General features: G+C 40.5%; 4 protein-coding genes, 1 long non-coding RNA gene, 1 other non-coding gene and 5 pseudogenes across 8 annotated transcripts; 4 read left to right on the top strand and 7 right to left on the bottom strand.

Moving 5' to 3' along the window:
* The first annotated feature begins 82,828 nt into the window (after positions 1–82,828).
* HERC1 (HECT and RLD domain containing E3 ubiquitin protein ligase family member 1) lies at positions 82,829–313,920 on the top strand. Its single transcript, XM_053596078.1, has 78 exons — positions 82,829–82,961; positions 141,882–142,837; positions 149,753–149,848; positions 160,292–160,486; positions 161,324–161,635; positions 167,158–167,254; positions 167,829–167,972; positions 169,018–169,145; positions 170,632–170,776; positions 170,873–171,044; positions 172,767–172,901; positions 173,502–173,667; positions 175,954–176,079; positions 177,377–177,598; positions 187,362–187,514; positions 187,939–188,071; positions 189,421–189,612; positions 191,461–191,682; positions 193,852–194,025; positions 198,625–198,739; positions 198,828–198,948; positions 201,294–201,465; positions 204,088–204,400; positions 204,866–204,986; positions 210,589–210,640; positions 218,598–218,866; positions 221,844–222,059; positions 223,145–223,265; positions 223,512–223,749; positions 223,900–224,090; positions 225,866–226,021; positions 227,441–227,547; positions 228,071–228,181; positions 231,354–231,530; positions 233,917–234,156; positions 234,534–234,617; positions 237,294–237,814; positions 240,590–241,365; positions 243,669–243,867; positions 246,301–246,461; positions 253,606–253,722; positions 254,257–254,488; positions 255,856–255,980; positions 256,935–257,155; positions 258,240–258,508; positions 259,229–259,281; positions 259,985–260,185; positions 261,251–261,425; positions 265,594–265,864; positions 265,991–266,204; positions 266,925–267,130; positions 268,411–268,538; positions 269,312–269,439; positions 270,259–270,459; positions 271,939–272,069; positions 273,050–273,249; positions 273,906–274,011; positions 275,618–275,764; positions 276,108–276,209; positions 284,509–284,682; positions 285,871–286,164; positions 287,696–287,761; positions 287,919–288,044; positions 288,825–288,963; positions 293,462–293,643; positions 294,308–294,463; positions 295,221–295,343; positions 296,401–296,503; positions 297,879–298,048; positions 299,636–299,774; positions 302,094–302,263; positions 303,574–303,743; positions 304,034–304,199; positions 305,312–305,388; positions 306,363–306,615; positions 307,129–307,281; positions 309,804–310,109; positions 313,272–313,920. The coding sequence occupies exons 2-78, from the start codon at positions 141,908–141,910 to the stop codon at positions 313,455–313,457; spliced, it is 14,583 nt and encodes a 4,860-aa protein (XP_053452053.1). The 5' UTR covers positions 82,829–82,961; positions 141,882–141,907; the 3' UTR covers positions 313,458–313,920.
* LOC128589163 (translationally-controlled tumor protein-like) lies at positions 125,675–126,193 on the bottom strand (annotated as a pseudogene).
* On the bottom strand, positions 150,966–151,430 carry LOC128587682 (phosphatidylinositol N-acetylglucosaminyltransferase subunit Y-like; annotated as a pseudogene).
* LOC128589164 (protein preY, mitochondrial-like) lies at positions 151,528–151,887 on the bottom strand. The gene is given in 2 exon segments (XM_053596077.1): positions 151,528–151,571; positions 151,574–151,887. Coding segments are annotated over 2 exon segments (342 nt in total). The 5' UTR covers positions 151,872–151,887.
* LOC128587681 (E3 SUMO-protein ligase PIAS3-like) lies at positions 162,685–164,278 on the top strand (annotated as a pseudogene).
* A 1,845-nt stretch (positions 313,921–315,765) lies between the features above and the next one.
* FBXL22 (F-box and leucine rich repeat protein 22) lies at positions 315,766–324,523 on the bottom strand. The gene is made up of 2 exons (XM_053596076.1): positions 323,290–324,523; positions 315,766–320,339 (listed from the first exon to the last, which is right to left on the bottom strand). The coding sequence occupies exons 1-2, from the start codon at positions 323,622–323,624 to the stop codon at positions 319,997–319,999; spliced, it is 678 nt and encodes a 225-aa protein (XP_053452051.1). The 5' UTR covers positions 323,625–324,523; the 3' UTR covers positions 315,766–319,996.
* A 4,556-nt stretch (positions 324,524–329,079) lies between these two features.
* Positions 329,080–434,276, bottom strand: USP3 (ubiquitin specific peptidase 3). Of its 3 annotated transcripts, none has more exons than XM_053596073.1 (15): positions 432,347–434,274; positions 394,765–394,825; positions 390,150–390,281; positions 370,925–371,008; positions 369,792–369,873; positions 368,919–369,001; positions 367,421–367,534; positions 364,271–364,384; positions 350,857–351,003; positions 347,478–347,584; positions 347,230–347,310; positions 332,207–332,325; positions 331,713–331,826; positions 331,493–331,560; positions 329,080–329,858 (listed from the first exon to the last, which is right to left on the bottom strand). In XM_053596073.1, exons 1-15 carry the CDS (start codon positions 432,435–432,437, stop codon positions 329,693–329,695), a joined length of 1,563 nt encoding a protein of 520 aa, XP_053452048.1. In that variant the 5' UTR covers positions 432,438–434,274; the 3' UTR covers positions 329,080–329,692. The 3 variants fall into 3 exon arrangements, with proteins under 3 accessions (XP_053452048.1, XP_053452050.1, XP_053452049.1); XM_053596075.1 differs by lacking the exon at positions 432,347–434,274 and adding an exon at positions 393,255–393,370 and having other exon boundaries at positions 394,765–394,807; XM_053596074.1 differs by lacking the exon at positions 350,857–351,003 and having other exon boundaries at positions 432,347–434,276.
* LOC128589167 (uncharacterized) lies at positions 331,568–368,907 on the top strand. The gene is made up of 4 exons (XR_008380859.1): positions 331,568–331,717; positions 348,255–348,372; positions 350,221–350,314; positions 367,649–368,907. It is a non-coding gene; the product is annotated as an uncharacterized LOC128589167 (long non-coding RNA).
* Positions 386,604–389,906, bottom strand: LOC128589162 (tRNA-dihydrouridine(20a/20b) synthase [NAD(P)+]-like; annotated as a pseudogene).
* Positions 434,277–468,853: 34,577 nt separating the features above from the next.
* LOC128589384 (U6 spliceosomal RNA) lies at positions 468,854–468,960 on the top strand. The gene has a single exon (XR_008380976.1). It is a non-coding gene; the product is annotated as a U6 spliceosomal RNA (small nuclear RNA).
* A 34,275-nt stretch (positions 468,961–503,235) lies between these two features.
* LOC128588702 (60S ribosomal protein L14-like) lies at positions 503,236–503,816 on the bottom strand (annotated as a pseudogene).
* Positions 503,817–537,071: the final 33,255 nt, after the last annotated feature.

The following is a 537,071-nucleotide window of genomic DNA, read 5'->3' as shown; positions in this document are numbered from 1 at the left end:
ACAGGAAGCTCCTAGGAAGTCAAGTGTGCTGAGGTAGGGGCCTGCCCTCCTCAGGGGCTTTGACAAAGCCAGTCTCGAGTTTCTTTTCTTTTTTTTTTTTTGTAGAGACAGAGTCTCACTCTGGCTCAGGCTGGTCTTGAACCTCTGAGCTCAGGGCAATCCACCCGCCTCAGCCTCCCATGCTAGGATTACGGGGCTTGAGCCACCAGGCCCGGCCCAGTCTTGAGTTTCTGATCATGATCATAGGGTTGGCCTTTGTAACTTGTCTAGCCCAACCACGACATTTCACTGAAGAGGAAACAGAAGCCCAGAGAGGAAGTGACTAGTTCTGCTTCACACAGCAAATTTGTGAAAATATCTGATGAAAGCCCAGACTTCCTGACTCCTAGCACAGTGCTCATTTCTTCAGCTTGATAAATGGTGGCGGGGCTCTCAGGAAATGTGGACTGTCGGCTTTGCTTCATTTTTAACAAGCTCTCATCTCTCCTTTACAGTTGCCTGCCATGTTGTTCATTCTTGGAAATGGGAGAAATTGTCACACTTGCTCTGCCCATCTTTTTACAGTAAAGGACACTGCCCCTAGGTGGGGACATTGCAGCAGGGAACTACAAGGCAAGAAGAGAATCAGTATTTCTTGGGCTCCCCATATGTACTTGAAGCTGTTCTAGATGCTGGAATTAGAATAGACAACAGGACAGACACAGTGGGCCCCTGTATTAAAGGATTCCCTGAACCCTGGGAATCCAGGACCCTGTTGTGCCCACAGACTGCTTCCCCTGGCCTTCTTCTCATCCAGGTTATACGGGTATAGAGCCCGGCTGACTGAGTCCCCATAATGAGCTTTCTGGTATTTGATGGCACCTGCTGGGTTTCCTAGAATCCCTTCAGAAGCACAGAGCCAGGCAGTGGGCAAAGGGGGCCTTTCAGGATACACATCCTTTGACGATGCCTTTGAGGCTCAGCAGCCAGAGCCACATGCCCATGCTGCTCCCAGAGTTCCAGTCCCGTGGCCTCTCTGCTAGTAGGTGGCTGCTGCCCCCAAGGTGTGAAGATGAGTCAAGCAGCAGTGACCCAGGGCAATCAAGTGTGTTCTGTTGGCTCTGAACAAGGATGTGTCCACCAGCTGACACTTCAAGGCTCTGGGGCAAATGGAGCACTTGCAGTGATGAAAGCCATGCTCAGTCAAAATGCAGTTCTTTAAAGAGCTCTGAGGGTGCCCTGCCCCACTGTGCTTGCCTGTGTGTTTGCAAGATGCTGCATTAATATTTCACAAATATCCATATAAATATTTTAGTGCACTGCATTTTAATGTCAATCTCACCAGCTTTCCTGACTCCAGATCTTAGATTGCATTTGCCTTTCCCACTTGCATATTTATTTGCTGAAAACCTTATTTTGAAAGCAAATGAAGGCCTTACCATAAGAAGTGAACCATGAAATCTCTACAGAAGAAGTCTGGCCCTTCTTCTTTGGTGGTCTGCTAAGAGGATCCAGTTCAGCTGAAGATCTGTGAACAAAGATTAGTTGACATTTAAAAAAGCAGTGGTGGGAAGGAGGCAGGAGGAGGGAGGGGGATTGGGGTGCTCCCTCCTAATGGTCACAATGTAGGTGCATATGGCACACCTCCTGGGTGCTGGACACACCTTCAACAGGGACTTTACCTAAGGAATGCAAACATTGTAACCTAATTGTTTATACCCTCATACTAATCTGAAATTTTAAAAATTTAAAAAAATTCAAAAGCAGGCTGGGAGCAGTGGCTCATGCTTGTAATCCTAGCACTCTGGAAGGCCCAGGTGGGTAGATAGCTTGAGTTCATGGATTCAAGACCAGCCTGAGCAAAAAGCGAGACCCACCTCTACTAAAAATAGAAAACTGAGGCTAGAGTATCACTTGAGCCAGAGTTGGAGATTGCTATGAGCTGTGATGCCACAGCACTCCACCCAGTGCAACAGCTTAAGACTTTATCTCAAAAATTAAAATTAAAATTAAAAGAGTGGAGCTGGGGCGGCGCCTGTGGCTCAGTGGGTAGGGCGCCGGCCCCATATACTGAGGGTGGCAAGTTTAAACTCGGCTCTGGCCAAATTGCAACAAAAAAATAGCTGGGCATTGTGGTAGGCGCCTGTAGTCCCAAGAGAATCGCCTAAGCCTAAGAGCTAGAGGTTGCTGTGAGCTGTGACGCCACAGCACTCTACCAAGGACGATAAAGTGAGACTCTGTCTCTACAAAAAGAAAAAATAATAAATAAATAAAAAAGTAGAGCTGGTTGGGTGGGGTGGCTCACGCCTGTTGGTAATCCTCACACTCTAGGAGGCTGAGGCAGGTGGATTGCTTGAGCTCAGGGTTGGAAAGCAGCCTGAGCAAGAGTGAGACCCCATCTCTACTAAAAATAGAAAAATTAGCCAGGCTTTGTGTCAGACACCTGTAGTCTCAGCTACTCGGGTGTCTGAAGCAAGAGGATTGCTCAAGTCCAAGAGTTTGAGGTTGCTGTGAGCTATGGTGATGCTATAGCATTCTATCCAGGGTAACAGAGTGAGATTCTGTCTCAAAAAAAAAAAAAAAAAAAAGAGAAAAGATAAATAAGTAAGTAAATAATAATAAATAAATACAAAATGAAAAAGCAAAGCTCCTGTTAATAGTTTCCCCGTTTTTCCCTTTTTTCACTAGTTCTTTTTTCTCTCTGCCTCTACCAATTCATAATTTATATTTGAAGTGTTTAGTTTAGTAATTATTTAGTGAATAAAATTCTTGCTCCCAGTTCTTAATCTAAAAAAGTTAAAACATTTTAAAATAAAAATAAATGAAACAAAACAGCAACAACAAAAAAGTTGATTATTTTTACCCTGTGGATCAGTGATCTTCCACTCCAGAGCTAGAGGAAAAGTGAAACAAACAAAAAAAGCAGCTCACAGTAATTTTTAAAAATCTGTCTGTAACAGAAACATTTTGCATACATTTAGTCCTCTTCCTAACCTTGCAAGCCCCATTTATACTGTTGGTGAAGTGGAGCAGTGGATTTAAGAACTTTGCATGCAATCAACAGCTGGAGTACTTGGAATCTGGATTCCAGCCCAGTTTTGCCTACCCACCCCCAATCCATATTCTTTACTTTTCTTGGAGAAGCACAGTGTTGAAGAAAAAAATAATTCCAGAGCATGATCGTATGATACTGTTTTTAAAACTCAAAAACTATACCACAAGCTGTTTAGGGATACATGTGAGTGTGATAAAATTGGATTTTAAAGGCAAAAGATTGGCTACACTCAAAAATTCAGGATGAAGCTTGCGTCTGTGCCACTGAGATGATGAAGAGGATGAGGGTAGCAGTTATCACTATGGCCTCTATTGGGGACAGGACATGGCAGCTGCACAGTGACCATCCCTGAGTGTGCTTTTCCTCTTGTGCTTTGTTGGTAGGGTTTTCTTTGTGTTCTTTTACTGGCACCTTGATCAGAGGTCATGACACCTCTCTGTGAGAATACCTAGGCTAGAATTATTATTCCTGTTTTAAAGAGAAAGGATGGAGACCACTCCTGCCCTTCCCAGTCTTGCCTCCTCAGACATCATTTCCCCTTGGAGGTTAGCTAAGGACATGGGTCTAATGGCAGCTTCCAAGGCCAACCAGGCTGAGGTGGCCAACTCATGCTCCAGGTGCCAATATTCTGCCTCTAAATGTGATTGTACTTGGGTTTCTTTGTCTCATTTTGGAACTGAGCCAAGGTGATCCTATGTCTTCCCTCAATTCGCTTTTATAGTTCTTAATAGTCCTTATTAGATTTCACCATCCAGAGCCAAAAAGTCTGGGCTAAGTCCTGCCACTTTTTAGCTGTTCGACCTTCACCTTGCCATTCAATCTTTCTGGGCCTCAATTTTCTCATCAGTGAAATGGAAATAATATCAATGTTAATTGCCATGAGTGCCTCATTGAAACAAATTTTGTAAAGGAGTTTTGTCCATTTCGACAGACTTGGCAAATATAAGGGATTTGTTATTACACAATTTAATTATGCTCTGAGACCATAGGCATAAAGAAAGTAGAGAAGTTCAGGCTTGGCACTTGTAGCTCAGTGGCTAGGCCACCAGCCACATACACCGGAGCTGGTGGGATGGAATCCAGCTCGGGCCTGCCAGACAACAATGACAACTACAACCAAAAAATAGCTGGGCGTTACGGCAGGTGCCTGTAGTCCCAGCTACTTTGGAAGCTGAGGCAAGAGAATTACTTAAGCCCAAGAATTAGAGGTTGCTGTGAGCTGTGATGCCACGCCACTCTACCGAGGGCAACATAGTGAGACTCTGTCTCAAAGGAAAAAAAAAGTAGAGAAGTTCAAACTTTCCCTCAAAGTTTCATAACTGAGTCTGCTCAAATACGTTAATAATAGATTAACAAGAAAAAACCCACCTGTTTTTGAGACAGTTGTGGTAATCAGGTTTGTAGTGTAGTTTAGGCCAGACCTTTCTGGAGGGCTTGTTGACCAAAGTCCAAGTTCCTCTAATCCCTCAAGGCCAGCAATAGCCTGGAGGACTACACAGGATGTCTGGCACCTGGCAGGCTCAGGGCTAGGATTCTGGGGGTCCTTTTGACCACAGTCCAAGATCCCATGCCCCTCTTTTTCCTGGGCTGCAGACGGCCCTGTTGTTACCTGGTGGCTGAGAACAGAATGCCTAGCAACCAAAGATTACCATCTCTTGAACCCTGCCCAGGCATAGATAGAAATCACTGAAGCAAGTTAGGAAAGTTTATCCCCCATTTGTAAAGTTTAAGTTGTAATCGCATGGTGTGCCTTCCTTTGTTTCCCTTGCGATTGTTAATGGTTACCTAAGGCACCTTGCTTTGAATAACTCAAATTAAGTTTATGCATTATACTGTCAACTTGATTTATGATTTTTGATTGAATAAAGAAATCTGTGGGAGAACAGCCCAGTGCTGCACTTGGCTGCCCTTGCAATGCTGCTGGCTTAGTGTAAGCCTCTCACAGCCTCCCATCAGTTATTTCACCTGAGATAACTGAGTCTGAGTTCTTTCTCACATCAACTGCCCTCAGTGCAGATCCCGCCACAGATTGGCGGGACATAGGGTGCAGTGGCATTATCCTTGCTCATTGTAACTCAAACTCCGGGGCTCAAGTGACCCCCTTGCCTCAGCCTCCTGAGTAGCTGGGCCTACAGGCATGCACCACCTTACTTGGCTCATTTTTCTATTTTTTTGCAGAGACAGACTTGGTCTTGTTCAGGCTGGTCTACAACTCTTGACCTCACGCAATCCTCCTGCATCTGCCTCCCAAAGTGCTAGGATTACAGGTACGACCCACCTTATCCAGCTAGAAAAACTATTTTAATTATGTGCACATGCAGGAGAGCCCCACAGAAAATTATGAGACTCCAAAGAGGGGCCAGATGGTTGAAGTTTTTATAGCATAAAAGAATAAGGGCTTGAGGCTTTTGTGGGAGGTGGTGATAAGTTTGGGAAGAAACCGGGAGGAACTGCATGGTGAACAAAGGTTGTCTTATGCAAATAGAAGTCTCTCAAGTAATAAAAAGTTGTTTTAGAAAAGCCTCCGGAAGAATGGGTGATAGCCTGTCTGCAGGTGGTGATGACTTAATCTCCTCTCTGGTGATTAATCTCTGATTGTTTGATGAGATTCCTAAAAAGGGGTTTCAAGACAATTGCATTCCTTTTGGAAAAACAGTCTGGCAGTCAGATAAAGAAACTTCAGAGAGTCCCTCCCAGCTTTAAGGAATGGAAAGAGGGGCAGAGAGGAGAAGGTCTGAGAGAGACCTCAGCTCTGTGGTTATTTCTGAGGCCTTTCATTTTCCTTTGCTCAAAACACTCAACATGCCAAAGTGCCATGTTTGAGGTATCATTTTCTGAGCCTTGACAAAAGCAACTCTGAGAAAGGTAGAAGTTAACCAACCATGGCCAATAGTACATTCAACACTGGTCATTAGACTCTATGGCTGAACGTGGTGGCTCACTCCTGTAATCCTGGCACTCTGGGAGACCGAAGTGGGTGGATTGCCTGAGCTCCGGAGTTGGAGACCAGCCTGAGCAAGAGCGAGACTCCATCTCAAAAATAGCGGAGCGTTGTGGTGTATCCTAGCTACTCAGGAGGCTAAGGCAAGAGGATCACTTGAGCCCAAGAGTTTAAGGCTGCTGTGAGTTATGATGCCACGGCACTCTACCCTGTGCGACAGAGTGAGATTCTGTCTCCAAATAAAAATTTTTTTTTAATAAAATAAAATAAATAAAAATAGACTCTGGGTGGAGGGGTCCTAGAGACTAGGTCCACCCACCTCTTCCTGCTTTCTCCAGACACTCCTTTCAATCTCCTTTGTTCAAAACACTCAGGGTGCCAAAGTGCTGTATTTGGGGTATCATTTTCTGATGCCTGATTCAGGGCAGACGCTCAGCAACAGTGTGTTAAACCCAGGAGAAAGCACGAGAGCCTTTCCTTCTTCACACTGACACCGAGGCTCTCCGATAGGGATATCTCAGCTGGCCATCTTCTTCCCACCCCTCCAGGGGGGCCTGCTGGGGAGGGCAGAGGCAAAAGAAAGCCCCAATGGGAGTTGTGGTGTAACAACCCTTTAAAGAAGTAAATGCAGGATGTGGACTGTTTGTCCCACCGTGTTTTCTTGTTTTGGGTTTTGTATGAGTTTGTAGCATAAACAGCAGAAGTTAGTCTTTCCACAGTTCTGGAGACTGGAAATCCGTGATCAAGGTGTCAGCAAGGTTGTTTTCTCCTGACGCCTCTTTCCTTGACTTGCAGACGGCCACCTTCTTGCCGCCTCTTCTCGTGGTCCTCCCTCTGGTGCCTCTGGGGGTCCAAATTTCTTCTTTTTATAAGGACCCCTGTCAGACTTGATTAGAGCCCACGCTTAAGGCCTCATTTTAACTTAATCACCTCTTTGAAAGCCCTGCCTCCAAATAGTCACGTTCTAAGGTACTGGGATTAGGGACTCCACATATGAGTTTTAGGGTAACATTCAGCCCCATGATTATTTAAAGAAAAGAGCTATGGGCCCAGCATGGCACCGACTATCCCAGGACTATGAGGTGAGACATCCTGAAAACCTGCTAGAGCAGAAACTAGGCTTATATTCCAGACACCTTTGGGCATTGGAAGTTCTGGCTCTTTTCTCACTCAGGAGTGAGTGACAGTGCCCAGCAGATAACATTTGGGATGCTGTAACTCAGCAGTTCTCAACCTGTGAGTCAGAACCCACAGGAACTGTATTAAAGGGTTGCTGCATTAGGAAGGTTGACAACCACTGCTGTAACTGCTGTGGTTGGTGTATACCTGCCTTTTCCACTTCAGTTTCATAGATGAAGTACCAGTTTTATGATGTATCCCAACAAGTGTTCATTGACAAGAGGAGAGTAGTGGGTTGAAGTGAGGTGGGTAGGCGGTTAAGGTGAAAAGGGAGCAGGGAAGAAGAATTAAGGTGCCGTTGAAACTTAACAAATATACTTCAAATCACCAAAGAGTTTGTTTGATTTGGCTGCTTCGTAAGTGTCAACACACTTTGCCCTGTGAGCAGGCAGTAGTGTTTGTCTCTGGGGCAGCCAGCAAGGGGGGAGGGGTGGCAGAGAGTCTCCCAGGGTCTGTCCAGAGAAGTCAGGCAGCCTGAAGGAAGGGACATGCGAGTCTCTCATCTATGGATGAGAGGGGGAATTCTGTAGGGGAGCTCTTTGAAAGCAAGGATGGTTGGTTCATTTATGTAGTCCCATAACGTACCTGTGCCTGGCAGATGGTATGCAGATCTGAGAGGGCAAGGCAGGTGGGAAGGAATGAGGACCAGAGGAAAGGAGATAAGATGTGTGGCAGCCACAGAGGTGAGCCTCCGAGATCCCTCTTCAAGAGAGAACCCACAGGGTGGAGCCACTGAAGCATTTTCACTGGGCCATGCTCTCCATAGGCTGCTTGTAGCCAATGAATGAGGAGGGGAGGTGGGAGGTACTAGAACCAGGCCATTCCTGTCCAGTGTGGGAGCCCTTTACTCCTTATCCTGGAGCTCCTCGCCCACCTGGCTGAGACTCTCTGAGTTGCACTGCACCCTGAAAGGAGGCCTCCTTCCTTCCCTCTCTCCTGTCTCAGGCATCACACCTACATCGTGGTCTGAAATCTCTCCCTCGCCTACTTCTGCTTCTTTCCCTTTATCCTTCACAGGTGGACCCCATCCCCCTGGCCCTCAAATCTCTCATGAGATGGAATAATTCCATTTTGGTGTCTGCTTCTCAAAGGACCTGAATTGACACAAGGAGAGAGGGAGAAAGGAAGAAACTTTGAATTTGCTGCTGCTTTTTTGACTCTGCCAATCTCCTTTAGTAGGCGTGAGTTACAGGGCATCCCACTTACCTTAAAGATGTAAAGAGCTTGGTGTGCTGCCGTGCACCTGTAGTCCCAGCTCCTGGAATGGCTGAGGTGAGAGGACCACTCGAGCCCAGGAGGTCAAGGCTATAGTGCGCTGTGATCATTCCTGTGAACAGCCACTGCACTCCAGCCCGGACAACATAGCAAGACCCCATCTATATTTCTTTTTAAAAGCTGTAAGCAGAGCAGTCAGTGCTCAATTAATATTCTTTTTAAAAATTCATGCTGGAGACCAGGCACAGTGCCTCACGCCTGTAATCCTAGCACTCTGGAAGGCTGAGACGGGTGGATTGCCTGAGCTCACAGAGCCAGAGCAAGACCTTGTCTCTTAAAAAAATAGCTGGGCATTGTGGCAGGCGGCTGTAGTTCCAGCTACTTGGTGGGCTGAGCCAAGAGTATGGCTTTGAGCTCAAGAGTTTGAGGTAGCTGTGAGCTAGGATGCCATAGTACTCTACAGTGGGCGACAAAGTGAGAGTCTGTCTCTAAATAATAAATAAATAAATTAGTAGTGGTTTGTGTCTTTAGCTAAAAAGCATTTCTTTTTTTTTTTTTTTTTTTGGTAGAGACAGAGTCTCACTGTACCACCCTCAGGTAGAGTGCCATAACGTCACACCGCTCACAGCAACCTCCAACTCTTGGGCTTACGCGATTCTCTTGCCTCAGCCTCCCAAGCAGCTGGGACTACAGGCACCCGCCACAACGCCCTGCTATTTTTTGGTTACAGTTTGGCCGGGGCTGGGTTTGAACCCACCACCCTCAGCATATGGGGCTGGCACCCCACTCACTGAGCCACAGGTGCCGCCTAAAAAGCATTTCTTTATAGATGGTTAGGTTACATGGTTTGCGTTTGTTAGGTAGAGTCTAAGTTTTAGTTGTGCCCCTCCCCCAGGAGGTGTGCCATACACCCTTACATTGTGCCTATTAGATGAGAGCTCACCCATCCTCCTCCCTCATCCCCCAGAAGCATTTCTTTCTTTGTTTCTTCTTTTTTATTTTTTGCAGTTTTTTTGCCCGGGGCCAGGCTTGAACCCGCCATCTCCAGTATATGGGGACAGCGCCCTACTCCTTGAGCGACAGGCGGCGCCTTTTTTTTCTTTTTTTAGCATTTCTTAATGTACAAGCTGGTCTGGTTTCTCCCCTTTCATTAATAATCTTTTACCTTAAAGGACAAAATCCTGGTGGCGCCTGTGGCTCAGTGAGCAGGGCGCTGGCCCCATATACCGAGGGTGGTGGGTTCAAACCCAGCCCCAGCCAAACTGCAACAAAAATATAGCTGGGCATTGTGGCAGGTGCCTGTAGTCCCAGCTACTCGGGAGGCTGAGGCAGGAGAATCGCCTAAAGCCCAGGAGTTGGAGGTTGCTGTGAGCTGTGTGACGCCACGACACTCTACCGAGGGCCATAAAGTGAGACTCTTGTCTCTAAAAAAAAAAAAAAAAAAGCACAAAATCCTTACCATGGCCCAAGGCTTCTTCAGGACCTGACCTTTCTGCCACTCCAGGCTGTGGGCCCTTTGCTCCATGCAGTCCACCCAGGCCCGGAGCACCTTGCGCAGACTCCTTCCTGCCTGCCCAGGACCTGGGCACATGTCCGCTCACTACAGTATCCTCTCTTCCAGCCCAAGCCTACTTTTTCAGGGTTAACTCTCTCTAATTCTTTAGGTCTCAGTTTAAATGTCCCCATACCAGAACAGATTAGGTCTCCCTCCTGTGTCCTCTCATGGCCTCATTATCACACACTCCTTCCTCCTCATTAATACTGTGTTCGTCCACTAGGACCTCCCTCGCAAAGTTCCACAGACTGGGAGGCTTGAACAACAATTTATTTGCTCATCATTCTGGAACTAGAAGTTTAAGCCCAAGGTGTCAGCCGAGTTGGTTTCCTCTGCAGCATCTCTCCTTGGCTTGCAGGTGGCTGTCTCTTCACGTGGTCTCCCTCTATGTCTGTCTGTGTCCTAATCTCCTCTTCTGGTAAGACATCAGTCACACTGGATTAGGGCTCACCATATAACCTCATTTTGCCTTAATTACCTAATAAAGCTCCTATCACCAAACACAGTTATATTCTGAGGTACTGATAGTTAGTACCTCAGTGTATGAATTTAGGGGGTGGGAGACACAATTCAGCTCATAACGAATACTTGCTTGAAAACTTTACTGAGGTTTTTTATTATTTATTTATTTAGACAGAGTCTCACTTTGTCGTCCTTAGTAGAGTACTGTAGCATCGTACCTCACAGCAACCTCAAACTCTTGGGCTCAAGAGATCCTCTTGACTCAGCCTCCCAAGTAGCTGGGACTACAGGTGCAAGCCACAATGCCTGGCTATTTTTTTAGAGATGGGTTCTCGCTCTTGCTCAGGCTAGTGTCGAACTCCTGAGCTCAAGCAATCCACCCACCTTGGCCCCCCAATATTGAGGGTTTTTTGGTCTCCTCTGATAGATGATAAACTCCACAAGGTCAGTACTGTGCCTCTGTTTGCTGTTTTCCGTACAGTGCCTACAGAGGCCTGGTATGTATTTGTGGAATGAATGAATGAATGGTCTTTCCTTGGTTGATCCAAAGTGGCAAGGATAGCTGCATGGCCTCATGCTGGCAGGAAGCCAAAATAGAGTCCCCAGAACCAAGCTCTGTTTCGAGAAGCCCCCCTGTCCCAGCATGCCCATCCCTCGTGGACAAACTCAATTCAATACACATTGGGGTTGAAGGCCCACTGTGTGTCAAACTTTTTACTGGGGAAATGGAGGAGGGGGGCTTATTATCTAATGGGTGGACACATAAGGAAAATTAACTAGAAAGAAAGAAGAGCTAAAGAGAGACCAAGCAGTGTGTGAGGATGTATGGAGAAGCTGCTCTTTCCGACTGGGGGATGGAGAGGACTGCATGGACAGGTGGGCTTTAATCTGGCCTACAAGAATGAACAACTTCTGCTAAGAGAGGGGAGAAGTTATGGGTTAGTCTTCTAAGCTTGTCCTTATGCCTATGGGAAGGTTGGACTTTGGAAAACTACCAAATAAAAGAACTGAGACTTCTTTTCTGGGCATTAACTATACGTGGTGAATTAGTAGTTCTCCATTTTCCCCTTCTCTGGTCGTTGTGAACCTAGTTCTAGGTCAGAGATGCAGAGGGCCATTGAGAGAGCCAGTGGCCATCTGTTGGGGTCGGGAGAGGCATTCAAAGCCAGGTGAATGGCACAGCTCTGACTCTGAGTACTTTGGAGGAGATTTTGTGTACGTGTTTGTGTTAGTGTGTGTTGGGACACCTCTGTGTCTGTCTGTGTATGTCTGGCTATTGGGCTGTCTGTGTGTATTGTGTGCATCTGTTTCTTTGGGTATATTTGGATTTTTGTGTGTATGTCTATATGGTTGTACGTATACATCTGACTGTCTGTGTTTCTGGCATAACTGGGTATTGGAGTTTGTGTATCAGTCTCTGCATAGGTATATGTGGGTATCTGTGTGTGTGCATCTGGATGTGTGTCTGGGTATTGTTCAAAGGACTTGTGGAGAAAGTGCCTTCTAGGCCCAGGCTTTGCAGACTCTGTCCCACTGTTGTCAGACCTCTGAGGCTAGTCAATTTGACATTCTAGGGGATTGGGTTGGGGACAGCTGCATCTGCTGAGTCATAAGGATGTCTGTGTGTTCACAGTCGGATGTATCGCCTTTCACACCCACAGAGGGGAAATTTCAGATGGCTGGCTGACCCTGCATTCTTTCAAAAGGTCTTAACCTCAGCCAGCCTGGGAAAGGAGCAGAAACAGGAATGCTCAAGAGAACTGGAGGTTGGCAGAGGGCAAACTGAGACCTGGGTGTTCCCCAGCTGGGTCCCCCAGGGTCATGGCTTTCTCAGGCCTTTCCAATAACTAAGCTGCAGGCTTTGAAACTGATGGGACACTTCCTGGTGAGGGAGGAAGCCAGGGTGGATTTTCTTGAATGATATAAACTGCAGATCTCACCAAACTCTTACCATCAGTGCTGACCCTGGAAGACCCCATTAAGCTGCAAGAGTCCAGATTCTGGAAAATCTTTCTTTCCCCTCTCAAGACCAACCAACCAACAGATAAACGATAAACGTATCACATGGTATGCTTCACCACGATGCAGTTAAGCAAGTCTTTCAAGCTTTTCTGATTTAAACTGTAGCATTTTATCCCAGGGATAGTTGGGGCAAAAAGTCTCAGTCACCAGCTCCTTGGTGGAATGGGTTTAACAGGTTTCCTCTGAAGAACAGATGGGGAAGGGTGAGAGGGCCTTTGTCCACTGGCGTGCACCTGGTAGAGCACCATGGGTGAGGGAAGGGTTGGAGTAGGTTGTGGCAAGTGAACACACACCTTTTGAGCCTTTACGTGTGCCTCGCTTGAGGCAAGGTGCTGGGGGAAACAGGAGCCCAGGCTGGGGGTAGCCCTGTATATATCAGCTTCCCCATAGATAAGTTGCCACCTCCAGCCTCAAGAGGTGTGGATGAAGTGAGTGCATCAAGGTGGGGTTGGCTCTTCTGGGGAGGTGTGGTCGGAGAAAGGCAGGAGGGTGGCCCACAGCAGGAGTGTGTCACCACTGGTCACTCCTTATACTCAAGGAAGCCACTGACAAAAACATGCTTGCTGTGATCATTTGCCTCCAGGAAGGTCCGGTACAGCTGGTGGGGGTGTGTGGGTCTGGAATGCAGGGCAGTGGGTTTGGGGGGGGTGTCAAGTTCTCATGGGGAGAGAGGAGCCTGAGAGGGCCGTTGGCATGGTCAATCCCTGGACTACTGAGGATTCAGAGACTTTGCAGATACTCATGTAGCCCCACTGAAGATGCCCGGAGGTGACAGGGGGCTCACAATCTCTTGGCAAGATTCACAGGGTTGGTGTCAAATTATGTATGTCATTATAAGTTCTTTCTCAGGTTGAGCTCAAATCTGCCTCCTCATCCATCCATCCATCATCCTAGTTCTATCTTCTGGGGTTACATCCATTTAACAAATATATAGACAAAGAAGGGTAAAGATAGTTCGTGTCCTCAAGGAATCTGTAATCCAGTGACAAGGATGAAATAAGAGACAAGCTGGGAGCTGAGGAAAGGGTCCTTTATTCTGGCTGATGGGAGCCAGGACAGACATCCAGAGGAGGTGGCATTTGAGATGGGCTTCAAGGATAAGAGGATTTGTGTGTGTGGATGGGGCTATGGAGTCTAGGACAGAATAGCTTAAGTGAAGGCGCAGAGAGCAAGGTACCCTGGGGTAGCCTGGTCAGCTGGGACCTGGCATGGAGGGGTGCTGTGGAGGTAAGGGGGGCTGGGCCAAGAGGGGCTTCAACCCAGGGTGGAGCCTTTATTCAGTGAGCTAGGAGAGGTCCTTATCAGAACTGTCCTGTAGATCAGCAGTTCTCAAAGTGTGGTCCCTGGCCAGCAGCTTGGGATCATGGGGAACCTGCTAGAAATGCAAATTCTCAAGCAGAATCCCAGACCTCTTGAATCGGAAACTCTTGGGGGTGCTTCCTTGAGCCCTCCAGGCAGTTCTTAGACCAACACTGTCTAGAGATAGCACAGGGGAGGTCTGGAAGAGGCCTCAGATATTAGGCATTGGTGCATATGCTGGAAGGAATCACAGCTGGAGGCTGGTCCTTAGGAGGGTGGAAGGTATCCCCAACAATGTTTCCAACTAGAGTGACCAACCCTCCCTGCTTGTCTGGGACTGAGAGGATTTGTGGGACTTTCAGTACTAAAACCAGAAGAATCCAGGGCAAACCCTAACGGTTGGTCACCCTGCCCCTAACACGGTGCTCAGGATATTTGTAGAGGGAGTGTGGGAAGAGCAGAGTCACTGAGGGGCCTGAAACTATGCTTAAGCTCTTTGGTAGCAGCTAAGGTTTCCCATCCCTCTTGTCACCCTTTTCTGGTGCCCACTGGCCCGGCTGATGCCCATCCCACATGCCTCCACTGTGGCCAGGCTGGGAGGACCAGCAGAAAGGAGGTAAGGGCCAGGCCAGTGACAAGGGTACAAAGTCACTTGGAATAGTATACTGTGGTCCTGCTGATGCTGCTAGAGGCTGAAATTACCCAGAGTCCTGGCTTGGGTGCCAGATGGCTCCTCTGGGCCAGGAAATCAGGAGCAGCCGTGGTGTCTCAGCTGGGCTCTGGCCACGTTAGCCTCTGTGGGGTGATTGCAGGGCACGGCGGCCTCCCACATTTCCTATGGGAATTTTTTAAAACAGAGACTTGACTCTTCTTCATCACTCCACTGCCTCCATACCCAGGGAGGGGGCAGAGGGACTGGGATATAATCACCAGACACAATGCTTACCCAAGGGAGCTTTCTCAGGTCAGTGGGTGGCTTGTTTCCGAAGACCCCAGCGAACCCGTCCTTGGGTCTTGTTGGACCACCTGCTCATCCATGAACCAATAATGGAGGCCAAGGGATGGGTGAGGGTGATCTGTTTGGGCCTGAGACCCAGGGCCTTAGAGCCTGGGGCAGAGTTAGTTTTCTCCAAAATCGGTAGGGCGAAAATTAGTCCTTGCCAAAAGAAGGGGAATGGCTGCTGGGAGGTGGACCTACTGTCTCCCTCAATTCTCCCCGGTCCTGCTGGGCAGTGCTCTTATTCCTTCGGGACTGCTACCTGAGCAGACTCGGGGGGGTGCACATCAGACTTCTCACTCCCGACACACTCACACCTGCCCAGGAGTCGGTCCACTACAGCCATCAAAACCCTTAGGTCCTGCCCCGTATACCCTCCTTCACACCTGAGTAAGAGGTGCTCGCCTGGAAACCTTGGCTTTGGAGTCAGGCTGGGCCTTCGGGCTTGAATCTCACTTCTGGAACCTCTTCAGCTGGGTGAATTTTAGCAAGGAACTGAATCTCAGTTTTCCCTTTTGTAAATGGGGATGATAATCCTCTCCCTGCGGATCTTCTGTGGGGGATAAACTAATGAGCTACTATATGTTAAAGTTCCCAGTTCACTGCACGCTTTCTGGTCGCTGCTGTCATGACAATGCTTCTCATCCACAGAATACAGTAAAAGGAGAAAAATAAATACTCGAGTGAGGAGACTGAAGCAAAAGGAAGAGGAGGACAGTGACCCCCTGCCGTCTCTGCCTCAGCAGCCACTCTGATGGCTGCAGGGCACCTGTCAACAGGTACCTTACGTAAGGAAAGAGCCACGTCTCTTGTTCTTCCTCCTTTCTCCACATTGTGGACTGGAAGTGTGGCCCCCACAGCCTGTGCTCTGTGTGCTCTGTGACCTGGGATTAGCTAGGGAGCCTCACTGCCCCTCCACAAGGCACATTCTGCTTTCTGCACATCTGCCTGCTCCAACCAGAACCCCCATGGTGGTTTTTGCACCATGACCACTGCCAAAGGCAAAGCAGTTGTGTTTGAGAGCTGTGGCTGCCAGCCTTCTTCCTGCCTGTCTGTGGCTGGTGTGGTTTGGGTAGGGAAAGGAGCAAAAGTAGTAATTCCTACTCATTATGTGCCTGCCATATGCCAGGTGGTGAGAAAAAGCTATTGTGTCCATGTTACGTATGAGGAAAATTGAGACTCAGGTAAATGACTTTTGTAAACCTGCACAACTAGCAAACTAGTATGATAGTTTGGGTTCAAATCCAGTTCTATTTAGCTCCAAAGCCTAAGTGCTTTCCGCTATGCAGTGAGGCTCAGGAGACCTTGGTCAGGGTCTTCTATTAACTCACATGGGACTAGGGAAAGCATCTCCCCCTCCCCTTTATGGTCTTTAGTTCCCTCCCTGGTGAATCAGGTGATGCCTCAGATCATTACCCTGTTTACCTTGCACCTGACTTCTTGAAGTCTTCTGTGGCCGTGAGCTCAAAGGGCAGAATTGTGAATCAAGTGATCTCAGTATTTCCCAGTTTCCTCTTGTGAGGCTGTCTTCCCTGGCCGTGCTGGTATCTTCCCACTGCCAGGGAGCCTGGAGCTTAGTAGTCACCCCTCCCAAAAGTGCTTTGCCCGATCCTCTGAATATGCCTTCCCACAGCCTCAAATAAAAATGTTTCCTTTCAGTGTCTTATCTCCCTTGAGTTCTACCATATTTGAGAACACTTAGGAGGGAAGCCCGGATGCTAATCTGAACGAAGGGGTGAAGGACTATTGGGCTTCTGGTCACATTTTATCAGGAGCTTCTAGTAACTGTCATAACTTAAAGAGCAGATGGCTAACTTGTAACTTCATCAAGGCCTCTCTAAGTCCCCTCAAGGCCCTGCACATTTATTGTGATTTTTTATATACTCAGCTCTCCCTCAGTATAATGAATGAGCTCCCTGAGGGCAGAGGCTGGGCCTTGCTCCCAGGCCAGAAGACTTGCTAGGTGGAACATCCAGGTCTGTATAGCACCTGGTGGAGAATCCACATAGTGGGACAGGCCTATAAATAGCGTGTGGTAGAGCAGCCAGGATAAAGTGCAAGACTGGAACCAGATCTGACCCTGCTTGTGGGGACTGCAGTCACTTCCTGAGCTCTCCCCACCCCTCCTCAGCCAGGCCTGGAATTTATTCCCTGCTCACTAAAGAGGAAGCAAGAAAGGTAGGCATGGTGGCTCATGCCTGTAATCCTAGCACTCTGGGAGGTAGAGATGGGCGGATCCCTTGAGCTCAGGAGTTCGAGACCAGCCTGAGCAAGAGCAAGACATTATCTCTACTAAAAATAGAACAATTAGCTGGGTGTTGTGGCAGGCACCTATAGTCCCAACTACTTGGGAGACTGAGGCAGGAGGCTTGCTTGACCACAGGAATGTGAGGTAGTGTGAGCTATGATGCCAAGGCACTCTACTGAGGGTGACAGAGTGAGACTCTGTCTCAGAAAAAAAAAAAAAAGAAAGTGTGAGACCCATCTGTACTAAAAATAGAAAACCTGGCTTGACACCTGTAGCTCCGTGGTTAGGGCGCCAGCCACATGCACTGGGGCTGGTGTGTTCAAACCCGGCCCGGGCCTGGTAAATAACAATGACAACAACAAAAAAATAGCCAGGTGTGGTGGCAGGCGCCTATAGTCCCAGCTACTTGGGAGGCTGAGGCAAGAGACTCGCTTAAGCCCAAGAGTTTGAGGTTGCTGTGAACTATGACACTACAGCACTCTACCAAGGGCAACATAGTGAGACTCTGTCTCAAAAAAATAAATAAATAATAATAAATAAATTAATTAATTAAAATAAAAATAGGAAAACTAGCCAGGTGTGGAGGGCACCTGTAGTCCCAGCTACTCAGGAGGCTGAGGCAAGAGGATCACTTGAGCCCAAGAGTTTGAGCTTGTTGTGAGTTATGACACCACGACACTCTATCCAGGGCGATAAAGTAAGACTTTGATCCCAAAAAAGTAGAAATAAAAAAAAAAGAAGGTGGAAGCGGGAAGAAAGAGGGTTTAGAAATACCAGAAGCGTACAGATTTCTTCTTTCTTATTCTTTCTAATGCTTGAGCCCTCCCAGACCACAGGACTCTCCCAGGAGTCAGGATACTCTCTTTGGGGTCAAGGGAGTAAAATTATCTAGAAATAATAAAAGGGAAGAAGGTTAATATTCAAGTTCCTGTTATGCACAGGCGTTGTTCTAGATATGTGTGCAGACTTTATCTGTCTTACATCTCTCTGTTTTGCAGAGGAGAAAACAGAGGACCGGGGAAGGTAAGCTACGTGAGATAACGAGCTAGTATATGGTGGAGCCAGGGTTTGAACCTAGGTGTAAATTTAAAGTTCATGTGCTGTGTGCCCCTGCAGATGACCTCTGGGTGGCTCCTTGGGAAAGAGGCTGTAGAACTCTAGAAGCTGTACCTTATTTCCATCAGAACCTACACTGGCAGCCCTGGAGGGCCACCAAGTGCCTGCTGGGATCAATCCCACCCGGCTTCTGGGCACAGGGCCCAGTTCCTTTGTCCTTGTCTGCTAGGCATTCCTATAGATTTTTCTGAGGGCTGCTTAGTGACTAAGGCCACCAGGTGGCGCTGCAAGAGCTGGGACTGGGACACCTGGATCTAAAATTCTGTAGCTTCTCAGGGATTTTCTGTGACAGGCCAGGATTCCCCAAGAGGTTCCTGGAGAATTTTTTAAAAATACAGGCCCAGGGCGGCGCCGGCCCCATATGCCGAGGGTGGCGGGTTCAAACCCAGCCCTGGCCAAACTGCAACAAAAAAATAGCCGGGCATTGTGGCGGGCACCTGTAGTCCCAGCTACTCGGGAGGCTGAAGCAAGAGAATCGCCTAAGCCCAAGGATTTGGAGGTTGCTGTGAGCTGTGTGACGCCAGGGCACTCTACTGAGGGCGATAAGGTGAGACTCTGTCTCTACAAAAAAAAAAAAAAAAAAAATACAGGCCCAGCCCCAGACAGTCTGCTTTTATAGTCTAGATTGGGTTCCAGAAATTTGTTATTTTTTAAACCGTATTAATTTTCTGAATCAGTGAAATATTCACATGCTTCAAAAATTCAAAATTATAGTGAGGCATATAGAAAAGTCTTCCCCCACCCTTCAGTAGGTATTCTATTAGCTGCTTGTGAATGCTTGTTGAGATTATGCATATGTATCCAATATTATATATATAATCATCTATATGGAAACATATTATTCATATAAACATATGTAACCTATATTATTCATAGTATATAATGTACTCACATGGAATATATTAGTATTTTCCCCCTTTTAACTAAAAGGCTGAAGTTTTTACTAGGTAATTTCTATTTAGTTATATTCAATTTCAGAATTACTTGTCTACTCATAACTTTTCTAAGAAGGGAAAATATACATTGACGTGTTCCATAAAATGAGACTAGTTGCCATTGAAAGAAATAAAGTGAATAATGTGAATGTTATTTTATTTGATTGTATATAAATAAGATATAAAATGTATACAGTTGACCTCTGAACAACAGGGGGATTGGGACACTGACTAGTCAAAAATTTGTATATAACTTTTGACTCCCCCAAATCTTTACTACTACGACATGGTATAGCCTACTGTTGACTAGAAACCTAACTGAAAACAGTCGATTGGCACATATTTTGTATGTTATGTGTATTATATACTGCATTCTTACAATACAGTAAGCTAGAGAAAAGAAACTGTTGAGAAAATCATAAAGAAAACATATTTGGGGGTGGTGCCTATGGCTCAAAGGGGTGGGGCGCCAGCCCCATGTGCTGGAGGTGGCGGGTTCAAACCCAACCCCGGTCAAAAACTGCAAAAAAAAAAAGTTTAGAAAACATATTTGCTATGCATTAAGTGGAAGCGGGTCATCATCAAGGTCTTCATCTTTGTGATCTTCATATTGAGGACGCTGAGGAGGAAGAGGCAGGAAGGACCTGCACACTCACTTGGTGTAAACTTTACTAAAAAAGAAAACCCTGATATTAATGGACCAGCACAGTTCACACTTGTTGTTTCAAGGGACAACTGTATATTCAACAAAAGAAGCAAAATGAATAATTTTAATTAAAGTAACAAAATATGAACAATATATTCTTTAGCTTTCCATCAAAACATAGATAAAACAAGAAAAAATATTAACAGACAATAGCTATTGTTTTGGTATATGTTTTGGAATAGGAATATCTCCGCCATGATCCTTACATTATTATTACTTTTATTATAAACATAACATTTTTTTATTTCCGATTAATATGAGGGTACAAATGATTAAGTTACAGTGTTTGCATTTGGTAGATAAAGCCCTGTTGTAGTTGTGTCCGCACCCAGGAGGTGTGCTATATACCCTTACATTGTGCCCACCCATCCCCTACTCTTCTCTCCCCTCCCTCCCCTTCTTCTCTCCTCTCCTCTCCCCTCCACTTGAACTGAACTGAGTTTTTCTCTTGTGTGGGCATGTATTAGTTCATCTGCTGGTTTCATATTAGTATTGAACATATTAGATACTTGCTTTTCCATTCTTGTGATACTTTACTAAGAAGAAAGTGTTTCAACTCCACATGATCCTTACTTTAAAATTTCACTTGAATTTTGATTGGGCAATTTCAAATAGTGGTTTTAGGGCTATTTCATAGTCTGAGTCACCAGGCTTGTCAGCCTGATTTATTTTGTCCTTCAGCGTTAATGATAAACCCTTGCATGGCATCTTTGATTCTTGTTTGCACAAGGCTGTCCAAAAACCTTTAGTCATGCTGATCCTGTCACCTTGCAAGCGACCCCATTTATTTGACTTAATGGAAGCCAAGAGAGCACACTGCTTCTGATGGCTGTGGCAGATTCTTTCTAGATGTTGCTCAGCCCCTTGGCCTTTGGAAGGCTTGGCTCTCAAGATCACCACTTTGGGAGTGGGGCCCTTAACCTCCCTTCTGTATAATGAGGCCAAACTTTTGGCTGCTCAGGTCTCCTTGGGATAGGGGCAGTAGCTGCAGGACCTGCTTCCGCAGCTCAGAGGTGGTTTTACCTCTGTATAATGTTACCTATTATATGTACTGTTCTTCACTTTAGTTTTTTCACTTAATGTAGAGAGTTTCTTCCATATTGGTTTGTAAAAATCTTCTTCATTCTTTGATACAAATGTATAGTTAGTCCATTGTATGGATGAAAACTATTTTACCAGTTCCCTAATGATGAATATTTAAGTTGTTCCTTTTGCTGTTATAGGTTGAGGCTATAATGAATAAACTTGTACCTATGTTATTTCATACATGTGTTATATCTAAAGAACTGCTAAGACACGATATGTATGTTTTTAATTTCTCCAAATATAACCAAACTGCTCTTGATAAGGGCTATACAGATCTATCCTTCTATCCGGAGCATGAGAGAATGCTTGTCTCTCATCAGTTTCACGAACACAGCATGTTTGTAAACTAGGATTTTGTTAATCTTATAAGGTGGAAAATGGTATCTCAGCATTTCTCTTACATGAGATAATTTGTGGGGTTTTCCCTATTTTAAAGATCTATTTATATGTCCTTTGATTTGATCTGTCTGGTGAATCTGTCATTTTAAAAATGTTCCTTGCTTATAACCTTAGGTAAGATACAAAAACAAAAAAACCACCAGGCACGGTGGCTCATGCCTGTAATCCTGGCACTCTGGGAGGCTGAGGTGGGTGGACTGCCTGAACTTACAGGTTCAAGACCAGCCTGAGCAACAGTGAGACCTCATCTCGAAAAATAACTGGGTATTGTGGTGGGCACCCATAGACCCAGCTACTCGAGAGGCTGAAGTAAGAGAATTGCTTGAGCCCAGGAGTTTGAAGGTTGATATGAGCTATGACACCACTGGCACTCTACAAAGGGCAACAAAATGAGACTCTGTCTCAAAAACAAACCAACCAACCCCACAAAACCTTAAAGGAAAAGGTGGATGGATATATTTAACTACCTTCAAATCACAAACTTCTATATAATAAACAATACCATAAAAAAGTTAAAACCATAATAAGAAAAAAATTTTGCCATAACTTGTAGGTAAACTTTTAAAAGAAGGGAAATCGCCCTTCTGACCAGCTACGATTTTTCATCATCATTACAGTTTGCAAGGAGAATGTTTGTACTGTATGATTCCTTAGAAGTTGCTCACAGAAACTCTCTGAAATGGATGTTATTTCACAAATGCAGACTCTAGGCTCAGAGAGGTTAAGTGACTTACCCAAGTTCCCATAGCCGAGGAGAGGCGACGAGGTGCTATGTCTGCACCACATCACAGCTGCCTCTACCACGTGGAGACCTGAGCTCCCCGTCTGACCCAGCTACTACCCCTGGGCGACCTTGGGCAGATCTCGTTTCCCTCCACCTCAGTCTTTTTGTCTGTATTTTTACATACTGACCAGTTCTAGATTTCTGTGTATTGCAGGAATGATGGAGGAGTATAGGATTAAAGTGTGGGGTTGGATTTATAGGGGTGCTCTGTGAAGGTATGTCCAGATAAGCACATGTGATATATATACGGTAAGGAAATTTCTGCAGCCTGGGAGCCTCTTCCAAGGAGCACATGGGCTCTCCCAACAAGGCATTCCCCCCGAAGAGCTGTCTCTGACCCACTTCAAGGCAGGCCCAAGAACAGTGGGGAGGTTTGAGCCATCATGAGCCATCACCCTTTTTTGCCTCTAGGGCCCTCTTGCTGTGCCTTCTTCCTCATTTTCCAGGGTTTAGCCTGTTCAAGTTCTTTCTCAGTGCCTTTCTTCTGCTTTGAAGGAAGGAAAATGGAGTAAGTGCATCCCTTTGAGAAAGGTGCATTCTAAAGATGCCCCGTAGGGAAGGGACAGGGTTTAATCCTAAAGGAAGATGGTCATTTGCAGTATCTCTGAATTGCTGGCACAAGAGGGGACTCTTGTGTCCCATAGAGACTGATAGAGGAGGCCTGCCCTGTCAGGAGTGACCTCAGACTGGATGGAGGGCAATGAACAGTAGTGAGACCTATGAGACCAGCCGCACAGGCTACTGTGCAGCTGTCCCCAGGACTGAGCTGAGGCAGGGGCAGGACTAGGGAAAATGCCAGCTCCATGCCCGCTCTCCCCACACAGCGCTACAAAGGGGCCCAGTTTGCTCAGCATGGGCACATTACTTGACTAAAGGCCAAACAACACTGGCTAGCTTTCAGAAAGAAAGAAAAGGTACTGGATACACAGACTTTGGAAGTTAAAATCTAGAACAAAACGTGACAACAAAATAAAGATGACACTCTACAAATATAACATTCCAGAGTTTTAAGCAGGCTTAGAAAGGTCCCCATTGTTGGCATTTATCCTGGGTTCTCTGTGTGTGTATGCCAGATGGGGCTCCCTGGGGGTCTTCATTCCCTGGGCATCATGTGGCCAGGGGCAAGGTCAAAAGGAAGCCTGTCAGAGACTTTATGGCTTTCTGGATGACAAGAGCTGAGCCCAGAGCAGGACTGCCTATGCTCAAACCAACCTCAAAGTAGAATGCCCCAGGCCTCACCCCAGCTGCTGGAAGAGGAGCTTGGGAAAGCTTTCCCAGGCCTCCTGCCCAGGATCTGGCCCTCAGAGGAGGTGCTGACAGAGGGTCAACCAAAGTCTGGCCAGAAGGGCAGGAAGTCCTCCGAAGGAAGGAAGTGCAGAGCAGAGATCAAAATGAGAGCAGAAAGGAGACACACCCTTTGGGAAAGCACAGTGGCTTGCGCAGCCTTGTTTCAAAGGCCCAGGGAGAGAAAGAAGACATGTTCACAAGCATGAAGAGAGTCCCTCCGCGTGGCCGGGCCTTGACGAGATGATGCTCAGTAAGAAAGGCCAGATACGACAGACCACATATCATATAACTTCGTTTATAAGAGGTAGCCAGAATAGACAGATCTGCAGAGATAGGAAGTAGATTTGTGGTGACTTAGGGCTTAGCGGTATTGGGAGATGGGGGAGTGAGAGCCAAAGGTGTAGTGTTTCTCTTTATGGCTACAAAAATGACTTTGATGATGGTTACACACATATCACTGACTATACTAAAGCCTATTGAATTGTTACTTTAAATGGGTGAATTGTATGGTGTGTAAATTATATCTCAATATTGCTGTTAAAAAGAGAGGGGGAGGTTCCCATGGGAGTGAGGACCAGCAGGAGCAGCTGGACAGGGCCTCCTAGGGAGTGGGTAGGGGACGGAGAAAGGCTAGTGGGCTCAGGGAAGGCTGAAGAAAAGAACTCAAATTGGGCCTAGAAGGTGGGCAGTATTTCCAACACTTTTCCAAGAGGAAATGGAGGGGTCCTTCTCCCAGCCCCACTTCTCAACCCGTGGGCGTTATGCTAGAAGAGTTATAAATCCAGGTCTTCGAGAAAAGGCCAGGAGGGGCAAGGCAGCGCCTCCTGCGGCCACAGGGAGGGGATCTAGATATGGTCTGCAGCTGGCCAGTTGGTGGCCTCATAATCAGGTCCTTGAGGGACCTAATGGTTCACAACAGATTCTTATCAAAGGTTCCCTAAATATCCACCCTTCACTGCCTGTCAAACACAAGACACAGGAAGACACAGAGTATGGCCACAAGGAATTCCAGAATTGGTGTGTCCTGAAATTTATCATAAAACTGTAGTCCCCGACCCCCAGGAAGTGAGCCAGTACCAGTCTGTGGCTTGTTAGGAAGTGAGTGAGTGAAACTTCACCTATAATTGCAGCTGCTCCCATCACGCGCATCGCTGCTGAGCTCCGCCTCCGTCAGATCAGTGGTGGCATTGATTGTCACAGGAGCACAAACCCTACTATAAACTACACATGAGAGGGATCTAGGTAGTGCACTTCATATGAGAATATAATGCCTGATGATCCAAGGTGGAGATCTAATGCGCTTGAATCATCCCAAAACCATCCCCCAACCCCACAATCCGTGGAAAAATTGTCTTCCATGAAACTGGTCCCTAGTCCCCAAAAGGTTGGAGATAGCTGCCATAAAACACTTCCTTTTGTGGAAGGGAGGGCCCCTTGTTGAATTTGAGTATCTTAGTTCTTGAGAACAACATTTCTTTTATATAAGAATTAAGTTCAAATTCTACCAGGTGTGTGGCTTTGGGCCAGTCATGTGACCCCCCCGACCCTCAAAAAATAAAGAAATCTACTTTGCTTTCATCAATTCATCTAATGTAAATAAATATGCTTCGTTAACTGGAAAGTGCTGTGCATGTAATGGGTTATAAAATTAATGAACTATGCAGAATTATTTTACAATAGCCACAAACAATCCAACTTTATGATATACACATGCAATAGAATACCACTCAACCATAAAAAGGAATGAAATCCTGATATATGCAACAACGTGGATGAACCTTAAAAACATATGCAGTATTAAGTTAAAGGATCCAGTCACAAAATGAAAAATGCTGTATAATTCCACTTATATGAGGTATCTAAAATAGTTGGATTCACGGGGACTGAAAACAGAATAATAGTTATCACAGGCTGAGGGGCGGGGAAATGGGAATTATTATTTAATAGCCACAGAGTTTTAGTCTGGGATGATGAAAAGTTTTGAAAATGGACAGTGGTGATGTTTGCATAACAATGTGAAAGTTTTTTTTTTTTTTTTGTAGAGACAGAGTCTCACTGTACAGCCCTTGGGTAGAGTGCCGTGGCGTCACACGGCTCACAGCAACCTCTAACTCTTGGGCTTACGCGATTCTCTTGCCTCAGCCTACCGAGCAGCTGGGACTACAGGCGCCCGCCACAACGCCCGGCTATTTTTTTGTTGCAGTTTGGCCGGGGGTGGGCTTGAACCCATCACCCTTGGTATATGGGGCCGGCGCCCTACTCACTGAGCCACAGGCGCCACCCACAATGTGAAAGTTTTTAATGCTTCTGAATTGTACACTTAAAACTGAATAAAATGGTAAATTTTATGTTATGCATATTTTACCACAATAACAAGAAATGGGGCCAGGCAGAATGGCTCATTTGGAGTGAGTGACACTCACTTGGAGCCACTCATTGGGATACAGAGTGGCCTGTAATCCTAGAACTTTGGGAAGCTAAGATGGGAGACCAGCCTGAGCCATACAATGAGACCTAAGGCTCAGGCTGGGCTCAAACTCCTGGCCTCAAGCGGTCCTGCTGCCTCAGCCTCCTGAGTAGCTAGGACTAGAGGTACTTGCCACAACGCCTAGCTAATGTTTCTATTTTTGGTAGAGATGGGAGCTCACTTTTGCTCAGGCTAGTCTTAAACTCCTGACCTCAAAGGATCCTCTCACCTTGGCCTCCCAGAGTGCTAGGATTATGGGCGCGAGCCGCTGCTCTGGGACTGATAAAACCAATCTCAAAATGCTGTTGTCAGAATAAAATGAGAGAATGTATGGAAGCTACCCTAGCCCAATGTCTACACACAGTAGGCCTGCACCGAAGGCCAATTTCCTTTCTTTCTTCCTCTCTCATGTTCTCCAATCTGTTTGGGTGGAGAATCAGATGGTTCTTTAGTTGAAAGCAGCTGAAACCGACTGGAGCTAACTTAAGAAAGAAAAATAGTTCATTGGGAATTTACTGGGTAATTCACCAAAGCAAAAGAAAATGAGCAAACCAGACTTGAGAAGGTTAAGAGATTTATGAGATGCTGGTGATTTGGAGACCAGCCCCTCATGTGCCGGCAAGTTCCAGCCTTTGGTCTGGTTCTTACTGAGATTGCACAAGGGGGAGATGCCTGCTGTTCTGGAAGGCTTGTCTTTTGTAGCTGTCCAAGATCTTGTCATACCTTCAAGAGCCTTGGCTCTGGAGAACTGCAGGCATAAGGAGGGCCTTAACCAGTCTTGGGCTGGCCACAAATAAGACCTGAACCCTTGCTTTCTAGCCCAGGACTCTGACCACTCAACTCATGTTCATTTAGCCTGAAGGGGAATAGGTATGAGAGGCAGAGGAGAGTTTTTTCTTAAAAATTATTCTTTTAATTACTTTTTTATTTGGAAGTTTTTTTCTCATAAAAGCCAAAATACGTAATAAAATTTGGAAAACAGGAAAACATACAAAGTCCTCCAAGTTCCTATATTACTACTACTCAGATATAACCATTACTAATATTTTAGAATATGTTCTTTTCTTTTAATGCAGACACACACACAATCACACTTTCTACCAAAATGAGCTTACACTGTCATTGTATTTTAGTATCTTTTTTATTCAATAATATGTAAGTTTTCCCATGTCAACACTCTTCCCTGACATAATTTTTTGTTTGTTTGTTTGTAGAGACAGAGTCTCACTGTACCATCCTCAGGTAGAGTGCCGTGGCATCACAGCTTACAGCAACCTCCAACTCCTGGGTTTACGCGATTCTCTTGCCTCAGCCTCCCGAGCAGCTGGGACTACAGGCGCCCGCCACAACGCCTGGCTATTTTTTGTTGTTGTTGCAGTTTGGCTGGGGCTGGGTTTGAACCCACCACCCTTGGTATATGGGGCAGGTACCCTACTCACTGAGCCACAGGCGCCACCCCTTGACATAATTTTTTAGTCTCATTTTGTCCCCCTTGGTAGAGTGCTGTGGCGTCACAGCTCACAACAACCTCAAGCTCTTGGGCTCAAGTGATTCTCTTGCCTCAGCCTCCCAAGTAGCTGGGACTATAGGCATTGACCATAACACCTGGCTATTTTTAGTGATGAGGTCTCATTCTAGCTCAGGTTGATCTCAAACCTGTGAGCTCAGGCAATCCACCCTCAGCCTCTCAAGTGCGAGGATTACAGGTGTGAGCCACCGTGCCTGGCCCCTGACATAACTTTTAATGCTTGCAAAATGCTTCATTGTTTGGAAGTATCATGATGAATATTCTATTCAGCATTTAGTTTGCTTCCAATTTTCACACTCTTATAAGTGGCACCACTACGAATATCTATACATCTTGGATTTCTTTGACAATTGCTTTAGGATAAATTCCTCAGTAGAATTTCTGAGTCAAAACGAAGAAAGAATTTTACATAAACTGCTCAATTACTCTCATCAAGTTTATTCCAGTGTATATCCTCATCCAGGGTTCTTAGTGTGTCATTTCTGTTCATCCATGTCCACTCCAGACACGTTAAAACTTTTTCATCTTAGCCAATATGAGAATTTTAAAAAATGATATCCCACTTTGATGTCAATTGCTTTGTTTACTACTAGAGGGTGAGTGTTTATTTATGTTTATTGGTAATTTGTGTCTTATTTTATGAATTACCTATTCAGACTCTGTACATTATTTATTTAGATATTTGTCTGCTAATTGGTTTGGGAAAGCCTTCACAGTAAAAAGAATATTATCTCCTTACCTACTATATGTATTGCAAATACCTTTCCCTAATTTTTCATTTGCTTTTTGGTTTTGTTTATGGTGAATTTCCACCACCATCCCACCCCTGGTATAAGCAGTCTGAGATTTTGTGTAGTCAGATTTATTATCTGAAAGGCGGAGGGGAAGCCCTGTCCACTTTGCCTTGATGCCTGACAAGCTTGCCTGTGTATGATCTGAAACTCTCATATTCCACCCCCAACCTACATGATAAGTCTCCCCTGGGTAGGGGATGTTCCTGGAGCTATTTCCAGGGCCCATTAGCATTAGCCAGGATACTCCTAGGAACTCTGCCTGCTCGGCCTGAGACCCTAAGGAAGGGAGGAAGAGAACAAACAAGTGTTGGGGCTCAGAACATGATTTTCCCCCCAAATATGGTAGTTTGGCATTCTAAGTACTTTGAACTAAAGGAGATTGGAAGGGCCTCAGAAGCGGGAAGTTCTCTCCCACTCTTTTTTCTCCTTCCCCCATTTCTCCCCTAAAGAGGTCATAGAAACTAGAATTCCTCTTCTCCAAGGTGATCATAGAAACTAGAACCCTCCCACCAAACAAGCCATCAAATCTAGAAAGTTTACTCCCTGACTTTCTGCCTTCTCCCTTGAAGACCCTCATCTGATAGGTGTCCTGTCCCATACCCAGGAGGAAAAGACTCCTCCACAGCAGGCTGAGAAGGATCTGAACTAAGAGGCCTTGCCGAGTTCCCCCTCATTAGATCACACCCTTTTGTCCAATTAATTATTATTATTATTATTATTATTATCTGAGACAGAGACTTAAGCTGTTGCCCTGGGTAGAGTGCCGTGGCATCACAGCTCACAGCAACCTCCAACTCCTGGGCTTAAGCAATTCTCTTGCCTCAGCCTCCCAAGTAGCTGGGACCACAAGCCCCCGCCACAACGCCCGGCTGTTTTTTGGTTGTAGTTGTCATTGTTGTTTGGCAGGCCTGGGCGGGATTTGAACACGCCAGCCCTGGTGTATGTGGCTGGCGCCTTAGCCACTTGAGCTACAGGCTCTGAGTCAATTATTATTTTGAGACAAGTCTCACTCTAGCCAAGGCTAGAGTGCAGGTGCATCATCATAGCTCACTACAGCCCCAAACTCGTGAGTTCAAGTGATCCTCCCTTCTTCGCCTCCCAGATAGCTGGGACTACAGGTAGGCACCACTGTGCCTGGCTAAATTTTTGGGTTTTGCAGAGATGAGGTCTCACTCTTGCTCAGTCTGGTCTCAAACTCCTGAGCTCAAGCAATCCTCCTGCCTTGGCCTCTGAAAGCTCTTAGATTACAGGCATGAGCTACCATCCCTGGCCTCTAATCACATTTCTGCACAGCTATCCATTCTTTACCAAACCTGAGCACAAAAATATACAGTTTTTCCTGGGTCTTTGAGTATTCATTTCTGAAGGCTCTTGTGTCATGTAAAATTTTGATTATGTACATTTGCTATAATTTTCTCTTGTTCATCTGTCTTTTGTTATAGGGATGTCAGCTGTGGACCTTGAAAAGGGTGAGAAAAAGGGACTATACATTTTCACGTTTCAAACGCAAGCAGGCAAGTACAATGAGTGAGCATCTATTGCATGCCAGACGTCTTCCCTCGGGGGTCTCCATCTATGGTCCCAACAACCCTGCCCTTTTTACAGGATGAAGGATGAGGAAACTGAGACTTAGAGAGGTTTATAGAGCCCAAGCCACTCAGCTAGCAAGTGGAAGAAACTGGGCTTGAACCATAGACTGTTGCAGCCTCCAAGATCAGTACCAGCTCAACACTCACCATAAGGTTTTAGGGCTTAAGCTCTCTCCTTAGCTTCTGGGGTAAATGCGTAGGGGAACTCATTTACACTAGGTTTCAAGTATAGATTAACAAGGCCTCTTTCCCCGGGAGCTACAAGATGTGGGCCCAAATCTGACTTTTCCCTGTTTTCACACACAGCCAGTCATGACCTAGGATGCACTGGGCCATATAAAGTGTTTAATTAAACTATCTCTTTGGGGAATTTCCCTTAAAGCTGGGGCATTTTCCTGTAATTGTCACTGGAAAGTTCCCAAGAGCCTCCTTTCCTACACCCTCTTCTGGTTGGCTCCAGGCCAGACCAGAGGTCAAGACAAGGATATGGCGCCAGCCAGCACTGGGACTTAGTAGTGTGCCCCTCCCATCCCCAACTTGTCCGTGGCCTCCGCACAGCTTCTGTGAGACTCCAGGACGTGAGAAGGGTTGGTGTGCAGGTGAGGGATGAGAGATTCTGCCAGTCTCAGTCTAACGCACAGGACTAGAGGTGCCTGATGCTGGGGTGTTAGCTGCACAGTTGGCATGAGCATGGAAGCAAGAGGGTCTTCCAAAAGCTCTGGGACCTCCCAGAGGCAATGCCGCAACAGACTCATCCCTAAAGCACTGTGGAGCTCCCAGAGGCAATGCTGCAACGGACTCATCCCTCTCAAGGTCTCCAGGCTCAGGAACAAGGGGGAATTCAGACAGCCTGGGTTTGAATCTAGTGAGCGCTTTGGGGGAGGTGACTTAATCTCCCTGAGCCTCAGGTTCTTCATCATAAAACGGGAACATTACCTTAATAATGGGCTGCTATGAGGAACGTGAGGCACAAAAGGGGCCATAAATGGAAAGACCCTAGCAACTCAGGTGGCAACTCAATACCTGGTAATGTCCACCCAGTGCAGTGTGTTGAGAAAGTCGATTGCGAAGAGTGCTGGCATTACCAGCCACCTGTATTGGGTGAGAAGGGGTAGTGGACGCTCAGCTCTGACCAGTTAGCCCTTTCTAGCCTGGCACATAGTAGGTATGAAATAAGTAGGAACTCTCTTTCCAGCACTTTTGGGAGGTCCCCTTCCCTACTTGTCACTCTCTTTCCTGTAAGTGCCTGGCCTGGATGCCCCTTGTCCTTCCTTGCCCCCAGCCACAAACCCATTTAGCCTCTCAGAGTCTGAGGTTTGCATCCCAAAGGGGCCTGGATTCCTAACTGCAGAAATCTGTGTTTTACTCTCAGGAGACATACTGTTAAGAGCCTGGGGATGGCTATGACAGAACTCACTTAGAACACAGAACTCATTTAGACACATTGTGTCTAAATGTACATTGAAAAAGCTACTCTTAGCAAATGAGAGCAAGTCTGTATGCTGAAATAGTAACAGTGGTATTGTATGTATGTTAGGCTCAATAAAAATATATGCTCTAGGCTCAGTGGAGAGCAACTATTGAAGGAATTGAAATATATCGGCTTGGCACCTGTAGCTCAGTGGTTAGGGCACCAGCCACATACACTGGGGCTGGCAGGATCAAACATGGCCTGGGCCTGCTAAATAACAATGACAACTGCAACAAAGAAATAGCCGGGCGTTGTGACGGGCGCCTGTAGTCCCAGCTACTTGGGAGGCTGAGGCAAGAGAATCACTTAAGCCCAAGAGTTTGAGGTTGCTGTGAGCTGTGACACCATAGCACTCTACTGAGGGAGACATAGTGAGACTCTGTCTCAAAAAATATATATATTGCCGGCCCCATATGTGGGAGGTGGTGGGTTCAAAAAAATATATAGGGCAGCGCCTGTGGCTCAAAGGAGTAGGGCACTGGCCCCATATGCCAGAGGTGGCCGGTTCAAACCCAGCCCTGGTTATAACTGCAAAAAAAAAAAAAAAAAAAAATATATATATATATATATATACACATATATTTATATACGTGCTCTACATATATACACAGAACTTTATTGCCTTTTTATGCATTAGTATATTTTTTGGTGAACATTCATTATAAGAAATAAAATAAATATTGAATAATACATTTTCCCCCTGTTTAGAAATTGTATCAATGTTGCTTTTTTCTTTAAAGTAATAAAATCTATATTGGCAGATGGATCAAGGTATAGATTGAACAGCTCAAATGTCTTGTAACTTCTTTTTGCTCATTTTGTTCTGTGTACTCCTAAATACCTTTGAGAGCCCCCAAAGAATCCAACTCATTTACTTTCAAGTCAATACCCTCTTGCTAGACACCATGCAGCTGGGCTCTGTGGCCAGGCGTGGGGATTGTGCTAAAGAAATCATGATCACCTCCTCAAAGGGTTAGGCGAATGGGGTTAGGAAATAAATGCTTTTCAGTGGGTGGTATTCAGAAAAGAAGGAATAATATGCGGGGGCAGGGGGTGGGATGTAGAATGAGGCTTCCCAGCTGGGTTATGGGCCCTCACAGGCTGTAACTTGGGCCCTCCAGTGTCCTCTCAAGTTTTACCAAGGGTCCCCAGTTCTACTGTGGGGGGTCTCAGTTCTCACAAAGGCAGGTCTCAAAGAAGATGTCCCTTCCCTGCTGACTCTGAGGACAAAGCTGTTGAGATCGGGGTCCTTGGGATGGGTGTTTTGGGGAGCAGCCTCTAGGTTTGGCGTCTGTTGGCATATTCCCCACAGCTTTTCTGGGGCTTGGCAGGACCGCTGGCTCTAGGGAGCCCATCCCTGCCAATAAGAGCCACCCCTGGCTCAGGGGAAGAACCCACTGTGTGCAGGCCTCAGTGAGAGACGCCTTGGCAACCAGAATCCTGAGGGAGGGAAGTGTGCCTGGCAATTCCCCTGTGGACTCAACCAGTTGCTGTCCTCAGCACCAAGGGTTAGTTAGGGCAGCAGCTGCCTGCTGCCAACACAAAGACTTAGAAGCAGGGCTGAGGGGCGGCGCCTGTGGCTCAGTGAGTAGGGCGCTAGCCCCAAATAGCTAGGGTGGCAGGTTCAGATCTGGCCCTGGGTCAAACTACAACAAAAAAATAGCCAGGTATTCGGGCAGGCGCCAGTAGTCCCAGCTACTTGGGAGGCTGAGGCAAGAGAATTGCCTAGGCCCAAGAGCTAGAGACTGCTGTGAGCTGTGACGCCATGGCACTCTACCGAGGGTGATAAAGTGAGACCTTGTCTCTAAAAAAAAAAAAAGAAAAAGAAGAAGCAGGGCTGGGTGTGGAGTTCAGAGACTGGGGCTCTGGTCCTGGCTCTGCCACTAATTTTAATTGTTGCTTCATATGTGATAGACACTGCGTGAGGTACTTTACACACACTTTTTTTTTTTGAGACAGAGTCTCTCTTTATCACCCCCGGTGGAGTGCCGTGGCATCATAGCTCAGACTCTTGGGCTCAAGCGATTCTCTTGCCCCAACCTCCCAAGTAGCTGGGACGACAGGTGCCCACCACAATGCCTGGCTATTTTGAGAGGCAGGGTCTCACTCTTGCTCAGGCTGGTCTAGAATTTGTGAGCTCAGGGATCCGCCCACCTAGGCCTCCCAGAGTATACACTTTTTTAAGAAGCATTTTTTCTTTTACAGGTAAGGAAACCAAAGGGTAGAGAGACTCTATAAGTTGCCCAATGTCACACAAATGGAGTTTCAATCCAGTTCTCTTTGGGTCTAGAACTGGTACTCTCTCTCCCCTACATGGCCCCTGTCTCTGGACCACTCATCTTTTCTTTGTCCAGTACCAAGGCTGGATTTAATGAAAGGAAGAGGCAGGAAAAAAGCTCGCCTGTCCCCCAAGCCCAGGGGCTTACTGCCCCTGCCATCAGAGCCACTGGGCCTGGCATTTCTTCACTCTGGGCTCTTCGGGCTCAGGTTTGCATCTCTGAGTCCTAGCACGTTGCTTAAGTGAGTAACTGTGGCCACTGATCTGGTCATTCTAGGCCCCTCTCTCCAGCTTTCATGGAGTTCTGTTGCCGAAGTGATCTGAGTTGGAAATGCAGCCTGGCTCCATGGGTTTCCTGGGTTCCTGTCAGAAGCCTCCAGGCTGGCATTTCTATAGGAATTGAAGCCTCCCTCTCTTCCATTTCTGCTGACAAGAATGCCTCAGATGAAACTAGAAGCTTGTGGGTGTCAGAAAATACTTCCCTACCACTTGCTCTTGCCTATCTTTACCCCAAGGCAGAAGTGACAATGCCCGAGGAGCTTGCAGTGGGAGGTTGGCAGCAGGACTGGCAGCCCTTGGATCAGGTGAATCAGGGTAATCAAATGCTCATGTCCTCCTTCCAGATAAGATAAAGGTTCCATTTTTCTCCTTATTGGGGAAAGAGCTGACCTTGCCAGGTGCCAAAAAATGCTAATGAGGCCCCAAGGGGGCACCCCAGAGGTGTGACATTGGGCAAATTCTGTTGCTTCTCTGAGCCTGCCTTGTAGGGTTGTCGGCAGGGGCAGTGAAGAAGTGCTACCAGGCCTATGGCCTTAGAAACATGCTTATGCTATATTGGTATAAAAAAAGCAGCTTACAAAAAAAAGGTATACATAGGTCCCCATTACTATGAAGTAAAAATAGCCAAGAGCCATATGTCACAATACTAACCGTGCTTATTCTGGGTGATGGGATCAGAAGCCAAACCCAGATCTGTCTTATTTTTCCCTTGTTACTTATCTATATTTTCTAATTTTTTCTACAGTGAGCATACATTATGTAGTTATTAGTTATTGCCGCAACATACCGTATAACAGACCAACCCCAAAACTCAGTAGATTACAACCCAAGGATTTATTCTCAAATTCACAGGTCTGCAGGTCAACTGCAGTTCAGCTGATGTAGATTGGATGTGGTGGGACTGGTCTGTCATGCTGTGTGTCGGCTGGGCCTGGCTCCTCACTGCAGGTCTGGCTAAAATCACATGGCTGATCCCAATACCAATGGGGCAGGGAAGTATACGCCACCCACAGTGGGAGTGGGAGGGCAGTTAATATATGCTGAATAATACCCCAGCTTATTACTTGTATAATGAAACAATTATGATGTACTTTGTATGATAGATTCATGTTTACCAGGGCTACCCCTGTCCTATTACCTTCCAGGAGCCAGTTCAGCTCTAGACATCTTTCCGATAAGACAGTGTTTAATCTTATGGTTAGAGGATAGAACTAATGTTAAACAGGTAGGCCAACCTTCTCTTCTTTCATCTTCTCTGTCCTTTTAAGATACCCAGACAGCACCGTTTATGGCACCTCCTGTCTCATAAAGGAAGATGGAAAATGCCACCACAGATTCATGAGCAATTATTGCCAGAAGCCAAACCTAGATCTCTTTGAATTCACTTCCTGTTGACTTCCTTTCTCTTGGCTGCTCTTAGTTCACGCAGTCATGCATTCAAGATCTATTTATTGAGCACCTTCTATGCGCTGGCATTCTTCTAGCCATGGGGCTGTGTTGATGAACACGGAAGTCTTTTCTCTCAGAGCTTACATGCTAGTGAGGAGGTGGGGTGGGTGCCGGGCGTGGGGGAAAATGCCAGGTAATGTCAAGTGGTGTGGATGCCAAGAAGTAAATAAGATAGGGTAGTGCACCAGAGAGTGACAGGGCAAGGGATGGCTGCTTTGGATGGTGAGGTCAGGGAAGGATCCCCTGAGGAGATGCTATTAGAAGTTGTTGGTAGGTAGTTTTCTTGGGGACTGATGTTTATATTTGGGCTCTCCGGATCTTGAGTCTAAGTCCCACTCAAGAAGCATGAATCCTATGTACTCAATTTTAATACGAGGACAATTAATGACAATTAAGGTCATGGGGGGGAAGGAAAAGCAGAGAGAGGGAAGGAGGGACAGGGGTGGGGCCTTGGTGCATGCCATACCTTCTGGGGGCAAGACATGATTGCAAGAGGGACTTTACCTAACAAATGCAATCAATGTAAACTGGCTTATTAGACCCTCAATGAATCCCCAACAATTAAAAAAAAAAAAAGAATTTGGCTTGGATTTTTCCCAGCTGCTTGCTCTACACTTTGGCCTGCCTCGGGGCTGCCCCTGTCCTGTTACCTTCCAGGAGCCAGTTCAGCTTCCCACTGGATGCCTGGTGCCCAATCAGCTTAAATAACCCTCAACAAGGGGGAGATCCAGAAAACCCTATTAGATCAAGCCAATTACTTATTTATCTTTTACTGTGTACCAAACTAGCAGGCATTTACTGAGCACTTTCTGTAAACCAAACCAACAGGTACTTATTACCTCTTGTGTACCAAACCAATAAGCAGCTATTAGATGCCAAATCAAGTCATTTATTGAGTGCTTACTACATACAACAAATATTTATTTACCGTGTTCCTGGAACTGAGAATAACACAAAGGTACTAGCTATTGCAGTTGAGTTGTAGAGGCAAATGTCACGTGAATGTAGATCATTAGCTACAGAAGACGAGACTTGATACCACAGTGCTACCATGCACAGAACAGCACTGTGAGAAGCTAGAGGTAGCCTAGAGATCATTTTGGAATGGGGTAGTCACAGAAGGTTTCACAGATGAGGCATAAATTGGATTGGGCTTTAAGGGATAGACAGGATTCAGATGAAAAAGAAAACTAAAAGGACTGGGGTAGCATGGCCTAGGCCTTGGGTGTTTGTGTTTTGGCATCCTAGGATATCATTCTGGGTTATTTGGGCCTGGGGTCTTCTCTTCTCTAAGTTGTTAGCATTCCTGTAAATGCTAACAGCTACTCCATGACTTCTGTTTCTTCCAGGTCATAGCTGGATACCTTGGTAATTCATTAAGTTGCCCGAGAGGTCAAGGGCTGACATCATTCAGCAGCCCTCAGAATGGACAGCCCTGAAGAAAGGTGTTTGTGATACTCTAGGACAGGGTCCTCAAACTACGGCCCACAGGCCACATGAGGCAGTGTGATTGTATTTGTTCCCATTTTGTTTTTTTAGTTCAAAATAAGATATGTGCAGTGTGCACAGGAATTTGTTCATAGTTTTTTTTTTTTTAAAACTATAGTCCGGCCCTCCAATGGTCTGAGGGACAGTGAACTTGGCCCCCTGTTTAAAAAGTTTGAGGACCTCTGCATTTTCTAGGACATGGATAAGCACAGGTGAAGGCTGGTCTCAGACTAGGCAAGTACAGTGCATTTTCAGCCCAGGTGTCCTCTCATCTCATCTCAAGAGTCTTTAAAAATGATCCTGTTCATTTCCTCTGCCTGGAGCCTTGAGACAGCAGGTAGGACTCTTTAGAATTCATTAGGCTCTTCATATATTTCTCATCACAGGTAGGTAGAATTCCTTATCACTCTTTTATTACTTTGATGGCCAATGATATGTTCTGCTTTCCAGGAACTAGTCATGAGAAAACCTGAACTTATAAAATGACTCCATTAAAGATAATCTATATATATATTTTTTTTTTGCTCTAAAAATATTTATACAGTACCCACTCTCACAGTCTGGGTTTGGGGAAAAAAGGAGGAATAAGCCCCAGGTTCAAGATTCCTTTGGATAAGCAGGTGTTCCTCCCCTTGAATATAAAGCTTGATTCCATTTGCAGAAAGAGTCTGCTCATGCAACTATTCAGGAAACTCACTCTTTCTCCTATTTGGGGACTTCTCTGCCATCTGTAGGATTACTTCCTATTTTGTTACAAGGATTGTGCAGAGCTCAGGAGACTTTGTATATTGTGGTTTTAGAGACAGTTATTCAGACCTAAGGCAAAGTAAAAACTGAAACTGAGAGGCAAGTGTAAAACAGGCTTGAAAACTCATTTCAAGGGAAAAATAAACCCAGACACATGTTTTTCCTCCCTGGAGTCCCAGAGAAGAGTGAGAAGCAGCAGGCAGGCACACAGGCTTCTTGCCATTCCAGGGCCAGCCAGTTACTCCTTACGGAAGCAAGTGAGCTGCAGAAGGAAGGAAGGTTAAGAAGCCCTGTCACTGTGTGTTTGTAGAAACCCAGGCGGCCAGCTCGCGTTAGAACCGGATGCGTCTAACTGAGTCTTGACCTGTAGCGCGTGATGCAGACAAGGGCGTGTGGGCTGGTCTAACCCCAGCTGGCCACCACCCCTGTGCAGCTGTGTGGGTCTTGCAAGAAGCAGACACCAAGACAGGGTTAGATATGCAGATTATTAGGCAAGTACCTATCTGCAAAAATGGAGAGAGAGCTGGGGAGACCTGGAGAGGCTTCAGACCTCAGCGCAGGTCTGACCCAAGTGAGGCAGAGAGGGAAGAAAGGAAGGTTAGCGCAAGGAATTTTATACTGTGCTGAGTTCTAGCAGAGGTCAGCAAGGAGGAGAGGTGTCCAGGGAAAGCCACCCTTCAGGGGGTCCCTGACCCTCGACTTCTGTGGCTGCTTTAGTGTCCCCTGGGTGAGTGGGTAGGGTATGTATGGCCTCAGGTGAGGCATTTGGGTAAGTTACTTACCTCTCTGAGCTTCTGTTTCCTCAACTGTAAAACGAAAGTTGTTGGGAGAATTAAATAAAATGGCATATTTAAAATGTTCGGAGTGGAGTCCAGTGCCCAGTAAATGTTCAGTGACAATAAATTCCCTTCATTCCCCCTTTTCATACCCCATCCTGAGGCAAGTTCAGCACAGTGCTATGACCTCCCCAGCCCAGCCCTTCCTGCAGCCAGACACACAAGGAGGCAAGAATGTGGCCCCAAAGACCAGGGCCTAAGGGCTTGTACTTTGGCAGTCAGGCCCTGGAGCCTTTTCACAACCAGCATGGGGCTCCAGCCCATAGCTAGGCTCTGGGGTGGGGAGGAGGGCGACCCTGTAAGGACAGATACCATTCTTACTTGGGGGAGCTTATAGGATAGTTGGAGGATCAGCCACATCCCCTCAGGAATACTCTCAGGGAGAACTCTCTGGTAAGCTCTGCTCTTAGATACTTCCAGTTAAGGTCTAGACCATCTTCTGACCCAGAACTTCTGCATAGCTTCCCTCAGAGGAATCCTTTGGGGATGGCTGTGGGAGGCAGCCCCCAGTCCACACCGTGTGCGCTATTTCCACCTCACCCTCCTCTGTCCCCCATGGGCCTCATCCCCCTGCCCTCTCTCTCCCACATCTCATCCATCCAGGCTTTGTTCCTGCTGTTCCCTCCCCGTAATGTCCTTCCCCTTCCCTCACCGTCCTCGTGAATGCCTTCTTCTCAATCCAGCAGCCTTCCCTCACCCACTGCTCTCTCCACTGGCTCCAGTCCCCTAGGCATGTCGCTCTGCCTCTCTGCCTCGATTTCTGGATCTGGAAATTGAGGATAATGATGATAGCATTCACATGGCTAATCACAGTGTAGTGTTAAAAATTAATGGGATAATGATAAACGCACCAGGTAAAAGACTGTATACTCAAATGCCATTGTCAACAGTAGGTGTGCATCAGCAGACACCCAGTGATGGGCATATAACGCTGTACAGGGAGGTAGGAGCCTGCAGTGTGGTGACATGGGAGAGGCACCGTATTCAGAGACAGAAGGGCTATTTCTGTCTGCTGATGGGCTATGTTTCCCTAAGCCAACCCTCATCCTCTCTAGACCTTGGTTTTCTCCTTTATACAGTTGAGTATGGCCTCCAAGGGCCTCCTGGCTACCCTAGCTTGGCTCAGAGTCTCTGAGTCCTGGGCACTGCAGGTGTTGCCTGAGCTCCAAGGCCCTGCCCAGCTCCTTTCTTCGGTGCTGGCTCCCTAGGCTGGACAGCTCCCATACTGGGAGGCAGCGGGCTCCCAGCTCTCAGTATCTGGACAGCACCTCTGACCAGGAGAGGGAAGGCCCTGGCAGACTTCCGGCTCTGGAATTCCAGGGTGGGGTGTGGGAGAATGGGGGGCTCCCTCAAGGAAGAGGAGTAGATACCAGCATCGAAGAGTAAAATGCTTCAGAGGGGTGGTAGGGAGGTCAGAGTAGATTCTAGCCCCTTGGAGAAGCTCAGAGACCAGCTTTTGGGGTTTGTCTAGTCTTTAGGGCTAGGGTCACTGAAATCCTTTAGTTCCTGATGTCTTAGTTTGCCCTAATCCAGATATAAGATATAGGATTCTCACTTGATCCTATGGAAAAGAAAAATTTTCCACTGTGAACGTTCAGAATCTTTTTGTTGTTGTTGTTGTTGTTGTAGAGACAGAGTCTCACTTTATCACCCTCGGTAGAGTGCCATGGCCTCACACAGCTCACAGCAACCTCCAACTCCTGGGCTTCAGCGATTCTCTTGCCTCAGCCTCCCTAGTAGCTGGGACCACAGGTGCCCACCACAACGCCCAGCTATTTTTGGTTGCAGTTCAGCCGGGACTGGGTTTGAACCTGCCACCCTCGGTATATGGGGCTGGCGCCCTACCGACTGAGCCACGGGCGCCGCCCACGTTCAGAATCTTTTTAGCATTGAAGGGTTGTATCCCCCGCACAGCAATTTTGTCACATCCTGGACTATGGGAAATTTTTTTTAAAGTGCTTCACTGTGTCTTTGATGCTGGATCCAGTAATTGGGTTCTTAGATTTTAAAGGCTTGGCATTTCCTCTGTGAGTCATAATTGTTCGTCGACATACCTTATTTTATTGCCTAATGTCATTTATAGCCCCAAAAGATAACATGCATTGCATGATATTTTAAAAACTGCACTTCTTTAAACAGATTTTATATTGCGCTTTTTGCTGGGTTATTCATCCCCTCATTCACCCGTCCAGTGTTCATCTTCTGTCCCCTGCAGGCTGGAACTATGCTCTTATTTTCACATCATTTAATCTTCACAATCACCCCAATTAGACAAGGATTATTTTTTGTTACATACCACCATACTAATGAGAATAGGTGGTGATTATTGTCTCTTTCCCTCCTTTTTTTTTTTTGGTTAGAGGTGGGATCTTGCTCTGTTGCCCAGGCAGCAGTGCACAGTGGCAGGAACATAGCTCACTGTAATCTTGAACACCTAGCCTCCTGTGGTCCTCCCACCTTGGCCTCTCAAAGTGCTAGGATTATAGGCATGAGCCACCATGACCAGATTATTATCCCCTTTTCACAAATGAGGAAAATTTGACCTAGAGAGGTTAAGTGACTTGACCAAGGCCACACAAGTGACTGAAATCAGTATTTCAACTTAGGACCTTGAAGTTATCAGATTAGTCTTGTCTCAGCTCCCACCTCCCCATAGTCTTTCTGCCCTCCCCACTATTTTTTTTTTTTTTTTGAGACAAAGTCTCAAGCTGTCACCCTGGGTAGAGTTCCGTGGCATCACAGCTCACAGCAACCTTTAACTCTTAGGCTTAGGCAATCCTCTTGCCTCAGCCTCCCAAGTAGCTGGGACTATAGGTGCCCGCCACAATGCCAGGCTATTTTTAAGTTGTAGTTGTCATTGTTGTTTGGTGGGCCTGGGCTGGATTCTAACCCGCCAACTCCAGTGTATGTGGCTGGTGCCCTAGTCACTTGAGCTACAGGCGCCAAGCTGTTCCTCCCCACTATTTTGAAGCAGAGAACATTATGGAGAGTTACGGAGCTGATAAAGACCACAGAAGAATATTATTGAGGTTCTTTCTTTTTTTTTTTTTTTTTTTTACATATTTACTTAATCTTCACACACATCAGTGAGAACTCGGTGAAGAGGGCCACACTTGGTATTAGCCCAAAGGCCTAAAGATCATGATCACCTGTTATATTTCAGTACCCTTGGGAACTCAATACCACCTCACCCTCTCTCTGGAGAAGAAAGGATAATAAAAAAAAAGGGCACAGGGCGGCGCCTGTGGCTCAGTCGGTAGGGCGCCGGCCCCATATGCCGAGGGTGGCGGGTTCGGACCCGGCCCCGGCCAAACTGCAACCAGAGAATAGCCGGGCGTTGTGGTGGGCGCCTGTAGTCCCAGCTGCTCGGGAGGCTGAGGCAAGAGAATCGCTTGAGCCCAGGAGTTGGAGGTTGCTGTGAGCTGTGTGATGCCATGGCACTCTGCCGAGGGCCATAAAGTGAGACTCTGTCTCTACAAAAAAAAAAAAAAAAAAAAAAAAAAAGGGCACAGATAACTAGGACCCAAGCATGGGTGACTGGTCTTATAGGAGAGGGTCCAAAAAAGTAAGGAGAAAATTCTGCTAATTAGAAGCCAAGTCTGAACTCAAGGCAGGAAAAGAGAAAAAAATCAACTTGGGGGCAGCACCTATGGCTCAAAGGAGTAGGGCGCTGGCCCCATATGCTAGAGATGGCGGGTTCAAACCCAGCCCTGGCCAAAAACTGCAAAAAAAAAAAAAAAATCCCTTGCTCTTATGAATATCATAAATTTTGATTAAGATGTCTTACATAGTGGTAAGATAACCTTGGGAAGGATGTAGTGTGAGGTGAGGAAATAGAGGTAGTGATGATAGCACCAGGCAAATCTTCTGGATATTTCTTTATCCAGAAAATAAGGAGGTTTCCTGTCTTTCAGGATATTATAAGTAAATCAAGTGAGATACATGTGCAAAGCTTTCACTTCCCGCTATGTGGCAGCTGCTTAAATATTGTTATTTCAATTTAATTGTTGAGTTATGTTCAGAGCAGTTGGCCTGGAATGGAGGAGGCCCAAAATTTGGATCAAAGAAAGACCTCCACTACAAGGATTTAAGGGTTCATAAAAGATAAACATGAATCTTTGCAAAGGCATATACCCTTTTCCCCCAATGTGCTGGTGAGATTCCCACATCCCATCACGGAGTTGGTCTAAACGGAAGTGAGGTAAGCTCTAATTTGAGAACCAGAATAGACCAATCATGCCCATGACAGTGCTAATGATGAGTGCAAACGAAGCATGATGCCTACATAAATGAAGAATTTTCTACATGCTCATCTCTTTGAGACACCTGGTTGGTTGCTGTAGGCTAAAGAAGACCAACATAATAAGGGAGACAGCATGGTAGAAAGAAAGAAGCTGGACTCAGAGCTAGAAGAGCCAGGTTCAAATCCAAGATCTACCCTCCAACAAGCTTTGAGACCATGGGCAAGCCACCAAGTATCCTGCCTGGTTTATGGGAACAGTTGTCATATTCTTTGTTTTATTTCTGTCATAGCATTGTTGTCAGAAAGAGGTCAGAGGTCCCCGAAAAAATTCAACATAAAATTACCACATGATTCAGAAATTCCACTTCTAGATATATAAAAGATTTGAAAGCAAGGATTGGAAACAGATATTTGTACACTGATGTTCATAGCAGCATTATTCACAATAGCCAAAAGGTGAAAACAACCTAAATGTCTATCAATGGATGAATGGATAAGCAAAATGTGGTGTATACATGTCTGTACAATGGAATACTATTCAGCCTAAAAAAGGAATGAAACTTTGATGCATGTTACAATATGGATGAACCCTGAAAACATTATGTTAAGTGAGAGAAGCCAGACACAAAAGGACAGATGTTGTATGTTTCCATGTGTATGCGGTACCTAGAGTAGTCAGATTCATAAAGAAAGAAGGTAAAATAGTGATTACCAGTGTCTGGGGGAAGAATAAATGAAGAGTTATTGTTTAATGGGTACAGAGTTTCCATTTGGAATGATGAAAAATTTCAAAGATGAAATGGTGATGGTGGTTGTACAACATGGATGTACTTGATGCCAATGAATTGCACACTTGAAAATTGTTAAATGGTAAAATTTTATCACAATAAAAAATGGTATTTTTTTTTTAAAGAAAGAAGGGATATAATGTAGAGGATTATATCCTCTTAAAGAAAGAAGGGATTTAATGTTGGCAGTCTGCAGCATAGCCTAGAACAATTAGCTGTGAAAGAGGAGTTAGGATGTGATAGTCACATTTCTGTTAGAATGACCGTCAAAATTGGGACTTTCAACCAGGACTTCTATATACTTTTCTCTAATTTGAAAAATATCAGGAAAAGGTGTATATATATATGTGTGTGTGTGTGTGTGTGTATGTATATATATATATATATTTTTTTTTTTTTAAAGGCATACACTAAAAGAGTTGAAAGTGTTTCCTCTGGGATGTGAGAAACAGAAGTGGTAAGAACTGATGTTTCTCCTAACAGGCCTTGTAGAACTATTGGACTCTGAAAAAATATCCAGTGTTCCTGATTCATTATTCTTTTTTTTTTTTATTAAATCATAGCTGTGTACATTAATGTGATCATGGGTGATTCGTTATTCTTTAATGCTCCTCATTTACTATCTGTTCTGAGTCACTGAATTTTATTCCATAAGAAAATTGGACTAAGCCAGTGAAAAACATGGTGGTTGTTAATTGCCAGAAGGAGGTAGCTGAGAAATGCTGAGCACTGTGTTCTTTCTCTCTCTGCCAGGTGCCCCGTGATGGGCAGTGTCGGCCCTGCCCCAGGACTGCTAAGTGCGTCCCCATTGGTAAATGAATGAATTGGCCTTCCTATCTATCAGACTCCCAGGAGGCTGCACAAGGGCCCTGGATTCCCCAGAGTTTGGTTATCCCAAGTGAGCCTTGCAGATGGAGTTTGGCAACCTCTGAGGCAAGAGTCAGACTTAGGACCTAAGGGATCCCAACAAGGTCCTCTGCCTGAAGCAGCCTGGAGGTCTTGGTCCCTTTTTTTCTTTACTGTACCACACTTACAGTGAAAATTAACTTATAAACTGTGTGTGTAAAGGTTAATAGATACCAACAAGCAAAAATTAACCAGGGCAGTAAGTTAGCATAATTTCTCAATAACATTCCACAGGCAATAACTATTTTTGAGCAACTCAATGTGTTCATTTTTTTAACAGATTTATTGCTATTCAATTCATATACCATAGAATACAATATTTAAAGTGTACATTCTGTCTGGCATGGTGGCTCACGCCTGTAATCCTAGCACTCTGGTAGGCCGAGACAGGTGGATTGCCTGAGCTCACAGGTTTGAGACCAGCCTGAGCCAGAGCGAGATTTCACCTCTAAAAATAGCTGAGTGTTGTGGTGGGTGCCTATAGTTCCAGTTACTCGGGAGGCTGAGGCAAGAGAATTACTTAAGCCCAAGAGTTTGAGGTTGCTGTGTGCTATGACACCATGGCAATCTACAGAGGGTGACAAAGCGAGACTCTGTCTCAAAAAAACAAAAAAAATACATATAATAAAGTGTACATTCAATGGCTTTGACATATTACTTTTTTAATCTTTTAAAATTGTGATTATATATATAATAAACATTAAATTTTCCATTTTAACTATAGTAGAACCTCTATAGTTGACCACCTCCGTACACTGACACCTCCTTAAGTTGACCTAATTTTCATAGACCAGACATGTACCACATATATTTATCAGTACAGGAGGCCTAGTTCCTTATGTTGACCACCTCCATATATTGACCAATTTGTTGCAGTCCCTTGGGTGGTCAACTTACAGAGGTTCTACTGTATTTTTAAGTACATAATCAATGGCATTAATTGTATTCATAATGTTGTTTTATTTAAGTGCTGTGAAGTTACAATTTTACAGATAAAAAAACTGAGACTAAATGAAGTGAATGAGTAACCTACAGTTACTTAACTAGGAAGCAGCAAAATAGAGTTTCAAATCTGTGAATTGTAAAAGCTGAGCACTTCCCAGCAAGCCATGTTGCCTTCTGTGAAGCTGAGTAGAAAGACACACGGATATGGCTGTAGTCACCAGAGGGTCATTTACAATCTCTTTCTCTCTCTTTCTCTCTCACACACACACACACACAAACGCATACACCCATATGCCTTGTTCTTTTAGCCCCCCTCCGTATTTCTCTGACTTCTGAACACAAGAATGCTCAGAGCTCAGTCCTCAGACCTTTCCTCCTCTTGTTTACATTTGGTCCCCAGGTGATCTCATCTAGTCTCAAGACTTCCAAAATCAACTGTTCTCTGACAATTCTCAACTTCCCCAACCCAGACCTCTCCCCTCATTTCCAGACTCACTGATATCCAATTATCTGCTTGACACATCCACATGGTTGGCTGACATGTATCTCAAACTCAACCTGCCCCAAACCAGACTTTTGATCTTCTCTCACAAATATCTTCTCACAGTCTTCCTCATCTTAATAAATGGAACTTCACCCTCCTGGTTTCCCTCATCTAAAACTAGAGTCATCTGTGATCTTTTCTTTCTTGTGCCATATCAGTAAATTCTGTTGACTCTAGATGTGAAATATATTCAGAATCCGACTTCATGTGGCCATCTTCACCTCTTCCACCCTAGTCCAAGCACCCTCATCCCTTCCTGGGTTATTGCTTTAGCCTCCTAGTTTATTATTAATATAGGTCTCCATGCTTCAATTCTTGCCCTGTCTTTATTCTTGGTGCAGCAGCTACAGTGATCTTTTAAAACTGTAATCCAAACCAGGTTTGTTTAAGACCTGCCAGTGGGCCCCATCTCTGAGTAAAAGCTTCAGCTTGAACTACATGCCCCGTGTGATTCTTCCCTGCACTCTCTGCTCTTTCCTTATTTCCTATCAGTCTCTCTCAATATTCACTCCACGCCAACCATCCTCGTCTCCTCGCTTTTTCTTGAATAGGTCAAGGCCACTTCACCTCAGGATCTGCTTTTGTACTCGCTTTTGCTTGCATCTGGGATAATCTCAGCTATGCACACAGCTCACTCCCTTCCTGCCCTTAGGTCACTGCTCAAATATCACCTGACCAAAGGTAACTTTCTAGTCTTATGTAAAAGAGCCATGTCTTCCTGGGCCCTCCTCAACCTTTTACCGAACTTTGCATTATCTCTATAGTTCTTATCACAATATGATATACTGAATATTTATTTGCTTATTTGTTCACCGTATGTCTCTCCCCAGTTAAATATAAACTCCATCAAGGCAAAGACTTTGTCTTGTTCATGACTATATCCCTTGGTCCTACACCCGTGCCTAGACAATAGTGATGCTCAATAAATAATTGTTGAATGAATTAATGAATGGTAGGAACCAAGTAAATATGGACTGGACTCCACCCTTGGACTTTGTGGATCTCGCAGACCTATGTCTTCCTTTTCAGATAGTCTAAGGGAAAAAAAGGAATTTTCTAAATCAGTTACCAAGGCTGTTAGATGAAAAAATCAATACCTAATCCAGGAGAGGAAATTTAGTACATGTAGCATAGTATGGGGAGCTTGAAGCATGACAGATACAGGCAACATAAAATAAGTAATGGAGCCTACATATGTAATGTCTAGTCTGGAAACAAATGCCATTCTGAGAATTTAAAACAGAGAGATGTTAATAAACATCACACAAATGATGAAACCACAGGGGAGTGTGATGGCCTCAGAGATCAGCAGCAGCAGGAACCCACTTCTACCCCCAGGCCAGAGGGTCAGCGGAAGAAGGTTGCAGGGCACAGGGACCAGGGACACCAATAGATTTTTTTTTTTTTTTCATAATTCTGGCAGTTGCTATAATGAAAGGAGCCTGGGCATCTGGCCTGGTTTCCAAATCTGCTCTGCCAAAAGTATGAGCATTTCTGCTCTTTGACACCTGTCCAGCGTACTGCCCTTAAGAACTTATTAGTGTGTTCCTATAATCCCACCATTCTGGGAGGCCAAGGCAGGCAGATCCACTAAGCTTATGAGTTTGAGACCAGCCTTGGCCAGAGCAAGATCTTGTCTCTAAAAATAGCCAGGCATTGTGGTGGGTGCCTGTAGTCCCAGCTACTTGAGAGGCTGAGGCAAGAGAATCGCTTGAGCCCAAGAGTCTGAGGTTGCTGTGAACTATGACACCATAGCTCTCTATAGGGGGTGTCAAAGTGAGACTCTGTCTCAAAACAAAAGCAGGCACCATGCTGGTATTGTTTATGGGCACCAGGGACCTGATTTCACCCGAGTACCCACTGTTACCATGGTAATGGTAGGTGACACAACATGCCTCAGGTGCAGCTTGTATCTTTGATTTACTCTTGAAAGCCTCACCTCCATGAAAGGGAGGGAGCCTGTTCAGGACTAATGGGTATGTTTCTGAGGAGGTAGGCTTGAGTTAGGAAGAGGATTTTTTTTTTTTTTTTTGAGACAGAGTCTCACTTTCTCACGCTCGGTAGAGTGCCATGGTGTCATAGCTCACCACAACCTCAAACTCTTGGGCTCAAGTGATTCTCTTGCCTCAGCCTCCTGAGTAGCTGGGACTACAGGTGCCCACCACTAATTAGGCAGAAGTTGTAACAACCAGAACAGTGGAACTGACTGTCATTTAAAATAGTGAGATTTCTGCTCTAGGAGGTATTCTGTCAAAGGTCTGTCAAAAATGTGTTGGGAAAGCCTGCAATGATAAAATGGACTGAATGCCTTCTCCATGGCTTCTAACCCTGCCCAACTCTGAATTCTGTGGGTGACCAGCCAGCTCCTTTCATTCTGGCCCTCTAGACCAGAAACACCCTTTTGCAGACCAACCCTATTCCCCTAAATTACATGACCCTAGGGAGGGAGCATCTGATGTCAGAATAGGCATGTCGCATTCAATGAGAGTTCCCTCCTGCCTCACTCCACACCACCATGATCAACTCATAGGTGGGCTTTTGGGTTGAGGAAACTGGCCTTTGCACATGTGGTAGACAGAATAATGCTCCCCTGAAGACGTCCACATTTTAATCCTTGAACGTGTGAGTATATTACTTTACATTATAAAAGGGAGCTTGTAGAATCAAGCCTGGTCTGAAAGCTCTCCAGGGTGAGGAGTAACGTCTCCATACACCCACTCAATATCTCTGTCTGTGTCTGTGTCTAGGGGTGCAGCACCCTCGCTAAGGGCCCTGACTCAGAATCTCTGCTTCTGCCAGGCCTGCAGTTATATGGATGCTCAGGAAATGCAGAGACAGGACAGACCCCAGAATTCAAGGTGCTGGCCTTCTGCTCTGGGAGACAAATCAAGCCCGAACCCAGTTACCTATCCATTTCCTCATGGCATTTTCTGTCAGAGTCCTGCCCCAAGGGGCAGGGTCTGCTAAGACCTGTGGAGCTGGTGTGACGGACGGAAGAAATATAAAGTTAGGAATGACAATAAAGAAAGAGACACGAGGCACACAATAGAATCTTCAATCAAAGGTGGGAGCTCAGGGGACCACAGCCTGTTTATGGGCCCCTGCAAGTGGCTCCAAATCTTTGTTCTACACAGCTTTTATTGAAATCTATCTGCCCAGGTGGTAAGCTGAGGGAGGGAACAAAGACACCAGCAATTTCCCTGAGTGAGCATATCAGCTTCCCTCATTATTATTATTAACTTTAAGGATTTGAGCAATTTTGGAGCATCTGAAACTTGAGCCTTACATGGGGAAAGCCTCCTGTTTGAAGTCACACACACAGTTTCCTTAGGGAGGTGTTAGACTCCGCTAGTTCACTGTGGAGTAAAACATCACTGGTGTTAATCTCCTCTGAGGACTCCATGGGAGAGAGGCATTTTCCTCTCATCACCACCACAGAGGATTTTCCTCTGCCATAAGGGATGTTAAGCTTTCCTGCTCATATCTCAGGGCTTGAGCAGCCCCAGCCAAATGCAAATCTCTACCATGGGTATCTGCTTTGTCTGTTTAAGTGGCAGGAAACTACCTAGAAGGTGTATCTATTCTAGGTCTTGTCATAATCTCTTTTATGATCATTACCTTCCTTAGAGTGTTCACAGACTCAGCGGCATATTGGTGTAAGCTGTATCCCCAATAGACCGGAGTTTCAGGAAAGGCTGGAAACTTGTTCAAATAAGAAATTTAGCAATGGCTAGCTTAAAGGTAAACTAGCTGACTTTTCTTTGTCCCGACTCCTTCTGCTTACTTTTTAATTTTTCCTTTCTTCAGGGGTGCCCTCCCTTGCCAAGAATCGGGTCTTTGGTCCCCATTGTGCCTGCATTTTCTGGTTGAGAAAACAAGTCAGCAAAAATATGTGTGGGCAAGGTACAAAAGGCACCCTCTCATTTTTGATTTTTTTCCAAGACCTCACTGTAGTTTAGAGGCCCTCGCTGTTTCTTCCCTTTGAATGTACGGAAAGATGCATGGTTGCTTTTCCTAAGACTCTGGTTTTCGGTGAGTAACATATTAAAACAATATTTGGCAGATATTTTTATCATGCAATACCAACTAATGTTGTGGTTAAGAATCAGACAAAATCTGACTTTTTGTCCTGCTTTGTCACTTATTACCTATGTGGCCTTAGATAAATTCCTTAACTTATCTGAGCCTTGATTTCCTTATTTTAAGAAATAATTTTGGCTTGGCGCCTGTAGCTCAGCTACTAGGGTGCCAGCCACATACATGGGAGCTGGTGGGTTTGAACCCAGCCTGGGCCTGCCAAACAACAATGACAACTACAACCAAAAAATAATGTTGTGGAGGGCACCTGTAGTCCCAGCTACTTGGGAGGCTAAAGCAAGAGAATCACTTAAGCCCAAGAGTTTGAGGTTGCTGTGATGCCATAGCACTCTACCCAGGGTGACAAAGTGAGGCTCTGTCTCAAAAAAAAAAAAAAAAGAAAAAGAAAAAGAAAAAAATAATTTTAATAGCAGGTACTTTCTAGAGTTCTTGAAAAGACAAATGAGATGAGTACTTAGCATACTTTATGAACTTTAACAATTTCTTAGTAGATGTTGGCAACTGTTGTTGTTACTATTAATATCATTATGATGTTTCTTTCAGAATGCAGTTTTAACTTAAGACAAGAAGCAGGCCAGGCTCAGTAGCACTGTGGGAGGCTGAGACAGGTGAATTGCTTGAGCTCAAAAGTTCAAGCCCAGCCTGAGTAAGAGTGAGACCCTGTCTCTATTAAAAATAGAAAAACTAGCTGGGTGTGGTGGCACATGCCTATAGTCTTAGCTACTCAAAAGGCTGAGGCAAGAGGATTGCTCATGCCCAAGAGTTTGAGGTTGCTGTGAGCTATGATGTCACAGCACTCTAACCAGGGCATTAGAGTGAGACTCTGTCTCAAAAAACAAACAAGAAAAGACCAGATACAGTGACAAATCTATATGCAACTGGCTTTACCTCTCTATGTAGTCACAGCAGCCTGAGACTGCATGTTTAGCAAGGATTGGGAGGTCAGTCCCCTCTTCCCTTCAGAGCTCAGGAGAGTGGGCAGCCTGAGAGGTCTCGCAGGTAAGTTCAGCTGGCGTGGCTATAAGAAACAAGGAAGACATATTGAAATGTTCCAGATGTGCTCCACAGGTCTTGTAGTGGGGATTGGTGCTGTTTATCCTACTACACCGTAAAAGAAACAAAATAAAAATAACTCTTGGTTTCCAACTTCGTGTGTCTTTGGACAAAATGGTTGAATTAGTTACCTGGCTAGTTGATTTAGGACTGATGAAAACATACCTGAGAAATTATGACACTTCAGGTTTATCGCAAACATGATAACTAGGGCAAGTTTCCTGGGTACAAACAGGACATAGAGAATGACTCAAATCACATTTGGCAGGAGCTTTGAAATTCACTTCCCCGAAGAGACAGCAATTGATGGGGAGCAGTGAAATAATTATGCTCTTTCATCACAGGTGGCAGTGAAATCACTGGAACCTTTAGAGATGTAATTTGGCTGTTCGTGTCAAAGTGTTTACTTCTTGAGGGTTGGTAATTTCACCTCTGAGAATCTATCCTGAAGAAATAATCTACAAATTTAGAAGGAGCTGTATGCATGTTTGTTCATTGCCTCATTGTGTATAAAAGTGAAAAGGTGGGACCCTCCTAAATGTCAACCTAAAGGTCTAACAATAGGGAGTTGGTGAAATAAATGTCAATTTATCCTCTCAGTGGAACATTATACAGACATTGTTAATGAGTATCATAAAGACCTATAGCAGCATAGGAAAAGGCTTATGGTATATATCACACAAAGAAATCAGATACACAATAAAATAAATAATATAAACATTATAATTATATTTAATGTGAACAATAGTAAATAGGAAAAAGATTGGAAAGATTAAGAAGGTTATTATTAATGGTCATGTTAACGTGATGGAGAAATTGTCAGTACTTCTTTTGTACATTTCATATTTTTGATTATGTAGTTATATAACTTGCATGGGAGCAGAAGAATGATCCCTCAAAGATCTCCATATCCTAGTACCTACAACCTGTGAATATGTTCCCTTACATGGCAAAGCGAACCTTGCGGATATGATTAAGTTAAAGATTTCGAGGTGGGGAGATTATCCTGGGTTATCCAGGTGAGCCCAATGTAATCACAAAGGTACTTCTTAAAAAGGCAAGCAAGCAGAGGGGTTAGGGTCAGAGAGAGACTAGAGAATGCTGCACTGCTGTTTTTGAAGGTGGAGGAAGTAGGGCGGCGCCTGTGGCTCAGTGGGTAAGGCGCCAGCCCCATATACCAAGGGTGGCGGGTTCAAACCCGGCCCCGGCCAAAACTGCAACCAAAAAATAGCCGGGCGTTGTGGCGGGCACCTGTAGTCCCAGCTACTCGGGAGGCTGAGGCAAGAGAATTGCTTAAGCCCAAGAGTTGGAGGTTGCTGTGAGCTGTGTGACGCCATGGCACTCTCCTGAGGGCCATAAAGTGAGACTCTGTCTCTACAAAAAAAAAAAAAAAAAAAAAAGAAGATGGAGGAAGTAGCCTTGAGCCAAGAAGTGCAGGCAATTTCTAGAAACTGAAAAGGAAACAGATTCTGCCTTGGAGGTCCAGAAGGAACACAGCTTAGCTGACAATTTGATTTTAGTCCAGTGAGACCCATTTTTGACTTCTGACCTCCAGAAATGTAAGATAATAAATTTCCATTGAATTTGTGGTAATTTGTTACAGTGGCAATAGAAAATGAATATAATTTGTAACACAATTGAAGTGAATAATACATAATAAAAATTAATTTTCTAAAGTGTCAGCTATTACAACAGTGTGTTATCAAATGCAATGGGTTGATTATACATTTCTTTATTCTTATGTCCATGACATTTTCCCTTTGGATGAAGAAGAGGATTGATTTGCATCATTGGCTTTGCAGGAGGCCGGTCGAAATATGCATCTTGGGCCCTGAGTTGTTGGTTGTGTGTAAAACTTTTTCTGAGTTCCAAATCTACATACTATGGACCCTGAAATATGATCCTTTTCAGCTACAGTGGGCCCCAGGGAGGGCCTCTTTTCTCTCTCAAATGAATTCTTTGAAGTTATAAAACTGATACAGCATTACAAAAAAGAATAAAAAGTATAGAGGAAAAATGCCCATAATCTCTTTAATAGTGATTCTTTTGTGCTTTTCCTTCTCCTTTTTTTCATGTACATGCTATGTTGGTTATAACTCTTGTTTACAAGTAACCAAAACTAAATTCATAGTAGCTTAAATGAAAAAGAAATATGTTGATTTGATAACAATTAATAATAGTTATCTGGCTTTTGGAATAGCTAGATTCATGTGCTCAAACAATGCTAGGTCCTTGTGTCTCTCCAGGTCTTGGCTCTGCTTTCCTCTGTGGCTTGATTATCCAAGGGCTCTCTTTATGGGGTGGGAAGAATGGCTAATAATATGATGAGGATTCTGTGGTCCTTATATCTCCTGATCTCAGAAGAAGACAGAGCATCAGAGATTAAAGATGGCGGCCAAGTAACAGCTTCCCTGCAACTGGGAACAGCGTCTGGGGAGACAAGACTCCAGGCATCTCTGGCCAGTGGGATCTGCCTATAATCATCCCTTTGAGGATACAGGGAGCCAGCAAGGGACTTCTGGAGCCCAAGAGGAGGACAAAAACAGTGGAAAACTGACAAGTGGTTGCATGTGTTCGATCGACCTAATCACGCCGGCAACTGTAAGTACAAGCAGCAGTGAGACTGCAAACCGGAAAGGCCTTACCTGTGAACTGTTTGGGTGTTCTTGAACTTGGCACTCAGTTGAACTGCCTTGGGGAGAGCTTGAGCAGGAGTGTTGAGAACTTTGGGCATTGTCTGGGGCCCCAGACTGAGCCACTAAGCTGGGCGCTGGAAGCCATTGTGAAAGAACTGCCCCGGCAAGCTCCGCCCTCAGGGTCTCAGAGCAAGGACTGGGCGGGTCAAAGTAACCTACTGACTGAGCAGCCTAAAGGCGGGGACTGAGCTGCCTTACAGCCTTAATCCTTAGGGGCAGAGTGAGACGGTTTTGGCACACTGGAGCCTTGGGCTGTAGCCCTGGGTAGAGTGCCTTGACGTCACAGCTCATAGCAACCTCAAACTCCTGGGCTTGGCACCGCCCAGACCTCCATAAGAGCTGTGCAGCGACCCCCGACCGGTGACCGGCACCCACCAGACCTCCACATTCCCTGACTAGGAGCCACGCAACCCTGCATCCTCCCTCCTGTGTCCTCCCAGCTTCCACACTCACCCGTTCATCTGGTCAGGGACTCTGCTAGCTGTGTGCCCTTTGGAGCCCTCCCTGCCTCTGCGCAGAGCTCTTCTTCTGGCCAGAGACTGCTGGAGCCTTGGGCTCTCTGTGCCAAAGTCACGGGGCACCTGGCACTCCCAGAACCGTGCGCACCATCCCCAGCCTTGTTGCTGGATCCGGGTGTGTCACAAACTGGAGCTGCTTCCACAACCAGAACTCCCTAGCTAGAGCAGCCCCAGAGGAACTACACAGGGTCACTCCCTACAAAGATCCAGCAACAATAGAGTGATCCCGCTGGGGTCTAATCTTGGAGAGACACCTACCCAACTCTGAGGACAGCCAGAGGCAAGGTGAAAAACAATCATGAGGCAAAATCAACAGAAAAACTCTGGCAATATGAATAATCAGAGTAGATCAACTCCCCCAAGGATCAATGGGGCAGAAACAGCACAAGACCCCATGCACAAACAAATAGCTGAGATGTCAGAAATTGAATTCAGGATCTGGGTAGCAAATAAGATCGAATTAGAATTCCAAAAGTTATCTCAAGAATTCAACGGATTCAAAGACCAAATGACCAAAGATTTTGACACATTGAGACAAGAAGTTGCATCCCTCAAAGATCTGAGAAACACAGTAGAATCCCTCAGTAACAGAATGGAGCAAGCAGAAGAAAGGATTTCTGACATTGAAGGCAAAGCTTTCGAACCCTCCCAAACCCTCAAAGAAGAAGAGAAATGGACAGCAAAAACAGACCACTCTCTCAGAGAGCTCTAGGATAATTTGAAGAAAACCAATATTCGTCTTATAGGGATCCCCGAAAGTGACGAAGTGGCTTCACAAGGCACAGAGTCTCTTCTCCATGAGATTATGAAGGAGAACTTTCCAGACATGCCAAGAGATTCTGAAATTCAGATAGCAGACAGTTTCAGAACTCCAGCACGACTCAACCCAAATAAGACATCCCCCAGACACATCATAATCAATTTCACTAAAGTTAATATGAAGGAGAAAATTCTGAAAGCTGCCAGACGAAAGAAAACCATTACCTACAAGGGGACGAATATCAGAATAACTGCAGATCTCTCTGCTGAAACCTTTCAAACTAGAAGAGGATGGTCATCGACTTTTAATCTCCTAAAACAAAATAACTTTCAACCCAGGATCCTGTACCCAGCTAAACTGAGCTTAATTTATGATGGAGAAATTAAATACTTCAACGACATTCACATGTTGAAGAAATTTACCACAACTAAACGAGCTTTCCAGGACATTCTTAGACCTACCCTCCATAAAGACCAGCATAATTCTCCACCACAAAAGTAAACCCACCCAAAAAATCCTTGATCAAATTCCAACTTCCACAGTCGCAAAAGGATTAAAAATGTCCACTGGTCTCTCGAAAGGCTTATCAATACTCTCAATTAATGTGAATGGTTTAAATTGTCCTCTAAAGAGGCATAGGTTGGTGGACTGGATACAAAAACTCAAGCCAGATATCTGCTGCATCCAAGAATCGCATCTTACATTAAAAGACAGATATAGACTCAAGGTGAAGGGATGGTCATCTATATTCCAGGCAAATGGAAAGCAGAAAAAAGCAGGCATTGCAATCCTGTTCGCAGATGCAATAGGCTTTAAACCAACCAAAATAATTAAGGATAAGGATGCATACTTCATATTTGTTAAAGGTAATACTCAATATGATGAGATCTTAATTATTAATATTTATGCACCCAACCACAACACACCTCAATTTATAAGAGAAACTCTAACAGGCATGGGCAACTCGATTTCCTCCACTTCCATAGTAGTTGGAGATTTTAACAACCCTTTAGCAGTCCTGGATAGATCCTCCAAAAAGAAGCTAAGCAAAGAAATTATAGATTTAAACTCAACCATTCAACATCTGGACTTAACAGACATCTACAGAACATTTCCTCCCCAAAACACTGAATACTCATTCTTCTCATCAGCCCACGGAACATACTCCAAAACCGACCACATTCTAGGCCACATATCTAACCTCAACAAATTTTAAAAAATAGAAATTATTCCTTGCATCTTCTCAGATCATCATGGAATAAAAGTTGAACACAATAACAACAGGAACCTGCATACCCATACAAAAACATGGAAGCTAAACAACCTTATGCTGAAGGATACATGGGTTATAGACGAGATTAGGAAGGAAATCACCATATTTTTGGAACAAAACAACAATCAAGACACGAATTACCAGAACCTCTGGGATACTGCAAAGGCAGTCCTAAGAAGGAAATTTATAGCACTGCAAGCCTTCCTCAAGAAAACGGAAAGAGAGGAAGTCAATAACTTAATGGAACATCTCAAGCAACTGGAGAAAGAAGAACACTTCAACCCCAAACGCAGCAGAAGAAAAAGAAATAACCAAAATCAGAGCAGAATTAAATGAAATTGAAAACAAAAGAATTATACAACAGATCAATAAATCCAAAAGCTGGTTTTTTGAAAAGAGCAATAAAATAGATAAACCTTTGGCCAACCTAACCAGGAAAAAAAGAGTAAAATCTCTAATTTCATCAATCAGAAATGGTAATGATGAAATAACAACAGACCCCTCAGAAATTAAAAAAATCCTTAACGAATACTACAAGAAACTCTACTCTCAGAAATATGAAAATCTGAAAGAAATCGACCAATACCTGGAAGCACGCCACCTACCAAGACTTAGCCAGAACGAAGTGGAAATGTTGAACAGGCCTATATCAAGTTCTGAAATAGCATCTACTATACAAAATCTCCCTAAAAAGAAAAGCCCAGGACCAGATGGCTTTACGTCAGAATTCTACCAAACATTTAAAGACGAATAGTACCTATACTAGTAAACCTCTTCCAAAATATAGAAAAAGAAGGAATATTACCCAGCACATTCTACGAAGCAAACATCACCTTGATCCCCAAACCAGGGAAAGACCCAACAAGAAAAGAAAATTATAGACCAATATCACTAATGAATATAGATGCTAAAATACTCAATAAGATCCTGACAAACAGAATCCAACAACACATCAACAAAATTATACACCATGACCAAGTCGGATTTATCCCAGGGTCTCAAGGCTGGTTCAATATACGTAAATCTATAAATGTAATTCAACACATAAACAAACTTAAAAATAAAGACCATATGATTCTTTCAATTGATGCAGAAAAAGCTTTTGATAATATCCAGCATCCCTTCATGATCAGAGCACTTAAGAAAATTGGTATAGAAGGGACATTTCTTAAACTAATAGAGGCCATCTACAGCAAACCCACAGTCAGTATCGTATTGAATGGAGATAAATTGAAATCATTTCCACTTAGATCAGGAACCAGGCAAGGTTGCCCATTGTCTCCATTGCTCTTTAACATTGTAATGGAAGTTTTAGCCATTGCAATTAGGGAAGAACAGGCAATCAAGGGTATCCACATAGGGTCAGAAGAGATCAAACTTTCACTCTTCGCAGATGATATGATCATATATCTGGAAAACACTAGGGATTCTACTACAAAACTTTTAGAAGTGATCAAGGAATATAGCAATGTCTCAGGCTACAAAATCAACACCCATAAATTTGTAGCCTTTATATATACCAACAATAACCAAGCCAGACAGTCAAGGACTCTATTCCTTTCACAGTAGTGCCAAAGAAGATGAAATATTTGGGAGTATACCTAACAAAGGACATGAAAGATCTCTACAAAGAGAACTATGAAACTCTAAGAAAAGAAATAGCCAAAGATGTTAACAGATGGAAAAACATACCATGCTCATGGCTGGGAAGAATCAACATTGTTAAAATGTCCATACTGCCCAAAGCAATATATAATTTTAATGCAATTCCTATTAAAGCTCCATTGTTATACTTTAAAGACCTTGAAAAAAATAATACTTCATTTTATACGGAATCAGAAAAAACCTCGAATAGCCAAAACATTACTGAGCAACAAAAACAAAGCAGGAGGAATCACGCTACCAGACCTGAGACTGTACTATAAATCCATAGTGATCAAAACAGCATGGTACTGGCACAAAAGCAGAGAAGTAGATGTCTGGAACAGAATAGAGAACCAAGAGATGGATCCAGCTACTTACCGTTATTTGATCTTTGACAAGCCAATTAAAAACATTCAGTGGGGAAAAGATTCCCATTTAACAAATGGTGCTGGGTAAACTGGCTGGCAACCTGTAGAAGATTGAAACTGGACCCACACCTTTCACCATGAACTAAGATAGACTCACTGGATTAAAGATTTAAACTTAAGACATGAAACTGTAAAAATACTTGAAGGAAGTGCAGGGAAAACTCTTGAAGGAATCGGCATGGGTGAATATTTTATGAGGAGGACTCCCCAGGCAATTGAAGCAGTATCAAAAATACACTACTGGGACCTGATCAAACTAAAAAGCTTCTGCACAGCCAAAAACCTAGTGAGTAAAGCAAGCAGACATCCCTCAGAATGGGAGAAAATATTTGCAGGTTATACCTCCGATAAAGGTCTAATAACCAGAATCCACAGAGAACTCAAATTTATTAGCACGAAAAGAACATGTGACCCCATTTCAGGATGGGCTAGGGACTTAAAGAGAAAATTCTCTAAAGAAGACCGACGCAAAATCTACAAACACATGAAAAAAAGCTCATCATCCTTAATCATCAGAGAAATGCACATCAAAACTACTCTGAGATATCACCTAACCCCAGTAAGAGTAGCTCACATAACAAAATCCCCAAACCAGAAATGTTGGTGTGGATGTGGAGGAAAGGGCACACTTCTACACTGCTGGTGGGAATGCCCACTAATATGTTCCTTCTGGAAGGATGTTTGGAAAATACTTAGAGACCTAAAAATAGACCTGCCATTTGATCCTATAATTCCTTTACTAGGTTTATACCCAGAAGACCAAAAGTCACAATATAACAAAGACATCTGTACCAGAATGTTTATTGCAGCCCAATTCATAATTGCTAAGTCATGGAAGAAGCTCAAGTGCCCATGACCCACGAATGGACTAGTAAATTGTGGTACATGTATACCATGGAATACTATGCAGCCTTAAAGAAAGATGGAGACTTTACCTCTTTCATGTTTACATGGATGGAGCTGGAACATATTCTTCTTAGCAAAGTATCTCAGGAATGGAAGAAAAAGTATCCAATGTACTCAGCCCTACTATGAAGCTAAATTATAGCTTTCACATGAAGACTATAACTCAACTATAGCACAAGACTATGGGGAAAGGGCCAAGGAAGGGGAAGGGAGGGGGGAGGTTTTGGTGGAGGGACGGTAATGGGTGGGGCCACATCTATGGTGCATCTTAGAATGGGTACAGGCGATTGCACTAATGTACACAGCTATGATTGAACAATAAAAAAAAAAAAAAAAAAGAATAGCTGGGCGTTGTCACGGGCGCCTGTAGTCCCAGCTACTCGGGAGGCTGAGGCAAGAGAATCGCCTAAACCCAGGAGTTGGAGGTTGCTGTGAGCTGTGTGAGGCCACGGCACTCTACCGAGGGCCATAAAGTGAGACTCTGTCTTTACAAAAAAAAAAAAAAAAAAAAAAAGACAGAGCATCACGTATCAAATATCATGCTTTGACTCATCGACCTTCCATAGGTCACCTTACTAGCCCTTGGACAAAAAAGTGTGGGCAGGAAAAAAGGGTATCGCGATTGTCCAGGCTTGTGTCACATGCCCAGCCCTGCAGGGAGGAACTGGGAGGAACAGTGTGATTGTTAGACAACCAGGGACAAGGTGCAGTTCCTTTAAAGAGTGTTTTCTGACTGTCATTTTTGTCTGAAAAAAACTATAAGAAGTAAAAAAAAAAAAAAAAAATAGAATAATTTTAAAAAAGAAAAAACTTTTTTTTTTTTTTTTTTGTGGTTTTTGGCCGGGGCTGGGTTTGAACCCGCCACCTCCGGCATATGGGACCAGCGCCACCTCCAGCATATGGGACCAGCGCCCTACTCCTTGAGCCACAGGTGCCGCCCAACTTTTTTTTTTTTGAGACAGAGTGTCACTCTGTCACCCTGGGTAGAGTGTCATGGTGTCATAGCTCACAGCAACCTCAAACTCTTAGGGCTTAAGCGATTCTCTTGCCTCAGCCTCCCAAGTAGATGGGACTACAGGCTTTTTGAGACAGAGTCGCACTATGTCGCCCTCAGTAGAGTGCTGTGGTGTCACATCTCGCAGCAACCTCAAACTCTTGGGCTTTAAGCAATTCTCTTGCTTCAGCCTCCCAGGTAACTGGGACTATAGGCACCCGCCACAGTGCCTGGTTATTTTTTGTTGTAGTTGCCATTGTTGTTTTAACTGGCCTGGGCTGGGCTTGAACCCGGGTCCCTTGTATGTGCCCGTGGCACAGTGGTTACAGTGCCAACACATTTTTTTTAAATTAAAACGTTTGTTGGGCATGTAAAAACAAGAGCCATCCTGAATCCATGTTTTACTTCATTTTAAAATTATTTATTTATTTATTTATCAGAGTCCATTCTGTAGCCCTGGGTAGAGTGCTGTGGCATCATAGTTTACAGCAATCTCAAACTCTTGTCTTGAGCAATCCTCATGCCTCAGCCTCCTGAGTAACTGGGACTACAGGCACTAATTTTTTCTATTTTTAGTGGAGTTGGGGTCTTATTCTTGCTCAGGCTGATCTCAAACTCCTGGCCTCAAGCAATCCTCTCACATTGGCCTCTAAGCGCTGGGATTACAGGCATGAGCCACAGAATCTGGTCTTATATTTCACATCATGAGTAATTTGAATATCACTCCATAGCCTTCATAATTATCATTTTAATGGGTTTAGGATTGCATCATACCATAATTTGACTAATTGTTGTAAAATATTGTTGGCTACTTAGATTGCTTATAAAATGCTTCTATTATAAATAATGCTGTAATAAACATCTTTGTGCATACAGTTTTCTCTATAGGTTATTTCTATAAAACAGATTCCCAACAGAGAGAATCTATTTTTGCTGGGTTGAAGGTAAAGACAATGATTCATTGTAACCAATTATTTTCCAGAAGTCCTCTACCAGCGTACAGGAAGTGATGCAACTGCTGACACAGAGAGCTGTAGAATTGTGCTGTCAGACCTTGTAAACTGAGGTGGATTGAAAGAATAGATTGATGCATCTGGAGGCCCTGACCAAAGCCAACAATATGTGGTCACCACGAAAGTTTTGAGACCGACTGTGTTATGGTCCATTATTTCACTTCCAAGAAACACAGTCAATAGTGTTCTTTTTGATTCACCCGTTCAAGTTTCTTGGTCAGTTTATTGGTGTTGCTCAGAGGGCTTCATTTGTTCCCATCTACGTGGATTTTATGTTTCTTGATTTTTGTGTATCTCAAAACTTTCTTAATGACCCATGTAGGAAACGTCCTGCTTAAAACTGTGATAAAATGCAAATCGACTTGTAGTTAAAGAAATGAGTACTTGAACAGTGAGATTTCTTTCTTTCCTTCTCTCTCTCCCCCCTCCTTTGCTCCCTATCTCTCTCTCTCTTTTTTCCTTTTCTCTCTCACTGCTCTGTCACCCTAGCTAGAGTATGATGGTGTCATCAGAGCCCACTGCAACCTCAAACTCTTCGACTCAAGCACTCCTCCTGCCTCAGCCTCTGAAGTACATTTTTTTTATCCTTCAGTTTGCCATAACTTGAAAGACTAATAACATACAGTGCTTGTAAGACCAGGGGAACAGGTGCTCTTATGCTCAGCTGACAGAAGTGGGAATTACAATCAGTGGGACAAGATTCTGGCCATATGAATTAAAATTTAACATATACATAGCCTTTGATCTGCGAATCCCATTTTTGTGACTCTGTACTATAAAAAGAAGGTATCAGGTCTGTTTCCTGTTGGTGTCAGTTTCTCTTTCTTTATAGGTTACAGCTCACTGCATGAGGTAGGTCTATCATGTGTCTTTGGCCTTATCTCCAAGAGATGCCATACTCATCGTTGTCTTAAATAATTAGGCACTTGATATGTACTGCAGAGGCAGATGTCTCTAGTAGCCATTTAACCCTTCTTTTTGGCAATACATGCCACAGAGCCAGTGACCACCCAGTTAGAGATCACACAACCCAGCCCTCTTACTGCCAGGCTAGCCATATGAAAGAGTCCTAGCCAATAGGATGTGAGTAGGATGCAGCCTCAGGGATGAAACAATCAGATTTATTCATATGGAAATTTTGGCATTGAGAGATTCCAGTGAATATCTGCTATCTCTTGAACTGAGAAGATTTAGAATTGGGAGGCACAGGATGGTTGCTTTTTGCCAGGGGAACAGAGAAACAAGGAGAGGTATTTTGCAGAGAAAGGAGAAGGGAGCGCAGGTGAAACAAAAGAGGCAAGGCAGGGATCTCATGAAGTCCTAGGGTGCTCAGAGCAGCTGTCCCAGTCCTGGCTCTCATGCCTTACAGCGAGAACAGATGTTCCTGTCTTTGGGTAATTTTAGTAGATTCTCCATTCTGCTTCAACAAATTTGAATGATTTTTCTATTGTTTGCAAGAAAAGTGGGCATAACAAAGATAGATAGAGCCTTCCAAAACAACTCCCTCCCTCAGGCCTGGTAAACTGAGGTGTGTTGAAAGAAAAGATTGATTTCATCCTGAGGCCCTGACCAAAGCCAAGGCCTTTTTTTTATTCAATACCCAATAAGATGTGGCAGAAAAATTGACACATTGGATTTTTTTGGCTTAATATATTCATTATTATTTTTTATTAAATCATAATTTTGTACATTGATGCATTTATGGGGTTCAGGGTACTGCTTTGATATACAATGTGAAATGCTTACATTGAACTAAGTAACACATCCATCAGAATTATACTCATTTCTTAATAGTTTTGAAATGTACTATTGCATCATGCACATTAGGTGAGGTCCCCCCAAATACCCTCCCTCCTTCCATATTCCTCCTCCTTTTCCCTCTCTCTCCTCCTCCCTTCTACTTTCTGGACTATAGTTGTGTTTTGCCATTCGTATGAGTGTGTAGGTGGTTATATATTGATTTCACAGTAGTGTTGAGTACATTGGGTACATTTTTTTCCATTCTTGAGATACTTTACTAAGAAGAATATGTTCCAGCTCCATCCAGGTGAACATAAAAGATGTGAAGTCTCCACCTTTTTATGGCTGCATAGTATTCCATGGTGTACATATACCACAGTTTGTTAATCCATTCATGGGTCGGTGGGCACTTGGGCTGTTTCCATGTCTTGGCAATTATGAATTAGGCTGCAATAAACATTCTGATGCAAATGTCTTTTTCGTAAAATAATTTTTGATCATACTAGGTATATATTGGGTATATACCTAGTAGAGGAATTGCAGGATTGAACGGTAGGTCTACTTTTAGTTCCTTGAGTGTTCTTGAAACTTCTCTCCAAAATGGTCGTATTAGCTTGCATCCCACCAGCAGTGTAGAAATGTTCCCTTCTCTCCACATCCACATCTATAGTTTTGGGAATTTGTGATGTGGGCTAATCTTATTGGAGTTAGATGATATCTCAAAGTGGTTTTGATTTGCATTTCTCTGATGATTAAGGATGATGAGCATTTTTTCATGTGTTTGTAGGCCATGCACCTGCCTTCATCAGAGAAGTCTTTTTTTTTAATTAATTAATTTATTTTTATTTATTTATTTTTAAATTTATTTATTTTTATTGTTAAGTCATAGCTGTGTACATTAGTGCAATCAAGGGGTACAATGTGTGGGTTTCATATGCAATCTGAAATATTCTCATCAAACTGTTCAACATAGCCTTCATGGCATTTTCTTAGTTACTGTATGTAGGCATTTGTATTCTGCATTTAGTAAGTTTCGCCTGTACCCATTGTAAGATGCACCGTAGATGTGGCCCCACCCTTTACCCTCCCTTCACCAAAACCTCCCCCCTCCCTTCCCCTTCCTTGGCCCTTTCCCCATAGTCTTGTGCTATAGTTGGGTTATAGCCTTTATGTGAAAGCTATAATTTAGCTTCATAGTAGAGCTGAGTACATTGGATACTTTTTCTTCTACTCCTGAGATACTTTTCTAAGAAGAATATGTTCCAGCTCCATCCATGTAAACATGAAAGAGGTAAAGTCTCCATCTTTCTTTAAGGCTGCATAATATTCCATGGTATACATGTACCAGTCTCTTGCCCACATGGAAATGGGGTTATTTGTTCTTATTGATTAGTTTGAGTTCTCTATAGATTCTAGTTATCAGATTCTTGCCAGAAGCATAACCTAAAAAGAACTTCTCCCATTCTTTTTTTTTTTTTTGCAGTTTTTGGCTGGGGCTGGGTTTGAACCTGCCACCTGCAGCATATGGGGCCAGTACTCTACCCCTTTGAGTCAAAGGCACCACCCCATCTTCTCCCATTCTAAAGGTTGTCTGTTTGCTTTACTTACTGTGCTCTTGGCTGTGCAAAAGCTTTATAGTTTGATCAGATCCCAGTAATGTATTTTTGGTGTTGCTTCAATTGCCTGGGTGGGGGGGTCCTCCTCATAAAATATTCTCCCATGGCAATTTCTTCAAGTGTTTTCCCTGCATTGTCTTCTAGTATTTTTATAGTTTCATGTCTTAAGTTTAAATCTTTTATCCAGTGAGAATCAATTTTTGTTAATGGTGAAAGGTGGGGGTCCAGTTTCAGTCTTCTACATATCACCAGCCAGTTCACCCAGCACCATTTGTTAAATAGGGAGTCTTTCTCCCACTGAATGTTTTTGATAGGCTTGTCAAAGATCAAATGACAATAAGTAGCTGGGTTCATCTCTTGGTTCTCTATTCTGTTCCATACATCTACCTCTCTGTTTTTGTGACACATTGCATTTTGCTGTTGTCTAAGAATTAGAAAGCATGGCAGCTATGCATTCATTCATGGGCTCTTTTTTCCCTTTTCTAAGAAGGCAGATAAGCTTTTGGATTTACTGCCTCAGAGGAATTTTGAACTGCTGGGCTGAGAGAAGAGATTACCTAAGTGGCCTACTGTCTTGGGTTTGATTTCCAAAGTTTGAGCTTCGTAGGGGGTTATTTTGCAGGATCAGGGAAAAGTTAAGCATGAGGTGAGAGTGAAGGGAGAGTCCTTGAGGCAGGAGGGGATTAGAAATCTGTAGATTTTGTGAGTTTTGGGGACCTGCACTCTAATCTGGCTAGTCCCAAGGAGACTGCAGGACCTCTGAGTAGACCAGCAGCCTGGTGCTTCCAGAGAGATTGGACTGTATATCTTGGCTTTACATGTCTGACTATTGCTTCCTGACAATAAAATTTTATTTATAGAAGCACGGGAAGTTTGACGGATTTAGTCTGCAGGCCACAGTTTGCCAACATTTGAATTGGAATATCCTCATTTTAACAACTCTTTTTTTTTTTTAATTAAATCATAGCTGTGTACATTAATGTGATCATGGAGTACCATACCCTGATTTCATAGACCATTTGACACATTTTCATCACACTGGTTAACATAGCTTTCCTGGCATTTTCCTAGTTATTGTGCTAAGACATTTACATTCCACATTTACTAAGTTTCACATATACCCTTGTAAGATGCACCACAGGTGTAGTCCCACCAATCTCCCTCCCTCTGCCCACCTCCCCGCTCCCTCCCCTTCCTTTCCCCCTTCCCCCTATTCTTAGGTTGTAACTGGGTTATAGCTTTCATGGGAAAGCCATAAATTAGTTTCATAGTAGGGCTGAGTACATTGGATACAACAGCGTTTCAGGTTACAAAATCAACATTCATAAATCAGCAGCCTTTATATATACCAACAATAGCCAAGTTGAAAAAACAGTTAAGGACTCTATCCCATTCACAGTAGTGCCAAAGAAGATGACATATTTGGGAGTTTATCTAACAAAGGACGTGAAAGATCTCTATAAAGAGAACTATGAAACTCTAAGAAAAGAAATAGCTGAAAATGTTAACAAATGGAAAAACATACCATGCTCATGGCTGGGAAGAATCAACATTATTAAAATGTCCATACTACCCAAAGCAATATATAATTTTAATGCAATCCCTATTAAAGTTCCACTGTCATACTTTAAAGATCTTGAAAAAACAATACTTTGTTTTATATGAAATCAGAAAAAACCTCGAATAGCCAAGACATTACTCAGAAATAAAAACAAAGCAGGAGGAATCATGCTACCAGACCTCAGACTATACTACAAATCGATAGTGATCAAAACAGCATGGTATTGGCACAAAAACAGAGAGGTAGATATCTGGAACAGAATAGAGAACCAAGAGATGAATCCAGATACTTACCATTATTTAATCGTTGACAAGCCAATTAAAAACATTCAGTGGGGAAAAGATTCCCTATTTAACAAATGGTGCTGGGTGAACTGGCTGGCAACCTGCAGAAGACTGAAACTGAACCCACACCTTTCACCATTAACTAAGATAGACTCTCACTGGATTAAAGATTTAAACTTAAGACACAAAACTATAAAAATACTAGAAGAGAGTGCAGGGAAAACCTTTGAAGAAATCGGTCTGGGCAAGTATTTTAACAACTCTTGATGAATTAATAGATATGGGCCTTAGGCATCAGTGGCTGTTAAGATCGAAAAAGGGAGATAATCGGGCATTGTATGTCTACTATGGTCTTACCTAACACCTCTTATTCTCTTGCAAAGGACCAAACCTGAGACTAACCCAGTCTCTGGATGCAGCTGCAGATTGCAGGAAATACAGGGACAAAGAAACATGTTGAATTGCACCAGCAGGATGCCATTAACAAAATCTAGACCATGGGAATCTGTGCAAAGGATTCAACAGGGACAAAGGCATAAAGGGGGAGATATGGGTCCAAAAAAATGTAAGGGTATTTCAGGTTAGAGAAGACTGGCAAAGACTAAACCCCAGTTTAGGGATGCATAATTGGGTGCTTATTACCAAATATGATATTATGGGAGTGGCAAGATTCTATTATTGGACCTGGTATTAGTGACAAGTGTGTTCTCCTTAGATTGAACTGTGCCTTTGTTTAAGGTGAGGTTGTTTATTTTTTTAAACATTTGTGTTTTATTTTGTAGTAAAAAATTAAAAAGAGTTCTAAGAACAACAAAAGCCTGGAGCTGGTAGGTGCTGTAACTCCTTCTACATGCAGAGAGCTGCTTGGGAATGGGAATGCAGTGCTTAGAGATTTCACGTGAGACACGAAATCCACGATGATCTTGTTCGATTACCTGTGTCTAGCCATTTCTGAAGTTTGTTATAGCCATGGAATTTTCATCAATATAAGCCAATGATGTCCCCCCCACTTTTTTTTTTTTTTGCAGTTTTTGGCTGGGGCTGGGCTTGAACCACCACCTCCGGCACATGGGGCCAGCACCCTACTCCTTTGAGCCATAGGTGCCGCCCATGTCCCTTTTTACTTGCATTATTTTGGTTTGCAACCAACTAAAAGAGTCCATCCATGTTATCCATAGTTTGTCAAAAGGCTTCTGAGTGTTTCTCAAGGAACTGCTGATTTCGCTGGATTTTTGGTGATTGCTTTGACTACTTGCAGTAACTCACATTTACCACCACACACAGGCAAACCTGTTCGTCTTCATTCTCTCAGTGCGCGTGAAAGCTTTATTCCACATTTCATAATGATGGGGTGCACTGTTACTGAGGCTCAGTTCTTTCTGATCTTGTGGGAGGTCAACAGGGCTGACTATGGGAGAGGATAAGAAGGAGTATTTTGCTAAAGACATAAAAATCCTGTCACCTGCAACAGTCAGCACATTTTCTGAGTTAGTCTGAGGCCCAGGGGAAGTAAGGGACACCCATGCATGTCAGATATCATTCTTTCATTCATCATATATTTATTGATTTCCAGGCACTGAATGAGGCAGCCCTAGTCTCAGCTCTCAGAGATCTCACAGGAATGCATGCATGCGTGTATGTGTGTGTTGATCTATTTGGTACATAACCTGGGCAAATCTCAGAGGCCTACTTTTTTATAAACAACTTTGGTTTGATCCATCCCCTTCTTCTCAGTTCTAAAATTTCCATTGTTTGAATTATTTCTTAATATTGTTCAATATTCCAAGGAAGTCCACTTTATAATGTAAAAATGTTTTAACTAGAGGGATGGCCACATTAATTCTTTAGATAATATCACTATGGTGAAGAGGAGAACAGGACAGATAAATGTTGATGAGAAGACAGTCCTTGGAGAAAGCCCGCCCCTCTGGGCAGTCAGAAGGTGGTGTCTAAGGGAAATGAGGGGGATCAACATGAGAGAAAGGGTAGGGGAAAGAGAATTGGAGAAGTGCCTATTACTTCACCACGTTTTTCAGATTTGGTAATACTTGTGCCTTGAATGGGTACTCTCCCTGGAACTTACTTTGTATTCTAAGCTTTGAAGTGAGACAGACCTGTGTTTGAATCCCAGTTTTGCCACTCACTAGCTGTTGACCTGCACAAAGTCACTTCCAAACTCTTAGCCTCAATTTTCTAATATATACAAGATTTACCTTATTGGTGGTTGGGAGAGTAAAAAAATATCAATGTACAGTTGGTCCTTTAATAACATGGGTTTGAACTGCCTGGGTCCAATGGGGATGGAGACCTTTATGATGACCCATTTCGACTTAAAGAATAGTACATGTATTTTCTTTTTTCTTTTCTTTTCTGTTCTTTTTTTTTGAGACAGAGTCTCACTTTGTCACCCTTAGTAGAGTGCTGTGTCATCATAGATCACAGCAACCTCAAACTCTTGGCTTAAGCGACTCTCTTGCCTCAGCCTCCTGAGTAGCTGGGACTACCCGTGCCGGCCACAATGCCTGGCTATTTTTAGAGACAGGGTCTTGCTCTTGCTCAGGCTGGTCTTGAAACCATAAGCTCAGGCAATTCACCTGCCTCGGCCTCCCAGAGTGCTAGGATTGTAGGCTCGAGCCACTGCGCCTGGCCTCATATATTTGCTTTATGATTTTCTTAATAACATTTTCTTTTTTTCAGCTTACTTTATTGCAAGATTATAGTATGAGATATATACATATATATGGCATACAAAATATGTGTTAATTTACTCTTTATGTTATTAGTAAGGCTTTTAGTCAACAGTAGACTATTAGTAAAATTTTGGAGGAGTCAAAAGTTAAACATGGGTTCAGTGCCTGTGGCTCAAGCTGCTAAGGTGCAAGCCACGTACACCTGAGCTGGTGGGTTCGAATCCAGCCTGGGCCCACCAAACAACAATGATGGCTGCAACCAAAAAAAATAGCCGGGTGTTGTGGAAAATGCCTGTAGTCCCAGCTACTTGGGAGGCTGAGGCAGGAGACTCGCTTGAGCCCAGGAGTTGGAGGTTGCTGTGAGCTGTGCTGCCACAGCACTCTAGCCAGGGTGACAGCTTGAGGTTCTGTCTGAAAAAAAAAAAAAAGTTAAACATGGATTTTTTTTTTTTTATTAAATCATAGCTGTATACATTAATGCGATCATGGGGCACCATACACTGGTTTTATAGACCGTTTGACACATTTTCATCACGCCGGTTAACATAGCCTTCCTGGCATTTTCTTAGTTATTGTGTTAAGACATTTACATTCTACATTTACTAAGTTTCACATGTACCCTTGTAAGATGCACCGCAGGTGTAATCCCACCAATCACCCTCCCTCCATCCCCCTCCCTTTCCCCTTTTCCCCTTTCTTAGGTTATAACTGGGTTATAGCTTTCATGCAAAAGCCATAAATTAGTTTCATAGTAGGGCTGAGTACATTGGATACTTTTTCTTCCATTCTTGAGATATTTTACTAAGAAGAATATGTTCCAGCTCCATCCATGTAAACATGAAAGAGGTAAAGTCTCCATCTTTCTTTAAGGCTGCATAACATTCCATGGTGTACATACACCACAATTTATTAATCCATTTGTGGATCAATGGGCACTTGGGCTTTTTCCATGAATTAGCAATTATGAATTGGGCTGCAATAAACATTCTGGTATAAATATCTTTGTTACGATGTGATTTTTGGTCTTCTGGGTATATGCCTAGTAGAGGAAAAGTTTTCAACTTTTATTCCATGGTGGTCTGAGAAGATGCAAGGATTAATTTCTATTCCTTTAAATTTACTGAGGTTAGACTTGTGACCTAAGATGTGATTGATTTTGAAGTATGTTCCATGGGCTGATGAGAAGTATGTGTATTCAGTTTTGTTGGGATGAAATGTTCTGTAGATGTCTGCTAAATCCAAATATTGGATGGTTAGGTTTAAATCTAAAATTTCTTTGCTCAGCTTCTTATTGGAGGATCGATATAACACTGCCAAAGGAGTGTTGAAATCTCAAACTATTATGGAGCTGGAGGAAATCAAGTTGCTCATGTCTGTTAGAGTTTCTCTTATAAATCGAGGTGCATTCTGGTTGGGTGCATAGATATTAATAATTGAAATCTCATCATATTGAGTATTACCCTTAACAAATATGAAATGACCATTCTTATCCTTCCTTATTTTTCTTGGTTTAAAGCCTATTGTATCTGCAAATAAAATTGCAACACCTGCTTTTTGCTGATTACCATTTGTCTGAAATATGGATGACCATCCTTTCACCCTGAGTCTATATTTGTCTTTTAAGGTAAGATGTGACTCTTGTATTCAGCAAATATCTGGCCTGAGTTTTTGTATCCAGTCAGCTAACCTGTGCCTCTTTAGAGGACAGTTTAAGCTGTTCACATTAATGGAGAATATTGATAAGTCTGGTATAATTTTGGGTATTGAGTGTTTTGAAAGTGCAGTGGACATTTTTAATCCTTTCGCCACTGTGGAAGTTGGAGTTTGATCAAAAGTTTCTGAGTGAGTTTACTTTTGTGGTAGAGGATTGGGCTGGTCATTATGGAGGATAGGTCTGAGGATATCCTGAAGAGCTGGTTTAGTTATAGCAAATTTCTTCAACATATGAATGTCATTAAAGTATTTAATTTCTCCATCATAAATGAAACTCAGTTTAGCTGGATACAAGATCCTGGGTTGAAAGTTATTTTGCTTTAGGAGATTAAAAGTCGATGACCACCCTCTTGTGGCTTGAAAAGTTTCAGCAGAGAGATTTGCAGCCATTCTAATATTCTTCCCTTTGTAGGTAATGGATTTCTTACGTCTGGCTGCTTTCAGAATTTTCTCCTTCATATTAACTTTAGTGAAGTTAATTATGATATGCCTGGGGGATGTCTTATTGGGATTGAGTCATGCTTGGGTTCTGAAACTGTCTGATATCTGAATTTCAGAATCTCTTGGCATGTCTGGAAAATTCTTTTTCATAATTTCATGGAGAAGGGCCTCTGTGCCTTGCGAGGCCACTTCATCACTTTCAGGGATTCCAATGAGGCAGATATTAGCCTTCTTCAAATTATCCCAGAGCTCTCTGAGAGAATGATCTGTTTTTGCTCTCCATTTCTCTTCCTCTTTGAGAGTTTGGGAGTGTTCAAAGGCTTTGTCTTCAATGTCAGAAATCCTCTTTTCTTTTTGCTCCATTCTGTTACTGAGGGATTCTACTGTATTTTTCAGATCTTTGAGGGCTGCAAATTCTTGCTTCTGTGTGTCAAAATCTTTGGTGGTTTTGTCTTTAAATTCGTTAAATTCTTGAGACAACTTTTGAATTTGTCCTCGAATTTCTAATTCCGACTTTTGAATTGCTGCTTAAATTTCTAATTCAAAATTTTCCTCCATTTTATTAATCTTGTTTGCAATCTAAATTCTGAATTTGATTTTTGACATCTCAGCCAGCTGTTTATGAATAGGATCTTCAGTTACAGCTGCCATATCTTTCCTTCAGGGGGTTGATCTATTCTGGTTATTCGTGTTACCAGAGTTTTTCCACTGATTCCATCCCATGATTGTTTTATACCATTTGACTTTCCCCTGGAGCTTTGTTGAGGACCTGTACAGTGCTATGGCCTGAGAAACTGGGGACCTGTTTGGTGTGGTGGGGCTAAGTGGTTCTGTCTTGTTTTCAGCTGGTCTCTGTTCGACCCTAGTGAAACAATTACTCTGGGTTGAAGTCTCATGGGGCCTGCGTTTCCATCCCAGATCTGTTCCGTGGTGGTTGCCACCTGAGTAGATGCCTGGCCTCCTCTCTAAACATGGATTTTTGACTGAACAGGGAGGCAGCACCCCAAACACTGCATTGTTCAAGGGTCAACTATATATAAAGGGCTCAGTATACTGGTTTTTATCAGTGTTAGTTCCTGCTCTTGGTTGAATAATCCCAGTTTTTTAATAACATTTAAGGCAAAAACATGACTTTAAATGACTCAGCTCTACAGATAGGCCTTTTTGGGAAACTTCTAGCCTGTAAGAAAAAGGACCAAAAACCTAACCCACTGACATTCATTTGCCATCCACTATTAAATTTCTCAATTTCCTACTTTCTTTTTAGTTTGTAGTAGTTCTCTTCCCAGCCTATTTTTAGTACCTACTAAATCATACCTTAACTATACCCTTCTCTGTCAGATATAAGGAGTCATAGAGTCCTTTCCATCATTTGTTGTTATTTTTGTTTTTTGAAAGCCTAGTTCCTAAGGCACAGGGAGTTTCCTTTCTTGGGCTATGGATAAGTAAAAATAATGATGTATTGAGTGTTGGGTTTGTGCCAACACTCAATACAGTTGGGTTATACATCTTACATGGGACTCTGTGAGTAGAGATTATTATCTCAGATATGTAAAGCCTTGTAAGTTTGTTCTGAGAATTAAATTCTTTAAAAAAATTTTGTCTTTATTTTCTTTTTCGAGACAGAGTCTCACTCTGTCACCTGGGTAGAGTGCCATGGTGTCATCACAGCTCACAGCAACTTCAAACTCTTGATCCTCTTGCCCCAGCCTCCCAGATAGCTGGGACTGTAGGCATGTAGTCCAGCTATTTTTTTCTATTTTTAGTGGAGATAGGGTCTTGCTCTTGCTCAGGTTGGCCTCAAACTTTTGAGCGCAAGAGTTCACCTGCCTTGGTTTGCCAGAGTGCTAGGATTACAAGTGTGAGCCTGAGCCTGTTTTTTTCTTTCTTTCTTTTTTTTTTTTTTGAGACAGGATCTCCCTTTCTTGTCTGGACTGGAGTGCAGTGGCACAGTCATAGCTCATTGCAGCCTTGAACTCCTGGGCTAAGGTGATCCTCCTGCCTCAACTTCCCCAGTAGCTAGGGATACAGGCGCATACCACCATGCCTGACTAATTTCTGGCTTTTTTTTTGTATAGACTGGGTTTTGCTATCAGAGTGATCTGGAGTTCTTGGCCTCAAGCAATCCTCTGGCCTTGTTCTCCCAAAGCTACCACTCCTGGCCTGAATGCAATATTTGAAAAGTGCTTAGAACATCACTTTAATAAATGTTAGCTATAATTATTACTATTATTTTTCAGTGAGAAAATTGAGGTTTAGGTTGGTTAAGATATTCACCTAGGGTAGGTGTGATAATCCTAGCACTTTGGGAGCCTAAAGCAGGAAGATCACTTAAGGCCAGGAGTTTGAGACTAGCCTGAGTAAGAGTGAGACCAGGTCTAAAAAATAGAGACATCAGCTGGAGCTGGTGGCCCATATCCGTAGTCTCAGCTACTCAGGAGGCTGAGGCAGGAGGATCACTTGAGGCCAGGAATTTGAGATTTCAGTGAGCTATGACCCATGCTGCTGCACTCTAGCCTGGGAGACAGAGCGAGACTCTGTCTCCAGAAAAAAAAAAAAAAGATATTTACCTAAATGCATCCATCTCGAAGGCTGAAGAAGAAGGAAGGTCAGGAAGGTCTACTGCCTAGGAAGGTCTTACTGCCACTTAAGCCAATGTGAGAGATCCACAGTGTTTCAAAATATCTTGATTGAAATGGCAAAACATTAATCAATTTGAACAGTGTTATCACATTTTCAACACTATTTTACCCTGATAGTCCAGTGTATGTTACTATAATCTGGGGTCAACACTTCCCCCGCTTGGTGATATGCTACTTTTAAAGCTGGCAACTTAAAAAAAAGAAGATGGGTGGTGCCTATGGCCCAGTGAGTAGGGCGCCGGTCCCATATACCGAGGGTGGTGGGTTCAAACCCAGCCCCGGCTGAACTGCAACCAAAAAATAGCCGGGCGTTGTGGCGGGCACCTGAAGTCCCAGCTTCTCAGGAGGCTGAGGCAGGAGAATCGTGGAAGCCCAAGAGCTGGAGGTTGCTGTGAGTCCTGTGACATCATGGCACTCTACCGAGGTCAGTAAAGTGAGACTCTGTCTCTACACACAAAAAAAAAGTAAAAAAAAAGAATATGGCAACTTCAGCATTCTGAGAGACTAAGGTGGGTAGATGGCGTGAGCTCAGGAGTTTGATACCAACCTGAGCAGGAATGAAACTCTTGTCTCTAAAAAAAAAAAGGACAGAAAAATTAGCTGGGAGTAGTGACACATACCTATAGTTCCAGCTACTTGGGGGGTGCTGAAGGCAGGAGGATTGCTTGAGCCCAGGAGTTTGAGGTTGCTGTGAGCTATGACATTGCCACTGAGTGAGATTTTTGTCTCAAAAACAAACAAACAAAAAAAAAACCCTGCCAATTTGCCAATTTTGGTCCTACCAATTCAAGGAACACAGACTCAAGACTTGACTGTTTTCGATCTTCCACTCTTTCCTGTATATTATACTGTACATGTATATCAATGGGGTGCCCTGCCACTCCAGTGGGCCCCCTGGGATTCTTCTAAGGACAGGCGCTGATTCAAGCTTGGCCAGTCAATATTCGACCCACCCCCTAGGATTTTTCAAACTTGAATTAAGAGCATTAGTCTCGTTCTAGTGGTAGAAGTAGTAAGATGTAAAACTAGTGGGTGCCATATTCCCCACTTTGTGAAGGAAGTCCGTCTGCTTTGAGAAAAATAGAAGCCAATTCAGCAAGGCAAAGAAACGAGAGTGTTCTGGTGGTCTTGAAGTTCCTGGTTCCAGAAGTTCTTGAAGCCTTGGTTCATTGTCCTAACTTAGGTTAACTGTTCAACCCTCTTTTGGATTCCTTGAGCTAATTCTTCAATTTTGCCTAAGCAAGTTCAGGTTACTTTTCTGTCACCTGCAAACAAGGGTCCTAGATAATATCAGCACCTTAGAGCTACAGCTAAACTGGACTGTGTGCTTGATCCTGGGCACACTTTTGCTTATGCTGTTCCTTGTACCTATTTCCCATGTCCAAGACTAAAAACACAATCTTTAAGAAGTCATTTATTATTAACTGTTCCTGACTGAACCTGCTGAAATTCAACTCTACCTCTTCTAAGCTCCCCAGTTCTTTTTCTTTTCTTTTCTTTCTTTTTTTTTGAGACAGAGTTTCACTCTGTCACCTTGGGTAAAGTGGTGTGGCATCATAGCTCACAGCAACCTCAAACTCTTGGGCTTGAGTGATCCTCTTGCCTTCGCCTCCTAAGTAGCTGGGACTACAGGCACCCACCACAAAGCCCTGCTATTTTTAGAGATAAGGGTCTCAGTCTTGCTCAGGCTGGTCTTGAACTCCTGAGCTCAAGCAATCCACCCACTTTGTTCTCCCAGAGTGCTAGGTTTATAGATGTGAGCCACCATGCCCAGTCTAATCCCCCATTTCTTTAAAATGAGAAGGGATGCCCTTTTATTGTACTCAGAACTTACTAACTTTGGTTGGAATCCTTTTTTTTTTTTGCAGTTTTTGGCCGGGGCTGGGTTTGAACCTGCCACATCCAGTGTATGGGGCCGGTGCCCTATTCCTTTGAGCCACAGGCACCACCCGTATATACATCCTATTATTTTCTTTCCAGAACAAAGATTAGCCTAGTTCATCTTCTCACTGTGCTACCATGGTGTCTGGCATGGATAATACTCTATAAATGTTAGTTCCCTTCTTTTTCCCGTCCTCCCATGTAGGCACACTTGTTTCCCCATAGCTTCATTTTCTTTCTCCAGCATCAACATTCCATTCCCTGCTGCTGAATGAGGAAATATTCATCTGTAACTGCCCTGGGCAATTGTGTTTTAATGAAACAACACTGCCAAACTGTTGTGAACATCATGTATCTAAAAATGGATATGGCACTGTAGGCTTAAGATACAGCTAGTAAGGGAAATTTTGAATACTGTTTAGGTGGTGGGTTGTCATGGTGTATGTAGCATTTCATTTTAAGATATAGATTTCAAATAGGAACCCTATAAGGTTTGCATTTAGTAAGAAGGAAATCTACTTCCAAAAGAACTACCTGCCAATCTTGTGGTCTTATTTTAGTATCTGCGCTTCCCTTCAAACCTCTTTGGCAGATCAATTATCCCTCAGTATGAAAGAAGGTAATGAATGTGTTCTCATATGTAGATACATTTAACAAAAATTCTAGGCAACTTCTGTGGCTTGGAGGTTGTGTTTTGAGAATACATTATAATTAGAATATGTAACTTTTATATTTAGCTGTCAGCTCCCTCCCAAATTCTATTACCTACATGAAGTTTTCTCTGACCAGCATTATCTTTTCTTTTCTAAGTCCTGGGAATATTTCTTTTTCCTGCACCTTCTTTTACTTTGTATCATGTTGCTTTTTATTGATGCCGTTTTGTTTTTGGTGCAAGTCTTTGTCTTCCAAAATTAATTTTAATTGGTCCTTGGGTTTGGCTAATATCAAATTTTACCTGTACCAAGAGAAAATTGTAATGCTTGCTCTCTGTTCAAAGGATGATTGATCTCTTCAGGAAGAGCTACTAAAATAACTATCATAGATCTCTAAATATCAAGTTAAATGAACATATTAACCATCCTGCATCTCTGGAGGAGCAGTAGTTGGAGTAAATAGGTTTCAGAAGTTGAGTAGCTAACTTTGCAATTTTTCTCATACAACCAATAACAAATATTAAGGGATAGAATCAACTATAGGGATAAAGGGATAGAATTGTTGATTGCTTAGCTATCTTTTCATGGATTTTTATCACCATCTTCAGTTTTCAGATCTTTCAAAGGTGTGGACATACTTTGTATACTCTATAGCTCTAGCACAATGTCTTACACATGGGAGACATTCAATAAATGTGAGAAATGATTGACTGATAGAGTTTCTTAAGAGTTTCTTTTTGAAACATGATTACAAATAAAGCATTAATAGCCATTTCAAAGTCTTTTTGTAAAGAAGCAGAGTTCAAGATACTCTTCCATTAAAGATAGGGTTACACATTAATAAACTCATCACGTGTCAAAAATGCATTTAATATATCTAATCTACTAAACATCATAGCTTATCCTGGCCTACCATAAATGTGTTTAGGACACTCACATTAGTCTACAGCTGGGCAAAATCATCTGGATACACAGTACACTGGAGAATATTTGTTGTATACCCTTATGATCTCATGGTTGACAAGGAGGTGTGGCTTGTAGCCATTGCCCGGCATTGGAAGAGAATGTTATATTGCATACTGCTAGCTCAAGAAAAGATCAAAATTTAAAATCTGATGTAGGGCTGGGCGCAATGGCTCATGACTGTAATCCCAGCACTCTGGGAGGTTGAAGTGGATGGATCACCTAAGCTCATGAGTTCAAGACCAGCGTAAGCTAGAGTAATAAAATAGCTTGGTGTTGTGGTGGGCGCTTATAGTCCCAGCTACTTTGGAGGCTGAGGCAAGAGAATCACTTGAGCTGAGTCTGAGGTTGCTGTGAACTATGATGCATGGCACTCTACCACCATGGGCGACAAAGTCAGACTTTGTCTCAAAAAAAAGAAAATCTGATGTAAAATTTTTAGAAATGTGTATTGTTTTTGCACCATAGTAAAGTTGAAAAATAGTTAAGTCTAACCATTAGAAGTTAGAGACTGGATGGGTGAAGTGGTGCACACCTGTAAACTTAGCACTGGGAGGCCAAGGCTGGTGGGTTGCCTGAGTTAAGGAGTTCAAGACCAGCATTAGCAAGAGCAAGACTCCATCTCTACTAAAAATAGGAAAACTAGCCAGGTGTTATGGTGAGTGCCTGTAGTCCCAGCTACTCAGGATGCTGAAGCAAGAGGATCTTTTGAGCCCAAGAGTTTGAGGTTGCTGTGAGTTATGACGACGCCATAGCACTCTACCCAGGGTAATAGTGAGACTGTTTAAAAAAAAGCAAGAGACTGTGTGTATGCATAAACTATACATAAATATATTGTTATCACATTTAGATTTTTTTTTGGCTGGGGCTGGGTTTGAACCCGCCACCTCCGGCATATAGGGCCGGTGCCCTATTCTGTTATCACATTTTGGAAAGGCCTCTTGGACTCTGATCTGCAATATTACCTGGATCAGAAAGACTGGCTGAAGGAAACTATTGGGGATCAAGTATTTGAGATGGAATACATTATTTTTTCTGGTGTTTAAACACAAGTTGTAGGAACAAAATGTTTCTAATTAAGGTACACTAATTTTTTTCCCTCCATCAATTCTATCTTTCTTCAAAACTAATGGGTGTATATAATGACTGTATATCAAACACTCTTTTCTAATGGCTTAGGAGACGTGAGTCTTATTAGAATAAACAGAATGATAATAAATAATAAATTAGAATAAACAGTTTACAAACCACAACAGCACAATTTGTTGAAGTGTTTTTTTTTTAGAGTCTCATTATGTCACCCTCGGTAGAGTGCCATGGTGTTACAGCTCGCAGCAACCTCAAACTCTTGAGCTTAAGTGATTCTCTTGCCCCAGCTTCCCAAGTAGCTGGGACTACAGGCACTCACCACAATGCCTGGCTATTTTTTATTGCAGTTGCCATTGTTATTTAATTGGACTGGGCTGGGTTTGAACCCACCACACTTGGTGCAGGTGGCTGGCGCCGTAACCATTGTGCTACAGGTACCGAACCAGTTATTTATTTTTTTTATTTTTATTTTTTTGAGACAGAGTCTTACTATGTTGCAATTGGTAGAATGCCGTGGCGTCATAGCTTACAGCAACCTCAAACTCTTGAGCTTAAGTGATTCTCTTACCTCAGCCTCCCAAGTAGCTGGGACTACAGGCACCTGCCACAATGCCCAGCTATTTTTTGGTTGTAGTTGTCATTGTTGTTTGGCAGGCTCGGGCTGGATTCAAACCTGCCAGCTCTGGTGTATGTGGCTGGCACCCTAGTTGCTGAGCTACAGGCATGGAGCTGATGTTGAAGTTATTTTGAAGTTGATTTAAGAATCTTCATGAATGGGCCTGGATCCTCATTATATGTGTTATCTCCAGCTCTCTTTGCTTTTCCTTTCACTCACTCTCTCCTCCTATACTCTTATCAGTTGTGCTGTCCTCTCATTTTATTTATAATTATCTATTTTCTTCTCTATCTCCTCCCATTAGACCATAAGCTCCTTGAGGGAAAGTACTAAAGTTTGCTCCATAACATATTTAGTGCCTTTCACAGTGCTTGGCTTATGTCCTACAATCAACAAAGATCTGTTAATTAAGTGAATGAATCAATAATCATGCCTCACATTTAAATAGTGTATTAAGTTTACAAAGTATTTTCTTAGGTTGAGTCTCATGTTATTCAGTGGTAGGCAGGAAACCTATTATCACCCCCATTTACAGATATGAGACTAGGTTCACAAAGACTGTGTAATATGAGGGCAAACAGGATGTAATTTGGGGAGATACAAGAACTCATGTATGTGTATTACTGCTTTGGAGCTTTTTTCTGTTTTCAGAGATATTTGTTTCCTAAGACAAGTGCCAAGGGCAACACAAATTTATTCCCAGAGTCCTTTCTACCCCTTGCTGCTCTGTTTCCATACTTTACTCTTTGCTGGACTTCATTACTTCTGATTTAGCCATAATTTAGGAGCCATGCATTTCCTATATGAAGATGAAAAATATATAGTCTTCTCTTGAGAATATATTGCCCTATGTTTAAAGCAGCAGTTCTCAACCTATGGGTCACGACCCCTTTGTTTTTTTTTTTTGGCGGGGACTGGGTTTGAACCTACCACCTCTGGTATGTGGGGCCAGCACCCTACTCCTTTAAGCCACCCCTTTGTAACAATGAAAATACATCAGCAGTGGTTCTTAACCTGTGGGTCGTGACCCCTTTGTAACAATGAAAATACATTGCAATGAAAATATGTTGCGCAACTGTTGCCCTCTGTTTAAAGCAGTGGTTCTCAACCTGTGTGTCATGACCCCTTTGTAACAATGAAAAAACATTGTGCAACTACAGCCTTCTGTTTAAAGCAGCAGTTCTGTGGCTCAGTGGGTAGGGCACCAGTGAGTAGGGCACCGGCCCCATATGCTGAGTGTGGAGGGTTCAAACCCAGCCCCGGCCAAACTGCAACAAAAAAATAGCCGGGCGTTGTGGCGGGCTGAGGCAAGAAAATCGTTAGAGGTTGCTGTGAGCCGTGTGACGTCATGGCACTCTACCCAAGGGCGGTACAGTGAGACTCTGTCTATACAAAAAAAAAATGCTAAAGCAGCGGTTCTCAACCTGTGGGTTGAGACCCCTTTGTAACAGTGAAAATACATGACGGCATTAGGAAAGTTGAGAACCACTGGTTTAAGGATGACTGATGTATTCAGGAAGAGCTATTATTGTATAGCCAAGTGGCTCACACCTGTAATCCTAGTGCTCTGGGAGGCCAAAGTGGGTGGATTGCCTGAGTTCAGGAGTTTGAGACCAGCCTGAGCAAGAGCAAGACCCCATCTTTACTAAAAATAGAAAAACTAGCCAGGGTGAGTACTTGTAGCCCCAGCTACTCATAATATATATATTAACATATTTTTCTGAACCTGGCACAGTTCCTCTGCCAAGAACCCCCTGGCTGCAGTGTGGGCCTGTGAAATACGTGGCAGGTGGACATGATGTGTCTGAGGGGAAGAAGATGTGGCTGACTGGTGTGACCAGCGCATACTGTGCAGAGGAATGGCCTGTAATGCTGAGGACTTGAGATCCCTGTATCTATTCCTCCCATCTCTAATACTTTTCTTTAAGGGAAATCTGGATAAAATTAACAGGTGGAGTTCGGAGGATGATGCAGAAAACAAGCCTCCAGCAGATGCTGATGTTTTGGAAGAGAGGGATGTGGTGGAGATGAGGACGAAAAGTAGTGAAAAGTAGTGCCTAGTTGGGTTTACTCATGGACAGTGAAGTGTATTTGCCAATTGTATGCAACAGAACTCAATTCTCTTTTCCACACAGCTCTGAGGGTGGAAGCTAAGAAGGGACAAAGAGTGAATCTCTTAATTGGCCTTTAAAGTAATTCTCTTTTCTTGAAAGAGAATGGGCACAAGCAGTAGTTTCACAAATTCAAGAAAAATGTCATGTTTGTGAGTGGTATAGAAGACTACATCCTCAATAAGTTACAAGGAAGACAAGAGAGCTTGTTGGTCTCTTAACTCAGCTTCATAGCCAGTATCCAGATCATAAAGCACTAGCAACAATGACATCATTGCTCATGTATTTACTCCCTCACATCACATCTAGCTTACCAGAAATAGACACATTTTATACACAGAAACTTAAAAGTTGCACACTTAAGATTTACCATTTAATGAGTACTTACTATGTGTTGGGAGCTTTATATATAATTTACTCCTCAGAAAAGAACTCTCATTGTAAGTGGACAGATAAGGAATTGAAGTTCAGAGAGGTCAAGCAATTTGCCCAAAGTCACAAGTCTGTTATGGGGGATTCTAGAATCCCCACCAGTGTCCACAGAGAAGCATGACACCTAATTAGTGGGCTGAAGTGCCTCATGACACACACAGACATCCACTTTAACTGTGGGCAGATGCTCCCTTGTCAGCGCATACCATCATTTTTTACATTAGTGACACACACACGGCTTCTATGTTCTTTGTGTGTTCCTCTTATGCCTCCAATTAGGTTTGGAGCTTCTAGAAGGCAGACCCCTCCATTTTTTGGCCTCATATCCTCATAGTTAGTTACACACAATTGGTACTCAGTAGAATATTTTGAAAAGTGGAAGTCTGAGAGTATAAAACCATGTACAGGAGTTGGGCCTACAGGTGTACACCATCACATCCCAGTAATTTTTCTTATTTTTTTGTATTGATCGGGGTCTCCCTATGTTGTCTAGGCTGGTCCTGATCTCCGAATTTCAAGAGATCCTCTGGCCTTGGCCTCCCAAGGTAAGACACTGTCTCAAATAAATAAATGAATAAATAAAAAAAAAGGTGCAAGAGGCGAATTATATGTGTGTGTGTGTGTGTGGTATTCATTCAATCATTAAATGACCGCCTGAACCTATATTAATCAGGCCAGTCGGTGTCCTTCCCCTTACAGGGCTTCACTGTAGACTTCAGGGGTCACGATCAAGAAGGTAAGTCACCCAAAAGACAATTTACTTCAGCATTCCCCATCAGAAAACAGAGTCGCAGGGCTCCGTGTTCTGGCAGTCCTGCAGCGCATAAGAACACAGATAACAAGGTGGAAGTTAGGTCAACTGAGACGCTTCCCTGGGATTGAACTTGACCGGCCAAAGGGCTACGGCCGGCTGTGATGGCAGATAAAGAGCGCAGCGTACTAGGCGCGCGTCGGAGATAAAGGGGTGTGGCCCCCAATCCGGCCGCAGCCAGCTTTTCCACTTGTCCCTTAGTCCGGCAGCACTGGGACAAGGGGCGGTGGGGTCTTCCCCGCCGACCACGAGGAAAACGGGGCACACCAGCTGACCCTCGCCCCCACTCCTCACCGCCCTTTGCGAAACGCTCCCAACTGTGCCTCATCGAGGGAGTCTGGACTCCGCCAGGCTAAAAGGTGAGGGACGCGTGGCAGCAAGGTGTCCCCGGAACCTAGACTGGTTACCCCAAATACCAAGTCTCCTTCCCCTATTCCTTCAGTGGACAACCTCACTCCGCCCCACCCACGTCTCTCAGCCCTCCCGCCGAGCCTCCAGCGCCGACCCTGGGGGGGCGGGGCGAACGCTCCAGACTGCGCGAGAGTTTCACCCAAATCCCGCGAGACTCGCCTGCCGCTGCGGCCGCCGCCTCTTACGTCTTTCCCTTTGACAAGTCGCTGCCGCTGCAGCAAAAATAAAGGACGCTGCCGCCACTGCCGAGCCCGGCTCAGATCGCTGAAACCGCACCCCATCCCCGCCAACTCCAAAGCCGCGCACGGTAACGCCTCCTCTTCTGTTCTCCTGGCTATGGGTGCGTGTGCTCGGCCAGCGGCGCAAGGCCGGCCGGGGCCGTTCCGGGGCTGCCGCCGAGCAGGGCTGGTGGGGTCCCGGGTGGGCAGCAGGCGGAGGCCTGAGGTAGCCCTCCCGGCGCGGCGCGGGTCCCCGGGCTCCAGAGGCCTCCCACCACCCGGGCGTCTGCAACCGCTTTAGAGGCCGAGCGGCCAGCCAGAGTGGGCTAAGGGACCCGCCCCTCTAGCAGCTTGCTGTACCTGTCCCTCAGCCTCCGGTGGTCGTGCCTCTGACCTTCTCCCTCGCCCCTCTGTCCGCTGACGAGCGCCCCTCCCCCGATCGGCGCTTGGGCTGAGAGGCCGCGGCTGGACTCTCTCTCAGAATCCGGAGAGAGCCGCGACCCCAGTGCCCCTAGGTAGAGGGCTGGAGGTTGGGACTACGTGTCTTTCTCCTGTCCTCTATCTTTGGGTGGGGACAGCTCATCTTCTGGTAAACCTTTCTCTGAATCCACCGCCTGAAAAAATAACAAATTATAAAGGCTTTGCTACCAGGAGGGTAGACGAGGCGCATTGTGTAGTCTCCAGAGTGAGATGAGGGTGATGATGATGACAGGAGCTGTCCCAGGGAGTATGGTGAAATCTTTCTGTAATGGGTGGCAGGTTCCTGGGAGACACGAGGAGGACTGGAACTGGTACCTCCTTTCCCAGGAGGTTATGTAAAAGACATGCTATCTGTTGTAGAGGGTTGAAACAGGAAACATAGCCTTAGTTTTAAAAAAATGTCTCTAGTATGTAGGAAATACGGATAATCAAATAATAGGAACAACAGATGAATAAACTTATGTTTGTAATTCCAATTCCAGAGATAGCATTTGATGGTTAACATTTTGGTATATTTCCAAACACACACACATATATATATATTTTTTCAAGTGGTGCTTGGGTCATACTCACATGGGACTTCTCCATTCTATATATGTTCCAAAAATGATTTGTTTTCCTTGAATCATTTCTTTGCCCTGCTTGATTGAAACTAGTTACTTGTTCATTATCACTGGCTGTACTCTGTCATCCCTGTCTCTTTCATGAGCCCTCTTCGAAAATGACTGTTACCTAAATGGATTTAAAAGTCAAACGTTCTCTCATATTAACTAGAAAAAAAAGTCAAACGTTACAAAATTAACTATTTGGATCTAATACATATATATTATACAGTTTTGCTTGTGGTGGTTGGTCAAAAAAGGGGCAGTGTTTGTGGAAAGCAAAGAAGCTGTGGTTATTTAGACTGATAAACCCATTTACCTCAAGATTTTATAAAATTGATTTCTATTAGTTATTTTTAGACCAAATTTTTTGTGACATTTCATAGTCCTTCTTGTGATTAGTGTGGGATGGGTATGTGCCTTTGATATGTATGTTTCCATATATATTGAGTGTCTTAGGTGCCTGTGTTATGCATATAGTTACTTAAATGCATATATGTATTCTGCACCTGTACACATCTATATATTTTGGATATGATTTAAGAATGTATTCCTATATTATTTGACAAAAAGATAGCATCAAGTAGGGCAAGAAACAGTCATAGTATTTCCCTCAAATCACGTGACATGATTTGTATGGCAGTGTGAAATATCTAGATTTGGAAATCTAGTGGCTTTTAAAAATAGGATAGATTGTCATCTTTCTGGTGTTGTTGTCATTTGAGTGGATTAAATGGCCTATTAAGGCTTCGTGTAATTCTAAACTTTTATGAATTTTGCTTTCCCTAATGTTCTTATCGCTTTGCCTCTTAAATTTCCAATCATGCCTTTTGCATGTGACACTTCCTTCATTTGCTGGTCTTGTATTCCATTCCCAATGCAGGCATGCTGATGGTACATGAAGGAGAAGGCAAATATAAATGCGTTACTTAGTTTGATTATTATTATTTTTTTTTTGTTTTTTGGCCGGGGCTAGGTTTAAACCTGCCACCTGCGGCATATGGGACTGGCGCCCTACTCCTTGAGCCACAGGCACCACCCACTTAGTTTGATTATTAATATAAACATCTCCTGAAATTGCCATTTGATTTAAAGGAATTTCTGAGAATGTGTTGTTGATTGAACTGGATTTGTTAAAAGATGCAAAGAATAAATGGTAATACAATTCTAATGTCCTAAACATTTTTCTCAAATAAGTAGGACTAATACTCCTTAATATTCGAAATAGGGAAGAAAATAGACTGATACACTGAATAGCTAATCTTTTAAAATTCATATTTGGATCTTAACATGATGATAATGATGACATTATGGTTTAGGGTATGGGGAGAAGTTTGTGTTAGGGTAAAAGCAAACTTGTGAACAAAACTGTAATTATATGGTTGGACAACTACAGAAGAACAAATAACGTACTTACTATATAGTCTATTGAAGATGCTGTTTTTTGTAAATAAAACTTGGGCTTAAGGACACATGAAATGTGTTGTTATAGGTACATACTGTAGATTATCATGATATTGAAAACAAAAAAATTGGCCAAGTCATTTAAAAAGAAGTTTTCAAAGTCAGTAAAGTCATGTCTGTCATCATTTTTTTTAACTCAAGGAAGTATAGTAAAGGAACATAAAATAGGTAATTTACTTACTAGATGTTAGATATGGTTTTTATGATTTTAGTTTCTTCCGCTGTCACTGATTGGGAATGTTAAATTCCAGATGAAATTTCTGACCAAGGAAATATGACAGTGGCATCGATAGATGAACCATTGCTGGATTTTATTTATTTATTTTTTTTGAGACAGGGTCTCACAGTCCAGGCTAGAATGCAGTGCATCTTCCCAGCTCACTATAACCTCAAATTACTGGGCTCAAGCAATCTTCCTGCCTTAGCCTCCTGAGTAGCTGAGACCATAGACACAGGCCACTATGCCTGGCTGTTTTTTATATTTTTCTGTAGAGATGGGGGTTTTCCTTGCTGTGGTGCCCAGGATGATCTTGAACTGCTGGCCTCAAGCAATCCTCCTACATTTGGCCTCCCAAAGTGCTAAGATTCCAGATGTGAGCCATGGGGCATAGCCCTTATTTATTTGATTATGTTTAATGGTTATTTTTAGAGAATGTTAGACTTACAGAAAAGTTGTAGAGGTAGAACAAAGTTCTTGTATTGTCACTAACAATCCACTAATATCAGCCATTTACATAACAGTAGTATAAGTAACAAACCAGCAAATTAAGTACTACTAAGTAAACTATAGATTTTATTTGAATTTCATTGTTTCCCTTTAATGCCTTCTTCTTTGTTGCAGGATCTAATTGAGGATCCCACATTACATTAGTTGTTACGTTTTCCTAGTCTCCGCCAATCTCTGACAGTTCCTCATTTTTTTATTGTTTTTTTCAACTTTGACACTTTTGATGAGTACTGGTTAGTTATTCTCTCAGAATTTCTCTCATTTTTTGTTTGTTTGATGTTTTTCTTATGATCAGATTGAGGTTATATATATTTTGCAAGAAAACTGCCCAAGTGATGTATCCTTCTCAATATATGGAATTAGGGAGTACATGGTTTTGTTGGTGGTGGTATTTTAGCCTTGATGACTTTGTTAAAGTTGTTTCTGTTGTTTCTTCACTGTAAAGGTACCATTCTTCCTTTTGTAATTGATACATATCCTACGGAGATACTTTGAGACTGTGCAGCTATACTGTTTCTCCTTAAACTTTCTCCCATTTATTTTAACATCCATTGGTGGATCTTACCTGTAAAAGGTATTACTGTAGTGTTTGGCTAATGGTGTTTTTCTGTTTTCCTCACTCTGTCCATCTACATTTATTAGTTGGAATTCTTCTTTAAGGGAGATAAGTCTCTTCCATTTACTTATTCAATTATTTATATTAGTGTGTTCTTGTGACTATTTTATTCACAAGTTATAATCCAGTACTACATGTATCATTAATTATTTGTTGCTTTAATTGTTGCAGCTGTGGCCATTGGGAGTTCTTTCTGGTTGGCCTTCACTCTTTTTCAAGCACTTGTCTGTATATATACTGGGGTCATAGTTGTTCCATGCTTATATATTTTTCTGCCCCAGTCCTGGAATCAACTACTTCTCCAAGGAGCTCTGATTTCTTTTATTGGAGAATAGTATTTAATATCAAGATCTATTTACCTGGTATGTGTATTGGGTATTATTGCTCTTAGGCCTTCAGATGACAACCAGAAAATATATGTATGTATACTAATCCATGTATACATGTGTGTACACACACTTATATTTCTATATATATAAAAACCCTTGAGTTCCTATTGGTAATTTCTATTCCAATCCGACATCACAAGGTTCATTCTAACCTTTCCTCTTTCCTTATTTGTGACTTTGTTCTACCTGGTTCTCATTATCTAGTATACTTATTCATTTCTAGAGTACAAATGGTTATAGCTAATTCATATCCTTATAAAAAACATATTTACTAATTAGAGTTTTTGTACGTAATTCTTTTTGTCTTTTTGGTATCTAGTTATTGTTTTCTAAAGTTTTTTAGGTTAGTTATTTTCTTCCTCCCCTCTCTTTAGTGTGGTTATGTTATTCATCTGTAAGGCAGTTAGATTCATTTAGTGCTGTTTGTATTCCATTTTGGATCCTTCTTCCATCCCGGTTGATTTTAATGATTATTATTATTTTTTTTTTGCAGTTTTGGCTGGGGCTGGGTTTGAACCTGCCACCTCAGGCATATGGGGCTGGTGCCCTACTCTGTTGACCCACAGGTGCCGCCAGATTTTAATGATTTTTTTTTTGTATATGAAACATTGTAGTAATTAAACACTACTACTTTAAAAAAGTGTAGTCAGAGAATTTGTCACTCTTTCCTTATTCCTACTACCTCATTTCTATTCCCCCACTTTTGTTTCTACCTCTTCCCCATGACTTTTAGGTAACCAGTCTTTCTAATTTCTAGTTTATTTCCCTTTATTTCTTTTACAGAATGAATGTGTGTGTGTGTTTTCTTAAATTTCTTTCTTTCTTTCTTTTTTTTTTGCATACACATTTTTTTTTTTCTTTTGAGACAGAGTCTCAAGCTGTCGCCCTGGGTAGAGTGCCATGGCGTCACAGCTCACACCAACCTCAGACTCTTGGGCTTAAGCGATTCTCTTCCCTCAGCTTCCCAAGTAGCTGGGACTACAGGCACCTGCCACAACGCCTGGCTATTTTTTCTTTTTGGTTGTAGTTGTCATTGTTGTTTGGTAGGCCGGGGTTGGGTTTGATTCAGACAGCTCTGGTGTCTGTGGCTGGCGCCCTAGCTGCTGAGCCACAGGCGCCGAGCCTGCGTACAACTTTTTATTGACATACAATTCACATATCATAAAATTTATCCTTTTAAATGTACAATTCAGTGGTTTTAGTATATGTGTATTTAAAAGGTTGTGCAGCTGTCACCAATGTCTAATTATAGAACATTTTTATCATCCTAAAAAGAAACCTGTGTCCATTAGCCTTCCCATGTTTTCTTCCCAGTCTGTGTTCTGTCTGTATGCATTTGCCTATTCTGGACATTTTGTATATATGGAATCATAATACCTGGCATTTTGTGCCTGTTTTTTTTCACTTAATATAATTTTGTCAAGGTTTATCAATGTTGTAGCTTGTATCAATTCCTTTTTATGGCTGAATGATACTCCATTGTATGAATGTAATACATTTTGTTCATCTATCAGTTGATGGACATTTGCTTTTCTACTTTTTGGCTATTCTGAATAATGATGCTGTGAACATGGACATGCAGTTTTTGTGTGGACATGTTTTCTTTTCTTTTCTTTCTTTCTTTTTTTTTTTTTTGAGACAGAGTTGCCCTTAGTAGAGTGCAGTGGCGTCACAGCTCACAGCAACCTCCCAACTCTTGGGGTTAAGCAATTCTCTTGCCTCGGCCTTCCATGTAGCTGGGACTACAGGTGCCCGCCACAATGCCCAACTGTTTTTTTTTTTGTTGTTGTTGTTGTTGCAGTGTTATAGACACATCTACGTAACTACTAACATCTGTTAAAAAAGAATGAAGACTATTTGAAAAGAATATCTCTTCAAAAGAATAATGTTGTAGATGTGCATTATTGAGTTAAAAGTGTATGTGTGGTTTTGTTAGGTTTTCCAAAATTTTCCTTCACAAGTGTTGTACCGATTTACATTTCTACCAGTAATGTATGAGGGCATCTATTTTTCCTTCAGCTTCACAACAGAATGTGTTGTCATGGTTTTTGGTTTTGATTTTGCCAGAGATAAGTCATTTAAAAATTGTTCAGTAGTCTTTCCAGTGACCTCTTGTGGAAGGACACTTAATATTGGTGGTTCGTGGATTCTTACAACTTGAAAATGAAATACACTGTTCACCAATATTGATTGCACTGATAATGTAGATATTTACGTGCGGGTAAAATCTCTTAGAATGCAATTTCTGGCCTGGTGATTGTTTATTTGAAATGTTTTCTGTCTAATGGAGGTGGTGCATTTCAGAGTAAACCTGTGTTCTAAAATACTTGTGGAATTTAACAAAGGATAACGGGCTGGGCATAGTGCTCACACCTGTAATCCTAGCACTCTGGGAGGCCAAGGTGGGTGGATTGCTTGAGTTCAGCAATTTCCGAGGTCAGCCTGAGCAAGAGTTCTTACTAAAAATAGAAAAATTAAGCCTGCTGTTACAGTGGGTGCATTTGTAAGGAGAATATTTCTTCTCCTAGAATATGTATACTATAGTAGTTACTGCTTCACATTGAACGCTAGTTATAATATATTGATCAGTATACACCGTGCATGATCAAAATGGTGTCAATTTTGACCAGTGTTGGTTGTATGTGGAACCTGTCATAGTTCCATAAAGAAGAAGGGTGATTTTTTTTTTTTTTTTTGTAGAGACAGAGTTTCACTTTATGGCCCTTGGTAGAGTGCCATGGCATCATACAGCTCACAGCAACCTCCAACTCCTGGGCTTAAGCGATTCTCCTGCCTCAGCCTCCCGAGTAGCTGGGACTACAGGTGCCCGCCACAACGCCCAGCTATTTTTTTTTTTTTTTTTGGTTGCAGTTCAGCCAGGGCGGGTTTGAACCCGCCACCCTCGGTATATGGGGCCGGCGTCACAGGTGCCACCCGAAGGGTGATCTTCATGAGGATGAAACTGAGAATTCAAAATTTCTGGATTAGGATAATCTATCAGATTTTAGTAGTGCCAAGAAACAACATGAAAAAAAATCCCCATCTTATAGGGTAACAAGTTCTATAGTTATGAGTAAGGCTGGTAATTTAGGTTCTTTCCCAGAAAGAGCATTGCTTCAGGTGTTTGGAGCAAATTAATAAAAAAAAACAAAACCCAAAGATTCTTACACTTGAGGAGCTTATGTTGGTGTTCCCAGGAAAATAGATTCTGAGTTTTGATTGTGAATGGAACCAGTAGAGATCTTGTGTAGTCTTAAAACTAAATCACTTTTGGTGCTGTAAAAACCTCAAATTAATACTTGATTTTACTGGTTACCAAGAGAAGCCCATGGAAAGTCATGATGGTAGCTTATGGTGTTCACCAGTCTTCTCTATCTCATTTTATTTATTTTTTAATTTCAGGTTTACTTATTTATTGTATAAATTTAAGGTGTACAACATGATGTTTAGATATATGTACACATAGTGAAATGATTCCTATAGGTAAGCAATACCCATCTTCTCACATAGTTACCTTTTCTTTGTGGTAAGAACACCTAAAATCTGCTTCTTTAGAATATTTCCCTTATATTTTATCATTAATTATAGTCCTCATTCTCTACTTTAGATCTCTAGGTTTATTAATCCTATATAACTGTGGTTTTTGTTTTTGAGACAGAATCCTACTCTTTTGCCCAGGCTAGAGTGCCATGGCATCAGCCCAGTTCATAGCAACTTCAAACTCCTGGGTTCAAGTGGTCCTCCTGCCTCACCCTCCCCATTAGCTGGGACTACAGGCGCCCACCACAATGCCTGGCTGTTTTTCTATTTTTTTTAGTAGATATATGGTCTCACTCTTGCTCAGGTTGGTCTTAAACTCCTGAGCTCAAAGAGATCCTTCTGTCTTGACCTCTTAGAGGGGTAGAATTAACAGGAATGAGCCACTGGGCAGGGCCTATAACTGCAGTTTTGTCCCGTGGGCCTTCATCTTCTCTCACCCTCTAACTACTGTTCTGTTCTCTATATCTATGTATTTGACTTTTTTTTTTTTTTTTTAACATTCCTCATGTAAGAGAGAGCATAATGCAGTATTTTTTTTTTTTTCTGTGTCTGGCTTATTTCTCTTAATATCCTCTAGGTTTATCCATGTTGTAAATGGCAGAATCTCCTTTTTAAAAGCTATATAATATTCCACTGTGCGTGTATCACAATATTTTAATCTAGTCATCTATTGATAGACCTTTAGGTTGTTTCCATATCTTGGCTAGAGTGAATGGTGCTGCATTGAAGATAGGTGTGCAGATATATATCTGATGTATTGATTTCATTTCCTTTGGGTATATACCTGGAAGAGAGATTGCTGGATCATATAGTTAGTTTCTAATTTTTATGTTTTTTCCATAATGGCTGTTCCAGTTTACATTGCCGCCAACAGTGTATAAGCATTTCCTTTTCTCCACACCCTCACCAATGATTTTTCTCTCATCTTTTTATTTATTTATATATTTTTGCACAGTACTATCAGGATTGTAAATTATCTCTTGTCTTTTTTTTGTAGAGACAGAGTCTCACTTTATGGCCCTCGGTAGAGTGCCGTGGCCTTACACAGCTCACAGCAACCTCCAACTCCTGGGCTTAAGCGATTCTCTTGCCTCAGCCTCCCGAGTAGCTGGGACTGCAGGCGCCCGCCACAACGCCTGGCTATTTTTTGGTTGCAGTTTGGCTGGGGCGGGTTTGAACCCGTCACCCTCGGTATATGGGGCCGGCGCCTTACCGACTGAGCCCAGGCGCTGCCCTATCTCTTGTCTTTTTGATAACAACCATCCTAACAGGTGTGAGGTGATAGCTCACTGAGGTTTGGTTTTGATTGTATTTCCCTAGTGACTAGTGATATTGAGCATCTTTTCATGTTCCTGCTGGTCATTTTTATGTCTTCCGTAGGGAAATGACTATTCAGTCCTTTGCTCATTTTAAAATCAGGTTATTTAATTTTATGTTTTGTTTGTTTATTTATTTTTGAGACAGAGTCTTACTCTTTTGCCTTGGGTAGAGTGCTTGGTGTCAGCATAGCTCACTGCAACCTCAAACTCCTGGGCTCAAGTGATCCTCTTGCTTCAGCTTCCACAGTAGCTGGGACTACAGGCATGTGCCACCATGCCTGGCTGATTTTTCTTGTTTTCTTTTTCTTTATTTTTTTGAAGAGATGCGGGAGGTGTCTCACTGTTTTGCTCAGGCTGGTCTCAAATGTCTGGCCTCAAGAGGTCTTCCTGCCTAGCCTATCAACAGACTTGAGCCACCACACCTGGCCCCATTTGCATTTATCTAGTTCTGTGGCTTTAAATACTGTCCATATGCTGATTGACTCTCACCTTTATGTCTTTAGCCCAGACCCCTTCCCCAAGATCCAATGTCATTGTTTCTATATTTATTCCAGATCTCATTTGGCTGGCTAATAGGCATCTCAAAGGAAATTTGTACAACATAGGAAGGTGTGATTGCTCTTCTCCTTTTAGTGAATCTGCTTTTAGTGAACAGCAGTACCATTCAGCTAGTCACTCAAGTCAAAATCCTATGTGTCATGTGTGGTTCTTTTTTTTTTTTTAAATGCCCTATAACTTAGACCATTAGCAAACCCTCTTGGCTTATCTTCTGAATACATTTCTAATTTGATCACATTTCATCATCTCTACCTAATTACCCTGGTTTAAACCACCATCATCTCTTGCTTGGATTAATACAATAATCTCACATCTGGTTGCCCTGTTTTGTCATTTGACCTCATACAAGCTATTTTCTACTTCATAGCTGCGACGATCTTTTTAAATGCCAGTCACTGTATGGGTTAACACTTTAAATGACTTCCTTTACAATTAAAATAACAGCCAAATTCTTAGCCATGGCCTACAAAGGTCCTACGTGATATAGTCCTTTGCCTACCTCTCTCTCTGTTCATTCCACTTCTGCCACACTAAGCTTCTATTATATATTTTTTTACTGTGCCGGGTATATTTCCAGACCTTAATACTTATCCTTGTTTGGAGTGCTTGTCCCTCAGGTTTGTTTGCGCTGCTGGCTCCCTGACATTATTCAGGCTTCTGTTTAAGGGAGGTCCTCAGTGATCACGGTACAGAAAATAATAACACCTGCCCCCCACTCCATGTCAGGCGGCATTCTTTATTTTTGTGGTACTTATGCTTCCTGGAATTTAACTGCTTATTTGTCTGCCTGTTTATTATTTGTCTTCCTTACTGGAGTGTAAACTCCATGAAAGGAGGAACCTTGTATGTCTTGTTCCTTCCAGTGCCTAGAAAAGTTCCTGGCACTTAGTAATCAGGGGTGCAGCTCCAGGAAGTTGTTTATGTAGTAAACTTGTCTCTAAATTAGATTAAGTGATTCTGCCTTTTTCTAAGAGTTTAAGCTAAAGGAGAACTATTAAATCAGTTAAATAATACTGAATATTTTACATTGGCTACTTGTTAGGACTTAGAATTTATTTATTAGGCCAGATATGGTTGCTTATGCCTGTAATCCTAGCATTCTAGGAGGCTGAGGCTTAGGAGTTTGAGACCAGCTTGAGCAAGAGCCAGAGCAAGATCCCATCTCTATTGAAAATAGAAAAACAACTGGGTGTCATAGTGGGTGCCTGTAGTCTCAGCTGCTTGGGAGGTTGACCCAGGAATTTGAGGTTGCTGTGAGCAAGGCTGATATCATGGCACTCTAAACTGGGCAACAGAGTGAGACTCTGTCTCAAAATTAATAAATAAACAAAATGTCATTTAGTTTAAAACTATAATTCTAATTAGCAGCACTGTTGTAATATCTTTTAAACCAATATTTTAATTATAACCTATCTATTAGTTAGGCTACAGTAATATTGAGGTGGTTTTTATTATATAGTAGATAGAATAGAGATAGAGGTAGGGTGCTTTACTTTGAAAGAAAGTTAAAGTAGTTTCTGAAAAGGAAGATGTAATAATGTGTAGCAGTAGTGAAATGCTGAGAAAAGTTTAGTATGTCTTGGTTTTCCCATGTTCATTTTGAAAATAATTGAATGGCATTGTTTAAATTGGTCTGAGATATTAAAGACTTTTCAAAACTCTTAAAGGTATGCTATAAAAAGGAATAAAGTCAGATGCAAATTCACAGAATCACTTAGCCTTAAAGTAATTGATAAAATGAAACTTTGTTTTATACAAATTAAGGAATATCTGAATATTTTTTGTTCTTAAATTTGTATTTAAGATGTCTTTTAGTTCTCTCAATGTTATTTTCTTCTTTTATGGTGCTTTCTTGTGCTGTCTCCTTAACACCACTCCCTCCCTCTTCATCTGCCATCTGTTGGTTTGGCTTCTTATTTCAGAGTAGGCAGGCAGGAAAGGGTTTTTGTACACAAGATAATACTAGTCCTGTTTGGGAGCTTAGTGAGCTGTAGTGTTTTTGCAGTAAATCTGCTGACAAATTCCAGAAGTATCAAAGGCCCATGAGACAAGAAAGATAGATGACTTCGCAATATTGTCTGCAAGTTTTTTCTGTGACTGTTGCTTTATTTAATAAATAAAAATTTAAAAATAAATCATACTTAAACTATATTTTTTTTGCAGAAAGCTATAAATTAGTTAGATGCTGTTAACAGACATGTAAGAGTAATTACATAGGAGAGTTTAGCATGTTGATGGCTTGTGAAATTCATGTCAAACAAATCCTTATAGTACTCTATAAATCTAATTTGATCTTAGTAAATTAACATTTACTTAGTCTGAAAGTGGGTTAATCTATTATGGGAATATGTAGAGATTATTTGTAGTCCTAAACAGGTGATTCAATTCCCAGTAGTTTTTCAAATCTTTTTTTTTTCAGACAGAGCCTCACTTTGTCTCCCTGAGTAGAGTGGTGTGGCATTATAGCTCACAGTAACCTCAAACTCCTGGGCTCAAGTGATCCTCTTGCCTCAGCCTCCCTGAGTAGCTGGGATTACAGGTGCCCTCCACAATGCCCAGCTATTTTTTTTTTTTTTTTGGAGATGGGGGTCTCACTCTTGAACAGACTGGTCTCGAACTTGTGAGGTCAGGCTGTCCACCTGCCTCAGCCTCCCAAATTGCTAGGATTATAGGCGTGAACCACGGTGCCAGACCTTTTAACTTTTTTTTTTTTGTGCAGTTTTTGGCCGGGGCTGGGTTTGAACCCGCCACCTCTGGCATATGGGGCCAGTGCCCTACCCTTTGAGCCACAGGCACTGCCCCCCTTTTAACTTTTTTAAAATAAAATATTAAAAAATATATTAATTAAAAAATAGTGAGAATAGTACATGTTCCTCGCATTGAGCTTCAAGAATTATCATTTCCTAGGCGGTCTTGTTTCATCTTTATTTCTATCTACCATCCCTCATCCCTAATCCCTGAATTGTTTTAAATCAGATCCTAGACATGTAATTTGTACATTTCAGAAATCAGTATTGATTTCTAAAAGATGGTCTCTCTCTCTCTTTCTCTGTTTATAATGTAACCATTATATCATTATCATACTAAAAACACTTTATGGCAAGTTCTTAATATTATCAAATATGTAATCAGGTTTCATATTTCTCTAATTTATATATCGATACAGATTTATAGTTTATTTGATTGAAGAGGCATTCAAATAAAGTCCATACTTCACAATTGTTTGGCCTATTTTTAAATCACTTTTAATCTTTAGACTCTCTCTTTTATTTTCTTCCTTACAATTTTTTTGTTAAAAGATACCAAGTTGTTTCCCCTGAGAAGCTTCCATAATCTCATTTTGCTGATTGCATCTCTGTAATGTCATTTAACATGTTCTTCTATCTCCTATATTTCCTGTAAATGATAGATTTTTTTTTTTTCCTTTGGTAAGAGTATTTAGAAGGAGTGGTTTATGTTTCCATCAGGAGGCACAGAGGTCTTATTATCTTTCCTTGTGATATTAGCAGCTAATGATGATAATTGCTTCGATTTTTAAATTTATCAGGGATTGCAAATAGTGAAATTCTATTATTTCTTCTTCATGTGTTAGACGACATTTAAAAAATATTTCTTCAACATTTTAAGTTTTATGTTTAGTGCACTATATTTATGCCAGCAGTGGTACTGAGATGATTTGGCAATGTTCTGTGGGGGAATTCCTTTAAGGCTATGGTCTCCAACCTCCTGTAGACTGTACAGGTCCTAGGCTGCACAGCAGGAGGTGTGAGTGGGTGGTGAAACTTCATCTGTATTTGCAGCTGTTTCCCATTGCTCCCAGCCCTGCCTGAGCGCTGCCTCCTGTCAGATCATTGGGGGCATTAGCTTCTCATAGGAGTGTAACCCTATGTAACCCAGAGAGATCTGGCTCAGGGCTCCCACTCATTATGCATTATGGTGAGTTGTATACTTATTTCATAATATACTACAATGTAATAATAATAGAAATAAAGTGCACAATAAGTGTAATGCACTTGAATTATACTGAAACCATACCCCCATTCGTGATATAATTGTCTTTCATGAAAGCAGTATCTGGTGCCAAGAAGTTTCGAGACTGCTGCTTTAAGGGAAGAATGCATGTCTTTATTATTGAAAATTGAGAGATAATTTGGGAATATTGAATAAGTAGACTTATCAAAGGACATTTGGCCAATAAATAGGCCGAAATCCCATCAATGGCTGTGATGGTATGACAGTATGGAGCTGCTCATTGGTAGTTTTCCTTTTTAAGAAGTCAATGAATATTAATTCAGAAACTTCAAAAGTAATTTGTGGAGGGCAGCAGTTATTAGTTTTTTGAGCCAGATTTCTCAGCATGAACTTGGGAACAGACTCTGTGTGTGAATCAGATGAATAATAATATTACGTTTGCATACACTGCATATTTTGTATTAAAGATTGTGAAAGGACTAAAGCAGCAACAATTTAGTGTGGCTCCTTGTAGCCTCTAGTGCGTGTTAACATGTGAAAGATTTAAAGAAATCTGTTTAACATTAATGCAACATTTTCCAAATATCTGTGATCACGAATCTTTTTTTAGCCCCGTATGATATTTTCAGGAACTAGTAGTGATCTGAGGAATAAATTTTGGGAAATTTTGGATTAGTGGATTTGAACATAGATTAAAAAAAATCTATCATAATGACAATGAGTGCTATGACTTCACTACGGTGATGTGGAAAAAAATTTTTTTTGAGACAGAGTCTCAGTCGCCCTGGGGTTGAGTGCTGTGGTGTTACATATAGCTCACAGCAACCTTAACCTCTTGGGCTCAAGCACCTACCCCAAAGCCCAGCTATTTCTAGAGACAGGGTCTCGCTTTTGGTCAGGCTGGTCTTGAACTTCTGAGCTCAAGCAATCTGTCTGCCTTAGCCTCCCAGAGTGCTAGAATTACAGACAGGAGCCACTGTGCCCAGCTGAAAAACTTTTGATAGGTAAAAATAAGACCCGAAGAAAGCAAATGTTGCTTTGTTGTTTTATCTTAGCCGATAGTGTTATATTTTCAAAGAAGCAGCCTTAGAAAAGGACTTTAATCACTATATGTATTACATTTACTGTGTCCAGCTGCTGTACACAGTACACTATATCCACAGCAGTAGATATACTGTTGTTATCCCTGTTTTACAGATGAGGAAACTGAGGCACAGAGAGATTTTTTTTTTTTTTTTTTTAAGTAAATTGCTCAAGGTTACATCGTACAGGTGGCGACAAAGTAAAACCAGCATCTGAGCCTACACAGCCTGGCTCAGGAATCCATGCACATAGTTACTACTCTACACTGCAAGATATGGAAGGTAGAGAACATGAAATATAAATTATATTAAGAAGGGATTTAGGGTGGCGCCTGTGGCTCAGTGAGTAGGGCGCCGGCCCCATATGCCGAGGGTGATGGGTTCAAACCCGGCCCTGGCCAAACTGCAACAAAAAAATAGCCGGGCGTTGTGGCGGGTACCTGTAGTCCCAGCTGCTCGGGACTGAGCTGAGGCAACAGAATCACGTAAGCCCAAGAGTTAGAGGTTGCTGTGAGCCGTGTGACGCCACGGCACTCTACCCGAGGGCTCTGTCTCTACAAAAAAAAAAAAAAGAAGGGATTTAAAGTCTGTTTGGAGGGAACAGACACATTTTCTTTAACTTTCAGGCAATCAGAGCCATAAGAGAAGATGTGGAGAGTTGGCTGTGTCCTAGTGAAGATAGAAAACATGAAGACCCAGAAACCATTGTCTGTAAAAAAGGTATACCTCCAGAGGAGGTAGATTAGATGCAGGTTGAAGGCTGAGTTAAGGGGACACTGTTAATACCAGAATTTCAGATGTATAAATGAATTGGAGCTCATTTATTAGGACACCTTCATGAACACGGTTATTCATTGAGTAATAGTAATAATAGTCCTAGCTCACATTAATATAATACATTGCATTAAAGTATTTTCATGTGGATTCTCATTTGATCCTCTTAACAACTTTGGAAGATAGATGGGGAGCTTTTATATTTTCCACACAAAGCTGGTTCTTGAATTTAATTTTCTATATCTTAAATGCTAATGTTCTTTTTTCTTTTTTCTTTTTTTGAGACAAAGTCTCACTCTGTTGCCCTATATAGAGTGCAATGGTGTAATCATAGCTCTCTGCAGCCTCAAACTCCTGGGCTCAAGTGATCCTTCTGCCTCAGATTCCCGAGTAGCTGGGACTACGGGTACTTGCCACCATGCCCAGCCGACTTATTTCTACTTTTGGTAGACTTGAGATCTCACTCTTACTCAGACTGGTCTCAAGCTCCTTACTTCAAACAATCCTGTCTCCTCCTCCCAGAGTTCTAGGATTATAGGTGTGAACCACCATGACTAGCCTTAAAAGCTAATATTCTTTATACAACATTGCATTGCCGCAGTTCTTGATGAATAACATGTATTAAAGAAGAGTAGTTGATGCTTTTGAGATGAATGAGTATTTGGATCAGAAAGAAAAGTTACATTTTAACAAATAGAAATAATTCCTCCTAAGTATAGAAAGTAATACAGTAGAACCACCTCCTTAAGTTAACTAGACATGTGCCACGTGTATATATCAGTACTGTAGTACTAGTTCCTTATTTTGACCACCTCTGTATGTTGACCAGTTTTTTATAGTTCCTTGGATGATCAACTTCCAGAGGTTCTACTGTATAACCTCCTGGTTAAAAAAATGATTTTTTGATAGTATAGGGCAGTGGTTCTCAACCTTCTTAATGGTCGCAACCCACAGGTTGAGAACCACTGGTATAGGGAGATATCAGGAAAAAAAGTGAAATCTATTTGTAATCCCACCACAGGAGTAACTGTTATTAAAATTTTTTTTCTAGATCTCTTTATATATGGAGAGTTTTTTTTTCTAAAATTTTTTTTTTTTTAATCTACGTGTGTTTATTTGGTTTCCACTTTTTGCCTTCACAAAATTAAAAAGGCTTAAAATTTAATAACAATAACAATGTTTAAGGGCTAAAAACAAAAACCTTGTAAAGAATGAACGAAGATAAATACATTCAGAAAAGAAATCAGACGATTGCTGCAATGAAATATTGAGCAATAATAATAATAATAATGCAAAAAAGGTAACATTCACATTGTCAAATAAGAGTATGTCTATTATAGAATGTTTTGACTCTGAGGTTCAGTATGGAGTCATCAATTAACTTCTTCTTTTTTCCCCAAAATCTCAAAAAATAGACAACTAATATTTATAAATAAAAATAAAAGATAATTTCAAAAAACAGATCATGCCCAATCTTATAGACAATAGATAAAGAAGAAATACTTCAAATTCATTCTACCTCATCTGGATATACCTGATATTAAAAACGGAAAAAAATATTATTATAAACAAACATATTTCACTTATAAATGAGGATGCAATATTCTAAACAACATATTAACAAGTTGAATTAAAAATTAATGTGTAAGTAATGTACTTTGGTCAAAATTAAATCCATAATTGTGAGAATTAGTCACTCTTTTTTTTTCTTTTCCTTTCCCTCACCCCCTCTCTCCTTCTCTGTCTGCTCTCCTGCCCCACCATGTCATTAATTGTCCTCATATCAAAGTCGAATACACAGGATTCATACTTGTCCATTCCTGTGATGCTTCACTAAGAATAATGTGTTCCACCTTCATCCAGGTTAATACAATTGCTGCAAAATCTCCATTTTTTTTTAATGGCTGAATGGTATTCCATGGTATACATATACCACAGCTTGCCAATCCATTACTGGGTTGGAGGGCATTTAGGCTGTTTCCACATTTTAGCGATTGTAAATTGAGCTATGATAAACAGTCTAGTACAAGTGTCTTTATAATAAAAGGTTTTTTTTCCTTCTGAATAGATGCCCAGTAATGGGATTGCAGGATCAAACAGGAGGTCTAGGTTGAGTTCTTTGAGGTTTCTCCATACTTCCTTCCAAAAAGGTTGTATTAGTTTGCAGTCCTACCAGCAGTGTAAAAGTGTTCCCTTCTCTCCACATCCATGGCAGCATCTGCAGTTTTGAGATTTTGTGATATCGGCCATTCTTGCTGGGGTTAGATGATATCTCATGGGTGGTTTTAATTTGCATTTCTCTGATAATTAGGGATGATGAGCATTTTTCATGTGTTTGCTAGCCATTTGTCTTGTCTTCTTTAGAGAAGGTTCTGTTCATCTCTCCCCATTGATGTATGGGATTGTTGGTTTTTTTCTTGTGGATTAATTTAAGTTCTGTATAGATCCTAATTATTAAGCTTTTATCTGATTCAAAATATGCAAATATCCTTTCCCATTGGGTAGGTTGTCTATTTGCTTTGCTTGTTGTCTCCTTGGCTGTACAGAAGCTTTTCAGTTTAATTAAATCCCATTTGTTTATTATTGCTGTTGTTGCTATTGCCATGGCAGTCTTCTTCATAAAGTCTTTCCCCAGGCCAATATCCTCCAGTGTTTTTCCTATTCTTTCTTTGAGGATTTTTTTTTTTTTTGTAGAGATAGAGTCTCACTTTACCACCTTTGGTAGAGTGCCATGATGTTACAGGACTCACAGCAACCTCTAGCTCTTGGGCTTCCATGATTCTCCTGCCTCAGGTGCCCACCACAGTGCCCAGCTATTTTTTGTTTGCAGTTCAGCCGGGGCTGGGTTTGAACCCACCACCCTCGGTATATGGGGCCGGCGCCCTACTCACTGAGCCACAGGCGCCACCCTCTTTGAGGATTTTTATCATTTCATGCCTTAAATTTAAGTCCTTTATCCATCTTGAATCAATTTTTGTGAGTGGAGAAAGGTGCTGGTCCAGTTCCAGTTTTTCACGTGTGGATATCCAGTTCTTCCAGCACCATTTATTGATTAGGGAGTCTTTCCCCCAGTGGATGGTCTTGTTTGGTTTATCGAAGATTAGGTGGTTGTAAGTTGTTGGCTTCATTTCCTGGTTTTCTATTCAATTCCAAAAATCTATGTCTCTATTTTTGTGCCAGTACCATGCTGTCTTGACCACTATGGCCTTGTAGTACAGCCTAAGATCTGATATGGTGATACCCCTGGCTTTGTTTTTATTACTGAGAACTACCTTAGCTATACGGATTTTTTTCTGGTTCCATACAAAATGCAGAATCATTTTTTGCAAGTCTTGAAAATAGGATGTTGGTATTTTAATAGGGATGACATTGAATCGGTAGATTGCTCTGGGAAGTATAGACGTTTTAACAATGTTGATTATTCTCAGCCATGAGCATGGTATGTTCTTCCATTTGTTAAAGTCCTCTGCTATTTCCTTTATAATTTTCTTTATAGAGGTTCTTCACCTCTTTTGTTAGGTATATTCTTAAGTATTTCATTTTCTTTGGGGCTATGGTGAAGGGAGTTGTGTCCTTAATTAACCTCTGATCTTGGCTGTTGTTGGCTTATACAAAGGCAACTGACTTGTGGACATTGATTTTATATCCTGAGACATTACTGTATTTTTTGATGACTTCCAAGAGTCTTGTGGTTGAGTCTTTAGGGTTCTCTAAGTATAAGATCATGTCGTCAGCAAAGAGGGAGAGTTTGACCTCCTCTGTTCCCATTTGGATGCCCTTTATTTTCTTGTCTTGTCTAATTATATTGGCTAGAACTTCCAGTACTGTGTTGAATAGTAATGGTGACAGAGGACAACCTTGTCTAGTTCCAGTTCTAAGAGTCTAAATCTCCCAACAAAAAAATGCCCTGGTGTGGATGACTTCACACCAGAATTCTATCAAACCTTCAAAGAAGAGCTTATTCCTATACTGCAGAAATTATTCCACAAAATTGAGGAGGAAGGAATTTTCCCCAACACGTTCTATGAAGCAAACATCATCCTGATACCAAAACCAGGAAAAGACCCAACTAAAAAGGAGAATTTTTCTAAAATTCTTAAACCTGAAATACTATATTCTTTTTTTTTTTACAGTTTTTTGCTGGGGCCAGGTTTGACCCTGCCACCTCTGATATATGGGGCCGGCACCCTACTCCTTGAGCCACAGGTGCCGCCCAATACTGTATTCTTAAAAGAAGACATGGGTAGACATTTGATCTTTTGCCTGTACCCCAGTAAAAACTGCAGGGACAATAAGCATTAAGTGGTAACATCCTGGGTAAAATGGGATGTATAGTTCCCTCCTTTTTCCCTCCTGTGCTAATAGATGACTTGTTAGTAAATAAAAAACATGTGTGGGGATATGTTAATTTAAGGAGACAGTGAGTAGTACCACATGTAAAGCTTCATTTTATTGTTTTTCTGTAGACTTTGGGATTTATTGATTAAATCCCACTCTTGCTCAGGTTGGTCTCAAACTCCTGAGCTCAGCGATCCTGAAGCCTCAGCCTCCCAGATTGCTAAAATTACAGACGTGAGCCACCACACCTGGCCTGTTTCCCCTTTTCCTCCCCTCTCCCACGCTAAAAAAGGCTGCAGTGAACAGAATTTATCTTAGTTTAATATTGTTTCTTGATTAAAACTGCAAAGTGAAAATGTTGATTGAACCTACCTTCTATTGAGCATACCTTCTATTTTTTTCTGAGAGAGTCTCACTTTGGTAGCGTGCTAGGGCATCACAGCTTACAGCAACTGTAGGCTTAAGCGACTCTCTTGCCTCAGCCTCTCAAATAGCTGGGACTACAGGTGCCCATCATAGTGTCTGGCTATTTTTTTTTTGTTGTTGTTGTTGTTGTTGGTGCAGTTGTCGTCGTTTGGCAGACCTGGGCCGGGTTTGAACCTGCCATCCTCAGTGTATGTGGCTGGCACCCTAACCACTGAGCTATGGGCACTGAGCCTGAGCATAACTTCTAAATATCATTAAAATTTATCTCCTCACAAGCCCAATTTGCTCTTGTTATTTTATTTTAGGCCCTCATTTCTCAATTCAGACTTTGCAGTGGCCCAGGATTGGTCTTTTGTGTCCTGGCCATTTTGTTACTGTCTTCATTCCTTCCCTTAGTATCATCCATAGCTCCTGCTCAGTAACTTTGTAATGGAGCATTATGATATTGTGTTGTATTAGCTTATATATCTTCATCCACTTGTGAGGTCTGACTCCTTTAGGAATACTGTTTTGTTGTAGACTTCTCTAGGGTGGATAACTTTTGTATATTCTTATTAAGTTCCTAGTAGTAATAAGTCAGAATACCTTTGTTAAAGTTAACATATAATTACAGATTTTTTAAAAAAATGCACAAATAGGGACTGACTTTAATGTGCTAGGGGCTCATCCCTTATTTATTTATTTTTTAATGAAAAGGTTAAAAGGTAACTTTGAATCTGGTTAGTACTCAATACCATTTTGTTCCCCCTGTTATTTCTTTTGTTAGTATTTCCTCTTTCAGATAATGTTTTGAATTTTATTTTTCCCCATATCACTTTCACTTATTGATACCTCAGGGTACCTACTTCCTACATTTTTGCTGTTTCTCTACTTTTTATTTCTGAGAGCCTCATAAAAATGAGTTCTTGAAGTGTAAATTGGATCTGTCATTGGGAGTTCAGTGAGGATAAATTTACTAAAAATATTATGAATGTCATGATGTAGTTTATCCTCCAGAGATGCTAGCAGATTGATGGTTCTAAAGAAGTGGGAGAATATTTTATTTTCTTCTTTACAAACAATATGATAAGGACCCTTGGCTTCTTCAACTCCTCTAAAAAATCTGCTTTTGCAAAAATCTGGTGTCTTATTCATGGCCACGAGTCAGCTGCAAATTAAGGTATCCTGCATGTGCTGACATTTCTTTTTGCATTTCTGGATTAATTGCATCTATTAGAATAACAGGTTGCTAAACTTGACAAATGGATAACTTGCTTTACTCCTTTTCCCAAAGATTCTTTCATTAAAAAGTTGCTTGAACCTAGGAGCTTGAGGTTGCTGTGAACTAGGCTGACTCCATGGCACTCTAGCCTGGGCAGGAAAGTGAGGCTTTGTCTCAAAAAAAAAAAAAAAAGAAGAAAAAGAAAAAGTGCATTGATATTCTTAAAAAGCCCAAGTCTAATAGCAGCTGTTATTTGCAATCGTTACATTGAAAACAGAATCATTAAATACATAGTGAATTTGGTTATATCTGCTTATCATAAACTTTTTTTTTTTTTTTGTAGAGACAGAGTCTCACTTTATCGCCCTTGGTAGAGTATCATGGCATCACAGCTCACAGCAACCTCTAGCTCCTGGGCTTAGGTGATTCTCTTGCCTCAGCTTCCCCAGTAGCTGGGACTACAGGTGCCTGCCACAACGCCCGGCTATTTTTTGTTGCAGTTTGGCTGCGGCCGGGTTTGAACCTGCCACCCTTGGTATATGGGGCCAGCGCCCTACTCACTGAGCCACAGGTGCTGCCCATCATAAACTTTTTGTACTAGAACATTAGAGTTCCAGACATTTCAAAATAAGAAAGATATTTGAGGGTTAGGGTTATTAGAACAGATTAAATTGGGTGGAAATAGGTAGAATATTAACTGAATATTCTTCTTAATAACTGAAGAAAGTTTAGGATTTGTTAGGTGGAGAAGAATGGGTTGGGCATTCCAGAGGGCAGTGGCATGAGTAAGGGTATAGAGGTAGGAGTTAACACATTCAGCGGAGTGGTGGTAGGGATTGGGTAGGGCATGTCTGCCTGCTTAGGGCAGAGAGAGCTGAGGAACTCCATGTGGTAGTATTTGACAGGTGGAGGGGACAGTTGATTGTGAACCTTAATAAGTATAAGGAATTTTAAGACTGGGGAGCTATATCAATCAGAGTCCTGGCAGGAAATAAACAGACTAGTTGTAGAGGTTTGGGTAGGGTTGAGAAAAGCAACAGAGGATTGTGAAGTTCTCAAGGCCTAATACTATTGGGAAGCCATTAGAATACTTTCAAGCCTGAGGAGGCAAAAGGAAGGAACACTGAAGACTGATGAGAACTGGAGCAATGGAAACTCAGCTAGTAAGTAGTAGGACATGTGGCTCGAGGGCTCAGTGAGGTGGGGAGGGTGCCATAGAAATAAAGATCCCAATTTCCTTTTTTTTGGAGATAGAGTCTTACTCTATAGCTTAGGATAAAGTACAATGTGTCATGAGAGCTCACTGCAATCTCAAACTTCTGGATTCATAAGTTCTTCCTGACTCAGCTTCCCAAGTAGGTGGAACAGCAGGTGTGTGCTACCTCAACCAGCTAATTTTATTCTATTATTTTATTTTATTTATTATTATTTTTTTGAGACAGTGTCTCACTTAATAACCCTTGGTAGAGTGCTGTGGTGTCACAGCTCACAGCAACCTCCAAATCTTTGGGCTTAGGCGATTCTCTTGCCTCAGCCCCCTGAGTAGCTGGGATTACAGGCGCCCACCATGACCCCCGGCTATTTTTTTGTTGCAGTTTGGCCAGGGCTGGGTTTGAACCCACCACCTTCGGTATATGGGGCTGGCACCCTACCCACTGAACCACAGGTGCTGCCCCTTCAACCAGCTAAGTTTTTATATTTTATATAGAGACAGGTCTTGCCATGTTGCTTAGACTGGTCTTGAAACTTTTTTTTTTTTTTTTTGAGACAGTCTCACTATATCACCCTGGGTAGAATGCTGTGGTGTCACAGCTCATAGCAACCTCAAACTCCTGGGCTCAAGCAATTCTCCTGCCTCAGCCTCCTAAGCAGCTGGGACTACAGGTACCTGCCACAGTGCTGGGCTATTTTTGTTGTTGTTGTAACTGTTGTCATTGTTGTTTAGCTGGCCCAGGCTGGGTTCGAACCTGCCAGCCTGGGTGTTATGTGGCCGGTGCCCTACCCACTGAGCCATGGGCACCGCCTGGTCTCAAAACTCTTGACCTCAAGCAGTCCTCCTGATTTGGCCTCCCACTATGCTAGGATTACAAGTGTGAGCTACCACGTCTGGCCTTTTTTTTTTTGAGACTGGGGCTTGAGTGCAGTGGCATCATCTTAGCTCACTGCAACTTCAGACTCCTGTCTTAGCCACCCAAGTAGCTAGGTGCATGCTCCCACACTGGGTAATTTAACAATATGTAGTTTTTGTAGAGATGAAGTCTTGCTGTGTTGCGTAGGCTGGTCTGGAACTCCTGGCCTCAAGAGACCCCTCCCCCCACCTTGGCTTTCCAGGGTGCTAGGATTATAGGCAGCTAGCTCCCAAGTTCCTTTTCTTATTCTCCCATCTCCTCTTACTGATGCTTCTTAATGGCCTATTGCAACTGGAAGTAAGAAGAGATCTTGGGCAGTGTAATCTTAGAGCTAAGCCTCAAAGGGCGCAAAGCAGGGCATGAAAGGGTAGAAAATAGATTTGATGTGGGGAGGTTGGGGGCAAATGGACAAAGCCTAGCCCAGGACCTATTTTAAATTATTGTAAAATTTGTAACACAGGAAAATGTTATAATGGAAATGTTCTTTTTTCAATTTTATTTATTTTTATTATTAAATCATAGCTGTGAACATTAATGCGATCATGGGGCACCATACACTGGTTTTATAGACCGTTTGACACATTTTCATCACACTGGTTAACATAGCCTTCCTGACATTTTCTTAGTTATTGTGTTAAGACATTTATATTCTACATTTACTAAGTTTCACATGTACCCTTGTAAGATGCAATGCAGGTATAATCCCACCAATCACCCTCCCTCTGCCCATCCTTCCCCCTCCCATGAAAATGTTCTTGTAGAAAGATTTGATTTAGTAGATTTTGAGTTTTCCTTTTTTTTTTTTTGAGACAGTCTCACTATGCTGTCCTTGGTAGAGTGCCGTAGCATCACAGGTCACAGCAACCTCAAACTCTTGGGCTTAAGTGATTCTCTTGCCTCAGCCTCCCCAGTAGCTGGGACTACAGGCGCCCATCACAAGGCCTGGCTATTTTTTTGTTGCAGTTGTCATTGTTGTTTTAGCAGGCCTGGGCTGGGCTCTAACTTGCCAACCTTAGTGGCAAGTGCCCAGCGCCCTATTCACTGAGCTATGGGAGCTGAGCTGAGATTTTGAGTTTTCTTAAGAAAAAAAATTTCTCTTCAGGCAAAGTTCTAACTTACAACAAATAAGGCAGAATGTAATCTGTTATCTGATTTATCCTAATAGTTTCCACTGTGTCTACTTTATTATTTCTCTGTAGACTAGTTAGATGAGAATTAATTCTTCTTCCACAGGGTTCTGAGCCCTTGCAGTACAAAAGGTAGGGTGCCAGTGGCTGAAAGGGACAAAAGTAGTATAGAGTACTGTTATGCCCTGGAATTCCCCCAAAGACCACACAGCCAGACAAGTTGAATTAAAGAGGAGTCCTTTTATTGAAGAGCTGGTCGGCGACTGCCTCAGTGTCCCAGCATGGGGTTTCTGAGAGCAGCCGTCGGTTGGCTCTTTAATAAAAGGACTCCACTTTAATTCGACTTGTTTGGCTATGTGGTCTTTGGGGAAACTCCTGGGCATAACGTCTGGAGGCCCCAGCAAGATTCTCCAGACCCTGGCACTGCTGATCCCCGGACGGCCTCCAAGGCGGGCTGTGGTCCAGGTGCCCCCTGGAAATATTCCAGGGCCCCCAGAGGACTTGGCACTGTCAGGAGACCAGCTGATGATCACCCCTAAATTTACCTGTGAGTCTACCTCCAGAGGTAAGCCATTTAAACATCTATTTTTGGCTAGTGTCTACAAACATTTAGTGTAATTATTTATTGTGTTCATTTCTTCTTGTGCTTATTTGTTGTAGATTGTTGTAACTGTTGTGATTTGTGTAGGGCCCTTAGGGACCTCTGAGGAAAGGCCAAAGGGGCAGGAGCTTTGGTCAGAGACTCTCAGAGGTGTGTTGATAGAGCGACCTGCCTCTAGAAACACTGAAAGAAAAACCAGTGGGGAGCCTAGAGACTCTTAGAGGCGTGTGTCCATAGAGCAGCCCACCCCTAGAAACACGGGAAGAAAAACCAGTGGGGAGCCTCAGCCCTGCCAGAGACAGCAAGACATTGCTGTTGCCGAGACATCGGTGCTATGGCCTCAGGGAAGTTGGGGCACAGAGGGCAGGTGATAAGGGACTTTGGTTTCTAACCTCAAGGGTGACTCCTGAGGTTGGTCATGTAAACCTGTAAGACAGGAACCTCAGATTTCCAGGCTGTCAGCCTGTCAGAAACAGGAACCCTGGGGTGCTGAGCTATTGGCCTGTTGGGGGCTCCTAGAGAACACTGGGATGCTGGTGGAGAACTCCTAACTTCAGATGTGAAATTAAGATATTTTGTTCATTTATGTTCCATTTATGTTTTATGTTTAGTTAATATATTATAGTTTGTATTTTTGTTTTTTCAACGTAGGTTTTTTATCCCCTGAGCTGTCTCCTCAGACACTTTAGGATTGTTTTTCCACAGACAAAAGTGTTGAAAATGGAGTGAAGTTCTCTAAGGGGCACCTCAGGACCCTTTGTGAACTTGAGTAACCAGCTTTTGGTGTGTGCCCCCCCACCCCCACACAGGTGCTTTTGAGCCCTTTCTCTAAGAGGTTTAGAAAACAGTCACAGGGAAACTAGTGGAGATGACTGGATTTCCCTGACTGGGACCACCTGGGGAGGGAGAGTTCAGATGCACCTGGTAGTTGCTGACAATCCTCTGGACACCCACGTGGGGCCCCTGATCAGCTTGGGCAACATAAACCACTGAGCATGCCAGGGAGACAACTTGGCCTCCCTGTGTGAATGCCTTGACTGGGTGGAGAGGGGACCCCCTTGGCGGGTCTTCAAGGAGTCAAATACCCGGAGGAACTGGCATGCAGGAACAGGTACCTACACAGGGAGGCGTCTAAGACAAGGTATGATCGATCTGGGGTTCCCATCATTTGGGTGGAAGCCAGTGGAGGGGGGAGGGTGTCTGATTAACCCCTGGGGCGTTAGATTGCCAGCAGGTTCGTTGAGAGGTGTATACGAGTGTGTTCTGGTTCTGAGGGTACAGGAGTGTGAGAGTATTAGATGTTGTTTATATCGGGCTGAGTCTGTCTTGTCATTTTATGTCATTTTTTTCAGTGTTTATTGGAGGATTGGTGTTGGCCTGAAACAAACAGTTTTGGAGATATTTGGGAGTGGATTGTAGATCTTTTCCTTCAAGGGATCCTTCAAGATTTTGCTCCTTCTGAGACCGCCTTATTTACCTACTTGATCTTATGTGTCCTACACCCCTCACTGCCTGGTGCATCTTTGGCCTGGTAATCATTGGTCTCTTCATCCTCATTATTAGTATTGGGCTTGGTAGTGCTGCCCTTCCGGACTGGTCCACCGGAGAGCATGTGGCCCTGACTTGTTTCTGTCTCTTTGTGATGACCTTGTTCATACTTCTGTCCCCACCTGGAGTATTTTTCCTAGCTAGTTCTATTTCTTTGGCATCTCCCTAGCTCTTTGATGCCCCATTGTCACAGGACTTTGGGTCCCTCCTTTTTCCGTCGTCTGGGGAGGACTCTTCCATCAGAGCTACTAGCCCTCGACATGGGACCCTCTCTTTTTCCTAGTCTAGGGAGGTCTCTATCCCAGCAAGTGAAGACACTCTTGAACCGCATAAAAACCCCGGCGACTTGTCTCTTCTGTTCTCCCACTGTCAAGTGTTGTTACTCAGACTGTCTCTCCTTTTAGGACTGTCACAATTGGCATTTACCCGATTGTGGTACTCTTGGTTGTCACCAGTCAAGAGAAAGTAATTGGGCAGATTCTTATAATAATATTATCCCCTAGTGGGTCCAAAATTCCCACCCTGTTGACTTGTTAGTACATTTATTTTGTCATCCAATCACATTTCCTGTAAGCCTTCGTTCTCACTTATGCAGGCAACAGGGTTGCTGCTGGCAATGGCAGTGAAGACTGGCTAAAAATTCAGACGTAGGAAGAGGAGTTTTGATTCTTTTTACTGCCTAGGAAGACTTGCCCACTCCTTTTGATGAACACCTGGCTTTCCCACCTCACTTCCTCTGTCTCCCCCCTTGGGACCATCGTTGGCCATTCTATCCACCTCGACCTCACCACTTGCCTCGCACTCGGGACACAGCTCCTGGGTGGCAAGTGGGTACTTTGCAGGATTTAGCTATTGCTTCCTTGTTGTGGCCCTTAGCTGAAACAGCCCTGATTCTCTTCCTTGAACAATACCCGGACCAGGAGCCACTCCCTGTTCCTACATTTGGGCATAACAGTACCGGCTTTGAAAAGCTTGCATTTCATTGTGGGGTGAGTGGGCCAGTGGTGATTTAGATAAGTACATTAGTAACAGCAAACCAGGCAGAGTCTGATAAATGTCATAAGTAAAAGTGTTATGAGAGAGGAAGCAGTAGTCAGATCTGTATTGGTGAGTGTAGGTTGATTACAACATGAAAGGCTTTGTGAAGGAAGTCACCTTTGAGATAGGCTTTGAAAAGGAAATGTGGATTTTGATAGGTAAAGATTAGGTAGATGAGGCCTGTCAGTGATAGGGAATAGCATGAATGAAGGCATAGAGGTAAAATGTTTGTCATGTTAAAGATAAGGACATATTCAGAGAATCTGTCAGAGGTGAAGTTGAGAGGCAAACCTGGCTCCCTTTGGATAGACTTAAATCCACAATAATGGCTTATATTCATTTTTATAGGAAATAGAGAACCATTGACTTTTTAAATAGTGGGGCAATGATACAATTGGTTAGAATTAAACTTTAAGAAGATTAAACAGGAGAAGTAAGTAGAATGCATTGGAATGGGGAGACTCTTTAGGAGCCCATTGTAGTTTCTTTTTTTTTTTTTTTTAGTTTTTGGCTGGGGCTGGGTTTGAACCCACCACCTCCGGCATATGGGACCGGCGCCCTACCCCTTGAGCCACAGGCGCCACCCTGCCCATTGTAGTTTCTTTTTTTTTTTTTTAGCACAATTTCTTTTTTTTTTTATTGTTGGGGATTCATTGAGGGTATAATAAGCCAGGTTACACTGATTGCAATTGTTAGGTAAAGTCCCTCTTGCAATCATGTCTTGCCCCCATAAAGTGTGACACACACCAAGGCCCCACCCACCTCCCTCCTTCCCTCTTTCTGTTTCCCCCCCCATAACCATAATTGTCATTAATTGTCCTCATATCAAAATTGAGTACATAGGATTCATGCTTCTCCATTTTTGTGATGCTTTACTAAGAATAATGTCTTCCGCGTCCATCCAGGTTAATACGAAGGATGTAAAGTCTCCATTTTTTTTAATGGCTGAATAGTATTCCATGGTATACATATACCACAGCTTGTTAATCCATTCCTGGGTTGGTGGGCATTTAGGCTGTTTCCACATTTTGGCAATTGTAAATTGAGCTGCAATAAACAGTCTAGTACAAGTGTCCTTATGATAAAAGGATTTCTTTTCTTCTGGGTAGATGCCCCCAGTAATGGGATTGCAGGATCAAATGGGACGTCTAGCTTAAGTGCTTTGAGGTTTCTCCATACTTCCTTCCAGAAAGGTTGTACTAGTTTGCAGTCCCACCAGCAGTGTAAAAGTGTTCCCTTCTCTCCACATCCACGCCAGCATCTGCAGTTTTGAGATTTTGTGATGTGGGCCATTCTCACTGGGGTTAGATGATATCTCAGGGTTGTTTTGATTTGCATTTCTCTAATATATAGAGATGATGAACATTTTTTCATGTGTTTGTTAGCCATTCGTCTGTCGTCTTTAGAGAAAGTTCTATTCATGTCTCTTGCCCATTGATATAAGGGATTGTTGGCTTTTTTCATGTGGATTAATTTGAGTTCTCTATAGATCCTGGTTATCAAGCTTTTGTCTGATTGAAAATATGCAAATATCCTTTCCCATTGTGTAGGTTGTCTCTTTGCTTTGGTTATTGTCTCCTTAGCTGTACAGAAGCTTTTCAGTTTAATGAAGTCCCATTTGTATATTTTTGTTGTTGTTGCAATTGCCATGGCAGTCTTCTTCATGCAGTCTTTCCCCAGGCCAATATCTTCCAGTGTTTTTCCTATGCTTTCTTGGAGGATTTTTATTGTTTCCTGCCTTAAGTTTAAGTCCTTTATCCATCTTGAATCAATTTTTGTGAGTAGGGAAAGGTGTGGGTCCAGTTTCAGTCTTTTACATGTAGACATCCAGTTCTCCCAACACCATTTATTGAATAGGGAGTCTTTCCCCCAAGGTATGTTCTTGTTTGGTTTATCAAAGATTAGGTGGTTGTAAAATGTTAGTTTCATTTCTTGGTGTTCAATTCGATTCCAAGTGTCTATGTCTCTGTTTTTGTGCCAGTACCATGCTGTCTTGAGCACTATGGCTTTGTAGTACAGACTAAAATCTGGTATGCTGATGCCCCCAGCTTTATTTTTGTTACTAAGAACTGCCTTAGCTATACAGGGTTTTTTCCGGTTCCATACAAAATGCAGAATCATTTTTTCCAAATCTTGAAAGTACGATGTTGGTATTTTGATAGGAATGGCATTGAATAGGTAGATTGCTTTGGGAAGTATAGACATTTTAACAATGTTGATTCTTCCCATCCATGAGCATGGTATGTTTTTCCATTTGTTAATATCCTCTGCTATTTCCTTTCTGAGGATTTCATAGTTTTCTTTATAGAGGTCCTTCACCTCCTTCGTTAGGTATATTCCCAGGTATTTCATTTTCTTTGACTCTATGGTGAAGGGAGTTGTGTCCTTAATTAACTTCTCATCTTGACTGTTATTGGTGTATACAAAGGCTACTGACTTGTGGACATTGATTTTATATCCTGAAACATTACTGTATTTTTTGATGACTTCTAGGAGTCTTGTGGTTGAGTCTTTGGGGTTCTCTAAGTATAAGATCATGTCATCAGCAAAGAGGGAGAGTTTGACCTCCTCTGCTCCCATTTGGATTCCCTTTATTTCCTTGTCTTGCCTAATTGTATTGGCTAGAACTTCCAGCACTACGTTGAATAGTAAAGGTGACAGAGGACAACCTTGTCTGGTTCCAGTTCTAAGAGGAAAAGCTTTCAGTTTTACTCCATTCAGTAAAATATTGGCTGTGGGTTTGTCATAGATAGCTTCAATCAGTTTTAGAAATGTGCCACCTATGCCTATACTCTTCAGTGTTCTAATTAGAAAAGGATGCTGGATTTTATCAAATGCTTTTTCTGCATCTATTGAGAGGATCATGTGATCTTTATTTTTGCCTCTGTTAATATGGTGGATAACGTTTATAGACTTGCGTATGTTAAACCAGCCTTGCATCCCTGGGATGAAGCCTACTTGATCATGATGAATGACTTTTTTGATGATAAGCTGTAATCTATTGGCTAGGATTTTGTTGAGAATTTTTGTGTCTATGTTCATGAGTGAGATTGGTCTGAAATTCTCCTTTTTGTTTGGGTCTTTTCCTGGTTTTGGTATCAGGGTGATGTTTGCTTCATAGAATGTGTTGGGGAAGATTCCTTCTTCCTCGATTTTTTGGAATAATTTCTGCAGTACAGGAATAAGCTCTTCCTTGAAGGTTTGATAGAATTCTGGAGTGAAGCCATCTGGACCAGGGCATTTTTTGGTTGGAAGCTTTTTTATTGTTTCTTTGATCTCAGTGCTTGAAATTGGTCTGTTCAGGAGCTCTATTTCTTCCTGGCTGAGTCTAGGGAGAGGGTGTGATTCCAAATATTGATCCATTTCTTTCACATTGTCAAATTTCTGGGCATAGAGTTTCTGGTAGTATTCAGAGATGATCTCTTGTATCTCTGTGGGATCAGTTGTTATTTCCCCTTTATCATTTCTGATTGAGGTTACTAGAGATTTTACTTTTCTATTCCTCATTAGTCTGGCCAATGGTTTATCTATTTAATTTATTTTTTCAAAAAACCAACTCCTTGTTTCATTAATTTTCTGAATGATTCTTTTGTTTTCAATTTCATTGATCTCTGATTTGATTTTGGATATTTCTTTTCTTCTACTGAGTTTAGGCTTAGATTGTTCTTCTTTTTCCAATTCCATAAGATCTCTTGTGAGATTGTTGATGTGCTCTCTTTCTGTTTGTCGAATGTAGGCATCTAAAGCGATGAATTTTCCTCTCAAAACCGCTTTTGCAGTATCCCACAGGTTTTGGTAGCTTGTGTCTTCATTGTTGTTATGCTCAAGGAAGTTAATGATTTCCTGTTTTATTTCTTCCTTCACCCATCTGTTATTCAACAGAAGATTGTTTAGTTTCCATGCCTTTGGATGGGGTCGAGCATTTTTGTTAGAGTTGAGTTCCACCTTTAGTGCCTTATGGTCTGAGAAGATACAAGGTAAAATTTCAATTCTTTTGATTCTGTTGATATTTGTTTTGTGTCCCAGGATATGATCAATTTTGGAGAATGTTCCATGGGGTGATGAGAAGAATGTATATTCTTTATCTTTGGGATGGAGTGTTCTATATGCGTCTATCAAGCACAGTTGTTCTAGGGTCTCATTTAAGTCTCTTATATCCTTGTTTAATTTCTGTTTAGAGGATCTGTCCAGCTCTGTAAGAGGAGTGTTAAGGTCCACTGTTATTATGGTATTATCAGATATCATATTGCTCAGACTGAGTAAGGTCTGTTTCAAGAATCTGGGAGCATTTAAATTGGGTGCATAGATATTTAGAATTGAAATGTCTTCTTGTTGTATTTTTCCCTTGACCAATATAAAGTGACCATCTTTGTCTTTTTTGACTTTAGTTGCTTTAAATCCACATGTATCTGAAAATAAGATTGCAACTCCTCTTTTCTTCTGAATTCCATTTGCCTGAAAAATTGTCTTCCAACCCTTGACTCAGAGCTTTAATTTGTCTTTTGAAGCCAGGTGTGTTTCTTGCAGACAGCAAATGGATGGCTTGTGTTTTTTAATCCAGTCAACCAATCTATGTCTCTTCAGTGGGGAATTCAAGCCATTAACATTTATTGAGATAATTGATAAGTGTGGTAGTATTCTATTCGTCTTATTTGGTGAGAGTCCATTGCTTAGTTTTATCTTTTGCATCAGTGTGTAGGTTTGGTTCTGTCCTTTAATTTCTGAGTTCTTACTTTGCTGCTGATCCATTGTGTTGGTCAGTGTGCAGAACAGGTTGAAGTATTTCCTGTAGAGCTGGTCTTGTTGTGGCGAATTTCCTCAATGTTTGTATATCCGTAAATGATTTGATTTCTCCATCAATTTTGAAGCTTAGCTTAGCAGGGTACAGTATTCTGGGCTGGAAATTGTTCTGTTTAAGTAGATTAAAGGCAGATGACCATTGTCTTCTTGCTTGGAAAGTTTCATTAGAGAAGTCTGCGGTCACTCTGATGGATTTGCCCCTGTAGGTCAACTGGCGCTTACTCCTGGCAGCTTGCAGAATCTTTTCTTTTGTCTTGGCTTTGGACAGGTTCATCACAATGTGTCTTGGAGAAGCTCGGTTAGAGTTGAGGCGACCTGGGGTCCGATAGCCCTCTGAAAGCAGTGTGTCAGAATCTTTGGTGATATTTGGGAAATTTTCTTTTATAATATTCTCTAGTATGGCTTCCATTCCTCTGGGGCATTCTTCTTCCCCTCCTGGAATTCCTATAACTCGTATGTTGGAATGCTTCATAAAGTCCCATAATTCTGACAGTGAACGTTCTGCTTTCTCTCTCTTCTTTTCTGCCTCTTTTACTATCTGAGTTATCTCAAGAACTTTGTCTTCTACCTCTGAAATTCTTTCTTCTGCATGGTCTAACCTGTTGCTGATACTTTCCATTGCATCTTTAAGTTTCCTGATTGACTGTTTCATTTCCTTCAGCTCTGCTATATCTTTTTTATATTCTTTATATCGTTCATCTCTGATTTGATTCTGTTTTTGGATTTCCTTTTGGTTATTTTCCACTTTATTAGCAGTTTTCTTCATTGTTTCCATCATTTCTTTCATTGTTTTCAAGATGTGTATTCTAAATTCCCTTTCTGTCATTCCTAACATTTCTGTATAGGTGGAATCCTCTGCAGTAGCTACCTCTTGGTCCCTTGGCGGGGTTGTTCTGGACTGGTTCTTCATGTTGCCTGGAGTTTTCTGCTGATTCTTCCTCATGGGTGATTTCTTTTATCTGTTTCCTTGCCCTAATTTTCCTTTCACTTCCTCTTGCTCTTTAAGTTCTTGTGCCTGTGGAAGTTGTGGGCGGGCTTAGACGGATTGAACACACGCGACCACTTGCCGGTTTTCCACTGTTTTAGTCCTCCTCTTGGAGTCCAGAAGTCTCTCGCTGACTCCCTGTATCCTCTCAGGGGTGATGATAGGCAGATCCCACCAGCCAGAGATGCCTGGAGTCCTATATCCCCAGACTCACGGTGCCCAGATGCAAGGAAGCTGTTACTCGGCTGCCATCTTGCTCCGCCTCCCTCCCATTGTAGTTTCTTAAGGAAGGTTATGAGGTGAAAGTAGAATGGGTCCAGTGGGAATGTGTAAAAGAGGCTGGGGTATAAAGAAAAGGCCTGAGTCAAAGAAGACTACAGTTTTGACCCTGGGTACCTAAGAAGGAACTAGTTGTAAGGATGTAGCGGGGAGAGTAGGGAAGCATTAGGAGGTAGGGAAACTGGAAGAGATGGTTAAGAGAGAAGTTAATTTTGGATGTAGTTAATTGGGGTTGCAAAGCATAGCCATGGTGATGTCACCAGGCATTTGGAAATTTGAGACTATGTTCAGCAAAAGTGCTGATCAGATGTGTATATATGGGTGATCTCTTTGTAATAATGATAAGTTAGTGTTAGCAGTGAACAGGATATGTTTGATGTAAAAAATCAAAAAGGAGAACAAGAGAAAATACTGAGAAGAAAAAAGAGGAGGTCCTAAGATATATTCCTTTAAAAAATTTCTTTTTAATTTCAGATTAATGTGAGGGTACAAGCAATTGGGTTACAATTTTAATTGGTTATGATTCTAACCAATTATACCTCTGCCCTGCTATTTAAAAAATCTACAAATGATTAGCATTTGTTAGGGAAGGTCCCTGTTGTAGGTGTGTCCTGCACCTAAGAGGTGTGCTATATACCCTTACATTGTGCCTAGTAATTAGGTGGGAGCAAACCACCCCCCTTTTTCCTCCCCATGTATCCCTCCCTCCTTCTCCCAACTTGAATTAAATCGAGTTTTTCTCTTGTGTGGGCATGTTTACTCGCTTCATATTAGTATTGAGTACATTCAACTCCAATCAGGTTGATGTAAAGTCTCCATCTTTTTATGGCTGAATAGTATTCCATGGTATACATATACCACAGTTTATGGATCCAGTTATGGGTTGACAGGCACTTGGGTCGTTTCCACATCTTGGTGATTGTAAATTGAGCTATGATTGTAAATTGAGCTGCGATAAACAATCTAGTGCAAATGTCCATATGCTAAATTGATTTTTTTTCTTCTGGGTAGATGCCTAATAATGTAGTTGTGGGATCAAACTGAAAGGTCTATTTTGAATATTTTTTTTTTTGTTGTTGTTGAGACAGGGTCCCACCCTATGCCCCTGAGCAGAGTGCAGTGGGCGTGGTAGCTCACCACAACCTCAGACTCGGGCTGCGGGCACCCCGCTGCCTCAGCCTCCGGAAGCCGCTGGGATTACAGGCGCTCGCACGCGGAGCCCGGCTGGGTTTTTCCATTTTTTTCACGAGTCAGGGTCTCACTGTCGCCCAGGCGAGTCACGAACTCCTGAGCTCAAGCGATTCTCCCTCCTCAGCCTCCCACAGTGTTGGGATTACAGGCGTGAGCCACCGCGCCCGGCTATTTTGAATATTTTGAGGGTTCTCCATACTTCTTTCCATAGAGGCTGTATTAGTTTGCAGTCCTACCAACAGTATAAAGGTGTTTCCTTCTGTCTATATCGCGCCAGCATCTGCAGCTTTGGAACTTTGTGATGTGAGCTATTCTCAATGGGGTTAGGTGCTATCTCAGGGTGGTTTTGATTTGCATATCTCTGATGATTAGAGATGATGAGCATTTTTCATCCATCTTCAGAGAAGTTTTGTTCATGTCTCTTGGCCAGTAATAGAGGAGTTCCTTTTCTCTTTTGTTGTTGATTAATTTGAGTCTCTGTAGATTCTAGTTATCAGCCCTTTGTCAGATTCGTAACATGCAAGTATCTTTCCCATTCTGAAGGTTGTCTGTTTTAATTGTTCTTTCTGTCCTCAGCTGTGCAGAAGCTTTTCAGCTTAATTAAGGATATAGGGGGGGAGAGTAGGGAGAGTTATTTATTTTTGTTGTGATTGTCAATGAAGTCTTCTTTATAAAATCTTTCCCCAGGCCAACATCATGAAGAATTTTCCTCTTACTTTCTTGTAGGATTTTTATCATTTCATTTCTTAGATTTAAATCTTTTATTCATCTTGAGTCAGTTTTTTTTTTTTTTTTTTTTTTTTGCAGTTTTTGGCTGAGGCTGGGTTTGAACTCACCACCTCTGGTATATGAGACTGGTGCTCTACTTCTTTGAGCCATAGGCACCGCCCTCATCTTGAGTCAGTTTTTATAAGTGGTGAAAGGTGTTGCTCCAATTTGTCTTCAGTGTGGTACACATTCAGAGAAATTTCTCTAGTAGTGAAGTATTGAAATGATCGTTGAAAGTATAGTCTTCCAAGATATATTCTTTCTTTTTTTTTTTTTTTAAGAGATAGAGTCTCACTTTATTGCCCTCAGTAGAGTGCTGTGGTGTTACAGCTCACAGCAACCTCTAACTCCTGGGCTTAGGTGATTCTTTTGCCTCAGCCTCTCGATTAGCTAGGACTACAGGCGCCCACCAGAATGCCCAGCTATTTTTTTGTTGCAGTTTTGGCTGGGGCCAGGTTTGAACCTGTCACTCTCAGTTTATGGGGCCAGCGCCCTACTCACTGAGCCATAGGCACTGCCCCCAAGATGCAAGTCCTTTATTGGGTATATGTTTTACAAATAGTTTCTTTAAATTTGGGGCTTGCCCTCCCTTCCTTCCCTTCTTAATCTTCCCTCCACTCTGTCCCTCCTTCCTTCCTTCTCTCTTTCCTGGGGTCAAATGATCCTCTTGCCTCAACTTTCTGAGTAGTTGGGACTATAGGTGTCTGCCACAACACTTGGCTAATTTTTCTATTTTTAGTACAGAGAGGGTCTCCCTGTGGTCAGGCTGGTCTGGAGCTCCTTAGCTCAAGGGATCCTCCTTTCTTGGCCTACCAGAGTGCTAGGATTACAGGTGTCAGCCACCACTCTGGCCTTCGAGATTCATTTTTTCCATATGCATATTCAGTTCTGACACTTTTTTTTGTTGTTGTTGCATTTGGCTGGGGCTGGGTTTCAACCCACCACCTTCGGTAAATGGGGCCAGCGTCCTACTCACTGAGCCACAGGTATTGCCCATAGTTCTGACACTTTTTGTTGAAAAGATTATCCTTTCCCCATTAATCTGCCTTAGCACCTTAGATAAAAATCAATTGGACATGTATGTAGGGGTCTGTTTCTGGACTCTCAATTCTATTTCTGTTGACTTTTTTCTTTCCTTTTCTTTTTTTTTTTTTTTTTGAGATAAAGTCTCACTTTGTTGCCCTCGGTAGAGTATCATGGCAACCTCAAACTGTTGGGCTCAATTGATTCTCTTGCCTCAGCCTCCCAAGAAGTGGCTGTGACTACAGGTGTCTGCCACAATGCGTGGCTATTTTTTCAAGAAGAGGTCTCACTCTGGCTCAGGCTGGTCTCAAACTTGTGAGCTCAGGCATTTCACCCTCGGCCTCAGCCTCCCTAGTGCTAGGATTACAGGTGTGAGCCACTGGGCCCAGCTATTTTTTTTTTTTTTTTTTAGCAGGCCCAGGCCCGGTTCAAACTTGCCAGCCCTGGTGCACGGGGCCAGCGCTCTAACCATTGAGCTACAGGCACCCTCTGTTGATCTAGCTTGATGTACATACCAATGGTCTGGATGCCAGTATCCCATGTCTTGATTACTGTAGCTTTATAATAAGGCTTAAAGTCAGATAATATAAATTCTTCAGCTTTCTTCTTGCTTGATCTTAGCAAAAGGCTGAGAATCAATTCCAACCTTGCTTTCAGAATTGCTTTACTATTTTCAGTCCTTTGTCTTTCTGTCCTGAAAGTGTTTGATGACTATGAAAAATGTTTTATTTTGTTTTGTTGTTTGTTACCTGATTGAGGTCATTTAATCTTGAAAGAGTGACTAGGAGGACCAGATTTTATCATAGGAACAGGATTCTAAGAAAACTAAATTGGCAATAGATTCACTCAAACCTTTTGAGTTTTTCTTTTTTTTTTTCAGACAGAGTCTCTCTGTGTTGCCCTTGGTAGAGTGCTGTGGTATCACAGTTCACAGCAACCTCAAACTCTTGGTCGTAAGCAATTCTCTTGCCTCAGCCTCCCAAGTAGCTAGGACTACTACCTGGGACTATAGGCACCCGCCACAACACCTGGCTATTTTTTTTTTGTTGTAGTTGTCATTGTTATTTGGCAGGCCCAGGCTGGGTTTGTACCCACCACCTGCAGTATATGTGGCTGGTGCCCTAGCCGCTGAGCTACAGGTGCCGAGCCACCTTTTGAAGTTTTAATTTTTAAAATGTTAGCATGATACACAATGTGTGAAACCACCATGATAGTTTAATAAACCAGCATGATTTAGTGGTTAAGAGGTTAGATGTTAGACTTCTCTGGTTTAATCCTGACTTAGCAATTACTGACAGTGTGATGTAGAGCAAATTATTTAGCCTTTCTGTCCCTCCATTTCCTTTACTAGCAAATGGGGATGATAAGAATACTTAACTATTTTATAAAATTTCTCTGAAGATTAAATACAATAATAGATATTTCCTGCCTCACAGAAATTGCACAGTGAATGTTGGCTGCTATTATTGGTTTGTTTATCTAGGCAATGCTAGAAAGCTTCAGAATTTGATAAGCTCACTTGCAGGAAGTATTGTTAAGAATTCACTTTGTAGGAACCCCTCTGCTCAAATTGTCAAAACTGCAAGGGGTTTCAGTCTAGGTCTGGTTGTTCATTTTACAAAAATTTGATTATCAAGACAATGAGGATTCCCAAGGAAGAAAGGAATTTTTTAATATGACAGATATCTTGTGAAGAGAAGCTGCCTCAAATCGTTCTGTAATAGAGACTGTGGACTTTCAAAGCAGAGGCCACCTTTTTTGGAGCAATTACTGATATAGCTAACAAAGGGCTATGTGCATTAAGGGCAGGTTGTGGGGGTGGTGAATCTTGGCTTCATGAAGTCTGCCCTGGGGCCTTCAGAATCTCAGCTCCTTTGTCTAGAACAAAATCCACCATTTCTGAGAAACAACTCAAAATGTCAAATAGTTAGTAAAAAGACAGGATTATAAAAAAACCTTATAGGTAGTTAGTAAAAGGACAGGATTATAAAAAACCTTAACAAGGGTCATTAAATTTGTTCATAGAGCTGCTCTGAAAATCTTTCAGCCTCATTTGTTTCAGTTTTAGAAAGATAGTGGTAGTGATAATTTTGTTTCTACTTTCTAGGTGGTTTCCCAATATTTCTTTACATTGTTGAATTTGAGTAATTTATGTTTGTAATTCAATTTGGATTTGTGCATTGGACCACAAGGGGAAAAAAGAACTACTGGATTTTAATGGTACTGTCCAAAGGCTGAATCAGAAGGAAGAATGAGTGCAAGTAGTTTTGTTGCAGGAAGACGAGGCCCGATGGCGAGAAAGAGCACTCAAACACCATGTTCATAAGAGGAACGGCTTTATTTGCCAGCTGGGAGCTTACGGCATAGAATTTCAAATGGTCGCACTCCCTGACTGGCTTGGTCTTTCCCTTTTTATCATCAGTCAAAAAGTTACAACCCATAGGTACCCTTCTCATTGGCCAGTTTGAATCAAGCGGGAGCTGCTATTCCAGAACTATAGGATTTCACAGAACTTGGAGTTCCAGGAAGTTAGGCTTACAAATTCCCAAGAACTGAGTCACCCTGGAGAGGACCCCACAAGTGTATCCTTGTGGGTCTCCTTGAGAAGACCTGTTCTCCTAGACCTTACCCTTCTCAGGTATACTCTTTCAGTTTGAGGAAAAGGAATGAGAAGTTCATTAATTTGCTGGCAAATGAGAAGGACAGCAGATTAATATATTGAAAGACTGCATTTAAACAGTAATACAGGGCTTTTTAAATGCGAGTTTTCAGAGGTTGGGGTAGGGTCTGTGACCAATGTCTCATATGGTGGCCTTGGGCTATTGTTGTTTAACTGTAGCTGGTGGTTTTGGTAACATTATCTAGGGTGAGGTAAAGAGGATCTATGAACTCTGGACAATTCTGTTGAGCTGCCTCCTGTGATTTAAGATAATTATTAATAGAAAGCAGAACATTTTTTTGCCACTTTCATGACTGGCCTCAGGCAGGAATGCAGCTTTTAATTTGCAAAAAGGGTGAGGGATTGTAAAGAGAAAACTCGTAATACATTTTGCCCTTTTTCAGACCTTTTTACCTCTTTTACAGTATAAATCATTACTGTTAATTAAAAAATAAAATAACAGCATTTTTTCCTTTGCCAGTATTTAGCTGGTTCATCAAGATTTTGAATTGGTGCTTCTAGAATACAAATGAAAACCCATTAGTTTGGTTCGATTTTTGTCTGTCGTTCTTGCTGAATAAACACATCTACTTCCAGGTTTATTTGACTAGTTCTCATTATTGATGTAGCAAAATGATTTGCCAGCAAACTCAGCAAATCTTTCCCTTTTCTAAATGTACTTCCTTTCTAAATAGCAACAATAACAACAAAAAAAGGTTTTTCCTTCTTATCAGGTATTTAATTTTGTGCACTAAACATTGATAATTTGTATGATTCTCTAAGCATTGTGTGTATGGGGAGCATGGGGTAGTAGATGATGAGTTCAGTTTTCTTTTTTTTTTAAATTTTATTAAATCATAGCGGTGTACATTAATGTGATCATGGGGCACCATACACTAGTTTCATAGACTGTTTGACACATTTTCATCACACTGGTTAACATAGCCTTCCTGGCATGAGTTCAGTTTTAAACAAGTTGATTTTGAGATTGTTTTGGAACATCCAGTGAGTATATCCTGTTAGCAGTGGGCATTCAAGACTGGAGCTTAGGGGAAATTTGGACTGGAATAATTAGATATGAGAGGTAGGTAAAAGCCTTAGAAGTAGCAAGGAGGAGACAGAAATGGACAGAAGTTAGAGTCCATGGGGTTTGTCCACTCTGGTACCACCGCACTTAGACTTAATCCCATTATGTCACAGTTTAGAGTAAGATAATGTTGGCTTTAAATAATACTCAATATGAATAATGTATTATAGAGATAGCTTAATTCAGCAAATATTAAAATCTTTGTTTTCTACCTATGCTAATAATCAGTGGGGATATAAGCAAAATCCATACTGTTTTGCCTTTATTGGACTTTATAGACTAGTGTGAGATGGTCTGTGCTTTTTTTTACTTGCAACACTTCTGACATTGAATATATATTTGTTTTTTTTCCACTTTAGGCGGGGGCTGGGCTTGAACCCCCCACCCCTGGTATATGGGGCAGGTGCCCTACTCCTTGAGCCACCCCATATATGGGTTTTTTCTTCCTGTCAACCAATTCTTTAACTCTTCAGATGCCAACTGGGTGTCCTATAGTTCAATTCTATTCTAATACTAAATACCAGAGTTAGCATCAGACTCCACAGGTTTAAGGGCTCAGTCTCACAGGACTGCTTGTACTTCAGATGCCAATCACATGTATTGAGTATCCATGTTACCCACACTTCTAAAAGAAGTGCTTTGGTGGGTTGGGTTGGGGTCGTGGACTGAGCATATGTGTTTTGACAAACTTTAACACTTGATTCTTATTCGTATCCACTCCACATTACAATTAAGTTTTCCAGGGAATGATATTATGGGGCAATGAAAATAGCACTGGACTTCAGAATCTGGGACTTATGTTCAAACTCTACTATTAATTTTTTAATGTAATCTTGTCTAATTAATTTAATTTTTGAAATTTATCTCATATTAATAACTATCTTGTGGATTCATGATAATTAAGTTGAAGGATCTGACATATAGTAGGTGTGCAATAAAAAATTTAAGCTTTCTATTTTAATATTAAAAATTCAAAAACTACTGAATTTAGTCACATTTCTGTACTCTTGCCTTTAAATGAAACAGAAATTCATTGAAAATTACAGAAAAAGTGACTTGTAAAATTTATTGGTTGGCAAGTGGGCGTAAGTAGTAGACTAAATTTAGTTTAAAAAATATAATTAATGAAACTCAGAAAATACAATTAAGTATAGAGTTTATTTGAGAGCAAAGCTTGAGGATAGTCAGCTGGGAAACACAGACTCCAAAAGAATGAGTAAGCATTCCAAATTGGGGAAGTTAAAGTTTCACTTTATATAGATGGAGACAGAGAGAAGCTTAACAGAGTTTTAACATTTTTCCATGCAAGGAATTATACATTATAGTGATTTGATTAGTTACAGCTTGCTATACTCCAAGGAAGGTTGCTCTGACTTTGTGTGTGTGTATGTGTGTTTGAGACAGAGGCTCACTGTGTCACCCAGGGTAGAGTGCTGTGATGTCACAGGTCATAGCAACCTCACAGTCTCGGGTTCAAGTGATTCTCTTGCCTTAGCCTCCCAAGTATCTGGGACTACAGGCACCTGCCACAGTGGCCAGCTATTTTTTTTTTTTTTTTTCCAGCTGAATTAGTCTCTTTTTATGCTCTTGGTCATTTCTTCCAGTTACTACTTCCATTGTAGGTGATGAAATATGTTAAGGCTCCACTTCAAGTGTTGGCACTGCTATGAGCATGGTCTCTCCCTTTACTGTAACTCAGAATTAAAACTTTTGATTTCTTTATATTCCAGTCTCAGGAGTGGTTTCCACTGTAGAATTTATCTGATGACAGTCTTATGCTTTCTAGTAGTGGCCTACAACCAGTCTCTAGCTTCTCCAGGAACACTATAGGATGGATTTAGTTTAAATGTGTATTAAACTAAAAGGCATTCTCTCAAATGAGTTTAAATGCATTTTATTTTTAAACAACCTGCATGACATGTTTTTCCTTAAAAACAATGCCTCCATTCCAAATAAATCACAGTCAAAATAAATGAAGAGCTCAAGATGACATCAGTCCCGTTTGTCTTAAGTCCTGGTGTTGTGTGGATGACAAGCAGCAGCAGCAGCAGCAGCAGCCAAGTTACTATGCCAAATTTGTTAGCATTTTTCCATTTCTAAACCATCCTTAAAGAAAATCATATATGGGGTCACACCATCCTCACAGTAGTTGAGGGGAGCAACCATGCCATCTGGATTCATGTTTTCACCAATAAAGAACTGGTAGTTTTTGAAATTAGCCAGGATATGCTTGATTTGTTCTGCAGCCCCTGTCATAAAAGGTTTTACTCTTTCTGGTCTCTGTTCTTCAAGTTTGCCTTTGATCAACTTCATGTAATCTTTGATGTACTTCTTATAGGCTTCTTTTGTGAGGCTGGTTTCCTGCAAGTGATGGTTCATGACAGTATCAACACCAGTGATAACTGTGCTTTCGGTACCTTCGCTCTTAGGTCCTTCAGCAGAAGCATTTCCACCAATGAGCGAGTCAACAATGTTACCCTCTGTCCTACTGACCATCTTCCTGTCCACCTCCAGGCACAGGCTGTCCACGATCTCTCAGATCTTGTAAATGTCAGAGAACATCTCATCGTGGCTGATGAGGTCCCGGTAGATAATCATGATGGCGGCTGAAGGGAGACGGTGGCGGCACTAGCTTTGCAGGAGCCTGGAGCTGGGAGCCAGCACCGTGGAGCTGGAACCCTTGGGGGGAGCGGGGAGCAGGCAGAAAAGGCCCTATTTTTTTTGTTGTCGTTTTTAGCATCCTGGGCAGCTTTGAACCCGCCAGCCTCTGTGCATGTGGCCAGCAACCTAACCACTGAGCTACGGGTGCTGAGCCTGCTCAGACTTTTTGTAAGGAAAGGTAGTAGCCTCCAGGGGTCTTATCTCTGGTGCCATTTGGCCTTTCCTTATTAGTTACAGGCCAAGAATGAGGAAGAGATTTAATCTACAATCAGAAAAGCAGAAGCTGCATACTATATGACTCAGGCAATATAGCCACATTCCTCTCAAGGCTCAAAATAATTTATAGTTTTAACAGTTTTAAGTTTGAATTATTTAATTTTACATAATCAATTCTTCCTGCTGGTGGTTCAAGTGGGCAAACATGAAATATCTTCAGATTAATTCAAAATAGAGATCTTTGTGTATCAAAGCCTAGTACTTAGTAGGAAAAAAAATGGTTTGGTTTCAGTTCTTTTGAAAATACAATTCAGTTCTTTTGAAAATACAATTAAATAACCCACTTCTATTTGATTGAAAATAAATAATACACTTCTAAATTCTAATTAAATGTGAATTTTCTTATGTTAATGTACTATTTTTTCTGTCAATTTTTATTTCCATTTATTATACTTCTCTAGATCTTCAGTGCTACCACTATCTCTGTATATCTCTGTTATCTGCTGTTTTTATTGGATATTTTATTTAAAAATTATAATTATTTTTTTATCTGCTTTGAATTCTATTTCCAAAATGACAGAGATAAGCACAAGGATTTTTTTTTTGTTGTTGAAATAGTTTTTATTATTTTTTTTATTAAATCATAGCTGTGTACATTGATATGATCATGGGGCCAAGCACAAGGTTTTAACAAAACTATTTTTGTTGATTTGTGTGTATTAATTAATTTATAGCATATATAGTATAAAGTTTATACTTTGGCATTACATGAATATATCACATTTTAGTTATTTATTCCCTATTGGAGAACATTTAGATTGTTTTCCTATTATAAAGAGTGTGCAGTGAATATTGTTAAACATGTCTCCTTATACACGTTGGGATGTAGAATATATGCATTCATTTGGCATAGTGCCTTTAGAATATACTACATTTATCATATACTAACTTTCTTTTATGTACTTGGCTCTCCTTCTGAACTCTGTTCTTTTCTATTTATATTGTCTAACGTAATCTATCTATTCTTTTGTCAGAGCCACATTGTTTTTTTTTTTGCAGTTCCTGTGTATTTGATTTTACAGATATTCTTTTATGTTTTTGAGACAGAGTCTCATTTTGTTGATCTTCGTAGAGTTCTGTGGTGTCATAGCTCACAGCAATCTCAAACTCTTGAGCTTAAATGATCTTCTTGCCTCAGCCTCCTGAGTAGCTGGGACTATTGGCACCTACCACAATTCCTGGCTATTTTTAGAGACAGGGTCTTATTGCTCAGGCTGGTGTCAAACTTCTGAGCTCAAGCAATTCACCCACCTTGGCTAGGTGTAAATCCCAGAGTTCTAGGATTATAGGCATGAGGCACCTTGCCCAGCCTTGATTTTACAGATAATCTTTTTTTCCAAATTAATATGAGGGTACAAAGTTTTAGGTTACATTGTTCCCACCTCCAGTAAAGTTCTAGTTGTAAAAGAGTCCCTCACCCAGGAGGCGTGCTGTACACCCTAACAATGTGCACATTAGGTGAGCTCTTGCCTCCTGCTCTCCCTCCTTTGGCCATTTGTCCTCCCCCTCTCCCTCCGGCCTCACTTTACCTGCCTACTAGACTATATTTGTGTTTTATTGTTCATATGAGCATGTAATTTTTTATATTAGTATGAAGTATATTGGATGTTTATTTTTCCATTCTTGCAATACTTTACTAAGAAGAATGTATTTCAGCTCCATCTAGGTAAATGTAAAAGATGTAAAGTCTCCGGCTTGTTGCCCCGTCACTCAGTGGTTAGGGCACCAGCCACATACACTGGGGCTGGTGGGTTCGAACCTGGCTTGGGCCTGCTAAACAACAATGAAATAGCCAGGTGTTGTAACTGGTACCTGTAGTCCCAGCTGCTTGGGAGGCTAAGGCAAGAGAATCGCTTAAGCCTAAGAGTTTGAGGTTTATGTGAGCTGTGACTCCACGGCACTCTACCAAGGGTGACATGGTGAGACTGTCTCAACAACAAAAAAAAGATATAAAGTCTCCATCCTTTTTAATGGCCAAATAGTATTCTATGGTAGACATATGCCACAATTTCTTGATCCATTTATGGTTGATGGACACTTATGGTTGCTTAAGAATCATTTTATTAAGTCCAGAATGATTTTTGCTGATATTTAATTAGTTTTATATATGGTATTAACTGGAGAATTGACTCCTTTGTTCTTCTAAACAAGAACATTGCCTAACTCTCCATCTATTAAAATATTCTCTTTGTTCCCTAGTAGGTTTTACAGTAATTTTAAAATAAAATTTACATACACTGCTTGTTCACTTTATTCCTAGGAATTTTATGTTCTTTGTTGCAACTTTAAGTGGGATTGGGATTTTTTTTCTTTTATATTATTCCTCGTTATTGTAGTTGTTTAAAAACACTTTTGAGTTTTTGTTTTTTTGTTTATTTTGCTCAGGCTGGTGTCAAACTCCTGAGCTCAAGCAATTTTGATTTTTGTTTATTCTGCAGCTACAATACTGTGCTTATTTTTAATATTTAGCTAAATTCTTCTGTTGAGTTTTCTAGGTATTCAGTATCACCTGTATATAGTAAAAATTTCTAGAATGTGTAATTTTTTTATTGTTCAATTTTATTATTGATAATAATGCGAAGGAGGCACTCTTCTAGTTGACCCTAGAGCCAATACTTCTAATGGTTTTTGTTTTATGTACATAATTATAAATAATTTTTTAAAAAGAAAACCTTTATTTCTGCTTTATTCAGATTTTTTTATTAGGAATGGATGTTGTATTTTATCAAGTAAATTTTTAACATTTCTCAAAATAGCATGGATTTTGTTATTGTTAATAAGTTTGCTTATGTTGAGCTTCATTATATTCCTAGTATGAACCCTGTTCACATCTGGTGTGTTAACCAATTAATGTACTTATTATTTTGCTTGCTGATGGTTTTTTTTTTTTTATTGTTGGGGATTCATTGAGGGTACAATTGCTTGCTGATGTTTTTAATTATGGAGTTTTGTAACCCTTATGTGGTAGTATTATAATTGTACTTTTTGTGTTTTGTTGAGTTTTGGTATTGTTATTTTACTGATTATTTTAAAAGAGCTGAGACTCTTTCCTCTATGCCCTGAGACTTTTAAAGTAGTTTAGGAATTGTCTGTTTCTTCCCCCAGTCAGAGCTTGATTATGTTCCTGCTTTTAGGTTTGTTGAATCTCATTTTAGTAGTATCCTAACCATATTATCTTAGCTCTGCAATTTACAGTAAATAAACATCAAATTGGTTTTCTTGAAATGCATTGTTCATTGAGGGCATGTGAGGCCCCCAGATAGTTGGTAGGTACAGATACCACTTTTGCTCCCCAGATCATCAGTTTGACTTCTTACAGATTATAAACTAAAACCTAATATAATTGAATCAATAAATTTTGTTTCAACATTCTGAACAGAGTCTTCATTTTCCTACAATTTTATGTGAACATCTTTATGTTTTCTAACTATTCTGATTCACTTTGTATTCTTTAAATGCACTTGAACTCTCTTTCTTTTAAATTTAGAATTTGATGAACCTGGCATGGTATCCTATAATTTTTTTTTAAAGATAATGTGGTCTTGCCTTGTTGCCCAGGCTATTCATAGGCATTGATCATGGTGCATTTCAACCTCATAGTGCCTGGGCTCTAAAATATTTTTGACTCATTAAAGTTACTCTTGATGTAGAGAGCATTTGTTGTATATTTGTCTACCATTGATTCTCTTTTCTTTTGGTAACATACCAGAAGTTCATTTTTGGGCAACATTATCTGTCATATTCTTTTTAAAAAAAATTTAATTGATTTGAAATTCATGTAACATACAATTAACCATTTTAAAGTGAGCAATTTAATGGCATTTAGTACTTTTATAGTTCTAAAACATTGCCATCATTCCCAAGTAAAACTCCTTTCTCATTATATAATTTCTCCCTACTCTCCAGCCCAGGGCAAGCACTAATCTACTTTCTGTCTCTATGTGTTTGGCAATTTTGAACATTTCATGTAAATAGAACCATGTATTATGTGGCCTTTTATGTCTGGCTTCCTCAATTAGCATAATCTGTTTTGTTTACTCATTTATTTGTTGATGGACACATTTGTTGATTGTGTACACATTTTCTGTTTTTTTCTTTCTCTTTTTGGTAGAGATGGGGTCTTGCTCTTGCTCAGTCTCAAACTCTTGAGCTCAAGGAATCTACATACTTCGAACTCCCAGAGTGTTAGGATTACAGGCCTGAGCCAACATGCCCGGCCTCTGTACAGGTTTTCATATGAACATATGTTTTGCTGTTCTCTTGGATATAGATCTAGTAGTGGAATTGTTGAGCCATGTGGTAACTTTATTTTTAACTTTTAAAGAATTTCCCCAACTGTTTTCCACAGCTGTCTTTCCATACTTATTCATAATATTGAGCATCTTATGTTTTGTCTTTTTTCTTAATTAGGTTAGCTGATTGTTTTCCTTTTTTTCCACTAAAGGATCATCTTTCTGAGATTTAGATATCAGTTCTGTTGTTTTTGGATTTTTCCAATTCACTGATTTCTATTATTTTTCTTATTCCTTTCTTGAAGTTTGTTTTTTAATTTTGATCTGAATTATTAATTTGTCCTTAGCTAAAAATAAAGTATTTAATTAAGGGCGTCGCCTATGGCTCAAGGAGTAGGGCGCCGGTCCCATATGCCGGAGGTGGCGGGTTCAAACCCAGCCCCGGCCAAAAAAAGAAAACAAAAAAAAAACCAAAAAAAAAGTATTGGCTACGTTTTGTTGATTTTGCTATATAATGCTTTTATATAATTTTTTAGATAATGTGCAATTCCTTTTTCCTCCTTTCTTTGCCAAAGAAACTATTTAGAAAAGAATTAGTTTCCAAAAATTTTGCTTTTTGCCTGGATTTTTTAAATTTAAAAATAGTTCTAAAAATTTGCATAGATAATGGATGCACATATATGAGATTCAAAAGCTTATGCAGTGAAAAGCAAATACCTTTCTAATTCCTGGCTTGGTGCCCATAGCACAGTGGTTATAGGGCCAGCCACATACACCAAGGGTGGCGGGTTCGAGCCTGGCCCAGGCCTGATAAACACAATGACAACTGCAACAAAAAATAGGTGTTGTGGCTGGTGCCTGTTATTCCAGTTACTTGGGAGGCTGAGGCAAGGGAATTGCTTAAGCCCAAGATTCTGCGGTTGCTATGAGCTGTGATGCCATGGCATTCTACTGAGAGCAATATAGTGAGGCTCTGTCTCAAAAAAAAAAAAAGGAAAGCAAATACCTTTCTAATTCCAATTCCCAATAACCCAGGTCCCTTTCTCCCAGAGGCAAATAGCGCTCCTAGTTGTTCTCTTTTTATTATTTTCATCTTTCTAAAGTTGATTCTATGCATTTACAAATATATTACATGAAAATAAGTCATTTTTGATGTAATTGTATACTACATGTGAATTATAGTATATATGAATGTTGTCTATATTTTTCTTTTTTTACTTAACAGTGTATCTCAGAGACAGTTCCATATTCATTGTTTTTGTAAATATTTTCTGGTATCACAACATTATGGTTAGAAAGATGGTCTAAATTATGTATATATTTTGGAATTAGTTGTTCAGTCAGTTTGAGATTTTTCACTTGTACTTATAAAGAAGCTATTATAGGATATGCATAATATTTTAGATGAGGCTTACCAACTTGAAGTTCATGGATGACTTAAGGGTATCTGTGAAACTTTTGAAAATTAGCTCATACTTTTACAGATATGTGCATAAGAGTTTTATTCTTTGGGGAGTAGGATCCACAGGTTTCATCAGAGTCTTATAGGGATTCATGGTCTACTGATAGATTAAGGACTGGTAGTTTATAATACTGTTGTAATTTTTTTGCTTAATTCAAGTATAGGCAGGTCTTGGAGATATTGGGGGTTTGGTTCCAGACCACTGCAATAAAGCAAGTCAGACAATTTTTTTTTTGTTTCCCAGTGCATTTTGAAAGTTATGTTTATACTACATTGCAGTCTTTTAAGTGTGCAATAGTGTTATGTCTAAGACAAAAAAATGCATGCCTTAATTAAATATTTTATTACTAAAAAATCCTGATGATCCTTCTGAGCCTTCAACAAGTTGTAATCTTTTTCTGGTGGAAGGTTTTTGCTGATGGTTGCTAACTCATCAGGATGATGGTTGCTAAAGGTTGAGGTAGCTCTGGCAATTTCTTTCTTTTTTTTCTTTTGAGACAGAGTCTCACTATGTTGCCCTGAGTAGAGTGCCAAGGTGTCACAGCTCACAGCAACCTCAAACTCTTGGGCTTAAGTGATTCTCTTGCCTCAGCCTCCCAAGTAGCTGGGACTACAGGCGCCCACCACAATGCCCAGCTGTTTTTTTGTTGCAGTTGTCATTATTGTTTAGCTGGCCCTGGCTGTGTTCAAACCCGCCAGTGTATGTAGCTGGCCCTGTAAACACTGTGCTATGGGCGCTGAGCCTACTATGGCAATTTCTTAAAATAAGACAACAGTGAACTTTGCCACATTGATAGACTCTTCCTTTCATGATAGATTTCTCTATAGCATGTGATGTTGTTTGATAGCATGTTACCCACAATAGAACTTCTTTCCAGAGTCAATCCATTCAAACCCAGCTGCTGCTTATCAACTAAGTTTATTTAATAATCTAAATCCTTTGTTGTTATTTCAACAGTGCTTGCAGCATCTTTACCAGGAGTAGATTCCATCTCTTTTGTTCATTTTTATGGTATTGGGTGTTTTATAGTATTCCTAATTTAATGTCTCCCTCTTCTGTCAATATAGTAAAGTTCAAATTCAAATAGCAGGTGGGTTTTGTTTTGTTAATGTCTCCAACATTAGGGTCTTGTTTTGCCTTGCAGGACCACTCAGTTGTCAAAGGGTGCTTCCCTCTTTCTTTTTGCCTTTTTCCTTCCTTCTGAATTTCAATAAGTGCTCATTAGGATAAAACTTGTCTTTTTTTTGTTGAGAGAGAGTTTCACTTTATCACCCTCAGTAAAGTACTGTGGCATCACATAGCTCACAGCAACCTCCAACTCCTGGGCTTAGGCGATTCTCTTGCCTCAGCCTCCCAAGCAGCTGGGACTATAGGTGCCCACCACAACGCCTGGCAATTTTCTTGTTGCAGTTTGGCCAGGGCTGGGTTTGAACCCGCCATCTTCGGTTGCACTTGCTCTTTTACATTATGCTTACTTTTAAATTAAAAGTACTTTGGAATTTCTTCTCTATAGTCTATGCTCTGATCTGCCTAGATCAGTATTTTACCAGTATTATTCAAATTTGGTGTGGATTTCACTTTTCTGGCAGCCATTTCAAATCATTATTAGGTCCCTTCACTAGCCACCTTCTCTGTCTTTTCTGTAGGTTTTCTTAGTTTGCCTTTTGCCCAATGGATGTGAGAGTGTGTGTCCTAGATTTGGTGATTTTTTTCTTTTTCATTCACAGTTATCTGCAATTTGGCAGTATGTATCTTTAAGTTATGCAACAGGTGTAGTTTGGTATAGAATTTAATTTTTCCCTCTTTTTTTTCTTACTATTTGAGGAAGAAATTTTGGGCAGATAGCTATGTAGCTGCCATGAGTACTTTGGAGTCCTGATTTACTTAATAAATGGTGATAGCATAACTAGCCATCCACCTGGAAACAATAAAATTGGATTCCAATTTTATGCTATGTAGAATTTATTAAACTTCCAGATAAATATAAAATTTATTTTAAGTCCAAATAGACTAAAGACTCGTGTAAAAACAAAAATCCCTCAAGAATACCTGTGTTAAGGTCAAAGCTAGTGCACATAGGTTTTTCCAAACAATAATTAGGATAGGAAGAAGTTTATTTACTTTTTTCTGGGCAGGAAAAGGACCAACACAGAAATGAAGGAGATAGAGTATGTTGACAGAGAGAACCCAGGTATCTAGGCTTTTTTATTTAGGGGATATAAAGGTTTATGGCTGTAGACAAATAACAGGGTCTGGCCAACTGCTGTTTTCAGATCTTCTTTCTTTCTTTTTTTTTTTTTTTGAGTTATTTATTTATTTTATTTTATTATTATTTTTTTATTGTTAAATCATAGCTGTGTACATTAGTGCAATCAAGGGGTACAATATGCTGGTTTCATATACAATCTGAAATATTCTCATCAAACTGTTCAACCTAGCCTTCATGGCATTTTCTTAGTTGTTATATGTGGCATCTTCTTTCTTTTTAGTGGCAGCTGATATCAGAAACAGCTAGGATGTCAAAGTCCAAGAGTTGGCTCTTCCACCTTTCTTTGGAGACAGGATTATCATCAGAGATGTGACTCTACCCTTGGAAGCCTGAAGCTCATACCCTTGCTGTTCCCTTAGGATCTCTGTTAAAGCAGATTCTCAAAAGCAGCTTTGAAAGAGAAAGATTAATATCTCTTTTCTGTCTGCCCAGCTATTTTCAGAAGTTGTACAAATCAGAACTCCTGTGGGGTACCTGTTAGGAAAACAACTCATAGGATTGATATTTAACTATTACTAGGAAATTGTGGGATGAGATATTTTCCTGTTATTTTCAGCCTTCCTTTCAACCTGTATAATCTAGAATTCATGTGTAATCTGGACATGGAGTGGGGTAGCAATGCTTTTTTTTTGTTTTGCAGTTTTTGGTTGGGGCTTGGTTTGAACCCGCCACCTCCGGTATATGGGGCTGGCACCCTAGTCCTTTGAGCCACAGGCGCCGCCCAGCAATGCTCTTTTTGACCAAGAATGGAAAACAGAAGCTATAAAAGAAGTGTATATATGCAAAGATAGATTTAGAAGGGATATTTGCAATGTTGATGACAGACTATGGTAAAATAACAAAAAGCTTTTACAAACTGCATGAAAAAGCATTCTCAGAAGAGTGTATCCAAATGATCACTATAGTAAGATTTATCAGAATAACAACATATCCATTTATAGCTATCAAACTGCTATAATTTAAAAGAACAAAATTACCTATTGTTTCAAATAAGAGATCTCTTTTTGAGAACATTTTAATTATAATGATTTTAAAGTTGTTACTACTTCCATTATCTGGATCACCTTTGGCTCTGCCTGTTACAGTTTGTTTTGGATATTCTATTAACTTTTAGGCATACCTAGTAATTTTTGATTAAATGCTCAGTACTGTGTTTTGAAAATAGAAGCTATTTTCAATTTGGTAGTCAGAGGGTGAGTGAAGATTGGATTGTAGTTTTGTTAAGGCTCAGATTACCTCTTGTTTACCTGGCTTCTAGATGCTAATCCAGTGGTTCTCAACCTGTGGGTCGCGACCCACAGGAAATGTATTAAAGGGCCGTGGCTTTAGGAAGGTTGAGAACCACTGTGCTAGTCTTTCAGAGCTTCCAACTGAGAACCTGGCATGTTCACTGTGGCCCTTACCCTGGTGTATCCTGTACTTGAATATGTATCTCCTTAACATGGAAGACTGCTAAAAACTCTGCTTTGCTTTTCAGAGGATTTCTGCTTAGTTTCTTAGCATTCTTTATTTTTTTATTTATTTTATTTTTATTAAACCATAGCTGTGTCCATTAGTATGATCGTGGGGCACCATACACTTGGTTCATAGATTGTTTGACACATTTTCATCACATTAGTTAACATAGCTTTTGTAGCATTTTCTTAGTTATTTTGCTAAGACCTTTACATTCCACATTTACTAGGATTTACATATACCCTTGTAAGATGCACCGCAGGTGTAATCCCATTAGCATTCTTTCATATGTAGCTTTAGAATTCAGCAGATGAAGGGTATTTTCCCTGTCTTTCCCTTTAAATTCAGATCTTTGGGTCTGACGTCCCTAGGTATGTCATTTTTGTTTTTTGGAGACAGAGTGTCACTCAGTTGCCCTGGGTGGTGCCCTGGGGTCACAGCTCACAGCAACCTTAAAATCTTGGGCTCAAAAAATCCTCTTATCTCAGCCTCCTGAGTAGCTGGGACTATAGGTGCCCACCACAATGCCTAGCCAGTTTTTCTGTTTTTAGTAGAGACAGGGTCTTTCTTTGCTCAGGCTGGTCTTGAACTCCTGAGCTCAAGTGGTCCACTTGTCTAGGCATCCCAGAGTGCTAGGATTATAGGCCTGAGGCACCACACCTGGCCCCTAGTTCTATCTTGTTAGCTCCTCAGTACAACTAAATGCTGTGTTAGTTACTCCTGTCTTCAACCAGTGACCTTGTACAGAGGCAAACTCTAATTCTTAGCACCCTGCTCCCAGAACTGGCAAATATCCCCAGGGGAAAACATATTTGGAATGTCAGCTTTACCTCTGCACTTTTCTCTTCCCTGGAATCCTGATTCATGTTCCCTTGGTTGCTTCAGTGATTGTCCAGTGCCTTTTAAGCACATTTATCCTACTAAGAAGAGATGTCTGACTTAAATTTTAAAAGCTCTATCTGTCTGCTTTGTTGGAATAGACTTTTGTGGGATAAAAGTTGAAGGTAGAGAGACCAGTAAAGAGGCTCTTTAATGATCCATGAAATGATGGCTTGGACCAAGGTAGTAGCAATGGAGGGGGAAAAATGGTTGGGTTCTGGATACATTTTGAAAATAGAGCTCGCTAATTGCATTTGGAGTATAAGACAGGGAGGAATCAGTTATTATTCCCAAGATTTTTGGCCCAAGGAACTAGAAGGATAGTGTTGCCATTTACTGAGATGAGAAGTCTACAGGAGAAACAGGTATGGGGGTGATGATGGTAGTGGTGGATTAGGAGTTCAGTTTCATTTTTATACGTAAAAAAAAAAATTTAGAATATTAATGGGGGTACAAATGTTTTAATTACATGGATTGCTTTTGTATTGCTTGAGTCAAAGTTGTAAGTGTGCCTGTTACCCAGATAGTGTACAGTGTACCCATCAGGCATGATTTCACCCACCCCATCCCAACCCCTCCCAAGGAGTTTGGTTTCAGATATGTTAAGTTTGAGATGCCTGTTAGATATCTATGTGGAGAAGCCAAGTGGGGGATTATATATGAGGTCTGACAATTAAGTTCATGAACTTATCCTAGAAAAAGTGCTATATACTTCATTGCTGAATGTGTGAGTCATTACAAAAGTTATGATACGTGAAAATCAAGAAACGTAAAATGTGCTCAAAAGGAAACAAATGAAGCCCTCTCAGCAACACTGATAATATGAGCAAGTTGAAACTTGCACAGGTGAATCAGGAAGGATGTTGTTGACTGTGTTGTGAAATAATGGACCATAACATGGTCTGTCTCAAAACTTTTGTAGTGATCCACGTAGCACTATGGTCACCCTTGAAGTACTGCCCTTGGGAAGCCATGCACCTAGTCTACTCTTCAAAATATCCTTTGGAACTCTTTCTGGAGTGGCTATCAGAAATGTCATCATATTACCTTTGATGTCCCGAATGTCATCAAAATGTCTTCCTTTCAATATTTCCTTTGTCTTCTGGTAAAGAAAAAAGTCATTGGGGACCAGATCAAGTGAGTAGGGTGGGTGTTCCAATATAAGTTGTTTACTGGCTAAAAAAACCCACAACTTCATAGACAGTGCTGTGTGAGCTGGTGCATTGACATAATGCAAGAGCCAGGAGTGGTCAGCAAAAAGTTCAGGTCATTTTCTTCTGTTTTACACAGGCTTTTACTTTCAAATAGTAAACTTGGTTTACTGTCTAGTTGGTTCATATTTATAATAAACGATCCCTCTGATTTCAAAAAGGGTTGGAAACATCATTTTGACTCTTGGTTTGGACTTAGAACTTTTTTGGTTGTGGACAATTGGCCGACTTCCATTGTGCACTTTGTTTCAGGGTTATATTGGTACCCATGTTTCATCACCAGTGTTAAAGTGGCCCAAACATTGTCTTGTCTGTCCAAAAGGTCTTGGCAAACTTCGACTCTCCTTTGCTTTTGTTCCTCAGTGAGCTCCTTCAGGACCATTTTTGCACACACCTTTCTCATGCCAAGATTTTCAGTTAAGATTTTCCTAACTGTTTTTCTGTTGATGGTTATTTGAACGCCTATGCTTCTCACAGTCAGCTGACAATTTTGTGCACAATTTGATGAATTTTTGCGATGTTTTCATCAGTTCATCTTGTTATTGGCTGTCCCTACCTCTCTTCATCAGTGATGCTTTCCTTCCCCCAGAAAAATGTTTAATCCTTTTGTATGTTGCCATTTTCTTCATGGTATTATCCCCATAAACTTGGACTGACATGTCCCTGATTTCACTTCCACTCTTGCCAAGTTTTTAAAGAAATTTATGAATGTTTATTCCTTGCTGTAATTCAAACTCCGATATTCACATGCCAGCACACAAAAACACACAGTAACAATAATGAATGCCACTCAGCCAGATACCACTGTACATCAACATGAACACAGCTGTGAGGCACTGATATACCAAGGTTATGAAACCTACCAAGCTGTTTGTATAGGGCTGCCAGTGTAACTGGACAGTGGCAAGTTTGTGAAATTAATCGTCAGACCTTGTATCTAAATATGTAAGGAGTTTAGGGAAAAGGTCTGGGTTAGACATACAAGTTTGGGAGGCACTGGCATGTTGGTCCCACTGTTATATTGACAGTGGGATCAGAACCTTAAGGAAAAAGGGACATCTGAAAAAATCACTACTTTTGAAAATAAACCTTTTTTTTTTTTTTTGAGACAGAGCCTTAAGCTGTCACCCTGGGTAGAGTGCTGTGGTATCACAGCTCACAGCAAACTCCAACTCCTGTGCTCAAGCAATTCTCCCACCTCAGCCTCCCAAGTGCTGGGACTACAGGCGCCCACCACAACGCCCGGCTATTTTTTGGTTGCAGCTGTCGTTGTTTGGCGGGCCTGGGCTGGATTTGAACCCACCAGCTCAGGTGTATGTGGCTATCAACTTAGCCGCTTGAGCCACAGGTGCTGAGCCGAAAATAAACCCTTTATTTTGGAATTTTAGATTTACAGAAAAATTGCAAAGATGCTACAGAGTTTCTTTCTTTTTTTTTTTTTTTTTTGTAGAGACAGAGTCTCACTTTATGGCCCTCGGTAGAGTGCCGTGGCCTCACATAGCTCACAGCAACCTCCAACTCCTGGGCCCAAGCGATTCTCCTGCCTCAGCCTCCCAAGTAGCTGGGACCACAGGTACCCGCCACAACGCCCAGCTATTTTTTGGTTGCAGTTTGGCCGGGGCTGGGCTTGAACCCGTCACCCTTGGTATATGGGGCCGGCGCCCTACCAACTGAGCCACAGGCGCCACCCCAGAGTTTCTATATATTGCTATTTGACTGTGTATAATGTGCTTCTATGTTATAATGTGTACCCATGTTTTTGGCCCAAACTTTTAGGAAAAAAAAGCTTTTAATTTTATAATTCAAATTTTTAATTTTTTATACTTAGGTAATCATTTTTTACATTATAAAATAATTTTAATACTTCTCAAATATATTATGGTACAAGAAAAAATTTTTTTAAATTACTGGATAATACATAATTACAAAACACAAGAACAAATACAAGGTATAAGAAATCTTATGTACTGGTAACAATGTATCACTATCACATTTATAAATCATAGAAGGCCAAGAACTCTTGATCACTATTAGTATCAGTAGTGTCATTGTCAGTTTCTACATTATCAGCATCTTCTGAAGAATCATGTTTCTTATTTCAGTAAATTTCATCATCCTTAGTTCCATCTGTAGCATTGTTGATGCTGTATTTTTTTTTTATACAAAGTTTTACTCAGCTACGATGCTGCATTTTTTAAGTGATTTCACAACTATTTTCTTCTTGACCGCAATCTTTGATCTTAGGATCCTATTACCAAACCTGGGTGATAGATGTTTTCTTGATTCTGCCTATAAGTGTTAAATCATTACCAGATGACTGCATCTACAATGTCTACTCTTTCTTCATTAGGGCCTTAAAGGGCTTATTTATCAACACATCAAGAGGTTGCTGTTGGCTGGTTATCTATCAGGTATCACATCAAGTTGGGTTTTCAAGTCCACTGTGATTGGTTTTGCACTTGTATAACATGGGCTTTGAAGAGATCAAAAAATAAGCAAAGCTGTTTTTTTAAGTAATTGTCCAGATCTTTATGACCAGGCTTTGTTAAACTAGATTTTCATGCCTTCTTCATTCATCCATCCTTTTTCAGGCACATGGAATCTTTTCTTTTGGAAATGTTTTTCTTTTGAAGGTGACCTAGTAGCTTTGCCCCATCTGCACAAACAGCTAGAACAACAGTGGAATGTGTTTTCTTATGTCCACTAATTTTACCAGCCATGGTGTTTGCTCCTTTGACATCTATGTTTCTGTTGGGTGGCACATCAGATGTGTGTGGGACCTCATCCATATTGGGAATTTTGGATAGCTGTAGGTTGTAAATTTTTCAAAGATTGATAGCATGAGAATGAAATTCCAAAACTTGATTCTCATAGACTGCTGGAAGTTTTTTGGCAAGTTTTGTTCATGTCCTCAAACCTTCTCTCTTCATAAAGTTAAATCACTATTTAGGTGTTCCTAAGAAATCATCAAAAGAAATTTTTTTTAAATTACTGGGTGCAATCCTTTTGTCCTGTTTTTGTATTATCTTGGTCAAAACAGAGATCCCAGTTTGACGCTGCTCCAGAATGCAGGTCTCCACCTTTTGTTCCACCTGCAGCCACTTTGGAGGTTTTCTTTGCCTTCTATCTTGGCTTCTGAAGAAGCTTTTCTTCCTGTTACCTGCACAATCTGATGATGCTTTCTGTGGGAAGAGGGCCTAAATGTCTCTCGGCAGCTCCGTTGCCGTGCTCTTTGTATATTTAATAACTGTTAGCTTAACGGTTGCAGTTTATGAAAACTATTTCAACATTTCCCAAGAGAGTTTCCAATAATTTTTGTAAAAATATCAGCTAGATTGCTAGCTTGTTCCTAAAGTGTACTGAGAGAAATACATCATTCTTTTTTGGCCAAAAATGCTTTTGTTGCAAGCTTGTCATAAGTTCAACAGAACCAATTACTATATTCTAAGGTGTTATTTTGCATATGGATATCATTATTGCTCTTTAGAGTTACCTTTTAATGTATAAGCACAAATAAAAGAATTGAAAACATTTATATAGGTATGGAATTAGTATTTTCCATAAATAATGTGCATCCTATTTTTCCCTCAAAAATTTGGGAGAAAGTGTTTATTTCACACAGCATTATATGGTACTTTCACTCTTTTCTCCTTAATGTTAATGTCTTAGATAGCTATGCTACCTCTATCAAAGCTAAAATACTGACATTGGTACTGTACAATGAACTAAGCTCCAGACTTTGCTTTCACCAGTTGGAAATTACTGATTGTAAGATGGAAGTTTAGAAATATTTTATGAATCATTCATATATGTTTTTTAACGTTTCTCTTGCCTTTACAGAACTAATGGCTGAAGGATAAATCAACATGGCAACTATGGTTCCACCAGTGAAACTGAAATGGCTTGAGCACCTGAACAGCTCCTGGATTACAGAGGACAGTGAATCTATTGCTACAAGAGAGGGAGTTGCTGTTTTATATTCCAAATTGGTTAGCAATAAGGAAGTAGTACCTTTGCCCCAACAAGTTTTATGCCTCAAAGGACCACAATTGCCAGACTTTGAACGTGAGTCTCTTTCAAGTGATGAGCAGGACCACTATTTGGATGCCCTTCTTAGCAGCCAGCTAGCACTAGCAAAGATGGTATGTTCAGATTCCCCATTTGCTGGGGCACTTCGAAAACGATTGCTTGTACTCCAGCGTGTCTTTTATGCACTTTCTAATAAATACCATGACAAAGGCAAAGTGAAACAGCAGCAGCATTCTCCGGAGAGCAGCTCTGGTTCAGCAGATGTCCATTCTGTTAGTGAACGTCCCCGATCAAGCACTGATGCACTTATAGAAATGGGTGTTAGAACTGGCCTAAGTTTATTATTTGCACTTCTAAGACAAAGTTGGATGATGCCTGTTTCAGGACCTGGTCTTAGTCTTTGCAATGATGTTATTCATACTGCAATTGAAGTTGTGAGCTCTTTGCCACCATTATCTTTAGCAAATGAAAGCAAGATTCCTCCTATGGGTTTGGACTGCTTATCACAAGTAACAACATTTCTTAAAGGAGTAACTATTCCTAATTCTGGAGCAGACACGTTAGGTCGTAGATTAGCTTCTGAGTTGCTGCTTGGTTTAGCAGCTCAGCGAGGCTCTTTGCGATATCTTCTTGAATGGATAGAAATGGCTTTGGGGGCTTCGGCGGTTGTAAATACCATGGAGAAAAGCAAACTACTGTCAAGCCAGGAAGGAATGATCAGCTTTGACTGCTTCATGACTATACTAACGCAGATGAGGCGTTCTTTGGTACGTACTATAGATCTTAACTTTAAAATTCGTAACTAATGACTTTTTGGAAATGTCAACTCAGCTTTTATTGAATTGGTGGTAAGAGTGAATGACTTGAGACTTCTGGTGATTATATTCATGTTAGGTTAATTAAATATTTTACATACTTTTTTTGAGAAAGAGTCTCACTTTGTTGCTCTTGGTAGAGTGCTGTGGCATCATCATAGCTCATAGCAACCTCATACTATTGAACTCAAGCGATCCTTTTGCCTCAGTTTTTCTATTTTTAGTAGTGACAGGGTCTTGCTCTTGCTCAGGCTGGTCTTGATCTACTGAGCTCAGGTGATCCACCCCTGTTGGCCTCCCAGAGTGTTAGGATTATAGGCCTGAGCCACTGTGTCCGGCCTATTTTACATACTTTTGAGTGAAGAAACTTTTGTGCATTTTGATATACAGGGACAGACTAGTTAGCATGGTGTTAAGACCAGGAGTTAGATTTGTAGTTTTAGATGTATGACTTCTTGTGTGAACTTAGGAAATTCATCTAACTTCTTTGTGTTTTTAGTAAACTTGTGAGGAATTTTGGCTGTTAAGTGTAGAGGTTTTTTGAAAAAATCTCTATTTCCAACCTTCTCAATTTTTATTAAGCATTTACTATATGCCAAGTATTATTCTAGGCTCTCGTGATACAGTTTTTGCCTCCATAGAGCTAACAGCCTCATAGAGAAGTCAGACATATTTATTATGTAATTTAGGTAGTGAGACCTTTTAACAAGAAAAATAAGGGAGGGAAAGGGAATAGAGAAAGATGGGAAAATAGAGAGTGATGGACTCAGGCAGCAAAAGATGGGAGGTGAAAGGTGTGCTATTTTAGTTAATGTGGTCAGAGAAGGACACTCGTAAGTTGACATTAGAGCAGAGACCTGGATGAAGGGAAGTAATGAGCAAAGCAAAGATCTCTGAAGCTTGTGGGTCAGGAGATTAATCATTTGACTGTCAAATACCATGTGAAAGAATAAGTAATAAAACATAGTATAGTGTGATCAGTTTCAAGAATTTGTAGGACATGAAATACCTTCATGAAAATCAAGAATAAAAATCCAAGTGTTAAATACAAATTTTAAATCTTATGAAGGCTTAAACACTTAAGCTGGTTTAAGTTCAGTTAGGTTACATTGATCAGTCTTTTTGGTGTCCTTTGTTACCAAATATCAACTAGCAAATTTATTTAAAGTAACTAAAATGCTACATGTAGATTGTGTGTGTATGTCAACTCTTTTTTTCTCCAAACAATTGGAAAGGTTTTAGAAGTGTTTCCTAAAAAAAAAAAAAAAATTATTATTTTGCATTTATTTTCAAACCGGGTCACTTAAGTTTTCACCTAGTTTATTTTTGCATTTGTGAACTAGAACTGAATGGTGATTACTGGGTCATTTTTTACAATATTATTATAGCTAAGTATGTGGAGATTTTTACATAATAAAATGTATGAAAACTTGAATTTGTTAATGTTAAATAAAAGTGCAGTGCTTTGTTTGGGATATGGAATATTGACACATTGGATCCTATGATCCTCACTTGAGGTGAAACCTAAGTAGGAAAGGCCTTGGAACAGCTATGGGAGGCACTTAGGCCTTTATGTTTGCTTATTTAGTATTTAAAAAAAAATCCTCTTGCACAAGTTTTTCTAATTTTGTTTTTTGATTTTTAACACTTTTGGTGACATTTTCTTATTCTACATTGTTTTTAAGTTTATAAGGTCATTTAATGACCTAAAATAATGTATGTATTTATGTCCACATGCTAATATTTCTGTGAGAAGTCAATTCCTCATTTTCTGGGCTACTTATTTTGCATCACTTTTGTTACAAAAAGATATTAGTTTCTTTCTTTCTTTTTTTTTGAGGCGTAGTCTCACTTTGTTGCCCTGAGTAGAGTGCTATGGTATCATTATATCATTATAACTCACAGCAACCTTAAAAGTCTTGGGCTCAAGAGATCCTCTTGCCTCAGCCTCCAGAGCAGCTGGGACTACAGGAATATAACACCATGCCCATCTTAATTATTGCACAGCATAGTTACGTAATTATTTACTTATCAGGAAGTGTATTTACTTCCTGAACAAAATGCTAGATACTTTGAGACAAAGGCCTCTTCTCTACCTTAACCATTGAGGCCTTAATCCCCAGGAAATTAGAGTTTTCTCAGTATCTATTTAGCCTCATTGTTTAGGGTTGCTTGTATGAGTATTTATTATTTGGCTGATAGTTTAAAATTTTTGGTTCTTTTTAAGACAGAGTCTTGCTTTGTTATACAGGCTGGATAGAGTACAGTGGAGTACAGTGGAGTACAGCCTCACCCTCCTGGGCTCGAATGATCTTCCTGCCTCAACCTCTTGAGTAGTTGGGACTATAGGTGCTCACCTGGCTAATTTTTCTATTTTTTTAAGCCATGGCTGGGTTTGAACCCGCCACCTCTGGTATATGGGGCCAGCGCCCGACTCCTTTGAGCCACAGGCACCACCCTAATTTTTCTATTTTTTATAGAATCCAGGTTTTATTATGTTGCTCAGGCAGGTCTCGAACTCCTGACCTCAAGTGATCCTTCTGTCTCAGTCACTCAAAGTGCTGGGATTACAGGTGTGAGCAACCATGCCTGGCCCATATTGTGTTTTATTCTTCATTTAGTTTATAATATCTCATCCCATTGCTTTTTCCACTTCTTTCATTTCCTACTCCCTAATACCTGGAGTAAGTGAGAAAGAGAACTAACCTTGGTGAGGACCTATTACCCACCAGGTGCTTTATATGTACTGTCTCATTCAATAATCATTTAATCTGTGAAATAGATAATATTTACCCTTAACCTAAAGCAGTTGTCATGATTAGCTTGAATTTACACATCTGTTGAACAAAGGAGTTAGCAATATAACATGTACTTAAGCACTTTATAGGCCAGACACTATGTTATTTTTACAGTCCTGAGTTTGTCTGCAAAAACCCATATTTTTTCTAACTACTATATGTAGTTTTTACCCTGTTTATGTTAAATTGATCTTTTTTTTTTTACCATGAAGGCCTACCTTAAAGTAGATCTAAAATATAATACATTTGTCTTATTGCTGGATTTCCAGTTTTCTCTACACTTGGCTCCTTATTTCCTGACAAAATACCAAAAACATTTAGTCAGGAGGTGCCACCCTGCTTCCCCTCCAGTGTCATCCCCTGTAATTTAGGTATTGGGATAAGGGTGCTGAGAAAACTAAATTGCTGGCTCAGAATTCAGAATCTATTCTGGGGAAGAATCTTATGTGATTGCTTGAGGCCAAGAGTTTGAGGTTGCTATGAGCTGTGACGCCACAGCACTCTACCTAGGGCAACAAAGTGAGACACTGTCTCCAAAAAAGCAAAAAACAAAACAAAAAGCAGCCAGAAGAAAAGGAAATATAATCTGTCTAGTCTTATGGCCTTGTGTGAATATCTTAAACAGACAAATGTGGGGGGAAAAGGTATGTTGTTAATATTTTGGATGGTGGATGGTAGATATTTAAGAGGAAGGTAACTGAAGACCCCGTGAAACTACACATTCATGTTACTTTAATTTCCACTTTATTTTTGGACTGTTGAACTTCCTATCATATTTAACAGTATATGCAGTTATACATTTAATTGGGCTATATTTCCCCAAATTTAATTTCTTTAAAAATACACAGCTTTAGCTCAGTTTTTTTATTATGCAGTATAAATATTATTTATTTAGTGAATGTATTTAGTATGTATACAAAACACGTTAAGTATTCTGTGTAGGACGGATTTTAAAGGTGTCTTTAATCATAAAAGCTGGAGTAGTCTTATTCTTAAATATTGACTTTTTGTGGAAGAAATCAACAACAATCATTATAGACATTGTTTGCAGGTTGTTGTATTGGTGTGGTATTCTTACATTTAGCAAGAACTTATTTAAGACTCCCAGCATTCTCTTCCCAATGCAAAATAACAACTACTGTTACTCTTTTGGTATGGGATCATATTAAAGCTGAGTTGAGTGTTCATTAATAACTGCTACCAGTTTTGAGATCTTATTATGTTTAGGAACGGTGCTAAGCATACTTTACACAGACTTTCAGTTTATCTTCCCAATAGCCCTAAGTGGTATGAGCATTATTCCTATCTCAAGATTAGGAAACTTACCCTTCTGTCACAGAGCCAATAAAAGTGATGGAGCCTAGATTTAAACCCAAGTCTGTCATTGAAAATTTTATTCTCTTTTCAACATTTCCCTCCATATTGTATAAAGGCATAACAAGAAGGATTATGATGGCCCTGGTACTACCTCCTAGCAGGATACAGTAGCCTTCATCTCCTTTTGGTTTGGTGATCACTAGAAGTGGTCTTTAAATAACAGAGCCACAGGTCACAATTGTGTTTTTCCCAGGTATACTTCACAGCTAATTATGGAATTTGGAGAGGTTGGAATAGCAACACATTGAAAGTCTAGGGACTAGTTATTTATGAAAACTCAACTTTAATATGATCCTATAATTACAAGTTGGGACCCTAAAGCCATATTCAAGGTGTGTGCCTCGAATGATGCGCATTGGCATCACCTGGGTGTTGTTAGAAATGCAGAATCTCAGGCTCTATCTACACTTACTGAATCAAAACCTGTATTTTAACAAGATTTACCAGGTTATTTATGTCCACATTAAAATTTAAGTAGTACCACCCTAAACAAAGAAAAACTGACATGGAAGCAACAGGTTATCATCTGATGGTTCAGCAACAAAAGAAATAGGAGTTGGCATCCTGCCTGAGAAATGTAGTGAGATTCAAGGTTAAAAAGACACCAAAGGTTAATAACAAAATCTAAAGGTGATGAGCAATCTGCTGTCTTTGGAAGATTGATTAACTATGATGTTTTTATTTATTGAAGACTATCTGAGAAGCGGGGGTTTAGTGACTGCAGAAGGCAATAATTAAGGATAGCAGTTAGTGATGGGGTAGAGGATAACAGAGACCTCACAACAGGAAACTTTACATTGTAAATTTATAAAGGCCTTATAGAAAAGGAAAAGGGAGCCATCTGTGAAGAGACTGAGTGAACTTCTCTGCAGCTTTGCTGGGGTGAGGAGAGTGGTGTGAAAGGCCATTCACTTGGAGTTTGTTTATTTATTTTTTTGAGACAGAGTCTCACTATGTTGCCCTTGGTAGAGTGCTGTGGTGTCACAGCTCACAGTAATCTCCAGCTCTTGGGCTTAAGTTTCTCTTGCCTCAGCCTCCCAAGTAGCTGGGACTACAAGCGCCCACCACAACACCCAGCGATTTTTTTGTTGCAGTTGTTTAGCTGGCCTGGGCCGGGTTTGAACTCGCTACCCTTGGTGCGTGTAGCTCGTGCTGTAACCACTGTGCTATGGGCACTGAGCCTCACTTTGAGTTTATTAGGTATTATTTACCCTTATCTGAAAGCAGTTGCCATGATTAGCTTGAATTTACCCATCTGTTCAACAAAGCAGTTGGCAATATAACATGTACTTATGCACTTTATAGGCCAGGCACTATGGCACTATGGCTCCTTTTGAAGGCAGGGGTAACTTGTTAGATGACAGAAGTTCCGCCATATCACACAGCTATTTGGAGAACTCTCCACAGTGATTTCGTATTTGAGTGATTTGGGAGCAACTGAATTTTTACTGTTTTTATTTAAAAATAGTTTTTATTGTGCATCTTATTAGTGGTATAGGTTAATGAAAATTTCATAATAGTTTTATTTACTTAGTGGAATAGAAAGAGGGCAGATGAATATATAGAACAACTTTTTAAAAACCTGCAAAACATTCAGTGTATTATGAACTTAAAAAATTCTAACTAAGCTTTATTATTATAAAAGCTTGATTTAAATAACTGTGGGCTTTTTGTTTGAAGACATTTGGATTTTATATTTGATCTAAAATATTCACCCCTTTAATACTTAACGAATCAAGTTCATTAAAATGGTTTGATTTAATAAAATTATAGCATCTTAGAATTGTATGGCATCTTGTGGGGCATCTAGGTCAACATTTCCTCCATAGGAATGGAGTATATGGTAGGTATATGGTATATCTGCCAAATCATTATCTAGAATATAAATATTTTTACACTATAGTATCCTTTGAAATAAAGCCATCAATGAAAATTTCATAGTCATGGGATTGATAAATTATAAAAAGAATGTGATATATGTTGTCTAAAGATTTAAGGATAAGGAAATTTGAGGGGAAATGGCTACTGAGTTTGTTCACTTTCTGATTTATTTTTTAATGAGGTAATGATTTCTTCCTTCAGGTCTAACTGTGGAAGTAGGCATTGAGTCCCAGAGAGGTGCTGTGATTCCTCGGCTATGCTAGGAAAAAGATGCTTTCTTGCTACTGTAGAAAGGTAGCTACATGAACTGATTTCCTTGAACCTTAGTTATGCCGAAACTAAGGAAGAACAGACTTTCTGCCACTTTATTCAGGGTCATAACTCAAGTTAGCAACTCTGCTTGCCTGTATGCTTGAGGGGGCAGGTGAGCAATGCAGCACCTAAGGAGTAGAATATATCCTGGGATTATATTTTATTGGATATTGGTCACCCAAAGAGTGTATAACTGACAAAATTCCACCTTCTTGACTGTTTCTGGAGCCCTAGAACCCTTGGAATAAATCACTTTTTAATAAGGTGATTAGTGAGGGAGTAGTACTTAATGTATTGTTTGATTCAGTAGCCAGGTCTTTTCTAACATTTCTGTGAAAAAGTTGGTTTCATGGCCTAATGTTAAGATTTTGTCTCAATGTACATAATCATGTAAACAGTTTTTCAAATAGACGTTGTTTTTATAGACCATTTAAGTGATTTTAACAGACATGTCTCTGTTTACTTCCAACACTGCACGCCACAATGTTTTAATTTATAGGGTTCGTCTGCTGATCGGAGTCAGTGGAGAGAACCAACTAGAACATCTGATGGCTTGTGCTCACTCTATGAAGCAGCATTATGTCTCTTCGAAGAGGTATGTAATAATCATGGCCTTTGTATTAAAAATAACTTTGTCTTAAAATGCTATGTTATGTATTTATCCCTTGAAAGTAATTCATTTTATTTCTGAAAGGACAAAAGAAAGTGACACCAGTGGAGTCTCTAAAGAGTGGAACTAGGGTGTTTAGCACTGGGTGGGATGTTGGAGACATATTTTTCATTGTATACCCTTTTATTCATTTTGCATTTTGTGTCCATGTCCTGGTAACTTTAACTGAAGAGATTTTTAAATTAAGTAAAATAGATATAGAAAGACATGCAAACAAATGCATGACTTAATTATTATAAAATAAATATATTTTAATTTGTACCTAGGTAAAGAAATATATAGAATTTTTCCAGCTGCTGTAGAAGCTCTTTCATGTTCTGATCACAGTCCTTTTCTTCTTCCCAAAATAACGACTATTCTGACTTTTAGAGTAACCACTTTCTTGCATGTCTTTCTAGTTTTGTCACCCAGAAGTGCATCCTTGGATACTATAGTTCAGTCTTGCTTATTAAAAAAAGAGGTAAAATCTTCTAAATCTCTTTATCTATTGATTATTTCTCTATTTTTCCCCCCTTCAATATATTTGTTAGGAACTTAGGCTTTTTAGGCTATAAAATTACCCATAGTCTGAATTTTGCTGTTTGATTATTCAGAGTATTGTTCAAAAGTTTCTTTGTTGTTTATATTTCCTGTACATTGGCAGCTGGATCTAGAGGCTTGACTGGTTTCAGGTTTGTCCTTTGTCAAGACTATATACATGGTGTTGTATTCTTCTATCTGGTTCTGTCTGGTTGTCTCTCTTTGTGAAGCTTGATGGCTACATCTGTTAGTTCTTTTGTGTTTGGTTGCAAAATGATCCTATTCTATCATTTCTTTTTTATTTATCACTTGGAATTTTTTTTTCTAAGTACATGAAATTTCCATTTTATTTTATGGTTTTATAACACAATAGTGCAAACGCATTTCTCTACAACCATTCCAACATAGGTCCTTTGGAATTATTTCAGTGTTCTTTACTGGTGACTTTACCTAATACCTTGAAGCTATTCAAACAAAATTTCAAATGACTAAATAGATGAATAAGAATAAGTCATCAGATGTGTTAATGTCCAACAAGACACTGCCAAAATGTTTCTCCTGCTACAGCAATTATTAAGTCAGAACCTTCAGAAAACAAAGGCAGAACAAGGGTATAATAAAAGAAGCTTGGGCAGCTTAAGCCTCCCGTCATCCTAAGCCTGACATAAGCAAGGCAAAAGCATCTGTCCCGAAAACTAAATGGGTCTCCAGTATTTCCACTCAGTTGAACTTTCAAAGATAGACACCCAAGACATATCAATATATAGATACCATCTGGGCTCTGGTTCTGGAAGAGTTTAATACCCATCCAAGTCCAAAGATGGAAGAACACACACTGGTATGGTGATGGGCAGAAGCAGACTGTAAAAGCAAAGACTGGCTGTGCTTTTACGGGGGGGAAGTTTTCTTCCACAGAGGCTGTGTAGAACAGTCCTGCTAAAGAGACCAGTGGAATAAGAACAGTCAATGTAGGAAGAGACAGAAACATTCTTCTCCTCCACTTATTACCCTCCACTCTGCTTTAAAACGTATATGGTACTAAGAAAATTTAGTTGTTGTGGTGGCTTTAAAAAAAAAATTATAACCTAGTGTTGTTCCATTTTTTCTTGCTACTTAGTTTGATGTGTTTCCTAGCTGCCTGTGGTATCATATTAGGAATTCCATCAATGACTGGATAGGCTATTCCTAGCTCTTCATTTATCAATTCATTTGTTGATGCTTCATATCTGAGCATCTTCTTGGAGAGCGGGCACACCAGGAACTCCAGCAGCGCCTGGTCAAAGCCGCAGGGCGGCTCCCCTGGCTTTTCCCTCCAGTCTGCTGAGGGCTGCGACCCTGACGCGTGCAAGCACCTATGGGCGACCGCAAACGTCTGTGTGCGTGTCCCCAGCAGGGCCAAGGTGAGCCTGCGGCATGCTCCGCTCAGCATTGTCTGGCAGGACCGGTGACCGTTCCTCACCTTTCCCTCAGCCCGACGGGGCCCAGCTTTCCGCTCCCGGATCCTAGCTGGCCAGGCCCTGCCCAACTTGGAATGTTTTTATTCCAAGAGATGCTTCCCCTGTTGATTACTCTTCTACAGTTCAGATAGGAAAGGCAGAATAAATGCTTTATTCTCCTCACTTTTTATTTACTAGTTTTCACTTTAATTCTCCTATCTTCCTCAAAATCTGACTAATTAACTTTATTTAAAATATCGTTATGAATCCATAGATTTAAACCTATATGAGTTTTAGTCCATTGAATTATTTATTATCTGTATTGAAGGTCATATTATTTCATCTTTGGCTAATTAATAGTCTCTTCAGGGTGGTTCCCAACTTCTCTTGACATAAGCCTAATAAACTTTGATAGCTTCCTTGCTTTCTGATAATATCACATTGTTCCTGGCTGATCTTGTTCTTTTCTTCCCCCAATGTGGATCAGCTAGATGTTTCTTTAAAAAAGCCCTCATTTCTTTTGTTGGGAAATGGTATTTCAGTATCGCCATCAGAGTGCTAGAGATGCTTACGGCTACTGAGAAGATTTGTTTCTCAGCTTTTATAGTGGACAGAACTAGGAAGAGAGAGAGAGAGAGGAAGATTGTTTATGTATATTTAAAGCTTAAGTACCTCATGAGTTCATACTGATACTTTCAAATTCAGAATTACAGAGTTTTTCTTAACTTTTTCTGTATTACGTTTGTATCCTTTTTCTTCTTCACAGCTGAGAGTACTGATTACAAAGATACAGGGATGATAGTATTAGAATATCCCATTATTACTCATTTATTTTAATCACATGTTACACATACACACACAAACAGCAGTCCTGAAATAATAAGACATACATAGCTGCTGCTGTGTAATTACTGAAAACATAATTTTTTTTTTAATTATTGAGGATTCATTGGGGGTACAATAAGCCAGGTTATACTGATTGCATTTGTTAGGTAAAGTCCCTCTTGTAATCGCGTCTTGCCTCCAAAAGGTGTGGTACACACCAAGGCCCCACCCCCCTCCCTCCTTCCCTCTCTCTGCTCTTCTTTTCCCCTACCCCCACCATGACCTTAATTGTCATTAATTGTCCTCATGTCCTCCAAAATTGAGTACATAGGATTCATGCTTCTCCATTCTTGTGATGCTTTACTAAGAATAATGTCTTCCACTTCCATCCAGGTTAATATGAAGGATATAAAGTTTCCATTTTTTTTAATGGCTGAGTAGTATTCCATGGTGTACATATACCACAGCTTGTTAATCCATTCCTGGGTTTGGTGGGCATTTAGGCTGTTTCCATGTTTTGGTGATTGTAAATTGAGCTGCAGTAAACAGTCTAGTACAAGTGAAAAACCAAATAATAGGGGTAGAAAGACTAGCAAAAAATGAAGTTTTAATTATTGAAAAAGGCAGCAGTGGGAAATTGTATTTAAACTAGAAAAATGGATAAAGAGAGGAAAGAAAAAAAAAGAAAAGAAAAAATCTGTATGGAAAAGGTTGAAATTAAAAACAAAACAATGACAAAATAAACAAAAAACAAATTAACAACAACAAAAAAACAACCAAAAACAAAGCAGTACATATATCTTGTTGAATATTGTCTGGGCAACAGGTGGTCTTCTGGGGTATGAGATGTTAATCTCAATGCCGATATGACTGGAGGCCTCCACTGATTTCTCAAACCCCACAGGGTGGAGACCCTAAATCTCTCTTCAGCCCTCTTAAAAGCACTTTAAACTTCTAAACTTGGCTAAGCAGAAGCATTCCCAGGAATGTGCTTGTCGCTGGGATCACTGCTGAAGTGGCTATCCACTTACCCAGTGTGCCAAAACTGGTCTCACTCTGCCCCTGAGGATTAAGGCTGTAAGGCGGCTCAGTCCCTGCTTTTAGGCTGCTCAGTCACTAGGTTACTAGCTCCTGCCGGATCCTTGCTCCGTGACCCTGAGGACGGAGCTTGCTGGGGCAGTTCTCTCACAATGGCTCCTTGGGGCCCAGAGCTGAACACTATTAGCTCTGTCCGGCTCAGCGGCTCAGTCTGGGGCCCTAGACAACACCCAAAGTTCTCTGCACTCCTGCTCAAGCTCTCCCCAAGGCAGTTCAACTGAGTGCCAAGTCCAAAAACACCAAAACAGTTCAGAGGTAAGGCCTTTCCGGTTTGCAGTCTCACTGCTGCTGTACTTACAGCTGCCGGCGGGATTAGATCAATTGAACACACGCAACCACTTGCCAGTTTTCTACTGTTTTTGTCCTCCTCTTGGGGTCCAGAAGTCTCTTACTGACTCCTTGTATCCTCAAAGGGATGATTATAGGCAGATCCCACCAGCCAGAGATGCCTGGAGTCTTATCTCCCCCTACTAATGGTGCCCAGTTGCAGGGAAGCTGTTACTTGGCCACTATCTTGCTCTCACTCCAATTTTTTTTTTTAAGACAGAGTCTCACTGTGTCACCGTGGGTAGAATGTCATGGCGTCACAGCTCACAGAACCTCAAACTCTTGGGCTTAAGTGATTCTCTTGCTGGGGATTCATTGAGGGTATAAGAAACCAGGTTGTACTGATTGCATTTGTTAGGTAAAGTCCCTCTTGTCACTTTTTCTTGAATTTTTTTGTATCTTTTTTATTTCTAAAAATATCTCTTTTTCATCTTTTGTTACTCTTAGGATATTATCTACAATATTTATTTACTCTTGGATTTCTTCTAGTTTAGTCTTCATTTCAGAAATTATTATTATTATTATTACTCACTATGTCTCACTATGTGACCCTGGGTAGAATGCCATGGCATCACAGCTCTTAGAATCTCTTGGGCTTACCTCTTGCTTCAGCCTCCCAAATAGCTGGGACTACAGGCGCCCGCCACAATGCCGGCTATTTTTTGGTTGCGGTTGTCATTTTTGTTTAGCCGGCCCAGGCCAGGCTTGAACCTGCCATCTTTGGTGTATGTGGCCGGTGCCCTACTCACTGAGCTATGGGCACTGAGCTGAGAAATGATTTTTTCTCTTTTATTTCTAATTCTTTTTTGAGTGATGTTACCTCATTTTGAGGGTTTCTAATTCAGATTTGTTTTTCTTTCAGGTCTTATTCAATTTTTAAAGTTCCTTTTAGCTTACTTTGAAATAGGTTATAGTTTGATCTGTTTTATGGGCATTTTCCTTCTGGCATGCTTTTATTGTAGGGATATTATTTCTCTTCCTTCCTTCCTTCCTCCCTCGCTCTCTCCCTCCTTCCTTCCCTTCTTATGTTGCCTTTGGCATCACAGCTCACAGCAACCCCAAACTCTTGGGCTCAAGAGATTCTCTTGCCTCAGCCTCCCAAGTAGCTGGGACTACAGGTGCCCTCTCTCCGTCCTTTCTTTATAATAACTTCATACGGGATTTGGCCTTAGTACTTTTCTGTTGTTTATTTTTATGTGAAATTAGTTTCCCTGAACTTTTAGAATTGTGTGGCATTTAAAATATCTTTTCTAACTCCTTAGACTCCCTCCCTTTGTTTTGTTTTGTTTTGTGTGTGTAATATTAAAAAACACATTGTGGTTTCCCACATTGTTCCCTTCCCAATTTTTATCTTGGTATTTTTCATCTTTCCCCCTTTGTTTTCCCTCTCTTATTCAGTGTTTTTTTTTTTTTTTTTTTGAGACAGAGTCTTACTATGTCTCCCTCGGTAGAGTGCTGTGGCATCACAGCTCACAGTGACCTCACACTCTTGGGCTCAAGCAATTCTTTTGCCTCAGCCTCCCAAGTAGCTGGGAGTACAGATGCCTGCCACAACGCCTAGCTGTTTTTTGGTTGTAGTTGTCATTGTTGTTTGGCAGGCCCAGGCTGGATTCGAACTTGCCAGCTCAGGTGTATGTGGCTGGTACCCTAGCTGCTGAGCTATAGGCGCTGAGCTTCTTTTGTTTTCTTTTTTTTGGTTTTTGGCCGGGGCTAGATTTGAACCCGCCACCTCTGGCATATGGGACCGGTGCCCTATTCCTTGAGCCACAGGCGCCATCCCCTGCGCGCTGAGCTTCTTACTCAGTTTTAATTCCACTTTGGGTAGTTTTTCCTCAGTGTGGGGGCTTTGTCCTGGCAGGGAGCCCTGGCTAGTCAATTTCAGGAGTTTGTCAGAGCTGGATTACTCTAGCCTTTTTTTAAGAACTTCTTCTTGACCCTATTTGCTATCAGAAGGCACAAAACTCTTCCCAGTTGCACTTGCTGTTCTTAGATTGGCCAACTCATTGTTTTTTCCAGTGAGTACTTGATTGGCTGTTTTGGGGGTCTCCTGTCTGAGGTCTGTGAGATATACTCTATTGCTTCCTCCTGCCAAACCCAGGTTTTGGGTTTGGTGGTGGTTTGTCCTGTCCCCACCTACTTATATTTTGGGGTTTTGGGGACTACCTTGTCACCTACTTTGTTATGAGTGTTAAGCGTGGGTTTGGAATTTGACATTTTAGTGATTTGGAATGTTTAGAAGACTATGTTGCTGCTGTTACTATCATTTTCCTATCTTCACAGAGTCCTATCCACCCCCCAGTTTTTAAAATAATGGCATTTCTAAGCCTTGTGAGATTTTGGTTTTTCTTCCATCCTCCTGTTTTCTGGGGGAGAAGAGTGAGGGTGAGCTATGATTTCTCTTTATTGTTGTTGTTGTTGTCCTCGTTGAGACAGAGTCCCACCCTATGCCCTGCACAGAGTGCAGTGGCGTCGTAGCTCACTGCAACCTCAGACTCAGGCTGTGGCCATCTGGTTGCCTCTACCTCAAAAAGCTGCTGGGATTATAGGCACTTGCTGTGGTGCCCAGCTGGGTTTTTCATTTTTTTTATGAGTCAGGGTCTCCCTCTGCTCAGGCAGGTCTTAAACTCCTGAGCTCAAGCAATTCTCCCTCCTCAGCCTCCCACAGTGCTGGGATTACAGGGTGATCTACCGTGTCTGGCTGATTACTCTTGTAAACTATATTATAGCTGATGGAAATATTTAGAGGAAATATTCTGACCCTCTTGGCTCTACTATCTCTTCCTTTTGTCTCCAACAAAATTTCAGATCTTCTACTCAGGAGCTGAAGCAGGAGGATCCTTTGAACCTAAGAGTTCAAGTCTAGCTTATACAACATAGCAAGACTGCCTCTTAAAAAAAAATTTGTATCTTTTCTTAGGGACTGGTAGGTTTCATTTACACATATTTTATGTGTACTTAGAGCTATTCTCATGTTCAATGGAGAATGTTTGTCTAACACATATTATTCTATTGTTTTTGATACAATTTACAGATCTTACTAAAATGACTCTCCTCCATTTAATGTGCTAGCAACTAATTATGTTGACTTTTTAAGATTCTTTTTTTTGTGATAGGATCTTTCTCTGTCAATTTCCCATGCTCAAGGGATTCTCCTGCCTTTGTCTCCTGAGTAACTGGGATGATAAGCATGTACCATACGTGGCTAATTTTTCTATTTTTTCTTGAGGCAGGGGTCTCGCCCTTGCTCAAGCTGGTCTTGAACACCTGGCCTCTAGCAGTACTTCTGCCTTGGCCTTCGACGGTGCTGGGATTACAGGTGTGAGCCACTGTGCTTGGCTGACTTTTTAAGATTCTTTTATTGTTTTGTTTGACTCAGCAAGAAAACTAAAAGGCAGAAAACAAATTGCAAATAGCTATAGCCAGATTTATTTATTTATTTATTTTTTATTATTAAATCATAGCTGCGTACATTAATGTGATCATGGGGCACCATACATTGGGTTATAGACCATTTGACACATTTTCATCACACTGGTTAACATAGCCTTCCTGGCATTTTCTTACTGTGTTAAGACATTTACATTCTACATTTACTAAGTTTCACATATACCCTTGTAAGATGCACCGCAGGTGTAATCCCACCAATCACCTTCCCTCCGCCCACTTCCCCCTCCTCCTCTCCCTTTCTCCCTTCCCCCTATTCTTAGGTTATAGCTTTCATGTGAAAGCCATAAATTAGTTTCATAGTAGGTCTGAGTCAATTGGATACTTTTTCTTCCATTCCTGAGATACTTTACTAAGAAGAATATGTTCCAGCTCCATCCATGTAAACATGAACAAGGTAAAGTCTCCATCTTTCTTTAAGACTGCATAATATTCCATGGTGTACATATACCACAATTTATTAATCCATTTGTGGATTGATGGGCACTTGGGCTTTTTCCATGACTTAGCAATTATAGCCAGATTTAATATCCTTATTGTATTGAGTTCATATAAGTCAATAAAACATCCCTTAAATCCTAATAAATAAGCCAAAGTTAGTTTACTTCACAAAGTGTGGTAAAGAAATAGACAGAAAAACTTTAGGTTGCTAATAATAAGAAAATATGAAATTAAAATCATGGCATCCTTTTTTCCCACCTTAGGTTAGCAAAAAAATTTAAAAGCATGATACCCATTATTGATATAGATGCAAACTATATTCTCGTATAGACCTGTTTCTTAGTTAGGGCAACTGGGATAGCCACCCTGAGTCTTGTGCAGCCTGGATTTTTTTTTTTTTTTTTTTGAGACACTTTGTCACCTTTGGTAGAGTGCTGTGGCATCATAGCTCATAACAACCTCAAACTCTTGGGCTCAGGCAATTCTCTTTTCTCGACCTCCCGAGTAGCTGGGACTACAGGCGCCCCCCACAACGCCCAGCTATATTTTAGAGACGGGGTCTCGCACTTGCTCAGGCTGGTCTTAGCAGTCCACCTGCTTTGGCCTCCCAGAGTGCTAGGATTACAGGTGTGAGCCACTCGGCCTGGCTGCAGCATGGATTTTTAAAAATCTTTATGAATGGCAATAGATTTTACCATACTGTTCAACAGAAATGATAAAGAAGCCATGACTTTTATTTTATATGTATCTATATGTATGAGCATTGAATTGCTCTGGGCTTTCACCGTTTTTAGGGCAGTCCTCTTTTTGTACATTGCTGGTAACATAGCACCATTTTGGAGAGCAATTTGATAATAGTATATTTCAAGAATCATAGATTATTTCTTGTTGGATATCCCATTTCTGAGATTCTCTGATAAGGAAATAAAAAATATAATAATAACTATATCCTTAAAAATTGCCTATATAATAAATAAGTAGAAAAGGCCAGGTGCGGTGGTTCATGCCTGTAATCCTAGCACTCTGGGAGCCGGAGGCAAGTGGATTGCCTGAGCTCATGAGTTGGAGACCAGCCTGAGCCAGAATGAGATCTCATCTCTAAAAATAGCTGGGCACTGTGGCGGGTGCCTGTAGTCCCAGCTATTTGGGAGGCTGAGGCAAGTGAATCTCTTGAGCTCAGGAGTTTAAGGTTGCTGTGAGCTATGACACCATGGCACTCTACCCAGGGTGACAAAGTGAGACTTTGTCTCAGAAAAAAAAAAAGAAAGGGTAGAAAGACTGTAAATGTCCTGTGAAGGGAAAGTGAAACTGGGCACAGCAGTGTGCACCTGTAGTCCTAGCTACTCAGGAGGCTATGGTAGAAGATTGCTTTAGCCTAAAAGTTTGAGTCCAGCCTAGGTAACATAATAAGAGCCTGTCTCAAGGGAAAAAAAAAAGGAAGATTGTTAAGTAAATTGTGATTTTTGTGTTAGATGGAATATTAATCTGTTTAGTGATGAAGACTAGTACATATGGAAAGTTTTGCACAACTCTTTTGTATCATTTGCCACTTTTATATATCCACTGTGATGACTATGTTAAAGAACATGTATGTGAAAAGTTCTGGAAGGACATATATAAAAATAAAACATTTATGGAATTTGGGTGATAAGATTGACAATGGTGATTTTTTTTTCTGCCTTTTTTTTTTTTTTTTTGAGGCAGAGTCTCACTTTCTTGCCCAGGTAGAGTGCTGTGGTGGGTGTCATAGCTCACAGCAACCTCAAACTCTTGGGCTCAAGAGATCCTATTGCCTCAGCCTCCCAAGTAGCTGGGACTACAGGCACCCATCACCATGCCTGGCTACTTTCAGAGATGGGGTCTTGCTGTTGCTCAGGCTGGTCTTGAACTTGTTAGCTCAATCAGTCTACCTGCCTTGGTGCCAAGAGTGCTAGAATTACAGGTGTAAGCCACCATGCCTGGCTTTTTCTACTTTTTCTTAAAGCTTTGTTCTTAGATAATGTTCTATGAAATAATAAAATTTTTGGTTAAGAAAAGGCTTAATTCTATGTCTCTGCATTCCCATTTTTGCCACCTTCATTAGTATATTTTAGTGGTTTATTCTGCATGAGGAAATAGTCTGCCTATCTGTGTTTAAGACGAGCTGTGGAATTCTTAGGTTATTTGAGCAGTTGCGAGTATAAGGAGGAAAGACAATAATTTTAGATAATATATGTATGAAAAATGTCTAGACTAAAACTGTCTTGATTGTTTATGGCATATTTTAAAATTTTAATAGGTTTGCAGAATGGCTTCTGATTACTCAAGAACATGTGCTAGCCCAGATAGCATTCAGACTGGTGATGCTCCTATTGTCTCAGAAACCTGTGAGGTCTATGTTTGGGGTAGCAACAGCAGCCATCAGTTGGTAGAAGGCACACAGGAGAAAATATTGCAACCCAAACTGGCTCCTAGTTTCTCTGATGCTCAGACCGTAAGTTCTCTGTATACCTTACAATAGACAGTGGGGTATATGTTCATGCTTATTTGCTTTGAATAATAATATTATTTAATAATAAAATAATAATAATATTTAATAATATTAAGAATACTTTAAAATGACTGAAAATTCTTTATCATTGTTTCTTATCTATATCATTTCTATACCATACTGCATCTGTTTATTCAATATGCATTTTTAGTCCTCTATATCCCTGACAGCATTTCCAAGTTTTAAAAAGCTAAATTGATATCTGGATTTAAAAAAAATATATTATGAATGACAATAGATTTTACCATCATATTCAACACAAATGGCAAATAAGGCTAAATAAAAACTGAATTTTCCCTTTACCAGATTGGTATTTAATTTTCTTGTTTTTATCACTGTTTTTACATTTAATAGCCAAGCTAGAACTTTCAATTTTTTTTTATTATTTTCATTAAAATGTATTTTGTATTGTTTTTGCCTTAATGGACCCCAAGGAAGTAGTAGGACAATTTTATTTCTTGCCCTTTGTCCATTTATAAGAGGAGGTAAAAACATTTTACTTTGTTGTTTCCTTTCATTATAAGAAAGATAACCTGAAAAGATAAAATATGGCTGAATTTGAGCTTAGTGAGGAAGTCAGCATGAAAAGTCCATTAGTGTTCTCTTGATTTTCTATTTGTTTCTTTTTTTTCTATTTGTTTCTTAATCTCTGTAGAGAATCAGGTCATAGTCTCCTTTAGCAGACTTCCTTTGAGCCTCTTTAATAAGATCAACCTTAAATATTATACTTTCATTTTCATAGAAGCATTTTATGTTTAAAATCTGTTTATTTGTTTATAGATTGAAGCTGGACAATACTGCACTTTTGTCATTTCTACGGATGGCTCTGTCAGAGCTTGCGGTAAAGGCAGCTATGGGAGACTGGGCCTTGGAGATTCCAATAATCAGTCTACATTAAAAAAATTAACATTTGAGCCTCACAGGTCCATTAAAAAGGTTTCATCATCTAAAGGATCTGATGGTCATACTTTAGCTTTTACAACAGAAGGAGAAGTCTTCAGTTGGGGAGACGGTGATTATGGGAAACTGGGACATGGAAATAGTTCAACACAGAAATATCCCAAGCTTATTCAGGGCCCTCTGCAGGGGAAGGTATGTGCTTTTTTTTTTTTTTTTTTTGTATTTAAAAAGAATTAGATACAGTGGTGTTATAATTGATGACATTATTCAGATTTTGATGTGTTCTTTCTGAAGTTGGCCCTTGCCTGCCACCCTTTGGCTTATCTTTTGTGTATCTGCTTTATAGTTTACAGAACACTTTCATATACGTTATTCAATTTTAATCCTTATAAGAATAATTCTATTGTTGTGAGATTGTTATTATACTCATTTCACAAATAAGGAAACTGGGAATCATTCATTTAACTAATATTTACTTAGCACCTTCCAAGTGTTAGGCAGTGTTTCAGGCCTTAGACATACAGCAGTGAACAAGACAGACAAGGTGTTTGTTCTACTGGAGCTTAAATCTTTGGGATAGAGATAATAAGATAGCAAACATATAAAATAATTTCAGATAATAGTACAGAAAAAATTGAGTAATGTAATAAAGACTAAATTGGGCAGAGTGTGATATCAAATAAGGAGATCAAAGGATGCTCTTGAGGGAGGCAGCATTTTAGCAGTGACCCAAATGATGAGGCATATAGAGCTCAATATTCCACACAAATAATTGCCACTGTTAACTTAGGATTTTTTTTTTTTTAATTTCTATTTGATTTTTCTTTAAAGAGGTAAAGGTATTTTCCTAAACTTACATGTAATAATACTGGATCCACTATTTTAAGATTGCTTTCTTTCCGGCTTGGCACCTGTGGCTCAAGCGGCTAAGGCACCAGCCACATACACCTGAGCTGGTGGGTTTGAATCCAGCCTGGGCTCCCTAAACAACAATGATGGCTTTAACCCTCACCCCCCAAAAATAGCTGGGTGTTATGGCGGGCGCCTGTAGTCCCAGCTACTTGGGAGGTGGAGGCAGGAGACTCGCTTGAGCCCAGGAGTTGGAGGTTGCTATGTGCTGTGATGCCACGGCCCTCTACCTAGGGCGACAGCTTGAGGCTTTGTCTCAAAAAAAAACAAACAAAAAGATTGCTTTCTTTCCATGAATACTTTATTTTATAAAAATCTTTATATCCTTGCTCTGTGACACCATTCCTGTAGGCTCCCCTGGTCCTCTAGCTCCTATTCCCCTGACCCTCTTGGCTCCTGACACCCTGCTAGGCCGTAAGCATGAGGTGGTCATGCACCCTGTCTCTGCCCCAGCCTGTGCACTCTCATGTCACCATGAAACCACTGCCTTTCTGTGAAGTCTGCAGGAACCTCACCTGGCCTACTACCCTTGTATCTACTTCTTGCCAGCAGTTTGAGGAAGTGCATTTTACCTTTGTTGCCCTTACACCTCAGCAAGTACAGCAGATTCTACATCCAGAGAGGTTCTACCAGGAGCTAAATGCAGGTATCCCATACAGGTGTAGCTAAGGTTCTGTGTCTGTGAGACCAGCTGCCTCTAGGAAGATTATTTCCTTCCCAACCTCTTTGTCAAGGCCACTGGGAAACTGAGCCCCCTGCCATTTACCTTCCCTTCACCAAGAAAGGGGCTGAGCCCAAGAGACCTAGCCACTCCATCAATATCACACCCCTGGCTTGATTCTTGGCCACTTTTCCCAAGACCGTTGTGGCCAATTGATCCTCTGAGTTTGGATGAAATATTTCTTGTCTGTGTACTGGGTGAGGCAGTTGACTATGAGGACCTTTGTATAAAAACTCAAGAGAAAAGAGTATCCAGAACCCTTTATCCAGACTACTTCCAGGGACTGATCAAGAGAAAATTGACCGCTGACCTGGATAGTGAGGTTGTGAGTCTCTGGATGGGCCTCATATGCCCTCTAGGGAATATGGGCCTGACTGTCCCTTGTTGTGGCCTCACCTGCACCCACCTGCAGAGCTTCGATGCTGCCTTTATAGATGAGTAAGAAGACCCAAAGTGGATCTGTTGTGTGTGACAAAAAGTCTTCCTATAAATCTCTTATCATTGATGATTTACTCATGGAGATTAATTCCTGTTGAGATTGTGATGAGATCCAGTTCATGGAAGATGGATTTTGGTGCCCAGTGAAACCCAAGAAGAGGCATCTGAGGTTTGCCCCCCACCAGACTATGGAATGGGTGGCCTCCAGTACGGCCCAGTCCAAGAGGGAGATGCATCAAAGAATAAGGTTATCAACTTGACGATAGAAAGCTCATCAGATGAGGAGATCTGCCTCCAATCAGGAAGCGCTGTTCTGTCACCTCAGCTGCCATCCCAACCTTACCTGGAAGCAAAGGAGTCCTGATGTCTGGTCACCAGTCCTAAGTGCTGTAGAGCCCTGTTACGGGCATATTGGGTGGGGATTTCCTGTCTAGTCTTCCGGTACATGAGAACCCACCTGCCTTCTTACTGGTGACAGATATCCAAGTATTAGATTTATTTTCTTTCCTTTAGACTTCAGCACAATAGTCCCTCTGTAATCACTTCACTAGAGGAACAGGATGCCTTTGGCTACTTCTAGTACTGGGGATCCCGTCCTACTCTCAGGGCCCACTGGTTCCCATGTTGGGGAGCTCCCACCATTGTCCACTCCAGTATCCCTTCCTGGCCATGTCAGCATTAGAGCCTCTAGGGAAACCTTGAGGAAGAGACATAGAGGACTTTTGCCCTCAGGTATTTCTTTGACTGGCTGTCAGATCCTGTACTAAGTTCCTTAGATTATGGAATCTTTACTACTCTCCAACACTGGAATGTGGAGTCCTGACCTCTGGCTACTCTGACCCCTCCAGGGTCTTAGCCAAAGCCAGACCCACCCTCATGGAGACCTACTTTTGGCCTTATCCCTGCTTGACAAAGGCAGCACCCAAAGGGTTAATATTTAACTCTTTAAGGACATTAGGGTCGTCTATTTTTGGAAATATTCTTTAGTGGTGGCATATTCCTTTGGGTATGTTAACTTTGGAGTGGAAGGCAAAAGGGTTGGGATGAAACTTAGAGAAGAGCTGAATCCTTAGCCTTCCATGACTGTGTTTGGAGCCCTTTGGTTAAGGGGCCCTACTCCTGTCCCTTAGATTTCCTCTCTTCTCATCCATAAACTCCTGGCTCTATTTCTTTTCCTACATCCATTGTTTGTTCATGTCCATTCTGTTCCCTTTGTCTACACCAGGCGTCCTCAAACTTTTTAAACAGGAGGCCAATTCACTGTCCCTCAGACCGTTGGAGGGCCAGACTATAGTTTAAAAAAAAAAAAACTATGAACAAATTCCTATGCACACTGCACATATCTTATTTTGAAGTAAAAAACAAAATGGGAACAAATACAATTCACACCGCTTCATGTGGCCCATGGGCCGCAGCTTGAGGACACCTGGTCTATACAGACAAATGGAGAAAGTGAGATAGGCAGTTTCAGAGATGGACAGAGCATTTTATTTTGGGTTGTGGATTTTTAACATGAGAAACCAGAATACTGTATAGATGACTTCTGCTTTCTACTTCCAGTATGACTGAGGAGGAGCTAAGGCCCATCATCCCCAGGGGTTTGGAAACAGGGCCTAGCCTATTGCTTAGGTCTTTCTCTATTTATATATTTAAGTTCACAATGTTTCTTATGCTAACAGGCCTGGGGCCTAAGCCTCTAGAGGCACCTGGCCCTGAGGTTAGTCTTGGCTCATTCTATACCTTTGTGCAGAAGTGGGCTAACTCTTGTGCTCTTTTTCCTAATCTCTTTTATCGGGCTTCTCCTTGGCCTAGGACCTATGTTATAATTTTACTTTTTATTCCCAAAATTATAGCAAAGTTCTCACCCATAATAAAAGTTGTGAATGTTCAATGAAAAAAAAATTATAAAGTCTAAATTTTATTTTATTTTATTTTATTTTTGAGATAAGAGTCTCACTTTGTTGCCCCTAGTAGAGTGCTGTGGCATCATAGCTCGCAGAGACCTCAAACTCTTGGGCTCAAGCAATCCATTTGCCTCAGACTCCCAAGTATCAGGGGCTATAGGCACCTGCCATAATACCCCACTATTTTTTTTTAGAGATGGGGGGTCTTGCTCTTCCTCAGGGTATACAGCACAACCCTCTGGGTGAAGGACTTCTACAACTTGAACTTTGCTTAACAGATACAAACAATGTAACTAATCATTTGTACCATTATATTAATCCGAAATTAACAAAAAAAGAATTACAAAAAAATTAATAATTTACAGATAAAAATTTCAGCGATTCGGGCGGTGCCTGTGGCTCAGTTGGTAAGGCGCCAGCCCCATATACCGAGGGTGGCGGGTTCGAACCCGGCCCCGGCCAAACTGCAACCAAAAAAAAAATAGCTGGGCGTTGTGGCAAGCGCCTGTAGTCCCAGCTACTTGGGAGGCTGAGGCAAGAGAATCGCTTAAGCCCAGGAGTTGGAGGTTGCTGTGAGCTGTGTGAGGCCACGGCACTCTACCGAGGGCCATAAAGTGAGACTCTGTCTCTACAAAAAGAAAAAATTTTCAGAGATTCTTATAGTATCTAGAAGGTATTAGGTGCTCAGTATTTTTAATTGAATCTAAAATTTCAATTTCCTAAGATGAGCTCTAATTTCTGGAGATAAAAAAGACTTGGTACTATTAATGCAATTTTTTTCTATATATTTCTTTTTAAATTTCAGATTAATATATGGGTACAAATGATTAGGTTATATTCTTTGTGTGCATTTTTTTCAATAGCCAATGATTTTGATTAGTGTTTAAAGATTTGAGGGATCCCCAAATTATGTTGCTATTATATACTGCTGGTTCTACTCATCAGTTGTATCACTACTTGGGGTATTGTCAGGATTTAGTTAACATAAACTTATATACTGCTTAGATCTTTCTGTATTGGTAATAGCCAATATCTTGGAGAGTTGGTAATAGCCAATAACTTTGGAGAATTATCCATATTATGTAAGGTATTTTTCTTGATCAGCCAGGACTGGAGGTTTGGTTAACCATGTACTTTAAATATGGTCATTGTTCCAGCCTGAGCCAGTGCAACCTGAGCCTTGTCTCTAAAAATAGTCGGTTGTTGTGGTGAGTGCCTGTAATACCAGCTACTTGGGAGGCTGAGGCAAGAGAATTGCTTAAGCCCAAGAGTTTGAGGTTGCTGTGAGCTGTGATGCCAGAGCACTCTATTGAGGGGTGATAAAGTGAGACACTTCTCCCCCCAAATAAAAAATAAATTAAAAAAAGATCATTGTTCTATGAGTAGTCAACTCTCTCCAACTCTTTGAGTAGATTTGATTGGTGATACAGTATCCTTGTGAGTGATTATTTTGATATATTCAGGCCCCCTACTAGCCCTTACGGGACCTTTGTGTGAATTGAGAAAAGGTGTTCTCTTCTCTGGATGGTTTGTTTGGCAAGCAGAGCATAAGCTGTATTTCAGCACTTCCTTGACCTCTTTGCTAATCATCTGTGTCCTGAGCACAACCTCCACACCTGTACACACACAACAGTTCTTGGATGAGTTGTGACTTTTAACATCTCCAGAGTCTATGTGTAGGATCAAATACAAACTATGTGTTTTAGCATCTGTGTGCTCATCAATTCACTGGTGCCTTGCAGGTGGTTGTTTGCGTGTCAGCTGGATACAGACATAGTGCTGCTGTCACAGAGGATGGTGAATTATATACGTGGGGTGAAGGAGACTTTGGAAGACTGGGTAAGATTTTTAAAAAATTAAAGTTACACTCAAAAAATGGAAATGGTTATGGTTATTGAGAAGCAGTGAGAATAGATTTAATAGGGCAAAGACTGCCACTTATTTTGCTAATTGTAAGCTCAGAGGAAGATAATTTTATAGAGATAATATTTAGATTCGGTGCTAATATTTAAGGTGTAATTAAGATATATTTACTGAGTGCCTATTATGATCAGGCACGGTAGAGTTTCTGGGATAAGAATTATACCATCATGATCTTGAAGTTTATGTCTTAGTGGGTAGTGAAAACAAGTCAACATCAGTGTGATATAAGATAGCATAAGGTAAGTACTATGAGAGGAACCTGTTCTGAAAGAAAGGAGAATATTCTAATGGTTCATTGAAGTGACTGGATGTCTCAGTTTGGGAACAGCCGGGGAGATTGGTTAAGAAGATTATTAGAAATGATTCTGTTTTTCATACTGAATTGCATCAATTCTATTATAAAATTATAATATGTATTCTACTTATGAAATAATGGCCTAAGAAAGAGAGTTAACATTGTTTCTTTGATGTTGTGTATGTTTTATCCAAGGTCATGGTGACAGTAATAGCCGTAACATTCCTACATTAGTAAAAGACATTAGCAATGTAGGAGAGGTTTCTTGTGGCAGCTCACATACTATTGCTTTATCTAAGGATGGGAGAACCGTATGGTCTTTTGGAGGAGGAGACAATGGTATGTAAAAAATTATTTATGGGTAGCTTTGGCCTTTTTCTTAAAATTTATTATTCATTATGTATGTTTAGTATAGAAGACCTCAAATACAGATGAGCAGAAGTAAAAATTAAAATTATTTGTACTTTTATAAATGTTGCTCTAACCATTGTTAACACTTTGGTAAATAGATTTCTAAATAAATATACATTTATATAAATATTTACAAATATTTCTACATCAATGTCTTTTTAAACCAAAGTAGACCTACATGTTTTATATATGCTTCTGTACGTTTTAACATATACATGTTTTAGTCTAAGAGTATTTTGTGAATATTTTTTCTGTGTCAACAAACATGACTCTACTTCATTCTTTTAAATGGTTCATAGTATTCTTTCATGTGATTGTAGCACAATTTATGAAACTAATTTTTCGTTGTTGAATATCTAGATGGTTTCCATTTTTTCCCCCAGTATTAACAGCAATATTATGAATGACTAAATCTTTGTCTACTTTAATTTGTCAATTCTACCGGCAGTATGAATGTTTACCTATCTGTATCCCTCAACAACACTAGGTATTAAAATTAAGATAATTTTAAAAATAAAAATAGTATTTAATGTGTATTTTCTTTATTAGTGGTGAGGTTGCCCAATGTTACTGGCCATTTTTTTTTTTCTTTAGAGACTTGCCTACTTTTTTATTTCATGAATTACTGAATCTTTTTAAAAGTTTAAAAAATTATATGCATATACTTTTTTTTAGGACCTGTATTTTATGTCAGCAAATTTAAAGTTAGAAATATAGTCATTAAAGAGGGAGAAAGACAGAAAAATAATTTTCCATGTCACTTGTAAAGTGATGTTAATTGACAGTTGTTAACTTCCTTGCAAAAAACGCTCATTTGTTAATATCCTCAGCTATCAGACTCTTACAGTTTTCCATATCTGTCAGGTTAGTGATGAAAAGATTAGAATCCTTTATCAACTTTAGTACTTACCAAAAGAATAGAGGTTCTTTAAAACAAGTAAATTGTTTAACTTGAATGTATTCATTTTTATAGGCAAACTTGGCCATGGTGATACCAACAGAGTGTATAAACCTAAAGTTATTGAAGCTTTACAAGGAATGTTCATTCGCAAAGTTTGTGCTGGGAGCCAGTCTTCACTTGCTTTGACATCAACAGGGCAGGTAGGACCAGGTTGAGGATAACGGAGTTAAGAGTATTTCAGAGGACTAGGTGATTAAAAGTAATATTTGTATTTAAATTTTAGAATAAAATACATTTCTAGGCAACACAATGAAATGAAGTATTTTTTCCTGTTCGAAATGGAGTATCTGAGAAGGAACCAGGTTTTCTGACCTGGACTGTGTGACCCAGATAAACATTCCCTCCATCCCTTGTTCTTTTCATTGAGCTGCTTTTCTAAAATTTTTTAGCACTCAGTACCCCTTAAGTATTTTCCCAAAAATCATGGATAGTGAGGGAAAGCAAGACTAGATCTTGTTGGAACCAATGACATGAATTAAGAAGGTAAAAAAATTATAAAAAAAGAAGGTAAAGAGAATATTTTCATATGGAAAAATAGTCTAAGAGGCTTAGCTATTTCTGAGAAACAGGGTTAGTCAAGTTTAGGATAGTCAGAATTTTATAATCCCTTTATAAGCTTTTGAACTTTTACATGCATATTTGACTCTTCTGTTTATTTTTTGTTGATGGGGTCAGGTATGTTGGTTGACAAAATTTGGCCCTTTGAATCCATCAGTGATGTCAGTGAAAAAGTGAGCCTATCTCTTACTCTCTCATATATAGGAGCCTATTATGTGCTGTATAAAAATATTTTCTGACTAGTTCACAAGGCAGATGAACAGAAAAGCCGAAATCACATAATTTAATTATTCTTTGGGAAACGTGAATGCCGTGGGACCTAACAAATCTAACTCAAGCTATTACATTTGTTGTTTGCTGCCTTTACTATTAATCATTCAGTTTGCTATTACTAAACCAAAGAAAGTTGATTTTAGATTGCCAAATTGGAGTCATTCATCCTTTTATCTTCCTGTTTTCTTCGTATAATCCTTTCCCCAAGCATCTTAAGTCATTCAGTGAATATTTTGATGTTCAGTATTTGGTATTCAAGGAGAACTGTCTAGACTACTGCTTCGTGTGGCCTTTTTTGTAAGTGATAATTAAAATTGTTATAACAGTGAGGTGAGATATTTTTAAAAACTAAATCATAAACGTGAGTGTTATAATTTATATAATCCATTTTATATGATCACATCCTGGTCTTGTTGATCTCACCTGCAGAGTAAGAAACATGTAAAAGAAAAGTTCAAGGCAATATTTCCAAAGGTGGGAAGATTGGGCAAACACAACAAAATGCAAACCAATTAGTAGTTTTAGCATAATCTCTCAGATTTTTTTTTCATTTTTTTCTATGACCAGTTATTTTTCTTTTTAGTACAGCTGCTTGTCTGCTTATATGATGAATGTTTAAAAACAGTCCAGTAAATCACTATGACAATCTTTAAAATGATCAAAACGATGTTTTGAATATCATAGTTATTTTTAAATTGTATACTATTTCACAGATTTTATTTATTCCTAAATAATTTAAGTCAACAACATAATTATCTTAGGAGATTATGTGTACCATATTTTTGTTTTTTTCAGGTCTATGCATGGGGGTGTGGAGCTTGTCTAGGTTGTGGTTCTTCAGAAGCTACTGCTTTGAGACCCAAACTTATTGAAGAACTGGCTGCTACAAGAATAGTTGATATTTCTATTGGAGACAGTCATTGTTTGGCTCTTTCTCATGGTAAAGTAATTTGTTTTTAAATAAATAGTACTGACTCATCTTCCATAAATATATTACATTTAAATTCGGCTTTTCTTTTATACTTTTTGTTTTTAGATAATGAAGTTTATGCCTGGGGCAATAATTCTATGGGGCAGTGTGGCCAAGGCAATTCCACAGGTCCTATTACTAAACCAAAGAAAGTGAGTGGCTTAGATGGTATAGCTATTCAGCAGATTTCAGCTGGAACATCACATAGTTTGGCATGGACTGCTCTTCCTAGGGACAGGTAAGAGTGCCTATGTTTAAAAATTCTTGTGTTTTAATACTATCAGAAACACCAATAAAAAAATCTGTGCTTTATTCATAAAATGCCCTTCTGAACATTTCTAGTATTGGTTTTTTACTATCATAGAAATAACATAGATATCTTTTGATTTGAATGTTGAGATTATATTTCAGAAATAAGAAGTTATATCTTATATTTAAAACATTTTCTTAAACATTTTGAATTCTCTGTCTTTATATACTGATTAAAAAAATAAATGTCTACATAGCAAGAGGAAATTCAGTTAAAATAACTAAAATCAGATGGAGGCTTTGATTTAACATTGTTTGACCTTGGTGTCCTTGATCTGGTTGGTTTTATGAAAAAAACAATGGCCATACTTGTATTTTTTTTTTGAGACAGAGTCTCAAGCTGTCGCCCTGGGTAGAGTGCAGTAGCGTCATATCTCACAGCAACATCAAACTCTTGGGCTTAAGCAATTCTCCTGCCTCAGCCTCCCAAGTAGCTGGGACTAGAGGAGCCCGCCTTAACACCTGGCTATTGCTTTTTTGGTGGTAGTTGTCCTTGTTGTTTGACAGGCCTGGGCTAGATTCGAACCCGCCAGCTCCGTCCTAGCCGCTGAGCTACAGGTGCCGAGCCATACTTGTATTTTTTTTAAGGGACAAAGTCTCATTTTGTCACCTAAGCTGGAGTATAGTGGTGTAATCATAGCTTGCTACAGCCTTGAATCCCTGGGCCCAAGCAATCTTCCTGCCTTAGCTTCCTGAGATCTGGGATTATAGGTAAGCATCACTATATCCAGTTAATTTTTGCATATTTTTTGTAGAGAGAGGGTCGATATGTTACCCAAGTCGATATGTTTAATAGATCATGTGGCTCAAGCTAGTCTTAAACTTCTCACCTCAAGTGATTCACTGCCTCCGCCTCCGAAGTGCTGGGATTAAAGGCATTGTACCTGGCTCCACTGGCCATACTTTTAAATTAAGGAAGTTATTTTTGTAGAAATTTAGCTCTTTCCTAAATTGATAACCATCTACAATTTGGTTGTTAATCAGGTGGGTGATTTTTAGTCAATGTTAGGAAATTGAATTTAAAGGAACATTTGGGTTGTCTCTGGTATTTGTGGTTACACGTGTGCTAATTTACACCTTAAAATGTATTATATTTTCAGTCTAGACCTTTGATTCGGGGGAGGTTTATTATGACATTCTAACCAATTAAAAACACAGAAGCCAAAAATAAATAAGTTGAACATAAATATTTTGCTTTTAGTATTAAGTCTACAACTTCACACTTCATATGTAGATAGTTGGGTCCCAAGAACTTCAAAATAGTCACAAGAGATTTCAGGAGTTCTTCTTTAATAGATTTTAGTATATCATTCCATAGAGTCAGGATATTTTTCTTAATATGAAAAATATATTTTCTAGACTCTGAGAATCAGAAAGGGTTTTAATAGATCATGTGGCTCAGCCCTCTGCCTTCAGGTGAGTAGATATTCAAACCTTCCAAACCAGGTGGTGGTTATATGGTTTCTTGTGGAAGATGGCAAATTCTTGGTTTTCCTCACTTGCTAAAGTGAAGGGTTTTTATCACTTTTCATAATCAAGAACATCTATGTATCTTGGTGAAATCTTTCAGCTTTAATATATTTTAATTTTTGATCATGTGTGAAAATTTCATTTTAGGCTTGTTTCATGATTTTATTCTGTGTCCTTCTAGACAAGTTGTTGCATGGCACCGACCTTATTGTGTAGATCTTGAAGAGAGTACCTTCTCACACCTGCGTTCTTTTCTTGAAAGATACTGTGATAAAATAAACAGTGAGATTCCACCACTCCCTTTCCCTTCATCAAGGTATGTTATGTATATGTATATATGTGTGTTGTGGTGTGTGTGCATGCATGCATATTACTATTTATGAGTTTTGAGTATTCTTGTTTGCTTTATTCCTCAATTATGCAAGTTTTTTATACTCCACAAAGAGCTAAATTTAGATTCTTATTGATGATAACCTCTAGGAAAAAGTTATTCATTATTTCCCAAATCATGTTTTAAAAATTACCGTTCATGGCTGGATGCTTATATCTCAGTGACTAGGGTGCCAGCCACATGCTTCAGGGCTGGTGGGTTTGAACCTGGCCCGGGCCTGCTAAACAAACAAACAAACAAAAAAATAGCCAGGCGTTGTGGCAGGCACCTGTAGTCCCAGCTACTAAAGAGGCAGAGGCAAAAGAATTGCTTGAGCCCAAGAGTTTGAGGTTGCTGTGAGCTATGATGCCATGGCTCTCTATTAAGGGTGACAAAGTGAGTCTCTGTCTCAATAAAACAAAACAAAACAAAACAAATTACCTTTCATGACTTGACAAAATTTTTAAAAAGAAAAAATATTACCCAAACTGGGTAGCCCATGTACTTCGATGCTTTGAAAATTTACAGTGGTTTGTCTGATTTTAGGGAACACCACAATTTTCTCAAGCTGTGCTTGAAACTACTTTCAAATCACCTTGCTCTTGCACTTGCGGGAGGGGTAGCTACCAGCATTCTTGGGAGGCAGGCAGGTCCACTTCGAAATTTGCTCTTCAGACTGATGGACTCAACTGTCCCAGATGAAATCCAAGAGGTAAGTGGACTCATGAATCTGTATCTCAAGCCATAGCTTTCTTTGAAATTTTAGTGATGTAATATATTCAACTGTGCATTGGACAACTGCAATTGGTTCAAGAAGTGGTTAACTCATTCTTTAAGACAAAGGTCAGATGCCATCTCTGAGAAACTTTTCATTTCCTGGCCTCCCACCATATTAGGATTCTTTCATATATGTTCTCATTACATCGCGTTGTATTATAGTTGCCTATTTACAAACATGTCAAAAAAGAAAAAGATGCAAGACTTCTACACTTTACACATCATTGTAAGAAATTAAAGAAAACCTAGATGAATGGACAAACATCCCATGTTCATGGATTACAAAAGTTAATATTGTTAAGATGTCAATATTCCCAAATTGGTTTACAAATTCAGTGTAATCACTATCAAAATTCCAGCTGCCTTTGTTTGACAGAAATTGACAAGCTGATCTTATAATTCAGGGGACCCAGAATAGCTAAAACAATCGTGAAAAAGAACAAAGTTGGAATACTTAATACTTTCCAACCTCAAACCTTGCACCTTTTTGCTGTAGTTTTAAAACATCATGGTACTGGCAGAAGGATAGATATACAGGTAAGTGAAATAGAATTTAGAGTCCAGAAATAAAATTCATATGTCTGGGGTTTATTGATTTTCTACATGAGTGTCAAAACAATTTCATGGAAGTAAGAATTATCTTTTCAACAAAACAGGACAACTGTACACACATATACAGAAAGATGAAGTTGGGCCTGGGTGCTGTAGCTCATGCCTATAATCCTAGCACTCTGGGAGGCCAAGGTGGTAGGATCATTTGAACTCGGGAGTTTGAGACCAGTGTGACCAAGAGTGAGACCTCATCTTTACTAAATATAGAAAAATTAGACATTGTGGTGGGCACCTGTAAGTCCCAGCTACTTGGGAGACTGATGCAGGAGGATTTCTTATCAATTTTACTGCAGATTGTTGTGGCTTGGCTATTTTGGGGGGGTGGTGTAAACTCTTGAAGTCTGCCATTTAGGATCTTTTCTGTTGGACTAGTCAGATTTCCCAAAGGAAGACTCTTCTTATGTACTGGCAGAAGGTATAAACCTACATAACAGTTTTTTTTCTGGTGGGGGAAGAAGAGCTTAGAGTCTCAACATTCAGAACAAACACTTTGTCTTAAAATCTATTTTCAGTTTGGTATTCCTACCCTCAGCTGTGCCTATTATCTTAACCAGTTTTCAGCCAATCCTACTGTTTTGAGCTTCTCCTTTTGCCTTCTGTTGTAAAAGCATCTGAGCCTCTAGGAATTCTATAGTGCTTTTTGGTTTTTCTCACTTTTGACATAGGATGCTGCCTTTTCAGGTTTTTTAAGTTAATTACCCTTTATCTGTTTCTGCTTCCAAATTTTTGATGCTGTTTTCTCCTTTACCCCTCCTTTTTTAGGTTCTTTTGTATTATCCTTGCCCTCCCCCCCATTCTTTTAGATGGGCTTTTGGAAAGGGAGTATGTGCATTCAGTGTTCAATCCTTGGCCATTTTCGATGAATTTGCACAGCTAAAATTTAGTTTGATTATAGTAATCTGAGAAAGTCATTAAAGTCATTTTTGACGGAAGGGTTAATAATTCTTTTTGTGTACTTGAAATTTTTAATTATTATAGTAATTCAAAGAATTAGCACTATGGCATTTATCTAGTCCAACACTGATTTTACTGGCAAAGAAGTCAAGTCCCAGACAAGTTATAAGGCTTAAAGTAATGTAGCTCGCTATTCCTCAGCTGTTCCTAGTACCTGCACCTTTGTCTGGCTAAAACCTCTAATTTGTAATCCTTAAATGCCTAATCTTTAGGGAGAATTTTCCATGAGCCCATAGACCATGTTATTTGTCCTTCTGTGTGTGTTACTCAACTTCTCACTTCCTTTTACTTTCCCTATAACTCCTTTTACATTTGTAATGACTTGCTCAGAGTCTTTTTTTCTGCTAGACTAGGTGCTTCTGAAAATCAGACTTTCGTCTCTCTTGTTTATTCCTGTACCCATATTACTTTGTATAGTCGTAGGCCCAACACTGTAGACACAACGCTAAATATTTATTGGGTAATGATTAGTGCTTTAGTGCAAATCCAAAATGTTTTTTAGTCTTCTTGAAGTCATTGAAAGAAGGACTTGCATGCCATTTTATCTTCTTTAGACTTCTGTGAACCTAATAGTTGATAGATTCACTTTTCATGTATTTTTATTGCAAAAATAAGAACCAGGCCTATCTATCCACCTTTCTGTTTTTGATATTAGGTGGTAATTGAAACTCTGTCAGTGGGAGCAACCATGCTATTACCACCATTACGAGAACGGATGGAATTGCTTCATTCTCTTTTACCCCAAGGACCTGATAGGTGGGAAAGTTTATCTAAAGGACAGGTAAGCCTTTGCATGGTATGTAAGTAAATCTGTAGTATCATAAAAAACTGGACTGAGGGAACAATAAAGCTAATCAATTGCCATGTGTTCATGGACTATAGTACTTAACTTGATCGGTCTGGTAAATCCCAGTTAATGTTACATGTTGGAAGAATTCCCAGATGTCTAATGATTCCAAATGAAGCCAGTGATAATTTATTGTTATTTGGGGCTAATTATTAATATAATGACTAATTTTTCCAATGTTGCTTGAGGTGTAAAACCAGATTCCCTTTGGTTTAATTGTAGTGCTGAGTTGAAATCAAGGGAATGGGCTACTGTTGGTTCAATGCCCAGAATTTTGTCTGAAATTGTTTGTAAAAAGAATAAAAGATGACTGTTAGGAAAATGAATTTGATAAGATGAATATGCTTATTCTTTCCATTTTTATTATCTAATGTATGTTAAAATAACTTTATTCAACTAAGTAGAAAATTTAGTTGTACAGATATATAGATTTGATGAAAATAGTACTTATTGGCAATGTAATATTCACTGATACTTTTCAGTGAGTATTCTGCATTAGTTTAGATTCGAGTGATTTATTTTATTTCATTTTATTTTATTTTATTTATTTTTGAGACAGATCTCACTCCTTGCCTAGGCTGGAGTGTAGTATGTAGTAGCACAATCATAGCTCATTACAGTCTTGAATACCTGGGCCCAAGCAATCCTCCTGCTTGAGCTTCTCAAGTATCTGGGGCTACAGGTGGACCCCACCATGGCTGGCACAAATATATATATATATATATATATTTTTTTTTTTTTTTTAAGAGATGGGGTCTCACTATGTTGTCTAGGTTAGTCTTAAAATCCTGGCCTCAAGTAATCCTCCTCCCACCTTGGGATTACAGGAATGACCTTCAAGTGATTTATTTTAAATATTAGAATAAGTGGTTGTCATTGGTAATTCTGTAGAATAATTTGAAATTTATCTGTTGGCATTTCCTACTCCTCTCTACTTAATAGTACAAAAATTATTATGTACAATATGCCATGTTGGTTTAGAGTTTTAGGTAGTATTATAATGAAGAGTAAAATAAATGTAAATGTAAATAAATGAAATGTAAGTTGTATTTCCTAAATGATATTAATTGGATTACTTTTCTTATAATTACACACTTGCAGAAGATTACTGTTTATCAAATTATTAAGTGGATTGTTGGGATCATTGGTATAGTTTTTTTCTGGGATCCTTTTTGTTTTCTAGTACATTTTTAGCTAAATATTTACTTGTTCCTATTTCTCTGTTTTTTAGAGAATGCAACTGGATATCATTCTGACCAGTTTGCAAGATCATACCCATGTAGCCTCCCTACTTGGCTATAGTTCGCCCTCTGATGCTGCAGACCTCTCTTCTGTGTGTACTGGTTATGGAAACCTGTCAGATCAACCTTATGGCGCTCAGAGCTGTCATCCAGATACTCACCTGGCTGAAATTTTGATGAAGACCCTCCTAAGAAATTTAGGATTTTATACGGTAAGTTGCTTTTTCATTGTAGTAAAAAAAAGAATGAAGGGTAGGGATCTTTTCAGATCATGTATTTTGACATTTAAACACTTATAAGTAAAACTCTAGGCCCCTTTCCTCAAAGGGGAAAACATGTCAGATCTTCTGAAATATTGTGGGGGCCAAATAACATGTAGTTCAGAATTCCAAAGAGATTTATTTTAGAATTTTACCAATTTTTTCTGTTATTAATGTAGAAGAATAAACAGATTAAAATAGTCACAAACATTTTTAAAGAGAAGACTATGAGCAAGGGATTAACCTTAGCATGTGTAATCTTATAGTGAAACAGTGTGGTGGATACTAAGAATAGGTTAATCTGTAGAAGAGAAGACAGTGGACCCTACAGCTTTCTCCGTATTAAGATGCCATTAATTCTTACTCTCTGGTATTTCTTAAATTGCGCCCTTTTTTTCTTTCCATTTTTTTGGATTCTAACCCATGCCATCATGATCTAATACTAATAGCAATGTTGTAGCTGTTGCCACTATTGCTGGTCTCTTTTAAGCCTTTTACTTCTCGAATAACCTTGTGTTAAATAAATAACCTCTTTGTATTAAATTAAAACCCCTTCAGACCTTTTATTATCAACTCATGTACCATTTTTATCTGAGCTCATCTTTCCCCCAAATTATATGTTGTATATAACTATTTCTTGTTTGTTCTTCTCTACCAATCTGTGACTTAAGTCTTGACTACTCTAGGCAGTGTTACCTGAATAATCCCATATAACCATGTAATTATAGCTGCAAACTCCTGTATGCCTCAGCCTTTTTTAGGATCAGAATATACCATTCATCTGAATTTCAATAATATTCAATTTAATTTTGAATTATTTGTGTATCATTTCATATTGTCTCCTATACCTCTTCAATGCCTGGTCTCAATGTTCCTTTTCTTCCATAGAAGTCTTAGTGCTCTGTTCTGTCCGCATTAAAAGGCTGTTGAGGCTGGGCACCGTGGCTCACGCCTGTAATCCTACCATTCTGGGAGGCCGAGGTGGATGGATTGCTTAAGCTCACGAGTTTGAGACCAGCCTGAGCAAAACAAGACTCTGTTTCTACTAAAATAGAAAAACTGAGGCAAGAGGATTGCTTGAGCCCAAGAGTTGGAGGTTGCTGTGAGCTGTGATGCCATGGCACTCTACCCAGGGCAACAGCTTGAGACTTTGTCTTATTTTTAAAAAAAAAAAGCCTATTCGTCGCTGGCGGAGCAAGATGGGCAGCCGAGTAATAGCTTCCTTGCATCTGGGCACCGTTAGTCTGGGGAGATAGGACTCCAGGCATCTCCGGCTGGTGGGAACTGCCTAGCATCACTCCTATGAGGATACAGGGAGTCAGCGAGAGACTTTTGGACCCCAAGAGGAGGACTAAAACAGTGGAAAACCGGCAAGTGGTCGCGTGTGTTCAATCCGTCTAAGCCCGCCCACAACTTCCACAGGCACAAGAACTTAAAGAGCAAGAGGAAGTGAAAGGAAAATTAGGGCAAGGAAACAGATAAAAGAAATCACTCATGAAGAAGAATCAGCAGAAAACTCCAGGCAACATGAAGAACCAGTCCAGAACAACCCCGCCAAGGGACCATGAGGTAGCTACTGCAGAGGATTCCACCTATACAGAAATGTTAGGAATGATAGAAAGGGAATTTAGAATACACATGTTGAAAACAATGAAAGAAATGATGGAAACAATGAAGGAAACTGCTAATAAAGTGGAAAATAACCAAAAGGAAATCCAAAAACAGAATCAAATCAGAGATGAACGATATAAAGAATATAAAAAAGATATAGCAGAGCTGAAGGAAATGAAACAGTCAATCAGGGAACTTAAAGATGCAATGGAAAGTATCAGCAACAGGTTAGACCATGCAGAAGAAAGAATTTCAGAGGTAGAAGACAAAGTTTTTGAGATAACTCAGATAGTAAAAGAGGCAGAAAAGAAGAGAGAGAAAGCAGAACGTTCACTGTCAGAATTATGGGACTTTATGAAGCGTTCCAACATACGAGTTATAGGAATTCCAGAAGGGGAAGAAGAATGCCCCAGAGGAATGGAAGCCATACTAGAGAATATTATAAAAGAAAATTTCCCAAACATCACCAAAGATTCTGACACACTGCTTTTAGAGGGATATCGGACCCCAGGTCGCCTCAAATCTAACTGAGCTTCTCCAAGACACATTGTGATGAACCTGTCCAAAGTCAAGACAAAAGAAAAGATTCTGCAAGCTGCCAGGAGTAAGCGCCAGTTGACCTACAGGGGCAAATCCATCAGAGTGACCGCAGACTTCTCTAATGAAACTTTCCAAGCAAGAAGACAATGGTCATCTACCTTTAATCTACTTAAACAGAACAATTTTCAGCCCAGAATTCTGTACCCTGCTAAGCTAAGCTTCAAAATTGACGGAGAAATCAAATCATTTACGGATATACAAACATTGAGGAAATTCGCCACAACAAGACCGGCTCTACAGGAAATACTTCAACCTGTTCTGCACACTGACCACCACAATGGATCAGCAGCAAAGTAAGAACTCAGAAATCAAAGGACAGAACCTAACCTCCACACTGATGCAAAAGATAAAACTAAGCAATGGACTCTCACCAAATAAGACGAATAGAATACTACCACACTTATCAGTTATCTCCATAAATGTTAATGGCTTGAATTCCCCACTGAAGAGACATAGATTGGCTGACTGGATTAAAAAACACAAGCCATCCATTTGCTGTCTGCAAGAAACACACCTGGCTTCAAAAGACAAATTAAAGCTCCGAGTCAAGGGTTGGAAGACAATTTTTCAGGCAAATGGAATTCAGAAGAAAAGAGGAGTTGCAATCTTATTTTCAGATACATGTGGATTTAAAGCAACTAAAGTCAAAAAAGACAAAGATGGTCACTTTATATTGGTCAAGGGAAAACTACAACAAGAAGACATTTCCATTCTAAATATTTATGCACCCAATTTAAATGCTCCCAGATTCTTGAAGCAGACCTTACTCAGTCTGAGCAATATGATATCTGATAATAGCATCATAACAGGGGACTTTAACACACCTCTTACAGAGCTGGACAGATGCTCTAAACAGAAATTAAACAAAGATATAAGAGATTTAAATGAGACCCTAGAACAACTTTGCTTGATAGACGCATATAGAACACTCCACCCCAAAGACAAAGAATATACATTCTTCTCATCACCCCATGGAACATTCTCCAAAATTGATCATATCCTGGGACACAAAACAAATATCAACAGAATCAAAAGAATTGAAATTTTACCTTGTATCTTCTCAGACCATAAGGCACTAAAGGTGGAACTCAACTCTAACAAAAATGCTTGACCCCACCCAAAGGCATGGAAATTAAACAATCTTCTGTTGAATAACAGATGGGTGAAGGAAGAAATAAAACAGGAAATCATTAACTTCCTTGAGCATAACAACAATGAAGACACAAGCTACCAAAACCTGTGGGATACTGCAAAAGCAGTTTTGAGAGGAAAATTCATCGCTTTAGATGCCTACATTCGACAAACAGAAAGAGAGCACATCAACAATCTCACAAGAGATCTTATGGAATTGGAAAAAGAAGAACAATCTAAGCCTAAACTCAGTAGAAGAAAAGAAATATCCAAAATCAAATCAGAGATCAATGAAATTGAAAACAAAAGAATCATTCAGAAAATTAATGAAACAAGGAGTTGGTTTTTTGAAAAAATAAATAAAATAGATAAACCATTGGCCAGACTAACGAGGAATAGAAAAGGAAAATCTCTAGTAACCTCAATCAGAAATGATAAAGGGGAAATAACAACTGATCCCACAGAGATACAAGAGATCATCTCTGAATACTACCAGAAACTCTATGCCCAGAAATTTGACAATGTGAAAGAAATGGATCAATATTTGGAATCACACCCTCTCCCTAGACTCAGCCAGGAAGAAATAGAGCTCCTGAACAGACCAATTTCAAGCACTGAGATCAAAGAAACAATAAAAAAGCTTCCAACCAAAAAATGCCCTGGTCCAGATGGCTTCACTCCAGAATTCTATCAAACCTTCAAGGAAGAGCTTATTCCTGTACTGCAGAAATTATTCCAAAAAACTGAGGAAGAAGGAATCTTCCCCAACACATTCTATGAAGCAAACATCACCCTGATACGAAAACCAGGAAAAGACCCAAACAAAAAGGAGAATTTCAGACCAATCTCACTCATGAATATAGATGGAAAAATTCTCAACAAAATCCTAGCCAATAGATTACAGCTTATCATCAAAAAAGTCATTCATCATGATCAAGTAGGCTTCATCCCAGGGATGCAAGGTTGGTTTAACATACGCAAGTCCATAAACATTATCCACCATATTAACAGAGGCAAAAATAAAGATCACATGATCCTCTCAATAGATGCAGAAAAAGCATTTGATAAAATCCAGCATCCTTTTCTAATTAGAACACTGAAGAGTATAGGGATAGGTGGCACATTTCTAAAACTGATTGAAGCTATCTATGACAAACCCACAGCCAATATTTTACTGAATGGAGTAAAACTGAAAGCTTTTCCTCTTAGAACTGGAACCAGACAAGGTTGTCCTCTGTCACCTTTACTATTCAACATAGTGCTGGAAGTTCTAGCCAATAGAATTAGGCAAGACAAGGAAATAAAGGGAATCCAAATGGGAGCAGAGGAGGTCAAACTCTCCCTCTTTGCTGACGACCTGATCTTGTACTTAGAGAACCCCAAAGACTCAACCAGAAGACTCCTAGAAGTCATCAAAAAATACAGTAATGTTTCAGGATATAAAATCAATGTCCACAAGTCAGTAGCCTTTGTATACACCAATAACAGTCAAGAGGAGAAGCTAATTAAGGACACAATTCCCTTCACCATAGTTTCAAAGAAAATGAAATACCTAGGAATATACCTAACGAAGGAGGTGAAGGACCTCTATAAAGAAAACTATGAAATCCTCAGAAAGGAAATAGCAGAGGATTTTAACAAATGGAAGAACATACCATGCTCATGGATGGGAAGAATCAACATTGTTAAAATGTCTATACTTCCCAAAGCAATCTACCTATTCAATGCCATTCCTATCAAAGTACCTACATCGTACTTTCAAGATTTGGAAAAAATGATTCTGCGTTTTGTATGGAACCGGAAAAAACCCCGTATAGCTAAGGCAGTTCTTAGTAACAAAAATAAAGCTGGGGGCATCAGCATACCAGATTTTAGTCTGTACTACAAAGCCATAGTGCTCAAGACAGCATGGTACTGGCACAAAAACAGAGACATAGACTCTTGGAATCGAATTGAACACCAAGAAATGAAACTAACATCTTACAACCACCTAATCTTCGATAAACCAAACAAGAACTTACCTTGGGGGAAAGACTCCCTATTCAATAAATGGTGTTGGGAGAACTGGATGTCTACATGTAAAAGACTGAAACTGGACCCACACCTTTCCCCACTCACAAAAATTGACTCAAGATGGATAAAGGACTTAAATTTAAGGCATGAAACAATAAAAATCCTCAAAGAAAGCATAGGAAAAACACTGGAAGATATTGGCCTGGGGAAAGACTTCATGAAGAAGACTGCCATGGCAATTGCAACAACAACAAAAATAAACAAATGGGACTTCATTAAACTGAAAAGCTTCTGTACAGCTAAGGAAACAATAATCAAAGCAAAGAGACAACCCACACAATGGGAAAGGATATTTGCGTATTTTCAATCAGACAAAAGCTTGATAACCAGGATCTATAGAGAACTCAAATTAATCCACATGAAAAAAGCCAACAATCTCTTATATTAATGGGCAAGAGACATGAATAGAACTTTCTCTAAAGACGACAGACGAATGGCTAACAAACACATGAAAAAATGTTCATCATCTCTATATATTAGAGAAATGTAAATCAAAACAACCCTGAGATATCATCTAACCCCAGTGAGAATGGCCCACATCACAAAATCTCAAAACTGCAGATGCTGGCGTGGATGTGGAGAGAAGGGAACACTTTTACACTGCTGGTGGGACTGCAAACTAGTACAACCTTTCTGGAAGGAAGTATGGAGAAACCTCAAAGCACTCAAGCTAGACCTCCCATTCGATCCTGCAATCCCATTACTTGGCATCTACCCAGAAGGAAAAAAATCCTTTTATAATAAGGACACTTGTACTAGACTGTTTATTGCAGCTCAATTTACAATCGCCAAAATGTGGAAAGAGCCTAAATGCCCACCAACCCAGGAATGGATTAACAAGCTGTGGTATATGTATACCATGGAATACTATTCAGCCATTAAAAAAAATGGAGACTTTACATCCTTCGTATTAACCTGGATGGAAGTGGAAGACATTATTCTTAGTAAAGCATCACAAGAATGGAGAAGCATGAATCCTATATACTCAATCTTGATATGAGGACAATTAATGACAATTAAGGTTATGGGGGGGAGCAGAAAGAGGGATGGAGGGAGGGGGGTGGGGCCTTAGTGTGTGTCACACTTTATGGGGGCAAGACATGATTGCAAGAGGGACTTTACCTAACAATTGTAATCAGTGTAACTGGCTTATTGTACCCTCAATGAATCCCCAACAATAAAAAAAAAAGAAAGAAAGAAAGAAAACCAAAAAAAAAAAAAAAAAAAAAAGGCCTATTGACTAAGAGTGAAAAAGGAGTGAAAATTGTTCCTACAGAATTATTTTCTTTAGGGTTTAAGAATGTAAAATTAATTTGGTACTAGGAGGTGATGGCCACAAATGGAAGGCAGCAATGTTACAGTATATCCATTTGTTAATAACTGAAAAATTTTTTCCAAAGCTGTAAGGAACATTTATGCTACATTAAAGTGTTGGTTTTCTTATGTCATTAGGGCTGAGGCAGATGTGTATATTACATGGAAATGGAAATAAAATACATGTTTGGGGTTAAAATCATAAAATACTTCTTTCTGATGTGATATAAACCAAATATTCATGTTCTAGAATTTTAAAATAATGGTGCTATTTGGCAGCTTATAGCAAGGCTCTTAAAATGTTCCCAGACTCTTACATATTGTAAACACACCAAATTTTCTGCGTAAAGATACTTACCACATCATATCATCCTCTCAAGTTGGAAATAACTGAAATAGCTAAAAATAGAGTAGTTAACTAAATTATGGTGTATGTACTCAGTAATACTATATAACTTAAATTTTATATATACATCGTTTGTGAAAATGTAGAAAATATGATTCTGTTGGAAAGCGGCAGACTAAAAATAGAATATAAGTACAGTATTATGAAAAATATAAAAAAAGACAAAAGAAAGAAATATACAAAAGCAATGTTTGTAGTCACTTTCTTTGAGTGATTGGCTAAATGGTGACTTTAACTTTTTAAAATACAGTTTTAGTATTTTCCGAATTTTTTATATGGAGCTTTTCTTCTCTTTTTTTTTTTTGGTAGAGACAGAGTCTCACTGTACCGCCCTTGGGTAGAGTGCCATGGCGTCACACGGCTCACAGCAACCTCTAACTCTTGGGCTTAGGCGATTCTCTTGCCTCAGCCTCCCGAGCAGCTGGGACTACAGGCACCCGCCACAACGCCCGGCTATTTTTGTGTTGCAGTTTGGCCGGGGCTGGGTTTGAACCCACCACCCTCGGCATATGGAGCCGGCACCCTACTTACTGAGCCACAGGCGCCGCCCTACGGAGCTTTTCTTTAAAGAAAATTTTTTTGTTTTTTTTTTCTGGAGACAAAATCTCACAATATCGCCCTGGATAGAGTGCTCTGGCGTCAGAGCTCACAGCAACCTCAAACTCTTGGGCTTAAGTGATTCTCTTGCCTTAGCCTCCCAAGTGCCTGCCACAATGCCTGGCTATTTTTTGGTTGTAGTTGTCATTGTTGTGCAGCTGGCCTGGGCAGGGTTTGAACCCGTCAGCCTCCGGGTATGTGGCTGGTGCAGTAACCACTGTGCAATGGGCGCTGAGCCTCTTTTTAAAAATATTTTAAACTTGAAATTATTTAAAACTTATAGAGGAGCTATAAGAATCATTCAAAGAAGTCCCCTGTGCTTTTCAACCAAATTTGTTCTCTCTCTCTCTCTCTGTCCCTCTCTCTTTCTCTCCCTCTCCCCTAAATCATTCAAAAGTGGCAGATATTATTCTGGCCACCTCTAAGTACTCAAGCATATTTTAAGTATGCATTTTTTGAGAACAAGGACATTTTCTTATATAACAACAGAATAATTATTGGATTCAGGGAATGTAACATTGATACAGAGCTATTATCTAATACACAGTCTGTATTTAAATTTCTGCAGTTGTCTCAATATTATGTCCTTTATAGCAGTTCCTCCTGCCTCCCACCCCTCATTCAGGATCAGGTCCAGAATCACACGTTGCATTTGGTTGTGATGTCTCTTTAGTCCCTGCCTGCTTGCCTATCTTCCTTTTTTCCTCCCTTTCTTTCCCCCTCCTCCATCCCTGATTCCCTCCCTTCTATTTTTTTTCTTTTCTCTCTCTCTCTGCTCCTTCATCCCTTTTAAAAAGAGACAGGGTCTTGCTATGTTGTCCAGACCAGAGTATAGTAGTAATTCACAGGTGCACTCATAGTACATTGCAGCCTTGAATTCCTGAGCTCAAACAATCCTCCTGCCTCAGCCTCTTCAGTAGCTTGATTATAGGTTTGCGCCAATAAGCCTGGCTTATTTCTTTTGTAATAAAAAATTTTGATTTCTTAGAAATTCATAAGCGCATGAAAACAAAGCCTTTAATAGAAGATCTGGAAAGCAGTAGCATCAGAATGTTGACATATGTTGCTTTGGGTAGTTGTATTGTTTTCCTTTTTCTTATTTTCTGTTATTTTAGAAGTTTCTGTACATTTTTTTTTTTTTTTGAGACAGAGTCTCACTTTGCCAAGTTGCTCTTGGTTGAGTTATGTGGTATCACAGCTTACAGCAACTTCCAGCTCTTGGGCTTAGGTGATTCTCTTGCCTCAGCCTCCCAAGTAGCTGTGATTATAGGTGCCCATACAGGTGCCCACCACAACACTCGGCTATTGTACATTTAAATAAATTTTTTTTAATTATTAAATCATAGCTGTGTACATTAATGCAATCTTGGGGTACAATGTGCTGGTTTTATATACAATTTGAACTGTTTTCATCAAACTGGTTTACATAGTCTTCACGGCATTTTCTTAGTTATTGTGTTAAGACATTTATATTCTACACCTAGTAAATTTCACATGTACCCTTGTAAGATGTACCGTAGGTGTGGTCCCACCAATTACTCTCCCTCTACCCATCCTCCCTCTCCCCTTTCCCCTTCTTTTTGGGCTATAATTGGGTTATAGCTTTCATAAGAAAGCTATAAATTGGTTTCATAGTAAGACTGAGTACATTGGATACTTTTTCTTCCATTTTTGAGATAGTTTGCTGAGAAGAATATGTTCCAGCTCCATCCATGTAAACATATAAGAGGTAAAGTTTCCATCTTTTTTTGAGGCTGCATAATATTCCATGGTGTCTGTACATTTTTTTAACAGAAAGATAAATTTAATTCGCTTGATGAATTTTACTATCTTATAGTTAACATCGCAAGGATTATAGCAAAGATTTAAAAAATGTTAATGGCAGAAAAGAGACAATACTCCATCAAACAGGATCATTTATGATAGGACATTACTTTCATTTTCAAAACCTTCAGATGTAATCTTCATTTATATGTCATTTAGGATCAAGCATTTGGAGAGCTAGAAAAGAACAGTGATAAATTTCTACTTGGAACATCATCATCAGAGAACAGTCAGCCTGCTCATCTCCATGAACTTCTGTGTTCATTACAGAAACAGCTGCTGGCATTTTGCCATATCAATAACATTAGTGAGGTATGTAATTCTTTGCTTTATATGGTGATCTATCAGGGTCCTTTTTTTTCCTTCTTTTTTTTTTGAGACAGAATCTCACTCAGTTGCCCTGGTCTTGAGTTCTATGGCATCATAACTCACAGCAACCTCAAACTCTTGGGTTCAAGTGATCTTGCCCTGGTCTCCTGAGTAGCTGGGGCTACAGGCGCCCACCACAACGCCTGCCTGTTTTTAGAGACAGGGGTCTCACTCTGGCTCAAGCTGGTCTTGAACTCCTGAGCTCAGGCTATTCACCCACCTTGGCCTCCCAGCTAGGATTATAGGCCTGAGCCACCACTCTCAGCCTTCGGTCGGGATCCTGAAACTCAAATATTTGGGTATGCCATGTTATTTTGTATCATGAATCTTTTGAAGTAGTTAAGTTAGGAATTTTTTTTCTCCTCAGAACTCAAGCAGTGTGGCCTTGCTTCATAAACATCTTCAGCTTTTGTTGCCTCATGCCACAGATATTTATTCACGTTCTGCAAATTTGCTCAAAGAAAGTCCTTGGAATGGCAGTGTTGGAGAAAAATTAAGAGGTAAGTTTGGTGTTGGATTCCAAATTTAATCACTGTTAAAAGGAAGAATCTTTAGCCTTTCCAAAGCCTTTAACAGGTACTGAAGCCTCTGAGTGGAATAGTAATGATCTTGAATCTCCTTTTTATTGAAGGTCCCTTTAATCTTGGTTTGGGGGTGTGTGTGGTAGCAGTGATCTTAAAAGATTTTAATCAGCATTACAGAGGCCTAGTTTAAAGGCATTGGTTAATATAAACTCAGTGATTAATTTTAAATGGCATAAAGTGAGATTTTTATCTTTCTTCAGCATTTGCCATTCATTGTTTCTCTTTCCTTCTTGAAGTATAAGTTCTTCCTTGTAGTCACAGTCCTTTTTTCCTCATCTTTCAATCATCAGTCTTTATCAGTGGGTTCCTCTAGGTTTCTCTTTGTTGGATACACCCTTTAGTGTTGAGTATCCTCTGAATATTCCTGTCAACTCTCTTTTCTCCCCAAATGGTCTTTTCTAGTCCTAATGTCTTTTAACTACTAAGTGTATGTTAATGACTTCCATATCTCTATGTACCTGAGATCTCCTTTCCTAGCCCTAGAGCCTTTCTCTAACTACCTACTGGATATCTTTTCTTGGTTGTTCAGAAGACAACTAAAATTCAGTGTATTTGTCTAAAACCAGCTGTCTTTGAAGTTCCCCTACTGAAAAAAGAAATAAACAAACCAAAAAACTGAAATTGTTGCTTATTAGATACCTCTATTTGGGTATTCCACAAGCAACTAAAATGTAATACGTTCAAACTGAGCTCATCTCTGAAAGGTCCTCTGACCCGAAATGTAATGCAATAGTAAAATTGGTTTAAAACCAATGCACATAATAAAAAGATGATTTAAGGTGATCTTAATTTGAAAAAAGTAAATTTTGTTTAAAAAATACAAAAGGCTTTCCTCATTAGAGTGTATGCATCAAGAGGGCAGGAATTTTTTTCTGCTTTGTTCATAGCTGTATTTCCTTCACCTAGAATTGTGCATAGTTTACCATAAGAGCTGAATAAACATATCTTTTGTAAATTTGAACATGAGGAGAAATTAATGAATGAGAAATTCATTATGCATTTTGAGGAAAGCAGTTGTAATCCTTTGAATTTTGTTGGAATGCAGGGTACATATGCTTTCCCATAAAGTGTCTGCTAGGGGTATTTTTTGAAAGTGAATAAATACTAACCAGTACATTAGCTACCAGGTAAGTGCTCAACAAAGAATTATTGAATTAGTCTACTCAGTTTACAGCTAAAATAGTATGTCTTAGGGTTTTTATTTTAACTTATTTTTAAATTTGTTTGAAACAATTGATCCATGTTACATTTCTTGCCCTTCGTAGATGTGATATACGTCTCAGCTGCAGGCAGTATGCTCTGCCAGATTGTTAACTCCCTGCTGTTACTCCCCGTGTCAGTGGCTCGGCCTTTACTGAGTTACCTCCTTGATCTATTGCCACCTCTTGATTGCCTTAATAGACTTCTGCCAGCTGCAGATCTTTTAGAAGACCAAGAGTTACAATGGCCTCTTCATGGTAAGTAAAGATAGCAAAAGAGCAAAGTGGTGCTTTGGAGAAAGGTTGTTCCTCTTGCTTGTATCTCTGTGTTTTACCTGTTAGAGTCTAAGTCTTAAAAACCTTTCAAGTTTAAGTGAAACCTTATTATTTTATTGAAAAGAATCCTGGGCTGAAGCATGAAGAGGTCTAGTTTTAAGTCTTGGCTCTGCTAGTAACTTGTTATATGGTCATGGGAAAGTCATTTATCACTTTAAGTTTTAGTTTCTTCTCTTGGAAAGCATTGGGGTAGACAAAATGATCTTGAGGGCCTGTCTTTAACATTGTATATAGTTCTTTGACCATTGCATTTAGGTGAAATCCAAGTGTCAAGTTTACAACCATATCAAGATGTTGATTAGGCTTTGTATGGAGCTCTCTAAGTTTTTCTTGCTTTTCTAAAATGTCCAAGAACTTTCTAAGATTCAATCTATTTATGTCAGGTAAGTTAGGTATCATTTTATTTTGGATTTGTGCATTTGTGTTCATAACTAGTATTTTTCTATAATATTCCTTTTCCCTTTTTCCTTAATCCTTACCTAGTTTTTACTATCAAAATTATACTGACTTCACAGCATGAATTTAGAATCTTCCCTTTTTTTCTGTTCTCTGAAATAAATTTGTATGAGGTAGAGGTTATCTCCTCCTAAAGTTTTAGGAAAATTCATAAAACAATTTGGCCCTGGTGTGATTTTTGTTTTTAAAAAGATAGTTCCAATTAATTTTCTTTCTTTAATAGTTATTGTTCTTTCCTAGATTATGTTTCTGCTCAAATCCATTTTGGAAATTGATATTTTTCCAGAAAATATCATTTTGTTGGTTTTCAAATTTATTTCTATAAAATTGTTTATAATACGCATTCATATTTTAAAAAATCTTTAGTATACCTAGGGTTATGTCTTTTTATACCTTTTTTTTGAATTTATGTCATCTTTTTCTCTTCGTTAATTTTATTAGATGTTAGTCAATTTAAAAAAATAATAACTTACCCATTATCTTTTCGAATAGCTACTTTTTGGTTTTGATCTCTTTTTATGGCCAAGTGTCCTTTTTTTTTTTAAGTGAAGAACTTTTAAAAACATGTACAATGAGGAAGACTGGCTCTAGATTTTAATTTCAAATAATTCTCAATTCAAGCCTTAGAAGCGGGCTGTGGCTGTGGCTCAGTGGGTAGGGCGCCGGCCCCATATACTCAGGGTGGTGGGTTCAAACCCGGCCCTGGCCAAACTGCAACAACAGCAAAAAAAGCTGGGTGTTGTGGCGGGCGCCTGGAGTCCCAAGCTACTCAGGAGGCTAAGGCAAGAGAATCGCCTAAGCCCAGGAGTTGGAGGTTGCTGTGAGCTATGATGCTATGGCACTCTACCAAGGGCGATAAGGTAAGACTCTGTCTTTCTTAAAGAAAAAAAAAAAAAGCCTTAGAAGCATTATAAGATAATAAGTGTCATTTTAGTCAATTAACTCTTGTGTTGGATTTTGGAGGAATGAGCTCAAAGTACTCCTTGAAGATGGTAAAATTTGATCTGGATAATGAAAAGTAGGAATAGAATCCATCGGAATAATGTTGTTATATACTATTTTAATGTTTATCTTAAAATTAGTAACGTTACAAAAGAAAATTTTATTTGATAGAATAATTTTTCTGAATATATTTTAAATTAGCCTGGTAAAGAGAATATATATATATATGAAGTATTATAATTTGTGTTGTCATTGTAAAATTATTTTGTTTCAATATCTTATCGCAATACACTAAAATAGGAGACCACAAAAAAGCTTTTGAATCTCAGAAGTCCTAGATAAAGACATAATTACTGATTATTTTGCCTTTAGGAGGGCCAGAACTAATTGATCCTGCTGGTGTGCCATTACCTCAGCCCGCCCAGTCCTGGGTGTGGCTTGTGGATCTAGAAAGAACAATTGCTCTTCTTATTGGTCGTTGTCTTGGTGGCATGCTTCAGGGCTCCCCTGTGTCTCCAGAGGAACAGGACACTGCATATTGGATGAAAACACCTCTTTTCAGTGATGGTGTAGAAATGGACACCCCTCAGTTAGGTAATGTGCTTCTCTGAAGCATTTAAAATACATGCTTGTTTGTGCCTCCATTAGATGTTTTCTTATTCTGAGTTTGCTGAATACATAGCTGATAGATAACAAATGCAACATTAGCAGTGTAGGCAGTCTGGGACTGTAACTTGGAGCCCTAAGAAAAATGGTTAAATCCTGCAGCATGGTAATAGTGAAAAGACCTCCGGGTAGGTCTTGTCCTACTCTGTCATATTTATAACTTCTTTTGAGGAAGTCATCTAACTTATAGAAATGAGGAAAGTGCTTGACTGCTTGCTTATGTTCTGAGGCTTAGAATTGATGCAAACACCCCTCAGGTTTGAGTGGCAATCTTTTTTCCTCCCAGCCTGTTTTGCTTTCATGCTGATAATTTACCTTATATGATTCTTTATTTTTCCCTCCCTATTTATAATACCTTTGAGATTTTTCTTTCCTGCCTCATCTCCTATTTGTATACTTTGCTGGCAGGCTAGCTCCCAGACTAAACATGAGGACCTATCTAGTACCCCAATAGATAATCTAGTTATTTTATCTAGGATTGGTCCTTTAATCTTTATAGGCCTCTAATTTTGAGTCTATAAAAGTGAGTTGGATTAGATAACCTATCTGATGCTGTTAGATCTAAAATTCATCATTTCTCTTCTTATCAGAAGAGGAATAACGACAAGAAGAGAAATAATGAATTTATTATTATTCTCATCTCTAAGAGAGATGAGAAAGAAAAGAAAAGAAAAAACAAACTAAGAAAAAAATGAGAAAAATTCTGCTTGAGGGTTAGAGGTGGGAGTGAGGGAAGCAGTTGAAGATTTTCCTTTTTTTCCAAATAGGTGCATACAGTTGTCATTTCACTTATGAACCACAAAGTGATTTTGGCCATGGCTGATGAATGCAGTGTGGTGTTTATGATATATTTGTATCAAAGAAAGTAAAATCATAAGCATTTTCAAATATTCCATTTGCCATATTACTTTAACATGATAGTTAAAATAGTTCCAGTACCAGAGTTTAACCAGGTGACCGTCCTAAATTACCTCCTGAGAAAGAAAGTATCTTTATCTCTACTTCCTCATATTCTTGTTGTATTACTCAGTTAATTGGCTTTTAATATGAATAAATCAACGGCAGATTTAATGTTATTTTTTAAATTTTAAGTCACAAAATCATGAAATTATTAAAATGTCTTATTTTATGTTTACTCGTATATAGGAAAAACATATTGTCTTTTGTAAAATTATAGAAATATATCAAATTATATTATGAATTAAATTGACTTTTGACTTTTGGTACTGGTCCAAGAAGCTAGCCCAACATTCAGTGTTGTTTTATCTGTTGTTTTAAGTGTGAAATTAATTCTGAAAGTCAAAAGTTCCATTGAAAAGTTAGGAACCACCTGTACAAATATAAGTATTAGTTAAGAAATTGTTCATGGCTTGGCGTCTATAGTACAGTGGTTAGGGCACTGGGCACATGCACCAGGGCTGGTGGGTTTGAACCTGGCCCAGGCCTATTAAATAACAATGACAACAATAACAAAAAAATAGCCAGGCATTGTGGTGAATGCCTCTAGTCCTACTTAGAAGGTTAAGGCAAGAGAATAGTTTAAGGCTAAGAGTTTGAGGTTGTTGTGAGCTGTGATGCCACAGCACCCTACTGAGAGTAACATAGTGGCACTTTTGTCTCAAAAAAAAAAAAAATTGTTCATGGTATCTTGGATCGGTCTGATTATTTTCACTAAAGTCCAGAAAAAAGGGGAAAAAATTCTGTCCATTCTCTATCCCAGTGGTTTTTGGGATACCATTCGGAAGGATACCATTCCACTTTAAATAAGACAGTTTTTTGTTATACTAGGCTGTACTGCACATGTAGGACTGTAGTATCCTGGCCCTACCACATTTGGTGGAATGCTACAAATGTTTGAATGGAGTAAGAAGAGGGATAATCCCTAACCGAATAACATTAAAGGATTTTACCTTAGTAGCATCTACTTAGAATGGTCTGAAGTATATCATCTCATGATATATATGTATATATGCATATATGTATGTATGGATATATATTCAAGTATATCATTAAATAAACATGGTAAGATTTTATGTGTTGTACCAAAATTTATGATGTTTAAATTTATAAGTTGGGTTTTTTTTTTTTTTTTTTAAGATAAATGTATGAGTTGCCTGTTAGAAGTAGCTCTTTCGGGAAATGAAGAGCAGAAGCCTTTTGATTATAAATTACGGCCTGAGATTGCTGTCTTTGTAGACTTGGCATTGGGTTGTTCTAAAGAGCCTGCCCGAAGCCTTTGGATCAGCATGCAGGATTATGCTGTTAGTAAAGGTAAGATAAAGAGAGTAACATGTAGTTAGTGAATAATGCTGACAAATATCTATGCAATATATATAAATAGAAAATCATAGGGATAACCCTATTACATTTTGGAAGAGGTATTTTATAAATAACATTTTAAAATAATTTGATTTTTCCTTTGTGGACAATACCGTAGTATATACATATTATATTTAAACCTACTGTGTGAAGATTTAGATTTATATAATAAATTTATAGATTGTCATATTACTGATTTATAGTAGTCCCCTGATATGCATGGATGATAGGCTCCAAACCCCCAGTGGATGCTATAAACCATAGAGTAGATAGTATCGTACCTTATATATGCAATATTTTTTCCCATGTATGCATAGCTGTGATAAAGTTTAATATATAAATTAGGCACAGTAAGAGATTAATAACAACAATTAATAATAAAGTAGAATGATTTGATAATATATTGTCATCATTACTCTTGTGCTTTGGAGCCAGTATTAATTAAAATAAGAGTTGCTTGAACACAAGTACTGTGATATCAAGATAGTCATTCTGATAACCAGAAGGGCTATTAAGGTGTGTATAAAGTAGATAAGTTGGACAAAGAGATGATTTATGTTTCAAGCAGGACAGAGTGAAACAGCATGCTTTTTCATTATGCTACTCAGAAGGGTACGCAATTTAAAACTTATGAATTGTTTATTTTTGGAATTTTCTATTCCACATTTTCAGACCTAGTAGACCACAAGTAACTGAAACCACAGAAAGTGAAACCATGGATAAGGGAGGACCACTGTATTCTGTGCTATGTGAATGGATCTAGTGTAAGAATCTGTTTGATGAGTCTCATCCCTTTGCAAGCTCTGATTTAGTAAGTGAAAGGATTTAGAAGTCCAAGCTGCAGCTGTGGTCAGCATTCCTGGTCGGATACGGTGGTTCACCCCTATAAGCCTAGCTCTTTGGGATGCCAAGGTGGGAGAATTGCTTGAAGCCAGGGATTCAAGACCAGTCTGAACAAGAGTGAGACCCTGTCTCTACAAAAAATAGAAAAATTAGGTGGGCATGTTGACACGTGCCTGTAGTCCCAGCTACTCAGAAGGCTGAGGCAGGGAGGATAGCTTTTCAAGAGTTTGAGATTGCAGTGAGCTACTCCAAGGCCACTGCACTCTAGGCTGGATGACAGACACAAGACCCTATCTCAAAAAACAAAGACAAAAACCCAAACATTTGCCTTTTCAGAGTGCTGGTGAAGATAATAGTGTGAGATAAGATATACTATTAAGTGCAGTAGTAAAATACCATACAAGTATATGGAGATAATTCAGTTTTTAATATAATGATTAATTAATTAAATTATACATAATTTAATTATATAATATATATATATATATTTTTTTTTTCGAAGAATGTACTTGATTTCTTTCTAGCTCTCATGTTCTTTTAGCAGTGACTAGGATTATTCAGAATCACATATCTCTAATTATTTCTCAGCATGTTATTCTCTCTTGTCCTATCTTTAGTTTTCTCCTCCTTTTTTTATATTGCTTGTCTTCTATGATAAAAATGATAAAAGTAAATTATTTTCACTTTTTATTGGCTTTTATTTTTTATAAAGAAAATGAAATGAGATACATTTTATTCAAATCTTTAAAACACCTGTGCAATGTTACCATTTTAAGTTTAATCTCATCCATACTGTTAGTTTCTTAATCTTTTATTTATTTATTATATTGTGACACCTACCAGAGGTGAAATAATAACATAAAGGAGGAAAACATTTTCTAAGACGTATTTTCTGATATTTCACATTTTTTCATTTGTTTGGAATGTGCCGTTAGGTTTTCTGTCATATTGCATTATCACATTTTACTTTGCAACAAGAACTTTTAAAAACTAGGTATAAATATAAAATGAAGAAGAACAATTAGTATGGCTGGGCACAGTCGCTCATGCCTGTAATCCTGGCACTCAGGGAGGCTAAGGTGGGAGGATTTTTTGAGCTCAAGAGTTCAAGGCCAGCCTGAGCAAGAGCGAGACCCCATCTTTAAAAATAGCCAGGCATTGTGGTGGGTGCCTGTTGTACCAGCTATCTATGAGGGAGGCTGAGGCAAGAGGATTGCTTAAGTCTGAGTTTGAGGTTGCTGTGAGCTATGACACCACGGCATTCTACTGAGGGTGCCAAAGTGAGACTCTGTCTCCAAAAAAAAAAAAAGAAGAAGAAAGAGGAAGTATGACTCCATTTGCTGTATTGCTTATATACTGTAGCACAGACTTTATATCTTTTTTTTTTTTTTTGGCCGGGGCTGGGTTTGAACCCACCACCTCCTCCGGCATATGGGACCGGTGCCCTACTCCTTGAGCCACAGGCACCGCCCACAGACTTTATATCTGAATAGTGGAAACCTTCTGTAGTGTTTGATATGAAATGAATATAACTTAAGATGTTTTAAAGGAAACTAATTGCATAGGATAATAATCCCCACTAAATTTGATTAACAGCAAAAAGTATTCTTTTAGTTTGCTTTTTAAAATTGAACATTAGGCTCCTTGAAATGGAGTCTTGTTTGATTTTTAGTCATAGCAGTTCTCTGAATGTCAAGCAATCCTGTGGAACAAGATGATTTCTCAAGAAGCTGATGTAAAAAAAAAATCGTATGTAATATAGGCTGTCATTGTAAGATTCTCTGTGGGCTGCAAGATTTTCTTAAAATCTGGCATATTTGTCTTGTCAGTTTTTTCACCTGTAAAGTAGATAAGTCTGAAATTAAATTTTTCACCTAGGCATACAGAAATGAAATGGAAAACCAAGATACAAGATTTTATCTCTTGAGATAGCAGTTTTAAGAAGGGATTAAGAATAAATAAAGGGTTTGCATGGCAGCTCACACTTGTGATCCTGGCACTTTGGGAGGCTGAGGTGGGAGGGTCACTTGAGGCCAGGAGTTTAAGACCAATCTGAGCAACAGAGTGAGACTGTTGATACTATACAAAACAGAAAAAATAAGCCAGGTGTGGTAGCACACTTCTACAGTCTTAACTACTTGGGAGGTTGAGGCAGGAGGATTGCTTGAGCCCAGGAGTTCGAGGTTGCCCTAAACTATGATGATGTCACAGCACTCTAGCTTGGGCAACACAGTGAGACCTGTGTCAAAAAAATAACTGAAGAAAGAAAGGGAGGGAAGGAAAGAAGGAAGGAAAAAAATTAATTTGTGGCTGAAAGTTTTCCATGAGTATTTTTTGTTTATTTTGTTTATAGGTAGCCGAGATATTCAGTAAGTCTATGAAATAAACATACTCTAGCAGTTACTCTGGGGGCACAGTAGACAATAAACCTCCCACCTCATTTGGAATCTACTGCATGTACTGCCCTTTTAAAGTACAATACTGGTATGCTAACATGGAATTAAAGAACGGGAAGAAAAAGCACCTATTTAGTCTTCATCATCTCATGTTGCCATGTGGGTTTTCAATTGTATGTCTTCATTTCTGTCCAAATGTTTCATTTCTTACCCACTTCAATGTGTTTGTATTCACAGTATATATTTTCATGGCTTCAAATACCGGAATATTTGACTAGTTTACTTGCTATCTGTACTGATGTCTGATAGACAGTGTCTGATGATAGACTCCTGATTCCAATTCCCTGCCCTCAGACCACTATTCTTGTAGTCTTCCTTTCTTAGTAAATACCAGCTACATTTTAAATACATGTTAAGTTCTACTTTGACTTTTCTAATATTCTCACATCACACATCTGACTGTTTTAGCAACAAATTCTGTCACGTTTGCTTTCCAAATACATACGACTCTGTCCAGCTTACTGCCTCCACTGCTCCTACCTGGGTCTGAACCATCATCATTTTTCACTTGAAAAATGATTTTCACTTGAAAATCACTTGAATTATTGTAATAAATACTGTTGCTGTTGCTGTTGCTGTCTTTATAGTCACTTCTTCCCTTGGGACTCAGAGTGAGCTTTTACAAAGACAGATTAGATCACGTGATATCTCTGTTCAAAACCTTCTAATGCTACTTCTCATTTTCCTCACAGTAAAATCTGGAAGACTTGTACTGGCCTATAACTTCAGTGTGATCTGGTCTTCTTATGTCTTCTACTACTCTTGTATCTGAACATTTTGCTGCAGCCACACTGGCCTCTGTGAACCCACCTCAGATCCTCTGCACTAGTTTTTTCTGAGAGGACAGTTTCCACGTGGCGTCTTCTCATACTTCATTTAGATCTCTGCTCAAATGTAACCTTATCAGGAACTTCCCCAGACCACCTTATATCAAATAGTAATCCCTCACAGTACAGTACTCCCTATTCTGTGTACTCAGTTTTGTTTTTCTCCAGAGCACTTACCTGCCATATTAAGGTTTTTTAAACTTGTCTCTCCCACCTCTCTCTTCCTAACAAGATCAGGGACTTAGTTTTGCTCACTACTGTACCCCAAGAACTGGAATAGTAAGTGGATCTAAAGAGGTGTCTTTGTTAAGAAACTGTCAAGAAAGATGATGAAATTCAGGTGTTCCATGACTAAAGCTATTAAAATTACCTCTGAATTGTTTCCTGAGTCCTTTTAAATGTCAATGCATCATTTTTATTTTCAGATTGGGACAGTGCGACTTTAAGTAATGAGTCACTCTTGGACACTGTATCTAGATTTGTTCTTGCAGCTCTTCTGAAACACACAAATTTACTTAGTCAAGCATGTGGAGAAAGCCGGCAAGTAACTTAAAACTATCCTCAGACAAATATTTGCTCTCATGATGTTAGAAATTAGGTAACTTTTCTATTTTGGTTTTTTATTTAGATATCAACCTGGTAAAAGCTTATCAGAAGTGTACCGTTGTGTATACAAAGTTCGAAGTCGTTTACTTGCTTGCAAGAACCTTGAACTTATTCAAACCAGGTCATCATCACGAGACAGATGGGTAAAGTTGGAAATCAATTAATTTCTGTTTTTCTGCGACCTGTGAGAGATAGCTCCATATTGGTTTATGTGAGAACAAATGTGCCTTGGTTATTTCAGATGTTCAATAAATATTGAGTAATTCTTTCATATTTTAAAAAATGAAAGAAGCCTGGTGCGGAGGCTCATGCCTGTGATCCTCGCACTATAAAAGGCTGAGGTAGGTAGATTGCTTGAGCTCAGGAGTTTGAGACCAGCCTGAGCAAGAGTGAGGCCCTGTCTCTATTAAAAATAGCAATAGCTAGGTATAGTGGCACATACCTGTACTCCCAGCAACTCAGGAGGGTGACGGAAGAGGATTGCTCAAGCCCAAGTTGAAGTTGCAATGAGCTGTGATGCCATGGCACTCTATCCAGGGCAACAGAGTGAGAAACTCTCTCAAAATAAATAAATTAATTAAAAATTTAAAAATGGTAAAATAAAAGACTTGGGGGTTTATTTAACTTCACATTTATCAAGTGAGAGATGGTTGCTAAGAAAGAGCATATAGTTTTAGGCTGCATAAATATTAAGAATAAATAATAATAAATTGAATGGTTCAAATTATAGGAAATATTCCTCTCTTTTATGCTGATTAGGCTACATTTGAATTATCTTGTTTAATTTTGGGTGCCATAATTTTTAAGGGACATTAATAAATACCTTGGATTGATAAAAAGGTCCAGTAATCATCTATCATTTATGTAAGAACTAGAAACTTGTGGCAGTGCCTGTGGCTCAAAGGAGTAGGGCGCCAGCCCCATATACTGGAGGTGGTGGGTTCAAACCCAGCCCCGGCCAAAGACTGCAAAAAAAAAAAAAAAAGAACTGGAAACTGTCAAAATGTTTAACTTAGAGAAGTAAAAGCCAAGGAGTGGGAATATCACATGATAACTACCTTAAAAATACTTAAAAGGTCTTCTGTGTAAGAGAACAGAGGATACATCTAGGACCAATGGGTAGCAATTGAAGGAATAATTGTTAGCCAACTATAAGGAAAATAGGCCTTCTAATGATGAGAGTTGTCCAACATAGGAAGTGAAGATTGAAACCGTTTATTAAGGACAGTCCAAAAGTCCTTTTATTCTTGCAACAAAAATGAGATGATTTCCTAAAGCACTTAGTAATCTCAATAGCATGATACTGTAATAATGGATACAAGCCTAGATAACGATACATCATCTGCAGAAGTGCTTACTTTGAAACTTAGCTCAACAGATGTTTTGTACTCCATTAGTTAGGTGTTTGATTTTAAAAAATCAAATTTGTATTTTCATTTGTATAATAGTAGACTTTTGGCATGTACTAACTTAATATTTGTAGATCTGTTTGTGACCTTGAAAGTTCATGAAATGTACTAATTTGCCATTTTGTTGAAGCTTAAATTTGAAATTCACATGGACTTATATATGGTATGAGTGTCTGCTCAGTATCTTCATCTCTCTGAAATTCCTAAGTTATTTGTGCTTCATACTGAAATTTGTGGGAGAAACCATATACTGTTATAGTGTTTAGGACTGTCTGAATACCTATTGTAAGGACTCTTTCCTCTGTTTAGATGGCTGCCAATTAGCATAACCACTGCAGGAAATAAAGTTAAGGTAATTCTTACCAGATTTCAATTTTAGGCTTCTTCAGGGGCAAAGTTAAACAAACAAACAAACAAACATACTGGCTTGGCACCCATAGCACAGTGGTTACGGCGCCAGCCAAATACAGCGAGGCTGTTGGAATTCCAACCCGGCCCAGGCCAGCTAAACAACAATGATAACTGCAACAAAAAATAGTCGGGCGTTATGGCAGGGGCCTATAGTCCCAGCTACTTGGGAGACTGAGGCAAGAGATTGCTTAAGCCCAAGAGTTTGAGGTTGCTGTGAGCTGTGACGCCACGGCACTCTACCAAGGGTGACATAGTGAGACTCTGTCTCAAAAAAAAAAGAAAAGATAAAAATATTGTTTTAAATTTAGAATTAAATATTATTTATACAGAGTAATAGTAACGTATAACTTTAAGAAAATGAAATAGAATCAAAACCATGTACATTAATTACCTTTTATGCTTGGTATCATGTTCAACATAACTTATTTTAAGTTATAACTGCAGGAATTTATAGCTGCATAGAAATATAAATATGAATCAATCTATAGCCTGGCATTTTAATAAAAAAAATACTGAGGAAGAAAGATTTATTCAGTGTATCTTTTGGGGTTTTATGGTAAAATTCATGTGTTCTTATGATATCAGCAGTAATTTCCATTAAAAAAGTTAAAATTTTGTGAAGTTTTTGAAAAACGTATTTAGTTTAGTTTCTGATAATTTCTTTTAAGATCTCAGAAAACCAAGACTCTGCAGATATCGATCCTCAGGAACATTCATTTACCCGAACCATTGATGAAGAAGCTGAAATGGAAGAACAGGCTGAGAGAGACCGGGAAGAGGGCCATCCAGAGCCAGAGGGTGAAGAGGAGGAACGAGAACATGAAGTGATGACAGCTGGCAGTAAGTATCTGCTTCTTACTTTATAGACACACACTGTGGCATTCTTTTTGCTAGGGAAAATGAAAGAGGCAAAATTTCTCTAGTTTTTCTAAGAGAACCTGATACTCCACTATTGATTTGAATTTGTATTGGCTAACATTTCAGGGGCCTCTTACAACTAACCTAGTGCCATTCTAATGCTTTTGGATTATATGTTCAGGGGTGAAAAGTTCTGTAAGCAGGCATGTCAGTACCTGCTCCACTGAGCCTCATGCACAAAATGACACCCCTGAGTCATTACATAAGGTCATTCAAAATATGTCCTCTGAGGGTACCAAGTTGTCCAACTTTTGTGTGGTGAGGAAGAGAGCCCTTTTCTATGCATCTTAGGAGAGCCATATTGTTTTCCATGTGTAGAACTTTTAAAATCATTAATTTCACCCATTCACTACATGTGGTTTCAAATGGGAATGAGAATATGCATGATGCTTGAGCTTATTGGTTCGAGACCAGCCTGAACAAGAGTGAGAACCCCCTCTCTACTAAAAATAGAAAAAACTGAGGCAAGAGTATCGCTTGAGCTCAAGAGTTGGAGGTTGCTATGAGCTATGATGATGCCTTGGCACTCTACCCAGGACGACAGTTTGAGACTTTGTGTCAAAAAAAAAAAAAAAGGAGTATGCATGAGAATGATATTTGCTGAATGAATAAAACTTTTCATTTTTTTATATTCCATGGTGATAGTATTTAAATGTAGATACTTACAGTCTAAAGAGCAGTATCAAAGCTTTAAAAATATCTTAAAGTATCTTTTGAGTGATTTGGTATTTCAATTTAAAGCATATATTTAATTTTTAGGCTAAAACATTATGGCCAGCTGTGCATTTGGTGTTGAGAGTGTATCAATCAATGAAGTTGGCATTTATTTTATTAACAATTTATTTGTGTTCTGCATATTCTAAAAATGATTTTGAGGTGGCTCAAAATAAGACCAAAACTTTTTAAATAAGAAGAAAAAGATAGGTCCCAATAGAGAAAAGGGGATTAGAGATGGGAAGGGAAAGTGGTCATATTTTAAAAATTTAGGCTGAGGGGATTTTCCATTTAAATTTAAAACTTAGTTTAGAGATTCCTCGACTAATGGGCAAAATATGGTGATAAAGCATAACTCTCATTTACCCTCAATAGTCATCTGGGGAGTAATGATTTTTAAACTAGCTGTGATTTTTTGATCACCTATTATGTGCTGGGTGCTGGGTCAAGTGCATTCATAGGTTAACTAATTCTCACAAAAGTTTACAAATTCTAGTACTATGTCATTCTAAAGGTGGGCGAACTGATGTTTAAGGAGGCAAAATTATGTGCCTAGGCTATGGTTAGTAGCAACTGAAATTAGATCTAGGTCTGCCCAGAACTCTAGTGATTGTTTTCTTAACTTTTTTTTTTTATTGTTGGGGATTCATTGAGGATACAAGAAACCAGGTTACACTGATTGCACTTGTTAGGTAAAGTCCCTCTTACAATCGTGTCTTGCCCCCAAAAGGTGTGGAACACACCAACACTCCACCTCCCTCCCTGTTTTCTTAACTTTTTAACTAATTTCTAACTCTGGACTCCAGGAGGGTTTGTTGCTTTGACTTTTATAGAAACAAAGGACTTTTACAGCACAATGAAAATATTGTTCATAATTCTAAAAAATATACAGATTCATTTTTATAATTTTTTACTTTCATATTAACAGTTTAATCTAGTATTTTACCAACTTTTCTGCCTAAGTTTCCCATTATGAATACTGTCCTCACTCCAGATTTGAGAAAAAAATTCCTTTCCCATTATAAAATATCTACGACTGCATCAGAACCTTGTTAACTTTACTAACACTTGTACTTGGGCTGATATCAGATGGATATCCTTGTCTGATGCTGTCTGACCCCGGAGGCAATCTTGTCCATATATCGTAGCCAGATTCTGTCTCAGTAAAGACCTCTGGTGGTTGCACTTATCTAATGGGTTTAAAATACAGCAAAGTTTAGGTTTAGCAATTATATCAAGTTAGGAAGGCAAAAGGGGGCCTTGTCCTTATAACTCATGTAACTTGTATTTTCTGGGTTTCCTTTGTAACCTGACATTTTTCATTCTAAGGTCAGGAATTTTTCAGAAATAAGCAGTTATTTTTATCCAACATAGTGCCTCACGGACTTTGTGGGCTTCAAAATCAGCTGGAGGGCTTGTTAAAACACGGTTGCTGGGCCCCGCTCCTAGAGATTCTGTTACAGAAGATTTGGATTGGGTCCATAATTTGCATTTCTTACAAGTGCTCAGATGATGTGGATGCTGCTGGTGTGGGACCACAATTTGAAAACTACTGATTTCACTCACTAATAAAATTTGAAATAGAATCAGCCAAATCTAAATTCTGTGAAGGATTATGAGTATTTCCTACTGTAATTTTTATGAAAAGTGCAATGTTTTAATACTTTCGTTACAATTTTAAATAGACTATACTGTATTTAATGTCTAAAAAATAATTTTTCCCTCTTTCAGTATGTTTTTGATCCAAACTTTTTGACTATTTTTATTGTTATTTTCTTTGCTCTTCTCTCCCCATGTGTTAAGACCTTGTTTTTGTGTTGCATGTTACAGAAATCTTTCAGTGTTTCCTCTCAGCTCGTGAAGTAGCTCGTAGCCGAGATCGAGATAGAATGAACAGTGGGGCAGGGTCTGGGACTCGAGCTGATGATCCACCTCCTCAGTCCCAGCAAGAGCGAAGGGTCAGCACAGACCTTCCTGAGGGTCAGGATGTGTACACTGCTGCCTGCAACTCTGTGATCCATCGGTGTGCCCTGTTAATATTAGGAGTAAGTCCTGTGATCGATGAGCTTCAGAAAAGAAGGGAAGAAGGACACTTGCAGCAACCTTCAACAAGTGCCTCTGAAGGGTGTGGCCTTATGACCAGGTGGGACTGACTAGAAACTTAAAACAATACTCTTCTCTGGTTGTTACTTATGCATTGAAATGGTTTATTCTCAAAGTTACAGTGTTTTTCTGATAGTTAACACAGACATGAAGGAAGAAATGTAAATTGACTAGGATGAATTTAAAGTAATGTAAGCAATGATACTGATTCAGCATGAAATATAAATTTCTGATTAAATAAGGAAGCACACTTTTTCATACACATAAACAACAGCTTTTGAAAAATATATGACATTACTATCATCTCTCTTAATTTAGTGGCATACAAATTATTTTGATATAATTGAGAAGGGCTTTGTGCTTAGCCAAGAGTCAGGACTTCCCATCAGTAGATAAAATTTCTCCTTGCTATGGGTGTGTTTTATCTCTATGCTACAGTTCCATCCATTTTTATGTTCACTAACAGTCCCAAATCAAAAAACTTTTTTTTATGCATGCGAGACAGGAGTGAAAGTCTTACAGCAGAGAGCCGGCTAGTCCACGCAAGTCCAAATTATAGACTGATCAAATCGAGGAGTGAATCTGATTTGTCTCAACCTGAATCAGATGAAGAAAGTTACGTGCTGGTGGGTATAACTAGTTTCAATAAAGAAGGATTTTTATTTTCAATGTATAGATATTAATAAAGGCTTTAATTAGAGTAACCAATATGTTTTAGACATATAAAAAACTTTTACAAACATAATTTTCAGAGAAATGAGATAACTATGTTGAACAAATATTTACCACATATATGATAATGTTTCTGTCTTTAGCTCTGACTTCTCTCTAAACTCTGTATTCCTACACCTAGCTCCTTGTGGACTTTCCACCTGAATATGTCTGCTTTCCCCAATTTTAGTCTATCCAAAACTGAACTCTTCTTTTTTCCAAACCTGTTTGTCTTATAGTCCCTATTTTAGTAGTTGGTGCTGTTAACTTGAGATCATCCTTGACTTCTTGTCTTTTTATTTTTTTATTTCAGATTAATATGAGGGTACAGATGATTAGGTTACATTGTTTGCATTTGTTAGGTAAAGTCCAACTTGTAGTTGTGCCTCTGACCCAGAAGGTGTGACATATACCCTTATATTGTGCCCACTAGGTGAGAGCACACCAAGCCCTCTCCCTTCTCCCTCTCCTCTCTCCACTCCACCTGAGTTTAATTGTGTTTTTCTCTGTGTGGGTGTGCATTTTTTTATCTATTGGTCTCATATTAATATCGAGTACATTGTATACAGTACATTGCTTTTCCACTTTTGTGATACTTTACTAAGAAGAATAGACTTTTCTTTCTTTTATGCCCTGGTCCCTTCATTTTCCACCCTCTTCCCAATTCAATTAGTTAAGTTTTGGAAATTTTGTCTTTAGTATGTTTCCAATATGCCCTCTTCTCTCTACTCCCTCCTATCGCTGCACCATTTGAAACTTATTTTCTTTTATGTTTGAAGATGGGCAGAAGCCTCCAGACTGGTTGTTCCACCTCTTGTGCTCATCTTCCACATTTCCCTAGATTAATATGTCTAAACTACAAATCTGTTTATATCTACTCTATTTAAGATCTTGTCGTAGCTGTCAGTTAAGCATCAAAAAAGCCTCAGAACTTGGACTACAGGCACGTATGGTAAAAATAAAGCAAGTAAGGTTTTTATTTATATAAAAGGTAGAAAGTAAGGTAGAAGTATACTATAGTGTGACATGTAAAATAAATTAGAGAGTGACAGTTATTTAAAAGATGGCTTCTAGGCTCGGCATCTGTGGCTGAAGTGGCTAAGGTGCCAGCCACATACACCTGAGCTGGTGGGTTTGAATCCAGCCCGGCCCGCCAAACAACAATGACGGCTGCAAGTGAAAAATAGCCAAGCGTTGTGGTGGGCGCCTGTAATCCCAACTACTTGGGAGGTGGAGACAGGGGAATCACTTAAGCCCAGGAGTTGGAGGTTGCTGTGAGCTGTAATGCTATGGCACTCTACACAGGGCGACAGCTTGAGGCTCTGTCTCAAAATAATAATAATAAGGCTTCTATTTGAGGAAGTCTAGACTTGAAGTTGACAACTGAATTTTCATTTTAACTGTTTCTCTGCCTTCAGTGTGATTCTATAGGTGACACAATGTCTCTGGGCTTTAGTGTCCCATTGTAAGATACGATATGGTAGTACCTGTTGTATATATGGCAATGTAGCAGACTTGGCTTCTGGCCCCGATTCTACTGCTAACAAGCTGTGAGACCTTAGATTGCATGATAGATCAAATAGAAATACTGGTTTGGGGGACTGACTGATCTATAAGCTTCATTTTTAGTTGTGAAATCCCTCTATTATGTAAACTGACATAAGGGATATAAAAATATTTTAGAGTGTGGTGCCTGTGGCTCAGTGAGTAGGGTGCCAGCCCCATATACTGAGGGTGGTGGGTTTGAACCCAGCCCCGGCCAAACTGCAACAAAAAAATAGCTGGGTGTTGTGGCAGGCGCTTGTAGTCTCAGCTACTCGGGAGGCTGAGGCAAGAGAATCACCTAAGCCCAAGAGCTGGAGGTTGCTGTGAGCTGTGATGTTACGGCACTCTACTGAGGGAGACAAAGTGAGACACCGTCTCAAAGAAAATTAAAAAAAAATAAAAACTAAAATATTTTAGAAAGATATAAAGTACTATGTAAAAAGAAGGTTATCCTTCATCTCTATTAATATCTCTAGACCACTTCATGCTCCCAGTCTTGCAGTCCAGTGAGATTCTTTTCTATCCATTTATTTTTCCAATATGGTTAATCTCATTATCTAGTTTCTCAACCCTTTTATATTTTAAAACATAGCTTATATCTCTCCTCTGCTCAGAATCCTTCAATGACTTCACTTTTTCTCAGAATAGATGTCTAAGTCCTTATTGCGACCTCCAAGGCTCTCTCTGTGATCGGCCCTACGATCTATCTGATCTCTTCTGCTTTTCTCCTTGATGACTCTCCTGCCACACTGGACTCTTGGCTGTTTCATGAACATACTACACAAGTTTATTAGGACTTTAACATGGCTATTTCTTCTTATTGGAATACTGTTGTCTACATGGCTAATTCCCTCACTTTCTTCAAGTCTTCATTCTGAAGACGTTTCTTTTTACTTTTTCAGGGAAGCCTACCATGACCCCTATACTTAAAATGGCAGTTTTTCTTCCCTTCCACTTACTTATTAACTCCTGTCTCCCTCACCTTGCTGTGTTTTACCTGCAGCACCTATCGCTTAACATATAATTTACTTATTTATTATATTCATTTATCCATTTGTTAGCTTACCCTAAAATACAAGGTTTTTGAGGATAGTCATCTTTTGCTGTTTTATTTACTGCTGTATCCCAAGCACCTATTATAGTGCCTGGCACATGGTAGGCCGTAAGGAAATATTTTTTGGATTTATGAATGACAGTCTAATATATTTTGAAAAAATTTTTCTATCTATTCATTTCTTTCCATTTTTTATTTCTGGTGCTAGACAAGATGTTTTCAAACGAGTCTCCCTACTTTTTTAAGTCTTACTCCTTGGACACTTCTAAAGTTAGAGCTCTTGAAAATACACATACCAACCACCATAACAATAAAACACCTGCTGGTCATGCTACCTTCCTACTCAGAAAACTCATAGTGACTTTAATACTTATCAAGAAATCAAAAATTCTGGAAAATTCACCTACTTGCTTCTAGAACCAGCATTCTCTTGCAGTAATCTGTATTTTTGCTATAGTAGTTCATCTGCCAGAGTCCAAACATACCTCTTGAGTCTTTGCTCAAAGACTGTTTGCCTTAAAAGTTCTTCTTCTAGGGTTCCTTGTTAAAGTCCTGTCCCTCCCTTAAGGACTGGCTAAAATGTCACTTCTTCCCTTCAAAGTTTTTCCAACTTAACTTTACTCACAGTGGCTCTCCTTATTGGCCTATGATAGTTAGGACTTCTAATAAATCACTAACAGTTTCTCGTATGTTGGACTTACCTGTGTATTATTAGTATATCTTCCCAACAAATCTACTACAAGCCTAGGGTTTTTTGCAATGCCACTGATACCTCCTACATAGTGCTTTATATATTGTAAATGATTGATAATTCATTTCAACTGAAAAGGTAAAAAATGAAGTTAGGTATAAAGTGTCATACTGGGGAAACAAACAATGAAATCTGACTTAGAATGGGCTAAAGATTGACTGTGGACTTTGACCTGGGCAAGACATTTAAGCTTTAGGAGCCCTAGTTTCTTTGTCTTTGAAATAATTATTAGCACCTGTTAAACTTGCCTCAGATGTGTTCTGAAGAACAAATTTTGTAATAAAGTTTAAAACATTTCGAAAATTATAAATGGTGAAGACAGATCAGTGGAGGAGGATTGAGCCTAAATGTCATTGCCAAAATGGTTCATTTAGGTTTTTGTTGTTTATTGAGAGAGTACAAAAATTTTTTAAAGGTAATAAGTGCATGTTTTAAAAAGATTGACTTTGGTCATCTTTTCTTGTGGAATATTTAGAAAGATAGTATCATAAAAGATGGAAAAGACAAGAACTGGAGGAAGAGGAGATTCCATTTCAGGTCAAGGGAAAGCTAGGTTGAGCCTTCACCTTCAGAGAGTCTGGGATAGATGAAGAGGAGCAAGCACTGGGGGCAGTTTGGGTTTTTCCAGCCAAAATGTGTTACCTTTCTATCCACTATTAGGTTGTTTAAGATTATCATTCATATCTTTGATAGCTAGTAGTGCCTTATTTACTCAGAGTTGTCAGTGTTTGAAATACTGTATAAAATGACTAAAATTACCACTTTAATGGCAAATCTTGTTTTAACCTCCTTTCATAAGTGTATTATATATTGTATTATGTACTTCATTTACTTCAATTTAGTAAATTATGTACTTCATTTTACTAAGCTTTAGTAACTTAAGCTTAACTGTTTGCCAGCTGTCATTCTTATCAACATTTCTTCCTATATTTTTGAGTCTGTTTCCTAGCTCTCTTATTTCACAAATGACTTATTTAGTTATTTAGGGTTTTTTTTGCAGTTTTGGCCAGGGCTGGGTTTGAACCCATCACCCCTGGTATATAGGGCCGGTGCCCTTCTCCTTGAGCCATTGGTACCGCCATTTTTTTTTTTTTTTTGAGACAGAGTTTCAAGTTGTTGCCCTGGGTAGAGTGCTATGGCATCACACCTCACAGCAACCTCAAACTCTTGGGCTTAAGTGATTCTCTTTCTTCAGTCTCCCAAGTAGCTGGGATTATAGGCACCCGCCTCAATGCCCAGCTATTTTTCATTGTAGTTGTCATTGTTACTTAGCAGGCCTGGGCTGGGTTTGAATCCTCCAGCCTGGGTGTATATGGCCAGTGCCCTAGCCACTGAGCTACAGGTGCCGAGTCACATACTAACTGTTTTGATTGTGTAATACAGTTGAAATTAATAAGACCATAATGTGAAGACTGCGTATAAACTTAAGTATTTATGCTGTACATATGAGTGGAATGGAAAGTTGTCTACATCTCTCCCTACCAGATACCCAGAAATGTACTTCCTGAAAGCCCTTCATAGTTTTTTTATCTGCAGTTTCACAAATTTGTGATTTCTCTGTTTTAGTAGGTTTTAAAAAACATGTTGAAATCTTTTAAAAATACTACCAGAAGGTATAGGACTGTGTTATTTTTCTGTTAGTATGGATCCATCAGATTTTCTTCCTTTAAACACCTGGCCAAAGCTAGTGGGCTTTTTGAAAAGAAAGGAAAGTGAAGATGTAGAAAGGAGTGGTAATTTTGGGAAATGAAACACTAATGCAAGAGCTTTAGGCATCTAGAGGATTATTAAGATCACCCTGTGTTTGGAAAATAAAAGATAAGATACCCAAGGAAAAAAGATAACAACAAAGAAAAATTACTGCTACTTGATAATATTAATTAAAATATGTGCCTTGATGTTTTTGAATTAGTATTTGAGAGTTCTATGCTTGAGCTTTCTTTTATCTGTTATAAGTGCTTTTTTTTTTAAGGGACATTTTGTTTTTGTTTTTTATTTTTTTTTATTAAGGGATATTTTGTTATTAATCTGACTTGATTGGTGAATAAGTAGAGCATTCCTATTAACTATTTAGATTATTTTTTATTCTGATAATCTATTAAATCTTAATCTTAAAATACTTTTCACAACTAATTTTTAAAAATTTATTTAATTTTACTTTTAATAGAGTGGCAGACGAAATGCTGATTTGGATTTGGCATCATCTCATAGAAAGAGAGGTAGGTATTAGATTAAATATTTGATCAAATTAGGTAAAATTTTATAGCTGATGTGTTTATATCTGGTTGTCTTTGAAACATAATTGCAAAAAAAAAGTTCAGAATCACTTTATCAGAAGTTAAATAAGGATGACTACTTTAAAAAAAATACCTTTTGGCTGGGCACAGTGGCTTGCAACTGTAATCCTAGCGCCCTGGGAAGCCAAAGCTGGTGCATTGCTTGACCTCAGGAGTTCAAGTCTAGCCTGAGCAAGAATGAGATGCTGCCTTTACTAAAAATAGAAAAACCAGCTGTAATCCCAGCTACTCAGGAGGCTGAGGCAGGAGGATCACTTGGACCCAAGAGTTTGAGGTTGCTGTGAGCTACCGTGACGCCATGGCACGCTACCCAGGGGAACACAGTGAGATTCTATTTTGGCGGGAGGGGGAACCTTTTAAAAATGTGGGAATATTTGGGAGTTAATAATGCTATTTATTATTTGTCATAATTTTCCATGTTTTAGCTTACTGAGAGAGTTTCTGGAGTTTAAATGGCTTACAAAAGAACTTCTCTTTACCTTATATATAGGTAAATATGCTTTCCAAAGGAAAGTTTCTGTTTTTTTTTTCTCTCTTGGCCTCTTAAAAAAAATAATGTTCAGAGATGAACTAATGATTTAGAGGGTCATCAAGAATTAAGGTCTTTTGTTGAAAGTTCAGTTTATTAATGAGTAATATTGTTTAACTCATGGTCATATGTACAAATAGAGGGTAAAACCACCAGTTTTAGATAATATAAATCCAAGGTTAACTAAAAACTTTCTAAAGTATTATTCTCTAGAATACTTTATTTTTATTAGTTTAGTTTTGTTTCGTTTTATTTTATTTTATCAAGGTGCTTTTATTTAAAACTATTTATGATGTGGTTATGGAAAATGTGAAATGTTAAAAAGTGCCACTGTGGCAGTGTTCTAAAACCTTGTGAAAAACATTTTTTCCCGATATTAAATCTTTTGCATTTCAAAGTTAAACCCTTCTCTTGGTAGCTTCCTTGGCAGAATGTTAGTTTTATCCACCAAAGAAAAATATCTGAGAAATGAGGGAGAGAAATGCACACATAACTTTTTTCATTTTCACTTTATAATAGTAATTAAAATATGTGTATGTATGTATGTATGTAACTCAAAAGAAGAAATGTTGTTACTTAAAATCTGGCAATTTCATAATATGATTATAATTAGAATACACAAAATGATTTGTCTGAAATAATAAGGACCAGAGATGGTGGCTTTGTTTATTGAAAAGTCTTTTGAGAACTGTAACACATCAAAACTCCTGAGTTCCTAAAAAAAAAAAAAAAACAAAACAAATTACAAGATACTTGTTTCTTTCTTTCTTTTTTTTTTTGAGACAGAGTCTCACTATGTCAACCTCAGTAGAGTCCTGTGGCATCACAGCTCACAGCAATCTCAGATTCTTAGGCTCAAGCGATTCTCTTGCCCCAGCCTCCCAATTAGGTGGGATTACAGGTGCCTGCCACAATGCCCGGCTAGTTTTTTGTTGTTGTCGTTGTTTTGCAGGCCCGGGCTGGGCTCAAACCTGCCAGTCCCAGTGCATGTGGCCAGTATAGTTTAGTATAGTTTATATGGATTTTATAATTATTTGAAAATTGGTGGTACGCTTTGACTAAGTAATTGATTTAAAATTTTGAAACAAATATATTTTTCTAATTTTGTTTATTCAGATGAATAGTGTTGCTCAAAGTTCTATGATACATTAATAAATACATGTTATTTGGTGCTAACAGAGAAAATGACTCCAGACTCAATGAGTAGCATAAGGGATCCAACTTACAGTTTAAGAGCTTCCTGCTATACTACATTTATATTTTATAAGTGATAGTCCATTGGCTAAAATTATTCTTTTCTCTCAAATTTTTATTATGCTTATGGAGATACAATTTGATAATCTGTGTTAACCATATCAGCATATGGCAAAGTACTATCTTTGGAATAAACAATTTAGGATCTTTATTGTTGAATTCAGAGTGACCTATAATTTGAATGTGAATTACTTAAGAAGAATTAATACAACATTAGAATTATTGTCCTAAAACTAGCTACCCTTTTATATTTTAAATAATTATTCCGTAAGTAGATATAAATTATATATCTAAATAAGTATAAATGAATTAAGCCATTAATCCAAATTTTGTTTATGGATTAAGCCATCTTCTTGAAAAAGCTTGAGGTAGTACCAACACCTGTGAACTTATTGGAATATAACTATTATTTTGTTGGAAACAAGCGAATATGGGAACTCATGGGAAAAGTTTTCTTCTCTCTTTGTTATAACTACTCATTTAGGAATTGACAATAGGCAAGGAGGGAAGCAAACTAGTTATAAAAATATTCTTCATATCACTTAATCATTCCATTTTTATGTTCCCAGGGCAAAATTTTGCTGATGGTTTTGTTCCTAGGGACAGGTGGAAGAAAGTGGAAGAGTTACTATTTTAGGAAAGGCAGCAAAATTAAATACTTTTTAATCTCAAGAATCTTAGAGTTTATAGATTAAAGAATGAAAATGTACATTTAATAGCTTTTGTTTTCGTATTCTAATGGTTTCTTTCTTCAGAAGAAATTAACATTGAAACTGCACTTAAAAGATTGTTTTAAAAAGAATTTTTAAAAATCTTGTATATTTACCTATCCTTTGACTATGGTTTATTTTTTGTTTGTTTTTGTTTTTAAATAATAGTAAAATAAATGACCCTATTTTTTTCTCTTATTTATTGTCAATATGAGCCAGATACCTTAAGCCATAACATATCTATCTTCAATTGGGCAAATGAACCTGCCCAGTCTAACTGTTTGGGACCATGTAAACTATCAGGTATTCTGATTTGACTTTCATGATGGACAAACAGATGACCAGCCATATGAGAATTCTTCTGTGTACTGTTAACTCTCTTCCAGTAATTTGAGAAGGAAATGTAAATTTTTTCCCCTACATAGCATTTGCATTTATTAGTCTAAGTGGTCTTGAATTACTAAAAGCCCAATAAGAGGAATAGGAGAAAGATAACCATGTTTAATTATATCCTATTTATTAAAATTATTATTATTATTTTTTTAGACAGAGTCTCACTTTGTTCCCCTCAGTAAAGTGCTGTGATATCATAGCTCACAGCAACCTCAAACTCCTGGCTCAAGCAATTTTTTTGTCTACCGAGTAGCTGGGACTACAGGTACCCACCACAATGCCCAGCTATTTTTAATTTAATTAATTTATTTATTTATTTTTGCGACAGAGTTTCACTTTGTTGTCATAGCTCACAGCAACCTCAAACTCTTGTGCTCAAGTGATTCTCTTGCTTCATCCTCCCAAGTAGCTGGGACTACAGGTGCTGCCACAATACCCAGCTATTTTTAGAGGCAGGTTCTTGGTTCTGGCTCAGGCTGGTCTCAAACCTGTGAGCTCAGGCAGTCCGCCTGCCTTGGCTTCCCAGAATGCTAGGATTACAGGTGTGAGCCACTGTGCCTGGCCTTGAAATTGCATTTATTAAGTACTTATAAACTAAATACTTACTATATGTCAGAACTTGTTCTAAGCCTTCGCAAATGTTAATATTAATACATTTAATTTTTGAAACAGTCTCAGAATTCTTGACAAAACTTGTAAAAATATGTTGGTATTTTGGTACTTTGATAAATACTTAAAAGGTTTGCTATAGCTGTACAGAATTAAGCTGGTTCTTTGAAGAAAGATAATACTTGTTGCAGATCTTTGACTTTAGTTTTCATATTTAAGCTAAAGCTGATATAGTAAAAAATGATGGAATATCAAAACAGCAATTTAAGTAGCAACATCAGTAATCTTGTTAGTTAAAAATACTATCTTGTTTGATCCTTTCTGTCCCTCAGGTCTTTAAATACAGTGTTAGGGTTTTATTGCCAAAATAATACTGGAAACATTTATCAACGTGTGTGTTTCATGGTGTAACATGTATGGGCAAATGCTATTTTGTCTATGCATTTCAAATTAGATTATATAAAGAAGAGCAAATGTAGATGTTATCTCTCTCTCGTATCAAAATTTCTCCTTTTGTCTTCTGATTCTTGTGTGGTAGTGTATTTACTCCTTTTTGGCCAGTTGAGCCCCAGAAAAAAGAAGAGCTTCAAGCAAGTACATGATGGCATGTTTAATTTTTTTCCCCTTTTAGCTTGCCCTACATATTTTATGGTTTATAAAGTATGTATTGCAGCTCTGCCATGTTCATTTTAAAAATTCCATTTAAGAGCCAAAGTTGTAAGGACAAGTAAACAATCTCAAAAATATTTTGATTTTGTGTTTTCTTTGTATATATAGATGGCTGACTCTGAATTAATATTAAGTAATAATTGGGCTTAGTCTCAATTCCTACATAGACACTTTTGATGTGTTTTTTACATATAACATTTCCTCTATTTAGATAAAACAATACAGAATGAACCAAAGTTATTAGATTATTATAATTTTTAAAAAATTCTTTCATCTTCTATTTCCATACTATAAGTTTTTGTGTTTCAGAGTATTTTTGATGTCAAATAAATAATTTTATTAAGATTATTTGGTTTATTCTAATGTTATCATATAGTATATTTCCTGTTCTTTCTTATTTTTTATTCATATGAGGTTTTACTTGGGTCATAACTATAACAAATTCACCCTTTAAATTAGGGGTCAGTAAACTACAACTAGTAGGCCAAGTTGGTCTTTTACCTGCTTTGTAAGTCAGGTTTTATTGGAACACAAGCACACTCATTTGTTTATGTATTGTCTGCTTTAACTACAGCAAGATTTGAATACTTGTGACAGAGACTTTAGAATCTGCAAGGCTGAAATATTTGCTCTCTGGCCACTTACAGAAAAAGGTTGCTGACTCCTGTATTAAATTGCAGAGAGGATTTAATTTTGAGCTTGACCAGCTATTCCATAGAATCTTTTGGTGTATATGAAAGCAATCACTATTGGTAGATTCGTGAACCTTTATGTAGGCAGGCAGTTGAAATTTCCATAGATCAGTGATTTGTGAGTGGATTAATAACAGGAATATGTAAGATTGCCTCTCTTAAAAATAAAGGCATTAGGGCGGTGCCTGTGGCTCAAAGGGGTAGGGCGCCGGCCCCATATGCTGGAGGTGGCGGGTTCAAACCCAGCCCCAGCCAAAAACTGCAAAAAATAAATAAATAAATAAAGGCATTAGGTGCTATTAATTTGGCAAATCAGTTTCTTTGCACCTCTGTTTTCTCAATTTAGGAAATTGGATTAGATAATCTTTTAAGATCTCTTTTATTGGGTGGCGCCTGTGGCTCAGTCAGTAAGGCGCCGGCCCCATATACCGAGGGTGGCGGGTTCAAACCCGGCCCTAGCTGAACTGCAACCAAAAAATAGCTGGGCGTTGTGGCGGGCGCCTGTAGTCCCAGCTACTCGGGAGGCTGAGGCAAGAGAATCACTTAAGCCCAGGAGTTGGAGGTTGCTGTGAGCTGTGTGATGCCACGGCACTCTACCGAGGGCCATAAAGTGAGATTCTGTCTCTACAAAAAAAAAAAAAAAAAGATCTCTTTTATTTCTGTGATTCTAATACTATCTCATGGTACATATTGTTTTCATTTGGAAAAGTAATTTATAAGTATTAGAAAACAGAAGAAAGTTTTATTCTGAAGCTTTGTTATTAGAAAAAATAACTCAAATGTAAGGAACCAAAAATTATCATTCATAAGTTAAGGCTAAATGCAAATTCTAAATGCGCTTAAAGAAATGAAAAATGAATCTCTCTCTTTCTTTTTGTATTAGTCTCTGTTTTATTCTTTAAATTTTTTTTTTTTTTTGAGGCAGAGTCTCAAGCTTTTGCCTTGGCTAGAGTGCTGTGGCGTCACAGCTCACAGCAACCTTAAACTCTTGGGCGTAAGCAATTCTCTTGCCTCAGCCTCCCGAGTAGCTGGGACTACAGGCACCCATCACAATGCCCGGCTATTTTTTGTTGCTGTTGTCATTGTTGTTTGGGAGGCCTGGGCTGGGTTCAAACCTGCCAGCTCCGGTGTATGTAGTTGGCGCCCTAGCCAAGGCGCTGAGCCTATTCTTTAAATATTTTTTTAACTTAATACATTATGTATCTGTGATATTGTTCTTTGAATTTTTACTACTTTCTGTTTATATGGAAGAATATTCAGCTATATAATTTGTGGGACTTTTCAGATCGATTATTTTTCATCTTCAGTAAGATGAAAATTAAACATTTTTAATGTTAAGAATTCTTGCTAAAACATGGGAGGCAGATAAACCATATATTCTTCACCATTCTAAATTATTTTACTGGGATTCATATAAGTTATGTCATAGTTACTTTATAACATTTTCCCCCTGTTATGTATTGTCTAATTTCAAAGGCCAAAGGGTTTAACTGATACCAATATAGTAATTAAAAAGTAAGATCATACATTCAATATTATGTTAGTGTTTTCTCTGTGTGCATTAATGTTTAAATAGTTATTGTCCCAATTTCCATCCAGTTATGTAACAAATACAAATGTTGTTATCCATATTTAATTGAGTACTTTAAGGTGTGTTCCTAATAGAGAAATTTAGTATATTCACATGATAGGATATTACACAGCAGTTAAACAAATGAACCACGACTGCACATAGTAATATAGATTAATGTTACCAATATTATATATGTTGAATGAAAAGATTATATAAAATGATATTCTTTTTTAAAAAACACAAACCAGCTAAAACTAACAATTATTCATCTTAGGAATACATAAAAAAGATATTTAATAATAATAAAAGCCAGGAAATAATAAACCCAAGTTTCTAGAAAATAAACCTTAGGTAGAAAGAGATAAGAAGAGATAGGTTGGAAGAGGAGCAAACGGAGAAGGAGCTAATCAAGTTACTGTCAGTTTTCTAGTTCTTGTGTTCACAAGTATTTATTATAAATAAATGTGTGAATATGAAGGTCCATCATTGGATGAACCAGTGATGAAAGTGAATCATGAAGCAAGAATTATAGTTAATCAAATTCATGTAGTTGAGATCAATTAAAGAAAAAAATGTATAAGACTTGGACATGTATTTTATATATATATTTATTTAAAGCTAATATGACTTTGACAGTTGCTCTTCAAACATGTTAACATTTTCTGATATAAAGATTTTAACTTAAAAATTACCCATTGGCAGAACAAATGGCATTATATGCTTTTCTTCTATAGCATCTATTGTGATGCCACTTAATAATTTTTACAGTAAATCTCACATACTCTTGTCTGTGAAACTTTGCTTACTCTAAATAGGAGTTTCACAATCTGCAGTAAATATGCACATGACACAGTCAGTGAGAATGTTTCTTATATTAATGAAACCCAAAAGGTGATGTTTGTGTCTCCTTTTTGTGTAAGTTTACTTGCCCTTCTATATTCATTTTTTGGTAATGTTTCATTGCAGATGTGTAGACACTTTGTGTCTTAACTTACCCTTTGTAATGATAATGTTAAACTAGATGAAATCTTTGTTTCAAGTAGGTCTTATCAGCAGTATCCTAAGTGCCTAGTTCCTTTTTGTTCATAAGTGATGATCTTGTTTAATACTGCAGAGCATTTTAAGCTAAGCATTTTGAGACCAGCTTCTGCCTTTCTTTTTCTTGTGGCAGCGTGTTGCTAAAGTGCTTACAGAGACATTGGTACATCAAACAGGGCTTTCCCTTTATTTTCTTACATTGCTCTGGTTTTTGTTGTTTTTTAGAGAGTTTTGTTTGTTCTGTTTTTTTACCAAAGCATTTTGCTCAGATTCACTTAATGCATGCATGTATTCAAACATGAGTATCCATTTTTCACCAGTTGATATGGTAGCAGCACTCAGCCATATCTAGTTTTAGAGTGTATGTTCTGCTTGTTTGCCATTAATGCACGTTTGTTCTTTTTGCATATAGGTCCCATGCATAGTCAGTTGGAATCCCTGAGTGACTCTTGGACTCGCCTGAAACATAGCAGAGACTGGATTTATAACTCCTCTTACTCCTTTGAGTCTGATTTTGATCTTACCAAGTCTTTGGGAGTTCACACTTTGATTGAAAATGTTGTAAGCTTTGTGAGTGGAGATGTGGGGAATGCCCCAGGTTTTAAAGAGCCAGAAGAAAGTATGTCTACAAGTCCCCAGGCCTCTATCATTGCAATGGAACAGCAGCAGTTAAGGGCAGAAGTAAGTCTTTGATATTTACTCCTCATGAGAGATTCTGGAAACTTAAGCTAAGCCACTGAATGTACAATTTTAGGAGAAACTTGTCCTTTTCTCCTATTCCTTACCTGCTCCTGTCTTCTACCTGCACTTCTCAATATCACTTTCTTAACTGGAATGACTTATTACTAGGTCATTAAATATGAAGTGTCTGATTTAGAATCCAAAGTTTATTATATCTCAAACAAGAAGCAGTACAATTAAAGTATGCACCTAAACTATCAACACAGTTTTGCCCTCTTAATGGTAGCTCAGATGTGCCAGCCGTGAAGAAGGTTGGGGCGTGAGTGGTGATGAAATCACAAAAGGTGTTTTCACATAGCTTGTTGAGAACTGAGTATTTTTCCTTGTAAAAAGTGGTCCAAAGCCCGGAAGAAGTTGCTAGTCAGTTGGTGCAAGGTCTGGTGAATATGGTGAATGACAGAGAGTTTCTAAGTCCAGCTTCTATAGTTTGAGTAGCATTGTTTATTTGACAACATTGTCTTACAAGAGGATTGGCCTGTCTCTATTGACCAGTCTTGGCCCCTTAATCATAAGCATCCTTATCATGTAATCCATTTGGTTGCAGTAGACGTCCTCTGTAATTGACGGCCCAAGTCTCATGACACTGTAGTATGTAATACCAGCACTGGGCCACCAAACAGACACCATAAAAGTTTTTTGATGAATATTTGGTTTTGGACTGCGTTTGGCACTTCATCTTTAATCCAGCCATTGTGCCAAATGCTTACGATTATCAAAAAGATTTTGTTTTCATCACATATAACAATATGGTGTAGAAATGTTTACCTTTGTGTCGTGACAGCAAAAAGAAGCAAGCTTCAAAAATTATTTCTGTTCTGACACTCCTTTAATTCATGTGGAACCCATCTATGGAGCTTCTTTACATTGTTGATTTATTTCAAATTGTCCTATATTGGTAGAATAGTCACATCAAACCTTGTTGCTAATTCACACATAGGTTGAGATGGATTCACTTCTACTATACCTTTCAACTCATCATTATCCGCCTTGGTGTCCACATGGCTCATTTTCAAGATTAAAATCACCAGAATGGATCCTCTCAATCCATCCACATACTGTGTGCTCTTTAGCCACATCCTTCCCAAATACTTTGTTACTTTTCAAGCTGTCTGCGCTGCACTGGTTCCATAATGGAACTCATACTCAAAAGTAACATGAATTTTTAAATTATCCATGGTTCATAAAAATTGCTGTAAAAAAGAAAGATAACCACAAGCCAAAAGGTATGTTTGAAAGAATGAGGATATACTTTCACAGTTACAAAAAAAAAAAAAAAAAAAACCAACAAATATCAACATTGTGAAATGTCAGAGATGCTGTCAAACTTAGTACTTCAAGAAATCAGACATTTCTTACTTAATAGCCTAGTATTTTGTTTGAACTGGACAAAAATACATTTTAATATTGTAATTTCTCAGAACAATATACTCTAATCATAAGTCTTCCCTTGTCTAAAAACTAGTGTGAGACTGGGTAATGACCATAGGAATCTATTTCTCAGAACCTCCATTTTTGACCCATTTGTTTTGGTTTAAATTAAGTGCCTAGTTTAGATTAGATCCCCACAGTAATAATTGCTGCAGTCAAAACCCACAGATGAATGCTAAAATTTGTGAGCAAAACTTGGAGACACAAGATGTTTGCATAACCTTGAAGTATCTCCCCCCAAATATTTATTAATTATTGTGGTTTTAATAATTAAAACCTTGCAGAAGATGGAGAATTATTTACCTCCCCTTGAGAACAAATACAGTATGGGAAGGGAATAAATAGTAACTGTACATTGTAGAAACATGGCACACACATACATCACCTTAACTAAGTGATCAAGATGAACATTACCAGAGATAAATTATGTTGATATCATGTATGCTTAATATAATTTGATAAGAATATTTTAAGTGGGGCGGCGCCTGTGGCTCAAGGGGTAGGGCGCCGGTCCCATATGCCGGAGGTGGCGGGTTCAAACCCAGCCCCGGCAAAAAAAAAAAAAAAAAAAAAAAAAAAAAAAAAAGAATATTTTAAGTGGTATTCTTTCCTAAAATTCATATTTCTAGTTTAATCATGAGAGAAAAATCAGACAAACCTAAGTTTGGGGACATATGTAAAATATATGAACAGCTCTTCTAAGCCATCAGGGTCATGAACAATAAGAAAAGACTGAGGAACCATCATAGAGTAATGGAAATAAAGCAGACGCGACACTTAAATGCAATGTGGCATTCAGCATTGGATTCTGGAACAGAAAAGGGACATGATGGGAAAATTATGAAATCCAAATGAAACCCTGTGGTTTAGTTCATAATAATTATTCCAATGCTGATTTCTTAGTTTTGGTAAATGTATTGATACTATGGTTATATAAGATGTTAACGTGAGGGCTTTTCCTTCATCATGACAAAGAAAGCCCATTTGTTGTCTATGGCAAACATCTCTAATTCTTGAGCTAAAGAGTATTTATTCTATATAACTTTATGGTAAACAAAAGAAGCAATAACAATATTACCTTACAGTTTTAAAATCTTCACATATATCTCCTCATGAGCTTTATAATAGCTCTGTGAGTAGATTAGATAAGGAATTATTAGTCTTATTTTAAACATGAAGAAACTGAAACTCAGGAAATTAAGTGACTTTTCCAGGGCCACACAGTAGGTAGAAGATTATACCTCCTACATTCAAATCGACTACTCTTCCCACTGTACTGTGTAGCCTATTTTATAATGAAGTATGCCTATAAAGGTTTTAGATATATCCTGATAAAAAACAGAAATAGTACTAAAATTAATGTTTATCTTAATAGATCTGTAGGAAATGTTAGAATTTTCTATGCCCTAAATAATAGTATTTGACATACAAAGTTGCTTTGTGTCTGAGTTGAGTGAAGAATTCTAAAATATGTGTTTTTTCCCTCAAGCTTCGCTTAGAGGCACTTCATCAGATCCTCGTTCTATTGTCTGGGATGGAGGAAAAAGGTAGTATCTCACTGGCAGGAAGCAGGTTAAGTTCAGGCTTCCAGTCATCCACACTACTCACGTCTGTAAGGCTGCAGTTTCTAGCAGGATGTTTTGGTTTAGGAACTGTTGGACACACAGGAGCCAAAGGAGAGAGTGGTCGATTGCATCACTACCAAGTAGGTGACATCTTACAGTATCTTTAGATTTTTTCTTTTTTTTTTTGAGACAGAGTCTCACTATGTCACCCTCAGTAGAGTGCCATGGCGTCACAACTTACAGCAACTTACAGCTCTTGGGCTTAAGTGATTCTCTTGCCTCAGCCTCCCAAGTAGCTGGGACTACAGGCGCCCACCACAACGCTTGGCTATTTTTTGTTGCAGTTGTCATTGTTTAGCTGGCCTGGGCTGGGTTTGAACTCACCGGCCTCAGTGTATGTGGCAGCTGCTATAACCACTGTGCTATGGGTGCCAAGCCATTATCTTTAGATTTTAACTGTGTTTTTACAAAGCCATTTTAAACTTTGTGGTTTTTATGATAGATCTTTAAAAATATAAAGACTTGACTGGATGTGGTGCCTCATGCCTGTAATCCTAGCCCTCTGGAAGGCCAAGGCAAGTGGATTGTTTGAGCTCAGGAGTTAAAGACCAGCCTGAGCAACAGTGAGCTGTAGTACCAGGTATTCAGTTGCTGTGAGCCCAGATGACACCACTGCACTCTACTGAGATGACAGAATAAGATTCTGCCTCCATAAATAAATAAATAAATACTTATAAATTGCTTTTTAAAGACATCTTACTGGTTTACTTTTGTAAGTAGTACAACTGGGATTGGGATTAGATGAGCCATGGTACTGGTGTACTTCTAGATTCTTTACTGGCTCAGTTTTATTCTTAGACAGGTTGGCTAGAGATAGATTTAAGCTGGGATAGGAACTGGAGTTTGGGAGCATGGGTTTCAAGAGTTTACATTTTAGATTTAATCATTTTACCTAGTTCTTTAATTTTAAAAATTAAAAAAATGAATATGTCTTCTATATTTAGACAGGAAAAATTGCTTTGTGAGTAAGAAGAAGGATTATACAGAATCAAGAATTATCAAGCATTTAAAATTAAATCTATTATAAAACTTTCATGTACTGAAATAAACAATTTAAAGATACGAACAGGCTCTAGTATGTACTAGGGATAAAATTTTACTTCTTTTTGCAAGAAGAAAAACTATTGTTGCAAATAGAAAAAGTAAATCTTTATGTGTAATTCAGGATGGGATCAGAGCAGCTAAGAGAAATATTCAGATTGAAATCCAGGTAGCTGTGCATAAGATTTATCAACAGTTGTCTGCTACCCTGGAACGAGCCCTTCAAGCAAACAAGCATCATATTGGTGAGTAACTGTTCCTGCGAATACAAGATGTAAGTTACATTTTGGACTAAGGTCACAGTAGGTAGTTATGTTCTATATTTTGTGTTTAACATTAGTAATCAACTTTTAGTAAAGAATAAATATTTGGAAATATACTATTTGTATTTCAGAAAAAGATTGATTTTAGTAATCCCTTTTTCCATTTCAAAGAAAATTCTCAACTATCTCTCTCTCTCTCTCCTCTCTCGCTTTCTTTTTTTTTTTTAGAAGCCCAGCAGCGTCTCCTTTTGGTTACAGTTTTCGCCCTGAGTGTTCATTATCAACCAGTGGATGTTTCTTTGGCAATTTCCACTGGTCTGCTAAACGTATTGTCACAGTTATGTGGCACAGACACTATGCTAGGACAGCCCCTGCAGTTGTTGCCGAAGACGGGTGTTTCCCAGCTTAGCACAGCTTTGAAAGTGGCCAGTACAAGGTTGCTCCAGATTTTAGCCATCACTACAGGGTAACTATTATAGATGTCTTTGCAGAGATATATGTGACTTTCCCATATTTTAGTAATCTCCATTTCTGTCTAATCTACTTTATGTGTTTAAGCACTATGTTTACCCTTCTGTGTTCCTACCACTTACTTTTTTACCTTTCTTTGTCATAGAACCTATGCTGATAAACTGAGCCCCAAGGTAGTTCAGTCCTTATTGGATCTACTCTGTAGTCAATTGAAGAATTTGTTGTCCCAAACTGGTGTACTACTTATGGCCTCTTTTGGAGAAGGGGAACAAGAAGAGGGTGAAGAAGAAAAAAAAGTGGACTCCAGTGGAGAAACTGAAAAGAAAGATTTCAGAGGTATCAAACCTTTTTTTCTGTCTTTATTTAGAAGCATTTATTGAGTCTCCATTGTACGCATGTGTATTTCTTTCCTTGTGAGGCATGAAAGGAGTTTTATTTACTCATTTATAAACTACTTTTATCTCCAATATATATGATTTAGATGAGTTTATGATCAAACCTTCTCTTCTTAGAGTCTGATAACCCTGATGCTGTGACCATACACCCATTTCTAGGTTCAGCCTCTCCTTGACTGTCTCAGCTCTAAGATCTAGATTTTAGGTGACTGGTTTCTCCCAGGTTATATATAGCATAGGTGAGCCTCAGATATCTTTTTAGCATTTGATAGTGATAAACTTTCTCTCACCTGGCCTAAACTAGGACCAAGGGTTTTGATATTTGGAACTGGATTATAATTGGAAGAACTCAACTTTTTCCTAGGCTATTCTGTTCTTGAGTCACTGATAATTCTTCATTAAACTTTGCTGTCATAATTTTTGGTTGCTACAATATGATCATCTGCTTAACTTATACTGTGAACAGCAGAACTAGAACTACTAACATATGTCTTTTACATAATTAAGGGAATAAATATCTAAAACTGGTCATTTATTTAAAACAGATTACAAATCTACCATGTCCTGTTACCATAATAAATTCTGGAGGTCCTTAAATCCTTCAATTAGGTAGATAAATAAGAGGGAGAGAGCCAGTTATATAATCATTCTGTATTCCAATTCCCTCATCTATAAAATAAGGATGATAACATGATCTATCTCTTTATAATTTAATAAAAAAAATAAGGATGATAATAGAGCCAACCTCCTAAGATTGCTGTGAGGATTAAATAGCTTAATACACGTAAAGGACTTAGAACTGCATCTGGCACATAGTGAAAGTTCAATGAATGTTAATATGTTTGTGTGTTATTTGATGAATAGGTGGTTTCATTGTTGTGTGAACATTGTAGAGTATGCTTACGTTAACCTGGATGGTAGAGCCAACTGTACATTAGACTGGATAGTATAGCTTATTGCTGCTAGGCTACAAACCTGTACAGCATGTTACTGTACTGAACATGCAACAGGCAGTTGTAACACAATGGTGAATATTTGTGTATCTAAATATAGAAAAAAGTAATGCATTGTGCTATGATGACAGCTATGATGTCATTAGCAGACCTGCATATTCTAGTTCAGGTTCAAGGGTGACTGGAACCTATCCCAGCACCTCAGAGTGCAAGGCAGGAGCCAATCTGGAACAGGACACCATCCCATCACAGGGCGCACTCACTCACACACCCACACCCACGCTCACTCAGACTGAGACAAGACATGCCTGTGAAACTGATGTACACATCCCTGGGATGTGGGAGGAAGCCAGAATCCTCGAAAAAAACTCACACTGACTTGGGGAGAATGTGTAATTCCACATAGATGGTGGCCCCAGCCTGGAATCAATTTGTTTTTACTTAGAACATTACAATGAAATGACATTATTCAGGGACTCACTGTATACATACGCATCCTAGCATGCTCACTCTTGTATGTAGATGTAAAAGATGTTTCTGTTTTGGTTTTATTTTCTGACCTTTCCTCATTCTGTTCTTTAAGTTTTCAAATTCAGGAGCTTTTTGACAACCTGGAGTTTAAATTATATTAGTGCTTACTGATATAAGCACTGATTATGTTAGTGCTTAGTGATATAAGCCGTGCTAATTATAAGTTATATGATAAATGACTATTTCTTACTGACTTTTGGTTATAACGTAAAATTGTCTCTTTACCCTTTAGCTGCTCTTAGAAAACAACATGCAGCTGAACTCCATCTGGGGGATTTTTTAGTTTTTCTTCGCAGAGTTGTATCTTCAAAAGCAATTCAATCAAAAATGGCTTCCCCAAAGTGGACAGAGGTCCTTCTAAATATAGCCTCTCAGAAGTGTTCTTCAGGTATATGTCCTTGCTTTTGTTTTAGAGTATCTATAGATAATACATGTATGTTATGATAATGCTACACTTTAACAACATCCCTGGGATGTAGAAAGAAGGCACATCATTTGTCATCCCTTGGCAGTGATTTTAAGGCTTTCTTATTTTCTGAGTACCCATTTGATCAAAAGGAATTCTAGCTTTAGGAATAAAAATTGGCAGAAAATTAATAATATAAAGTATCAATGGAGAAGATTGTGGAATTAATCTAGAGACTCAATCTTATTCGTTCAGATTACAATACTGAAAAATAAGTTGAGAACATTGTCTTTAATATGATAATTTGGCACAGATTCTGACCTCACTTCTTGAATTACCAAGAAATAGGTCTGAATTCGTCCATTCTCTCTTATCGTGATATAATTTCTCTTACTTTGATTGTGTTATAATCTGTGACAGATGTATATAATAAGCTTAATTCCTAGTTCTTAGCCTTAAAGTCTGGTTTGCTTACCTAGATTACTAATCAGTCCTTTGCTAGTCTGTTGTTTTTTTTTTAATTGCATAACATTTGCTATTTTAGCTATTAAAGAGTATAATTCAGTGACATTAAGTACATTCACAGTGTTGTACAGCCGTCACCACTATCCATTTCCAGAACTTTTCATCATCCCTAGACCATTTTAAATATGCTACAACATAATGTAGCCTTCCAAACATATTATTTTATATGTTTACATTCTCAGTATATTTTATTAGTTTTTCTTATGTAGCATAACTTACAACAGCTTTTTTTGCTTTAATAAGATTAGGCTTATATAATATTGTATTTTTAGAACATAAATAAAAAATTAATTTATGTTCAAGTGGTCTTATAGTTAAATGTATAAAAAGTACGTATTTATAAGCATCATCAATGTCCTGTCTCTACCTTTGCATACTTTAAACAAGGATAATCTGCTTACTTCCCATTAACCCCAGCAATCTCTGTGAGACAGTTAAGGCATGGACAAGGGAGAGGCCAGGAGAAGGAATAATAAGCATAGTCTTTAGAGACTAATTTAACCTCTTGCCGAGCTATGTGGCTTTAGTCGAGGTACTTAACTTCTCTGAGCCTTATTTTCCTCATGAGTAAAATGGTACTATAATTGAGGATTTGTGAGGATTTACAGTTAGTATGTGTGAAATGCATAGTACATTACCTGCCATAGGTAATTATTACAACATTTTATTATATTACATTAAAACTGAGACATAAAGAGTATATTCATATGTATTAATGGGGTACAGGATAGGTCTAGAATTCCTTTGGTAATAGTTTGAAATGAAATCCTTTCTACCCATAAATGCTTAACAGTCTCAGGGATTTTTTTCCCCCAGATTTCATTTTAATTTTGAATTTAAGTCACATTGATGATAAGAAATTGTCTCTCTCCCCAGGTATTCCTCTAGTTGGTAACTTAAGAACAAGACTCCTTGCACTTCATGTCCTTGAAGCTGTGCTACCAGCTTGTGAATCTGGTGTAGAAGATGATCAAATGGCCCAGGTTTCTATTTTTAAAGCTATTAGATGATATTTTCCATATCTGCAACATGATTCACCCAAAGTCTATCCTTACACTGTCTTCAGTTGCAAATGTGTCATTTATTCAATAGTATAACTTCTACTTTTAAGACTGCTTTATGTATTATTTCATCTCCAAGGAAGGAGAAAGAGAAGTTAAGTTGTGGGATCTGAGAAGTAGAGGAATAGAGAATATTTGCAAGGTCAGAAAAAAAGAAAACCGTGGAATTTCTTTCTAGATTTGGGCCTCAGGGGAGAGAAATGTGTGAGGATGGGTGGTCTAATTAGAAGTCCATATAAGACAAAATAAAATCCACTTTTTAGTGTATTATTGATCTTTCTTAAATAAAGATATTTAACAGATAACCACCCAAAGTAGTTGTTTAACATTGGTATAATCTAACTTCACATGTAACTTAATATTAGTTATATGACATATCTTTTCTAAAAGTACCTAAAATTACTCTTTAAAAGACATTATCATTCTCTTTTCTTCAATAAAACAGATTGTTGAACGCTTATTTTCCCTTCTATCGGATTGTATGTGGGAGACACCCATTGCTCAGGCCAAACATGCTATTCAGATAAAGGAAAAAGAGCAAGAAATAAAATTACAGGTAACTGATCGTTCCTAAAAGGTGCTTTTAGACAGCATAAATGAACATCCTGTCATCTGTCTCAGGATGCCTGCGCCTCTGAGGGACCTTGCCCTATCAGTTATTTCATTTCTATCTCTGCATTGTCTTCTTCTCCACTGATTCCCTTCCTCTCAGCTTATAAACATGCTTATCTCTCATTCCCTACTTCCCAAATCATATTTTTATTCATGAAACCTTCTCTGATCTTTTGTCTTTCACTAATAACCTTCTTGGAAGAGTAATCTGTATGTTTCAGCTACTTCCTTACTTCTCTTCAACCCAATTGTTTATCTTCCATCAAAGCGCCAATATTAAATGACAAAGATAAATGTTGGTTGCTAAATACAGGATATAATTTTTTGTCCATATCTTACTTTGCCTCTGGAAACTCTAGCCTTCTTTTGTTTCTAAAGCCCCATCTTCTCCTGGATTTCCATAACCCTTTGCCAATCCTTAATTCCCTCTAGAAGCAGCTCTTCTTTGGTCCTACTGGACTCCATCCTAAAACACTGGTATTCTTCAGAATCATCTCGCTCTGCTGCCCTGGCTAGAGTGCAGTGGCATGCTCATAGCTCACTGTAACCTGAAACTTCTGGTCTCAAGTGATCCTCTTGCCTCAGCTTCCGAAGTACCTGGCTGCTGCTACTCCTAGCTAATTTATCCCTAACCTTTTTAGCAGTATTATCCATACCTAAGACCATTTCCACCTGCATGCAATGCCTTCCAAGTTTAAATGGTAACCCAGTTGTCTCTCCCTTAAACCTTTCCCTTTTTATGTTCTGTCCCATTTTTGATTAAAGGTACTGCCACTCACCTAGTTTTCCAAACCTGAAATCCCTATGGATGTAATCATCAGGTTCCATACACTTCCTGAATAGTTTGTGAATCCATCTGTCTATACATCTACCTTAATTCTTCTCTTGGTTTTCATGATTCCACACTTTTCAGTTTTCCTCCTAGCTCAGTACAATGGCCTGCTCTGATTCTCCTTTATTGGTTCTTCTTCTGTTCAGTCTAATAGAGTATTAGAGTATTCTAAAGCTTAGTTTCAAGACCTCTTCTTTTTTTCAACAGTCATCCCCATTCCCTTTCTTAAAGAAACCTTATTCAGACCCATAGTCCAGTGAATCTCAGTTTTTAATTCCAGTTCTGGCCTTACTGCTAAATTCTAGATTTATATAGTTATCTTCTGCTAGTCTTCTCACTTGAATGATCATCTAATAGGTATCTCATACTCAACATGTCAAAAATAGCATCATTAGTTTTATCACATTGTGCTTCCCCAGGCTTTCCCAGCCTTCTAGTGTATAACTCAAGTTAAAAACCCAGGAGTCATTCTTGATGTTTCTCTTCTTTTGTCTCCCCCAACTCTCATTTTCTTCATCCATACATCTTCTAGATTCTGTTGGCTCCTCTCTAAAACATAGCTTGAATTTGCCTACCTTGCCAGCTCTTCTGTCATCACCCTATATTCCAAGTTGTTATATCTGGCTTGGACGGTACAATAGCCTCTTAACTGATCTCTGTTTCTGTTGGATCCAGAGTGGTATTTTAAAATGATATGATAATCAGAGCACATTGGTCATCTCTGTTTAAGACATGGTTTCTCATTATTTTGGGGGTAATGAACTGTTTGTCTCATCTTCTTTACTTATTGTGCTCTGAACAACTGCCCACCTTTCTATTTCTCTGAACACAGTAAACTTGTTCCTTCCTTAGGGCTTTAAACTGGCTAGTCCCTCCAGATATGTGTCTCGGAAACTGCTTATCATTCAGTTCTCAACTTTATTATCACTTCTTCAGAGAGTCCTTCCTTAATTAGAGTAGTTTCCATATATTCTTTGTAACATCACCTGTTTTAATTTCAACATATACTGATTATTTATTGCATTTTCTTATTTTTTTATCTTCTGTTTCTCTCTTCTAAAATATAAGTTCTGGGAGAGCAGAGACTATATCTTTTATACTGCTGAATATAGAGGACCTGATGGAATACTTGACACAGAGTAGATGCTTAGTAAATGTTCATTGAATAAATGAATGAATGAATGAATTCAGGTCCTTACTGTTTCTTTCTTTTCTTTTCTTTTTTGCAGTTTTTGGTTTGAACCTGCCACCTCCAGTATACGGTGCCAGCGTCCTACTCCTTGAGCCACAGGCACCACCCTGTTCCTCACTATTTCTTACAACAATCCCCTAATTAGTCTTTCTGCCTTCATCCTATAAACCCCTGGTAGGCTGATGTTTATAAAGCACAGATCTGATCATAGATTTCTTATATAAATCATCCTATATAGGCACTTCCTGTTGCAGAGTTCAAATAATATGTCATACAGGGTGGCGCCTGTGGCTCAGTGAGTAGGGTGCTGGTCCCATATGCCAAGGGTGGTGGGTTCAAACCCAGCCCCAGCCAAACTGCAACAATAAAAAATAGCCAGGCGATGTGGTGGGTGCCTGTAGTCCCAGCTACTCAGGAGGTTGAGGCAAGAGAATTGCCTAAGCCCAAGAGCTGGAGGTTGCTGTGAGCTGTGACGGCATAGCACTCTACCGAGGGTGACAAAGTGAGACTCTATCTCTTAAAAAAAAATAATAGTATGTCATACAAGGCCTTCCTTGATTTCACTCCTCCTCTTTCTGGGCTCATTTTCTATCAGTCTCATCCTCCAGACATTACATACTGCTTGTAATTACTTTAAATCACTGAACTCTGTTGTACCTCCATGCCCTCGCACATGCTGTACACACTGCCTTAAAATGCCTCTCTGCTTTGATCAGCTGCTTGATGCCATCACATCATTTAGGACTCATCTTAGAAGTCACTTTCTTTTGAATGCTTTCTTTGTACTTCTCAAGCATAGTTAAACACTTTATATAAATACTTTTATGATTCTTCTATCCTTGTTATGTAACTTCTGTTATTATTGTGATATTAGGATTATTATTTGTACTTCTATCCATGAATTGGACTGTAAGCTCATTATGGGCAGGGGCCATGCTTTATTTATCATTGTGTTCCCATTACATTGCACAATAACTGATAATATAGTAAATACTTAATAAATATTTGTGGAATAAAACAAGGAGTCTCCAAATATATATTACCTGAGATCTGGGCTAATCCAAGATACTGACCTAGCTTCCTTTCTGGTAGAAGCAGGGAGAGTTGGAAGAAGAAGATGAGAATCTTCCTATCCAAGAAGTATCTTTTGATCCAGAGAAAGCTCAGTGTTGCTTAGTGGAGAATGGACAGATTTTAACTCATGGCAGTGGAGGAAAAGGGTATGGATTGGCATCCACTGGAGTAACTTCTGGGTGCTATCAGTGGAAGGTATGTAGAATATGAAGTCCTTTTTTCTCAGGTTTTTATGAAAAATGTGTGGAAAGACTTTAAAAAAAAACATACAAATGTTTTATGTAAATGTTCTATCATTATGTAAGACACTGGTATAAATGGAACCTGAGTGAAAGGTACACAGGAATCTGTGCTATTTTTATAACTCTTATAATTCTGAAATTATCTCTAAAACTTAAAAAATAAATGTTTAAGAAATCATGTTGTATCCCTCCCATGAGAGGTCACACACAGCACATTTTCCCTCGGCATTGAAAATCTAACTTCTGGGAGAGCAGAGACTAACTATATCCTTCTTAGCAGAGAAAGCAACAGGTGTGAGATGGATGTTTTTGCCATGAAAGCCATTAAAGATTCCTTGCCCAAGGTTTTTATTGGGCACTGCACTAGTCATGCAGGTACCCTCTTCCTGGCATGTAATAAAATTTTAGATTCTCAAAAGGAAAACAAAGATTTAAAGCCAGGCATGATGGCTCATGCCTGTAATCATAGCACTCTGGGAGGCCAAGGTGGGTGGATTTCCCTGAGCTCACAGGTTTGAGACCAGCCTGAGCAAGAGCAAAACACTATCTCTAAAAAAAAAACTAGCTGGACATTGTGGCGAGTGCCTATATTCCCAGCTATTTGGGAGGCTGAGGCAAGAGAATCACTTGAACCCAAGAGTCGGAGGTTGCTGTAAGCTATGATGCCCGGTACTCTACCAAGGGTGACAAAGGGAGACTCAGTCTCAAAAAAAAAAAGATTTAGCATAAGTTATATTGTTGTGTTAGTAGTCTAGATAAAATGAGGCAGGCTTATCAATTAGGTAAATTTTTATCAATATAGGGAACTGTTTACCAATTAGGTTCCCCTATGCCAGCCAAGGGTCAACACTGCAAGGAGGCCTTTCTGAAGATAGCAGTCTCTGTTGGGTTAACTCCAAACCCCTCCCCCCCTTTTTTTTTATCACAATCCACCATCTTGGCTCTTGGGCATGGTATCTTTTTTTTTTTTTTGAGACAGAGTTTCATTATTTCGCCCTCACTAGAGAGCTATGGCATCACGGCTCACAGCAACCTCAAACTCTTGGGCTTAAGTACTTCTCTTGCCTCAGCCTCTCAAGTAGCTGGGACTACAGGTGCCCACCACAACGCCTGGCTGTTTTTGTTGCAGTTTTCATTGTTGTTTGCTGGCGCCTTAGCCGCTGAGCTACAGGCACTGAGCCATTGGGCATAGTATCTTATAGTAAAGCTATCACTAGGACCCCGTGCAGCAGGATGAGACCAGCCTATAGTAACCTTTAACTTCGTTTATACCTTTTAGTAGTCTTGGGCGTAGCCAGTTAAAACATATGTCATTGACCATAAAAGTCTACTTTAAAAAGTCACGTGTCTTCATTCTTAAGTTTTTATATTGACTTTAAAAATTTGGGGCTGTGTACAGTGGCTCACACCTGTAGTCCCAACACTTTGGGAAACTGAGGCAGGAGGATCATTTGAGTCTAGGAGTTTGAGGCCATCCTAGGCTACATAGTGAAACCCCATCTCTGCAAAAAAAAAAGTTTTAATTAGCTGAATGTGGTGGTATGTGACTGCAGTCTCAATTACTCAGGAGACTAAGGCAGGAGGGTCACTCAAGCCCAGGAATTTGAGATTATGGTGAGCTACAATTGCACCACTGTGTTCTAGCTTGAGCAACAGAGCAAGACCCCATCAAAAAAAGAAAAAGATCTAGCTTAGGCATCAATTTAGTACAGCACAACTCCAGCCAGTCCAGGGCTGAGGTAGTATCTTAAAGGGTACCTACACAAGAAATATAATCCCATAGGCCGTATGTGTTATCCCTGGAAACAAAGTTTGTTAGGACACTTCTAATCAGAACATATTACAGTGGAGACAATATAGGTTAACAGGACCCCAGTATATTGCCACCACGGGGCTTCCCACCTTTGTTCCCAGTTCAGTCTGAATAATTTAGTTGAGTCCTTGGTTCAGAGGGACTGTCTGAAGGCAGTCTGTTTTAAAAGTATTAGTCATCTGTGACATCAGTTTGACTCAAGAGTGTGTATGATATATGGAGGTGGAAAGTACAGGAGCTAGGGCCACGCCCTGCTGTCTTATAGTCTTATAGTCTGTTACGTTTGATGCGAAGTAATGTTATAGGTTATGTTAAAGTTTATTCCAGATGTTCTGGAAGCTAAAGAATAAGTTTTGTTTTAGAGTCTTTATAAATTGATGTAGTTTTTTTATGTTATTTTCACTTAGACTGAAAAGAAGCTCAACATGTTCTTATCAATGCATAAATTCTGTTTATGAACATCTGTTTTTAATAATATATAAACAAGTTTTATGAGTATTAATGAATATTCTTACTTTTATTTTAGTTTTACATTGTGAAGGAAAACAGAGGTAATGAAGGTACATGCGTTGGAGTTTCTCGCTGGCCAGTACATGACTTTAACCACCGCACTACCTCAGATATGTGGCTCTATAGGGCCTACAGTGGTAACCTCTATCATAATGGAGAACAAACTCTCACACTGTCCAGCTTTACTCAAGGAGATTTCATTACCTGTGTGTTAGATATGGAAGCCAGGACCATTTCCTTTGGGAAAAATGGAGAGGTACTGAAACCCATTTACAAAATTGCATGTTTTCTTATTTTTATTTATATTTAACTCAGTTATTCAAGTGCCAGTTAGTTTATAGATTATGTATTCCCTTCTCCCTTTTCTCTAATACTTTTTGGTTATTATAATATTTATCAGTAGCAAAAAAACAACAGAAAGATAGTAAAACCCCAGTAAAAATTTGAAACAGATGAACAGATCAGGATTATTTACTATATGTAGAATTTCCTTGGTTAGCCAGGTTAATTGAGATTTCTCTCTCATAACCTTTGTTTCATCTCAAAGGAGTTTTGAATTCTAATGTGGTTGAGTATTATCAATTTTTAAAAATATTTTGTTTCTTTTTTCTTCTCACTTATGCCACACTCTAGGAACCCAAATTAGCTTTTGAAGATGTGGATGCAGCAGAGTTGTACCCATGTGTAATGTTCTATAGTAGCAACCCAGGTGAAAAGGTAATGAAACCTCAAACTTTTATACTTAGGTATAAGAAGAATATTTGTTGTTGTTCATTAATATTTTATCATTAGGTAGAATTTACAAATTAATAAGCTATTTATACCATTAAAAGTACCTGACTCAGGTAATTCTTCTAGAAGAAAGTTAGTTTTAGAAATCGCTTTTATAGGGTGGTGCTTGTGGCTCAGTGGGTAGGGCCCCGTCCAAACTGCAACAAAAAAATAGCCGGACGTTGTGGCAGGTGCCTGTAGTCCCAGCTACTCAAGAGGCTGGGGCAAGAGAATTGCCTAAGCCCAGGAGTTGGAGGTTGCTGTGAGCTGTGACACCACGGCACTATACCAAGGGCGATAAAATGAGACCCTGTCTCTACCAAGAAAAAAAAAAAGAAAGAAAGAAAGAAATTGCCTTTATATTAAAGCACTATTCTGAGAATTTGAATATAGTGAGTCAACTTTCAAACATATGTGCAATTATAGGAATTACAGGAACTGGTTTAGGGATAATCAAGTTTACTGGCAATTATGGACGTGAGAGAGAAATTTGGAAATATTCTTAAATGTAATAAGATACTATTAATTAGACGATGGATGCCAAGTCATGATGGGGACACTACGTTTCTTTCATTCTGCTATGGTAGTTTTCAGACCTTATAGATGGCGTAAATTTGAATATTATGAGAAGAATGTTAAAAATTTTCCCATGTCATCTAAAACCCACACAAAGAAAAACTTCTTTGTGGTGTCCCTGGGCTGGTAGGTGGATTTTTTTTTCTGACCCTGTCCTTTCACTTGTTATGTAGTGTTGCTTAGGCCCAGTCTCAAAAATTTCTAGTCATTTCATGATGGAAAGCTTTCAAGTTATCTCATTTTTCCATAATGGAAGTACTGGACCTGGTAAATTTTAACCAAGAAAATTTATTCTATGCTTAAAAATACACATTTTTTTTTTTTAATTTCAAGGAGTTGTAATTTAAGGTTAGCTGAAAACAGCTTCTTAAACAGTGAACAGAAACTGAACTGGAGATAAAGTGAAAAGGCAGTCTAGAGCCTGGTATCATTCCTTGCCTTTATGATATTATTGTAGCCCCAAATAGGTTTTGGTACTTCTGGTTAGAATGATGGCCTTTCTAACTTCTGTGAACCTTGAAAAAATTTATTCAGCCTTCTATCAATTTATTCTACCTAGAAGCCTTTTTCTAATAAATTTCAGAATCAATGAGAAAAATAGTACCATTAATAGTTAATATTTGTTTAACGTTTACAGTGTGTGTGGTACTATACTAATAAGCACTCTATATGCATAGTCTCATTTAATCTTTAAAATAACTATGGGAAGGGCAGTGCCTATGGCTCAGCAAGTAGGGTAACGGCCCCATATACTGAGGGTGGCGGGTTCAAACCCAGCCCCAGCCAAACTGCAACAAAAAAATAGCCGAGTGTTGTGGCTGGCACCTGTAGTCCCAGCTACTCTGGAGGCTGAGGCAAGAGAATTGCCTACGCCCAGGAGCTGAAGGTTGCTGTGAGCTGTGACACCATAGCACTGTACCATGGGTGACAAAGTGAGACTCTTGTCTCTAAAAAAAATAAATAACTATGGGAGATAGATACTATTATTAGTATAGTTCTTTGCATATGAAAAGTTGAGGCTTTTGGGTGGTGTCCATTGCTCAATGGGGCACCGCCACATACACCCAGGCTGGTGGGTTTGAACCTAGCCTGGGCCAGATGACCAACAATGACAACTGCAACAAAAAAAATAGCCAGGGCAGCGCCTGTGGCTCACAGGGTAGGGCACCAGCCACATGCACCAGGGCTGGTGGGTTCTAGCCTGGCCCAGGCCAGCTAGACAACAATGACAACTGCAACAAAAAAAATAGCCAGGCATTGTGGCAGGTGCCTGTAGTCCCAGCTACTTGGGAGGCTGAGGCAAGAGAATCACTTATGCCCAAGAGTTTGAGGTTGCTGTGAGCTGTGACGCCATGGCACTCTACTGAGGGGTGACACAGTGGGACTCCGTCTCAAAAAAAAAAAAGAAAACAATTAAGATTGGAACCCAAGGCTTGCTGCTATTTTAACTTCTGTGTCTTATTTGCAATGGTTTCCAGATTGTGACTATTCCAGTTGTCAAGATTTACAGTTTTAGCTTTGCGCCCCTTGAACAATATAAGATGGTCCCAGGAATCATTATTTTTCTGATATCTTGAGGATAAGGAAAAGTATATTCTCAAGGCTTTTTTTTTGGACTAAACTGAATCAGTTGCATGTATCTTGGTCTATATTCTCTCTCTCCCTCTTTTATTTTTGGAAAAAGAAACAGATATTTGTTTTTTTTTTTCCAATACCATGTATAATGGTGGAGTCTGGGCTTTTGTACTCATTACCCAAATATAAATTCATCTTTCAAGTGGTTCTAACAGCTCTGGAGTTCATGTGCAGGAGGTTAATATGACAAGGCAGCTTATTCCAGGGGACCATACCACTAGATACTACTAACTTCAGTAGATCTGTAATATTTCCTTGCACTTTGTTGGGGCCAGTGGGTTTAATACTCAGGTATTAAGATATAACAAACACAGTTCAACATGGGACTCTATATGCTAGAATTTATAGTGACTGATAGTTAAGGAGAACTATTACTATCACATATTTTCCACCCTCTTTTCTTTTATGTAGGTGAAAATTTGTGATATGCAGATGCGCGGCACACCCCGAGACTTACTTCCAGGAGACCCCATATGTAGCCCAGTAGCAGCAGTACTGGCTGAGGCCACGATTCAGCTCATCCGTATCCTTCACCGAACAGACCGTTGGACTTACTGTATTAACAAAAAAATGATGGAAAGGCTGCACAAAATTAAGATATGTATTAAAGAGTCAGGTCAAAAGCTAAAGAAAAGCCGCTCGGTTCAGAGCCGAGAGGAAAATGAAATGAGAGAGGAGAAGGAAAACAAAGAGGAAGAGAAAGGTAAACATAATAGACATGGCCTTGCTGACCTCTCAGAGCCACAGCTGAGGACTCTTTGCATAGAGGTGTGGCCCGTGCTGGCCGTGATAGGAGGAGTTGATGCTGGTCTTAGAGTTGGAGGTCGGTGTGTTCACAAGCAAACTGGGCGCCATGCCACGCTGCTGGGAGTGGTCAAAGAGGGCAGCACATCTGCCAAGGTCCAATGGGATGAAGCAGAAATTACCATCAGGTATGATTTGTTGAGTTGTACTTTTAGCAAACAAGTATTTAATGGCGAAATAGGCCATTGCCTATGGACAGTGAGTAATTAGTTTTTTGGTTGAGCTGCCAGTTTACTGTTTTTAAAGTATAGCTTGGTATTGGTACTGTAATTTTTCATAAAGTAGTATTTCTCAAACCTGTGTTCCTTGAAATACCAGTGATTTTTAAAATACGTAATTTTTTAGTTTTCTTTTGTTTGCGAAAGAAATGATAAGCTTGCTTACTTGTTTATAAGTTAAGTTGGGATGTTCTTTCTATTATTTTTTTTTTGCATTTTGATCATTTCCATTATGCACTAGAATAGTAAAAAGTCAGTCAGCTGATCTGTTTATTACCTTTTATGTTGGGAGGGCTCTGAGTATAGGATAGGAATACTCGAGTGACTAAAATGAAGCTTTGCATTATCTGTGACTTTAAGTATTCTTTTTTAAAAAGCACATATTTCTATCCCCACATTTTACAACATTTTGAATAGATAAGAAAATTATATTTATTTGACACAAACTGAGTACTTAAAACTATTTTGGCGTGTTTGAAATTTAGAAGGGATTTGTGTAAAATAGATACTTTATATAAAAGGAAATACTGGTTGAGTATCTCAAATCTGAAAATCTAAAATCTAAAATGCACCAATGAGTATTTCTTTTGAACATCATGTCAGTGCTCAAAATGTTTGGATTTTGGCTTGGCATGGTTGCTCATGCCTATAATCCTAGCACCCTGGGAGGCCGAGGGGGGTGGATCACTTGAGCTTACAAGTTCAAGGCCAGCCTGAGTAAGAGCGAGACCCGATTTCTGAAAAATAACCAGGTGTTGTGGCGGGTACTTGTAGTCACAGCTACTTGGGAGGTGGAAGCAAGAGAATCGCTTGAGCTCAAGAGTTTGAGGTTGCTCTGAGCTCAAACCTCTGAGTTTGAGGTTGCTCTGTGATGCCACGGCACTTTACCAGGGGCAAGAAAGTGAGATTCTGTCTCAAAAAAAAAAAATAAGGCAGGGCACAGTGGCTCACACCTATAATCTTAGCACTCTGGGAGGCAAAGGCAGGTGGATAACTTGCTCATGAGTTCAAGACCAGCCTGAGCAAGAGTGAGACACTCTCTATTAAAAATGAAAAACTGAGGGAAGAGGATTGCTTGAGCCCAAGAGTTTGAGGCTGCTGTGAGCTATGACTCCACAACACTCTACAAAGGGTGACAAAATGAGACTCTGTCTCAAAAAAACAAACGAAAAAACAGTTTGGATTTTGGCTTAAAGGAAATGCTCATTGGAGAATTCAGATTTTGGATCTTCAGATTTGGGATGTTTAGCTACTAAGTGCAATGTAAATACTTCAAAATTTTAAAAATTTGAAATCTAAAACACTCTGGTCCTAACCATTTCAGCTAAGGAGTAATCAAACTGTATGTCAAGTATAGTCCCCTTGATAACGGGACTCATTTATGTACTGTAGTATGTAATTATATTATTTGAAAATATGGATTTATTGATGATATAGAACTATTCATTTTATTACCTAATATTCCTATAAAGTTATATGTTTATATGACATGGAACAATATCTAGAACACTGGTTCCTAGTGTTTTTTGGAGGTGGTATCATTTTAGAATTCAGTGAATGCTATGGACCATCTCAACTGAAAAATATACATACATAAACTTTAAATACAATTTTAGGGGTTAGTAGACTCTACTAACTAACTCTACTAACCCACTCTACTCCATCCAAGAAACCAACGATCATTTTATAGAGTTACATGAAAATGTCTGCCTCTCCTTTGAGTGTTTGCCTTGTTTCAGAAAGGATTTGTGGAGCCTTGTTAAGATTCATACAATATAGCAAAATAAATAAAATAGGTAAGAAAAATGAAGCAAAGGGAAAATAAGATTAGGAAGGTGATATGGAACCAAAATTTATATTAGCAACCCAAAACTTCATACTTGCTAATGCTTTCTATAATGTTTTGTATGATTATAACATTTTTAAAATCAGGAAACTCTTGCCAATATCAAGAAATACGTAATGATATTTTTGCTTAACTGTAAACTAGAAGCAATTAATTGATAATTACAAAGCAAATTTTTTTCTTTGTTTGGGGGGGGAGTTAATCAGGCTCAGGGGAGGTTCCAACTTGCCTCCGCTGGTGTGTAGAGCCAGTGCACTATCCACTGAGCTACAGCAGCCAGCTAAAGCAAATTTTTGATGAAACAAAGTTCTCTCTAAAATAGATTATAAAAAGCATTACCCACATCATAGGCTAGATTTCTTACACAAATTTTCCAAATACCTTACGTCAAACTGTATCTGGTCCACCTCCTGTTTTTGTAAGTTACAGAGCCATTTGTTTGGGTATATCAAGGGCTGCTTTTGCACTACGATGGCAGGGTTGAATGGTGGCCACAATGACCATATACACTGCAAGGTCTAAAATATTTACTGCTGTCTGTATCTGGCCCTTTCCGGAAAGGTTGCTGACTCTGGCTTATATGTGTGTTATTTAATAGTGACTATTCTCATTGGAAAGCACATGCATATCTCATTGCCTTTGCATTTAGTATCACTTCTCCCCATTTTCTCATAGTAGACTCATTTTTCTCTGTGTTTGTAATGACTTCTCTAGTTTGTGTAAATTATTCCCTGTATTATGTACGTGGTACATCTTATTTTGTCTACATTGTTTTCTGTACCTTCCTCCTGTCTTTCCCTCACTTGCTTCTTCCTGTGTCATTCTGATCTTTATTAAAGCTTCCCAACTTTTTGGTCGCCTAGTGATACTCCATTGTATAATCTGGAACCCTGTGAACCATTGCCGTTTGACGTGGCGCGATTCCGAGGCCTGACTGCATCTGTGCTGCTGGACCTAACATATCTAACTGGCATTCATGAAGACATGGGGAAACAGAGCGCCAAGCGACATGAAAAGAAACACCGGCATGAGTCTGAGGAGAAAGGGGATGTTGAGCAGAAACCCGAGAGTGAATCTGCTTTAGATATGCGAACAGGCTTAACATCTGATGATGTCAAAAGTCTGGGTACCACAAGCTCCAAATCAGAAAATGAAATAGCTGCATTTTCTTTAGATCCAACACTGGCAGGTGTGGAATCCCAACATCAGGTAACAGAAGGAAAAAGAAAAAATCACGAACACATGTCCAAAAATCATGACATAGCTCAGTCAGAAATCAGAGCAGTCCAGCTGTCGTATCTTTACCTCGGTGCTATGAAATCACTTAGTGCTCTTCTTGGCTGTAGTAAATATGCTGAGTTATTGCTCATACCAAAAGTTCTGGCTGAAAACGGCCACAACTCAGACTGTGCAAGTTCTCCAGTTGTTCATGAAGATGTGGAGATGCGTGCAGCCCTGCAGTTCTTGATGCGACACATGGTGAAGCGAGCAGTAATGCGGTCGCCTATAAAGAGAGCATTGGGATTAGCTGATCTGGAGCGAGCTCAAGCCATAATCTATAAATTAGTGGTCCACGGGCTTTTGGAAGATCAGTTTGGGGGCAAAATTAAGCAAGGTATGTTTTCTGATTTTTTTTGGGGGGGGGAGGTGGTTTGTGCTGTTGAAATTGTTTATGTTCATAACTATCAGAATTTTCACATTGTTTTTCCTCTGAAAGGAAAACTTCTTTTTTTGTTACTTTTATATTAATAATAATCTGTCTACCTATAATTTTCTATTTTAACTTGTACAAGCATTAGAACTTAGTAATTATTAGTACATTTTGTAAAATTGAAATTTAACTTATACCACAAAGGGTACTCAAGTATTTATTGAAAATATGTAATAGTCTGATTATACTATATTTTAGGATTATACTATATAATAGTCTGATAATTGAAAATATAGTATACTATATAGTATAAATACTATTGAAATATAGTATTTATTGAAAATATGTAATAGTCTCATAACTTCTCAGACATTTAATTTTAATTTAATTTTTATTTTATTTTATTTTTTGAGACAGAGTCTTATTATGTCACCCTTGGTAGAGTGCTGTGGCATCACAGCTCACAGCAACCTCAAACTCTTGGGTTTAAGAGATTGTCTTGGGTGGCGCCTGTGGCTCAAAGGAGTGGGGCGCTGGCCCCATGTGCCGGAGGTGGTGGGTTCAGGCCTGGCCTCGGACAAAAACTGCAAAAAAAAAAATAAATAAATAAAGGGTTCTCTTGCCTCAACCTTCCAGCTCCCTGTAGCTGGGACTATAGGCTCCCACCACAATGCCCGGCTATTTTTTTTTTTTTTTTTTTTGCAGTTGTCATTGTTGTTTAGCTGGCCCGGCCGGGTTTGAACCCGCCAGCCCTGGTGTATGTGGCTGGCACCCTAACCACTGAGCAGGGGTTCTCAGACATTTTAAAGTCTATTACCTTCATATATATTATGTGTAAAAACCTCCTTGTTTTATCTTTTATTCTTCCTTTTGGAGATAGTATGAATTCTGAAATAGAAACGAGATTCATTCAGTAAATGTTTATTGCCTGCCTGTTATGTTCCAGGTACTACTGTAGGTTCCGGAGAGGCAGCAGTTAACAAACGTCTCTTATCTTCATGGAGTTGATGTTGTCTGTCCTTCATGCCTTCCTTCTTCCTCTCTTCCTCTCCTCTCCTTTTTTTTCTGCTTTTCTTTTCTTTTTTTCTCCTTCCTTTCCTTTTCCTTCCTCTCTTCCTCTCCTCTCCTTTTTTTTCTGCTTTTCTTTTCTTTTTTTCTCCTTGCTTTCCTTTTCCTTTAGTCTTCTCCTTCCTGTCTTAGCTGGACAGTAAATAGGGAGAGAAAGGTGCATGGTAAATATGAGTATTAGTGTTAAGATCATAATGATTGTGTAGCCTTGTGGCCCTTTACCAAATCTAATAGAGTTGCCTATCTTTGTAGCAACCCCTTTTTTTTTTTTTTTTTTGAGACAGAGTCTCACTTTGTTGCCCTTGGTAGAGTACTGTGGCGTCACAGCTCACAGCAACCTCCAGCTCTTGGGCCTAGATGATTCTCTTGCCTCAGCCTCCTGAGTAGCTGGGATTACAGGCACCCACCACAATGACTGGTTATTTTGTTGTTGTTGTTGTTGTTGCAGCTTGGCTGGGGCCGAGTTTGAACTTGTCACCCTCGGTATATGGGTGTCCTACTCACTGAGCCACAGGCACTGCCCAGCAACTTCTATTTTGATTATGTTGATTTGTAGCTTCCCTTACCAGATAAGAAAAAATATATAATTAATTTATAAACTTTTACATATTTTCCTTCTTTTCTCTCGCTCTCTCTTTTTTTTTTTTTTTTTTTTAACTCCTGAGGGTGTTTTTTTCCTGTTTGTTTTCTGATACAGTAACCTTTTAAAATCATGGAGGGGTATGCATTAATGTATCCATGATCTATGCATTTATGATTTAATAAAAAAAAATAAATTGCACATGAAAAAAAATCATGGAGGGAGTTTATCCTATACCTATATTTTTATTCTCATATTTACCTGCCTTTATCTTTGCCTATTTATAGGCTAAAGATAGTCATCAAAATCAAAGTGCTAAGGAACACAGTTTAGATACTTTCTTGTCACATCTTAAAACCAAAAGCGAGACTTTTTTTTAAGAGAACCCCCTTCTCTAAAAACAGAAATGAGTGATTATAAGTGCTAGTTAACAGTACTATTTATAGAGTCTAGAATAATGTGAAGAATATTTTGTTCGGTAAATCATTTGTAGAAATTGATACTTGTGAAATATATTTAGAAACTTTTAAAATTAAAAGTTTAAAAGTTTTCCATACCTACTGTCAAATTTGAAAAAACAAATCCTTACTTCTTTCTTAACCTTTATTTTGGTTTCTAGAGGTTGATCAACAAGCTGAAGAAAGTGACCAAGCCCAGCAGGCACAGACACCGGTTACCACTAGCCCATCAGCATCGAGCACAACTTCCTTTATGAGCAGCTCCCTGGAGGACACCACAACTGCCACCACTCCAGTCACTGACACAGAAACGGTACCTGCATCTGAGTCCCCAGGAGTGATGCCACTTAGTCTTCTCAGGTAGAAAAGTTGACCTTTCATGTCTGTCATAATGATTCCTATGTTTCTGAAGGCACAATTGTCATCGTATGATTACTGTGCTCAAGTGAATCCTGGCACTCCAGAGCTAGAAGGAACTCAAAAGATCATATTGTCAAACTCTTTGCTTTTTTGTTTGTTTTTTGTTTTCCCCAAGGGAGTCTCTCTGTTATCCTGGGTATAGAAGAGTGATATCATGGTAGCTCACTACACCCTGAAACTCCTGGGCTCAAGCAATCTTCCTGTCTCAGCCTTCCAACTAGCTGGGACTATGAGCTTGTGCCATGACACCTAGCTAATTTTTTTATTTTTTGTTGAGACAGGGTCTCACTTTTGTTCAGGCCGGTCCAAACTCCTGATTGTAAGCACTCCTCTTATTTTGGCCTCTCAGAGTACTGGGATTACAAGCATGAGCCACTGTGCATGGCCAGTCAGGTTCATTTTAGTGAAGTTAGAGTTATCCCTCGTAAGTTTGATTATGTGCCCAATGTCTCACAGCCAATCTAATAGAGTCCTTTCTGTCTCTTTATGGTGATCTTTGGTTTTTTGGCTAAGCTTTTGGATTTTTTTTTTCTCAAAAAGTAAATACTTGTATTTTGAATGTTAAAGTTTTGAGTAAAAATACAACTCCAAAGAATGATTTTCTCAGGTTATTTTCCTTTTAAGCATGATCCTTTATAATTTTATTGTTACTATAAGATCAAACAATTCTGTTTTTCAAATGAGACAGCATATGTATCTTATGCTTCTTCAGCAAACCCTATTTTAATAAGTTTGTAAATTATTAATTTGCACATTCCAAACAATGTTTAAGTTTCATTTTGCTTCAGTTTGCCAGATATATATACAAATGAAAACTTTTGAAAAAAGACCTTCGGGGGAAATTGTTTTGTGAGCTCTCTTAACTACAGCTTAAATGAAATAAGGGAATTGGAATAGTTAGCCTCCCTTTTTCTTATTTCTTTCTCCCCTTCCCTTAGTTAACAGGTCTTTGTATTTCCATTGTGTAGAACAACATCTTAGAGAGTGGAACTGGAGTAGTGATTCTCAATTTTTAGTGTGCACAAGAGCCATGCGGGAGTCTTTTTAAAGCCCTGGGTCTGTATGCTCCAGCAAGTCTGATTCAATAGGTCTGGTGGGTTGCATAGTTTGCATTTTAATTAAGTTTCCTTTGTGATACAGAGGTCTTCAGCTCACACTTGAAGAATTACTGCAGTTCTTTTGTACAAGGAGCACTAATCCTAGTAGCTACCATTTCCACTCCCCACACAACTCCAGCTTCTCCTTTCTCACTTGAATAACAGTTTCAGGAGGTGCTTTTGTTCAGGAGAGAAGGAAGAGAGGAATGAAAGGACATTCTAATACGTTTTTAATCTCTCTAGCATTTACAGAATTCAAGGCATCCACAGAGGATCAGTAGCACTGTGATTCCTTGTAACCTTTTAAGCTTTATCTAGTGTAAACAAGGGATTCAGTGGTAAAAATCGTGCCCTCTTGCTCCCACAGGCAATCACTAGGCCTTTTGACTGATCCTTTCTTCTCAGTCTTTGTTTCCCTGCTATTGGCTGGGACTTCATTAGAGCTGCAGTTGTGTCTCCTTGGCCAAATGTGTATCTTTCTCCCTCTGTACAGATGGCATATCACTTTTTCAGTTGTGTTGGGTGACTGGACAGTTATCTTTTCTTTCCATAACTTGCCTATAAACTATTACTTTGAATCCAGGTAATAATTTCATGATTAGCTAGTGAGTTTATGCTTAAAGTAAATATAAGTTATCTGTCTTTAAGTCTTTTTTACTTCTAGCTATTTTATGCATAACAGAATACCCCTGTCATCTTGGTATTATTATAGAAGGAAAGCTCATGAAGGCAGAGATTTTTTATCTATTTTGTTAACTGCTGTATTTCTCCTACTTGCTAAGTTGTTGGCATTTTGCTGAACAAATGACAGTTTTATTACTTTTATAATAAAAGTACCCTATGAGATAATAAAATTTAAAACTGAGGAGTCCTGGGTGGCGCCTGTGGCTCAGTTGGTAGGGCGCTGGCCCCATATACCGAGGGTGGCGGGTTCAAAACCGGCCCCGGCCAAACTGCAACCAAAAAATAGCCGGGCGTTGTGGCGGGCGCCTGTAGTCCCAGCTACTCGGGAGGCTGAGGCAAGAGGATCGCTTAAGCCCCAGGAGTTGGAGGTTGCCGTGAGCTGTGTGAGGCCACGGCACTCTACCGAGAGCCATAAAGTGAGACTCTGTCTCTACAAAAAAAAAAACTGAGGAGTCTTTCTCTCCCTACCTTTCATTAAACTATAACTGACTTGATTAATCTTCTAGGTTGCATATTCTTCTGTAAGGAGATTATGATGTATGTGTTATTTTTGAATTAGATTTTTTTGCTAACCACTGTTATTTTCTTGAAGGCAAATGTTCTCTAGTTACCCAACTACCACTGTCCTTCCTACACGTCGTGCACAAACTCCTCCCATATCATCATTACCAACCTCTCCTTCTGATGAAGTCGGAAGAAGGCAAAGCCTAACTTCTCCTGATTCCCAGTCAGCAAGGCCAGCTAACCGCACAGGTGCGTGTGCTGTCATGTATTATAAAACCCAAACCTCTTGGAAGACATTCCAGATGTGAGGGGCTTTGTTTTATGGGCATTATGTTGGTCTTCACTGAAGGTAAAACAGTGATTTTAATGAAAGAGAACTGCCCCCATGAAACTGAGCTGTCTCTTCATTTTGAAGCTGTAGTTTTAATTCTAGCCATTTGGAAGAGAAATAATGGGCTGTGCATCAGTCAGATCAGACCTTCTTTCCCAATATAGCCATTTTTAGTGCTCTAAATTTTCCTTTAAACTTTAGTTGTAACCCACACATTTTAGAATGCTGTGTTTTCATTTTCATTCAGTTTAAATTTAAATTTATAATTTGTCTTTGATATTATCTTTGACTTATAGGTTATTTGGAAGTATGTTATTCAATTTTCAAATGTTTGGGGGATGGTCTGTATATCTTTCTGTTACTGATTTCTGCTTTAATTATCATCAGAGAATGTATCTTATATAATTTGAATCCTTTCAAAGTCATTGAAACTTGACTTATAGCCTAGAAGATGGTCTGTATTCATAAATGTTCCATGTGAATTTAGAAAAAATTGTTTTGTACTGTTGTTGAATATTCTACAAATTGGTTAGCAGGTTAGATGGGTTGATAGTGTTGTCTAAGTATTCTTGATCTTTACTGATTTTATTTTCTTTGTCTGCTTGTTCTATCAGTTTATTGAGAGAGTGGTATTGAAATTGTGATTGTTATTGTGGATTTTGTCCTTTCGTTTCCTTTTTCAGTTTTTGTTTCGTGTATTTTAAAGCTCTGGTTTTGGGTTCACAAATATTTAGGATTCTTATGTCCTTTTAATAATTGACCTCTTTATCATTATTTAATAACTTTCTTTCTCTGGTAATATTCTTTGTCCTGAAATCTGCTTTCTCTGATATTAGTATAGCCACTCTTGCTTTTTTTTTTTGAGACAGAGTCTTACTATGTAGCCCTGGGTAAAGTGGCATCACAGCTCATAGCAACGTCAAACTCTTGGGCTGAAACAATACTCTTTCCTCAGCCTCCCGAGTAGCTGAGACTATAGGCACCTGCCACAAAACCTGGATATTTTTAGTGATGAGGTCTCACTCTGGCTCAAGCTGGTCTTGAACTCATGAGCTCATGCAATGTACCCACCTCAGCATCCCAGAGTGCTAGGATTATAGGCATGAGCCACTATGCCTGGCCCGCTCTTACTTTTTAAATAAATTAGTATTAGGATGGCTTTTCCCCCATCATTTTACTTTTAACCCATCTGTGTTTTTATATTTAAAGTGGATTTCTTAAAGGCAGCTTGTAGTTGGGTCTTGGTTTTTATATCTAGTCTGATGTTCTCTGTCTTTTAATTGGGGTTTTTAGACTACTTATATTTAATGTGATTATTTGGTTATTTGATTATTATGGTTAGGTTTAAATCTATCATCTTTCTCTTTTGTTCTATCTGTTCTATGTTCCCTTTTCCCTCCATTTCTACCTTATTTGGATTAAATTAGTATTTTTTATTATTCCATTTTATCTCTTTTGTTGGCTTATTAGTTGACCCCTGAACTGTGGGGGTTGTCAGAGCACTGACCCTCTGCACAGTTGAAAATCTATGTATAACTTTTGACTCCTCAGAAACCTAAATACCAATACCCCACTGCTGATTAAAAAATCCTACCAATAACATAAGCATACATTGTATACTGTTTTTTTTTGTTTGTTTGTTTGTTTTGAGACAGAGCCTCAAGCTGTTGCCCTGGGTAGAGTGCTGTGGCATCACAGCTCACAGCAACCTCCAACTCCTGGCTTATGCGATTCTCTTGCCTCAGCCCCTCAAGCTGTTGCCCTGGGTAGAGTGCTGTGGCATCACAGCTCACAGCAACCTCCAACTCCTGGCTTATGCGATTCTCTTGCCTCAGCCTCCCAAGTAGCTGGGACTTCAGGTGTCTGCCACAACGCCTGGCTAGTTTTTGGTTGTAGTTGTCATTGTTGTTTGGCAGGCCTGGGCTGGATTTGAATCCACCAGCTCTGGTGTATGTGGCTGGCGCCTTAGCCACTTGAGCTACAGGTGCTGAGCCCGTATACTGTATTCTTACAATAATGTAAGATAGAATATGTTATTAAGAAAACCATAGAGGGCGGCGCCTGTGGCTCAAGGAGTAGGGCGCCGGTCCCATATGCCAGAGGTGGCAGGTTCAAACCCAGCCCTGGCCAAAAAAAAAAAAAAAGAAAACCATAGAGAAGAGAAAACATAGTTGCTATTTATCAAGTGGAAGTGGATCATCATAATAGTCTTCATTATTGTTGTTTTCACATTAAATAGGGTGAGGATAAGGAGGAAGGGGAGGGGCTAGTCTTGCTATCTCAAGGGTGGCAGAAGTGAAAGAAAATCCACTAATTAGTGATCCAAGCAGTTCAAACCCATGTTGTTGAAGGGTCAATTGTACTTAGTTTTATATTTTTATAGGTTACTTTTAGGTTTATAGTATACATATTTAGTTATCACAATCTATCTTCACATAATATTATTAAACTTCATACCTAGTAAAAAACAAGCTTTTATCTTCCCCTTCTCAACATTAATATTTCTATTGTCATACATTTAACTTTATACTTGTTATAAACTCCATAATAAATTGTCATTCATTTTGAATACTTTTTATTATTGTATCTACTAATTCATTGATCTTTTCTTCTGCAGTGTCAAATCTGCTGTTAATCCATTCAATGTACTTTTATTCATTCATTGTAGTTTTCATCTCTAGAAATTTAGTTTAGATCTTTTTAAAATTCATCTGTTTTCCTATGCCACAAGCTGGTTATCTCTGTGGTAACTTTTCTGACACCTCCTGCTTAAAACCTGAAAGGTCAGAAGGATCGTGAGGCCCCACTTTCATAGTCTATATTCCTACTAAAAATCAAGATCAAGTGAGCTTTTAAAATTCATTTTCCATATCTATCTAACGTGTTCAATCTTTCCTCTACCTTACTAAATATGGAATAACAGTTAAAGCTCATGATTAGGAATAGTTATGTTCTTTAAAGTCACTATGAACGTGAATTAACAAATGCTGAATCATTGCTCTTAGAGGAAATTGCGGGTTAGGTTCTTGTGAGCTTCTTAATTTTTATCAACTTATCAATATACTGGATAACCTTGTTTTATGTGTCTGTTTAAAGACACTATGTTTTATATGTACTGTTTGTTAACAATGAACTCATGACTAGCAACACTATTATTCAAGCATGAATGAAGCTTATCTAACACATGTATTTTCTCCATAAGGCACATTACAGCTTTGTTGTGCATAGAAACACTAAATAGCAATTCAACGCTATGCTTGGGGGCCATTGTAAGCAGTGAAATCACCAACAAAAAGCACAGAAAAATGCAAAAAATGAGGCACTAAATAGACTGTGAAAAGGATATTAGCTTATGAGAGCTGAAACAAGAAGGCAGAGTGTTACCTTATTTGATCTCGGCTATGAACACATGCATTGGGAGACTTTTGACTCTCTATGCTTGTCGCAAATGACCACAGAAGCACATGAGTATTGATATTGGAATTACAAATAAATTTTATGAAGTAGACACATTTATAGGTATGGAAATTATGAATAATGAATTTTGACTATAATACCTGTTTTAATGTGTTTTTCTACTTAATTTATCATCGATCTCATTTCTGGGCCCTTTTCTTACTTATTTATTTTATTTTATTTTTTTGAGACAGAGTGTCAGTATGTTGCCCTTGGTAGAGTACCGTGACGTCACAGTTCACAGCGACCTCAAACTCAAGGGCTTAAGAGATTTTCGCAGTTTGGCCAGGGCTGGGTTTGGACCCGCCACCCTCGGTATATGAGGCCGGCACCCTACTCACTGAGCACAGGTGCCACCCGGCTTAAGAGATTTTCTTCTTCAGCCCCAGTAGCTGGGACTACAGGTGCCCACCATAACACCTGGCTATTTTTTTTTTTCGTAGTTGTCATTGTTTAGCAGGCCTGGGCTGGGTTCAAACCCGCCAGCCCTGGTGTACATGGCTGGTGCCCTAACCACTAAGCTACGGGCGCCTGTTTCTATTGACTCATTTTTCCCCTCATTTTCCTGTTTCTTTGCATGTTTGGTGATTTTTTTTTTATTATTGAATACCAGACGTGAATTTTTGCCTTGTTTGGGTGCTGGTATTTTATATTTCTTTAAATACATTTTTGCTTTGTACTGGGGTACAGTTAAGTTACTTGGAAACAATATGACCCTTTCCAAGTCTTGGTTTTCAACTTTATTAATTGAGACCAAGGCAGCCTTTAGTCTGGAGCTGAGGTTTCCTTACTAGTGAGCTGATACCTTGCCTTATGCTTCATAAAGATTTTTTACTTTGACTTGTGTTAACACAAATTGTTTTCAATCCTTTGCAAACTCTGTGAATTGTTCTTTGTGCTCCTTCTTGGTAGCTCTTTCCCTACCCTTGGGTATTTTCTGTATGAGCTGAAGACTTGAGGGGAAGAGAGAACCCTCTACAAGTTCCTGGAGCTCTCTTTTTGTACAGCTCTCTCCTTTCCATATAGCTTTCTCCTTTCTGTAGAGCTCTCTCTTTTTTGGTGTCCTGTCCTGTGAATTATAGCCACTCCTTGGTCTGCCTGAATTCTTAGATCTATCTTCTCAGCTCAGACCAGTGAGTTTAGTTTGGATTCACCCTCCTTGCACTGCACCTTGGAAATTCTTTCCTAGCAATAAGCTGAAGCAGGTGTAGTCCTCACTTTGTTTGTTTCCTTTCTCTCAGGGATCACTGTCCTATACTGCTTATTGTCCAATGTTCAAAGACAATTGTTGGATACATTTTTTTCTAGTTTTTTAGTTGTTTTAGCTGGGAGGGTAAATCTAGTCTCAGTTATTCCATCATGGCGAAAAGCAAAATTGTGTCAGTCACAGCAGGACTGTTACCACTAAAGCAGTAGTAATATTTTTAAAGCAAAAGTGAGAACCATAAAGCCCACCCTCTCTCCCTCTCCTGTTAGGTAACACCAAGCTAGACAGGCATTCATGCCAGCAGGGTTTGGGAGATGGGTAGCATGATGGTTCAGAGTGGGGTATCAGAACTATATTGGAGTGAGGAGGACTCCATATGTTGTGGGAATGGCCAGAATATTGGCGTCTGAGCAAGGTAAGAAAATGTTCATGTGACCCAGCACCAGAATGAGGAGCATATAACCTAGCACTGTCACTGAGAGGACCTGGGAGCAGTGATGGTTCAGCAGGAATAAGTACACCTAATGCCTAGATATTGTTTCCTAAATGTTTTCTCTACTAAAAGGAACCAAGATCTCTTGGGAGAAATGTCTGATTTCAGGGCTGAGAATGAAATGAGCCTGGACTAATTTGTGCCAAAAACCAATAAGAGAATGTGCCAAAATCCATCAGAGAATGGATTTTGTGCCAAAATCCATCAGAGAATGATGGATACATGCCTGAGATAAAGAAACTAGGTTGAGGGGCTTTCACTTTCACTAGCCAAATCTGAGAGCATTTTGGTCTCAAAATAAATATGTAGATACTAACTCATGAATCCAATAAGAATTTATAAGCCTACTGCCTTAGAGTAGAATATCAACTGATAAATCTAAAAGAAATGATGAAATTAGAAAACCAGTATTGGGAACTATCATAGTAATAATTAATTCAGTCAACAAACTTAAATGGATGTTAGTAAGTAAAACTTTGATGAGGAATAAGATATTTACATAGCCTTATAGTGCCCTCACATAAATAATTATTAATTCAAAGGGGTAGGGAAAGTAAGTTTACAGTGGAGAAACCAGGGAGCTACCACTTAACTCAAGCAATCAAGGTTAATATCACGAATATTGGGGCAAATCAAAATTATATATCATCTAATAGAATGTAATTCACATCACTTTTATGGTACTTTTGCCAAAAAGCAAAAATTGGATCTAGTCATGAAGAAACATCACACAAAAGCAAATTGAGGGGCATTATACAAAATAACTGGCCTATAATCTACAAAGAATCAAAGTGATTGAAGGTGCCCAGGCATGGTGGCTCACGCCTGTAATCCCAGCATTTGGGAGGCCGAGGCAGGTGGATTGCCTGAGTTCACGGGTTTGAGACCAGCCTGAGCCAGAGCGAGACCTCGTCTCTAGCAATAGCTGGGCATGTGGTGGGTGCCTATAATCCCAGTACTCAGGAGGCTGAGGCAGGGGGATCCATTGAGCCCAGGAGTTTAAGGTTGCTTTGAGCTGTGACTCAATGGCATTCTGCCAGGGACTACAAAGTGAGACTGTCTCAAAAAAAAAAAAAAGTGATTGAAGATTACTGAAGAGACCTAACAACTAAATGAAATGCAAAGATCTGCTGTAAAGAACATTATTAAGACATTGGTACAATAAGAATGGGGTCTGGATAACACTAATTAATTTCTTGTCTTTGATAGTTATGTTGTGGTGATACAGGAGAAATGTCCTTAGTTGTACAAGTTATATATTAACATATTCAGGGAAATAGAGTATCATATCTAATAATTTATGCTCTAGTGTTTCAGGGGAAAGTGATTTTTTTTTTTAAGAGACAGAGTTTCACTTTATTGCCGTCAGTAGAGTGCTGTGGCATCACACCTCACAGCAAACTCCAACTCCTGGGCTTATGGGATTCTCTTGCCTCAGCCCCCCAAGTAGCTGGAATTTCAGGCACCCACCACAACACCCAGCTATTTTTTTTGTTGCAGTTTGGCTGGGGCTGGGTTTGAACCCACCACCCTCGGTATGTGGGGCCAGCGCTCTACCCATTAAACCACAGACGCCACTCAGAAAGTGATATTTTTCTGTCATTCTTGCACATCTCTATAAATTTGAAATTTTTTGTAAGTAGAAAATTATTCAAAAATAAGTTTAAAGAATTTTCCAGGAGGTTTATTTTGTATTACTAGCAGATTTACCTGTGTGAAAAACCTCATAGAACTATAACACATTTAGTCACATTTAGTTATACAATTAGCCTATTCTTAGAAGGGTAAAATTTCATTAAATTTGGACAGCAGCAGGATATTGGGGACTTATGGTTACTTTTAGTACAGTTTTTATTCATAGTACGTAGTAATATTTAAGACTTTACTTCCTTTTCTTTTGTCTCAGCCTTGTCAGACCCAAGCAGCAGACTTTCAACTTCTCCTCCTCCTCCAGCAATTGCAGTCCCCTTACTGGAAATGGGATTCTCTCTTCGGCAAATTGCCAAAGCCATGGAAGCTACAGGTAGGATAAATTTTTATGTATCAGTATATGCAGATATGCGAAGTCCTATCTTATTAAAGGCAACATGTTTGGTTTTATTTATTTATTTATTTTTGAGACAGAGCCTTAAGCTGTCACCCTAGGTAGAGTGCTGTGGTATCACAGCTCACAGCAACTTCCAACTCCTGGGCTCAAGCGAGTCTCCTGCCTCAGCCTCCCAAGTAGCTGGGACTACAGGTGCCCGCCACAATGCCCAGCTATTTTTTGGTTGCAGCCCAGGCTGGATTTGAACCTGCCAGCTCAGGTGTATGTGTCTGGTGCCTTAGCTGCTTGAGCCACAGGCACCGAGCCGGCAACATGCTTTTTAAAAGACTATAAAGCTTAGCAAGATATTTAACACCAGATTTTGTTACATAGCAAACATTCTTAAATTGATGATAACATAAATAAATAATTACTGCACTCAAAGGCAATATGCACTCAAAGGCAATTAAATAAATAATTATTGCACTCAAAGGCAATATGCACTCAAAGGCATTTTTCCCCCCTGTACAGGTGCTCGAGGAGAGGCTGATGCCCAGAATATCACTGTCCTTGCCATGTGGATGATAGAACACCCTGGGCATGAGGATGAGGAAGAGCCCCAGTCAGGCAGCACATCAGATTCCAGGCATGGAGCAACTGTTCTAGGCAGTGGTGGAAAGTCAAATGATCCCTGTTATTTGCAGTCACCAGGAGATATACCGTCAGCTGATGCTGCTGAAATGGAGGAAGGCTTTAGTGAAAGGTGAAGTTCTAATTTCTGTATTTCTGTTCCATGTGTTATAAATTTCAAAGCCCTATTTATATATATCCCTTCATAAATACTTCTAATGGTATGTAAAGTTGATAACTTTAGGTACATGGGTCATTATGAAACTTTTGAAATGCTAAAAATCAAGAAATGTAAAATCTGCATGTATAGAAACAAGGGAAGTCCTCCCTGCAACACTGATAAGCCAAGCCAGTTGAAACTTGCATGGGTGAATCAGAAAGGATGCTGTTGACTGTTTCTTAGAAGTGAAATAATGAGCATCACACAGCCCATCTCAGAACTTTCATGGTGACCTACATATATGAAAAGATGGGTGTTTCAGTTACAAGCTTATGTTTCTGTGAAGGGTAAAAGTGGTATGACAAGTTTGGATTTGATGATGTGTTTTCTTTTTTTTTTTTCCTTTTTTTTTTTATTGTTGGGGAATCATTGAGGGTACAATGAAGCCAGGTTACACAGCTTGTGTTTGCTGAGTGAGGTCCCTCTATTAATAGTGTCCCATGAAAGTGCATTTTCATGGCAAGAGGGAAATCCCTAATTTTTATGTAAACTGAGCTGAAAAAGGGTAATGAAAATAAAAACAAATTTATTCTGAAGTAAAATAGACATGCTAATAAAACAATTTTATCTCATATAAATGATATAAAATAGTGTTCACCCTATAGTAGAAATTGATTTAATAGAATTTGATAGAAATAAACTTTTAATTTGAAATTTTCTGTCTCTTAATATAAATTTATATTTTCATCTTTTCTATAGTATTATATGCCCCTTTGTTAGATTATAAAAAGATTTCTGTGATAATTCCTGTTCCAAAATGAGATGTAATGAAATACTCAGCAATTCTCCCCTAAAATCTTTTCTTCTTCATCATTTCTTATGACTTTCGATCTTCATTTTTACCATGGAATTGTATTGTTACCAAGACCTGTATCTTATGTAGCATGGACTGGACTTTTTTAACAAATTCAGTGAATATTTGCATAATATATTTCGAAATATCTATTTCTTTGAGGCAAGTATTCCTAATCATTGCAAATTTTAAGTATTTAATCATAGAGGATTTTGTTAAGGTCATTTGATTTCATTTGAATTTGAACATGCATTAAGTGTCATTTCATTATTGACAGAATTAAAAATTAGATAAACTTATTGCTCAGGGCACAGGGTATGACATATCTGTAACTGAGGGATAAAAGATAAATTGCAGATTTTATCATGAACATATTTTATTTTTAGTGATATTTGGAGAAAAAGTAATACCACACCCAATCTTGCACCTATGCTTTTTTTGTGATCTTTTTAAAAAATTTATGTTGCTTTTGAAATTGCACTTGTAGCCCTGATAATTTGGATCATACAGAGAATGCAGCTTCTGGAAGTGGACCGCCAGCTAGGGCTCGCTCAGCAGTAACAAGAAGGCACAAGTTTGATTTAGCTGCTCGCACCCTGCTAGCAAGAGCAGGTAATTATATGTTTCACATCCTTCTCTTCGTGAAAAATTTATTTTAAAATCAATACAAAAGCAAGATTAAAAAAAGATGTAAACTAATGATACTAAGTACTCAGTTCCTCCACATTAATAGAACAACTATTTGCATATTACTTTCTACACATAATTTTACTTAATTGAAATTGTAGTAAACATTTGTAGATTTATTTTTAAGTCCTTTGGGAGCAAAAGGCTATACTGGCCACCTGTAGATGCTGAGAAATTTTGTATATGCTCCTCTCCTCCTGCCTTCAGTCAATGATTTAGGAATCAATGATGCATATGTGATATTTAGCATCAGTGGTGAGAAAAGAAAGAGCACTGTGCCAAAATAGTAGGCATTGTCTTTTCTGATGTATTCTGTGGACTTTAGGGCTTCACTGCTAGGTAAGACCCAGATTGCTCATTATGTTAGTAAATTCTTCTACTTCATGTTCTGGGCTTATAAAGTGTACCTCATGTTTTCCAAACCAAAAACTTGAATGCGTGATTTTTCAAAACAGAATTTGATCATTTAAATACTAGAACATTAGTAATGATTGGATAATTTACGCAAATAGTGAGAAATAGAGACTATCCTAGAAAATATAGAATTTATATTTATCATGTAATTGAAAAGAGACTTATTATAAAGTATTTTGAATGGATCATTATTATTATTTTTAAATCATAGCTATGTATATTATTGCATGGATTATCTTATTTAAACCTATCAAAAGCCCAGTAAGTTATGAGTGCTGTTATTATCCTCATTTTGTAGTATAAGAAACATAATGTGATAGGTATAATTTGAAGTTTATAGTATGGAATCCAGTAAAGTCAGCTAAGTTCTCACCTAACTCACTAAGTGAGAAAATGAAGAATTGGAAAAATATTCAGAATTATTTTATTCATACAAATAAAATGCCTTTTTTGTTTTGTTCTGAGCGGGGTTATACCGCTCTGTGCAGGCCCACAGGAATCAAAGTCGGAGAGAAGGAATATCTTTGCAGCAAGACTCAGGGGCATTGTATGACTTTAATTTAGATGAGGAATTGGAAATTGATCTTGATGATGAAGCAATGGAAGCTATGTTTGGACAAGACCTGACCAGTGACAATGATATTCTGGGAATGTGGATCCCAGAGGTACTGGATTGGCCTACCTGGGTGTGTGTGACTGCAGCGGGGGCTGCTCTGACTTCTTTCCCTGCCCTCCTGTTCATACAGCTTACTAACAGCAGGGTTGCCTAGACTTGAAACTCTCTAAAAGACTTACATCTCATCTTGAGGTTTGGGGATTTAATGCTTACTATTACTTTGATACCTACAAACTAATAAGAAAGAAAAAGTGTCATGTTGCTTTCTCTGTGTGATTTTATTGCTTCCCTCCCTGTTAGATGAATAAAGCCATATTGATTCTGATGTCAAAGATAGATTACCAATTAAGCATCAGGACCCAGTAGATACTACTGCGTTTTATAAAATGGCTGCTGCTGTACTCACCTTGCTATCTGAATGCATGTTGTTCTTCATCATAGGTTCTGTTTAATCAGTGTAATGCCTCATGCTAGGAACCAGTGATCATCTTGTAAATACCTCCATTCATGGGCAGGGTACATGGTTGGTTTCTATATCTACATTTGTTAGCATTACATTTATTTTATTTTATTTTATTTATTTATTTATTTATTTTTTTGGAGTTTTTTGCCCGGGGCTGGGTTTGGACCCGCCACCTCCGGTATATGGGGCCAGCGCCCTACTCCTTTGAGCTACAGGAGCCGCCCCAGCATTACATTTTTGTAGCAGGGAGACCAAAAAAGCTCATAGGTATATGTTCTATATAAAAGAGAATCTACTATGTCAATAAGATAAATGAGTTCTGTGATTTTTCTCAGAAATTCAGAAAACAGTTATGCATTTTATGACCACCTAAAAATTGGTTCTTTTCACTAGCCAGGTTTTTTTAAAAAATCATTTTGAGATAGGGCGGATTGTCACGTTCATTAACTCTTTTCTCATTAGAATGATCAGTTAGTTATTGGAGTGATAGAGGGCAAAGAACACCTTCAGATTGTATGATCTGAATTCTGATTTGAAAGAATATTTTTATGTAAAGTTAACGAACATCTTGGAAATATTCCAACATGTGTAAACAAAGTAGTACATTTAATATCATAAGTAATCTATTTGCCATTTCCTAATTTTACATTAAATTGACTATAATAATTTGGTATAAAATCATTTTGTACAGCATGTTTGTGAATCTGAAGACAGGGAAGAAGTGGTGGTGTGTGAACTGTGTGAGTGCAGTGTCGTCAGTTTCAATCAACACATGAAGAGAAACCACCCAGGCTGTGGGCGCAGTGCAAACCGCCAGGGATATCGCAGCAATGGCTCCTATGTGGATGGCTGGTTTGGTGGTGAATGTGGAAGTGGAAATCCATATTACCTGTTATGTGGCAGCTGCAGGGAGAAGTACTTAGCCCTGAAAACCAAATCCAAGACAACAAGTTCTGAAAGGTACCTTGAAATTGTGTAAATATCCAGACCCTCTGAAGGAGAATACCTCATACCTTAAGACATGGGAACTGTAAATTTTTTTCACGTGAGGAGTTACTTTTAATTTTCCCTGAAATCCTATGATTGCTGAATGGGGGCTAGAGGATGGAGGAGGTTGAAGAGTTCATGTTCTCCGCTGAAGTGGGAACCTGTCAGGACAACAGGTCCTTCACTAGAGTTTGGCTGTTGACTTTTGACTTGTTGGTAGGTTGTTGTTGGGGGTTTTGCCTTAACCCTCAAGAGGCTTATACTCAATTTTTTCATTGGTATTTTCTACTGTATTTCTGACATCTCAATTAAGATCTTTCTCTAATAAAAAAATAGACTGTTTTAATTAAATGAGCCATCATGAAAATATTATCTCTTCACATCCTTAATTCCTAGGGGGTAGGTTTTAAACTACTAAAATCTTTAAGGCTTGCTGGAATAGAATTTGATTAAAAGAGTTATTGTAGGTGACCCAGAAATCTTCCTAGTAGTTTGGTAAAGTAATCATTGATTTTCTAAGTGTGAGTATACCCACATACTAGCAGTTTTTATTACATTAGGCCATAACATGAAACACTTTTTTATTTTGTGCTGCTTTATTAATGACCTCTTAAAATGTTCTAATGACTTAATTTGCATTTTGGGTACTAACTGTTCTATATAAAAACACAATGTTCTTCATGTTTGGTGCAGGTACAAGGGACAAGCTCCAGATCTAATTGGCAAGCAGGACAGTGTATATGAAGGTAGTTGTTTGTTTTGAGAGCTTCTTTATTTTACATGTTTTTTTATATATACCCTTTGCTTAACATCTGTAACTAAAATTCACCTTTCTGTGTATGTTTGGATTTGTGTATATGTTAACTAAAATTTTCCCTAAAAAACTTGAGGTAGTTTGATAGCAACAGACCTAGTTTAAAAGTCAAAGGAAAAGGACCTGGTTTAAAACACTAGCTTTGCTGTGGAATATCCATTTCTGTTTGGCATGTATTTTTTTCAAAGTAGGGAAAGGATATGGTATATTTTGAATTTCCATTCTAATTATGGAAAGTGAAAAATAAAAAACTGAGATGAGCATCAGTTTTTCTGGAGCATTCGTTTTCTTAAAATAACTCATTTCCTAATGATCAAGGACAGAGATTATGAACAAGAACTTTTGTTGGCCCTATGACAATATATTTTATTGGTTGAAACCTCCATTATCATCTGTAACATTTACTATTGCTTTCAATGCATTTGACTACATGCATAACTTTGATTCCTCCACAAAGTTGCACCATGCCTTGGGCATGCAGTTTGGTTGGCTTACCCAGAGATGGTGCTGTAGTTCATTTTGCCATCACAGGACTTTCAGTTTACTTCCATTTCATATGTATTCTCACAATAACCATTGCTGGAAGAATTATGTCATGTTGGTGTTCACAATACATTTATTTATTTAAATTCCAGAAGACTGGGACATGTTGGATGTTGATGAAGATGAAAAGCTAACAGGTGAAGAAGAATTTGAATTGCTTGCTGGACCACTTGGTTTAAATGACCGGCGCATTGTACCAGAACCAGTTCAGTTCCCTGATAGTGACCCCCTAGGGGCATCAGTAGCAATGGTCACAGCCACTAACAGTATGGAAGAAACTCTGATGCAAATAGGTAAACTGAAATGCTGATTTGTATTTATTTTATAGAGTCTATATTAATTTATTTCTTAGATGGGTAAGTAATAATAATAAGGTAAAGGTAAATAATAAGAATCACAGTTCAACATTGTCCCAGCCCATCAAGTCTCTTTAGCCAGCTGTTTTAACATTGTGAAGATATAATGTGGTATTAAGTTTAAATTTTTTTGTTTTTCTGAAATATTGAAGTGATAAAAAGATTTATAAAATATTAAGTTTTTTTAACTTTATGTTAGGAGAATCCTGTATCTGACACAAGACTATATATAGTGTTTTGTAAATTTGGGTGAGGTGATAAATTTTTGTTACATGGAATAAAGAATTGGCACAATATTGGAGACTTAACCCGTTATGTATACCTAAAGCGTATTTTTTTTTTTTTTCGTAGAGACAGAGTCTCACTCCATGGCCCTGGGTAGAGTGTCATGGCATCACACAGCTCACAGCAACCTCCAACTCCTGGGCTTAAGCGATTCTCTTGCCTCAGTCTCCTGAGCCCTTCCTATATCTATTAATAGAAGTAATACTTGACCAAAATGAAAAAAATAAAAAATGCATTTAATAGAAAATATCTCCTTTAGGCTTGGTACCTTTAGCTCAGCCAGTAGGGTGCCAGCCACATACACCAGAGCTAGCAGGTTTGAACCCAGCCCGGGCCTGCCAAACAACAATGGCAACTACAATAACAAAACATAGCCAGGCATTATGGCCGGTGCCTATAGTCCCGGCTACTTGGGAGGCTGAGGCAAGAGAATCACTTAAGCCCAAGAGGTTGCTGTGAGCTGTGACAGCACGGTACTCTACCGAGGGCAACAGCTTAAGACTCTGTCTCAAAAAAAAAAAAAAAATTTCCTTTAATACATTAAAAGTTAGAAAGTTAGAAATAGCAACATTAGAAAGAAAATTTTCTGAGGAATTTTCTGTATAACAAGGTTCCAAACACATTGATTTGCCATGGAGCTTATGTAACATTGGAAAATTTTTGTAGTAGTTCAGATAAATTTTTTTGTTGAAAACTAAACAAAATTGTGTCTTTCAGGTTGCCATGGCTCTGTAGAAAAGAGTTCCTCTGGGAGAATAACATTAGGAGAGCAGGCAGCTGCCCTTGCAAACCCTCATGACCGTGTGGTGGCTTTAAGGAGAGTGACTGCTGCTGCTCAAGTTCTTCTAGCCAGAACCATGGTCATGAGAGCACTGTCTCTTCTCTCAGTCAGGTAAGTACTACTTTGTGTCAAATGATGCTAAGTTAGATTCTAGTATATGTAATTAGATAGGATGCTGGTTTGTTTGTTTTCAGATTAATATGAGGGTACAAATGATTAGGTTACATTGTTTGCATTTGTTAGGTAAAGCTCAGGTTATAGTTGAGCTCTTCATCCAGAAGGTGTGCTGTATTGTGCCCATTAGGTGAGAGCTTACCAGTCATTCAGTTAATATGTGACTGTTTTGGGTAGAAAATAATGCCATTATAATAATGGGTAAAAAGCGTGGATTTTATTTTGGTACCTGAAATTAGAAACTAAGGCTATTGATCTAGTTGGTGCTGGGTAAAAACTAAAGATCAAAAAAGACCTGACCCACCGACTGCGCAGCCAAGTCTGCCTGCAAATTCCATCCTGGAGGCTCTTGCTTTGTTTATACTGTGGGAGTGTAACATAAAAAAAGAGAAGTAAGAATACCTAAAACACAGTCTTTTAAGAAATAATGGGCTCGGCGCCTGTAGCTCAAGTGGCTAAGGCGCCAGTCACACACACCATAGCTGGCGGGTTTGAATCCATCCCGGGCCTGCCAAACAACAATGACAACTACAACCAAAAAAAAGACCTGGTGCTGTGGTGGGTGCCTGTAGTCCCAGCTACTTGGGAGGCTGAGACAAGAGAATCTCTTAAGCCTAGGAGTTTGAGGTTGCTGTGAGCTGTGATGCCACAGCACTCTATCCAGGGCGACAGCTTAAGGCTCTGTCTCAAAAAAACAATAACAAAAAAGAAATAATGAAGCTGGAGTATTTAATGGCAAATCAGTAAAGGTAGAGGATGCTTAAAGAGAAACCCAAAATAAAACTTAGTTAAGACTGTGTGGTCTTGTCTCAAGGATAAGCAAATAGGATAGTGGAAAAGAACAGAGTTCAGAAACTGTCCCATACATATACATAAACAGTTGATTATGGCAGTGGTTTACTGTAGAGCAATAGGGAAAAGATAGTCTTTTCTATAACTAGGGCAGGGTCAGATGGTTTATCTGCATAGATAAAAGAAGAATCTTGGTCCCAATCTCACTCCATATAAAACAAATAATTCCAAAGTGGCTCTTAGATCTAAATGTGAAAGGTAAATCAATAAAGTTTTTAGAAGGTAACTAGAAGAATTTATTCTTGACCTTGGGGCAGGCAGAGATTTCTTAGGTAAGTCACAAAAGGGATCCACCATAAAGGAAAAGGATTGATAAATTGAACATTAAGATAGAAAACCTGTTTAGCAGAAGTTATTTAACAAGAAGTAAAAAAGTAAGCCACACAGTGGGAGAAGATATTAGCAATGCCTTTAAATAACAGAATATGTAAAGAATTTCTACAAATCAATAAGGAAAAAACAACTCAAAAATGGATGAATTGCTTCACAAAAGAGGATTTCCAAATAGCTGATAAACATGAAGAGGTGTTCAACCTTATTAGTCTTCAAAGAAATAAAATTTAATACCCAATGAAATACTACTATGTACCCACCAGAATGGCAAGAATTTAAAAGGCTGGTGGGGTGGTGGGGAGCACAAGGTTGTGAAGCACCTGAAACTTTCATACCTTGCTAGTAAGAAAATAAATTAGTACAACTTTTGGAAAACTGTTTGATAGTATCAACTAAAGCTGAACATATTCTGTGACCCAGATATCCCCTTCTGGGTGTGTATATATATCTCTAACATACATGCTATGTTCTGTGCCCCAAAGGCAGCTACAAGAGTGTTCATAGCAATATTATTTATAATAACTGCGTGTTGGAAACCATGTGATTGTCATCTACATGGATAAATGGATTATAGATTTTATTTTTAAATGTCAATGAAAATTAATAAACTGCCCTAATGCAACAATATGGATGAATCTTACAATGTTGAGCAAAAGAAGCCAGATACTTTATTTATTCTAAAGTATGTTTAAAAACAAGCCAATTTATGGCTTTAGAAGTCGGATTAGTTACTTACGAAGACATAGTGACTAAGAAAAGCCCAAAGAAGGCTTCTGATGTATAGGCAATCCCCGAGTTACAAGCATCTGACTTACGTATGTTATGCCCAGGAGTCTCAAAGACCTTACTGCCAGACAAGTCAAATTTAAAGAGGAGTCCTTTTATTGAAGAGCCGGCCAGCAACTGTCTCAGTGTCCCAACATGGGGTTTCTGAGAGCAGGCCCAAGTGTTTAAGGGGTCAGGTTTTTAAGGCTTGTTCTGCATCCTGGTTGGCACACAGGCTACCCAGGTGCATTCGGGTAGGTTAGCAAGCATTGTACAGAAACAGAATTTTGCAGTTAATTATACATCTTTGTTTTAGTACTTTCCCCACCTGGTATTTCTTAAAGGTCAGTTGGGGACAGTTTCTCAGGGTCAGTGTCTTCCTGGTCCATTTCTCAGTCAAACAAGAAGTCAGTGAGTACTTTCCTATCTATCTTGGGAATGAACCAGACTTACTCCATTTTGTTGAGGGCTTCGGCCCAGAAATTTGCCAGAAGTTAACTGGTATTTTTCCACTTTAGCCTAGGCCTAACAGATACAATGCACACTTACAAATGGAGGCTACTTTTTAAAAAAAAAAAAATTTTTAAAAATTAAATTTAATTTTTCTTATTTATTTATTTATTTATTTGAGACAGTCTCAAGCTTTCACCCTGGGTAGAATACCAGGCATTAGAGCTCACAGCAACCTACAATTCTTGGGCTCAAGTGATCCTCTTGCCTCAGTTTTTCTATTTTTAATAGAGATAGGGCAGGCGTCCTCAAACTGCGGCCCACAGGCCACACGAAGCAGTGTGAATTGTATTGTTCCCATTTTGTTTTTTACTTCAAAATAAGATATGCGCAGTGTGCATAGGAATTTGTTTTTTTTTAACTATAGTCCGGCCCTCAAACGGTCTGAGGAACAGTGAATTGGCCCCGTGTTTAAGAAGTTTGAGGACGCCTGAGATAGGGTCTCACTTTTGCTCAGGCTGGTCTCAAACTCCTGAGCTCAAACAATCCACCCGCCTTGGCCGCCCAGAGTGCTAGGATTATAGGCATGAGCCACTGTGCTTGGCCTATTTTTTTTTTTCTTTTGAGACAAAGTTTTATTTTGTCCCCTTTGGTAGAGTACCATGGTGTCATAGGTCCCAGCAACCTAAAACTCTTGGGCTCAAGTGATCCTCTTGTCTCAGCCTTCCAAGTAGCTGGGACTACAGGCACCTGCCATAACACCTGGCTAGTTTTTTCTATTTTTAGTAGAGATGGGGGTCTCACTCTTGCTCAGGCTGGTCTTGAATTCCTGAGCTCTTTGGCCTCCCAGAATGTTGGGATTATAGCCGTGAACCACCACACCTAGCCTCAAATGGAGGCTATTAAATCCCCAAGTTGTAAACATCTGACTAATGTTCGACTTGTAGTTACAAATGGAGGCTATTGCAGGTAATAGGTAAACGTAACTGTTTCAACTTACATACAAATTCACCTTAAGAACAAGCCTACAGAACTTATCTCATTCGTAACCTGGGGACTACCTATACTGTTAATATTGATCTGGAGGGTGGTCGCATGGGTTAGTTTAATAATGAAAATTCATGGTTTGTGAATATTCCCATAAAACATGATTTGGTAATTCAGTTATACTTCAAGTATATGCCAATATTTATTAAAATGAGAGAAAATTTAAATAACAGTTTTTAGTTCACATAATATTTTTGGCATCTCTTGGGACATGTATGACTAAGTGATAGTACAGCTTATATTTCTGTATGGTTGTTGATGCTATCGATATGTGGGGCTCCAGATGGTCCCTTAAAAAATCTATTTTCTTGCTGCAACGAAGTATTAAGCAATAATAATAGTAATGCAAAGAAAGTAACATTCACATTGTCAAATAAGAGTATGTCTGTTATAGAATGCTTTGACTCTGAGGTTCAGTATGGAGTCATCAATCAAATCAGCAATCTGATTTATTTTCTGAATGTATTTATCTTCATTCATTCTTTAAGAGGTTTTTGTTTCTAGTCCTTATCTTAAACATTATTATTGTTGTTAAATTTTAAGCCTTTTTAATTTTGTGAAGGCAAAAAGTGGAAACATAATAAACACATGTATATGTAAAAATAAAAAAATAAATCTATTTTCTTTATCCATCTGAAGTATTTTCTTTTACTGTCAGTGGTTCCAGTTGTAGCCTGGCTGCTGGTCTTGAGTCGCTGGGGCTAACAGATATTCGAACACTGGTTCGATTAATGTGCTTGGCTGCAGCAGGGAGAGCTGGCCTCTCCACCAGCCCATCTGCCATGGCAAGTACCTCAGAACGCTCACGAGGTGGGCATAGCAAGGCCAACAAGCCAATCTCTTGCCTGGCCTACCTGAGCACAGCGGTGGGATGTCTGGCATCAAACACTCCTAGTGCTGCAAAACTGCTGGTACAGTTGTGTACACAGGTAAGGTAGTTTCAGTGCTTTTCCTGTTGCAGTGCTTATTTCTCAGTGATTCTTGAAAAGCCTTTTGAAATTAAATACTTTTGTTCCAAAATTACAAAAACAAATTTGTTTCCTTTGCTTCTTCAGAACTTGATTTCTGCTGCAACAGGTGTAAATCTAACCACAGTTGATGATCCAATTCAGCGAAAGTTTTTACCCAGCTTTCTCCGCGGAATTGCTGAAGAGAATAAGCTTGTAACCTCCCCAAATTTTGTTGTAACTCAGGCCCTTGTAGCATTACTGGCAGACAAAGGGGCCAAACTAAGACCTAACTATGATAAATCAGAAATTGAAAAGAAAGGTAGGTTTTCTACTACTTAAATAGACAATCTTGTAATTAGATTGATGCATGTTTTTAAAAAATTTGTTTTGTATTGTAGTATATGATAAATTACATAGCATGTAAGCACCTTAAGTTCACTGTGTATGGACACAAATACTAGAAAATGCATGAAATTAATTTAAAGATTATGATTTGAGTCACTATAGATAATAACCCTGGTACGTTTCTTTAATAAGATTTAGATAAAGGTAGTGTTATTTTTCTTTGTTTTAAGATACTAACACTTTGAAAGGACTGCTTAATCACTACTGTCTTTAGGGAAGAGAGATAAGCTTTAAGACCCATCAGCCCAGTTCTTTGGGTGTTAAGATCACATTTGAGTAACAAAAGCCACTTCTCAAGGGAATGTTGCATCTACTCTGGCCTTAAAATTATTTCTGCTGCATTCCCAGTCTACTGTGGCCTTAGAGCAAAGACTCTTGATGTATAAGAAAATATGCATTTGCAGTGAATTAAATTTATTATAGAATTTAATATGAGATAAATGCTTTATGCCTATATACATAGATTAGTGAAACAATTGCTTGAAAGAGTACTAATTCTTAAAAGATAAGGGTTAATCCATTTTTGTTTATTTACCACCAACAACTCTCACCTGGGCATCATTTCGTTGTTTTGTTTAAGCAGGTTTAATTGCCCAATTGTATGCCCATCCTTCCTATGATCCTTCTGCTGTAGGCCCTCTGGAGCTGGCTAATGCCCTGGCAGCCTGCTGCCTCTCCTCCAGGCTGTCCTCACAGCATAGACAATGGGCTGCTCAACAACTTGTGCGCACTCTTGCTGCACACGACCGTGACAACCAAACAACTCTACAAACACTTGCTGATATGGGAGGAGATCTCAGAAAATGCTCCTTTATCAAGTTGGAAGCTCATCAGAACAGAGTATGTATTTTGAGTGTAAAAAAAAATTTTTTTTTTTTTTGAGACAGAGTCTCACTGTGTCACCTTCAGTAGAGTGCTATAACGTCACAGCTCACAACAACCTCAAACTCTTGGGCTTAAGTGATTCTCTTGCCTCAGCCTCCCAAGTAGCTGGGACTACAGGAGCCCACCACAGTGCCCAGCTACTTTTTGGTTGCAGTTGTTTAGTTGGCCTGGGCCGGGTTCGAACCCACCACCCTTGGTGTATAACCACTGTGCTATTGGCACCGAGCCGAGTGTAAAATATATTAATCAACTTACGTAAGATGAAATAGTGTCTGCCATTCTCAAAGAGCTCAAAGTTTAGTGCTCGTGTGTGTGCTTCTTCTCTTTCCCTCTCTCTCTTATACACACACATACATAATTACGAAGATTTTCCTGTAGTTACTATCCATACTTTCTAAAATTGATGTAATAGTATACAAATGGGAGAATCAGATGGGGATGAGTAGAAAACCAAAAGAATAGCTTCAAAGAAGATGAAGGCTTATTCATTTGGCCCTCTGTATACGTGAGTCCTGCATGTGTGGATTTAACTGACCTCAGATCAAAACTATTTGGAGGAAAAAGCCAACAATACAACAGTAAAAGTACAGTATAATATTAATAACTATTTACATAGCATTTACATTGTATTGGGTATTATAAGTAATATCCAGGTGATTTAAAGTATGTGGGAGGATGTGTGTAGTTTATATGCAAATACTGCACTATTTTGTATAGGGTACTTGATCATCTGCAGATTTTGGTGTAACTGCCTACAGATGCTGAGGGACAGCTATATGTGCAAGAGAAAAAGAAATCAGCCTTATTATTTAATTTAACCTACTGGGCCCCTGAACAATGACTAGGGCATTAAGGAAATGAAGACCAAACACTGTATTATTTAAGCAATTTAAAAACTACTTCTTAATCTGTGTTATTAATTTTACAGAACATAAATATGTTAAAGTACTTAACTTTGTTGAATTAAATAAAACATAATTAGTCAGAATTCTGATAGATCTCAGATAATTCAAATGAGTTTGAGAATAGTATTTTAAAGGTATACTTCAAATAGGTGTATATTTGTAAGCCATTTACTAAAAAATGTGACCATGCATATTTCATTATGGCATGGATACTTTCTTTTGTAGTTTCATGGTAGATTTTTTTTTAATATAGTAGAACTTTCCCAAATGATAAAATCATTTGAATGAAAACTCAAATATTGCTTGACTTATCTGTTTCAACTTTTCTAGGTAATGACATGTGTTTGGTGTAATAAAAAAGGTCTCTTGGCTACAAGTGGCAATGATGGCACCATCCGGGTATGGAATGTTACCAAGAAGCAATATTCACTGCAACAGACCTGTGTGTTCAACAGACTGTAAGTGCTAACATCACTTGTGTAACATTTAAAATAAGTGAATCCTAATCATGCCTCATTTTGGTTGTGTTAATGTAATCAAATTGTCTAAAATTTAGGAAACCTTTTTCTTAGATTAGTATTACTTTAACATTTCAGGATATAGCAATTCAGAAAGTATAATTTTTATTATATCTAGACTTACTCAGAATTAAATCAAGTTCTACTACTAAATAAATGTTCTGGGCGGCGCCTGTGGCTCAAGGAGTAGGGCACCGGCCCATATGCCGGAGGTGGTGGGTTCAAACCCAGCCCCGGCCAAAAACCACACCAAAAAAAATAAATAAATAAATGTTCTGTTACATATAACAGTAGGCTAATTTGTCATCAGTCTTCAAGGATTGCTTAGGAATTAGAGTAATTATGTTACTTTTATATCAGAATGTAGCATTTTTTTATAGTTTTATAGCCAGCTGTAGAAACTTCTTTTCTGAGCACTTTCCTAGAGATTGAGCAAACAAGAATCAATGTGCTCTGAATAACAAACAACCATGTGTAAACCCATACAAAATCTGAATGTCATTGTTGACAAATTACGTACTACATTAAATGAGGTCTAATCTAAGACTCACTGTTTTAATCTAATTATTCTTTTTTAATAATGATGACAAACACTAGCAATGCGTAATTGTCAAATATGTACTGTTGTCTATTTGAAACATTTTAAAATCTGAGGTTTAGTTTACTTTTGGGTGCCAGGGATTAGAATTCCATCCATGTCTGTTATATTCTAGGGAAGGGGATGCTGAGGAAAGCCTGGGTTCACCCAGTGATCCAAGTTTCTCACCTGTTTCCTGGAGTATTAGTGGCAAATATCTAGCTGGGGCTTTGGAAAAGATGGTGAATATCTGGCAAGTTAATGGTAAGACTCATGTAAATGCTCGTAAATTGCTGAAGGTTTTTTAACCCTTTCTCTTAGTCTTCTGCATCCAAACATTGGCTTCTTTTCACCTAAAATTTATAAACTATTCAACAGCTCTGCAAATGTGGTTTTAATTAGAGAGGAAATGCTCATTTCCTGACTGTTCTAGAAGAGTGTAAATTAACCTAGTAGTTGCAAACTAAAATTCTCTTCTTGTACTAGTTAAGTGTTCAGAATAGATTTTGAGGAGACAGTGGTCACTGAACTTTAAGCTGTGTATTCTTTTGAATTGCTTGAAGTATTTCTACTAATTATATTTGTTTCATAAGTACAAATTCTCATTAGTTTTTATTACATCTCTCTGGAAAGTAAAAATCATTATTGCAGTATTGGACTTATTAGTATTTTTGGTTTATTTTTACATATTTGAGGATTAGTTGTTCTGTTTCATGTTGAGGAATAGCTATAGCCTGGACTATAGGTAATTTTGTTATGTTAATTTGGTTTTCAGTAATCATTAGGAAAGGACTTAAGTGTTTGACATTTGTACACTGAATATTTTCCTTTATTCTCTCTTCTGTAAAACTACTAATTTTGTCCTATAAGCCTATTAATTTGATAATCAAATCAAATTAATAATCAGTATTAATAATAGCATATAAATGAAGGATCCAGCCTTCACAGTCTTATTCATAGTAGGCTGTTAGGAAAGTGGGGATTACATTGAGTATTATTAAAATTAAACAATTTAAGTAGTATTTTCTCATTTTTTCCCCTAAGAGTTAAGTAACAACTATTTAACATTTTCTCCCTCTTTAGGAGGAAAAGGATTAGTAGATATTCAGCCCCACTGGGTATCTGCCCTGGCTTGGCCAGAAGAGGGTCCAGCTGTAGCCTGGTCAGGAGAGTCTCCAGAATTATTGTTGGTAGGACGGATGGATGGATCTCTAGGACTGATTGAAGTTGTTGATGTATCTACCATGCACCGTCGAGAGTTGGAGCATTGCTATAGAAAGGATGGTAAATGATTATATTTGTGTCTGGTCGAGGTTTTGTCTGAGTAGACTTAGTTTTTTGACACTTGCTTTTAAAAATGCTGAACTGGGGCAGAGCCTGTGGTTCACTGGGTAGGGCACCAGCTCCATATACCAAGAGTGGCAGATTTGAACCCAGCCCCGGCCAAACTACAACAAAAAATAGCCAGACGTTGTGGCGGGTGCCTGTAGTCCCACTAGCTCGGGAGGCTGAGGCAAGAGAATCGCCTAAGCCCAGGAGTTGGAGGTTGCTGTGAGCTGTAACGCCGTGGCACTCTACTGAGGGCGATTAAAAAAATATGCTGAACTGAATATTACTTTTGGTATTTAATTCTAATTATCTATTAAATTGAAAGATAATTCTCTCAACCTCCACCATACATCTCTGCCAAAATGGTATTATAACATGGTATGGTATTATGTCATGGTATGGTACCAGGTTATAATGTATGGTTATTATTATATTACTCATTCATCCTTTGTGTAAATGACTTAACATTTATAGAAGACTCCCAGTCTTTAAAGTTAGGACTGTCCAAAAGGAGAAAAGTTAATTATCAAGTAATCATTAGTAGAGATGAAATTGTTAACAAATGAGTAAAATTAAGGAAACGAGGAAGAGGAAAGAGGAAGAGGAAAGAATTTCTGGTCTCACAAGAGATGGTAGGAAGTATGCTTTCATTTATTTCTCATTGAGTATCTTTGAATATGTATGCATCTTACAAAGTAGTTTTTGCTTGTTGTTTGCAGGAGTGGGGATAATTCAAAGATCATAGTACCTATTTACATAGCACTGTATTAGAATAGATGACACTTTTTTTAAATTTAAAAAATAGATAATATCTTCATAAAAAATAGATAATATCTTCATAGGGCTCAAAAATTTAAAAGTTTTAAAAGGTATACAGTGAGAAAATCTTTCTCCCATCCTCTCAGTCTGCCCTCACAGATAAATACTATTTTTACTTCTTTTATAGCCTTTCAGTATTATATATACTTAAAGAAGCAAATAAGAATAGAGATTATTAGAATAGAACATTTTGTTAGAATATAGAAACACACTGAATAGGGAATATTAAATAAGCAAAAGGAATAATTTTCTTTCTATGACTTGGATTATTTCACCTCTCAGTTTCATGGTAGATTCTGGTCCTGAACAAAAGAATCTGATACGGTGACTTAAAATTAGCAAGGGAATTCAATTTTTGTCTCTCTTTTTCAATAGCCATCTAAAAAAGAATGAAAGATTATAAATGGAGGTAGTCTTTGTCACTTATAAATGACACTTTTTAAGTGGGTTATATGGAATCCCTGCTGTAAGCCTACATTTTTTCTTAAATATCTTTAAAGAGCTGTTTGGAAGTGGTTATACAGTAGCATGCATTTGCTATGTTTAAAGTCTATCTTGTAAGTCAGACATTGATAAATCTTTTTCTTTTTTCCCTTTTTGTTTTTATCACGTTAGTGTCTGTTACTTGCATTGCTTGGTTCAGTGAAGACAGACCATTTGCAGTGGGATATTTCGATGGAAAATTATTATTGGGAACAAAGGAACCACTTGAGAAAGGAGGAATTGTTATAATTGATGCACATAAGGTAAAAACATCTTTATCAAATGATTGCTTTTTCTTTTTTACCATAGTATTCCTTAATACTAGTGTATTTAAAATTTTTTTGCATCAATCACTTATGACTTAATATTCATTCTCTTGTTATAGAGTCTTTGAACCATATATATATATGGAAAAGTCTATGTAAAAAGAACAGTCAAACCACAAAAGAATCAAAACCAAAACAGTGATGTGACACCTTGAGAACTCCCTACCCCCATTCAGAGTACCTGCCACTAATGTCAGCACCTCCACCCGTGAAGAATAATTCCTTTACCTTAAATAGAGGTTGCCAATTCAAGTGTTTATAGAACCACCTAGACAAAATAAGTGCATGAAACCAGGCGATGGAAGAGAGATGGAAGAGGGTTAAAGAAAAATCAGAAGAGCATAGTGATCACAGCCATATAAACATAAAACATGTCCTAGATTCTTTTAAGTGTTTGCTATTTTGGTTGTGATGTGCTTTTCTTTTTTAAAGTTCCTTCTTTTTCATAATATAACGATTAAAAGTCAATAAAAATAACTATCAATAAATGCAAATGCTAGCCGAGAATGGTGGTACACATGTATAGTCCAAGCTATTCAGGAGGCTGAGGTGGGAGAATCACTTGAGCCCAGGAATTTGAGACCAGCCTGGGCAACATAGCAAGACTCTCAAAATAAACAAAAAGCAAATACTAATGAGAGATAAACATATGTAGTATTCCTTTTGAGTCAATTTCATCATTCATTCATTCAGCTAACACTTACTGAGCTTTGACTCCAGCAAATATATACAGTGCAAATATATTAAAGGGAGAGTTGGTCTAGTGATTGGGAATGATATGGCAGTATATTATGATGTACATGATATATTGCTTTCTAAATAATTGAGTTACGGAAGTATTTATAAATTATTTATTTTAAAGTATTTATTTGTGAAGGAAGTTTACTCTGATTTTTTTTTCCTCCTACTATTTTAAGGATACGCTTGTTAGTATGAAGTGGGACCCAACAGGTCATATTCTTATGACATGTGCTAAAGAAGAAAATGTGAAACTCTGGGGGCCTATTTCAGGATGCTGGCGCTGTCTGCAATCACTCTGTCATCCATCTATTGTAAATGGCATCGCTTGGTGCAGCCTGCCAGGGAAAGGATCCAAGTTGCAGTTACTGATGGCTACGTATGTTGTGAATTTGTGTGTGTGTGTGTTTGTGTGTCTTAATTTTTATATTGTTATAGACTGTTATTTGCATCAGATGTGACTTCTCAGTAGTCTTAAACAGTTCATTGCCATTTACTGTTCTTACAATATATAAGACTGGGCTTGGTGCCTGTGGCTCAAGCGGCTTATACGCTAGCCACATATACCTGAGCTGGCAGGTTCGAATCCAACCCAGGCCCACCAAACAACAATGACTGCAACCAAAAAATAACCAGGTGTTGTGGTGGGCGCCTGTAGTACCAGCTACTTGGGAGGCTGAGGCATGAGAATCGCTTGAGCCCAGGAGTTGGAGGTTGCTGTGAGCTGTGACGCCACCGCACTCTACCCAGGGTGACAGCTTGAGGCTCTGTCTCAAAAAAAAAACAAAAACAATATGTAAGACTGTAATATTACCTCAGAGAAATAAAGAACAGTTATCTAGTGTGAAACCTGGTATATGGATGTGATGTTGTTAGAATATCAGTCCCAATTGTATTTCTTCTAATATGTCTACTGCAAATAAATTTTTAAAATAATACTGTGGTAGTTCTATCAGGGCTTAAGCGATTACTATTTTAATATGTTTTTACATCTGCATATTGATGTATTTTGGTTTTTATGTGATAATTTTTAAGTGGCTGTCAGAATGGCTTAGTGTGTGTTTGGCGCATTCCACAAGATACCACACAGACCAGCGTGACTAGTTCAGAAGGATGGTGGGATCAGGAATCAAATTGCCAGGTAATGTTCTGATGTTTTTGAACACCTCATCTGAAATCATAGGCAGAATATGTTATCCAAATAATTTTTCCCTAATTACTAACTTACTCATTATAACTCCAAGGGCAAGGCCCAGTAGGGAAATGTAAATGTCATAACTGTCATACTTTTTGTGTTCTCGAATTAGGTCAGAGGTAGCATAAAATTGCTTGGCAGGGTGAGATATTCAGTACATATTAAGTGGTGGTCATTATAATGGTAGTGGATATAATCAGTGCTACAGATTATATAGCATTGTATCAACCTACAAGATAGACCAGCCCTAACTTAAGTCATTGGTGTAATAAAATAGGAACACCAAATAGGCGTTTAATATTGGTGTAATAAAATAGGAACACCAAATGGGCATTGTGGCAGGTGCCAGTAGTCCCAGCTACTTGGGAGGCGGAAGCAGGAGAATCACTTGAGCCCAGGAGTTGGAGGTTTCTGTGAGCTGTGATGCCATGGCACTCTACCCAGGGCAACAGCTTAAGGCTCTGTCTCAAAAAAAAAAAAATTGGAACACCATGAGAGTACCCCCCATTCCTACTTCTGCCAAAATTCTACCTACGAAGAATGAGTCCTTTATCTTAAAAAAAAAAAAAAAAAAGTTACAAATTTAGGTACTTACAGAGCCATCTAGGCAACTAACAAATTCTTTAATCTGGGAGTTGGAAGGTATGGAAGGGGTTAAAAAATAAAACCAGAAAAAGCCAAGAAGCACACATGCTTCATACAAAGGCCAACAGGCTCCAGAGCTGGTTGTTGACATCTAGAATTGAGAGCTTATTGCTAACAGATTGTCTGATTTTTTTATAGAAGCTAAAAATCCAGTGTTTTAATTAAATCTCCCAATATTACACATTAGCACCTGAACTTAAAATTTCATCTCTGAGTGGCTAATCAAATCACATCTCTGAGCTACCAGTTTGGAACCTCTGTCCCTCTCCCTTTTGTTGATGATAGCCTCGGAAGAAATAAACTTTACATCATCCTTGGGTGAATGAGTACATCTGGTTTTATGGTGTCATAACTAAAAGGAGGATGGAACTTAAGAGCAGAGAGAAAGGGATGAAAAGGGAGGGAAGGGGTAGCCAGCTCACTAAAGGGAGAATATCATAGAAGTGGAGGCTGGAAAACTACAGATAAACCTGGTTTGCTCTTTGTGCAAGAGAGTAGACTGATGGACAGGCCTTGCCAATCCCACTTCTGAAGCCTGCAGAGCAAATATGTAGATTATACACCAAGTGATAGAACCATCAGCCAACAAAAAGAGAATTATTCATATAGTCAGCATGTACTATAAAAATGAAAATTACATGAAGCTCAAATTTAAAAATTAAAACACTGGTTAAAAAGTAGAAGTCAGAATTTTCCTGTCTCCGAGTGATAATTGGAACTTTGAAATGTAGGCATTTCTCCTAGTTTGAAGAATAGAAATGCATCCAAAAAATGAAACTCAACTTTAGGAAAGGAGAACCTGATTGATATTTTATCATTTATTTAGTCAGCCTAATTAACCTTGTGAGAGAAGTTGTTGCCCCACCCATATATATTTAATATATATGTTAAAAATAATGAATTGCAGGATGGATATAGGAAATCAGCAGGAGTCAAGTGTATTTATCAGCTGCGGGGACACATTACTCCTGTTCGAACTGTTACCTTTAGTTCTGATGGATTGGCCCTGGTGTCTGGAGGACTAGGTGGACTCATGAACATTTGGTCTTTAAGGGTAAGAGCATAGATTTTATTTTTATGTTAAGGAATGTTTGTACATTAATTTAAATACATGTGATAAAAATTAACCAATCCCAGAAATACTTCATGTAATCATATCTAGAATACTAAAGAAGCTCCTTTCAGAATCCGATACCGTTTAATTTTTCTTAAGGAAAAAAAGTATTTTTAAAGTCATCTGGGCCTAGAAAATTGGGTAGAGGGTATACAATTGGACATTGCTGAATTTACTGAAGTATAAATTTTAGAATATGTTTTTGTGATTGTGTCGTATAAATTTAAATGTCAATGATGCCTAAAGTTAAGTAATGAGCTTTGATAATTATATCTCATTTTAGGATGGCTCTGTCTTGCAAACTGTTGTGATAGGTTCTGGAGCTATTCAGACCACAGTGTGGATTCCAGAAGTTGGGGTAGCTGCTTGCTCAAATAGATCAAAGGTAATATTATGGTTATATCAAATCATAATAGAGCATAAGTCTATAAGGAACTTTAGATATCATAGTCTAAACACTTTATTTTATGGAGAAGAAACTTGATAGCAAGAGGGATTATTACTTTTTTAAGATAATTTGTAACATTTAGTGGCAGAAGGAGAATTAGAACCCAGATATCCTCATTTATAGTCTAGCACTTTTTATTTTTACTGTACACCTTACTTTGGTGAAAGTGCTTAAGTATTGAGTAATTTCATTTTTTCTTTTCTTTTCTTTTTTTTATTAAATCATAGCTGTGTACATTAATGTAATCATGGGGCACCATACACTGGTTTTATAGACCATTTGACACATTTTCATCACACTGGTTAACATAGCCTTCCTGGCATTTTCTTATGCCAGGAAGGCATAAGAAAAGACATTATGTTAAGACATTTACATTCTACATTTACTAAGTTTCACATATACCCTTGTAAGATGCACCGCAGGTGTAATCCCACCAATCACCCTCCCTCTGTCCACCTCCCACCTCCCTCTCCTCCCTCTCCCCCTTCCCCCTATTCTTAGGTTATAACTGGGTTATAGCTTTCATGTGAAAGCCATAAATTAGTTTCATAGTAGGGCCAAGTACATTGGATACTTTTTCTTCCATTCTTGAGATACTTTACTAAGAAGAATATGTTCCAGCTCCATCCATGTAAACATGAAAGAGGTAAAGTCTCCATCTTTCTTTAAGGCTGCATAATATTCCATGGTGAACATACACCACAATTTATTAATCCATTCGTGGATCGATGGGCACTTGGGCTTTTTCCATGAATTAGCAATTATGAATTAGGCTGCAATAACCATTCTGGTACAAATATCTTTGTTATGATGTGATTTTTGGTCTTCTGGGTATATGCCTAGTAGAGGAATTATAGGATTGAATGGCAGATCTATTTTTAGATCTCTAAGTGTTCTCCAAACATCTTTCCAAAAGGAATGTATTAATTTGCATTCCCACCAGCAGTGTAGAAGTGTTTCCTTTTCTCCACATCCACGCCAACATCTCTGGTCTTGGGATTTTGTGATATGGGCTAATCTTACTGGAGTTAGATGATATCTCAAAGTAGTTTTGATTTGCATTTCTCTGATGATTAAAGATGATGAGCATTTTTTCATATGTCTGTAGGCCGTGCGCCTGTCTTCTTCAGAGAAGTTTCTCTTCAAGTCCCTTGCCCAGCCTGTGATGGGATCACTTGTTCTTTTCTTGCTTATACGTTTGAGTTCTCTGTGGATTCTCGTTATTAAACCTTTGTTGGAAACATAACCTGCAAATATCTTCTCCCATTCTGATGGCTGTTTGCTTGCTTTACTTACTGTGTTCTTGGCTGTGCAGAAGCTTTTTAGTTTGATCAGGTCCCAGTAGTGTATTTTTGAAGCTGCTTCGATTGCCCGGGGGTCCTCCTCAAAAAATACTCGCCCAGATCGATTTCTTCAAGAGTTTTCCCTGCACTCTCTTCTAGTATTTTTATAGTTTTGTGTCTTAAGTTTAAATCTTTAATCCAATGAGAGTCTATCTTAGTTAATGGTGAAAGGTATGGGTCCAGTTTCAGTCTTCTACAGATTGCCAGCCAGTTCACCCAGCACCATTTGTTAAATAGGGAATCTTTTCCCTACTGAATGCTTTTAATTGGCTTGTCAAAGATCAAATAACGGTAAGTAGCTGGATTCATCTCTTGGTTCTCTATTCTGTTCCAGATATCTACTTCTCTGTTTTTGTGCCAGTACCACACTGTTTTGATCACTATTGATTTATAGTATAGTCTGAGGTCTGGTAGCATGATTCCTCCTGCTTTGTTTTTATTTCTGAGGAATGTCTTGACTATTCAAGGTGTTTTCTGATTCCATATGAAATATTATTTTTTCAAGATCTTTAAAGTATGACAGTGGAGCTTTAATAGGGATTGCATTAAAATTGTATATTGCTTTGGGTAGTATGGACATTTTAACAATGTTGATTCTTCCCAGCCATGAGCATGGTATGTTTTTCCATTTGGTAACATTTTCAGCTATTTCTTTTCTTAGAGTTTCATAGTTCTCTTTATAGAGATCTTTCACGTCCTTTGTTAGATAAACTCCCAAATATTTCATCTTCTTTGGCACTACTGTGAATGGAATAGAGTCCTTAACTGTTTTTTCAGCTTGACTATTGTTGGTATATATAAAGGCTACAGATTTATGAATGTTGATTTTGTAACCTGAGAAGCTTCTATATTCATTGATCACTTCTAAGAGTTTTGTAGTAGAATCCCTGGTGTTTTCCAGATATACAATCATATCATCTGCGAAGAGCGAAAGTTTGATCTCTTCTGACCCTATGTGGATACCCTTGATCGCCTTTTCTTCGCTAATTGTGGTGGCTAAAACTTCCATTACAATGTTTAAAAGCAGTGGAGACAATGGGCAGCCTTGTCTGATTCCAGATCTGAGTGGAAATGATTTCAATTTAACTCCATTCAATACGATATTGGCTGTGGGTTTGCTGTAGATGGCCTCTATCAGTTTAAGAAATGTCCCTTCTATACCAATTTTCTTAAGTGTTCTGATCATGAAGGGATGCTGGATATTATCAAAAGCTTTTTCTGCATCAGTTGAGAGAATCATATGGTCTTTGTTTTTTAATTTGTTTATGTGCTGAATTATACTTATAGATTTATATATATTGAACCAGCCTTGAGACCCTGGGATAAAACTGACTTGGTCATGATGTATAATTTGTTTGATGTGTTGCTGGATTCTGTTTGTTAGGATCTTGTTGAATATTTTTGCGTCTATATTCATTTGTGATATTGGCCTATAATTTTCTTTTCTTGTTGGGTCTTTTCCTGGTTTGGGGATCAGGGTGATGTTTGCTTCACAGAACGTGTTGGGTAGTCTTCTTTCTTTTTTTACATTTTGGAACAGGTTGAGTAATAGAGGTACTAATTCCTCCTTAAAGGTTTGGTAGAATTCTGACGTGAAGCCATCTGGTCCCGGGCTTTTCTTTTTAGGAAGGTTTTGTATGGTTGATGCTATTTCAGAACTTGATATGGGCCTGTTCAACATTTTCACTTGATTCTGGCTAAGTCTTGGAAGGTGATGTGCTTCCAAGTATTGGTCAATTTCCTTCAGATTTTCATATTTCTGAGAATAAAATTTTTTGTAATATTCATCAAGGATTTTTTGAATTTCTGAGGAGTCTGTTGTTATTTCATCTTTTGTCATTTCTCATTGATGAGATTAGAGATTTTACTCTTTTTTTCCTGGTTAGGTTAGCCAAAGGTTTATCTATTTTATTGACCTTTTCAAAAAACCAGCTTTTTGATTTATTGATCTGTTGTATAATTCTTTTGTTTTCAATTTCCTTTAATTCTTTTCTTCTACTGGGTTTGGGGTTGGAATGTTCTTCCTTTTCCAGTTGCTTGAGATGTCCCAGTAAGTTGTTAACTTCCTCTCTTCCTGTTCTCTTGAGGAAGGCATGCAGTGCTATAAATTTCCCTCTTAGGACTGCCTTTGCGGCATCCCAGAGGTTCTGATAATGAGTCTTCATTGTTGTTTTTTTCCAGAAATTTGGCAATTTCCTTCTTAATCTCATCTCTGACCCTGCTATCATTCAGCATAAGGTTATTTAACTTCCATGTTTTTGTATGTGTATGCAGATTCCTGTTGTTACTGAGTTCAACTTTTATTCCATGGTGGTCTGAGAGGATGCAAGGAATAATTTCTATTCCTTTAAATTTAGTGAGGTTAGACTTGTGACCTAAGATGTGATCGATTTTGGAGTATGTTCTGTGGGCTGATGAGAAGTATGTGTATTCAGTTTTGTTGGGATGAAATGTTCTGTAGATGTCTGCTAAATCCAAATGTTGGATGGTTAGGTTTAAATCTAAAATTTCTTTGCTCAGCTTCTTATTGGAGGATCTATCTAACACTGCCAAAGGAGTGTTGAAATCTCAAACTATTATGGAGCTGGAGGAAATCAAGTTGCTCATGTCTTTTAGGGTTTCTCTTATAAATTGAGGTGCATTCTGGTTGGGTGCATAGATATTAATAATTGAAATCTCATCATATTGAATATTACCCTTAACAAATATGAAGTGACCATTCTTATCCTTCCTTACTTTTGTTGATTTAAAGCCTATTATATGTGCAAATAAAATTGCAACACCTGCTTTTTTCTGATTACCATTTGCCTGAAATATGGATGACCATCCTTTCACCCTGAGTCTATATTTATCTTTTAAGGTAAGATGTGACTCTTGTATGCAGCAAATATCTGGCCTGAGTTTTTGTATCCAGTCAGCTAACGTGTGCCTCTTTAGAGGACAGTTTAAGCCGTTCACATTAATGGAGAATATTGATAAGTCTGGTAAAATTTTGGGTATTGAGTGTTTTGAAAGTGCAGTGGACATTTTTAATCCTTTCGCCACCGTGGAAGTTGGAGTTTGATCAAAAGTTTCTGAGTGAGTTTACTTTTGTGGTAGAGCATTGGGATGGTCATTATGGAGGATAGGTCTGAGAATATCCTGAAGAGCTGGTTTGGTTATGGCAAATTTCTTCAACATATGAATGTCATTAAAATATTTAATTTCTCCATCATAAATGAAACTCAGTTTAGCTGGATACAGGATCCGGGGTTGAAAGTTATTTTGCTTTAGGAGAGTAAAAGTCGATGACCACTCTCTTGTGGCTTGAAAAGTTTCAGCAGAGAGATCTGCAGTCATTCTAATATTCTGCCCTTTGTAGGTAATGGATTTCTTACGTCTGGCTGCTTTCAGAATTTTCTCCTTCATATTAACTTTAGTGAAGTTAATTATGATACGCCTGGGGGATGTCTTATTGGGATTGAGTCGTGCTTGGGTTCTGAAACTGTCTGATATCTGAATTTCAGAATCTCTTGGCATGTCTGGAAAATTCTCTTTCATAGTTTCATGGAGAAGGGCCTATGTGCCTTGCGAGGCCACTTCATCACTTTCAGGGATTCCAATGAAGCCTTCTTTGAATTATCCCAGAGCTCTTAGAGAATGATCCGTTTTTGCTCTCCATTTCTCTTCCTCTTTGAGAGTTTGGGAGCGTTCAAGGGCTTGGTCTTCAATGTCAGAAATCCTTTCTTCTGCTTGCTCCACTCTGTTACTGAGGGATTCTACTGTATCTTTCAGATCTTTGAGGGCTGCAAATTCTTGCTTCCGTGTGTCAAAATCTTTGGTGGTTTTGTCTTTAAATTCGTTAAATTCTTGAGACAACCTTTGAATTTGTCCTCGAATTTCTAATTCCAACTTTTGAATTGCTACTCAAATTTCTAATTCCAAATTTTCCTCCATTTTGTTAATCTTGTTTGCAATCCAAATTCTGAATTCGATTACTGACATTTCGGCCAGCTGTTTATGAATGGGATCTTCAGTTACATCTGCCATATCTTTCCTTGGGGGGGTTGATCTATTTTGGTTATTCATGTTACCAGAGTTTTTCTGCTGATTCCGCCCCATGAATGTTTTACACCGTTTGATTTTTCCCCTGGAGCTTTGTCGAGGACCTGTACAGTGCTATGGCTGAGAAACTGGGGACCTGTTTGGTGTGGTGGGGCTAAGTGGTTCTGCCTTGTTTTCAGCTGGTTTCAGTTGGACTCTAGTGAAACAGTTACTCTGGGTTGAAGTCTCAGCTGTGGAGAAATACCAGCAATTAAGTCACCCTGCCCCCTACAGGCAACAATTGGAAAAAGAAGATCAAACCTTCCTACAACCACACACCCAGGGCACCACCTGAATAGTCCTTGGGTGATTGGCTGAGTTCAAAATGTCCAAATCAATTGTCTCAGTCAGCACCTGTCTCAGGTGGGAGAGTTTAATTAAAAGGTCTCTGGCAACTGAATCGCAGGGGTCTGGTGACTACTCTGATATGGCTTGCGCCAGTGCTCCGTGGAGTCAGGAGGACCCACCCAGCAAATAGATCAGTCTGGGAAGGTTGATGCCTTCTTCCCCACCTTGCACCTCTGTCACACCCAGTCACTGATAGTCCCACAGGGCTTTCACCCAGTTGCCTGTAGTGAATAGATACTCCAGGGGTTTGCACCTGCCTGAATCACAAGGAATCACAAGGAAATCTATTTCTGCTCAGCCATGCCGCTGCACTCTGCCTCTATCTAGCAGCGGGAGGTGAGCCCTGACAACCTCGGGCACTTGATGGAGGCTAGGGGGTGTTCACTCAGTTCCAGCCCTGCCCCTGATTGATGTTACTGACAGAACAGAACAGAACAACTTTGCGGGAATTTGTTTCTGTCCCTGCTAAATTCCCCTGCAGAAGAGAAGCTGTTTTGAGTTCCCAGATCCTGTGCCTCAGGCCCTATCCTTGCTCCTGCAGGTTTGTATTCGGTTACCTGTCAGTTCTAGCCTCCTGTCTTCCTTTGTGTATAGGCTGACAGTCCCCTGAGGGCCGAGTGCATCTTAGGCTCAGTAAAGCGGTCCTCTGGGTCAGCCCCGCCCTGGGAACTTCCCGGCTGTGCGCATGCATTTCTAGTCCCCGCGCTCCACCCAGGCTGGTACCGCCTCAGGCAAACCCTTTACTCATGGGGCCTGCGTTTCTGTCCCAGATCGGTTCCGTGGTGGTTGCCACCTGAGTAGATGCCCGGCCTCCTCTGGTTGCCCAGGGAGACAGGTGGTGTGGCTTCTGAATATCCGGGAGTGAGCCCTATTGTTGCCAAAAGACAGCTGCTGTTCTGCGCCTCGGGGCACCGCTGCTCCAGTGTTGTTCCCTCTCAGCCGACCATCCTCTCCTCACTCCCGTGCCCCAGAGTCAGCACTGACCAGATGCTGTTTAAGCCCTGTCCACACCCCTCGAGAAATCACCCAGGAATCTGGACTCCTGGGGGACAGGCCTCCGGACCTCAGAGTGAGAGTGGAGGGGAGTGCTGGGAGCTCAGAGTTGCAGGTAGAGAATATATACAGTTTTATACAGTTTTATGCCTGGCAAGAGAATGCAGTGGCACCCTAGTAGGGGAGGTAGGTCCAGTTTTTATAGGGTCTCTCCTGTGGAGTGTAGTGGAGGGACCTTTGAACTCTGCTCATTTGTTTGTGGGGCACTCTGAGCTGTTCTCATGGGGGAGGGGACTCCCGTCTGCTTGGTGATGGATTTTGTACCTTTTGTTTTTATCCTTGGGGTCGCAGCTCACCTCAGCGTGGTTGATGTGCGTTCTTCAACCTTCTCTCTTGGTGCGGCTCTAATCCACCAGGTTACTTGCTAAATTTCTGTCCTTTAACTCTCCTTCTGGACGGGAGCCTCTCTGGATGATACTCTTTTACTGCCTCTCCAACATCTGAGGTCAAGTAATTTCATTTCTGTGTGGAAAGTTACAAAGTAGATTTTGACTTTCTGCCCTGAGTTTTGATGTAGCACTAAGCTATCTCAGAATATTCCTCAAAAAAAGCTATTACAAAGACGTTTCACTTAAGTATACATAATTTATCTTGGCTTTCAAATTTAATATTTTAGGCTAGATGTGGTGGCTAATGTTATCCTAGCACTTTAGAAGACTGAGGCAGGATGATTATGTGAGGCTAGGTGTTTGAGACTAGCCTGGGCAATATAGCAAGACACCTCATCTCTGCAAAAAGTTAAAAAGTTAGCCAGGAATGATGACATGCACCTGTAGTCCTACAGCTACTTGGGAAGCAGAGGCAGGAAGATCTCTTGAGCCCAGGAGTTTGAGGCTGTAGTGAGTTAAGATGGTACCACTGTATTTCCAGCTGGATGATAAAGTGAAACCCTATCGCTTAACTGCCCTGCTTATGAAGTAACTCTAAGATATGACATTATGTTTTACAGTAGAGCCATGTGCCACTTTGATTTACATTTTGTGTGGTTAAGTGATGTTAAAATAAGCTATAAACCTGCATGTAGTCCTACTGAAGGCAGAAGTGGCCTATGTAGAATAAGCCAAAGTGCTGCCTCTTTTGCAGCTATATTCCTCTAGACTTTTGAAGTATATTAGATACCTTATCCTACAAGTCCTGTGAAATAGCTAATAATTGACATGATTTTCTTAAAAAGAATGAGCTAATTCAAGATTTTTCATAAATTTTGTGATTCTTATTCATTTTTACTTAGTCAAAATTTAGGATGCTTTAAAGTTCCATAGGCATTAAAAATACAGAGTTTTGGGGTATATGATGTGCAAAAGACAAAAATGTTTAATACAATTACTACAAGAAATTTCTCAAATTGAATGATGATACATTATCTTTTATTTAAACAAATTCATGTGGTATAATTTATTTTCAACCAGGATGTCTTGGTTGTGAATTGTACGGCAGAATGGGCTGCTGCCAATCACGTTTTAGCAACCTGTAGAACAGCACTGAAACAACAAGGTGTTCTGGGATTGAACATGGCTCCCTGCATGAGAGCATTTCTGGAGCGGTTGCCTATGATGCTTCAGGAGCAGTATGCCTATGAAAAGGTAGTTCATTACACTTACTCCTCAAGATCCCACAGAGACCTGGTGCTTTGTAACTTGAATTTATCCCTTACGGTTATGAAGGCTGAGGAAAATATGTGGGGCTATTTGGGCAGAATCAAATGAAGATATCATGCCTAAAACACTTATCCTAAGCCTGTTATTACTTTGTTTTCACCAGATTAAAAAAATTTATATCATTCTTTTTTGGATTAGTCACTCCAAAACTTCTTAAAATACCTATGCCTCAGAGTATCATCTTCCCCTTTCTGAGTCATGTATCTGTTTTTGTGTGGCTTTGCCATCCCAAAGTTGGGGAGTGGGGATGGATATGGGTACCAGAGTGAACATCCTCTTCACTTACTAGGTCAATCTTTATGGAAAGTCTAGTGGAAGAGCTACATTGAACTGAGTAGAGTAATTAAATACTGGAATAAGGAATTGTAGAATTTGGACTTGTCCAGGCAGTGATTCTAAAAGCCTATCTGCCATCCCTCCGTAGTCACAATGTACTGCCCCTAGGTAAAGTTCTTTGGAGTGTTTTTTTCCTCCTCCTTTTTTCTTTGCCAAGTTACATTAATATAATCAACTGTTAGCACACCCAGTTAATTTCACTGATGTATTTGCCCTGGTTTTCTTTTCTGAATCACTCAGTCTCTCACAGAGTTGCTTTACCATGACTAGGGAATGGTATGGAAGAAGGGAGAATTTTCCTTTGATGACTGTCAGGGCTCCTCTTGATAAAGGAGGAAATATGAAAGGGAGCAAATCTTCATGGTTTAGTTATCTGGGTTTTCCTTCCAATTAAAAAAAACCTATAATGAAGCTACATTAAATGCAATGTGATATCTTGGATTGGATCCTGGAATAGAAAGTGAATATTAGTGAGAAAACTGGGAAAAAATAAATGAAGGTCTGTGGTTTCATTAATATTGTATTCATGTTAGTTTCTTAGTTTTGATAATGGTGCCAGTATTATGTAAGATGTCAGTGTTAGAGAAAGTTAGGTGAAGGGTATATGGAAATTCTCTATACTATCTCTGTAACTCTGCAAATCTAAAATTATTTTAAAGCAAAAAGATTAAAAAATAGTAAACTCAAGAAAATGATTATAGGTTTGTAGAATGCAGTAGGTTAATTTAGAATCTTTTACATGGAGTTTCAGCATAACATTCTTGTATTTTCTTTTAGCCTCATGTGGTTTGTGGTGACCAGCTTGTTCATAGCCCCTATATGCAATGTCTGGCTTCCCTTGCTGTGGGACTTCATCTAGATGAGCTATTATGTAACCCTCCAGTGCCACCACACCACCAGAACTGTCTCCCTGACCCTGCATCCTGGAATCCAAATGAGTGGGCATGGTTAGAATGTTTCTCAACTACCATTAAAGCTGCTGAAGCCCTGACCAATGGAGCCCAGTTTCCAGAATCTTTTACTGTTCCAGATCTAGAACCTGTTCCAGAGGATGAACTTGTATTCCTAATGGTAAATATAATATGAGCTATTATTTACAGCTGACATTGTATCATGGATGTTGGATGTATAGCAGACCCTTACTATGCATTTACTATCTTGAGTGGGTTTAGATAAACTTAAAATGTTTTTCCTTCAGATAGTCACTTTTAGTCTGATAGCAGGCCTCTATGGTGCCAGAGATTGATAATATGAGAACTGTGGAGCTCTTGTAAGCCTACCCATTCTCAATGACATAATCTCATATTTTCCCATTTCCCTTTGCCTGTTTAGTGCTTTATTTGTAAATATTTTATAGATATTTTCCAGGTCATCCAGGTTTATGCTACATAAAGATTCTAATTTATTAGGCACTTCAATCATGTTTTTAATCAGCATCAAATAAGAATATGGAAGAGCATTCCAATTGTGATTTCTTTCTTATTGTATTTGCAAGTGTCTAGCTGTAGAAACTGTGATGTAGATAAAATGTCTTTATAGATAGGGGTTTGGCGCCCATAGCACAGTGGTTATGGTGCCAGCCACATACACCGGGGCTGGCGAGTTTGAACCTGGCCCAGGCCTGCCAAACAACAATAATAACAAATAGCCAGGAGTTGTGGCCTGTAGTCCCAGCTACTTGGGAGGCTAAGGCAAGAGCATCACTTAAGCCCAAGAGTTTGAGGTTGCTATGAGCTATGACGCCACAGCACTCTACCAAGGGCACCATAGTGAGACTGTCTCAAAAAGGAAAAAAAAAGTCTTTGTAGATAGTATAGGCTAGCACCTGATCTGATAATCCCTTTTGGTACTTAAATTTTACTTATATAAATATAAATACAATATAGAACAGACAAATGAATTGAGGAAAATTATCTAAATTGTCTTAATGCAGTAATGCATTGCTTAATAATGGGGATATGTTCGGAGAAATGCACTGTTAGGCAATTTTGACATTGTGCAGACATCATAGAACATACTTACACAAACCTAGGTGATACAGACTTCTACACACATAACCTATACAACATATTACTTTATTGAATAGGAAATTGTCACACAATGCTTAAATATTTGTGTCTTTAAACACAGAATAGGTATAATAAAAAGATGGTTTTATAATCTTATGAGACCACTGTCACAAGTGTGGTCTATTGTTGACCAAAATATCGTTATTTGGCATGTGACTATAGGGAATATTTTAATCAGGGAATGTCCTTCTGAGCCTGTTTGGCTCAGCTTTCTCATTTAGTAGCTGAGGAAACTAAAGCCTGGAAAGATGAAGTGATTTTTCTACAGTGACATGACACAGGAGTTTATGGGAGGAAGTGATTCTTGTATGTGACCTTGTATCTGTGGATGTTCAGAAAACTCATGCTTATCTTTGAATCACCAAAGTGGTAGTAATAGTGAGAGCGAAAGCATTTATAATAAAATAAAATACTGATAATGCACAAAATCAAGTTTCATATAATTATAAAACTGGTCTCAAATGACTTCTCGTAATATTACAGATAAATCCTGGCTAAGCAGGACTAATCCTAATGTGCCCCTTGTCTTCCAGGATAACAGTAAATGGATTAATGGCATGGATGAACAAATCATGTCTTGGGCAACTTCAAGACCTGAGGTCAGTAAAGATGAAGATGGTGGTTCTCAGTGAATGTTTTGATTCTAAATGCTTGTGTCTCTGTGCTCTGGTATAGAGGCTGGGACACGTTGGTACTCGGTATGTGCTTGTTTGAATGAATGGATAAATCTAATTTTGAGTTGATTGTGATTTCTAGGACTGGCACCTGGGAGGTAAATGTGATGTCTACTTGTGGGGTGCTGGCAGGCATGGACAGCTGGCAGAAGCTGGAAGAAATGTAATGGTGCCTGCAGCAGCTCCTTCATTCTCACAAGCCCAGCAGGTAACTAATAGGGTAAAAATGGAGAAGAAACTTGAGAATTGTCAATTCTAATTGCTTTGCTGTCAGTAATTTGCAATATAGGATGAAACTTACCCATTTTATGATCTGTTGGGAGGAATCATTAAAAAAAGTCATGCTGTATAACTTTTAAATAAAAGCTTCCCTAGGTTTTTATCATACTTAAGTTTTGTTTAAAAGTTTCTAAACTTTTCTTACTTCCAAATGTAATGAGTTAACATCATGATGCATTGAGCCAGCCTGGTATATATATTTATAGAAGTTTCAATACTCCTAATAAGTGATTCTGTCTTTGGGGCAATAAACTTCTCAGGATGTTTAGCTGGATTTCATTGACGCCACTGACCTGTTCTGATAAATCATGGTGCTGTGTATTTCCAAACCTTTCTCGAGGCCCCTGCTTTCTCTTTTGTTCTCTACCTCAGATAATTCCAGAATGCACAACTCTTTCTTACATATGTTCCCTCCAGTTTCTCCTTCTTTCTAGCCCAGTCTTTAATATTTCCCCGCTACCTTTTCTCTTTCATTTAACTATTTTGTTGTTCTAAACTATTTTAAATAATCGAATGAATCTCCTGCATAAGCAGTTTTATAGTAACTAAGGGCTTAAGTTATAATAACTTCTTCTTCTTTATTTAAAGGATAATTGAATTGATAAAGGTATCTTAAGTATACTAAATATACATAGAATAATTTCAGATGTTTACGTGTTGAAGTTATGTAATGAAAAATAAAATATTTAATTGTATGTTTTTATACTAGGTCATATGTGGTCAGAACTGTACCTTTGTCATCCAAGCCAATGGCACAGTGTTGGCTTGTGGAGAAGGAAGTTATGGCAGATTAGGACAAGGAAATTCAGATGACCTTCATGTGCTGACAGTTATTTCAGCCTTACAAGGTAAAATTCTCCTTAATTAAAAGCTTGTCAGAACCTACAACCTAACTGTAGGTTTGCATGTACTGGAACTTTTCTCAAACCTTTACAAGATAAACTCATATTGGGTTTTTGCTTTTATTTAAATTCTAACTTAAGCATGTATACAACCTTAATTTATATTTAAGCTATATTGTTTTGCAATGCTAGAATTCAATGACTATTTTTGAGACCCACTGAAGATTGTAAAGAAATTCATTAAAATTTCAAAACTATAATGAGGCAAAATATAAAGCAATAGCAATCATGCATGTGTTTCATTAAAATTAAAGATCAGTTTATATGGAAATTTGCAAATGTGCTAAAGACTTTAAAGGGCATCTGTCAGAGTTTTGTGTGACTTACAGAAAGAACACCTCTGGAGAAACCACTATAGGAGCCCCTGACATGTTACGTAGCTGTACTCTTAGTGACTCTAAAGACTACAAAGAGAACATGAAGGGGTTTTTTTAATTTTTTTTTTTTTTTAAGAGACAGAGTCTCACTTTGTCACCTTTGGTGGAGTGCCGTGGCATCACAGCTCACAGCAACCTCCAGCTCTTGGGCTTAGGCAATTCTCCTGTCTCAGCCTCCCAAGTAGCTGGGACTGCAGGCACCCGCCACAATGCCTGAGTATGTTGTTGTTGTTGTTGTTGTTGTTGTTGCAGTTTGGCCGGCCCAAGTTCGAACCCGCCACCCTCGGTATTTGGGGCTGCTGTCCTACTCACTGAGCTACAGGTGCCGCCCACATGAAAGGGTTTTAAAGTAAAAGAACTACGAGTTCAGAATAAATTCCTGAGAAGCTCTAAGTTCTTTTCCTTGATATCTAGGTATGAGGAGCACAACAGTGAGGGTGGGAACATGGGTTGCATTCCTACTGGTTCTACTGGTCTCTAGCTCTGGGACCTTGTACAAACTACTGGATCTCTTTGTGATTCAGTTTAGGGCTGTTTGTGGTGGCTTGCTCTTATAAGCCCAGCTATCCAGGAGGCGAAGAGTTAGAGATCAGCCTGGGAAACATAGTGAGACCTCACCTCTAAAATAAAATTTAAAAAATTACTCGGTGTCTGGTGGCACCTGTAGCTCAGTGGGTAAGGACGCCGTGCACATACACCGAGCCTGCGGGTTCGAGCCTGGCCCAAGCCAGCTAAAACAACAATGACAATTGTAACAACAACAACAACAAATAGCTGGGTGTCGTGATGGGCCCCTGTAGTCCCAGCTACTTGGGAAGCTGAGGCAAGAGAATTGCTTAAGCCCAAGAGTTTGAAGTTGCTGTGATCTGTGACACCATGGCCCTCTGCCCAGGGCAACAGCTTGAGACTCTGTCTCAAAAAGGAAAAAAGAAAGGTTGGTGCCTATGGCTTAGTGGGTAGGGTGCTGGCCCCATAACCGAGGGTGGTGGTTCAAACCCGGCCCTGGCTAAACTGCAACAACAACAACAACAAAAAATTACCCTATGTCAAGAAATATAGTAATGTCTAAGGATATAAAATAAATGTCCACAAATCGTAGCCTTTGTATATGCCAATAATAGCCAAGTTGAGAAGCTAATCAAAGACACGGTGCCCTTCACAGTAGCTTCAAAGAAAATGAAATACCTAGGAATACACCTAACAAAAGAGGTGAAAGACCTCTACAAAGAGAATTATGAAACTGTAAAAAAAGAAAAAGTGGAAGACATTAACAAATGGAAGAGCATACCATGTTTGTAGCTGGGAAGAAGCAACATTGTTAAAATGTCTGTACTTCCAATAGCCAGGTGTTGTGGCAGGCACCTGTAGTCCCAGCTACTTGGGAGGCTGAGGCAAGAGAATCACCTAAGCCCAGAAACTGGAGGTTGCAGTGAGCTGTGTGACGCCACGGCACTCTACCGAGGGCAGTAAAGTGAAACTCTGTCTCTACAAAAAAAAGAAAAAATGTCTGTACTTCCCAAAGCAATCCTCATTAAAATACCAACATCATACTTTGAAGATTTGGGGGAAATAGTTCTTCATTTTATATTGAACCAGAAAAAAACCCATATAGCCAAGGCAATTTTTAGTAATAAAATCAAAGCCAGAGGCATCACCCTACCAGACTTTAGGCTATATTACAAGTCCATAGTGATCAAAACAGCATGGAATTGGCACAAAAATAGAAACATAGACATTTGGAACTGAATAGAAAATCATGAGATGAAACTAACATCTTATAGCCACCTAATCTTTGATAAACCAAACAAAAGCATACACTGGCAAAAAAAAAAAAAAAAAAGCCCTATTCAATAAATGGGGCTGGGATAACCACATATAAAAGACTGAAACTGGATCCATACCTCTCACCACTTACAAAAATTGATTCAAGATGGATAAAAGATTTAAATCTAAGGCATGAAATGATAAAAATCCTAGAAGAAAGTGCAGAAACAACTCTTGAAGATGTTGGCCTAGAGAAAGATTTTATGAAGAAGACTTCCGTGGCAATTGTAAACAACAAAAATAAATAAATGGAACTTAATTAAACTGAAAAGCTTCTGCACCACTAAAGGACCAACAACCAAAGCAAATAGACAACCTTCAGAATGAGAAAATATATTTGCATATTACAAATCTGACAAAAGCTTGATAACTAGGTTCTACAGAGAATTCAAATTAATCAACAAAAAAAAAAGTAAACAGTCCTGTCTATCACTGGGCAAGAGACATGAACAGAACCTTGTCTAAGGAAGACAGATGAATGGCTAACAAATGTGTGAAAAAATACTCATTGTCCCTAATCAGAGCAATGGGAATTAAAACCCTGAGATACCACCTAACCCCAGTAAGATTAGCCCACATCACAAAGTCCCAAAACTGCAGATGTGGAGAGAAGGGAACACTTTTATACTGTTGGTGGGACTGCAAACTAATACAGCCTCTTTGGAAAGAAGTATGGAGAATCCTCAAAGAACTCAAATTAGATCTCCCATTTGACCCTGTAATCCCACTACAGCTCCCCAAAAGAAAAAAATCTTTTTTTTTTTTTTTTAGAGACAGAGTCTCACTGTACCGTCCTCAGGTAGAGTGCCATGACTTCACACGGCTCACAGCAACCTCTAACTCTTTGGCTTACGCGATTCTCTTGCCTCAGCCTCCCGAGCAGCTGTGACTACAGGCGCCCACCACAACGCCCGGCTATTTTTTTGTTGCAGTTTGGCCAGGACCAGGTTTGAACCTGCCACCCTTGGTATATGGGGCCTGCGCCCTACCCACTGAGCTACAGGCGCTGCCCAAGAAAAAAATCATTTTATCATAAGGACATTTACACTAGATTGTTTATTGCAGCTCAATTTACAATCACCGAGATGTGGAAACAACCTAAATGCCCATCAACTCAGGAATGGATTAACAAATTATGGTATATGTACATGTATACCATGGAATACTGTTCAGCCATAAAAAAAATGGTGACTTCACATCTTTTGTAATATCCTGGATAGAATTGAAACACATTCTTCTTAGTAAAGTATCACAAGAATGGAAAAGCTATTACCCAGTGTACTCAATGCTAATATGAAGCTAGTAGATGATCTGATGCATAGGAGAAAAATTCATTTCAGTTCAAATTATGGGGAGAGGTAATGAGGGAGGAGGAGAGGGGAGGTAGGGTGGTGTGTTCCCACTGAATGGGCATGGTATGGGGTTATTTGGCACACCTTTTGAGTACAGGACATAACCACAAGAGGGACTCTACCTAACAAAATCAAATATTTTGACCTGGTTGCTTATATCCTCACATTAACCTGAAATTTAAAAAAAAAAAAAAAATTACCCTTCTGTGATAGTGGGTGCCTATAGTTCCAACTACTTGGGAGGCTGATTAGGAGAATCGCTTGAGTTCAGGAATTTGAGGATGCAGGGAGCTACGATAGTGCTATTGCACTCCAGCTCAGGTAACAGAGGAATACCTTGTCTCTAAATAATAAAAGACTTGGACCAACTAAGTCTACCCACAAAGAAAAAAGAAATCTACCTTATCCCTTATGCACAACCATGGGAAGTTGTTGCCTTGCAGAAAGTCTGACAATAAAAGATCTTAGCTAAAAAAAAAAAAATTTTTAAAACAAAATAAAACAAGTATTTGCCTTATAGATTAATAACCATATTTCCTATGTGAAAATAGACAATTAGATTATCCATGTAAAACATTTATAGGAGTGGCTGGAACATAGGCAAATGCCTATACTTGTTGCTATTATCTGCCTCATTTTCCTTGTCATCTTCATTATTTTATGACTGCTCTCAGATTTGCTAGGTTTGCACTAGATTGTTTATCGCCAAATTTTATTTAAACTAAATAAGTTTAATTTTAGCCAAATTTTATTTAAAACTACATAAGTTATTCTTATTTCTGTAGTACCATTTTGGTGTTTTTTAATTTTGAGGGTATTCAATAGCAACTGCAAGTGAAGAGGAGAGTTTTTAACATCCAGTGACTCCTTTGGGTTTCTGCTTTGTTCCAGGCTTTGTGGTGACCCAGCTGGTGACTTCCTGTGGTTCTGATGGGCACTCGATGGCCCTGACTGAAAGTGGTGAGGTTTTTAGTTGGGGAGATGGTGACTATGGTAAACTTGGCCACGGGAACAGCGACAGGCAGCGACGGCCCAGGCAGATCGAGGCCTTACAAGGAGAAGAAGTGGTACAGGTCAGGCAGGATATGAATGAGTTTGCCTTTGAATGAATATACTAGTTGTTGAAGAGCGATCTTGAATTTAGGCAACAGAAAATATAGTAAAAATATATTACACAATGATTACAAGAGAGTCAATGGTTTTAGATGTTCAAATTTTCTGTTGAGCTTATCAGAAGTTTAAATGGGCTTTGTGTTAGAATGGGATTTTTTTTTTCCTGAGCCAGCTTGGTGGGCCAGGCTAGGGTGCTGTGGGCCTTTGGAAGAAACCATGTGGAGTTTGGTTTTTGTTACAAAAGCTAAGTCCATATGCATTTTCTAGAAAATAGATTAGTGATCTAAAATAAAACTGTAAAATTGCATAGCACCTTAAGGTTTACAAAAATTTTCCCCATTAATTTTCTCCTTTAGTCTAGTAAGGTCATCTGTACACAGCTGAAGAGTAGTTATTAGTAATTCTAAGGTGTGCTGTTTGGTCTTCCTGAGGCTGTTGATATAAATCAGACCTGGGAACAGGAGAGTCACTTGGGGCAGGTAGAATACACTAGTCTTGAAGATCCTGAGTTTTCAGTGACGTTTATGTAAAAAAAAACTTTATTGCTAGCATTAATAACTAAAACATTTACCTTTTTTTAGTAAGCTCTGTTAAATTTTTTTTTTCTCCTTGGTTCTGTTTTAGATGTCTTGTGGCTTCAAGCATTCAGCAGTGGTAACTTCAGATGGCAAGCTGTTTACTTTTGGGAATGGTGACTATGGTCGTCTAGGTCTTGGAAACACCTCTAACAAAAAACTCCCGGAGAGAGTGACTGCACTGGAGGGATATCAGATTGGACAGGTATGGAGTAAGTGAATAAAATCTTCCAGCTAATTGTAGTTCCCTTTTCCTTTATGTGAAGACAGACACTCTACTTTCAAGAAGACCAGTATTGCCAATTGTGTTTAACCTGATGTACATTTTGTATGGTCCAATTAATAATTTGTTATTTGTTTCCTCTATATGAAATTTGTATTTTAAGTCTCTATGTTTGGTTATACAACAAACACACAAAATGCTTATTTCAGGATGTGAATATGTTTTAAAGGCCCTTTATAAAGTACTAATATTACTTGCTACAAAACCTTTAAACAGTACAGGTATTTGTGGTCCCTCTCCGTCTGGTAGCCTTGAGTTGGATGGCTGAACTACTGTTAAGCAGTAATTACCTCTGTCCTATATACATTAAGAGTATCTCTTAACAAGAAGATAAGATACTTTTGTCTTTTTCTGTATCGGTCCATAGATATTATCTAGTGTAAATGAGTATTTTTGAGTCATACGTACTTCCTCTCCTATATTTTATACTGTCTTGTTCTGAGTTAGCTACAGATATTTGAAAGATTTTACCTTAAAGAAAAAAGTTCTTTGTAGACATTAGGAATTATTTCTAATTGACATATTTTGGTTCACATTTGTAGTATGCTGTGAAGCCAATAAAAATCTTTAGAAAGATGGCCAAGTTTTTCACTGCAATGGAGAAAAAGGGTCCTAGAAACAGGGGTATGTGTTTTAAGTCTTGTGGTTTGTCTTACCATATACCTTGTTATTTCCCCAGGTGGCTTGTGGCTTAAACCACACATTGGCTGTGTCAGCAGATGGCACCATGGTCTGGGCTTTTGGAGATGGTGACTATGGAAAACTAGGCTTAGGAAATTCTACGGCAAAATCCTCACCTCAGGTCAGTGTATCTTTTAGAGTAACTTTTCAGACAACAAAAATGGTTTTCATTTATGTCAGTACTTACTTTAGTTGAAAATAATTTACCTTTAATATTTTTGGTAATTTATAATGAAGTTTAGAAGCTTCTGTTGCTCATGCTTGAATCCCCAGCATCCTAGGTCTTGATTTTAAATAAGCTGTTAATAACTAAATTGGATGTAAAAATAAGGATAGCAAGGATAAGCTGCTGGTTTCCCTAGAGGGGCTGAACACCAAATTTACCTCCAAACGCAGCAGAGAGGAATAGGTAGAAACTTATCTCCAGGGCATCTTATGGAGGTAAAACCATGAGTGATCCTTTGTAATCCTCTGCTTATAGCTGCTATTGTGGCTTATTATTACCATTGAATTATATAGGTATGCATCTCCTTTTAAAAAACAATTACAGGAAATATAAGTGCAGAAACAAATAATTAAAAGCTAGTTTTCAAATTAGAGAAGCTTTCTTGACTCTGCAGAAGACTTCCTATGCAATTCTTCCATGAGGATTTTCCTGACAGATTTTATCAGCAGCATGATTTACATATCTTCAATTTATAGTCAGCTTTAGATTAACCATTCTATGTTATCTGTGACATCTTGATGGCTAGACTAGTTAATATTCAGAGAAGTAGGAAAGCCTTCTCTGGGGAACATATAAAGCAGTTATTGTCACCTGTGAAAGTTAAAATAGTTTAACAGGGAGTAGGCCATGGCTTTAAATGGTGTTGCAGTGTTTTTTTCTTTTTTTAACAGGAGTTTCCCTTTGAAACTCTTGCCCAGAGAATGCTGCTCCTTCACATAGGGTTCTAGAAATATCCCCCGCCTCTGCACCTGTATACTCCCTCCCCTAAATTCAGCTAGTTTTTACAACAGTAGGAGAAAATAACTTTTCGGAGTGTGGATTTGGATGGAATAGGTAGGTGACTATTAGTTTTTTACTGAAAGATATTTCTTTATACGTGCCAATAGGCAAAAATTCAGGAGTGTTTTTATTTTCCTTTTTAAAATTTGTGCCTTATACTTTTATTTTGCAGAAAGTTGATATCCTTTGTGGAATTGGAATAAAAAAGGTTGCTTGTGGAACTCAGTTTTCTGTTGCTTTAACCAAAGATGGTCATGTGTATACTTTTGGTCAAGGTAAGGCATTTTTCAGATTACATTGCTTGTTTTGTGTATACATGCATTATGGAAACATTTACCTTCCAGTGGTACAGAAAACTAAATCAAGTCTTTTTTTGTTCTGGGTGGCAAGTAGCCACTCTAACCATTACTCACTAGCTATTTTTCTATTTTGCTTTTATGAACATTTTTGTAAGGACAACCTTCCCTTCCCATTAAGTCTCCTTATGTAGAGGAGACTTCACTCTTGATAGAAGAGTTCCTGCCAAGGTCCCTCCCTTCCTCCTTTCTACTGTCTCCGACACGCTGCCAAAAATACTACCTTGACCTCTAGAGCTCTTCTGTGTTCTTTCTAGAAATCAGGGCTACAGATCTTAGGAATTGGAGGAATTCATAGACATTCATGGTTTAAATCTTGAGTAGCCTCCTAACTCAAGCATTCACGGTGAGACTTATTGGCAATATAGTCACCTTTAGTGGAACTTCTTGGCTAGTTCAAGGGGCTGAGAGGTATGTGAGACAGGAGTGAGGAAGGGGAAGAAGTAAACCATGACTGAAGTTTCTAGTTGTGGAAGAACATTGACGTCAATAACTGAGGACATTTACTGTTTTGTGGGGAAGGGTGAAAGAGCTTAGTTTTAGTTATGTTGAATGGGGCCGACTATATCGAAATGTCCAGCAGGCCATTGAGAATTTGAATCTGGAATTCAAAAGAAAAATGGTTATGGAGATGTAGGTTTGGGACATTATAACTGCATAATGGTAGTAGTTAAACACTTATTAAAAGGATCTAAGAAACAGGCAGGGAGTATAGAGGACTCTAGGGAATGTGAGTAAAGAGAAGGTGAGCAGAGGAAGAGGGTTGGGGAAAGTTGGCTTTGTAAGAGTGGTAAGAGAGGTAGCTGGTGAGCAGAGTCTATGAGAGATAGGAGGGGCTGAGGCCACATTATCAAAAGGATACATGGTGTTCCCTTGGGCCTAAGAAAAGGCCCCTGCGGTTAGGCAACAACTTTTAAGAGTATGATTTCAGTGTAGCATTGAAAGTGAAGTTAGGCTGCAAAAGGTGAACCGGCCAAATGGTCCTAGAAGACATTGAGCCTCAGGCACTATCTAGCACATTGTAGAAGTTTGGCATAAGGGGAGAGGTTGGATGGAAGTTTGATTTGGTTTTCTTTCCGTTTGTGAATAAGGAGACTGTGACATTTTATAAAGAAACAGCTTTAAAATTTTTATTTATTCAAAATCTGGTGTACCCTGCCAGAATAGCAGCTTTTACCCCCAACGAATTACATATGCAATTGCTATTCTACCACAAAAGTTAAAGGATTGATTAGAAAATATAAAAAGACTGTAATATGCCATCCATAACATTTCCTCTTGCTGTTTTTTTCAGATCGCTTGATAGGCTTGCCAGAGGGGCGTGCTCGCAATCACAATCGACCACAGCAAATTCCTGTCCTGGCTGGAGTGGTCATTGAAGATATAGCAGTTGGAGCTGAACACACACTTGCTTTGGCATCAAATGGAGATGTGTATGCCTGGGGGAGCAATTCAGAAGGACAGGTAAGTATTTATCTTTCTGGCTGCTCTCATATTCTAAAAATCTGACAGTGTTCCTCATTTGGGAAAGGGATAAGCTAGGAAACTCACAATGTCTAACACTAAGCTCTAAGCACATCACTTTGCCACGGGACTGATTGTTTTGTGAGTCTAGTTATGTAGCTCTCTGTGTCTTAATTGTGGCCAAGGAAGTATTATACCATGATTTTTTTTAAAATCTGGCAATAAAAAAAATTCTGGCAATATAGCAGAGTAAATAAGATCAACTGAGGAATGTGTATGTGTGTGTCTACACACACTTTAAAAATTTTTATTTTAATTAAAAAAAATTTTTTTTGACTTGGTGCCTGTAGCTCAGTGAGTAGGGTGCCAAAAATACTAAAAAAATACTACTATTTTTTTTTTTTTGAGACAGACAAGAGTCTCACATTGCACCCTGGTTAAAGTGCTGTGGCTTCATAGCTCACAGCAACCTCAAACTCATAGGTTCCAGCAATCCTCTTGCCTCAGCCTCCTGAGTAGCTGGGATTACAGGCATCCAACACAATGCCCAGTTAATTTTTTTTATTTTTAGTAGAGACGGGATCTTGCTCTTGCTCAGGCTGGTCTCAAACTCCCAAGCTCAAGCAATCTACCTGCGTTGGCCTCCCAGCGTGCTAGGATTACAAGTATAAGCCACTATGCCTGGCACATAGTAAACAGCACTATGTATTTGCTGCTGTCATTGTCACTGTTATTACTGTAATACATAAGATTAGACCTTGGGAGCATTAGTTGATCTGGGAAGTTGTCACCCCCATTATTTAGAGGAGTCAGCTAAGCCTCTCAGAAGTTGAGAAAAGACTCAAAAGGTTCAGCCTCCTCTGTCCATGGAGGAAGGAGAGATCTTGGTTGGAGGTGTTTGAGATGTCTGCTATGACAGAGGCTTTCCCGCATCCAGAACCATCTCCCCTTCTTCTGTAAGCCCTCTCTGAGTCTGGCTTATCCTAGGCCAAGGGATCCTTAGTTTAATGATCTGGCATTATTCATAGTAGCTTCAGTTTGGCTGCCTGTAGTGTCCTTATCACTACATTAACAGAAGCCAGAGAGTTAATGTCAAAGAAACCTTGGGAATACTCTGGTGGTACCAAGACATGATTCTTCCTAATGACATTGGGGTGCTTAGCTGCTGAAACACTGGGCTATCCCAGTGAGACCCTAAGAACAGAGATCTGGAGATAACAGCGCCCTTCCATGTATGTTTTTATTTGCATTTATTGTTAGGCAGAAATCATTGTGTTTTAAGTAAATTCTCTGTAGATCATTCTGTTACTTTTTAACATTCCAAGAAGTCATTGCTTTTTCAGAAAAGGATGTGTTCAATCACCAAGACTCATCTGCTAGATTTGGAATGGCTTTGTTGCAACTTAGGTTTTGGGAGACAGTCTGAACTCTGAGGACTTTTATGATAAAGAAAATCAGAATTTATTTCATTATTGATGCTGATACTTGGTACAGATATTAACTTATTTATATCTGTTACCATCTCACTTTGACTTTCTCCCTTCCTCTTTCTAATTGAATCTCTGTGTATTTTTAATTTATTCCCAGTTGGGCCTAGGCCACACCAACCATGTTCGAGAACCAACCTTGGTAACAGTTCTACAAGGTAAAAACATTCGGCAGATCTCGGCTGGCCGCTGCCACAGTGCCGCATGGACAGCACCACCTGTGCCGCCAAGAGCACCAGGTGAGGAATGAAATATCCGTGCTCCTGCTGCTTCTCTTTTAGCAATACCCCACTGCACTGTCTGCTTGCCAGTTCCAAAGTACATCCAACATTATTTTGAAACCAATAAGCCTCCCACACAAAACCAAAGCATTCTTTGTGATACTAGCACTATAAGTTCATTAATAGCAGGCATTTCTGCTGCTGACTTCAGTATGAAGCAGACTCTCTCTGCACTCCCAAAGGAAGAAAACATATTATTTATGCAAGCAAAAATGTATAATTTTAGAGGAACGATTAAGCATTTTTATATATTAAAAAAATGACAGATTATAGCATTATAAGGCCCATTATTAGGAATAAAGATTTTTTTTTTGTTTGTTTGTTTTTGTTTTTTTTTGGCTGGGGCTGGGTTTAAACCCACCATCTCCGGCATATGGGGCCAGCCATTGAGCCACAGGCACCGCCAGGAATAAAGATTAAAAGTCCTGAGACCATATATCAAATTCTTCACCCTAGTTAACCATTTGAAACTTGATGTCTGTGCACTGGCTGACATTTTACTCTACATGTAGCAGGACTAGTGGGCTGTTTGTAGCTGCTTCTTATTTCTTTTACTTCTTATTTATTAAAAAATCCTTATAGACCTACAAAAAGATTTAAAGAAAAATATAATGCATAATTACATACTTAACACCCAACTGTGGACCCCTTCTGATAGGATACATCTTCCATTCCCCACAAATGTAAACTTTACCTTAATTATGGCATTTACCATTGTTACTTATTTCTTCATATTTGGGCTATTTCTTATTTAGGCTCTCAAGCCCTTTCTTTCTAACATCCTCTGGTTTCTAAGGCACTAGAATTTCTCTGAAGCAACCTTGTGTGTGAGAGCTCAGCATTTTCTTCCCCTTTTGCTAACTTCTCTAATTCTTAGCCACAAGTCTTTCGGGAAGACTCTCCATAGAGATTTTTTTTCTCTTAGATACACTAAGAAATCAAGGTGGGACTGCCAGGTAGATTCCGAACAAGCAAGAGATGATTTCTATTAACAGTTAACAGAATCAAGAGTGAGCAGTGCTACCTACTTACTGACAATTTCAGGTATTGAGTGGCTTCAGAGGAATTTCACATCTTCTTCAGGACAGAAGGCTATATAGAATATGGCAATTAAAGGTTCATACTCTGGGACCACATTGCTGGTGTTGAATCCCAGCTCCTCCATATATGATCTGAGTGACCTTGAGACTTAGTTTTTTTGTCTGTAAAATGAGAGTAATACTGTGAAAAAACTATAGAAGTATTTCTAAATACTTAGAAGTAAGTGAATCACGCACATAGGAAATACTCAGTAAATGTTAGCTAATATTAAGAGTGGTAGGAATTGGCTAGGCATGGTAGCTTACACCTATAATCCCAGCACTTTAGGAGGCTGAGGCAGAATCAATTGAGGTCAGGAATTCAAGACTAGCCTAGGCAACATAGTGGAACAAAAAACAAAAATTAACTGGGCAGGGTGGCAGGTACCTATAGTCCCAGCTACTTGGGAGGCTGAGGCAGGAGGCTTGCTTGAGCCCGGGAGTTTGAGGCTCTGGTGAGCCGTGATTATACCATAGCACTCCAGTCTAGGCAACAGAATGGCACCCTGTCTGCAAAACAACAAAACAAAAACCAGTAGTGGGAATAGAACTGTACATATCTTTATCTACGGGAAACTCACGTAGTTCATATCTTGTTTTTACTCTTTTATATGTTTTGTAGCAGAGTAGCCATGGATGTAGTCCCTGCAGTCTTTGCTTCTTACAGATCTATCATTGCAGCATAAAACCTTCATGAATCATGCATCCTTATCTTTCATTCTGTCACAGCTACTTTTTTCAGATCCCTAGTGAGTATGGGAGGTGGCTCTGCTAAGTTGCCCATTCACATTTTCCAGAACTGCCTATCTGGTCCTTGCCCACACTTTGCATTATCATGAAAATGACAATTATTAAATGTGAAAGGAAGAACTCAGCTTACTTTGTGTATGCATGTGAAGGAACTGCTTACGTCCTATTGTTAAATGGGAAACCAAAGGAGAAAAGACCAGGTTTCCATAATGATAAATAAGACATGTAAAAACCAACACAGATACGTCAAAAAAACTAAGATGAATTGATGGATAGAGGAATAGATACACATAGGAAAAAGCAAATATAGCAAAATATTAATTACATGATTTAGGGGGTGGGTATGGGTATCCATTGTATAATTGTGTGTTTACAGTTTTTCAAAATATGAAAAGTGAAAGCTGTACATTTATTTTCCTTCACAAGTGCTTATTTGCTTTCTGAGCAGGTGTGTCAGTTCCTCTGCAGCTGGGCCTGCCTGACGCAGTGCCCCCCCAGTACGGAGCACTGAGAGAGGTGAGCATCCACACCGTGCGGGCCAGGCTCCGGCTGCTTTACCACTTCTCCGACCTCATGTACTCGTCCTGGAGGCTACTGAACCTCAGCCCCAACAACCAGGTAACAGACCAGCTTAGTAAGCAGTGTCTGCGACATGCTCACCAGGCCCCAGGGCCTTTCTCATGGCCTTGGGGAGGTTCTTGCATGGCTAATACTTTCTTTACTCTTAGCACCCAAGAGAAGCAGAAAGACAACAGTTCTATTCCCATTTTATTGCTCTTTTAGGGACAGTCCAGATATTAGTCATCATGCTGCTGGACACAAAGTGATACTCCTTCTGTGTTTTGGTTTGTCCAGAATTTGAGGAAGTATAAATGGCTAAGCATGTTATGTATTTCTACAAAGTCTAATATCTGATTTTAAAATTTAAGCACACAAAGCCATTAGAACCATAGTCAAGGTTGTTATATAAATGAATCTGAGAAATTTAGGATACTTTCTTCTCTTCTTACAAATGAGTATTCTGGGGGGGAAAGTAGAGGAAATTTTTTATTTATGGGTATGTGTGTGTTTAATGTATAGGCATGCCTGCCAAAGTGTGTGTAAGTTTGTAAAACTGTTAATCAAAAATGCTTCCGGTACCCAGTCATGGAGCATGTGAGAGATCAGACAAATCACTGTGAGATCATCAACCAGGCAGAGAATACTAAGCAGCACTGAACAGTGTTTGCAAACTGTGATTTGTTGGAGAAATGTTTATGATATAAAGTTAAGTGAGAAAAACAGCTCAAAATTATATAAACAGTATGATCTCAACAATGTGAAAAAATGTATATGTACTCCCAGTAGAAAACTGGAAGGAGGTAAATCAAAGTGGTAATGGAGCTGTATCTGTAAGGTGGGATTATGGATCATTCTCTCTGCGTGCTTGTGTGTGTCCTTTTATTTTCTAAGGTTTTTAAAAATAGTAATTATTTTATGAGAAAAAAATATTTTTAAAAGTTATTAATAGTTACAGGGCGGCGCCTGTGGCTCGGTGAGTAGGGCGCCGGCCCCATATACTTAGGGTGGTGGGTTCAAACCCAGCCCTGGCCAAACTGCAACAAAAAAATAGCCGGGCATTGTGGTAGGCGCCTGTAGTCCCAGCTACTCAGGAGGCTCAGGCAAGAGAATTGGCTAAGCCCAAGAGCTAGAGGTTGTTGTGAGCTGTGTGATACCATGGCACTCTACTGAGGGTGGTAAAGTGAGACTCTGTCTCAACCAAAAAAAAAAGTTATAAAAGTTATTAATAGTTACAAATAACCAGGTGTATACTTTTTTAAAGTACATTTCAAAAAGAATATGTGTTTTTAAAATAAGAAGTGTTATTTCTTTTAAATAAGATTTAGATTAGATTATACCGTTTCTGATAACCTTACTTTCTGTTACAGAACAGCACATCACATTATAATGCTGGAACTTGGGGCATTGTACAGGGACAGCTTCGGCCTTTGTTAGCCCCAAGAGTCTACACTCTCCCAATGGTGCGCTCCATAGGAAAAACTATGGTTCAGGGTAAAAACTATGGACCTCAAATTACTGTAAAGAGGATATCAACCAGGTTAGCATACTTATGTATGTATGTATATTTCACTAACTAGCTGGGATTTGGGGGGATGAATGTTATTACTAACATTCGTCTCTATAAACCTTCACTTCCTCACTTACGAAGTATCATAGGTAGTGATAGTACTTAACCTGGGTAGTTACAATGAACCTAGCACAGTGTTTGACTGCTGTTAAGCTGGCCCATTCATTCACTGATGAGAAGATAGCAAGTGATCTTTGTGTTGATTTGGAAAAGTTGGTGAGAGTTATATTTCATTCCCTTTTTCTTCCTTTCTTTTGAAGAGGACGGAAGTGTAAGCCCATCTTTGTCCAAATAGCAAGACAGGTGGTTAAATTGAATGCATCAGACCTCCGTCTCCCTTCCCGGGCGTGGAAAGTTAAGCTGGTCGGAGAAGGGGCCGATGACGCTGGAGGAGTGTTTGATGACACCATCACAGAGATGTGCCAGGTATATTCATGCAGTGTCCCCTGCTGTGTCATCTAGTCAGATAGTGGCCATTTTGCTATTCCAGTGATCATTCTGTCGGGCACGTTTTTATAAATATAGCAAGGATGCGTTTGTAAGCCTCAAAGTCATGCTATTAGTGATATATAGGTGAATTAGAGTAGTGGTTTGTGAAATGCTTTGCTGTAAGTAAATGTCAGTGCTTAGCCGTCTACCAATGACTCACCATCTGTTGTCCTATAATATTGGCAGAAGAAACAACCACACATATGTACATTTATGTAACAGAAAAATCCAGGACACCCACCCATGTGCTTGATTTATTCTGGTGCTTTTAGAACAAAGTAAAACTGCCAGGCAGTTTTTAGAAAATTAGGTAAATTAGAAAAAGAAGTATTAAGAGGTTACACCAGTTCACATTTTGAGTTGATCATTGGCAGCTTTGCTTCCAGATCAGCTCTACTCCTCCCAGCTTTGCCTAGTATCAGGACTTTTCTGATAAATCCTGTGACTAAAATAATGCTTGGCTCATTTATTGAGTCTATTTGAAGTATCACTATACTCACTCACAGCTACCCCCAACTCTTTTTTTTTTTTTTTTCCCTGTTAGAATGGCTTTTATTAAAAAGTTCCAAAACAACAGATGGTGGTATGGATGTAGAGAAGGAAGACCACTTATACTTACACACTGTTGGCGGGACTACAAACCAGTACAACCCCTATGGAAAATAATATGAAGATTTTTCAAAGAACTAAAAGTAGACCTACCATTCAGTCCAGCAATCCCACTGTTGGGCATCTACCCAAAGGAAAAGAAGTTATTTCATCAAAAAGACACCTGCACTCGAACATTTATCACTGACTACCCCTAACTCTTATACTGACCTTCTCATTCATCTTGGTTTTCATACTGCAGGACATTTTTGATAAGGGGTTTTTCCTAATTTCATTTTAAATCAAAACCACAAAAATAAAGTATGGAGATGGCTGGTTATCAAATAGAATTATAAATTCCTCAAAACATTCCCTTTTCAGTATGGTCTTTAATGTAATTGATTCATTTCTTTAAGTATTTGGTTGTTATTTCTCAAAAAATGTTTTTCTTTTTTCCATAGGAACTTGAAACTGGTGTAGTTGACCTTCTTATACCCTCGCCAAATGCTACTGCAGAAGTGGGATACAATAGAGACAGGTATGGCAGTCAGCAAGTGTTTATTACAGGGGTCCTCAAACTTTTTAAACAGGGGGCCAGTTCACCGTCCCTCAGACCGTTGGAGGGCCAGAGCATAGTTTAAAAAAAAAAGAAACTATGAACAAATTCCTATGCACACTGCACATATCTTATTTTGAAGTAAAAAAACAAAACGGGAACAAATACAATCACATTGCCGCATGTGGCCTGCGGGCTGTAGTTTGAGGACCCCTGGATAATAATAGCTCACTTCTACCCATGTATTGAGTGTACCGGGTACTGTTCTAAGTACTTTATGGATTTTATCCTTTTGAATCTTCATTATGACCCTAAAGAATAGATACTATCATTATTCTCTTAGATGAGGAAATAGGCACTTTCATCAAGACTTGGCATTTATTACAAGACTAACTCAATGGTAATACAGACTTCGTCATGAAACCTGATTCATTTTGTTTTCTGAAGGCTCACATAGGCTCCCTTTAATGAATTTTTCTGCACAAAATTAAGTAAAAGGCTTTATTGCGCTATCAAATCACAGAACTTAGTATTTGCAATTACTTATTATCCTTAGGTATACAAAATTTTGAATTTTAGATCCTGCTTCATAGACTTATAAATAATTAATGAAATGATTTTAGTAAAATAACAGCATTCTGGAGCAGGGAGCTTAAGATCATTTGCTTGCTCTTTTATAATTTTGCTAAAAATAGTTCAAAATATGGTCCCTGTGCTGTCTAAAACAGTAGCCACAGTCCACGTGTGGCTGTTGAACACTCAGAATGTGGTTAAGAAAGCTAAAAGCCTGGATTTAAAAAAATTAATTAATTTAAATAGTCACATGTAGCTAAATGGCTATCATATTGAAGAGCACAGGCATAGACTAACGCTGTAGCTATAAATAAGTTGTGGGTAACTTATTTCTAATAGAAATGAGGAAAATTTTGTTTGAGGTATTTTCTTTAATTCTATAGGTTCCTTTTTAACCCCTCTGCCTGCCTCGATGAACACTTAATGCAATTTAAGTTTTTGGGAATTTTAATGGGGGTTGCCATTCGCACAAAGAAGCCTCTGGACCTCCACTTGGCTCCTCTGGTGTGGAAGCAGCTGTGCTGTGTCCCGCTTACCCTGGAGGACCTGGAGGAGGTGGATCTGCTCTACGTGCAGACTCTCAACAGTATTCTTCACATTGAAGACAGTGGGATTACCGAGGAGAGTTTCCATGAGGTAAATCCTGGCTGGTCCGTTTCTCCTGGTATTGGCTTCCTATATGTACAGACTACAGTTTTTCTATATAAAATTCAGACATGGTCTTTCACTTGCTGTCTGGATGATCCATACCATATGCATGTCTATGCACTGCTGCCCTTAGAAGCTCGACTTCAGCAATTTGAATAGCTGATAATAGATAGAGTTGACTTCAGCCCTCAGCTTCTGCTCCTTCCTCCTTAATTTGTTTTCTGCCGATTAGAGTAGAGAACCAAGTTGGAGCGGGAGGCCTGGGGTGACCAGAGTTCAACAGGCCTTATTTGAAGACAGAGAGATTCAGTCCCATTTTTAACTACAGCCAGATGAGTCAGCACATTCCTGCTGGTCAAGTAGCCCGGTGTCTTACCTATCTTGTTTGCTTGGTTATCTTCCCTAAAAATCTTGACTTTGTTCCTAAAGTGCCCTATTTGTATGTAACATTTTTTGTTATTTCTACTGTGTAATAAAAATCTTTTTTTCTTCTGTTCTTAGATGATTCCTCTTGATTCTTTTGTTGGCCAGAGTGCTGATGGCAAAATGGTTCCTATAATCCCAGGTGGAAATAGTATCCCACTCACATTTTCCAATAGGAAGGAATATGTGGAGAGGGCCATTGAGTATCGGCTTCACGAAATGGACCGACAGGTAAGATGAGAGCTGACTGGTTATTACCAGATTTGTCATATGTGTTGATTTAGCTGTATGTATAGCTCAGGTCCTATTTGGAGGCTTCTGAGCCCAAATCTTTGGGTCTTCTGTCTCCTTCATCAAGGCTTTAATCAGCTCTGAATTGGTTATTAGTTGGATTGAGGCCAAGCTCTTACCTTTGCATTTAGACCTTGTCTTCTCACTCCTCCTCAGTCCTATATGTACTTGTGTCTTACTGCTCCCCAACTTAGTGTCCCCACTCTACTTGGTTTAGTCAGGGGCCATATAAATGAACCCCCAAATGGCAGTCTTAGGATCCCACATGAGTCCGTCTTTCCCTCTCCTCCTGCAGTATGTCAAGCCCCGGCTAAAGAATGCGTCTCCTCCACATGCCAGCTTTTCTCCAGGTCACTAACCCATAGAGATCTTTTGCCTTACTTTGAAATTCCTCAAATTCTATCACATACTTTTAAGAATTAGGCCCCAGAGCTTGGGATTTGTTTCTTCAATTAGCTTGTAAGATGTTGATGTTGTTCTTTTTGTAATACAATCATTAAAAGCCATTTCAGTAATACTTTATTTGTAGAATATGTTGGGGTCTTCTTGAGAGGTTATAGAAGTTTAGTAGTTTTAAGTATATATATTCCATACCTTTCACTCCTGGTTCCTTCTTAGGAACCAGGCTTTGGGCCAACTCTAGGCAGAAAACTACATTCTAAGTTTTAGGGAAGGTGGGTCCTGACAGCGATGCTATGTACACACTTAGGGTTTGTCCCAATTTGTGAGTATTTTTAATCCTCAGAGAGTGAATAATTGACTAAAAATATTTTTAATCCTCAGAGAGTAAATATTGATCACCTCCTATACACAACCTATGGTACCAGACACTTTCACCTACAGTATTTCCTATAGTTACTTGGGAGGTGAGGATTACTGTCACCATTTCACAAAAGCAAGCACTGAGTGCCTGTGGCTGAGCCAGGATCCCAAACCAGGCTTAACTTTGGTGTCTAGACTCTCCCATTGGCCCTTTCTCTGTGGGCCAGATCGACGCTCCCATCTCCGTCAGCTTTGCTCTGCTTTGCCTTGACTTTGTTCCTTCTTCTTCATCTTTTAGAACTTAGTGTTCATCCCAAATCTGTCCTCAGTTGTCTCCCTGCCACCTCCAAGCAGCCAACCCCACACTTCAGCCTCATTTTTTCTAGACAGCTTTTGTTTTGTATTCTACTAGGCATGACAACTTCTTTTTTGTCAGACTTTGGCTGGGGTATTCCCTTTAGTATCGGTAAAGACTGCCCTCCCTGCCAATCCCTGATCCTTGGGGGAACATGGGCATAAATCTTGTTTTTTATTCACAAACATATTATATACTTAAGATATGTTTATATATCCCATATGATGTTATGGGCTATACATATAGCTGGTAAAAAAGGTTACTATGGTGAAACAAATGAACATATCCATCATCTCACGTAGTTACCCACTTCCCCAAGGTGTGGTTGGTCCCTTTTCAGAGTTTCAGATTTTTTTTTAATCGTAGATAGTTTTGAGTTGGCTTAGAGAGAAGAAGAATTTGTGACATAAATTTTGAACAGTGATGATTCTGTGTGGAGGGGACATGTTTTTAAACAGACTTTCAGGACAGTTCTGGCTGCTGCCCCCTTGGCATCCCACAGCTGGCCTGTGCTGAGAGAACAGAGCAGTATGATTACCTAGTCACGCGAACTTTCGCATAGTGGTGCATAAAATTCTCATTAGAGTAACATGAGAATAGCAGTATCAGCTTCATTTTTTAGATAGGAAAATTAAAGTAAAAGAGCTAATAAGTGGTGGAGCTGGGATTTAGAACCCAAGTCTCCTGACGAAATTCTTTGCCTTTTATACTGCCTTACTAAAGAAGGACTTCTCATTTTTACTTTCTTTGTACATTTAAATTTTTTTTATAATGAGCACAAATAATTGTTACAAAAATAGTATAACTGTTTTCAAAACAAAAATACAAATTATAAGAACAGTACATGGCTAGATGAATCCTCCAAAAGATTTTTGCCTTGCTGAGGAGATGAAGTGCCCACACAGTTTAAGCAGCATGTGGCCATGTGTGATTAGGAATGTAAGTGAATGGAGCTGGCGTTGGGGAGGAGCCCAGTGGGTTGGGGTTTTGTGGGGAAGGGAAAGCAAGCTCCTAAATTGGACTTGAACGGGACCAGAAGGAGTGTAAGAATCCTACAGGAGGAAGCACCTCTAACAAAGGTTCAGAGGTGGGGAGGGCTGGCTGAGGGAAAGCAGACTCCTCAACTGGACTTGAACTGAGACCAGGAGTGTGAGAATCTCACAGCAGGAAGAAGCACTAACAAGAGTTTAGAGGCGAGGAGGGGAAGCCATGTTCACCAGTGCTCAATGCCTGAAGGTCTGGGGAGCAGATGAGCAGGCAGTGGGAAGTGCCCAGCCTAACAGGGCCCACTGTGCGTGCCAGATTTATGCACACTTGTTGATTGAACAACCTTTCTTGGGAGCAGGTGGCTGCAGTCCGAGAAGGAATGTCCTGGATTGTTCCTGTGCCACTGCTATCCCTCCTCACAGCAAAACAGCTTGAGCAGATGGTGTGTGGGATGCCTGAGATCTCTGTAGAAGTCTTGAAGAAAGTGGTACGTTACCGTGAGGTAGATGAGCAGCACCAGCTGGTGCAGTGGTTCTGGCACACGCTGGAAGAGTTCTCCAATGAGGAGCGGGTGCTTTTTATGAGGTTTGTGTCAGGAAGATCTCGACTACCAGCGAACACTGCTGACATTTCTCAGAGATTTCAAATCATGAAGGTTGATAGGGTAAGTTATTTATTCTTTCTTCCTTGATGATGTCTGCCTTTACTGCTTGCATGTTGGGAAACCTGCCTCAGTAGACCTGCCAATTTATGCCTAATGCTTGGAATTTCCAGATTAAAGAAAAAATTTGTTCAGAAACATCACTTAGCTTTAATGAAGAAAGTCCTAAGTAAATGTAGAAAGCATACTTCAAGCAACAGCCTTCTCTAAATCTTCCAGCATCTTCTTGAATTAAAGCTGAACTTGGCAGAGGGATGATGATGTTGCTTGGGTCTCTTATATCCTCATGTAACTTGTACACTGGGGCATGGCCTTGTGGTTGTTTTCATGAATATATTAACTGTTACCTGGTGGATGTGCTCCAGAAGGAACCTGAAGACACAGGAAGCAGTGATAACATGCTCTGCACCTACTCGTGTGGTGTCATCATGGGGCAGGTGGTGCTGCTGCTCTGTGGCCTGATGAGAGGCCCCAGCTGTAGAGCCCCAGCCCAGCTGTCATTTACAGATAGCTTAGGAATAAAAAGTCTTAGAGTCCGAAAAGCACACTGCTGCCAGAGTCTTTCTTAAATGCCTATCTGGCCATGTCACTCTCCTCTTTTCAGGCACCCCCTGCATAGAGTCCAGGATAAACACCAGTGGCCCTAGCTACCTTAAACACCCCCTTGGGCTGGCCTCTGTCCCACTTCCTGGTATCATCTCTTGACACTTACCGTGTTCTGGCCATAATGGACTGCTTGCCTTTCTCCCCAACAGACCTTGCTGTTTTTAAACTTCTGTACCTTTTTGTGAGCTCTTCCCTCTGCTTTAGTCAATTTCTCCTTCATGCCCCTTTTCCTATATGCCTGGAAAGCCCTTATTCATTCTGTAAGCTCTGTGTCAACGTCATCTCCTCTAGGAAGCCTTCCTAGGTGCTTTTCTGTGCCCCCATTTTCCTAAAGGCAGACTTAGCCAGCCAGACCTCCTTCCAGGCATCTCCTGACTACATGGTGAACACCTTGAACATAGCACTTACTACATTAATTAGGAAATGTCTCTTTTCCCTCTGTCTCCACTCTTCCCAAGCCCCTTCTCCCACAGGGGATGAGCAGTACTTTGAGCAGGGCCCATGGTGTTTATTCAGAAAACAGGAAAGTCGGGCATCTTCACATAAAGGTCTTTCCCCTTAGTTTCAGTGTCTGCCTTCCTGGTCTTTTTCTAGAAAGTATACCTAGCGGTTGCTGTAGCTAAAGCTGTTCCTCTCCCTGCTGCCTCCTGAGGCTGCAGCCCTGTATTCTACCCCCAGCTAGGCTTGTTGGAGAAGCCACATGCAGGAAGGGTTATGAAAATAGCCTTTCGATGAATTTTCTGCATGAGTCTTCAGTAACCATAAATTGTAAATCTCTTTTGATAATTCAGAGAGAGGTGGGGACAAGGAAATGGTTTTCTTCTATTCAGCTTTGGAAACAACCATTGCCTTGTATCTGTCCTAGGGTACCCCTGCCATTCCAGAAGTTAATCTACCACTAATTCCCTGCTTTGGGGTTGTCAGCCTCAGAAAACTGACTACTGTGGGTGTTTCCTTTCTCCATAGCCACATTTAAGTCACCGGTGGCACCTCCCTTCCATGCTGTTTTTAGCTTTTCTGCCTCAGAGCCCTGGTACTTCTGGGTCACTGGGCCCCCCACCTCCTACTCTGTGGAAATGCTTATCTAGTTAGCTATGGAGTTCTAAGAAGGAGGGCCAATTGCAAGGGGAAGTTGAACTAGAAAGAGGAGGGGGCAGGTTCTTTTTTAAAAATCCTTTTTTTTTTTTTTTTTAATTTATAAAACAGGCTGGGCACGATGGCTCATGCCTGTAATCCTAGCACCCTGGGAGGCGGAGTTGGATAGATTGCTTGAGCTCAGGAGTTGGACCAGCCTGAACAAGAGCTAGACCCCATCTCTAAATTAAATAAATAAATAAAATTTATGAAAATAATACAATATAATTACTGTCATTAAAAATAGTAGGTGGGCAGCGCCTGTGGCTCAAAGGAGTAGGGGGCTGGCCCCATATAATGGAGGTGGTGGGTTCAAACCCGGCCCTGGCCAAAAACTGCAAAAAAAAAAGTCTGGGAAATGGTTTTGTTTGCAGGAAGGCACAGAAGACATGCATATCCTGTTTTTGTAGTAGTAGCCATTTTTACCTTTGCCTCCTAGTCTTTGTCTTAGTCATACACATTTTTGCATGGTATATCTAGAGTTTTTATTATTTTTTTTTCTTAACCTCCTAAGCTATATGGAACACTTTTGTTTTGCTGCTGTTCATCATAATTACCATTTTAAATGACTACATCATTGTCAGTTTAATGGATTAACTGATGACACCTTCCTCATCTGAGCTGTGTGCTGGCAGCCATGTGCAAAAGAAGCAGAATGCACCTGAGGAGGTCAGGGAGGGGGCGAAGGCAGCTCCCATGGCCAGCTCACAGTTGTTCTTCCATCCCACCTGCTCTGTTGGATCCCTGCATTTGGCTACAAGGCTGCACCCTCTTGATAAATGGAAACAAACTTGCCCTATACTCTCACTCTGTGCCAGGAACTGTGTGAAATATATTCTCTCAGGCATTCCTGCCAGGCAGGGCTTATTCTCACTTTACACATACAGCACTGGGGTGTGTAAGGAGAGGAAGGAACATCTTCACCAAGAGCCTTGAGGGTCATGGGACAACAAGAGTCCATTTTCTCTCTCGTGGCTTAGTCTCTGCTTCCACTTGACTTGAGCATGGAATCATGTCCTTGGAGTTCATCTTTTTTTTTTTTTTGGTGGAGACAGAGTCTCACTGTACCGCCCTCGGGTAGAGTGCCGTGGCGTCACACAGCTCACAGCAACCTCTAACTCTCGGGCTTACGCGATTCTCTTGCCTCAGCCTCCCGAGCAGCTCCCGAGCGCCTACAGGCGCCCGCCACAACACCCGGCTATTTTTCTGTTGCAGTTTGGCCGGGGGTGGGTCCGAACCCGCCACCCTTGGCATATGGGGCCGGCGCCCTACTCACTGAGCCACAGGCACCGCCCTCTTGGAGTTCATCTTGAAGGCAGGGAGAGAAGCTTTTCAGCCTTTGGGATGGTAGTCATGGGCAACCCCTACTCCCCTTCAAAGTGCCCCAGTGCCTGCAGTCACAGCTCTGGGTCTCTCTCTCCGCAGCCTTACGACAGTCTGCCTACCTCACAGACCTGCTTCTTCCAGTTGAGGCTTCCCCCCTACTCCAGCCAGCTGATCATGGCCGAGCGCCTGCGCTATGCCATCAACAACTGCCGCTCGATCGACATGGACAACTACATGCTCTCAAGAAACGTGGACAATGCTGAGGGCTCCGACACTGACTACTGACCACTGTGGGTGCTCTCACCCCCTCCTTTTTTCTCAATAATGCTCACTTCCAATTTGATGTTGATATACTTTTATGGTAACTACATAGATGTTTTAGGAACATAAATCAGAATTATAAACAGTGGCCACATTTAGTTACCCTAAATGTAACAAAGAAATTAGATGTTTTTATTTTTCTGTGATTGTACAAAAACAAAAAACAAAAACAAAGTGCTTTCAGTCAGGTTTCTCCCTCCATATTTTTGGTCACTTTTGATAAGTTTGCATGGAACCATTTTGGTGCATTTTTAGTTGGGAATGATACATTTTTGTAAACCCACTCAGTGAACATGAAATTGTACATTGTGTATAATTGTTCATTAGAAAGGACAGTTTTACATGAATATTCATATATTTATTTTGTTTTAATTTGAATTGCCTGTGCAGGGTTCCTTATGCAGAGAAATAAAGCAGATTCAGGAATCAGAGCATGGGCTATTAGCATTACTTCCAGTGGGAGCTGTCTCAAGGCAAAAGTTAGTCTAGAAACAAGTGTTCAGGCTAGTCTTGCTTTTACAGCTTTTTTACCTATTCAGAAATATTCCTTCCTATTGAACATGGTTTTCCTCTGGAAATGACCTAGCAGAGAACTCTGTGGTTCCAAAAACCCCTGTGGGTCCAAAAACCCGTGGGTCAGAAGCCTGTTTTCCTTTGTTCTTTTGTCATCCTGGGCCTCTCTCACTTTGTTCTGTCACCCCAGGACCCTTGCCTCAGCCATCCTTTCAGCACTGCCCTCCCTTCTTCCCTGAACAGCCACATCCTTAGAGCAGGGTTCAGCTCCACTAGGCAAGGAATAAGAGAAGCCCACGTAAGTCAGTTCTGGCCCTTCCTGTGAAAAACCTGTGAAGTCAAAATGAACAAGTGATGGGATTAAAGAACAGGGCAATTTACAGCAACATGTAGTCTTTGCAGCTATCACTAGGAGGCACTTCGCATGTGTGAGTACGTGCCTATGAGTGCATGCCTATGAGTGAGTACACGAGTGAATTAATATGAGAATTGGTCAGTGGCACAAGGGGCTGAAAAAGGTCTTGGCACTTGAACCTAGCCCCTGCGGGCTTTGGTAATGTGCTCATTGTTCAGCAGAGTCAGAATTAATGTGGTTCCTGGGAGAAAGGACCATCTTAAAAATAGCTCTGAGGGCTCTAGTTGCTGGGATTGCAAGCAGGAAGAGGGCAAGGCCTGTGGGCAGCTTGTCTCCTTCACTTACAGCAAGTTCATGCCACAAGCTGCTTCCTTTGGACAAGGTCTTTGCTGACACCCTGCTCAAATGAGGTGCCAGACAGAGAACCTTATTTAGGCAGTTGTTTTCTACAAGGAAAGTAGGATGGGTGTTTTCAAAGAAAAATACAGTTTTGCTAGCTAATATACTGTGGTTCATAGTGAATGGACCAGTGAGACTACCTATAATATTTAGCTTGATGACATCTTAGTTTTACTGAAAAAAGACTCCAATTGAGAGCTCAACCAATAGCAGCATTGAAGGGCTCTGGGCTTGAAGCCCTCACTCTGAGGGTGGGAAGGCACTGCCTGGGCCTCTGGGTCAGGAGAGAATTTCTTTAAGAGAAGGAAGATGTCTGTGCTATGGAGATCCTGGACAAAGCATGGAGCATTCTTTTAGAGTCTTCTGGGCTGCCACCTGACTCTTCCTTCTCACCGGGCTGGGCTGAGGGTGTGCAGAGCAAAAGGGTATGTCTGCAGTCTCAGGTTATTTTAATTTGAAATAATGCCTCAGCCTTTGTTAGGCTCTGGCTTTTGCTGCCACAGTTTTCTCTGTACTGAGGAGGTTAGAATCATCCCAGCAAGCTGGTACTTAGGGTTCCAGGTTCTGTGCTTAGGCCTAATGGGCAGTTTCTGGGGGAGTTGAACCCATGAGGGGAATCTCATGGATGCTCTGATTTTATAACAGATTCTGTTTCTTTGCTAGAAACTTGTCATTTCTTTTTTTTTTTTTTTTTTTTTGAGAAAGAGTCTCACTCCGTTGAGTCAGGCTAGGGTACCATGGCATCAGCCCAGCTCAGAACAACCTCAAACTCCTGGGTTCAGGTGATCTTCCTGCCTCAGCTTCCCAAGTGGCTGGGACTACAGGTGCATACCACAATACTCAGTTAATTTTTCTGGTTTTGGTAGAAATGGGGTCTCACCTTGTTCAGGCTGGTCTTGAACTTCTGACCTCAAGCTATCCTCCCACCTTGGCCTCCCGGAGTGCTAGGATTTCAGGTATGAGCCACCACACCTTGTCTGTCTTGACTGTTGAAAACCCTGGAAGAGAAACGGAAGCACGAGTCCCTGACATGGGGATCTAAAATGGGCCTGGTGGAATGTTCTATTGGTTCACTTTCAGCCGCTATAGAGACTTGGGTGACTTTTTTGTTTGCTGGCCTCATTCAGTTAACAAACCCTTGGAGTTCTTGTGACCCTTAAGGAGTCTTGTGACTTCTAGCCTTTAAAATTTAGATTTGACCCATAGCCTCTAAAATTTAAGATTTCTCCAGATCCCTTTCAAGATGTGCCTTTGTTCTACTCTTCCTAGTGTGGCCTTTGCCCAACACTGCCAGACAGATAAAGCCTATAACTGGTAAGCTTGGCTTTTAGCCAAAAGCAGACTTTGGGCATTGAATCCTAGAGCAGGAGGGGAGATCTCTCAAGGGTTAGCTGATCTCTCCTTTCATAGACCAAGAACCCAAGGTCAGGAGAAGGAATGCACTGGATCACAGATGCATCTAGGCTAGAACCAGAAGCATCAGCTTCCTGTCAGTGTGCATGTGGAGCTAAGAGGACTCAGTCAGTTCTCTCTCAGACAGCTTGTGCTATCCTTGGAAGACAAGCGTCAGAACACCACCTCCCACCAGCAGGCTGCCTGCCTCCCCGGGGGAGTCTGGAGACCCTGGCCTGTGGCCCTGGTCTCTTTCCGCTAGCACTATCTCCTATGCAGACCAACATGATAGTGGTGACAGATCAGCCTCCAGCCAGGCAGCAGTGTCCTGCCCTACTTCTGAGGTGTGGCCCCTCCCTCTACTTTTCCCCGTGCGTCACCATTGGCTGCATTGGCCAAAATTGAGATAGAAAAGAGTTAGCATTCTAGAAGTAGGGAAACGTCTGTGATATAACAGAGGCCATGAGGGTATAGGTAATTCCCAAGCCTTTTGGGGGTAGCTCTGGAATGCAATCACCCTCCCATTGCCCCTAGCTCACCCTTCCCTAGATGTGCCTTGGGCTTCTTGCCTCTTGTCTTTGCTGAGGCAAGAGCTGTGCCTGCTACGAACACCCTCCTCATAGTTGGAGTCTGTGGTAGTTGTGCTCAGCCCGCTATGAACAGTTCCTGTGTTACCCACATAAAAACCTGCCTTGCTTCTTCCCAGTGCTTGGGCCTTGTGGGTTCTACCAGGCACTTAGCTTTTCTAGCTCCCCATGGATGTAAAGACATCTCCTCCAAGTCTTACCTTCCAGGCACTGCACATTTAGACATGATCTCATCGTGTCACAGAGAAGGTATTGGTCCCACTTTACAGATAAATAAACCGAGACTCAGAGAAGTCATAACTTGTGAGAAGCTCTGCACAGCAAAGCTGGGAGATTACCCAAGAACACTCCTAACCTCAGTTGTATGTCTTCTCAACTAGAGCTGAGTCCTTTGAGGTATGGCCAATACTCAGTAAATGCTTGTGAGATAAATGAGTTGGTGGATTAATTTAGTATGCAGGGTACCTTGTTCTGTGCAAACCTGAGAGAAAGCCTTGAAAATGGTCTTTTAGATTAAGTGGGATGCCATGTTCTGTGAAGCGCTTTATTCATCCCTGGTGATGGGTGGACAGTAACTGTTAGAAGACAAAGTGGAGAGTCGTGGGTCTCTATCACTGCTTACCTTCTAGGAGTGCTTAAAATGGCCTTTGGATCAGGGACCCAAAGCTCCCTTTGCTAGGGTGGGAGCCAATTTAGAGCCCTAGAAACAGCCTGGGATATAGCTGCCAGCACAGCTTTTGTTCTGTGATCACCATTGTCTTGGGATGTAAGGGAGTTACTAGGCACCAGGGGATTACCCTGGGAATGTAACTCTCATTTATAGAGGAAAACCTTACATGGAAAAGGGGTAGCCTCCAGGGAATGTGGGTCACCTCACTCGAGCTTAACCTGCAGTCACTTCTGTTTTGCAAACACAATCATGACCTTTACAAGCAAGGTTCTCTTGCTATCCCTAATATACAGATAGGAAACTGAGGTTTGGAGAGGGCTGATCTGCCCTTGGTCACAGCTAGAAATAGAAAGTGAGGGAGGTGAAAACCCAGATCCATTAGAGCCTGAGGCCAAGATCCTGTTGTTCCCCAGGCTAAACCACCAATGTAGGCCAAAGGATCTGCTGGGAAATGAGGCTTATTAGAGATGATGAAAGCAAAGCCCTGGGACTTAAATGGCTCTGAGGTAGACAAACACTCAACCCCCTGGAAGCCTGACTGTGCCTTCAATTTTGTTCACATTAGTGGGAGTAAGACTAAGTCCCTGCAAGGCCTCTCTCCAGAGTGCAGAGCAGTAGTGTGCAAACTGAAATATCACCTAAAGGAAGCCTGGGTTTCATAGATAAGTAATGGGGTCCTGCCACTCCACTGCAGCTGGTGGCATGACAGGGCTGGCTCCCCAACACGGGGATTAGAAGGGATTATGCTGGGCCAGGGCTCAGGGTGGTTACCCTATTTCTGAGGTAAGCACTGCCCCAAGGGAGGCCTGGGGCAGCAGTGGAGCCCATAATTAGTCCCCAGAAGGGTGGGGTGAGGCAGGGTGCTGTTTTCCTGCCTACAAGTTCTGCCTGGAAATACTTCAGTGCCTCTGGGACTTTACCTAGATCAGTGGTTTTCAACCTTCCTAATGTCACGACTCTTTAATACAGTTCCTCATGTTGTGGTGACCCCCAACCATAAAATTATTTTTGTTGCTACTTGATAACTAATTTTGCTACTGTTATGAATCGTAATGTAAATATCTGATATGTAGGATGGTCTTAGGCGACCCTGTGAAAGGGTCGTTTGACCCCAAAGGGGTAGTGACCCACAGCTTGAGACCCATTGACCTAAGTATTTCTGGCTCCAGCTGGAAGTAGGTTGGGGAGAGGGGATCTTCAGCTCACATTCATCCTTACATTAATCTATCCATTTATGGCTACCACCATCCCTTAGTTGTTTGATATCTCCTGCTCTGCTCCCCTCCTCACCACTCAGGTCCAGCCACACAAAACTCCTTGGTTCTCTCCCGAACACACCAGCCACTCTCCTATTCTGGGACCTTTGCCCTGGCTGTTCCCTCTGCCTGGAATATCTTCCTCTGACATGGTTTGCTTGGCTCCCTGACTCACATCGTGCGTCTCAGATGTCAACCTCAGTAAGATTTACAGTTGTCAACCCCTTTCAGTGGCTTCCCCATTGCAATCTCTTGCCGTCAATCCCCACAACTTCCTTACAGCCTGCACTTTTTCCCATGGTACTTACTATACAGTCTATTTCTCAACTACTTGTTCTCTCTTCCCCCACCGGAAAGTAAGCTCCATGAGAACAGGAACGTGTCTTTTTTCCTTCCCTGTTTCTCTATTTGGGCAACGAATTAAGAAACCTGTGAGTAGTGATCATGATCCTCTTTCAGAGAAGAAACACCTGACCTCTGATGGGCGTAGGGCTTGGTTAGCTGGGGGGTCCGCCTCGCAGGCCACACTGCTCTTCACTACTTTTTCTCAGGTTACGGGACCAGAAGGGTGCTGGAAGGCTGCAAGCCTTTATTAAAGGTAAGACATTGAGGACACCCTTGAAACTGAAGTACAGGCGTGTGCCCGTGTCCAGCAAATCCAACAGGTGAAAATCCAGCTTTACATTAGTTTACGATAGTTCCATTATGAAAGGCTACTGCTTTATTTTTAAATCTATGGTCTTTTTCAAATGATTTTTCTTGATATGAAAATGGTAGAAAATACGTGTAATTATGCAGTTTATAAGAGAGAACAGCAGCGAATTTTCTAGAATCGTGTGCCCCAAGAAAAGCGAGCAGGCTGGCGTGGTCTCCAGTCACCGGGACACGGCCTTGGGGGTCTCCCTCCTCCCGCCCGCAGCTGCAGCACCCTGGGGAGCGACGGCCGCGAGCGTCCCTCGGGCAAGGCCGCAGACCTCGCTGGGCACAGCCGGCTTCCCCGAGCTCAGGACCTCGGCGCCTGCGGCGGTCTGAGTCCACGAGGAAGGTGTAGGCGCCTGTCGCCGCTGCGGTGAGCGCGCGGAGAAGGTGGTGCCGGCAGGGGGAAGTGGCGGTTACTGCGAACCAGCGGGTGTTTTCCAAGCATCGGCCCCTTAATCTCGTGTTCATCCGATGTATGAAATTGTGAAGTGAGGTAGGCATTCTTATTCCCACTGTGCAGAGGGGGAACAGGGTCTGAAGATGAGGCGGTAAAGCTGAGTCCCCAGCCAGGGCGGTCTGACAGCCCGGCCGGCTCTTCCTCCCCTGGGCTTCACATTCTCCGCGCGGCAGGCCTAACGGGGCAGCGGTTTGCGGAGGGCGGTGGCGGGCGCGCGCGGGCGCGGGGCCTGGTCGGGAAGCATGGCGGCGCTGTGCTCGGCGCGCACGGCCAGGCGCGGGCACGCGGCGCGCAGACGCAGCAAGCCGGCCGCGCTCACGTTGCGGCAGAAGTCCACGTGCAGCGTCTGCAGCGCGCGGCCGTGCGCCGCCACGGCCGTCAGTGTGCGGTTGGTCACGCGCGCGCAGTTCTCCAGGCGTAGCGCGCGCAGGCGCGGGCAGCAGCGCAGCAGGCGCGTCAGGCAGTCGTCGGTGACGTGGCCGCAGCCGGACAGCGTGACGGACGCCAGGTTGGGGCACCTATGGGGAGAGCGCGGTGATTTCCGGGCTGATAAGACGGCCCAGGCCTGGCACGTGCCGGCCTCCCAGCTAATTAAATTCCTCAGGGAGACTGGGTAGGACCCTGCATGTCCTGAGGAAGGGAGCGCAGCAAGTTTAAGGAACTTGCCTCCAGGGACCAGGCCAGCATCCCAGTCGGGCTGGGATGTCAACCTCCACTTAGCTCCTCACTTTTGCTGCTTTCTCTGCCTCTCACCCCACCTCGCCTCGCCTTAGCGTAGTTCTTGGGTTGCTGAGGTCAGAGGGCTGCAGTGCCCAGAGGGACAACTGTGGTTTCTTTCTCACTCAGTTTCTCACCTTGCAGGGGAGCCGCTGGTGACTGCACGGTCAGGGCAGGCGCTGAGCCTGAGGCCCCCTGAATGCCCTCTAGCAGGATGCTGCGGGGAGGAGGGTGTGAACATGGCTGAAGTGACAGGCTCATTCAACCCCTGAGGGTTGGAATGGCCCCTCAGGATGGTCCTGGCCTCTGGGGCTCTGGGTTGGGTTCAGTTGACTGGGGGCCTCCCGCCCCCGCCAGGTTAAAAAAAGCTTGGGGCAGTGCCTGTGGCTCAAGGAGTAGGATGCTGGTCCCATATGCCAGAGGTGGTGGGTTCATACCCAGCCCCGGCCAAAAACCACAAAAAAAAAAAAAAAAAAAGCCCGGAGCCAGAGACATCTAATCTAAAGCCTAGGCCTAGGGCTGGGCACGGGGTGTGGTGGGGGTGGGGGACACCCAGGTAACTTGCTGGGAAAGTTTGGGGGCCTCTACCGCAGCCTCGCCAGCACCTGCTGGAGAGAACAGACCTTGAGCAAAGTTAGACTTGGCTGATGTGCATCGTGGCCTTGGGCCACGCCAGTCGCTCAGTTACTTAGCCAGTGGGAAGGATGCTGTCTTCCAGTGGGATGCGAGGACTGAGACTTGGGAAGAGCCTGCAGCAGACAGCCATCACCCACTCTGCGGCAAAGAGGACCAACCTGCTTCCAGTGCAGAGGGACCATACCAGGGGACTGGGCCTGGGCTCCCTGTCGCCAGAGGGACCTGGCATCTGGATTGGGTTTCCCTTTTCTTGTCAACCTCCACTTAGCTCCTCAAGGGCACCTGGCTGGGCCAACTCAGCTCCTTGTGCTTGGGGCGAGGGGATTAAGAACATACACAGGGCACAGCCACATTTCACACACTGAGTTCTTGCCTTCTTTAATCATCCCATCAACTTTCTGCACCTTCACTTTTGTAAATGAGGAAATCAGCCCGAGGACTCAAATGCCTAGCCTGTGACTTGCTATCTGACCTGGGACAAATGTCTGAATCTTGCTGGGCTACTTACCTGTCAATAAGGAGAAACTCTTACCTTCAGAGTGGTTTTGAGGATTAGGTGTTTTAAAGTCCCAAGGGTGTTGAATGATCTCTTTCCCCTAAGAACCCTAAAAATAATTTTGATGCAGGGAGAAAACAGAAAGAGCACAGCCACTCCCTTGCACAGCCACCCTCCAACTGTTTCAATTTCTGAGCTGACAAAAAAACTAGATTGTTAGACCTTTATCAGTCCCTACTATGTACTGTATGCCAGGTGCTGCTGTGTCATTTGATCCTCTTACCCTGTGAGATAAGGGAACTTACCTCATTTTACATAAGAAATGAGTTTGCAAGAATTTGAGTGGTAGTCACAGATCAGACAGCTGATCTGGAGTCTCAACACAGCCCTGACAGCAAAACCCTTTGCTTTGTGACAGCAGGGGCCCTTGATTGGCCCATACGGTGGCCTGGGAGATCCCTCCACACATTGCTGGTTTGAACAGTTACGCCTAGTTCTCTTAAGGCAATAATACAACTTCAGATCAAACTCTGCCACTGCCCTAACCCATGTTATTCCCTAGTCTGATTTCTGGGCTTTGTCAAGGTCATCAAAATGGCCTGGGCTAGTGAGGGCCCACCCACTAGTCCATCTTATTTTTTTCCTACCAGCTTATAAAAGAAAGGTGGGGCCAGCACACTATTTCCTTCCATTCCTGTCCTGTTGCCAGCAACCAGCAGCTATTAAACTTGGGTGGCAGCAAACTGGCTGAGCCTAGTTTTCCATGAACAGCCAGAGTTGGTTTATTAGTGATCAAGGGGGTTGCTTTCCTCAAAGGCAGGACAGGACTGGTGAAAACTCAGCAAGAGGCTGGTTGAGTAGCTCTGTGTTCTTGCACAGGCTGCTCTACCCAGGAGCCTGGGAACACAAAGCTAGCCTGGCCTTGTGGCTCAGCCTGTGTCTTGGATGGGGTTGACAGGTCAAATACAGAATGTAATTAGGACATACTTGTATTAAAAAAATTCACTGTTTATTTGAAATTAAAAATTAACTGGGCAGCCTGTATATTTGCTAAAATATGGCAACCCTTGACAGTGGGCATATCCTACCACATCTTGAAGCATCAGTTTGCTCCTTTGAGAAACTAGGCTAAAACTCTTTTAGAGGTACTGTGCAAATTAGTAAGTTCCCCAAAGGAAACCATTACTATTTACTACTGCCTCTGCACCCAGAGTCTGGTTTGGCTCAGCTGAGTCCACCCCCAACCCCTCTACCCCGGCTCGCTCTCCTCACCACAGGCCTCGGGGGCTGCTTGCTAGTGCCAAATGGAGGGCTGGACTGATTGTTGTATCTGGAAGCCTCCTTGAAAATCCAGGCCCACCTGGACCCACTTAGCACTTAATAGTACTAGGGAGGACCAAAGGGGGTCAGCTGAAGCCCCAATTGATTGTAGCAGCAGATCTGGAATCTGGGAGGCTGAGGAGGATACGTTTCATCGTTTTATCCATCTCCTGGGGACTGTGCCTGGGTGTCAGGCCTTGGGCCTAGTCTGAGGCTCCCTGAAGCAGAGCCATTACGTCTCCTAATTTGCTCTTCCCCTGGAAGAGCTGGAGCCACACAGCTCAGGAGGCAAGGCCTACCTGTCGCACACCTGCAGGAGGAAATCATTGACCAGGGTCTCGTGCCGGCTGCAGATGCTCCTCTGGAAGGCGCTCTTGAGCCAGTCCTCCACGCTGCACACCTGCACGCGGCTGGAGTGCCAGCAGATGGAAAGGCTCCGCAGCGATGGGCCCAGCAGGAAGTTGTCCTTCTTGAGTTCAGTAAGGGAACGGAAGTGCAGTAGGGGCCAGAGTGCGGGGTCCTCAAACACTTCGTGGAGCTGAGAGCAGGTCCTGGCCAGGTTCTTCCTGCTGTCTTTGTCCAGGAAGGAGAAGAGGTGCAGCAGGCATTCCCGGTTGAGCTGAGTTATGTGCATGGTGAGCGGCGGCCACACGTGAGTGTGGCTGGAACCGATACGGACTGACCTACCTCCTGCTCCTCCCCAGCGCTGGGCTGGTGGACATATATGGTTGAGGAATGGTGTTTATTTTTGGCTAACAACTGGTGCTGAAGCTCTGAGGAGTGGGGAAAAAGCAAAGCCAGGATCCAGACGTAAGTGCAGCAGTCTGTGGTTCGGCTTATGTTCAGAGGGATTGAAAATCCTGGCAGAAAAACAGCCTATTGAAGTTAAATGGTTTCCTTAAAAGGGATTTCTTTCCCTTTTAGCTGACAATGGTGTTTAGCAGAGAGCTCTCTGGCTTTTCCCAAGGTCTTTTCCTTGGAGGTGGCGGTCCAGACCAGCTCTGCCTTGTCTTGCAGTCAGTATTCATTGGGAGAGACACTAATTGTGAATACAAACTTTTTCTAGAACATGAATTGGTATCTTTTGCTCCACCCTTACTTGGAAGAAGCCTGTTGTATTTTAGAGAGCTAAAGGTGACAGTAGAATTCAGAACTGTTGAGAACCCATAAGGGAGGCCTTATTTCTATGTTATTTTTACTCCAAAGTGATGGTTTCCAGGCTAGGCTACTCCGCCTTCAAGTCCTGCTGCCCTCCTCTAGGCAAGGAGATCTCCTTGACCTCCCAATAGCTATTTTTACCCTGAGTTGTTTGATAAAAAGTTTAACAGAAGTAGCTTATCTTCCCAAGATTTTTTTGTGTGTGTCTATGTTTTAAACTTTAAACTTAAGTTTACTTGGCTTTACATTTTTCCAATATGTCCTACTGTGTAGAACCTGTGTTTCCCAAAATGTCAGGACAGATGAGGTAGCTCTTAATACAGGACAGCTTGAAGCAGTTTTAAGTTGAAGTTATTTTAGTCTACGCTTGCCTTTTAAGCCAGCCCCACACCATCCCCTTTGTGAGTTCCCTGAGTTCTCTCTTGGAGAAACCTCTGGGTCTACCCCTCTAGCTCACCTCTAGGCAAGTTGGCTGGAGGTATTTTTCCATTCTTTCTAAAGTACTTGAGGCTTCACAGTATGGTGGACCCATTTCCTAAGATTGGTTCACTCCCAATCCTACGACCCAACCTTAATTCCCCTACTCTGAATCCCTGGACTTCGTTACTAGTTGGTTGGATACTGCCTGTGCCAGTCAGATGAGAACAGCTTTTCCTTTGCTAGTCCAGGGAACATCACCTCAGTGGTCACTTCTCAGTGGAGAACTGTTTGTTCTCCCCATTTGACTAGAATTGGGAGGAATGAGAATACTTTTGTTTTCCTATTGTGACACAGGGCTTATGACACAAATGAAGCCACTATGCTGGACTCACTTCTGGAACTAAGTCTTGCTCAGGCCTGATGCAGCTTTGGCTTTAACAGCAGAAGGCAGCCAAGGAAAGAAGTAGCCATTCTAGTCAGTGCCTTTCCTCTGAGAAGCCAGTCTCCGTTGATCCTCCTGTGCCTCTGCCATCCACCATGCCAAGGTGACGTGCAAAGAGGGATTTTTCTTGAAAACATAAACTAAAAGGAAGCATTTTTCAAAGAAGGGATAACCAGCTGCTGTTGCTATTTCAAGCTAATAATTTTAGTTCAGCATTACAGCTGAGCCCTTCTGGGCTCCAACTAGGTGTACTTAAAGGGTATACTGCAACACCACAGACAAGGTTATTAAGCCTTATTATTGCCACTGTCCCTACCAAATCCTTTTCAAACCAGTATTTTTCACAGAGGACTGATCCTTAGAAATAGATGGTTCTTTTAGCTTGTTTAAAGGCCAGAGTAATGTAATCATGATGGGGAAGAGGCACTGTAGTCCATCATGGTTTCCAACCTGCACAATGTGCAGCCTGCTGGAACAGCAAAAGATTGGCAGAGGACGTTTAGAGCCCTGTCCTTGGCTGCTCCCCCAGGTAGCTAGTAGGAAGCATCGTAGACTCTTAGCATGGAATAGAGGCAGAATAATCTGAGCTGCGGTCACCTCTCCTCAATTAGGAAGACAAGAATAGGCAAATAAGTCGGATAGAGGAACAGGGCTGTTCTTGGTTTTTCTCTTTGCTTGGGGGCAGAGAATTAGGACATAGGAGCACTTATTTGCCTGTTTTGATTTAAAAGATCAAAACAGCAAAAGATCATTTGCTCAGAGCCCCAAAACTGGGTCCTCAGCATAGAGTCTTATCTTAAAGGAAGGGAATAGGCATTTTTGTAAGATCAATAGTAGTAAGGAGGGACTAAAGATGGTTTCACTGAGCAAGGGAGAGTGAGAATTCAGGCACTTGACTGCAGGCACTGAAGAATCTCCTTCCAGCCATCACCTTGCTGGTACAGGTCCATTCTGGCCAAGGAATACAAGTAGTTCCAAATCACGGGCATTCTAAAAGAACTTCCTACGTGTTGACTGGTAAGGTTCTTAGTCCTTATCATAATTTGGCTCTATTGAAAAGTGTGCAGAAATAATAGTCAAAAGGAAAGAGAACAGGCCTTTAATGATATTTTTTCAACAGTTCAGGTTGGTGAAGCAGAAAAGGGATGTGATTAAAACTTAGTCATTTGCACAATTTAAACAATCCTCTTGGCATCACACAAACTAGATTTTAATGGTGAATGATTACATCACAACATGACCAATATTTGTGGAAGGCAGTCTGCAGTCCAATGCACTCATACCTGAGGGGAAGGTGCTGCACCCAGTGATGAGATAGATGCAAAGACCCCAGACTACAGATGACCCCTTCCTGTGCTGTGGGTGCACTTCTATGGCTACAACTTAGTCACCTGGGATCACACCCTGGCTGCAGAAATGGGCTTTGCCCATGAGCTTTTCCAGGGCCTGAGTGAAGAGGCCACTAACAGAGTTTAGAGGATGGTAGAGATTAATGTGTGATAAGCATATCTAAATAGACTATGTACACTAAACCAATGAAGGAGAGTCTGGCTTTAAGAAAAAAGTATGTCCCCAACCAAAGAAACCACACTGTCCAGTAGGTTCCACAGGTGAGATACACATTCAACACTTAACCAGAGCCAGTACACTTTACTGATTTAATTCTATTACATTTGTCTTCACTATACACTGAGTAGAATACAGTGGATAAGCAAAGTTTCTCCACCATGGAGAAAGATTTGTGTTGCCACAAACGGTTTCTATCACCCACCTGTGTGGGAGGACTTCTGAGAAAGTTTTCTTGTTCCAAGGAGCCATGGCTTTGCCTCAGCAGAAGCTCTCTGAGTGAGAAGCCACGTACATGCTGGAGACAACACGGCACAAGGGAAAAGCCCTGAAGAGCACAAAAAGATCAGTTTTTAAAATAGGTGTGATAAAGCTACACAGTTAAAAAATTAAAATACAGGTAGGCACATTTACATCACTGGTGTTCAAGTGCACAATTCAAATGGATCCAGTCACTTTCTAAGGCGTCTTCATGATACTATTCATACATTTCTGCTTAAGTAAAATAAAGCAATAGAAACACTACAAAAATTCAAACAGATGTGTTCATCTCTTAAGCCAACAGTGTTGCCTGTCTAAAGACCACTTTTCTCAACAAAGTAGTCCAGTATGTTGCTAAGTTCTGTTTGGCATAAAAAGCTTTTTTAATTTTTTTTAACCAACATCAACTTGGTTAAAAAAAGACCTAAGACCTATTAAGTTATAACAGCTGCCCATTCAGAGAAACAAAAGATAAGTGCAAACATTAGAAGTTACAGCTGTCAACCTTCTAAGCAAAAGAGCCTGGATTCATAGGAGATACTTAGCAGGATCAAAGGAGACTCAGATTTCAGGTTCATTTAGCTATGTTAATGTACTTGAGGTATATTAGATTAAATCACATGAAACTGTCATTTTTTGTAGATCAAAACCAGTCACCACAATTTCATCTAAGTTCAACCTAATGTAGTTTACCATTATAAACTATTTTAGGTCCACATTTCCTTCTTAATTATCTTCTAGACTCTCAAACCTAAATGTGATGGCAAAGCTTTATTCTCTGGAGTGAAAATTTAGACCAGCATTGTCCAAGGGGCTTCTACGCATTGTTGGGCATGTCCTAGACCTGCACTGTAGCTAGTATGACTGAGGAGCCATGTTTCTAATTTAAATGACCATATGGGGCAAGTGGCCATCGTATTAGATGACATGCATTTTATACATACTTTCAGTTTGCTCCATGCCATGTTAAAGTGTTTAGTAGATGTATTCTGTTCTAAGATTAAGGATATGGACAGCTAATACTAAAGGAGCCACATCTGCTCCTGTAACTTCAAATACCTGATGCAGGAGGAACACTATTATAATTTCTTTTACATTCATATATTTTTTCTTAAACAGTCTTGACTATTGTTTCTTTTAATAGAAAAAAGATTACCAAAAAGTCTGGTTTGTTGGCTTAATATGAGAGAATAATTTGTCCATTCTAGAGAGTTGAGAAGGAAAATAATGTTAGACAAGAGATGAACATGAAAACAGAGCACAGTCCTACCAGTCCCATCTATTTTGAGCTCCTGATTACACCAAATAATTTGCAAATAATGCCACTACTATCCCCAAAATCAAAGAACTGGCTTAAAACACCTGTAGAAATTACATGACTTCTTTAAATGATATTCTGGTTCCACATTTCAGTTTAAGTTAAATCTAAATAGTGGGCCAGGCACAGTGGCTCATGCCTGTAATCGTAACACTATGGCAGGCCAAGGTAGGTGGGTTGCTTGAGCTCAGAAGGTCCAGACCAGCCTGAGCAAGAGCCAGCCCTCTTGTCTCTACTAAGAATAGAAAAAAGAAAAAATTAGGCAGGCATGGTGGTACATGCCTGTAGTCCCAGCTACTTGGGAGGCTAAAGCAAGAGGATCCCTTGAGCCCAGAGGTTTGAGGTTTCAGTGAGCTATGATGGTGCCACTACACTTTAGCCTGGGGAACAGAGCAGGACTGTCTCAAAACAATAAAAGAACCCAAACTTAATAGTGCTATCTAGTGCTTGTACCTAAAAACAGGGACTACAAAATTCAAAAATTAAAATCTCTATTTACTCAAATGTATCTTCAACTTGCTTTGCTATCAGGATAGGCCAATGAGAGTTGTTAAAACCCAAAGTAGCAAAAACTCTTAATTTCCTTCTATGGAGGTAGACCCCCACAGTGATACCTGAAGTGTAGGTAACATTCAAAATCAACTCTAGAGGTTTGCATCTCAGCCTGATAGCCAAACGAGAAGCAAGTCTAAAGTGGACATGCAGTTATTTCCAGTGCTACAACTAAAGGGGGAATTGGATAGGGATTCAAAAAAGCAAGCAGAAGCTATGGTCTTGTTTTACTAGGTGAGACATATACCATGTATCGGATCATAGAATTTTTTAAATACTAAATGTATTTCATCTTATTTGGACTTCTCTGTACTCTCATCCTGTCTTCCCCATAAACAAAACAAAAAGTAATTCTTTTATTTGCAGTGTAAGTACAAGTGAACTAACAGGTTTACTTAGTGCTGATACACAGCAGCCTTGAGACACCAAGAGCAGCAATTTCCTGGTCTACTTAATGATGCCCTCTTAGTTATCTTTAACAGGCAAAAGAATGATTACTTAGCGGTCGCTGTGAAATCTTGTGGGCCACAAATTACATGAGCACACGATCCTTGATTTAGAGTCAACCTGATCTCCATTAGAGCTGGGGAAAGGCAGCAGGCAATTGTGTCACTCTTCATACTCAGGAACGTATCTTGCTGTCAGCATGTGAGAGTAACAAAAGCATTGATGTAAATGTGCCTCAATGTGAGAACTGAAAACATTAATATAAAAAAGTCAAACAGAACTAAGTTCTTGAAACTACATATAAAAATTGAATTATTACAACTAAAGCAGCAAATCAAAATGTCTGCTGAGGTTTTCTGGTAGAACAACAACAAAATTAGTTGGTGCCCATGTTCAATAAGTCACTACCATTGATAAAACTAAACCCAAAATAGGAAACTGAAAAGTGCATAATGAAATTAAATCTTGGATCAAGTATTTGTGGAAAATTGGAAATGTTTGTCCAGTATAGTTGATGAATGATGATTTAAAGGAGGTATTAAAGTTTATCTGATCCAGCTTTGGCCTGGCGTTCCACATAAAAAAGAATGTAGGCCTTTGCCTTCACCACGGTCTCTTCATCAGTCAGTGTTACAGTACTGTCATTGAAATGGAACCAGCGGCCTTCGTGAGTTGCATATGCAGTGTAATGTCCAGAACCAACCCTGTAAAGAAAAGGTGAAAGATCAAAGAAAAAGACTGCAGAAATCACAAAAGAGTCTGAATAACCATATAATTTAAGTACTATAATTAATAAATCCTAGAGACTTTTAGTTTAAGATGGTTGATTGAGCTCATGTATTTTACCTTCCTTGTCCTTTACCCGTCAAAAGGACAAAGAGCATACTGACACTAAAAAAACAACAACAACAACAAAAAAAAAAAAACAGGAAAGAATAACATCAACTGACCAGAAATTGAGTGTTGGTTAGAACAGCTAAAGCAGATAGCACTGAATTAATGGAGAAACCAGAGATGAGGCTCTCAACCTAACAAGCATAAGTTAATAAGGCTTGTACAAACAAGAGAAATCAGTTTTCCATCAGAGTCTTGGGGAAGAAACTAAACTTAAAAAAGAAATCTGCCTCCAAGGAAGCACTTTCCCTGATACCTTGGTCATCAGGCTTTTCCCGTCAGCAGGCTGCACCTCTCGTAGATGGAGCCCTAGAGTTAGCCCTCCCAGTTAAGAGAAAGGTCAGTAGGTAGAACAGAGAGCTTCATAACAGCTAGGAAAAAAAGCCTTATTTACCAATAATGATCAATCTCATTCTTACTATGATTCTGAATAAACAACCAAAAATCAAATTGAGAAGAAGTAGCATGAAAGAGAAGCTCCAGGAAGAATAAGTAAATCATTTAACCCTAAGGAATTTAACACAGAAAACTAAAGTTTCCAGAAGACACTACAGGAATAAGTTGTGAAAAAGTTCTCAGAAAAATTTGATTGCTACAAAGAAATTTTATGGTGGAACTAATCTTTGATTTGGATACAGCTGAAACCCAAATTACTAATTTGGAAAAATAGTCCATAGCAGTTTGCTATGTCATTAAATGACTACTTTTTGTCATTAAAGAGTAGTTAAGATGTGGGAGACAGATCCAGGAAATTCACCATACATTTAACAAGGGTTCCAGAAGAAATAGAAAATGGAGTTGAACATACAGTATAAATATTTCTGAAAGAGTCCCTACCAGTGACCAAATAGGAATACATCTGATAATATTTCTTAAGTCCAAAGACAAGAGGATCTTACAACTTCCACAGAGAAAAATAAAATCAGGTTGCCTATCAATCAGACTTGTTCTGGACTTAACCATTTATAACACTAGGTAAGTGGTAAAGTCAATGTCTACAGAGTTCTAAGGGAAAAGGATTTTAAACATGGATAGTACAATAGCCTCCAACTGACCAGAAATCAGAAGGTATATGCCCCTAATAAAAACTTTCAGGTGAAAAAATAATCAAGAATGTTATTCAACAAAATGAAAAATAAATCTTTAATGTAAATGGCATGAAGTTATTCCAAATAGTTCCCATTTTCCCCCCATTAAATTTCACTTGAAGGAAATATTTACGGAGTAAAGATGATTCAGGATTTTGTGGACAAAATACATTGGGTTCTATGGCTAGGTTCACATGAACCATCCTCCATTCTGCATTTATACCTTCTAAAGCTTCACAACTAATCATTCTGGGGGGAGTTCAGGGTGAACTATTAAAACGTTGTACAAAATTGTAGGTCTTCATTGTGTTGGCCACCAGGTATCCCCAACCACAGGAAGCCTGCTACATACTCACCCAGAACCATGGTGCACCACCACAGCAGCGAGGTCATACAGGCAGTTCTCCGGACCGCTGTTCTCAGGCTATAGAACAAGGGAGAAGGCATCCCCAGGACTGAGTTAGGAAGAGTGCTCAATGACATCAGTATTTCCTACCTTGATGACCTCTACCCTCTGAAGACTTAATTTTATTGAAGAGCCATCTTTTTACCATGCTAAAAAGAAAATCGTCTTACCTCTAGTAAGTAGCATTTCATGTCTAGGCCCCTCAGTGGAAATTCTACATATGTATCAACTTTGTTTCTTAAATATGCTGTCCAATGAAATCTTTTCAAATGTAAGCATAGCACCTGGATGGCAGAGATAAAGAAAAAGACTATGAACACAATTTACCTTTCAAAGTTTAATACTTTAAGGTCTCTGAAATATTTTAGGCGCCCTTTCAGTTTTTCTTTTGATCCTTGATATTGCTTTCTTCCATGCTTCCCTTATGCATTCTCAAAAGTTTTAGCTTTTACTGAAAACCCTAGAGACAAATATACAGTTCATATACATGATCTAAAGTTACGAACTTTCTCATCAGCCAAGAATTTACCCCTTGAAACCTCATCATATTCAGATTGTATATGAAACCAGCACATTGTACCCCTTGGTTGCACTAATGTACACAGCTATGATTTAACAATAAAAAAAAAAGAAACCTCATCATAACTTGAAATTCAACACTTACCTTGGGTAGTTTTTGAATCCAGAATTTTTTTGTGGACTTTTGTTTCTTTTTGCATTTATGGCACATATATAACTCTGTCTCATCAAGTTCTTCTAAGTCGGTAAAACTGCGAAGACAATCTAAAAACAAATTTTGGCAGCATTAAAACAAGATGTCTTTTATAGAATCAATGTACTATAGAAAAAAAGACTGTTACTCTGAATGACCCAGGTGTATGACCTTAGAAAAGTCAACTTTTCTCAATTTTAAACTGCACACAAAATATAATACCTACTTTGAAAAACTCCATGAGGAATAATGTGTGTAAAGAACTTGGAATCACGCCTGGTATCTGGTGATGATCAGTCAATGATGGATGCTCATTTTGTGAAAAACTAACCTGGATAATTCTGATAAAAATGTTTTCTGGATGAAATAAAAGTTTTAATGGCAGTTTTCTCTTAATATGTTGTTATAGAGGACAAAGCACCAACTGCATAATCATAAAAAGTCAGATTTAGATTAAACATTTCACTCTTATTTACAAATAAACATAGGTTTCAGAAGGTAATGCTATCAATCTTATTGGCTAATAAACCTCCAAAGAATCCTTTGCCCAGACTCTCTACTCCCAGTCCCCTAGATAAAAATTTGAGTATTTTTCTTTTAAAGATTTAATTGTGGCCAGGCACAGTAGGACACACCTGTAATCCTAGCATTCTGGGAGGCTGAGGCGGGTAGATTGCCTGAGCTCACAGGTTTGACACCAGCCTTAGCCAGAGTGAGAACCCTGTCTCTAAAAATAGCCAGGCATTGTAGCAGGCACCTATAGTCCCAGCTACTTGGGAGGCGGAGGCTAGAGAATTGCTTGAGCCCAGAAGTTTAAGGTTGCTGTGAGCTATGATGCCACTGTACTCTACCAGGGATGACAAAGTGAGACACACTCTCTCTCAAAAAAAAAAAAAAAAGAAAAATTTAATTGTATAATCTGGATTTTAGTAAACTATAGCCCTAAATCAAACCAGCCAGCCACCTGGTTTTGTAAATATTGTTTGGCTACTTTTACACTACCATAGCTGAGTCATTGAGGCACAGAACTCTATGTATTATACTTGCAAAGCCTAAAATACACCACTTCCTCACTTAATGTGGTGGACAGGTCCTTGAAAACTGATTTTAAGTTACTGAAAACCCTAACCTTAAGTTTTCTCATCAACATTTTACTAAAACAACATTAAAGGAAACAATGTTATTCAAAGACCTACTATATGTCATTTTGCTTAAAGCTGTGGTTCCTAAAAACTTACCAGACTGACTGACTTACTCTCTGGCCTTTTTTATGAGACAGAGTCTCACTTTGTCATCCTTGGTAGAGTGCTGTAGCATCATAGCTCACAGCAACCTCAAACTCTTAGACTCAAGTGATCCTCTTGCCTCAGCCTCCCAAGTAGTGGGACTACAGGCACCTGCCACAATGCCCAACTATTTTTAAAGATGGGGTCTCTCACTCTGGCTCAGGCTGGTCTCGAACCAATGAGCTCAGGCAATCCTCCCGCCTCAGCCTCCCAGCTCCCAGAGTGCTGGGATTACAGGTGTGAGCCACCTCACCTGTCCCTCTCTGGCCCTTCACATTCAGAAATTTATATAAAATATAGGTCATTCTGTAGAAAACATATGAATAGCCAAGCAAGGTGGCTCACGTCTATAATCCTAGCACTCTGGAAGGCCAAGGCAGGTGGACTGCTTGAGCTCACAGGTTGGAGACCAGCCTGAGCAAGAGCAAGACCCCATCTCTAAAATGGGCATCATGGCGGGCGCCTGTAGTCCCAGCTACTCGGGAGGCTGAGGCAAGAGGATCACTTGAGCTCAGGAGTTTGAGGTGGCTGTGAGTTACGATGCCATGGCACTCTACCAAGGGCAACTAAGTGAAATTCTGTCTCAAAAAAAAAGGGGGGGGGGGAGAAAAAATATGAATGTCTACATACCAACTACTCAGGGCAAGAAATGAATTCTGTCCAGTACTGGAAGAACCAGGGCATTAGAAGTTTCAGCTACAACAATTGAACAAGAAAAGAGAAAAGGCATCTAAAATGGATGGAAAAAGTAAATTATTTCTGTTCACAGGTGGCATGATCCTATATGTAGAAACTCCTGAAGATTTTTTTTAAGTTAAACTTTATCAGAAAACTACAAAGCATTGCTAAAAGAAATTTTAAAAGACAAATAAGTGGAATAGGAAGATTCAGTATTAAGATGTTAGTTCTTCCCAGATTAATCTATAGATTCAATACAATCCCAACCAAAATCCTGGCAAGTTATTTTGTGGATATTAACAAAATAAATACGGAAAAGCAAAAGACCAAGAATAGCCAATACAACATTCAAGGAGAAGAACAAAGTTGGAAGACTGATACTACCCAAATTCAAGACTGTGGTACTCACAAAAGAAAGAACAGATAGATAGACCAGAATAGAGAGCCCAGAAATAGACCCATATACTGGCAACTGACAATGGAGAAAGGATAGACCTTGCAACAAATGGCGCTAGAACTAAATAGTCACATGCAAAAAAAAAAAAATCCAGATACACTCCTACCTTCACAAAAATTAAGTCAAAATGAATCAAAGACCTCAAAATAAAATACAAAGCTATCAAAACTCTTAGAAGATAACACAAGAGAAAATTCAAATGATGTAATGTATTTTTGGTGTTGCTTTAATTGCCGGGGGGTGGGGGGTCCTTCCTCATAAAATATTCTCCCAGGTCAATTTCTTCAAGTGTTCTCCCTGCACTTTCTTTTTATACTTTCATGTCTTAAGTTTAAATGTTTTATTTAGTGAGTCTTTCTTAATGGTGAAAGGTGTGGGTCCAACTTCAGTCTTCTACAGGTTGCCAGCCAGTTCACCCAGCACATTTGTTAAATAGGGAGTCTTTTCCACACTGAATGTTTTTGATTGGCTTATCAAAGATCAAATGATGGTAAATAGCTGGGCTCATCTCTTGGTTCTCTATTCTGTTCCATACATCTACCTCTCTGTTTTTGTGTAAGTACCATGCTGTTTTGATCACTATCAATTTATGGTATAGTCTGAGGTCTGGTAGCATGATTCCTCCTGCTTTGTTTTTATTTCTGAGTATTGGCTATTCAAGGTTTTCTTTGATTCCATATAAAATGAAGTATTATTTGTTTGAGATCTTTAAAGTATGACAGTGGAGCTTTAACAGGGATTGCATTACAACTGTATATTGCTTTGGGTAGTATGGACATTTTAACAATGTTGATTTTTCTCAGCTATTTCTTAAGAGTTTCATAGTTCTCTTTATAGAGATCTTTCACATCCTTTGTTGGGTAAACTCCCAAATATTTCATCTTTGGCACTACTGTAAAAGGAAGAGAGTCCTTGACAGTTTTTTCAGCTTGACTATTGTTGGTATATATAAAGGCTACAGATTTGTGAGTTAATTGATTGTGTAACCTGAGATACTGCTGTATTCCTTGATCACTTCTAAGAGTTTTGTAGTTCAATCTCTGGGGTTTTCCAGATATACTGTCTTACCATCTGTGAAGTTTGATCTCCTCTGACCCTATATAGATACTGTTGATTGCCTTTTCTTGCCAGATTGTGATGGCTAAGACTTCCATTACAATGTTAAAAAGCAGTGGAGACAATGGGCAACCTGCCTGGTTCCTGATCTGAGTGGAAATGATTTCAATTTAACTCCATTCAATATGATATTGGCTGTGGGTTTGCTGTAGATGGCCTCTATCAGTTTAAGAAATGTCCCTTCTATGCCTATTTTCTTAAGTGTTCTGATCATGAAAGGATGCTGGATATCAAAAGCTTTTTCTGCATCAATTGAGAGAATCATATGGTCTTTGTTTATGTGAAGAATTGTATTTATAGATTTATGTATATTGAACCAGCCTTGAGACCCTGGAATAAAACCCACTTGGTCATGGTATATAATTTGTTTGATGTGTTGCTGGATTCTGTTTGCTAGGATCTTATTGAATATTTCTGCATTGACAATGATACTCATTAGAGATATTGGTCTATAATTTATTCTTATTGGGTCTTTTCCTGGTTTGAGGATCAAGGTAATGTTTGCTCCATAGAATGTGTTGGGTAGTATCCCTTCTTTTTCTATATTTTGGAAAAGGTTAAGTAATATAGGTATTAGTTCCTCTTTAAAGGTTTGGTAGAATTCTCCTGTGAACCCATCTGGTCCCGGACTTTTCTTTTTGGGGAGATTTTGTATAGTTGATACTATTTCAGAACTTGATATAGGCCTGTTCAACATTTCCACTTCATTCTGGCTAAGTCTAAGAAGGTGGCATGCTTCCAAGTATTGGTCTATTTCCTTCAGATTTTTGTATTTCTGAGAATAGAATTTCTTGTAATATTCATTAAGGATTTTTTGAATTTCTGAGGAATCTGTTGTTATTTAGTCTTTGTCATTTCTGATTGATGAAATTAGAGATTTTATTCTTTTATTCCTGGTTAGGTTTGCTAAAGTTTTATCTATTTTATGACCTTTTCAAAAAGCCAACTTATTGATTTATTGATCTGCTGTATAATCCTTTTGTTTTCAATTTCATTTAATTCTGCTCTAATTTTGGTTCTTTTCTTCTGCTGGGTTTGGGATTGGAATGTTCTTCCTTTTCCAGTTGCTTGAGATGTCCCATTAAGTTAACTTCCTCTCTTTCCGTTCTCTTGAGGAAGGCTTGCAATGCTATGAATTTTCCTCTTAGGACTGCCTTTGCAGTATCCCAGAGGTTTTGGTAATTCATGTCTTCATTGTTGTTTTGTTCCGAAAATTTGTTAATTTCCTTCTTAATCTCATCTATGACCCAGCTATCATTCAGCATAAGGTTATTTATTCCATGTTTTTGTATGTGTATGCAGATTCCTGTTGTTACTGAGTTCAACTTTTATTCCATAATGGTCTGAGAAGATACAAGGTATTTCTATTCTTTTAAATTTGCTGAGGTTAGACTTGTGACCTAACATGTGATCAGTTTTGGAGGATGTTCCATGGACTGATGAGAAAAATGTGTATTTAGTTGTTTGGTTTTTTTTCTCAGTTTTTGGCCAGGACTGGGTTTGAACCCACCACCTCTGGTATATGGGGCCAACGCCCTACTCCTTTGAGCCACAGGCGCCACCCATATTCAGTGTAGGATGAAATGTTCTATAGATGTCTGTTAAATCCAATTGTTGAATGGTTAAGTCTAAAATTTCTTTGCTTAGTTTCTTATTGGAGGATCTATCCAACACTGCCAAAGGGGTGTTAAAATCTCCAACTATTATGGTGCTGGAGGAAATCAAGTTGCTGATATCTGTTAGAGTATTTCTTATAAATTAAGGTGCATTCTGCTTGGGTGCATAAATGTTAATAATTTAACAATTGTTATGATGAATTTCCATGTTGAGTGTTCCAAAATTTGGAATCCATAATTCCAAAATTATTATGATGAAATCTCATCATGTTGTTACCCTTAACAAATATGAAATGACCATTCTTACCTTTCCTTACTTTTGTTGGTCTAAAGCCTATTGTATCTGCGAATAAAATGGCAACACCTGCTTTTTTTTTATTTCCATTTGCCTGATTATAGATGACCATCTCTTCACCCTGAGTCTGTATTTATCTTTTAAGGTAAGATGAGATTCTTGTATGCAGCAGATATCTGGTCTGAGTTTTTCTATCCAGCCAGCCAACCTTTGCCTCTTTAGAGAATAGCTTAAGCCATTCACATTAATTGAGAGTATTGATAAGCCTGGTAGGTAGGATTTGGGGATTGAGTTTTTCAAAAGTCCAGTGGACATTTTTAATCCTTTCACCACTGTGGAGGTTGGAATGTGATCAGAAGTTTCTGAGTGAGTTTACTTTGGTGGTAGAGCATTGTGCTTGTCATTTGTGGAGGATAAGTCTGAGAATATCCTGGAGAGCTGGTTTAGTTATGGCAAATTTCTTCAACACGTGAAATGTCATTAAAGTATTTAATGTCTCCATCATAAATGAAACTCAGTTTAGCAGGATACACGATTCTGGGTCGAAAGTTATTTTGTTTTAGGAGGTTAAAGGTCCATGACCATCCTCTTCTAGCTTGAAAAGTTTCAGCAGAGAGATCTGTAGTCATTCTAATATTCTTCTCCTTGTAGGTTATGGTTTTCTTATGTCTGACTGCTTGCAGAATTTTCTCCTTCATATTAACTTTGGCAAAGTTAATTATAATGTGTCTGGGAGATGCTTTATTAGGATTGAGTCATGCTGGGGTTCTAAAACTGCTATCTGAATTTCAGAATCTCTGAATTTCAGAATCTCATGTTTGGGAAGTTCTCCACTTTTAGAGAAGAACATCTGGGGCCTTTTGAAGCAAACTTATCACCTTCAGGAATTCCTGTAAGGCTAATATCAGTTTTTTGGAATTATCCCAGAGCTCTCTAACAGAATGATCCGTTTTTGCTCTCCACTTCTCTTCCTCTTTGAGCGTTTGGGAGCATTCAAAAACTTTGTCTTCAATGTCAAATCCTTTCTTCTGCCTGCTCCATTCTGTTACTGAGGAATTCTACTGTATTTCTCATATCTTAAAGGGCTGCAAATTCTTTTCTCAATGTGTCAAAATCTTTGGTAATTTTGTTGTTGAATTCATTGAATTCTTGAGACAACTTTTGAAGTATTCCTGGCATTTCTAATTCCACATTTACTTCCATTCTGTTAATCTTATTTGCCATCCAAATTCTAATTCTCGATTTCTGACATCTCAGCCATTTGTTTATGAATGGGATCTTCTGGTGTGTCCACCTTGTCATTCCTTGGGGGAGTTGATCTACTTTGATTATTAATGTTGACAGAGTTTTTCCACTGATTCTGCCCCATGATTATTTTTCACTGTTTGGTAGATGAGCAGGTAAGGTGAAATTGTATTGGGGGCTCCTGGAGTAGGGATTAACCAGCCCTTTGCCCAAAAGCTGGGACTGGTGACTGCAGCTTTTCCCCTACAGCTTTGCAAAGGACCCGTACAGTACTACAGCCTGAGACGCTGGAGACCTGATTAGTGTGGCAGGGTGAGGTGGCTTTGTCTTGTATTCAGCTGGTTTCTGTCCAATACTAGTGAATCAGTCACTCTGGGTTTGAAGTCTCAGCTGTGGAGAAATACAAGCAACTAACACAGCCCACTCCCACAAGCAACAACTAGAAAAGGAAAATCAAACCTTCCGACAACAACACAACCAGGGTACCACCTTGGATGGTCCTTGGGTGACTGGCCCAGGTTAAGAGTTCCAAATCAATTGTCCCACACAGCACCAAGTCTCAAGTGGGAGAGTTCAAAAGGCCTCCAGCAACTAGATAGCAGGGGTCTGCTGGCAGCTTCAGTGTGGCTCACTCCAGTGCTCCCTGGAGTCAGAAGGGCCCACCCAGCAAATGAGTTAGTCCAGGGAGGTTGATGCCTCCTTCCCCACCTTGCACCTCTGTCACACCCAGTCACTGGTAACTCTGCAGGGCTTTGGCCCAGTTCCCTCCAATGAGCAGATGTGCCAGGGGTTTGCAACTGCCTGAGTCACAGGGAGCTCTATCTCCTTGGCCGGGCCCTGCACTCTGCCACTAGCTGGCAGGGGGAGCTGAAGCCTGACTATCTTGGGTGCTTAATGGAAGCTGGGGAGTGTCACTCAGTTCCAGCCCCACCCCAGATTGATGTTGTTGCCACTTATATTCTCACGGAATTCACGTTTCTGTCCCAGCTGTATTCCACTGTGGGCCAGGCACTGTTTGAGTTTACAGAAACTGCTGTTCAGCCCCACCCTGTGCTACTGCCACTGCGCCAATTCTCATGAAGCTGGTGTCTCTGTCTCTGCTGTACTCTGTGTTGGGGTGGGCATGGTTGGAGTTCACAAAGGGCTCTCAGTTCCTGCCCCTTCCTGAGGTGATGCCGCTGCCATGCCAGCTTTTGTCCCAGCTATGCTCCACTGGGGGCCGGGTGAACCTTGGGTTTACAAAAGCAGCAATTCTGACTTAGCCCCAGGAGTATGCCTCCTCTGCGCCTGCATTTTATTCTCCATCCCCACTGAGTTCCACCTGGGCAGGTACAGCCTCAGGCATACCCTATGCTCACGGGGCCTGCATGTCCGTGGCTGCTACCAGAGTAGAGGCCAGGCTCCCTCTGGTTGCCAAGAGAGACAGGAAGTGTTTCTCCAAAATATCACCAGGGGACAGTGCCTGTGGCTCAGTGAGTAGGGTGCAGGCCCCATATACCAATGGTGGTGGGTTCAGACCCGGCCCCGGCCAAACTGCAACAACAGTAACAAAAAGTAAATAAATAAAAGTCTTAAAAAAAATAACCAAAATATCACCAGGGGCATGAACACTACTATTCCTGCCACCTTCGCTGCTGCTGTGCTGTGTTGTGGGGCACCATTTCTCCTTCTCCTCTATGGCTCCCTCATACCACAGTCCCCACTTTACACCCATGCCGCTGATTGAGCACAGACTTCTAACAGCCCAGAGTCTGGACTCTGTGGGGGAAAGGCTTCCAGAGCTTGGGGTGAGAGTGGAGTGCTGGGAGTTCAGAATTGTGGGTAGACTATTTGTTCAGTTTTATGCCTAGTGGGAGAGTGCCATGGCACACTAGTGGGTCCTCTCTGGGGAAGGAGATCCGGGTTTTAGCGGCTCTTTCCTGTGGAATAGAAAAAGAAGTGATCTGAACTCTGCTTACTTGTTTGTAGAAAGTACACTGCAAGCTGTTCTCATGGGGGAGGGGACTCCCGTCAGCTTTACACCTATTGTTTGTTTCCTTGAGGTCGTAGCTTGCCTCAGCAGGGATGATGTGCAGTCTTCAATTTTCTCTTTTGGCTCAGCTCCAAACCATCAGCATACATGATAAACTTCTGTCCTTTAATTCTCCTTCTGGACAGGAGCCTCTGTGGAAAGCTGGCTCCAGTCAGCCATCTTGCCTCCTCCCCCTTAAATTTTCATTTATATTAACACCATTTATTGACTTCTTGCTTTTCATTATTTGAATTTTATCATATTTCCATAAACTCATTTTTGTACCAATGCCTGCTATATTAATAGTTCTAGGACATTCTATCCTGCTCCTTCATCTTCATTATAAAATCTTCTTTAGCTCTTCTTGAGAATTTCTGCTTATAGGTGGACTTTTGAACCAATTAGAATAAACTTAGGGAGTATTCTGGGAGAAAAGTGACATTTCTAGTTGGGCCTTCCCATCCAAGAATATGATGTGGTTCTGTATATTCAGCCTTTTAGCTGTCCTTTTATAAAGTTTCATTTTCTTCATCTAGGTCTTACATATTCCTTATTATGTTTATTCTTGAGGGTTTCTTAAAATTTCACCTTAATGTAAGGATACATATGATAATCTAAAGTCCAAGTTGTAGTTGAGCCCTTTACTGAGGTGTGCCCTATTGTGCCTGTTAGGTGACAACTTACCAAACCCCTTCCTTCTCCCTCCCTCTGTCCTTTCTTGAATTTCTATCTCATGTAGGCATGTAGTTGTTCATCTACTAGTTTCATATTAATGTTAAGTCGGGCAGCACCTGTGGCTCAAAGGGGTAGGGCGCTGGCCCCATATGCTGGAGGTGGCAGGTTCAAACCCAGCCCCGGCCAAAAACTGCAAAAAAAAAGAAAAAAAAAAAACACTTCTCGTATTAAAGTTAAGTACTTTGGATGCTCATTTTTCCATTCTTGAGATATATTCTGTAGGATGTTCTCCAAATCCACCCAGGTAAATACAAAAGATATAAAGTCTCCATCTTTCTTTATGGCTGCATAATATTCCACATAGCCATTCATGAGTTGGTGGGCTTGGGTTGTTTCCCTGAGGCTGAGTACCGTGGGCTCACAACAACCTCAAACTCTTGGGCTCAAGTGATCCTCTTGCCTCAGCCTCCCACATAGCTGGGACTAGAGGCATCTGCTACAACACCCAGCTACTTTAGAGACAGGGTCTCGCTCTAGCTCAGGCTGGACTCGAACTCTTGGGCTCAGTCAATCCATCACCTAAGCCTCCCAGAGTGCTAGGATTACAAGCATGAGCCACCACGCCTAGCCTTAACTTGGGTTGTTTCTACATCTTGGTGATTGTGAACTGAGCTGCAGTAAACATTCTGATGCATATGTCCTTTTGATAAAAACTTTTTTTCCTTTGGGTACATACCTAGTATTAGGTTTACTTTTAGCTCTTCTTTCCAAAAAAAGCAATATTAGTTTGCAATCCCACCAACAGTGTATAACTGTTCCCTTCCCTCCACATCCACACCAGCATCTGCAGCTTGGGACTTGGTGATGTGAGAGATTCTCACTGGGATTATGTGGTATCTCAAGATGGTTTTGATTTGCATTTCTGTGATGATTAGGGATGATGAGCATTTTTTTTATGTGTTGGCCATTCATCTGTCTTCTTGGAAGAAGGTTCTGTTCATGTCTCTTGCCCATTTATAGATGAAACTGTTTTGTTTTGTTTTTGAGACAAAGTTTCACTTTGTTTACTTTGGGTAGAGTGCCATAATGTCATAGTTCACAGCAACCTCAAACTCTTGGGCTCAGCCTCCCAAGTAGCTGGGACTACAGGCACCTGCCATAACACCTGGCTATTTTTAGAGATAGGATCTCACTCTTGCTCAGGCTGGTCTTGAACTCCTGAGTGTTGAATTGGCCTCCCAGAGTGTTAGAATTACAAGCGTAAGTGACCACGACCAGATATTGTTTGCTTTTTTTCTTGATTAGTTTTGAGTTCCCTGTAGATTCTCATAATTAGCCCTTTGTCAGGTTTATAACATGAGTATCTTCTCCCATTCTGAAGATTGTCTATTTGCTTTAATTATTGTGTCCTTGGGGCAGCGCCTGTGGCTCAAGGAGTAGGGCGCCGGTCCCATATGCCAGAGGTGGCGGGTTCAAACCCAGCCCTGGCCAAAAAATCACAAAAAAAAAAAAAAAAAAAATTATTGTGTCCTTAGCTGTGCAAAAACTTTTTAGCTTGATTATGTAGCATTTATTTATTTTTGTTGTTGCTGAAGTTGCCAATGGGGTGGTCTTCATAATATCTTTCCCCAGGCCAATGTCATATTTTTTCCCACACATTTTTCTATGGCTTTTTTCTTTCATTTTTTTTTTTTTAATCATTTCTTGTCTTTGAGTCAGTTTTTGTAAGTGCTGAGAGAGGTGCAGGTCTAGTTTCAGTCTTTTACAAGTGGCTAATCAGTTCTCCAGGCACCATTTATTGAATAGGAATTCTTTTCTACAGTGTGTGCTTTTGTTTGGGTTATCAAAGATCAGATGGTGACATGAGGCTGGATCAAAACAGCATGGCATTGGCACAAAAATACAGACAAGCTGAATGGAACAGAATAGTCTTGAGTCTTTTCTGCTACTATAAATAGGATCTTTTGCTATGTATAGAAATGCAATTGGTTTACTGTTTACTGAAATGCAATTGCCTATTTACTTTCTACTTGGTCACTTAAATTCTAAACATGTTTAGAAAAAGTTTAATAATCAAATACTTGTGTTTGATCTTAAAGAGGGGAGGGATCCTAGAAAAGGGTCTTCTGCCTTTCTGTCATAATTTTCCAACTGGTTCTTTTGAAATATTCTAGATATATAATTTATCTACAAATGTCAATAATTTAGTGTTATTTCTTTTCCTCATCTATTGCCTTGTTCCTCCAGAAGAGATTTTGAATGATTTTTTCAGTAGCAGACCTCCATTCTGACTTGAATGGAAAATCAGTGCTTCACCATTAACTGTGATAGCTTTTGACAGATAATCCTCATCAAGTTAACATTTCTATTCCTAGCTTAATAAAACTTTCTTCTTCTTTTAATCAGTAATGGATTTGAAATGTTTTCTCAATCTATTTGAGCATTGATTAAAGTATGTTTTCTAATATCAAACCAACCCTACTTGGTCTCTGTGTATTATTTAGTACAATTTTATTTAGGACTATGATATATAATATAGGTGAGATTAAGCTATATGCTTTTTCCTTTTTAGCACTGTCAGGTTTTAGATCTTAGGTCATTTTAGGCTTTCATAATATGCATACTTTTAGTTAAATAACTTCAAATCCCAGGAGTCTTTCTCACCACAAATGAAAACTAAGCTTAACAATTACAGATCCAAAAAGTACTACCGAACAAGTAATTCTTTCCAAGTGGACTCAAAGCATGCATCAGGTAATCACAAATCTCCATCTCCAGTTAAAAAAGAAATGCAGCATCAGTCAAATAAAGTCCATCATACTCTAGATGTCCAAGAAAAGAAATATGGTTACTGATAGGGTCATAAACAAAAAATAGAATGAAGAATTATCTATCAACTATTTCTTTAAGCCAGACAGTAAGCTCTTTAACAAAATAAAAGTCAGGTCTGAATCGAAAGGAAAGCCACTGAGAATATAGGAAACGTGTTTGCATCTAAACCCTGAACCCCTCAGGATCACCTGACCGCAATACCAATCACGTCATTCTTCAGTGAGGCTATGCCAAGAAAAATATGACCAGGGATGTGAGACAAACATCATGTGCCACTCTCTTTGCTTGTAGCACCACACACCTGTAAGTATGTATCTCATACTCTCCTCCTGGATGGTGTCAGTATTAAAGTATTCTGGGATGAGTAATAACAGAAATGTTACAGAAGGCAGTGAGAACCACACATATAATCAACTCAGGATGGGGAGACCAGCATGGAGGGAAGGAAAGAAGCCCAACAAACCAGTGTCTCTGGGTCTTCTAACCAAAAACCATCTAGATTTACTGCTTCATTAAATGTCAGAAGGTATTGGTCAGCTATGTCAATGTTATTACTGTTCCTATTAAAGAATATATAAGATGAAGTCATAATACAATTTTAATTATATAGATTGAGATTATCTAATTCCTTTAATAATTTAATTCTCACTGACTTTACAGTGAAACAATCAGATGTTTTATGATTAAGTTAGCAGGTATTCACATGCTCTAGACATAAAAGAAAATGATATGGCATTTGCTATTAAGTATATTATGATATTTTCTTAATGTCAAATGGATCAAAAACAGTTTTGGAGAAACCTACTGTAACCTCAGAGTGGATGAGGCTTCCTTCCCTTTCTTCTGTACTCCTGTTTAAAGACGAGCACGCTGGTTGAGTAGGTAGGGGATAAACTGAAAGCATCTATAAAATGTTTCATATACAAAGTTGTTCTCATTCCTTACAACCTCTGAGGGATTTCCAGAAACCTCCAGAGCAACAGTGCCACAAGCAAGACCTCTGCTACTCTAAACAAGCCAAATGCCTCACAATGCACACAAACGCTGGTGATACAGAGAAGCCTATTCCTTCCCCAACAGAAAGTTCTATTTCTACTTGGATACTTTGATTCTAGAGCACAGGTCCAATAGAACTCTAAAATAACGGAAATGTTCTGCATCTGCTATCCAGTACAATAGCCACTAACCACTAGGTCCCAGGTGGTTATGGAACACTTAAAATGTGCTAGTATGACTAAGTAACACAATGAATTTTATTTGAATTAGATTTTAATAGCCACATGTGACTTTTGGGTACCATATTGACAGGAAAGTTTGATTTTTAAAAAATGATGTATACATACATATGTACACACACATATTAATAATTATCATGACAATACTCCCTTAAAGAGAAAAGAATTACTATTAGTGAACATGTAATTTGAGGTAGAAATTATTCGCCTCAGTGTAGAGCTTCTTAATGACAGAATACAGACTAGGCCCTCTTTCTTCTGCCTATCCCAGCTTCTTTAAAAGACGAGCAACGGGCGGCGCCTATGGCTCAGTTGAGAAGGCGCCAGCCCCATATACTGAGGGTGGCGGGTTCAAACCCGGCCCCGGCCAAACTGCAACCAAAAAATAGCCGGGCATTGTGGCGGGTGCCTGTAGTCCCAGCTACTCGGGAGGCTGAGGCAAGAGAATCGCTTAAGCCCAGGAGTTGGAGGTTGCTGTGAGCTGTGTGAGGCCACAGCACTCTACCGAGGGCCATAAAGTGAGACTCTGTCTCTACAAAAAAAAAAAGACGAGCAACAACAGCTAGTCATTTTAATGGTGACCTGTCTGTACACTTATTATCTAGTTGAGTATACAACTTTTCTGAGGCACACTGGAGAATAAGAGTTGTCTTTGGTCACTAGCAAAAGCTGATTAGCCAAAAAAAAAAAAAAAAAAAAAGGTCTATGTATATTTTTGTGAGAACCAACAACACAGATAAAGCAAAACAATCCTCAAATAATCTGCATGTGGCCCTCTGCCACAGGCTGAACACTGCTGGTAGTATAAAATTTTAAATAAAGTTTTTTACCTTGACTGAAGTAGCTAATACTCAACAAGGAAAAGATATGTTCACATTTCCAAAAGTAGGGTGGTGCCTGTGGCTCAGTGTGTAGGGCACCAGCCCCATATACCGAGGGTGGTGGGTTCAAACCCCACCATGGTCAAACTGCAACAACAACAAAAATAGCCAAGCATTGTGGCGGGTACCTATAGTCCCAGCTACTCGGGAGGCTGAGGCAATAGAATAGCCTAAGCCCAGGAGTTGGAGGTTGCTGTGAGCTATGACACCACAGCACTCTACCAAGGGTGATAAAGTTAGACTCTGTCTCAAAAAAAAAATTTTCCCAAAAGTAAATGTGAATTGTAACAGTCTTACAATTTTTTCTAGAACTGTTATTCATACAAAAGGATAAATAAGACCATAACTAATAAAACTTTGGTGGGTATTCTTTCTTCCTTGACTAGTGTGATATCCATAGAATAAATTATTTCTTTTGGTTAGAAAAAATTATCTTAAAGCCAGTATTGTATTAAAAAGAACAGAAATGTGAGAAATACTTTCCATTTCACCTAAAAGGAATTTTTTATGGTCGAAAAGATATTCAGGTTTGACTTAAGTTATAACATGGATTCATTAAAGATATGACATAGCACACATATAGATAGAGCTTATAAATCTAATTCAGCTATTTAAGGAAAAAATTCTAGAATATTAAAGTATCTTTACCTCGTAATGAACAAACTGGTCCATTTTCTTGATTCTTAGAGCGCTTACTTCTGAACTGACTTGGAATATCTAGTGAAAGGTCTTAAAAGGAGATAGGAAAACAGTAAGCTATTAAAGGCATGTCATATAATTATACTCAAAAAATTATTTCAAAACTGATGTATTTCTAAAAATTTCTTATTTTTCAAAAGGAACATTAAAATTATTTTAATAAAATATTACATATACACACACCAAATATGTCTTACCTAGAAATGGATCAAACTTCCTAGATTCAGTCCCACATATGAGGCAGTTAACCTCATTTTGGAGAATGCCTCCGAATATAGCTGTGACAACAGTAGATGATCCATTTCTAAAGAAAATCACCACACAAGAACACATCTCAGTAAAAAGCCATCTCTGACATTTAAAATGCTAAAATAAATATTTGTAAACACTTATACGTGACTCCTCTTGGGAGAATACATAAATCATTTCTATTTATTTAAATTACAAAGTAATACAAAAAAAGTTCAAAACTACACAGACACATAATGAAAGATTTAAGCCACTGGCCTTTCCTAATCCTTTTCTAATCCCATTATCAAAACAAACAGATCATGTACGTGACTGGGTGTGGGCAAGATGACCCTCTTCCTTCTGTACCCACCCCCCATATATTCTTTAGTAAGGAGGGGACTGCTTTGCATGTGAATCTTTGCAGGGCCTCTCATGTTACCGGGAAGTCTCAACATTGCTTGACTTTACTCCTTGTGGAGATCAAGAATATACCATTTTAAGAACAATAATGCTGTTCACAATACAGTGACAATAATGCACCTGTCCTAATGCTACTAACTCTGTACCTGTGCTCCATCAAATATAAAACAGGAGTAACAGGAGGAATACCTACATCTCAGAAGCCCAGTGTGAAGATGAAATGAGTTATATATAAGTGCTTTTAGAAGACTGCTATCTACTTCTTGCTTTTATTTCTTCCCCCAACTATGTGTCTTAAGCATGTACCTCATTCTTTCTGACAGCCTCGTGATGTGTCACATTATGGACACACAATGGACACAGAACCAAGAAAGTACACCGGTGACAGTGTTAAGTGGCAAGTGGTTATATAGCGCCTACTATACGCAGGCTCCATCCTAGGTATGTTCTTTCCATTTATTAAATCAATTAAATCTCCACAACAACTCTATAAAGTAGGTACTGTTAACCTCAAGAAAGCTGAGGCCCAGAGGTTAAGTAACTTGGCCCAAGGTCACACAGCTGTTCTAGCCTGAGCATCTGTCCTTAACACTGCTCCTCCTCTTAATGTGACCAATTTTCTTTTTCCAAGACAGAGAGTCTCACTATGTCACCCTCGGTAGAGTGCTGTGGCATCACAGCTCACAGCAACCTCAAACTCCTGGGCTCAAGTGATCCTCTTGCCTCAGCCAGGGCTACAGGTACCCAGTAACCAATATAATATTAATTGATATTGAAGTAGTTTCATTTGTGTGCTATAACAAGTAAAACTACAATGAACATTTGTATGTTAGCCTTTGTGTACTTACACAGTTACCTGAGTTAGTAATTCTCTTTTTTACTAAGAGCAATTTAAGGTAGTTTCTGTTACTTGCATTCAACTGTACTTGCAAGCCACTCCAGATTAAACTTACTACAGTGATGAAGCAGGTAGGTAAAACCTACCCAAGGAAGTCTGATTCTTTCTCTAGGAAAGGCCTTCTGTCCTTTACTGGCAAATAGGTAGTAACTTTATTTTTTTAAAAAAGGACACGTATTGGAAAACATAGGACACAAAAGCTATTTCAGGTTTAGTATCTGTGTTGTTAACAGGGACATACCAAAAAAATCTGATAAATGAAGGGACTGTGACTGATGACTGACTAACCCCTTCATGCTGATGTTCAGATACTAAGTTGCCTTTAATTAAAATGGAAACTGCTTAAGTAGAATATTTCAACTCAATGTAGTGTTCTTCCTTTAGAGTCACTTCCTTTGAGAAATGGACACTAACCAACTCTCGGCTGTCTGACGCGCATGTCATTAAGTGTAGATGGACCGCAACTTAAAACAAGATTTGTAAATAAATTTCAAAATCACTATTCCATTTATTATATTGTAACTGCACACTAAAGAGTGTTTAAATATTGACTACTTGGACAGGCTGTCATGCTGCTAGGAGCCTTTGCATTGGCTCTAAAAACTTTCTACATACTGTTAAAAAAAAGAACACATCTGGTATTTTTTTCTCCCATACCACTACCCTCTTTACCCTCAGTAGGAGTGGGTATGTGTTTATACGAGTAAGCACAAAAATTCCACAGGAGACTTTTTTCTAGTTTTAGCAAGATCTTGAAATGCCTCCTCCAATGCAGTGAAGGAAATAAAAAGAGACCTAAAATTTTTAATATTTGATAAGTTTTTTTTCTTTCCGTTTCTAACTCACTAATGGAACTTATGATTACCGTTCTTTAAAATGTTGTGAAAGTGGGTGATTAATACTGAAAGCTCATTAGGTACAAAAAGAACATCCTGTGAATATTATGCGGTGTGAGTCCAGGGAGTGCCTGGGTATCATATAAAGACATATACCTTCTCACTTCACACAGACTATCTACAATAAAGCCCAGCTCTATATTCAAAAACATTTGTGTATGAATATAACACAATAAAATACAAAACAGAATTTTTCATTTAGTACTATTTTTAATTTTGTGCTAGTAGGAAGAACAATCCTCCCAAGCCATATACAAGTCCTTCCCTTTCTATGTTGAGTTCTAATTGGAATCATAGCTACTGGGAACTGGAGGGACAAACATTTTAGCAAGTATGGCGATTCCCTTTGGTTGCCTTTCTCTAAAACTGCCACACTGGCTATGAGGCTTCTTAGTCATTAAAAAGACCTCGTCTTGCCAAATCAGATTTATGGACTGCCACTCAATACTATAGCAATACCTATATGTCATTTACTCTTTTCTTTTTCTCTTTGAGGAGTTTCTTCTTGTATATCCCTTTCCTACAAAGATCAATACTGGCAAAACTTCAAATTTTGAGAAGACCACAACTGACCGAAACACAGGCTGAAGTAAGTCATCCCTTCCTCAAGCAAAATAAGTGTTCTGATCCCAATGTAGATTTAGGGCTCTCAGTCCATGAGAAAAGCAATCCAAACGGTTTGTTTTTCTTATACTAAGAGGCAAGAGAAAATTCTAAAAACTTGCAAATGTTTCAATTTCATTAAAGAACTGATAAACTTTAGCAAACTTCAAGTCCAAAATGAAGCTTTAGGGAAATTGACAAAATGTTTTAAACTTCCTTTTTTTGTGAATATAACTATTTTGGTATATGAAATCTAAGCACTATTCACTATATTTGGAGGAAACTATGTAAATATTTTTACTTTAAGTTTTAAAATAATGTATACCAAATAACAATCAGAACTACATCACGATGCAAATACAAGATCCCTCTGATGTGGAAGCAAGAAGTACATGCTAGTCCACTTGCTTGCAAGTTTCATCAAGTATCCAGGAAACCTCTCCATCTTCTACTATAAATCTAATACACAGTGAAACCGACAGAAATGTGTGAGGCCTTCCTAAAAAGCAAAAGGAAACTAAATCTTACATGCAACATTTGTTACTTGTAGACAGAGTAGAATTCTCCTGCAGAATTGCTGAGTGGGAAACACCATTGAAACCGTCCTGGAGTTCCAAGTGTAGGTGGTCCAAAAGATAGCGCATGAATTCATGGGCATCCTGCTGCTGATAGCCCCTTTAAGCAAACAGAAACACTCAGTCACAGGGGAGGCGCTGCACATCCAGCCATACAAGCAGGAGGTTGAAGCTTTCAGAAGGCCAGCAGAAGGCCCTTGCTCATGAGCACAGCTAGGCTTCATACCCTAAACCCACTAGCTCCATAGGTGATAAATAAAATTTCTCTTCAGGAAAGAATTCTACTTACAAATAACTCTGAAAACCACAGTATATCTGAGCTGGACTTTTGACAATTTCCTCAACTAACCTCCTCACTACAAAGATTGAGGAAGTTAAGGGATAAAAAAAGGGTGTGTGTAACTTGCCTGAGATCCTACAATAAGAGAGTAACAGAAATAGAACTAAACCTGTGTCTCCTGGTGGACTCTGAACCTTTCCACCACCCCATGAGCTGGACAGAAGATGCTAAAATGATATAATTTTACTTCTTACCCTCACCAGAAAACCATTATAAGAAAGGGGGGGGGTTTAAAACTAACTCCTTTGATTAAAAGATATTAATTTGAGGGGTGGGCCAATCTCACTCTGTGCAGTGGCATCATCACAGCTCACCAAACTGCTGGGCTTAAGTGATCCTCCTGCCTCAGCCTCCCAAAGTGCTAGGATAATAGGTGTGAGCCACTGTCCCTGGCCCTAAAACTTGAATATATATAACAATATCACTTTTAGGTTACTTTTTATTGTTTGGGATTCATTGAGGGTACAAAGAATGTAGGTTACTTCTTACACTATTCAGAATCTTATAATTAATACAGTTCACTGACAAGTAAATGGTAATATAAAGTAGAAAAATGATAGAGTTGGATGGCCTGGAGAGATTTATTTAGATAAAATAAATCAAGACTGTTATACTACGTACTTTCATAAAACCATAGTAGAAAAGACTTCTGTCTACATTTTGTCAGCATGGCTCTCAAAACAATCTTCTGAATCTTGGGTTTTTCTGGTCTCTAAAACTTCCACCACTCTTCCAGGCAATGGTTCCATAAACAAAATTTCTTTCAACCAGAGCTTCCCTCAACTATATATTTTCCCCACTTTCCTGAAATATTTCCTAGAATTATAAATTGCAAAAACAGTCTCCCTAATCAATGGAAATTAAAAGTCAGAAATCACTTTAGCATTTCACTGGAGCTTCTTAAGTATTTAGCAACTAAGTATCAATATATGTTCAAGTATTTCTTCTAAAACTCTTATAAACTCTTACAAATAGAAATGTTAAAGGAACTACCAACTTTGATTATGAATTTTATCTATCCAAGGAGGTACTTTAAACTTACTCAATGTGATACACGTTTTTCTTGACTTAAAGGTAAAATCTGAAATTCTATCACGTAAAAAAATGTTTCATTCTTTCCCTAAAATAACTTAATACATGTATCCAAGTCATCATATTCCTAAAGCAGCATTTTGCATTTTCATTAAAAATATGCCCATCCCTTTTCAAAAAACAGTTTCCTTCTTGGTTCTATTTATCCAGGTTAATTTTTTTAAACTGCTTTATGTAGATTAATGTATGTTTCCAATTACACTATGATTCTCTTTTCTTACATCAAAATACATTATTTTCTAATGTTTCCTATACCATTACAAACACATTTTCTTTAACCTACATGAGATCATGGAACACTCAGTTGTTCTATAAAAGTAGAACAGTTGGGTTTCAACTTGGGAAATGTACAAGAAAATGGTCTCTGCTGCTTCTAAGACTGGGACTTCTAATTCTCACTGGAGAGCCAGTTACAATTCCCTTTTTAAACAATTAAATTTATCATTTCATCAACTTATCTGGAAGCCTTAATAAATATTATTTAGTATGTTAAATTTAATAAATTTCAGTTATCTTTTTTTTTTTTTTGCAGTTTTTGGCCAGGGCTGGGTTTGAACCCACCACCTCCAGCAAATGGGGCCGGCACCCTACTCCTTTGAGCCACAGGCGCCACCCACTTTCAGTTATATTTTTAATTATTTCATAATTATATAATCTGGGCTTTAGAATTTACTCTGTAGTCAACTTAGGTTTCTCCTGTCTTATAACCATGTTAAAGGGTTCAGGTGCAGTGTTTATGTTTTGTATACGTATTTCAGCAAAGTCATCCAACAGGTGTTTGTGAATTAGTGAAGAAATGAATTTATGAAGAACCAACTGGCATCTCTGTGACAGATCAGAATTAAGAGAGAAAAGTAGACAGAAGGGAAAAAAAACACTGGCTCCAAATTTAACACTTACTTCTCTACTTGTTCGTGACCTCAGATAAAGATTACCACCTCTCCTTAATGTCCCAGCAGGAGCAACAGAAAATCTATGTCATAAAAATGTGAGAAATAATTGTTGGAGAGCACCCTGCAACATTAAAAGCCTGAGGATCCTGAAGCCTCCTTTCTGAATGGGGGGGCCAAGAGAGGAATGCCACTGAATGCCCTGGACAGCAAGCCCAGGGTAACATTCTCTTCACAACCTTTCCACAATGAGTACAAACTAAATTTACCCAAATTCCAAAGACTAAGAAATAATCAAAGAAAATGTTGCTTTCCACTGTCAGAGTGTGAAAAGTAGACATTCCAAATAATGAAACAGACATCCCTGAATATAGACACATCTGTATGATGCCACATGTGTATAACTGTGCCATATACCTGAGCATTACTGACTATTCTTTGTATTCTGACAGGACCAGTACATAATCTGTAAAATGCCAAAGACCAACAAGGAAAAGGATATGCCTCTATAGCAGTGTTTTTCAACCTTTTTTATCTCACAGCACATTTGAACCTACAGTTAAACTTCCACAACACACTTAAATTGTTAATTTAAAAAAGGAGTAAAAAAAAATAGAATATACTTACTGTGCTTTGAACTTCTTTCAAAAATAAGTTAATTAATTATCTTTAAAATTTTTCTAGGCACACCTAAGATCCTCTCACAGCACACCAGTGTACTGTGGCACACCAGCTATAAATCACTGCTCTAGGCCGGACGCGATGGCTCACGCCTATAATCCCAGCCCCTCTGGGAGGCCTAGGCGGGTGGACTAGCCTGAGCTCATGGGTTTGAGACTAGCCTGAGCCAGAGTGACACCCCGTCTCTAAAAATAGCCGAATGTTGGCAGAGCCCATAGCTCAGTGGGTAGGGCACTGGCCACATACACCAAGGCTGGTGAGTTAGAACCCAGCCTAGGCCTGCTACAAACAACAATAAATAGCCAGGCATTGTGGCAGGTGCCTGTAAGTCCCAGCTACTTGGGAGGCTGAGGTAAGAAAATCCCTTAAGCCCAAGAGTTTGAGGTTGCTGTGAGCTGTGAAGCCACGGCACTCTACTGAGGGCAACATAGTGAAACTGTCTTAAAAAAAGAAAGGAAAGGGCGGCGCCTGTGGCTCAGCGGGTAGGGCGCCGGTCCCATATGCCGGAGGTGGCGGGTTCAAACCCAGCCCCGGCCAAATTAAAAAAAAAAAAAAGAAAGGAAAAAAAAAAAATGGCCAGGTGTTGTGGTGGGCGCCTGTCCTTCCAGCTACTCAACTGAGGGAGGCTGAGGCAAGAGAATTGCTTAAGCCTAAGAGTTTGAGGTTGTTGTGAACTATGACGCCATGGCACTCTACCCAGGACGACAGAGTGAGACTGTCTCAAAAAAAAAAAAAAAAAAGGAAGGAAGAAAAAACAACAAAAAAAAAATTACTGCTCTATGGAATGAAATTTCATCATTTAGAAGAAAAGTCCTCTAAAATGCCTAAGATACATTAGAATTTTATGTTCTATTCACATTTAAAATAACTAACATTTATAAAAGAATTCTAAGAATTCCAAGTTTTTGTTTTGGCCCAAATATTTGTAAAACCAAAATAAGTTAAATTTAGCTTTTCCTATCCAGTATTTGGCACCAATAATGATCAAGTGTCCTCAAGACAAAAACACCAAAAAATGAAAGTGACAAAAATGAGTTTGTATTTACAAACTCTCACATACAAATGTAACAGCAAAATTCCTTGCTAGAAGAATATGGTTTAAATATAAAATTATCAACAGTGTGGTATTTTTTTTGAGACAGAGTCTCACTGTGTCACCCTCGGTACAGTTCCATAGCATCACAGCTCACAGCAACCTCAAACTCTTGGGCATAAACAATTCTCTTGCCTCAGCCTCCCTTCTATCTGGGACTACACGTGCCTGCCACAATGCCTGGCTATTTTTTTTGTTGTTAATTGTCATTGCTGTTTGGCAAGCCCAGGCCAGGTTCAAACCCGCCAGCGCCGGTGTATGTGGCTGGTGCCCTAACCACTGAGCTATAGGCGCCGAGCCAACAGTATAGTATTTTTAAGTCTTTATTTATAAATAATCCCAAATATTATTAAAATGTTAAATTCAGAGATCTACTTATAGATTTAATATAATGCATATATATATTATCTATAAAACTGAGAATACCAAGCAAATATAAGAATGTTTCAGTAATTTAACATTTTTAAAAAACATTAATTATAATAAAAACTGATTTTAAAAAAGTAAAAGTTCTGTTTTGGGAAGGCCAAGCAAATAATTCAGGCTATACATGAAACATCTGATTTGAATTATCAAGAGACTTTCCTGAAGAGTGTTAGAATTAAGTTGGAATCTAAAGAGAGAGACAAGGACCACAAAAGCAAATACTGTGGGCAGAAACACATGCCATACAAAGAAACTGAGACAAGACAAAAATCATGTTAAGAAAAGCAGATATTAACAAAGGCTGGCAGAAAAGACTACCAAAATTATAAAAGCACATACCCTTTAACCTAGTAATTCCTCTTTTAGATATTTGCATATGTATGTAAGAGACTTCAATGCAATGCTGTTTGGAACAGCAGAAGATGGAAACAATGAAGGAAACTGCTAATAAAGTGGAAAATAACCAAAAGGAAATCCAAAAACAGAATCAAATAAGAGATGAACGATATGAAAAATATAAAAAGGATACAGCAGAGCTGAAGGAACTGAAACAGTCAATTAGGGAACTTAAAGATGCAATGGAAAGTATCAGCAACAGGTTAGACCATGCAGAAGAAAGAATTTCAGAGGTAGAAGACAAAGTTCTTGAGATAACTCAGACAGTAAAAGAGGCAGAAAAGAAGAGAGAGAAAGCAGAACGTTCACTGTCAGAATTATGGGACTTTATGAAGTTCCAACATACGAGTTATAGGAATTCCAGAAGGGGAAGAAGAATGCCCCAGAGGAATGGAAGCCATACTAGAGAATATTATAAAAGAAAATTTCCCAAACATCACCAAAGATTCTGACACACTGCTTTCAGAGGGATATCGGACCCCAGGTCGCCTCAACTCTAACCGAGCTTCTCCAAGACACAATGTGATGAACCTGTCCAAAGTCAAGACAAAAGAAAAGATTCTGCAAGCTGCCAGGAGTAAGCGCCAGTTGACCTACAGGGACAAATCCATCAGAGTGACCGCAGACTTCTCTAATGAAACTTTCCAAGCAAGAAGACAATGGTCATCTGTCTTTAATCTACTTAAACAGAACAATTTCCAGCTCAGAATTCTGTACCCTGCTAAGCTAAGCTTCAAAATTGACGGAGAAATCAAATCATTTACGGATACACAAACATTGAGGAAATTCGCCTCAACAAGATCAGCTCTACAGGAAATACTTCAACCTGTTCTGCACACTGACCACCACAATGGATCAGCAGCAAAGTAAGAACTCAGAAATTAAAGGACAGAACCTAACCTCCACACTGATGCAAAAGATAAAACTAAGCAATGGACTCTCAAAAAATAAGACGAATAGAATACTACCACACTTATCAATTATCTCAATAAATGTTAATGGCTTGAATTCCCCACTGAAGAGACATAGATTGGCTGACTGGATTAAAAAACACAAGCCATCCATTTGCTGTCTGCAAGAAACACACCTGGCTTCAAAAGACAAATTAAAGCTCCGAGTCAAGGGTTGGAAGACAATTTTTCAGGCAAATGGAATTCAGAAGAAAAGAAGAGTTGCAGTCTTATTTTCAGATACATGTGGATTTAAAGCAACTAAAGTCAAAAAAGACAAAGATGGTCACTTTATATTGGTCAAGGGAAAAATACAACAAGAAGACATTTCAATTCTAAATATTTATGCACCCAATTTAAATGCTCCCAGATTCTTGAAACAGACCTTACTCAGTCTGAGCAATATGATATCTGATAAGACCATAATAACAGGGGACTTTAACACTCCTCTTATAGAGCTGGACAGATCCTCTAAACAGAAATTAAACAAAGATATAAGAGATTTAAATGAGACCCTAGAACAACTGTGCTTGATAAGACACATATAGAACACTCCACCCCAAAGATAAAGAATATACAGTCTTCTCATCACCCCATAGAACATTCTCCAAAATTGATCATATCCTGGGACACAAAACAAATATCAACAGAATCAAAAGAATTGAAATTTTACCTTGTATCTTCTCAGACCATAAGGCACTAAAGGTGGAACTCAACTCTAACAAAAATGCTCGACCCCACCCAAAGGCATGGAAATTAAACAATCCTCTGTTGAATAACAGATGGGTGCAGGAAGAAATAAAACAGGAAATCATTAACTTCTTTGAGCATAACAACGATGAAGACACAAGCTACCAAAACCTGTGGGATACTGCAAAAGCAGTTTTGAGAGGAAAATTCATCACTTTAGATGCCTACATTCGAAAAACAGAAAGAGAGCACATCAACAATCTCACAAGAGATCTTATGGAATTGGAAAAAGAACAATCTAAGCCTAAACTCAGTAGAAGAAAAGAAATATCCAAAATCAAATCAGAGATCAATGAAATTGAAAACAAAAGAATCATTCAGAAAATTAATGAAACAAGGAGTTGGTTTTTTGAAAAAATAAATTAAATAAACCATTGGCCAGACTAACGAGGAACAGAAAAGTAAATCTCTAGTAACCTCAATCAGAAATGATAAAGGGGAAATAACAACTGATCCCACAGAGATACAAGAGATCATCTCTGAATACTACCAGAAACTCTATGCCCAGAAATTTGACAATGTGAAGGAAATGGATCAATATTTGGAATCACACCCTCTCCCTAGACTCAGCCAGGAAGAAATAGAGCTCCTGAACAGACCAATTTCAAGCACTGAGATCAAAGAAACAATAAAAAACCTTCCAACCAAAAAATGCCCTGGTCTAGATGGCTTCACTCCAGAATTCTATCAAACCTTCAAGGAAGAGCTTATTCCTGTACTGCAGAAATTATTCCAAAAAATTGAGGAAGAAGGAATCTTCCCCAGCACATTCTATGAAGCAAACATCAACCTGATACCAAAACCAGGAAAAGACCCAAACAAAAAGGAGAATTTCAGACCAATCTCACTCATGAATATAGATGCAAAAATTCTCAACAAAATCCTAGCCAATAGATTACAGCTTATCATCAAAAAAGTCATTCATCATGATCAAGTAGGCTTCATCCAAGGGATGCAAGGTTGGTTTAACATATGCAAGTCCATAAACGTTATCTACCATATTAACAGAGGCAAAAATAAAGATCACATGATCCTCTCAATAGATGCAGAAAAAGCATTTGATAAAATCCAGCATCTTTTCTAATTAGAACACTAAAGAGTATAGGCATAGGTAGCACATTTCTAAAACTGATTGAAGCTATCTATGACAAACCCACAGCCAATATTTTACTGAATGGAGTAAAACTGAAAGCTTTTCCTCTTAGAACTGGAACCAGACAAGGTTGTCCTCTGTCACCTTTACTATTCAACATAGTGCTGGAAGTTCTAGCCAATACAGTTAGGCAAGACAAGGAAATCAAGGGAATCCAAATGGGAGCAGAAGAGGTCAAACTCTCCCTCTTTGCTGACGACATGATCTTACACTTAGAGAACCCCAAAGACTCAACCACAAGACTCCTAGAAGTCATCAAAAAGTACAGTAATGTTTCAGGATATAAAATCAATGTCCACAAGTCAGTAGCCTTTGTATACACCAATAACAGTCAAGATGAGAAGCTAATTAAGAACACAACTCCCCTCACCATAGTTTCAAAGAAAATGAAATACCTAGGAATATACCTAACGAAGGTGGTGAAGGACCTCTATAAAGAAAACTATGAAATCCTCAGAAAGGAAATAGCAGAGGATATTAACAAATGGAAGAACATATCATGCTCATGGATGGGAAGAATCAACATTGTTAAAATGTCTATACTTCCCAAAGCAATCTACCTATTCAATGCCATTCCTATCAAAATACCAACATCGTACTTTCAAGATTTGGAAAAAATGATTCTGCATTTTGTATGGAACTGGAAAAAACCCCGTATAGCTAAAGCAGTTCTTACTAATAAAAATAAAGCTGGGGGCATCAGCATACCAGATTTTAGTCTGTACTACAAAGCCATAGTGGTCAAGACAGCATGGTACTGGCACAAAAACAGAGACATAGACACTTGGAATCGAATTGAACACCAAGAAATGAAACTAACATCTTACAACCACCTAATCTTCGATAAACCAAACAAGAACATACCTTGGGGGAAAGACTCCCTATTCAATAAATGGTGTTGGGAGAACTGGATGTCTACATGTAAAAGGCTGAAACTGGACCCACACCTTTCCCCACTCACAAAAATTGATTCAAGATGGATAAAGGACTTAAATTTAAGGCATGAAACAATAAAAATCCTCCAAGAAAGCATAGGAAAAACACTGGAAGATAACTGGCCTGGGGAAAGACTGCATGAAGAAGACTGCCATGGCAATTGCAACAACAACAAAAATAAACAAATGGGACTTCATTAAACTGAAAAGCTTCTGTACAGCTAAGGAGACAATAACCAAAGCAAAGAGACAACCTACACAATGGGAAAGGATATTTGCATATTTTCAATCAGACAAAAGCTTGACAACTAGGATCTATAGAGAACTCAAATTAATCCACATGAAAAAAGCCAACAATCCCATGTATCAATGGGCAAGAGACATGAATAGAACTTTCTCTAAAGATGACAGACGAATGGCTAACAAACACATGAAAGAATGTTCATCATCTCTATATATTAGAGAAATGCAAATCAAAAGAACCCTGAGATATCATCTAGCCCCAGTGAGAATGGCCCACATCACAAAATCTCAAAACTGCAGATGCTGGCGTGGATGTGGAGAGAAGGGAACACTTTTACACTGCTGGTGGGACTGCAAACTAGTACAACCTTTCTGGAAGGAAGTATGGAGAAACCTCAAAGCACTCAAGCTAGACCTCCCATTTGATCCTGCAATCCCATTACTGGGCATCTACCCAGAAGGAAAGAAATCCTTTTATCATAAGGACACTTGTACTAGACTGTTTATTGCAGCTCAATTTACAATCGCCAAAATGTGGAAACAGCCTAAATGCCCACCAACCCAGGAATGGATTAACAAGCTGTGGTATATGTATACCATGGAATACTATTCAGCCATTAAAAAAAATGGAGACTTTACATCCTTCGTATTAACCTGGATGGAAGTGGAAGACATTATTCTTAGTAAAGCATCACAAGAATGGAGAAGCATGAATCCTGTGTACTCAATTTTGATATGAGGACAATTAATGACAATTAAGGTTATGGGGGGGAAGCAGAAAGAGGGACAGAGGGAGAGGGGTGGGGCCTTGGTGTGTGTCACACTTTATGGGGGCAAGACATGATTGCAAGAGGGACTTTACCTAACAATTGCAATCAGTGTAACCTGGCTTATTGTACCCTCAATGAATCCCCAACAATAAAAAATATATATATATATATATATATGTTTATAAAATATGGGAAAAAAAAGAAAAAAGAAACAATCCATAAAACCACTGGTGGGGGCTACTAAATAAATTATGAAACAGCTGTAAAATGTTCTGAGGAAGGTATTTATATATTCATATGAATCATCTCAGTAGAAAAAAGGACACATTGCCAATTATGTTAAAAATTACACAAACACACTTTCTAGTGTATGTGCAGAGTACCATGGAATGGATACACAAAAATCTAGTAACTACCACTGCTTCCATAAACAAAATGAATGGCTAGGGAACAGAACAAAAGAAAAAACATTCACTGCATATTCCTTTTTTTGCCTTTTGAATTTTGTATATTTTTGCCTATTTAAGAAAATAAACTTTAAAGTATTTTTATGAAAATGAAAAGGGTAGAAGGAGCTGGGCATACCAGGAAGTCCCAAGAAGTATGGTAAGTAGGTATTTATTATGGAAAAGGTCAAAACTTGGGAAAAGTTTCCCTGTTTTTGAGTGGGAAAATGAAATAGGCTTGAAGATTTCTATATCCAAAGATCTGATTACATTTAGAGTGTATTTTATTTCCTGTGTTCATTTCTTTTTTTTTCCCTGTGTTCATTTCTCAAATAAAATTTGTTCTCTACTACTACATATGTTTGTATTTCAGAGTCTTCATATTTTACCCCAAAGGATCGAGCAAGAAAAACAAGCTTTCTAAACTTAAAAAACTTTTACTTTGGAATTACAAGTAAATATAAACATAATTTAAGACTCACGCACTTTCACACTATAAGAATGCTATAAGAATCTTACCCTGCATACCTAACTGTAATATGAGCCTGGCTCAGCACCTGTGGCTCATACACCTGAGCTGGCAGGTTCGAATCCAGCCCGGGCCCGCCAAACATTGATGGCTGCAACCAAAAAAAAAGCTGGGCATTGTGGCGGATGCCTGTAGTCCCAGCTACATAAGAGGCAGAGACAGGAGACTCGCTTGAGCCCAGAAGTTGGAGGTTGCTGTGAGCTGTGATGCCACAGCACTCTACCCAGGGCAACAGCTTGAGGCTCTGTCTTAAAACAAACAAAAAACCCCCCAAAAAACAGTAATATGAGCCAGAAGAAGAAAGCCCCACCTCCCTGCCTTACATTTGAGTGTTGTATAATGATCCCGCACTAAACTATATCAATGCTATAATCTCAAACCTAATCTCAATCTAACCAACAGGAAATTATTCTCTGATTACAGGAACATGGACAACAATCTCAATCACTGCCGAAGGGAAATCCCAGAATACAAAAGCAGTCTGTTCTCATCAGTGATCAGGAGTTCACATGTATCAGAAATCATCCCAAGGACTCTATGCTAAATTCCTCAATCCACCATAAGTAGGAATATTAGAATATTGAAATTAAGCAAATAAAAACTGAACCACACTCACAGTTGGGCTACAAAAACTAGAATGGGCAGAGAAATGGGAAGATTTAGAGAAAAAGAATTCAATTATGTAAAAATATAATATTTCTAAACTTCTTAGAATGAGGGACCTTGGTCACCATGGGGAAAAGGAAAACTATAAAATTAGTTGTCTACAGAGCAGGTCTGTTATTAACCAGCTCAGCAAACACCTAGATTTTAATTTTGGTCATAACACTTACTTAGATATGTAAGATTGAACAAACTTCTCTGTCTCAGTTTTGTAAATAAATATAAACAAAACTCAAGACTCATGTGCTTCCACATAGGCCTGCTATAACAATCTTCTCCTGCACACCCAATAGGAGGAAAAGCCATAAAAAGAAAGCTCTACCTCCATGCCTCACACCCCTCTAAAATGGGGACAACACTTCCTACTTTGGGCAGAATTTTGTTCTTTCTTTTTTTTTTGCAGTTTTTGGCAGGGGCTGGGTTTGAACCCACCATCTCCAGTATATGGGGCTGGCACCCTACTCCTTTGAGCCACAGGTGCTGCCCTGTTCTTGTTTTTAAATAAAGATCAGACATAAAATATTTAGCGTTTGGTACACAGTAGACATACAAAGAATCAAGAGTGGCCAGGTGCAGTGGCTCATGTCTGTAATCCTAGCACTCTGTGAGTCTGAGGCATGTATAATGCCCTGAGCTCACAGGTTCGAGACCAGCCTGAGCAAGAATGAGACCCCATCTCTAAAAATAGCTGGGCATTGTGGCAGGCACCTGTAGTCCCAGCCACTAGGGAGGCTGAGGCAAGAGAATCACTTGAGCCCAAGAGTTTGAGGTTGCTGTGAGCTGTGACTCCACAGCTCTCTACTGAGGCAAACAGTAAGACTCTGTTTAAAAAAAAAAAAAAAAAAATCTCTATCAAGAGTCTAACTAGGTGATTATGTTAAAAATTTTATGTTAGGTCCAAACCTGACCAATGGCTAACAGTCATTCCTACCTTTCCTACTTAAGAGTTCAGATATTCTAAAATTCTTATAAAATTAGTCTTTCCTAAGGGAAGATTTAAATGGCATGATACCTAATGGAAGTTTCTTTTGTAAAGAACAGAGTAAAACAGTTGTTTGTGTCAGATCCTCAAGGCTAGATTTTTGGCAAAACAACAAATTATAATCTTTCTAAATTATTATCTTTAAACATTTCTCTACCCTAAAAACATATCTTTTAGGCTATAGGGCAAGATAAATTGTTAAGTTTTACTACAGCAAGCTGGTTTTTTAAAAAGGAGAGGGATGTATATTAGGTGCCAAAATCATGACTAGTAAGAACTGTGCTCTGCTTCAGAAGGATAATATCAGCAGAAGGTAGCAAAAGCTGTTGTCAAACACCCACAGTGCCCTAAAGCTGCTATTACGGGAATCCCTACCAGGGTGACTAACCTGGGAGGGGAGGCAGGACTCTGACAAGGCTAGGGTGCAGGCAGCTGCCTTCTGGGGAGCGAATCCCAGTGGATTTGACTACACTCTTCCAAGAGCATCAGAACTCAGACCAGATTAGTTAATACCATGAATTTCCACTGATTGCATTTGGGTTTTTTAGTTGGAATAATATAATACAGTGTATGATAGTAGTTAGTCTTTATACGATTATGAAAGAATTAAGAAAATTTTGTCCAGTATATTTTCCTAGAGCACATAAGTTATTTATAAGGGGTTTATCTTTATAAAAACAAAATACCCTTTGTTAAAAACATTTCTGATGTGGGGCGGCGCCTGTGGCTCAGAGGGGTAGGGCGCCGGCCCCATATGCCGGAGGTGGTGGGTTCAAACCCAGCCCCAGCCAAAAACTGAAAAAAAAAAAAAAAAAAAAAACATTTCTGATGTCTATTATTTAAATAAACACATTTGTTTAGTCAGATGTATTAAACTTCTGCTCTTCTTCTAAAAAAAAAAAACAAAACAAACCAAGTCTTTATTATTTAGAATATTTAGAATGTCACCACTTCATCAAGAATTATTTTAGGAATAGTGTAAATTGATAATATTAATTAAAAAATTTTTTTCTTTAAATAGTACTTACCTAAAATTCGGCATAATCTTCCAAACAACATAAAATAAGGACTCTGGGCTAAAGGCAGTTTGGCTGCCTTGCCATAAAGCACAGAGTGTCTTTCTAAACTCTTCTACTAAAGATCTGGAAAAGAAGGGACAATACACTTAGCATTAGTGAGAGGTTATTTCAATCCATGTCCAATTGTCTAAAATGCACAATAAATAAACTAAAACTTAAAAAGGGTTTTTTCTGAACTAAATCTGACAGCTAAGAGCATCTAAAACCCCATATAAATAGCAGTAATTATTGACAAAACTAGTTTTTCTAACCACATGGTTAACTGAGTGTGCCAAAATACTGCCATATTCCTACACTCTGAGTTACACATACACACACAAAGAAGTAGGTAAGTTACAAGCCAAATTACTCAAGAATGTACATTTTATTTATATTATTTTATTTTTTTTAGACAGAGACTCATTCTATTGCCCAGGTAGAGTGCCATGGCGTCACCCTAGCTCACAGCAACCTCAAACTCCTGGGCCCAAATGTGCCTCCTGCCTCAGCCTCCTGAGTAACTGGGACTACAGGTGCCCACCACAATGCCTAGCTGGTGTTTCTCTTTTTAGTAGAGATGGGAACTCACTTTGCTCAGGCTGGTCTCAAACCTGTGAGTTCAGGTAACTGGCCTACTTTTGCCTCCTAGAGTGCTAGGATTATAGAAGTGAGCCACCGCGCCCGGCCAAGAATGTGTATTTTAGAAACTTAAAACAGGCAATAGGCTCCCTTTCAGTCTCCTGGCCCCTCACCAGCATTCCCAGCCCCCATCTGTGCCACTCTGCTCATCTCCGCCTCAGAGCAGGTATTTCCTACTGGAATTCCTCTTGCCACTCCCAGCTCCATGTGTACAAAGCTGCTCAGGTACCACTACTGTCTGCATGCTCCCTGCTATCTGTCACTCAATATCCATTCTCTTCTCTCCTAGAAATACAACTCCCATTTTGTACTAGGCCTATGAACTCTCAGAAGAAAAAACTGTGTGTCCAAATTCTACAAAAATTTCCTAAAGTGAAAGAGTAGTCCTACATGTCCATCCCTTCTTTCTTCCTGCTGGCTGGAATGAGGGCACAGGGTGTAGCTCCAGCACTATCTCAGACTGTGGGAATGGGAGCCCCACCCTGGGGCTGGTGCAACAAAAAGCTAAAAGGAGCATGGAGACTTTCTCAGACAGCCCTAGATAGGCAACTTCTGACTATGACATGAAAAAACAAACTACAGATGTTTTAAGTCACTGTTAATTTTGGCTTTCTATACATGTAGCTAACCTGATATACCTCAACTTTAGTTTGTTGGTTAATATAACCACCATACTCTTGGATACTTGATTGGTATCTCAGAGAAACTCAACATTATCTTTCTCAAACTTTGTTATCTAGTAGGTACCTGGGATACAAATCAAACTTTTGACTTTCTAGTACCTGAACCCTCCTCTTATGTCTGGGGAATTTCTCATCTTAAGAGTCTTAGTGGGTGTCAGAGCTTGTCTCCCAGTACAAAAGCAAAAAAGGCCAGCTCCTTGCTTTATATGTCTCCTTTGCAGTCACAGCACAGGCACATAGCCTGGGTTCTTACCCATTTGAAGCAGGAGTTAGTGACACAAAGAAGCAGGGACAGTGCCAAATCCTCTCCAGGAGCAATGGCAGCAGGGAGCACCACCCAGGGTTGAGGCAACAGCCACAGTGGCAGCAGCACTGCCAGCTCCCATCTCCCACAGTGCTGGCAGCAGCACTCTGGCGCCACGCTGGCAACAGGGTCAGTGGCGACTTTACACGATGGTTCAGCTGGGTGACTAGAGATTGACTCCAGACCTGACTTTCTACCCATCCAGTAATGGTTAGCTCACCAACAGCCCTTCAATAAATTCCCTTTCTGCCGTCTGTAACTAAATCCTGAATGACACTAATGCCGCAAGCGCTTCTAATTCTTGCCTTAACTTTCCTGCACGTGTATTTTGTCCTCTTCATTTCACTGCTATCCCCTCCCCAACCCAGTAACTGTAGTGTGAGAAGTCTCTTGGGATGCAGACACTTTCCAGCTCATCCTACATGCTGCTACCAAAGGAAGCAAACACCACATGTGTGATGTCACCCCACCTGCTCCAATGGCTGGCTTCACAGTGTCACCATACTGCGGCTCCATCCACAATGCCCACCACTCAAACACGTTCTGTCCTGCTCTCCCTCAGCAACCAAGGCAGGACACAGATCCTAAGATGCCCTTTCAGAATGAGTAGGGATGGGAGGCGTGAAAGTGAGGCAGAGAAAACATTAAATATATACATAAGTCGTGGCCTTTCTGAAAAATGGCTATAAAGTCAAGATATCAAAAACGGACCCCTGGCTGGGCTCTGTGACTCATGCCAGTAATTCCAGCACTCTGAGACGCTAAGGCTCAGGAGTTTGAGATCAGCCTGAGCAAGAGTGAGACCCCGTCTCTACTAAAAACAGAAAAACTAACCAGGTGTTGTGGCAGGCACCTGTATCCCAGCTACTCAGGCTGAGGCAAGAAGGATCGCTTGAGCCCAGGAGTTTGAGGTTGTTGTGAGCTAAGACACCACAGTACTCTACCCAGGGTGACAGAGTAGACTCTATCTCAAAAAAAAAAAAAAAAACCCTTGCCATCATCATGATGTATCTTCTGAACATCAAATAAGGCAGGGGATGCGCTAAATTTGAATATGGGGTTGGTCCGTAATAATCACTTGTCCATGTTTTTCTCTCTTCATATCAACTAAAAATTGACTGAATTACCTCATAATTAATTTGCTGATTGGGATAATAAAATTAATTTGTAGACAGGCTTACTGAACTAACACTATCAGACAAATCCATTCAAATAGACTAGTGATATTCATGCTAGTCCACACCTAAAAGCTGTCACTTTTAAAGTGCCCAAAGGTGCAAAGACCCAACAAGTAGAGTATTAAATTTATCCTGCCCATTAAATAGATATATAAGAATCCCAACAATTATTAAGATTTCCAGCTAGATACAACACAATTTTTAGAAGAATTTTTTAAATGTATGTACCTATTAACTCAGATAATACAATGCAAATCACCAATGAGAGTCATGCTTTATAGCTCAAAGCCAGGAAGGACACATTCTAGTAACTCACACGTTGTTCTCCCCTTGGCTCCGGGTGTGGTATGTTCGCCTTCCTGCTGTTTTCCCATTCCTTAACTCCACAGCGGGCAGTTCTTTGAAATAACAGCAAAACTGCTCAATGTTACTATTTTAAAAGAAAGGAAAAATATTATTTAAGAAAAAGAGAACTTAATAGGTCTGTAAAGGAAGTTCTACCTATGAGTTTTCTAAATGTGATTTTTCAATTGTCTTATTTCAGCTGCACTCAGTGCAATCTCTTACACCGAGGTTCTTCACTATGTGGTTCTTCATTCACTCTACGAATTAAACAGATAACTTCGGAGAAATGAACAGAGAACTTAAAATCTATGTTCAAAAAAATCCCCAGTTTTCTCTCCATCTATATATATTGTCATCATTTCTTTCTTCTCACGGTGTTTGCTTCTAGGTATTCAATAATTTCCTTAAATAAAAACAAACCATGAAACCAGCCATACTATTTAGATACACTACCTACAATCATAAGGAGAATTCAGTAGTAACTACAATTTCTTCTCTGAGCGAGAATAAACTGAGAGGCAATACTGTCAAAGAGAGACCAAATATGGCTTCTGCTCCTTATTGGCCATATTACCTTGAAGAAGAAAATTTATTCTGGCCTTAGTACCTCATTAAAATCTAAAAGTAAACAACTTTCAAAATAATTTCTTCTACAAAATTGAGGTCAGACTTCTTGGTTATTTTATTTTTACTACTTTTCTTACATTCTGAATTTTTTTTTTTTTTTAAAGAAAGGGTCTCACTCTGTCACCTAGACTGGGGTGAAGTGGTACAGCCATAACTTAGTACAGCCTCAAACTCCTGAACTCAAGGGATCCTCCTGACTCAGCCTCCCAGATAGCTGGGATTATAGGAATGTCCCAACTTACTTTTTTCTTTTTTTTTTAAGAAATGAAGTCTTGCTGTGTTATGCAGCCTGGCATTTGGAAGATATAAACATGTCATCTAAAGACCCTGCTTTAAGAGTCAACCAATGACTGAAATAAGCTCTCTAAACAAGGTTCCCTGTAGCTCAGGGGTTTGTAAACTACAGCTCACTTGCCAAATCTAGTCCTCAGCCAGGGAACTCTCCAAATGAGTTTTACATTTTTAAGATGTTGTTTATAAAAATAGAAGCAGGAAGGGACTGTACAAGAGAGATCATGTTCTAAAAGACCATAACATTTACCATCTAGCCTTTCAAAAAGTTTGCTGACCCCTGCTCTGGTCTACTCAAGAAGCAATGAGAAATAAACAGTAACAGCAAATTATTAATTTCTACTAGGCACTGCTCTAAGCACTTTAGACAAATTATATTATTTAATCTTCTTCCCAACTACCATATGAGATAGGAACTATTATCCCAAATTTTACCAATAAGGAAACTGAGGCACAGGAAGTTAAGGTAACTTGCTGCAAGCCAGGATCTGAAACTGGAGCCTTTGTTCTGTACCTTTAACATCAGATATGTAAGCTGACTGTCACGTTACCTGAGTGACTGAAGTATGGCGTTCATGAAACATGTATTCCCCAAATTCCGAAGGCCTGTGGCACAAATGGCAGCAGTGCTTCCCTGTAAAATGGAACAAGCAGCAGCCATAAGTAACACAAGGGAAGGCTGACTGTTTCAAACCTCAAAGATAAGCAAAGGCCTTTATTTGAAACTCTAGCACCAAGCCAATGTGGAATGGGTCCTTTTATATCCAATGAATATGTCAAACAAACTCTCTAGTCTCTGCGTAAATGTCTGGATATTTTTAGAAGGCTACTTCTGATCCTGGGATTTTTCTAAACAGGAGTATCTTATTGAAAGCTTACGAGGAAATCAACATTAGTGAGTCCATGGAGTATACAGTGCAAAATAGAAACCCCAGGAAAATCCTTAAAAGAAATAACATTTAGGGATTTAATGCCTTTGAGTCTATTAAAATAGAAACTGAAAAACATAGTATTTGTCCCAAGTATTTCTGTCCCCAAACTTCTAACCTTCAGCCATGCATAAATAAATGACTAATATATGTCTTCTTAGCAATGAGGTAGGAACCTTATAATTCTATCTGAACTTAAAAGACGTGGTCTTAAAGTCTAAAGCTTGGTTTTCTGGTTAAAAAGACATTAGGAACAAACCGCTTTCTAAAGCAGAAGAGCACAGTGGTAACTCTGATGGGAAGAAGGCACTGACAGACGGCCTCACTGGGGTCACATGAGAGTCATTAGTACAAGTGGCAAACATTTGTAAAATACCCCAAGCCCAAGACATACATTTATAACAGTTTTTGATGAGTAACAGTATCAAGAGTTGTAACAAAACAGTGATCAGATTTCGACTAACTCTGATAGTTGAATAAATTTTAATTACTTACATTTACTTTTAATAACTTGCTGTTTAGTGATGAGTTTTCCACAAGTTTTCTTTTCCTATGCCTGTCAGCTATGAAAGCTGCGCTATTAAAACACAAACAGTGAATTAATACATACGTGCTACACAGCAGGCTAAAGAATAAAGCTGAGCTGCCCTCACTGTCTAGAGCATTGAGCATGGCCTGGCTGCCTAGTCAGGCCATGAAATGACCAGTTAGATCCAGTGTGGACAAGTATTTGAAGTTAACTGAAAAGTTCCACTTCCTTGGAAATCCCCCCTGCTCCCAGCAAAGCTGGCCAGATAGAATGGCCTGTGCTCACAATAACATCTACATGTCAACTGCCAAAATAAATTAGATGGCACTTAATGATTTGGGGTGATTTAAACAGATTTCACTGGAGTCAGCAGTCATTCCACAGGGCCATGCTTCTATCCACTGCAGCTTCAAAGGCACTGTTAGTTAAGTTTCTGTTAATCACTTCAGTTTAGGGTCCATTGAGTTTTATCTGAATGAACTATTTGACTACAGCAAGAAAAGTCTATTCACATAAATACTTTAATTTCCTTATGATAACACAGTATGCACAGCTCCTTATAATTTCAAGTGGTATATATCCTGCCCCTAACAAAAAAAGGAAAGGAATACACTCAGATCCAGTGCTACTGTATAGATGCACAGTGGGCAATATGATAATTAAATCGAATTTCCCTTAAAAATAATGCATAAATCTTAGTGTGTATAATCAGTCCTCATAACAGTGTTAACAAGAATTTTCTAACTCCAAAGGTTATTGTGATCATATATCATTTTCTGCACTTTTCTTACACCTCTAAAAATTCCCCTTGCAAATAAATGGAATAGCTTATGAACTGGTGGGTAAAAATTTTCAAAAAAGGCTCTGGGATCCTTAGATATGGCTTATGACAAATGTTAAATGAAATAAAGGCACGGCTATAACCGTTAACTATGGGGAAAGTTTCAGACATCCAAACCCAAGGTTTATTTTATCAATGTTTCAATCGCATTAAAAGCACAATGAAGTTATGAAACTCACAGATAAAAATCCCATTCTAAAAATTCTAAAGACCCCTCAATCCCACTCTACCCCCCTTCCCCCAAGACCTCCTACTTACTTTTCCAAGTTCTGTAAGTGTTCTCTGACTTTCTGTACCAGTCCCAGCTTGGTGTCATTAACTACAAAATCATCACAGCGATAACTGCAAGGAAAATATTAATCAACGTATATAAAGAGCTTGAGGAAACCACAGTAATGAAAAAACTGAGAGCCCTGGCTGCTGCCAAGATGATCACATGGCTCTGCAGGCAGTTCCTGCTGGTGGTAAGTTTAAAGAGGACTTGGAATCCACAGTGGAATGTTTTTTGAGAGCCTTCTTAAAAAGCCACGTAGGCAATGAACACTAGCTTCTTTTCACGTTTTTATTCAAAAGCTCCTCAGTCTTTCCTTTGAAAATGCAATAAGCTGCTACATGTATTACAGTCTTTTTAGCAGCGCATAATATATGGAAAGTGAAATAAAAAGCACCAGTTCTTTTCATGTAACATTAAGCCTAAAGCTTTATGGTGACACTTTCCAACCCAAATTAACAGAGAATTTGGGGGAGGGGAAAATGAAAAGCAAAGCAGGGAAAGAAGGGTAATTAACCTGTAAAGATATGTGAACAGAAAAACTAAAGTTAAAGCTGTATACTTAAAACAATTTAATTAAAATAAACTGAATTCCAAAAAATAAAATAAAATAAATTGAATTCAGAGGAGTTGTAAAGAATGAATCTTTCATTTTGAGGTGTCAGAAAACACAACTATGGGGCGGCGCCTGTGGTTCAGTCGGTAGGGCGCCGGCCCCATATACCGAGGGTGACGGGTTCAAACCCAGCCCCGGCCAAACTGCAACCAAAAAATAGCCGGGCGTTGTGGCAGGCGCCTGTAGTCCCAGCTACTTGGGAGGCTGAGGCAAGAGAATTGCTGAAGCCCAGGAGTTGGAGGTTGCTGTGAGCTGTGTGAGGCCATGGCACTCTACCGAGGGCCATAAAGTGAAACTCTGTCTCTACAAAAAAAAAAAAAAAAAGAAAGAAAACACAACTATGAAACAGTGGTTGTATCTTTCAGGAAACTGATAAATACTTTGAAGAAAAATGTTCAAGATATCTTTTAAAACTGATGTTACTGTGCGTGAGTTTTAGCAAGTCAATTATAAAGTAATATAAGGAATCGCACATAATAAACTTTACCTTCTACATTAGCATTTAATTTTTTCTTGGGATAAGGCCGATTTTAACAAAAACAACTTGGCCAGCGCCTGTAGCTCAAGCAGCTGGGGGCCAGACACATACACTGAAGCTGGAAGATTCAAATCCAGGCTGGGTTCTGCCAAACAACGACAACCACAATCAAAAAATAGCCTGGTTCGGGGCGGCGCCTGTGGCTCAGCGGGTAGGGCGCCGGCCCCACATGCCAAGGGTGGTGGGTTCAAACCCGGCCCCGGCCAAACTGCAACAACAAAAAAAAATAGCCGGGCGTTGTGGCGGGCGCCTGTAATCCCAGCTACTTGGGAGGCTGAGGCAAGAGAATCGCCTAAGCCTAGGAGTTGGAGGTTGCTGTGAGCTGTGTGAGGCCATGGCACTCTACCAAGGGCGATAAAGTGAGACTCTGTCTCTACAAAAAAAAAAAAATAGCCTGGTGTTGTGGCGGGCACCTGTAGTCGCAGCTACTTGGGAGGCTGAGGCAAGAGAATCACTTAAGCCCAAGAGCTGGAGATTGCTGTGACCTGTGATGTCACGGCCCTCTACCCAGGGTGACAGCTTGAGACTTTGTCTCAAAAAAAAAAAAAAAAAACCAACTTAAAAACTAGCACTAAAATATTCCTTTGAATGTGCAGCTTTGTATAAAACCATTTGTTATTAACTTCCAAAGAATAATGAAAGTAACACTACCATTCTGAGCAAACGAAATTTTGAAAGCACAGCAATCAGTAACAATCAGGCCATCTCTGGCAGAATCCAAGAAAAAAATTTCTTATATATCTGAAACCAGTCTATTTTGAAAAAAGAGAAAGGGATAGGAGAAAGTTTAAAAAAAAAAGAAACAAAAAAACAAAGAAAAATATTACACACAAAAGCATGACTGTGTCTTTTATTCAAATTTATTCACAAAAATTTTAAGTGGATGCTTCTGAAAACTTTAATGACAATGTCATATATGTAATTACTGAATACACCCTGTTAACTGACCACCATGCTGTCAATCAAGATTTTTCTAAGGAGTTCTCTTATGCCCCAGGGTCAATTTCTAACATTTCTACAAATAACAAAAGCAATCTTTTACATTCTGGACCATTTTTCTATTATCGAAGTGCCACTGGCAAGAGAATAATTTTTTACTGCTTTTGTAACAAACACATGAATTAGTGAAAAGGTTTAATTCTTTGCTCCCTCTCAGCATAAATGTTAAAAGGCTAAGACCTACTTTGTAAATTTGGGCTTAAGGCACTGGATAACCCCATGAACCTTAAGCACTCACTGAAGAATGAAACTACATTGTTACTCAATTTTATTTCCTGCTTACATTTTCATTTTATATTTGCATAAATTTATGCTTGCAGTTCAAATAAAACAATAATCAGTGTCCAAAATAAAAGCAATTCTAAATGCTAGTGTTTATAAGGGAAACAAAGTCTAACAGCAAATTCAGATCACTTTACACACATTTACAGGATGCTGTTATCTACTGAGAAGTATACCCCTAACTGACACGAAAAAAGAAAAGGTTGTTTTAGCTCGGCGCCTGTTACAGTGCCGGCCACATGCACCAAGGGTGGCGGGTTCAAACGTGACCTGGGCCAGCTAAGCAACAATGACAACTAACTGCAACAAAAAAAAATGGCTGGGCGTTGTGGCTGGTGCCTGTAGTCCCACCTACTTAGGAGGCTGAGGCAAGAGAATTGCTACGCACAAGAGTTTGAAGTTGCTGTGAGCTATAATGCCACAGCAGTCTACCCAGGGTGACAGCTTAAGACTCCGTCTCCAAAAAGAAAAAGGAAAGGCTCGACACCTGTAGCTCAAGCAGCTAAGGCACCAGACACCTACACCAGAGGTGGCAGGTTCAAATCCAGCCTGGGTCTGCCAAACAACGACAACTACAACCAAAAAATAGCCAGGCGTTGTGGCGGGTGCCTGTAGGGAGGCTGAGGCAAGAGAATAGCTTAAGCCCAAGAGTGAGGTTGCTGTGAGCTGTGATGCCATAGTACTCTACCGCGGGCGACAGCTTGAGGCTCTGTCTCAAAACAAAAAAATTCAATAATTGATTTATTTCTTTTTTTTTTTTTTTTTTTTTTTTTTGGCCGGGGCTGGGCTTGAACCCGCCACCTCCGGCATATGGGACCGGCGCCCTACCCGTTGAGCCACAGGCGCCGCCCTGATTTATTTCTTATTAAGGAAATTCTTTTTGGTATGACATGGACTCAGCCTAGGATATAAAATTACTTTATATTGGGTGGCGCCTGTGGCTCAAGGAGTAGGGTGCCGGTCCCATATGCCAGAGGTGGTGGGTTCAAACCCAGCCTCGGCCAAAAACCACAAAAAAAAAAAAAAAAAAAAAAAGAAAAGGAAAAAATTACTTTATATTTATTAAAGAAACATTTTCATATATTGACATACAGACTTATTTATGACCTTGCTCTGTTAATCTGGATCAATTGGTTGTACTTACTTTACCTTGTCTAAACTTTCATCACCTAAGAAAATAAGTTGTTTTAGAGTCCAAAGCTGCACTAATATGACTATTGTAACTAAGGAGCTAAATTTTAATCCTTAAAAATTTTAATTAAGTTTTTATTTAATAACTGAAATAGTATAGAATCTTTTTCAATTAAATACAACTTTGCAGTTGACAGACCATATGTTGTTCTTATATTTTGTTTTTATTATTAAATTATTTACAATAGGGCAGGGCATGGTGGCTGCTGGGAGGCTGGCACTCTGGGAGGCTGACGCAGGTGGATTGCCTGAGCTTACAAGTTCCAGACCAGCCTTAGCAACAGTGAGACCCCCATCTCCACTAAAAATAGAAAAACTGAGGGAAGAGGATCACTTGAGCCCAAGAGTTGGAAGTTGCTGTGAACTATGACGCCATGGCACTCTACAAAGCGCAACAGCTGGAGACTCTGTCTCAAAATCAATCAATCAATTAATTAATTACTTAATTAAATAAAATAAAAAGAGATACATGGCAGTGCACAGTTGGGTATATGTGTCATTTCTAGCCTTACACAAAAGCATTAGCGCCAATCTAATCTATGTCAAGAAAAAGTGACTCAGTTAAAATGATTTCACGCAGTAATGTAGCATAGATTCATAAAGACAACTTGAGTTACAGTGAAACCTATTTAAATCATAAATGGTAATTAAAGTGAAATACTTATTTTAATACAAATAAAATCATTTTTCTAGCGCAAAAGAATAGAAAAATATTTAATTTTCAAATGAAGGTCTAACAAGCTATAAAATGGCTTAGATTCTTGCTCAAGATAGAAAATAGGCAGTTAATAAAATTGTTCAGAATATATGTGCAAATACTATCTCTAATAATGTTTATATTGATCATATGCTGACATAATATTTAGCATGAAAAATTTAGATGAAAAATTCAATTATTTCAGTTAAGAAAATTAATTACATTTTTAAATTATGAAGAAGAGATTAAAAAGGATTATTTTACAAAAAGTGAAAGATCTTCAACTGAACTCCCACCATGCAACTGTCAGTAAATAAAAGACCTTGCTAACATTAAAGATCAATCAAGTCACATTTGAAAAATTCCAAGTACTTTTATTTTTAGTTTTAGATGAGTTTTACAAGAAATACTGTCCAACTAATATTTTGATGTCTCAGAACTTCCAAATTTACAAAAGAAATGCCTTCATCTGTTTGTAATCTTTAAAAAAATGATATCCTATAGACATTTTTTAATATTTTTCTATCACCATCAGTCATGAAAAGGCTAGTTTCTATCAAAACACTGTTCAATCAAAAATCTAGATATATTGGATTCACCTTATTACTGTGTTCTACAATGTCACACATATTGCAAGTAACTGTACCCTGAGACAGACTGTATCATGGAGGCAGTTAATAAAATTGTTCAGCATGTATGTGCAAATGCTACAAATCACCACATGTATATGAAAACTGTTGAAAGAGGAGACAATGAACTGAATGACAGCACGTTATTTAGCCAGTGAGTCGTGAAGTTTTACAAAGATTTACTGTACTGTTAACTCTAATTCAAGACTTTTGAAAAAAAAAAAAAAAGCTTGCTAATATTCAACAAAGAGTAAACCAGAAATCAATTTTTAGAAATCTCAGTGTGCTTTACATTTTCCCCCCATATCACAATGCATATGAATGAGCTAAATTTGAAGATCCGAGGAGGAAGTAAGTGTGTAACCTAGCTAGACAGGTACGAGAATTTATGTTTAAAATTGAAGTTTTTAAGAATACAAAATAATGATTGCACACGTTTTTCTTTTTTTTTTTTTTTTTTTTTTTGCAGTCTTTGGCCAGGGCTGGGTTTGAACCCGCCACCTCCAGCATATGGGGCCAGCGCCCTATTCCTTTGAGCCACAGGCACTGCCCGATTGCACACGTTTTTCAACTTGAATTAACATACAACAGAGATAGTATTATGTAAACTGAGTACAAAACCTATGAGAAAAATTCAAAGAATACTTTGCTGAAAAACTAGAGTCCATTTTCAGTATATACAATTTGATATACAATTTGAATTTCATGTTGACAATACTATCACAAGACTTAATGGATTTACTTAACTTGGACAGATATTTTGAAACTTACATGTTTTTACTTCTGAGTCAAATCAATTGTTCTTAAAAAATTAGTCAGTTTTGTCAATACTGGTACAAATATTAGAGAAAAATGATTTTACTGAAAAACTTCTAACAATGTTTAGAATTCATAACTGCCAAGATGTGAAAACAACCCAAGTGCCCATCAGTCCATGAACGGATTATTAAACTATGGTATATGTATTTAATGAAATAGTATTCAGCCATAAAAAGATGGAGACTTTACATCTTTTATATTTACCTGGATAGAGTCAGAAAATATTGTTTAATAAAGCACTACAAGAATGGAAAAGTATCCAATGTACTCAATACTAATACGAAGCCACTAGACAAACTAATACATGCCCATTCAAGAGAAAAAACTCAATTCAGGGCGGTGCCTGTGGCTCAAGGAGTAGGGCACTGGTCCCATATGCCAGAGGTGGTGGGTTCAAACCCAGCCCCGGCCAAAAAAAAAGAAAAAAAAAAAAAAACTCAATTCAATTCAAGTTGGAGGAGGTGGGGGAGAGGTGAGGAAAGAGGGGAAATGATGTACTCCCACCTAATGGGCACAATGTAAGGGCCCACTTTACAGTGTTATGGCACACCTCCTGGGTGCAGGACACAACTACAACAGGGACCTTACCTAACACATGCAAACAATGTAACCTAATCATTTGTACCCTCATATTAATCTGAAATTAAAAAAAAAAGTTTAGAACAGTTTTTAACAGTTACTTTAAATGCATATCAAATATTCTGATGAAAATTGAGCCTCTGAATTGAGATGTCCTATAAAATATAAGTTGTTTCATATAAACAGAATACAAACTATCTCTAATAATGTTTATAGTAATTATATGCTGACATGATATATCTTGGATATATTGGGTCAAATAAAATATACAATTAAAATTAAATTCATCTGTTTCTTTTTGCTTTACTTTTAATATGGTTACTAGAATATTTAAAATTACATATGTAACTTGTATTATTTCTGTTATATCGCACTGCTATATAGGGCATATAGAGTATCTCAGACACTACCTGCTCTAAAATCCTGTAATATTACCTAGTACTATAAAGAAGTAAGAAATGTAACTTTATTGAACTATTAAGAACTCAATTTGTTTATTTTAGATTTGGTTTCACCAGTTTAAAAAAGGATATTTTTAAGTTTTTAAAGCTGTCTTTATTTATTTATTTATTTTGAGACGAAGTCTCACTCTATCACCCTGGGTAGAATGCCGTGGCGTCATAGCTCACAGCAACCTCAAACTCTTGCCTCAGCCTCCCGAGTAGCCGGGACTACAGGCGCCTGCCTCAACACCTGGCTGTTTTTTAGAGACAGGGTCTTGATCTTGCTCACGTTGATCTTGAACTCCTGAGCTTAAGTAATCCACTCACCTCGGCTTCCCAGCTGTCTCTATTTCTGAAGAGCCAATTCTAACTGCTTCTATAGTCACTGAGAGAGACACTTACTTTTAGGATATAACTTTTGTACTGTTTGAATTCACCACACTATATTAAGTATTATTTTACTTACTTACCAGCTTCCTAGGTCAAAAGTTCTAAGAATGAGAGTGCCTGGCATGTGGCAGAAAATCAAATGTTTCCTTCTTTAGCATAACCACTAGCCTCACGGCACACTCCTCTCCAGATACCTACATTCCCTGGTTTGATTTCTTCTTCCTCCCTGGCCCAGAGGTAAGAAGAAAATAAGTGGCAAATGTGTTTAAATATTACCTGGTGCTTTAGTCTTCAGATATGACTGCTTTCAAAATGAAAATTATCCCAGTAATACGTGTTCGTGACTTGTGTTAAAAAGTTCCCAGGCAAATAGACAAGACTTACAGTAAGTTAGTTCTAAAACCTCTTCTCGTTTTATAATTGTATTGAAGCTACTTGGTCAGAATTATGCTACTTCTACCACCTGAAAAAAAATTTAGCCACTCTTCTTAATTTTCCCTTCTTGAATTTCTTGAATGAGAAATTCAAAAATGTACATAACTTACAGGTTGTATTTCTAAACTTACAGATTTGTCCTCTGAAACTTGGAATGCATTTCTCATTTTGAAATAAACATTATAAAATATGGTTAAAAGCCCGAGGTGAAAATACACATTTCCCAAAATGCAGCTACAATATGTAGCACATGAACAGCTCTGCTCTCCTTTCTTCTGTAAATACATACTACTGACACTAAGAAACTGTGACAGGAGGAACCTGGGCAGGATTCAGACAACTTGATCAGTTTCACTAGGTGAGACGGTCTGGGGATTACCATCTCTTCACATACACAGGACTTCATATGTTAAGCAAACAGAAAACAGGGATTACCAGATAATATAACCAACCTTTAGTCTATACAGGTAAAACTCAAGTTTTTATTTAGTGATTTTAGGTGCATTCTTCAAGTAAAAGTGAACTTTATTTCCAATAGACTACTCAGATAAGCACAAAGATTCGTTTCTATACTTAGTAGAAAGAATATTTAATAAAAATTAATTGAACATTAAAAAATTTAGAAGTCACATTAGGCAACATATTAGAAATGTTAGATAGAAAATAGGACATAAAAAAAGGAAGGTAAGAAGATGGGTGTCTTCTAAGACCTAAGGCAAGTAACGTTATCATCTTGGCTATGTAAAGATGTCTTTTAAGCCAATAGTTAATAAATTACCAATTAAATGTACAATATGGTATAATATGCATACTGCTGTTAAGAAGAGTATACAGCTAATTTCGCTACCATGCAATGAAAGAACATACATAAGGACCAAGTAAATTTGATCAAAAAAAAAAAGCATGTTACAACTCCAACCAAAAAATAGCCAGGCATGGTGGCTGGCACCTGTAGTCCCAGCTACTTGGGAGGCTGAGGCAAGAGAATTGTTTAAGCCCAAGAGTGTGAGGTTGCTGTGCTGTGACGCCACAGCACTCTACCAAGGGCGACATAGTGAGACTCTGTCTCCAAAAAAAAAAGGGCAGATAAAAGAACAAAATCTCAGCTTAAGTTATTTTCAATTCTGTTTACTCCAACAAACAGCAAAAATGAAACTAATTTTTTCTTTACATTTATTCCTTATGTGTACTTTTATATTTTGATTAATTTCTAATGTATAGTACCTAAGCATGCCTAATCCCTGTTACTTTTCTATAATCTCTCCAAAACCTTTTCTCCTCTTTTTGAATACCACTCTATTCTATACTTAGTATTCCCTTCAGCATATCTTTCTTCCCTCTCCCTTATACAGTAGCTTTCAAATCCATCCGTAACCAAATTAAGCTATAATATTTGGTCTCCATAATGTCAGCTTGGCCTAGATTTTTTTTCTTTCCTACCCTTTTCTCCCAATCTTCCCTTTCATTTCAGTGTTATTGGCTCTACTTTTAGACTTAAGCTTTCATTCCATATACTATCCCCCAATTATCTTACCCCTCAGTATTTTCCATTTTACACCATTAACTTAGCTGTCTATTCCTCATTTGGTCATCTCCATGTTTATTTTCTTTCCCCCTTCTCCAAAAATGAAAACATGCAGCATGGCTCAATTTTTTTTTTTTTTTTTTTTTTTTTTAGAGACAGAATCTCACTTTGTCACCCTCGGTAGGTGCCATGGCATCACAGCTCACAGCAACCTCCAACACCTGGGCTTAGGGTACTCTCTTGCCTTAGCCTCCTGAGTAGCTGGGACTACAGGTGCCCGCCATAACGCCCGGCCCTTTTTTGTTGCAGTTTGGCCGGGGCCAGGTTCAAACCCGCCACCCTGGGGGTATGTAGGGCCAGTGCCCTACTCACTGAGCCACAGGTGCCGCCCTAGCTCAGTAATTTTCTTATCCTAGGATTTAATGTGGGTTTACTTCCTTTAAAAAATTCTAACTTTAGGAAACACTTGTTTCCTTCCTGTTTCTACCCTGCACTACATGTCCCCTCTAATTCTAAGAGATAAAGCATCTTTATTCTAAAGATAAACAGTTTAAAAAGAAGTCTTTAAACTGTTTTCATCAGGCTCCTAATCAAGTTAAAAAATTAACCACACCTCCTCCCTTTCTCTGCCATTGTGGTGTGTGCAACTGACTCCGTTTCTCGCCATGTCTTCTCACAAGACTTTCAGAATCAAGTGATTTCTAATCAAGAAACAAAAGCAAAACCATCCCATTCCCCAGTGGATTTGAATGAAAACTGGTAATAAAATGAGGTACAACTCAAAGAGGAGACATTGGAGTCTTGGTAGAGTGCTATGGTATCATTGCTCACAGCAACCTCAAACTCTTGGGCTCAATTTTGTTTTTTTTTAGTAGAGATGGGGGCCTCACTGTTACTCAGGCTGGTCTCTAACTCATGAGCTCAAGTGATCCACCCACCTTGGCCTCCCAGAGTGCTAGGATTACAGGCATGAGTCACCGCGCCCACCCTCTCATACTAATAGAAACTATTAAACTAATTTCTCAAAGTACACTACACATATAGTACAGGTTCTAAATAATTAAGAGTGGATATAAAGGGCGGCGCCTGTGGCTCAGTCGGTGGGGCGCCGGCCCCATATACCGAGGGTGGCAGGTTCAAACCCGGCCCCGGCCAAACTGCAACCAAAAAAAAAAATAGCCGGGCGTCGTGGCGGGCGCCTGTAGTCCCAGCTACTCGGGAGGCTGAGGCAAGAGAATCGCTTAAGCTCAGGAGTTGGAGGTTGCTGTGAGCTGTGTGAGGCCACGGCACTCTACCGAGGGCCATAAAGTGAGACTCTGTCTCTACAAAAAAAAAAAAAAAAAAAAGAGTGGATATAAATTTATACCTCCTATAGTCTTCCCAATAATTTTTAAACACTTGTCTAACTTAGCACATCTATTAGTTAATAGATGCCAATAATTTATCTCGTATGATGCGCTCAGAGTAGGAAAGTGTGTCCATTTGCCTTTCCCTTGGCCATCAGTGGTTTACATTATTATCTTTCAGAGATTTTTTGGAAAAATCTTTAAGAATATGCGTCCGTTTGGCTAAACAACTTAATATGGATTTACTTCCTCCGTAAGTAAAATGCTGAAAGTGAACAGAGTGATATCCCTGATTCAGGAGACTGTGTGTTGTTCACAGCACACACCATTCAAATCTGCAAACTTCTGGCCACAGGTATGTTGCATATTTGACAAAGCTTCTTTTATCCCCTCCCCGAATAAAAACTTGCATTTTTAATTGAAGTTTCTTCCCATACACCCAGTGCATTATTTTGGATACTGCTGCTCTGAAATCTAGATCCTTAGCATACAGCAGGTTCTCAGCAAATGTTTATTCACTGAGTAAAGGCAACACATCAGCTTTCAGATTTTTTTTTGATGTTGTTCACAATATGTTTGAGGACCACCATGTAAACCAGACTCTGTTGCAAGTAAAAGTTTTGAAGGCAAAAATCAGGGGAGAAAAGGGACTGCTTATAATACCACGTTTTCTTCATAAAAGATCTGGTACCTTTCTTTAATACATATTCCTACGTATAACTGATAGTTTTGTCATTCTGTTGAAAATTGTTTTTGTTTGATCATGTCCATCTTCAATTGATGAGTGCTAACAAAGAGAAATTTATTAGTTTTGTATATTTATCACGTGTCAGCTTTCCAAAATTTCTTATTAATTGTAGTGCTGTTTTCTACCAGAGTCCTCCTGGGCTTTCTGGGCATCCTATCATATTATTTGAAAATAGCAATAGTTTTATCTTTGGTCCAATATTTACACCAATTATTTCACTTACTGTCTTAATGCAAAAACTAGAACTGCCAAAACAATGCTTAATAATAGCAGTAGTCATGTAAATGATGATGGGAAGTATTTCTGTCTTGTCTCTGATTTTTTTTTTTTTTTTGGCCGGGGACAGGTTTGAACCTGCCACCGCCAGCATATGGGACAGGCGCCCTACTCCTTGAGCCACAGGCGCCACCCACTTGTCTCTGATTTAATGGAAATGGCTTTGGCATTTCATCTTTTAGTATATCATATATGCTTTCTACTCTTTTGTAAACTCTAATAGTGTACTCCCTTTCATTTCAACATTCTTAGTTTTTTTAATGAGAAATGGCTATTTATAAATGTATTTTTTGCTTCTAATGGTACAGTAATCTGGAGTTTCCTGTAATAATAAATATGTTGAAAGACTTCAGGTAAATTGCAATATCACAATTTTTCTTTTTGATGTATCTTAGTGGGCAAGATTTGTTTTAATTTGTAAATACAGCATTTTAATTAATAAAACTGGCTTATTTTCTTTTTTGAAGTTTCTGTTTGAAGGTTTTGAAAGTTTTATTACATCAATGTACTTAATATTAAATTTTAATAGTTTGAGGCTGTAATATCCAATAGTAGCTACAAGCCATATGTAGCTATCTACATTTAAATTAATTAAAAACAAAACATTCATTCTTCAGTCACACTAGCCACATTTAATTGCTCAACTGCTGCTGTACTGACTGATACAGATATCACATCCAGGACAGGAAAAAAAAAATCTCTCTTTCTCAGCTTTAAAATTCTAGGGTTTTTTTTTTCATTGCTATTATGTATACTATTGAAGTTGTCCATGTCTTAAGGTTTCCTATCATATTCTTTGAAGAATTAAAATATCCTCAAACCAAACCACTCTTCACTCATCTGAAACAAAGAGGAATAGTCATACAAATGAACCTGATTTTTTATGCAACAGTAAAGAAATAAGTCCTTTAATCCACTAGCTACAAAGCTATCTTTATACAGTACAGCATGTACAATACTAAAACCCCAAATTAAAAAAAAAAAACCTTTATGCAAAAAAATACCCATCAAAAAGGGGACAGTGACAGATCCTTCATTAAATTTTAAATTCATTTTCATTTACTTACATAACATTTTTATATTTAGAGGCAATTTGACCTCTGGTTTTTTTATATATGACAGAGATACTGAAAAATATTCTAGTGACTTCATCTATTTCAAACTGAGGAAAGTTAAAATCTAAAAGAATTATTTTAGAAAACAAGCACATTTTTAAATTATTTTATTAAATTCTGGTGTGCTGCCATCAAAAAGTCAATTATGGAAAATTAGAAGAATACCTGCAAAGAAAACCCATATCCTCCGTTAAAAACGAACAAGGGCCAGCTTACTAAGGAAGAGCCTCTTATGATTTAAGACTGCTTCTATTAGAAAGTTTCTTTTTAAACTACAAAATACTGTTTTTAAATAAAGTCTTCTCTTTGTTCTCTAATTTTTTAAAACATTGAAAATTTGTGTCCAAATAGTTTATATAGTCAATAAAAGTTTTCTGCTTTATTTTTAATCACAACTGCCTTAGAAAATGATTCAGTATATGGTGGTGCCTGTGGCTCAGTGGGTAGGGCGCTGGTCCCATATACCAAGGGTGGTGGGTTCAAACCCAGCCCCTTCCAAACTGCAACAAAAAAAAAGCCGGACACTGTGGCGGGCACCTGTAGTCCCAGCTCCTTGGGAGGCTGAAGCAAGAGAATCGCCTAGGCCCAGGAGTTGGAGGTTACTGTGAGCTGTGTAACGCCATGGCACTTCTACCGAGGGCGATAAAGTTAGACTCTGTCTCTACCAAAAAAAAAAAAAAAAAGAAAGAAAGAAAATTCAGTATCAATTTAAACTCATACAATAAAGCTTTATTTCTGTTAATTTTAATTAAAATTGCTATTTTTTTATTTTTTTTTACTAGATGCAATAATTTTTTATTTTTTATTTATTTTTTTATTTTTATTAAACCATAGCTGTGTACATTAGTATGATCGTGGGGCACCATACACTTGGTTCACAAATCGTTTGACACATTTTCATCATATGTGTTTAAAATCTGAAATACAAGCCTTCTTTTTCTAGACAAACAAATTGATTCACATTTCATAATATTTCTTTGACTGAAAGGATGCTCTGAAATATTATCTGCCAGGAAGAAAACATTCTAGTAATTTGCTTTTAATGTTCCTTTCATAATTCTCCATTTTCAGAACTTCAGGCACCATGTTGACAGCACTGTGTTAGATTTAAAAAAATTATCTGTTCAGTATTTTGTATTTATTAACTCCAAATGCCTACCTGTAAGAAATCAAAATTCCTTTGGTTCCAATTTTTGTTTCTTTTCAACTACAATAATGTATACGTACACACAATTCCATTTATATTAGTTAAGGAAGGGAAGTTGGGAGGGAAGGAAAGGAAATATTACTTAAACAATAAACTGAATATTAGCTCTTATGTGAAAATCTTGGGAAGATTTTCATTTTTATCGAAATCTTCATTTACCTTTCAGTTTCATCTTAATCTATCTCCTCAAGGAGTAGGGCTATGTCACATCAAAATTATTCCTTTGGCATTGCTTCCCCTCATTTGAAATAGTGACCTATGTTATGTTGTTCTGCTTGGTTGATAAGTGCTTCCCATCTGGACGCCCTGTTTATATTAGAACAGGGGAGCTGCTCACAGGAGTGTCTTATCTTGTGAGGGAAATAAAGCATCATGATCTTTCCTTCTGCAAGGAAAAATGTTCTGTGGCCTCTTAGTCCTTTAAAATGATCAGAGGGCACAAGATTACAGATTTGGTGGAATGTTCCCCATTTTTGGAAGACAGATAACAAAATTCAATCTTTCAAATGTACATCACCTACTCTGCACCAGACACTGAGTACTAGGGGAAACAGGAAGATCTGAGACTCGGTGTCTGCAGTCTCCAAGGACAATTACAAATAACTCGCATGCAGCAGGAAATTACAAGTATCCCAAGAACTCTAAATTCAGGAGAGATTACATCCAGCTACAATTGGAGTTGGGGTGGAGAGGGGAGAGTTCGGTGATAACTTCATAAAGGACTGCAAACATAGGATAGGGCAGGGAATCTTGGCAAGAGGAAAATAGAGAAAGAAAAACCGTAAGCCTCAGAGAGCACACTGCAAAAGGGACTTTAACATTAGCTAAAGTCAAAATATTTAATAATCAAATGTTACACCTCATGCACCAGTGTTTTACCACTGAAGCCCATTATTCAATCTAATTAATGCTCAAGGAAAATTTATATACTCAAGTGAAATTGTTAAAATGCACTGGAAAATCTTTCCTCCGCCCTCTAACAGAAATAGAAAATCTTTCTCTTTGTTTCTTAATCACAATGAGGTGTGGGAGGAATGTTAATTATCAATTTACAACTATCACAGATTCCTTTTTGGCCATCAGCATAAAGCTACAGGGTGATTCCCTGGCATTTTGTTCTAAAACCCACAAATGAGCCAATAATGTGAACAGCTGCAACTCCCTTCCTGCATTTCAGAAGCTCTGGGTGTCCACACACTTGCAGCTCTGTATAACTTCACACAAAAGACTGGCAACTGGCCAAGAAGACTCAGCCATGGCATATACTCCTCAAGGATCAAGATTTTCCATTTAATTTCAATTTGGCCATGAAATGACATATAAACGGACTATACTACTCTAAATACAAAACATATTAAAGTCAAATTTCTATTTAATAAAAGTATGCCTCTAAAATGTTAACAAATAAGAACATTAAAATATATAATCTATATTTTAAAGATTCCAATGAAAATAATTATGTTCCATTAAAATAATTCTCAAAAAGTTAGTTTCTTCAGAATCTTACCAATAGCAAGAAAAGCAAATGCAAACTTGTTATAATACATAGAGATTTAACTGTATTTCCAAAGTTCCCCGCACATTGCTAACTGAAAATCAGGAAGAATGAATGTTCTCAATGTTTGGTACATATAAGCTGGCATGGCCTATGACAATGACTGTGAGATAGATACTTCAAGAATGATATTAATTTCTGCTATCTAAGCAGAAATACTTCTGAGCACACAAAAACACATGGTTCTATATGTTGTTCTAGTACACAAGTTTCCTGAAGGAAAAGGGAAAAACACTAATGAAAACACTTTAACCACGTGGCTAATGCTTAACTTTGGTAGAAAGGAGTATTTCACAATAGCAAGTAACAATAAACTGAGCACTAACCCTTATGTGAAAATCTACACAAAATTTTCCTTGTTACCAAATCTCCATCTACTTTTAGCTTCTCTCTCTTCTAGGTCTGGACACCTTCTACACAGAGGATCACTGAAGTAGTAGTGACTAAATTTCAAGAATTTATTCAATAGGCTAAAATTTAATAACATTAAACTTATAAACATTTTAGGTGGCGCCTGTGGCTCAGTGTGTAGGGCACCGGCCCCATATGCCAAGGGTGGCGGGTTCAGACCCAGCCCCGCCCAAACGGCAACAGAAAAATAGCCGGGCGTTGTGGCGGGCGCCTGTAGTCCCAGCTACTCAGGAGGCTGAGGCAAGAGAATCGCATAAGCTCAAGAGTTAGAGGTTGCTGTGAGCCGTGTGATGCCACAGCACTCTACCGAGGGCGGTACAGTGAGACTCTGTCTCTACAAAAAAAAAAACAAACTTATAAACATTTTAAAAACCTGGTAAAACCACTGGCCTTTTTTTCCTTCCTTTTGATGGGTACCTTTCCCTGATACAACTATCAACTTAAGCACAATGTAGAAAGGACTGCCATAGCACTTCAGTAGAAGGTGTGAATTTAAAGTGGTATTTGGACTTTAAATTCTAATCTCTGCCCAGCATTGCCTTCATGTGACATTCCACAGCTGTCTGGCAAGAAAAACATCTACAGGGCGGCGCCTGTGGCTCAGTCGGTAAGGCGCCGGCCCCATATACCGAGGGTGGCGGGTTCAAACCTGGCCCCGGCCAAACTGCAACCAAAAAATAGCTGGGCGTTGTGGCGGGCGCCTGTAGTCCCAGCTACTTGGGAGGCTGAGGCAAGAGAATCGCTTAAGCCCAGGAGTTGGAGGTAGCTGTGAGCTGTGTGATGCCATGGCACTCTACCGAGGGCCATAAAGTGAGACTCTGTCTCACTTTAAAAAAAAAAAAAAGGAAAGAAAAACATCTACAAAGGGGATTTTTTCCTTCGGTGTCAACAAACATTTCAATTGAGGGTAAACTGATTAAAACAAGAATTATTCATCATATTTACTAGTCAAAGAAAAAAATTGCTCCACACCAAAGATAAAACTGCAAAATATACTGACTTTCTGAACATACCAAACGGATATGGATCACTAATCACTTGTAAACTAAATAACCTAGTTTGAAGTAGTCACAAAAATAGGTACTTATTTTACTGTCATTTATATGAAACAGACACGTATATTACAGAGAGAAAACAGAGCCTCCCACCTCTTTTTAAAGGATGAGATACCTTAAAAAAAAAAAAAAAAAGCCTGAAAGGCTATATAACAAATTCTTTTTTTTTAAGTATTAAATAAGCTTTATTTTAAAATGTTAAAAACATGATTCCAGTAGGAAAAAAATTTCCATCCCTCCATCCCCCAATCCACAACAGGATTCACAGCAGTTTTGTAATGTTTGAACTTAGGATGATGAGGATGTTTGGACCACCTGGAGTCTTCTTTAAAATTATCTCTGAGGAGGGGTTTAGGACTGATTTTTCAAAATATTCCCAGAGACTGTTTTTATACTCAAGTTTAAAAGCCATTGATAAAAGTAAAAACCTAGATGTGACCACCTCTGGTTTCATAATAGGTATAAAATAAAACATATATTAAAATAATTTAGGAAGTCCAGATAAATGCCATAATGGTCTGTAAGGTAATCTAAGACTGCTGATGTGCCTGACAGAGCATTAAATATTCTTTTTTCCTGCCTAGAAGTTATCTTTTCCATCGTGTACATTAAATGTTGATAGAAACACATGTAAGGAGTTCCAAGTTCCAAGAGCAATGTCAACCCAGTCCCAGATGCACTTCAGTGGGGTTTCCTCCTATCCAGCAAACATGGCCGGGTTTGCTAAGAGTCCTCTTGCAACCATCACACCATCTGTCCCAGTATTCTGCCACACATTTTCTGCTTTTTAAGCTTCTGATGTCTCCATTAGCAATGACAGGTATAGACATACTCTCCTTAATTATTTTGATGGCATCATAGTGAACTGTGATCCAGGAAACTCCTGTAGCTTTAGCTTTTGGACAAAGATCTACAGTTCTTGAAAGGGCATCATGGATCCTTATTTTAATAGAAACTGAAAATCTGGGGTTTCCCACTTGATTTCTTACTTGTTTCACCATATCTTGAATAAGCTCTGGCTTGTTTATTAACCAATCCCCATAACCTTCTGCCATTGCCCATCTCTGAGGACAACCACAGTTAATGTCTACCATTTGCATAATGACAGACTATGAGCAGCATCAGATAGAAGACTTGCATCATTAGCAGCAAATGGGACGATCAGTGGGCAATCACCTTGGTTTGTGGTAAATTCACTGTCTCTGGCTTTTATAGATCTGACAAAATCAGCGGTGACTATCATTGGTGTATATAACACAGATCACAACTGTATTTTCTTACTAGTGTTCTAAAAGCCAACTTTAAATATCAAACCATTGGAGCACAGACTTTCACTAGCTGCCCAGAGTGAAATATTTCTACTGGATCTTTTTTTTCTTCTTGACATATGTGGTTTGTATGTAGTCAAGCTTCAAGAATACAGACTTGTTTCAAATTTGTCTTTTCACTGTTCAGTCTTCCTTCTTCATCAACTCTCCATAATTCCCCGCACTGTTGAGACCCAGCAATTTTTTCTTCTCAAGCTTTTCCTGCGGGATTTTATCCCAGGATTGCGAATCGAGGCGCTGGACAGAAATGTAGAGCTATGCTACAACTCAGTCCTGCTCGCTGGGAAGTGCAAAGGAAGCTCCCAGGAACTCGCCTCGCTTCTGCAGCCTTGCAGCAGGAGGCCCCTGTTCTCAGGTCTAATACTTGCTTTAGAGGGACGCGCTGCTGCGGCGTCTTGGCGCCGGCCTAGTCTTGGGACGGGAAAACGGCTCCCAGCTGCAGCCTGATGGCGGGGAGCGTTTCCCGGCTCTGGAGCCCCCGCCGAATAGCTCCTCAGGCTGGCGCGGAGCCGCCTATACAACAAATTCTTGACATGTACCCCTGGGGGATTAGAAGAGGAGCACAGAACTGTACTGGGGGAAGAGAGACTGTCCAAACAATTGCATAAACAAAGAAGTTAAAATTTTAAAGATTATATGGCAAAATGTTAATTGAACAGTAGGATCATAAGTTTTGTTTTTATAATTAGTTTTTATATTATTCGTCAACTAAAAATAACACAAGCAATTATAATTATGAACAACAAAAAAGAAATAGATATATATCCCTGAAACTTAATGGGATGGACAAGGAGCAGGTTGTAGGAGAGGAGAAGAGGCCTGGAAGTTGAAAGGAACAGTTCAAAGTGAAATCTGAATAAGGACAGACAGACATCAAGGCCCCGGACCCCTGTGACAGAACTAAGAGCAGGTAATGCAGCAGCAACTGGCTTAGAGCCTGGGACAGGGGATGGAAGAGTGCAAGGAAAGTGGGAGCACACCTGCACTCACATAGTAAGGAATGTCATTTCCAGAAAATTTTAACTTACCAGTATGTACTGTAGCTACTGCAATCCATACAAACTGTATGCTGAACTTTATCTTGCTTTTCTGATTTCTTATGGTTGGTTAAGGGTATTTGTGCATCTTCATAATGTTTTTTTGCATGGCCATTCACATACCTTAAAAAAACCAAACGAAAATTTACTTTAATCTAAATATTGCTCTGGAGATTAAAGTACTAAGAGATTTTAAAAAATTAAATGTTAATCAAATAAAAATTAAAAAATCCTGTAACAGTATTCAATTATTTAGTCATTTATTAAGCTGAATACCTAAAACATGCTCCCTTTTTGCAAATACTACAGTCAAGTTTTAATTACATGCAATACTAGGCTCAGGCAAGGAAAGGCATTATTTATGCTAATCAGTTTTAACATCATTAATATTATCACTTATAAACACCTTTGCTGATACTTTCTCATACTGCTAACCTCCAATTTGAACTATTATCAAAGACAAGCTCTGTAAACTAAATTACTCAACCACTTCCCACAGGGCCATAGGCTCTGCTTAGATTGCTGCTTAATATAAAACATGAGAGTCAAATATGGAAACAGGATAATCTTTCATTTCTTTCTCATCAATATGTCTTCAAATCTTTCATTTGCAAGTCTGAAGAATCAGTTCCAGTCATATGGAAACACATTTGCTTAGAAACAATCTAAATGAAACACAAATCATCTTAAATTTACAAATACTATTATCTCTTCACATGTACAAAGATAATCAAAATTTGATTATGTTCCTAAAAATTTTGTAACATTTTGCAATTCAAGCTTAATAACTCACCTTATTACAAGCAAAATGAAAATGAAATAAGTATTCGTATGTACATGGTGTGCAGCCAAATTCACCTATGCCTTCAACTAAAAACTGCACAAACTGCTTCCACTGACCCCTGCTGTGAAGATCTTATACAGAGGTAACCATGAAAGTTTTGAACAGACTTTGTTATGGTGCATTATTTCACTTCCAAGAAACATAGTCCATAGCATCCTTTCTGATTCACCCACACAAGTTTCAACTTGCTCAGATTATCAGTGTTGCTGGGAGGGCTTCATTTCTTTCTATCCACACAGATTTTACATTTCTTAATTTTTTCTAATCTCAAAATAAAATTTTTTTTTGAGACAGAGTCTCACTGTGTCGCCCTCAGTAGAGTGCCATGGCATCACAGCTCACAGCAACCTCAAATTCTTGGGCTCAAGCGATTCTCTTGCCTCAGCCTCCCAAGCAGCTGGGACTACATGCGCCCACAAAAACGCCCAGCTATTTTTTGTTGCAGTTGTCATTGTTGTTTAGCTGGCCCGGGCCAGGTTTGAACCTGCCACCTTCAGTGTATGTGGCTGGCGCTGCAACCACTGTGCTATAGGCACTGAGCCTATCTCAAAATTTTCATAATGACCCATTAACAAAGACCTTCCCAGGTCTTAGAAAGCAGACAATTTGTAGAAGGCAAGAACTACTTCAAAACTTAGTAAAAGCAAATGTTGTTTAAATGGTACTAAAATAAATAGGCTCAGAGAATGTAGATAATATTTTCATCATGAGGCACCTTAATTGCACAAGAAGCAACACTTACCTTGGGAAAAGTAGGATAATTGTGGTGAGTAGGGAAAGAGCAACTCCAAGCCTAGTCTCTACCTATACCCAGGAAAACTGGACACATTCACGGTACTATTAAACTGATCATATTCTTTTCCCATTTTTTCACTGTACTTTTTAAATATGCATCTTCTGTCCACAAAACTGGACTAAAATGAATTTTAAAGTCAAATAATAAGAGTATAAGCTCAAAACTAGGCTACCTAGGTTCAAGAGCAGGCTCTGTCACAGCCAGTTCATGTAAGCTTGGGTGAGATATTTAACTTCTCTGTTTGTTTTCTCATCTATAAAATGGAGATAATAGTATTTTGAGTCTTACGGGTTGTTAGGTGATTAAATAATCCACGGCATATAACAAATGAATGTGATTATTTTATTAGTATTTCTCTTTCTATGTTTAACATAAATGCTTAGAAGGTGGTCACATTAACCACATATTTTGAGATAATACATTATTGCACAGGCCAAGAAACACCTACTAATTTAAAAGGTAAACTCTAATTCATCATATATGTTCAATATCTACTCTTCTTAATTTCCTATTCTTATCATATATTTATAATACTTTGCCATGAAAAATAATGGTAATTTATTGCTATAGCAATAATAATAAACAGTAACAATAAAAGGCATTTCTACTTTCAAGTCTTTGAAAACTGACCATTTTTACAGAGTACATATAATTCTGGAACACTATGGTCTCCAAATCTACCATATGCCATATTCTATGGTTCCCGTCAATATAAGTGATAAAGTAAGAAGGGTGATTACTGATGACATTAAGATTAGCAATGTTTTGGCTAATACCCAAACCGTTAGTCAGAAGGAGTTAAATATTTTTTATAAACTAGCTAATGTAAAAAAAAATTTCCTTCATCTAGTTTTGAATTTTAACTAGACATTTTGGTATACAGCGCAAGAGGAAAATTTTCACTATACAAGCTATAGATCTCAAAAAGTTGAAAAATAACTTACATAGGATGGTGTCATGAAGACCAACAGAATATATTATTCATATATGCTATTGATAACCTATGCTCCCTAGTTGAAAAAATATTCAACATTCCCCTACAAGTAGCCTAAAATTACTGAAAAATCAGTATATTTGGCAATCAATACCTAGGATAACACGATAAAAGAAAATTAACCAATTAGCTAAGTAAAGTGGAGATCCAAATTCAGGCTACTCTCAATTATCTGTTTAATCTACTTAACTGTATTTCTCCAAAACGCTGTCAAATTTCTAAATCTAAATATGTTTGCAACCGAAACAGTCCACCTACAGAATCTAGAAATTTTTCAATTTAGTTTTCCAAAACCTGCTTAGAGAATTGTTTGGTGCTTGCTATTAAGAACATCAATCTCTCCAATTTTGGAGAGTTTGGCGAATCTTGATTGGCACATGACCCTCAAGAGTTAAGTTGTAGAGCACTATGAGACAACTGAAGAACAGAACTATATAAATTTTATGGCATTATAATTCTCACCTCTCAAAATCTAGGAGAGGAATCTGTCTCTTCAAGTGCAGAATTTAAGTGCTTCTACTTTTCTTCTTTTTTTAAAAAAAGTTATCTGTACAAAGTATTTTCAGGTTCCCCAAATCCTAGAGATTTCAAAACCACAATAGCCACAGTTAAGATATGCAGTTAACATTTTCCAAAGGTACTCTTAAGTGTACATGGAAAAAATACTAAATTCCAGGACTCAAAATATGAAAAATCAAAAGTTTACTGTAGAAAGATGCTTTCTTCATTCAGTAAGGATTTTAAAATAACAATGGGGAAATACTCCAGATAAATATAACATAGATTTCAGCCTGTGGGAGTCAGTATAATTTCTCATCTGTTTGCTGCTAAGCTATGAATTTCTAAAGTAAATTCAAAGTAGATTTTCTAAGCTACAGAGCAATAGAAATAAATATTCTACAAACTAGACAAAAAACACAGAACTTGGTATTTACTTGAGTTTGTATCAAAAGAAAAGAGTTACTTAAGTTATTTAAGTATTATCATTTTGAAGCCAAAAACTAAGAGGAAATGAACTAGAATAGGGTGGTAGGAAATTTAAGTCCCTAAGGAAGCAAAAAAATATATAATAATTTTTGGGGGTTTTTTGAGACAGTCTCACTCTGCCACCCTGGGTCAAGTGCCATGGAGTCATCATAGCTCACAGCAACCTTAAACTCTTGGGCTCAGCCAATCTTAAGCTTCCTGAATAGCTGGGACTACAGGTACACACCACCACCCTATGGTTAATTTTTCTATTTTTAGTATAAGTGAGTTCACGCTCTTGCTCAGACCGGTCTCAAACTCCTGAGCTCAAGGGATCCTCTGGCTTTGGCTTCCCAGAGTGCTAGGATTATAGTCATGAGCCACCAAGCCCAGTCTGAAAGCAAAATGTCTTAATGGGATAATGAAATATTTAGTACATCTCAGATAGGAATTAATAATGAACTCCATAATAAGGTCATTTCAAAGAGAATTCCTTTATCTGTAAATATTTTATTGTTTTCTTTTCCAGAAGAATGAGATGATATTTGAGATTTAATTCTACAGTCAGTAAAGGTGGGGAGTGGGGTAGGTAACAGATGGAACAATACTGGCCACGTTGAAGACAGATGATAAGAACATGGGGTTCAATTATACTCTCTCTACATGTGTGCTTAAATCTTACCCTAAATAAAGGGTTGAAAAAACAACCTTAGGTAAACATTCATTTCAAGATTTTAAAGTTCCCTTATTTCATCATTTCAATCAAGTATTACTAATAGACAGTTTTGATCATCAAACTAATTCTTCTAAGTATCAATATGAAAGGGTTTTTCCCTAGATTTTTTTTCTGGCTGTATCACAGAACCAAGGAATTTAACTGGAGAGGGAAGCCCTACATTATGATTAACAATGGTACTAAATCCAAATCAATAAAACTCTGACATAAAGCTTAAAGGCGAATCTTACAGAGTAAACAGGGCAGTGAAATAATAAGCATGTCACCTACCTTCCACAGTGGACACTTGAACAAGTCAAACAGACCCAGGGGCTTTTGTTGGACCGGCACACTAATAAAAAGAAAAATATACAATATACCAATCGTATCATGTTATTTCCCAATTTATCCCCCATTATCTTGTGATTAAATCCCATGGCTGCTTAGGTACACTGGAATCACAAATCCCTGCTTTGTCGATGCATTTACACGAAATGGCTGCCTAATTAAAGTTATACTGAAAAGAATCTAAAAGCATGTCCGCAATAGCTGTGCATTTTAATTGCTGACTCAATTCAAATAGCTTAACCATGGTAAGCACATATATGCTTTTCTCCTTTATTACTTATTCCTTTTTGCTACAGTCCCTGACAAGTTAATGATAGTCTATTTTCCCATTAACATTTTTTAATAAGTCTAGTTTTTTAATCACATGTCTTTGCCATGCAGGTTATATACCACTATAAATGACAATTCTTTCAGTTTATTTATTAAGAGGCACAACCTAAGGATACAATTAGAAAGACTAAGACTAGTTTTCCCAAAGTCATTCCCAATTGCATAAAATGCACGACAGCTGTACATAATTATTGCTGACAGTATAATCAGGACATTATTATTTTAGTTTAAGTATAAGAGTATGGAAACTTTTTTTTTTTTTGCAGTTTTTTGCCAGGGCTGGGTTTGAACCCACCACCTCCGGTAAATGGGGCTGGCGCCCTACTCCTTTGAGCCACAGGTACCACCTAGGTATGGTAACTTTTAAAAATATTGATTAAAATTTTACTTGCTGTTTACTCATTCAATTTTTTTTTTAAAGTCCTGTACATGTAGCAATGATTTTCAGAAGAAAGGAATATAAAAATCACCTGGAAAACTTTTTCAAAACACCTAAGTTCTACTCAGCCAAAGATACCTACACTGGTAGGGAAAGACTTACAAAGAACATGTTCATTTTGAACAAAAGCAGCTTGCCACATGACTCCCTAACACAACTCCTTGAGAACTGCTAGTCAGCCTCCTAGGGGGATTGTGGGGAGCACCACGGTACAACCACACACTTAGGATCATATTAAATCCACAGCCTGGCACATTAATATGTTTCAAACATTTGTTTAAAAGAAAATTTACATTTATTAGTAAAGAATACACATACCAATCAAAGCACTCTGGGAGGCTGAAGTGGGTGGATTGAGCTCAGGAGTTCGAGACCAGCCTGAGCAAGAATGAGACCTCATCTTACTAAAAACAGAAAAATTAGGTGGGCGTCACAGCAGGTGCATGTAGTCCCTGCTCCTTGGGAGGCTGAGGCAGAAGAATCACCTGAACCCAGGAGTTTGCGGTTGCTGCAAGCTATGACACCATAGCACTCTACCTAGCCCAGGCAACAGAGTGAGATTTTGCCTCAAAACAAACAAACAAAAACACATACTAAGCTCGTCTAAGATCTGGTCCCTACCCACATCTCTCCTGCCTTATCACACATCACCGAAGGCCATTCTCAAAGTTAAAAAATTAACCAAAACTGGAAATAAGGTGAATTGGGAACTCTTAAGTCCTTTCAGTGTACCCTGAAATACTGTTTAACAGCTCCTCCCAAAGATATTTAATTATAGTACCTAGTTGTTTGACCTGCTGTTTACTATTGACTAGGACCCAAATTCAGGTAAATCTGTACATTTTAATTTTACAAAGATTTCTGTTCAGCAGACTCCAAAAGTTCCGGGTTTACTCTATAGGACATTAGTCAGTTTTGTATCTAGTCTAGCAATTTTATTCCAAGCTGTTTCTTCAGTGTCTATATACACTTTGTTTCCAAGTACTCTTGGAGCCAGCTTTACTATCCTACTGATTCCCTCATAAATAAGTTAAATTAATCTTCGAATATGTTAATTCTATATTCATGTGAGAAAGGAGTGCTGAGGAGGTGAGAACAAGAGAGTATAGTGATACAGTGTCCAAGGGCCTTTCCTGTTTGGCCAGCACACAGCTTCAACTCTTTCTGAATATGAAAGCGTGTGTGTGAGAAAGCCCCTTCCTGTTAGCCTGTCCTTCGTACATTCGCACGTTCACGTTAACCACCAGGGCCATCTTGACGGAGTTTGAGTTTTTTACTCAATTTGGTCTAATTCTGTCATATGTCCACGTTAAGCCCCACGACAGAAAGGCCTAGAAGAATACCTACCAAACTGCTAACAATTATTTTTAGACAGGTACACAGGAAGGTAACTGAGAGAAGACTGCTGGCTTTTTACCTGTACACTCCTCTGGTGTTTGCTTCACAGCAACAACATCATGTTTTTATAGCTTGAAAAGAAAGTCCAGTGAAATATATTTTTAAGAACCGAAGTATTAGAACACATCTTACTTTAACAGGTGTTCATGGTTTGGAGGTATGATCTGGAGGACTGAAAAACTATGAGTATCATTATTTTGTTCCTCTAGCAAATCTCTCTTTTTCTCTTAGTAAATATTAAGGAATGCTGTAAGTCAAACTGAAAAAAAAAAAAAAAAAAAACTATTGGAAGTTTAATATTATCCTGAAACAATTAGGACTAAATTTTCAACTATTCATGTATTTTTTCTTTTTAATTATGGAGGATTTTTTCCCCCACTTTTGTAAGAAGAAAAGGAAATCTACAGCAAAATAACCATTACTTGCTTTGGTGTGTTTCCTACCACGTGCTCCTTTTTTTCTCCTTTATATTGTAAACATATACACAGTACATATAATTTTGTGATCTCGTTTTCCCACTGTCAACACATAGATACAGCCAGGCACAGTGGTTGATGCCTGTAATCCTAGCACTCTGGGATGCCAAGGCGGGTGGATTGCCTGAGCTCACAGGTTCGAGACCAGCCTGAGCCAGAACAAGACCCTGTCTCTAAAAATAGCCGGATGCTGTGGTGGGCACATGTAGTCCCAGCTATTCAGGAGGCTGAGACAAGAGAATTGCTTGCGCCCAAGAGTTTAAGGTTGCTGTAAGCTATCATGCCACAGCACTCTACCAAGGGCAACAAAGTGAGACTCTGTCTCACAAAAACACATAGATACATTTCTTCATATTACTACATTTAGAACAAGGTATTATAAATGTAGTCTTATCTCAATTAGTTCACAAAACTTTATTAATTTTTAAATTTCTTAATTCAATTTAACATTTAAAAAAATCCTAAGGCTGAAAGGAAGAGAGAATGGGAAGTAACTGCTTAGTAGGTATGAGTTTATTTTGGAATGACGAAAATGTTTTTGGAAGTAGATTAGTGGTTGGAGTTGTAAAAATCCCACTGGATGTATTAAATCCCACTGAATTGTCCACTTTAGAATAGCTAGTATTATATCATTTGAATCAGACCTCAAAAAAAGACAGATACTTAAGAAAGGGACGAGAAGAGAAAATAAAAGGAGATATAATACACTGGAAATAAATGTCTATGCCTTTTAATAAATCTTCAAAAAAAAAAAAAATACCCCACTTCATTTTCTGCCAGGCATGGTGGTGCATACCTGTAATCCCAGCTACTTGGGAGGCTGAGGAAAGAGCATCTCTTGAGCCCAGGAGTTTGAGACCAGCTTGGGCAACAAATAGTGCTCTTTGAGGGCATAACATAGTCACACTAGAAAAACAGAGAGCAGAAAGATACAGAACAGAACAGATTCTAAAGCCAATAAATGGCATTGCTTTGGCAAAATTCACTGTATACACACTTAATCCAAATTAAGAACCTTTAATGTAACCAAAAAAATTACCAAATGAATGAAAGATACTGGCTTTAAATTAAACTAACCCATAATTATTGTTGAGAATAGAACAGGTCATAGTATAAATAAAAAAATACTAAAAATAATCTTAAAACCATTTATGTTAATTACCTTTAGGGGGAAATGCCTTATTATAAAAGGTAGTTTCAATTTATAGTGAGATGAGTTTCAAAAGTTTATCTGTAAGATGAACACATTTTCCTTGGTAACAGTATTATACATTTCCAGGCTCTTCTATAAAACTTCCTGAAATGTAACGTAACTGAAATACTTATTTATATACAAATGAACATATATACATACAATAAAACACACACAGTAAAAATATTTTTATGCTCTGAATATAGTGTCTATTCAGCAAACATGAAAATATTAAGCCAAGCGTTTTTATTTTTTTAATCTTAAATGTTAGTACTTACGAGAAAGTATGATAAGTAAGGAAACTTGTGAAAGTTAAAAAAATTAAATCTGGAAACCTACAAGGGCTCTTTGATATACCTAATATCACTTCAAGGGGACATCAAGGAGAAGGAAACCGTGCATTTCTCACACTGTTAGACTTGGCCACAGGAGGGTCATATGGAGCCTCATAAGTGAAATCTCATCTTTTACTGAGATTATAAAATTTTCTCAAACCAAGATATCTTCTCCTCCAGCAAATTTTTCCTGTTTGCTTGGATTCTTCCAACCCCAATCTCAGTGTCTCATCTCCCAGCCCCTGGGCATCTCAGACCAGAGGTTTCTTTCACCACCCCCCCACCCGTCTTCAGCTATGGCCTCAGAATCTTCCTCTGTCCCTGTTCTCACTTCAGCCTCATGCTCTTCATGTTGACAGGAGGTCTCCTGTGTCTGGAGGGAATAGTGAATCTCTATCCTCTTCTGAGGTAGGGGCATTTTCCAGAAGGTAGCAGCTATTATGCTGGATGTGGGAAAGGGTGGAAAGGGCACAGCCTAAAATATACCTCATTCTCAAGTCTTCTTCCTAAACCCCCTACAAAGCTTGAAATCTCCTAAAAAACAGCAGATGAGATTCAGGGGCCCAGAGGAAAAAAGGCATCAAGGTAGTCTTCAGCCCCAAGTGGTTCGACCTCCACTATTTTCTAAAAGGAATAGTAGTCTGCTCCTTTATCAAGAGGGATAAACTAGGGAATTGTGCTTAAAGGGGCCTTACACAGAATGTTCTCTGGAGGGTTCGTAAGACATCATAAGACAAAGAGTTCTTAAAATGGCATCCACACTGAATGTGACGTTCTTTCTACATAATCACTGATCTTCAGTATGTTCCTTAGTATGTCCACTATATAGAACCTAATAATTGAGTATATTTAATATTTGAGGCCTACTAATAAATCTCCTTAAATTCTACATTTTTTGACTAAGTATCTCACATTACTGCTTATGACGCAATTCCATCACTATCTCTACACACAAGAAAGTTCAAGCACACAGCACAGACAGGCAGGCCTTTCATGTATATCTATTATTCAGTAGTCACTTCAACCTGGGCTCTTTACTTCTCAAGACTCAATGGCCAGGATTCTAGTCCTGACTCTACCATTATTAGCTTTAGAAGGTAGAACAATTACTACTATTCTGGATCTATTTATTCACTGTAAAATGAACAGCAGAGGATGACCTTGTCTCCTGTAATCATAAAGTTATCCAAAGAACATGATAAGGACTGACAAAAGTTAGATGAAACAATCATGTCATCCTCCCCCGTAAATAAAATTCTTCCGACTTTACTTTCCATTTAATTTTCTTAAAAGGCTTAACAAAAAGATTTATTGCTAGTGTAGTATAAACTTCTAAACCAATATTTGTCAGGTTTGTTCCTGCCACCCATCACCCCTGAGAAGCAAACACATTCCAACCACACTGCCTGCCAGTAACAGCAACTCACTGCAACAGGAGGGTGGGCAATACATGGTAGTTCCCTGTTGAAGACCATTACAGACAAACATGCTGCTGCAACAATAAAACTCAGAACCTCCTCCCACACACACTTTTTGAAGTGCAACACTTGAAAACTATTAGCAACCTGTAAGAAAACACCCACCTCTGTGTCTGTGTGTATAAGCAAGTTCATTTCAACGTAGTTGATTTGAGGGTGTTTTGTTGTTGTTGTTTTGGTCATGCCCCTTGTGTTTTGTTTTCTAGAGCACAGTGGCATCATCATACCTCACTGCACCTCAAACGTCTGGGCTCAAGCAATCCTCCTGTCTCAGCCTCACAAGTAGCTGGGACTATAGGTGTAGACCACCACACCTGACTACTGTTTCTATTTTTAGTAGAGAGGAGGATCTCACTCTTACTCTTGGCTTCAAGCAAGCCTCTCACTTCAACCTCTCAAAGTGCTAGGATTACAGACATGAGCCACTGCACATGGAGTAATTAAGTTAACATTTATGTAGTATATATTGTGTGCCAGGCACTACTGCAACCACTTTATGAATATTACTTCATTTAATCCTCTACAATCCAATGAGGTACATATAATATTTCTCTGGTCTGTTTGCTAAATTAGTAAGTGACAAAGCTGTAATTCAAATTCATGCAACATTTTGAAGGCATGGACAGGACTGCTGCAAAACAGTAAATCCAGAAAAGATTGCCACTTTTTTTTTTTTTTTGAGACAGAGTCTCAAGTTGTTGCTCTGGATAGAGTGCCATAGTATCATAGCTCATAGCAACCTCCAACTTGGGCTCAAGCAATCCTCTTGCCTCAGTTTTTTTTATTTTTTGTAGAGATGGGGTCTTGCTTTTGCTCAGGCTTGTCTCAAACTCATGAGCTTAAGCAATCCACCTGCCTCAGCCTCCCAGAGTGCTAGGACCATAGGCATGAGTCACCACACACCTAGCAAGACCGCCACTTTTATTTTAAAAGGATACCACACTCTGTGTTTCTGTATCTACGTATGTATTATATACCTACATATAAATTTTCTGAAGTCTAGAAGGGTACATGTTAGAGTAACAGTTAACAGTTATATAGAAGGAATGAGATGGTTATTAGAGCCACATGGACCTTTCATTTCAACTACACTATTTGAAGCTTGTTTTTGTGTTTGTTTGTTTGTTTGTTTGTTTGTTTGTTTTGCAGTTTTGGCCAGGGCCAGGCTCGAACCTGCCATCCCCAGGGATATAGGGCCAGTGCCTTACTCCTTAAGCCATAGGCGCTGCCCCACTATTTGAAGTTTTTAAAAAAACATTATTTCTTTTATAATTAAAATTAAATTTAAAATGCTTTAAGTTTAAATATACTGTTATTATAAAGTTGTCCTAATGAAATGGACTTATTCTAAGTTTTTAGGCATGAATGGTAAATAAAATCAAAATCCAAGATTATAACTCTATAAATTTGTAAAAATATAATCAATGGGCCAGGCACTGTGGCTCATGTCTGCAATCACAACACGGTGGAAGACTGAGGCAGGAGGATCACCTGGGATAGTGGTTTGATACCAGGCTGAGTAACACACTGAGACCCTCTCTTTACAAAAAAATTAAAAAATTAGCAAGCATGGTGGCACATGTTACTTGGGAGAGACTGAGATAGAAGGATCACTTGAGCCCAGGAGTACAAGACCGCAGTGATTCATGATCATGCCACTGTATTCCAGCCTGGGAAACAGAGCAAGATCCTGTCTTTAAAAAAAAAAAAAAAAAAGGTGGTGCTTGTAGCTCAGTGGGTAGGGCGCCAGCCACATACACCCAGGCTGGCAGGTTCGAACCCGCCCGGGCCAGCTAAAAACAACAATGACAACTGCAACAACAAAAAAAATAGCCGGGCGTTGTGGCAGGCACCTGTTGTAGTCCCAGCTATTTGGGAGGCTGAGGCAAGAGAATTGCTTAAGCTCAGTTTGAGGTTGCTGTGAGCTATGGTGCCACAGCACTCTACCCAGGGCTATAGCTTGAAACTCTGTCTCAAAAAACAAAAGTAGTCTATGAAAAATTTATAATTTTGTAGCTATTATCAAAACATGCAAATACACACTCCATAAAAATATCAATAGTAAAAGTGTTATTCCTCTTATAGTTGGGGCAGCGCCTGTGGCTCAAAGGGGTAGGGTGCCAGCCCCATATGCCAGAGGTGGTGGGTTCAAACCCAACCCCGGCCAAAAACAAACAAATACTCTCCTCTTATAGTTGGAGAATAGGGCAGTATCACCATAAAAATACTGTAAATATTCCACTACATATAAGTAGAAATATTCAAGTTCACCCAACTTACCTTCCCAATGATACATTTTTAGATGTTTAAGAGCAAAGAATGTAATCTTCTATGTATCATGCTTCTCTGAACTGCATGCTCACCAGCCTATACTATCTTAAAGGTTCATTAGTCTATCTATAACTTGAGTCCCCGAAAGTCATTAAAAAGAAAGTAAGCACTGAACCATACCGTACTCCAGAAAAGAAACCAACCTATACTGAGCAACGGCCAAAGGTGTCAAAGCAACCTGAGTGCAGCCAAAATTATTGCTTGATATCCCCTGTCCCCCACAATGCTGTTAATTCTGGGAATAGGTACTGGAATCCCAGGAAATAGGGCAACAGGAGCTACCTGAGTCCAAAGTTACATAAGCCAATGATAAACCTTGGGAACTGGAGAGGCCAAGCATGAACACCCAATCCAAAGTGGTCAGAAGTGGCAAGCTGGGACTTAAGGCCAAGATCATAGCACAGAACCAAGGTTTGAGCCAAGGTGGGAAAGGTAATTATAAAGCAAAGCTTATCCTTGTTGCTTCTTCACTTTCTCCACAAAAATATTTCCCACTTTCCTTCTGGCATCTCTCTTTCGCCTCCATCCCTTTCCTATTCCAGATTGACAGTCAATCACTCCTGAATCATTATTAGGTAAGCAAATCATCTGCTGTAAACATTTCTCATCACAAATCTTTTTGCTCAACAGTTTTGTAGTAAATTAAAGATGGACACAAATTCTTTAACACTCTTTGCATGGAAAGCCAAGTTCTACATCCTCACTTCCTGAATCTGGGCAGGCTCGGTGTCTGCCGTGACCAACAGAATACAGCAAAAGTGAATCTATAGCAATCTGCAAGTCCAGATAAATTCATAGCTTCTTCTTGCTATGGCTTAGAATGCTTGGTCTTAGGGAAACCTAAGACCAGCATACTGTGAGAAGCCCAAACAATGTGTAGAGACATCAAGGAGCCCAAGAGGTAACAGACACGTGAATTAAGAATCCACTTTGGGGGCGGCGCCTGTGGCTCAGTCGGTAAGGCGCCGGCCCCATATGCCGAGGGTGGCGGGTTCAAACCCAGACCCGGCCAAACTGCAACAAAAAATAAAAATAGCCGGGCGTTGTGGCGGGCGCCTGTAGTCCCAGCTACTCGGGAGGCTGAGGCAAGAGAATCGCTTAAGCCCAGGAGTTGGAGGTTGCTGTGAGCTGTGTGAGGCCACGGCACTCTACCGAGGGCCATAAAGTGAGACTCTGTCTCTACAAAAAAAAAAAAAAAAAAGAATCCACTTTGGGGGCGGCGCCTGTGGCTCAGTCCATAGGGCGCCAGCCCCATATACCGAGGGTGGCGGGTTCAAACCCGGCCCCGGCCAAACTGCAACCAAAAAAAAAATAGCCGGGCGTTGTGGCGGGCGCCTGTAGTCCCAGCTACTCGGGAGGCTGAGGCAAGAGAATCGCTTAAGCCCAGGAGTTGGAGGTTGCTGTGAGCTGTGTGAGGCCACGGCACTCTACCGAGGGCCATAAAGTGAGACTCTGTCTCTACAAAAAAAAAAAAAAAGAATCCACTTTGGAAGAGAATGTTCCAGTCCCAGGTGCTCCACCTGATATAATCCCAAATGAGTTCTTCATGAATTCTTGACACAAATTATACACAAAATAAAATGGTTGTTTTAAACTACTAAGACATAGGACAGTGTGTTATACAGCAATAAATAACCAGAAGGCCACTTATGGAAGGAGAGGTATCTGTGATACAGCACCAGCCATACCCACCAACCAACCCACTGGAATTACTGACACTGTTGTTTAGTGAAAGGATAGATGGAAAAGAAACTTTTAAGAGTTTTACCTGATTGTGGTATATGTACACCATGGAATATTATGCAGCCTTAAAGAAAGATGGAGACTTTACCTCTTTCATGTTTACATGGATGGAGCTGGAACATATTCTTCTTAGTAAAGTATCTCAAGAATGGAAGAAAAAGTATCCAATGTGCTCAGCCCTACTATGAAACTAATTTATGGCTTTCACATGAAAGCTATAACCCAGTTATAACCTAAGAATATGGGGAAGAGGGAGAGGGAGGAGAGGAAGGTGGGAGGTGGGCAGAGGGAGGGTGATTGGTGGGATTACACCTGCAGTGCATCTTACAAGGGTACTTGTGAAACTTAGTAAATGTAGAATATAAATGTCTTAACACAATAACTAAGAAAATGCCAGGAAGGCTATGTTAACCAGTGTGATGGAAATGTGTCAAACGGTCTATAAAAGCAGTGTATGGTGCCCCATGATCGCATTAATGTACACAGCTATGATTTAATAATTAAAAAGAGTTTTACCTGATAAGAATCAAAACTATCCAAAGACTACTATCCACTCTACAACACAGACAGTGAGAGTAAGGACGTGACAGTCTATCCTCAACTTTGGACTGGATCTTTCTGTATTACATCAAAATTTTCATAATTCATATCTAGACATGCTGCACCTACCGTAAGGCAACCTAATCCTTTAGCACAAACATCTCTCCTAAGGTTTCTCTGTACCATAAAAACAGTAACTCAGTACATATAGGTTTAAAATCTTCAAAATTTCAAAAGCATTATTTCCAAAGAAATCCCAAATTCTGGATAAAGATCCTCAAGGAAACACCATAGGCACTAGCAGGAACTCCTTTTCTCTAAAGCTACAAAGCCTTATCCTTCATTCCTTTTGCTTCTCTGGATTATGTTATTTAATAAGCATTCTGGTGGGTGGCGCCTGTGGCTCAAGGAGTAGGGCACCAGCCCCATATACCAGAGGTGGTGGGTTCAAACCTGGCCCCGGCCAAGAACTGCAAAAAATAAAAATAAAAATAAGCATTCTGGGAAACCTCAGACTTTACTGAAGGTCGAACTTGAAAACTGATTCTTAAATAATTATAAGTTGACAGCATCCTATTCCATCTCTGTTTCCAATTCTGTCTTTACCCGAGAATTCTGACATATTCTCCAGCCAGCACGATTTGATCTCCATTCTACCCTGCCATGACTGATGCCAGGTCTTTGTAGCTGGGATCAAGAGCCCAAGCTAATCAGAATCCCAATATTTCGGGGGTGGGGCCTTGGTGTGTGTCACACTTTATGGGGGCAAGACATGATTGCAAGAGGGACTTTACCTAACAATTGCAATCAGTGTAACCTGGCTTATTGTACCCTCAATGAATCCCCAAACATAAAATAAAAATAAAAAGAATCCCAATATTTCTGGGGAAGTACTCACAATTCTCTCATAAAGTTACTTGCAAATTATTCCGTGGCTGGGCTGGGGAGATAGTGACCAGAATTCTGTTCCACACTGTTCTAGTGGAACTACCAAGGACCCTTCATTACCCCTGCCCATGACCTCCACCCAGCCAGAACTCCTTTTATACAAAAACATATCAAATAGCTTGGCGCCCATAGTTCAGTGGTTGGGGCACAGCCACATACACCAGGACCTGCCAGGTTCAAACCCGGCCCCGGCTACTACTAAACAACAATGACAACTACAACAACAACAGAAAAAATAGCCAGGCCTTGTGGCGGACACCTGTAGTCCAAGCTACTTGGGAGGCTCAGGTAAGAGAATAGCTTAAACCCAAGAGTTTGAGGCTGCTGTTGAGTTGAGATGCCACGACACTCTACTGAGGGCAACATAGTGAGACTCTGTCTCAAAAAAAAAAAAAGTATCAAACAAATAATCTGCCTTAATTGGAATTCATTCATTCATTCAATCATTCGAGACAGAGTTTCACTGTGTCGCCCTGGGGTTGAGTGCCTTGGCATCATCATAGCTCACAGTAACGTCAACCTCTTGGGTTCAAGCGACCATCATGCTTCAGCTTCCTGAGTAGCTGGGACTATAGGCACCTGCCATAACACCCAGCTGTTTTTTTTTTTTTTAAGTTAGAGATGGGGCCTCACTCTTGCTCAGACTGGTCCTGAACTGCTGAGTTCAAGCAATCCTCCTATTTCAGCCTCCCAGAGTGCTAGGATTACAGGCCTGAGCCACTGTGCCTGGCACTTAATAGGAATTTAACTATTACTCTGGAGACTCAAATATATTAGAGATGATGTAACATAACAAACCAAGTATGGCTTCAGAGCCCACAGTGTCATGTTTGCATACTAACTCTACCATTCCTTTACCCCATGACCTTAAGCTAAGGTTAAGGTTCAGAGCCTGCTTCTCTGTAAAATGGGACAAATACCACCTTCTACCTCATATGACTATGGTACGGATTTCACTTATATAAAGTACACAGCACAGCACCTAACAAATAGAAAATACCCAGTGAATATCAGTTCCTTTCCCCTAAAAAATATCTTAAAAAGAATAAAACAGCTGTCAGGGGTTAATGCTGGCGGCTGTCATTATAAGCACTGCACTTAACATAGTCCCACATATATGACAATGAACAATTTTTAGAATTTTTCTCTAGTTTGCATTCTTTAAAAAGAATTACAGCACTCTGGGAGGCCAAGGTGGGTGGACTGCTTAAGCTCAGGAATTCAAAACCAGCCTGTTCCTACTAAAAATAGAAAAACTAGCCATGTATGGTGGTGCACAACTGTAGTCCCAGCTACTAGGGAGGCTGAGGCAAGAGGATTGCTCAAGCCCAAGAGTTTGAGGTTGCTGCGAGCTATGACACTACAGCACTCTACCCAGGGCAACAGACTGAGACTCTTGTCTCCAAAAAATTATATTATAAATTTATATTATATATAAAATTATATTTATAAATTAAATTATAATAATCACAGCTAACAATTTCTTTTCATAGAAAAATTCCAAATATATAAAACACATTAAAGTCAACAAAAATACCTCAGAAACTCTTCCCATACCTGACCTAAAATTCAATTATACTTAAAACATCAAACAAATGAAACAAAATACTTGATTTTAATAAGCTTACTTCAAAATTGATATAACTATTATAACAACCTTTTTTTATTTTTTTTATTTTTAATTTCAACTTCCTTGTTCATTCTTCTTCGTTTAAAGTACTCTTCTTTGTTGTTCATTTTCTTCTTCCTCTGGCGATGTTCTTGATGTTAGTAGAGACGGGGTCTTACTCTGGCTCACTACTGTTCATACTGGTCTCGAACCTCTGAGCTCAGGCAATCCACCCGCCTCGGCCTCCCACAGTGCTGGGACTAAAGGCATGAGCCACCACGCCCGGCCTATTATAACAACCTTAACATTAGAATCATTAAATTTTATATATCTAATATAAAATACTTCAGAGGGAATGCATCGTAGAAGCACATTTTGAAAGATGTGTAAGGTTTCGACAACTTAATAAAATGCTATTCAGATAAAACACTTAAGTACAGAAGCAACTCAAGTGTCAAAAACCATTCTGAAGGTGGTGCCCGTGGCTCAGTGGGTAGGGCGCCAGCCACATACACCCAGGCTGGCGGGTTCGAACCCAGCCCGGGACAGTTAAACAACAACTGCAACAAAAAAACAGCTGGGCATGTGGCAGGTGCCTGTAGTCCCAGCTACTTGGGAGGCTGAGACCAGAGAATCGCTTAAGCCCAAGAGTTTGAGGTTGCTGTGAGCTGTGACGCCAGAACACTCTAAGGGAGACAAAGTGAGACTCTGTCTCAAAAAAAAAAAAATTCTGAAATACACTGAACTCAGAAATATTCAGAATAGATATTAAATACTGATTCACCAATCTAATCAACCCAAAATGTATCCTGGGTATTTATCCCATTTAGTGTACGTCAATACATTATCAGAGCAATGAATGAAAATGTCAAAATTCAGACTAAGAAAGCAAGATGCTGAGTTCTTAATGTGAGTAGTTCTATATTCTAATATCCAGTGCAATGGGGTTATAGGCTAAGCCATTTAAAAATATTTTTTAATTTCTAATTTTTTTGTTTTATTAAATAAATAGGAATATCAGACTTAACACACGGCTATCAATTAATGTTATGGACCAGTAGGTTTTAACTTCTACTCTAGAAATAATTCAATTCTTCTTCATCCACTTTATTACCTATTTCTCTTTAACAAGCAATGTTCTCCATGGGTGGTGCTCATAGCTCAGTGGGTACAACACTGGCAATGTATACACCCAGACTGGCGGGTTCGAACCTGGCCCAAGCCAGCTAAAACAACAACTGCAACAACAATAACAACAAAAACAACAACAACAAAATAGCCGGGTGTTGTGGCGGGCACCTATAGTCCCAGCTACTTGGGAGGCTAAGGCAAGAGAATCGCTTAAGCCCAAGAGTTTGAGGTTGCTGTGAGCTGTGACGCCGGCACTCTACCCAGGGTAATAGCTTGAGACTTTGTCTAAAAAAAAAAAAAAAAAAAAAAAGCAGCAATGTTCTTGGGTCTTAGAGGCTAATCTTGAGCCTGTGCTCTTGCCTACCTTCTAACCCTTTCCATGTCAGGGCATGCACAGAAAATAACATGTGTGTGGCACATGAAGAGGCTTCTCAGGGCCAGAAATGATCTGCTGGGGGCATAGCCACCTCCAGCTGAGGGGATTATTTATCTCAACACATGCCTAATCCCATTTGTGGGCCCTTGGATGGAAAGGTATGTTAGCCAAGCTGGAGAAAGTCTCCCTTCTAGTCCAATACTCACTTGTTGAAATAAAGGACTAGCAGTCATCGATCACCAGAGAGGACCAGCAGCACTATCTGGGAATCCTAGATTCACTTCTTTTGAGGATCTGCAGTTCATAATCTATCTTCTAAAACCTATTAGAAATGGATACTGAAATCCTTATTTCTATCCTATGTGTAACTGTCTTGTCCTCTTCCATTCTATAACCCCAGGGAGCAGCCAGTAAACAGTTCAACATGAAAGAAACTAATGTGGGTGGCGCTTGTGGCTCAGTGAGTAGGGCGCCGGCCCCATATGCCGAGGGTGGCGGGTTCAAACCCAGCCCCGGCCAAACTGCAACAAAAAAATAGCCAGGCGTTGTGGCGGGCGCCTGTAGTCCCAGCTGCTCGGGAGGCCGAGGCAAGAGAATCGCGTAAGCCCAAGAGTTAGAGGTTGCTATGAGCCGTGTGACGCCACGGCACTCTACCCGAGGGCGGTACAGTGAGACTCTGTCTCTACAAAAAAAAAAAAAAGAAAGAAACTAATGTGAATTAAAATAATGAAGTACCAGAAACAGCTGGGTCTGAGAACTCAAACCATCAACAGCATTGATGAGTGTGTACAAGGAACAAGGAATGCTTAAAATGAACCTTGGCCCAGAATGTATGATTAGCTAAAAATGTTCCCAAGGCCACTTCTAACTCTCTGATTTCAAGGTTTCCCAGACAGAAGAAAAATAATTACAATAAAGTATTTCAATTCAACCTTGAATATACTTGTAAAATCACAGTAGATGGGAAGATAGGAGCAGGCAGGTAAATAGCTTGAAGTATTGTCACAAAACCAAATACATATTACTGCTTATAATTAAAAAGCTAAACTAATTCTCCCCTGAAGATACCCAATAATACAAATATATATATATAAGGCTTTTAGTTGCAGCATTATTTGTACTTCAAAATATGGAAACAACCTAAAGGAAGATGGGAGACTGGTTGAATTCACTGGTTCTGTGGAAGTGTCAAATCCACAAAAGGAAAACCATAAAGCTAATAAAGAATAAGAAGAATTCCCACAAACAGGGAGTGCAGACAGGACATACTGCCAAATGAAAAAAGCAAATCCCAAAAGAGGATATATAGTTTGCTTTCTTTTGTGAAAGAAAAATGAGAAAATAAGAAAATACCTACTGCTTATTGTTGCAAGAAGGATAAATCAGAAGTTAATAAAATTGGCTGTCTACAGGGTATGAGTGGGAATAAGTGGAAGAGACTGGACTTCAGTAGGCCTTTTATATAATTATAACTTTTGGAACCATGGCTGGGTGAGGTGACTTATGACTATAATCCTAGCACTGTGGGAGGCAAAGGTAGGTGGACTGCTTGAGTTTATGAGTTTGAGACCAGCCTGAATGAGAGTGAGACCTCGTCTCTACTAAAAATAAGAAAACTAGCCAGGCATGGTGGCACACGCCTGAAGTCCTAGCTATTCGGAAGGCTGAGGCAAGAGAATAGCTTGAGCCCAAGAATTTGAGGTTACCGTGAGCTATGATGACACCAGGGCACTCAACCCAGGGCAACAGAGTGAGACTCTGTCTCAAAAAAAAAAAAAGAAAAATCAAAACAACTGAGCCTAACTGTATATAAAATAAATAAGTATATTAAATGGGGAAGGGAAACTAACTCGAATAAATTTTGAACATAATGCTTCATATATTGTCAGTATACAGACAGAAAGACTATAAACAAATAATTGAACTCCAGTTATAAGGAGTTTTCTTTGCAGAAAATTCTGGAACGATTTTCTCTGATTATAGACTTGCCAAACAAGTACATATGTTGTGGATAATGGGAACCAGATTCTCACTGTTGTAGAAGGTGTCACAAATGTGGAAAAGGGGCAAGGCCTGTAGTGTTGAACGAAACTGCAGGTATCAATACAAACCCATGGTTACACACACACAAATGTACACAGACATGAATAAAGGTAGACATGTTTATTTATTTGTATTTTTAGCTCTTTTCTACTGAGAGACCTTAGTTTGTAAACATTACTCCCAATCAAGAAGAATGAGGGCTACTTGGAAAAATGCCTGATTTCAAGGCTAGGGCAGGCTAACTATAAGAAAAGCCCGGAACATGCTATGCCAAAAAGTAAGAAAGGGCTTAAAAAACAATGAGACATGACAAAATTTTAGCTTTTAAAGGGATGACCACTGGCCAAATCAAAATAAATAATGACGGGCGGTGCCTGTGGCTCAGTGAGTAGGGCGCCGGCCCCATATGCCGAGGGTGGCGGGTTCAAACCCAGCCACAGCCAAACTGCAACAACAACAACAACAAAAAAATAACCGGGCGTTGTGGCAGGCGCCTGTAGTCCCAGCTGCTCGGGAGGCTGAGGCAAGAGAATCGCGTAAGCCCAAGAGTTAGAGGTTGCTGTGAGCCATGTGACGCCACAGCACTCTACCCAAGGGCGGTACAGTGAGACTCTGTCTCTACAAAAAATAAAAAATAAATAAATAAATAAATAAATAAATAATGACAACAGTATCATAGAATAAATAAAAATCTATGAGTCCATACCAAGACAAGAAAATAATGAACAAGTAAGGAAGAAAAGCTCTTCCTTACTACAGTAAAATACCAGCTAACATATGTAGAAGAAATACAAGTTAGAAAATCACTATGTTAAGCCGGGCATGGTGGCCCACACTTGTAATCCCAGCAGTTGGGAGGCTGAGGCAGGTGGATTGCCTGAGCTCACGAATTCGAGACCAACCTGAGCAAGAGTGAGACCCCCGTCTCTAAAAAATAGCTGGGCTCTGTGGTGGGCAGTAGTCCCAGCTACTTGGAAGGCTGAGGCTGGAGAACTGCTTGAACCCAAGAGTTTGAGGTTGCTGTAAGTTAAGATGCCACAGCACTCTACCCAGAGTGACAAAGTGAGACTCTTGTCTCAAAAAAAAAGAAAAAAAGAAAAAAGAAAGAAAAGAGAAGAGAAGAGAAGAAAAAAAAAAGAGAAGAAAAGAAAATCACCATCCTTCATCCCAGGGATGCAAGGCTGGTTTAACATACGCAAGTCTATAAACGTTATCCACCATATTAACAGAGGCAAAAATAAAGATCACATGATCCTCTCAATAGATGCAGAAAAAGCATTTGATAAAATCCAGCATCCTTTTCTAATTAGAACACTGAAGAGTATAGGCATAGGTGGCACATTTCTAAAACTGATTGAAGCTATCTATGACAAACCCACAGCCAATATTTTACTGAATGGAGTAAAACTGAAAGCTTTTCCTCTTAGAACTGGAACCAGACAAGGTTGTCCTCTGTCACCTTTACTATTCAACGTAGTGCTGGAAGTTCTAGCCAATACAATTAGGCAAGACAAGGAAATAAAGGGAATCCAAATGGGAGCAGAGGAGGTCAAACTCTCCCTCTTTGCTGACGACATGATCTTATACTTAGAGAACCCCAAAGACTCAACCACAAGACTCCTAGAAGTCATCAAAAAATACAGTAATGTTTCAGGATATAAAATCAATGTCCACAAGTCAGTAGCCTTTGTGTACACCAATAACAGTCAAGATGAGAAGCTAATTAAGGACACAACTCCCTTCACCACAGTTTCAAAGAAAATGAAATACCTAGGAATATACCTAACGAAGGAGGTGAAGGACCTCTATAAAGAAAATTATGAAATCCTCAGAAAGGAAATAGCAGAGGATATTAACAAATGGAAGAACATACCATGCTCATGGATGGGAAGAATCAACATTGTTAAAATGTCTATACTTCCCAAAGCAATCTACCTATTCAATGCCATTCCTATCAAAATACCAACATTGTACTTTCAAGATTTGGAAAAAATGATTCTGCATTTTGAATGGAACCGGAAAAAACCCCGTATAGCTAAGGCAGTTCTCTGTAACAAAAATAAAGCTGGGGGCATCAGCATACCAGATTTTAGTCTGTACTACAAAGCCATAGTGCTCAAGACAGCATGGTACTGGCACAAAAACAGAGACATAGACACCTGGAATCGAATTGAAAACCAAGAAATGAAACTAACATTTTACAACCACCTAATCTTTGATAAACCAAACAAGAACATACCTTGGGGAAAGACTCCCTATTCAATAAATGGTGTTGGGAGAACTGGAAGTCTACATGTAAAAGACTGAAACTGGACCCACACCTTTCCCCACTCACAAAAATTGATTCAAGATGGATAAAGGACTTAAACTTAAGGCATGAAACAATAAAAATCCTCCAAGAAAGCATAGGGAAAACACTGGAAGATATTGGCCTGGGGAAAGACTTCATGAAGAAGACTGCCATGGCAATTGCAACAACAACAAAAATAAACAAATGGGACTTCATTAAACTGAAAAGCTTCTGTACAGCTAAGGAGACAATAACCAAAGCAAAGAGACAATCTACACAATGGGAAAGGATATTTGCATATTTTCAATCAGACAAAAGCTTGATAACTAGGATCTATAGAGAACTCAAATTAATCCACATGAAAAAAGCCAACAATCCCTTATATCAATGGGCAAGAGACATGAATAGAACTTTCTCTAAAGACGACAGACGAATGGCTAACAAACACATGAAAAAATGTTCATCATCTCTATATATTAGAGAAATGCAAATCAAAACAACCCTGAGATATCATCTAACCCCAGTGAGAATGGCCCACATCACAAAATCTCAAAACTGCAGATGCTGGCGTGGATGTGGAGAGAAGGGAACACTTTTAAACTGCTGGTGGGACTGCAAACTAGTACAACCTTTCTGGAAGGAAGTATGGAGAAACCTCAAAGCACTCAAGCTAGACCTCCCATTTGATCCTGCAATCCCATTACTGGGCATCTACCCAGAAGGAAAGAAATCCTTTTATCATAAGGACACTTGTACTAGACTGTTTATTGCAGCTCAATTTACAATCGCCAAAATGTGGAAACAGCCTAAATGTCCACCAACCCAGGAATGGATTAACAAGCTGTGGTATATGTATACCATGGAATACTATTCAGCCATTAAAAAAAATGGAGACTTCACATCCTTCGTATTAACCTGGATGGACGTGGAAGACATTATTCTTAGTAAAGCATCACAAGAATGGAGAAGCATGAATCCTATGTACTCAATTTTGATATGAGGACAATTAATGACAATTATGGTTATGGGGGGGGACAGAAAGAGGGAAGGCGGGAGATGGGTGGGGCCTTGGTGTGTGTCACACTTTATGGGGGCAAGACATGATTGCAAGAGGGACTTTACCTAACAATTGCAATCAGTGTAACCTGGCTTATTGTACCCTCAATGAATCCCCAACAATAAAAAAAAAAAAAAAAAGACAATCACCATCTTGTAACCATCCTAATGAATGATTTAGACAAGAACCATCAATAGACGCTAAAATATGGGGTAAAATTTTGGTTAGGAACAGAATATATATCTCCCACAAATTAACTTCTTAACAACCAAGGGGAAAATAGTTAGCTTTATAGCAGATTAACCTAGCAAATATTACCTTAAAGTAATCAAAGCTAACATCCTCAAAAATCATAACCAACATCATAACCCTCTTGATAAGATACCCCAAGAAGACACATGTTACTTCTGTTACATTCCTACTGAAAAAATGCATAGCCTCAATCTAAGCATGAGGAACTAGAAAATCCCAAATTAAGGAACATTCTATAAAATAACTGAAATAAATTCTTCAAAAATGCCAAAATATGAAAGATAAAGAAGGGCTAAAGAACTATTAGAGATTAAAGAAGACTAAAGAGTTATAACAACTAAATGTAACATATGATCCTAGATTAGATCCACGATAGTGGGGTAGGTAGAGAGAAAGGGGAAATAGTAATAAAGGGTATCATATAAAGCCCATTATTGGGACAAGTGAAGAAATCTGAACATGGAGTGTGCGTTAGCTAATAGTATTGTATCAGTATTAAATGTCCTAATTTTTTTTTTTTTTTAAGAGAAAGAGTGTTATGTTCCCCAGGTTGGTCTCAAACTCCTGAGCTCAAGCTGCCTCTGTAGCTATGACTACTGGTGCATACCACCACACCTAGCTTAAACATCCTGCTTTTGACAAATATCCTGTGCTCACTGAAAAAACAGTCCTGTTTTGAAGGGATGGAAAAAAAAAACTATGGATAAAGGTGTGTGTCTGCAAACTATTTGAGGGGAAACACACTATAAACAGAAGGTACCTTTAAAACTGATAAAGCAAATGGGGCAGAATGTTAATGACTAGCAAATCTAGGTAAAGATTATATGGAAGTTGTTACATTCTTAGCAGTATATCTTTAAGTGTGAAATTATACCAAAATCAAAAGTTCTTTTAAACTTAGAGAATAAAAAAACCTGGGTGTTTTTTTTGTTTGTTTGTTTTTTGAAACAGAGGCTCACTTATCACCCTGCATAGAGTGCTATAGTGTCACAGCTCACAGCAACCTCAAACTCTTAGGCTCAAGCAATTCTTTGTCTCAGCCTCCCGAGTAGCTGGAACTGCAGGTGCCCACCACACGCCCGGCTATTTTTTTTTTTTCTGAGATGAGGTATCGCTCTGGCTCAGGCTGGTCTCAAATCTGTGAGCTCAGGTGATCCACTTGCCTCAGCGTGAACCTCCGCGCCCGGCCAAGAACTTCCAATCAAGAACATGCCTTTTTATTAGGCCAGGCCCTGTGGCTCATACCTGTAATCCCAGCACTCTGGGAGGCCAAAGTGGGTGGATTGCCTGAGCTCAGGAGTTCAAGACCAACCTGAACAAGAGCAAGATCCATCTCTACTAAAAATAGAAAAATTAGCCAGGTATCATGGCCTGTGTCTGTAGAAGACTGAGCCAGAAGGATCCTTGAGCCTAGGAGTCTAAAGTAGTGAGCTGCAGTCACACCACCGCACTCTACCCAGGGCAACACAGTCAGACTGTGTCTGTCTGTCTCTCTTTCTCACACACACACACCCCTACCTACTTTTAAAAACTAAAAATATGAGGAAAAGATAAAATTACCAATGCACAGAGCCAAAGAATCCTATGAATCTGCCATAAACTTCTCTTCATTAGTGGATGATGAACTAGTCCAATAAAAATATTACAGTATATCACGTGCAGTAGTCCCAGTGACCTTACAAATACCTTTCTTTCACCAGGCACACTTATCCAAAGTCTGGCTTGTGATTTGGCTTTCCAAGCAAAGGCAAGTCCCTTGGCTTACCTATGCTCTCTGCTAACTCTGATAATAGCAACAATACTGGTTATCAGAGAAGGTAAATCTGAGGATGCACTTTTATTCACATAGAATAGTGTAAAATTTCAGTTTTAGTAATTTAAATCTCTAAATAATAATATCCACTTCTGACAGGGCAAATAATTTTGCCCTAACAGCTGGATTTAAAAGTATACTCCTTTTACAACAGACACCAAATTAAACATGGTATACCAATTCTCACTTATGTCTTCTACCTAAAATTCTACCAGGGTGGTGCCTGTGGCTCAGTCGGTAAGGCGCCGGGCCCCATATACCGAGGGTGACGGGTTCAAACCCGGCCCCGGCCAAACTGCAACCAAAAACTAGCTGGGCATTGTGGCGAGTGCCTGTAGTCCCAGCTGCTCGGGAGGCTGAGGCAGGAGAATCGCTTAAGCCCAGGAGTTGGAGGTTGCTGTGAGCTGTGTGAGGCCACGGCACTCTACCGAGGGCCATAAAGTGAGACTCTGTCTCTACAAAAAAATAAATAAATAAATAAATAAAATTCCAGCAAAATGACAATAAAGGAGTAAAACTGGCAGAAACTCACAGGGATATCCACAAGGATAAAGAGTACATGTGAGACAACCAAAACAGACAAAAGATTTCAAAAGGTTTCTGGAAGTCAGGGGACTAAAAAGATAGGGGAGCAATAGCAAAAAGCTACAGCCTAAGTGCCAGCAGAAAAGCGTGCAGATGGGAGTGGGTCTGGGTACAGGGACAAAGCAGACAGCAGGGCTAGGGAGGGAGGCCAGAGCTGTAAGGAGCAACTGAGTCATGCAAAACATGACTGATTTCAAAACACCTGTGGCCAGGAAAGACTAAAACTGAAGGGCACTAACAAAGTTTCTCCACACATCTGAGTATCTTTCTCCAATGAAAAGATGTCTGGCTCCCCCCACCTGACAGTGAAGCCCACTCTAGACAAGCCCCACCCATTTGCAAAGTTTTTTAGTGACTGGCTCTTACATGAAAAAAGACAGAGATCTTTAAAGAAATCTCTCAATCTGAGAGAATCCCTTTTCTTCTTCTTCTTTTTCTTTTTAAAGACAGTCACTTTAAAAAGAAAAAGAAAAGCTGGGTGTGGTGACTGACGCCTGTAATATTAGCACTCTGGGAGGCCGAGGCCGGTGGATTGCCTGAGCTCTAGAGTTCAAAACTAGCTGGAACAAGAGCAAGATCCCGACTCTAAAAATAGCACATAGCGTTGTAGCAGATGCCTGCAGTCCCAGCTACTCAGGAGGCTGAGACAAAAGGATCCCGTAAGCCCAAGAGTTTGAGGTTGTTGTGAGCTATGACGCCACAACACTCTACCCAGGGCACAGAGTGTGACTCTGTCTCAAAATAAATAAATAAATAAATAAGGAACCTGGAATAGAAACAATACAGAGAGGACAGAAAAACTTCAAAACTAACTTTAAGCTGGGAGAGCCATAAGAGAAGATACTGCAAAACAATAGCAACAGGATATATGAAAAAGGAATAGCCAGGCTCAGTGCCTGCAGCTCAGTGGCTAAGTTGCCAGCCACATACACTAGAGCTGGCGGGTTTGAACCCAGCTGGGCCTGCCAAACGACAACTACAACCAAAAAATGGCCGGGTGTTGTGGTGGGCACCTGTGGTCCCACCTGCTTGGGAGGCTGAGGCAGGAGAATCACTTAAGCCCAAGAGTTTAAGGTTACTGTGAGCTGTGACCCCAGGCACTCTACCCAGGGAAACATAGTGAGACTCTGTCTCAAAAAAAAAAAAAAAAAGGAATAGCCAGAAAAAGAGAAAGGGCTCTAGGAAATTAGAAGTATGATGATCAGGCTCGACGCCTGTGGCTCAAGCAGCTAAGGTACCAGCCACATACACCTAAGCTGGCAGGATCAAATCCAGTCCAGGCCCGCCAAACAACAATGACAGCTGCAACCAAAAAATAGCCAGGTGTTGTGGCGGGCGCCTGTAGTCCTAGCTACTTGGGAGGCAGAGGCAGGAGAATCGCTTGAGTCCAGGAGTTAGAGGTTGCTGTGAGCTGTGATGCCACAGCACTCTACCCAGGACAACAGCTTGAGGCTCTGTCTCAAAAAAAAGAAAAAGAAAAAAATATGATGATCAAAATTAAATAGAAGGGGTAAAAGAAGAAAAATCAAGGAAATATTCCAGATATATATATGAGAAATAGTGGTTCCACCCAAGATATCCAACATCCAATTAACACAAGTTCCAGAAAGAAAGAAAGAAAAGAAGAATTTAGGTATATAAATACAGGAGAAGGAATATGCTATCAGATTTATAACACAAAAAATGTTCTTTATCAGCCTGAGCAAGAGTGAACTCCCATCTCTACTAAAAACACAAAATTAGTTGTGGGGAGCGCCTGTAGTCCAACCTACTTGGGAGACTGAGGCAAGAGGATCATTTGAGCCCAGGAGTTTGAGGTTGCTGTGAGCTATAGGGCCATGGCACTGTACTCAGGGCTACACAGTGAGACCCTGTTTCAAAAAAAATTTTCTTTTAATTTAAGGATATGAGCCTCTAGATTTAAGAGTCCCTTGAGTACCCATCACGGTAAAATAAACAAAAAAACCTAACCCATTCCAAGACATATTTTGAAATTTCAGAACAACAAGGATAAAAAGAATACACTAAAATCCTTCAAGAAAAATAAAAGGACATATATGAAGGAAGCAATCAGAAAGGCATCGAGTTTCTCCACTATTCTTTTTTTTTTTTTTTTTTTTTTGTAGAGACAGAGTCTCACTTTATGGCCCTTGGTAGAGTGCCGTGGCATCACACAGCTCACAGCAACCTCCAGCTCCTGGGCTTAAGTGATTCTCTTGCCTCAGTCTCCCAAGTAGCTGGGACTACAGGCGCCCGCCACAACGCCCGGCTATTTTTTTTTTTTTTTTTGGTTGCAATTCAGCAGGGGCCGGGTTTGAACCCGCCACCCTCGGTATATGGGGCTGGCGCCTTACCGACTGAGCCACAGGCACCGCCCGGCATCAAGTTTCTCAACACTGAAAGCCTAAATACAAAAGAACAACGCCTTTATAACTATTCTCTTCTAAATAATATTCTTTACTCAGCCAAGGAATCAAGTATAAAAGTAAAAATGTCAGATTTAGGAGGTCTCAAAAATTTACCTCCTATAAAGGTAGGGAAAGCAAAGGGAGCTAGATGATGTACCCCAGAAGAACCAAGACAGACATGAGATCCAGAAAATGGGAGATCTAACATTACAAGAGAACAACAAAGGTCACAAAATAAAAACAATCCAGTAGGGCCGGGAGCAGTGGCTCATGCCTGTAATCCTAGCACTCTGGGAGGCCGAGGTGGGTGGATTGCCTGAGCTCACAGGTTCAAGACCAGCCTGAGCCAAGGTGAGACCTCATCTTTAAAAACAGCCAGGTGTTGTGGTGGGCACTTGTAGTCCCAGCTACTTGGGAGACTGAGGCAAGAGAATCGCGTAAGCCCGAGAGTTTGAGGTTGCTGGGAGCTATGATGCCATTGGCACTCTACTGAGGGCGAGAAAGAAAGAGACTCTGTCTCAAACAAAACAAACAAAAAAAAAGTCCACTAGGCCTAGAAAGTATTTCAAATGGAAGCAGAGGACAGAAGGTTCTGGAAGGAAGTTTTCAGAAAAGTATAGTGCTATGAAATTATCTAATCTGTTAAAGTGCCTGGAAAACAACATTCATAGACATTTGAGAAGTTTACAGGAACGTTTAAGAGAAAATGTATAGAATGTAAACAAAGCAATTTTTTTTTTTTTTTGAGACAGAGTCTCACTATGTTGCCCTTGGTAGAGTGCAGTGGCATCACAGCTAACAGCAACCTCAAACTCTTGGGCTTAAGCGATTCTCTTGCCTCAGCCTCCCAAGTAGATGGGACTACAGGTGCCTGCCACAATGCTTGGCTATTTTTTTGTTATAGTTGTCATTGTTGTTTGGCAGGCCCGGGCTGGGGTCAAACCCGCCAACCCTGGTGTATTTGGCCGGCGCCCTAGCCACTGAGCTACAGGCACCAAGCCATCGAAGAAATGTTTTAAAAAGACAATTAGCTCAAGGAAAAATACAAAAATGAAAAAATAACCACCATATTAACCAAAATATGTGAGCTAATCTCATTTTGGTAAATGGAGAGAGGGACAGAGATGTAAAGTCTTCATTTACCATAGCAAGATGTTAAGAAACAATGCCTAAAAGTAATAAAGAAATAATAAGAGTATTACTTAGACGTAGACAGGCAAACAGACCATCAAGAGATTGTGGGCAAGAGAACTGAGGACAGAGAGGAGGGAGACTTTTCTATTTTAAGCCCTTTGATATTATGACTTAACTGTGTATATATCAGAACCATGTATTAATCACTATTCCAAAAACACAAATTAATCTTTAAAAGGTAATCAGACAGAACAGTCATATCAATTCATGAAATTGCCCAAGCTATTTTTTAAATCTTAAAAAAATGTCTAAAATCTATTACACAGCATAAAAATTAGATTAGCAGTTTATCACCTGGAGCCGGCACCTACAGAATTCCCTATACTGTGAGGCTAATTTGCAGAGCTAAGAGTATATGTCCTCAGCTAGCGGATATAATTCCAAAGCTAGCCAAAATTTGTCATCTATATATGTTAACAGATCCAGATACCTCCAGAGCCAGAGAAAAGAGGGCATCTGGTCCTGCTGACTTCCCACACAGAGGCAAATTCTCATCTGTAAGGTTGGTCCCCGCTACTGACTCAAACTCTTTATTTTTAAATGGATTTCTTATGTTTTCAACATCAAATGGAAACAACATATAAAAACAATGTGTGGGGCGGTGCCTGTGGCTCAAGGCGTAGGGCGCCAGTCCCATATGCCAGAGGTGGCGGGTTCAAACCCAGCCCCGGCCAAAAACCACAAGAAAAAAAAAAAAAAAACAATGTGTGTGAAACAATATATTCTCAAAAACTGTAAGGGATTAAATAAATTTGTTATCACTCTTAAGTCAAACTCAAGACTTCTTCAGACCTACTTTGCTGAAAAACACCTAACGAAGCTACTACACTACCCTCAGCTTAAATACTGGAACTGTGTTCCCAAATGAGGGGAAAATATAGTAGGGGTAAGGATGAAAACAACTAGAACCAAAGCAGATTATTAAATCAAAGTCAAAATGGGCTACTTTTGCCTTTGGGAGACCAGACACAAATATCTACAGACTACCAGGAGTCTGTGTTATTTCAAAAATAACATCCCCTATGAAGCTGATTTGCATGGAGAATGAAATCAAAAGCCTCCAATAACCAAGAAAAACTCTGATACCTGAAATTTCCATTTATTTAATATAGCAAGATCTGATGTAATTCTATGCTTTTGCCAACAGCCTGACTAAGCAAATCCATGGTTAAACAATAGTAGCACTTTTAAATAAATGAATCAAATCATAAATGTAAATTCCACATGACTATTATTTCAAAACAACAGCGAGTGTATGCAATCTAAGAAAACATTCTTATATTGAAGGAAGCACTCCTTCCCATAAGTAAATAAAATAATTAAGAGGTTTAGGAACTCTAATATCAAAGACTTTCCTTAGAAAACAATAGGTTTAATATCTGCATTGTACAATTTTCTTCCTAGTTCCTGGTGGTTATGTAATAAAGGCGAGCACTTAAGTGCATAGTTGGGATGCGGGGGGAGGTACCACACTTGTATTTATTGGTGGGCTGGAAAATTCTTTACTCTTTTAAAATCAATAGGACTGGCTCAGCTCTTATAACTCAGCGGTAACTCAGTGGTTAGGGTGCCAGCCACATGCACTAGGCCTGGTGGATTTGAACCCTGCCAGGGCCTGCTAAACAATAACAAAAATAAAAAAATAAAAAAACCCAGCAGAGCGTTGCAATGGGCACCTGTAGTCCCAGCTACTCGGGAGGCTGAGGCAAGAGAATCACTTAAGCCCAAGAGTTTGAGGTTGCTATGAGCTGTGACCCCATAGCACTCTACGGATGGCAACATAGTGAGAGTCTGTCTCAAAAAAAAATAAAATAAAATATAAATAAATAAATTTAAAGGAGTTAATGTTTTTGGAGTTTGCAGGTGCCTATGTTTTAAAACACTGAATATTTAACCCTTTAGGCAGAGTGTAAATACACAGTACATGCCCAGTTTGTATTTTTTCCTTTCTATTTCTTCATAAATAGAAAACGATTCTCTTGCTTAAGTGATTCTCTTGCCTCAGCCTCCCAAGTAGCTGGGACTATAGGTGCTCACCACAACGCCCAGCTATTTTTAGAGATAGAGTCTAGCTCTGGTTCAGGCTGGTCTCCAAACTCATGAGCTCAGGCAATCCACCTCCCTCAGCCTCTCAGAGTGCTAGGATTACAGGCATGAGCCACTGTGCCTGGCCTATAATTTTTTTTTTTTAAATAGTAACTCTAATTATTTAAGAAAAATCAAGTGGGAATTTTTTTTACAATCAATAGACACGATTTTCAAATCTGACCCATCTTTTCCCAAAAATCTGTGTATATGTACACACACACATATATGTTAACAGAGCCATATATACATGTATATACACACACATTCAAAGACTGAAAATACATTTTTAAATGAGGTTTTTAAACTACATACAAACAAAACACTCAAAGCGAGTAAAATGAAACTAATGCAGTTAAGCTCTCAGAATTAAATTCTCTTGGCATGAATGCTAAGCTCTGGGAGCTACTTCACACACATAAAGTGAAGCTTGATCCTTAGTTGTTGAGCACAAATGCTAGAGTATCTCACTATTAACATCCAAAGTAATTCACACGGAATGAGAGTTACTTTCACCTAAATCAAAGAACATTTTGCTGTGTAAAACGACATTTTTTTTTTTTTGCAGTTTTTGGCTGGGGCTGGGTTTGAACCCGCCACCTCTGGCATATGGGGCCAGCACCCTACTTCTTTGAGCCACAGGCGCTGCCCTGTGTTAAACTAAAATTTAAAAAACTAAAATTGGACAGGGGAATGAGGGAGGAGGGAGGAAGTTGGGGGCTCACAGTGTATGACACACGTCCTGAGGGCAGGACACAACTATAAGAGACTATACCTGACAAATGCAATCAGTGTAACCTAATTCTTTGTACCCTCAATGAATCCCAAACAATAAAACAACGAAACCGCTCAATCCATAATGTGCCAGGTCCCATGGTCTTTACATTATATAATTATTTTTGGAAAATGTCTAATATCATCCCAGAACCTTTTTCTAGCATGCTACCTATTGATTATCCCAGGGAAACATTCTATCACAGAAATTTGTTTCCTAGAAATTTCTATTTGCTCTTCAAAAACTTTGATCTGAATATTAACATCCCAGTATCATGAACAAATGTTCAAGGCAAAGAAATGGAAGATAATTTATTATCCTAAAAAAGAAAACCTGGGCTTGGTCAGTAAGGGCAAAGATTTAAAGAAGCTACAGTAAGTATACTATTATATAATCAGTTAAATTAAACATGCAGAAATATGAGTTAATAATATGAGTTTTTCCCGGTGATGAGACAGTACAAATAGAGTAAGAGTCTTTAGGGCAGGTCAAGGATAAACAGGCAAGCAATTTCTACAAGGCAGGCTCACCTAACCCAGCAACAACAAAGAAAAAAATAAGAGGATAGAACTTCTACTCAAGAATGATAAGAATAAAAAAAAAAAAAAAGAAGGAAAACAGCTCACTGATAAACTATGTAATCCTAAAGCAGAGTACAAAGTCTCCAGATAAAATCTAGTTGTTTATAATTATCTCTTAAAAGATATAAATTGGTTTATCTTAAACACTCAATTCCCCCTTCAAAGCACCTTACAAAATTAAATTAGGTATCATTTATTGTGAAATATCTCACTAACAAACACACCTAAAGCAACTGCAAATTTCATTTTTCAATGTCCAAGTTTAATTTCAACAGTAGTTTTCAAAATCCTAAACTCATCTGGATTTTATACTTGTGTAAACAGGTTACATATATACTTCTCATTGTATCTTAACTGCTCTGCAGTTATTACAGTCATCTATAGTTTAAAGACTATAATTAACTTTTACAGGAAACACAACTGGAAAATCTTAGACTATAACTAAATGGAATCAACAAACTATGTTGCCTAAAAGCAAAGATTTCCAAGCTACCTAAGGCAAAAGCAAAATTCCGTACTTTACCAATTCTCTCCCTCCTCCACCCCACAACAAACCACCTCCAAGAAGAATCTCCTCTGCCAGACATAAAATGAAAAAATGGAAAAGGGGAGAGGACTTCAACAACTGAAACAAATTTTTTTAATAATAAAAAATTTACTGCATTTTATCCATAGCTGTACAGAGATTGACTTATTGTGTCTGAAGTAATGCAAATTTCAGCCGGCAGAAAAATTATATCTAAGTGTGATAAATCTGACATTCAAAACAGTTGTTTTCTTCCAATTATATTACCAATTCTTTGTTCCAACTGGCCAATACTTTATTTGTTAGGGACAAAGTCTCACTCAGTCGCCCTGGGGGAATGCCATGGTGTCATAGCTCACAGCTCAAGCGATCCTCTTGCCTCAGCCTACTCAGTAGCTGAGACTACAGGTGCCCTCCCCAACGCGTGGCTATTTTTTTATAAACGGAGTCTCCCTCTTGCTCAGGCTGGGCTCAAACTCCTGAGCTCAAGCAATCCTCTCTCCACCCTTCCCACCACCCACCTCATAATGGATTACAGGCATTAGCCACCACACCCAGTCCTAGGCCAGCACTTTAATTAATAAATTGGTTTAGGGAAGTAACCAAATACTAAATTTTAAAATAAATAATTTTCAAGATGCAGGATTTAAAATGTATTTTCACATCAAAAATCTTCAAAGAAATTACTTAAATGTGTTTCCAAACACTTTAAATCCTTTAAATTATCAAGTATCAAATTACTGAATGGCAAAATAAAGACCCTGCTTTAAAAAAGCAAGCTAAAAGTTTGAATGGTATTTGAATTTAAGTTTTGGGCTATCTTCAATACCTCCAGGCATTTTAGGCAACTCTTAACCTTTGTCTCAGTTTCATCATCTATAAAACAGGAAAAACTACAAGGATGCGTAGTTAATTAAATTAGTCAGGATTAAATGCTAGCAAACTGCTTTGAAGTAACTTTATGTTGTTCTCAGTTCTCCTCCTACTCCGTAAAACTATAGATGTGAAAACATCTGGAATTGCTATAGACAGTAACATCTGGAGGCTCACAGCAGTTAAAAAGATGATCTCTATTTACAAATTTCTAAGTCAAAGTTTATTGAATAACCCCATAAGGTTACAAGATGCACTGCAATGAAAAATTTTTAGGTGTATCTCCTTTTGATTTCAAAGATACCTACGCTTACCTACATGCTCAAAACATACTATTAAACAGAACTCTCAGAGAATCTTTAGAGGTCTTGGCACAAGACAATTCTACGTAAGATGAACAAGCTGTTACTGCTTTTCTCAGGATTCTAAACTGTCAATCAAGGTAAGCTCCGTCACAAATAAACCCTCCAAAAAGTACTAGCCCCTTACTGAGAACCTATTAAAGTACTTCCTTCTAAGCCATCTGTCCAGGAAAGCTCTATTAAAACACCCAGAATACAGTTGCTCTCCTGTCTAGAGAAGCTATGAATAACCATAAAACACTAAAATACATTAACAGTCTACATTTTCCATTTCAAAAGCTGTTTAGCTACCTAGTAAATCTATGCCAATATCTAGGTTGAACACAAAACCTGTATATAAGTAGGTAAGAAAGTGCAGCTCAATCAAAGACTAACATTTTGTTTTCAAAGAAGGAAAAAATATATAGAACAGGCTAAAGAAAGGGGGGAAAGCTAAAAAAGAAAAAACAAAGCAGGTTAGGTTAGAGGGAAATGTACATGTAAATGATTCCCTGATGGAGGACGGATTAAATTAAATTTTTTAAAACAGGAATTTAAATTTACTCATTGAACTACAAACAAAATTACTCACTGATCTGCTTACTGAACCATTATACAAACAGTATGAGAACATAAGTATTAAGTATTTCTAAATCTAACTTAAAGGATCCAAAATGAATCTTTTATATTCCAGTAGAGAAGGAAATTACATAAATTTCAATGAGGAAAAAGTAGTATATTATATGAGCCTAAGGCTAAAGGTGTGAAAGCAAAAAATGATGAGAAGGAATTATTTTGAGGATAAATAACAGGAAACTAAGGAGTTTCTCTCCCCTCAACCTTTCTGCTTAGGCCATGAGGGATGTTCTTTACGTACTATTAAGTATACTATTTGGGAAATAATTTCTAATCCGTGTGTCAAAACCTCTTCACAAAAGGAAAATATTAGGCTCAATCTCTAGGCTGCAGCCTGTTCAAACTAATATAATGAGCACATTCTAAATTTCAGGTCTCTCACATCGACTGCCAATTATTAGTGACTTTGGAAATAGGATGAGGCTGCTTTAAGGTTCTGGGCAATGGGATAGGCGAAGAAAATTGCCAGGAAGGCTAGAAAGACAACTCCTTTTGACTTAAGCTTTATAAGTATTACCTAAAAAGTTTAAATTCTTCTTAAGAAGAATTTTATATACCTTCTTAAAGATATATAAAGCTCAAATACTAATCTTCAGAATTAATATGAAAAAGTATCACCTGGCCACTCATTTTTTGTTTTTTTTTTTTTTAGACAGTCTCCCTCTCTAGGCCAGAAAGCAGTAGCATCATCATAGCTTATGCAACCTCCAACTCCTAGGCTCAAGTGATTCTCCTGCCTCAGCCTCCCCAATAGCTAGGACTACATGTGCATGCCACTACACGTAGCTCATTTTTCCATTTTTTGCAGAGATTGGGGGCCCACTCTTGCTCAGGCTGCTCTTGAACTCCTGAGCTCAAATGATTGTGCCTTGGCCCCCCAGACTGTAAGGATTATAAGTGTGAGCCTCTGTGCCAGCCTGTCCACTGATTTTTTTTAACTGACCCATCCAGATTTACACTTAATAGGACACTCAGAAAGCATTTGCTTAATGAATGAAGGAACTTTAAAACTAGGAATGCCTCTAGACCTGCTATCTATAAATACAGAATAGCCACAGAATACAAACTCACTGTAGTAACAACATTACAGATGGTCATCTGCTCAGAATCCAGCCAAAGTTACTTTATTGAGTAAAATACTGGGAATGAGGGCTGGTGAAAGCATTCTAGGGGGAAGCTCACTTACTCTGCATTTATTTTCAACATAAAGTTAAAGACCATTACCACCACAACTAAATGAAAAGTTCCTTCATTAATTAAGCAAATGTTTACTGAGTGCCAGTCACTTAATAAATACATCATAGAATGTTAATAAAAAGCAATAAATGTATTAGGCTTAATGATAAACAAATGACTGATCCTATCTAGAAAATATAGTCCATTGGGCAAACAAGAGAATCCTTTAAATGTAGGTTGTGAGAGAAACACGATATGTAGTACAAAATAACCCATCACTCCATCAAGATGATTTCTTTCCTTTATCACAAACGAATCAGCCAATTATAAACTTACTACCACTGACAATGAACCAATAATCAACACCTTATCCTACTGAATGACTTTCAAAAAAAGCGTTTATCTTCAATATCCACCCCAAATTACAGAATATTTACTTGACCCACACTTTTCTTGGGTAGAGTAATATGAGAACAAGTGTGTATTAAAAACTTAAAGAGGCACTCTCAACTCTTTGAAGAATTAATCGGGAAAATTCTCATGCCTATGCTATTAAAATATCTCTCATTTAAGTCACTATTTAACCCAAACTTCTGAAGTACAAATGCTTTGTTTCCTTAGTTATTAAAACAGTTATATTAAGGGCATCTTTTTAAACAACTGGTGTTTTTCCCTATATTTTGACACTGGTTAAACTCTTACACACACACAAAAAAAAGGAATGCCCAAGCCTCCAGCTTCTGAAAATAGCATCTGGTATGTGCACATAACAAAAAACTTGAGAGAATGCCCTAGTTTTCCTTTAAAACCTTTTTTATTTAAAACTAGAATGCCTTTAGCAACAATTAGGCAGAAATCATCTTTACTTTATTAGGAGATTGCTATTTTCAACATTTACCTTAAACCCCCACATGGATTTATCTTCTAATGGGGGCATCCTGCCTCTCCCCAAAACTAGATTAGATAGAAACTTTTGTAGAGGGGACTTCTAAAACCTAATGATCTGTTTCCCAGCTAGTACATTTCAAAAGCTCCAATTCTCTACAAAGACATAAATGTTGCTAGCCTTAAAACCTTAAGGATTTCTCTAATTCTTTTAAAACTAGTCTGATAAGAACAGGTGTCTCTATTACTATAATTGTACATCAAAAGGGTTCTCAAAGTGTGGTCCTGGACCCCTGAGAGTTTCCAGAACCCTTTCACAAGGTCCAGAGGTCAAAAGTATTTCCACAAATAATATTAAGATGTCACTTTTATTGTTTGCGCCTATTCTCTCACAATCACGCAATGGAGTGTTGCCAGAGGCTACATGATGTGTCTTTATTTCAAGAGACTACAGAAGCATATATGAGAACCCAGCTGTCTTATATAAAGCTAAACAAAAAGAATTGAAAAATACAAATTAATGCAATTCTTCTCACTAAATTTTTGTTTTGAAAAACATTAACAGGTAATGGGTCTGTTGTTATATATAAGTAAATTAATACATATTTGAACTTTTTCTCAGTTTTAATTTTCAATGACAAATATCAGTAAAAATAAGCCATACAAAAAGGCTCTTTGGGTTCTCAATTTTTTTAATAGTACAAAGTAGTCCTAAGAAAAATGTAAGAACCTCTGCAGTACACAATTATATAATCTAAAACACAGTGCCTTACATAGATAAGCTCAAGTTAATTCAGAAGTACAATTACTTCTTAACCCTTCTAATCTTGTTGAGTTCTATATCTCCTTTTAAAGCATAGTGCAGTATAAAGCCAGCCTATTCTAGGCTCCATTTAATGGGCTTTAGCTATTTAATTATTCATTCCCCTTTATAAAAATGCTTTGACCTGTAATACCAACTATTACTTGAATAATGTATGGGTGTTTCTTAAAGTTTTCACGAAAAATGACCGTGTTCATCCTAACAGCTACCTGTGAAATAAATGCCAAGCATTACCCTTTTTTTTTTTTTTTAACAGATGACATAATGAAACTGACACTCAAAGAAAACAGAACTACTCATCCAAGGATGTACTGCTAACTGGTACAGCCTAGGATGTTGGTCTTTTGCAATTTGCTTGGTTGTCTCACTGTGGTGTAACTGTAAGCTCAAAAAAAAAAAAACAAAAAACAAACAAAACAAACACACAAAAAAAGGACATTACTTTTATTGTCCTAATGCCAAACTAGGGATTTTTCCCTTCCTTAATAAGAACATAATCAGACTCAATACCCAGTCACAGCATTGTTCAACACATTGGCTAACCTTTTATTTCCCTACCAAAAAATAATAAAATTCAAGAGTGTTGGAGAAAAAATACCATAATAAAAAACACTCCACGATGATAAATCATGATCGTTAAAGACTCACAGATTTACTAATCATTTAATTGCTGAAATTACAGGCAGGCAAGAACAAGATCAAGCTTAATAGAGTAATGCTGGATTACATGAACAAATAGATGCCAACAGGTTAAAATGGAAGGCCCCCATATTATGTGTTCAATTCAGAGTGTGGAAGAAGAAAAAATCCACACAAAGTTGCAAAACTACCGGTTTTACAAATCCAAGTTAGTGAATAGTATCACCCTTGCAAACCAATGTCAAGCAAACTGTTTCAAGATGCAAAGATAACATCCTACCCCTCGGACAGAAATCACCCTCCATCATGGCTAAGGGTACCAGTTTGTTCTTGCTTTCAGCACAAGTTTCTCTTATGCTCCATTTTAACTTAAGTTTCTCAAGAGATGCTCAATTTTCTGCATCTCTTTTTCAGTCAAGTAGACTCCTTGACTGATAAAGGCAAGTCTGACTCAGAACAGGGTATCTGCCACTTGCATATTTCTGGGTTTTTTTTTTTTTTTTTAGATACATGTGTCCAGTGAAGCCATTTTTTAATTTGTTTTTACCTTAGAAAAAGCAGTAAGTGTGCTAATAGTCCATTTTGTATTCCTGTAGTTTCCTACAGATGAGCAAGAGTAATTTCCCCATTCCTCCTGAGGTATGCTTTTCCTGATGTTTACTTTGGTCTGTTTTTCCCCAAAATTTGTTTTGGGAAAAAAATAAGTTATAGCATCACACCTATAGCTACAGGGACTGCTAATGTACCACTAACCAATCTGTTAACCAGTGCAATACACCTTATCTGTTGTTCCATACTCAACACTCACTGTTATATACACATTCATAGGTAAGAGCTCCTTTATACAAGTTTCTGCATCCTCACAAAAGGATTGCAATACTGCACTGTGAAACCTATTAACTGCTTAATTTTTAAATTTTCCATACAGAAAAAGATACTTGACTCTACAAAGGCAAGTAAAACATCAAATGTCTAAGAGCTCCAAGAAACCGGATATTTCTATTTCTTATCCTAGAGTACAGATTTCTTTGTGGCGCTAATTATGTTTTTCTCCAAGGACATAATCACCATTTAAGAAGTAACCTGTCAAAAGTATGAAGGCATTCTCTGAACTATCTTCCCAGCTCCGACTCACAATGAAAAATGTCAAAGCTAAATCGTACCATTGCTGTTTTTCTGTGATTTCTTCAAATGAGCTAAAGATTTTTGAAGTGAACAATGCAAATTTTACACTACAACCCAAGCTACCAGTGATCACTCCAAAGCTAATAAACAAAGACTCTAGCGGCGGCACCAGGGCCCTACCAGGAAGTAATCAAAGCAGTGTGGCCGGTACGATCCTAAGTCGCTAGAGCAGACAATGAGAGGGCACCGGGGCTTCCAAGGGGGCCGGCAGGAGGAGTTAAAATGCTTCAGCTACTCAAAGCATTACATAAACGTAATAACTGTTTTACAGCACATGAGTGCCGGGATCCCAACGCAGTTTCAGACAACCCAAAAGCTCTGAAAAGCAAACTCGAGCGGCCCCTCCAAAGCAGCTGTTGGCTCGATCTCTGAGCTTTTTCGCCCGCAGCCTGTTTGCAAACTTCACCCTCCCTGGCCGAAGAAAGACTCTGACCGCGGACGCCGAGCTTCCCAGCGCCTCTCGGGGCTTCGGGATGCCCGAGCCTGTGAGGAAGGGAAAGGAAGCGGGGCCGGAGCAGTCTGCAAAGAGGGGCTCCGCAGGACCGGCAGCCCAGACAAAGCTGCGTCCGAAGAGCGGCGCTTTTCCTGTCGGGTCAGCGAAGGAACGCAACTGGGGCCCCGCCACACGTGCAGCCGCCCCACTGGGGCCGACACCCCCTCCCCCCCACAGTCTCCAACCCGGCAACACCGGCGAGCTCAGCCCCCGGGCACCGCAGGGCGGGGCACGGGGCGCGAGCCGCAGGCCAGGGTCCCCGCCCGCCGCTGCCCCCACGCGCTCGAGGCCTCCCCGGACTCCCGCCTCTCGAGGGCCTCTCCTTCACCGGGCTGGCCGTCGGGCCGCGGGAAACAAAGGAGCCGCCGCCGCTCTTGCCCGTGTCCTGCTTCACCGCGTACCCCTACCAGCTCGCCGGGCCCGGCTCGCCCTAACCCCTCCCCCAGTCCGCGCGCCGGGCGCCCGCGGCCCCTAGACGGCAGGCCGGGCAGAGCCGGGGCCTCGGGTGCGCGGCCGGGCCGGCCCGTGGTCGCACTCACCGCTGCAGCACCAGGACGACGGGGAGCCGTTGGGGAACTTGGCTGAGTCCGGAGCGATGCAGACGCTGGAGCTCAGGTGTGGACACTCCATGGCCACGAGGAGGGCGGCGGGGAAAACTGAGGCTCCGGGACCAGGCGAAGTGAGGGCGGAGGAACTCCGAAGGCTCCGTCTGAGGTCTCTCCTAGCCGGGCGTTCGGCCGACGGTGGCTGCGTCCTGAGCCCTTGCGTCAAAGAAAGCAAGGGCTTCCGGGCGCCGGGTTTTCCTGCCCGCCGTCTCTCAGCTTCCCGCTCCGGAGAACGTATTATTCCGACATCCGGGTTCTGCAGCCAACCTGGGACTGGAGGCTTCCGCCTTCCCAGGCCAGCCCCGCCCCGCCCTCGGGCCGGCCCCGCCCCAGGCCCGCCCCAGGCCCGCCCCCGTCCGCTCCCGCTGGGCGGGTCCTGGCGCGCACCAGCCGGTGGCGCAGAGTCAGGCTGTGCTCCGAAGTGACTTTCCCAACTCCGCCACCCCGGCGGCTGAGGCTTCCTCTAGCCTCTGGAGGGAGAGGCGCCAAGCCGGGTCACCCCGGGTCCGGTCCGCTGCGTTTACTGCGGTCGGGCGGAGGGAACTGATCCTGGGTGGTGTGTGGAGGTCTACTACAGCGGGCTACACGGCAGAAAATATGGTAAAGTGTGAAGGAGAAAATAAAAACCAGTCGATCGCACAGGCCGTATAGCCCCCATTTTACACAAGAATCAGGTCGGAGAGATTAAGGGCCTGGCCCCGGGAGCCCAGCGGGTTTCGTGGGTCCTAGGGCAGTCCTGACTTTATGTTCTGGTCCGTGGCCTTAGCTAGCCATCTGGATGCTGCGTGGCTGGGCTCATAGGGGCGCCCACGAACCTGGTTTCAAACCCTCTTGCTGTGACTTACCATCTGCGTTACCTAGCTACGTTGTCGGACCTTCATACCTCACCACCGCGGGAAGTTTACGTGAGATAACCCTAACCTGTACTTGCTGAAGGTCCCTATTACCAGTTGATTTAAAAAGGGAAGGGACCTAACATTTGTTAGACACCTACAGGTGTCTCCCCGCAAGCATCTTACAGACAATACCTCTTTTTCAACCTCAGAACACCCTACCAACTGCTGTTGCCATCCCCTTTTTACCACAGGAGAAACCGAGCCTGTAATATGCTAATCTAATCCGTGCCCAGATTATATGCCTGCCTCTCTTCTTTGTAGAAAAGAGTTGAGGGCGATAGGAAATCTCATCCGGTGGCTTGGGCTGCTTTATACCCGAGCGAGCCTGGATCTAACTGAGGCAGGACCTCCAAAAAGTCCGGGGCTGTAGTAAGTGTTGCCTCAAAGTTGGGGCTCCTTGCAAAACCCGGCGAAGGAACTACGGGGCCCGGAGGCGAGCAACGGGAGGAGGAAGACGTCTGTGGCAATCCTGCAAGAGAAGGAAGATCAGGAAATGATTAACCGGGCGGGCAGTGGGTTAGAGCAGGGAACCTCCCCATAGTCCGCTCCTACAGCAGCCCAGAGACGGCCTCTTGTTCGCTTCTCACTGGTTCCCACGCCACAAGTCGGGTCCTTCTGCTCAGTCCTCTACCTGCTGGTGTGGGCCCACCCGGGGCATCTCTACCCACCCTTTCCAGTAGTATTTTGGATTCCTCCGTCAAAGATCTGTGGCTTTCCAAGTTTATTAGATTGCTGCTAGAGCCAGCCTCAATCCTGGGATTTTATGAGAGTGAGGAGTTGTGACAAGTGCAGCTGCCTAGGAAGCCAGTCAGCATGCGTTCCAATCGTAGCTCTACCTCCTACTTAATAGCCAACCTTAGCAAGTGTTTCTAGTCCTTCCAAGCCTTTTTCTGCATCTGTGGAGCTGAAAATAATACTTACCTCACAAGGAAGATAGGAGAAATCATGAGGATTGCCAACACTTAGTAGGTACCCAATGAATTATAGCTTAAGAAAAAAAAAAAACAGGGGCGGCGCCTGTGGCTCAGTGAGTAGGGCGCCGGCCCCATATGCCGAGGGTGGCGGGTTCAAACCCAGCCCCGGCCAAACTGCAACAAAAAAATAGCCGGGCGTTGTGGCTGGCGCCTGTAGTCCCAGCTACTCGGGAGGCTGAGGCAAGAGAATCGCTTAAGCCCAGGAGCTGGAGGTTGCTGTGAGCTGTGTGATACCACGGCACTCTTCTGAGGGCCATAAAGTGAGACTCTGTCTCTACAAAAAAAAAAAAAAAAACAGCAGGTGCAGGCTGCTTCTGGGGCAGAGAGAGGAGGACGTACAGTATCTGGGCTGGGTGTGGGTGCCTCACACCTGTAATAGGGAGGCTGAGGCTGGATGGTTGCTTGCAGTTAGAAACCAGCCTGAGCAACATCAAGACTCTACCAAAAAAAGAAAAAAAAAAAAAAACGGAAAAATTAGCTAAGCATGGTGACATATGCCTGTCATCCCAGCTACTCTGGAGGCTAAGGGAGGCTGAGGCAGGAGGATTGATCATTTGAGCCCAGGAGTTTGAGGGTGCAGTGAGCTATGATAGTGTCACTGCATTCTACTCTGGCTGCAGAGAAGAGACTCTGTCATAATAATAATATCCAACCTTTGCTCAAGCTTGTTCACGCATCTTCTCCCTCAACCTATTTTATCTTCAAGGTTGGCTTAACCAACCTTCTTGGTTCTCCTCTGGACACCTACTCCCAGTTAGTATCCATAGCCCCTTGTTGAGCATGAAGCATGACCTGCCTCATGCTTTCGTATTAGTATGTAATGTTTCCTGTTTCATCCTCTCAGAGACTCCATTTCCTAATCCCCTAGACTTCAGATTATACATCGCTTCCTCAGGGAGCTTTTCCTGACCCTTTTCCACCCCAGGTTACCTCCCAGTGTGTTATGGCCCTTGTCTGCCCCCACATCTGCCTTTTAAAAACACTCTTCATACATGTAATTATTTGTTTAATGTTTTTCCCTTGGAGGTCTATAAGGGTAGAAAACAGGTCTGCCTGGTTTCCTGCTGCATTTCTAAGATAACATACAGAACATGGAGGGTATCCGGTAAATAAATATTCAATAAATGAATGAGCAAATGGTGGGTTAGCAGTATCTATCCTGGGCAGGAGCTCAGAAAGTGGCACAATATGTGCTAAGTATCTGTCCCCTAGAGATGATCTCTAAATTTCCTTTCAACTCTGGACTTTGTGGTTTTAATGAGATCAGGAAGGTGAAAGTACCTTGTAAGGTGTAAAATAAAAGACCCACTGGAGCCGGGGCTCTACTTTAATCATCCCTAATTCAATAGTCTCCAGAGGACAGACTCTATCCAAAGACGCTGGACAAAATCAAAGAGGCCCTCCCAGGGCTTTTGCTAGATTTCCCTAACCAGCAAGCTTTCCTGTGTCTTTGAAAGTTTTCATATTAAGAAAAAAAAAAGTGGGGGAGGGGTCCCACAGTGAGTAACTGTGTCAAAGGGGTGGGGGACACTAAGGAGCACACTGGAAAATCTGCCTGTTCAGTCCCTTGTTTCTTCAGCTGCATTTGATACAGCGTTTGCTTTTTTGTTCTTGGCGGCATCCCTTTGGCACTAAGGAGCTCTGACTTACATACCAGTGTGCCCTGATGGTGATGAGCTAGCCTCCAGCTCCTAAGCTCACTCCTGAATGCTTAGCTGCCCAGATTCCCCACTCTGCTCTCTGGAAATCTGGACGTGGGAGGCAGGGGTCTGGGTAAAACCTACCTGTTCCTAAAGTTTGCATTTCTCAGAGGAGAAGAATGCAGAATTTCAACCATAGTACAAAATATTTCTCTCCTAAAGGATAGACTGTATACAGGGTGCCCATAAAGTTCTATTTTCAATTGCACACAAATTTATGACCACCCTGTAGAGGAAGCAGATCTTGGGGAGGAGGAGGGATATTGCATGGGAACCGTGTCAGGAAAGGTCTCAGGCTTGCTGGGACCTTCCTAAAACCTTACTTAGACTTCCGACTTCTGGCAGAATCAAGGATCCTTAACCAAAAATGACAAAGCGCACCAAGCCCTGGAGAAAACTAGCTCTGCCTGTCATCACTCACATGAGAGGCTCGCCAGAAACACCAAGAGGGCTGGTTTAATTATTTACTGTAAAGAATTTTCTAGGAGCAAAGCCTCCCTGGGAGACCAAAGTTAGATCAAGAGGAGGCTTGGTAAATACTCAGAAGTGTTGGGAGAGTTGTGTGTGTGGGGAGGGGGGGCCGAGAGAGCAGCCTCTGCCCAGGGACTCTTCCATCCCGGGTGTAATTTCCCTAGCAGCACACATCTCCTTGCTTGTTTACTTGTTTATCTATTGTCAGTGTCCGTGAGAACAAAGACCTTGCCATGCCTGTTGTTTGCTTGATTTCCAGCTCCTGGATTATAGCCTGGTACATGGCTGTAATCACAGCCTCGGTAACTATTTGTTGAATGACTAAATAAACGAAGGGAGGTGGGGTGTAGGCGCCAGCCAGCCAGCACTCACTTCCCCACTCGGGAACACCGGCAGTGTCATCCTCCCCACTTCTTTCCATTTGCCCCTATCACATCATCTACCTGCTCAAAATTCGCCCTGTTTCTGGTAGGATAAAATCCAACACCACTGCTGTTTCAGGCAACAGGCCCCTCCCTTTTGCTCAAGCTTTTTTTTTCTTTTTTTTAAACTGTTCCAGCCGTACCTTAAGTAGCCCCCTCATTATAGAAAAGGTGCTTTCTTTCTTACACCTCTGCTTCCTGCCTCTCTTCCCTTTTATCTGGCTAGCTCTTACTCCTTCCCTAGGAAGCCTTGTAGCCTCCTCAGGGAAGCCCTCCATGGCTCCCCTCTCAGACTTCTAAGACCTCTCCCACTGCCACCACCACTACTCATTTCATGCCATCCCTGCGGCTTGTCACATGGTGCTGATCTTTTCTATTCACATTTCAGTCTCCCTTGGGAAGAAGTGTTTTTCTTTTCATCTGTGGGTTCTCAGCACCTAGTCCAGCAATAGCAGATATTTTAAAATGATATCTGTTGACTGAATTTTGTTGGAAGTGCCCCTTTTGGAAGTGATTATATCAATAATTACATTGAAATAGTCCCTTAGATATTCAGAGAAAGGAACCCGCCCAACTAAGAACAGAAACTGAGCCAGCGGTGGCCCACACCTATAATCCTAGCACTCTGAGAGGTAAGGCAGGTGGATTGCTTGAGCTCAGAAGTTCAAGACCAGCCTGAGCAAGAGCATGACCCCATCTCTACTAAAAATAGAAAAAGTAGCGGGGCATTGTGGTGGGCTCCTGTAGTCCCAGCTACTCGGAGTTTGAGGTCGATGTGAGCTATGATGGCACCATGACACTCAATCCCAGAAAAAAAAGAGAACAGAAACTTACATTTATTGGGTCTCAGCTAGGTGCCAGATACCATGTTCAGTGTTCGTTTCTTCTCTAAACCCCACAACACACCTGGGAGGTAGATATTATCATCTCCATTTTACTAATGAGAAAATAGAAACTCAAAGAAGGTTAAATAGTTGCACAAACTTACATAATTAGTAATTGGTCTTTTATCAAAGGAGGTGAAATTTTTCACCCCTCATACACAGTTATATACATGATTTTGTAGGATTATGTAGGGAAAGCTAAAAGTTCCTAATAATGGAGACTCTTGGGTACCACAGGACACAGAAGAGCCTTCTGAAAAATTGAAGAAAGAATCATTCATATTCAGTGCCTTTGTAATAATTATTATGTCATCAACATCTCTTTTTTTCTTTTGAGACAGAGTCTCAATCCCTTGTCCCAGGCAACAGTGCCATGGCACCAGCCTAGCTCACAGCAACCTCAAACTCCTGGGTGCAAGCCATCCTCCTGTCTCAGCTGGACTATAGATACCTGCCACAATACCTGGATAATTTTTCTATTTTTAGTAAAGATGGAGTCTTGTTTTTGCTCAGGCCGGTTTCTGTCGAACTTCTGAGCTCCAGGGATCCTCCCACCTTGACCTCCCAGAGTGCAGGATTATAGCCACCACACCCAGCCTGTCATCAACACCTTAATTTCTATTGCTTTCAACTCTTTTTTTTTTCTTAATCACTGAATTCTCCTTTTATTAAGGAAATGACAGGGTTTTCTTGTTTAAAGACCCACTTCGCAGATAAAGCACTGACCAATTAAGCAAAACAGTGCGGTTTAAGCACCAAATAACTCTTGGCAGTGAGTGAATGAATCCCCCTACCCGCCCAGTCTCCTTTTGTCAAGTCAGGGGGCTGAACTGAGTGATCACCAAAGCCTTTCCAGAGCGAGCGTCCAGCAATCTTGTGATAGCTCAAGGCCATCACTCATGGCAGAGGCAAGGCCATTGATGTATACCATGGCACAGACTGCTGTTTACCCCAAATTTGTTTTCATTTCTTCCTAGTTTCACAATTAAAAGTTTCTAAGCTCCCCCCCCCTTTTTTTTGCAGTTTTTGGCCAGAGCTGGGTTTGAACCTGCCACCTCAGGCATATGGGGCTGGCACCCTACTTCTTTGAGCCAAAGGCACCGCCCTCTCACCTTCCCTTTTAACGAGGTGTGGCCATTGTAGTTAATGGAGTCCGAATAAAAATCACAGTGATCAACTTTGGCTGGTACTGTGGACAACTGTCTGTGACAAACATACTTGAAGGTCCAATTTTAGTTATCAATAGCACAGGGAAGAAATAGGGGAAATACGTTAGACCAGGCCCCGGAAGAACCTTGGGCCTTCCAGGCTCCTAGTCTGTGCTTTCCATGTTCCCTTGTCAAACATTCATTTATGTATTCAGTACATCTGTGTTCTCCTGCCAGGTCCCAGGCACTGAAGATACAAGAACCCAAAGCTCAAAAGCAGTGTAATATCACTCATTTCCTTCCCCTCCCTCATTAGTTGCCTGGTTGGACTTCAGAACCTCCTCCGTTCAATCAATGTGCTGTATATACTTTGACTTTTAATTGTGACAATGACATCAAATATCATTGTTTGCCAGTCACTGCCTGGCTTCGAGCTTGGTGTGTGGTAGACCCTCAATGAGTGTCTGTTTCCTTGATTCCTTGGCAAATGGGAGGATTGATGTGGGAGGTGGGGGATGAGGCCTAAAATCATTGATTCTAGCACAGCTGGCACAGTGGTTAGAGATTAGGTTTTTGTCTTTTTTTTTTTTTTTTATAGAGACAGAGTCTCACTTTACTGCCCTCAGTAGAGTGTCGTGGCGTCACACGGCTCACAGCAACCTCCAGCTCTTGGGTTTATGTGATTCTCTTGCCTCAGCCTCCCAAGCAGCGGGACTACAACGCCCGGCTATTTTTTTGTTGGAGTTTGGGCGGGGCTAGGTTTGAACCCGCCATTCTCGGTATATGGGGCCGGCGCCCTACTCACTGAGCCACAGGTGCCGCCCAGGTTTTTGTCTTTTTAGAGGGCTCTTAGCAAGATCATTCATTCAACAATTATCACTATCAAACTAGGCTTTTGGATATAAGAATGCACAACACACGGTTTTATCCTCAAAGGGATGAGGGAAGGTACGAGAAAAACAGACCAGCAAAGAGGCAATTGCAACACAGTGTGATAAGTGCTAGGTGGAGAAGTACAGGATGTTGCTTAGCCACAAACAAGGGGCAACTAACCCAAGCTGGTGAGTGGGGGTAGGGGAGAGTGTCAAGCAAAGCTTCCTAGAGGAAGTGGCTTGAGACTTGATTGAGCCCTCGGAGTTTGCCAGGTAAATTGAGGAAGAGGTGGGAAGGAGGGTGTATAGCGTCCCTGGCAGAGACGGGCTTACGGGCTCAGAAAGGACTTGAGACTGCCATTCTGGCTGGATCATCACGTGCAAGGGGATGGAAGGCCGGGAGACGAGCCTGGCAAGGCAAGATGGTGAAGGACTCCTGAAGGTCTATGACGGAGAACTGTCAACAGAGAAATCTGGGTCTTCAGGACTTTGACATTGTTCAGAGTTTCACTTTTCCCAGGGCCAGGAGAGGGGACAAGGAGGCAAAGACACAAAAAGAAAGAGGAGAGAGAGTTAAAAAAGGAACTAACAGTTGTTAAACATCTATAAGATATTCAACTGCATTAGTCACCTGGGAAATGAAGATAAAAACCATGATGGGTACCTAGGCAGAAACAAACAGGCAGAGGTTAGAATGTAGATGTGGCTTTCCCCCACACTCAAGGCTTGTCACGCCCAGATTTCTCAGAGACTGTCCTTGAGGAGCTTACAGCTCACTGAGGAGGAGAGGCTCAGATATTTTAAGAACTGGATTTTGATGGAGAAAAGAATCCTAGACTTCATGAACCTCCATCCCTGCTTTACCCGTTCTTTCCTAACCTTAATCTGTCAATTCAGCTATGCAGAATGTTCAACTAACCAGAAAGTAAATTTCTCAAACATCTAGAACATGGGTTTTCACAGTCCCAGACTGTTCTGTGAGATGTCAGTTGAATCAGAAAGAAGCAGGGCTTTGGCTGGGATCCAGCCTTACCACTGCTCTGCTGTGTGGTCTTAGGCCAGCAGCCTGGCCTCTCCTGAGCCTCTGTCCATGAAATGGGAATACTAATCACTGCTTCCAATTATAGGTGTTGGTAATGAAGTTACCAACACCTATAATTTATACACTTTTGTAATCACACCAATGGTTATAACCGTATTTTATAATTAAATCATTGAGAAAGCTCTTCTGTGGCTGACTCAGATATAAATTTTTTTTTAGCAGAAGCAGCAGGAAAAAAAAGTGTTAAACATTATTACCATGCAAAGAACAATGGCGGGAAAGAAAGGAAAGGGCCTTAGAGCCCTTTGGTTTTCCTGAGTTACCTATGGAGCAGCTAGGGTCTTCTGGCCGGAAATAGAGCCCCGAAAGACTTCATGGAAAATTGCACTTCCTAAGTGGTCTTGGAACAGAGTGATTAGAGAACTGGGAGGGTCAGGAGTTACAAAGAGGAGGCAGCTGGTCCTAGAGGAGTAACACATTTGTTCAGTATAACAGAGTACTCCTGGCAACAGGGTGCTCCTAACTTGCTGGATTCTGTGCCAAGAGAAGCTGGAGAAGAGTTTTTCGTTTGGTCTTTTCCACTGTGCAGAATGTGCAAGCAGGTTCTACTGGGGAAGGAAGTAGCTACAGAGGGGACAGCACAGAACACAGCAGTCAGTATAGCAGCTCCCTCCATAAATAACCTCCAGACTCAAGCCAGTGAGCCCTCTGAAGGCAGTGGTAGCCCACATAGCAGGCACATGGGGAATTACATTAATCCGGTAAGTAAATGTGCATTAGCAGTGAAAGGCTTCCCATAAAGCTGAATCTAGAAGGACATATCAAGAAACTGGGAACAGCTGTTGGTGCTGGTAGGGGAAATTGGGTGGAAGAAGAGAAAGGGAGAGAAATTACATTTCACTGTATACACCCTTTTATTCCTTTTGAGTTTTGTACCATTAGTTATCAAAAAAGTAATTACTTTTTAAAAATTAAAGCCTAATGTGATTCCCCACTCAGAGAAATGTGGACTGCAGTGGGAGGGTGAGAGCCGGTCTTTACAGCCAGATCAGTTTGGGTTTGACTTCCCGCTAATCCTTCTATGTCTTAGCTGTGTTTCCTAAAACAGGTTACCGACCTCTTCTGAGTCTCACGTTACTCAGCTACAATGGGGATAATGATCTGCCTTTGCCTTGTGAGCAAGGCGAAAAGTAAAAACATAACAATACTTAGGAGACTCACCCTGCGCCAGGCAGTCCTGAATGTTTTCTCTCTGTGGATTGACTCGTTTCATCCCCAGGGCAACCCTGCAGGAGGGATACTCTTTCTTTTCTTCCTCCCTATTTTACATATGAGAAAACTGAACCCTAGGGAGACAAAGGAACTTGCTTAGGGAGGCTCCCTACCCCTCCTACCCAGATCTTCCCCCCTCCACTCAGCTGCCTTGAAATGTTAGCATCCTCTTTTTCAATAGGGAATTCTTCAAAATGCAAACATTTTCAAGATCCAAAGAAATGTTTTTCTCACGGTGTGTTGTTGCAATGTGATGCCAGCCTAGCGAGGGCAGTGCTGGTGAAGAGATAAGCAAAGCAGATAGAGAGGTTCAGTTCTAATGAAGGTAAGAATTTTGCAATCAGAAACTGCAGTTGAATCGTAGCATACATGTAAATATTGTTTAACATTTTATTTTTGTATTTTTTTTTTGAGACAGAGTCTCACTATGTCACCCTAGGTAGAGTGCCGTAGTGTCACAGCTCACAGCAACCTCCAACTCTTGGGCTTAAGCGATTCTCTTGCCTCAGCCTCCTGAGTAGCTGGGACTTACAGGAGCCTTCCACAACACCCGGCTATTTTTTGATTGCAGTTGTCATTGTTTAACTGGGTTCGACCCCACCTGCCTTGGTGTATGTGGCTGGCGCCCTACTCACTGAGCTATGGGCACCGCCTATTTTTGTATTTTTGAAATTAATTTTCTATAGAGACAAAGAATTGCTCTGTCATCCCAGTTAGAGTACAGTGGGGGTAATGATAGCTCACAGCAACCTCAAACTCCTGGGCTCAAGCGATTCTCTCCCTCAGCCTCCTGAGTAGCTGTGACTATAGGTGACTGCCACAACACGCTGCTAATTTTTCTTACTTTTAGTAGAGCTGAGGTCTTGCTTTTGGTCGGGCTGGTCTCTAACTCTTTCCTTTTCTTTTCCTTTCCTTTCTTTTCTTTTCTTCTTCTTCTTTTTTTTAAGACAGCGTCTCACTTTGTCGCCCTGGCATCATAGCTCACAGCAACCTCAAACTCTTGGGCTCAAGCGATTCTCCTGCCTCAGCCTCCTGAGTAGCTGGAACTACAGGCACCCACTACAACGCCGGCTACTTTTTTTAGAGACGGGGGTCTTGCTCTTACTCAGGCTGGTCTCAAACTCCTGAGCTTAAGCAGTGACCGGCCTCAGCCTCCAGTCCGCCGCCTCCGCCTCCCAGGAGTGCTAGGATTACAGGCATGAGCCACTGCACCGCACTTAAAATTTTCAGTTACATATTGGAGAAGGACTCCATGGACTTAGAGGAGTGGTTCTCAACCTTCCTAATGCCGCAATGTATTTTCATTGTTACAAAGGGGTCACGCGACCCACAGGTTGAGAACTGTTGACTTAATCCTCTAAAAGCAAACTTTTAGGCCGCGTTGCTCCCCCCACATCCCTCAAACAGGTCCTAGGTTGAGTCACCTCTGCTGTTGTTTTGTTTTTGAGACACAGTCTCCTTTGGTCACCCTCAGTAGGGTGCCGTAGCGTCAAAGCTCACAGCAACCTCCAACTCCTGGGCTTAGGCGATTCTCTTGCCTCAGCCTCCCGAGTAGCTGGGACTACAGGAGCCCACCACAATGCCCAGATATTTTTTTGTTGCAGTTTGGCCGGGGCCGGGTTTGAACCCACCACCCTCAGTATATGGGGCCAGCACCCTACTTACTGAGCCACAGGTGCTGCAACCTCTGCTTACATTACTGATTCAGCAACCGTCCATAGTCTTCTTGGGGCTGATATCCTGGTAATAACTTGTCTGTGGTCATTTGCCTATTTTACTTATGACTAAATATCAATTTTTAAAATTCCAGTGAATTAGGCCTAGTGCAGTGGTTCACACCTGTAATCCTAGCACGCTGGGAGGCCAAGGTGGGTGGATCCCTGAGCTCAGAGATTTGTGACCAGCCTGAGCTAGAAGGAGACCTCATCTCTAAAAATAGCCGGGCATTGTGGCAGGCACCTGTAGTCCTAGCTAACTACGGGAAGACTGAGGCAAGAGAATGGATTAAGCCCAAGAGTTTGAGGTTGCTGTGAGCGGTGACACCATAGCACTCTACCAAGGGCTACTGAATGTGACTCTGTCTTAAAAAAAGAAAATAAATTCCAATGAGTTGAATGTCCCAGGCAATTGATCTCTCAGTTTCATCAAGTTTTTACTGCACTTGGGGGGGTGGGGGAAAATTCCTCTGAATTTCATTAAAAAAGAGTTTCAAAGTAAAAAATAGGCCTGAATTTGTAAGAGGTGAGGACTCCTATTTTCCTTTTGCTGAATTGAAAAGACTCCTCCAGGATGATGCATTTCCTTTCCACTTCTCCTGTGTATGTCTGTCACCCAGGACCCCCATGGTTCCTGTAGGTCTTCTCCACCTCTGCCACTTCCCTTCCTGATCCTTCCCCCACCCTGCCCGAAAGGTCCTTGAATGGGCTTATGTTCAGCCTGTGGTCAGTTAGGGAGCTCCCGATGCTGATGCTGAGACCAGCCCTCTTCTTGAAGTGTCCCAAGTGGCCAGCCAGGCAGTGGGCCCTGGCCAAAGAGGGGAGGAACCACGTGAAAACTGTGAAGGCCGTGTCTCTGCCTCCCACTGTGAGTTTTCTTTGCCTGCCTGTTGTGCTCTATCAGAATCTTTTGGCAGCCACTTACTGCTCCCCAAAGCAAGCCCAGACCCCTCCCCGGCATCCCGATGGCCCTGCCACCCTTGCCCCTCTCCACACCCCCACATGGGGGGACCTGCCTGCTGAGCAGATGCTAGGTGCTCTCACCCTGGCTTCTTGTTCAAGCTGTTCCCTCTGCCTGTTTCTCTCCAGCAGGGAAAGTTGCCTCATCTACTAAGGCCTAGCACAAAGCCCATGTTCTGGAGGAATTCTTCCCGCCCTCCTCCTCGCATGCATACTCTCTCTTCTCTTCCCTCCCTCCCTTCTCTGTTCTTCCCTTCATTCTCTTTCTCTCTCTCTTTGTTTCTCTCCACCCCCTGCATTGATCTCCCTCCTTCAACCACAGACCCATGGGACTCTGTTTGTACCTCTGTGATAGCACTTATTTGGGGCTGCTTTAGAATAGAGTTCTTCGTGTTCACACTACCACCTCCCAGGTTAGAAACTGTGCTTCTGGGCTCAGCACCTGTAGTTCAAGTGGCTAAGGCGCCAGCCCCATACACCAGAGCTGGAGGATTCGAATCCAGCCCCGGCCTGCCAAACAATGACAACTACAGGTGTAGTTTCAGGCGTTGTGGTAGGTGCCTGTAGTCCCAGCTACTTGGGAGGCTGAGGCAAGAGAATTGCTTAAGCCCAGGAGTTGGAGGTTGCTGTGAGCTATGATGCCACAGCACTCTACCGAGGGTGACAGCTTGATGTGCTGTCTCAGAAAAAAAAAAAAGGAAAAAACGGTGCTTCTGGAATTCAAGAGCTACCCATTCCTCATTCACCTGCATATATATCTTAGCTCTGGCCCCAGAGTTTTGTACCTCGATAGGTTCTCAATAAATGTTTGGCATTTGAGTATAGTGACTTGATGGACAGTAGTGAGTTTGAGTGCCCCCAACTTCCTAATGTGTGACCTTGGACAAATGCCTGTCCTTCTCTGAACATCTTAGGTCTAAAACCTATAAAATCAGGGTGATAATGGTGCCTACCCTATAGGGTGGTGAGGAATAAATGAGATAACATGTCAAACAGGAAATGTAACACTTGCTGTTTATAAAGTAGGTTCCTTATAAATATGAGTCACCAACTTCATCCTACACACATTTTTGGAGATTTACTTTTGCCCCTGGATCTCCTAGAGTGGGTATTTGGGGAAAAGGCCTCTAGAATATATACACTGGCAGACAAAGATGACCTCTATGCAACCTGGGCCTGGTTACAGAGTGGCAAAGACTGGAGATTCTGAAGAAAGTTGGGTGGGGGGCGCTGCAGAAAGCTGGCAGCCCTAGGCCCCATGGGAGGTGGGGCCACCCCCTTCTCAACTAAAGAGTTCAGACAATACCCAGGAAATCAGCACCTCCATCGTTTATGCTGACGATGAACACCTACCAGAGACCCTCCCTGAAGCCATCTTCATACTTTAACGGGAGCCTGAATAATTGGAAAACAGGAAAGGCAATTTGGATCATGGAGAAAGGGAATTTTCAAAGCTTAGCCTGTGTGTCTCTGGCACTAGGGGTGAGTGTGGCAGAGGCCTGGGAGCAGGACTCTAGAGCAGGCGTCCTCAAACTTTTTAAACAGGGGGCCAATTCACTGTCCCTCAGACCGTTGCAGGGCCGGACTATAGTTTAAAACCAAAAACTATGAACAAATTTCTATGCACACTGCACATATCTTATTTCGAAGTAAAAAACAAAACGGGAACAAATACAATTCACACCACTTCATGTGGCCTCACCTGCTCTAGAGGGATCAGGGATCCCCTTATCATTGAGATATACACTCTTGCCAAACAGCCTTTTTCTTTTTTACCTTGGTTTCCACAAATAGCCATCCTGAAAGGAGGTGGGGCTGAGGAGGTACAGTGTGGAGCAGAGTGGAGGTGCAGAGTGGGAGCAGAGTTATATCCTCTATTTGTGCTTCTCGGTGGGTGTTAGTAAATGGGTATTTTGATACATTTCGAGCTTTTCTCCGGGACAAGCTCCTGTGGGTAAGTAGATCTGCTCACTTCTGAACATCATCTCCACTGGCCTGTCCAAAATCTAGGTCCCTGTGATGGGACAGTGTTGTAAGTTTGGGGGAGGTATTGATGGTGGGGAAAGAATGGTCACTGTGGAAATTTGAATGCCAAGTGGTAGCCTTTCCCTTGGAGATAGGATCTTAGACAAGGCTCTTAGCACTAGAATGACTTTTGGAGACCATCTACTTCAATCTTCCCCTTTTCAGCTGAGGAAACAGACCTAAGGAGCCTGGACCAGGAGTAGAGCCCAAGTCTCCTCACCCTTAGTCCAAAGTTTCTTTTTTCTTTTTTTTTTTGTAGAGACAGAGTCTCACTTTATGGCCCTCGGTCGAGTGCCGTGGCCTCACTTAGCTCACAGCAACCTCCAACTCCTGGGCTTAAGTGATTCTCTTGCCTCAGCCTCCCAAGTAGCTGGGACTACAGGCGCCCGCCACAACGCCCGGCTATTTTTTGGTTGCAGTTCAGCCGGGGCCGGGTTTGAACCCACCACCCTCCGTATATGGGGCTGGCGCCTTACCGACTGAGCCACAGGCGCCGCCCTAGTCCAAAGTTTCTATCTTATTTCTCTATGACAGTCCCAGAAAGATATTTTGCTGTGGTATGACGCAGACATTGCCACATGGTTGAGAAGGATAAAACTGGATTTGACTAGGAAATGTGAATCCTACTTCCTCTAATCTCAGATTGGAGCCCCAACTCACTCCCTGCCTGACTTGTAGCTTCTCATTCCTCTGGGGAAGGGTCATGGGTAGAGAAGAGCTGCACACAGTATCTATATTTGTACTCTGATAGAATCTTGGGGTGGAGCTGGAGAAGGTCCAAGGTGTGAGGGTTTCGACTCCATCAACCTGCTCTTCTGAGTGCTGGGCAGGTAGGCAATCTCTTCCTCCCTCCCTAAAATATGTCCAGCCTCTTTAGAACCAAAGGAGGATACCATTGGGAAGTAGCACCCAGCACCTGTCCTTAGAAAAAGAGTGAAAAACTGAAAGTAACTCACATGAGTTAAAAAAAAAGCAGAAGTAAATAAAGCTGGCATGGGTTTGATCAACGGAAAGGGTAAAGGAAGGGAGATGTAAAAAGGAATGATGAAATTCAAGAAGAAATTCATTCACTCAACCAAGAGCTCTTTAAGTGAACGTTTAGTCTGTACCAGATACGATTCTAGGCACTCTATCAGACCAAGAAGGGTGCAGAGATCTGTGTGAGTGACCCAGGAAGAGGCAAATTCAAAGTCATGGACAGATTCTCAGTTAAATGGTAAGTGAAGTTAAAAGATAACATCTGCATAGATGATATTTTTATTTACGGTTTTGTTTATTCGTTTTTGTGGAAATGGGTTCTTACTGTGTTGCCCAAGCTGGTCTCAAACTCATGGGCCTCAAGCAGTTCTTCCTCAGCCTCACAATGTGCTAGGACTACTGGCATGAGCCACCATGCCCAGCCTGCACAGATGACATTTTTTTTTTTTTTTTTTTTGTAGAGACAGAGTCTCACTTTATTGCCCTCCGTAGAGTGCCGTGGCATCACACAGCTCACAGCAACCTCCAACTCCTGGGCTTAGGCGATTCTCCTGCCACAGCCTCCCGAGTAGCTGGGACTACAGGCGCCCGCCACAACGCCCGGCTATTTTTTTGTTGCAGTTTGGCCGGGGCTGGATTTGAACCCACCACCCTTGGTATATGGGGCCGGCGCCCTACTCACTGAGCCACAGGCGCCGCCCAGATGACATTTTTTAAAAGCTGGGAGAAAGGAGGCACAGGAAGATGCAACCTGAGAGCTGCTCTGGCACTCTAGGCACCAAAAAGTGTCTGCACTGCACGCTGGGTAATGCGTCCACTCAGCAAGCACTGGCTGAGCTCTTTTTTTCTAGCCACTCCAGGCTCTTTGGTGTTCTTTGCCCTCACCAGGCATGCTCCACTGCCCTACCTTTAATCTATCAGATCAGAGTTCCCTACTTTTAAGGGCTTCCCCCACCAATCTTAGTCTTGTCTTAGTCTGGTTTTTATTGTTATAAGAAAATACACAGACTGGGTAATTTATAAAGGAAAAAAAAAAGTATTTCTGATAGTTCTGGGGGCTGTGAAGTCTAAGGGGCACATCTCATGAGGATCTTCTTGGTGGTAGGAGCTCACTCCAGACTCCCCAGGCAGTGCAGAGTATCCCGTGGGGAGAAGGCTCAGTGTGCTGATTCAGTTCTCTCCTCCTCTTCATAGAAAGCCACCTGTCCCACTCCCATGCTAACCCATTAATCCATTAACCCCTTTAATCCATGAGCCCTCATGACCCTCATAAACTCCCCGTCTCTCAACACTTTCACAATGGGGATTAAGTTTCAACTTCAGGTTTAGAGGGAACAAATATTCAAATCATAGCAACCATTTAGCCAACAAGCTGAAATGTGACAGGATTCTAATTTGTCTTTGGACGTCAGTGCTAGGCACATAATAAGCATCGAGAAAGTTTTTGACGAATGAATGAATATCATTGTTAGGCACTGAGGAGGCCTATTTTTTTAAAATAAGAAATGTTATGATCACAACTTTGTAAAAAATACAGTTAAAAAATTTTTAATCTAAAAAAAATTTAAATTTTTGATTTTTTTAAAAATCTACTAAGAAACACTAATAGTTGTTGAATGATGGCATTATGGTAGATTTTTCTTTCTTTTCTCTATTTTTCCCATTTTGTGTCCTGCAAGAACATTTTTTTTTTTTTAATTGAGACAGAGTTTCACTTTGTCACCCTCTATAGAGTACTATGGCGTCAATAGCTCACAGCAACCTCAAACTCTAGGGCTTAAGCGATTCTTTTGCCTCAGCCTCCCAAGTAGCTGGCACTATAGGCACCGGCCATAGTGCCCGGCAATCTTTTTGTTGTTGTTGTTTAGCAGGCTTGGGCTGGGTTTGAACCCACCAGCCCCAGAGCATGTGGCCGGCACCCTAACCACTGAGCTACGGGCGCCCAGACTGCAGCAACATTTTTTAAAATTATAAAAATATATTCTAGTTCCATCCCTACCCTGCTTCCTCCGAAAAAAATAAATTGTGATAATTGCAACTTATAACCTAATCTTTAAAAGTCTTATGCCACTTAAAGTGTAAATTATGAAGACTAAGAAAACCTGAACTGAATTTCATAATGCAAATGAAATAATATTTACCACTGCATTACTCTGATGTGTTTGATGATGAGCGTGAGGATTGCATAGCTGGGCATAAGCAGCAGTTCTCATAAGACACTTGGATTTTTCTTTTCTTTTCTTTTCTTTTTCTTCTTTTTCTTTTTCTTTTCTTTTCGAGATTGCATCTCCCTCTCGATAGAGTGCAATGGCATCACTACAGCCCACTGCAGCCTCTTAAGTACTTTAGAGTTAAAAGAGTACTTTAGAGTTTAAAGTCCTGGGCTTAAGTGATCTTCCTGCCTCAGCCTTCTGAGCAGCTGGGACTACAGAAGCATACCACCATGCCTGGCCATCTTTTTCTATTTTTAGTAGAGATGGCATCTCATCTTTGCTCGGGCTTGTCTGAAACCCCTGAGCTCAAATGTTTCTCCTGCCTCAGTCTCCCAGAGTGCTAGGATTACAGGTATGAGCCACCACACCTCACTGTCATAAAATACTTTTAGTATTACTTGAAACAGCCAGACTGGCGTTTATCAGAACACTGGCAGAGGGGAGGCGGGGACTAGATGGGGGTGGGGGTGGGGTGAAGATGTGGCTCTGCTGGCCTTGGAAAATTTTTGGATCCATAATCCAGGGACATCACTTTACTGGCAGAGAATGCCAGGACCCGGGAGCTCTGAGGACCTCTGGCTGACAGATGTGTAAGCTTCCAAGTGGTGGCAGCACAGCAGTCACCCAGGCTGCTCAGGCTTCACAAAGGAGCTTTTCACTTCAACAGGAGTGGTGCTAACACCCCAAGCTCATCTTTCCTTCCCCTCCCAGGGTCAGCCTTTTAGATATGAGAAAGCTCATAAAGATGCCTAAAGTGTCATCAGTAAAGATTCATTTGGGCAGCAGAATCATTGCCCTTGAGAAGGCTACAGCCAGGGGTATTTATTGACACAACTATTTATTCAGATATGTGCCAAGTACAAAGGAAACCATATATATACATGTATATACACACACACATATGATATCATTCGTATCAGCTTATGTAAGTGTTATTACACCCCTTATACAGATAAGGAGAAAGGTTAAGGTACCGGTAAGTGGTGGAAATGGGGAGGGCAGCTGGAGACAAAGGTAGGAGGCATCCAAACTCAGCTCAGAGAGAGAAGGCCTCTCTCCCCGCGTGGCGTTCCAGACTTCATGCTTACAACCTTCGTGACCCTCAGCAGGTACTCTGGTTCTTAGTCTCCTTCTTTATCAAAATAAAGTACTTAAGAAATACATTTCCCAAGTGTCCTTCCAGCGCTGGCTTCTTTGTGTTTTCTCTGCTTGTCTTTGTAAAGGCTCTGCTGGACCAATTCTCCCTGGCCACCCAAGCAGAGCTCCACTGGGGACTCAAATCTCTCCCGGGCTCGCCCCCTAGAGGACAGTGGTGGTGCTGCAGGAGCGAGGGCTCCTGGTGAGGGTCCACCCAACTGTCACACTTGATCTACATAATCACACGTTCAAAGCCAACTTTTACTACTGCTTTACTTTTTCTAAAAACATGGATCTAGTAAACATTCTCAAAGCCCTTTCATGCTCACCAGGAATGTGTTGCTTGAACATTTAATAATAGGGAGCATTTGTAGCCTGAAGATCTACTGATTCTAGGAGTCATTTTAAAATTGTATTATATATTTACTCCCTGCACCTCAGTTTCTTTTAGGTCCTGTGAGATCACTTTTTGATTCAATGCCGGTTTTGCAGGGTTGCCAAATTGTGATTATAAAACACTGTATTTGTCTCTTCTTAGTTTTATTGTTGTGTGTATATTCTCTCCTCTTTTTTTGGACTCAGTCACATCATTCTGCAACTTGCTTAACAAAATATTTTGGATTATCTCAAATCAGTATTCGTTCTTTTCAATGGCTTTCAATTTTTCCAAAATAGGCTGTGGTGGCTCACACCTGGAATCCTAGCATTCTGGGAGGCCATGGCAGATGGATTGCCTGAGCTCACAGGTTCAAGACCAGCCTGAGAAAGAGTGAGAGACCGTGTCTAAAAGATAGCCAGGCATTGTGGTAGGTGCCCGTAGTCCCAGCTACTCAGGAGGCTAAAGCAAGAGGATCACTTGATCCCTGGAGTTTGAGGTTGCTGTAAGCTGTGACACCACAGCATTCTATCCAGGGTGACAAAGTGAGACCCTGCTTCAAAAAACAAAAATTTTTTTTCCAAAATAAGCAAAATTAATATTTCACTATAGTTTTTTATTTATATTCTTTTGAATGAGATGAATATCTTTTTGTGTTTTTAAGAGCCATTTGTATTTTATCTGTGAATTTTATCTTAATATACTTTGCCCATTTTTATGTGCATTTGTTGGCCTTTTTCTTCTTAATTTATAGGTGCTCTTAAATTATTAGCTCTAAGATATGAATTCCAAATATTTTCCCTAATTTTCTTTTGACTTTACAATATTTTCCCATGCATATGTTTATAATTTTATGTAACTGAATTTATTAATATTTTAATTTGTGGTTTCTGGGTTCTCTGGGTATTTTAACATAATTCCCTACTCCAAAGTACTAAATCTCATGTTTTCTTTTCCTTCTTTTATGGTTTCACATTTTGCATTTATTTGATCCACTTAAAATTTATTTTTGCTAATATATGGAAAAAAACTTAATTTTTTCCATTTGTTGAATAATCTATTTTCCCTACCACACTGAAATGTGGTGACTATCATATATTAAATTACCATACGTTCAGGGTTACTTCTGGTTTTTTATTTCTGCCCTGTTGGTCTATTTGTCTTTTCCCACACCAGTACCATGCTGTTTTAATTACCATAGTTTTATAGTCTGTCTTAATATTTGGTAAATTCTGAAAAAAAATAAAGTAGTGAGGTTAGAGACTGGCCTTCATTGGGCAGTCTCCCTCTGTGTAGGAGTTCCCAGTATCCATGAGGGGTTATTTTGGAGTGCCCCTCACTGGTTCTGTATGTATGTGGAAGCACCCTTCGGGTTCCCTGAGAGAGGAGGAAAGCCAGCGTACTCTCCTCTGTGACCAGAACTCACGGTCTCAGTGGTTGGCTCTGATTTCCAATTCTCTGCATATAAAGCGTTGATAGGTGGGGTCAGGGAGGGTCTATGGACCTTTATACTAATATCTCTTCATAAGTCATTCCAGGATGTATCTAGCACTTTTCTTTAGAATGTGATAGTATTTATCAGCTACTGGTTTCAGCTAAAATTCTGGACAACTGACAACCATTCATTCAGCACCCTGTTTTCCATACACATACATGTCATTAAGTATGTAAAATAAAATGGGATTGTTTTGTGAAAGCAGCTTCATAACAGGCTTCTTTTACCTAATATCTTATGGTGAGTGTTTCTCTCATGTAATTAAATGTTCTTTAAAAAGATGGCTTTTAATGATTTCATTGTATTGATACACTATAATTGATTTCTTTACTGTTAGACATTTATTCCCAATTTTCTTTCTTTTTTTTAGACAGAGTCTCAAGCTGCTACCCTGGGTAGAGTGCCATGACAACATGATAGCTCACAGCAACCTCCATCTCTTGGACTCAAGCGATAGTCTTGCCTCAGTTTTTTTTTTGGTCAGGGCTGGGTTTGAACCCACCACCTCCTGCATATGGGGCCGGCGCCCTACTCTGTTGAGCCACAGGTGCCACCCCCACCTCAGTTTTTTTGTATTTTTAGTAGAGACGGGGTCTCGCTTTGGCTCAGGCTGGTCTTGAACCCATGAACTCAAGCAATCCACCTATCTCAGCCTCCCAGAGTGCTAGGATTATAGGAATGAGCCACCACGCCCAGCCTATTTCCAATTTTTTTTTAAATGATATGATCCCGAATGTCTTTAATTATAAAATTATTAGGGCTCTCTGATTATTTTCTTAGGTTACATTCCTACAATTGGAATTTCTTGGTTGAAGAGTGGGAACTCTTTCAAGGTTCCCAATACACATTGTAATTGCTTTCCAGAAAAGGAGCCCCTGAAGATGCTTCCACAAGGTGTGCTTGAGAGTGTACATCTCAACACCTCCTTGCCAGCCGTGAGTAGATTATTTTGTTTTAAATGTTTGCCAAAGTTATATCTCATTGTTATTGTCCTGACTTCTAGGAAGTTTGAGCATTAAAAATATTCCCCTCATGCAAGAGGGACTTTACCTAACAATTGCAATCAGTGTAACCTGGCTTATTGTACCCTCAATGAATCCCCAACAATAAAAAAAGAAAAAAAAGAACAAAAAAAAAAAGAATCTGAAACAATAAAAAAAAAATTCCCCTCATATTTATTGACCATTTATATTTCTTTTCCTATGAAGTATTTGTTCTTGTGCTTTTGTGGATCCAATGTTGACATTTGTGTTGAGTGGTGGGCATCAGCCAGTGTGAAGGTAATAGAAAATTCTGGTGATAAATTGCAGAAGACTGCCTTTCCTCCCTGCAAAAGACCAGGAAAACTTTGAGTCCCCTGGTCATTGAAAAATGTGTGTAAAACTTAGGTAAACAATGTTTTGTTGGTATGGCTGTGTTACCCGGAGTGGTAGGCAGAATAACAGCCTCCCAAAGATGTCCATGTCTTAGTTCTACAACCTGTTCTAGATGACCTGGGAAAAGAGAATTAGGGTTGCAGCTGGAATTAAGTTTGCTAATCCCTAGACAGGCCATGAGATGGGGAGATTATCCAGGATTATGGGGTAGACCCAATGTAATCACAAAAATCCTTATAACTGGAAGAGGGACGCAGCAGAATGGAGCCAGAAGGAGATGTGACTGTGGCAGAATGGTTCAAGAGATACAGTATCAGTGTCTTTGAAGACCCAAGGGCCCATCAGCCAAGGAAGGCAAGCAACCTCCAGAAGCTGAAAAGGCAAGAAAGCAGATTCTCTCCTAGAGCCTCCCAAAAGGAACATATGGCTCTGTTGACACTTGATTTTAGTCTGATGAGAGCAGTGTTGGACTTTTGACCTATGGAACTTCAAGATAATAAATTTGTGTTGCTTCAGGTTTATGGTAATTTGTTACCGCAGCAATAGAAAACCAATACAATAAAATCCTTAATAACAGCGCATGCTGAAACCTCCCTCTGCAGAGTCCTTGAGTCCCATGCTTTATAGGAAAATAAAAGGAAAACTTATAGTCCCCCACTGCTTCCAACCTTCTTCCATCAGCCAATAGCAAGTTTTGCAAATAGAGGGACATTTTGAGGTCCCTACCATTTTTATTACAGTATTAAGTAAGTAACTCTTAGAAGTCAAAATACAGGAAGGGAGGATGGAGTCCTGAGAAACTAGATGTTGATTCAGGAGAAATTGCAAAAATTTGATTTTCTAAGCCAGGGCTTCCTGAATAATTTTTTGTTGATAAAGCAAATAAATGTTAAATGTTTGATTTTAACCATAAGTTCTCTTGATTTTTGCCTGAATTTAAATGTCAAAGTTTGAACCTATGACTGTGTTAAACTTATTTTCTTATGTTTCTTACTAATGATATATTTATGAACATTTTGAAACCAAGAACTTGTGACACTGAGTTGCAGACAGTGCAACATGAGGTTAGCAACTACTTGGATTTGAGTGTCCAGAGGTTTTAGTTCTATCAGTGATTTTCTCAGTATAAACTTGAATATATTTTACTTTTTTTTTTTTAAGGGAATGACCATGATAGTGAAATGAAGGGCACACATAAAGGGGCCAGAAATCAGTTTTCTTAACTCTTTGGGAATAGCGCCACCAGCTCCCTCTCTTCCTCTGGAATTAATATTATTTTGTTGTCTTTTTCTGAAATCACAACTTATAGCAGTTTCAGATGTCACTATTTGTGTTTATTTGGGTGGTATAATCATTAGGAAATGGGGAATGCCATCTGAGTGATCTTTGAGGACATAAAATTTGTTTCTTCAAGCACTAACACCCATATGTACACACACACACACACACACACTCCAGATGGCTTAGTTACAAGGTAGAGGAGGTCCCTCTTCAAACCTGCATGGGATTTTATGAACGAGAAATAAACTCTGATTATATTTCCACCGAAATTTCAATGTTAATATTTACTACCATATCAGAGACTATCCTATTCTGATAAATAAAGGGTACGTAATACAGCAATGGTCTTAGGAGCGCTTAAGAAATAGAATTATTTCTCTCACCCTAAATGACCCCTGACTTCTGTCTTTTCTTGAAAATTTATTTTTATTTTTTAATTTTTTTCCCCTTATTCTGTTGCCTGGGCTAGAGTGCCATGGTATCAGCTTATCTCACAACAACCTCAAACTCCTGGGCTTAAGCAATCCTCTTGCCTCAGACTCCAGATGCTTGCCACAATGCCCGGCTATTTTTCTGTTTTTAGCAGAGATGGGGTCTCACTCTTGTTCAAGCTCATCTTGAACTCCTAAGCTCAAGTGATCCTCCAGCCTCAGTCTCCCAGAGTGCTAGGAATACAGTCATGAGCCACCACACCCAGCCATTGATTTATAAATTTTAGACATTATTTGTTAACTATAAAAGATGAGAATTTAATATTTATATCTATATCATCTCTCTCTCTGTCTCACACACACACACACATGCTCACTGAACACATTCACCACAGAGCTAGGGTGATCAACCATATTGGTTTGCTTAGGAGTAGCCTGGGTTTAACACTAAAAACTTCATGTGCCAGTAATTCCCCCAGTCTCAGGCAAACTGGGATGGATGGTTGCTCACTCTAACACATACTCACACTTGCTTGCCATCTTCCTATGTTTCAAATATACCCTGTTTCCCCAAAAATAAGACAGTGTCTTATTTTAAGGTGCCCTCCCAAAGATGCGCTAGGTCTTATTTTCAGGGGACGTCTTATCTTTCCTATAAGCAGGTCTTATATTCGGAGGATGTCTTATTTTCGGGGAAACAGGGTAGTTAGAGCACAATTTTTTAGTGAAGTTGACTTTCAGTGCTTACATTATTATTATCATTCTTTAAGACAGAATCTTTCTCTGTTTCCTGGGATAGAGTACAGTAATGTCATCATACTCACTGTAACCTCAGACTCCTAGGCTGAAATGATCTTCCTGCCTCAGCCTCCCAAGTAGCTGGAACTACAGCAACGTACCACCCCACCCAGATAATTGTTCTATCTTTTGTAGAACGAGGTCTCCCTATGTTGCTCAAGCTGGTTTTGAACTCCTGGCCTCAAGTGGTCCTCCTGGCTCAGCCTCCCAAATTGTGAGGATTACTACAGTGAGCTACTGTGGTGGCTTGGTGTTTCCCTTTTATGACTTTATGAATATTGTTTGCCAATGTGAGCTTATTGAAGGTTTTGAGGGCTATTTTTGTGTGCAGTAAATATTAGTTGCTTTGGTTTTATAATTATTTTTAAATTTTGTTTTTATTTATTGATGGAAAGTATACATGTCATGACTTAAAGGGTTAATTAGGTCTGCAAACCTTGCTATGAAAAACAACTTCCCCATATTTTACTCTCCAGAGGCATATTTCTACATTTTAACAATTCTTTATATATGTACTTTCTTTTTTTTTTTTGTAGAGACAGGGTCTCACTTTATGGCCCTTGGTAGAGTGCCGTGGCCTCACACAGCTCACAGCAACCTCCAACTCCTGGGCTTAAGCGATTCTCTTGCCTCAGCCTCCCGAGTAGCTGGGACTACAGGCACCCGCCACAACGCCCGGCTATTTTTTTGGTTGCAGTTTGGCCGGGGCCGGGTTTGAACCCGCCACCCTTGGTATATGGGGCCGGCGCCTTACCGACTGAGCCACAGGCACCGCCCTATATATGTACTTTCATACTGACAAATAGCATGCTTTTGTTTCTTTGTCCTGGTCTCTCAGGTTGAGGCATCATCTCCTGACTGAGGAGTTAGTTCTTTGTGCTCCATCCACACCAACCTGTATTCCTCTTTCCTCCCGTTCTTTACATTTGGCTAGAACAAAAGTCAGTGTTCAATGTCTGCTTTAACATGTCTATGTTAATACTAGTCATAGCTGACCCATCTAGTAAGCTATTGTTATTTTTCCTTCTCGTCCATTTTTCCTCCCCAGAGTTGATCATTTTCTTCTTTTTCATTTACCTGCTGGGAGATTGCCTAGACTTTATCTGATCACCACTTTTACTGTGCTGTCATTCTGGTATTATATTTTTAATTACAAGAGCTCTTTATTATTTTCCGAATGCTCCTTTTTGATATCATCCTATTCTTGTTTCATGGATCCATTATTTTCTCTTTTCTTTCTGGGGAGTAACTATAGAATATTTCTTTCGTTTCTTCTTCTTTGTCTCTATGTTCTCTCAGTTCATTGGCACTGGCAACACAGAGACGCCACAAACTGGGGAAACATTTTGGGAAAAAGTTTTATATTCGATATCTCAAAAAAGCAGCAAAATGCTATCATGTAGAAAAAACTATATTCAAGATCAGTAAATTTGCTGCATATACATCTGTGGATGCATATTGTGTTAATAACTACTAATATGGATGTGGACTAATAACTACCCTGTTTCCCCGAAAATAAGACATCCTCCAAAAATAAGACCTACTTACAGGAACCATAAGACGTTCCCTGAAAATAAGACCTAGCGCATCTTTGGGAGCACACCTTAAAATAAGACACTGTCTTATTTTCGGGGAAACAGGGTACTAATATGGGTGTAGGTTTAAAGTACAGATTAAACACGTCTTTTAACACACCCTTCTCAGACATCCTTGCTTTTGGCCACTGTGATGCTACCACTGGCACCCACACACTGAAAGAGTACACTCTGCACAACTCTTGTGTGTGTGTGTGGGCATCTCTGCGTGTCTACGTGTGTACATGGGGGAAGATGGGCTGGACTGGTGATGGCGGAGGGTGGAGCCCTTTAGGAAGCAATTCATTCACGGTAATCACAGGTCCATTTCCCAATAACCTGCAGGATTATGTGCTGATGAGGATCGTTTCATTGGCCTGTTGGGACTCTATAAAGCTCTCCATTGTTCCTTCTTCCCTTTTAACCAAGGACCAGAGGTGTGGAAAGATTTTGCCTTGAAATGTTTTTCCTAAGCAAGAAGGCTCAGTTTTAAACACAAAACCTACTAGTTTTAGCTCTATGCTCCCATACTTCTGAAGGGGAGATCTTTTACAAACTTGCTGAATTCTTCATGGCCTTGTGTTTATTAAATCCCACTCTTTGCAAAGTATTTTGCAGTAGTATAAATATCATTTTAAAACAGGAAGTTAGTTTTTAATCATTAGTCTCAAATCAAGTGCTTCAGGAAATAAAAAGGTTTCAGGCAGAGGAGAATTTAACCTGACAAAAGTCACAACAGGAAATGACATGACTCAGGGTTTATTTCCATTCACAGCTTTTGGACATGTTCATTCATTTGCCTATCTCTCAGATTCTTACTGAGTATGGTCTCATTTAACACTCTAGTGTACACCAATCAAATGAGTACAGGGATTCTATTTTTGTTCTTTTTTGGAGACAAAGTCTCTTTATGTCGCCCTCAGTAGAGTGCCATGACATCACAGCTTACGGCAAACCTCAAACTCTTGGACTTCAGTGATTCTCTTGCCTCAGCATCCCTAGTAGCTGGGACTACAGGTGCCCGCTACAATGCCTGAGTGTTCTTTTTTTTTTTTTTTTTTTTCAATTTTTGGCCAGGGCTGGGTTTGAACCCGCCACCTCTGGCATATGGGGCCGGCACCTTACTCCTTTGAGCCACAGGCACCGCCCGCCTGGGTGTTTTTTTGTTGCAGCTGTCATTGTTTAGCCGGTGCAGGCTGGGTTTGAACCCACCAGCCTCAGTGTATGTGGCTAGCGCCCTACCCACTGAGCTATGGGTGCTGCCCCAGGGACTCTGTTAATGCATAGACTTCTCATGTGCAAAGATGGGAAGAAGCATTATTTTCACTGCTGTAAAATATTACCTTGTGTGAATGAATCACGATTCATTTATTCCTTGTCCTGATGATAGACCACATTTAGGTCATTTCCATTTTTTTTGGAGCATTGCTAAATGCTACAATGAATAATCTTGTACACCCCTCTGGTACACATGTGCAAGAGTTTCACTAAGGCAACAGTTTATAAAGTGTGTCCCTGAGGCCCTTTCACTAGGTTTGCAAGATCAAAACTATTTTCATAAAAATTTTCACTCTCATTCTGTTAAGGGTACACTGTGAAGTTTTCCAGAGGCAGCATGATACATCCACAATTATCTGAAGAGGTTAAAACACACTCCTACCTCGACCGACTGGCCAGGTGCAGTGGCTTACGCCTGTAATCCTAGCACTCTGGGAGGCTGAGGCAGGAAGATCGCTTGAGCTCAGGAGTTTGAGACCAGTCTGAGTAAGAGCAAGACCCATCTCTTCTAAAACTAGAAAAATAGCTGGATATTGTGGTGAACACCTGTAGTCCCAGCTACCGGGGAGGCTGAAGCAAGAGGATCACTTGAACTCAGAAGTTTGAGGTTGCTGTGATCTATAATGACGCCACAGCACTCTAGCCTGGATAAAAGAGTAAGCTCTGTTCTTCTTCTTCTTTTTTTTTTTTTTTGTAGAGACAGAGTCTCACTTTATGGCCCTTGGTAGAGTGGCATGGCATCACACAGCTCACAGCAACCTCAACTCCTAGGCTTGAGCGATTCTCTTGCCTCAGCCTCCCGAGTAGCTGGGACTGACTACAGGCGCCGGCCACAATGCCTGGATATTTTTGGTTGCATTTGTCGTTGTTTAGCTGGCCTGGGCTGGTTTTGAACCACTAGCCTCAGGATATGTGGCTGGCACCATAACTACTGTGGTGTAGGTGCCCAGCCTTCCTCTTGTATTTCAACCAAAACAACATATCCCAACTTTTGAATACAAATAGAGATTCCAGCTGTGTTCTAGAAAACCAGACAATAGATGTGTAAAATGTGAAAAATGCCCTTCATCTCCTAAATTTTAAGATAAATAGAATCATAATATAACATATTCATAAAATTCATAAAATATATTGTTAACATATAATGAGTTTATTTTCATTATCTTTCAATCGATTAATATTTACATTTTTCATTTTTAATTTATAGTACAGTAAATATCAATAGATGTAACTAGCCTATGCGGAAGTTTTTCTGGGGTCTTTGATCATTTTAAGAACATAAAAGAATCCTAAAACAAAAAAATTTGAGAACCTCTGCCCTAGGGTATATACCCAGGAATGGAATAGTTGAGCTGTAGGACAGGTTCATGTTCATCTTTAAATGGTCAATCTCATAACCACTAGTGACTAAGTTCAGTTTTACATTATTTATATAGAGCCCCCCAAACTAGCACAACCAACAATGTATAGTGTATTTGCTTGGGAAAAAAAAAAAAACATAGAAGGCAAGATTAAATTCAAAATACAAGATAGGAGGCTCAGTTCCTGTAGCACAGTGGTTACGATGCCAGCCACATACACTGAGGCTGGTGGGTTTGAACTTGCTAAACAACAATGACAACTGCAAAAAAATAGCCAAACATTGTGGCGGGCAGGTGTAGTCCCAGCTACTTGGGAGGCGGAGGCAAGAGAATCGCTTAAGCCCAAGAGTTTGAGGTTGCTTTGAGCTGTGATGCCACAGTACTCTACCAAGGGTGACAAGTGAGACTCTGTCTCAAAAAAAACAAACAAACAAAAAAAAAAAAACAAGATAGGATGGGAAGGAGGCAGACTACATTTGTTCTTAGAGTTTTTAGTATTATGGTTTATAATTTACATATATGCTGCATTTTTCTTTTATGTTTGTTAAATTCTATGTAATGTTTTTCAGTTACTAAAAATAAGACAGAAACAGTTTCTGCCCTCAAAGGGCTCCCAGTCTGTTGATTGTGAGTGAAATCACACTTTTTTTTTTTTTTTTTGTAGAGACAGAGTCTCACTGTACGCCCTCGGGTAGAGTGCCGTGGCATCACACGGCTCACAGCAACCTCTAACTCTTGGGCTTACGCGATTCTCTTGCCTCAGCCTCCCGAGTAGCTGGGACTACAGGTACCTGCCACAACACCTGGCTATTTTTTTATTGCAGTTTGGCCGGGGCTGGGTTTGAACCAGCCACCCTTGGCATACGGGGCCGGCGCCCTACTCACTGAGCCACAGGAGCCGCCCCACACTTCTTTTTTTTAGAGACAAAGTCTCGTTTTGTCGCCCTCGGTAGAGTGCCGTGGCGTCCCACAGCTCACAGCAACCTCCAACTCCTGGGCTTAGGTGATTCTCTTGCCTCAGCCTCCTGAGTAGTTGGGACGACAGGTGCCCACCACAATGCCCGGCTATTTTTTGTTAGTTTGGCTGGGGCTGGGTTCGAACCTGCCACCCTCAGTATATGGGGCTGGCACCCTACCCGTTGAGCCACAGGCACTGCCCGGAGATCACACTTCTCTCTGAGTTTCAATCCATTAAGAAACTGATCCAGAACAATTGCAATCAGTGTAACTGGCTTATTGTACCCTCAATGAATCCCCAACAATAAAAAAAAAAAAGAAACTGATCCAGGAGTAAATCAGCCAAAAGTATGTACCGGCTTTATTATATAATAATATATATATCCAAAGCTGGATTAGAGAATGAATAGGCCAGTGGTTTTCCCCTTTCCCCATCTGATCCAGTTGGTCCTAATGCAAACCAGGGAATCTCCTGCTAAACTCTGCCCTCGTGGCAGACCTACAGGATGGAGGAGGGGGTAAGAGAGATACTGCAGAAAGGGAAAACAGCGAGGGGACCTTCCTTCTGGGGAATGGAGGGGAGGTCCTCTGGATGATGCACACCCAGCCTACTGGCATGTACAGCAGGAGGGTAAGAGCTAGTGAGCACTCCTAACAGCATGATGGAAGGTATCCCAGAGGAGGCCATACAAGCTTGCCTGTGCAAGAAAGATGGGAGGACCTGAGCCAGCAGCGGGGAAACGTTAAATAAACACAGAGACTGAGCGGCCAAATGGGTCAAGAGTCCCAGGTCTAACCTGAGGCTTCTGCCACGGGACAGAAGTAGATGGTAAGAGAGTGAAGTGGAGGCATCACCAGGACTAAGTGAGGCAGTGTTGCAGGTGGAGAGTGCGCCAGGGGAGGGGCTGGCTAGGAGCCTGGAGAAACCCCTGCCTGTCACCTCCCCAGGTATTGCTGAATGAGTCTGGTGGCTGGTTCCTGGTCAGGCACAGGGTAACAAGGGGACGCATGGTGTTCTGCCCACCACACCCCACCGGAAGGCAAGGGTAAGCTGTATAATCATTAGGTGACCTAGGCTTGTAACCTGGCCACCTTGCCCAGATGCTGGACTTTGCCAAGGAGCAAGAGATGTCCCATTTGGTGAACACCTGCCTCCTGTGTGTCAGGGTCTTGCTTTCTGTACCTCATTTTCTTTGATTATGATTTAATTCTCATAACCCTGTGAGATGGGCATTAATATCTCCAATTCACAGATGAGGAGTTTGAGGGTCAGGAGAGCATGAGTGGTTACACAATGTTATGCAGGTATTAGGTGATGGCACCTGTGATATTAGAAACCATATCTGTCTGCCTCCAAAGGTGCTGTCCTTTGATCATCTTCTGGGCCTCAGTTTTCCCTTCTGTAAAATGGGAATAACATTGACATTACACATTTTTTGCGAGCATTGTGTAGCCTAGCACAGTGCTTAGCTTTCTCCCCTCCCCTCCCCTTCCCCAGTGCAAGGTCAGGCTGCTCCCCCAGGATGCCCATACACACTTCTCTAGCTTTGGCTATTCTCAGCTACTTTCAGGGCAGGGATCTATCCAGAGATAGCAAGGCTGTAACTCATGTGTCACAAGCTACACAGACTTACGTGTGAAACATCATTGATTACATTCCACGTCATTGATTCTCCATGCTGCTGAGGGCTACATTTATTTTCCTCACTGAGAAACTGTAGGGGATGCACACTACTTCCCTGGATCACATGCAGGCTGAGCTCACAACGAGGGTCTCCTCAGAGACTCTCTGTGGACTAGATTCAAAGTCAGTTGTTCACCATATACAGTGATTATGAGAAACCAGCGTGGACCCTCAGAGCAACGGGCTCAGAAGGGGAACATCCCAAGCCACTAGAATGGGCCCTGGTGCTGTGCCCTCCTTCTCTCAGACACCAGAGAATTGTGGGCTCAGCTGGGCGGTGTTTAAGGGGCCAATGGCCCCTATCTGTAAGGCTGGTTTATTACCTGCCCGATCTGGTTTTGAGTCTATTCAAGTAGATTTAATTTCTTTCAACAATTGTCAGGCATGGGTCAAGGCTCAATTCCCTAAAACAGAACTTTTTTTTTTTCTGGAGACAGAGTCTTAATATATTGCCCTTGGTAGAGTGCTGTGGTAGCACAGCTCACAGCAACCTCAAATTCTTGAGCTTAAGCGATTCTCCTGCCTTAGTCTCCCAAGTAGCTAGGACTACAGGTGCCCACCACAACGCCTGGCTATTTTTTGTTGTTGTTGCAGTTGTCATTGTTGTTTAGCAGGCCCAGACTGGGTTCAAACCCACCAGCCTGGGTGTATGTGCTGTGGGCACGAGCTACTTTCAGGGCACGAGCCTTTTTTTTTGGAGACAGCATCTTCATCATCCTGCGGTTGAGTGCTGTGGCATCATTGGAGCTCACAGCAACCTTAAACTCCTGGGCTCAAGTGATTCTCTTCCCTCAGCCTCTCGAGTAGCTGTGACAACAGGCACCTGCCATAATGCCCAGCTAGTTTTTCTATTTTCAGTAGAGATGGGGTCTTGCTCTTGCTCAGGTTGGTTTCAAACTCCTGAGCTCAAGCAATCCACCCATCTTGGCCTCCCAGAGTGTCAGGATTACAGGTCTGAGTTATCTCTCCTGACCTCAGAACTTTTTAGTGACAATTCCAGAAATGGAGTCTAACAGGTATTTTAACTGAGAACAGAAATGGAATGAGAAGGAACTGCAGGCTATGTGAGTTTGGTTATTATTGAGGACTCAAGTTCACTACCCCTCAGTCTGAGGCCTCCAAGTTTCACCAGGGAGAGGGAGAATTCACGTTTCACATCAAACGGGCCGAGGCCATGGGGAGCTAGCTGCTCCCCCAGTGTAGTCCAGAGACGTGTGTTTGTGCTGCCATGGAGCTGGAACAGGAAAGCCAAGGGAAGAAAAGCAAATCATGGGGGGGAAAAAACAAACATAGTTAAAGCTGTCCCCTCCAGCATACTCTCAACTGGAAATTTCCAATTTTTACATTCCAGTTAGTTTTTAATACATTGAAAAATATATTCATCTATTCTGAGTGAGCGATTCTGAGCCAGCCCACAGTAGGGAGGAGGGAAAAGTAGCAAGGTGAGCTGGTGAAAATAAAACAAGTTATCCTAGGAAATTGCAGGAGAAACGATACATGTCAGCCAGACTCTTAAAGAGAGACAAAACAAGATTAAAAAAAAAAAAAACCAACAGAACTGAAGAATGTTTACATTCTTGTAACCACAAATGTGAAGTGAGCTCAGAACCCAGTGGGAGTTTAACAAAATAGAGTTAAGTTCAAAGAGGAGGCTGCTCTGTGCATATTCCCCTCCTGGTCACCCTGGCAATGAAACATCTGCCTTACAGTAATGAAATCATTTTGAGGAGAAACCCACAAGCAAAAGAGAGTTTCTGGGCCTGCAGGCTTGCTGTTGGTAGTAGTGTCTGCCTGCAGTGGCCCCTGTTTCACTCACTGACACTGCGTGGTAGGAAACCTCTATTACCCAGGACTGCAAAGTCACAGGAGCTGAATCTCCTGGAGTGAGGGTCCTGGCATGAGACACTTGCACCCAGGAGGGGTTAGAGAGAAAAGAACCTGGAGTCCCTCTGTAGCTAGCTAATTAATTCCGGAGCCTGTCATGGAGATGGCAAAATGAATTAAGGCGAGATCCAGGTCCTCAAGGTGAGGACAATTAGCTGTAATATAGGCTGAGTTGACAAGATAAACAAAGTAACACAGGACCTCTTTTCTTCATTATTCTTTTTCTGGTATAGGTCATGTTTTTATAGAAAGAAACTTAGCAAATGTGAAGCAAAAGGAAAAAATAAAATCATTCTGAATCATTATGGCCAGAGAGAGGCCTGTTAATATTAACATTAAAATGAGCTATCCTGAAAAGCACTTGGGAGATTTGGATGATTTGAGAAAAATGACTTAAGAAAATGCTTCTATGCTCTAAGATTTAAAAAAAAAAAAAAAAAAATATATATATATATATATATATATCATTAAATGTAGATCTTTTCAGGCTGAGCGTGGTGGCTCATGCCTGTAATCCTAGCCCTCTGGGAGGCTGAGGCTGGTGGATTGCTGAAGCTCAGAAGTTCAAGACCAGCCTGAGCAAGAGTGACAGGTCTCTAAAAATAGCTGGGCGTCGTGGCAGGCGCCTGTAGTCCCAGTTACTCAGGAAGCAGAGGCAAGAGGATCACCCAAGCCCAAGAGTTTGAGGTTGCTGTGAGCTGTGAAGCCACAGTACTTTACCCAGGGTGACAGAGTAAGACTCTGTCAAAAAAAAAAGAAGTAGATCTTTTCAAATTTTTATTATGCTTGTGTTAGAAAGATAAGACATATGCTCTGTCTGCATATACATTCTTTTTTCTGAAACAGAATTATACTACATATAATATTTTACCTTTTGGCACTTAACAATACACCAGGAGTATCTTTGCAACTAATGAATATATATATATACACACATGGGCATTGACATATTTAATATTTGCATTGCTTCCATTATTTGACCTTTAAATAATTGAGCCAGCCAAGGTAGAGAGATGGGGAGTTTGCTGTCCTTCCGCTCAAGTTCATTGAAGGAGTCCCAATGGCAACACTCACTGCAGTTTGCAGAGCCAGAGCTGGTGTCAGATCCCACTGCAGGACAAATGCAGGCTGGCTGGCAGCTGAGGGACGAGAGAAAGAGGAGAGAACTGTACTAAGAGCAGCCTCCACTCCTGGGCTTGCCAGAGCCCAGGATGCTTGATCATGTCCCATGGACCTCACCCTCAGAGAAACAGGCTGCTTGGTTATGACATCAGCATAAACGTTGCCACAGGGAAGGGAGCCCAGACTTTATTTTGAAGCTAATGAGGACCCATTGGGAGGCCAAGGGAATGATGTTGTCAGAGCCTCACTGTAGGAGACGAATCTCATAGTGAGTAAGACAGTTGAAGGGAGGGCAGACACAAGGCCAGGAAATCATTTCAGGGCTGTTATCAAAGTCTGAAGACAAATGTTCCTTCCCTGCACAGGTGTTAGAGAATATAGGTTCAAGTTCAGTCTCTGCCACTGATGAACTTGAACCAGTCACATCACTTTCCTCAGTCTTAGTAGTTCATCAGTAACGTGGACATAAAAACAACTCCGAGGGGTAATGAAAATGCTTTGAAACTTGGTAGAGACTTTGTACTTGGTCGTACAACATTGTGAATGTGCTAAATGCCACTGAATTTTATACTTTCAAATGGTTAATTGTATGTTATGCAAATTTAACCTCAGTTAAAAAAAGAGAATAAACCCAAAGTTCTTGTAAGGATTAAATGAGTCTGATGTGTTTGCTTGAATAGTCACTCTTCTGTGGGCAAATGTGAAACTAACTTTATTCCCATCGTTGCATTAACCCTCCTTGGCTTGGATCCTTCCTTTGGCTTAGAGCAAATAACTTATCTGGGTCCCTTTAAGGGTTTCCAGGCTTGTAGTTTGACTTGATGATTAAAATTCAATCACTGTGCAGTTTTAAATGTCAATATTCTGCCTACTCTCAGTCCTGCTGCGTCTCTGCAGGGTGGGCCTGTGCCAGGCTGCATGGGGTGCATGTGAGGAGGGTGCAGGGCTGGGGGAGACAAATGTTGAAGACAGGGAGGCTGCATTACTGGCTCACAGTCACTTTCCTGGGGCTTCCCCCTTTATGTGTCATCACCGTCTGGCTCATGGCCACAACCTCGTGCTGGTGCTGCTGGAGGGAGGAGGGCCAGCTCAGGGGTTCCCTGATAAAGTAATGTCCACATGGGTGCTAGGGCAGCATTCAACCTGGCCTCTGCCGTGAAAGGCACCAGAGGGACACACCTCTGTGCTGGCGTCGGTGTGGACTGGCTGTCCCTTCAGAGCTCCCTTGGTGCTAGCTCAGCTGAGTGACCACCAGGCAGCTTGCAGGTTCTTGCCCCCCTATCCCCAACACCCAGCTAATGTCTGTGTTTTCTTTCCCATTATCCTCCCAGCGCCTGGTCCCCTGCTTCTCCCATTCTGCTGAATTCTAATCCAGAACCTGCTTTTCAGCTAGACACTAGGTAGCAGACACATTAAAACCTCCCCCCCACCCCTCTTTTCATGCTCAATTTTTCATTGATTCCAGGCTATCATTTTCTTTCACGGACTCAGTAAGGATAGATGACTTCCTCCCTCATTTGTCCCTGGCCTGTCACTTTCATTACTTGATGGACTCTACGAAGACAGTTCTAGAGGAAAAACGGATGACAGAGAGAGAGGAAAAGAGGTGGTCTTAACTTTTGTCCCCAAGCCAGACCTTGTCAGCTAAAACACATCCACCAGCCCCTGAGATGTTTGTTTACCCACACTTCAGACATTCTGGCTTTTCTAGAAGAAGCGGAGGAAGACAGATGTAAAAAAGTTAGGGCTTTTTAGACTGGACTAGAAAAGGAGAAGGCTAAGAGGCCATTTCATAATGTCTATGATGGTGAAATCACAGTTTACGAAACGGCAGTGTCCCCTCCACCTGCAGTGACCTACCCTCCTTTCCTTTATGAAGAGCTTCTATTATACCTCCAGGAAGCTTTGCCCATCTCCCGCACTGCAGGGAGAAGTTAGGACTCCCTGCTGTGCTCCTGAAGAGGCTGTGTGAGGGGTCCACAAGATGTCAGGTGTGGAAGGAAGAATCTCAGAAAAGTGCGTCCTGCCTCTCCCCTTCAGGAGTGTCATTGGACATTGTGTGTGTGTGTGAATTGGGACTCTAAGCTACAAAGCTTATTATTAAAAACAATGTTTGTGGTCACTTTGGCAGCACACATACTAAAATTGGAACACTACAGAGGAGATTAGCATGGCCCCTGTGTAAGGATGCCATGCAAATTCGTGAAAAATTCCGTATTTTTTTACATCTTTTGTATTAACCCTGCTGGAGTTGAAACACATTCTTCCTAGTAAAGTATCACAAGAATGGAAAAGTAAATATCCAATGTACTCAATATTAATACGAAGCCAGTAGACTAACTAATACATGCCCACATAAGAGACAAAGTCAATTCAATTCAAGTTGGAGAGAGGGGGACTGAGGGAGCCAGGAGCGGAGGAGGGGGATTGGTCTGCTCCCACTTACTGGGCCCAATGTAAGGGTATATGGCACAACTTTGGGGTGCGAGACACAACTACAAGAGGGACTCTATTTAACAAATTTAAATATTGTAATCTAGTTTGTACCCTCACGTTAACCTGAAATTAAAAATAAAATAAAATAATGCCTATCTGGCTATGTTCAGTTGCTTGTCCTTGTGCCTGAGGTGTGAGCTCTTTGAAAATACAGGCACTTTATTTAAAAGAAGAAAGAAAGGAAGAAGAGGAGAGAAGGAGGAGGAGGAGAGTCAATACTTAGCACCAAGTGGGCACTGGTGGACATGAAGGGCAGGGGGACTCTCTTCACACAGGCTGCCAAGCAGGAAGGCTGGGCCCTAGCTCTTTGGAGCAGCCCCATGGCTGGCTTTGCTGCATTGAGGCCCCAGATGGCTGCTACATCTTCCCTGGGGGACTTCCTTGCCTGCTACTCAACTTGACAGATTGCTGGCCCCTCCCGCTTGTTTACTCAGCACTTGCCCATGACCTGTTTTCCTCAGTTCCTCCTACCACCCACTACCAGCTTCTCCAACTAGACCAGGCATTGCTTCCCCAGCGCTAACCACTGCATAACTGACCCATATTGTCCTTTGATGACCTGCTTTGGGCCTAACGTGTAGCCTAAAGCTCAGTCAGTGGGTGTCAGATTTAGGGAGAACATCACTGCTGGGCTGTGAACTAAAGGGCTAGTGGTAGCAGAATGTGTAGACCTGGGCTCAAATCCGGCTTAGCCGCTAACTAGCTGTGTGACCATTAACCAGTTGCTGAACTTTGAATCTTAGTTTTCTCATCTAAATATGGAGATTAAAACAAAACAAAACAAAACCCTATCTCATCAAGTTGCTGTGAACAGTAAATACTGTGACGTATATTAAGCCTCTGGTCCTCTTGTGCTTGACACACAGCAGGTTCTCAATAAGCGTTAGTTTCCTTCCTTTCCTTTTTTTCACAAAGAACTCTTCCAAGTCTAAAAGTCCATAAGCCTTGGAAACACATGTTCCCTTGTCACACTATAACTCACGAAGGTCGCCAAGCTGCTAGGAAGTTTATCTTTCTAAGAGCAACAGGATCCTAGGCAATAGAGACAGCCTCTGTGTCCCACATTACCCTGGGAAGGATTTCTCATTCACAGGCCAAAGTCCCGACAGATAAGGAGGGGATGTCATAGGCAATCAGGGTTGACCAAGGAGATGAAGGCAGATTCAGTCCACAGAGAAGCTGTGAGTGAATGGAAGGCCAGAGAGCCCTGGGGTTGGCCCCTGGGGCTCAGAGGGACAGCAGTAACCTGAGAACGGGTGCGTCTGTAAACAGGGAGCACACGCTCAGCCAGGAATCCTCTGCTCGGCCACGGAGGAGCCTCCCACGGAAACAGAGGGGCAGCACTGAGGGCAGGGAGATGAATGGGTTGATTTGGGAGATGTCGAACTGAACACAGAGAGGAGGGGAGTCGGTAGGGTTGTCCTGCTGTTAGCCCTGAGAGCAGGGATCCTCAGAGCAAGGGCACCAGCAGCAACAGCAGCAAACCTGGGCTGAAAAATGCAGATGAGCAGGTCTAATGAGTCAAACTCTGGGCTAGGACCCAGCAATACGTGGTCTAGTATGCCCTGTGGCCGATTCAAATGTACACTGAAGTTTGGTCCACCGACTCAGTGGAGGCTTTTGTTCATTTACCTGAAACTTCCCTCCCATTTTGAGGTGGTAGGAGATGGTATGACACTGGAATTGTCATAGCATTTGTGGACAAGAAGATCTGAGTTCAGATCCTGGTCTCCCTCTGTGTAGCAGTGTGGTCTTGGAGAAATTCATTAACCTCTCTGAACCTTGATGTCCTCACCATGCAGGGCTGTGGTTGGGTTTAGAGAACGTAAGAGGGAGCGTTTTGCAGAATGCCTTGCACAAAGGAGGTGCCTGACACCCTCATGATCATCATAACCCCCATACCTATAGAGAAGCAGCCCCCCCTCCCCGCAAGAAGGGAGAGAGCTGCGGAGGCCTTAGAGGCCTTCAGGGAAAATCACCCAGCCACACAAGGCTCACCTTGCTTTGCAAGTGTTTAACACACTGTTCAGATGCTCCTCTCTACTACTTACCACCTGACTACCTCCTTACTAAGCTAGGAAGACTTAAAGATAACATTTCCTTTTCAAATTTGATGAGCAGCAAATCCCGATCTAATTTGGATATACCAAGAGAAACCCCAATGGTAGAAACCACTCTCAATATAAACCACGATGTTTTCCCACCCTTCCCCCTCCCCATCTTCCTTTCAGATAAGTCTCTTAAGCACACAGTAGCACCAGGCAAATATTTGTTGAGTGTGGAATGAGTGGATTGGCTCAATTTGACTTTAAAATGCCCTGCTGTTGTGCAATACAAAGAACCAGGTTTGTGAACAAGCCTTTAGCCTACTGAGGTGGAAATGGGATAGGACTGGCTCCAGCACCCACATGGGCGACACATGAAAATCTTGGGAATCAGACACTGAGGGGACTGTGAGGTTAGGTTGACCAGGACAGGCAATACAGGCAGTTTTCCAAATTTACAATGAGATGGGTAGTGGGCCCTCAATCCCTGGCTGCACACATGTCCCTGTCCACTTCTGCTGGGGGCTTGCCCCTGCTAAGCAGCCAGTTGTCCCAGGCCTCTGTGGTGCAGAGCATCAGGAGCACCCAAAACACCTTGCCAGTTTGCCTCCTGGCAGGGCACGCACAAATACTTGCCTTCTAGTTCTGGCCTAAGGGCATTAATTAATTCAAGCCCACAGCATCTTTCACCCTCAGATGCCACAATAGTCACCTTATGGGTGGCCCAGACTCTTCCTGCTCTTCTCCGTTCATCCTCCCCACCTCCTGTGATATAGGTATTGTGTCATTGCCTCAACCCCTGCTTACAGGACAAAGCCCCAACACCTTGGCAGGATATTTAGGCTCCTTTGCAAGTTAGCCCCAACCTACGTGTCCAGTGCTCATAGCCAGTGCCCCAGCCACACCTGACTCCTGCCTGTAAGTGTGTTTGTTTTTATACTCATTTATACTGCCCAGCCACTACCTAAAAACCCCTTTCCCCTGTTGTCTGTCTAGAGGGCTGTGACACCTCTTTCCAGAGTGGCAGCTCTGTGAAATGGGCATACCAGTATTGTGGAGAGCAGGGACTATTCACAGGCGTGATCATATCCTTGAATTCCTAGCCTCAAGTGATCCTCCAGCCTCAGCCTCCCATGGAGCTGGGGCTTCAGGTGCGTGCCAGCTGAATGGTTCCTGAAGTCTTTACTCAGCCTGCAATTAATTCCCTTTTCCTTCTTACCCACACATTCCCAGTCTCCTTCAAGACATGGCTCTACCATTGCCTTTAAATTTAAAAATAAATGATTTTTGACCTAATTTCAGATTTACAAGAGAGTTACAAGAATAGTACAAAGAATTCTTTCATGAACCTAACTCTTTTATCCAGAGTCCCTAAATATTAACATTTTCTCACATTTTCCTTGACCTTCTACCTATCTATGTACTGTACCTGGATAATTTTATGTCTTCCTGAATGGCTTTTGAGTTATTTACAGGCTTTTTTTTTTTTTTTTGAGATAGTCTTACTTTGTCACCCTTGGTAGAGTACTGTGGCGTCACAGCTCACAGCACCCTCAGACCCTTGGGCTTAAGTGATTCTCTTGCCTCAGCCTCCCAAGTAGCTGGAACTATAGGCGCCTATCACAACGCCTGGCTATTTTATTTTATTTTTTTCAGAGACGAGGTCACGCTCTGGCTCAGGCTGGTCTCAAACCTGTGAGCTCAGGCAATCCACCCACCTGGACCTCCCAGAGTGCTGGGATTCTAGGCACGAGCCACTGCATCCAGCCTATTTACAGGCATTATCCCCTCCCCCATTCCTCCAGGGTGTATGGTTTTCTAAAACCAAGGATTTTTTTAATGTAATTATAGATAATTATCAAAATTAGGAAATTAATGTTGATAACAACTATTATCTAATCTATAGATGTTATTCAGATTTTACAAATTGTCCCAACAAAGTTCTTCAAAGCAAAATAAAGTGCCAGATAAGGCGTCACATTTAATTACCATGTCTAGTTACCATCCTTTAGTCTTGATCAGTCACGTAGTCCTTTTTTGTTTTGCTTGTCATGTTGATTGACATTTGCGAAGGGTCTGGGCCAGTTATCTGTAGAACATCCTTCATTTGGGGTTTGATGTTTCCTTGTGATGAATTCATGTTGGACCAACTCGGCAGGGATATCCCAGGAGAGATGCGATGTTCATCTTGATGAGTCTTATCAGGAGGTATGTGTTCTCAATCTGTTCCATTTCTGATGATGCTAACATTAGTCCCTTGATTGATATGTGTAAGTCCTCACCTGGCCCATAAGGGCTTTCTCAAGGTCAAAGAGGGGCTCAGCCTGATTCATCTCAGCATTGTGGTACCTGAGTACTTGGGCAGGCAGAGAGATGGGAAACAATCATCTACTGGACCCTCCTATGTTCTGGCTTCTCATTTAAGACTCACAGCAACCCTGTAATTTTGTGGTTGTTAAGCTCATTTTACAATGTGCTCAGTGAAGATGAAGAATTTACCCAAGGGCACTTGTTTGGTCAGGAGCAGATCCAGTGCTGTCTGCCGCTTCCCATAACTCTAACACCCTGGAACCAATAGACCTAGTCAACAACATTGTAGTTTTGAATGGATGTTTAAAAAAAAAGTTAAACAGAAAAAGTAAGCCTACCAAAACCTCACCACCCTGTATTTCAGTAAGGGTGCTTTCTATTTGTTTATCCCTTTAGCAAATATTTATGGTGGGTGCACTGGTGTTATAGATAACAGGGATATAGTGGTGAACAAACAGCTTACATTCTAGTGGGACTCTGCAAATACCAGAAAATCCAACTAAAGTGGCTTAAAAAAATAACAAGAAGGCGGGTAGTAGAACAGCTCCAAGGTTGGTTAATTTTATTGGCTCAAAAGTGTCATGGCTAAGGTTTGGGTTCGCTGAAATTCTCTTAGCTTTCTCTTTGGGGCTGCAAGATGTTTGCTTTAGTTTTAAGCAAGATGGCCTCAAAGGAAACAAAGGGGACATTCCTGTCATTGTCCCTTTATATGAGCAAAGAAAATCTTGCTAGAATCCTCTAAGCTGACCTTCCTTCCACCTCATTGGCTGGAACAATGTCACCAGTCCAGGCCTAAATCCACCACTTGGTAAGAAGACTGGGCCACCATGCCTGGCTTAAATACAGACTTGCACCCACACCACAAAGACCGCCTACAGGCTCGACCTTCCCCAAAGCATCTGGTCATCAGAGAAGTAAGAGAATGAACAAACTTGCAACTTTCTTTTAAGAAGGAAAGAAGGAGCCGGGCGTTGTGGCGGGCACCTGTAATCCCAGCTACTTGGGAGGCTGAGGCAAGAGAATCGCCTAAGCCTAGGAGTTGGAGGTTGCTGTGAGCTGTGTGACGCCACGGCACTCTACCAAGGGTGATAAAGTGAGACTCTGTCTCTACAAAAAAAAAAAAAAAGAAGGAAAGAAGGGAAAAGATTGTTAAGTAGGTAACTGACAGTATTTATCAAATCTCCTATGTACAAATTTATCAAATATTTAGACTATGTGGTTTCTTAGAAACTCTTGTTTATACAACTATAAATTTGCCCCATTGACATTCCTTATATATATTATACCAAGTTCTGCTTCTTTTTAATTACTTTTAAGTCACATGATAACACTATCTATCCTTCTATCTCTTGTCTCATTCAAAAATGAGGTCACCTTTCCATGAGTATACAGAATCTTAGCCAGGGGAGGTTTAACAAATATTTAATAACTGCGACTAGGATGTTTTGTTGACCGGGTAGGGTCCCGGAGGCTATTGGCCTAGGCATCTGCCATTTAGTTGCTGGATCGAGGGAGATTCTAGAGGAGCCAGGGAAGCTGGGGGGATATTTCATACCAATTGGTATGGAAGTATTTAACAACCAATGTAACAGTCCCCATGTGACAGACTGGGCATCAGCTCTGATCTTCATCACCATTCCCAGTGTCAGTATAGTGACCACAGCACACTCTTCCCAGCTTTTGCCCCATAGTCAACACACTTGGGCTGCCTCCAGTTTTAACTGCAATATCAAGCTCAGTTGTAAGTATCTCTGTATGCTCCTGTGTTTCATTTTTATATTTTATAAATATACTTTAAAATATATATTTCATCTTTTCATTTTTTTCTTTTCTTGGAATACATTCCCCAAAATCGTATTCAAAGGTCAAAGTATGATCAATTTTATAATTTGACATGGTGATTTATAAATCATTTAACAGTTCGGCACCTGTAGCTCAGTGGTTAGGGCGCTGGCCACATACACCGAGGCAGGTGGGTTCGAACCCCGTCCGGGCCTGCTAAACAACAATAAAAAAAATAGCTGGGGCTTGGTGCCTGTAGCTCAGCGGCTAGGGTGCAAGCCATATACACCGGAGCTGGCAGGTTCAAGCCTGGCCCGGGCCTGCCAAACAACAATGACAGCTACAACCAAAAACCAGCCAAGTGTTGTGGTGGGCACCTGTATTCCCAGCTACTTGGGAGGCTGAGGCAAGAAGATCACTTCAGCCCAAGAGTTAGAGGTCGCTGTGGGCTGTGACGCCTTGGCCCTCTACTGATGGTGACATAGTGAGACTCTCAAGAAAAGAATCTCAAGAAAAGATTAAATAAAAATAAAAATCATGGGTTTAACCATGGGTTTAGAAACATCCTTGCCCACTTTTTCACAGACCTCTCTTGCCAGGGAACTAAGAGGCAGCATGAGACAGTGGAAGGAGGGTCAGTACGACAGTAAGGAAAGCTGGAACAGGCGCTGTGGCTCACACCTATAGTATCAGTTACATGGAGGCAAAGGCGGGGGAATTGCTTGAGGCTGGGAATTTGAGGTTGCAGTGAGCTATGAGGATGCCACTGCACTTTAATGCCTTTTAGCTTGGGTGATGGAACAAGACTATGTCTCAAAAAAAAAAAAAAGAGAGAGAGAGAGCACGCTGGGCTTGGGCCTGGGTAGGGTTACTTTACTTGGAATTGAAGACTTGGTAATCCCTTAGCCTCTGTGAAGAGTTTGGTTTCCCCAATTGTAAACTGGGGGCGATGCCATCTGTCACAGCAGCCATAAACTACCTACATCTGTTCCTAATCTTGGTCTGAGGCCCTGGCCACCCTTGTCACACCCTCAAGCTGGCCCACCTTTGCAGAAAGTGGGCAGAGTAACAGGATTTGAATAATTAACTAGCCGTGTCCCAGAACGTGCTGGTTCTGCACGGTAGGGAGGTATGTGGACTGCCATCTTCTGGTGTAAAGAGTGAGTGTTCAGATGATTTGAGAATCAAGCGACTCCCCCTGGTGTCCTTGTGAGGATCTGCTCCAGGGATGAAGCTCCAGGGGTGAAGGACAGGAGGGTTCTCCCAACCTAGGCTGGCCCTAGCGTCTGGAAGCTTTGAGGTGATATCCTATGTCTGACAGTGAAACTCTGGGAGAAAGGGAGATTTTTTGAAAAGCTGCTTTTGGTTTTGGAGACTTATGGAGGACAGGTGTTTTTGCAAAAGCAGGAGGTCTTTATTAGTGGTTTATTAAACCCATTCGGAGAGGCTGACAGCAGTGGTCAGTCAGTCCACAGATATTTATAGAGCATCTACCATGTGCCAGACACATGCTTTGGCAAACGACATTGAACAAGATAGGCAGGTTCCTGCTCTCATTGTTGAGTGGAGAATTTTAGTGATAAGATTAATTCTTTTTTAACTGATATGCTTTCTTTTATTTCTTTAATTGATGACAAAATGGCATCTAAATAAAACATTTTTAAATAATTCAAACACAATGTTTTGCTTCCCAAACACTATAACCATTTTTATTTCAATCCCTTCCAGTCCTTGTACATGTGTGTACACATTTTTATAGACCTATAATCATAATGTGTATGTTATCCTGAAGTCTGTTATATTTTACTCATAATAAACATTTCTCTATCTTGCTACTTAATCTTCATAATTATCCTTATTGCTATATAGGAGGCAAATGTCTGGTTTTAGCTAAATCTGTGTAGCAATTTCCTTAGGTTTAGACAGATAGCTTCTCTGTCTCTCTTTTTTTGCTATAATAGATATTGCTGATGTTAACTTCTTTATGCAGATTTTATTACATTACTTCTCAAAATCATAAATGTTTCTTCCTGTGTATTGCCACATTGCTTCTCAAAAGAGCTATTACTAATTTATAATGCCACCAATGAGTCAATTTTGCTGCAACATCAGGTGCATTGAATATTGTTGCTTCAATGCATTTTTGAGAATACTTTTATATGGAGCCCCAAATTTGGTTTATTCTGCATTTCTTTGGTCGCCAGCAGGCAAATTCTCTTTTGCCTATTTATAATTGCTCTTATGTGAATGTCTGTTTCTTTTGTGGCTAAAAATTTGGATGAGCCCCTTATCTTATCTTTTTTTTTTTTTTTTTTGGCTGGAGCTGGGTTTGAACCTGCCACCTCTGGCATATGGAGCCAGAGCCCTACCACTTTGAGCACAGGCGCCACCCCCCCTTATCTTTTCTAAAAGAGAGAAAGAATTATGGTAGCCCAGAGGGTCAGAATGTTACTTATTGTGTTAGTCATTGAGTTAATAACTCCTTCTGGAATCTTCCCTAGAAAGCGCAGCTGTTCAGGGTCTAGAGTGCAATTCTTCTTCCACAGGCCAGAACTAGAAAGTGAGAAAAGTGATTCTACAACACCCTTGGTGTGTTTGATTCAATAGTAGAAATGACATTTCTCAGTGTACCTGGAAAAGAGCTGAACACCAGCCTAGGTTATATTAATGCAAATGTGATTGGACAGTTTCTTAATTTCCTGGTGATTCTGAAGAATACAGAGTGTCTTGAACCATCTCAAGTGGAAGGACCTTTCTGATATGGTTCAAAACAGAGAAGTGAAGTGACTTCCTGAAGCTCAAACCGCAAGCTAGAGGAGGGCTGGAAGCCCTGGTCCCGATTCCCTTGCATCTGTCCTGAGTGTGGCTCCCTGTTGACCTGTGAGCCTGTCCTTTTGGGCTTCTTCTCCTCACTTCCTCCAGTGGGAAGGTGTACTGTGTTGGGAGTCAGTTTACTTTTCTTACATGCCCTCCAACAAGGCCTCTGGGCCTTTCCTCTCTGGAAACTCAAAGTACAGTACATAGTGTTCTGTCTAGTAGCTAAAATATTTTGCCAGGGCACAATTCTTTCTCCTGTAAGAAGGCTGCAAATGTTAGAAACTGGGTCTGTGCGAGGGTGGGAGATTTTGATTCTGTCACTAAGGTTTTTTGAACTAATACCTTGCTACTGTTAACATATACTATGTAGTTGGCATGACCTCATTTAATGTTTTAAAAAACACCTATAAGGAAATAGATTTGACGATGGAAGCTCAGAGAGGGTAAGTAACTCGATCAGCCTCCCCAGCGAACATGCCACATCCCACTGGTCTGGAATGACTGATCGGAATCACCCGGGAGCCTTTTCAAAGTGGCATTCATGTATGTTTCCCAGGGGGAACAACTGTGCCCCTGGTGTTCCATGTGAGATCTGTGTACCAGGGTATCTACCACCCCACAAATGTGCTAGTCTAGACAAGTGTCAACAAACTGATGAGGTATAGTAGAAGGCAGAAATAGATGGGGTCTGTGGCAAAGCTAAGGAAAACGAGCATCTGGAAAAATTCCTCGGGGAAGAAGAAATAGAAGAATTCTAAAGATTGGCATGAAAGGATCATAACTCAAGACCAGAGAAGAAAGAGCCTTTGTGGGTGGGAGGGTGAAAGGGGGTAAGGCCCAGGGCAGGCTGACGCATCCCAGGATGGGTGGGGGTGGGGCCGAGGGGGGTGGAGTCTCTGTCTACCATACTCAGAACAGGCAGGTGTGGGAGGCAGAGCGCTTGACCAGGAGCTTCAAGACCTAATTCTCTATGTGTGGCCTCAGACAAGTCACATTGGCTCTCTGTGACATGGTTTCTTTCTCTTTAAAAGAGGCATAAAAATAACCTCTCTGCCTCCCAACGAGCTTATGGGATCTGGCCGAGTTAACTCATATGAAAGCATTTTATAAACTATAAAACACTATGCAAATGTCACAGACGGATTATTAGATAACAGCAGTAAGTTCTAGTTCATTATCCTTCAGAATTCCAGCCACTCGGCTTGTTCTTGGCTGTGTTTTGTCAACAAGTCAGAATCTGCTGCCCATTGAGATTCTGCTCATAAAGCTTGGCACAGAGTGAGCCCTCTGTGTTAGCTTTCCTCCTCACCCCAAATCCTTTTGCCCTGGTGTTTTCGTACCCTCAGTCCAACTAGTATGGATCTCAGCTACTTAGAAAAAACTTCCCAATAGTGGTCTGACTGCCATTGTAAAAACCTAGCTCTCATTCTTAAAAAAACTTTTTGGTGAAAACTTCATTTGCACAAGAATACGTATGTGTTTATAACACGTGAACACAACTTAAATAATATAACAAACCACATGCTAAACTTTAAAAAAAAATTACCAGTGCCCCCAAAATCACTATTTGTACTTCCCTGATGCATTCCCTTCCTATCCTCAATTTTGTATTTATCATTCTCCTGCCTTTTAGAAAGAGCTTTATCACATAATCAGAGGGCGCCAGAAAGGTATACATATTTTAAGAAAGGAAACAAACTGTATTAAAATTGTAATACTCAAGTCACATTTGACTTCTGCAATTACAAGAGGTACAAGATACAATATACAAGATAACAAATATTGTCACTCCTTCGTACATATTGAGTATTACAATTTTAATACAATTTTTCCTTTCTTAAAATGCATATACTTTTTTTTTAAGCATCCATTATCCCCCAGCAATCTATTATTTAGTTTTTTTTGTTGTCTTTTGGAGACAGGGTCTTACTCTATTGTCCTGGTCAAAGTGCAGGGGCATTGTTATAGCTCACTGAAACCTCAAACTTCTGGCCTCAAGCAATCCTCCTTCCTTTGCCTCCCAAAGTGCTACAGTTACAAACACAAGCCACTGTGCCCGGCCATTATTTTGTTTTTCCTGTCTTCAAACTTTTATAAAGTGGATCATATTGTAAGTATTTTTCTATAACTTACTTTTTGAATTTGTGATCTCCTTGTGACGAAGGGTACAGCTGTAGTCCATTCATTTTCACATAGCATTTCACTGTGGGAATTTACTACAGTTTACTTATTCATTCCACAGTGAATGGACATTGGGGTTGTTTCCAGTTTGGCAGTATTTTAAACTTGCTTATGGCATATGTGTAACAGTTAATATTTATCTAGAAGTGGAATTGCTGGGCCACAAGTTTTGCATGTCTTTAAGTTCATCAGATAAGGCCAAACTATTCTAAGTGGTTGTACCAATCAACAGTCCTGCCACGGGTGTATGAGAATTCTTGTTGTTCTACACCCCTGCCCCCGCTTAGTGTGTGTATTGCCTGTGTTTTAAATTTCTGCTGTGGAATTGTACCTCATTTTGGTTTTATTCTGCATTTCTTTTATTACTAAGGAGGTTGAGAGCATCTTTTCGTATGTTTTTCTTTTTGGAGGGCAGGAGGTGGGCAGAGTCTTATTCTGTCACCCAGGCTAGAGTGCCATGACCTCAGCCTAGCTCACAGCAACCTCAAACTACTGGATTCAAATGATCCTCCTGCCTCAGCCTCTTGAGTAGCTGGGATTACAAGTGCCTGACACAACACCCAGCCCATTTTCCTATTGGTGATTGGTACAACCAATTGAAATAGTCTGGCCTTATCTGATGAAATTCAAGACGGGGTCACTCTTGCTCAGGCTGGTCTCGAACTCATGTGCTCAATCCCTTTTGTATTTCTTCATCTCTGAAATGCTTGTTCATGTCTTTTTCTCATTTAAAAAAATAAGCTGTCCATTCTTGTCTTGATTTCTGGAAGCTCTTTATAGAATCTGGACGCTAATTCTTCGCCCACTGTATGTGTTACAATTATTTTTCTCCCCATCTCTGGCATGTCTTCCCACTGTGTAATGTTTTCTGATGAATTAAAGTCCTTACTTTTAGTGTAGTCGACCGTTACCTTTTCCTTTCACTTTTAGCATCTTGTTTAAGAAATGCTTTTTGATCTTAGGTCCTTTATAAAGGTAATCTGCATTTTCCTCTGAAACTTTAAACATTCCAAATACCTTTCTTAGAACTGTTCTGTCCGCTGAGCTCCCGAGTCTTCCCACAAAAATGATTCTAGAAGCCTGAGGTTATTTCTGTTGGAGGGGGCCTCCTCGGGGCTCAGATGTCTTTGAGTTCTGCTAGGGGCCAGGAGAAAGACTCCATTCACTGGGAGGCTGGTCGGCGCTCGCTCTCTGAGCCCGCGGCCCCCAGGAGGCGCCTGCGCCCCGGACCTGCGCCCCCTGGCGGCGGCCTCCCAGGGCTGCTGCTCGTCCAGCTCCACCCTGGGACGTCCCAGCTCCCCCAGGCTGCAGCGGCGGCATCTCTGCATCCGTGCCACTGTCTTCCTTTCTTGGAATCCTCCGGATCCCCTCTTGTCTTTTGGAGGCCCTGTTGGCAACATTCTTTTATGAGTCAAAGACTGCTAAGATTTCTTTACCCCAAACCACTGCGGCAGGTGTGTGACTGATGCAGCCACAGCCTCCCCAGAGGACCCAAACTCCAGGGAACCGTGAAAGGTGCACAGGGAAGGCACTGTGAGCTACGCCCGTCTGAATAGTGGATGTCGCCTTACGTTTTCAGCTCCCCCCGTACTAGTTGGCTTAATTACCTCAGTTTTCTTATCTGTAAGACCGAGTTAATAGCCACTGTCTTGCAGCTTTTGTAAGGATGAAATGAGATGACGTAGGTAAGGTTCACAGTGCTGCCCAGCACATGGTAGGGACCCACAAACGTGAGTTTTCCTTTCTCTTAGCTGGAGATCCCAGGAAATAGGGCCTGAGGCCAGGCTGAAGCACAAATGCTTCTTCCGCTGGCCTCAGCTCACCAAAGCAAGAGTGAAGGGAAAAGGAAATGGGGCAGGGAGGAAGGAAGAGCGAATCCTGGATGGTGAGCTGGTCCTGGCAGGATACCCGGGGTGAGGGGTTTCTCCACAGAGGGGTATGGAACCCCTGGAGAAGAGGCTTCCGCCGCACTGCTTTTCTGCCTGTTATTTCTCAATCAGTTTGCTCTGGGGGACCTCTGGGAAACCAAGGCCTGTGCGAGTAGGGCTGGCTCAGGTCTGGGTTCCTGGGCTGCTAATGCTACAGTGGGAGGGGTGGAAGTCATTGACATGCCCTGGTGCTTGTTCTTGAATGAAACCAGGTATCCAGTGTCATTAGCAGATGGGGTGATGGAGGTGGCTGCCAGGGCCCTATGACCTCAGAACAGTGTGAGCCACTGTCAGGACCACTCTGGTCAGAAGCAGTTGAGGGGGAAGGCAGGTGAATCAAGTAGATTATGGCAAGGTATACACTGAATTGAGTCCACCTTTCACTTTTCTCTTGTTCCTGTGAGCTCTGCTTCCCAGGACATCTAACAAAGGGCACACTGACATTCTCAGAATACCTGAATGGGTGCAGAGAGGAATGAAGCATGCATGGGGTTTGTGGTTTCACGTACTAAGCAAATACTGTGTTTCAGAGGGGTGGGGTGTTGTACTGTGTTGGATCCTCTGGGAAGTTATATTAGTCAGGATAAGTCAGTCCAGGGATCCCCGAAATGTTCTATAAAGGGCCAGATGGTGCGTATTTTAGCCTTTGCAGGCCACGTTGGTCTCTCTATATGCACATCTTTGTTTATATGCTTTTAAAAATATAAAAACTATTCTTAGTTTGCAGGCTATACAAAAGAAGATTGAGGGGCCTATGAGTTAGACTATGCTGCCCTAACAAAATCCCAGTCTAAGTGGCTTAACATATTAAAAGTTTATTCTTGGCTCGGTGCCTGTAGCTCAAGCGGCTAGGGAGCCAGCCACATACACCAGAGCTGGTGGGTTCAAATACAGCCCAGGCCTGCCCAACAACGATCAACTAGAACCAAAAAATAGCCGGGCATTGTGGTGGGTGCCTGTAGTCCCAGCTACTTGGGAGGCTGAGGCAAGAGAATCACTTAAGCCCAAGAGTTGGCGGTTGCTGTGAGCTGTGACTGCACGGCACTCTACCCAGGGTGACAGCTTGAGACTCTGTCTCAAAAAAAAAAAAAAAAGTTTATTCTTGTTCACATCATTGTCCCATGCAGGTGAGTGACTGTCCTGAGCAGTTCTCCTTTATGTGGTGACTCAGGGAACAGGGCTGCCTTTGTCTTCTGAGGCCACAGTCTGTGACCTCCAAGTTACTATGAAAGAAGAGAGAATTGAAGACTTGCATGAGATCTTTGAAGGACCACATCTTTTCTGCTTACATTTTCTTAGAATTTGAATTCAAACTCAATCTAACAGCAAAGGAATTGAGGACAAGCAGTTTTCCTGTTTGTCTAAGAAGCAGAAACAGCACAGGAAAATAGCATCATCGCTGCCTCAGAGCAAAGAGAAATTAAGACATGGTCCCTGTCTCAGAGGAACTTAAGATCTAGTTAGGGAGAAAGACGGACACAAAAGAAAAGTTGAATAAGAAAACACCATTGCAAATGATGTGCTGACAGTATTCTGAAAATAGCAATAACTAAAAAATAACGAACAATAGATTGTACAAGTTCACAGGACCAAGCAATCAGACTGGACCAGAGGAGCTGGATAAAGCTTTATGAAGAAGGTGGGAGTTGTTAGGTTTTACAGGATTGGCAAGATTTAGCCACAGGCAGAGGAAGGAGAACCAGTCTCCTGTTGGAGGAAGCAGCTTAAACCAATGGTCACACTGGAGAAGGCATCAAAGTCCAAAGAGTTGGCACTGGTAAGACACGGGCACTAAGCAGTCTTAATGATTGCTGGCCAGGTGAGAACCTCTCAGTTGCTGGGTTTGGGGAGATCCCTATGGAGGGCCGAGGGTGGAGGGAGGACCCTGAGGTGGGGGAGGAGGGCTCTGGACAACAGCCAGGGAAGCTTCCTGGCAATTTTAGTATTTTAACAACCAAAATGGCTGCATCAGTGTAGATGGGCTAACTACTTGCCCTGAGAATGGAAAGACAGGTTGGAATTACATTGTGAAAGGCTTTGAATGCCAGAGTGTTTGGGATTTCCAAAACAGAGATGGGACATCATTTTTTTTTTTCAGAGACAAAACTTAGAGATACCTCCCTCCCCAATAAATATTCAATAGTATAATAAATGAATGGTTACATATAAATATTATGTGATAGAATATTCTGTAATTATTAAAACTAAGTTTCAGAAGACTTTTAACAATATGGAATCATAAGTGAAAAATACAGAAAACTATAGAGTATGATACCAATTTAGTAATTAAAAAATATAAAAACATTAAGATGAGAAGAACAAACATCAAATTGTGAATAGTGGTTATCTTTTTTATTTTATTTATTTATTTTTAATTTTTTTTCTTTCTTTCTTTCTTTCCTTTTTTTTTTTTTTCAGTTTTTGGCCAGGGCTGGGTTTGAATCCACACTTCCAGCATGCATATGGGGCTGTTGCCCTACTCTGTTGAGCCACAGGTGCCGCCCTATTTATTTTTAATTTTTATTTATTTATTTATTTTTGATACAGAGTCTCACTTTATCACCCTTGGTAGAGTGCCGTGGTGTCACAGCTCACAGCAATCTCAAACTCTTAGGCTTAAGCAATTCTCTTGCCTCAGCCTCCCAAGTAGCTGGGACAATAGGCACCCACCACAACGCTGGGCTATTTTTTGGTTGCAGTTGTCATTGTTGTTTGGCAGGCCTGGGCTGGATTCAAACCCACCAGCTCTGGTATACGTGGCTGGCTCCTTAGCCACTAGGCTACAGGTGCTGAGCCTATTTTATTTTTTTTTGAGATAGAGTCTCAGTATGTCACCCTCAGTGTATGTGGCTGGCACCATAACCACTGTGCTATGGGCATCGAGCCAATAGTGGTTATCTTTAAAATTAATGTATTATTTATTTAAGACAGAGTCTTACTCTGCTGCCCCAAACGAGAGTACCATGGTGTCAGCTTAATTCACAGCAACCTCAAACTCCTGGGTTCAAGCAATCCTTCTGCCTCAGCCTCCCGAGTGGCTGGGACTATAGGTGCCCACCACAATGCCTGGCTAATTTTTCTATTTTAAGTAGAGACAGGATCTCGGTCTTGCTCAGGCTGATCTTGAACTCCTGACCTCAAGCAATCCACTCATCTCAGCCTTACAGAGTGCTAGAAGTACAGGTGTGAGCCACCATTACCTGGCTCAAATTAATTTCTTACTTTGACAAACAAAATATATATATATTTATCATGTACTACACATTGTTTGAAATATATGTAATTAGTGGTTATTTCTAGATGGCAGTATTATTGATATTCCATCAGGATGTTTATGTTTTGACTTTTTCTATAATGAATACATACATGTTTATAATGAATAAAATATAATAAATGTTACTCCTCTAGAGCAAAACATGTGGAGCTTGGTATGGTGATTGCCCTTGCTACTGTTTTATTCTTTCTCTGAAGGTGAATTTCATATTCTTTTTTGGCGTGTCCAGGAACTGGGTGTTCCTGGTGCCCAAGTGTTTAGTCTGGTGGCGCCTGTGGCTCAAGGAGCCACAGTGGAGTAGGGCGCCAGCCCCATATACTGGAAGTGGTGGGTTCAAACCTGGCCCCAGCCAAAAACTGCAAAAAAACCAAAACAAGAATAAGCCAAGTGTTTAGTCCACAGTGACTGAATACTATCCCTCCTGTTCCCCGGGATTTCAGACTCTGCCTGCTACTGAGCAGACACTGGAAAACTCACTTGTAATCAGTCCAGAAAGGTCTTTGGGTGCACCTATCATTTCAGCCATGCTCAGAGTGCATGGCTATACAGAAAAGTACACAGCTACCCGTGAGCGTGAGCCACAGAGGTGTGGGTCTTCCAAGGGTTGACTGTAGAACTAAAAGCAGTGAGAACATATCAAGACGTGTAACTTCTGATTTTATAGATGAGAAACCTGAGGCCCAGCAAAAGGTCACTCAGTGAGTTTGTGGTAAGTAGGGACTGGACCCCAGGTCTCCAGGGTCCTATGCTATGTCCTCACTAGTCACAGACCCTTGGACAATTGCTTTCCTGAGCTCTGGTCAAGTTCAGTTTTTGCCTACTCTTCAGCATCTATGTGGTCAGATATAGTTTGGGTTAAAGTTCACTGAATCATGTCCAGTTCTTGTCTGTTTAGTCGCATGGCTCCTTAGGTTTCTTTGACTAATTCCTGTTCTCGTATAAATCCAATGTGGTAGCAATATGTCTGTGAAAATATTCTCTGAAAACAGTCTGGCAGTTCCTCAAAAAGTAAAACATAGAGTTACCATATGTATGACCCAGCAATTCAACTCCTAGGCATATGCCCAAGAGAATTGAAAACATATGTCCACACAAAACTTCTACTCAAATACACTCTAAATGCCCATCAACTGATGAATGGATAAACAAAATGTGCTGTATCCATATAACAGGATATTATTTGGCAATAAAAAGGAATGAGGTACTGACACATGTTACAACTTGGGTGAACCTTGAAAACATTATACCAAGTGAAAGAAGCCAGTCACCAAAGACCACCTGTCATGTGATTCCACTTACATGAAATGCCCAGAATAGTCAGCTCCCTAGAGACAGAAGGATTTGTGGTTTCCAGAGGCTTTGGGGGCAGGGGAATGGGAACGGACTGCTAATGGCTGTGGGTTTTCTTTATTGGGTGATAAAAATGTGAGAGTGGTGATCACTGTAACTCTGTGAAGGTGCTAAAAACCCACTGAATTGTACACTATAAAATAAAAGGGTAAATTTTATGGGTATGTAAATTATATCTTTGAAGAGGTGATTTCTGATTAAAACCCAAGAAAAAGGAAATTGAAGGAAATGCACAAGGAGAAAAATGTTACAATATGAAGACTTACACTTCCGCTAGACTCTTGAGCCTAAAAGAGCATTTACTGAGTGGGGTTTCCACTCTGAGAAGTAGAGTGGTGAAATGGGTTCAGCCTCATAAAGTAGCCACTCAGATGCTAATTAGAATCCTAGTTCCTGGGCAGCGCCATAGCTCAGTGGGTAGGGTGCCGGCCATATACACCCGGGCTGCCAGGTTCAAACCCAGCCTGGGCCAGCTAAGCAACAATGACAACTGCAACAACAAAAAAACCATAGCTGGGTGTTGTGGTAGGCGCCTGTAGTCCCAGCTACTTGGGAGGCTGAGGCAAGAGAATTGCTTAAGCCCAAGAATTGGAGGTTGCTGTGAACTGTAACTAAACAGCACTCTACTGAGAGGGTGACATAGAGACTCTGTCTCAAAAAAAAAAAAAAAAAAAGAATCCTAGTTCCTTTACTAACCAGATGCATGACGTGGGTCACGTTACTTACCTTTTATCAACCTCAGTTTCTTCATTCATAACGAGGGACAATAAAGTGTCTCTTACAGGTAAGGGAAAGTCCAGCGTCTTGCATTCAACATTTAGTTGCCTTTGGCTTCCCCTTCTCATCTCTTCCCTAATCTCAGGAGTCACCATATAATAGCGGGGTTGCTTGCATTCCCAAACAGGGTCTAGAAAATTCTAAGTGAGTGCTTCTTAATTATAACATGCATAGGAATTATTCCTTTTTCCTTAGCTTTTATCAAACTCTATAGGTTTAGTGATTAGTATAAGGCTTCTCAAAAAAGTGTGTAAAATCACTTAGGAATCTTTTTTTTTTTTTTTTGGCTATTGGCCGGGGCTGGGTTTGAACCCGCCACCTCTGGCATGTGGGACCGGTGCCCTACTCCTTAAGCCACAGACGCTGCCCCACTTAGGAATCTTTAAAAGTGCAGATTCTGATTGAGAGGACTGGGGTGAAGCCTGAAATTTTGTGTTTCTTTTCTTTTTTTTTTTTTTTGTAGAGACAGAGTCTCACTGTACCGCCCTCGGTAGAGTGCCGTGGCGTCACACGGCTCACAGCAACCTCTAACTCTTGGGCTTAAGCGATTCTCTTGCCTCAGCCTCCCAAGCAGCTGGGACTACAGGCGCCCGCCACAATGCCCGGCTATTTTTTTGTTGCAGTTTGGCCGGGGCTGGGTTTGAACCCGCCACCCTCGGCATATGGGGCCGGTGCCCTACTCACTGAGCCACAGGCGCCGCCCGAAATTTTGTGTTTCTAAAAATGTTCCAGGCAATGTTGTTCTTTCTTTCTTTTTTTTTTTTTTGAAGACAGTGCCTCAAGCTGTCACCCTGGGTAGAGTGCTGTAGCATCACAGCTCACAGCAACCTCCAACTCCTGGGCTCAAGCGATTCTCCTGCCTCAGCCTCCCAAGTAGCTGGGACTACAGGTGCCTGCCACAACGCCCAGCTGTTTTTTGGTTGCAGCCGTCGTTGTTTGGCGGGCCCAGGCTGGAATCAAACCCGCAAGCTCAGGTGTATGTGGCTGGCGCCTTAGCCGCTGGAGCCACAAGCGCTGAGCCAATGCTATTATTTCTTATCCTTGGAAACACTGGAATAGCATGGTTCTAAGTCACTGGAAATACTAAGCTAGAATGATTTTTAGAACTTTCCTCAAGTAGCAAATTATTGATATCTATGTCAGGTAGATAGTGATACATTAACATGGGTTTCATAACTAAAATGCTTTACAAAGATAGCACCTACAATAATATCAAAGATTTTTAAAAGTCCTTTTAGCTATTCATAAAAATAGCTATAGCCTTCTGTGAGGATCTAGAGCTAACATATAAAATTCTGATTTGAACCATAAAAATTAATAGCAATGTATATACCTGTATGAAGTGTCAACATTTTCCAAGCACAACTTGTGCCTAGTATCTCCTTTAATGTGCTTTGACTAAGTCTAGGAGGTAGGCAGAGTAGGAATGATCATCCTCATTTTGTCGATGAAAAAATTGAGGATCAGGTAGCTTAAGTGATCTGTTAAGACCGCGTGGATCGCCCCTGGCTGAGCCCAGGCAGATGGGTTCACTGTACTTGCATCCTGCGCCCACCTCTCTTGTCATGATGTTCTAAAGGCTTCTGTAAAACACCAGCTTTTTCCTCTGTTCCTGGGTATACAAACAAGGTGACTTTGAGGAAAAGGAGGCAGGAGAAAGAACCTCTAGAGAAGGGTATCCTCAGATATGCAAAATAATAGAGTTACCTTTCTTTTCCTGGGCCACACCTCACAATTCAGGATTAAAAAATGTCAGTCTTGCCTGCACTAGAATGAGCATGTTTGGCATCCAAACACCCATTTTGCTATCTCCTTGTTTTCACTGTTTACAAGAAAGCAGAAAGGCTAAAGATCCCCAGCCCTTCTTCTCGACTGCATACCATGGCCTAGTTGATGTGGGTCCCTAAAAGCTCTCCAGCTTTTAGAGAGGGTGGGAAGGCAGAAACAAACTCTCCCCAGAGCTGGAGTTCATGTCTGCTAATTCAATCAGTTAGGCATTCATGAGTGTCAGGGTATGATTTTCAGCCTTGGAGATTTCAACCTGAGCAGATTTAAAAATATCCAAGTCTGATCCCTACCCCTAGATACCTTAAGTGGGTTGTGGGACCTTTTTTTGAAACAGAGCCTCACTATGTTGCCCTGGGTAGAGTGCTGCCCTGGGTAGGATGCCATGTGGTCATCAAAGCTCACAGCAACCTAAACTCTGGGTCTCAAGTGATCCCCCTCTTGTTCAGTTTTTCTATTTTTTTTAAACTTAATTTCATTTTGTATTTAATTTTATTTTTTTTGCAGTTTTGACCAGGGTCGGGTTTGAACCCGCCCCCCTCTCTATATGGGATCAGCACCCTCCTTCCTGAACTACAGGCGCCACCCACAGTTTTTCTAGTTTTAGTAGAGACAGGGTCTCGCTCTTGCTCAGGCTGATCTCAAACTCCTGAGCTCAAGCACCCACCTCAGCCTCTCAGAGTGCGAGGATTACAGGCGTGAGCCATCACGCCCGGCCAGGGCCTGGGACTTTTAAAAATTTCCCAAACATTCTAACATGTAGTCAGGGTTGCAAACTGCTGGACTGAGGTTAAAGATCTGAGTAGGTCCCACCTCTTACGCTTCCCCACAAGCGGGTTACATCTATCCACTCTGCCCCACATACAGAGACTGTGCTTGCCCTGCATTAAAAATGTAAGAACACCTGCAGGGTATTCCCAGGGTATAGTTTATCCATGGTCTTTTCTCTTCCCTGCTCTTGCTCTTCAGGGCTTGGAGAAGTGAGAGGCTTTCTCTTCTGACTGTGTGGTAGGTGGCAAGTCCTCTTGGCTGCTCTGTTTTTTGATCTCTCATGTGGCCAGGGAACTGTCGCCTCTGAACTACCTCATTGTCAGGAGATTCTGTGCAGGTAAGTGGGACTCAAGCTCAAGTAGCGCCCCTTGGCCCGTGCATGCGGGATCAGACTCCATTTCAGCTGCCCCTTTCACCTCCCTCCCACATATCATACTATTTCAGTCTCTCTTCCTTCTAGGCCCTAGGGCTGAAGTCCCCAACTATACCTTTCAAGAACTAGAACCAGTGGTGGCCTGGGCCTCTTCCTTTTGTCTTAATCTAATGCTTAAGCCTTTCCTCCACCTGCCTCCTGGCCAGGTCAGACCAGCATCTCTGTGGCTCTAGAAAGATTGTCTTGGTGTAATTATTTTGTTAGCCACACTGTTGGCTTTCAGATATGGGACCAATCAAGTGACACCTTCTCCTACCCCCATGGGAGAAGGTAGCAAAGAATGTCCTTACTTCACATAAACCATACTCCTCACAAGGTCAATCATCAACCCCACCCCAAGACATCTTGCAGAGATTGGAAGTGGAGTGGTGGGGTACAGTGAGAAAAATTAGCTGCTGATTCTGTGGGAATGATGCTATGCCTTTCCTAGAGTTTGCACACAGCTGGAGGTGCTCTAAACATGGTAACATTTCCAGTTGTGGCCTCTCTCAGGCAATTCTAGAAGAGGAAAATCCCACTATCATTTCATGTCCTTAAAATACAAGGAGGTAGGTGCTACACGAGGAACATTTATCAACAAGAAAGGCACAGGGCCACTTATGCTTGGGTAAAGGTGGGGCTGAGGTTGGGCTGGGACTTAAAGAAGGAAGTTGGCTGCAAAGATCTTGGCATGAGAGGACAGGGCCTGTTCAGGGAAGAGTCAGGAGTTCTGGCCTGGCTGCCTGTACAGTGCTGGGGTGGGGGGAGGGAAATGATTCTGGCAGGTGGGTTGAGCCAGTCATGAGGGCTGAGTGTCCATGGAAGGAGTGTGGGTTTCTGCTGACTTAATAGGGCACTCTGAGAGCCTTTAAGGAGAGTGACATAACAGGTTGTGTTTTATTTTAAAGTTTTTGTGTATTATCTTTTTGTGATAAAGACTATTATGATGACTTGCAGTTTAAAAGTTTCCCATTTCTAACATTTATTTTTAAAATTATAGGGTGTGCAACAGCATCCCAGAACAAAAATTTCCATGGTATTTTATATAACTAGTAAAAGGAGATACACTCTGCGTATCGCTATTTTAATACAGTAATTTGATATGTAGACATATTTTCACGTCTATTAAATTATAAGGTCTACAAAGTAATTGTGAAGTGTAAATAAATCTGCTAAGTCTTTGCAAGAATATTGCCGACAACCCAAGTTACTATTTTATATTTGCGTTTTTAATTCAAAGAATGATTTTTCTTTGAACAGCTTCACCTAATGACGGCTGACATGTACCTATGCTTTACATGGCATAGAGCATTTTCCCCATTTTTCTGCAATAGAAAAATGGGGAAAATGCTCACATATTATTTGGCTGTTTCTAAAACTACTTGTACTTCTTTCTCTTTTTTCTTTTCTTTAATTAAAAAAAATTTAAAATATAAAGAAAAGTTGCAAAGATAATACAAAAAACAGGCTTGGCACCCATAGCACAGTGGTTACGGTGCCAGCCACATACACTGAGGCTGGCAGGTTTGAACCTGGACCGGGCCAGCTAGACAACAATGACAACTGCAACAAAAAAATAGCCTGGTGTTGTGGTGGGTGCCCATAGTCCCAGCTACTCGGGAGGCTGAGGCAAGAGAATCACTTAAGCCCAGGAGTTGGAGGTTGCTGTGAGCTGTGACTCAATGGCACTCTACTGAGGGTGACATCATAAGACTGTCTCAAAAAAAAAAAAAAAAAAACAAACACCTGTATACCCGTCAATGAAATTCATCAGATATTAACGTTTTACCACATTCTCTCTCTCTCTCTCTGTGCCTCTTGGGTTTTGAAGTTCCTTGGTTTCCCACCTTTGGTGGATCTGAGAGTATGTCCTACTCTTAAACTTCCCAACCTTTCTTAACATTCCCCAAATTCACCCCCTCTCTCATCCTCCTGGTTTTTCACTGTGCTCCATTCTTTAGAATTAGAAGTAAGAAATTTGAGCTCAAACTCTGGTTTCTCTACCTGTGTGACCATGAGGAAGTTAATATTTCTGGACTTCAGTTTTCACTTTTTAATTTTGAGACAGAATCTCACTCTGTTGCCCTGGGGTTGAGTGCCAGCTCAAAGCAACCTCAAACTTTTGGGCTCAAGTAATCTTGTTTCAGCCTCCCAAGTAACTAGGACTACAGGTGCCCGCCACAATGACCAGCTAGTTTTTCTCTTTTTTTATAGAGATGAGGTCTTGCTTTGCTCATACTGGTCTCAAACTCCTGAGCTCAGGCCATCTACCTGCCTTGACCTACCAGAGTGCTAGGATTAAAGGTGTGAGCCATGGCACCCAGACAGTTTTCATATTTTTAGGTGGAATAGTCCCTAATATCATAAAATAAATTAATGTGTATAAAAATGCTTTATAAACCCCAGCACCTCCATGAAAACGTAAGGGGATTATTACCATAAACCAAATCCTCTAACGACTTAATGTGTTCAAGGCAGCCTGATGAACTGGAAGCCATTTGGAAATCAGAGAGATCAAGTCTGCCATTAATTATTTCTGTGACTTTGGACAAAGTCATTTAATCTCTCTGGATCTTAGTTTCTTTTTTTTTTTTTGAGACAGAGTCTCAAGCTGTCGCCCTGGGTAGAGTGCTGTGGTGTCACGGCTCACAGCAATCTCAAACTTTTGGGCTTAAGCGATTCTTTCACCTCAGCCTCCCAAGTAGCTGGGACTACAGGTGCTAATGCCACAACGCCCCGCTATTTTTCTGTTGCAGTTGTCATTGTTGTTTGGCAGGCCCAGGCTGGATTCGAACCTGCCAGCCTCGTTGTATATGGCTGGTGCCCTACCCACTGAGTATGGGCACCACCTGGATCTTAGTTTCTTTCTTTCTTTTTTTTTTGGCCAGGGCTGGGTTTGAACCCACCACCTCCGGCATATGGGGTCGGTGCCCCACTCCTTTGAGCCACAGGCACCACCCGGATCTTAGTTTCTTAATCTGTGAAACAGGGATCACAAAATCTAGCTTGCAATGGTGTTATTTGTGTCTGCCCAGCCCCAGGGCTTACTGAACTGACTGGAGTAGGGGGAGGTAAGGGCTGAGTGCAGGAGTGAGAGGGCAGGGGCACAGTGATTCTCAGCCTTGGCTGCACAGGAGAATTATGAAGAAGCTTTTAAAAAATCCCAAGGCCCGGGATACACCCCAGGCCAATTATATCAGAATCTCTATCAAATAAGATTGGGCATCAGTATTTTGATTCCAATGTCAAGGGAGCTAGCAAGGCCAGTTTCTGCTCTCTCTCTGCCTCTCCTTTTGGGACCATAACTCAGGCCTGGGGCAAGGTGGTGAAGCAAGACTTTCAGGCTAGCCAAGACTTTCAGATCCCTTCAAACATAAGTCTATACTATGGGGCTGCCTGTTTCCTGATTGCAGTTAGGCCCAAGTTGTTAAGGGACATCATTTGAAAGGTAAATATGGCAGATGACAGCATCATGTTGATACCCCTCTCCCTCACCAATTCCCCCACAACAAGTACAAAAGATCTTAATTTAAAAACTCTCCTTAATGATAGCTATATACTGAAATGTTGTTGAAGCTGCCAGTTCAAAACATCAACAATATACTTAAATGTATAATAAGCACATTATGCACTTAGCCTGGGGTTAGATAGAGAATTGACATCCGGCGGACATGCTGCGCCATCAGCCAGAGGCTTCCAGGAGAACACCTGAACGCCCTCCAGCCTGGCCCTTCCTCTCTGGGCTATTTCCTAGTCCACATTTAAATAATTTGGGCCTGAGAATGACAATGAAGTTTTGTGTCTATTCTATGTTCTTGCTCGTATGTTTTTGGAGGGGCTATAATTTAGTCCTCCTGTTTTGTCAAAGGGGTGGCAGGAAAGGCAGAAGCTAGACCCAGGAGTCTTGGCCCCTAAGAACCCTCTCTCCTTCCTAGAGCAATTGTCTCTGCTTTCTGGAGAGCTTTCCTCTCTCAGGTAAAGGCCTGGTTCCATCTGCAGTGAGGCATGCTGGGTGGATATTGCAATAAGTAGTGCAGGTGATTCTTAAATTGTCTAGGTGGTGGTTGTGGTGCTTTTTCAGCCACTGGCATGTTGATCACCTACTATATCCCATGTGCATTAAGTGTTTTGTTGTAGCTAGTCTGCCCTACACTCTGCAAGGTGGATATTATCCCCACTTACCTTTTACGGATAAAACAAAGTCTCAGAGAAATGGAATAATCTGACTAAAATTATACAGCTAGTAAGTGGCAAGACCAAGACTGCAACTCAAGGCTGATTGATGGACTTCATGTCTCGTGAGGTCCAAGTTATCAGCTCCATGGCCTCCTCTGTTCTACAGAAATCAGTGGATTCATGAGCAAGTCTTGGAACAATCAAGCTGAGAGATAATAGCTGCAAAAGTTCTGCTGTACTCCAGAATGATTTCTTCCTACCTCTATAACCACAAACCACCACCCAGACATGACAATAATTACAGAACAGGCACCAAGGAAGAGCATTTCTCTCACTCAGGCACCAGGGGACTGTCCCCTGCTTTTTCTGGAAAGGTCTCATATGGACTCATCTAGAACACAGCACAGGCCATAAGGACCTGTCTCTGGCTTTCACACTCAATGTGGCCGCTCTGCTTTTGTGCCCATTGATTGCTGGTCACCCCTTGGCAGCAGAAGCCAGAGTTGTAATGACTTTAACATCTAGCCTTGATTTTTAAAATTCAGGTCTATGCCTGTTGTTAATGAGTATGAATACTAATGACTATAACTCTTACACAGCCATTTCTGTAATTGATCTGAAATAATACAGAAGTGATTGCTGTCACATAATAGAAATTGTCAGTTTCCAAAATGGACTCTAGCATGGTAACTCTTTTACATTTCTATAAATATTAAAAGATTGATCAAAAAAGAACTCTTTGTTGAAACTATTATGTAACTTTTCATTAATAAAAGTAAAATAGCCTGCTCATCTTATGCAAAAAATCTTAGGTCTATAGCATCTTACAATCACAGTATTATAAAGCTAGAAAGGACTGGATGCTCACTCATCTTCATCTCCTTTATTTACAATCAGGGAAACAGAGGTCTGGAGCTATTCAGACATCTGCTAAAGTTACACCAAGAGGTATCAGAGCACAGTATTCCTGAGAAAGGCTTAGTCACAGGCTCCCTTTGTCTTGTCTGTTCTAGAACTGCATTCTTCTCTCACACCTTGATTCTTTCTCTAACCTAATCCTGGGACCCACTTCATCAAGAGGTGAAGCAGGGTGGGCAGGACCTGTGGCCTCCACAGGGGGCGTGGAAGAGGGGGTGGGTGGCCCCTCACCCTGAGCAAATGCAGCCTGGTGAGATGCTGGCCAAAGACAGTCTCAGAAATAGGACTGTCCTGAGGCCACGACTCCATGGGAGAGCAGAGGCACAGGGCATTTGGCAAAGTCCCTCAAATGGGTGCCAGCTGGAGTCAGCCCCAGCAACAGGGAATTCAAGGAGGCCTGAGTCTTGGTCCTCACTCGCCCTGGGAATAGGCTGTGAGCTTCTAGAGGGCTCCAGCCCCAATACAGCCCCTGGCACACAGCAGGTACTCAGAGAATGACTCCCATTGACCCCCCCCAGAGCCACACAGGGAGCCCAGGTCTTCAGACATCTCTCCTTGTTGTGGAGGTATCTCACTAGTAATCAGCAGGTTCAGTTCTGAATGCCTTCTAGCTGCTTTTCAAAAATCCAACCGATCTTTAAAAGAAAATTTCTTCAGTGCCTGCTGCTCAGTGAGTAGGGTGCTGACCCCATATACTGAGGGTAGAAGGTTCGAACTCAGCCCCAGCCAAACTGCAACAAAAAATAGCCAGGCATTGTGGCAGGCACCTGTAGTCCCAGCTAGTCGGGAGGCTGAGGCAAGAGAATTGCCTAAGCACAAGAGCTGGAGGTTGCTGTGAGCTGTGATGCCACCGCACTCTACTGAGGGCAACACAGTAAGATTCTGTCTCTAAAAAAAAAAAAAGAAAAAAGAAGGTGGTGCCTGTGGCTCAGTGGGTAGGGTACCAGCCCCATATACCGAGGGTGGCGGGTTTGAACCCAGTCCCAGCCAAACAGCAACAACAACAAAAAATAGCCGGGCGTTGTGGCGGGCGCCTGTAGTCCCAGCTACTCAGGAGGCGGAGGCAAGAGAATCGCCTAAACCCAGGAGTTGGAGGTTGCTGTGAGCTGTGTTGCCATGACACTCTACTGAGGGCGATGAAGTGAGAATCTGTCTCAAAAAAAAAAAGAAGACTTCTTATCATTGAAAAGATTCAAGGGAAAGTGCCAGACATGGAGGGGATTTTTACAAGAAGAGTTCCCAAAAGGCTAGAAGCAGTGATTCCCAACCTTCTTCATATTAGAATCACCTCTGGGAGGTAGGACTGGATATCAGTTTTTTAAAGCTCTCCAGGTGATTCCAATTCCGCAGAAGTTGAAGCCCATGGATGGAATAAGTGAGTCTCCCAGGGTGACTATTTGAAAAGGACAGCCATGGTTTGGAGAGCTAGGCTCCTCTGTGATTGCTCAAAACTATCCATTTAACCACCTTGTTGTCATTCTAATTTACCCCTCAAAGGTGGGGCATGCCTGGTTCCCTTTCACTGATTTGATTCAGAGTCTGTATCCCAGGTTTGCAGTTCTGTTTTTTTTTTTTTTTTTTTTTTTTTTTGTGGTTTTTGGCCGGGGCTGGGTTTGAACCCGCCACCTCCGGCATATGGGACCAGCGCCCTACTCCTTGAGCCACAGGCGCTGCACCAGGTTTGCAGTTCTGGATGGTAACTTCCCAGAGGGCATACTCCGCAGGAAAGTGGAAAGGGAGAAAGAAGCCGCCTGTAACAACACCGTCTTCCAGTCATTCTATTCGTTAGGCCCAAGGATAACTCTTTTTGCCTCTTCATTTTTGCTGCTAAAGAAATCCAGGTGTCTGTTGGTGATCTTGGGTAAGTCACCTAGTGCCTCTGGACTTCAGTTTTTTTAATCTGTAAAATGGGAATAGCTCTGACCTCACAGCGATGAAGAAAGGAGCAAATAAAATGATGTGGCTCAAACACCTGGCCCAGTGCCTGCCCAGGGGAGAGGCTGTCATTGAACAGCAGGCAAGTTTTGTACTCACTGACTTGCCAGGCCTTTCACTATGATTCAAAAGACTTTAAGAGTTTATTTTTTTAAAGAGGATCCTATAACGATTAGTTCAATTTTAATGTGCACCAGAGAGGTGAAGCATTTCTGCTTCTTCAGTGTTCACTGCTGAGATTGAATATTGAGAGCATAATCAGCCTTTTAGATATGACGGTTAAAGTCCTTCCGTGGATGTTGACCTGACATCACACCATAGGTGTGGCTGAATTTCAATGCCATAACCGAAAGCAGGTGATGAGAAAATCTTTCCAATTTCAAGATACCATCTTTCGTGACCCAAAGAAATAATTCACGTCTACACTCATGCGGGTTCTAACTGCTTCCAAGGTGGGCACAGCCGAGCTGAGAGGGACAGGTTTCCCATCATCAAGAGTCATCATCCCTTATCAAGTGCTTTCGGTTTTGAAAATATTTCCTGTATTGGGCGGCGCCTGTGGCTCAGTGAGTAGGGCGCCGGCCCCATATGCCGAGGGTGGCGGGTTCAAACCCAGCCCCGGCCAAACTGCAACAACAAAAAAAAAATAGCCGGGCGTTGTGGCGGGTGCCTGTAGTCCCAGCTGCTCGGGAGGCTGAGGCAGGAGAATCGCGTAAGCCCGAGAGTTGGAGGTTGCTGTGAGCCGTGTGACGCCACGGCTCTCTACCGGAGGGCGGTACAGTGAGACTCTGTCTCTACAAAAAAAAAAGAAAAAAAAAAAAAAAAAAAAGAAAATATTTCCTGTATTCATTGCAGTAACCTTGGAGAAAGGTAGGAGGGCTTGGTGCCCACTTTACAGATAAAGAAACTGTGGACTCAAGTTACTCAACCGAATTAGGACTGAAACATCTGTTATTTCCAAGTCAGCTTACTGATTTTGATAGCCACGGGAGAGAGAAACTGAATCCGCTGTCACTAAATAGTCACTGAGCACCCTCTGTGAGCCAGTCTTTTTTTAAGAAGGAAGGAAGCACGGTGGATAAGACACAGTGGCTCTTACCCTCACAGAACCCCCACCTTGGTGGAGCCAAAGTCTCACTCTTAGTCTCCAGTGTGGGTTTCTGTTTGGGGAACTTGTTCTTTTGAATCTGGTCTTCGCAGTGAGCCTCTAATGTGAATTTCTGCTGGGATCTCAGACAGAGGCAGGGCTTCTCCTGGGCCACACCTTCCGGCATCTCTTTCAGTTTGTTCAGCTGGCGAGCTGAGCCCTATATGTGTCATCTTTCATGTCTCAGGCACTTGGGGTCTGCAGGGCCAAGCCAGAGCCCAGTGGCCAGATGCCCGTCCTCCCGTGTTGGTCCAAAGCTAACAGAAGAGCCTCCTTGGTGGGTATTCCCTTAACCACCATTTCAATTACAGATCCTTGGTATTGAAGGTTGAAAAGTGGGGAGGAGGGAGCTGGGGAGCTATTTTCATCTTGTCACAACGGCTTAAAACACTAGCTTCTCTTGTACCTTATTTAGATGAGTAGTCTTGACCTAAAAAAAGGAAAGCTGTGACTCAGTTGAGCTCAAGTTGCTCAAAATGCTCTGGGCTCCTGTCTGGGGCTATTCTGGAAAATGTCTTAAGGTAGTGTGAGTGGACACCATGTTTGGGCAACTGAAAGAACTTTTGGAAATTACCCCCCTGTTTTTTTGGCCCAAGATGAAAAACACTGGGATTTGTGAGTCCAGCTGGCCATTTTTAAATAGCACAATGCAGGGTGGGCTTGCCCACTCAAAGAGACGTGTGTTGCTAGCCTTCCAAAGCAGAGGGTATGGTATTTGCAGACATACCAGGGTGAGCCCACTGGGGAACCACACACACTACATACACCAGGGATGAGCTCCCTTGAACAAAAGAGCCACGTGGCAGGGCCATGGGTGTGGTCCACATGTTCATTTCAAACCCCTTCTCCTCACCTGGCTGGTGAAGTGGCTTCTCTGGTGTCCTGTGACCAGAGACTGCCCCACCCTTGGTGCACTGCCCCACCCTTGGCCCCACTGTGGAGTCCTGTCTGTGTCTTCTTTCTCAGACCGTACTCCAGGCTCCAAAATGATTTCTTTGCCTTCCTGTACCTGTCTCTTTAAACGATTGCCTTTTATGCAGAACCCCAATAGCAGGAGAAAAATGTGTTCCCCACTTTGTCTCAGCATTCAGGCTTCCTGAGCACAGCAGCTGAGCAGATGCACAGACGGGAAGGAGAGGTGGCCTGATTAGGAGGCAGATGTATGAGTTCTGGGGACTTGGGTTCAAGTCCTGCTCACGTCGCTTCCTGGCTGGATGATGTTGGTCTAAGGCTTTTAACCTCTTTGAACCTCAGTTTTCCTTTTCTTGTAACAACCTCAGTTCAAAAATTTCTGTCAAGGGCTTCAGACAAATACAAGCAATAATGGTGGGCCTTGTATAAGTTTTGAAATCAGCCTTTGGTTGGGATGTTAATGCCAATACCACACAACCACCCACTGAACATCCACTCAGTGCTGACACACTTGACCCAGAAGAGTGTGGATAGTGGGTACAGTGCAGGCTCTGCAGCCAGACTCCCCAGCTAGGTGGTCTTGGGTGGGCATCTTAGTTTCCTCATCTAAAAATATGGTCACACCAGTACCCAACTCATAGTGTTATTATCAAGATCAAAATGAGTTGGTTTATGTAAGTTCTTGGAACAATACCTGGCACCAAGCAAGTGCTTGATAAATATTATCACAAGTGGTTTATATTTGTAAGGAATGCTCAGCCGCATCAACTAATTTGCATCTGATCTGTACAACATTCTGTGAGAGGCAGGACATCATACCATTTTGAAAATTAGGAAACTCAGATCTAAAGTGATTAAATGTCTTGCTTGAGAACAAACAAAGCCCAGGGTTTTATTGCTTTAAGACCAGTGCTCTATTTTCTCTGCTGCATGGACAAAGTTCTCTTCAAATTAAACAGTGAAGCCACATCACACTCAAGTGAATTCTCATTGAGGACTGGTTAAAAACAAAGATTTAGATGTGATTCTGGGTGGTGGGTTCCCCACCCCAGGGTTTACAGCCCAGTAAAGTCAGGTTGACCTGCTAGATAATAAAATTCCTGCAAAGATGACATCATTGGTCCTCTAGAGAAGCAGTTGATACTCTTTCTGGGCTGGTAATGGGCAGGTGAGGAGAGGAGGTGAAGGGTCAGGTGACATCTTCCAACCAGCTATCTTGAGGGAGTTTCTTTGCGAGAACTTGCCTGCTCTCGTTAAATGCCCACTTCAATTAAGAAATAACAAAAATTTGGTTAATGACGGAATCCAATATTCCCAACCAAAAAACAGTTCCAGAAATACAGAAATGCAACTACAACTAGAACCTTCTGCCTGTGGAAACAGTAATAACAGAGCACTGATTGCTTCATTTATTTCTTCCAACCATCCACCTGCCCATCCGTGCAGCCCTTCTCTCAACCAGCATGTATTTACTAACGGCCCGACTCTCACGGCCACCCTGGTGAGAGTCTTGTGGCTCATCTGGCCGTCCCAGTTAGCGGCAGCAGAGAACAGCGCTAGGGCCTACTTCAAACCCGGCTGATGGCAGCGCTGGGCCTCTTGGTTTGCCCCTTCCCTCCCTCCTTCTCCTTTAATCCGGGCCAGTGTCCTCAGACATGGTAAGGATGGGGATTTCCCAAAGCACGGCTATTATTTTGTTTCCATATTCAGCCTACCTGGATGCCATGTGTTTAAAACCTTGTTTTTTCTCTGTTTCTCAGAAACAGGCCTTCCCAGAGCTGCCCTTTTGGCTCCTCCCCTGTCATACACAGCTGGCAACACCCATGCCCCTCATCAAAAGGGTAGAATGACTCCCTGGTGATTGCGTGCTGCCCGAGTTAGGAGGTGGCCAGGAGCACAGACATCCTGCTCTCCTCCAGGGACAGCAGGTGGGGGAGGACAGGGAAGGAGGGCAAGTGGGACGCACCCAGCACCAGGAGGCAGGAGAACTGGCTGCTCCCTGCTTCTTTATTCTGACTCTGACAGTAACTCATTTGCACTCAGACCCCAGGCAAGCAGCATCACCTTTCTCTTCCTCACTTTCCTTACCTGTATCTGGGGATGGGCACCTGCTCTAGAAAGGGCCCTTAGAGACACAATATGAATATCGCATTTTGAGAGATTCCAGTCCTGTCTAAAAATTAGTTTATCATCATCAATAAATTCATATAGGGACAAAAGAAGAGTCCTGGTGATTCAGATACCTGATGGCAACCACTTGCATAATGCTTTTATGTGACTATCAAATAAGATGAACTATGATCTGAGGCTGGAGGTTCATGCCAGATAGTCCTAGAAAAGGCTGGGAAATTTGGAGTCCGTCACATGCCAAGTTCATACAACTCAAGGGCAAGTACTTGAAGATGGTATGGCTGTTGGTGCCTGTGGCTCTAAAAAGGCAACATGGTCTCAAAACCTTTAGTGACAGTGTCTTAAAAGGCACCAGTGTGAGAATGTTCATCTGTGTATGTAGGTAGGTCTTTTAAAAATTATTGTTATTAAATCATAGCTGTGTACATTAATGCAATCATGGGGTTACAATGTGCTGGTTTTATATATAATTTGAAATATTTTCATCAGGTCTTTTTATGATTCTTTATCTCTTTGTGCATTCTTCACTGTTTATCCCTGAATCTATACCACATCATTTATTTTTGGATCACTCTGTCATTTTATTCTCATTTCTCTCCTTTTTTTTTGAGACAGAGTCTCAAGCTGTTGCCCTTGGTAGAGTGCGTGGTGTCACAGCTCACAGCAACCTCAAACTCTTGGGCTTAAGCGATTCTCTTTCCTCAGCCTTCCAAGTAGCTGGTACTACAGGCACCCACCACGACACCCAGCTATTTTTTGGTTGTAGTTGTCATTGTTGTTTGGCAGGCCCAGGCTGGATTAGAACCCGCCAGCTCTGGTGTATGTGACTGGCTCCCTAGCCGCTGAGCTACAGGCGCCAAGCCTCTCATTTCTTTTGATACCTCTCCTGTAACCAAGGCATAATTCAAAAACAAGGTTAAAACAGCAACAACACTTCAAGCTTCGTTGTTCTTATTTATGTTTATTGAAAGAGTTTTAAATATCTGTGCTTATTTTTAAATTGATGGGTAGAATATTTAATAAGTGGTGAAACCATCAAGCAACAAAGCCTATTTTTGGCCAACACACTAGAGTTTTTATTTTTATTTTTTGAGACAGAGTCTCATTCTGTTGCCCAGGCTAGAGTGCCATGGCCTCAGCCTAGCTCACAGCAACCTCAGACTCCTGGGCTCTGGGGATCCTCCTGCCTCTCCTGACTCAGCCTCCCAAATAGCTGGGATTACCGGGGCTTGCCACAAGGCCTGGATAATTTTTCTTTCTTTCTTTCTTTTTCTTTTTCTTTCTTTCATTTTTTTTTTTTTTGCCAACATGTCATAAAGAACCTTTATTACATTACTCTCATTATAGCCTCTTACACGTCCTTGCCAGATACCCTGGGAGCAGATGCTATCAGGGCTGGGGTTTTTGACCCTTCTGAGCTTTCGGAGGAGATTCTGCCTCTGGCCTGTGGTTGTCTGAGCAGGAACCTTCTGGGCTGGAGCCGTTTTGTCTGCAGTGGTCATCATTTTTGCCAGAACTTTAGCAAGTGTTTTTTGGGGGAGAAACTTTCAGAAGAGCTGCCTTTTGAAGTTTCTTAACTTCATTCTTGATTATTCTGTTCCTTATTTTCTTTGCCTTCATATTTTTTAAATGATCAAAACTTGTCATCTTAGCTTTCTTTTCTCTGGCTTCCCTCTTCTTGGCCCATCTTGTGGCTGTCCATTTTGTATTTATACCTGCCTTCTGCTCGGCACTGTGTGGGAAATTGAGGAGAGAGTCTGTGAGCTGCATGCATTTGAAAGGCATGGCCTGTCTTCTTACCTGAGTGCAAGGTCCATCAGCCAAAGCTCTGTTTTGATCAATAACATCTACAATCGCGACCAGCTTTCCGGCATGAGGCCCAAAGGAGACATGGGCCACTGAGCCAACTTCTATGAAACACCTGAACACCATTTTGGCAGTGTCCAGCAAGAAGCAATTTTTCTTTTTTTTTGGGAGGGGGTTCTATTTTTTTTTATTGTTAAACCATAGCTGTGTACATTAGTGCAATCAAGGGGTACAATGTGCTGGTTTCATATACAATCTGAAATATTCTCATCAAACTGTTCAACGTATCCTTCATGGCATTTTCTTAGTTATTGTATGAAGACGTTTGTATTCTGCCTTTAGTAAGTTTTGCCTGTACCCATTCTAAGATGCACCGTAGGTGTGGCCTCACCCATTGCCCTCCCTCCACCGTAACCTCCCCCCTCCCTTCCCCTTCCTTGGCCCTTTCCTCATAGCCTTGTGCTATAGTTGGGTTATAGCCTTCATTTGAAAGCTATAATTTAGAGAAGCAATTTTTCTTGCTCTTGCTCAGGCTGGTCTTGAACTCCTGAGCTCAAGCAATCCACCTACCTTGGCTTTCCAGAGTGCTAGGATTATAGGCACCCTGCCCGGCTCACACTTGAGTTTTTACATCAGATTTTTTTTTGAGAGAGAGTCTCACTATGTCACCCTGAGTAGAGTGCTATGAAGTCACAGCTCACAGCAACCTCAAACTCTTGAGCTTAAGTGATTCTCTTGCTTCAGCCTCCCAAGTAGCTTGGAATACAGGCACTCACCACAACGCCCAGCTATTTTTGGGTTGTAGTTGTCATTGTTGTTGGACAGGCCTGGGCTGGGTTTGAACCACCAATTCCGGTGTCTGTGGCTGGTGCCCTAGCTGCTGAGCTACAGGCGCCGAGCCTACATCAGAATGTTTCGAAACTACTGGCAGATAATACTTTTGCAGATCTTCCATGAGAACAAGATCTTTTTTTGAGGGAAGATTTTTAGAAATAGCCAAAAATAAGCTGTATCTGTCTCTGAGGCATTAACAGCCATGCTTAGCATCTTCTAAAAAGGTTTCTATTTCCTTGTCCCAGTGCCTTAGGCAAGCTCCCTAGTCTCCATGCTCCACTACCCCCCTCAATCTGCCTGCTCAGGGGCGGGGTCTGAGGAGGTATTGCCCAGTGACAAGAGTACTTACTGGGCCTTCCTTTCTACAGGGCCTGCTCTGGCCCTACCCTTCACCACTAATTCTCCTAATTCGTGGAGCCACGTGGCTGTGGGATGTCAGGTGGCAACACAAGTGACACAGGTTCTGGGTTATATGCAGAGAGGCTGGGAAGCAGAGGACAAACTTCAGCTGCTCGTGGTCCAGCTACATGAGCAGCTATCCTGACTGACCTTGCCCCAGTCTCATGACCAGCCATTATGGACCTTACATTTCTCCACCTGTTCAGTCTGCAGACGAGTACTGAGCCCCTCTGCATGGTAGGCCCCTCTATCTTGTGCTCCAGTACTGGGGGATAAGGCCTTGCTGTCTAGCGGGGTAGACACAAGAGGGATACAGGTACACACACAGCACATGTCAGTAGGACATAAAGCAGGGCCTGAGGACAGAGAATGTGGCGGGGGCTGTCTTAGATGGGGTGGGGGGATGAGAAAAGGCCTCCACTAGTGGGTGACATTTCAACAGAGGCCCCAAGGAAGTGAAGGAGCCACGTGGATACTGTGGAGAGGAACATCACCAGGCAGATGAGAGTAGGGTGAGTGAGGAGCCGATGGGAAAATGGAGATGGGGTGGAGTAGCCAGGGCCCAGATCACGCTGCTCTTCATCAGCTGAGGTGAGGACTTTGGATCTTCATTATGGTGATGAGGAATTGTTGCAGGCTTTGAAGCAGGGCAGCAATATAGTAAAATGTACACAGGGCAGGAGTCCTTGGACTGTTGCACAGAGAATGGACCAAGGGGTCAGGGTGGATGCCTGGAGGTGAGTAGGAGGCTGCCACAAATCAGGCCCAGGATGGCCACAGTGTGACTTGGTCAAGTGTTCTCAACCAGAATTTAGGGAGTTTGTCCACGTCTAAGTGGACATTTGATCATATTTGTGTGTTTTTGCACTTCTAAGTAGGGAAATGTGTGTGTTTGTCTATACACGTTTCTAAATGGGGGAATGTGCTTGTGTGTGTCTTTATTGTCATGAACCCCCAACTAGATGTTAACATTCCCTTCAATGATGAAAGTAGGCAACAAACAACAATATGAGCAGTGCCTGGGACTTTGTCACCACTAGAAATCACAGATGTTTTTTATATCACATTACATCCAGTCCCTGCAAGTATCTGGAAAGATTGTTTATGTTCATTATTCCTTTAGAATTATAATAGTTTTTGGGCTTGCCACCAGATCTTTTTTTAAGGTGGTAATAAGAAAGCACATACATTAATAATTCATACATCTATTCCTTAAAATATTTTAATAACTATACATATTTCAATATGATTGGTTTCCTTTGTAATCCTCTGTATTTTATTTTATGTATTTAAAAACATTATTTTGGGGCGGCGCCTGTGGCTCAGTCGGTAAGGCGCCGGCCCCATATACCGAGGGTGGTGGGTTGAAACCCAGCCCTGGCCAAACTGCAACCAAAAAATAGCCGGGCGTTGTGGCGGGCGCCTGTAGTCCCAGCTACTTGGGAGGCTGAGGCAAGAGAATCGCTTAAGCCCAGGAGTTGGAGGCTGCTGTGAGCTGTGTGAGGCCATGGCACTCTACCGAGGGCCATAAAAGTGAGACTCTGTCTCTACAAAAAAACAAAAAACAAAAAACATTATTTTGATAAAGGGATCTATAGGTTCCTGGCAAAAAATATGCCAGGAATTATGTGGAAATAGTGTATATGGTGAGAAATGGTCTAGGTTGCAGATGTATTTTGTAGGTGATGCTGCAGGACTGGCTTATGAATTAAAAGTGTGGAACAGGAGAGAAGAGGAATTAGGAATCCTGAGTCTGTGGCCTGAGCAGGTGGACAAAAACTGATGGTGTTGGCCGGGTGCAGTGGCTCATGCCTGTAATTCTAGCACTCTGGGGAGCCAAGGCAGGTGGATTGCCTGAGCTCACTGAATCTGAGACCAGCCTGAGCAAGAGCAAGACTCCATTTCTAAAAATAGCCAGGCATTATGGTGGGGGCCTGTAGTCCCAGCTACTCAGGAGCTGAGGCAAGAAGATCTCTTGAGCCCAAGAGTTTAAGGTTGCTGTGAGCTATGACACCATGGGCACTCTACTGAGGGGAACAGAGTGAGACTCTTCCTAAAAAAAAAAAAAAAAAAGAAAGAAAGAAAAGAAAACTGATGGTGTTACAGAGAAGGGGCAGAGGAGGGGAGGAGCAGGCTTAGAGGGGAAATAAATAGAAAGGTCTGTTGGGGGCATTCTGTTTATTGTAAAATGGGAAATGATTCTTGTGCTACAGAGAAATCATTTCTGTAACATGCCTGACCCATGGTAGGCTCCAGTGGTAGCTATATTTAGAAACTTGCCCCAGGTGACACGGGAGGTGGCAGTGGTAGCTCTCAGCCTGGGGCCAGGTCTCAACAGAGGATGTCCAGTGGATAGTTGTATCTATGAATCTAGAGCTCAGGATCGGGACTGGGGTGAGATTCACATTTGGGGGGCATCCATCCGTAGATTGTATTTAAAACTGTAGGACTGGATGCAGTCAATATTGCTGTACCCATTTTTCTAGACAAGGAAACTGAGGCTTAGAACAACAAAGTTCATTACCTAGTGTGGGCAGATACAGTTCTGTAAGTCTGGTCTTCCTTTACTGGTGTTCCTACTCTGCTTTACCAGGCTGAAAATAACCTGGGTGGTGGGTTAAGCCCTCTTAGAAGGACCACTGCAAAGAGGAATTATTTGACAGAAGCAGGTCCTGTGTCAAGTCTGGCACCAGAAAGGAGAAATACATGACATTTCCTTCCACGTTGACACATGGAACAGTGTTCTCCTCTTTCAGTCCTCTGTGTGCCAGTGGAGCCTGTGGTTATTTCACATGCAGTGCTAAAGCTGAGCTTCTCCAGCCACAACACATTTCAGGTAGAGATTACTTTGGAAAGGTGCTCATTACTCCACACCGCCAGAGACACATTCATATAGGATCGCTCATACTGACGCTAAGCCTCAAACACTGTTTACCAGAAACACAAGGGCAGTTACTAATTTTGTCTCAGACATGAATGCCGGGAGCAGTCATGACCAGTGTGACTGATGGAGCCTCAGTTTCCTTATCTGTTAACCAAACAGGTCTGAGAGGTGTCATGAACATTCCTGAGGCGCTACAGTGAGGTTTCACTTTTCTGTTAAACTTGCTTCATCTTGTGCAGATGGCCTACAATTCTGAGTTCATTGTCTTCTGAGAAGGAGGGGGAGAGTTCCAGGGCAGGGCCTTGGGGTTTCTGTTCCAGGCTTGCTGCCATAAGCTAGGGTAAATCTTTCTATACTGGGGGGGCATCTTACTTTGTAAGGTCCTGAAAAATAGCGGAAACTTTCAGAAGTGACTGGGGAAGTGAATTTCTTGATTTTAGAACATTTGGAACATAATACAAAAAGCCCAAGAATCCTTTGAATCACCCTAAGAGTACTTCTCATGTATTTTATGTCACACAGACCAGGGTCATGTGCTTAGAGGTACAACATGATGTGGTGGAAAGAACATGGGCTGTGAAGGCTGAAGACCTGGGTCCAGTCTCAGGGCTGCCACTTCCAGTGGGCCCTGGGGCAAGTTATCAATTATAGCTACCACCAGTGCCTCCTTTGTGCCCGGCACTGGCTATGATAGAAGTGATTTCTTCCCAGCACAGTAATTGTTCCCTGTTTTACATACGAGGAAGGAAGCTGAGTGCAGCTCTCCAGCTAGCAGGTGGCAGGCCTGCATTTAGACACAGGACAGCTGGACGACTTCAGACTCCCTCTGCTGTGTGTCTGCAGTCTCTTGTCACCCCTGCAGGGTGGCCTGGAGGAACATGCATGTGAAGCACCTGGGACATAATAGTTGCTCAGTAATCATCAGTTTTCTCTCACTTTTACGCTAAAGCAGATAATACAGGCTGGCTGTTCCAGAGAAGGTTCTTTCCATTCGTTTTCTTCTTCCCCTTCCTTCAGTTATTGAATTCCATACAGCATGAATGCCATTATGAAATGTTAGCTGGAAGGTAACACCCTGATCCTTTCATCCAGGACTCTGCTTTGGAATCTTCTGGAAGCCACCAGGGTTTAGCTTTCTTAACCTTTTCCTCAGCAGGGCTGAGCCCCACTCTCTATGTACACGTCTGTGGGAAGAGTACTTTGCTGATCTCGGGGTCAGCTCAAATTCCCCTAGAGCTTACTGTGCCCCGACTGCTGCAGCTTTCTCACTGTTCTCAGAGCCAGCCTGGGAGTAGACAGAGTTGACAGCTTCACGACAATGGTGAGGAAATTGGGTCTTATGGGAGGGCCAGTCACTGTCCTTAGGCCGCACAACTCGCATATAGCGAAGCCAGGATTAGATAGATATCAGGTCTGCCTTGCCCCTAAATTCTTCCTGCCACTTAGAAAATAGGCATTTCTTTGGGCAAACTCGGATTTGCCCATCTGCTCCCAGAGGTCTTCTTTGCTCTTCTGACAACCTAGTAAAACAAAAACAAGCCCAAAATAGGATATTTCTAAAATGAAGATTCCCAGGCATTTGGGCGGCCCTGGGAGGCTTTAAGTAAACAGCCATCATCAAAGGGAAAGCTCTATGTGTTACATGACAAAGGCCACATGGATGGTCACACCCTCTGACTTAGTAATTGCACCCCTGGGATTTCTGCTAAAGCTATATTTACCATAAACACAACCCCCCACAAGTATATTCGTCATAAAGTTATTTCAATATCTAAAATTTAGAAGCAACATAAATGTCCCAAAGAAGGCAATTGTTGGTGAATTACCATGCACCAACAAGACAGAACATTATGTAGCCATTAAAATGGAGATTATTCAGACTATATAAAAATGGAGAAACAGGCTGGACACGGTGGCTCACGCCTATAATCGTAGCACCCTGCAAGGTCGAGGCAGGAGGATTGCTTGAACTCAGGAGTCCAAGACCAGCCTGAAAAAGAACGAGACCCTGTCTCTACTAAAAATAGAAAACCTAGCTGGTATGGTGATGGTAACTGGAACCTGTAGTTCCAGTTACTCCAGAGGCTGAGGCAGGGAGATTGCTTGGACCCAGGAATCTGAGGTTGTAGTGAGCTATGATGATGACACTGCACTCTAACCTGGGCAACAAAGTGAGATTCTTGTCTTCAAAATAAAAAAAGGAGAAATATTTATGGACATACCATGTATGATTAAACGTAAAAAGCAGGGTATACACATGTGATATGATTACAACTAAGCAAAGTGTGTGTGCACGAGTAAGCAAGGCCTGGAAAGAAATGAATGAAAATGAAAATAGTGGTGTTAGGCTTGTGCAATTACAGGTGCTTTTTTAGTATTATAAAAAAGAAGTTACTGTTCGTTTTAAAATAATTCAAATAATAAAAAAGATGTGAAGTTGAAAGTATTTCCTTTCAACTTGGAAATGGAAAGTAAGCCCTTTCCATGAATGAGTTTATATATATATTTTAAGCCCTCAGTAGAGTGCCATAGTGTCACAGCTCACAGCAACCTCAAACTCTTGGGCTTCAGTGATCTTCTTGCCTCAGCCTCCCAAGTAGGTGGGACTACAGGCGTCAGCCATAACACCCAGCTATTTTTTTTGTTGCAGTTGTTTAGCTGGCCCCAGGCTGGGTTCGAACCTGCCTGGTGTATGTGCTGGTGCTGTAACCACTATACTACAGGCGTATACTACAGGCGCGGAGCCCATGAATGAGTTTTTAAATGTAAAAAGAACCTTAATGATATGTTTAGTTAAAAACAAAATAAGTCTTTTTCTTCATAATGGCCAGTGCCCATTTGTCTCAGACCATTTGGATTCTTTTAATATGATTTTGCTTTGTTGATTGCCATTTTTATTTTGAAAAATCCAAGCATACAAAATGTTTAGATTATAATGTAATGGTCACATGTAGACCTTCTACCCAGCACAAAAAATAACGTTTAAAATAGAGTTGAGGCCTATGTCCACTGCTGATCCATTCCATCCCTCTCCTAAATGTGCTGTTCATTATATTTTTCTACTTTTACTTTGTCTCTCTGTCTTTCAAAAATATTTAATATTGTTCTTTAAGTTTTATTTTTTAATTTTTTGTAGGATCAGGGTGTGCTGTGTTGCCCAGGCTGGTCTCAAACTCCCCACCTCAAGGGATCCTCGCACCTTGGCTTCCTAAAGTGCTGGGATTATAGACATGAGCTACTGTGCCCACCATTGCTTTGTATGTTTTTTTTTTTTTTTGAGACAGAGTCTCACTATGTTGTTCTCTGTAGAGTGCTGTAGTGTCACAGCTCATAGCAACCTCAAACTCCTGGACTTAAGTGATTCTCTTGCCTCAGCCTCCCAAGTAGCTGGGACTATAGGTGTCCACCACAATGCCCGGCTATTTTTGTTGTAATGTTCATTGTTGTTTTAGCTGGCCCAGGGTGGGTTCGAGTAGGCCAGCCTCGGTGTATGTGGCCAGCGCCCTAACCCACTGAGCTCCAGGCACTGCCTGCTTTGTATGTTTTAAATATTTTTATAATTTATACAATACTCTAAGTACCCTTCTGCAACTTGCTTATTTCACTTAATATTGTTTTGATGAGATTTCTCCATATTGATACCAATTTATCTTCATTGTTATTTAATATTTCCTTTCCGTGAATGTAGCAGTCCCTGTTGGTATCTCATCTGCCTATAAGTTCTTAGCACTCACCATTTCCCTGCACCAAGGCCTGGCTCCCCACTGCCAGCACCCACACATTCCTGCCTGAGGGCTTTCTCTGACTGCTGGACTGTGCTTTGTTGCTAGGAGGAGCAGGCCCAAAGGGCTGGGATGTAGCACTCTCCAGGACACAGCCCTCAGCACGGACTGACAGGAGTTGGGAAAGATAAATACCTGAGCTCTCTTGCTCCTCAGGGAGGATAACCCTGAGGCATGGCACTAAGCTACCATACAGGGGTGTCCAACCTGCTGCCTGGGGGCCACATGCAAGTTATTTGAGAACTGTTTTGCTTATCTGTGATTTCACAAAATGTTTGCAGGGGCCTTTTAAATGCTCATCAGCTGTCGTGAGTGTTTTTGTATTAAATATGTGGCAGAAGACATTTCTTATCCTTCCAATGTGAAGCAGAGAAGAAGAAATGTTGGACACCCCTGACAGAGTTTCTTTGCAGAATTAAGCTCCAGTTGGTTGCCCACAGTGGTGACTTGCTTGATAATCATCTGAGGCCAGGTTTTCCAGAAGCAGATGCTGAGCTGGAGTTTGGGGTGCAATAACCGATTGATTATTCACAGAATCAATATCTGTGAAAGGAAGAGGGAGGAAGGATTGGGCAGAAGATGTAGAACTGTAATGCTGGCCTGATAAAGCCTCAGCCACCCACGGGGAGCCGAGGGCTGAGGACAGTAGTGCCTGTTATGCATCCTATGACAGACCAGAGTGGCTGGGTCCTTATGCCCCTGCCTTGTCCCTGACTATGGACTGTCCTGAAGTGGGCATGACCTCAGACAAGGCTGAGGCAGACTTGGAAGGAGCCAATAGCTCAAGGCTGTCTGCTGACCCCAAACACAGCAGCTGCACAGCAAGACTGTCCTTGAAGGACAATCTGGGCAGCACCTCTGTGTCTGACTCAAGGACATACCTGCTATTGGTCTCTTTCTTCCTCTGTCATACTTTCCCCCCTCACATTTGAGACCAACTCCCCACGTTAACTGCGTGCACATATATCTCTGCCTCAGAGTCTGCTATTGGGGAAACTCAAATGAAAACAAAGACTATCAGTATCTCAGTTTATTCATCCATTCCCCTACCAATGGACATTCAGGTAGTCTCCTTTTTTTTGCCACTGCTAGCCATGTTGTTCTTGTTCAAGTTTCCTTGTGTGCATGTGGGAGTTTTAAAGTAAATACTCAGAGCAGAATTCTCAGGCCACAAGGTATACATGCCTTAAACCTTATTAGATGTTGTCAAGTTGTTCTCCAAAGTGGTTGTCTTAAGTAACTTTAGGTATATGAACCCTCAGAAATTGCATGGCTTAAAAGAATCGCCATTGTTGACTGGACATAGATATACCAACGTGCTGGATTTGCTATCATTAGCATGCTTTATGGAATGTTAAGCTATTATGGACTTCTGAGACTGGGTTAGTCTGAGACAATGAACAAAACCACTTAACAAAAATCTGGACTACGTAGAGTAGTATGCCCTTGGAGTAGTACCTATTTATCACTCAAGAATCAAATGTAAGGGACCTTTTTGCAGACTGAATAATGCTAACCTCCTCCCCACCCCCACCCCCCAGATATCTATGTTCGAATCTCTGGAACCTGTGAATATGTTCCCTCACAGGCCACAAAGGACTTGGTTCATGTGATTAAGCTAAGGATGTTGTGATGGGATAAGGGGACCCAATATAATCATGAGGGTCCACATAGTGGGAGGAAGGTGACATGATGTGACAAAAGCAGAGGTCAGAAAGAGAGGGAGAGAGATAGACTGAGGGGAAGATGTTGATTTGAAGATGCTATGCTGCTGGGCTTGCAAATGAAAGAAGGGGCCACAAGCCAAGGAACACAGGCAGCTTATAAAATCTAGAAAAGATAAGGAAATAAATTTTCACCTAGAGCCTCCAGAAGAATGTAGCCTTGCTGACATCTTGTTTTGGGGATTATAAATTTGTATTAACCCTTTAAGTTTGTGGTCATTTGTTATAGCAGCAATAGGAAACTAATACCTCAATGACCGGAGAAAGAACCACACAAAAGGATTTGAGGAAACAGTAATGAGAGTGCTCAGAGAGCTAGAAAAGTGCCTTTTTTTCTGACAGCCAGATGGAAAACCTCAAATTTCAGGAGCACCAAGGAGCATCTTGCTTTGGTAGTGGGGGAAAAAATTACCCCTAAATTAAATGGAGCTCTGATCTGGCTTACCAAAGTTTAGAAGGAAGACCTAAAATGATCACACTCTTTTCAGAAGAGCAAAACTCAAGAACATTTATATGAATATAAAAATATTTAATGTTCAACAAGGTAAAATTGACAATATTTGGTATACAAACAAAAAGAACCAGGCATGCAAAAAAGCAGGAAAACATAATCCAGAATGTGGAGAAAACTCAATTAGACAAATCTGACCCAGAAAGAATACAGATAATAGGATTTATATGCAACATATTTTAAAAGTTATTATGACATATTTCATATTGTATATGACATATCATATTTTAAGAAGCTAGACGAAAGCCTAACCATGACGAACACAGACATGAAAGATATGAAATAGACCCAAATTGAGCTGTTATAGATGGAAACTACAATGTTGCCCTGAGTCGAGTGCTGTGGCATTATAGCTCACAGCAACCTCACACTCTTGGGTTGAGCATTCTGCTTGCCTCAGCCTCCTTTGTAGTTGGCAGTAGAAGCCCACCACAATGCCCAGCTTGTTTTTTCTATTTTTTAGTAGAGACGGGCTCTTGCTCTTGCTCAGGCTGGTCTCGAACTCCTGGGCTCAGATGATCCACCTGCCTCAGCCTCCCAGAGGGCTAGGATTACACTTTGCCCAGCCCCTATAACATTTCTTATAGAGTAAGTCTGTTGGTGAGAAATTCTTTCAGCTTGTGTCTATTTGAAAAATATTTCATTTTAATTTTTGAAAGAATTTATTTGAGAATAGAATTCTAATTTGATAGGGCTTTGTTTCTGTTTTGTTTTTCTTTTTGGACATAAAAGATATCATTCCGCTGTCTTCTAACTTGCTTTGCTTCTGATGAGAAATCTTTTGTCATCCTTTTCTTTGTTTCTCTGTACATAACATGTCTTTTTTCTCAGTTGCTTTTGATTTTCTTTTTTACTGATATTAAGCAATTTGATTACGATATACCTGGGGGTTGTTTTCTTCATGTTTCTGTGTTTGGGTCTGTTAAGTTTCTTGGATCAATGGGTTTACAGCTTTCTTCAAATTTAAAAGATTTTTGACAATTATTCCTTCTAACATCATTTTTGGCCCACAAGACTCCTGTTTTTGGAACTTCAATTTCTTTCTTTCTTTTTTTTTTTTTTTTAAAGACAGAGTCTCATTATGTCACCCTTGGTATAGTGCTGTGGTGTCACAGCTCACAGCAACCTCCAACTCTTGGGCTTAAGTGATTCTCTTGCCTCAGCCTCCCAAGTAGCTGGGACTACAGGTGCCTGCCACAACGCCCAGCTATTTTTTTGTTGCAGTTGTCATTGTTGTTTAGCAGGCCCAAGCTGGATTCGAACCCTCCACCCTTGGTGCATGTGGCTGGTGCCATAACCACTGTGCTATGGGCGCCGAGCTGGTCTGCTATATAATCTTATATAGTACATTTTTCATTTCTGTCTCAAAAAAAAATGTTTTTGGAAGTCTTACAAGCAGAAGGAAAATGTTATCATATGGAAACTTAGATCTACTAAAGGATAAAGAGAACCAAAAATGAAAACTATATAGATAATTTAAAGGCTTTTTCTTCATAGCTAAATCTCTTTAAAAGATCATTGACTATTTAAAGCAAAAATTATAATAATAATTATGTAGAGGTAAACATATGACAATGATAATATAAAGATTAAGAAGGAAGAAATAGAAGCATACGAGACTGTTAAGTGTCTTATATTATAGGTCAGTGCGGTGGCTCACACCTCTAATCCTAGAACTCTGGGAGGCCAAGGCGGGTGAATTGCCTGAGCAAGAGCGAGACCCCGTCTCTGAAAAATAGCCTGGTGTTGTGGCAGGCACCTGTAGTTCCAGCTACTTGGAATGCTGAGGCAAGAGAGTTGCTTAAGCCCAAGAGTTTGAGGTTGCTGTGAGCTGTGATGCCACGGCACTTTATCAAGGACGACAAAGTGAGACTCTGTCTCAAAAAAAAAAAAAGTCTTGGTTCGGTGCCCATAGCACAGTGGGTAGGGCGCTGGCCACATACACTGAGGCTGGCAGGTTTGAACCCAGCCTGGGCCAGCTAAACAACAATGACAACTGCAACAGAAAAATAGCTGGGGGTTGTGGTGGGCACCTATAGTCCCACAGCTACTTGGGAGACTGAGGCAAGAGAATCACAAAAAAAATAAAAGTACAAAAAATTAAAAAGTCTTATATTGTATGTGAAGTATTATAATGTCACTTGAATGTAAACAATGTAAGTTAAAGATGCATACTATAAATCCCAAAGCAACCACTAAAATAGCACAACAAATAGTTATTGCTCATAAGTCAACAAAGGAGGTAAAAATGGAATCATAAAAAATACTCGATTAATTTTTTTAAAATGTTAGAACAAGAGGGGAAAATGAATAAAAAATAGATGGGTAGGGCGGTGCCTGTGGCTCAGTGAGCAAGGCGCCGGCCCCATATACCGAGGGTGGCGGGTTCAGGCCCAGCCCCGGCCAAACTGCAACCAAAAAATAGCTGGGCGTTGTGGCGGGCGCCTGTAGTCCCAGCTGCTCGGGAGGCTGAGGCAAGAGAATCGCGTAAGCCCAAGAGTTAGAGGTTGCTGTGAGCCGTGTGACGCCACGGCACTCTACCCGAGGGCGGTACAGTGAGACTCTGTCTCTACAAAAAAAAAAAAAAAAAAAATAGATGGGTAAAGTCCCGAAGTTGCAGATGCTGACACAGATGTGGAGAGTGGGGGAACACTTTTACATTGTTGGTGGGACTGCAAACTAATACAACCTCTGTGGAAAGAAGTATGGAGAATCCTCAAAGAGCTCAAGTTAGACCTCCCATTTGATCCTGCAATCCCTCTACCAGGCATCTACCCAAACGAAAAAATAAAACATTCTATCATAAAGTCATTTGCACTAGATTGTTTATCGCAGCTCAGTTTACAATCGACAAGATGTGGAAACAATTTAAATGCCCATCAACCCAGGAATGGATTAACCAATGTAATGTATGTATACCATGGAATATCATTTAGCCACAAAAAAGGTAGAGACTTTACATCTTTTGTATTAACTTGGATGGAAGTGAAACACATTCTCCTTAGTAAAGTATCACAAGAATGGAAAAGCAAGTATCCAAAGTATCTCAATACTAATATGAAGCCAGTAGATGATCTAATACACGCCCACATAAGAGAAAAATTCAATCCAATTCGAGTTGGGGGGGGAACAAGAGAGTAGGGAGAGGAGGAGGGGAGGGGCTTGGTGTGCTCCCTCTTAATGGACACCATATAAGGGCGTGTGGCACACTTTTTGGATATGGGATACAATTACAAGAGGGACTCTACCTAACAAATGCAAATACTGTCACTTAGTTGTTTGTACCCTCACATTAACCTGAAATTAAAAGAAAAAAAAAGAAATGGGAAAAAATAGAAAACATACAGCAAGATGGTAGATTTAACCATTTTAATAATCACAATAAATGTAAATGGGCTCAATATCCAAATTAAAGCAGAGATTATCTTATTGGATTTTTTAAAAAGCAATACTCAATTATATTTTTCTACAAAAAACCCACTGTAAATATAAAAACACAAATAGGTTAAAAGTGAAAGGGTGGAAGAGATATGCCATGCTAACAGTAGTCAAAACTGAAGTGGTTATATTCCTGCCAGGCCAAGTAGACTTCAGAGCAAAGAATATCACTAGAGATATAATGACCAAGGGGTCAACTCATCAAGATGACACAATAATCCTTGTTGCTTATACACCTCATAATACAGCCTCAAAATACATGAAGCAAAACCTCATAGAACTGCAAGAAGTTACAGACCAATCCACAGTTATTGAGATTTCATTTTATTTTATTTTATTATTATTATTTTTTGAGACAGAGCCTTACTATGTTACCCTCAGTAGAATGCCGTGGCATCACATCTCACAGCAACCTCCAACTCTTGGGCTTAAGTGATTCTCTTGCCTCAGCCTCCCAAGTAGCTGGGACTACAGGCGCCCGCCACAATGCTTGGCTATTTTTTGTTGCAGTTGTTATTGTTGTTTAGCAGGCCCTGGCCGGGTTCAAACCCGCCACCCTCGGTGTACGTGGCTGGCACTGTACCCACTGTGCTACGGGCGCCAAGCAGTTATTGAGATTTTAAAACCTCTTTCCCATTAACCAATAGAACACAAAGGTAGGCTCCGTGCCCGTAGCTCAATGGTTAGAGCACTGGACATACGCACCAAGGCTGGTGGGTTCAAACCTGGCCCAGGCCTGCTAAACAACAATGACAAAAACAACAAAAAATAGCCAGGTGTTGTGGTGGGTACCTGTAAGTCCCAGCTAGATGGGAGGCTGAGGCAAGAGGATTGCTTAAGCCCAAGAGTTTGAGGTTGCTGTGAGCTGTGATGCCAGAGCACTCTACTGAGGGCGACAGAGTGAGATCCTGTCTCAAAAAAAAAAAAAAAAAAGAAAGAAAAGAACACAAAGATAGAAAACGAGACCAAGTGGTTTATTTCAACTGGAATGGAAAGTGCAGAAAAAGATCCCAAGAAGATGATTTAACTACCCTGAAGGGCCATACAAAAGGCCAAAACCTGAACAACAGAGAAGACAGATACCTCCGGAGGCCAAGGAAAGGAAGTGTTTAGTAAACATGAAGCTCTCCTATCAAGAACCATAATTAGATCAAATGATTTTCAGTACCCACAGTTGTAGTTATCCTTTTTATTTTTGTGTAAATAACATACAAGTTTATGCCACAGGAGTATTGTTGCTCTTTAATCACATAGAACTGGTCTGGACCAGAATCCTCTGAATTTTATAAAGGCAAGTGGAGAGAACAGTCTATGACAGAGAGGAGACCTGCCTTTTAGTCCAGTTCTGGTTGCTTCTTTGAGTAATTCCAAGCATAGAAGGCTGAGCCATAAGGAAAGGACGTAAGCTGATAAATTAGAGCTGTGGTGCCAACCTTTTTGACAGGTTTCATGGAAGATAATTTTTCCATGGACCAGGGTTGTGGGGATGGTTTGGGGGATGACTCAAGGGCATTACCATTTCCAGGGCAGACCATCAGGCCTTAGATTCTCACAGGAAGCCCAACCTAGATCCTTCACATGCGGGGTTTATAGTAGGGTTTGTGCTCCTGTGAGAATTGAATGCCGTTTATCTGACAAGAGGTGGAGCTCAGGTGGTGATGCCAGTGATGGGGAGCAGCTGTAAACACAGAGGAGGCTTTGCCTGCCTGCTGCTCACCTCCTGCTGTGTGGCCAGGCTCCTAACAGGCCATGGACTGGTACTTTTCCACAGCCCGGAGGTTGGGGAGCACAGAAGTAGGGGATAGTGAAGAATGAACACAGCTACTGAGGAGATGATCCATCTGTTTACCCATCATCCATTCATAATCCGTCTATCCATTCATCCAGCATCACTCATTCATTTAATAAATTATCATTAACACCTTGGTGGGGACACTTAATTTGTGACTCCCTGACTCTTATTCCTATTCACGACTTCTCTTCTCTTGTCCCTTTCTTTCTTAGTCATTTACTTATTTAGAGACAGAGTCTTATCTATCGCCCAGGCTGGAGTGCAGTGGTCCCATCATGGCTCACTGCAGCCTCAAACTTCTGGCCTCAGGCGATCCTCCCAAAGTGCTGGGATTACAGTCAGTCACCTTGCCCAGCCCCTCTTCTTTCTTTCTTCTTCTTCTTTTTTTTTTTTTTTTTTTGAGACAGAGTCTCCCTATGTTGCCCTCACTAGAGTACAGTGGCATCACAGCTCACAGCAACCTCAAACTCTTGGACTTAAGCAATTCTCTTGCCTCAGCCTCCCAAGTGGCTGGGACTACAGTGCCTGCCACGATGCCTGGCTATTTTTTTGTTGTACTTGTCATTGTTTAGCTGGCCTGGGCTGGGTTCAAACTCACCAGTCACAGTGTATATAGCCGGTGCCCTAACCACTGAGCTACAGGCACTGAGCCCAGCCCCTTTTCTTACAAAGACATAACTCATATTGGATTATGAGTCCACCATACTCCAGGATAACATCATCTTTAATTACATTTACAATGATCCTATTTCCAAATTAGGTCACATTCTAAGGTACTGGAGTTTAGGACTTCAACATATGTTTTTCAGGGCACAATTCAACACATACAGTCAGGAAAATAATTTCATGGTGATGTTACTAAGCTGACTAAAAATTAACAAGAAACACAAATCACCCCATGGGTCCCATGGGATGTCTCCAGAGAGGCCGCGTGGAATCACTGTGACTCAGAACAGGTCTTTGGGGGATTCAAGAAAAAAAAATTTATTTGCAGGATCTTTATCATCTTCTCTCTCTCATTGGTCAAAGTTCACTCATGGGGCTTTAATTCACCCATATTTTTAGATGGTGTTCCTCCCTCCTCTGGACAGGCAGCAGGGAGCCAGGTCCCACGCCCCATGGCAAAGCATTTCATGGGGTCAGAAAGCATCAGTCAGTGCCAGAGCCTCAGTGGGCCCAGATCCAGAGCTCAGACCCAGACTCAGGAAGGGGCAGGGTAAACCAGGAGCCTGTTGAGAAGTTGTTCCTGGGGCCAGCTTGCCTTGCAATGGCCTCTGGGTCCCAAATCAAGCCTTCCTTCAAATGGTTTACACTCTTACTTTCTCTTAACATCTCTGTTATAAACTGCAGAGAATTATCAGGGTTTGAAGACCCGAAAAATTTAACTACCCCTGCAAATATTGGAAATGATATGGGAATATAACCCCTAGTACCTATTCAGTCAGATTTCTGTTATCTTTTGCAACTTTCTACGGATTCTTATGGAGCACCTGCCATGGGCCAGCCATTGTGCAAGGCCCTGGGAACACTGAGGATGAAAGGTAGTGCCTTCAAGGAGCTTGTGGTCTTGCAAAAAGGAGAGAGACAATAAACAAGCTGTTACATGCAGTTATAATAGGGCCCCATCTGATAAATATGGGGAGCTTTAGATCTAAATTTGCCTGTGTTACTGTTTATAGTTTCCCTCTTTTCAATTTTTTTTTTTCTTGGAGACAAAGTCGCATATTGTTGCCCTAGGTAGAGGAGTGCCGTGGTTTCATCATAGCTCACAGCAACCTCAGACTCTTGAGCTCAAGCGATCCTCTGGCCTCAGCCTCCCAAGTAGCTGGGACTACATTTGTCCACAAAAACACTGGCTACTTTTTCTGTTTTTAGTTGTGCTCTTGCTCAAGCTGGTCTCGAACTCCTGAACTCAAGCAATCCACCTGCCTTGGCCTTCTGAAGTGTAGGATTATAGGCATGAGGCACCATGCCTGGCCTTCCCTCTTCAATTTTAAAATATTAAGTAAGAACATTTGGAAAATACAGAGAAGTTCAGGGGCAGCGCAGGATGCTATATATCCCATTTATTATCAAGCAGATAGGACCTACACCGAGGAAAGGGCCATTTTGTTGGTGGAAAGGGAGGATGATAATAGATAACTTTGGCTGGCCTTGGTCTGGGTGGCTCAGAGGCATCCTAAGTTCAGGGAAACGCAGCACAGCACAGGACTATGGCATTCTTGTGCATCCTAATCTCTTAAAAGAGAGCTTCTTTTTTTGTAGAGACAGAGTCTCACTGTACCGCCCTCGGGTAGAGTGCCGTGGCGTCACACGGCTCACAGCAACCTCCAGCTCTTGGGCTTACGCGATTCCTTAGAGAGCTTCTTAAAAATGACATATTCCTGAGCCTACCCTCAGAAATTCAATTCCAAATGTGGGACAGGGGCCACGAATATTGCAGCTTTCAATAAATTTCTGCTGAAGGAATGAATGTATGAATGACTTCTAAGGCAGGTAATCCAAGGATCACACTTTGGTCTAGAGAGAAGGGCAGGGGGAGGATTTTCCCATCTCAACAATATTTCTAGGGGCATCCTGTACTTGGGAAAGGGGAAGGAAACCCTGTTCCTACCTCGTCCCTTAGGTGACCTGGGGTCTACTCCTGCTAACACCTAGAATTCAGGCTGGAAGTGTGTACACTCTAGTTCAGCTCTGTCTGACTTGGGAACCTAACCTTCATTGATAACATTATTTCCATTGGAAACTAATGGAGATTCAAAGGTTAATTCAAGAAACGAACTTTTAGAATAAAATCTTTGGGTGAGTTGAGAACTGCAGAATGGAAAAGGAAAAGACAACATGTAACTGTTGGGAAAAAATAACTGAATGTAAAAGACTTCATACTCGGTGACTCCATTTATATGAAATATTCAGAAAGGGCAAATCTAAAGGTACAGAATGCCAATCAGTGGTGGCCTCAGGTGCGTTGGCTGCAAATAGGCAGCAGGTATTTCTTTAGGGTGGTATAAACATTCTAAAACCGGACTGTGGTGAAGCTTATCAAACTCTAATAATTAAAAAAAAATGGGTGAATTTTATGTCTTACAAATCACACCTCATTAAAATTATTTTTTAAAAAGGGAGGAGCAACTCTCAAAATTACCCAACCGTGCTCCCTTACTTTTGTGAAGCACTTTGTGTAACAGCATAACACGTTTCATTCTCATCATCCCATGTAACTTCGCAATGTCCTCCTGAGCAGATATTGTAATTATTCTCATTTTATATTGGAGGAAACTGAGCCTCAGAATTGCGAAGTGACTTGAATGGAAGGTTTTCAGTCCTTTGCACAATTCCTTCACCTACTAAACCTCAGGCCTGTGAACGCCTTTCACCTGGTCTGATAGACTGAGGATTAGAAGCAGGATCCAGCCACCTGTTTTTTGGTCTGTTCATCTGTCTTGTCTGCGAGTTCATCTTCTGTCTGGTCATCCACTTTGCTGGCTCTGCATGCTTGGTGGGGGCTCTGGGAGAAGCCCTCCGCAGAAGCTGCTTTAGCCCCATCTGGTAGGTGAGGGTTAATACCCAATTGGAAACAGTCCTGGAGTAGGTTTGGAAGAATGGGTTGAGGCCAGGTTAATGAGTTTGAGGCATATCCCGTAGGCCAGTAGTTTTCATCCTTGAATATGCCTCAAAATCATGTATGTCTAAGGTTTTAAAAACACATAGGCCAAGGATGGGGGCCAGTTCTATGCAATCAGAGCCTGTGGGGGTGGGGGTGGAGTGTGAAGCAGAGCGGGGCCCGGGCGTTTGAATTTTAACAGGTCACTGATGCCTGGCAGGGTTGAAATTCTCACTGTGGGCAGGGCGTGGGTAGTTATGGAAGGAAGGGAGTGACAACACTGTTTAGGAAGATTAATTTGGCAGTTGTGGGAGGGAAAGAGGGGAGAGGAAGAAAACTGAAAGCAGAAAAACAGTCTAGGAATGAGCTGTGTTGAGGCTCGAAACTGGCTGGTGATGGGAAGAGGATGAAGTGGGTGCATGGATGACAGTGCAAAGGGCCGAGTAACACTGGGTGTGGGCGAGGAGCAGGGAGTGAGGGAGAAATGACCAAAAGTCAATGGTTTTTAGCAAAACCCACTAACGCAAGCATTTTCTTTACTTTTTCTAGTCATCACTTCTTTATTTGGGAGAGTAAAACTGCAGCAATGCATTCTGTGTTTCCTTTATTGACACTACACCTCAATGGTAAATAAGGCCAGGGCTTTTCAAACTGGGCTACCTGTAGCAGTGTGCCTACAGGGGTGCAAAAGCCACAGGAAAAACAGGGGATCTCTTTCTAGAGTAGTGTTTGGCAAACTTTCACTGGAAAGAAACAGATAAATTATTTAGACTTTGTAGGCTATATGGTTTCTGCAGGAACGAGTCAACTTTGCTATCATAGCACAAGAGCAGCCATGACAATATCTAAGTGAATGAGAGTAGCTGTGTTTCAATAACATTTTATTTACAAAGACAGGTGCTAAGCCAGATTTAGTACATGGGCCATACCTTCCTGATTTAAAGCACAAGTGTTCCTGGAAGATTTGGGGGAAACATTATTTTTGTATTCCACGTGTTTACGAGGTCTCTAATTTCTAGGGTCACCTTCTCTTTAACCAAGACTCTTCTATAAATGTAAGTTGTGCAATGCACAAAGGCACCTAAGGCACAGAAACCAGCCTGGCAAAAGGTGCAGTCCTGGATAAAGTGGTGCATTTTGTAATTCATTGCTCAGAAGAGTCCCTTTACGGTGGTTTGCACGAAGGTGTCACATATGCAAGGGTCGGCCTTGATGTGTCCCACACTCTTCTAACCTGGCTCCAGTAAGTAGTTGTCTCCCTCTCTAGTACTTTTAAGGGTCCTGGGGACAGTTTCTGTTTTCCAGGTGTTGTTTAGCTTGTTTGTCAGGTGATAGCTTTCTGCCTCTTCACTGGTCACCACTGGTCACCTGGGACTCCTTCTCCCAGGCCACCCCCCCAGTCCACTTCCTCACGAGGGTAGACTCAGGCCTCTCTCTTATTCTAAGTACTTCTCAGACAAGACCTGGCTGAGGCTTGGGGCGCACATAAGAGAGTTACAGCTCAAAAACAGAAACCTTAACATCAGACACCAGCCCTCACGGTCCTCATGTGTCCTGGCTAAAGCCAGCCTTTTAGATTATTATTTGGTCACAACATCAGCTCAGAAACACTTGAATTTGGATGCCTACCTGCTTCAGACTTGGCTTCAAAAGTAGAAGCCTCACATCTGATGACCCAAAGGGCTTACCAACTTTAGAGCCTTCTACTAAATAAATGGAGACTTTAATGGAAGTAAATGCCTAATTGCATACATTTGGAGATCAAAACATAAAACTTGGAAGATATTTTGCATTTTCTCCTAGTCGCTTGGAGCAATGGCCCAGGGCTTCTGGATGCAAAGCTACTGGGTTCTGTCATTACCGGCACTTAAGTGGAAAACACTGAGAAGCCCTGAGTTAAATACTTTCCTCTTACTTAGCACAGAGGCACAGGCCTCTTAGAATCTGCATCTGGTATCAAACGTGATTGCTGTGGCCAGTTGAAGGGAGCTGTCATCCTCTCTTCAAAACTCCATCCTCATTCTCCTACTGATGGTTTGGCTCACTGCTCTGTGGCTGTGAGGCGTTGAGGCTGCTCCTTGCTCCATCACTGCACATTGGTTTGCCTAAAAGTATAAGGATTTATTTTCTCTTGGAAATTCTGGTCCCTCCAAACCCAAGATCTGATTTGTTCATTCAAACCTTAGATACCCCAGACTCTGAGCCTGCCATGCACCTGCACACAGCAGTGGCTGCTCTGCCTTTCTCAGGAAGGGGGGCAACAGGGACATCTCGCCTCAGGCCCTGTCCCTCTCCACAACCCTGAACTTAGAGCTTCCCTGGTCCCCGATTTGTCTGTTTGTGAAATAGTTCTCAGTTGCTTTGAGATTTTCCAACCTAAAGCCTCCTTGTGTGTTTTGTTGTTGTTTTGAGACAAAGTCTCGCTCTGTTGGCCAGGACAGAGTATTAGGTGTCAGTCTAGCTTACAGCAATCTATGGGTTCAAGTGAACCCTCTGCTCAGCCTCCCAAGTAGCTGGGACTATGGTTCCTGCCCCAACACCTGGCTAATTTTTTTCTGTTTTTAGTAGAGATGGGGGTCTTGTTCTTGCTCAGGCTGGTCTTGAACTCCTGAGCTCAAGAAATCCTTCTGCTTCAGCCTCCCAGACTGCTCAGGCTGGTCTTGAACTCCTGAGCTCAAGAAATCCTTCTGCTTCAGCCTCCCAGACTGAGCCACTGCACCCAGCCTGAATGCTGCCTTGTTAATGTGAAATGAGAACTGGAGCATTTCAGTCTTTAAAAAAATGTAAAAAACAAACAAACACCTCCCCCAAACCACACAGGGCTGGATGTGGTGGCTCAGGGCTATAATCCCAGCACTTTTGGGCAAGACAGGAAGATCACTTGAAGCCAGGAGTTGGAGATCAGTCTGGGCAATATAAGAAGACCCATCTCTACAAAACTAATGTTTAAAATTAGCCAGGCCTCGTGGCACTCACCCATAGCCCCAACTACTCAGGAGGCTGAGGCAGGAGGATCACAGTGAGCTGAGAAAGTACTACTACAGGGCAGCCTGGGTGACAGGGGGAGACCCTCTCTCTAAAAAACAAACAAAAACACAGAACAGATCAGATTTTAGCATCCGAGAAGGAGCTTTTAGGCAGAGAGGGCATCTAGTTCCTCTGAATTCCACTTCGGGGTTGGTCCCTCATTGGGTGCACAGGTGTCTCTGGGCTCAGGGGAGCTGAGGTGGGCTGGCCCTGACAGGCGGGGCTAAATACAAAGGCAGAATTGCCCTTAAATCATGGCAATTGGGGTCCTTTCTCCCGTGTGCTGCTTTCTAGGACCCGCTGCTCAGGCCTTTCTCTGTCTGGGGTGCTCCCCACAGAGTGAGAACAAGTGGCCAGTGGGCACCAAGGACAAGGGCCACCTTTCAGACCAGGCTCTGGGTAGCTGGGGCTCTGGAATTCTCTGCTAAAATGACCCCAAGCCTTCTTCCCGGGCCTTTGACAAACTCTTCCCCAAATGCATTCTTCCAAAGGAAGGCAGTGCATCTGATGTGTACACCCAGGCCCAAGAGGTGACCAAGGGACAGCTGTTGATAGCACATGGTGAAGCCTGGGAGAGGTGTCTGCACACCTGCAAGCAAGGCCCTCAGTAGTAAGCAAAGAACCATGAACTGTGGGCAAGGGCGCGTCCATTTAAACTCTTGCCCCAGTCCCTGCAAATGTTAGGGGTGGGCCCGACAAAGGAAGAACAGACGGGAAATATCCGCAGAAAACGAAAGAATCATGAAACCAACACATTTACTAGAACTCCTGTTTTGGTGGGGAGAGGGGAGTCTTCAAAGCCATTGCTTTTATAAATCTGGACATAAAGCTTAGTTTTTAATTTAAAAAATCAGATAAAATTGGTAATTACAATTTTATTTGATTTTTTTTTTTACAATAAAAGCAGGTGCATTTATTTAAGCGGTGCTAATAGACCCCCATGTTATTATGAGGATAAAATGAAAATGTGTGCCGTATTTGGTGGAGGGGAGCAATCATCACATGTTGATATGGCTGTTCTTTTCCTAGTTTCCTCCAGCTAGTCCCTGTAATAATGTTCAAGGCTTTACTTTATCTTCCATTTGTCTTGTACTGTCTGGTGGGATATAGTTAATAAAAAACACATACTAAGATGTTTTTAAATGTCAAGTTAAGACAAGTTAATAATTGCTCTCCTACAGTCAGAGACAAAACTGTAGTCCAGGATCAAAACAATTGTTTTTCTCCTTTTTGGAGCTGCCAAAATCCCCTCAGGGGTGTGCGCTAGGTAAGTGTGGGGATAAGCTTAGAAATCAAATGACATCATTGTCATGGCCAAGCCAGACCCCTGCTGGGGCATCTATCCACTTTGATGTGATTTAATCCCAGTCTTGTCTGAAAAGAAAGGAAGGGGTGAAAATTCATGCTGAAGAGCCAAGCAATCTGCCTAAATATCAAAACACACTACCCGGGGACAGCCTTCCGATGCCAGTGAAGCTGTAAGGGGCATGATTTGTGTTAGAAATCAGGTTAGCATCCCTTATACTCATATAGCTCTTTGTTGTTTGCAAAAGACTGCCACCCACATGATTTCCCATCATCCCATGGAGATAGAGCTGTGCTTGTCCACACGGGGCACCCAGAGATGAAACCCTCAGCATTTCCCAAACTCCTATTTTTAGAGGGGGTTTGGAGAGAATGACATTGGCCTTGTGGGTTGGACAGAGCACTGTGTAGGTAGACCATCCGCCCATCAGTGGCCCCTGGGAGTCAGCTGTGCCACCCCCCATGAGACCCCTAACAAATGAGGAAGCCAAGGATGCTTTCAGGGATGCGAAGTCTGGCCAATCCTCAACCCCCACTCTTGGACCTTGTGTACACACAGCCTTTTCCATCAAGACCTGGCTAATGGTGAGGCTGCGGTGCTTGTGGATGAGTGGATTTGCCTCTCCTCTGCTTGCCCTAGAGGAACAGTTGCTCCTCACACGAGTGGACATCAGCAGACTTGTGGTTTGAGCCACAGCTATCCGAATGGGAAGTCTGGAATGTAGATCTGGTTGGACGAAGCAGCCCTGGACACATAAGAACTTGGAACCTGGCTCTCGATATCATCATCCTGAGAAACGGGGAAAGTGCCCTTGGTCAGCTTCTGCTCAGTAGCATGTGCAGCTCTGGCTGGGGAAATGCTAGAAGAAAAACGACTCTCTGGAAGGCCTGTGGGGCAGGAACAACCCCCTGCCATTTAGCAGATCTGGGGAACCAAGGCTGGATGTTTTCTCAAAGGGCAACACACCCTTTCCAAAGGGCAACACACCCTTTCCAACACTCACTAGGCCTACTTTGCAGAGCTGAGCAAAAGAAAATGTTAGCAAAGAAGAAAAAAGCTGCATGCATACTACAGCGTAACTTTTAACTGTAAAAAGACCAGAAATAGCCCAACTATCTCACAACAGGGGACGCTAAAGGAAATTATACTCAGATGAAATTATAATGAGAAAAAACCATTTAGCAAAAGGAAATGCTTATAACAATGCTCAGGAGAAGATAACATTTATTATGACTGTGCTATAAAAATCACATAAATGCATGCATACAGATGTGGAAGGGAACGCAGAGAAAGGAAAATCACTATTTATTAGGGTGTTATTTTTACTAGAATGTTGTTGATGTGATAAAAATCTTCTAGAGCAGCAGTTCTCAAACACTGGGTTGCAACCCACCAGAACTGTATTAAAGGGTCGCGGCATTAGGAAGGTTGAGAACCACTGTTCTAGAGAAAATGCTATTCTTCCTTCTAGGAAGACTCCTGATTCACCTCGTTCCTACCTGGTCTGTAGCCCTTATTACATTATGCCTTGGGTGAATTACTTGGGTACTAGTTTTAACCTCTACTGGACCATGAACTCTTCAAAGGCAATTACTATATATACTTTTCTAATTTTGATTTTGATTTTATTTATTTATTTATTTATTTTTTCCCAGTTTTAGCCAGGGCCGGGCCAGTGCCCTACTCCTTAAGCCACAGGCACCGCCTGGTTTTTTTATTTTTTTTGTAGAGACAGAGTCTCACTGTACCGCCCTCGGGTAGAGTGCCGTGGCGTCACACGGCTAACTCTTGGGCTTACGCGATTCTCTTGCCTCAGCCTCCCGAGCAGCTGGGACTACAGGCGCCCGCCACAACGCCCAGCTATTTTTTTGTTGCAGTTTGGCCGGGGCTGGGTTTGAACCCGCCACCCTCGGCATATGGGGCCGGCGCCCTACTCACTGAGCCACAGGCGCCGCCCTATGTATACTTTTCTTTGGCCCAAGCACTTGTACTTGCCTGGAACATAGACAATGTTCAACAATTATTTATTAAGTGAATTAACTCCTATGAAAGATTATAATATGCTTAAAAATAAAACTTCATAGATTCTCTCCACTCTCTCATCTGCTGGCAAAAACCACTCAACCTAAATCATCTTTAAAGGCTTCCTGGGAAAAGAAATCCATATTAAGAAACTAGCATTTTATAGCTGGAGCAAAGCATAGTTGCGGCAATGCAGTCAACACTTGGAAATCGGCTGAGGCTCCTGGGATTTATTTACCTTTGTCCCTTAAAGCAACAAGAGGTTTAGAAATTGAAGCCATGCTGAGGTTTGCCACTGGGGGCCAAATGGATGCAGCCAGAAGGACAACTATTCACTGCTCCTACTGTTGTGCCTAAGTCTGAGTTTGTCTTTTTTTTAAGAGACAGAGTCTCACTTTATCACCCTCGGTAGAGTGCTGTGGTGTCACAGCTCGCAGCAACATCCAACTCCTGGGCTTAGATGATTCTCTTGCCTCAGCCTCCTGAGTGCTGGGACTACAGGTGCCCACCGCAACACCAGGTATTTTTTTGTTGCAGTTTGGCTGGGGCCAGATTCGAACCTGCCACCCTTGGTATATGGGGCCGGCGCCCTACCCACTGAGCCACAGGCGCCAGCCCCACTTCCCCTCCCCCGAGGTCTGTCTTTTATGAGCTTAAATGTCAGGGCTGGTGAGACCTGAAATGTGTAAACATGGCACCACCTTATGTCTCCCAGAGAGGATAATGAGAACTCAAAGCTGAACTCTTTTGAAGTACCGAGCCTTTATTGCATGCCAGGCACTCTATGCACATCAACTTATGTTCCCATTTTACAGATAAAACCTTGAAGTTCAGAGAGATTATGTGGCCCATCCGAGGTCAAATAATTTTTTTTATTTTTTGACCTTAAAGCAACCGGAGTCTCTTAAGCATCCCTACCCAGCACGCCTTTCAACTCACCATTAACAGGCCCACTGGGCTGCGTTTCCATGATCACAAAGTCTCAGGTCTTCCTCTTCCCTTCATTCTTGCACACACAGATATCATCACCCTTTTCCATAGCCTGCCACCCAGACTATTTTCACCTAGCTTACATCATTTTTTCTTGTGTTTTCAGCCTGGGTCACTGAGCCAATGATTTTATTCCATGTTCTTCCATCCACTGTGGCCATCAGCTGTTTTCTCCTCAGGAAAACCACGTGCTCTCTTATATCAACAACATTTCCTGGGGCCTGAATGTACACATATTAATGATTTCTAGGATATGTTTTCTTTAACCAAATTCAGTCTCACATACTGGGGATAAGGTTTGAGGATTGCTATGGCTTAAATGTGTCTTCTCCAAAATTCAGGCACTGCCAGTGCCATAGTATTAAGAGATGGAGTCTTTAAGAGGTGATGAGGCCATGAGGGCTTTGCCTTGATGAATGGGATTAGGTGCTCTTGTGAAAGGGCTTGATGGAGGGAGTTCACCCCTTTTGCCCTTCTCCTTCCACCATGTGCGAATAGTGTTCCTCTCCTGCAGCAGATGCAGCATCCAAGGTGCCATCTAGGAAGAAGAGGCTGAACTAGACAAAGAACCTGCTGGTGTCTTGACCTTGGACTTCCCAGCCTCTACAACTGTGAGAGATAAACAACTGTTTCTTATAGATGATCTGTTCTGTAGTATGTTGTTACAGCAGTACAAATGGGCTGACAGAGGGATTAAAACAGCAATTGTTCCAGAACAATTTCTTCTAAAATGATGTTAATATTTTTTCTCAAAAGCAAAGCTGTTTTACAAGTTATACTTTTAAAAAATGTAATATTTTCTTACTCTAGCTGTGGCCCCTTGTGCCTCTTCTTCCATGCATTTTGTCTGATGCAAAACCGATATTTTTTTTGATCTCTCATGGGAATAACAATAACATCTAATTAATACCCAGCTACGCACAGGCAGAGGCAGAAACCATTCCTTCTGCTGTTCTGTAATAGCTGCCTCCCCTTTTGCTCACTTATGTTCCTCTTCCCTTTATTCTGGTGCCCTTCAAATTGCCTTCCTAAAACACAAAATTCCACATCAACTAAAAATTAGCTTAGAAAATACATGGTGTTTAGTAAGTCCCAAACTACAAATCCCACCCCACCTCACCATCCGGGGCTTACATAGTTAAATCTTAAGTGGGAGCAGATGCTCCTTGCTGGGAACTCAATTTCTAGGCCCATGCTTCATTAGTCCCTAAAATAGCAGATTTTTTTTCTCTTTTCTTCATTCATTTAAAAAAGAACATTGTCTAGGTTTAAATAGAATTTGACTTCTGCATTTAGGAGTGGGGAATAGTTTGGAGATAGATGTCTTTTTTTTTTTTTCCTAACCAATTAAAGGATGGGCTTCATTTGTCTTCCCAACAGAGAGCACCAGAAATCCTTTCATTAGAAACTGACTACTGCATGTCCCAGGGAGCCTAACTGTAAATCTTTGTTCTTTTAGGAGGCCCATGGTTCTGCCCAAGGCCGGGCTGGCACCATAGAAGTCCACGGTGGGAAAGAACCAGCCACCAACTCCCTGGGTGGCATGTCCAGGCAGTGCTTTATTTAGATGAGTCCACACAGAGATGCTACAGTTCAGTCCAGGCATAGGATTATATGGTTTTGACGCCATGTAGTCTTACATGCCGCCTGTGAATCCCAGCTCACAACAAACTGTGCCCTGCCTCAGTTTCCCTTTTTCTCAAATTGGAAGCACAAACAGATGTATAGCACAAGCACAAGCACAGGTATAACAGTGCTATCCTGGGCCCCAATCCCTTTTTAAAGAAACATGAGCCTTTCCTGTAACTGCTACACAAATCCAAGGGGTTTTTTTTAGATACAGAGTCCCACTTTATCGCCCTTGGTAGAGTGCTGTGGCGTCACAGCTCACAGCAACCTCCAACTCTTGGGCTTAAGCGATTCTCTTGCCTCAGCCTCCCAAGTAGCTGGGACTACAGGCGCCCACCAGAATGCCCAGTTATTTTTTTGTTGCAGTGTGGCTGGGGCCGGGTTCGAACCTGCCATCCTCAGTACATGGGGCCGGTGCCCTACTCACTGAGCCACAGGTGCTGCCCCAAATCCAAGGTTTTAAGTGCATTTGGACTGAAATCAGCTTTGAAATCAGGCAAGAACTAAGCTCAGTTGTCTTTTCTTCCTTGTAGATCAGCGGTATACAGGGATATCCAGAGAATGTGACTAGCCTGGGAGACCCAAGGAAAAGGAAGAGAAGTGCTTACTTTCATTTTATTCTGCAGGCCTGATTGAAAAAAAGGTGACTCAGGGGCGGTGCCTGTGGCTCAGTGAGTAAGGCGCCGGCCCAATATGCCGAGGATGGCGGGTTCAAACCCAGCCCCGGCCAAACTGCAACAAAAAAATAGCCGGGCGTTGTGGCGGGCGCCTGTGGTCCCAGCTGCTCGGGAGGCTGAGGCAAGAGAATCGCGTAAGCTCAAGAGTTAGAGGTTGCTGTGAGCCGTGTGATGCCACGGTACTCTACCCGAGGGCGGTACAGTGACACTCTGTCTCTACAAAAAAAAAAAAAAAAAAAGTGACTCGGTATATCCTAAGAAGGAAGGGTCCACTCAGCTTTTAGTGTTTTCCAAGGTCTCTTTTGAAGTGGGCACCAGAGGGCTGGGCTCAGGGAAGGCTCTCTATCTAATGTAGCTCTCTACCAACAGTCAGGCGGAAACACTTGTCAGGGCATTCTGATTCTTAAAATATTGTCCTTGAATAGACACCTAAAGTTAACACAATACTACATTTCCTTGCATTAGACACATCACCACCCAAATCATAACAGGCTCATTCAGAAATTACTTTCTTTCTGAGAGCTCATTTTTCTGGAACATTTTTGGTTTGATCCTTTCAGGGTTGTGAGATTTATTTTCAGCTATTATTTTCAATTTCAAAAGTAATTTATAATTCAATTTAATTTTAATGATTTCATATAGACACATACAGATCATAGGTACACATGCATACACTCACACATATCTGGTACAAATTCAAATACTTTAAAAAGATACTCAACAAAAAATAAAGTCCATTTATTCTATGCATAAAATAGATATTTTTAAGGTATTTTTTGTTGCAGTTTGCCGTGGTGGAGTTTGAACTCGCCATCCTCAGTATATGGGGCCGTTGCCCTACCCACTGAGCCACAGGTGCCACCCGATATTTTAAGGTATTTTTTTTAAAAAGATGTACTGTTCAATTTTTTTTTTTATTAAATCATAGCTGTGTACATTAATGCAGTCATGGGGTACAATGTGCTGGTTTTATATACAATTTGAAATATTTTCATCACACTGGTTAACATAGTCTTCACGGCATTTTCTTAGTTATTGTGTTAAGACATTTATATTCTACATTTAGTAAGTTTCACATGTACCCTTGTAAGATGCACCATAGGTGTGGTCCCACCAATTGCCCTCCCTGTACCCATCCTCCCCCTCCTTCCCCTCCCTCTCCTCCTTCCCCCTATTCTTAGGTTATAACTGGGTTACAGCTTTCATGTGAAAGCCATAGATTAGTTTCATAGTAGGGCTGAGTCCATTGGATACTTTTTCTTCCATTCTTGAGATACTTTACTAAGAAGAATATGTTCCAGCTCCATCCATGTAAACATGAAAGAGGTAAAGTCTCCATGTACTGTTTAATTTTAAAGCTACTTTAACACAAGGCAAGGTACAAAGATTTAAAAAAATCCTGTGGATTAAAAAAGAAAAAAAAAAGGTCTATGGTATAATTGTTTTAAATAATGTGTTGCTGTGTTGAGTTTAAAAATATTTTGATGTGTTACGACGCATGGAAAACAAGATGGTGTGAATCATTGACTGTCCTGAATAAACTATCCAATATGATTGTGTATTTTTGTGTTCCCTGTGGCAAGGTCATCTTAATGAGTTTACATAATAATATACAGAAAACAGAAAGCCACCCAATAAACCGGAGTGGGCAGGGAGGGAGGGGGAGGCGAAGAAGGCAGACTGTCTTGAGAACTGCCACTTAAAGAAGAGGTGCTGAGAAGAAAGACATGAGCAGAGGTGGGTGAAGAAAGCTCTAGGCCCCTGCTTTCCAAGAAGATTCTCTGCAAGAATGGACATGATCATGTCTGCCCTGTCCAATATGGCAGCCACCAGTGCTACCGAGCAATCAAAATGTGACTAGGGAGACTGAGGGACTGAATATTTATTTATTTAATTTTGGAGACAGTGTCTCACTCTGTCACCCTGGGTAGAGAGGCAACCTCAAACGCCTGGGTTTGAGCAACCCTCTCACCTCAGCCTCCCAAGTAGTTGGGACTACAGGTGCCTGCCACAATGCCCCGCTAGTTTTTCTATTTTTACTAGAGATGAGGTCTTGCTCTCATTCAGGCTGGTCTCTAACTCCTGAGCGGTCTTGCTCTCATTCAGGCTGGTCTCTAACTCCTGAGCTCAAGCGATCCACATGCCTTGGCCTCCCAGAGTGAGGGATTGGATTCCTTTAAATTTCATTTTGTTCTAATCAATTTGAATTTTAAAAGTCACATGGAATAATGATGCTGGATAGTGTGGCTCGGGGTGGGCAATGTGTTTGGGAGGCATCAGTGAGCTTAGAAAGAGGAGAGCACAAAGGCGGGAGAGAATCAATGAGGGTTAAGTAAAAGCAGAACAGCAGAGAAGGAAGGGCAGGAGGAGACAGAGTGAGATGCGAGCGGAAAAGCAGACAGCTAGGAACCGTCGTCCTAAGTGAGGCTGGGACCTTCCCCTCCCCCTCTGGCATCGCTCAGAAGTCTTCTGAGTTAGCAGTACAGGGACAGACTCCGAGGGCTTCCTTCTGGAGCACCCGCCAATCCCCGCTGACCCTGGCAAGCCTGTGGTCATTAACTACCTTACCTATGAAGGGAGCAAGGCTCCACGGCCCCAAGGACTCCTCCATACTAACGTGTAAAATAGTTTACCCCAAGGAAAACCCACAGTTTTGATAGACCACTAGGTGTCACCATTAACCAAAATCAGTTTTTACAATATTTTTTATTGTGTTTAGCCTGCAGAATTTGGTGAAAGTTTTTTCTCTGAGTCTATAGTTGATTTATACAATGTATTTAGGTATTTTCTTATTTTGTCACGCCAAAAGCAAAGTGGTTTTGTGCTCTGGGAGCCTGCCTAACAGGAATAGTCATTCTAATTTGGTTTATTTTTCTTTGCATAAAACTCTGCTGAGTAGGGTGGTGCCTGTGGCTCAGTGGGTAGGGCTGGTCCCATATACCAAGGGTGGTGGGATTGAACCCGGCCCTGGCCAAATTGCAACAAAAAAATAGCCGGGGGTTGTGGCGGGCGCCTGTAGTCTCAGCTACTCGGGAGGCTGAGGCAAGGGAATCGCCTAAGCCCAGGAGTTGGAGGTTGCTGTGAGCTGTGACACCACAGCACTCTACCAAAGGTGATAAAGTAAGATTCTGTGTCTTAAAAAACAAAACAAAACTCTGCTGAGTATCACGAATGTATGTACACATGTACATGTGCTCATTCATTCTTATACATTTACTACATGCTGGGCAGTGACCCTATGCATAACTGTGTAAGCTGTACTCTGCACTACTCTGGGAGGGGGGAGTGTTCACATAGACCTCAATGTGAATGATGCTTCCTGCAGTTGGGCAGCCCATCACCTCTGCAAGACTCTGGTTGGGGCTATGGGGACAAAATCATCAGAAAGACCTGGTCCCTGCTTTTTCCAACCTTGTTGTTCTATCTCTTAGGAAAATTTGTTAGTCTTATACCTTATTTGTAACTAGAAATATCAATCCCCTATATATTTTTTGAGAGTTATACCCACAATAGTCCTTGTAAGAACAGCTAAAGTTTAGTTCCTTTTCAGAAAAGTAAGACCCTTCCCTAAGCATTCTTTATGAATAATGAAATGTACTATGCCAGCTGGAAAAATCAAGTCACGGCTTTTGTCCTTGATACATTTAAGAAGAGGCTGGGGGTGGTGCCTGTGGCTCAAGGAGTAGGGTGCCGGTCCCATATGCCGGAGGTGGTGGGTTCAAACCCAGCCCAGGCCAAAAAAAAAAAAAAGAAGAGGCTGGGTGAGGTGGCTGCTGGGAATGGTGGCTCATGCCTGTAATCCTAGCACTCTGCGAGGCTGAGGTGGGAGGGTTGCTTGAGCTCAGGAGTTCGAGACCAGCCTGAGCAAAAGTGAGACCCCCATCTCTATTAAAAACAGAAAAATTAGGGCGGCGCCTGTGGCTCAGTGAGTAGGGCACCAGCCCCATATGCCGAGGGTGGTGGGTTCAAACCCAGCCCCGGCCAAACTGCAACAAAAAAATAGCCGGGTGTGGTGGCGGGCACCTGTAGTCCCAGCTGCTCGGAAGGCTGAGGCAAGAGAATAGCGTAAGCCCAAGAGTTAGAGGTTGCTGTGAGCCGTGTGAGCCACAGCACTCTACCCGAGGGCAGTACAGTGAGACTCTGTCTCTACAAAAAAAAAAAAAAAAAAAAAACAGAAAAATTAGCTGGGTATCATAGCAGGTGCCTATAGTCCCAGCTACTAAGGAGGCTGAGGCAAGAGGATCTCTTGAGCTCAAAAGTTTGAGGTCACTGTGAACTGCGATGACACCAGGGCAACTTTACCCAGGGCAACAGAGTGATACTCTGTCTCAAAAAAAGAGAAAGGCTTGGGCGGTGCCTATGGCTCAAAGGAGTAGGGTGCCGGCCCCATATGCTGGAGGTGGCGGGTTCAAACCCAGCCCCGGCCAAAAAAAAAAAAAGAAAAAAACCTGCAAAAATAAATAAATAAATAAAGAGAAAAGGCTTCATCACACCTAGGACTCAAAATAATATCCTTAAGTTTTGCATATCTAAACCTAACCTTTTTTTTTTTGTAGAGACAGAGTCTCACTGTACCACCCTCAGGTAGAGTGCCATGACATCACACAGCTCATAGCAACCTCCAACTCTTGGGCCTACACGATTCTCTTGCCTCAGCCTCCCAAGCAGCTGGAACTACAGGCGCCCGCCACAATGCCCGGCTATTTTTTCATTGCAGTTTGGCCGGGGCTGGGTTTGAACCCGCCACCCTCGGCACGTGGGG

This window comes from Nycticebus coucang, chromosome 6 (assembly GCF_027406575.1).
Source record: "Nycticebus coucang isolate mNycCou1 chromosome 6, mNycCou1.pri, whole genome shotgun sequence".
NCBI classification, from domain to species: domain Eukaryota; kingdom Metazoa; phylum Chordata; class Mammalia; order Primates; family Lorisidae; genus Nycticebus; species Nycticebus coucang.
The sequence above is the reverse complement of the archived record's forward strand: the minus strand, read 5'-3'. Positions and strand labels throughout refer to the sequence as shown.

Excerpts from the sequence above, each read along its gene's own strand:
- HERC1 (XM_053596078.1), top strand. The coding sequence starts at position 141,908 with ATGGCAACTATGGTTCCACCAGTGAAACTGAAATGGCTTGAGCACCTG. Across the intron at positions 269,440-270,258 it reads GAATATCTGGCAAGTTAATG|GAGGAAAAGGATTAGTAGAT; the intron begins GTAAGACTCATG and ends CTCCCTCTTTAG. Across the intron at positions 287,762-287,918 it reads GGGCAACTTCAAGACCTGAG|GACTGGCACCTGGGAGGTAA; the intron begins GTCAGTAAAGAT and ends TGTGATTTCTAG.
- USP3 (XM_053596073.1), bottom strand. The coding sequence starts at position 432,437 with ATGGAGTGTCCACACCTGAGCTCCAGCGTCTGCATCGCTCCGGACTCA. Across the intron at positions 371,009-390,149 it reads AGTAGCTACAGTACATACTG|TTATCGCTGTGATGATTTTG; the intron begins GTAAGTTAAAAT and ends TTTTCCTTGCAG. Across the intron at positions 351,004-364,270 it reads AAGATTATGCCGAATTTTAG|GGGCTATCAGCAGCAGGATG; the intron begins GTAAGTACTATT and ends GTTTGCTTAAAG.
- FBXL22 (XM_053596076.1), bottom strand. The coding sequence starts at position 323,624 with ATGCACATAACTCAGCTCAACCGGGAATGCCTGCTGCACCTCTTCTCC. Across the intron at positions 320,340-323,289 it reads CTCCTGCAGGTGTGCGACAG|GTGCCCCAACCTGGCGTCCG; the intron begins GTAGGCCTTGCC and ends CTCTCCCCATAG.